Source organism: Bos indicus x Bos taurus, chromosome 10 (assembly GCF_003369695.1).
Source record: "Bos indicus x Bos taurus breed Angus x Brahman F1 hybrid chromosome 10, Bos_hybrid_MaternalHap_v2.0, whole genome shotgun sequence".
Lineage (NCBI taxonomy): Eukaryota > Metazoa > Chordata > Mammalia > Artiodactyla > Bovidae > Bos > Bos indicus x Bos taurus.
In genome coordinates, this window is record NC_040085.1 from 55,372,793 (window position 1) to 55,892,607 (window position 519,815).

General features: G+C 40.1%; 2 protein-coding genes across 3 annotated transcripts; both read left to right on the plus strand.

The window, feature by feature from the left end:
• The first annotated feature begins 38,417 nt into the window (after positions 1 to 38,417).
• On the plus strand, positions 38,418 to 47,661 carry LOC113900364 (endogenous retrovirus group K member 6 Env polyprotein-like). The gene is made up of 2 exons (XM_027554068.1): positions 38,418 to 39,114; positions 44,274 to 47,661. The coding sequence occupies exon 2, from the start codon at positions 44,379 to 44,381 to the stop codon at positions 45,429 to 45,431; it is 1,053 nt and encodes a 350-aa protein (XP_027409869.1). The 5' UTR covers positions 38,418 to 39,114; positions 44,274 to 44,378; the 3' UTR covers positions 45,432 to 47,661.
• A 68,868-nt stretch (positions 47,662 to 116,529) lies between these two features.
• Positions 116,530 to 381,054, plus strand: FBN1 (fibrillin 1). Of its 2 annotated transcripts, XM_027554069.1 has the most exons (66): positions 116,536 to 116,684; positions 117,315 to 117,659; positions 150,722 to 150,804; positions 153,472 to 153,570; positions 165,977 to 166,072; positions 169,415 to 169,510; positions 238,247 to 238,444; positions 241,738 to 241,863; positions 249,511 to 249,636; positions 255,970 to 256,128; positions 260,688 to 260,867; positions 261,471 to 261,611; positions 263,608 to 263,727; positions 267,008 to 267,133; positions 268,888 to 269,010; positions 272,121 to 272,243; positions 273,302 to 273,454; positions 277,064 to 277,117; positions 278,685 to 278,810; positions 281,477 to 281,602; positions 282,169 to 282,288; positions 282,481 to 282,618; positions 283,450 to 283,500; positions 285,390 to 285,515; positions 287,264 to 287,491; positions 289,236 to 289,361; positions 289,481 to 289,609; positions 290,394 to 290,519; positions 290,622 to 290,747; positions 293,075 to 293,197; positions 294,652 to 294,777; positions 296,933 to 297,058; positions 305,725 to 305,847; positions 306,001 to 306,123; positions 307,579 to 307,704; positions 309,517 to 309,639; positions 311,309 to 311,431; positions 311,728 to 311,892; positions 314,439 to 314,507; positions 314,603 to 314,728; positions 315,950 to 316,072; positions 316,795 to 316,953; positions 320,244 to 320,315; positions 323,830 to 323,955; positions 327,644 to 327,766; positions 332,440 to 332,565; positions 334,529 to 334,645; positions 335,499 to 335,627; positions 336,314 to 336,433; positions 338,822 to 338,947; positions 343,400 to 343,549; positions 343,877 to 343,942; positions 344,212 to 344,328; positions 346,081 to 346,200; positions 347,930 to 348,052; positions 349,348 to 349,479; positions 351,336 to 351,461; positions 352,034 to 352,240; positions 353,483 to 353,608; positions 353,857 to 353,979; positions 365,728 to 365,844; positions 366,097 to 366,225; positions 367,181 to 367,300; positions 375,657 to 375,888; positions 378,395 to 378,569; positions 379,754 to 381,054. In XM_027554069.1, the coding sequence occupies exons 2-66, from the start codon at positions 117,496 to 117,498 to the stop codon at positions 380,141 to 380,143; spliced, it is 8,616 nt and encodes a 2,871-aa protein (XP_027409870.1). In that variant the 5' UTR covers positions 116,536 to 116,684; positions 117,315 to 117,495; the 3' UTR covers positions 380,144 to 381,054. The 2 variants fall into 2 exon arrangements, 1 of the variants encoding a protein (XP_027409870.1); XR_003513124.1 differs by lacking the exons at positions 375,657 to 375,888; positions 378,395 to 378,569; positions 379,754 to 381,054 and adding an exon at positions 351,863 to 351,924 and having other exon boundaries at positions 116,530 to 116,684; positions 367,181 to 367,299.
• Positions 381,055 to 519,815: the final 138,761 nt, after the last annotated feature.

The following is a 519,815-nucleotide window of genomic DNA, read 5'->3' on the forward strand; positions in this document are numbered from 1 at the left end:
GATGGGGAAACAGTGTAAACAGTGTCAGACTTTATTTTTTTTGGCTCCAAAATCACTGTTGATGGTGATTGCAGCCATGAAATTAAAAGACAGTTACTCCTTGGAAGGAAAGTTATGACCAACCTAGATAGCATATTGAAAAGCAGAGACATTACTTTGCCAACAAAAGTCCATCTAGTCAAGGCTATGGTTTTTCCAGTGGTCATGTATGGATGTGAGAGTTGGCCTGTGCAGAAAGCTGAGCACCAAAGAATTGATGCTTTTGAAGTGTGGTGTTGGAGAAGACTCTTGAGAGTCCCTTGAACTGCAAGGAAATCCAAGCAGTCCATTCTGAAGGAAATCAGCCCTGGGTGTTCTTTGGAAGGACTGATGCTAAAGCTGAAACTCCAGTACTTTGGCCACCTCATGCGAAGAGTTGACTCATTGGAAAAGACTCTGATGCTGGGAGGGATTGGGGGCAGGAGGAGAAGGAGACGACAGAGGATGAGATGGCTGGATGGCATCACTGACTGGATGGACATGAGTTTGAGTGAACTCTGGGAATTGGTGATGGACAGGGAGGCCTGGTGTGCTGCGATTCATGTGGTCTCAAATAATCAGACACAACTGAGCGACTGAACTGAACTGAAACCATTTTCTTTTTTTTTGCTTTTATTTTTATTTATTTTCCTGCTAAATGTTATTTTATTTTATTTTTAAACTTTACAATATTGTATTGGTTTTGCCAAATATCAAAATGAATCCACCACAGGTGTACATGTGTTCCCCATCCTGAACCCTCCTCCCTCCTCCCTCCCCATACCATCCCTCTGGGTCGTTCCAGTGCACCAGCCCCAAGCATCCAGTATCGTGCATTGAACCTGGACTGGCGACTCATTTCATATGTGATATTATACGCATTTCAATGCCATTCTCCCAAATCATCCCACCCTCTCCCTCTCCCACAGAGTCCAAAAGACTGTTCTATACATCAGTGTCTCTTTGCTGTCTCATATACAGGGTTATTGTTACCATCTTTATAAATTCCATATATATGCGTTAGTATACTGTATTGGTGTTTTTCTTTCTGGCTTACTTCACTCTGTATAATAGGCTCCAGTTTCATCCACCTCATTAGAACTGATTCAAATGTATTCTTTTTAATGGCTGAGTAATACTCCATTGTGTATATGTACCACAGCTTTCTTATCCATTCATCTGCTTATGGACATCTAGGTTGCTTCCACGTCCTGGCTATTATAAACAGTGCTGAACTGAAACCATTTTGAATTTATTTTTGTATTTGGTGTGAGGGAGTGTTTTCGTTTCAGTAATTGACATGTAGTAGTCCTTTTAGAACTAACACCCAAAAAAGATGTCCTTTTCATTATAGGGGACTGGAATGCAAAAGTAGGAAGTCAAGAAACACCTGGAGTAACAGGCAAATTTGGCCTTGGAATGAAGCAGGGCAAAGACTAATAGAGTTTTGCCAAGAAAATGCACTGGTCATAGCAAACACCCTCTTCCAACAACACAAGAGAAGACTCTACACATGAACATCACCAGATGGTCAACACCGAAATCAGATTGATTATATTCTTTGCAGCCAAAGATGGAGAAGCTCTATACAGTCAGCAAAAACAAGACCAGGAGCCGACTGTGGCTCAGATCATGAACTCCTTATTGCCAAATTCAGACTTAAATTGGAGAAAGTAGGCAAAACCACTAGACCATACAAGTATGACCTAAATCAAATCCCTTATTATACAGTGGAAGTGAGAAATAGATTTAAGGACCTAGATGTGATAGAGTGCCTGATGAACTATGGAATGAGGTTCGTGACATTGTACAGGAGACAGGGATCAAGACCATCCCCAGGGAAAAGAAATGCAAAAAAGCAAAATGGCTGTCTGGGTATACATGTTGCCAATATTCCCTGGATCATGGAAATAGCTGTGAAAAGAAGAGAAGTGAAAAGCAAAGGAGAAAAGGAAAGATATAAGCATCTGAATGCAGAGTTCCAAAGAACAGCAAGAAGAGATAAGAAAGCCTTCTTAAGCTATCAGTGCAAAGAAATAGAGGAAAACAACAGAATGGGAAAGACTAGAGATGTCTTTAAGAAAATTAGAGATACCAAGGGAACATTTCATGCAAAGATGGGCACAATAAAGGACAGAAATTGTTTGGACCTAATAGAAGCAGAAGATATTAAGAAGAGATGGCAAGAATACACAGAAGAACTGTACAAAAAAGATCTTCACGACCAAGATAATCACGACGGTGTGATCACTGACCTAGAGCCAGACATCCTGGAATGTGAAGTCAAGTGGGCCTTAGGAAGCATCACTACCAACAAAGCTAGTGGAGGTGATGGAATTCCAGTTGAGCTCTTTCAAATCCTGAAAGATGATGCTGTGAAAGTGCTGCACTCAATATGCCAGCAAATTTGGAAAACTCAGCAGTGGCCACAGGACTGGAAAAGGTCAGTTTTCATTCCAATCCCAAAGAAAGGCAATGCCAGAGAATGCTCAAACTACCGCACAATTGCACTTATCTCACACGCTAGTAAAGTAATGCTCAAAATTCTCCAAGCCAGGCTTCAGCAACATGTGAACCGTGAACTTCCTGATGTTCAAGCTGGTTTCAGAAAAGGCAGAGGAACCAGAGATCAAATTGCCAATATTTGCTGGATCATGGAAAAAGCAAGAGAGTTCCAGAAAAACATCTATTTCTGCTTTATTGACTATGCCAAAGCCTTTGACTGTGTGGATCACAATAAACTGGCAAATTCTGAAAGAGATGGAAATACCAGACCACCTGATCTGTCTCTTGAGAAATTTGTATGCAGGTCAGGAAGCAACAGTTAGAACTGGACATGGAACAACAGACTGGTTCCAAATAGGAAAAGGAGTATGTCAAGGCTGTATATTGTCACCCTGCTTATTTAACTTATACGCAGAGTACATCATGAGAAACGCTGGACTGGAAGAAACACAAGCTGGAATCAAGATGGCCGGGAGAAATCTCAATAACCTCAGATATGCAAATGACACCACCCTTATGGCAGAAAGTGTGGAGGAACTAAAAAGCCTCTTGATGAAAGTGAAAGTGGAGAGTGAAAAAGTTGGCTTAAAGCTCAACATTCAGAAAACGAAGATCATGGCATCCGGTCCCACCACTTCATGGGAAATAGATGGGCAAACAGTGAAAACAGTGTCAGACTTTATTTTTTTGGGCTCCAAAATCACTGCAGATGGTGACTGCAGTCATGAAATTAAAAGACACTTACTCCTTGGAAGGAAAGTCATGACCAACGTAGATAGCATATTGAAAAGCAGAGACATTACTTTGCCAACAAAGGTTTGTCTAGTCAAGGCTATGGTTTTTCCTGTGGTCATGTATGGATGTGAGAGTTGGACTGTGAAGAAGGCTGAGCGCCGAAGAATTGATGCTTTTGAAGTGTGGTGTTGGAGAAGACTCTTGAGAGTCCCTTGGACTGCAAGGAGATCCAAGCAGTCCATTCTCAAGGAAATCAGCCCTCGGATTTCTTTGGAAGGAATGATGCTAAAGCTGAAACTCCAGTACTTTGGCCACCTCATGCAAAGAGTTGACTCATTGGAAAAGACTGTGATGCTGGAAGGGATTGGGGTCAGGAGGAGAAGGGGACGACAGAGGATGAGATGGCTGGATGGCATCACTGACTCGATGGACGTGAGTCTGGGTCAACTCTGGGAGTTGGTGATGGACAGGGAGGCCTGGCGTGCTGTGATTCATGGGGTCTCAAAGCGTCGAATATGACTCAGCGATTGAACTAACTAACTAACTAAGTCCAAGTTTTCCCAACACCACTTGAAGAGACTGTCTTTTCTCCATTATTTATTTTTGCCTCTTTTGTCATAGAGTAATTGACCTTAGTTACCTGGGTTTATTTATGGGCTCTCTATTCTGTTCATTGATCTATATGTCTATTCTTGTGCCAATATGACACTCTTTTGATTAGCTTTGTAGCATATTACAAAGTCTAGAAGGGCTATGCCTCCATCTTTGTTCTTTTTCTTCATATTTGCTTTGGTATTTCTAGGACTTTTGTGTCTTCATTGAATTTTAGGATTATTTGTTCTTGTTCTGTGAAAAAATGTCCTTGGTATTTTGATAGTGATTCCATTAAATCTCTAGATTGCATTGAGTAATGTGACCATTTTAGCAATATTCTTCCAATTCAGGAACATGGGATATCTTTCCATTTCTTTGGATTATCCTCAGTTTCTTTAACGTTTTGTAGTTTTCAGGATATAGGCCTTTCACCTCCTTCAGTTCAGTCACTCAGTCATGTCCGGTTGTTTGCGACCCATGAATCGCGGCACGCCAAGGTTATTCCTAGGTTGTTTTTCATGTGCTTTTACATGTATTTTTTCTTTCCTCTTTCTGATATTGTGTTATTAGTGTACAAAAATACAACAGATTTCTGTGTATTAACCTTGTATCCTACTACCATGCTGAAATCATTGATCAGTTTTAATCTCCAACTTTGGGGTCCTCTATATAGAGTATCATGTTATCTGCAAATAGTGACAATTTTACTTCTCTCTTCCCATCTGGATACATTTTTATTTCTTTTTCTTGTCTGATTTCTGTTGCTAGGACTTTCAATACTGTGTTAAACAGGAGTGGTGAAAGTGGGCATCCTTGTCTTGTTCCTGAATTTAGCAGGAAGCCTTTGTTTTTCACTGTTGAGTCTGACATTTTGAGTAAATGAAATTGAGGCTTAGAGAGGTTAAATAATTTGCTCAAGGTTAACACAGTTAACACATGGCAGAGCCAGAAGTCACACCCAGGTCTCTGTCTTTTGTTTTAAATGAACTTTTCACTTAAATTAATTTTAGATTCACAAAAAGGTTGCAAAGATAGTACAAACGTACGTATGCCTCCCACCCAGATTCCTCTATTTAAAAAAAAAAAAAATTTAGTTATTTATCTATTTGGCTGTGCTGAGTCTCTGTTGCTTTGCAGGGGCTTTCTCTAGTTGCGGTGAGCAGAGGCTCCTCTTTGTTGTGGTGCGCGGGCTCCTCGTTGCCGTGTCTTCCCTTTTTGCAGAGCACAGGCTTTAGGTGCAACGTCTTTAGTGGTTGCAGTTCACAGGCTCTAGAGTGTGGGCTCAGTAATTGTGCCACACCAGCTTAGTTGCCCCAAGGCATGTGGAATCTTCCTGAAACAGGAATGGAACCCATGTCCCCCGCGTTGGCAGGATTCTTATCCACTGAGCCACCAGTGAAGTCCTCTCCAATTGTTAACAGCCTCCAGAATGATGTATTTGCCACAACTAAGGAACCAATTTCATCTAGCTTATTTCCCCCCTTTATTGTTTTACTCCAAAGTTCATGGTCTTAATCCCTATACTGTCTTTATTTGGCTTGGTTTCTGGCTTCCCCATTGTTCAGCAGGAAAAGAAATGCCTGCAATGCAGGAGACACAGGAGATGCGTTGATCCCTTGGTTAGGATCCCCTGGAGGAGGAAATGGCAACCCACTCCAGTATTCTTGCCTGAAAAATCCCATGGACAGAGAGAGGAGCATGGCAGGCTACAGTCCAAAGGGTTTCAAAAAGTCAGACATGACTAAAGGACTACAAAGCACGCATGGGTGAATTAGAATTCATTTTAAAGGGAAGTTCTTTCCTCTTTCCTCTCCTTCTGCTTTTCCGCCTATGTTCCCATGAAAGAAAATGAGTTCAGCAGGCTTCTCTACATGTAAAATTTGTCTAACTTGCTTTCTTGGTAGGACATGTGAAAAATAATAGGTCTTAGTGGAGGTTTATGGATTAGGGCATTATATGGAGTTTATGTTGCGATTCCGAATTTACCAACACAACTGGAAAACCCATAATACAATAGAACCATCTTTTGTAATTTTAAAATCCAATCAGTAGTGATTCATCTAAAAATGAAAAGACATTTAGAAATTTCCTAGTAGTAAATATGCCATTCTAAAACTTCTTGATATCATTATAGCATTTTTTTCTTAAGGACCAGAACAGGAAATTAATTAGAAATCAAAATGTTAAGTGCAATTAAAGAGAAACTTCTTTACTTTTAAAAGTAACGTAAATGGAATGGCTTTTTTTCCATAAATTTTGGGAATAATATGGAAATTTTGTGATCAAATTAAATCTTGTGCTCTTAAAAATGTTGTCTAATGCGTTAATTGAATAGAACTAACAAAATGTGTGGTTTTAAAAATTGTTTTGTTTTGGTTCAGACATAGTCCCTGTCTGAAGGATTTTGTTTTCTCACAACAAATTTGATTTGGCAGTTTTATTAATTGTGTTGTGTACTTTATGAACTGGACCAAATTTTGCTTCCTGTTCTCTGATCTTATAAACCATAGAAATGCAGTTCATTTATAAGAACATAGGGTGAACCCAGGTCTTACATTATCACAATGGCCCTATAGACACTAATGGTTTTATTGGCTGCCAGTGCGTCTTTCTGGAGATTTTTTTTTAAATGTACAGTTTCACAATTTGCTCTGCAGAAACTCCAAGACTGATTATTCATCAAATAGTTACTTTGATTTTTGAATGCCCAAGTATTCCCATGAATGAATTCAAATTTCTGTTTTAATTGGCCAGAAGTTTTTCAGAATTCTTACCTGCTGGGTTTCTTAAGGCTTGGCTCATGTATAAACACAGAAAAATAGCATATGCCTTTGGGGTACCTATTAATATAATGGACCAGTTGACGAGGGCCACTTTCTAGATATCTTACCTACTGAAAGCAAATTATCATCTTCCAGTTGCCTCCTGAATAAATGTGGTAGGAAGTTCACTTTTAAAGGTCTTTTCCATGGAGCAAATAGAATTGTTAACATGTATTTGTCCAGTCTGAAGCAAAAGTGAATACCAGTAGAAATTCCCAACTTGCTCAAACTCAAAACATTAACCAGAGATTAACCAGAGGCTCCCGTAGGAGAAATGAAAAATTCTATTTTTCTTGGAAGAAGTCTTCAAAGATTATAGATCCAAACACACATGGGTTTGAGCAGCATAAGATTTTAAAAAAGATCTCGAAAAATGAAAATGTCTTGTCTCTACGTTCCTCAGAGTAATTAACATATTGTAGCTGACAAATTCTGTGGCCAAATAGAGAGAAGCCTGCAAGTTGAAAAATCTGGAAGGCTCTGACTTCCCATCTCTGTCTAAGAGCATGAACAAACATCAGCTGTCTCCCCCTTTCCATCAGTCTGCTTAGACTCAGACTCCCAGAGAAGGGGCAGAGATAAGTGGCAGAGGGACCAAATCCCAGTGCCAGAACTTAGCTTTCAAAATGTTCCTTGGGATGAAGGCTCAATTCAGAACACCCACTTGGCCAGAGAAAGGGTCTTTGGAAACGGCAGAGTGGCTAACATTCTTCATTCTTTTGTGCTCATTTTCCAGCAAGGACAAATATTTGATTATATAATGAAGAAGTTATGTCTCCTGGCACCCAAAGAACTGACCTACAATGACAAATGTGCAACTTATTAAGCAAATTCCACGGGGCCTGCAACACGTACTAGTCGTTTTCTCAAGACACGTAGTTGCTTTACCACCAAGAGCCCTTTCCCAGTGTTTCCAGCTGGCAAATCGCACTCTCATTCGGATCCATTACTTCGTAATCACACAAAGCTTCTCTGTGGCTTTTTTAAAACAGAAAATAACTTGATGTGCTCTCGTTTGGTTTTGCTGCCATGATTCTAGAGACCATAGATAATCATTTAAGCCCAAGCCTATGATGTGCATTTCTATTGGAGAAAAAACAGAGCAAGAGAGCCTCTTCCCCATGAGTCTCATCTATACCGCCTCTTTGTTTCCTTAATTGAGATGCACGTCCTGAGCAGAGATGCCTGGTTTCTATTTAAATGGCTCCAAAATGTGTTCCCTTTGTTCTGGAGTGCTCACTAAAGCTAGTCCAGAAAACTTGGCTCTAAGGGCTACTGGAGTTTCTCCTTTTCCAACAAAACATGTGGGATGGGTGGTTGTGCCAACGGTGAGCATAATCACAGCAGCTCATTAAGTTGACTGGCACAAATCCTGTGTTTGCTGAAGAGGAATAGTATTATGAGCGGAAATACCTCCATGGGGAGTATTGCTTCGCTGTCATAACAGGTTAAGCTTTGGAGAGCCTTAGGAAGGAGATAAGGATTGCAGTAGCTGCTGGTTGCGCATATTTCACTTGTATCCAAACATACGTTGCGGTTGTAGTATATAGACGGATTTATACATATATTGTGAGAACTTGTTCATAAGTCAGTTTGTATGTGTTTTTAAAATACTCATAGATACAAATGGTAGTTGAACCTTTCAAGATGTAAAGTGAAAAGCCTCCTTTCCAGCTCTGACCCCCAGTTCCCTAGTTGTCCACCTTATAGCAGAATCTTCTACTCTCAGTCTATGTACACAGGTGTTTATGCATGTACAGCTCCTATTTTACGTAAGTGGTAGCATGTTATATTCTGTTCTGTACCTTCCTTTTACAACAACAAGTTTAAAGCAAGCTTTTTTAATGCTAAAAAATAATGAAAACTGGATATAAAAAAATCAGTCACATAAGTATGGAGTGGTCCTTCACAGATAAGTTATGACTGGAGTGTAGGGTGAATTTCCAGTGGGGACAGTCATCATTACCCCAAGGTTGGAGGGAGGCAACCTGGCAAAGGAGGACAAAGCTAAACATAGGCCTCCCCGCTAGCCTTCTCTTCTGCCTTACTGCTCTGTGTCTCTTCCTCTAGACCTTCCCTCTGTGCTTTTTCCACCATCCATCCGCTTTCCCACCCCTCTTCCTCTCTCTTCCTCTGCAGGTTATTCACTCAGTTCTTTTAATCTTCTCTTTTCCACCTCCATCTCTTCCACCAGGCCATTCTTCTGGATTCTTTGACTAGTGCCCTTTCTTGCCTTTCAAGTTTTTCTTCTTTAGTTGGAGGGCAGGAGCTGCCTGTGGTAGTGAGGGTCATGAGAAGGACATTAAGGGTCACACCAGGCTGGGTCTGAAGAGGTGACATTGAGCTGGTGTCAAAGAGGAGGTTTCAGGGTCTGGAATCAGATTGCCTTCCCTGCCTGCTCAACTGTAAGTAGTAGTGTTATCTGCCGGGGGTTCAACCAGGGAGGGAGAACCAGTAGGAAGGATAGAGAGAGAGAGAGGGAAGTAGGTAGGTAGATAGATGGATAGATATTAAGAGACTTATTACAAGGAATTTGCTTATGCAGTTGTGATGGCTAAATAAGCAGGTCCAAAGTCTGTAGGACAGGCAGTCAAGAAGAGAGGAATGCAGCTTCAGTCATTGTCTATAGGCAGAGTCTCTCTTATAAGGCCTTCCAGCCTATTAAGTTAGGCCATCCCAGGATAATATCCCTAACTGAAAGTGATGATTTTGTGTGACTTAAAATCACTCAGATCAGCAAACTCCCTTCATAACAACACTGAAATTAGTTTTTGATTGAGTAACTGGAAGAAGGGATGTGAATGTAACAGAATGTCTGTCATTTTCTTTCCATCCTTCAACTCTTACAACAGAATATCATTTCTAGCCCACATTGTCCAGAAACATATGAGAAAGGGAATTCTGCATCCAACAGTTTAACTCGAGAAAATTGAAATACTACAAAGTCATTCCAAATAGTTAACATGCTGAATAGTTGCTAGATGAATGCCCCAGTCCTCACTAGGTATCCTAGAAGGACTTGGAGCTAGTTTGCTTTTTTTTTCTTTTGCTCTCCTGCTGCTTTTGTGGTGTCCTTAAGAAATGGCATGGGCAGAAGTAGGACATTCCTTACCCCGTCTCTGGCTTCCAGTTGGGTTTGGCCAATGGGTCGTGCTGGCAGGAGATAGGAGAGAAGAATAGCGAAGTCCAAGTGTTTAATTCCCTGGCTCCAGCCCTTGGATTATCTCAGGATGCCTGTGTCCCTGAACTAAAGGGAATACTTCCCTCAAGGCGTCCTTCTCTACACCGGCACTTCTCAAGCCGTATGTGCTGAAGGACCAGGTTTTGTTGTTTTCATTTCATCATCGACTGATCTTGTTGATCTTTTATAGTAAGATGCTATAGGCTTGTATGTCTCAGTAAAGTCAAATAGTTATAAAAGTTTTAAGCTACATTCTGTCAATTTTTGTACTCTCATCTCATTGTGGACCACTGATTTTGCACACTGGAACCTACTTACAGGCCACACTTTGAGTTGCACTGCTTTTCATGACTCTCTGGGTTGGAGTAATCTCTCCCTCCTCTCATCGCTTAAAGCTTGGGGATAGAGTCAGTCCAGTTGTTACTAGCCTTAGGGTTCCCACATTAGCTCTATGGTTACCCCACATCTACACCTTTTTAAATAAACTATTCTCAAATCATCCCATTTTGATTATTATGTTTCCTGTTACAGATTGTACTACTCTATTTTTAAAAGCAAGGTCAGTACTTTTACCATCATTTACTAGTTTATCAATTCAACATATTTTTCACTTAATATTTAACTGGCATGGCTCATTAAAATTTTTATATAGTTTTCTTAATCTATGCATGTGTTATTGAGTTATTTAGATTGTAAACCTTGGAATGTTAAGACCATGCTTTGAATCTAGAAGATGTGAGTCATATGGTACACTAATTTGAGTCTGAGCCCTCCCTGAAGGATTAGTGGCTTTTCAGAAAGCTGTTTGCAAGAGGGACCTAAGTGCCTCCAAGGAGATAAAGCATCATGATGGAGAGGAGTCCTCATAGTGAAAGAGAAATTCTGAACATGGCTTGGTGTTTGCCTCTCAGATTACTCTGTAGGCTAATGCCTGAGGCCCTTGGATGACAGTGTAGTTGTATTTAACCACGGAAAGCTGGTTCATGAAAACCTTTTTAAAAATCGACATTGTAAGTTAGCACACCTAACTCCTCCCTCTGACAATGTGCAAAGCAAAGGAGATAGTAGTTTGTTGGCAGAGGTGGTGTCAGGGACGTGTGCAGTGTTCTGTGGCAGTAGTACAAACTGTAGGCATCAGAACATTATATAGAAACTTACATGACATACATGTGAGTTTCTGAACTTTCCTATGCTTACTCACATGCAGATCAGATAAGGATGTCCCAAATAGTGCATGGACACAATTAGAATTTAAATTTGAATTTCAGATAAACTAAAATACTTGTTTAGTATAGGTATATCCCTAATATTGCATGGGACTCACACTAAAAATTACTTGTTCATCTGAAATTCATATTCATTTGGGCATCTTGTATTTTAACTGACAATCCTAGTCATTTATCTTCTCTCCTTGGTCATAAAGGTAGGCCCGTGACTTAGGCCTGGATAGGGATGCACATAAGACTCAAGCTTAGGGAGTCGGTCTCCTTCTAGGATTGTATGTATGGTTGTTGAAAGAAAAGGACATTGTCTTTCTGAAATGAAGTCAGTTTTGAGATCCTCTTCCATTAGCCAAGTGAAGGAAAGCATATACTGATCAAATGCAATACAGTGACTCTGGGATCAAATGACAGACGAGAGGCAGACCTGGCGACATTGTCCACATCACATAGTTTGAGTTGGATTTCTGTCTTGTAACTGAAGAGTCTTGCTTCATATTTTGTGACTCTGGAAAGATTACATGAATAGTACCAGGTCACAGAGTTAGAAGTTAGTTCATCTATCTAGAGCTTGTCTGACCCCTAAGTTAATGCTTTCTCTACTTTGTCATTCTGCAACTACTAGGGAATTTAAAAAATCATGAAACCCTGAAGAAATAGAGAACGCATGCGTGACTAGATTCTTCTCGTATCTAGTCCTCTGAGCTGAGTCTCCAGTAGAGTCCTACCAAGGTACCACCCTCCTTCTCCTTCCTCTGTTCCTCCTTCCTGTCCCTTGAAACTGACTCCCCAATAATAAAAACCAGAAGCCAAGGTCTCCTAAACTACTCTGAAAGAAAAGATGAACTAATTATGTTAAAATCATTGTTCTTAAAAAAAAAAAAAATCATTGTTCTTGAAAGTAAAAATGTTAAACCTATGTAGGGGTCTCTAATCATCTTAATGTGAGGGGATACCCCCGCCACCTAAGACATTTTTCCTTCAGCCTTCACGATACAAAGAACTAGGAACACAGTTAAGGTTCTGAGGTCTCTTTACATATTACTACTCAAGTGTTGGCAACGCAGAAGTTGCTCTGCACTTTCATTAAGAATAAGTTGTTCGGGTGAAGTTATCTTTTCTGAATTAAGAATCAGAGCATCTTTTGATCACTGTAACCCAGTTGTAAATAAAAAGAAATCTAGAGATAAAACAGGCACTGTGGTTCTCAGGAACTGCTCTTGTTTCATTAGCAAGAGTACAGAGAATCCCTAGCCCCAGGCTTAGGGCTTTATTCCACAGAATAGAAAATTTCCACGTGGAAATTGTGATTCCCTCACATTTTTGTATTTTAAAGCAATTAAGTGAGATTGGTCCAGGACAGTAGACATTAGGCAGTAATTACAAATATAATTTATATAGGATATCCAAACTGAGGTGTAGTATGCTGTCATCTAATGTTTTACTCCCCTCTAGTGGATTTTTATATAGCACACGATACCATAAGTATGCTATAGGATAGCAGATTTTAGAGGAAAAAGTAATTTTAAATGTATTTAAAGAATGTTCATGTTCTACAGAATTTCTGTGCAACTTTTTAGAATTTCAAAGGTAAAAAACTTAAACTTGGAGCTCTCTTAGTCTCAACAAATTTCTATACAATTCTTTGGAATTTCAAAGTTACAAAACTAAACTTGCAGGTATTTCAGTACATACTCCTATTTTGCAGGTGAAGAAACCAAGATCCAGAAAGGGGAAATGATTCACCCAAGATCACACAGTTGGTTTCTAACCGAACCTCTCATTACTAATAGCAATATGGAACATGTAAACCTCTGGTTTCCACTGAAGTAGCCGACATGTCCACTCAGATGCTTGTTAACTGAGGAAAGAATTATGTCTTGGAGGAAATTGGGAATTAAATTCAGTAAATGTATTACGGGTTCTGAGCACTCTGGTGGGGAGGGGCTTGCACTGGGAAGGGAGGGTTAAGTGTTAACAAGGACCTAGAGATGGACATACTGACCAGGTAAACCTGTTTGGCTTCCTCTTTGCTAGTGCTGATGGGGCAATACCTGCTCAGAGGTGTCTTTTGGTTTAGAGATATTTCTGTTTTATTGTCTGAATTCTTATTGTAATATTCAGCTCTGCTTATTCTCCTAAAACCTTCACCATCATTCTCCAAAGAATTCCTGCCTCCCCCTGCTCTCCAGATAAACGTAAACTTTCTTTTTTTTGGTATTGGAAGTTTCTATTTGAGATACAGTACTACTAGTTTTTAAAACTTGCTATATAAAAGTAATTCTAATTCAATGTAGGAAATATATTAAAATATTTTTTCATAAAAGCATGAAAATCTCTCACAATGCTGATTCACTTCAAAAATGTCTAAGATTCTAATAGACTGGTCTTGCACAGATAACAACTCTAAACTCTGTGCAAAATGAAATAAATGAACAAGCGAAAGCTACCTGAACAAAATTAAACAGGTTATGGTGACAAATTGTCATTTGGAAGAAGGAAATAGCAAAGAATGAATTTTCTTTGTTTTTTTAAGCTTTTAGCTTCGAGGCATACTACATTTGGCCACTTGGGGCAATTAGAGGACTTCCCAGGGGGTGGAGTGGTAAAGAATATGCCTGCCGATTCAGGAGACACAGGTTTGATCCCTAGGTCTGGAAGATCCCCTAGAGGAGGGTATGGCAAGCCTCTCTAGTATTCTTGCCTGGAAAATACCATGGACAGAGGAGCATGGCGGTCTACAGTCCATAGGGTTGCAGAGAGTCAGACACAACTAAAGTGACTTAGCACGCACAGCCTCTGGAAACTTAGAGAAGAATCTTAGCAGTGAGAAAGCCAAGAGGGGAGCCTAAACTTATGTGTAACTTCTGTTATCTCAAATTCTGCCTGAATGGGCCAGAGTCTAAGTAGCTTAAATGAGAAAAGAACATCTGAACTGAAATTTGAGTTTAGTGCCCAAGAAACTAGATTTTAATAGTTTAAATCCATCTACTAAACCAACCAAACAGAAAACAAACAAAAAGTAATACTCTTCTGAGAAACATAGCAGGATACATTTTCCCCAGATAATGTTTACAAATGTCCAGCTGCTGCTGCTGTTGCTAAGCAGCTTATTTCCTACGCTTTAGTCGTGTCCAACTCTATGCGACCCCATAGACGGCAGCCCACCAGGCTTCCCCGTCCCTGGGATTCTCCAGGCAAGAACACTGGAGTGGGTTGCCATTTCCTTCTCCAGTGCATTAAAGTGAAAAGTGAAAGTGAAGTCGCTCAGTCGTGTCCGACTCCCAGCGACCCCATGGACTGCAGCCTACCAGGCTCCTTGTTCCGTGGGATTTTCCAGGCAAGAGTACTGGAGTGGGGATACAACCCTAAATTACTGAACATAATAGAAATACAATATAAGATCTATTATTGAGAAAAATAACAGTAAACATAGGTAATACCAAATATGATCTAGTTGTTGGAATCAGCAGACAAGGATTATTTTATTGAATTATAGTTGATTTACAATGTGCAATCTCTGCTGTACAGCAAAGTGACTCATTTACATATAGACATTATTTTTTACATTCTTTTCCATTTTGGTTTATCATAGGATATTGATTCATTATGCTTTATCATAGGACATTGAATAGTTCCCTGTGCTATACAGTAGGACCTTGTTTATCCATCCTATATATAATAATTTACATCCGCTAATCCCAATTCTAGTCCTTCCTTCCCCCACCCACCTTCCCCTTGGCAACCACAAGTGTGTTCTCTATTTCTAAGTCTGTTTCTGTTCTTTAGATAGGTTCATTTGTGTCTTATTTTAGGTTCAACATATAAGTGATATCTTATATGTAGCCACCAGGCTTCCCTGGTGGCTCAGAGGTTAAAGCGTCTGCCTGCAATGCAGGAGACCTGGGTTCAATCCCTGGGTTGGGAAGATCCCCTGGAGAAGGAAATGGCAACCCACTCCAGTATTCTTGCCTGGAGAATCCCATGGGCGGAGGAGCCTGGTGGGCTACAGTCCACGGGGTCGCAAAGAGTCAGACACGACTGAGCGACTTCACTTTCACTTTATAAGTGATATCATGGTATTTATCTTTCTGACTTACTCCACTTAGTTTGGTAATCTCCAGTTGCATCATGTTGCTGCAAATAGCATTATTTCATTCTTTTTTTATATCTGAGTAGTTGTCCATCATATTAATATATATGTACCGCACCTTCTTTACCCAGTTATCTGATAATGAGCGTTTAGGTTGTTTCCATGTCTTGGTTATTGTGAATAGTGCTGCTATGAATATAGAGGTGACTGTATCTCTTTTAAATATGGTGTTGTCCAGGTATATGCCCAGGAGTGGGATTGCTGGATCATATGATAATTCTGTTTTTAGTTTTCTGAGGAACCTTCACACTGTTTTCCATAGTGACTGCACCAACTTAATAGTAAGCGAGGGTTCCCTTTTCTCCACACCCTCTCCAGCATTTGTTATTTGTAGACTTTTAAATGATGGCCATTCTTGCTGGTGTGAGGTGGTACCTCATTTAGTTTTAATTTGCATTTCTTTAACAGTTAGTGATGTTGAACATCTTTTCATGGGCCTGTTGGCCATCCATATATCTTCTTTGAAGAAATGTCTATTAAGGTCTTCTGCCCGTTTTCCAGTTGGGTTGTTTGTTTTTTTGTTGTTGTTGTGGAAAATTGTATGAGCTGTTTGTATATTTTGAAGATTAAGCCCTTCAGACAAAGCAACTATTATAACTATACATAATGATGTAAAGGTGTAAAAAGTATAAAAACATACAGTGAATGAAAAGATAGAAAATTTCAGTAAGGAAATAAACCATGGAAAGAACAAAACATATTAAAAAATTACCTTATATGTAAAATTTGCTTAACGGGCTTAATAGCAAAAGGAGATGATAGAGGAAAGAGTCACTGAACTTGAAGGTAGATCAACAAATATCTAATCTGAATGACAGTGAGCAAAAACACTTAAAAAAGAGGTATTTGTGGTATAAGATCAAAAGATTAACGTGTATATTTTGCAACCCAGAAGAGAAGAGAAAAGGCAAATGAGATAGAAAGAAACATTTTAAGAAATAATGGCCAAAATGCACCTAATTTTGTGTAAATTATAGATTTACATTTCACGCCAGTCAGAATGGCTGCTATCCAAAAGTCTACAAACAATAAATGCTGGAGAGGGCTGTGGAGAAAAGGGAACCCTCTTACACTGTTGGTGAGAATGCAAACTAGTACAGCCACTATGGAGAATAGTGTGGAGATTCCTTAAAAAAACTGGAAATAGAACTGCCTTATGACCCAGCAATCCCACTGCTGGGCATATACACTGAGGAAACCAGAATTGAAAGAGACACGTTTGCCCCAATGTTCATCACAGCAATGTTTATAATAGCCAGGACATGGAAGCAACCTAGATGTCCATCAGCAGATGAATGGATAAGAAAGTTCAGATCAGTTCAGTTCAGTTGCTCAGTCATGTCCAACTCTTTGCAACCCCATAAATCGCAGCACGCCTGTCCATCCCCAACTCCCGGAGTTCACTCAGACTCAGGTCCATCGAGTCAGTGATGCCATCCAGCCATCTTATCCTCTGTTGTCCCCTTCTCCTCCTGACCCCAATCCCTCCCAGCATCACAGTCTTTTCCAATGAGTCAACACTTTGCATGAGGTGGCCAAAGTACTGGAGTTTCAGCTTTAGCATCATTCCTTCCAAAGAAATCCCAGGACTGATCTCCTTCAGAATGGACTGGTTGGATCTCCTTGTAGTCCAAGGGACTCTCAAGAGTCTTCTCCAACACCACACTTCAAAAGCATCAATTCTTCGGCACTCAGCCTTCTTCACAGTCCAGCTCTCACATCCATACATGACCACAGAAAAAACCATAGCCTTGACTAGACAAACCTTTGTTGGCAAAGTAATGTCTCTGCTTTTCAGTATGCTATCTAGGTTGGTCATAACTTTCCTTCCAAGGAGTAAGCGTCTTTTAATTTCATGGCTGTGATCACCATCTGCAGTGATTTGGGAGCCCCCAAAAATAAAGTCAGCCACTGTTTCCACTGTTTCCCCATCTATTTCCCATGAAGTGATGGGACCAGATGCCATGATCTTTGTTTTCTGAATGTTGAGCTTTAAGCCAACTTTTTCACTCTCCTCTTTCACTTTCATCAAGAGGCTTTTGAGTTCCTCTTCACTTTCTGCCATAAGGGTGGTGTCATCTGCATATCTCAGGTTATTGATATTTCTCCCAGCAATCTTGATTCCAGCTTGTGTTTCTTCCAGTCCAGCGTTTCTCATGATGTACTCTGCATATAAGTTAAATAAGCAGGGTGACAATATACAGCCTTGACATGCTCCTTTTCCTATTTGGAACCAGTCTGTTGTTTCATGTCCAGTTCTAACTGTTGCTTCCTGACCTGCATATAGGTTTCTCAAGAGGCAGGTCAGGTGGTCTGGTATTCCCATCTCTTTCAGAATTTTCCACAGTTTATTGTGATCCACACAGTCAAAGGCTTTGGCATAGTCAATAAAGCAGAAATAGATGTTTTTCTGGAACTCTCTTGCTTTTTCCATGATCCAGCGGATGTTGGCAAATTGATCTCTGGTTCCTCTGCCTTTTCTAAAACCAGCTTGGACATCTGGAAGTTCACAGTTTTCATGTATTGCTGAAGCCTGGCTTGGAGAATTTTGAGCATTACTTTACTAGCATGTGAGATGAGTGCAATTGTGTGGTAGTTTGAGCATTCTTTGGCATTGCCTTTCTTTGGGATTGGAATGAAAACTGACCTTTTCCAGTCCTGTGGCCACTGCTGAGTTTTCCAAATTTGCTGGCATATTGAGTGCAGCACTTTCACAGCATCATCTTTCAGGATTTGAAATAGCTCAACTGGAATTCCATCACCTCCATTAGCTTTGTTCGTAGTGATGCTTTCTAAGGCCCACTTGACTTCACATTCCAGGATGTCTGGCTCTAGGTGAGTGATCACATCCTCGTGATTATCTGGGTCGTGAAGATCTTTTTTGTACAGTTCTTCTGTGTATTCTTGCCATTTCTTCTTAATATCTTCTGCTTCTGTTAGGTCCATACCATTTCTGTCCTGTATTGAGCCCATCTTTGCATGAAATGTTCCCTTGGTATCTCTAATTTTCTTAAAGACATCTCTAGTCTTTCCCATTCTGTTGTTTTCCTCTATTTCTTTGCATTGATTGCTGAGGAAGGCTTTCTTATCTCTTCTTGCTATTCTTTGGAACTCTGCATTCAGATGCTTATATCCTTCCTTTTTTCCTTTGTTTTTCGATTCTCTTCTTTTCACAGCTATTTGTAAGGGCTCCCCAGACAGCCATTTTGCATTTCTTTTCTGTGGGGATGGTCTTGATCCCTGTCTCCTGTACAATGTCACAAATAAGAAAGCTGTGATACATATACACAATGGAGTATTACTCAGCCATTATAAAGAATACATTTGAATCCGTTCTAATGAGGTGGATGAAACTGGAGCCTATTATACAGAGTGATTAAACCAGAAAGAAAAACACTGATACAGTATACTAATGCATATATATGGAATATAGAAAGATGGTAATGATAACCCTGTATGAGAGACAGTAAAAGAGACACAGATGTATAGAACAGTCTTTTGGACTCTGTGGGAGAAGGAAAGGGTGGGATGATTTGGGAGAATGGCATTGAAACATGTATAATATCATATAAGAAACGAATCGCCAGTTCAGGTTCGATGCATGATACAAGATGCTCAGGGCTGGTGCACTGGGATGACCCAGAGGGATGGTATGGGGAGGGAGGTGGGAGGGGGGTTCAGGATGAAACACGTGTACTCCCGTGGCGGATTCATGTTGATGTATGGCAAAACCAATACAATATTGTAAAGTAATTAGCCTCCAATTAAAATAAATAAATTTATATTAAAAAAAAAAAAGCTCAGCAAACCTCAATTCAGAGCACAATCAAACAGCTGAAAACTAAGAATAAAGAGAAAATCCTGAAAGCCACCAGAGAAAAATAATGCATTACATATAGGAGAACAGTGATTTGAATGAGTACTGAAATCTTAGAAACAAGGACAGAAGACAGTTAAACAACATCTTTAAAGAAATACTAGGAAAAAAAAAACCTGTCAGCCCCAAATTGGATATCAACAAAAATATTATTCAATAAATGAAGGCAAATAAAGACATTTCACATAAAGAAAGCTAAGGACATTCAGAGAACTTGTCAGCATAACTCCACTAAAGAAATGCTAAAAGAAGTTCTGTGGGTTGTAGGGAAATAAGCTCAGATGGAAACCTGGTTCTTCAGAAAGGAAGGGAAGAAAAAAAAAAAATACGAAGGAAGGAAAGAAGGGAAAACACTAGAACTGGTAAATATAAAATATTTTTCTTTTAGTTTGTTTAAAATACATGACGATTTTGAGCAAAACTTATTGTCTCATGGGCTAGTAAGGGAAAGTCAACCCTTGACAACATGGTTTTGTACTGTGTAGTTCCTCTTATATGCAGATTGTTTTCAATAAATACATTAGAAAAATTTAGAAGAATTTTGAGACAATTTGAGAAAACTCACAGATGAACTGTCCAGCCTAGAGATAGCAAAAAAAAAAAAAAAAAAGAAAAAATTAGATATGTCACAAATGCGTAAAATATATGTAGATACTAGTCTATCCTTACAAAAACATAAAGTGAGTGATGCTTTGCTCTCTTTTAATTGTGGAACTGTGTATCAGCCTATCATCATAGGTAATTGGTTTTTCACTAAAAAAAAGTATGAAAATGTTTCTGATACTATATTATGAATATGACTAATAGTATATACCATAAAATTTTATAATGATGTATTCATTAGTGTATAGGCTAGGCTGCTGCTGCTGCTGCTAAGTCACTTCAGTCGTGTCCGACTCTGTGCAACCCCATAGACAGCAGCCCACCAGGCCCCGCTGTCCCTGGGATTCTCCAGGCAAGAACACTGGAGTGGGTTGCCATTTCCTCCTCCAATGCATGAAATGAAAAGTGAAAGTGAAGTTGCTCAGTTGTGTCTGACTCTTAGCAACCCCATGGACTGCAGCCTACCAGGCTCCTCCGTCCATGGGATTTTCCAGGCAAGAGTACTGGAGTGGGTTGCCATTGCCTTCTCCGATAGGCTAGGCTACTATGAAGCAATTGTATCAGTTATACTCAGCTACTATAAAGCTTCTGTAAATAATATTGCTTTTTTTTGTGAACAGTGCAAGAAATGTTATACCTATAAATAAATATGAATTTATTTTTCACATTATCTTTTTTGATGTCTAATTAGAAATACATATAACATGTACACTGTTTTGTATCATATAAGACAGGATTGATATAGGTACTTACAGATAATTCCTCTTGGTACACAATTGATGTAAACTTACAGTGTTGATGAATATAGTGCAGTATTATAAATGTGTTTTCTCTTCCTTATATTTTCTTAATGATTTTTTTTTAGCTTTTTGGTAAGAATACAGTATATAACACATATAACTTTTAAAATATGTGTTCATCAGCTGCTTATGTTATTGGTGAGGCTTGTGGTCAATACCAGGCTATTAATAGTTTAGTTTTGGGGGGGGGTGGCCAAAGATATATACAGATTTTTGGCTGCACAAGGGGTCATGTTGTTCAAGGGTCAACTGTATATAGGTGTAATATTTTACATATGACAATTATAGCATAAAGGATGGAAATGACTGTTAGGTAGACCTATATTGTTATGAGTGTTGTTAATTTTACATGAAGTGTTACAGTGATATTATATTTGGATAGCAGTTTGGATTGAACAGATGTATGCATTTTTCAAAACTCAAAGTACATTACAGATTTGTACATGTCAGTATATGTGAATTTTATCTTGAAAGAAAAGTAATATAAACTATTAAACTCTAGTTGATAATATGCAAGCTACAACCTTTATTTTTTTAATTTTATTTTATTTTTAAACTTTACAATATTGTATTGGTTTTGCCAAATATCAAAATGAATCCGCCACAGGTATACATGTGTTCCCCATCCTGAACCCTCCTCCCTCCTCCCTCCCCATACCATCCCTCTGGGTCGTCCCAGTGCACCAGCCCCAAGCATCCAGTATCGTGCATCGAACCTGGACTGGTGACTCATTTCATACATGATAGTATACATGTTTCAATGCCATTCTCCAAGTCTTCCCACCCTCTCCCTCTCCCACAGAGTCCAAAAGACTGTTCTATACATCAGTGTCTCTTTTGCTGTCTCGTACACAGGGTTATTGTTACCATCTTTCTAAATTCCATATATATGTGTTAGTATACTGTATTGGTGTTTTTCTTTCTGGCTTACTTCACTCGTATAATAAGCTCCAGTTTCATCCATCTCATTAGAACTGATTCAGATGAATTCTTTTTAATGGCTGAGTAATACTCCGTTGTGTATATGTACCACAGCTTTCTTATCCATTCATCTGCTGATGGGCATCTAGGTTGCTTCCATGTCCTGGCTATTATAAACAGTGCTGCGATGAACACTGGGGTACACGTGTCTCTTTCCCTTCTGGTTTCCTCAGTGTGTATGCCCAGCAGTGGGATTGCTGGATCATAAGGCAGTTCTATTTCCAATTTTTTGAGGAATCTCCACACTGTTCTCCATAGTGGCTGTACTAGCTTGCATTCCCACCAACAGTGTAAGAGGGTTCCCTTTTCTCCACACCCTCTCCAGCATTTATTGCTTGTAGACTTGGATCGCAGCCACAACCTTTAAAGAGATGTATATACAATGTGATGCAGTGTTAAGAATCTGCCTGCCAATACAGGAGATGAGGAAACACATGTTTGATCCCTGAGTTGGGAAGATATCCTGGAGTAGAAACTAGCTTCCCACTCCAGTATTCTTGCCTGGAAAATTCCATGAACAGAGGAACCTGGCAGGCTACAGTCCATGATGTTGCAGAGTTGGACATGACTTAGCAACTAAACAACAATGACTACAGGGTGGAGGAAGAGGGCTGCTGATCCTGGAGGCACCTCTCTGACTACCTATATTAATGTCTTCTATTTGTTTGAAACTCATGAAAAATTAAGAGAGATTAATATATGGCTAGTTGTGCTAAATCATGTCCTACTCTTTGCAAGCCTATGGACTGCAGCACACTAGACTTCCCTGTCCTTCACCATCTCCTGGAGTTTGCTCAAACTCATATCCATTGGCAATGGCACCCCACTCCAGTACTTTTGCCTGGAAAACCCCATGGATGGAGGTGTCTGGTGGGCTGCAGTCCATGGAGCCGCTAAGAGTCGGACACGACTGAGTGACTTCACTTTCACTTTCATGCATTGGAGAAGGAAATGGCAACCCACTCCAGTGTTCTTGCCTGGAGAATCCCAGGGACAGGGGAGCCTGGTGGGCTGCCGTCTATGGGGTCGCACAGAGTTGGACACGACTGAAGTGACTTACAGCAGCAGCAGCATGTCCATTGAGTTGGTGATGCCATCTCACCATCTTATCCTCTGTTACCCCCTTCTCCTTCTGCCTTCCATCTTTCCCTGCATCAGAGTCTTTTTCCAATGGGTTAGCTCTTCGCATCACATGGCCAAAGTGTTGGAGCTTCAGCTCCAATGTATAGCTCTAATGTATGGCTAGAGGGATGCATAAATGGATAGGTATGTGATAAAGCAAGTATAGTAAAATGTTACTGGTTTAACCTAAGTAGTAGATATATAGTTGTTGACTGATAAATTTCTTTAAATTTGCTATATGTTTAGAATGTTTATTAAAAATATTGGAAATATGATTAAAATGACATTTATAAAGATTTATATTAATATGCTCCTTTATTGATTTTATAAGTAATGACATTTATTACTGTTGTAAAGATGACTTTTAACATGGCATAAGGACACCTTTCAAACCCAACTGTGATAATAAACACAGCTTGCAGAAATGTATTTAATGTGGAAGTATCTTAGCTTGGGCTGCTATAACAAAATATCATAGACTGGGTGGCTTAAACAACAAATATTTATCTTATTGTTCTAGAGACTGGGAAGTCCGAGACTAAGGTGCTGACAGATTTGTTTCCTGTTAAAAACCCTGGTTCCAGACAGCTGCCTTCTCTGTGTTCTCACATGTCAATTGAGAGAAAGTTCTAGTCTCCCTTCCTAGTCTTATAAGGACTTACTCCCATTATGGGGGCCCCACTTTCATGATCTCATCTAAACCTAATTACTTCTCAAATTCTCTTCTTACTGCTATGTGCTCAGTCGTTCAGTCATGTCTGACTCTGTGCAATTCCATGGACTGTAGCCCACCAGGCTCCTGTGTCCATGGGGGTTCTCCAGGCATGAGTACTGGAGAGGATTGCCATACCCTCCTCCAAGGGATCTTCCCAACCCAGGGATCGAAACTGCATCTCCCGCGTTGGCAGGCAGATTCTTTACCACTGTACCACCTGGGAACCATCATGGAACTGGGGGGAGGCTTGAGTGTCACCATATTAATTTGGGGGTAATGCAGTCATTCAGTTCAGAACAAGAAGTTACTGAAAAAGCAAGCTCCACAGATGTCATCGTATAGCAGTGCCACTTTTAATATTTTGATGAATACTTTCAGTATTTTAAATATTATATATTCTCTCTTTTGTCAGGTAATTTTATCATGACTTTAAATATTTCTCTAAAGTATGATTTTAATGGGTAAATTACATGAAGCTATTAGATTAATAAATGTTCCTACTTGACATATTATTTCTGAATTTTCATAGAAATGTCCACATATTATAAAAAGAGATCACAGAATAAGAATCAAGAATCAGAGCGCATGAGACTTCTCAGTTGTAATGAGTAAAATTAGAAGACAGTGGAACAGTGCCTTCAAAATTGGAAAAATGATTTTCAATTCATAATTCAATACTTAGCCTGTCAATAAAGTGAATAATGCAAATTTACCTCAAATAAAAGAACAAACCCAGTATGAGATATGCTTCACCAAAGCAAGTTGACAAGCAAAGTGAAAAACACAGACTCCGGAACAAGGATCTAATGCAACACAGTGGAGAAGGAGGGGTATTCACAGGGTGCTTGTGAAGGGAAGTTGCAATGGTACAACAAGCCTAGAGCGCAATCAGTCTGGAATAATGGGAAAGGATGGCAATAGCCGAGACGTTAGCTTTTCTTTCTTTCTTAAAGAAAAGGGGAACTTAAAGCATATCTGCCGAGTTGAACTTGAGACAGTATTTTTAGTTCTGTTGAAGAACTGTGGATGAAGTAGGAGAGGTATGTTTTTAAAAAGTTGAGGAATTGTAAAAGACAGTATATCCTTTAGAGAAAACAAGATTGCATGTGGAAGGAGATCTATTTATACTATAAGCTTATTACTGAATAATATTTGTTTGATTATAATAATCAATACACTGATATAAGCAAGAAGAATAAATAGTTATATTGAGATTATCAGGGAGAAAAAGTATATGTATGTAGGGACAGGCAGGGTATGTGAGCCAAAACTTTATTTTCCATAGTTGGAAATAAACTGTAACACTAAAAAAAATGAAAAGCATCAGTATAAACATGTTATTTAGAAACTAGAGGAAAGATTTGAAAACACAGATAAAGGAACTGAAAGTTGTTGTCCCTGGAGGACAGTACAGTACATAGGAAAGGATGGGGCACTCTTTTGCTGTTTTTCATTATATGTGTTTTTCTTTTTAAATTTCAGAAACTATTAATGGGAGATGGGTATGTATTCTGCTGGTCCAAAAGTTGAATTCCTTGTATTCCAGGTTGCAAGAAGCTCTGAGAGGAGTTTACAAAGGCTAACCACATTATCCTGAAACTCCACATAATTGCATTGCATGGTTATACAACTGCTTTTAATAGGCCCTGTCACCTACATGTAAGATCTGGTGTCTGAGTAGAATTTCTTAAATCATCACCATCCTGTGCCATTGTCCACAAACTAGATAATGACTGGTTATCTCAGAGATACAGTTGAATTGCTGTGGTGAAAGAGTGACTCACCTGCAGGCATGCCAGCTGGTTAAAGGCAGGGAGGGGCTAGAAACACAGGGCCACCCAGGACTACTACAGCTCCCCATCATGGAGAGGCTTAAACAAAAGCTAGATTAAGGCTTTAGGGGAATGTTGCAGTGACTTTTGTGTCAGGCATAGAGTTGCAGTGGACACCTCTGAAGTCCCTCCACCCAGAGATTCTGTAAAGATTTATTCTTAAAAAGAATGGCTGTTGTTGTTCCATCAGTCACTAAGTTGTATCCGACTCTTTGCAACCCCATGGACTGAAGCATGCCAGGCTTCCCTGTCCCTCACTGGCTCTTAGAGTTTGCTCAAATTCATGTCCACTGAGTTGATGATGCTATCTAACCATCTCATCCTTTGCCACCCCGTTCTGCTTTTGCCCTCAGTCTTTCCCAGCATCATGGTCTTTTCCAATCAGCTGGCTCTTCACATCAGGTGGCCAGAGTATTGGAGCTTCAGCATCAGTCCTTCCAATGAATATTCAGGGTTGATTTCCTTTAGAATTGATTGGTTTGATCTTCTTGTAGTCCAAGAATGGCTACAGTTAGTATTTAGGGCGAGATTAGAACTTGGGAAGAGGTGTTAATTATCTCCCTACTTCTTTTTCTATCAGCATTAATTTATACTCTCTGTCTTGCCATTTTCCATCAAATGTTCCATGTGTGTTTTTAAAAAATGTGTGTTATCCATTTCAGAAGTCCATGTTCCATATGTGATCATTGGATTAAACTTGACAAATATGTTAAATTTTGCTTAAATTTTCTGTGTCCTTACAATTTTTTGTTCACTCAGTCTGTGAACTTTATAGGTATGTGAAATCTCTCGACAGTGAACTGATAAATTTCTCCTTGTAGTCATGTCAATTTTTCTTTATATATTTTGAAGCTATCTTATTATATTGCTACATTTAGGATTCTTATTCCTTCCTGGTTTATAAAACCTTTTTTTCTTCCAGTTTTATTGAGATATAAGTGACATACAGCACTGTATAAGGTGTATAAGTTTAATGATTTGACTTACATACATCATGAAATTATTACCACAATAAGTTTAGTGAATACCTATCATGTTATATAGATACCAAATAAAAGAAAATATATGTTTTTTTGTTTGTGATGGAACTCAGGACTTATTCTCTTAATAACTTTAGTATATAACATACAGCAGTATTAATTTATTAATCATGTTGTATGTTATATTCCTGGTGCTTACATGTCTTATAACTAGAAGTTTGTACTTTTTAACTGCCTTCACTGAATCCCCACCCACACCTCCACTGCTTCAGGTAACCACAAATCTCATAGAAAAAAATCTGTTTTTTTTTTCTGAGTTTGTTTGTTTGCATTTTGAAGTATAATTGACCTACAAGGCCATGTTCTTGACACACAAGATTCAATATTTCTGTAAATTACAAAATGATCACCACAATAAGTCTGGTTACTGTCATCATATAAAGATATTACTTTATTTTTGACTGTATTCCCCACACTGAACTTCTTATCCCCAAGCTCATTTATTTTTTTACTGAAAGTTTGCACCTCTTGATTTCTCTCACTTTATCAGATATCCCCCTCCCTACCACCAGTCCTCTGGCAACCACCAGTTTATTCTCAGTGTCTATGACACTGTTTCTGTTTTGTTATGCTTGGTACTTTGTTTTTCAGATTCCATGTAAAAATCAACCATAATATTTGACTTTCTCTGACTTACTTTGTTTAACATAATACCCTCTAGGTCCATATTGCAAAATAGCAATATTTCATTTTTTTATGACAGTAATATTCCATTATATTTATATGCATATATAATATTGTGTGTGTATATACATACACAACACCAATTCTTTGTCCATTTATTCATTGAGAGATTGCTTTCACATTTTGGCTATTGTGAATAATGCTGCAAGGAACATAGGGGTGCATATATCTTTTTGAATTAGTGTTTTTGGTTTTTTGGGGAGAAATATTGAGAATTAGAATTGTTGGATTATATGGTAATTCTATTTTTAATTTCTTGTGGAACTTGCTTATTGTTTGCTGTAGTGGCTACCTATAAAAGTATGCCTTTTTCACCACATCCTTGCCAACATTTGTTTGTTGTTGTTTAGCCACTTGGTCGTGTCTGACCCTTCGCAATCCTGTGGACCGTAGTACGCCAGGCTTCCCTGTTCTTCACTGTCTCCTGGAGTTTGCCAACACTTGTTATTTGTTGTCTTTTTGATAATGGCCATTCATAAGTGTGGAGTGATATTTCATTGTGGTTTTGATCTGCATTTCCCTGATGATTATTGATGTTAACCATCTTTTCATGTGTCTTTTGGCCATCTATATGTCTTTGTTGGAACTGTGTCTACTCAGGTCTGCCCAGTTTTTAAACAGGTTGTTTTTTTGGTTATAAGTTGTGTGAATTTTTTGTGTATTTTGGATATTAACACCTTATCAGATATATCATTTGCAAATATATTTTCCAGTTCAGTAGACAACCTTTTCATTTTTGTTGATGGTTTCCTTTGTTGTACAGAAATGTTTCAGTTTAATGTAGCCCAGTTTTTTTATTTTTGCTTTTGTTTCTCTTGCCTGAAGAAATAAAAACATATTAAAAATATTGCTACGACTGATGTCAAAGAATGAACTGTCTGTTTTCTTCCAGGAATGTTAAGGTTTCAGGTCTTACATTTAAGTTACATCAGGTCTTATATTTTGAGTTTATTTTTTATTTGGTGTGAGAAAGTAGTCCAGTTTGATTCTCTTGTATGCTGTTGTCCAGTTTTCATCTTTTCCCCATTGTATGTTTTTGCCTCTTTTGTCATAGATTAATTGCTTATAAAAATATGGATTCATTTCTTGGCTCTTTTCTGTTCTATTGATCTATGTATCTGTTTTTGTGCCTGTACCATATTAATTTGATTACTGTAGCTTTGTGGTATAGTTTGAAACCAGGGCATGTGATACCTCCAACTTTGCTGTTGTTTCTCAAAATTATTTTGGCTATTCAGGAACTTTGGTTTTTCCATGAAGTTTTAAAATTTGTTTGTTCTAGTTTGTTTAAAAAAAAAAAAAGCTTTGATATTTTGATAGGGATTGCATTGAATCTATAGATTCCCTCAGGGATTATGGTCCTTTTAACAGTACCAGTTCTTTCAGTCTATGATCAGAGATATCATTCCATCTTTTTGTGTCTTCTTCAATTTCTTTCATCATTGTCTTATAGTTTTCTTAATATAGTTCTTTACTTCTTTTGTTAGATTTATTCCTAAGTATTATATTCTTTCTGATGCACTTGTAAATTGATTGTTTTCTTAATTTCTCTTTCTGATAGTTTATTATTAGTATATAGACATGCAACATATTTCTGTGTAATTTGTAACCTGCAAATTTACAGAATTCATTAATGAAGTCTAGTAGTGTTTTTCTGGTGGTGTCCTTAGGATTTTCTGTGCATATTATTATGTCATCTGTGAACAGTGGACATATTCTTGCAACCCCAGGGTCTGTAGCCCACTAGGCTCCTCTGTTCATGCGATTTCCTAGGCAGGACAACAGACTGGTTCCAAATAGGAAAAGGAGTACATCAAGGCTGTATATTGTCACCCTGCTTATTTAACTTATATGCAGAATACATCATGAGAAACGCTGGGCTGGAAGAAACACAAGCTGGAATCAAGATTGCTGGGAGAAATATCAATAACCTCAGATATGCAGATGACACCACCCTTATGGCAGAAAGTGAAGAGGAACTAAAAAGCCTCTTGATGAAAGTGAAAGAAGAGAGTGAAGAAGTTGGCTTAAAGCTCAACATTCAGAAAACTAAGATCATGGCATCTGGTCCCATCACTTCATGGGAAATAGATGGGGAAACAGTGAAAACAGTGTCAGACTTTATATTTTGGGGCTTCAAAATCACTGCAGATGGTGACTGCAGCCATGAAATTAAAAGACGCTTACTCCTTGGAAGGAAATTTATGACCAACCTAGATAGCATATTGAAAAGCAGAGACATTACTTTGCCAACAAAGGTCCATCTAGTCAAGGCTATGGTTTTTCCAGTGGTCATGTATGGATGTGAGAGTTGGACTGTGAAGAAAGCTGAGTGCTGAAGAACTGATGCTTTTGAACTGTGGTGTTGGAGAAGATTCTTGAGAGTCCCTTGGACTGCAAGGAGATCCAACCAGTCCATCATAAAGGATATCAGCCCTGGGATTTCTTTGGAAGGAATGATGCTAAAGCTGAAACTCCAGTACTTTGGCCACCTCATGCGAAGAGTTGACTCACTGGAAAAGACTCTGATGCCTGGAGGGATTGGGGTCAGGAGGAGAAGGGGACGACAGAGGATGTGATGGCTGGATGGCATCACTGACTCGATGGACGTGAGTCTGAGTGAACTCCAGGAGTTGGTGATGGACAGGGAGGCCTGGCATGCTGCGATTCATGGGGTTGCAAAGAGTCGGACATGACTGAGCGACTGAACTGAACTGAACTGAATACTGGAAAGGGTTGCCATTTCCTTCTCCAGGGAATCTTTCTGACACAAGGATCAAACTTGTGTCTCCTACATTGCAGGCAAAGCTAAGACCAGGGAAGCTAAGTCCGTAATCTATGATTCTTAACTTTTTCATGTTTTATATTTGTGTATCTCTTGAGTTACATTCTGCTTAATTCTTTCAGCCCTATTATTCACTTTGTAAAGTCTTTTTTCAGCTGTGTCTAATCTGCTGTTTCTAATTCCAGTTTAAACATTTATGTGGTTTTCAAAAAATGACTTCTCACTAGTTTTTATAAACTCTTGCTCCTTGCCATATTTTTGTCTTCTTGTCTTCTTTAATTAAGCATATTAAACAGTTATTTTGTTTTAATTTTTGATTATTCTAGCATATCTAATCTTTACAGGTATAATTCTGAAGTCTGTTGTTTGTTCTGCTTCTGACTCATAGTGTTCTGTTTCTTTATGAGTATCGGTAATGTCTTTTAATGAGAGCTCAAGTGCCTTGGAACTTCATCCTTAGGAATTTACCAAAATCTGGGTTTAATTAAGGTATGCTACTCTGCAAAGAATTAGGTTTGCAGCTCAACATAACTGTGGGGCCTTTCCATACATTTTTTTTTTTTTTTTTTGCACCCAATAGAAATTCAACTGCAAACTATGACGTTGGTAAGAAATTCCAGGAGAGAATTTTTTTTTTCCCTTTTACCTGAGTCAAGTATGAAGTAAGAAAGTTTTCTTATATTTTACCTCTTCGGGGCTTTTGTTTTTTGTTTTTCCGTTTTGCTCACTAAGAGCTTATCTTCCAGGGGGCTCACTTTCTTCTATATCCCTTTTCCCATTGGCCACCAGAGACTGACAGATGGTTTTAGTGCAACATTTGGCTTCAGTGCTGACTCACCCTCTCAGCTCATGCTTTTTGTGATTTGGGGCCTTGGAAGATTTTCACTTCCTTTCCACATCGACTATTCATTTAATGACTTGTGCATTTTAAAAAATACACATATCTTTTATTCATTATTTTAAAGTGCATTATACTAGGAGAAAATCTATGACTAGCATATTGAAGGAATTATAAATACTTTTGCTTCCTTTATTTCTTTATTGATTCACCCCTCTTTTCGTCTCTGTTGCCTTTATTCTTTTTTAATCCTTTTTTATTATTTCATTTCTTTTTTGTCATTGTGTTTTTATTTTCATCTTTGCTATTTTTCTCTTTCTTGTCTGCTTATTCTTATGTTTCTTTTATTACTATGTTATCCCTCTTGCCCTTTCATTCCTTTCCTTTTTTTCTTTCTATCATTCATGTAATTTTTCAACAAAAGCCAAAAAAACAATTCTTACTTTAACACAGAATGATACTTTAATAACCTCTTTTTTTTTTAGAAAGTTAGCTTAACCAGCAATTAGGACAAAGAGGTTCTATGTCACTGGAATTAGATCAAATATATAGTGCCTTTCACATAGTAAGTGCTCAATAAATGTTTGTTTTTGAATAAAACTTCACTAAAGGTTCTAAGTCTACTATGGTGAGCACATTGTGGAATCAAAATGTTGCCAAATAGACTGTACCTGTGACTCAGTCAAGCCTAACCCAAACTGACAGAGAAATCGATGGAATGTTAATTGATAGCAGCTGGATGACTGGCATGAGTGCAGCCACAGCAAAGGGCCAAGGATCTCTCAGGGAGTATAAAATTTACATTTATCAAAGACCCCAGAGGCTTTTTAATGAGAATGACCTCTGGTTAAAATTAGAGTTAAAGGGAAATAAAGATAGTAATTTGGAGACTTTTGCTCTTAGCATGTTTTCCACTTAATAGCCGCTGACTTAGAAAATGAAACTACGGAATTCTCATAATAGTAATGACTTGGCCTTAATGATCTGAAAAAGCCCATTAGGTGGGTTCATGACTTGTTGGTTAGCAACACTGGAAAATATACTTACTAAGTGGAGAAAATGGGGATATGTCCCACATTTTAAAATACTCTTATCAGTGTCTTGGCTGGTAGAAAGCAGACTGTGGTGACTGATTTTTGCCTCTTAGAGTAGCCTCAGAGAGATTGCTTATTCACTGGAATTGAAAGATGATTTAGATGGGATTGGAGGAAATTAGACTGAAATTTTTGTGGATTACTAGCTTAATGTATAACTATAAGAACTCCCACTATAGAAAAAGTCCTAGGTTGATACTGGAATAATGTCACAAGGCAAAACTTTAGTGCAGGTTCTAAGATACATTTTGGTTAGAGACCCAGACAGTTTCCTTTTAGGGCTTGGGATTTTCCCAAGAGAAGTTAGTAATCACCCAGTCCACTAAACGGGGCCTCTGGTTTTTTAATATAAAGCTGACTGATCCAACTAGATAGTAATACACTAGTCTGACTTTTGGTTTGTTTGAAATATTGAAATATAATAAGTGTTTAACTGTATACTGGTGTTTTTTTTTTTTAATCTATTTTTTTTTTCTTCCTAAGTAGACAGCTTTATTTTCTGTAGCATTTCAAAGTAAATTCCTGACATTGTTTTATTTCATCTATAAATAAAATCCTGGCTATTCCTGAGAAGGGTCAAATTTATACCCAACCAGTCTGGTAGATAGAGGAAGCCACAAGACCTGAATATGGTCCATGATACTTCTTCCTTACATGCTGATGCTAACATTTGCATAATCATTTCTATGTATGTGTCAGGAACATTTTAAGTGCTTTATATTTGTTAGCTTATTTAATACCCTTGACAAACTTGGAGGAAGTTGACTTACTTAGGAGTCCATAGGCTATCAAACCAACTCTATCATCACCCAGACAGGCACATGCCCCACTCTGTAAAAAGTGCTGAGAACTGTAGCCACTCTTAGGGTTTTTCTTTTTTTCATTCTCTCTAAGCCTCAGAAGGATGGATCTGACTTTAGTGATTACTGGTGTTTTATCTATATGTAAAAAAGTTATTTCTCTGAATAAAAGACCATTAATTCAAGAGACAAAGTTCTGTCTTCATTGTTTTAACTTGAAAAATATTCCTTTATCAGACTAATATTCTATGGCATCTTTACATTTTTTTTTTTTTTACCTTTGAACAGTGTTATCCAAGTATGGCTTCCGCTTCTTTATCATGATCATGAAGAAATGGAAGAAGGTATATTGAACAGAAAAAGATAACAGAAAAGGAAAGATATACTCATCTGAATGCAGACTTCCAAAGAATACGAAGGAAAGATAAGAAAGCCTTCTTAAGTGATCAGTGCAAAAAAATAGAGGAAAGCAATAGAATGGAAAGACTAGAGATCTCTTCAAGAAAATTAGAAATACCTAAGGAACATTTCATGCAAAGATGGGACAATAAAGGACAGAAATGGTATGGACCTAACAGAAGCAGAAGATATTAAGAAGCGACAAGAATACACAGAACTATACAAAAAAGATCTTCATGACCCAGATAATCATGATGATGTGATCACTCACCTAGACCAGACATCCTGAAGTCCAAAGTCAAGTGGGCCTTAGGAAGCATCACTACGAACAAAGCTATTGGAGGTGATGGGATTCCAGGTGAGTTATTTCAAATCCTAAAAGATGATGCTGTGAAAGTGCTACACTCAATATGCCAGCAAATTTGGAAAACTTAGCAGTGGCTACAGGACTGGAAAAGGTCAGTTTTCATTCCAATCCCAAAGAAAGTCAATGCCAAAGAATGTTCAAAGTGAAGGGAAGTGAAGTCGCTCAGTTGTGTCCGACTCTTTGCGACCCCAAGGACTATAGCCTGCCAGGCTCCTCTGTCCATGGGATTCTCTAGGCAAGAATACTGGAGTGGGTTGCCATTTCCTTCTCCAGGGGATCTTCCCAACCCAGGGATCGAAGCCGGGTCTCCTGTATTGCAGGCAGAAGCTTTATCCTCTGAGCTACCAGGGATTCCAAGAATATACAAACTACCACACAACTGCACTCATCTCACACATTAGCAAAGTAATGCTCAAAATTCTCCAAGCCAGGCTTCAACCGTACATGGACTGAGAACTTACAGATGTTCAAGCTGGATTTAGAAAAGGCAGAGGAACCAGAGATCAAATGGCCAACATCCATTGGATCACAGAGAAAGCAAGAGAGTTCCAGAAAAACATCTACTTCAGTTTTATTAACTACTCCAAAGCCTTTGACTGTGTGGATCACAACAAACTGTGGAAAATTCTTAAAGTGGGAATACCAGACCACCTTACCTGCCTCCTGAGAAATCTGTATGTAGGTCAAGAAGCAACAGTTAGAACTGGACATGGAACAACGGACTGGTTCCAAATAGGGAAAGGAGTACATTAAGGTTGTATATTGTCACCCTTTTAACTTAATATAAGTACATCATGCGAAATACCAGACTGGATGAAGCACAAGCTGGAATCAAGATTGCCGGGAGAAATATCAATAACCTCAGATATGCAGATGACACTACCCTTATGGCAGAAAACGAAGAAGAACTAAAGAGCCTCTTGATGAAAGTACAAGAGGAGAGTGAAAAAAACTGGCTTAAAACTCAACATTCAGAAAACTAAAATCATGGCATCCAGTTTCATCACTTCATGGCAAATAGCTGGGGAAACAATGGAAACAGTGACAGACTTTATTTTTTTGAGCTCTGAAATAACTGCAAATGGTGACTGCAGCCATGAAATTAGAAGACCCTTGCTCCTTAGAAGAAAAGCTATGACCAACCTAGACAGCATATTAAAAAGCAGAGATATTACTTTCCTGACAAATGTCTGTCTAGTCAAAGCTATGGTTTTTCTAGTAGTCATGTATGGATGTGAGAGTTGGACCATAAAGAAGGTTGAGTGCTGAAGAATTGATGCTTTTGAACTATGGTGTTGGAGAAGACTCTTGAGAGTCCCTTGGACTGCAAGGAGATCCAACCAATAAATCCTAAAGGAAATCAGTCCTGAATATTCATTGGAAGGACTGATGCTGTAGCTGAAACTCCAATACTTAGGCCACCTGATGGGAAGAACTGACTCATTAGCAAAGACCCTGATGCTGGGAAAGATTTAAGGCAGGAGGAGAAGGGCAGACACAAGATGAGATGGTTGGATGCATCGCTGACTCAATGGACGTGAGTTTGAACAAGCTCCAGGAGTTGATAGTGGACCGGGAAGCCTGGTGCTGTACTCCATGGGGTCACAAAAAGTTGGACCAGTTGAGCGACTGAACTGATATTGAACTGATAGACTTAGTCTAGAATTAACCAGCTTACTTTCCCTCAGAAGGAAAAAGGAAAGTAGATAAGTTGATAGGGTATAATACTATATCCCTCTGCTATAAATTATCTACTATGGTGATTGTTCAGGTTTAATATTTTAGGTTGAAAAAAGGAGTCTTTTCCAACTCTGTAACTCAAAGAAATATGATCATTTGCATTTTAACTCAAAAAATAAATTTAGAGAGTTGTTTGGATGTTTTAAAGGGGACAGGTGAAGAAATTTATTTATTTTATTTCATAATTTAAAATTTTCTGAATACAGAGTTTTTTCTTTGAGAATTTAGATATATAAACAAATAATTTTTCACTGGACAAAGGTTCTAATAGTCCTCCAAAATCATGTAACTATTTTCATATATAACTGTTTGTTTCTGACCTTTTATTTTGTCTCATTAGTGTCCATAGTTATGGCACCAATATTGTAATTCAGGTAACTTCAATATAAACTTTCATGTCTTATAAGGGAATTCTTCTGTATCAGAAGTCCCTAGAAAGTTCTAACAAATTCTGATTCTCAAACACATTCTACACCTGCTTAATCAGACCCTAAGAAGAGTAAGTCCAAGAATATGTCTTTTTGGAAAGCTCCCCTTCAACCAGTTAATATAGAGCAATATCTATAACAATAGTTAATGGCTATATAATATCCATTCTATTATATATATTTTATTGCTATTACAAACAATATTGTAACAAATATTGCTGATCCATAGGCATTTGTCCAATAATTTACTTAAAATTAATGCCTAGAAATAAATTTTCTGAGTCAGAGTGTGCATATTTTTATGCATTTTGATGCTGAATGCCTATTGGTCTTCTAGAACTATTTAATGCTCCCTCTTGTTATTGTAAGAGAGTAGCCAGTACCCACGTCCTTCCTAATTCTGGGTTTTCTATTTAATCTTTGCTCATTGTATAAAGAAAGACTCTTTTCCTGTAGTTTTAATTTGCATTTTATTGAATGTGTTTATATGTACATGGACAGGCAACACTTTTAAGACTGAATTCTGTGAAAATTATTTCTTTTATGGAGAAGTGTATCTGTGTGGGAGTTGAGCCTGGAGGACCTTAAGAAGAATGAGCAGGAAGCATTGTGAAGAGTTCACTCTTGAGGGAGATGGGATTTGGAGCATGACTCTGCTGTACTTGTTTTCCCAGGTCCTTCCTTATAAGGAAAAGTATTAATAGTTATAAAAATTACTGAAGCCTAGAGGTTATTATCTTGGGGTGGAGTGGGGCTGAGGGAGAAGATTTGTATATAAGAAATGGAATTTCCTGTGAACATGTGGACATCAGATGGTTGTTCTGAAGTGGGAGAGGCCATATAGGGGAAAACACAGGTGGGAGTTTGGAGTGGAGTTGGTAAGCAACCATGCAAAAGAGTAAGTCTCTTGATATTTCAAGAAATATCAACTAGGAGACTAGATTTCTTACAATTACCTATGGTGGAGGTTTAATTTGTTTTATTTGTTCCTTTTTTTACATCTCAAGTGTTTTCCTTGTTTCATAGATAACGTAAATATTGTCCTCAGTTTGTTGTGTTCCTTTGTAATATTTATGGTGGCTTTTGTTTTTTGATACATAGACTTATTCTTTTCTGATTTCATCTTTAGTGCTTGGCTGTTATTCATAGCTTTCTAGATGAAATTTTTAATCATGCTAAGGTTTTAAAATGGAATTTGATTAACTTAGATAAAGTTAATACGTTAGTGATATTGGATTTTTCAGTTTGAGACGTTACCTCTACTTTTTATTTATTATTTTTATTAATTTTTATTTTATATTGGACTATAGTTGCTCAACAATGTTGTGTTTCAGGTTTATAGCAAAGTGATTCAGTTATACACATACATGTATCTATTCTTTTTCTATTTTTTCCTATTTAAGTTATTACCAAATATTGAGTAGAGTTCCTTATTCTGTACAGTATGTCCTTGTTGGTTATCTATTTTAAATTTAATACATTTGTATTTTTAATTTTTTATATTTTTCAGAAAATTTCTCTAGTTGCATTACTTTGCTTTCTTTGTATGCTGCTCCTGCATATTCCTTAAGTTTATTCCTAGAAATTTTTAATTTTTTGTTCTGTATTGTAATTTCTATTGGACTAATATTGGAACAAAAGGAAATGATTTTATGTGTTCATTTGTAAAAAGCTGATTTCTTACTAGTTTTGATAGTCTTCCAGTTACTTTTCTTGTTTGGCTAGGAAGGCAGTCATTATCAGTAAACAACAATGATTTTGCTTTTTCCTTTTCAAAAAATATATATCCTTTGTTTTGTTAGCTTCTCTTATTGTATTGGTTAACACTTCTAGAATAATTTTAAATCATTGTGGTAATAGGATCCATTCTTGCCTTTTATCTGCTTAAAAGGGAATGTTTTTGTAGCACTGATTCTCACAGTCCCATCTGATATTCTTTAAAAGAAGAGTTCAGGAGTCAAATATGTTTGGAGACCCATATTTATACATTTGTGCTTCCCTGGTGGCTAAGAAGGCTTTGAAGTATCTATAGTAAATACATTTGTTTAAATTTGTTTAATATATGCTTGTTGTTTTCTAAAAGTCCTTATTCAGTTCAGTTCAGTTCAGTAGCTCGGTCATGTCTGACTCTTTGCGACCCCATGAATTGCAGCACGCCAGGCCTCCCTGTCCATCACCAACTCCCGGAGTCCACCCAAACTCATGTCCATCGAGCTGGTGATGCCATTCAGCCGTCTCATCCTCTGTCATCCCCTTCTCCTCCTGCCCTCAATCTTTCCCAGCATCAGGGTGTTTTCCAGTGAGTCAACTCTTCGTATGAGGTAGCCAAAGTACTGCAGTTTCAGCTTCAACATCAGTCCTTCCAATGAACACCCAGGACTGATCTCCTTTAGAATGGACTGGTTAGATCTCCTTGCAGTCCAAGGGACTCTCAAGAGTCTTCTCCAACACCACAGTTCAAAAGCATCAATTCTTTGGTGCTCAGCTTTCTTCACAGTCCAACTCTCACATCCATATATGACCACTGGAAAAACCATAGCCTTGACTAGACGGACCTTTGTTGGCAAAGTCATGTCTCTGCTTTTGAATATACTATCTAGGTTGGTCATAACTTTCCTTCCAAGGAGTAAGCGTCTTTTAATTTCATGGCTGTGATCACCATCTGCAGTGATTTGGGAGCCAAAAAAAATAAAGTCTGACACTGTTTCCACTGTTTCCCCATCCATTTCCCATGAAGTGATGGGACCAGATGCCGTGATCTTAGTTTTCTGAATGTTGAGTTTTAAGCCAACTTTTTCACTCTCCACTTTCACCTTCATCAAGAGGCTTTTTAGTTCCTCTTCACTTTCTGCCATAAGGGTGGTGTCATCTGCATATCTGAGGTTATTGATATTTCTCCCAGCAATCTTGATTCCAGCTTGTGCTTCTTCCAGCCCAGCGTTTCCCATGATGTACTCTGTATATAAGTTAAATAAGCAGGGTGATAATATAGAGCCTTGACGTACTCCTTTTCCTATTTGGAACCAGTCTGTTGTTCTATGTCCAGTTCTAACTGTTGCTTCCTGACCTGCATACAGATTTCTCAAGAGGCAGGTCAGGTGGTCTGGTATTCCCATCTCTTTCAGAATTTTCCACAGTTTAATAATGAATCATAAACCCCCTCATCCCTTATTTTTTTTAAACACAATAACTATAATCTTATCCAGCTCATGCTCTGAATGTTTAAGCATGCTATTGGATTTGATTTTAAACAATTTTAAACTCACTTTATATAAATCCCTTTGATTCTTTTTTTTACTAGTAATTGAATGATGTTGGTAAGTGCAGTACAGAATAGCCGGTTGGAGGAAGTCCTTGGGAAAATGGCGAAGGGCCGGAAGTACCCCGGCTTTGTGTGCTGCGGGCAGAAAAACATCTCCTGCCTTTGGTTATGCCCGGCGCCAAGATTTAATAATAAATATTAAGGATGTTGCTTGAGAAAACAGGTTATGGGATAAGCACATGGGTCACTTAGAGCACGCTGTCCTTGAAATATTTTTACTGATTAGGTGATAACCCCGTATGCGCTCTGCTGGCTGTATACTCTACGCTCTTTGTTCCTGCTCCTATAAAAAGGCTTGACTGCAGAACTAAACTTGTCAGTCCTTGCAAGAGACTGTCCGAGTGTCATTCTTTCAGGTTGGTTGCTTCCAAGTCCCGGGGAGAAAATCCCCACAAGTGGCGACACGAACAGGGACTTGAAAGGAAGGCTGAACGAAGCGATGAGCCCCTGCAGAAAGAGGTAAGCAGGATGGGACAACGTAACAGTAAAATTCCTTTCATTTCTATAATGCATCATTTTTTGAAACAAAACGGTGTTAATGTTTCAAGAGATCAGTTGAACAACTGCTATCATATTTTACTGGAACAATTCATGGTTCCCAGAAGAGGGGACACTCAATCTAGACATATAGAAAAAGGGTTAAAAATAATGTTTTGCGAGCATATCAGCAGGGGTTACATGGTCACTCATACGGGCTATCATAGAACAAATTGAAGGGCATAATGTTGATTTGGAAGTAAAAATTCTTCAATCTTTACATGAATATGAGTTTAAAGAACAAGATATGCAAGGTGCTTTGAAATATAAGAATGTTATGCTCAATCAGACACAATTCTTAGAAAAACAACTTAGAGACATATATATACAGGATGTGTCAAAACTGAAGCCACTTAGAATGGAGATCATTTCGTTTCATCCTGCTCCATCTGTAACTGCAGTTGCTAACCTTGCTTGTACTAACTGCTTCACTCCTCCTCGGGAGATGCCTGCTTGTGCTTTCGATTTCCCAATAGAATTTTATCAACCTGTCCAGGGTCAAAATTCTTGGGCTGGTGTAGATTTTGGCATGTTGTCTAACTTTAAGAAAGCATGTACTCTGTATGGACCTACTTCTCCTTAATGTATAGAATTTCTCAGAGGATGAGCTGACCATTGGATGCCATATGATTTTTTTTCAAGTAGCAAAGATGATTTTAAATCCTCAACAATTACTGCAGTGGCAAATGTGGGTTAGTGATGAGGCCCGACAGCTGATGATTGACCAGTAATCTCGTGGTAACCCTGCCGATTTAACTTACGATATACTGACTGGAACAGGGACTATGGCTGATGTAATGGTGCAATTAGCTAATATTACCCCTAGGATGTTACATTTCATTAAAGAAACTGCCTGCAGGGCATAAACAAAGGTTGATAGCGCTAACTCTGATGGTTCATTTGTTAAGATTATTCAAGGACATGAGGAGGAATATTCTCAATTTATAGGGAAATTAAAGGATGCAATTGAAAATTCTATTAAGGATATGACTTTACAAAATATTATTTTAAAACAACTTGCTTTTGAAAATGCTAATGAGGAATGTCAATCCATGCTTAGACCAATTCGAGAGACTAGCTCTCTTATGGACTATTTGAAAGCTTATAAGGATATCAGATCTAGTTCCCATAGAGCAAAATTGGTGACATTAGAAACCTTGAATGTACAGAAAGCTGCTAATGCCAAATGTTTTTACTGTGGGAAGCCCAACCATATGAAGAAAACAATGTCACATGCCAACACAGGCCGGAAAAAATAATACTACTTCTAGTAAGAAGAGACCCCCAGGAGTATGTCCAAGATGTAAAAAGGGGTTCCATTGGCTGAATGAATGTCATTCTAAATTTGATAAGGGTGGAAACACGAACCCTGGTGCACAACAAAAACAACAGGGAAACTGATAAAGGGGCCGTCCTCTAGCCCCGCTACAAAAGGAGGACCTAGCGTTATGATGCTACAAGCAGCTACATCTAAGAGTGCTTGCATTGATATACCTAGTCCTTATGATATGGAACTAATAGAATTATACAGGTCAGATCAGATCAGATCAGTCGCTCAGTTATGTCCCACTCTTTGCGACCCGATGAATTGCAGCATGCCAGGCCTCCCTGTCCATCACCAACTCCCGGAGTTCACTGAGACTCACGTCCATCGAGTCAGTGATGCCATCCAGCCATCTCATCCTCTGTCGTCCCCTTCTCCTGGATATTCCCACTGGATATTATGGCCCGATTCCACCCAGGACAGTGGGACTGATTTTGGGACATAGTAGCTGCACAATGAGAGGTTTAGTGGTATCGACTGGTGTTGTGGATGAAGATTATGAAGGGGAAATACATGTTATGGTAAATGTTATGAAAATGGTAAATGTATTCTTACAAAAAGGGGAATGTTTTGGACAATTATTACTTTTACCAAATGTCAAACCAATGAAGGCATCTGATAAAGTTCGGCAGGGAGGCTTTGGCAGTACCAACCTTACTGCTGCACTACCCACCTTATTAAAGGAACATCAGAAACCCATGCTCACTTTACGCATACAGGGAAAAAATTTCACAGGCATGATAGATACAGGAGCTAACATTTCAATCATTAGAGCTGCAGAATGGCCCCTTGATTGGGGTAAAGTTGTGGCTCCTTCTAGACTATTAGGAGTGGATGAAGCTGATGCCACACAAACTTTTGTCAATGCATCCTATTTACAAGTGTATGGCCCTGATCAAATTTTAGCTTATCTTAAACCATATTTTACTAATATCCCTATCAATTTATGGGGACGGGATTTTTTTGAACAAATGAAAGCCACAATTTCTTTAAATGAACCTTTTTAATGGGCGCCATTGAGTTAACACCACTGCCTCTCGATTGGGAATCTGATACCCCAGTATGGACACCTCACTGGCCCCTAACTAAAGAAAAATTGGCAGCTCTTATGCAATTAGTAAATGAACAATTACAAAAAGCTTATATAGAACCTTCATTTTCCCTGTGGAATTCCCCTGTTTTTGTAATAAAAAAGAAATCAGGAAAATGGCAAATGTTAATAGATTTAAGAAATGTTAATAATACCATGTTACCTATGGGGCCCTTACAACCCGGATTGCCCTCCCCTTCTATGGTACCAAAAGGATGTTCTGTAGTTATTATTGACTTACAAGATTGCTTTTTTACTATACCTCTGCACCCTAAAGATAGAAAACATTTTGCCTTTTCAGTTCCTTCTATAAATCACATGGCTCCTGTTAAAAGATTTCAATGGAAGGTGCTACCTCAGGGAATGATGAACTCTCCAACCATTTGCCAACATTTCATATCTGTTTTATTACAACTCATTAGAGATAAGTATCCTACTGTGTTTATAATTCATTACATGGATGATATACTTCTTTCTATGGACTCTGAACTCTATTTGCAACAGTTATACAATGAAGTTACTACTACTCTTCAAAATCATGGCCTGCTTGTTGCACCAGATAAAATTCAATGGAAAGCATCCTTTAATTATTTAGGACATGTTATGGAAGAATCTAAAATCAAACCTCAAAAAACTCAAATTTCTGTGCAGTCTCTACGCACGCTGAATGATTTTCAAAAATTGCTAGGAGATATTAATTGGCTGTGGCCATCTGTCGGCATCCCCACCTATGCCTTACAAAATCTATTTAAAATTTTAGAGGGATCCCCTGACCCTAATAGCCCTAGGCAGCTAACAAAAGAAGAACTGGCCTTAGTGGAGAAACGCATTCAACAATCTTTTTCAATTCGGCTAGATTATGATCTGGAGAAGGCAATGGCACCCCACTCCAGTACTCTTGCTTGGAAAATCCCATGGACGGAGGAGCCTGGTAGGCTGCAATCCATGGGGTTGCTAAGAGTCGGACACGACTGAGCGACTTCACTTTCACTTTTCACTTTCATGCATTGGATAAGGAAATGGCAGCCCACTCCAGTGTTCTTGTCTGGAGAATCCCAGGGATGGGGGAGCCTGGTGGGCTGCCGTCTATGGGGTCGCACAGAGTCGGACACGACTGAAGTGACTTAGCATAGTATAGCATAGATTATGATCAACCAGTTTCTTTATATATATTCTCCACTGAACATTTGCCCACTGCAAATATAGCTCAGCATAGCCCAATAGAATGGGTATATTTACACACTAAACAGTCTAAAAAAATTGCATCATATATTGAGAAAATAGGGCACTTAATTGTGTCAGGAAGAAGCCATATACAAACTTTGACTGGATTTGATCCATATGCAATACACGTTCCCTTGACAAAAAAGGAATTGCAAACTGCCTTACAGAATAACTTGACCATGCAAATGGCATTAAGTGATTTTCAAAATGTTATCTCATTTCATTGGCCAGAAGGAAAATTATGGGACTTTCTACAATGTACTAAATTCATTGTAACTAATATCATTGCATCCCAGCCTATTTCCAATGCTTCCACCTATTTCATTGATGGCAACAAGAAAGGCATAGCAGGGATTGTCAGCCCTGATATCAAAGAGAAATTACCCACTACCTATTCTTCAGTACAAAGAGTTGAGTTGTATGCTTTACCAACATTATTCTTCAACCATCATCCTTCAACATATATACTAATTCCAAATACCTTGCTTCCCTTTTTCCTGACTTTGTTACCGCCTTTTTATACGACCTAGATGAAGAATTATATACTCTCTTTTCACAGACTCAAGCTTTAATTTGCTCACCTACGGAACCTTTCTTTATTGCGCATGTATGTGCTCATTCAGGTTTACCTGGCCCTCTGGTTGCAGGAAATGATGCTGTTGACAGGCTCAAGCTCCCATTTTTACGTCTGCCAGTGACGAACATGCTAATCTTCATACCAATGCTAACAGATTGCACTCTAAATACCATATTCCTCTCATTGAAGCACGACATATTATTTAAACCTGTGATGTCTGCTCCCCTCTGCACTTATGAACTACGATTTCAGGAGTTAATCCCCGGGGGCAACAACCTAATTCCCTTTGGCAATCTGACTTCACTCACTGCTCCTTAGGAAATTTTTCTTTGCTTTTTGTCTCAATAGATACATTTTCTGACTTTATCTGGACAGTACCTGTCTCTTCAGAATCCAGTAAACACGCCATTTCCGTACTCTTACTCACCTTCCCCGTTATGGGGATTCCTTCCATCTTGAAAACAGACAATGGACCTGCATTCACCTTGCATTCGTTTCATTCATTTTTATCAGAATGGAACATAACACACATTACAGGAATACCCTATAATCCTCAGGGTCAAGCCATTATTGAAAGAGCCCACCGCACCCTAAAAACTCATTTATTAAAACAGAAGGGGGAATATGGAAGAGGAGATACATTTCTTATCCTATGAACCCTCAATTATTATTATCTTTAACTCTTTATTCCCTAAATTTTTTAAACTTAACAAAAAATAATTCTGATACTCGTGCAGATAGACATTTTGCAGAAGACAAAAACAGCAAATTAGAAATCAATACACCAATATGGTATAAGCAATTTAATCAGTGGCTGCGAGGAATCTTACGACTCCTAGGCAAGGGTTATGGTCTTGTCGTTGCAGATGGAGAGGAAATCTGGGTTCCCCTTCACCATGTCCGTTACCGAGAGGGACCCCAAGACCGGACTCCCTCGGGAAGTGACGAAGTTGACGTGAAGGGTCTCGTCAATGACCCTGGAGGAGCCAGTGAGGAAACGCCATTGTCTGAATCCTTACCTGACATGGGTTCAAGTGAAAAACATGACTCGTCAGGCTGAGCAGACACTGAAGAGTACTGGAACTCCTATGACTCCGGATAAGGTGTTTCTGGCAATGTTAGCTGTTCTTTCCTGTTCCTCTGGGGTAAGTGCAGAATATGTTTATTGGGCATACATGCCCAACCCACCACTTCTTTCCATAGTGGATTGGGTAGATAAAGCCCCTATGATCTTTACTAATGATAGCATGCATTTTCCAAGTCCCTGGTCCATAAAGCGACCAATTCATGAAGAAGATGAAGGAAAGCCAATCAACATTTCCATGGGATTCAAAACCTTGCCTATCTGTTTCGGATCTCACCCCCTTTGCATGACTATCTTCCCACAGTGGTGGGCATACTCTGCCAACAATGGGACTGCTTTGTGTCTGGGAATGTTTGCTACTGCATCTTTCTTACTTAATGGCTCCAAGCGGCATTATCCAAGCCAGATAGCCAACTATTCGAACTCGCTTTTTCAACCAGAGGAACCTTCATGTCGTACTGTATCTTGGAGAAGAAAACAGGAGATACAACCGTTACATTGGTCTGATTGTCGAGGCCAATTTGGGAAAGTTTCTATAATTCAGCAAAATCATAATAATCATACATTTAAATTTGTTGACTGGGGACCTCACGGGTCGTTTGTAAACTGTTCTGAAGAGCAGGAGGAACATCATAATTGCTCCTGGTTTAATAGATCAAGCATTGGAGGCTTTCATAAATCTAAGACAAGTTTCTGGACTGATAAGGACATATTGCTGAATTGGTATAATGGGGGCTTATCGCCCCCACGTCCCAGGATTGTCGTCCCCATTGTGGGGCCAGAGCAATGGCACATTTGGAAAATTCCAGCAGCCTTAGAGCACTTCGCTAGTGTTTATGGGACTGTGGGTGTGTTTCGTCCTTCTAATTATACCTTCCTATACAGTAGTACTGGCTATATTCAATTGTGTGTGTTCACCTTCCATACTTGTTTATTGTAGGGCATTTTGATGTTGACTTATCGGCCAAGATTGTCAATTGTACTGCATGTGCATTGTATACCTGCTTTAATCACACCATTTCATATCACAATGCTAGCATTGCGCTAATTAAACAAAGATCTGAGTTATGGCTTCCCTTAAGCTTAACTGAACCTTGGACTGATTCTGTATTTCTTTCTGTATTGTTGAAAACTGGACGGACTTAGGTGATCTAAGTGCATCATTGGGTGGATTATTGCAGGCATCTTAAGCCTTATTTCTCTTGTGACTGTAGGAACTTTGTCTGATATGGCTTTACATAATTCTATACAAAATTATGATTTTATCACTGCATGGCACAAAGACTCTCATGATCTTTGGACTCAACAAGCTCAAATAGATCAGCAATTACAAACACGAATTAATGAGTTACAAACTGTGATTATCCACGTAGGAGATCAAGTGCAGCAACTGACTTTCCAAACACGTATACGTTGTCACTGGAATTTTACTTCTTTTTGTCTGACTAACATGCCCTACAATAGCACTGAATATCCTTGGGATAAAGTTAAAGCACATTTGCAGGATCTCACAGATAACTCAAGTTTAGACATCAATCTGTTGAAACAACAAATTGCTAATTTTCAAGTTAAGGTACCTAAGGAATTGTACAGCACTCAATTTTATGATACTTTAACTAAAACCCTATCATCTCTAGACCCTAGAGCTTGGTTTTCAGGAAGCAACATTTTTATATATGTATTAATCACCCTGCTTTTTCTGTCATTGCTTATAGGATATAGATGTCTCTACTCAAGACTCCATGCCTCCCACAACGGAGTCTAACTAGCAGCTGCCGTGCTTAAATTAAAAACAAAAGGAGGCTATGTTGGGAAGCGCAGTACAAAATAGCTGGTTGGAGGAAGTCCTTGGGAAAATGGCGAAGGGCCAGAAGTACCCCGGCTTTGTGTGCTGCGGGCAGAAAAACATCTCCTGCCTTTGGTTATGCCCGGCGCCAAGATTTAATAATAAATATTAAGTATGTTGCTTGAGAAAATGGGTTATGGGATAAGCACATGGGTCACTTAGAGCGCGCTGTCCTTGAAATATTTTTACTGATTAGGTGTTAACCCTGTATGCACTCTGCTGGCTGTATACTCTAAGCTCTTTGTTCCTGCTTCTATAAAAAGGCTTGACGGCAGAACTAAACTTGTGAGTCCTTGCAAGAGACTGTCTGAGTGTCATTCTTTCAGGTTCGTCACTTCCAAGTCCCGGGGAGAAAATCCCCAACAATGACAGTTCTTACAAAATACCTTTTAGTATTTAACTAAAATGATTTAAATGCATTTTTACTGAGATCAATGTGATAATTCATATTAATAGATTTTTAAATATTAATCTACCTTTGAGTTCCTGAAGTACACTGTTCCACGACCATGGGATTTCATATGTGTATTTAGTATTCTTATTTGCTAATGTTTTATTTCATATTTTTGGATTTATTTTCATAAATGATATTGATCTCCAGTTTTTTTTAACATGTTATTATTAGCTTTATGCCAGCTTTATAAAATGAATTAAAGTCTTTCCTACTTTCTCTATACCAGGCCAGTATTATAGCATAAAAATTCTCTGTTCCTCAAGTATTTCAAAGAACTTGCTGTTGAAACACAAAGGATTTGATATAAATTTTGGAAGTAGCCACTCCAAAGGGTGGAAAAGCTACTCCAAAGGGTGGAAAAGCCACCCTTTCAGTGGCTTTTCATGTTTATCCAGATTTTCTCCTTAGTCAGCTTTCATGGTTGGTGGAGTGAATCAAAGGACACAATTAATGGCCTGCTTGTATTTGTGTTCTTTGCAGTGTGGCTTTGTAGCTCTTCCCATAAAAATGTGAATTCCCTTTCTCTGTGCCTTAAATCTTGACTGACCTTGTAACTTGTTTTGGCCATTAAAGTCTGATATAAATGACAATGTGTCATGTCTGAGCTTGGACCATAAGTATTTAATTTGTTTATTTCTGCTCTTGCAACCCTGCCATCTTTATTTGAATAAACCCAAACTAGCCTGCTGGATAATGGCAGAACACATGCAGGAAACCGCATGGGTCTTGATCCCATCCAAGACCATCCTAGACCAGCCTGTAGCCAGTCATCCACTGAGCATAGATGGTGCAAGATCCCAGGTAAGATTAGCAGAGCTGTCCTATCAGTCTGCAGCTGACTGCAAACTAATAATAGAGCCCAACAAAATCAGAAGAACCATACAGTTGACACACAGATGTATGCAGCTTTACTTAACTAATAGTTATATTTCCTTAGAAAATTATCTTTTATGAGGATATTTTAGAATTTATTACAGTAGTTTAAGATGGCATTCTTTTATGAATTTTCTGTATTTCCTTCATATCAATAGTAATTTGTTATTGTTATTCAGTCGCTCAGTCATGTCTGACTCTTTGTGACTCCATGGATTGCAGCACACCAGCCCTCTCTGTCCCTCACCATCTCCCAGAGTTTGCCCAAGTTCATGTGCATTGAATTGGTGATGCCATCCAGCCGTCTCATCCTCTGTTGCCCCCTTCTCCTTTTGCTTTTCTAGCATCAAAGTCTTTTCCAGTGTGTTGGCTGTCAGATGGCCAAATATTAGAGCTTCAGCTTTGGCATCAGTCTTTCCAATGAGTATTTAGGGTTTATTTCCTTTAGGATTGACTGGTTTGATCCCCTTGCCATCCAAGGGACTCTCAAGAGTCTTCTCCAGCACCACATTTCGAAGGCATCAATTCTTCAGTGCTCTGCCTTCTTTATAGTTCAGCTCTCACGTCTGTACATGACTACTAGAAAGATCATAGTTTTGACTATACGGACCTTTGTTGGCAAAGTGATGTCTTTCCTTTTAATATGCTGTCTAGGTTTGTCATCGGAGAAGGCAGTGGCACCCCACTCCAGTACTCTTGCCTGGGAAATCCCATGGATGGAGGAGCCTGGAAGGCTGCAGTCCATGGGGTCGCTGAGGGTCGGACACAACTGAGTGACTTCCCTTTCACTTTTCACTTTCATGCATTGGAGAAGAAAATGGCAACCCACTCCAGTGTTCTTGCCTAGAGAATCCTAGGGATGGGGGAGCCTGGTGGACTGCCATCTATGGGGTTGCACTGAGTCGGACACAGCTGAAGTAACTTAGCAGTAGGTTTGTCATAGCTTTCCTTCCAAGAAGCAATTGCCTTCTAATTTCATGGCTGCAGTCACCATCTGCAATGATTTTAGAGTCCAAGAAGAAGAAATCTGTCACTACTTCCACCTCCCCACCCCCCCAATTCTATTGCCATTGCAGTAATGGGACCAGATGCCGTGATCTTAGTCTTTTTAATACTGAGTTTTAAGCCGGCTTTTTTCACTCTACTCTTTCACCCTCATCAAGAGGCTCTTTAGATTGTCTTCGCTTTCTGCCATTTAGAGTGGTGCGTGCTAAGTCGCTTCAGTTGTGTCCAACTCTTTGTGACCTTATGTACTGTTTGTAGCCTGCCAGGCTCCTCTATCCATGGGAATTCTCCAGGCAAGAATACTAGAGTGGGCTGCTATGCCCTTTTCCAGGAGATTTTCCCTACCCAGGGATCGAACCTGTGGCTCCTGCATTGCAGGTGGATTCTTTACCACTGAGGCACCAGGGAAGCCCTCATTAGAATGGTATTATCTGCATATGTGAGGTTGTTATTTCTCCCGGCAGTCTTGATTCCAGCTTGTAACTCATCCAGCCCAGCATTTTGCATGATGTACTCTGCATATAAGTTAAATAAACAAGGTGACTGTATACAGCCTTGTTGTACTTTTTTTGGTAGTAATACCTTCTCTTTAAGTCTTAACATTTTTACTTTTATGTGTAACTGTTTAGTTTTGCAAAAGTTTTGTTTATTTTGTCTTTTCAAATAATAAGCTTCTAAATATCTTAACTGTAATATGTTCTAGTATATTATTCTCATTCTCATATTTCCTTTTGTGTACTTTCATATAATTTATTTTGTTGCTATTTTTTCTAGATTTTTGGGTTAAATTCTGACTTCAATTCTGTTATTTCTTGTTTAATGGAAATGTATTAAGACTGTGAATTTTCCTCTCAATTCAGCTTTGGCAGAATATCATGTTTTAAGATACAACATTGTTGTTCTAGTTATGTTTATATCTAATTATATCTAACTTAGTCATTTTTATTTCTTTTTTTCTCTAGAAAATTATATATAAAATAAATGTTTAGTTTTAGTTTTAGTCTTTGAAGTTTTCTATTTATCCATTAGTTATAAACTCCTAATTTTATGGCACTCTGATCAGAAAATAGCAGAAAATGCAATTTCATTACAATTTTGAGAACTTGAGTTTTTTTTTTTTTTTTGTGGCTTGGGATAGTATTACTTTCTGAAAAGAAACCACTCAATTTTTAAACAAGTAGACCTCTTGATTTGGCTTATTAGTAAGATGTGAGACTCTTTATAGCTTAGGTGTTCAATAATACATTGGATAGTTAATGTAATTTATAGAAGAGAATTATAACACAAACAAGAAGGAGGTAATAGGAAATTTGCATAAGGAATGTTGATGGAATTGCCAGGATAAGCAGAAAGGTTATCCTTGGTTAGCCTTGGTCTTGGTTGATAAAATTGCTTTATTGTTTTAATTTAAAGAAGAAAGTGAGAGTAGGTTACTTTTTCTCTTTGGGACCTTTCTGTAGAGAGCAGACTCAAGATTGTGTAAATCAAAACATCCTGAATGTTATCCCACCCCCTTCCCCAATCCTACCTCCACTCATCCTAGTCCCTGTGTGCATGCTAAATTGCTTCAGACGTGTCTGACTCTTTGACTCCCTAAGGATTGTAGCCTGGCAGGCTTCCCTGTCCATGGGATTCTCCAGGCAGGAGTACTGGAGTGGGTTGCCATGCCCTCTGCCAGAATCTTTCCATCACAGGGATCAAACCCGCATCTCTTATGCATTGGAAGGTGGGTTCTTTACCACTGATATCACCTGGGAAACCCCTATCCTAGTCCACGGGAATGTAATTTTTATCACTTGGGTGAAAAGAGCAATTTTGCCAATAGCTACCAATAGGTGTAGCTTTCATGGTGTGGATTTGCATGTAAGTTCTGTCACCTAGCCTGATCTGGGGAGAAAGCAATGGGATTCCCCACCTGGGCAGCTAACTGGGAAGACAGTTCATAATGTGAACAGCCAGGCAGTAATGATCTAGAATGGTTAAATACAAGTAACCCACCAACCCTTGGAAATGATTTTTTTTTTTTTTTGCCAGCAATAAACAAGATATCCATGACTACATTCAAACTACTGAGTTCTATTCAAGTTATATTCTTAATATATACTGATATGATCCCAATTGATAACTTCACTGCTATTCACATCTTTGTCAATGAAAGATGGATATAAATGATCAGAAAATAAAAAAGAACTTCAGCTCTTTTCACTATTAAAAATACAATTACTTTCTTCTTTTTATCTCTGACATTTAAAAATACAATTCTATCCCATTTTGTTAGTTTTTAATCTCAGTGGATAAGCGAAGAGAAGGGGAATGATTATGGTTTGTTAATGAGCCAGAGCAAACCACCCCTTGTCAAATGGATGATTTGAAGGAGGAATAGTAGTAAATCTTGACTAGATTCTGAAGTAGATAAACAGAGTAAAATCACTCAGTCTCTTTTTTAGGGGAAAAAAAATGCTTCTTCTCATATCAGGAAGGAAACCACCAGGGGGCCTAGTGGTGTACAGGCATGTAAGTTATCACTGTATCTTTCTACCGTATCTTAAGTTGCCAAGAGCCGTTAGCAACTGCAGATGTCAGATTGTTTGTCTTCTTTTTTCTAGATCGATGTTTATGAAAAAGAAAAATTCCAACACATTTAAATGAAATTCTGTATTTGAGGTTCAAAAAGACTGAATCTAGGCCTTTGCTTAACAATTATTCTGTAAATGAGGACAATTCTGAAAACAAGTCTATTTTAGTTACAAGTTCAACTTCAATAGCATTGTTAGTGGGGGTGAATATTTATGGGTAAGCAGTAACTTGTGAATTTTGTTGCTGATTATATCTGTCAGTGGTTGGTACAAGTTATAGAAATCATCCTATAGAGGACGCTGTCCTCCATGTACCTCCTAAGTCCTTGTTTAATATTTCTGTGTATTATTCTCCCAGCTTCTATTGGCCTTTGCTTTTTAACACCCAGACCTCCCTGGAGGACTGATCTCATGATCCTGGAGTCACTTTATCTGCATGCACAGGGCGTCTCCCCGCTGCACCCACAGTGTGGCCCATGGCCAGTGACAGATGGTGTGAGGATATGAAAGCCCAGTTAGCTGTCTTGGCTCAACTTAGGCCAACCTCTGAGGTACAATTTATCACCAGAGCACTTCTGTGGGATCTGGCTGAGACTGGAACTATATACCTGAAATTGTACCCTCACTTCGCTTCTACTCTTTCCCAGCCCCACTCCCCCTCCACCCTTAAAGTTTTCTCCTAGAAGCACTTCATTAATAAATTACTTGTATACAAATCCTCACCTCAGACCTGCTTCTGGGAAACCTGACCTAAGGCAAGCTCAAGTATTTTAAGAAGAAAGGAATTTATTACAGGGAAGTAGATGTTTTCAAAGTCACTGAAAGAGAGCAGAAATCAGAAGCTATCGTTAAGTTTAAGAATATACTTGCCATGGTCATAATCCAAGGGAAACTGCTGCCACCGTGGGTACAACTACTCAATGGCCAAAGCTGGTGACTAGACATCAGAATGCTGTGCCTGGCTACTCTCATGTAGATGCCATGTCTTTAAGACATTGCTTCCAGTTGGAGCTATCTAAAATCTAGAGCATGTTGGGCCTGACTCAATTCCAGCTTCCTACTTATGATACTGCATCTGCCTATTTTAAATGTAGAACCTAGCTGCAAGGGAGTCTGGGAATTGTAGTTTTTACTTCCTAGTGTCGACAGTACAGAAAGACACCCTAAAAGTAAGTAGAAGCAGAAACTAGTGGCTAAATGATCCTAATCACAGCGCTAGGGGTGACAAGAAATGAATTGACATGCATTAACTTCAGAGACCCTGTGTGTAATGTTTTTTGTCTGGGACATATGTCTGTTACTCTCACTCCCTACTGTCTGTAGCCCAGAGTTGGCTAGTTTAGTGTTTGTTTTAGATTAGAGTTTTTCAAACTTTAGTTTATCAGTAATTAAAGGATCATAAAATTAATGTAGTAGGTATTTTTTAGCAAAAAAATTACAGAATTGAATGAAATTGGACAGAAAAATTGTATTGTTTCATGAGATATCTGTTTTAGTTTTATATGAATATATGTGTGTGTTGGGCTGCAGCCTAGATTATATTTCTTAGTACAGGTCATGGTCAAAAGGCTTGAAAAACAGTCCCTTAAGTGTAACTCCCTCAATTCCATGGTATTTTAAGTCAGGGTGTGGTACCTCTCCTGTGTATTGCAGAAAACTATGATTCACTTAATTACATACACACACAAATACAAACACACACACATATTCAATATCTATGCTGCTCATAGACTTCAGCTCCCAGGTGAAAGGTCAGATACTGTGTTTGCTTTGCTTTCTGTTACCTTTGCATGAAGTCTGTCACATAGTAGTTTTTTAAATCTGTTGAATGAATAAAGGAAAAAAGGATTGTTATGGACTTTTGTATCATCTAGCTGCTCTTCAGGTCAGTAAGAAGACTCAAGACTCAGAGAAAGCTTTGAAGAAGTGCATGAGCTAGAAATAAGATTAGTAACAGGAGAACTAAAGCTAAGTAAAAGATATAAGCAGTAAAATAGAGCAAGAGCATTGTGGTTCCTCTCCACAGAGGAGAAATTCTGACCATATCAGCACAGGGTCTCCCCCTCTAGCCTCATTGTAAAAGCTAGTCACCAGCTCCACAGAGCAAGGGAGTAGGAAGCATGTGGAAAACACATTCCAAATGGGTATCTGTAATTTGTTGACTAGAGTTCTCATCTGAGCATGGGTTCCATTACTTTCAATGTTTATGTACTCCCTGTGTGTGTGCTCAGTTGCTTCAGTCAACTCTGACTCTTTGCGACCCCATGGACTGTAGTCCACCAGGCTCCTCTGTCCATGGGATTCTCCAAGCAAAAATACTGGAGTGGGTTGCTGTGCCCTCCTCCAGGGAATCTTCCTGACCCAGTGATTAGACCTGTGTCTCCTGCATTGCAGGTAGATTCTTTACCACTAAGCCACTGGGAAAGCACATGTACTCCCTAGGAAGTCTGAAATCAACAAACTATTAATGGTATGATATGTAGATTCCTGTTAGGTATACCTACCAAACCACAAAGTGAAGATTCTTATGAGTATAGCCAGTAAACAGTTCCTTGCCCCTTGGAGAATTCTGCTGGAGGTGGCTGTGTGCAACTGCTGGGTTACTTAATGGAAAGTATGATGGTGAGTTGAGTCTTACTATAACAATATATTAAAAATAATACATGAGTAAAGCCAGCCTATATTAAAGGTTTATTAATGTGCCAGGGGTTGTGCTAAGAATGTTATGTCATGTAGTTCTTACAACTCAGGAAAGTTTTACCCCTATTTTACAGAACAGAAAATTCAGACTCAGAGAGAGTAACTAACTTGCTCAAAGTGGTAGAGTGAGGGCCTGGTGGTAAGGACTCAAACCCTTGTCTGTCTCACCCCTGCGCTTATGCTCTCAACCACTCTGGCAAAGCAAGTGGTGACTAATTGTTGAATCCCTTCTCTAGCCCTTAAGTATTGCTTTCTGCTGCTTTGTGGCCTGAGATTTATTTTAATTTTTCCTGTGGTTGATGACCCATGACATAAGATTCCACATTCGTATACTATAATTGTGAAAAGCTTATGTGGATGGCCAAGAAAAACTTCCCTTTCAGATTGCAATCATTTGAAAACACTTGCCTTTACTCTCAAAGCTTTTATTTATGGTTGGAATGCGTAAGCATTCCGAGTGATTCTTCCTGTTCATTTATTTAAAAAAAAATTTGTTAAATACCTACTATGTTCCAGGCAGAATTCTAGACATTGGAGATACTGACCAAGTCCCTGCTCTGACACAGTTTACATTCTCATATAGACATTATCTTATGGGAGGAGATAGACAATTAAATTTAAATTTGATGTATATAATATAAAAGGTGGTTGAGGGAGGAGAAAATAATGGTAGGGAATTAAACAATATAAACTATTAGGTATAAAATAAGCTGCAAGGATATATTATACAACACAGGAAATATAGCCAATATTTTATAATAACTATAAATGAAGTTGTTGTTGTTTAGTTACTTAAGTCATGTCCAACTTCTTTTGCAACCCCATGGACTGTAGCCTGCCAGGCTCTCATGTCTGTGGGATTTTCCAGGCAAGGATACTGGAGTGGGTTGCCATTTCCTTCTCCAGGGGATCATCCTGACCCAGGGATTGAACCTGCATCTCTTGCATTGCAGGCAGAATCTTTACCATCTGAGCCACCAGAGAAGCCCACCTACAGAGGAACAAGGGTAAGAATTACAAGACTTCCTGGTAGTCCAGAGGTTAAGACTTTGTACTTCCACTGCAGGGGGTGTGGGTTTGATCCCTGGTCAGGGAAATACTGTATGCCACCTGATGAGGCTTACATAAATAAATAAATTATTACAATAGACTTATCATGTAAGAAGAAAGCAAAGTACTTAAAGTGATGAAAGAAGAAAAAAAAAAAAACCAACCAACCTGGATTCTATGTCCAGTGAAATTGTCCTTCAAATTGAAGGAAAAATAAGGCTTTTCTCAGGGAAACAAAATTGAGAAAATTCATTGCCAAAAGACCTGTCCTGCAAGAAATATTAAAGGAAGGTCTTTAGGGAGAAGGAAATTTGTATTGTTAGAAACTTGGACTGTGTAAAGTGAGGAGAAGCATCAGAGAAGAAATAAACGACCATATATTAAAATCAGTTATTTTTCTTATTCTTAATTGTTTTGATAGATAGCTTTTGTTTTAATTAAGGATAATAGCCATGTATTGGTTGATTATGTCATATGGATAGGTGAAGTGAAGGGCACTGCTGTTGTAAGGGACAGGAAGAGTAGGAAGGGACATATTCTGTTGTGAGGTGTCTGTACTATGTGCCAAGTGCAGCAGTGTTATTTGAAGGTAGGCTTCAGTTAATTAAAACTGTCAACCAATCAAATTTCTTTTAAAAGAAGTCTCATTGCTAAGAGAGAAAATGGAATTATATAAAATGTTCAACTCAAATCAGAGAAAGCAAAGGGAAAAACAAGGAACAAATACAGTGAGTAGAAAACAGTTACAAAGATGGTAAATAAGTTTGTGTTATATATCTTTGATTAAAATACAATGTTTAGGACTTGCACATCCCCTTAAGGGACTGTTTCATTACCTTTCAGAGCTCAGTTCCAAACAGATCAGGTGTGAGGGTATGCACCACATCTGTGGGACCTGGAGCAACAGTGCCCTCAGTTTGGGCTCCTTTGCCTGCTCTTAGACCTCTTTTGCCTCCGCTGCCTCCTTTGTGCAATTGACTGGAATGAAACTCAGGAATCTTAGACCAGAGGGAACGCTGTTGACCAGTGTTGGGGAAGAGTTGTCTCTGCCAGAGGGAGACTGTGCTGACTGTTCTGCTCATTTCTCTGCCCCACAGAGCCCTCAGGAAAGATGATTCACTCAGAATTTTCTGATAAACTTATGTAGGTAAAAATGACAATAAACCCTTGGGGAAATAATCATGCAACTTATATCCTGGAATTCCATGACACCATCGACTCCTGAGAATAATAAGCAAGCTCTGGCTCTCTGCTTCACCCACTGGAATAGTCTTAATTTCCAGGTGTGTTTAATGAAATCTTAGTTTTGCTATAAGGCATGTATCATAAAGGCTTCAAGACTTGATGTTGATCTAATAAGTAATCATTGGATAAATATAGTCAATAGACATAATGTTAAATTTTGGCATTCTTATGGAGTAAGTAAAACGGTTTTTGGCAGGGTAGGGTCTTCAGAAATATACCCATGTTTTTTCCCATCAAGCATATCCTTCCCATGATGTTTTCTATCTCTTCTTCCTCTATTAAAATTCTATTTTTAACCTTTATTTTTACTGTAGAACTAGCATAGGCTCATTTTGTCATATTAAAATGTATGCAAGTGATTCACTGTCATATTTATTTGTCACTGAATTGAGTCTATCTTTCATGCCTTAAATAATATTAACATTTAACTTGATTGTGATAAATGTGCTTTCTAGTACTAAAAAATAATTGCCTAGGGTTATAACATTCCTAAGTGGCAAAAGATCCAGTTCTCACTATTCAGTTTTTCCTAAGGATTCCAAGAATGTCTGTTAGGAAAAAATAGGATCTGTCTTTATTTTCCATACTCAAAAAGTACTGGTCAGTTCATTTGCCTTTTAAAGTCCATCAAGTGGTAATCACTGTAGATAATCACTGTAGATTACTACAACTTCAAGTTCCCAAGAGGACATTTAAAATGTTTCCCATATTTTAATGCATTCAGATGCTTTCATACAATTAGACCAATACTTCTTAAATTGGTGTTCCACGAAGTTAATTGCTTGCCACAAAAGTTTTTTGCTGAAATATTTTTGAGAAATTGTACCAAAATAACTTTAAAAGTATACTACACTAATATAAATTTCTAGAACATGGTATATTGTTAAACATTTGGACAGTGTTTAATAGGACAATTTTTAGAAGTCCCTGCATGATGAATTTAGCAGTAAACAAGCAGTTTTAGTATTTTTAGTAGACATTTTCAAGAGAAATTATGATGGTATATTAAAATTCAAGGAGTCTGAACTCACAAAAGAGTTAATACCTTAGTAACCTTGTTTGTTTTTGTGCATGAGGCAATCACTAATCCCATAGGGATGGGGCTTGAAGATTAGATGATAACATTGATGATAGAGCCAATGTTACGGCTCATTAGTTCAGTTCAGTTCAGTTCAGTTCAGTGGCTCAGTCGTGTCCGACTCTTTGCGACCCCATGAATCGCAGCACGCTAGGCCTCCCTGTCCATCACCAACTCTCGGAGTTCACTCAGACCCACGTCCATCGAGTCGGTGATGCCATCCAGCCATCTCATCCTCTGTCGTCCCCTTTTCCTCCTGCCCCCAATCCCTCCCAGCATCAGAGTCTTTTCCAATGAGTCAACTCTTCGCATGAGGTGGCCAAAGTACTGGAGTTTCAGCTTTAGCATCATTCCTTCCAAAGAAATCCCAGGGCTGATATCCTTCAGAATGGACTGGTTGAATCTCCTTGCAGTCCAAGGGACTCTCAAGAGTCTTTTCCAACACCACAATTCAAAAGCATCAATTCTTCAGTGCTCAGCTTTCTTTATAGTCCAACTCTCACATCCATACATGACCACAGGAAAAACCATAGCCTTGACTAGACGGACCTTTGTTGGCAAAATAATGTCTCTGCTTTTGAATATGCTATCTAGGTTGGTTATAACTTTCCTTCCAAGGAGTAAGCATCTTTTAATTTCATGGCTGCAGTCACCATCTGCAGTGATTTTGGAGCCCCCCCAAATAAAGTCAGCCACTGTTTCCACTGTTTCCCCATCTATTTCCCATGAAGTGATGGGACCAGATGCCATGATCTTCGTTTTCTGAATGTTGAGCTTTAAGCCAACTTTTTCACTCTCCACTTTCACTTTCATCAAGAGGCGTTTTAGTTCCTCTTCACTTTCTGCCATAAGGGTGGTGTCATCTGCATATCTCAGGTTATTGATATTTCTCCCGGCAGTCTTGATTCCAGCTTGTGCTTCTTCCAGTCCAGCGTTTCTCATGATGTACTCTGCATATAAGTTAAATAAGCAGGGTGACAATATACAGCCTTGATGTACTCCTTTTCCTATTTGGAACCAGTCTGTTGTTCCATGTCCAGTTCTAATTGTTGCTTCCTGACCTGCATATAGGTTTCTCAAGAGGCAGGTCAGGTGGTCTGGTATTCCCAGCTCTTAAAGAATTTTCCACAGTTTATTGTGATCCACACAGTCAAAGGCTTTGGCATAGTCAATAAAACAGAAATAGATGTTTTTCTGGAACTCTCTTGCTTTTTCCATGATCCAGCGGATGTTGGCAATTTGATCTCTTGTTCCTCTGCCTTTTCTGAAACCAGCTTGAACATCTGGAAGTTCATGGTTCACATATTGCTGAAGCCTGGCTTGGAGAATTTTGAGCATTACTTTACTAGTGTGTGAGATGAGTGCAATTGTGCGGTAGTTTGAGCATTCTTTGGTATTGCCTTTCTTTGGGATTGGAATGAAAACTGACCTTTTCCAGTCCTGTGGCCACTGCTGAGTTTTCCAAATTTGCTGGCGTATTGAGTGCAGCACTTTCACAGCATCATCTTTCAGGATTTGGAATAGCTCAACTGGAATTCCATCACCTCCACTAGCTTTGTTCGTAGTGATGCTTTCTAAGGCCCGCTTGACTTCACATTCCAGGATGTCTGGCTGTAGGTCAGTGATCACACCATCGTGATTATCTGGGTCATGAAGATCTTTTTTGTACAGTTCTTCTGTGTATTCTTGCCATCTCTTCTTAATATCTTCTGCTTCTGTTAGGTCCATACCATTTCTGTCCTTTATTGAGCCCATCTTTGCATGAAATGTTCCCTTGGTATCTCTAATTTTCTTGAAGAGATCTCTAGTCTTTCCCATTCTGTTGTTTTCCTCTATTTCTTTGCACTGATCACTGAGGAAGGCTTTCTTATCTCTCCTTGCTATTCTTTGGAACTCTGCATTCAGAGGCTTATATCTTTCCTTTTCTCCTTTGCTTTTCACTTCTCTTCTTTTCACAGCTATTTGTAAGGCCTCCCCAGACAGCCATTTTGCTTTTTTGCATTTCTTTTCCATGGGGATGGTCTTGACCCCTGTCTCCTGTACAGTGTATGGCTCATTAGAAGAGATGAAAAGATCCTTAGGACAGATCAAATACTTAGAGAAGGAAGCTGGAGGTGGGGATGGTGGGGATGGAGATTCCTGATAAAGAACTTGGGAGTTGAAAATAGGTCAAGGGGTTGGTGTGAGGAAGAAAAGAAGAAATGACTTCAAAAGCAGTACAATAGAGAAACTAGATCTGTAGAGAGAACATCTAGAAATAAAGCAGTAACATCCTCTTCTTGCTCCACAATATTAAGGAGACTTCCTAGTTATTGGAAGTTTATGGCATCCTGTGCAGACTTCTTGCTAAGAAGAATGGAGGTAGTCAGAGAGAGCTCATACATGGTGACTAGGGAAGAATGCATTTCTCCTGGATTACATTTCCAAGACAGGATGGCCAGTGCAACCCAAGTTGTTGCTATGCACTTTTGCAGGTTATGGTGGAACAAATTGCATTGCCTCAGGAGATAAGAATTGCGTACCTAGTGGTTACACTCCTGAAGATGAAGCCAAAGGGCATTTAGAATATAATGAACTTTGGAGTAAAAATAATCTGGGCGCCAATATAGATTGTCCCTCACAAGTAGTGTGATTTAGGATAAGTTACTTATCCTTCCTAGGTCTGTGTTTTTGGCTTTTATTTTCATTTCTAAAATAGATATGGTATCTGCTTATTCAGAATGTCTAAGATGTCTAGAATAGAATTTTGCACATAGAAGCCACTTACATGAATACATTTTAAAAGCTCCAGATATCTTTAATTAAGCTTTGATTAAAATTAAAACAAAAGGCCCACAAGTTATTTCAGGTGAGAAACATTAGACCAAGAAGCAACATATTTTTAAAAAATCAAAATTTGACATTCTGAAAAAAACTATGGAGGTTCATTCTCTGAGTTCATAGTCTGAGTGCTCACTTTCCCTCCCTGTCTCCCTCATCCCTGGTTTACTTTTCTTTTAGGAGTGACTTATAGCTCTGAGGGGTTCCACGCCAACAAAACTCAGGTCCTTAAGCCACAAAATTTCACTTAGGAACTTGAATCAGCTGCACCCAGAAGGAAACACATGTTGCAGAAGCCCTTATGCTGAAGCCTGGGCACAGTACATAGAGTGAGATGGCCGCCCACCAGCAGGTGGCCTGATGGACATGTGGATGTTCTCACTGTCCACATCCTTCTCAGTACCCGGTCTGGGGAACTCTAGACAGGACTACTTCCTTTCTTTAGGCAAGTCCATTGATTGGCAATCAAACTTGGGCTGAATTTTTTTTTTTAATTTTATTTTATTTTTAAACTTTACATAATTGTATTAGTTTTGCCAAATATCAAAATGAATCCGCCACAGGTATACATGTGTTCCCCATCCTGAACCCTCCTCCCTCCTCCCTCCCCATACCATCCCTCTGGGTCGTCCCAGTGCACCAGCCCCAAGCATCCAGTATCGTGCATCGAACCTGGACTGGCATCTCGTTTTGATACGTGCTTTAAAATGTAGTGATTAACAGAAACTTTGGAATGTAGTAAGGCCAACAAAGCAGTTGCCATTGGAAAGATGGCAGTTCTTAAGAGAGGGGGTAAGTGATACCACGGCAAGGGTGTGGATAGAGGCCACATGGAGAAGCACCAGGGTGTTTGAAAGGCAGAGGAAAAGGGAAGAACAGTTGGCAAAAGGCTTCGCTGTGTTTTCTGCAGGGATGGGATTTATAATTGGCATCAAAAGCATTGTTATATCCTGGACTGGACAATTTGTGTTATGCTCTCATTCTGTCATTGGTTTCTTTCTTTTTCTTATTTATTTGGCTGTGTTGATTCTTAGTTGTGGGCTTCTCTCTAGTTGTGGTGTGTGGGCTTAGTTGCTTCACAGCGTGGGGGATCTTAGTTGTCTGACCAGGGATCAAATTGACATCCTCTGTACTGGCGGGCAGATTCATAACCACTGGACCACCAGGGAAGTCACCCCACCATTGATTTCTTAATGCACAATAATATTAAAAATTATGTAAAATATTCAGATTAAAATAGAGTTATCAACAAATCCAGAGGCAAAGGAAACTTTTAGGTTAAGGTAGGATGATTTTGACTGTCCAGAATCTGCATAAATGCTGAGTATGAGGAGAATTCAGAGCTTTCTGCATAGTTATACAGCAGGTAACTCAGACTGAAGATGGTAGACTTGACATTTTTGTGGTCCCCAGAGAGTAAAGAAAAAGAAAGTGAAATTGCTTCATTGTGTCTGACTCTTTGCAACCCTATGCCCTGTGGCCTGCCAGGCTCCTTAGTCCATGGGATTTTCCAGGCAGGAACACTGGAGTGGGTTGCCATTTCCTTCTCCAGGGGATCTTCTGATTCAGGATTGAACCCAGGTCTCCCACACTGCAGGCAGACTCTTTACCATCTGTGCCACCAGGGAAGGCACGCCTACCCCCCACCCCCTGGCCCGCTGCCAGAAGAGTAGGCTATATGTAAATAAACTGTAACCTGTGCAGCTATGGGGTCATAAGATAACAGATGGGAGCAACTCAAAGAGAGATGTCAACAGGGCAGCAGGATCCCCAGTTCAAGTCTTGGTTTTCATCTCATGAGTAGCAAGCCACAAAGAGCTCATCACCACTTCTGGTCAAAATAGAGCTAGAGTTATTTGCTGTGTCTCCATAGAGGGAAGTTGCTGCTGACATCAATCCCGACATACCTTAAATAGGGAGGCCAAAGGATCCCTAGACAGGACCAGCTAGGAAACTGTATGTGGAATGAGTCACACTAGGAAGTAAGCAGAGGCAGTGTTGAAATAGAACAGAGGATCCTGAAACAGTGGAGGAGATGGTCATGTTGATGTCTCTAATCTAGGACACCTCCTCATGGATTTCTGGTAATTTTTCTGCAGCACTGAATAATAAATTGAAGGCTGAATGGGGTGGCGAGTGCCATCTAAGTGCCCACGGGGATGACGTCTTACTTCTGACTTCGTTGGATCCTTGCCTTGGATCCTTGTCATTTATGTCTTCCTCAGCTACCTCCTAATCCCTTCCAGTTCACATATTTCCCTAATGATATCTGACTCATGACTGGCCCTCTCGAGAGTCTGAGGAGCATTTTGTATTAAGTGCCTGCTTTGGTCACCTCTGTGAAATCAGTTGGGGTTTTGCACCATTGGATCATTTGTTTTTATGTTGGGCCACCTAAGAGGGCATTGGCTCTCCTGCTATCTAAGTTTGCCCTCTCTCCTACGGTGTCTGGCTCCAGACTTCTGGTGATACCTCAAGGTATATCCCCTTTACATGTGTTTTGGCCACCCAACTGCCAGCTAGAACCAACTTAGATGTCCTGGGTGGTAAGATTTAATGAGTAGATTTTATTAATTCCTAGATAATAAAATTTAAAAATAAGTCTTCAGATGGATTTAAAAATGTGTCATGTATTATTTTAGGCATGTGAACTATGAAATAATGGCAATAATGATGTGTTTAAACCCATTAAATCATGTAACTGGCTGAAAATGTTCCATAAAATAGAGTGGGAGTAATAACTGTAGGTTGAATTGCATTCTGAAAGATGACCACACAGGGACTAGGCAGGTTCAAGAGCATGAATATATTCTGAGGCAGAAATCATTTTAATGGAATTTCCACAGAGAACATATGTAGCTTATAAGACAAGAAAAGTGTGAAGGTCTAGACACTCAATAATTGATGCAGAGGTCAAGTGTGCTGATCCTGGGATGTGTCAGTCACTGCTGGGATAGTCCTGCCATGTGTCAATCAGTGTTGCACAAGTTCTGTGTGTAAAGGAACCTGGAAGGCACTGCGGAATTCACACTTGATTGGTTCTAAGGTGCTTTTACACATCCTGTTCAGTTCTCTCCTGAATCCTGGTAAGGTGGACAGAGAAAATAGTTGTCTCCCCATCTCACAGATGAAGAAATGGAACCTGTTATATCTTTCAAATTTTACTCCATACATGAAGCAACTGCAGCTTCTGCTAAAACGCAGATTTTGGTAGTATAGATCTAGAGTGAGGCGTAGAATGTTACATTTCTAACAAGTTTCTGCTGCTGCTGCTAAGTCACTTCAGTTGTGTCCGACTCTGTGCGACCCCATAGATGGCAGCCCACCAGGCTCCCCTGGGATTCTCCAGGCAAGAACACTGGAGTGGGCTGCCATTTCCTTCTCCAATGCGTGAAAGTGAAAAGTGAAAGTGAAGTCGCTCAGTCGTGTCCGACCCTCAGCAACCCCATGGACCACAGCTTTCCTGGCTCCTCTGTCCATGGGATTTTCCAGGCAAGGGTACTGGAGTGGGGTGCCATTGCTAGATGCTACCAATGCTGCCATGTGTAGTGAGCTCTTACAGGGTGTGAGTGATTCCAGCTGGTCTCACCAGGAAAAATCAAAGTTTCAAGCCATGGTGGAAAAAATCAACGGGCATCCTATGTTTACTTAAGTTTGGGCTTCCCTGGTGACTCAGAGGATAAAGAATCTGCCTGCAGTGCAAAGACCCAGGTCTAATCCCTGGGTCAGGAAGACTGAGTTTTATGCTAATGCTATTGGCTAATAGAATATTTAGTGCAGACCTCCATAGCAGAACTTACCGTGATGAATTGTATCTTACTGAACACTGAGCTGCTTCCTCCAGCAGCCTGTAGGTTCCTTGAAGAGAAATAATAGCAGTGATGTTGGTGTTTGGGTTAAGGGGATAAAGTAGTAATAAATAATGACATACATGTCAGTCTGAGATTGAATAATAGGTCAAATTTTTTCAGCACTTACCTTGTGCCAGGCATTGTATTAAGTCTCCACATTACTGCCCTTAATCATTACCACAATCTTTGCCATGAAATAAGTACTATCATATCCCTAATCAAAAAAGAGGTATTTAATGGTTAGAGAAGATGAGCAGCTTAGAGTGATCTTCAAACCCAGGTCTGTCGAGTTCAAGACAAGGGCCGTGTCTTACTGGTCTTTGTATTTTGAGAGCTGTGATACAAGTGGAGAGGGGTGGCTCTCCAATTCTGTGGGACCAAGAAGAGGCTAGGCTTCCTCATATCTGTCACAGTAGAATAGGCTGCTCGCCCTGATGGAGTGAGTTATCTGACTCGATGGTTTCTTGAACTAGGTGGGCAGTTGGACTAACTTGGTGGTTTTCCAACTGTGCTTTTTAGAGCTGCCTCAGTGGTGACCTGAATGGAGCCTGAAGTATAGGCTTAAAGGACAGGCTCTGGACCCCCTTTTTCTTTTACCAGAGTAGGACTGTTTTATCTGATTTGTATATTTGAGTTGGTGTAAGGTTACATTTGAATAAGTACTTCTAATGTTATATATATGTTCAAAGTCTTCAGACCAATTGATCTCTAAGATCTTATCTAAAGTTAATGTTATAAATTCGGCCAAGGTCTCATGCCCATGAGTGGGCAGAGCTTGGACTAGAATTCAAATCAATTAACTCTTCTAATCCATGCTATCCTGATGCTCAGGCCTAGTACCCACTTCCTCACACAATTCACTGACAGAGTTACTGCTCTGAGGCCCAGTACAGAAAAGAAAGTTCTTTAGGGAAAAGAACTAAAAGTTGAGTGACCTTGGTAACAAAAGCTGACTCCTCTGCTAATTAGCTGCAGAACCTTGAGCAGTCATATATTTATTCATCAAAAATTTATTCTACCTGGCTATGGATCAGGCACTGTTTGGTGCACTGGGAATATAATAGTGGGCAAAGGGAGGTCCCCACTCTCATCAAACTCACATTTAAAGGGTGATAGAATAAAAGATAGAGAAACAAGGTAAAAAGTGAAAGCACTAGTCATTCAGTCATATTTGACTCTTTGTGACAACATGGACTGTAGTCTGCTGTGGCCTGCCAGGCTCCTCTGTCCATGGAATTCTCCAGGCAAAAATACTAGAGTGGGTAGCCATTCCCTTCTCCAGCGATCTTCCCGATCCCAGGGATCAAACCTAGGTCTCCTTCGTTGCAGGCAGATTCTTTACCATATCATCCACCAGGGAAGCCTAAGATAAACAAGGTAATTTCTACTAATAAGGGTCACCACACACACTAAAAAAATAAAACAAGATCAGACAGTGCAAGTGAGAACCCGTGAATGAGGATTTGCCTTGGGTTGTAGCAGAGGCTCATGAATACCTCTTTACTTTTTCACCTTCCAACAGGATGGAAGCTTCTCTAGAGAAACAAAAAGATACATGTCTCCTCTAGTTGGATTCATTCTTTTGGTGTTGGCTGACCATACTCATTGGGAAGGAGCAGACACGCTCAGAGACGCCCTCTTCAGAAGGCCCGCCTGGGGACCCTGGACAAGTGCTCAGGTAAGGACAAGAAAGCCCTGTGTGTGGCTCTGAAGTATTCTGGGTCTTCCTCCTCCTTGGTTCTCACAGTCTGCCTAAGCTGTGAACAAATGTTGTAAGAAGCATCGGAAACATTGGCTTCCACACAATTATGCTGTTTCCTCCTTCTGCCTTTCTTGGTAAGTGGTTTGCTTTTGTAAAAAGAACACTCCACCAAGAGACCCAAACTCCAGTTAGAGATTTGTCACTAACTAGTTGACTGACCTTGGGGGTTCCTAAAATTTTAGGGCACAAGAAGATCTTAGGAAATTATTTATTTACAAAGGAAATGAGATTCTGAGAGGTCGACCTTCATTCAAGGTCATTCAGTGTGTGCAGTCAGGCCTAGACCCTCAGGTCTCAGGATTTTCAGGGTGGTGTTCTTGCTATCATAAAATGTTCTTGCCCTTTCTCTGGGCCTCCGGTACCTCCTCTGTAAAAGGAAGGGACTGACTTGACTCGTGGGCTTGAAGAGTGCACAGATGTGCTTTGTCCAGCCAGTACAAGGTTGTAAAAGTCCTTCAATGGGAGTCCTTGAGATAGGTCATTGAGTCTCCAGTTTGACACAGACCCTGTCATTCCCATTTACTGTTGTCATCTACCCAGCCCTTGTTTGCACAACTTTAGGGCCCTGGACCAGAGGATTGCTAAGATCCCTTCTAACCTTGAACATATCTGACCCGAAGTCTGTCTTCTCCCTTCTCATTTTAGACAGCAGTCGGGATTTCTGATGGGAAAAGAGAATCCTTTGGACTGCCTTTGTCCCTTTCTGGCAAAAATACCACCCATCAAATCAGAGAGGAGTGAGGAATTACAAAAGTTTAGTCATCTGAATCCAGAGAGGCCAAAGTCTGACTAAAGACAGCCTCAACTTATTAAGTTTAACTCATAGAAAACCACCCGGCAAGATCTAGGGGGCAAGTTCCTTTGGGCTGCGGAAGAAAGGGCCCCTTATAGCTAAAACTCCACCCTATCGGGGAGACCCCTGCATCACACATGCAGAAAGTATGCGAGGCTGGAACACCATGTTTTCTGGGATGGCAGCGTCCCAGTGGATCCAATCTGAAGCTTAGTGCTGGGAGGAGCAATGTTGGCCGCATATACTGGCCTTGAATGAAACAATGACTATGCATGCTTCAGGGAATTTTACTCAGTATGAGATCACCCCGGCTGTGCTGGGCTTTCTTCACACAGCCTGTTATCTGTAACGACGGAGTTAGAGAAGGCAAGTATCCCAGGGAGACTTTTCCTTGCCCCACCGAGTGAAGTTCCTTTTCCACCCCTGCCGTACCCCTGCCTACAGAACACTGGCCTCAGATTCAGGGCTGGATTTTAGCTCATGTCTCTCCGCTGTAGAAATGCACATTGCCACAGGGCTTGTTCTGTCAAAAGACCTGTGTAGCCCGGATGACAAAATGTCAGTTCCATTTTGCCTCATCTTCCTGATCTCTTTATCCATTCACATACTCATTAATTCAGCCCTTGATGCCTGCTATAAGTGCTTACTATGTCTTACTATGTACCAGACATTACTCTAATTCTTGGGATACATGAGCAAACAAATCAAGGAAAAAAAATTCTCGTGCTTGCATTCTATCTGTGCAATAGGTGGTAATTCTGTATGAATCCTTAAAAGGTCTAGAGTTTTTATGAGTATCTTCCGAGCCACCTGACAGTCTCTTTGATGTCATTTTAAGGGATGCTAGGGGTCTAACACACTTTTTCTTCACTCACTTTTCTCCTTACACCCACTGTGACTGTGGGGAGCAAAAATATGATTGATGTCCCAGATTCTATACCTCTTTTTCTTCCTCCAATTTTATAAACACTAGAAAGCCTCAAGGCTTAATTATCAGCCTTAACTCACATCCTAGACTCCCAGATGCCCCGAAGGGGCTTTTTAACGCACTTGGTTTATACCTAGAGTTTAAAGGCATTTCTTCGATGTTCACGTGAAAACTCAAGCTGCCTATAAATGACCTGGTCTCTCCACAACCAGCTATCCATCCTGGTTTTGATATCTCTGTCATCAACACCAGTTTTTGTTTTTTTCCCCTTCTCATTTTCCAGGTTTGACACCTTGTCTTCAGTCACTTCTGATATCTCTGATGCTCAGTCAACTAATCTACTGCCTTCTTTCATGTTGTTCCTGGTATCTGTCTCTGCTGTCACTGCCTCCCCCCAGCTCCTCTGCAGCCCGTTCTTGGATCAGAACATCAGCCTTGCAGGGAACCTCCCTGACTTCAGCCTCTCCGGCCCTACTCCAATCTCTGCTGCACGTGGACACCAGACGACTGTTCCTTAAACACGGCTTTCATCTCACCAACCCCCTACCCCTATCAAATGTAACTCCCTTGCCAGGTTTCTGAGGCCCTTCACGGTCAGACTCCCCTCTACTGATCCAACAGCTTTTTCCATTTTCCTCCACACGTACTTTCTGCTCTGAGTTGGGTGGGTCTCTTAATGTCCTCCAAACACACAAAGCTCATTCCATTTTTGTTCATGTTTTTTTTTTTTCTCCCTAGCCTGGGCAGCCTTCTCTTTTTCCTTTAGCCTAAATACATCATGTATCTGTTGCTTGGAGTCACCTCCTCCATGAAGGCTTTGTTGACCAGCTAAGAATCCCCTTCCTGTGCGCTTCTGCAGGTCTGCAGTTTAACCACAGTGTCGAGTGATTGTTTACATTAGTCTTTACTGGTTTTCTATTGTTTCATGTATTAATCACATTCCAGGCTCTTCGGCCAGGAACTATAGATTATACTGTGACACATATAGTCTAGTGTACTACACTGCACTACATCATACCATTCAATTTTGTACCTAAGCTTTTGAGCCTAAGTGCTTTGGCTGATTTTAGTTACGTAGACTCTGTCCCACCCTACATTTTCCCATGAAATAGAATGCTATTGCACTTAATCATCCTCTCATAACTCCACCATGTCAAAGATAAATATAAGTTTATTTTTGTTAAGGAAAAAGTATATATAACTAGCCATGTTTATCCCATCTTTCAGAATCCTTATTTATGCACATAGATACATTATGGATTTTCAGGTACCTGGTTTATTCTGGTGTTCTTGGTCCTATCTTTTTAGACTTGCTTGAAAATATTAATCAAATAAGAATTAACTAAACCCTGCACTTTTTAAAATCCTCTAGTCATCTGATCTCAAAGGAGAAAAATAATTTTAAAAGATTATTATGGAAGTTCACTCCTCTTCAGTAAGGTATTTTCTTATCACAGAGCTATGGTTTTATAATCATTTATATCGAAGTCATGGAGAAGGAAATGGCAACCCACTCCAGTATCCTTGCCTGGAGAATCCCAGGGACGGGGGAGCCTGGGGGGCTGTCCTCTGTGGGGTCGCACAGAGTCGGACACGACTGAAGCGACTTAGCAGCAGCAGCAGCAGCATATCGAAGTAAAGTCACTTTAAGGCTGTCAACATGAAAAATAATTTGCTTAGAAGAAACAGGGATATGGTTGTTTATCCTTTGGCAGTATATCTAACTTCAAACTCAATGAGTTAAAAATCTGTTCTTTTCAGAATATAAATTAACTGTTGGGAATCTGTGTACCAAATGATTATGTGCTGCATATTTCTCTCTTAATTCATGCACACCATGTATTGTATAACATTACCTCATATGCCGTAATCATCACGTGTCACATGCAAGATACATAAAATACATCATGAATGTCCCACCAGATATCAAAGCCATCCAAGTTCTAATTAACTTATTCACAGACTGTTTCTAGTTCTTGCCCCAGAACATATAAACATCAGAAATAAGAAGTCAGTCTAAATGAATATCCTGTTGTAGTAAATTATAATATCTTAAGTTTGCTATTCTTTAGTTATCTGTATGTTTAGTCTGGATTTCTTTCAAGTGTAGTACTTCTTTTTTAATATCACTTTGGAGCAATTTAAAAGATGACATAAACAAACTCCCTTTCATATTGAATAGGCTTGTGAACTGTGAATTATTGCATGTGGGTCGGTCACCATTTTAATGCACTGTAGGTTTTTCCAGAGTTAAACAACTCTGTCTTGCTTCACTGCAGAGCAAAACACACTCTTTTTAATTCAGGAGAGTCCATAGGGGATAGCAAAATCTGTAGAAGATAATGGAGCTGATTTTCTTTACAAATCTCATGGATATATTAAGGTTTCTAGCTATTTGGGATCTGTACTGCCTCAGTGGAAGATAATACCCAGAACCTGGAGGCCAGACAAGGAAAATGCATGGTGTGGCTTGGCCTCCATTATCTTTTCAATGCAGGGTGACTGTGTCCAGTGAACTCAGACATAGAGAATATGAACTCTGGTCCATGACTGTGAGTGTCCCTTACTCACCAAAGTCACAAGCCTTATAAACACATTTCTCCTCCCCACTCCATTCCCTTCTTCTTCTGACACATGCTTTATGTAGCCTCTACTTTTCCCATATGCTTCAGGGTCTGGGACAGCATGAAGAAGGCTAGGCAGGTTGGGGAAACTCTGTGTTAAGAACAGTTATGTGCTCACCTTATCTTATACCAGTCAGAATGGTCATCATCAAAAAATCTACAAACAGTAAATGCTGGAGAGGGTGTGGGGAAAAAGGGAAACTTCCTACACTGTTGGTGGGAATGTAAATCGGTACAGCCACTATGGAGAACAGTATGGAGGCTACTTAAAATACTAAAATCAGAGCTACCATAATCCCACTCCTGGCATATGTCTGGAGGAAAACCATAATTTGGAAATATACATGCACCTCAGTGTTCATTGTAGCACTATTTATTAATAAAATAGCCAGGACATGGAAACATCCTAAATGTCCATTGACCAAGGAATGAATAAAGAAGATGTCATGTATATATATCTCTCTCTCTCAGAATATTACTCTGTCATAAAAAAGAATGAAATAATACCATTTGCAGCAAAGTGGATGAATGTAGAGATGGTACTAAGTGAATTAAGTAGACAAAGACAAATATCATACGGTATCACTTAATTGTGGAACCTTCCCTGGTGGCTCAGACAGTAAAGAATCTGCCTGCAGTGCGGGAGACCTGGGTTCAATTCCTGGGTTGGGAAGATCCCCTGGAGGGAGGGCATGGCAACCCACTCCAGTATTCTTGCCTGGAGGATCCGCATGGACAGAGGAGCCTCGTGGCTACAGTTTCTGGGATAGTAAAGAGTAGGACACAGCTGAGTGACTAAGCACAGCACAACAATTGTGGAACCTAAAAAATTGTTACAAAAGAACATATTTACAAAACAGAAATAGAGTCACAGATGTAGAAAACAAATCTATGATTACCAATGGGGAAAGGTGAAATGGGGATAAATTGGGAGATTGGGATTGACATATACACACTGCTATATTATAAACTAAATTACTAGTAATAACCTACTGTATAGCACAGGTACCTCTTCTCAGTACTCTATAATGACCGATATAGGAATAGAATCTAAAAATGAGTGTATATATGTGTATATATAACTGATTCACTTTGCTGTACAGCAGAAAATAATACAACCTCCACTAAAAATTAATTACAAGATAATGTAAATAAGCAACAAGAAAAAAAATGAACAGTTATGTGCTCCTTGCCTTGGAAGAAAGAAATTCTTCCTTTCAAGAAAACTGGCTAAATTTAAACAAAAAGTAGTCCTCACTCTTTAGAAGCCCCCCACCCATTTCTATTTTAGAAAGTAGGACCCTGTGCCTCTTGAAACAAAACCCTCAGGCCAAGGTTTAAAACATCTGCAGTTCAGAAGCTCACTCAGATACTCGTTGCCAGTCAGGAACCAGTAGTTAATTGTCAGGGTTCACCAACCATCGAGGGCTAGGTAGCTGGCTGTCTCTACGTTCACCCTGGTAAATCTGCTAGAAAGAGCCCCAGTCTCAGGGTGGAGGAAGCCCCGCGCCTTTTCAGAAGACCACAAAGGAAAGAAAAACTAAGAAATCTTGCCAGCTTGGATTGTAATTTCAGCACTTTTATGACGAATTCTTGTAACGTTTACTCATTTTTCCAATTTTTTCCCAGAAAAGGGTACATCTCTGCCTCCCAGGGTTTTACAAGTAATGCTGACACATTTTTGTAGCAGCTGTCATTGAATGATACTTACTTTTCTCCTAGTTTTCATCATGAAGTTAGAATTCATTGATGTGGGATGTATGAGGTATTTTTCTCTGTGGTTTTGAGACCATCTTGAGGCAGCAGCAATAAAGGAAATGGGTGGAGAATTGTTACTGACTCTATTGAACTTGAGTTCTCCCAAACTGAACACATTATCTTTCTAGAGATTTATTCTGAGCTCCCTAAACACCAAATTCTTTTCTTTTGCTCATTCCAACTTTATATCCTCTCTATTTAAGTAGTCTGAAATGTAAGTTATTTTTTCTAGTGAATGACATAGAGTAACTATGGAAGAGGGCTTTGCAAATGGTAAGTAGTCAATAAATAGTTCCAGAATAAGAGAAATTCAATTGTGGTTTTAACTGTCCATGCTTAGGAGAGATGAATTCCAACAAATCATTCTTTTCTTGCCCTTTAAAATAATGTGTACTTCTTTTTAACATGTTTACTTCTTTCTTGCATGTTTGTAGAAAATTATATATGGTATAAATGAGATAATCAAAGATCATCTGTAATTGCCTCAGTACCATGATAATAGAGCTGGGGCTGTGCTGCGCTGGAGCGGCTATGAGGAGATACCCCACGTCCAAGGGCAGAGAAGCCCCGGCAAGATGGTAGGTGCTGGAGCGGTGGCTACATGATGCTGGAGCAACTTTGAGGAGAGTTGCTCCTTTGTCCACATCCAAGGACAAAGGAGTGAAGCCCCAGCAAGATGGTAGGAGGGGTGAAATCACATTTAGAATCAAACCCCATCCCCATCATAGTTGCTTAGAGGGCTCAAACAAACCTTGTGCACACCAGACCCAGAGACCCCATAGAGACTGAGACAGAACTGTGTTTGAGAGTCTCCTGTGGAGATACAGGTCAGCAGTGGACTGCTGCAGGAGCAGGGCTCTGGGTGCAGCAGACTTGGTTACGGCATAAGCACTCAAGGAGGAGATCACCATTAACCTGCCATAGAGCCACCAGAACTTACACAGGGCTGGGAAACAGACTCTTGGAGGGCACAAACAGAATCTTGTGTGCACCAGGACCCAGGAGAAAGTGACCCCATAAGAGACTGACCCAGACTTTCCTGTGAGTGTCCAGGAGTCTTTGGTGGAGGCATGGGTTGGTGGTGGCCTGCTGTAGGGTTAGTGAGTAGGCAGTGAGTGTAGCAGTACATGTATGGGACCTTTCGAAGGAAGTCGCCATTATCTTCATTACATCCACCATAGTTTGGCCCCAGGTAAATAACAGCACAGAAGAATTGATGCTTTTGAACTATGATACTGGAGAAGACTCTTGGGAGTCCCTTGAACTGCAAGGAGATCCAACCAGTCCATCCTAAAGGAGATCAGTCCTGGGTGTTCATTGGAAGGACTGATGCTGAAGCTGAAACACCAATACTTTGGCCACCTGATACAAAGAGCTGACTCATTTGAAAAGACCCTGATGCGGGGAATGATTGAGGACAGGAGGAGAAGGGGACAAGAGAGGATGAGATGGTTGGATGGCATCACCGACTCAATGTACATTAGTTTGGGCAAGCTCCGGGAGTTGGAGATGGACAGGGAGGCCTGGCATGTTGTGGTTTATGGGGTCACAAGCAGTCAGACATGACTGAGTGACTGAACTGAACTGAACTGAAATAACAGGGAGGGAACACAGCCTCACCCATCAACAGAAAATTGGATTAAAGATTTACTGATCATGGCCCCGCCCACCCATCAGAAGAAGACCCAGTTCCCCCCTCAGTCAGTCTGTCCCATCAGGAAGCTTCCATAAGCCTCTTATCCTTCTCCATCAGATGGCAAACAGACTGAAAACCACAATCACAGAAAACTAACCATTCTGATCACATGGACCACAGCCTTGTCTAACTCAATGAAACTATGAGCCATGCCCTGTAGGGCCACCCAAGACAGATGGGTCATGCTGGAGAGTTCTGACAAAACGTGGTCCACTGGAGAAGGGAATGGCAAACCAGTTCGGTATTCTTGCCTTGAGCACCCCGTGAACAGTATGAAAAGGCAAAAGGATAGAACATTGAAAGAGGAACTCTCCAGATCGTAGGTGCCCAATATGCTACTGGAGATCAGTGGAGAAATAACTTCAGAAATAATGAAGAGACGGAGCTAAAGTAAAAACAATACCCAGTTGTGGATGTGACTGGTAATGGAAGTAAAGTCTGATGCTGTAAGTAGCAATATTGTATAGGAACCTTGAATGTTAGGTCCATGAATCAAGGCAAATTGGAAGTGGTCAAACAGGAGATGGCAAGAATGAATGTTAACATTTTAGGAATCAGCTAACTACAATGGACTGGAATGGGTGAATTTAACTCAGATAACCATTATATCTATTACTGTAGGCAAGAATCCCTTAGAAGAAATGGAGTAGCCATCACAGTCAACAAAAGGGTCTGGAATGCAGTACTTGGATGCAATCTCAAAAATGATAGAATGAGTCCTGTTCATTTCCAAGGCAAACCATTCAATATCACAGTAATCTAAGTTTATACCCAACCAGTAATGCTGAAGAAGCTGAAGTTGAATGGTTCTATGAAGACCAAAAGACCTTCTAGAACTAATACTCTGAAAAGATGTCCTTTTCATTATAGGGGATTGGAATGCAAAAGTAGGAAGTCAAGAAATAACTGGAGTAACAGTCAAATTTGGCCTTGGAGTACAGAATGAATCAGGGCAAAGGCTAATGGAGTTTTGCAAGAGAATGCACTGGTCATAGCAAACACCCTCTTCTAACAACACAAGAGAAGACTCTACACATGGACATTACCAGATGGTCAATACCAAAATCAGATTGATTATATTCCTTGCAGCCAAAGATGGAGAAGTTCTATACTGTCAGTAAAAACAAGACCAGGAGCTGACTGTGGCACAGACCATGAACTCCTTATTGCCAAATTCAGACTTGAGTTGAAGAAAGTAGGGAAAACTACTAGACCATTCAGGTATGACCTAGATGAAATCCCTTACAATTATACAGTGGAAGTGAGAAATAGATTTAAGGGACTAGATCTGATAGACAGAGTGCCTGATGGACTTTGGACAGATGTTTGTGACATTGTACAGAAGACAGGGATCAAGACCATCCCCAAGAAAAAGAAATAGAAAAAGGAAAAATGGTTGTCTGAGGAGGTCTTAAAAATAGCTGAAAAGAAGAGAAGTGAAGGCAAAGGAGAAAAGGGAAGATATACCATTTGAATGCAGAGTTCCAAAGAATAGCAAGGAGAGATTAGAAAGTCTTCCTCAGTGATCAATGCAAAGAAATAGAGGAAAACAATAGAATGGGAAAGTCTAAAGATCTCTTCAAGAAAATCAGAGATACCAAGGGAACATTTCACGCAAAGATGGGCACAATAAAGGACAGAAATGGTATGGACCTAACAGAAGCAGAAGATAATAATAAGAGGTGGCAAGAATACACAGAAGAATATACAAAAAGATCTTCACGACCCATATAATCATGATGGTGTGATCACTCACTCACACGTAGAGCCAGACATACTGGAATGCGAATCAAGTGGGCCTTAGGAAGCATCACAATGAACAAAACTAGTGGAGGTGATGGAATTCCAGTTGAGCCATTTCAAATCCTGAAAGATGATGCTGTGAAAGTGCTACACTCAATATGTCAGCAAATTTGGAAAACTCAGCAGTGGCCACAGGACTGGAAAAGTTCAGTTTTCATTCCAATCCCAAAGAAAGGCAATGCCAAAGAATGCTCAAACTACCACACAATTGCACTCATCTCACATGCTAGTAAAGTAATGCTCAAAATTCTCCAAGCCAGGCTTCAGCAATACGTGAACTGTGAACTTCCAGATGTTCAAGCTGGTTTTAGAAAAGGCCGAGGAACCAGATATCAGATTGCCAACATCCACTGGGTCATCAAAAAAGCAAGAGAGTTTCCAAAAAACATCTACTTCTCCTTTATTGACTATGCCAAAGACTTTGACTGTGTGAATCACAATGAACTGTGGAAAATTCTGGAAGAGATGGGAATACCAGACCACCTGACCTGCCTCTTGAGAAACCTGTATGCAGGTCAGGAAGCAATAGTTAGAACTGGACAAGGGACAACAGACTGGTTCCAAATAGGAAAAGGAGTATGTCAAGGCTGTATATTGTCACCCTGCTTATTTAACTTATGTGCAGAGTACATCATGAGAAACACTGGGCTGGAGGAGGCACAAGCTGGAATCAAGATTGCTGGGAGAAATATCAATAACCTCAGATATGCAGATGACACTACCTTTATGGCAGAAAGTGAAGAGGAACTAAAAAGTCTTTTGATGAAAGTGAAAGAGGAGAGTGAAAAAGTTGGCTTAAAGCCCAGCATTCAGAAAACTAAGATCATGGCATCCAGTCCCATCCCTTCATGGCAAATAGATGGGGAAACAGTGGCTGACTTTATCTTTCTGGGCTCCAAAATCACTGCAGATGGTGACTGTAGCCATGAAATTAGAAGACGCTTACTCCTTAGAAGGAAAGTTATGACCAACTTAGACAGCATATTAAAAAACAGAGACATTACTTTGTCAACAAAGGTCCATCTAGTCAAGGCTATGGTTTTTCCAGTGGTCATGTATGGATATGAGAGTTGGAGTATAAAGAAAGCTGAGCACCAAAGAATTGATGCTTTTAACTGTGGTGTTGGAGAAGACTCTTGAGAGTCCCTTGGACTGCAAGGAGATCCACCCAGTCCATCCTAAAGGAGATCAGTCCTGGGTGTTCATTGGAAGGACTGATGTTGAAGCTGAAACTCCAATATTTTGGCCACTTGATGTGAAGAGCTGACTCATTTGAAAAGACCCTGATGCTGGGAAAAATTGATGGCTGGAGGAGAAGGGGACGACAGAATGAGATAGTTGGTTGGCATCACCGACTCAATGGACGTGGGTTCGGTGGACTCCAGGAGTTGGTGATGGCCAGGGAGGCCTGGCGTGCTGCAGTTCATGGGGTCAGAAAGTCGGACATAACTCATTGACTGAACTGAACTGAATTACCATACTGTCAATCTACTTTAATTATTTTACTCTCTTCAACCCCTTTCCTTTGGTGATCACTACTCTGTTCTCTGTATCTATGTGTTTATTTTTGTCTGGTTTAGGTTATTCATTTACTTCTTTTTTGTTTGTTTATATTCTGCATATGAGTGAAAGCATACAGTATTTGTTTTTCTCTGACTTGTTTCGTTGAACAGAATACACTCCATTTCCATTAGTTTTGTCTCAAATGGGAAGATTTCATCCTTTAGTCTGAGTAGCAGTCCACTGTGTGTGTATTTATATATATATGTGTGTGTGTGTGTGTGTGTGTATTGTATATGGCTTCTTGATGTGTTTATCAGATGGCTGTTAGTTTGTTTCTGAATCTTGGCCATTGTAAATAGTGTGATGACTATAGGGGTACCTCTGTATTTTTGAATTAGTGTTTTTGTTTTCTTTGTGTAAATATCCGGAAGTTTGGGTCATATGTTAGTTACATTCCTAATTTTTTGAGGAATCTCCATACTGTTTTCTGTAGTAGCTGCACCAATTTACTTTCCTACCAAGAGTGTATGAGGGTTCCCTTTTTTCCACATCCTCACCAATTTTTTGATTGCCTATTTTTTATTTCTTGACTTTTTGATTTATTTCCTATTTTTTAACTTCCCATGACATTGTGAGAGTTTTCCCAAATCATTAATGACATGATTTTAATAGGAATATCATATAATATCATATAACATGTTCATATGAATATATTAATATCTTTATTACCCTTTTGTTACTCCACAAGATTATTTCTAATATTTCAGTCTTATAAATCTTGAGATAAGTGTGCTGTGACCCATCTTATATAAAAGTCTGTTTTTAGTTCTGAGTGTTTCCTTAGGGTTGATTTCTGGAATCAAAATTACTAGGTAAATATGTATTGATGTTTTGAAATATTTTTATTATATGCAATTTAATGCACAAGGCGTAATGAAAGAAGTGTAAAGTGAAATCCACGTACCCATCACTCAGCTTCAACAATGCTCAACTTATGAACAGTCTCATTTCTTCACTATTAGCTACACTCCCAACCAAGCCACCACATCCCCCAACATTCTGGGGTATTTTGAAGCAGATAATACCTTCTAGGTCCATCCATGTGGTTGCAAATGGCAAGATTTCATTCTTTCTTAATGAGTGAATAATATTCCACTGTGTATGTATGTGTGTGTATAGTGTTTCATTTTTATTTCATGAGTAAATAAAAAAAAGCATGATGGAGCAAAATATCCTAATAATGATTGCCTCATTTTAACAACAGAGACGTGTGTACATATATATATACATACACACACACAGACATAGATATACAACATCCTCTTTATCCTCAGCTATTAATGGACACTTCAGTTGCTTCAATATCTTGGCTATTAATAAATAATGCAACAATGAACATAGGGGGCCATGTATCTTTTCAAGTTATTGTTTTTGTTTTCTTTGGAAAAGTATTTAAAAGTAGACTTGCTGGATCATATAGTAGTTCTTTGTTAATCTTTTGAGGCATGTCCACACTGTTTTCTATGGCGGGTGTACCAATTCATAGTCCCAGCACTAGTATCTAAGGGTTCCCCTTTCTCCATATACTCGGCAGCACTTGATTTTTGATGTCTATTTGATGATAGCCATTCTGACAGGTGTGAGGTGATATCTCACTGTGATTTTGGTTTGCATTTCCCTGATGATTACTGATGTTAACCATCTTTTCATGTGTCTTCTGGCCATCTTCCTGAAAAATGTTTATTCAGGTCCTCTGCCATTTTTAAATTGGATTGCTTATTGTTTTAATACTGAGCTAATACTCCCAAATATTTGCAAGTATCTTCTCCCATTCAGTAGGTTGCCTTTTCGTTTTGTCGATGGTTTCCTTTGCTGTACAAAAGCGTTGTACCTGATACAGTCCCACTTGTTTATTCTTGCTTTTGTTGCCCTTGCCTGTTGAGACATATCCAAAGAAAAATACAGCTAAGACAGATGTCAGTGAGCATCCTGTCTATGGTTTTTTGTAGAGTTTTATGGTTTCAGGTCTTACATTTAACTTTTAATCCATTTTGAGTTTGTTTTTGTATAAAGCGTAAGAACATGATCTAGTTTGATTCTTCTGCATATAGTTATCAGTTACCCAACTGAATAAGTATATTCAGTTACCCATTTATTGAAGAGATTGTCTTTCCCCTGTTGTATATTTTTGCCTCCCTTGTCATAGATCAATTGACCATATAAGTATGGGTTCATTTCTGAGGTCTTTTGTCCGTTCCATTGATCTATGTGTTTGGTTTTATGTTAGGATGACAGATAGTTTTTTTATTACTGTAGCTTTGTGCTTAGTCGCGCAAATTGTGTCCAGTTCTTTGTGACCCTTTGGACGGTAGTCTGCCAGCTTCCTCTGGCCATGGGTTTTGTAGTATAGTTTGAAATCAATGGGCCTGACACCTCCAGCTTTGTTCTTTCTTGTGATTGCTTTGGCTGTTTGTGATCTTTTGTGGTTCTGTACAAATTTTAGGATTATTTGTTCTAGTTCTGTGAAAAATTCCCTTGATATTTTGATAGGGATTGCACTGAATTTGTAGATTGCTTTAGGTAGTATGGACATTTTTATAATATTAGTTCAAATTCATGAGCACGGAATATTTTCCCACTTATCTGTGTTATCTTCAACTTCTTTCATCTGTGTATTAGAGTTTTCAGAATACAGGTCTTTGACATCCTTGGTTAAATTTATTCACAAGCCTTTTATTCTTTTTGATGCAGTTGTATTTTTTCTCCTTTTTCCTTCTGATAGTTCATTGTTAGTGTATATAAAACAACATATTTCTGTGTTTTAATTTTGTATCCTGCAACCATTTCATTTATTAGTCCTAATAGTTTTTTGGTGGTGTCTTCAAGACTTTCTCTGTGTAGTATCATGTCATCTGTAAACAGTAACAGTTTTAACTTTTCCTTCTAGATTTGGATGTATTTCTTCTCTGATTGCTGTGGCTAGGACTTCCAAAACTATGGTGAATAAAAGTGGTGAGAGCAGGCATCCTTGTCTTACTCCTGATCTTAGAGGAAGAGCTTTCAGCTTTTCACTGTGGAGTATTTTTTAAAGTTTTTACTGGAGTATAGTTGAGTTCCAATGTTGTATTACTTTCTGCTGTACAGCAAAGTGAATATGTTATACATATATTCACTCTTTTAGAGTCTTTCCCCATATAGTTCATTACAGAGCATTGAGTAGAGTTCACTGTGCTATGCAGTAGGTTCTTACTAGTTATCTACTTTATATGTGTGTGCTCAGTCACTCAGTCATGTCCAGCTCTTTGCAACCTCATGGACTAGGGGCCCCTAAGCTTCTCTGTCCGTGGAATTGTCCAGGCAAGAATACTGGAGTGGGTTTCCATGTAGTAGTGTGTAAGCCAATTACAGTCTTCTAATTTATCCTTACCCCCCCACCCCACCCCGCTGGTAGCCATATGATTGTTTTCTACGTCTGTAACTCTACTTCTGTTTTATAAATAAGTTCATTTGTACCATTTTTTTAAAGATTCCACATATAAGTGGTATCGTATGATATTTGCCCTTCTCTGTCTGACTGACTTCACTCAGTGTGCAGTCTCTAGGTCCAAATATTCACTGGTTTTTTGGCCCCACAGCTTGTGGGATCTTCACAGACCAGGGATTGAACCCAGGCCCTTGATAGTGAGGGCATGGAGTCCTAACCAGTGGACTACCAGAGAATTCCTCATGTTGATTAGCTGTGAGTTTGTCATATATGACCTTTATTATGTTGAAGTATGTTCCCTCTATACCATTATATTGAGAATTTTTTTATCATGAATAGGTGTTGTTTTTTTTTTTTTCTGTTTGTTTTTTTAATGAAAGATAACTGCTCCACGACACTGTGCCAGTTTCTGCCACACATCAACATTAAATAGCCACAGGCAGGGTGTTGAGTTTTGTTGAATAATTTTTCTGCATCTGTTGAGATAATCATATGATTCTTATTCTTTTTTTCTTAATGTGATATATTACCTTAATTGATTTACAGATATTGAACCCCTTGCATCCTGGAATAAATTCCACTTGATCATGCTGTGTGTGCCTTTTATTGTATTCTTGAATTGGGTTTGCTAATATTTTGTTGAAAATTTTTACATATATGTTCGTCAGTGATATTTGCCACTAATTTTCTTATTTTGTGATGTCTTTGGTTTTGTTATCAGGGTGTTACTATCTTTATAGAATGAGTTCAGAAGTGTTCCTTCCTTCTCAACTTTTTGAAATAGTTTCAGAAGAATAAGGGTTAATTCTTCTTTAAACGTTTGGTAGAAATACCTATGAAACTCTCTGATCCTAGACTTTTGTTTGGGATTTTTAAAATTTCAGATTCATCTCATTACTGATAACTGACCTGCTCATATTGTCTTTGTTTCTGATTCAGTGTTGGGAGATTTATCTAGGAATTTACTCAGTTCTTCCAGGTTGTCTGTTTTATTGGCATATAATCTTATTAATATCATATGCTCCCTTGTATGCCTGTGGTGTTTTTGGTAATTTCTCCCTCTTTTGTTTCTGATTTTATTTGGACCTGCTCTATTTTTCTTTCTTTTTCAATTTATTTTTAATGGAAGATTATTGCTTTATAATATTGTGTTAGTTTCTGCCATACATCAACATGAATCAGTCATAGGTATACATATGTCCCCTCCCTCCCACCCCATTTCACCCCGCTGGGTTGTCAGCACTGGGTTTGAGCTCCCTGTGTCATAGAGAAATTTCCCACTGGCTATCTATTAATATTTTACATATGGTAATACTCTTGCTTGGAAAATCCCATGGACAGAGGAGCCTGTTAGGCTGCAAAACATGGGGTCGCTAAGAGTTAGACACGACTGAGCGACTTCACTTTCACTTTTCACTTCCATGCATTGGAGAAGGAAATGGCAACCCACTCCAGTGTTCTTGCCTGGAGAATACCAGGGACGGGGAGCCTAGTGGGCTGCTGTCTATGGGGTCGCACAGAGTCAGACACAACTGAAGTGACTTAGCATAGCATAGCATAGCAATGTATGTTTCAGTGCTACTCTGTCAAATCATCCCACCCACTCCTTCCCCTACGATGTCCACAAGTCTGCTCTTTATGTCTGCATCTTCTTTACTTCCCTGCAAATATATGTTCATCAGTACTATCTTTCTAGATTCCATATATATGCATTAATGTACGGTATTTGTTTCTCTCTTTCTGACTTACTTCACTCTGTATAATAGGCTCTAGGTTTGTCCACCTCATTAAAACTGACTCAAATGTCTTCTTTCTATGGCTGAGTAATATTCCATTGTACTAGAACTTCTTTATCTGTTCATCTGTCGATGGACATCTGAGTTTCTCCCATGTCCTAGCTGTTGTAAATAGTGCTGCAGTTAACATGGGTGTACTTGTGTCTCTTTCAGTTATGGTTTCCTCAGGACATATGCTCAGTAGTGGAGGGTCGTATGGTAGTTTTATTCTTAGTTTTTTAAGGAATCTCTATAATGTTCTTCTTCGGAAGGACTGATGCTAAAGCTGAAACTCCAGTACTTTGGCCACCTCATGCGAAGAGTTGACTCATTAGAAAAGACCCTGATGCTGGGAGGGACTGGGGGCAGGAGGAGAAGGGGACAACAGAGGATGAGATGGCTGGATGGCATCACCAACTTGATGGACGTGAGTCTGAGTGAACTCCGGGAGTTGGTGATGGGCAGGGAGGCCTGGCGTGCTGTGATTCATGGGGTTGCAAAGAGCTGGACACGACTGAGCAACTGAACTGATAATGTTCTTCATAGTGGCTGTATCAATTTATATTCCCACCAACAAGGCAAGAGGGTTCCCTTTACTCCACACCCTCTCCAGCATTTGTTTGTACATTTTTTAAATGATGGTCATTCTGACCCGTGTAAAGTGATACCTCATTGTAGTTTTGATTTCCATTTCTCTAATAATGAGGGATATTGAGCATCTTTTTCATATGCTTATTAGCTATCTGTATGTCTTCCCTGGTGACTTAGCCAGTAAAGAATTCATTGGCAATGCAGGACACCTGGGTTTGATCCCTGGGCTGGGAAGATCCCCTGGAGAAGGGAATGTCAACCCACTTCCCGTATTCTTGCCTGGTAAATCCCATGGACAGAGGAACCTGGTGGGCTATAGTTCATGGGATCACAAAAGAGTCGGGCATGTCTGAGCCACTAACACTTTCACTTTCATATCTTCTTTGGAGAGATGTGTGATTTAGGTCTTCTACCCATTTTTTGATTGGGTTGTTGGTTTTTCTGGTATTGAGCTGCTTGTACAATTTGGAGGTTAATCCTTTGTCGCTTGTTTCATTTGCTATTATTTTCTCCCATTCTAAGTGTTGTCTTTTCAGTTATTTATTGTTTTCTTTGCTATGCAAAAGCATTTAAGTTTAATTAGGTCCCACTTGTTTATTTTAGTTTTTATTTCCATTATTCTAGGAGGTGGGTCATAGAGGATCTTGCTGTGATTAGTATCAAGGAGTGTGCCACCTATGTTTTCCTCTAGAAGCATTATAGTTTCTGTCCTTTACATTTAAGTCTTTAATACATTTTGAATTTATTCTTCTGTATGGTGTTAGGAGGTGTCCTATTTTCCTTCTTTTATGTGTAGCTGTCCAGTTTTCCCAGCCCTACTTGGGCCCTCTCTCTTTTTCTTGATGAATCTAGCTAAAGACTTAGCAATTTTGTTATCTTTTCAAGGAAACTGCTCTTAGTTTCATTGCTCTTTTCTATTGGTTTTTAGGTTTCTATTTCATTTGTTTCTTCTTTGGTCTTTATTATATCCTTTCTTCTATTAACTTTGGGTTTTGATTGTTCTTCTTTTTCCAGTCCCTTCAAGTGTAGGGTTAGATTGTTTATTTGAGGTTTTTCTTGTTTTTTGAAGTAGGCTATATTGCTATAAACTTCCCTCTTAGAACGACTTTTGCTTCATCCCATAGATAACTTTGGAATGTTGTGTTTTCATTTTCATTCATCTCAAGGTATTTTTGCTATACTCTTTATTTGTTGACTCATTGGTTTACTTAGTAGTATGTTGTTTAGACTCCATTCCATGTAGTTTTTTTCAGTTTTCTTGTAATTGATTTCTAGTTTTCTGTAGTTGTGGTAGGAAAAGGTACTTGATATGATTTCAGTCTTAAATTTATTGAGACTTGTTTTGTGGATTATCATGTGATATATGCCAGAGAATGTTCTATGTGCACTTGAGAAGAATTTGGAATCTGCTTCTTTTGGATGGGATATTCTTTATTTATTTATTAAGTCAATCCTACCTAATGTGTCATTTAAATGCAATGTAATTCTTAAATGCAATGCAATGCTTATAGATTTTCTATCTACATGATACATCAGTTTCTGTAAGTAAAGTGTTAAAGTCCCCTACTATTATTACAGTACTGCTGATATCTCCAATTATATCTGTTAATATTTGTTTTATATATTTGGGTGTTTCTATGTTGGATACGTAGATACTTATATGTATCCTCTTGTCTGATTGATCCCTTTATTGTTATGTAATGTCCTTCTTAGTCTCTTATTACAGTTTTTGTTATAAAGTCTGATTTGTCTGATATAAGTGTTGCTACCTCAGCTTTTTTTTCAGATATATTTGCATGAAATATCTTTTTTCTATCCGTACACTATTTATGTGTATTTTTAGATCTGAAGTGAGTCTTTGTAGGCACTACTTCAAAAAACAAGAAAAATCTCAAATACACAATCTACCCTTATACTTAAAGGAACTAGAAAGAGAGTAACAATAGGTTTGTCTTTTTTTTTTTTTCTTTCATCTAGCCACCTTATCTTTTTATTGGAGCATTTAGTCCATTTACATTTAAATTGATTATTGATAGGTATATAGTTATTGCCATTTTGTTAATTGTTTTCTGGTTGTTTTGCAGTTCTTGTCTGTTCCTTTCTTCTTTTGTTCTCTCCTCTTGTGATTTGACGACTTCTTTAGTGTTATATTTGTATTCCTTAGTTTTATGTTGAAAGTTTTTGTTCTGTGGTTAGCATGAAATTCATCTATAACAACTAATGAATACAGCAGTCTATTTAACTTGATGGTCCCTTAAGACCGTAATAATTCTAAAATTATTACATTTTTCTAGCCCCCCCAATGTTATGCTTTTGATGTCATACTTTACATCTTTTATTTTGTGTGTCACTTGACTAATTAGATATTGATGATTTTATTGCTTTAACCTTCATATTAGCTTTATCATTGTTGATCCACTGCCTTTACTATATGTTTGCTTTTACCAGTGATATTTTCTTCCCCATAATTTTCTTGTTTCTGCTGTGTGCTGTGCTGCGTTCACTCGCTCAGTCATGTCCAACTCTTTGTGACCCCAATGGGCTGTAGTCCGCCAAGCTCTTCTGTCCTTGGAATTTCCCAGGCAAGAATACTGGAGTGGATTACCATTTCCTACTCCAAGGGATCTTCCCAACCCAGATCAAACCCATATCTCTTGCGTCTCTGCATTGTCAGGTAGCTTCTTTACCTCTGCACTACCTAGGAAGCCTTTCTTGTTTCTAACTTATGCCCTTTTCTTTTCTATTTAATGAAGTCCCTTTAACATTTCTTGTATGACCAGTTTAGTGGTGATTTTAGCTTTTGCTTGTCTGGGAAACTCTCCTTTCTATTCTGAGTGATAACCTTGCAGATACAGCACTCTTGGATGTAAGTTTATTTTCCCTTTAAGTTCTTTGAATACAAAAACTTAACAGTCCCTACTGGCCTGTAAAGTGTTTGCTAAAAAAATCAGCTTATAGTCTTATGGGAATTGCTTTGTAGTTATTGCTTTGTTTTTATTTTGCTGCTTTAAGATGATCTCTTTAACTTTTGACATTATAATTATAATGTGTCTTGGTGTGGATCTCTTGGGTTCATTTTGTTTGGGGCTTTCTGTTCTTCTTGAGCTTGGATGTCTGTTTCCTTCACCAAGGGAAGTTTTCAGCCATTATTTTTTCAAATAGTTTTCTGTTCTTTTCTCTGTCTTAGCTCCTTTGGTATCCCCCTGTAATGTAAATGTTAATATGATTGATGTTGCCCCAGAAGCGCCTTAAACTATCATTTTAAAATATTGTATTTTTTTCTTTGCTGTTTTGACTGGATGATTTCTATTACCTTGTCTTTCTGATTGCTGACCTATTCTACTGCATCCCTTAATCCATTGTGATTCCTTCTAGTGTATTTTTCACTTCAGTTATTTTATTGTTAAGTTCTGATTGATTCTTTTTTATATTTTCTGTCTCTCTGTCAAAGTTCTCAGTAAGTTTATCCATTCTCCTCCTGAGTGCAGTGAGCTTCTTTTTATTACTTGAAACTTTTTATTTGGTAAACTGCTTATTTCCATCTCATTTAATTTTTTTTTCTGAGGTTTTGTCTTGTTCTTTAGTTTAGAAAGTATTCTTTGTCTCCTTGTTATGCCTGTCTCTCTGTGTTAGGAATATCTGCTACATCTCCCAGTCTTGAAAGCATCGCCTTATGTAGAATGTGTCCTGTGTGGCCTGGTGGGGCAGTTCCCTAGATCCCCAGAGCTAGGCTCCAGGGGTATCCCCTGTGTGGGCTGCACGTGTCCTCCTGTTGCAGTCAGGCCGCAGTAGGTGTGGTTGGCCACCAGGCCAGCTAGCTGGGGGTCCTGGCAACAACTGCTGCAGTTGTCTGGGGTTGGCCCCCAGCCTGACTGGCTGAGATGTTTGGCTGCAACTGCTATGGGTGTCATGATGGGCAAGACTGGCCTCCTGGAGGGGGGGCTGCTTTGGAGGAGTTCTGATGCCAGGTAGGGCTGCCCACCAGGTGGGGCAGGGTGGGAACTGCCTTGGAAGAGGTCAGTTCTGGCCCAGGCCTGTAGGTCGGGTGAGGCTTGTCCTCAGGGGGAGAACTGGGGCAGAGAGCATGGTATTAGCTACTCTGATTCATAGTGACAGATATGGCACCCTCCAGCACTGGGCCAGTGAGATGGCAGAAGAGTGAAAGGGAAATTGTGCCTGCCAGTGCTTTCATCCCAAAGAAAGTCCCACCAGATCCCTGCCCTTCCGGCACACACCCTGAAATTAGTCAATGAATCTCACTCTTGTATGACCTAGGTACTTTTCAAGCTCCTGCCTCTGCCCTGAGACTTGATGCAAGTCTGTGAGTGAACCCTTCAAGGGAAGGCTGGATTTCCCACAGCCCTTCAGCCCTTCTGGACATAAGCCTTGTCGATTTTTAAAGCCATGCCTTGTGGGGGCTTCCCAATGCAGGTCTCCTGGTCTGGGGAGTCTGAAGTGGGACTCAGACCCCTTACTCCTCAGGGGAAAACTCTGAGACTGTGATATCCTTCCTGGTTGTGGGTCACTGCACTCAGGGCGTGCAGTGACTAGACTGTTTCTCTGCCCCTCCTCCTGATCTTGCTGTGTTTTTTTCTTCATATGTTTAGTGGTAGGAAATCTGTTCTGCTAGCCTTTAGGGTATTCTCAGAGAAGGCAATGGCAACCCACTCCAGTACTCTTGCCTGGCAAATCCCATGGACGGAGGAGCCTGGTAGGCTGCAGTCCATGGGGTCGCTAGGAGTTGGACACGATTGAGCGACTTCACTTTCACTTTTCACTTTCATGCATTGGAGAAGGAAATGCCAACCTACTCCAGTGTTCTTGCCTGGAGAATCCCAGGGACGGGGGAGCCTGGTGGGCTGCCGTCTCTGGGGTCTCACAGAGTCGGAAATGACTGAAGTGACGCAGCAGCAGCAGCAGCAGCAGCAGCAACAGAGATAGTTGTTCTGTATGTAGTTGTAGTTTGCGTATGTTGAAGAAAAAAGGTGAACTCAGGATCTTCGTACTTCCCATCTTGATCAGGACCCTCAGGCAGCTCTTATGAAATACTTCTGATCTCTTTGTCTCACTGATCTGTTTGGTAACACACCCTCTGCAGACTTCTTCCAGCTTCATTCAAGTACAGTGGTATAGCCTCTCCCTCAAGATGGCCCCATGGCCCTTCGACGTGCCTCTCACCTTCTGCACACACCTACTTCCCAAGAAAACTCACGCTTGGAAGAATGAAAGAGTCGATGCTTTGTGGGACAAAACATTAATGGATAAATGTTATTTCCTTTCTTTTCCTGGATTCACTTCTAAGAAGCATTTTGCAGTGCTCTTTATCCATTTGCTACCACATCTTGTACTGACTCCATCTTTCTTTTTAAAAAAATTTTGTTTCTTTAATTTTGGTGGTGCTGGGTCATCATTGCTGCACACGGGCTTTCTCTAGTTGCGGTGAGTGGAGGCTACTCTTCATTGCGGTGCACAGGCTTCTCCTTGTGCTGACTTCTCTTGCGGCAGAAAACAGGCTCTAGATGCAAGGGCTTCAGTAGTTGCAACGCTCAGGCTCAGCGTTGCGCCATGTGGGTGCTAGGCCACGTGGGTTTCCGTAATTGTGGCACACTGGCTCAGCAGTTGTGGCTCGTGGGCCCTAGAGCACGTGGGCTCTAGTCGTTATGGCGTCCAGGCTCAGTAGTTGTGGTACATGGGTTTTAGTTGCTTCATGGCATGTAGAATCTCCCCAGACCAGGGATCAAACCTGCATCTCCTGCACTCCCAGGTGGATTCTTATCTACTGTACCACCAGGGAAGTCCCTGACTCTCCATCTTTCCCCATACTGTGCCCCTGTAGGCAGTCTCACAATGGCCCCCAATGTACTACCTCATGGTATTCATACCCTTGGGTAATCCCCTCTCCTGACTGTGGGCTGGACCCAGTGATTCTTCTAAAAACAGAATGTAATGCCAGTGGTAGGATGTCACTTCTGAAATTAGGCTATGAAAACACCCTGACTTCTACCTCATTTACCCTGTCTTGCTTGCTTTCTCTCTTTCTTTTTCCCTCTTGGAACTTAGCTTTTGGGGAAGACCGCCTGCCATGTCGTGAGCCCTGTGTAGAGGCCCATATGGCAGAGAACAGATGTCATCAGCCGATAACCAGTGAGGATGTAAAGGCTCTGACATCCACCTGAGTGAGTCCAGCCTTGAGGTGACCACAGCCCCAGCATTTGACTTGTTTGCAGCCTCTTGAGAGACCCCGAGTGAGAGGCAGGCAAGTAAGCTGCTCCTGGATTTCTGACACACAGAAACCATGAGGTAATAAACGCACTGTTTTAAGCTGTGTTCTGGGGTATGCACTTGTAACACAATAGATAATGAACGCACCCTGGTGCTGCTGCTGCTAAGTCGCTTCAGTCGTGTCCGACTCTGTGCGACCCCATAGATGGCAGCCCACCAGGCTCCCCCGTCCCTGGGATTCTCCAGGCAAGAACACTGGAGTGGGTTGCCATTTCCTCCTCCAATGCATGAAAGTGAAAAGTGAAAGTGAAGTCGCTCAGTCGTGTCTGACTCTTAGCGACTCCATGGACTGCAGCCTACCAGGCTCCTCTGTCCATGGGATTTTCCAGGCAAGAGTACTGGAGTGGGGTGCCATTGCCTTCTTCATGAGTGTACCCTACATCACCCTTATCCTTCACTCCTGTTCCCCAGATCACACTCCACAATAAAGTGCTCACATATAGGATTGGTCTCATGCTGTGCTTCCTGAGGAACCTTGGCTAAGACATATCCTCATGTTTTTTGGTGTTTATTTGTTCATTAGCTTATTCTTTACATTCCATGCAAACTTATTTGTTTACCCTAGTATAAGGTAAATGCTTTTGATTTGCTCACTGCTCTCTTCTCTTGCTCAGGGTGGTTTTCCCCAGGACAGTGGTGGTTTTGGCTGTTGTTTCTGTACTAAGTGTTCTCATTTTTCCCTGGGAATGCTTATAAGTTTTTGCCATGCATCTCTCTTCCCTGCCTGTTATCTTCTTTCACTCTCTCTGTTTCATTTTTCCTTTGCATTCTGACACATACTCTCATGTTGGTTTTTCACATTTCTGATTCAGTTTTCAGCTAAGTTACTTTCACTACCAGCTTCAAATGATAGTGGCTTATATAATTGATAAAGAGACCTTTTATGAAAAACCCTTAGATATTTCCAATTAAGTTCTATATTGCCCTTTGCTTGGTTGATGATATTTTTGAGATATAGAAGATTATGGTAAAAGCCTAGAGCCCTGGGGAGCTCAGGAGAGGAGCATATCAGTGCAAGACCAGGTAGCAATGACTTGAGGACAATGTAGAGAGAGTGATTGGGTTGCTCCTGTTGTTGTTCAGTCACTAAGTCCTGTCTGACTCTTTGCTGCCCCGTGGACTACAGCACACTAGACTTTCTTGTCCTTATTATCTCCTGGAGTTTGCTCAGACTCATGTCCATTGAATCAATGATGCCATTCAACCATCTCATTCTCTGTCACCCACTTCTCCTCCTGCCCTCAATCTTTTCCAGCATCAGAATCTTTTCCATGAGTCGGCTTTGCTTTAGGTGGCCAAAGTACTGTAGCTTCAGCTTCAGCCTCAGTCCTTCCAATGAACATTCAGGACTGATTTCCTTTAGGATTGACTAGTTTGATCTCCTTGCTGTCCAGGGGATCTCAAGAGTCTTCTCCACACCACAGTTTGAAAGCATCCATTCTTCGGTACTCAGCCTTCTTTATGGTCCAGCTCTCACATCTGTACATGATTACTGGAAAAACCATAGCTTTGACTATACGGCCCTTAGCTTGCTTTAATAATAAGCACAACTATATTATGACTAGCCTACATCTCCCATGAGATTTCACCGTGAGAAGTACAAGCTGCAGAATATCATCCTCTTGTATGTTCCCTTAGGTCTGCAGGTAGTCTTTCTGTGATTTCTTATCTCCTTCAAAGCAACCCTTGATATGCATTTGAATTAGATTTTATTTATGTCAGAATATTTAGGGTGTGATCACACTTCTGTGGTTTATTCCAGGTTCCACCCTCTCCTAGAAACGGCCTTGGTGGTAAGCAAGGAGTGTCTTTATTTCACAGCTGAGAAAAACTGGTTCATAGAGAAGTTTAATAATTTATCCAAGATCAGAAATTGAAGGGAATGGCAGAGAATTTTATAACATTCTCCAGTATGTAGAAATTCTTCATTTTCTCAATTACACTGTTTTGAAATTAAGTATATTTAAAAGTTGTTTTTTTTAAATGCAGATGAATTTTGGTGGTCCTCAAAATTTATCTTCAGTATATCTAGTTTTCCATTTCTGGGTTTTTTTCCGCCTTCTGTCTTTTTCTCATTTATATTGATCTGTGATGTTTCAACAAATGATCCCTTATCAAAACCTGATCTCAGTAGAAGAGGTGAATCTCTACCCTCATATAAGAGAATCACTTATTAGTGTTTATGGTACTACTTGGGCTTCTCTGGTGGCCCAGATGGTAACGAATCTGCCTGAAATGCAGGAAACCTGGGTTTGATCTCTGGTTTGGGAAGATCCCCTGGAGAAGGAAATGGCAACCCACTCCAGTATTCTTGCCTATAGAATTCTATTGACTGAGGAGCCTGGAGGGCTATGGTCCATGGGGTCGCAGCGTTGGACACAACTGAGTCACACACACACACAGTACTACCTCTCCCTAAGAGTTACAAATGAATGAATCTCTAATTGTGGAATTTGGAAATTATAAAAGCTGGGGTAGAGAGCTGGAGAGCTGAAGACTGAGGAAAGGAATTTAGAAAATTCCTTTTCTCGGTTCTTGGAGCTCACCATGGAAGTCCCACTTACTTTTCCTGTTGTTGATATATGCCTCCCAGTGACTGTCAGGATGCCCCAAGCAGACTACATCAAGAATAGTTATCCTATTTGTTCAGGCTTACATACTAAGAAAAAAAAATAGACTCTATTTTTAGATCAGTTTTAGATTCATAACAAAAATGAAGAGAACATACATATTGTTTGCAAGTATCCCCTAACTGTCCTCCACTCCAGCCTGCCCACCAACATCCTACATCAGGGTGGGACATTTACTCCAACTGATGAGCCTACACTGACTTATCATCATCACCTGAAGTTCATAGTTTACATTAGGCTTCACTCTTGGTCTCATACATTCTATGCTGCTGCTAAGTCGCTTCAGTCGTGTCTGACTCTGTGCGACCCCAGAGACGGCAGCCCACCAGGCTCCACTGTCCCTGGGATTCTCCAGGCAAGAACACTGGAGTGGGTTGCCATTTCCTTCTCCAGTGCATGAAAGTGAAAAGTGAAAGTGAAGTTGCTCAGTCGTGTCCGACTCTTAGCGACTCCATGGACTGCAGCCCATCAGGTTCCTCCGTCCATGGGATTTTCCAGGCAAGAGTACTGGAGTGGGGTGCCATTGCCTTCTCCGCATACATTCTATACATCTGGGCAAATATAAAAGGACATTATAGCTTCATACAAAGTAGTTCTCCTATCCTAAAATCCTCTGTGTTCTGCCTATTCATCTCTCCCTCCCCAAACCCCTAGCAAGCACTGATTTTTTTTTTTTTTTTTTTTGTATATGGACCATTTTAAAGTCTTTATTGAATTTGTTCCAATATTGTTTCTGTGTTTTTTTTTTTTTTTTTTTTTTATGTTTTGGTTTTTTGGCCACGAGCCATGTGGGATGTTAGTTCCCCAATCAGGGATCACTCCTGCACTGGAAGGCGAAGGCTTAACCACTGGGGAAGTCCCTATCACTGATCTTTCTACTGTTCCCATAGTTTTGCTGTCTAGAATGTAATATAGTTGGAAATATACAGCATGTAACCTTTCAGACTGGCTTCCCTCACTTGGTAGTAATAAGGTTCTTCCATATGTTTTCATGCTTGATAGCCCATTTCTTTTTGGTGATAAATAATATTCCATTTTCAGGGTGTATCATTTTTATGTCTAGTTTACCTAATGAAGTATATCTGGTTGCTTCCAAGTTTTGGCAGTTGTGAATAAAGCTGCTATGAACATCCAGGTGCAGGTTTTTATGTGAAATAAGTTTTAAATGGAGTGTGATTGTTAGATTACATGGTAAGAGTATGTTTATAAGAAACTGCCAACTTGTCTTCCAAAGTGCCTTTACCGTTTTGTATTCCTACCAGCAATGAATGAGAGTTCCAGTTGCTCCAAACTCTGGTCAGCTTTTGGTATTGTCAGTATTTTGGATTTTGGCCATTCTAATAAGTGTATAGCAGTACCTCATTGTTTTACCTTGTAATTCCATGGTTACATATGATGTGGAGCATCTTTTCAAATGCATATTAGTCATCTGTGTATCTTCTTTGGTGAAATATATGTTTAGGACTTTTGCCTATTTTTAAATGTGGTGTACATTTTCTTACTGTGAAGTTTTAACAAGTTCTTTGTATATTTAGAATAACAAGTCTTTATCAGCTAAGTCTTTTGCAAACATTTTCTCCCATACTGTGGCTTGTGTTTTCATTCTCTTGAGACTCACATTTCTATATATAAAAAATAGTTTCTTTTTCATGTTCATTTACTTCCTGGTTCCTGAGAAGCAGCCAAAAAAGTGGAGGTGAAATGAAAAGGACATTGTGTTCTGGTACCCGTGGGGTATGGAGATCCTAAAACGTACAGTTTATTTCTTGTACCTTTTCAGCTACTGAATTATATGCATCGCATCACTAGCAGCTTATATAGAGGAGCCAAGGAATGGGGTGTGTGGTCTCTGGGACCAAAGTTACTCCCAGGGATTTCTGCTATATTCTTTGGAACTTTAGGACTTCGTTGTTTTGGAACTTTCAGATTACAAATCTGTGTTTCTGTGCCATATTGACTGCAGGATCAGCCTTGTCTCACAGACCTAGTTATCAATAAAATGAATTAATTCCTCCAGTGTGTATTCATATCATTGTGGTTTTAATATCAAATACTTTTTATGTGCTATTTGCATATCTTCTTTTGTGAAATTTAAATAGTTTGTACATTTAAAAATGAGTTGTTTTCATATTATTGAGTTGGAGGAGTTTATTATGTATTCTTATATAAGTCCTATGTCGAGATATAGATATATATATATATATATATATGCACACATGTAGATAGATACATAGATCTAAAACAACCATTTCTCCTTTTGTCTTTACATTTGATTAACAGTATCTTTGGTAAGCAAAAGGTTTTAATTTTGATAAAGTTCAATTTATCAATTTGTTCCTCTTATGATTAGTGCCACAGGATTGAAAAAGGTCGGTTTTCATTCCAGTTCTAAAGAAAGGCAATGGCAAAGAAGGTTCAAACTACTGCACAATTGCACTCATTTGACCCGCTAGCAAAGTAATGCTCAGAATTCTCCAAGCCAGGCTCCACAGTATGTGAACCAAGAACTTCCAGAGATGTTCAAGCTGGATTTAGAAAAGGCAGAGAAACCAGAGATCAAATTGCCAACATCTGTTGGATCATAGAAAAAGCAAGAGAATTCCAGAAAAACATCTACTTTTCTTTATTGACTACATCAAAGCCTTTAACTATGTGGATCACAACAAACTGTGGAACATTCTGAAAGAGATGGGAATACCAGACCACCTCAGCTGCCTCCTGAGAAACCTGTATGCAGGTCAGGAAGCAACAGTTAGAACTGGACATGGAACAACAAACTGGTTCCAAATAGGAAAAGGAGTATGTCAAGGCTGTATATTGTCACCCTGTTTATTTAACTTATATGCAGAGTACATCATACAAAATGCCAGGCTGGATGAAGCACAAGCTGGAATCAAGATTGCTGGGAGAAATATCAATAACCTCAGATATGCAGATGATACCACATCAGATGACACAGAGGCAGAAAGCGAACAACTAAAGAGCCTCTTGATGAAGGTGAAAGAGGAGAATGAAAAGCTGGCTTAAAACTCAACATTCAAAAAATGAAGATCATGGTATCTGGTTCCATAACTTTATGGCAAATAGATGGGGAAACAATGGTAACAGTGACAGACTGTTTTCTTGGACTCCAAAATCACTGCATATGGTGACTGCAGCCATGAAAGTAAAAGACACTTACTCCTTGGAAGAAAAGCTATGACCAATCTAGACAGAAAAGCAGAGACATTAATTTGTGGTCAAAGGTCCCTCTAGTCAGAGCTATGGTTTTTCCAGTAGTCATGTGAGAGTTGGACCATAAAGAAGGCTGAGTGCTGAAGAATTGATGCTTTTGAACTGTGGTATTAAAGAAGACTCTGGTGAGTTCCTTGGTCTGCAAGGAGATCAAACCAGTCAACTATAAAGGAAATCAACCCTGAATATTCACTGGAAGGACTGATGCTGAAGCTGTTCCAATACTTTGGCCACCTGAAACGAAGGGCTCACTCATTAGAAAAGAACCTGATGCTGGAAAAGATTGAAGGCAGGAGGAGAAGGGGACAACAGAGGACAAGATGGTTGGATGGCATCACCAACTCTATGGATATGAGTTTGAGCAAGCTCCAAGAGTTGGTGATGCACAGGGAAGCCTGGTGTGCTGCAGTCCATGGGGTTCACAGAGTCATACACGACTGAGCAACTGAGCTGAACTGGTGATTAGCGCTTTTGTTTTTCCTATCTAAACAATCTCAGCCACCCCAAAGTTCAGAAAGATATTACCCTACATTCTAATCTAAAAATTTAAAGTTTTTCTTTTTCATGTAAGTCTTTTCTAAGTTTTTTGTATGGTGTTAGATTAAGGTCAAGGGTCATTTCTATCCACGTGACTATCAGTTTTCTATTATCGTTTATTGACGAGACTATCCTTTCTTTGTTGACTTACCTTGGCACTTGTATAAAAATCAATGGCTCATGCACATGTGCTTCTACTTCTGGACTCTATTGTTTATTCCATTGATCTATGGAATATCCTTTTACCAGCACCACACTGTCTTGATCACTCTTTTGATTACTTAGTCATAGTGTAAGACCTGTAACTTTGAGGCTTATGTTTCACAATTGTTTGGGGGAAATTCTGGTTCACCCAAGATTGCATAACCATATCCCTCTTAATGCATTCTCCTTAAAAATAAAAATCTCTGCACAAAACACAATTTTGAGCAGAGGAAGTCTCTGAAACGTGGAAAAAAGAGGATGCGCTGCCTAGAGTTTCAGGACTTAAGGAAGAACAGATGATATGTTTCTGAGTTTTCTTATAACCTCTCATATATCTTGAATAGGGAGCTGAAGAAACCTCCAACCCAGAACTGCCAACAGGCACAGACAAAAATCTCCTCCAAATCTCCCAAATAACAATAACTCTCTTCCTCCTTGTCAAAGAATGGGAAAAAGGTTGGCCTAACAACAAAAACATTTTGGGCCATATCTTCCCTACTCCATCCAAACACTAACAGAACAACCACAGCACCTTCTCCAACCCCTCAAAAGTATAGACAGTGTGCTCCAATCCCCCAGTCTGTTAGCAAAGCTGAGTAGGAAGGTGATCTTCCAATCCCTGCTGTGATTTTCACATCAGGGTAATGTCTGTAGAGTCCAGTGAGCTGAGCCCATGCCCACTGAGCAGCAATGGAATTAAGAAGACAGTGCAGGGCAGTGCTAGTTACCAGCAGGTTGAAAGAAGAGAGACGAATCCACAGTTATAGTAGGGGACTTTACTACCCTATTTTTAGCAATTGATAGAATTACTAAACCTAAAACTGCTCCAGCTATTCTAGGTCCTTTGTCCTTTACCTATAAATTTTGAATCAGTCTTTCAATCTTCATAAAAGCCTGCTGGGATTTTAGTTGGAATTATATTTATCTATAGGTTACAGATATATAGATCAGTTTAAGAAGAACTGACTTCGTAATATTGAGTCTTTCAATCTGTAAACTGTTATATCTCTCCATTTATGTAGGTCTTTAAATTATTTTTGCAGCATTTTACAAGTTAGTATATAGGTCTTGTGCACATTAAGTTTACTTTCTGTTTTTGATTGTATATTAAATAAAAATATCTTTTTAAAATGAGAATATCTTTATTGAGCCTTCAAGATATTTTTGCTGGATATAGAATTTGGGGCTAATATTTTTTGTTTGTTTGTTTCACCTCTCTAAAGGTATAATTCCATATTTTTCTTTCCTCCATAGTTTCTGATGAGAAGTTCTCATTGATCTGTGTCATTGTTTCCCTGTATATAGTGTGTGTCATTTCATTGTATCCTTTCAGGATTTTCTGTTTCTCTTTGATTTCCAGCAGTGTCAGCATAGTTTTATTCATGTTTATTCTTTTTTGGGTTTGCTGAACATCTTCAATATGTATATATGGTTTTCCCCCAAATAGGAAAATTTTAGGTCAGTATTATTAAGAAATTTTTGTGCTGTCTGCTCTCTCTCCTCTCTCCTTCTGTAATGTCAAATACACACGTGTTAAACCCTGATGTACTCCCATAAGTCCTTGAGATGCTGTTAATTTTTTTCTCCTGTGTTCTTTTATCCCTATATTTTCCATATTGGATGATATCTATTGTTTGATACTCAAGTTCACTGACTTATCATCTCAATTCTACTGTTAAGCTCATCCAGTATATTTTTAATGTCAGATATTCTATTTATCAATTCTAGAATTTCTCTTATTTTGTAATTTGTTTGCCTACCTTTTCATTCACTATGGGCATATTTTCCTTTACTTCATGGATCAGGATTATAATACCTACCTTAAAAATGTTTGTCTGCTAATTCCAACATCTGAATCATGTGAGGGTTTGTCTCCATTGATTGTCTTTTCTCCTGGAAATTACTTGCATTTTTCTTTTTCTTTGTATGTTTAGTATTTTACATTGTATCCTAGACATTGTGAATTTTAAGTAATGAAGACTTTGATTTTGTTATATTTCTCCAAAGAGAGCAGTGGTTTTGTTTTCTTAGGAGGCAATTACCTTATTGGACTCAAACTATGATCTCAGTCTTTTTGGCAATAGTTCAAATTACAATTCACTTCTTATATCCTTAACTGGATTTATAGGCAGTCTGTCCACTTATACAAATTTAAGGGTTAAGCAGATATTGGGGATGGATGTATACCCAGAATCTGTGGCTCCCCCTCTCACGTGTTCTCCTTTTTGGGCTTATACTCTCACTTTCCAGCAGCTGTGTTGCCTCAAACTTTGTACTCTACTTCTTTGGTCCTAAAGTCTGTAGATTGTCTCTTAAGTTGTAGGCATCCTGCACAATGCTGGTTGCAGCCTCTCATCAGACTTAAGGCCGTAAAAGAATGGGATATGCCTTTAGTGCCATATTCTTTCTTTAGGTGTCAACTCTCCTCCATAATCTGATTCCTTTTGTTCACGCTCCAGTATTTTAGGTAATTTTATTGTTGTTGTTGTTTTGTTTTTATATATTTTTCCAGGATTTATTGTTATCATCTGTGGAAGAGTCAGTCCAGTAGGAGCTTATTCTGTCAAACTAATCATAGTATTTAAAATTTTTATTTTTATTTATTTTTTTAAAGGAATTTAGTTAAAGATATAAAAATTACAGTTTTTTTACATGTTTATCTCTTTATTCCCAAAATTGTTTGTTATAATGCTGAAACTATACAAAGATTTCAAAAGTAAATATAATGCAATTGTTAGTTAAAGCAAAAATTTCAACAATTTTGTACATTGATTATATAAACATTAAAAATTAATGTTGCCACATATTCATGTTCTTTAATCAGTTTGTTATATAATGTCACTAGTATTTTTAAGAATATATTTTTTTCAGCAGATTTTCTTTTCTTTTTTTTTTGTGGCCTGTTCTTTTTTTTTTTTTACTTTTATATTATTTTTAAACTTTACAATATTGTATTGGTTTTGCCAAATATCGAAATGAATCCGCCACAGGTATACCTGTGTTCCCCATCCTGAACCCTCCTCCCTCCTCCCTCCCCATACCCTCCCTCTGGGTCGTCCCAGTGCACCAGCCCCAAGCATCCAGTATCGTGCATCGAACCTGGATAGTATTTAAAAATTTTTAAAAATCCATTCAGCATAATTTTTAATGCTAGCAAATAGAATTATGATGGATTTTTATAAAGTTGTGTGCTGAATCCTTGCTGAATTTATAGTTTCAGTCACTTTTTAATAGATTCTTAGCGCATTCTGTAGATTATTGGTGTGATATCAACCATCATTCTAAATTTGGAACATACCATCATACTGTTCCTTAACCTTTTAATGTCTGTAGAATTTTTAATAATATCCCTTTTTAAAATTCCTGATAACGGTAATTTGTGTCTTCTCTCACTTTATCTTGAAGAGTGCTGAACTTACACTATCCATAACAGGCTTTGAAGAGTGTTGAAAATACTGGATTGCAATCAAGGAGAGAGTGTCGCCATGGGCTAGGCAGTTCTGAGTGGCCAAGGGCAAGGTCCAGTTAGGGACCCAGCTGTGAGCTGTTAGCAGTTAATGTTCCCAGCAACTGGGGGATGGGTGCATCGGTCCAGAAGAAGGGATCTTGGCAGAGAAGAGCCTTATCCACTTTGGAAGAGAAAACACATTTCGAGTGTGAGATAAGTTTGAGCAAAAGCAGGGTGTTAAATAGCAAGAGATTTGCAGAGACAGTATGAAATTGGGCTTGATGAGGGCCAAGAGGCAGAGAGGTAAATGTGAAAAGGGCCCCAAATAATGCCCAGCAACTTGGGTTCCCTGGGCCCCTAAGGGCCAAGGAAACTAGTAATGTCTGTCCTAGAAACCATGATATGTCTGCCCAACCAATGATATCAACTTTAGTTGCTTTTTTGTTTTTAATCTTTGCCATCTAAAAATTTATTTATTTGGCTTTGCCATGTCTTAGTGGTGGCATGAAGGATCTTTGATTGTGGGATCTAGTTCCCAGGGATCAGACCTGGGACCCCTGTATTGGGAGCTTGGAGTCTTAGCCACTGGACCACCAGAGAAGTCCCTAAACTACTTTCTAATGCTGATGGTTATCTTGTGCTGATGGGCACCTAGGCTAATGGGAATGGATACATATTTGTTATTACTACAGAATAAAACCTTTCAAAGCATAGGTCTCTAGTGAAAAATTAATAAAGGAAGCCTTTGGTGGTAAAAATTTGGAGGGCTGGCCTGGAGCATCAGGTGAAGGCATTTCAGCTTAAATATACTTCTAAGTTTAGAATATACTTCTAGGCAAGAAGTATACTTCTAGGTTTCTGACCAAGAGAGTAATTCTAATGTACTCTCAAACCTTAAGTAAATGTAAATTTGTTATTGCGTAGTATCAGTTCGGTTCAGTTCAGTTGCTCAGTCGTGTCCGACTATTTGCGACCCCATGAATCGCAGCACGCCAGGCCTCATTGCATAGTATGCTGCTGCTGCTGCTGCTAAGTCGCTTCAGTCGTGTCCGACTCTGCGACCCCACAGACAGCAGCCCGCCAGGCTCCGCCATCCCTGGGATTCTCCAGGCAAGAACACCGGAGTGGGTTGCCATTTCCTTCTCCAATGCATGAAAGTGAAAGGTGAAAGTGAAGTCGCTCAGTTGTGTCCTACTCTTAGCGACCCCATGGACTGCAGCCTACCAGGCTCCTCCGTCCATGGGATTTTCCAAGCAAGAGTACTGGAGTGGGGTGCCATTGCCTTCTCCAATTGCATAGTATAGATAGGTTTTAAACAAAGAATTCTCTTCTCTTAAAACACATTGGTAAGCCTTTCTTTATTGATATCATTTGAGTATTCCACATGTAATTATAATATTTATTATTCTCATGATAAATAATTTTCATTCATAGATCATCGAGAAGTGAGTGTGATACATGGATGTAGTTTCTTAATTTTCTCCCCAGATTCCAATCAGTCTTCTAAATCGAGATGTGTAGATCTTTTTCATCCTGATGCTGCTTGGAGCAGAGTCCATTTCTGCTCCCACCTTTCCTTCTTCAGTTCAGTTCAGTTCAGTTGCTCAGTCGTGTCCGACTCTTTGCGACCCCATGAATCGCAGCACGCCAGGCCTCCCTGTCCATCACCAACTCCCAGAGTTCACTCGAACTCATGTCCATGAAGTCAGTGATGCCATCCAGCCATCTCATCCTCTGTCATCCCCTTCTCCTCCTGCCCCCAATCCCTCCCAGCATCAGAGTCTTTCCAATGAGTCAACTCTTTGCATGAGGTGGCCAAAGTACTGGAGTTTCAGCTTTAGCATCATTCCTTCCAAAGATATCCCAGGGCTGATCTCCTTCAGAATGGACTGGTTGGATCTCCTTGCAGTCCAAGGGACTCTCGAGAGTCTTCTCCAACACCACAGTTCAAAAGCATCAATTCTTCCGTGCTCAGCTTTCTTTATAGTCCAACTCTCACATCCATACATGACTACTGGGAAAAACCATAGCCTTGACTAGACAAATCTTTGTTGGCAAAGTAATGTCTCTGCTTTTGAACATGCTGTCTAGGTTGGTCATAACTTTCCTTCCAAGGAGTAAGCGTCTTTTAATTTCATGGCTGCAGTCACCATCTGCAGTGATTTTGGACTTAATTACTCAAAATTACTACCCTGCTTGTCTTCCAAATTTCTTCCTAAGAATATATCTGAAACTAAAAGAACAAATGCTGGTTAACAAGAGAGGGTTATCTGTTCCAGATCGATTTGCAGGTTTATCAGCAATCAAAACTCTAAACTCTAGGAAAATGCAAATTTTAATTAGTTAGTAAATGTAATTTTTTACAGATGCTCACAAATCTAAACCCCTGCATCTCCTTTGCCTCCTGGCTACTCACCTGGGTTTAGGTGTCTTCAGAATTGCCACATAAAATAAGAATCAAACTCTCCATCTTTCCCCTTCTGTGTTCACAGTTTCTCACCACCTCCATTCCTCAATTTTGTTCACCACCCCCATCCAACCAGCTTCAAGTCTCAGTGTCATCTGGCTTCCCCTCTCCATTGCTTTTCACATCCAATTGTTCAGCCAGCCGTGATGATTCTACCAAGAAATCACAGTCATTTTTCTACTCTGTTTCATGTGTGTTCTCACATCCCTGGAGCATACCCTCATCACCAAGACCCAGAGACTACATTAGCCTCCTGACCCCCTTCAGTCTTTCTAGCACAGTGACAAAACATTAATTTTCTAGATCATGTCACTCCCATGCTCTAAGTTCTTTAATGAGATGTATTTCTCTATAGTCCTCAATCTTCTGACCCCAACAAACCTTCTGATCCTGTCTCTTTCTCTTCTTCCCTTTTATGCTGCCCACCTAGTTTTGTCCACTTTCTAAACATGTTAATATACTTCCATATTTTGTCTTTGGTCTTCCCTTATATAAGAGTCTCCCCTCCCATAGGAGAAGTGGGCTCCACTGCTCATCTGTAAAAGATTTTTCTAATTTTCAACTGTTGGCTAACTTCCTCTTTTCTCCATGGCCTCTCTGGCTCCACTTTGTCTCTCCTCTGAACATTTAGAATCCTGATTCTCTTTGTCTTGTTTTTGTTGTTCAGTTGCTAAGTTGTGTCTGACTCTCTGCAACGCCATGGACTTCAGCACTCCAGGCATCCCTGTCCTTCACTATCTCCTGAAGTTTGCTTAAACTCATGTCCTTTGAGTCGATGGTGCCATCCAACCATCTCACTCTCTGTCACCCAATTCTCCTCCTACCCTCAATCTTTTCCCAGCATCAGGGTCTTTTCCAGTGAGTTGGCTGTTTGCATTAGGTAGTCAAAGTATTGGAACTTAAGCTTCAGCATCAGTCCTTCCAATGAATATTCAGGATTGATTTCCTTTAAATTGACTGGTTTTGATCTCCTGCTGTCCAAGGGACTCTCAAGAGTCTTCTCCAGCACCACAATTTGAAAGCATCAATTCTTTGGCTCTTAGCCTTCTTCATGGTCCAACTCTCACATCCATACATGACTACTGGAAAAACCATAGCTTTGACTGGACAGACCTTTGTTGGCAAAGTAATGTCTCTGCTTTTTAATATGCTGTCTAGGTTGGTCATAGCTTTTCTTCCAAGGAGCAGGCATATTTTAATTTTGTGGCTGCAGTCACCATCTGCAGTGGTTTTGGAGCCCAAGAAAATAAACTCTGCTACTCTTTCCGTTGTTTCCCCATCTATTTGCATGAAGTGGTGGGACTAGATGCTATGATCTTTGTCTTTTGAATGTTGAATTTTAAGCCAGCTTGTCCACTCTCCTCTTTCTCCTTCATCAAGAGGCTCTTTAGTTCCTCTTTGCTTTCTGCCATTAGGGTGGTATCATCTGCAAATCTGAGGTTATTGATACTTCTCCCGGCAGTCTTGATTCCAGCTTATGGTTCATCCAGCCCGACATTTCACATGATGTACTCTGCGTATAAGTTAAACAAACAGGGTGACAATATATAGACTTGATGTACTCCTTTCCCAATTTTGAACCAGTCCATCATTCCATGTCTGCTTCCAGTTCCATTCCATGTCTGCCTGTTGACCTGTATGCAGGTTTCTCAGGATGCAGGTAATGTGATCTGGTATTCCCATTTCTTTCAGAATGTGCTACAGTTTGTTGTGATCCACACAATCAAAGGCTTTAGTGTAGTTAATGAAGCAGACATAGATTTTTCTCTGGAATTTATCTACTTAATAGTTAAGTGTATATTATTCTGTTAGTTCTACTTTCTTAGTGAAGAGGGTTAAAAAATGTTATGTTAGGTATAACTGTGACCCCGTGTTGGCCTTCAACTGAAGGTGAATTGCAGGCCGATCCTTCTCTTTTGTGGAACAACAGGAGAAGCTGAAAAAGGGGAAAACTTCCTCTACACAAGGTCTGTGGGTTGGGAGGGTAGGCTGCAGAATCCTAGGAGAGAGGGCTGGGGAGGAGAGTAGGAGAACCAGGATCAACCAGAGTAGTTGATTTGAGAGATTTGATAAGAGTGAAATAGTTTGGGGGAGGGTTTTGGCAGTATAGAAATAAGTCTTATTATGTGCAGCATGGGACAAAATTCCCTTTACACCTCCTCAAGAGATCTTCAATAAAGACTTACAGTACTTTTACTGAAGATTGGTGTTTTCTCATGAAGTCAGGTTCTGCTTCATTTTTTGTGTGCTATGGACTGAATATATCCTCCTCAAATTCATATATTGAAGCCCTAATCCTTGTTGTGATTATTTAGAAATGGGGTCCTTGGGAGGTCCTTAGGATTAGATGAAATCATGAGGGTAGGGCACCCATGTTGGGGTTAGCGGCTTTATAAGAAGCGGAAGAGAGAGAGATTGCTCATTCCCTGCCACACGAGGGCTCAGAGACAAGACTGTCTGTAAACCAGGAAGGTGGCCCTTACTAGGACCTGAATCAGCCAGCACTCTGATCCTGGACTTCTGGCCACCAGAACTGTGAGAAACACAACTGTCTGTTGTGTGAGCCACCCAGGCTGTTGTATTTTGTTACAACAACATGAACCGACTAATACAATGTGACACTGTGTTGTGATAGGCTTTCAGGTGAGGACCAGAAGGGCTAACTCTGTGCACACACACACACACATTCTTATCTAGTCTGTACATTCTTTTGGAACATTATCTTTGACTTCTTAGTATCTCATACGATGCAGTGGAGTAGTGTAAATATAAGAATCCCCTTGCTACCCTGGCTGTTGTCTTTGGCAATCCTGGACCTCTATGCCCCTCTTCACCCAGTTCCAATAGATCTGAGATCTGTCATGGTCTCCAGGACCTCTCCCAATGAGGTGTGTGGGTTCCAGTGACCATGCAAGGAGACACATTAGGGTTTGGGAAGAAAAGAACATGAACACATGCACACACTCACACCAAATCATCCTTTAGGATTTTAGTTTTTTGTATGTTTTATAATATACATGCCAAGTAGAATAAGCATATAGTGGACGCTTCTTGGTAATTACAGTATTGGAATTAAAATCTCCTTTGAGAGAATGTAGTTAAGGATTCCCAAAGAAGAATTTGCTTCAGGGAGCTGGTCACTTTAGAAATAAAGATTCTGAGGGCCTGTCTCAGTCCTACCACCTCAGCCTGGAGCGTGTTAGGGGCAGGAACGTGAAATTTAATAAAATCCCTAGTTCATCCCGAAGCAACCCCCTCATGGTTCAGTTTCTCACTGCAATCTAACCCCTCCTTTTCTTGAAGAGGAAAGTGACTCTTGAAGGAATAAAGCGAGTTGCCAAGGACACAGCAGATTTGTAGCAAAGTCCAGACCCATGTCATCTGTCTTCTAACCCTGTGCTTGCTCCATCTCACATAAAACATGGTTGAATTTCAAGCTCCAGGCATAGCTTCCTAGCATTTCCCAGACTCTCTCTTCGCCCATTCTATCACTCTGGATGCTTCCCAGGGGTTTATTATCTGTGGAAAGATATCCAGAATGATGTCATTAATATCATTGCTAGCAGAGTCATGCAGAAACCGAGAAAGTTCAAGCTGCAGCATGTTATGTTGCACAAATGACTTGATTTCCAGATGGAACTCACAGGGGGCAAAATTTTAAAACCACTAAGTCATGTTGATTGTGATTAGCAATGCAAAAGCATGTGAGCTTTTGAAGATGTAAGAAACATAAGAGGAGGACCTCTCGCAAACCCATTTTCAGCATAGGTGGAGTCAAGGCATAGTGGCCCTGGCAATTACAATGGAGAATTAAGAAGGAACAGCTTCAGAGAGTTTGCCGATAGATTTGTTATCTCTTTCTGTGGAACAAATTACCTCAAAATTTAGCGACTTTTAACACTACACATTTATTATCTCATAGTTTCTGTGGGTCACCAGTTGGGCACTGCTTAGCTAAGTGCCTCAGGCTCAGTGTCTCTCACAGCTGCTATCAAGGTGTTGGCTGGGGTTGCAGTCTCAGCTGAAGACTTCCAAGCTCACTCAAGTGGGTGTTAGCAGAATTTAGTTCATCCAGGACTATTGGACTGAGGGCCTTAGGTCCTTAATGGCTGTTGGCCTGAGACCTCCCTCGGGTCCTTGCCATGGGGCCTCTCACAGGGCAGTTCAGAACATGGTGGCTGGCTTCCAGCAGTCTGAGCAGGCAGGAGAGCCAGAAAGGGCAAACAAGATAGAATCCAGGGTCTTTTTGCAGTTTAATATTGGAAATGATGTCCCTCCCATCAGCCCCGCCATTCACCAGGTCCAGCCCACACTCAAGGGGAGGGGATTACCCAGGGGTGTGAGTACCAGGAGGTGGGGCTCATTGGGGGCCATCTTGGAGGCTGCTGACCATGCCTGTGGGAGGACTAGGTGGAGATACCCAGCAGGAACACGGACATCTGAGTTGGAAGCTCTAGGGAGATATCTGGACTGCAGATACAGATCTGGGAGTTAGAAGCATTTTATGAGCAGGAGGTGAAATCATGGGAATAGATAGTCAGCCAAGAAGAACATTTTTTTTTTTTAAAGGTATTCACTAATTACTACTACTATTATTCTACTATTAACTACAAATTGTTAACTTCTTAGAGAAACTTCAGACTGAGAGTAAAAACAAAAACATGTAGAAAAAGATAAATGTCACCAACCAAAGCTACTTGTCACTCCTAATGTGATTAAAACTTTCAGATTAGGCCATAAAAATCTGGGCTAGGGCATGTGGCTTTTCCTGTTATGATTAGAATATTATTAAGATTCTGAGAAAAAGCTCATTCCCCCCAAAAATTCCATAAAATAGGTGACTAATTGAAAACTGGAAGGTCTCCTGATGAAGAAAAATAGTCCAGTTCATTTTCTATCAGTTTTAAGCTACAAATCTCATGGATCTCAGTGTTTCCAAGTTTGGGGTAGTGAATATTATAAATATTCATATAATATGATTAATGGTAGTCATTTACAGGCCGACTCCCACAGGCCCACGATACACCTCCCCTTGGTAAACACCCAGCCCAGGGAGTGTCACAGAAGCCTTGGTGAGCTAAAAGGATGTCACAGTGAAGGATGAAAAAACACCTCCTATGTCCCCTTTGGCCCATGAACTTTTCTCCCTCTGTGCCTTTGCCTCATGCTCATTTCTTCCTTCTGGAATGTTCTACCCAGACAGTTCTATGCAGCCAAATCCTACCCTCCCTTCAAAGCTCTGCTCAGATTTTGTCTTTTCCACTAAGGCTTCCTGACTGGACCACCCCACCCCACCTCCCTCCTCTCTGGACTCCTGCTTTGGTGCCACTCATTTCTGAAGACCAATGGCTGGGGTCACTTACTCTGCTTGCTTTTATCTTATTCATCAGGGGTTGGCAAACTATGGCTTGTGTGGCAAATATGTCCTCAGTGTCTGTTTTTATATGACTTGCACTTGCAGAGTTGTTATTGCATTTTTAAATTGTTGAGAAAGCTTGAAGAATAGTATTTTGTTTCATGCAAGAATGATATGAAATTCAAATTCAAAGTCCATAAAGTTTTATGTTGGTCAATAAAATGCTTGCGGAAATTTGCTCTCTTTTGCCTCTCGGCCCACAAAAGCTTAAAATATTTAGTATCTGTCACTTTGTAGGAAGTTCGCTGACCCCTGCTACAGGCACTCAATTCCTGCCTCCTGAGAGAGGGTGTAGCCCTTTGGGGAGGACACAGTTCTGACACTTTCTGGTGGCTTCTGCAGAGCCTGTCATGGTCTGGAGCACAGAGTTGGTGTTTAGTAAATACTGTTGAATGGAGCTGAGAGGGAATGTGTTTTTAATTTGAGATGGATACAGTGTTATGTCCTTTCTTGCTGTCCAGGCCTTTTCTTTATTCCCCTCTGCTGTTGGGCTGGTATCTGTTATGTCTGGTAGAAAAAATGACAGGGAATACCAGGGTGGGTCACAGAACTCATGGAAAACACAAATGAAATGAAGTCTGGGAACCAGAGGTTTTGTTTTGGGTGGAGAGGAACTGTTTGCTTTGGGGGATTGAGGTAATGAAAGTTATTTCAATAACATAATTTAACAGTTGTACACACTTTCTGCCAGAAGTACAGCTAGGCAGACCTCACCCAGGGACCCCATCTGCAAAATGCAAAGGGTAAACTCTGAGTGTCAAGCAGAGCACAAAACTATAATACACACCTTGGTTCTACTATGTTAAAATACTCCATATGGTCAAAGACTGGAGGGGAACTGAAGAAGTACAAATTGTTGTGTTAGGGTGATAGGATTATGGGAAAATCCTTTTTAAAAGAACACTTTTCTTTAGTGGCTGAAGTATTTCTACAACAAACAAAACTTCTGAATATGATTACAATGAAAAAAAATTTTTTTAATTTATTTTTTTATTGAAGCATAGTTGGTTTACAGATTATGGCAGTTTTATGTATACAATTAAAATGAAAAATTCTGTTCCTTCTCTAGCATGCAGAATTTTTACCTGTTTCTTTTTTTTCTCTTTTTCACCTTCCCCCTCTCTAAGATAATTTTACAGCGAAGTGGGAATGTCTTAGGATCCTGACTATAAATACAGACACAGACATGTACAAATAAAAGAGACATTGATTTGTATAATTTTAGATTGTTCTCAATTAAACTCTAAACTACTAAAACATTAAGTGGGAAGAACATTACTAACCTTCCACTTAACATAGTACCTACACAACCAGGGCTTAATCAATGGTAGTTGTCACTATAAAGCCCTCTTCCTGTGCCCTACATTTTGTAATTCCTCTAGACAGAAAGGGCATCTCCGTCATGGTTGAATCCTTATTTTCTGACATAATGTCTGGCACACAGTGCCTGGCTTTTAATTAAAATGGTTAAGTGAATAAACAAACAATAATATTAAAACGTGGGGGGATATAACATGGAGGTACTCTGCTAGTAAGAAGGACTAGTTTGCATCTGCTAATTCCAAATTCCCAGTCCATCCTTTTCCCACCTCTGTCCCCATTGGCAAGCACCAGTCTATTCTCTACATTCGTGATTCTGTTTCATAGATAGGAGAAGGCAACTTAATTCTACCTTTAGTTCTTTTTCAAGCCAAGACCCATTCATTCATATCATGTCCCAAGAGGGAGTGATGGACACAGAAGCACAACCAGGCAATGTTACTCTGTCTATGGCTGGAGGGTTTAGGTCTTTCCTTAACACACAGAGTGATAAAGAAGCCTGAGGTGAGGTTTTGAAGTAGCCATCATATCACCCTCTTGAAAGTAAGTTAATGCATCTGTTTGCTCATTCAACAAATACTCTTCGAGTCCCTGTTATGCACACAGAATTGTTCTATGTGATGGGGATGTGAGGAGCTAGAAATGGACACAGAGAGGCAGGGAAGTTGACTATAGTATCTCTTAGTATCCTTTCACTTCCTAGGAGATCTTAGTGACTGCTGCATGGGATAAATGGAGCTCTCAAATAGGATGCAATAGGTTCAGATTGCAGTGAAGCTCCATGGATGAAACCTTGGCTTCCCAGGAGACATCAGGGAAGTTTTATGGATACAGGGAGTGGCTCCAGTTTACCACAAAGATTTAACTGAGATTTTGTGACAGATGGATGAAGTGATGAAATGAAAAGTACCCTTAACTTGTTGTCAAAGGCATTGTTTTGAATCCAGCCGTGACTCTATTTCTAGTTCTATGAGAATAAGCAAATTTCTCATATTTCTGAATGTGATTTTATTCATCTATAAAACTGAGACAGAAATATTTCCCCACAAGTTTGTATTAGTTATCTATCCCTGTTTACTCGACTGTCCTAATAATTAAGTGGCATAAAACTATAATGAAAATTATGTGTGTGTGTGTGTGTGTGTGTGCGTGCTTAGTTGCTCCGTTGTATCCGACTCTTTGTGACCCTTTGGACTGTAGTCCATCAGGCTCCTCTGTCCATGGCATTTTCCAGGCAAGAATACCAGAGTGGGTTGTCATTTCCTTCTCCAGGGGATCTTCCTGACCCAGGGATCGAACCTGTGTCTGTCTCCTGTGTCTCCTGCATTGCAGGCAGATTCTTTACCTACTGAGCCATATATTTATTCTGTAAATTCACTGGGCAAGTGTTCTGCTGATCTGCTAGGATCACGTGTTGTTGTTGTTCAGTTACCAAGTCATGTCCAACTCTTTGCAATCCCATGGACTGCAGCAAGCCAGGCCTCCCTGTCCCTCACCATCTCCTGGAGTTGGCCCAAGTTTATGTCCATTGATGCCATCCAACCATCTCACCCTCTGTCACCCTTTTCTCCTTCTGCCTTCAATCATTCCCAGCATCAGAGTCTCTTCCAGTGAGTTGGCTCTTTGCATTAAGTGGCCAAAGTACTGGAGCCTCAGCTTCAGCTTCAATCCTTCCCATGAATATTCAGGGTGCCTTTAGGATTGACTGGTTTGATCTCCTGGCTGATCAAGGGTCTCTCAAGAGTCTTCTCCAGCACCACTGTTCAAATGCATCAATTCTTTGGCTCTCAGCCTTCTTTATGGTCCAACTCTCACACCCGTACATGACTACTGGAAACACCATAGCCTTGACTATACGGTCCTTTGTCAGCAAACTGCTGTCTTTGCTTTTTAATACACTGCCTAGGTTTGTCATAACTTTCCTTCCAAGAAGCAATCGTCTTTTAATTTCATGGCTGCAGCCACCATCCGCAGTGATTAGAGCCCAAGAAGAGGAAATCTGTCACTGCTTCTACCTTTTCCCCTTCTATTTGCCATGAAGTGATCTCTTCAAGAAAATTAGAGATACCAAAGGAACATTTCATGCAAAGATAGGCTCGATAAAGGACAGAAATGATATGGACCTAACAGAAGCAGAAGATATTAAGAAGAGGTGGCAAGAATACACAGAAGAACTGTACAAAAAAGATCTTCACGACCCAGATAATTACAATGGTGTGATCACTGACCTAGAGCCAGATATCCTGGAATGTGAAGTCAAGTGGGCCTTAGAAAGCATCACTACAAACAAAGCTAGTGGAGGTGATGGAATTCCAGTTGAGCTATTCCAAATCCTGAAAGATGATGCTGTGAAAGTGCTGCACTCAATATGCCAGCAAATTTGGAAAACTCAGCAATGGCCACAGGACTGGAAAAGGTGTTTTAATTCCAATCCCAAAGAAAGGCGATGCCAAAGAATGCTCAAACTGCCGCACAATTGCACTCAACTCGCACGCTAGTAAAGTAATGCTCAAAATTCTCCAACCCAGGCTTCAGCAATATGTGAACCGTGAACTTCCTGATGTTCAAGCTGGTTTTAGAAAGGGCAAAGGAACCAGAGATCAAATTGCCAACATCCGCTGGATCATGGAAAAAGCAAGAGAGTTCCAGAAAAACATCTATTTCTGCTTTATTGACTATGCCAAAGCCTTTGACTGTGTGGATCACAATAAACTGTGGGAAATTCTTTAAGAGCTGGGGATACCAGACCACCTGATCTGCCTCTTGAGAAATCTGTATGCAGGTCAGGAAGCAACAGTTAGAACTGGACATGGAACAACAGACTGGTTCCAAATAGGAAAAGGAGTACGTCAAGGCTGTATATTGTCACCCTGTTTATTTAACTTATATGCAGAGTACATCATGAGAAACGCTGGACTGGAAGAAACTCAAGCTGGAATCAATACTGCTGGGAGAAATATCAATAACCTCAGATATGCAGATGACACCACCCTTATGGCAGAAAGTGAAGAGGAACTAAAAAGCCTCTTGATGAAAGTGAAAGTGGAGAGTGAAAAAGTTGGCTTAAAGCTCAACATTCAGAAAACGAAGATCATGGCATCTGGTCCCATTACTTCATGGGAAATAGATGGGGAAACAGTGGAAACAGTGTCAGATTTTATTTTTCTGGGCTCCAAAATCACTACAGATGGTGACTGCAGCCATGAAATTAAAAGACGCTTACTCCTTGGAAGGAAAGTTATGACCAACCTAGATAGCATGTTCAAAAGCAGAGACATTACTTTGCCAACAGAGGTCTGTCTAGTCAAGGCTATGGTTTTTCCTGTGGTCATGTATGGATGTGAGAGTTGGACTGTGAAGAAGGCTGAGCACCGAAGAATTGATGCTTTTGAACTGTGGTGTTGGAGAAGACTCTTGAGAGTCCCTTGGACTGCAAGGAGATCCAAGCAGTCCATTCTGAAGGAGATCAGCCCTGGGATTTCTTTGGAAGGAATGATGCTAAAGCTGAAACTCCAGTACTTTGGCCACCTCATGCAAAGAGTTGACTCATTGGAAAAACTCTGATGCTGGGAGGGATTGAGGGCAGGAGGAGAAGGGGATGACAGAGGATGAGATGGCTGGATGGCATCACTGACTCGATGGACTTGAGTCTGAGTGAACTCCGGGAGTTGGTGATGGACAGGGAGGCCTGGCGTGCTGCGATTCATGGGGTCGCAAAGAGTCAGACACGACTGAGCGACTGATCTAATCTGATGGGACCAGATGCCATGATCTTAGTTTTTTCTAAAATTGAGTTTTAAACTGGCTTTTTCACTTTCTTCTTTCACCCTCATCAAGACTCTTTCGTTCCTCTTTGCTTTCGGCCATTAGAGTGGTATTATCTGTATAGCTGAGGTTGTTGATATTTCTCCCCACAATCTTGATTCCAGCTTGTAACTCATCCAGCCCAGCCTTTTGTATGATGTGCTCAGCATCAGTTAAATAAACAGGGTGACAGTAAAGAGCCTTATTGTACTTCTTTCTCAATTTTGAACCAGTCAGTTGTTCCATATAAGATTCTAACTTTGGCTTCTTGACCTGCATACAGTTTCTCAGACAGGTATTATGGTCTGATATTTCCATTTCTTTAAGAGTTTTCCACAGTTTGTTATGATCCACACAGCCAAATGCTTTAGCTTAGTCAATGAAACAGAAGCAGATGTTTTCTGGAATTCCCTTGCTTTCTCTATGATCCAACGAATGTTGTCAATTTGATCTCTGGTTCCTCTGCCTTTTCTATACCTAGCTTGTACATCTGGAAGTTCTCAATTCAAGTACTGCTGAAGCCTATCTCAAAGGATTTTGAGCATAATCTTACTAGCATGAGAAGTGAATGCCATTTGCTGATAGTTTGAGCATTCTTTAGTACTGCCCTTCTTGGAAACTGGGATGAAGATGGGCCTTTTCCAGTCCTGTGACCACTGCTGGTTTTTCCAAATTTGTTGACATATTGAATGCAGCACTTCAATAGCATCATCTTTTAGGATTTTAAATAACTCTGCTGGAATTCCATCACCTCCACTAGCTTTATTGGCAGCAGTGCTTCCTGAGGCCCACTTGACTTCACACTCAAGGATGTCTGACTCTAGGTGAGTGACCACACCATTGTGGTTATCTGGGTCATTAAGATCTTTTTTGTACAGTTTTCCTGTATTTCTTGCCATCTCTTCTTGATCTCTTCTGCTTCTATTAGGTGTTTACTGTTTCTCTTCTTTATTGTGCCCATCTTTGTGTGAAACGTTCCCTTGGTATCTCCAATTTTCCTGAAGAGATCTCTAGTCATTCCCCTCCCATTGTTTTCCTCTATTTCTTTGCAGTGTTCTTTGAAGAAGGCATTCTTGTCTCTCCTTCCTATTCTCTGTAAGTCTGCATTTAGTTGCGTATACCCTTCCTTTTCTCCCTTGCTTTTCGCTTCTCTTCTTTCCTCAGCTATTTGTAAGGCCTCCTCAGACAACCACTTTGCATTCTTGCATTTCTTTCCTTTGGGATGGTTTGGTCACTGCCTCCTGTACAATGTCATGAACCTCTGTCCATAGTTTTCAGGTACTCTGTCTACCAAATCTGATGGCCTTGAATCTATTCATTACCTCCCATGTATAATCATGAGGGATTTGATTTAGGTCATATCTGAATGCCTGAGTGGTTTTCCCCACTTTCTTTAGTTTAAGCCTGGCTTTTGCTATAAGGAGGTGATAATCTGAACTACAGTCAGCTCCTGGTCTTGTTTTTGCTGTCTGTATAGAATTTCTCCATCTTTTGCTGCAAAGAATATAATCAATCTGATTTTGTTATTGACTGTTCGGTGATGTCTAAGTCATCTCTTGTGTTGTTGGAAAAGTGTATTTGCTCTGACCAGTGCGTTCTCTTGGCAGAATTCTCTTAGTGTTCGCCCTACTTCATTTTGTACTCAAGGCCAAATTTGATCCCATATGTAGCTTCATTTAATTGATGAGGATCTCAGATTAGCTGGGACATACGTTTTCATCCTGAACTTCTTAAAGCCATGGCCATTTCAGGGTAGCAGCTAAGAATTTGAAGGAGGAATCTGCTAGGTCTGTTAAGGCTTGGCTTTGGAAGTCAGGAGGAACCTGAGCAGATTCTTTTAGGATTGGTGGAGTTTTTTTAAATTAAGAGGGGAAATAAGGGATTTCTAGCCCCATAGACCAAAGAGTATGATAAGTTTTCAAGAGAGGTGGCTCCTGAATCATCTGGCATCAAGAATATCTTATTGCAAATACATAATTTTCTTTATTTGTGACTGAATTTTGTTACTGGTAGCACACTGCTCTAATGTGTGTTGATTGCCTGGATTGGTGTGTTTCTTGTATATTTAAAAGAAATCTCTTTTACCAATCTCTCTTTTTTTAGAAATCTCCTTTTCCCCCTTTCCCTCCAACTCTTTAGTTAAGCCATGACATTTATGCTCAAAAAGGAGAGTATGCAACCTAGGGCTCCCATCTAACGTGAAGAGGAATTAGAGAGTCTTTACTGGAGGAAGGGACCAAGGAGGAAAAAGAGGGCTAAGGCCTAAAGAAAGCATTTAATCTAAATCTCTCCTTTAGAGGTGAAACCCTGGAAAGCAGTTTAGGGATAGGGTAGAAGGTAATACAAATGTCCAGAAATGCTGGAATGTTCAGACTTGCAGGGCACCAGGGTTTGCTCTTTGCTTCATGAGCAAAAACCTTAGAAAAGCCCCATGTTCAGGTGCTGCTGTCCAACACATCACTGAGCAGAGTACTCAGAGTAGAGTGTCTCACATGCTGCTGGAGTATAGAGAAAACAGGCAGTTTCTGGATTCCCCAGAGGGTGCAGAACAGTCCAGAAAATTGGTGGGCAGGACAGGGCCTCCGCAGATCTCCAGTCTAACTATTTCTCTTGAGCCATGGTCCCTCTGCCTAGACTTTTTTCCCACTCAGAATACCACCCTTACCTCTTCCTACCTTGCGGGAGCTTTTAAAAATGCCTGGGTTATGGCTCCACTCCAAACTATTTAAATCAGAATCTCCAGGGGTTGAGTCCTGGTGTCCGATTTTTTGCAGGTTCCCAGGTCATTCTACTGTATAGCCCGGGTTGAGAACTACTACCCTAATTGAAGTTTAGGCGTGTGTTTGGATTTAAGTTAAACATCACTTCCTTAAGAAAACCTTCGCTGATCAGCCACAACCTAGGTCAAGTACTCCTATTACATGTCCTCCGGATAACCAGGACTTCTTCCTCTTGGCATTTAAAAGTTGAGTCATCATTTGTTTCACATCTGCCTTTCCTTGTAGACTACTCTGTGAGGGGAGAAACATTTCTGCCTTGCTTACCCAGGAACTTGGTTCAACCATGCACCAACTGGTTCACAATTGGTATCCAGTAAATGCATCCTGAACAGAGGCTTGCCTTTACTCAGTCTTGGGTGTGTGATCAAGGCTTCAATTCATGAATCTGCTAAGAGGATTTTAATAGGGCTATGACTTTAAATAGGCTCCATGTTTTCATCTTGGAGACCATGGTGTCATGACACTTCAGCAGACTCATCATCACCATTACAACCCTGTGTAGCCAACATTACTCTTGCCATCTTACAAGTGGAAAGAAGTTAAATAACTTGCCCAGGTCCCTACAGTCTATTGCCTGGGCACAAATAATTGCTGGTAAGGAAAACCCCTTTCAACAGGATTTCTGTTAGTTTGTGCTGAACTCTTATTTCTGTCTTGACAGCTGGTGGCTACTACACTGGGGATTTTCTGGGGGTCTCCAGTTTCAGTGCCTAGGGCCCCTTTCCCCTAGGGAAATCGACTGCGATTTCCTGCCCTACTATACTCTTACAGGGTGCAGGCAACATGAGGCCTTGCCTACAGAAGGATATCATAAATGGAGTATTCTTCAAAGTCACCATGCTGTGTTTATCCTGCAGAGGCAGGTGTGTGTGTGTGTGCGTGTATATAAGAGAGAGAGAGAATAGGAACGTCTGGGGAGGCGCAAGAAGGTCCTCCATGAGAAGCCTAGGATTACTTGTGGGCTGGGCCCGAGGACTGTCCCTTCACTGCCTCCACCCCAAATCCCAGGTTCCAACATTCACAGGCCTCTGGGTCGGAATCCCACTCAGACTCTTGAGGTATCTTGGGTTCAGCCTGGGTGACTTGAACTGAAGCTCAGAACCGTGCCTCCTCCCTCGCCTGCACATCAGCCTCTGAGTCCACAGCAGGGGCCCCCCTGACTTGCCCTGCCCCGGCGTCCGGCCTCTGCTCGGTGCCCGGCCCCAGAGGCGCAGTGAGGGGGCCACCGGGCAGACGGAGATGGGTCTCCTTTAGCGCTGGGGCCTCCAAGCTGCCCTCTCCAGCGCGCATTCTTGGTACAGGTGGCACAGCTTCACGCGCCGGCCGGGCTTCCCAGATCACAGGAGAGGCTAATCTCGGGTCTAGATCTCCCAGCCGCGGAGCGGATGAAACCGCTACTCGATTTCTTCCCGTTCCCTTAACTCCTCACCCCAAAACGCAAAATCCCAGGCTGGGCAGGACCGGATCACCTCTGCCTCCTCCCATTGCGCCAATCCTGCGAGCGAGAGAGGCCCCCGCGCCGAGGCGGTGGCTGGCAAAGGGGAGTGGAAAGGGAGGATGGATGGGGCCGAGGGGTGGAGTGGTGATGAGGGGGATGTAGGAGGGGGTGTCATTTTCTTTTTCTTTCTTTTTTTTTTTAAAGTATTTCTCTCGCGAGAAACCGCTGCGCAGACGATACTTGAAGAGGTGGGGAAAGGAGGGGGCCGCAGGAGCGGCGGCAGAGACTGTGGGTGCCGCAGGCAGACAGGCGGCCACAGCTGGGACAGCTGCGGGCGGAGTGGGGCAGCGGCTGCCGCGGCCAAGACCGAGGAACAGCCGCCGCCGCCGCCTTGGGAGCCGGATCCGCCGCTTCTCTAGTGGGTGCAGCCAGGGTCCCCATAGGGATCGGGCGGCCGCCGCGGCTGGGGCTCCAGCCACGGAGGCTTTTGCGTTTGCGCCGCGCCGAGGGCAGAGACAGGGACTGGGGTGAGGGGCTGTCCCGGAACGTCCAGAGCTGGCGCTGGCCCTCCCCTGCCTGACAGCTTCCTGGCCCGGGGCTCCTGGTGCCGGGCTCGGCGTCAGATGCAGAGGGGTGGTGGCAGTGCCCGGAGCCGGCCGGGGATGGCGCGGCGGGCTTCCAGCCCGGCGGCTTGGCGGAGAGGACAGACTGGGGAGCTGGGGCGTCAGAGCGCGCATTGCGCGCAATTCGTGCTAGTAAAAAATACACCCAGCGAGCTCGTCCCGGGGTTTAGATCTGCTCAGGACATGGGGACATTTGCAGCGCTTTTTTCAGGCGGCGCCCGGGAGGCCAAGGGGTTGGCTGGAACCGATGCCGCCGGGGGCCTGGGCTTTTCAGCCAGCTGTGGACCAAACGGTCTTCACTTACCCAAAGTAACTGCGCCACGCGCAGGCGGTGCGCGGGTTGGGCTCGGGAATGGGGACCCTGAGGCTTCAGCATCTTGATGCCCTGAATGTCTCCCCCCGCCTCGGCGATTTGTCTGTTGCAGCTGGCAGGGGCCGCCTGAAGTGGGAGCAGCGCCTGGAGAAGGCGGGAGGAGCCCGGCCCGGGGGACGGGCGGCGGGAGAGCGGGACCCCGGCGGCGCGGCGCGCTCCAGGGCGCAGCGGCGGCCGCGGACACAGCCCGGGGCGCGGTGAGAGGCGGCGGGAGCCCGCGGCCGCTCGGCATCATGCGGCGAGGGGGGCTGCTGGAGGTCGCCCTGGGATTTACCGTGCTCTTAGCGTCCTACACGAGCCATGGGGCGGATACCAATTTGGAGGCTGGGAACGTGAAGGAAACCAGAGCCAACCGGGCCAAGAGAAGAGGTGGCGGAGGACACGACGCGCTTAAAGGGTAATGGATCGGGCCAGCTGCTTTGGTGTGGGTGTCCCCTTCCTCTTTTCCCGAGTATCAAGATCCAGAGGAACTGACAGGGTCGATTCTCGACAGTAGAAGAATTCTTATTAAGACTTCCTGGGAGCACCTTAGAGATGCAAGGGTTACCTAGTTCTCGCTGCAGTTCCTGGCCAAACCACCTTGCTTCTACTTTTTATGGATTTCTGCCCCAGAGTAGAGGTCACGGCTAAAAGGAATCTTGGGCCATTGTCGAGGCTGATTTGGGGAGGCGAGGAGGGTTCTTTGAGGAAGAAGGGGAGGAGCTGCTACTGAGAAGAGGGGCAGCCCATCCTTTCCCTTCATACCAATTCCGGTTGTGTGTAGGGATAGCAATTGCATGGTGGGCATCTTAGTGGATGCTCTGTTTGTAGGGGAGCAAGGAAAGAAAGGAATTCCAAGGACAGCCATTCAGAGGAGACACATAGCTAATAGTTGGTTCTCCTTGAAGTTGCGCTTATTAAAATTAGGGACTGAGTTTTTCCTTTAGATGTCTACACTGGAAGCAGAGCAGGGCAAGTGTTTCTGAGAACTAGTTTTGCCGTTTTAAGAAGCTCCTTATTTCATGGGGGCAGTAATGCTGCTGTGGCAGGCTTTGAATGAGTGTTTTTAACCAGTCGTGTGTGTGTGTGTGTGTGTGTGTTACCCACATGTAGTTGAACATTTCGCCAGTCTCCTATGCCCCTATTACAGAAAATGTTTCAGCAGGAAGTATTTAAATTAGGCAGGTTGACTGCATAAATATTGTCAGTTTCCTGAATCAAAGAAGGGTGGGAGTGCCCTTCCCTTAAAATTGTTCAGATTGGAAGAGCAGTATCTCTGAGAGTGTTTAAATTCAAGCCTCCATAGAAGCAGCAGGATGGATTGTAAATGACCCATTTTGTCTCTTTGGAGGATTCTGTAATGAATCCAGAGAGTAAATACACAGAGGTTTCTGTTAACTTGTTGCTCTTTTAAATATTTTTAAAAATTTTTAATTGTTTAATTGGGATATAGTTGTTTTACAATGTCGTGTCAGTTCTGTCGGACAGTAAGGTGAATCAGTTATACGTGTACATATATCCACTCTTTTTTAGACTTCCTTCCCATTTAAGTCACTACGGAGCATTGTTGTTCTTTTTTGAGTAGTTATGCAGTTTGACCACATGGCCCTGAATGATCAAATGATGGTGTCCACTTGGATATGTGGCTGAACCTTTCACATATTCTTTTTTGTTATGGGTTGTTTTAATTATATGTATGTAGTGAAATTTGTGTCTGTATGGCCCAGGTACAGAAAGAAAAAAGTCCAGTAAACTGAACAGATGAGTTTTTGAGTGCTGGTCCAGATCTGGGGCAACACAGTGGTCAGAGCTAAGCACTTAGACCTTGGTGATATATGCAGGATTTTCTGACCCCAGGAAACAGTTATGATTAACTTAGTCCCATCTTGGTCTTTGTGGAAAATAAATCAAGAATTCCAACAAGTGTTGGAAAGGAAATTTGCTTATCATATTAAGCCTGATACTGATCAGACAGCAGATATTTTTTGCCCTGTGTGCATGGCCCGTGGCAAGTTCGGTAAATGGACTGAAACTCTGATTTTCATCCATTCTCGAAAGGACCTGATTTAGTCTAGCATTTTTCCTTAAAAATATATATATTTCTGCTGTATATATATATATATATATTATCTTAGAAGCTAAGCTTGACAGCATTGCTCCTAGGGAGAGATAGGAAGTGGAGGGTTTAATTCTGTGGATGAAGGTCTGCAGGGAGACATTAGGCCTGGCCAGACATTTGTCTCATCTCTCTGGGCTATCACCAACCAGCCTGTTTCCTCGGGAGGCACTGACTCAATGTGAAAACAGAAACTAAGCCTTGCTTTGTTGCTTCACAGGATGTCCATGCTTTTACTCACATCAACACTTGTTTTTTCTGTTTTACATTTTTTTTAAGTTTATAAAGAAACACTTCTCTGTGTTTAGTTAGTATGTAGTTGTTGAGATTTTGCATATATATCAAAAATTTAGCAAATAATTATAACTAACCTTTGTAGCATGACTATATATTAATATACTATAATAATGAACCTTTATAATATAAAGGTTTTTATTTTTATAAATCTTCTGTTATTTATAATGTTATATGTATATAATGTATGCATTATATATATATACATATTTGAGGTAAAAAATTAAACTTTAAAAGGATATACAATTTAAAATATTTCCTGCCTACCTCTCAGAGACTGTTTTCTTATGTATTTTTCTAGAAATAGCATAATACATGTACAAATATAATATATTCATATATATATATAATCACTTAGATATGTGTGTATATCCTTTTTAATGTCTGAAATGTACTATACATACTGTTCCCAACCTGTCTTACTTTTGTATATCTTTACTGCATCCTTCTATCAACTCATAGGGATCTACCTCATGTGTTCTCTTGGCGTACAGAATCCCGTACTATGGCTGGAACAGTTTCCTAATGATGGCTCTTTAGATTATATTAAAGTTTTTGCTGTTACCAACATTCTTCTACCTGCATGTTGGTGCCCATGTGCATTTATGTGTGGTATAAATTGATGAAGGAAAATATAATTGCTGTTTATCAAAGGTCTTCCCATAGGTTTGAAACGAATGCTGACTCTGTTCTTAAATTTGAATAGCTTTTAAAATGTATTCTCTCTGCTTATTGCTATTACAATCTCACATGAATAAGTCTTTAACCACACCATGCATATGTATACATTATATGCATGACATGCATATGCATATGCATCATATGCATATGCATCATATGCATGTGGCGTATACAACCACACCATGATGATGTATACATCATCAGGAAGAGCAGTCATGTGTTCCATTTTTCCAGTTATTGCTTAAAACTCCTATTTTGGCTAGTTGAAATATTAGCAGCTTCAAAATCAACCTCTTTGACTACAGTGAAACCTATTTGCCATTTTGATGTACAGTTTATGAAATGAAAGTAATCTGAAATCCCCAAGTCTGCCTGATGCCCAGTTGGTGGCAGCAACTTTCAGCACCTCACTAAATATTTCCTCTATTTAAAAGGTGCTTTAAGCTCATCAGTGTCTGCCACCCATTTGTCTGGGCTCTCCTACAAGTTACTGTCTTCTTGTCCTTCTCTGATGTGACAGGTGACCGCAGAATTTGCCTGGGTATTCTTCTTGGGATATGTAGTCCTTTCCTGTCAGCTTCCTCGAGTCCCTGCCTAGGGACCTGCATGGTTTTCCCCTCTTTGGGTATGTAGTCCTAGCTTGTCCTTCTCTCCTCCCATCCTGTTGCAGGTGTTTTTTTTTTTTTTTCCTCTCTTCCCACTGGGCAGCAGAAGTTGTTCCACAGTGGAAATTTAAGCATCCTCAAGTTTCTTCCCAGCTTTCACTGTGTTTTCTTAGAGTAAATCGCCAATTTCTGTTTTTACAGGAAATCCTTATTTTTTTATGGAATGAGTGTGGTCCCTATTCACTCTGCAAAAATTGCATTTCTCTCTATTTTGAAATGAGGATTTTGCAAGTTTTAAAAACGTTTTCAAGTAATAAATGTATAATAATTTTTGTTTGCCTGGGCACAGCTTAACATGTGTGAAATGACTTTATGAGACATAATAAAATCCTAGCTTTATCGTTTGAATTTCAGGTCACAAGAATTTTCTCAGCTAAATTCTTAACTTCTGTGATTAGGCAAAAAGTGCGAGACAATCTAATTTTAAAAACACATAGCTCTACTTGAATAGCAATAGTCCAACCAGTCCATCCTAAAGGAGATCAGTCCTGGGTGTTCTTTGGAAGGACTGATGCTAAAGCTGAAACTCCTTTACTTCGGCCACCTGATATGAAGAGTTGACTCATTGGAAAAGACTCTGATCCTGGGAGGGATTGGGGGCAGGAGGAGAAGGGGGTGACAGGGGATGAGATGGCTGGATGGCATCACTGACTCGATGGACATGAGTTTGAGTGATCTCTGGCAGTTGGTGATGGACAGGGAGGTTTGGCGTGCTGCAATTCATGGGGTTGCAAAGAGTTGGACACGACTGAGCGACTGAACTGAACTGATGCACCATTTATGTTTGCCTTATTGCTTTAGCTCCCAGATAAGGAAATATATTACAGTTTCCCATCAAAGGGAAAAATTCTTGAGAGTAAAACCCCCTTTCCCCAAATCTCTGATAAGATGGATTATTGCACTTTTATCTGTATTGCCTGGTTTATAAGTGTATAAGACTGGTTGTATTTCACACAATTTGTCCCCTTGTGCCTGATTCCTTTGGTCTTTATTTGTTTATTTTTTTTTCAGGGGTCTTATTACCAAAAAAATACACGCGGAACCGTTCATACACAGGATAGATTATGTGACAGCAAACTCTGAGGGATTAATTACACAGAAATCTGTTATTAAAATAAAGAACTTTAACAGGGCACACATAAAAAATTCTGCAGACTTTATAAAGTCCATTTTACTTTATAAAGAGGACTTTAAGACTTCATCCAAAGTCAGATAGGCTAAAGCTAAATATGAGGCAAAAATCCTGCAGTGGTATGGTTTGTCCTTTCATTTATTAAGTAGATTAAGTCAAAGTATTGCGACACCATGAAAAAAGAGAGAGATTTTTAAATAAAAGGTTTCAGCAATTCCACATTTTAAACAAGACAGGAGACAAAGTATTTCTGGGATTCATTTTGAGACATAAAACTTGGTATTAGGATACTCAGACATAGTTTGTTTGCTTTTTCCTACAATAAACCAAACAATAAGCCTAACCAATTTGTGAATTTTAGCCTTAATTTCCAAGGTGAAAATAAGATGTTTTCTTAAAATAGAAATAAACTGTATTAACAATTTCTTTGTGTCTAGAAACCCAACAAATAGACCTATTCTAGAAACAGGATTTTGTTTCATGAAAATTTTTAAAGAAAGCTGAAATAAAAAATCTTATGAGGGCTGAGTTATATGGCAGACACATGGGAGTTTGATATTTTAAGTTTGTTGAGTTTGTTTGTTAAGTTTGTTGACTTTCCCATTAGATTGTAAAATCATCAGTGGCAAGAAATGAGCATTTTAATACTAACTTGTTGAAGCTGGGATTGAAAGAGTTCATTAATTCAAAAAGTCTTGATCGAGTGCTACCTTGAATTTAGCTTTGTGAAATGCTGGAGACATACTGCCCACAGACTGGAGGGGTTGAATATTTCCTAGGAGAATAAGATGCATTAAAAAAAACTGGGAGGCAACAGAAAAGTAGGAAAAGGCATGGGGTCTAGGAGGAAGTGAAAGTAAATAATAATAACATCTGTAGCAGGGTAGTGACGTTAAGATGACTTTTATGTGCCAGACATGGTTCTCAGTGTTCTGCATGTGACGGCACATTCAGTGCTCACCCTATCTGTACAGGGCGAGTCCTTTCATTACCTTCCCTCTACAGCTGTGAGAGCTGAGGTATGCAGAGGTTAAGTTTTAAAGACAAATTCTTAATATTAAATTTTCTTTCTCCATTAATTTTAGTTATGGTTTTGGTTTTCATTCCTCTGGACAAAAATGCAGAACTAAGACATTGGTAAAATTCCACTTAAAATTCCTAATATTCCTTCATGCTAGTTCACAAATCCCAGGTATAATTAATAATGTAGTAATATAATATTTTGTCAAACAGGAAGCTTTGATATTTCTGCAAAGACTAATAAAACACAGAGGGGCTTATAGCATGTCTGAACTGTGGATTCTCTGGATAGCACATGCATTTTAGTATTATATCTTGACTTTTATTGAGGATGTCAGGTAACCATCACAGGCATCCTTCATCTGCATTGCCCATGGTTCTGAACTGAAGACGTTCCTCATGACATCATTCAGAATCTCTTGCTCTCATGTCCCATGTGAGAAACTTCTCTCAGGATAGACTTGCACGAGGTGTTTCTCTTTCCAGGGGAAACTTGTATCTCTCTTAAGTTTCATCAATATGATGAGTTATCTAATTCTTTCATTTCATTTTTCACCTTGGTTGCCTATAAGCTCAGAGTCATTAATATAGTGTAATTTTTTACATTAAATTGCAGCAATAATGGTAAAGAATAGCAAGCTCTGGTATATTGTTCACTATTGCATTGTTCATATATTACTCATTCAACACACAGATCCTTTATGAAGAAGATTATACATACTTGTCCATTTAACAGATGAGGAAACTGAGGGATACAGTTTTTCAGTGATTTTAGTTATTCCTTCAGGGACATAAACTAGTAAGAGATGGAGCTGGGAAATCTGGCTTCTTAGTCAGTGCTCCTTAACCATTGTGTTTTGATGATTCTCAATTACAATAAACCCTATACCTGATAAGTTTCTTCCTTTCGTCCACACTCGTGATACCTTCATTTCCCAAGAATCTTCCGCCATTGCTGTGGAGAAAGGCTCAGTGTTTATTGAAGGCAGACGCACTCCCATGACAAGCGAAGTATCGTTGTGGGAATGGGTTTATTCAGAAATGACTTGGCAGTGGATGACTGTCAGGAACCAGCAAACGATGGAACGTGCTGCCTGTTTTGAAAATAAAATTGTATTGAATACAACCATGCCCATTTGTCTATGTGTTGTCTATGTCTGCTTGCACACTTACTGGCAGAGTGAGAGTAGTTGAGATAAAGATGGTAGGGCTTGGCAAAACGGAATTATTTGCTGTTTCACCCTTTACAGAAAAAGTTTGCTAATCTCTGGGCTGTGTGATAAATGAGTCCTTAGTAGGACAGAAAACTTATTGAAGGCTAAGTTTTTTATCACTAGGGATATCTAGAAACCAGGCACATACTAAGTATGCAATAGGTAATTTTTGAATGGTTGACCAATTTTCATTGACTAATTGCGTAAGGTAAATTATATATATTAGAGCCTGGAGGAAGTACAGGAGAGAAATAAAGAAAAATTTGAGTGAAAAAGGCATGAAACAGAAAGTATATAATATTCTGGTGATTGAGGGACATTGAGTACAATGAGCAGGGTTTGCGTTACATGGCTCGCGGGCACAGTTCAAAGTGTGCTATGAAAGTAGAGCCCCCTGGAAGTGTGCGGTGAGCCACCATGCATGTCTGTCCGTAGGCCAGGGTGGGAGAGGGACTGAAGGACGCATGGTGTTATACTGTCTGATTGTTGTGAAAGCTGAGGATGGCGACGTGATACAGGATTCTAAGATGGCAAGATGATCAGATCTTGGCCACTCTGGCCGAGGTGTAAAAGGTATATGATATAGCGAGTAAGGAGACTAGAGGCAGGGGGACTTGGAAGGCTAATATAGGAGTCCTGGTGAGAGTGCATGATGGTCAGAGCACAGTGGCCGGGGAGATGTGGTGGTGGTGATGAGGAGGCTCAAGCGGCAACATGAGCAGTACTTGACCATTTGGTTATGGGAGGCTAAGGCAAGGAAGCTTCCAATGTACATGTACCTCCATGTACATTGAAACATTACATGTAAAAACATTGTAACATTATTAATGAGAAACTAAAGAGAGAGTTATTCCTAGTCTCTTTACTATAAGGAAATAAGCTATTTTATTTGTGTTTTGGTTATCTTATTGCTACGTAACCAATTGCCCAAACTTAGTGGCTTAAAACAACAACAATTTTATTATTTCTTATGATCCTGCAGGCCAGGAATTTGGACAGGATGCAGTGGGGAGTCTTGTCTCTGCTTCCCACAATGTCTGTTGGGTCTGAAATGAGTAAGATGACTTCTCCACGTGTGTTTCTGGTTCTGTGATTGTGGACTGGTGCCTGCAGTCCTGTTTACTTTGGTGTGGTTGAGCTAAATGGATGGACAGAGGAAGGGATAAAAGAAGCAAAGAGCGACTTGTCTGACTCTGCTGGGAGCCTTCCAGATTTCAAAGCTCTCTCCTATGTGATCTCCTGCCTCGGCCGGCCCCTGGGGATAGGCCACTGAGTGTGTTTTTGCAAATGGGGAAACTGAGCCCCAGGTGCAGCTACCAGATTTTGTTCAGGTTAAGTGTCTGTTGGGGCTGGATGGTGAACAATAGCCTCTTCATCTCTGGTCACATGTTTTAACCCCACCAGTTGACCACAGACTGAGATGAATGGCTAAAAGCTGGCTGGAAGGGCCTGAATGAGTTCATATGTTATCAGGGTTGGCTGGGTTTCTTGGTTCTCCTCCATATAGTCTCAGATTGTCTCCCTTTCCCCGTGGACCATCCAGCAGCATCGCCAGACTTTGTACAAGGCAGCTGAGGATACCAAGAAAACAAAAGTGGAAGCTACCAGACTTTCTTCAGACAGTCTTGTCTGAAATTCCATGCAAGTCACAGACCTTGCTCAGATTCAAGGGCGTGGACTAATAAGCTCTGCCTCTTGATGGAGGCGAGGGGCAGCCTATGTCTACAGGGAGAGGAGGAATTAAGGGGCACAATCTTTGGAGAGTAGCTCCCACAGTGAGGCAGCAGGTTTGTGAGAAGTCTAATCAAATGTTTCAGTTCTAACTTGATCTGATTCACTTAGTTTCCCATCACAGTTGCTTCCTTGTATTTTGTTTACTGTGACCTCAGAATGCTACATAAATAATATATCTCTGTGATCTTTCACATTAATGTTAAGGGCTTTGCTCTTACTTTGGCTACACTTCTGCATTTAAAGAATTTGCAAATCCCAGGAATAAGACTATAGTTCCTAAAAATCTGGCAAGTTATAAAACTCCTAATTCCCCCTCCCCACCCTATTTCCTTTAGCCTCTAAGAAACTCAAGGACAAATTTAATGCACAATCACTTAATTTTGTTAATTTAGGTATCTGATATGTTTTATCTTCCTTCTATATGGAATTTTACTTTAAATTTCTGTTAATAGCCCTCTTTTGTATATCTGAAACACTTTTTTTTGGAATCTAGGATTATAATTAATAAACAAAAATAGATGTACAGTTGTCAATAGAACTGATATGATAGTGAGCTGAATTCTATTTTATTTTTATTTTTTTGCATTAATGGAATAGCTACATTGTTCATAGAATAAAATTGGATTAGGACTACAGTCAAGTTTGGATTATGGATCCAAAACTCTATTATGTCAAATCCTGGTCTTAAGTTCCTGTGACTTTACCACTTTCTCAAGTGGCTTTTTTTTTTGTTGTTGTTGCTGAAGTTATCACTGAGTCTATTTATTCAGTCCCCTCTGAGGGGAAGGGAGAGAGGAAAATTCACTATCTCTGCCATTCCCAGCCAAAGATGTATTCCAGACGGCAAGCAGGCCCAGAGTGGGGGAACTGCTCCATTAGACAAGTGATTTGGTTCAGTGTTTTGAAGGGTTGTGAATTCCTAGACCATCAGTCATACTTACATTCAAATATAAGTATCCAAACACATTTAAGTCCAAATATAGTACAAGCACTCTGTGGTGTTGGTGTTGGGACATAGGATTTATGTCGGCCCTATGGACTCATTATGTCTGCTGTCAAGTTCGCGGTTTTGAACTGAAGCATAGTAATATCTCTGTTAATAAAGAAATGTATTCCAGAGACAGACAGGTTTTTGTTTTGTTTTTCTGTTTCTTCTCCTTTGCCTCCATCCTCTTCCTCTTTGCCTTCTTTCTCATCACAATTTTCCCCTCGTTTTCCTCTTTCATTGTCATCTCATCTTCTTTTTTTTCTTGTAACTTTGTAAGCTGAACTACGTACTAAATAGGGATGATAAAGATCAAATGAGGGTTAAAACATTAAGAAAAAGAAATTCTTAATAAAATGTTCATTTTTTACTTGAGGGTCTTGGGGTGTCCAAAAAGAAAACCAAGGATAATGTTTTTGTTAGGAGAGGGAAGGAGAAGGATTGAGGGAGGCCAGAGGAGAGAGTTCAGAGAAAGTTCTATAGTGGAGTTCCGTCAGCCAGTGGATCTGGGCTAGACAGAGCAGGTGCCGGCGTCTAACAGATCCTGATGACGACTCCTGGCAACGCTGGTACCAGGCTCTTCAGGAGACTGAGGGCTTTTGGAGGGGAGTCAGGACACGAAAGAAAGATACTTGGATGTCAGAAAACATTCCTGTAAAAACATTCAAAGGAATGTAGTGGAAAAGCAGGTTAATCCATCATTTATTACGAACCTATATATATGGTGCCATGTTGCTCGGCACATCTCCCTTGCCTCATAGATAATGGTTCATTGTCTGCCATTTCTGCTGCCCATTCACTGCTAATTTATACTATCATATAATCAGACCTTAATAGGTTGGTACCTTCACTGAGTAGCTTTTAAAGACTCTTCTTATTTGTAGATTTTTTTTTTCACGATTCAGATTTTCCTCCATTGTCAGGCCATCCACCTTCACAAAAACATTACAAAATATTTATAGTGGGACCAACTTTAGAAATTTATAGATGCTTAAACTGAGGCCCAGAGAAGTTTCATTAAAAGTGTTCAGGGTACTAATTTTTTCTTCTTAACTTCATAGGTGTGGAAGCATAGCCATACCATAGCAGAGGGGATTTAAGTAGAAGTATGTTGTTGGGCTTCCCAGATGGTGCTAGTGGTAAAGAATCCTCCTGCCATTTCTGGGTTGGGAAGATCCCCTGAAGAAGGGAATGACAACCCACTTCAATATTCTCACCTATAAAATCCCATGGACAGAGGAACCTGGCAGGCTACAGCCTATGGGGTTTCAGAGAGTCAGACACGACTGAGTAGACACAAATGAAAAATGATGTTGTTGGGTAGGAGATTATGCTTCTTGTTTGTTTTCATACCCTAGAGAGGGTGACTGTTATCTGTAAGTCCTCAACTGTACTGCAAATGAGCAAAATGCCTGCATTGCGTGGGCATGGACATTTTTCCTGTTCTTGTTTATTTGGCCTTAGGCAGGGCGATCAGTCTGTGGGCAGCCTTTATGGCAGGCTGGGCACTGGGGTTTTAGCTCCCCAGTCCTACCCTGCTGTCAGTGAAAGCCTCCAGATTAGGTGAGGTTGAGTGGGGTGGGGCTTTTTAAGGGAGGTGGTTGCTAGTAAGGGGATGGGAGAAAGAGAAATGGGAGGCTCCTCTGGGAGTCTCATGGGTGTAATCCTCCCGTCCCCACAGGCACACTGATAATTAGCAATTAGTCCTGGGATGAACCCTGGCAATTCTAGGTCTAGAAGCTCAGACTCTTATCTTGTAACTCATCTTGATTCAACTATCTACACTACCAGTTTATACATTTAGATTCCATGAAATAAGTGTGCCTGTGAAGAAGAAAAAACAATCTTAAATTCTTCTGTATCATCTATCCCACCAATTTTGTAGAACACTTGCCTACTCCAAGTGACAACGATTTATTGAGCATCAGCTGTGTTTGAATTGGACCTAATGCTGAATTCTCAGAATGAACACCCTGTCTCAAGCCTGTTGATACTATTATCTTCTTCCAATGATTCTAGGCAGAACTACATGTGAGCTATATTTCTCCCTTTACTGTTGGGGTTAATGTCCAAGGCAACATGAACAAGTACCTTTCAGGGAAGGACTTGAGATGCAACCTTCAAGTCGACGCCTGGTTTTTAATCTTTCGTGGACTACTGCTGCCTCACACCCCAGAGTTGAGGCCACTGACCTCAAGTTTGAAAATTTTATATCCCATTACCACCCTATGAGCTCTGTCCTCCCCAGGGCCACATAGTTGATGTTTTAGCTGGAATCTGAGAAAGTGTCTGCACATTTCCTGAAGAGTTGGCTAGGAGCGATTTGGCAGTTCAGTCATAAAAACCCAGAGCCAGCGGCTGGGGTATACGTTATAATTACTTCACACTGCTTCCTATTTGAGCCTGGTTGTGGGTAGCTGGGTAGAGTGGTATTGCTTGTGGGATTATATTTGAAGGACCAAGGAGTCATTTTCAATGAACTCTAATAACTGTTGGCTGTGTTTTCAGGGAGGCTTGGAAGTGTGGATACAGACATGCCTGGGGTCAGATTCTGGCTCCATCACCTACTAGGCAGGAATCTCAGACAAGTGGCTTGACCTGGCCGAGCCTCAGTTTCCTCACTTGTAAAATGAGGTTGTAATATTCACCTCTCTGAGTTTCCTAAGATTGAATGAGAGGATACATTTCAAGTTCCTAGTATAATACCTGACGGATTTATCTACAGTATACAGCATATACAATTGTATATATACAAGACAATATCATTGCTATCTGGCTATCAAAATCTCCACTTTCTCATCTTGAACATAATTACTTTCAGAAACATAGGAAGCAAACTTGAACTTCAAAAATTTTTAAATTATAATCTTAATGGAAATTTACTTTGTTTGTGAAGGTCTGGTTAAAGTGAAGTTGCTCAGTCGTGTCTGACTCTTTGCGACCCCATGGACTGTAGCCTACCAGGCTCCTCTGTCCATGGGATTTTCCAGGCAATAGTACTGGAGTGGATTCCCATTTTCTTCTCCAGTGGATCTTCCCGACCCAGGAATCAAACCCAGGTCTCACGCATTGTGGACAGATGCTTTACTGTCTGAGCCACCAGGGAAGGTCTGGTTATATATACCTAAAGGCAACATGCAGATAAGATTTGTATTTTTCAATTTTCCCTTCCCCCAGATTATTTATAATTAATATTGCCCCCCACGCCCTGCCAATTCCTCCAAAAAAGTTTGCATTTTTTTACTGGCAGATCTGGCAAATGGCTTTGTCTCCTTCCTGAGGAACCTTCCCCCCGCCACCCCCCAAGAACCTTTGTGAAAAGAATTTATATTTCAGGAAATGGAAGCACTAGTCTGAAAACCACTTTCATTGGCAGTATTGCAAAGAGATACCCGGAGAGTTGGGACTCTTTGTGGTTAGGTTGTTTGGGTATTTTGGAAATGGGCTTTAATTGCCTTGTCAGAGTAAGAGTTTGGTTATGATCAGGTAGACAGGATGACCACCGGTAATTCCAAGTCATACTGCCTTTTATCTCATGATCTCACAGGTAAAGAGAGAAACTCTTTCCCAGCTTCCACACATCAGATCTCAGAGAGAACTCTGGCACTGCTCCTGTCACATGCCCCTCACTGTGGCCGAAGAAATGGGGCAAGTGGGCTGGCCAGGACTGAGGGGTGTGGAATGGTTTCCTCTTTTCTAAGAGGAGTTAGGGTAGCAAAAGGAGGAAGAGATGCTGAGTGAAACACAACACATCTGCTCTGGACCAAGAAACCTCTCCTTCCCACATTATTCCCATACCCCAGGACTCATTTCATCAGTCGTTGCTCTTCTCTCTGGACGCCGGTGGACAGGCCTCGCTTGCGTGATCTGGGGCTGGACTGACTCAGGTTGTCCACCCTTGAAAAGAGCCATTGCCTTCACTTTCCGGCTGAGCGTTCCCATCCTTTGGCTTCATGCCTTGCAGCAACATAGTGCTCAGTCAGTACAAAGGGATTCTTATGTGTCGTTTTTCTTCTGTGCCCTATTTCTTTTGAGAAGTTGAAAATCTTTGTAGTTTTTTCATTTGCCTTTAATGATCCCATTTTTATTTTAACGAGAGTTGGCTTTCAGTAGTTTAAGAGAGATCTTAAACTATTGAACATCTGGGAAAGTGGGCCAAAACATACTTTATCTTAATTTAGGCGAAGCTTTGGTAGAATTCCTATACCCTTGCATCCTTACACATTAACCTCTAGTTAACTGATTGGCAATAAACTCTAAGAAATTGTGGTTGCTTTATATTCATTCACAGCCTATAAAAATAAAAACTTCTTTAAATAAGGAATAGTTTAAACAGATAATAGTTATTTTTCTGCTTGTCGTTAAAAATGTTCAAATTACCTAATATCTCGTATTCCCATGGGATAAATCACACAACCAAAGTTAATAAAAAAGCAAAAATGCAGAAACAAACAAATACCAGGTACTTTGTCTGCTCTGCTAATTTCCCAGGAAATAAATAAACCTCAAATAAAAAAATAATCTTTTATTTTTAAACTTTTGAAAGCCTTTCAAGAATCTTATAAGAATATGCAAGTCAGGTTTTCCTTCTTTTTTTTGGTCAACAGTTCTGACATTACGTTGGTGAACATTTGGCAGAATTCTAGACAAGAGGATCTAATTTAATCTTGGATTGATCCAGGTGCTTATTTGCATTCGGGCCTCTCCTTGAAACATTGTCACCATTGAAGAATCAGGAAACATATCAGGCTTCCTCACTAAATTATTTCCTCCTTTCATTTCCTATTTCCCATGACTGTAAGAATTCTTCCATTCGTTAAAAGGCAAAATTCAGCCTTCTTATGGACCTGATGCAAATCAGTCCCCTTTCCTTCAAACTCTTGTTAACTGATGGATTTATGTTTTTGTCATAAAGAAAGATATGGTTCCGAATCATGTCAGAAAGTAGTTTAGTGCCCAAGAAAACCCACTTCCTGGGCTGTTATTTTCACAAGGGTGAGTAAGTCATTTGTTCTGAACATTAGCCTTATTGAGTAGCTGCGTATGTGAGATTCACAGAAGCATTTTGGTTAGTTCTTGCCTCTTGCTTAAGATGGTAAACATGTTGGAATTGGACTGTTGTTGGCTTTTATTGGTAGTCCACATCCCACTCAAAAATGTTGAGTTACATAACAGGTAGAAATGGTTCTTATATGAAGGGAAAAAATAAAGCAGAAGTGTGGTGTTGGGATGTATGGAAGAGTAGGGCTACAAGAAGATCTAGGCCAGATGCTGCTGCAAAGTTGTTGTTTTCTAACATTTAATATGGAAAATTTCAAATATATACAAAACTAGAGGGAATACTGTAGTGAAGCTCCAATTTCAGTAGTTATCAATGAATGGCCAGTCTTACTGTAGCTACTTCTCTTCCCTGCCACAGATTTTTTTAAAGTAAATCCCTGAAAAATAATTAGTCACCATTTCAATATGCATCTGTAAATGATAAGGACTCTTTAAGAAACAAACACAATATGACTATCATTTTTCAAATGAGCATTAATTAAGAAATATTATCAAATACCCAGTACTTGATGTTATTTTTATATTTGATAATATTGTGTAAATTTGATTAGTATTATCCAATTTCCCTGATTAGATTATAAACTTTATTTTTTATAGTTCATTCAAATCAGGATCTAAATTAAGTCCATCTTTTAAGAGTAATTGGTTGATAAATCTCTTAAATATTTTTAAATATATAGACTGGCCCTCTTGTCATTTTTACTTATAATTTATTTACTGAAGAAATGGATTCATGTTATATATCACTTCTAAAAATCTGAACTCAGAAACAAAGAGAAGAATGGTGGTTTCTAGGGGCTGGCGGGTAGGGGAAATGGGGAAATACTGGTCAGAGGGTTCACACTTCTAGTTATAAGGTGAATAAGTTTTGAGGATCAAAGGTGCAACATGATGAGTATCGCTAATAATGTATTATATGCTTGCAAGTTGCTAAGAAAGATCTGAAATGTTCTCACCACACATACACACATATACACGCACATATACACAAAATAGTAATTATGTAACCAAGTGGAACTAATACTTTGGTGGTGATCATTTTGTAATGTATAAATGTATCAAATTGTCATGTACTATAGTTACAATATTATCTGTCAATCCTATCTAATAAAGCTGGGGGAGAACAAGAAATTGGTTCACGTCCTGTAGAGCAGTGGCACTTAAAATGCCAGACCATTAGCTGCTTGTTTTCAATCTGTGATGAGATGAAAATCATGTGCCAGTAAATGCAGTGTGTCACTAAGCACACTCTTTAGTTGAGCTGTTATTTTTTTTCATAGCAAGGCTTTCTAGATGAAGGAAGCCGTGAGATGATTTACATTCCAGCTTAAGTTCCTTATCTCATTACAGATGAGTAATATATGGTGTGTGGACTAGCACTGGTCAGTCCTTGGGCCATCCTTGGAGCGCAGAGCTTCAGGGTTCTTACAGTCTGTTGATGACTGCATCCCAGGGGTGGTGGCCACCGTGTTCTGTCCCCTGTTGTTGTTGTGACTTGCTAGAGCTGGGAACTAGATTCAATTCAGAATCAACTTTTTGGCAAGAAGACTTTGTAAGTGATGTTTGTACTTCCATTCAAAGGTACCTTCTGGTCTACTAGCCTCTCTTTTTGCAATGTCAGCTGCCATTGATGATCATTGTCTAGGTCCATTAATTTATTAGGCTAGAAGAATGGGAATATTTGAATTCTGTCATTTCTTATTTGTTTATTAGCACTGGAGAGTTTTATGTCTAGTTTTGAACTTACACTCAATGCCTCACACCCAGCGACATCTGCAGTGCTGCCAGACATGCTTTTTCCACACTTGTCTAAACTGACCCATGACTTTGAGGGTTGGGAAAAATTATTTAACATCTAATGCTGAGGCCTAGCAGTGACGAGGTCTAATAGTGTGGAACATTTACACAGAAGGAACCAAGCATTTGAGAGGGCAGACAAGGAAAGATATAATTCTGCAGGGGCCCATTCCTTTCCCCTCTGCCCATGATTTTTTGTGCAAGTGAAGACAGAGACTCTCGATGTGTCATTTTTGTTTACAGTAGGAGTTTCAGGCAAGGGGTTATAAAAAGTTGGTGAGATTTTGAACTATGAGTGGATAGAAGAAGATGTTTGCAGATATTTTAACATTCACAAGTGAATGTTTTTACCCTCATTTCTTTCATTGCTTTCCTAGGAACATTCTTTTTATTTAAGAAATAGGCACTTTTAATTATACCTATTGTAGTAATCATTTTACCATTTAAGTCATATAATTAAGCACCTTAAGCTTTTACAGTGTTGTGTGTCAATTAGTAAGCTTAGTCACTCCATTATGTCTGACTCTTTGCAACCCCATGGACCAGGCTGCTCTGTCCATGGGATTTCCCAGGCAAGAATACTGGAGTGGGTAGCCATGCCCTCCTCCAGGGGATCTTCCTGACCCAGGGATTGAACCCGCATCTCTTATGTCTTGCATTGGCAGGAGGGTTCTTTACCACTAGTGCTGCCTGGGACATATGTCAATTACATTCTCAGTGAAACTGGGAAAAACAATCAAAAAGAAATAGGAACTAATATAGCTTTAGTGATTCAAATGAAACATTCTGTAAAGCACTGGTATATCCAAATCCCCTTGGGAAAAGTATGCAGGGATAAGAACTGCCCCAGTGGCTTCATTCTGAGTGTTTGTGGGGGATTGTGTGTGTGTACATGTGCTCATGTTAACATACAAGTTGTACTTCCTGCGTTTCATGTCAGTGAAAGATGCACGCCGTTCTTTGAGGTCTGACATATTTCTACTGCTTGGTATCAAACTCCCTGGGAAACTGGTAGACTTTTTAAGAACAGAAGCTTTGTCGTTGGGAGCTGCTACACAGGGGATTTGGAAACCGCTTCCCTGGTGGCTTAGAATGTAAACAATCTGCCTGCAATGCAGGAAACCCGGGGTTCGATCCCTGGGTCGGTAAGATCCCCTGGAGAAGGAAATGGCCACCCACTCCAGTATTCTTGCTGGAGAATTCCCTGCAAGAGGAGCCTAGCAGGCTACAGTCCATGGGGTTGCAAAGAGCTGGGCACATGTGAGCGACTGATTCTTACTCTTACTAGGTAAGGCGGTAGAATGGGTGGATGTGCCAGTGTCAGTTCCTTCTCAGAGGCTGGCACTATGTGGAAGCAGTGCCCATTCTTCTCAGTGATGAAATATGAAGACCGTCACCTTCCCCAGAGCCCATAAAGTATTGAGAGCACAGTGCTGGCATCACTCTGGCTGAGCAGGATATCTTTTAGATTGGATTTCAGGGCAGAGCTGTGCTGGTGTTTGGGATGGGAGTTGCTACTTTCTGTGTGTGATGGACAGTGTGCCGGCAGCCTCTGAATTAGGTCATAGAGACATGAATCTGGAGGGTTTTTTAGAATATCATTTGGATCACCCTGGCCTTTGTGCAGCTTATTGTCTTCCTAAGATAGGTCAGATAGTTGCCTGCATGACCTGATAATTTTGCCTGAAGCTGCTTTTCAAAAGACAGGACGTACCCATGTTCAGCATATACACAAAGCACATTCCAATGGCAGCTAGGAGTAGGTGTTGAATTATCTGCATTTTGAGTCTCTACATTGCTCCCCACCCACCCACTCCCCTAAACACTGAGCATGTTAAGAGCTGAGAGATTTTTTTTTTTTTTAAACCAGGGTGACCAGGGCAGGATATTCACCATGTAGAAACTTTCAGAAATAAAAGTACTGGTCTGTAGGAGTGAATGTTCCCAAGATGTGTTCCTTTTATCATTGCTTTTCTTTTCCGGTATACTTTGTGAGATGTGTCTTAAATTTTTTGGTTCTGCAGACCTCAGAAAAGAAAATCAGAGCACGCAAAAAAATTATACACAAATGAGATTATATAAAGGAACACATTCTCTCTGGGGTATTTATGGAAACATCTTTCTAATCTCTAATCTAAAATCTTTAGTACTAGCCTTGGAATGTTTTATTAATAAATTCTTTTGGTTTTTAATTAGTGATTTATGACATGTTTCCATTGGGTAGCCTTTGAACTATTACTTCACTTCTCTGAATTTCAGTTTCCTCATCTGAAAATGAGCACAGCAAATCATATTCTTGATAGAATTTAAGGGAAGAGTCACACAATCATTTACAAAGCTCTCTAAAAGTTGTTCATTATTATTTTTATTCTACACTGTGACTTCATATGGACTAGATAAATTCAAGATTCAGTCAAATTCCCTTAAGTTTTAATTAGGCTATTTTTATTCAAAAAATTTCCAGATAACTAATTTTTTAGAAGTAAATGCTTACAACTTGCTTAATTTGTGAATTGTTAATTTCTATGAAATAATCTCAACCACAGCGTGCCATTAACTGACTTCTTTTAGAAACAAACTCTATCAATGATCTATTCCCCCCCCCCCTTTTTTTTTTGTTCCTTAGCAACAGTCTTGTCTCTGTTCTGATGATAAGAATTGGTATAAAAATGATTTTAAAAGATCCATTTCCTATTGACTCTTATGAAATAGAGTTTGAGATTCAAGCCCTTCAAAGCTTTTGAAGCTGTAAAATATTTTCAAATGATCCATCTGAAAGAAGGAAAAATTTTACTCTCATATTCCATGAATTCCATTTATCTGGGTCTTTTGTTATTTGATTTTTCATTTTAATTTTTTAAAATTAAAAAGTGAATAGAAACCTTGATTTCTTATTAGAAATTGTGTTTTTCATTATTTTATTTTATTATTTGGTTTCTTAGAAACATATTTATCTTTTCATCAAATTAAATTCTCACCACTCTGACAGAATTCTAACTTAGATTTCTTAGTTGGAAGTACCTGTGAAATTCTAAGCCTTCATTTACCATTTAAGATGCAGGTATTGTGCTAGGTGCTAGGGCTGTATAGATCTGTCTTTAAAGGGCTCACATTCTATATAAAAGAGAGGGTAATTAATCAGTTCCAGGGAGTCTGAAATGCTCAAATAACCTGAGTATAAGAGCAAAGCCACCAAATAGCATTCAAAAATGACCTGTTTCCTTGCTTCATTTGGAAGCCACTCTTTCTAGAATTGGCTCGCTGAAACTTTGGTCTGTGAACTAGCCCTGGGTCCTGATTTTACATCATAGTTTCTGGGATCTTCTGCTTTGTAAAATAATGCAGGTACATTGAGAATTAGAATATCCAATCACTCCTCAGTTTTTAAGTTCCTGATTTATGGACTTAGGGATATCCCATACTGGCCCTAATGGGCTCCTGCTGGGGGTGGGGGGTGGCCTTGGGCCTGGGGCTGGGCAGCCTTCCAGCCAGGCTGCCCTCTCAGGATTGCGTGGAGTGGCCTGAGTTTAAGGTGGTTGGTGCTCACAGCTCACTGGGCAGCTGGCTGGAGCTGCAGGGACCATGGGTTTGAGTGGCCAAGTTTCCCTCTGGTTGCCTGCCGTGGAATGTGTTTTCCCATAGAAACAACATTTTAAGTCTGTGGTCAGGTTCCCAGACCAGCCTACAATAGCCCATTTAGCTGATAATGTGGCCGAGAGACTGCTATTTGACTAGCCCGGGGACCAAACCACCACCTATTAACATTGTTTCTATTGGAAAAGCCTGTCCAAGTTCTAAATACCAATATAGAAATGACATTTTGGAACCCTACCTGTTTGTCAGCTGGGAGCTGCCAGTCCTCAGAACTGGAGAGTTGAATCACTCTGCCCTCCCGGCTGCTGAAGGACACCATTCTTTCCCCTCAGCCTGATCCCATTGGCTGGCTTTCCTGTCTTTTCCTGGGGCTGCCAGGACATTCAGAAGATATTATCTCCTTGGACAGAGCTCTCTGTTTGAGAACTTCTGGGAAGTGGTGAGAATCGTGGTTTCAATCCCTTATTTCTTCTGTGGGTGGTAAAGAGGTGGGAAGGGACCAGTTGGCCGTTGGGAGTGGTGAATTCCGTAGGACCATCCTGGGCCTGCCTGTTCTGGATCACCTGTCTACTTTACTTGTTTGCATTTCAATCATTTCTAGAATTTTGCCCACCCTTTAGAAAAGTACAGTGTGGCTTTGGCTTGGGTAAATGGAGCAAATATCCCAGTCTAAGAAAATAACCACGCTCATCTTGAACTCATGGGTAAATCCAAGGGATTGCTGGGTTCTGGGAAACAGTTCTTCCGAAGCACCATGAGTTTATGTGATACCATTGGTTAAATCCTTGTAGAGGCTGGAGAGACGCAATTATGAGGCACATTTTATTTGTTGTTTGTTTTTTATTTTTTTCCTGTTTTGAAGAAACCCCTCCTCATCCTTACAGGATTGAATAGTAATTTCAAATTCATAAACAAATACACCTCTCCCCATGTTTAGATGGGAGTTCCTTTTATACTCACAACCAGTGGTGTGATGCCAGCGGGCAAGATACAGATCCCTTGCCTTGGAGAGAAGTAGGTTTAGTGCAAGTTTACCATAACAGAAAGCTAGTCAAACCATTACCTTTAGAAGTTTGAGGGGGTCACATGGGTGGTTTAGTGAACTGTGCAGACTTGTGTGTTCCCAGTATTGTGTAATCCACAGTTCTAGACATAGAAAGTGCCCTGTGTGGTCAGGAGGATCAGGACTTGCCACACACATCCGTGTGCTTCTGGTTTTCTTGGGTCAATGTCTGGTTTCCTAGTCCAGTGCACCCTGTGGCTTTAAATTCTCCCTCTTTTACAACTTTTTATTTTTTTTTCCAAAGTAAAGCAAAGACTTGCACATGTTCCAATTCAGGTCTCAGTTTAGTTGCTCACTCATGTCCAACTCTTTGCAGCCCCATGGACTGCAGCATGCCAGGGTTCCCTGTCCATCACCAATTCCTAGAGCTCACTCAAACTCATGTCCATTGAGTCGGTGATGCCATCCAAACATCTCATCCTCTGTCATCTCCTTCTCCTCCTGCCTTCAGTCTTTCCTAGCATCAGGGTCTTTTCCAATGAGTCAGCTCTCTGCGTCAGGTGGTTGAAGTATTGGAGTTTCAGCTTCAGTATCAGTCCTTCCAATGAACACTCAGGACTGATTTCCTTTAGGATTGACTGATTGGATCTCCTTGCAATCCAAGGGACTTTCAAGAGTCTTCTCCAACACCACAGTTCAAAAGCATCAATTCTTCAGTGCTCAGATTTCTTTATAGTCCAATTCTCACATCCAGGCATGACTACTGGAAAAACCGAGCTTTGACTAGATGAACTTTTGTTGGCAAAGTAGTGTCTCTGCTTTTTAATATGCTGTCTAGGTTTGTCATAGCTTTTCTTCCAAGGAGCAACTTTTAATTTCATGGCTGTAGTCATGATCTGCAGTGATTTTGGAGCCCCAAAAAATTAAGTCTCTTACTGTTTCCATCATTTCTTCATCTATTTACCATGAAACGATGGGACCAGATGCCATGATCTTAGTTTTCTGACTGTCAAGTCTTAAGCCAACTTTTTCACTCTCCTCTTTCACTTTCATCAAGAGGCTCTTTAGTTCCTCTTCACTTTCTGCCACTTAGGTGGTGTCATCTGCATATATGAGGTTATTGATATTTCTCCCAGCAATCTTGATTCCAGTTTGTGCTTCATTCAGCCTGGTATTCCACATGATGTACTCTGCATATAAGTTAAATAAGCAGGGTGACAATATACAGCCTTTACATACTCCTTTCCCGATTTGGAACCAGTCTGATTTTCCATGTGCAGTTCTATCTGTTGCTTCTTGACCTGCATACAGATTTTCCAGGAGGCAGGTCAGGTGGTCTGGTATTCCCATCTCTTTAACAACTTTCCAGTTAGTTGTGATCCACATAGTCAAAAGCTTTGGTGTAGTCTATAAAGCAGAAGTAGATGTTTTTCTGAAATTCTCTTGCTTTTTCGATGATCCAACGCATGTTGGCAATTTGATCTCTCTTTCCTCTGCCTTTTCTAAATCCAGCTTGAACATCTGCAAGTTCTCAGTTCATGTACTGTTCAAGCCTGGCTTAAAATTTTGGGGGTTACTTTGCCACCATGTGAGATGAGTGCAATTGTGTGGCAGTTTGAACATTCTTTGGCATTGCCTTTCTTTGGGTTTGGAATGAAAATTGACCTTTTCCAGTCCTGTGGCCACTGCTGAATTTTCCAAATTTGTTGGCATATTGAGTGTAGCACTTTCACAGCATCATCTTTTAGGATTTGAAATAGCTCAACTGGAATTCCATCACCTCCACTAGCTTTGTTCGTGGTGATGCTTCCTAACGTCCACTTGACTTCTCATTCCAGGATGTCTGGCTCTAGGTGAATGATCACACCATCATGGTTATCTGAGTCATTAAGATCTTTTTTGTATAGTTTTTCTGTGTATTCTTACCACCTCTTCTTAATATCTTCTGCTTCCATACCATTAGATCCATACCATTAGGTTAGGTCCATACCATTTCTGTCCTTATTGTGTCCATCTTTGCATGAAATATTCCTTTGGTATCGCTAATTTTCTTGAAGAGATCTCTAGTCTTTCCCATTCTGTTGTTTTCCTCTATCTCTTTGCGTTGATAACTGAGGAAGGCTTTCTTATCTCTCCTTACTATTCTTTGGAACTCTGCATTCAGGTGCTTATATCTTTCCTTTTCTCCTTTGCCTTTAGCTTCTCTTCTTTTCTCAGCTATTTGTAAGGCCTCCTCAGACACCATTTTGCCTTTTTGCATTTTTTTCCCCTTGGGGATGGTCTTGATCATTGCCTCCTGTACAATGTCTGGAACCTCCGTCCATAGTTCTTCAGGCACTCTATGAGATCTAATCCCTTGAACCTGTTTGTCACTTCCACTGCATAACTGTAAGGGATTCGATTTAGGTAATACCTGAATGATCTAGTGGTTTTCCCATTTCAGTCACCTATAAAAAATTGCAACAGGATTTAAACTGGCTGCCACTGTAAAATGATCTCCCAGATTTGGGGAACTGCCTTAGCAACTGGGTTTCCTTAGCTGAGAAAGGCTGAAGGTGTGTGTGTGTGTGTGTGTGTGTGTGTGTGTGTGTGTGTGTGTGTGTGTTTGTCTGTGTGTGTGTGTCTGTATGTGTGTCCTTGATATGGCAACCTAAATTCTTTGGCTTTCAGGTTCTAGGGCTATTGCTTTGGATCAACACAAAATTTCCACAAAACACAACTTAGGGCATACATAAAATGAAACTGTGCAAGTCTCATCCTCTCTGTGCCACTGGTGCAAACAGATTAGGGAGGGAAAAGCCTCCATTCTAGCAGTGTAGCCAGAGGAACCTCTCCAGGCTACCTGCTGAGTTCTGTGATGCTCGTCTTTAGGAATTGACCACAAATGCTGGCCCCATCAGTGACTTTGATCAGACACAACAATCTTCCATGAGAAAGTACACTTCAAACTTTTGCTGAGTTGAGTCACCTTTGGGATTTATGGTTTTCTTTTGCTGAAGAAATAAGTAGAATCAGATATTTATATATGAGTATTTTCTGTACATTGATATTGTATTTTCTCAAAGGAAATGTATTGATCCCTGAGTTATAAACATTGATAACCTCACTGATTAGAATAAATTAATGATCAGAATATCCACAAAATGGCCAAGCCATGAAACCATTATGCATTACTATTTAACTGTCTGCAAATGTTAGTCACCCAGTTTTGTTTGACTCTTTGAAACCTCACAGACTGTAGCCTGCTAGGCTTCTCTGTCCATGGAATTGTCCAGGCAAGAATACTGGACTGGGTTGTCATGCCCTTCTCCAGGAGATCTTCCCAACCCAGGGATCAAACTCAGGTCTCCCACATTGCAGGCAGATTCTTTATTATCTGGGCTTCCCTGGTGGCTTAGAGCGTAAAGCGTCTGCCTGCAATGCGGGAGACCGGGGTTCAATCCCTGAGTCAGGAAGATCCCCTGGAGAAGGAAATGGCAACCCACTCCAGTACTCTTGCCTGGAAAATCCCATGGATGGAGGAGCCTGGGAGGCTGAAGCCCATGGGGTTGCAAAGAGTCGGACACGACTGAGCTACTTCACTTTCACTTCTTTATTATCTGAACCACTAGGGAACCCCATTTAACTGTCTATAACCATTTAAATAGGCATGGAATATTCTTCTGTTAAATAGATTAATTTATAAGAAATAGTTCTCACTATGAGACAGTTTTCTATGTTGGCCTCATTTACAGCTGGCCTGTTTATGATACTGAAGAGATGGTATTAATCTTTGTTAATTATGATTTGTACTTACTGAGGCATTTAGTCAGTGTTCTCTTGTGTGCTTCTGAACAGACTCCAGATGTTCCTGGCATAACAAGCATTGTTTCTCTGTTTGAAGAACTGTCTGACTGGGATCAGAGGGCCTATGGGTGGGTTTCACAGATGAGAATCTGTACATAAAATTATTTAAAGTATATAATTGCAATATCACATATGTAGGTTTTTGAGAAGTATGTCTGGAATTGTGTTGGTAGGTTGAAACATGATGGGATTAATCAAGGAAAAGAGATTAGTGTTATGAGGGGAGATGGAATTATACACTAAACACAAAGGTAGAAGAGCTAGTATAAATGTGAAAGAAGAGTTTAGAGTGTGTGTGTGTGTGTGTGTGTGTGTGTGTGTGTGTGTGTGTGTGTGTGTATTGGGGGAGGGGGTTTGTACATGAGTGACACCTGAGTCCCTGAAGAGGAGGAGCAGAGCTGAAAGGCATCTGAAGCTAATAGTGAGATGTTTAACATTTTATGGTGATTAAAGGTCTATCTCTGTATCCCAGGAGAATAGAATTAGGCATGGTGAATATGAAAAGATGCTTAGCAACTACTGAGAACCTACTGCATATCTCAGGAAACTCTAGACAATGCTCTGTGGTGACCTAAATGGGAAGGAAGTCCAACTGCTGTACAGTAGAAACTAACACAATATGGTAAAGCAACTGTACTCCAATAAAAAGTAATTAAAAAAAGAAGCAGCTTAGCTACATTGTCCTAGTGGAGCAGAGAGGAACTAAGAAGCCAGGAAAAAGGAATGTGATATTAGTCCAACAGTGAAACACTAGGATTTGGACAAGGGATTTACTAATGGGGTTAGAGGATTTGAGAGTAATTTCAACAGTGGGATGAAATAAAACTAGTGACCCCTCTTAGCAACTGGGAAGCATCAAGGCATAACTCAGATAGTCCCCTTCCAAGCTTACCTCGGGTGATGAGGCTAGATGCTCTTGTTCTGAGCTTCCTTAGCTCCTCAGGCAGGCCTAGACATCTGCGTTTTACCTGTCACACTGGCCTGCTATGCATACTTGTCTGTCTTCTTTCAAGAGCAAAGACTCTTATCTTAGTCACCTTTGAGGGAATGTAACAGTTTATTTATAATTGCATGGTAACAATATTATTGTTATTTTACTTTTAAATAAACTTTAAAAGTTCTAATAAATTTTAGAACAGTTTTAGATTTACAAGGAAAAAAAAAAAAACAAAACAGGAGGATAATACCAAGAGCTCCTGTAAACCCTGGACACAAATTTCTCCGCTGTTAGCCTCCTATACTACTTTAATACATTGAGGACAATTAACTGAACCAATATTGATACATTTTTGTTAACTAAAGTCCATTTTTTATTCAGATTAATTTATTTTTTAACCGAATGTCCTTTTGAATGTTCAAAATCCCATCCAGGATGCCACACATTACATTTAGTTTTCATGTCTTCTTAGAATGTGACAGTTTCAGACTTTCCTTGTTTGTGATGACCATGACAGTTTTGAGGACTATTGGTTAGGAATTTTGTAGATCATCCCTCAATTAGGATTTCTTGGGAAATGTTTAAGGAGTAGTGAGTTATACTTCACCTTTTTGAAGGCAGAGTATCTACATAAATTATTTGGAACTTATTAGCACAAGAGACTTTGCTCTTTTCTTGCCTTTATTTATTCAATCGTGTATTTATCAATCTTGACTCATAGACATTTATTTTATACTTTGGATTATAATCCAATACTACTTTTGTTATTCTGCTACTTAAATGTTTCTAGCTTTGGCCACTGGGAGCTCTTCATTTGGCTCCTGTATCCTTGACATATGCTCATCCTTGTGAGTTCTGTTCTTTGTTTGGTAGTTACCTTCTACTTTCTATCGCCACGTGATACTCCAGACTCACCCTGTGCACTTCTTGCCCAGTCCTCGAGTCAGCCCTGTGTCCCAGGAGCCCTGGTTCCTTTTATTGGAGAATGGTATTAGAAACCATGATCTTGGTGTTAAGTATGCTTCTCTTAGTTAGTTTTATTTCTTATCTAACACAGGGCCTAACACACAATAGATTCTCACTGCATATGGTTGAATGGCTTTGCGTTTGTCTATACTCGCCTTGTAGACAAGGCAGTTATTCACATGCCTTATTGTGTGCTCAGCAGTGAATTTACTGGCTATACCAGAAGATGAGTTATGTGATCTTGGATGCCTTGTTGCTGCTGTTGTTCAGTTGCTAAGTCTTTGTGACCCTGTGGACTGCAGCACACCAGGCTTCCCTGTCCTTCATTTTCTCCTGTCTCTTGGAATTTGCTCAAACTCATGTCCATTGTATCAGTGATGCCATGCAACCATCTCATCCTCTGTCAGTTGGAGGTAGTAACAGACCATTTCATTCTAGAGGCCCTGAGAGTAGAAGTCGAGAGAGAGAGAGAGAGAGAGAGAGAGAGAGAGAGAGAAAGAGAAAGGAAGGAGGGAAAAGAAGTGAAGGGAGGGAAGCCTTGAGAAACAGACAGACACTAGCTTTGGAGGTGAGGATAATGGAGTTACTAGTCTAACAGTTGGGAGAAAGCAAGAAGAGGATAAACCTCCTTCAAACCAGAATACCAATGGTTCATCTTCCTGTTCCTTTTGAAATCATTTTCATTCAGAAGAATTGTGTGCGGTAGGTTAGAGAGGTTGGCTGACTGGCTTAAGTCTTCCAACGAGAAAGCCAGGATTGTCTGTGTCCCAGCCAGTGCTGATCCAGACAATCCAGAAATACGTCCTGGGGTCTGGAGAGCCTGGCTGATGCTTGAGAAGGCCATGGAAGCCATTTTCATTGCTGGGGTTTGAAGTTTCATTACTCGATTTGTTGTGACTGGCAGATGGGTTGGAACGGTCACATGTATTCAAATCACTGCTGTGACCTCTGCCTTCGGCTAAGAAGAGAGCCAGAATAAAATAAATAAAATAAGGGCGGGGCAGTTGCAAAGTTTACTGAAGCAATAGAGTCATTTATGAGATAGCACCGATGGTTTTTCTTTTTACCTGGATAAAATCTGTCAAAGTACTCATAAAATAATGATGTATGGTTCCACATTATATATAGCTCATTTGCATATTATAGTTTTTTCATCTCATTTTTGATAAAGTTGTAATTATTTTTAAACTCTGAAACTGGACTATTAGGAATGTCTACCTTGAGGTGTGTTACATGGGCACCTTTTGTCATGTGGTGGCATATGCTTTTGATACCTCCCCATACTTATGCTCAAGAGGACTAAATGATAACTTTTTTCTCTGAAGGTCAAAGAAGCCAGCAGGGTCCATATCATTAACCTTTCAGTTCAGTTCAGTTCAGTCGCTCAGTCGTGTCTGACTCTTTGCGACCCCATGAATCGCAGCACGCCAGGCCTCCTTGTCCATCACCAGCTCCCGGAGTTCACTCAGACTCATGTCCATCGAGTCAGTGATGCCATCCAGCCATCTCATCCTCTGTCGTCCCCTTCTCCTCCTGCCCCCAATCCCTCCCAGCATCAGGGTCTTTTCCAATGAGTCAACTCTTTGCATGAGGTGGCCAAAGTACTGGAGTTTCAGCTTTAGCATCATTCCTTCCAAAGAAATCCCAGGGCTGATCTCCTTCAGGATGGACTGGTTGGATCTCCTTGCAGTCCAAGGGACTCTCAAGAGTCTTCACCAACACCACAGTTCAAAAGCATCAATTCTTTGGCGCTCAGCTTTCTTCACAGTCCAACTCTCACATCCATACATGACCACAGGAAAAACCATAGCCTTGACTAGATGGACCTTTGTTGGCAAAGTAACGTCTCTGCTTTTGAATATGCTATCTAGGTTGGTCATAACTTTCCTTCCAAGGAGTAAGCGTCTTTTAACTGGAGAAGGGAATGGCAAACCACTTCACTATTCTTGCCTTGAGAACCCCATGAACATTATCATTAGCCTTTACCTAATGCTTATTATTCTGTTTGTCCAAAGTTTTATCACTTCACAACTGAGAAACTCATGCATATAAAATAGGAGTCCCTTGAATTTGTTTTGATTACCCTGGTCTTGTCTGAAAAATACTTTGCATTTGGGATAGGAAACAGAAGGGCTATCCTGGCTATAAGACGCCAGACTCACAGAAGTGGGTTCTGGCTTAGGAATGTGGACACACTGCAGACATCTCACACAGAGGCCAATTCTTACAATGATGTGGTCAGACGTGGTAGAGCCCAGCTGTTTGCTCCATTGAGAGGGGCTTTAGCTAGCCCACACAATCTCTGAGACTGTGTCTGAACTGGATCCAAATATCCAGCCTGCCGAGGCTCACCCCTCCCCTAGAGTGACTGGAGTTGGGTTATTGCAGGGCTAACATTCAGAGCAACTGGTAAGAAAAGTTACAAAGAGTAATTGAAAAAATGTAATGTATAGCAGTAAAGTGGAATCATATCCTTCCCACCATAAACTATTAAGAATCAGGTAAAACAGTTTATGTTTGGCTTTGGTCAGTTGATGGACATTTTTTGATATTTTTAATCTATGCCACCATTAATGCTGCTGAGCGAATATCATCTTATTACCTAAATACATCTTTGCCTTAAGACAGTGTGCTCTAAAATAAGATTTCCTGGGTTCAAATCCCCATTCTCTACTTCTAAGCTATGGGACTTTAGCTAGCTAGCTTGTTTACCCTTCCTAAGATATAGTTTCCTTACTGTTAAAATAGTAATAATGGAATTTAGCTTAGAGAGTTTCTATGAAGATGAAATAATGTGTCTTTAGCACTTGGCATATCTTTTCTCTTTGAATTTTACCTTTAATTTGCTGAATGCTACTGCCACTTGCATGGAGCTCTAACTCTGACTTTTGTTAGTGATGGGTTGGTGGGTATATCTGATGAAGTACAAAGGAAGAGGTCTGAATGCTACACTTTTATTTACACAAAAAAGTAACTTCATTAATGATTTGTCTTCTTTATTAATGATTTTTTGTGCTGAAACCTGGAGAGTAAAATCTTTTGGAATGGAAATAATCCAACATGTCTACTTTAGACTTCAAATATCTTAGTGCTTTCCAACTTAAATAAGACATTCATTTCTAGAATTAAACCTTGTGTGTGTGTGTGTGTGTGTAAGTAGAATAAGTGCCATCCAGTTAGTTTGCAGTTCTCAAGACCAAAGTCAGCAGAGGAGAAAACTTATATCTTTCTAATACTTTGTATTCAGCCACAAGACATAGTAGGGTTTAGTGTTGTTGAAGAACAAATGGTAACAAGACAAAGCAATTGTCATTTGATGATATTTGTTGAAGTTAAATAATATATTACCTATTAAAAAGGACAAAGTTATTAAACTCCAAAAAGTCAGAGCATGAAAAGAAATCATAATTCAACACTATATAGAATTTTAAGAAATGCAATGAAATGAAAATGTGATAATTAATGAAAGGGAACGATGAATGCTTCATTCGAATGAAGCAGGAATTACCCTGTTTATGAGATAAGAAGTTCATACGTTTAAAGTAAAAATTGTTGTTTTAAATAAAAGATGATCAAAGTATAACAGGACATATTTTTAAAATGAATAGTTATAGATGGGTATTAATTGAGGAAGCAAAAGAACTTTCTGCTTCCCCAGATCTTCATCTCCTGGGGTAACCAGTTTTAACCATTTCTGTTTTTATTTCTTCTCGTGTTTATCCTCCTGACACCATGCACTGTGTTTGTAACTCTGTGTCTACATTTAAACAGTACATATTGGCTTCTTGCGGTGAGAGATGGGGACATAGCTCACTTGGATCTATACTTTTACTCTCTCTTCTCTTTCCCATTTAAAAAATAATTATTGAATGACTTTTAGTTATTGGTATTTAAAAAAATTAGGTTCTTAAACCTCTGTTTCCTGAATCAATTGCTTTATTTCTCTCCACGCTTTTCTTTCCAACTATTTCTTGATTTACGACCCATGATTGTTTAAAACATTTACCTTTTGTTTTGTAACCATTGTAAATTGCAGTGTCGTCCATGTTTTGTCTATAGGTTGATTCTAAACATTGAAGGAACAATAAAGAATGTCTATTACTGTGATTTTTCAAATATCTTGGAAAGTCTTTTGAATATCTTGCTTTGTAGGACTGATTTTGTACTCTTTTTTACCTACTTTTTTTTTTTTTTTAACCCTGTTGTATGTGTTTACTCCATAAATACACTCATTCTTGTCAGACAATGTGTCTTGGTTTTTGTTTGAAAAACATAGTTACTCTGAGTACAGGACACCCTACAAAAGGCTCAGGAACTCTCTGAAGCTCTTCCAGGGTTTGGTTTGGAGTTGCATCGAATCCAGTGGAGTTGTTGGTGGGGAAGGTTTGAGGTGGTTGACTTTGGCCTGGATTGTCATTTTAGATTGAGAGAACTTTTGTGAAGTTTGGGTGTTCTCCTGCCCCAGCTGTCTGTCCTATCTCTTCCTCTCACTCCCCTTTCCAAGATTATGAGTTGCCCTGGGAAGTTCTGGGCACTCCGAACTAAAGTTTAGGGCACTACTTTGTCACAGGAGGGACAGAGAATGGACAGCATTTGGCTTGGAATTCCCAGTAAAGTTTCTCTCTCTTCCATAATCTCTTATGGTTCCTTTGGCTGAATAGCTAATTTAGATCAGAAGATAATTCCACCACCATGCTGCTGCTGCTATGTGTTTTCATTTTCCTTTTCATTTATAAGCTTTCCATGTTCATTCGGAGAAGGCGATGCCACCCCACTCCAGTACTCTTGCCTGGAGAATCCCATGGGCAGAGGAGCCTGGTAGGCTGCAGTCCATGGGGTCGCTAAGAGTCGGACAGGACTGAGCGACTTCACTCTCACTTTTCACTTTCATGCATTGGAGAAGGAAATGGGAACCCACTCCAGTGTTCTTGCCTGGAGAATCCCAGGGATGGGGAAGCCTGGTGGGCTGCCGTCTGTGGGGTTGCACAGAGTCAGACACGACTGAAGCGACTTAGCAGCACCAGCAGCAGCAGCATGTTCATTATTTCATCTGATACACACACATGTGATGTGGACACATTCCATTATCCCAATTGTAGAGAAATAAACTAAGGCTCAGAGAGTTCCCAACACCAGGCACATATTAAGCCTCTATCCAATAATTTTCTGTCTAGTGTTGGAATAGCCCTGGCTATTCTACCCTGGCTAATCTTACCCTGGCTAGGTATGTATTTGGGGCCCTCTCCTTGGCTCCTCCATCCTTCTTTCTCTTTCTAATGTCAGCATCAGTTGGTCTGAAGTATGCATTTTTCCCTGTAGGATGTTCCAGGTTCTCTGGGGCTGTAAAGGGAGTTCAGGACAGGCAAAGACTTGAGCTCATTTTCCAATCCTGCATTTGGTTAAGGTGGTGAGTTTAGGGAGAATACAGGAGGGTTCTGTGCAAATATAGTGAGAATATGTGAGTATACCCCAACAGAAAATGTATTTTAGCTCTGCAATAGTTTTTAAAGGCTTATACTTATGGGACTATAGTATTTATACCAGCAAGGCTTGGGATAGCTGCTGTTTTGTGAAATCGATTGTAAAACATTTGATCTGCCTTATCAGCCCCTCAACCTGAAGAACTGGCGTCAATGTTCAGGCCCACAGATGTGGCAGAGTGAAATGAATGGTTTCTTCTGGGTGTCTGTGTTATATCCTCTGCCTTAGTTTCCAGTATAAAATTTGCTAAATCTTTACCCAGTTGTTCCCTTAAAGTGTTAAATATGGATCATCTGGATTCTGAATGCTTGGCTTTGTTCCAAAACATGTGATGAACTGTCTGTAAACAAGAAATCCAGTTGACATGGACTTTATTTTCCTGTAACTGTGGGTATCAACTATGTTTCCAAACTTTTGCTAAAGAAATATTTACATGTTTTGGCTTTTTTTTTTTTTCTGACTAATGTTGGAGTTTGCATTCCTATAATTCTGGTGAAAGGAAGAATGTGGTCATATTTTAGAGGGTAGATTGGCCATAGGAAAAAATACACACAACTTCAATGAGTAAAAATATAAGACCTAATATTCGGTATACTTCATGATGACTTTTCTTAACTAGATTGGTAAATACGTTGTTTAAACTAGACTCGTGTAACACCATAAATTTTTATATCCGTGCATTGTGATAGAACTGCATTTTGTTTCTATGGTCTTTATTTTCCTGATGCTCTGTGTACATAGGTGATATTAAGCATATCCTTATTGGTATCATTATGTTAAAATGTACCAAACTACTAAGCCAGCATTGAGTCCCATGAGCGTACTGTTCTTGTCTGCAAAGATTCATACTGTTCTAATAGCTCAGGAATTTTTTCCTTTAATTTAGTCACATATTCTTTTTTGAAAAAAAAATATGGAGTTATTATGATTGAAATTTTTTTGTTTTTATTTCAGACCCAATGTCTGTGGATCACGTTATAATGCTTACTGTTGCCCTGGATGGAAGACTTTACCTGGTGGAAATCAGTGTATTGTCCGTAAGTAATAGGCAATCTATTATTTTTCATCGTTTTCTTTTGTTTTGGTTGCATGGTGATTCTTAGTATTCTGTCCTATGTAACTACATACCATTAATATGTTTATAGCAGAGCCTTCCAGCTCAAAGATTTTCCTACTTCCTCTGAATCCAGCTTTGGAATATATTAACTCAGGCAAGCCACTGTTAATACTTTAATTCAGTGACTTCTTTTAAAATGTTTCTGAGATAGAGGGAATAAAGCCACAGGGATACTCTGATTAAGGTTTCAAGTCATTGCATCTATTATTCCTGGCTGCGTAGACTATGTCATCACTTTGATGGGGTTTTTTAAAAAAGTTTATCATTGCTGCCTTCCTTATTGTAATTTCCGTGTTGGCCACCTACAAGCCTACCCAAACCTTGCGTGTTGAATTTGGGTGATGGAGGCTAAAAGGAAACCTAACTCTTAGACAAAGAGGAGAGAAAGCAGATAGAGCATCATATGAAAATGAGTGAGAAGACTGGGGGAGGAACTCTGATGGTACCAGAGATTCCTGTATTGATTCTGCTTCTGTGGCAAAGCTCAGATTCTCATATCCCACAAATGTGTGTGACAAGTCACATACCAGACAAGGTGGTGTTTAATGGAGATACTAAGTCAGATTAATTATGGCATTGGTCCTGCATGAACTTTTACAGTCATCACACCTGTGAAATAATTTTCAGTTTTTGGAAAAATCCATTAGTATAATAGGGAAATTTAGAGCTGAGAAGCCAGTAAGGAATCATGTCATCCCCCTTCTCATTTGGCCAAAAATGGTCTGTGGAGAAGAAGAGATTATTTCAATCAGCATTCTCTTGGTGACCTGAAAAAGTTAATTTCCTTCCCATTTCTTGATTTTGACTAAAAAAACTTATTCATTTGACACCTTGTGGTTTATTTCAAAATCAAAGCTGACTAAGAGAGGGATGTAATGGTTTTTGGAGTTTTCTAAATGAACTTGACAACAAAACCCTTTCCCTAGTGTTCTGTGGAATCTCTGAGAAATGCTATCTTCAGGTATTCAAGTATTTGTAGAGCCTTTTGAAAGCTTATTTCTTAATAGTTTTCAATCTCCATCCTAGGGCTCTTCTGACGTTTTGATGCATTTTCTATCAAGGGCATTATTTTTGGCCTTGCATATTTCATTTACTTCATGCAAGTTTGTGCAGGAGTTTGATAGAAAGAATCAAGTCTATGAGTATAAAAGAGTAGTGACCAAATCTTGGTCTTTTTATAAGCATAAACCATTTGCCACTTGAACTTATTCTTCAGTCCAGTTAGCAGAGCATTTGGTACCAGTATGATATTAGTCTCTGGGTGGCTTGAAGATGTTAATGGCTTCCTGACTGTAGAATCAGTACTATTAAGTGGATTCACACTTCTCTTCTCAGACTGTTGATGTGGTTCACAACAGGACTAAATGTGTAGGATACAAGTTGCTCTGTAGATCAGAAGTTCTCAGCTGGCAGGATCTGAACCAGGAAGCGGTCTGAGCCAGCCATGAAATTTTTTATAAAGATTACTAAATTTTAAATATTTACAATAAAATAGGCTACCAAGAATACTGCTACAAGTTTTATATCACTAACTCTAAGTTAGTGTAAAAAACAGAATGTGTATGTGTATTAGTCGCTAAGTCATGTTTGACTCTTGTGACCCCATGGCCTGTAGCCCACCAGGCTCCTCTGTCCATGGGATTTTCCAGGCAAGAATACTGTAGTAGGTTGCCATTTCCTTCTCCAAGGGAATCTTCTAGACCCAGGAATGAAACCCAGGTCTCTTGCATCATAGGCGGATTCCTGCATGGCAGGCAGATTCTCTACCCACTGAGCTACAGAAAGCCCCATACATACATAATTATGTATATGGACTTCTTTGGTGGCTCAGTGGCAAGGAATCCTCCTGACAATGCAAGAGACACAGGAGAAGCAGGTTTGATCCCTGGGTTAGTAAGATCCCCTGGGGGAGGAAAAGAACCTACTCCAGTATTCTTGTTTGGGAAATCCCATGGACAGAGAAGGCTGGTGGGCTACAGTTCATGGGCTCACAAAGAGTTGGACACTACTTAGCTACTGAACAAAATATATATTTGTGTGTATGTATATGCAGGAATATATATACAAACATACAAATATATATATATATGTGTGTGTGTGTGTGTGTGTGTGTGTGTGTGTGTGTATATATAGAGAGAGAGAGAGAGAGAGAGGAGGAAATGGCAACCTACTCCAGTATTCTTGCCTGGAAAATTGCATGGGCCGAGGAACCTGGCACACTACAGCCCATGGGGTTACAAAAAGTTGGACCATGACTGAGCGACTAAACAATGCAGGATTTTTGTTTTGTTTTGTTTTCCTTTTATAGACTATCCTGGGCTTATTGACAGATTGTGAGCTGTGGAATAAGTAAAGAGAGGCTAGAGAACTACTCATACGGATAAGGGAGCTTCCCAGTTTTAGATTCTGTTTAGTCTAACAGGTTTGTTTTATACATGAATAGACCTGAAGCCTAAGGTCACACAGGTCATGATAGCAAAGTTATCAAGGAACTTGATAGTCCAAGTTTCCTCACCTGAGGATTGGGACCCTGTGAATCACCGTGCTCTAAAGCCATGTGCTAACAGACCTCTGGTTTTATTCATAGCCATTTGCCGGCATTCCTGTGGGGATGGATTTTGTTCGAGGCCAAATATGTGCACTTGCCCATCTGGTCAGATAGCTCCTTCCTGTGGCTCCAGATCCAGTGAGTATAACATGTCATTATATATAATATTATTTTATGTGGTTATGCCCTATTTTCTCCTAAATTTGCTTTTGGCTTTTCTCTTGCCTGCAATACATTTTTTTTTTTTTTTTCACTAGAACATCTGCCTTCTCTGCTCTGCCCAAAATACTTGGAATGGCTCTCCTCAGTCTGGCCTCCCATTTCCCTTCTTCACTTTTTATAGGGAAATTACCTGTGGGACATAGTTACTATGAATAATATAAAGATTGTGGCATCCTTCTGTGTAGGTGTCATCTTATTTATCTTTGTATCTCCAGTGTAAATACCATAAAATATACTCAATGACATGATCATTTAATGAACATTTTTGACTCAAGGAAACTAGGCATTCTTCCTTGTGGTACTGAAGTAGGAATCTGATTAAACACTTTTTACAACTTGAGACCCCTGCCTTTTGCAAGAGGACAATATTAGGAGTCATCATGGCAGTTTACTGGGGATGATTTATCATGAAGCACAAACATATTTTGCCTTTTAGAATTTTACCACTTTGTTCATTCCATGATGCCAAGGAAATATCCACAGTTCATTATTCAGAGACTTTGCTGGCATATTCTGTTGTTTTTGTTTTTAACATGGGTGCTCAGCAGTGAATTAGGGGAAATGTGGGGGTTGGGAAGGAGGTGAGTCATTAGTTGTTAAAAAATGAAGTTCAATATAAACAGCCCCTCAACATCTTGACCATTACCAAGGCAAAAATCTTAGGTTCCTTTTCCACTTCCAATTTCTTCCCTTACAGCATATTCTGGTTTTGACATGGTTTTGAGAGTATTATGGAATATTGGGAGCTTCCCAGGTGGTGCTAGTGACAAAGAACCCACCTGCCAATGCAGGAGATGTAAGAGATGCAGGTTCGATCCCTGGGTTGGGAAGATCCCCTGGAGAAGGGCATGGCAACCCACTCCAGTATTCTTGCCTGGAGAATCTCATGGACAGAGGAGCTTGATGAGCTATAGTCCATAGGGTCGCAGAGTCAGACACAGCTGAAGCAACGTAGCATGCATGCATGCATTGTGGAATAAGTACATTCTTTTTTGTTGATTGCTAGTAGAGACTTGAGCATGATCAAGATCCTATTACCTATTAAGTTTAACTTTGGTTCTCATTTAACTGTGGTTGTCATGAACCAACTAACAGAATGGGGCCAATAGTGCAGGGCAGCAGACCTTCTTGGTGCCCACTCACATACCTTGGCATTCATGGGTTACACAAACAATTCTGCCTTTAGAGCTCTGTAACATTTTTCTGGCCAGGGAGCATGCATGGCAAGCTGGAAAGGCTGAGGGGATTAATTAGAAGCACCTTTTAACCAGTGACAAATGGAAAGTGTTGGATTAATGCCCGTACTTCCTTGCCTCTCATTTTGCTTAACTATGAGGTGTGTTATGCACTGTCTTCTAAAGTTCCCTAGTGGAGCCCGAGCTGCCCATGTAGGAACAGGCTTGAGAATGTACTTCATTGGTTTCCTTCTGTTACCTGTCTCACTTTCCCAGTCTCTATACCAGTGTTTCCTGAAATTACTTCTAAAAGAAACCACTGACATTTGAGTTATTGTCTCAGAATTTGCTTCTGGTGGAAACCAAATGGAGACAGATGAGGACTAAATACAGACAGTTGTAGGTTGGGATAGAAATTCTCCTGTGGGCTGGGGCTCATTTGCTTATTGCAATGAGTATAGCATGTTCTTCTACTTTTTTTTTTTTTTGCTGTTTTTTTAACTTTGTATTTTGTATTGAGGTATAGCTGATTAATAATGTTGTGCGAGTTTCAGGTGAACAACAAAGGGTAGAATGTTCTTTCTTGATCTCAGCTTGGTTTTGAATGTATGTTCTCCAAGCAACAAGAGGTTAATCCCATATATCAGGAGCACTTGAGCTGGAGGAGTAGCAGGAGGCAGAGTGCTCAGTTGGCAGCACTTTGGGGAACATGCTGGATGTCTCCACCTCTATCAGGATGATGACCTCCAGGTTGCCTCTGAGGAGTGAGAGCCTCGGGTGGGGAAGGAGACTACATAGCAAGTTGGGAGTAGAACCATCCCTCAGATTGGTCCTTCAACCAGCCACTAACACACCACTCCATAAGGGGGAGAAAGTATAGTCAGGTGGCAAACTGGATATCCAGCTGGAAAGGTCTTCAATGATAGTGTGAGCTGCTAATGATTTAATCAAGTAAAAATCACGAGATGTGAAGAAAAGAGGTTAATAAGATCAGAGGGAAAAGCTGTGGTTCTAGTACATTTCGAGCTAGTAGCGCGGTAGGAGGAGTGCAATGGTAAGGTCCTGTGGGCCAGATTAGGGTAGAGGCTGAAGTCCAAGGCTTGTGCATGCTAATCTTTGAGGAGGTTTGGGTCTGTTTGTGGTGCTTGTCCACTGGACAAAATCCAGTGGAGAGTGAAGTGAGGGGGAGGACACGGTTTCATGAGGGTTTTTGAGGCATTTGGAGCCTTTAAAATCATTGGCTTGGACTCTACCTGAACTAATAATGTCCAGACAGCTTGCACAACTAAAGCTGGCAGAATGTTTTATTAATAAGTTAAGGGTAGCTGAGGAATGATCAGAATTCATTTCTGATCTTTTAAAATGATGTTCTAGGAAACAGCTCTGCCATCCTATAGAACTTCCTGCCCATGGTGTGGTAGACAAATGTGGGTAGGTCACTTTGCTAACTCCCCTGGTAATAGAAAGATAATCTAACTCAGTGAAATGTTTGCATTCACAACTTGTGGTTCTGGTAAGAAGGAGTAAATTTAGGTCATTTTACCAATATTTCCTCTGAGAAACTGTATACTTGTTATGTGATGGAGTCAAGGAGGTCCAGGTGAGTTGTAGGACCTGGGAGGCTTTAGCCTTCTTATTTGAAAATATAAAGAATGAAAGGAAGGTTTTTCTTTCAGGTTGTTTCCAACTTGTGTCCTGTGACTGTTAAAATAGGAAATGATCTCTTAGTGACCTGAATGAGAGATTGCATTTCCAGAAAGTCCAAACTGCCAGCCAGCAATTCCTTTGGACACCAGGAAGTCATGGCTTCCGTTAACCTATTGGGAGTCTTGCCACCAGTTGTTGAGGCACCAGGGCAAAAAGAGGATTGGCTAGACAGGCTCAGAACAGTGGGTTTTCTGGACTTTAATTCTAGGTATATTAGGACTGCTCTCTACTCTCTCAGTCTCTGAGGCCAGAGATGGATCCTGAGCAATTCTAATTCTCATAAAGACCTGTCATGGGTGATTCATGAATTTTCTCACACTCTCCTTAAATATATATAAGTACAATAGATAAGTAAAATAGATAAAGTATATAAAATAGATATCTAAAATAAATAATATAGATATATAAATATAATAATTATCTTTTTAAATAGTATACAGTATATTATTATAAAAGGTGTTCCCTAAATTTCATATTTTAGAATTTTGAGTTGAGTTTATGCTCATTCTATTTTATTCTTTATGCTTCTTAAAAGGATTAAAAAATTAAACTTACTAGTTTGAGTTAATGGTAGATTCACATTCAATTGTAAGACGTACTTCGTAGCCATCCTGGGTGTCTTTTACCCAGTTTTCCTCATGTTAATGTCTTGTGATACTATAATACAATCAAGTTATTGACATAGATACAGTCAAGCTACAGAATGTTGCCATCACCACCAGGATTCTTCATGTTTCTCTCATTATCCGTTTCCTCCTACATCCTCCTTAACCCTGGCAACCACTAATCTGTTCTCCGTTTCTATAATTTTGTCATTTCAAGAATGTTATATAGATGGAATCACATAGTATATAACCTTTGGGAATTGTCTTTTTTCACTCAGCATAATTCTCTGGGAATTCATCCTTTTGTGGTTGTTTTGTGTATCAGTACTTTGTTCCCTTTTATTGATGAATTTACATGCTATGAATGTAAGGTTTGTATAGCCATTCACCCATCAAAAGATATCTGGGTTACTTCTAGTTTTTGGTTATTCAAACAAAGCTGCTATGAACATTTATGTACAGGTTTTTGTGTGAATGTAAGTCTATTTCTTTGGGATAAATGCCCAGAAATGCAATTGCTGGGTTATATGGTAGTTATATATTTAGCTTTTCTAGAAACAGCCAGCTGTTTTTGGAGTGGCTGTACCATTTTACATTCTCACCAGCAATGTATGAATGACCCAGTTTCTTTGCATTATCACCAGCTATCAGGGTTGCTGCTGTTTTCAATTCTAGCTGTTCTGATGGGTATGTGGTAATTACATCACTGTAATTTTAATTTGCGTTTTTTCCTACTGGCTTCTAATGTTTATTATTTTTTTCCTGTGCTTATTTGTCACCTGCATATATCTTCTTGAGTGAACTGTTGTCTCTTCACGTCTTTTGCCTTGATTCTAATTGGATTCTTTTCTAATTTAGTGTTTTGAGAGTTCTATGTGTACTTTAAATCCTAGCCCTTAATCAGCTATGTAATTTGCAGACGTTTTCTCTCAGTCTATAGCTTCCTCTTCATCTTCTAACAGAGCAAAAGTTTTAAAATATGTTTGAGTCCAATTTATCAATTTTTTCTTTAATGGAAAATAATTGTGCTTTTGATCTCAAGTCTAGGAACTCTTTGCTGAGCCATAGATCCTGAAGATTTTCTCTAGTTTTTTTTTTTTTTTTCTAAATGTTACATTTACATTGAGGTCTAGGTGTAGTTGATACCTGTGAATGTCTGATTCCTCCAGCCCACTTATTGGGTTGGCCAAAAAGTTCATTTGGGTTTTTCCATAGGATGTTTTTGGCCAACCTAATATTTCCAAAAAGGCTGTCCTTCATCAGTAGAATTACTTTTTAAGTTTTATCAAAAAAATCAGTTGGGTGTGTTTGTATACATCTACTTTTGGTGTCTCTATTTTATTCCATTGATCTGTCTGTCCTTTCTCCAGTATCGTACAGTCTTGATTACTGCAGCTTATGGTAAGTTTTCAAAACTGAGTAGACTAATTCCTCCCACTTAATTATTCTTTTTCAAAATTGTTATTCTAGTTCCTTTGCTTTTCCATATAAATTTTAGATTCATCTTGTCTGTATATACAGAAAAATATTCTCTAGGAATTCGATAGAACTGCTTTAAATCTGTATGTCAGTTTGGAGAGGATTGACATCTTTACTGTTTGGAACCACTTTTAGTTTGGATAAGATTTTATCATTTTTAATTCATTTCAGTTTACTTAGAATTTGGGGTACTTGTACTCCCAACCCGAATCCAAGCTTAAAGGATGTAAGAAGCCCAGGGGAACAATTGTAGAGCAGTGGGTTAGCAAGTTTGAGCAAGTGTGGTGCAACCATTGCTGAAAGTGTAAGTATGAGCATACTCAGAGGATGGGAAGGTAGCATTGTAGCTGGTCTGGAAGAAGTGACCTTGGAAAGGTTTTTCAGGAAAGCGTGGGTTTTATGTGAACAGAGAGAAGAAGCTTGGGTGGAATCTGCTCAGATTTGTCCGTAGAAACAATTGAACTCTTTGCTTTCTAGTTAACTGTCTATGGAAGTGCCTTCATCACTGCTATCATATAACTTGTCTGTCTTTGTATCTTTTTCAGCTCTGCTAGGTTTTTTGTTTTGTTTTGACATACCTTAGTGAAGTTGCTCTACTAATTGGTGTGTCTTTAGGCACCACAGACTATGCACTTAAAATGTCATTGCTTCTCCCAGTGAAAATCATTTTTGTCCTGCAGTGGTTCTGGCTGCCCCTATGGACTGTTTTCTCAGGTTTTGAGTCCAGAAGTTAGTCTAGCTATTTGTCTTGTACTTTTCCAAGGGCTTAAATTAAAATCATATGTTACCATACAGATGCTTATTTGCAAATGGCTCCCAGTGTTCTTTCTGCCCCTTGTGCCTGCCAAGATAATGGAAGAATTTTAGGATCATTCCCAACTTAATGCATCCCAAAGAAAACCATTACCTGAGGTGTGTAGACCTAGCCCTGCATCTCTGCTGTTCCAGTAGTGTGTTCACTTTGCTCTCTTTGGGCTGATTGTTCTTAAGAATTAACTTGTGCTGGGCTATAATCTAAAGAAAGTTTCTTCTGCTCTTTCCGATGCCTGGCAAATGGAGGGCATTCCGTAAATATTTGTTGAATGACTGAAATGACTGACCTCTACTGGAACATATAAAATCCGTTTGGGACTCTATATGGATAAGGGTTAATGGCAACATTTTCGTTAGTTCTAGGATGTTGAACCTTATTTGAAACGCTTTGAGGCTTTCCACCCATCTTGGAGGAGAAGTTCTCCTCGGAGCTATATGTATGTGGCAGCCACAGACCTGTGCACAGGCATTGGAACTCCCCTAGTACTTTTAGTTTCTGGTAAAGTCTTAACGCTGATTGAGTTTAAGAATATATTCTAACTTGAGGTGTTTAGAGCATCCTATGAGTTCAAATGGAGCCCTTATTTTTCATTTGGCTTTTTCTAGAGAAATAGAACTTGGTCTCCTAATTGCCACATATCTGGAATTTTTTGTCACCTTAGAGTAAATTTAGAATTTGCATCAATGGCAGGACTCAATCACAAATAAAACCAGTTTGTATACTCTCTAAACTATAGTGAAACTTCGTATCTTGTTCCTTTATTTCCCACAGAAATCCTGAATGAGTGCTCCTTCCATTAAGGAAATACTTTTTCTCCTAAAGGTCTAAGACTCACAAAGAATGCAAATTTGGTAAACATGTTTGTGGCAAAGCAGGTGAATAAAATCCTATTATCAATGGACATGAATTTGAGCAAACTCCAAGAGATAGTGGAGGGCAGGGGAGCCTGACGTGCTTACTACAGTCCAGGGGGTCGCCAAGAATAAGATACGACTTAGCACCTGAGCAACAACAGCAGTCGGTTGCTGAGCCTGCTCCTCTGGCCTAAGGATACATGGTTCACTGGTCTATTTGGGCCGATGGACTAACCGTGCCTTATTGTTTCCCAAGTCTGATCAAGGGCTTTTATTTTTTAAAGGAGAAAGAATATTTTATGCTGGAAAAAGTTTACCTGAAAGATAGGGTAGAAAAAACATATAAGAACGTATCAGGGAGGTTTTTATTATATTCCATTTAAATATAAACTTATCATTCTTTCCAGAAAGAAGAACTCATTCTGTTTTTCAATTTAAAAACTCATGTAAAGTCACTGTTTAAACTACTGTTCGCTTTTTTATCTCAAAGTAGCTAAATGGCTTTGTTGCTCATGTGGGAATGGAAATTAGCTCTTGGCATGAACCACTTTAATTGAAATCAGTTTGTGGGTTGAGTTCCTTTGCTGCTTGACAGATGACATCATTTCCTGTGCTTTTCCCAATCCTCACTGTTTTGCTAAGATAGGATGAAGCTAAGTTTAACTTCAGATTTGAAAGCAACTTACACCTTTTCCTGACCTACTTAGAATATTATCCAAGTTTTTCACCAAATCATTTCTTTTGTATACTTGTAAATAGTTTTTTAGTTTGAAAACACATTTTGGCCAAGACATTTTAATAGAACTGTAGGAGCCTAAAATAACTGTTTTAATCAGTTTCCTGGGTTGGTTGATTTCTATAACAATGTTCTGACAGAGAAGTTATTTCTGCTTTTATATATGGGGAAACAAAGATAAAAATATTTTTAATAGCAACCCACTCAGAGCTATGTAAGTGCTTAGGACGCAATGGGCAACTTCACAGTCTCTTGTTTGAGTATAGCTTGTGGTGTCGTTATCATGAAGCACAAGTTAAATAAACAGAAATTAATTTGGCAGAGTTTTATATAGCACCTACAAGCAGGCAGGGAATGCTCTGAGCACTTATGGAGATATAATTAATTATCATAATGCTTCCCCCTCCCCACCCTGTGATGCTTGATGTTTTTAAACAAATGGGCTACAGATAGGAGAAATAACTTAAAAATAGGTTTGTTATAGAACATACCTTTCTGAAGAGAAGTATAAAGTACTCTGGAGTCAGAAGAAAGAGAGTTCATATCTAGTGGGGAAGGGAAGAGAAAATAGAAGTCAGGAAAGATCAAAGGAAAGAAGAGACATTTGCCATGGACCTTGGAGACAGGATTTCAGGATTTGGTAAGAACATTGTGTAAGTTGTATGTTGGAGGTTGAGAGTTCAGGGCAAAGACAAAAAGATGGATGAAAGAGGAGATTCCATGAAGAGACTAGCACGTAGTACCAGGTATTGGGTACAGCGCTTTGTAGGTACTCCGAAATATTTGTTGAGTGAATGAATGACTGATAAAGAAGCCTGTGAAAAAATTGTTGTTGTTATTGTTCAGTTGTCCAGTCATGTCTGACTTTTTGCAACATCATGGAAAGCAGCTTGCCAGGCCTCCCTGTCCCTCACCATTTCCTGGAGTTTGCCAAAGTTCATTTTCTTTGCATCAGTGATGCCATCCAGCCATCTCATCATCTGATGCCCTCTTTTCTTTCTCTCCTCAATCATTCCCAGCATCAGGGACTTTTCCAATGAGTTGTCTGTTCACATCAGATGACCAAATACTGGAGCTTCAGCTTCAACATTAGTCCTTCCAGTGAATATTCAGGGTTGATCTCTCTTAAGATTGACTGGTTTGATATCCTTGCTGTCCGTGGGACTTTCAGGAGTCTTCTCCAGCATTGCAGTTCGAAGGCATCAATTCTTTGGTGTTCTGCCTTCTTTATGGTCCAGCTCTCATAACAGTACATGACCACTGGGAAGACCTTGACTATATGGACCTTTGTTGGCAGAGTAATGTCTCTGCTTTTCAGCACACTGTCTAGGTTTGTCATCGTTTTCCTGCCAAAAGCAATCATCCTGATTTCACCGCTGCAGTAACTGTCCGCAGTGATTTTGGAGGGCAAGTAGAGAAAATCTGTCACTCCTTCCACCTTTTCCCCTTCTATTTGTCATGCAGTAAGGGGGCCGAAGAATTGATGCTTTTGGACTGTGGTGTTGGAGAAGACTCTTGAGAGTCCCTTGGGTTGCAAAGAGATCCAACCAGTCCATTCTAGAGGAGATCAGTCCTGGGTGTTCTTTGGAAGGACTGATGCTAAAGCTGAAACTCCAATACTTTGGCCACCTCATGTGAAGAGTTGACTCATTGGAAAAGACTCTGATGCTGGGAGGGATTGGGGGCAGGAGGAGAAGGGGACGACAGAGGATGAGATGGCTGGATGGCATCACCGACTCGATGGACATGAGTTTGGGTGAACTCCTGAAGTTGGTGATGGACAGGGAGGCCTGGCATGCTGCAATTCATGGGGTTGCAGAGTCAGACATGACTAAGCGACTGAACTGAACTGAACTGAACTGAAGGGGGCCAGATGCCATGATCTTAGTTTTTTTACTATTTAGTCTTAAGCTGGCTCTTTCACTCTCCTCCTTCACCCTCATCAAGAGGCTCTTTAGTTCCTATTCACTTTCTGCCATTAGAGTGGCATCATCCTCATATCTGAGGTTATTTCTCCCGCCTATCTTGATTCCATCTTGTAACTCATCCAGTCTAGTATTTCTTATGATGTGCTCAGCGTATAGGTTAAACAAACAGGGTGACAACAGACAGCTCTGTCACACTTCTTTCTTGATCTTGAACCAGTCAGTTGTTCTATGTGAATGTGAAGTCGCTCAGTCGTGTCCGACTCTTTGCGACCCCATGGACTGTAGCCTACCAGGCTCCTTTGTCCATGGGATTTTCCAGGCAATAGTACTGGAGTGGATTGCCATTTTCTTTTCCAGGGCATCTTCCTGACCCAGGGATCGAACCCAGGTCTCCCACATTGTAGACAGAGGCTTTACCATCTGAGCCACCGGGAAGTCCCAGTTGTTCTTTACAGGGTGCTAATTGTTGCTTCTTGACCCACATACAGGTTTCGCAGGAGACAGGTAGGTGATCTGGTATTCCCATCTCTCTAAGAGCTTTCCACAGTTTGTCATGATCCACACAATCAAAGGCTTTAGCATAGTCAATGAAACAGAGATAGATGTTTTTCTGAAATCCCCTTGCTTTCTCTATAATCCAGCGAATGTTGGCAATTTGATCTCTAATTCCTCTTCCTTTCCTAAACCCAGCTTGGACTTTTGGAAGTTCTTGGTTTGCATCATGCTGAAGCCTAGCATGCTAGATTTTAAGCATGACCTTTCTAGCATGGAGATGAGTACAACTGTCTGGTGGTTAGCACATTCTTTGGTACTACCCTTCTTGGGCATTGGGATGAGGGTTGACCTTTTCCAGTCCTGTGGCCACTGCTGGGTCTTCCAGATTTGCTGACATAATGAATGCAAAACCTTGATGACATCATCATTTAGAGATTTGAATAGTTCTGCTGGAATTTCATCACATCCATTAGCTTTATTAACAGCAGTGCTTCCTAAGGTCCACTTGACTTTGCATTCCAGAATATCTGACTCTGCATGACTAACCTCACTGTCGTAGTAATCTGGTTCATTAAGATCTTTTTTTAATATAGTTCTTCCTTGTATTGTTTCCATCTCTTCTTGATCTCTTCAGCATCTACTAGGTCTCTACCATTTTTATCCTTTATTGTGCCCATCTTTGGGTGGGATGGTCCCTTGGTGTTTCCAATTTTCCTGAAGAGATCTCTAGTCTTTCCGCTTTAGCCGTTTTCTTCTATTATTAAGGCATTTTTCACTGCAGAAGGCCTTCTTGTCTCTTCTAGCTGTTTTTTTGGAACTCTGCGTTTAATTGGAACATATTAGGGGTAGGCACCACTTCCTTGGTGGCTCAGAGGTTAAAGTGTCTGCCTGCAATGCAGGCGACCTGGGTTTGATCCCTGGGTTGGGAAGATCCCCTGGAGAAGGAAATGCAACCCACTTCAGTATTCTTGCCTGGAGAATCCCATGGATAGAGGAGCCTGGTGGGCTACAGTCCATGGGGTCACAAAGAGTCAGACACAACTGAGTGATTTCACTTCACTTAACTTCTTCAGGGGTAGGCAAAGGAGCCCTGAAAGACCCATACGACCATCCAGAAGAGGGCCTTAAATGCTGAGATGGAGGGGGTTCTTGGTACAGTAGAGATGGGCGCCTTTGATGGTGTTTTAGGATGTACATGACATGTTGTTGAAAAGGTGCATCACTCTCAACTTACCTCTTTGGTACTCCGTGAGGGCATAGGGTGTATTGGGTTCTGGCACCTTCCTTTTCCTGTGTGGTGCTGAGAGCTGTGTAGCTCTTTATAAAAATAGCCCTTTCTCCTGAAATCAGCAGCCTCTTTGTGATACTGAACTGAGCATCCTAGCAGAGTGTACTGAAGAAGCAGCCTGCTGGGAGGAGCCTCCTCTCTGCTCCTGGGAGAAGATGGAGGCCCAGTGCTCCACAAAGCCTAAGCATAAGAGCAAGCCTAAGCAGCTGATTTCTGCTCTTACACAGAAAAAGGGGTTCTCTTCTCTTTACGTGAAATTATTGAGGCTTTTTCTCCAGGAATTTACTCCCACAGGACAGAGTAAGCCAAATTTCCAGGCCCAATCCTGGCCTCCTTGTATAGGGATGTGTCAACAATGATGAATGATTAATTCAATCAAGCCTTTAGTCTTCTCCAAGGAGGGTAGTTGATTATTTCTAGAGGACTAAGGAACAGCCTGGGATTTGGAAAGTGTTTGAATTACTGAAACAGGGACAGCCTCGGCACTGAAGGAGTCAAGGGCATATGCTGTGCTGTCATTGTCTGTCCCGGGCGTCTTTCCCTCTGGCCAACTCTAGCATCTCATGTCTCAGTCAAAGTCAGCCTGCTGCCTGGGGTCTTCCTGCCTTGGGTGTTGAAGCGCTCACACTTCTGTAAGTGACAATGTGATAAAGAGTGGATTTACGACACTGCAGGTCTTAGGTGGTTTAAGGTGACAGTTTAAACAAGGTGCTCTTTCTGAGCCAAGTCCAGCTATCTTCATTATCATGCAGTCTTGTTATTAAGTGCCCTTATAGGTCTTTTTTCCCTTCTTTCTGCTGCCTCCTAAATTTCTTTTAACATCTTTCTTGGAAATTGTCACTCTGAATGTCTTCTGTCCACCCACCTGGGACTCTGCAACTTTTAACAAGAAAAATATTGCTATTGTAATCTTGCCTTGTCTGGTGCCTCAAGGTGCTATTTTCTTGGTGTAAATTACAGAAATGACATTGAATGGTAAGTTCTGCTAAATTAGGGAAGTCATTGAGCATTCTTAAAGTCAGTATGAAAGATACAGTTACATTGAACTGTAAATGATTTTATGCACACAAAATATGACATGTTTAGCATTGTCAATTAGGTTATTTCTGCATAAATCTATGATTATTGATAAACCATTTTATTTTCTCTTCAGATCACTACAAATCAACTTCTGTGAACTGTTGAGATCTATGTACTTAAGTTGCAGAAATAAATCAGTGCTTTTTTTCTTTCTTTTCAAGTCCAACATTGTAACATTCGCTGCATGAATGGAGGTAGCTGCAGTGATGATCATTGTCTGTGCCAGAAAGGATACATAGGGACTCACTGTGGACAACGTAAGTAAACTGTGTAGATGTTAACCTACATTAACAAAAAGAATACAGAGATAAGTGATGGTGGCTTTTCTTTGACTGCCTAGGATATGGCATTTTTACAGGTGCCCAGTAACTCTTACAGGTGAACAGATCACTTCCCCAACACACAGAATATCAAATCTCTGATTAGAACCTTGGAACCGGGTTATTTGATTCATTTTTCATTCATTTACCTTCATCACCCTGCTTACCTCGTTTCTGATTGGCAGTCACCACCCAAGGTGCAGAATTGTTGTTCATTCCACATGTATGTCTTGCATTTGATTGCCCAACATCTCCCCCTGGATTTTCGAGAAGCATCCTCAATAAGGTATTTCAAAACTCAACCTCGTCTTTCTCCCCAAACATGGTCTTTTTCTTGATCAATGGTGTCTGCGTCTCTCTAGTTTCCTAGTCTGGACTCTGCTATTATAACACTTCTCACACTGCTGCTCAGTGTGTTGGTTTAGGCATAAACACTGTTTATTGTGTGACTACTGTGTATCAGTCCCAGTGCTTTGCAGAGATGAAAATTCCTCTAAAGAACTTATTTTTTACTATACTAAGAATACCCTGAAGAAAATTTGAAAAGCTTAAATATATAAAAAGTAAAAATTTCCACAATCCCACCTTTCCAGATGTTATCTTCTAGTCTTTTAATGCATATTTGGTACATGAGCTCTCACTGTATGCATAATTTTTCATATAACTTTTTTACTTAATATTTTATTAGAAGTTAGCTCCATTTTATTGAATGTTTTAAAAATATTTTTTAATGGTTGCATGATAGTCTGTTGTATAGAGGTTTTAGTGTTTGTTTATTGCATCCTTAATAATGAACATTTATTCACGTTGTTTCCAATTTTTGCCCATGTGTATGTATTTGCTATGATGAATAATGCTATGATAAGTAAACCAAAGTTTATTTAATACCCTCCTGATGTCTGTACACTATGATATAAGTAAGAATGGGAGTTAAATCTTTGACAGCCCCCAGCAATAGTATGGAGGGAGAAGAGGTAGGACAGCCTCCCTGCCTGGGAGACCCTTTAGCTGAGTGTTAAGGGGCGGGTAGGAGTTCTTTTGTCAGATGTTGGGAGGTGGGCCTTTTAGGCAGCTGGCTCAGCATAAGCCAAAGCCTAGAACATGACTAGCATGGGATGCCAGGCTTTGGTATTGCTAGGACTTAAGTGCCGAGGGGAGTGATGGGAAGGGAGCTAAGGTTGGAATAGAAGTCATGGGCCAGGTTTGGAGAGCCTTTATGCTTCTCCAAACATGTTCTCATCCAAAATAGAACCATGCAGTCATGCAGGGGATGGAAGTGAGAGAATAGTAACCAACAACATTCATCTATTGAGCTGTTTACTCTGTTTACCATATGCTCGGCACACATTCAGACTCTTTACATGTATTAACTCATTTGATATAACAATAGCACTTACAGGAAGAGGCCTTTATTATTAATACCTACATGAAATGAAGATGCTGGGGTACAGGGACTTCAGTGACTTGCCTAAAGCTATACAGGGAGTAATCAGCAGAGTTGGGATTTGAACCCATGCAGTCTAACTTCACAGCCCAGGCTTTTAATGCTGTGAAATACTGGCCTTATATACTTCACTCACAACAGTTTACAATGAGGAAGATCTCTGTGGCCACACTGCAGGGGTTCAACTTGAGGGAGAAGGAACAGGAAGCAGAAAGACTAGTACTAAGGCTGCGGCTCCAGAGATGGTGGGATGGGGGTGGATTTAAAGGCATTTTCAGAAAGGGGATCAGAAGGAGCCACGGTCATCCTCCTGTTCCCTTTTATACACCTGGAGGGGCAGAGCCCAGTGTACAACAGGCACTCAGGTAACACCTGTAGATTTCGAAAATCTTCCCTAGACTGAAGTTTCCTAATCCGTAAACTGGGAGGGTTGGCTTAGGCAATCTCAAAATTTCTTTTCTGCTTAAAATCTCATAATTATTACCTGACTATAAATTAAGAAGCAAATTAGAACAGTGGACATACATAAACCTCTCTAATTTTGTGATGGTAAATGGACTACTGCCTTGACTTGTGGCTGTAATGGGTTGTCTCGGTCCAAGTACACTGATCCCAATGGATGTTGAGATAGAATTAGATGCCCAAGAGATTTATTAGGGAAAAGCCTAACCTTCAGACTGTGATGCAGATCACACCCCTGTGCAAGGAGAGAGGGAAGGAAAGACTATCACAATTGTGCGAAAGAAGACTCAGACTGTAGCGCAACCTCCAAGAAAGCTTTGGTCAGGCTGATAGGGAGTCCAGAATCAAGACTGCCCATCACAGTAGCTTCATGATGGGCAGAAATGTCCAGTCTCCATGACGCTTTAGTTGCTGAGTGGTCCCCACCAGGTCGTTGGCATGAACATAGTAGCAGATCAGCCAACTAAGCTCCTCACAGTAGGTTTTCTTGGAAGGAGATCTGAGTAGCTCAACTGCATGACTGCCACAGGGTATAGGAAAGTGTACGGGGAATATATGAAGGGGGAATTAATGTAAATGGAGGTGTTAGGGAAGCCTCTTGGAGGAGTGAGGTTTGAGCTGGGCTTTGAAGGGTGGGTGGGACTGGCAAATTTGGCAGGGACAGCCTACCACCTGTGGATAAAGATGCCTAGGAAGAGGCTATGCTTGAGTGAGTTGCAGGAAGTTGTACAGAGAAGAGTTATTCAGGGAATGAGCTTTCAAGTCTTATTTTAATGTCTTTCTTGACAAGTAAAATGTCCCTCCCTCAAGGATCTCTGGACTTATCTTACCAGAATTTTCCAGAGATTCTCTTGTAACACTCATTTGGATCTTCATTATGGTACATAAATTACTGAGTGTCAGTATTTGTGTTTTGTCGTTGGCAGTTAATAGTAGTGTTTTGTCGTTGGCAGTGTAATTTAACATGCTGCATTTTTGTAAAGATGGCCAGTGTTTTCCCTCATGAAAACTGTCTGGAAATGAAACATAAATCATAAGCAAAAGAATCAGCTTGTAAAATGCAGTTCTCATCAGGGTTGTCTCTTATAAACCACCATTGTAGATACGGAACTGAAAAGCATTGCTCAGATGTTTTCCAGAATGAAACTGCCAACATTAACACAGGTATATATGCACCTATTCCAGGTAGTTTTACCTGAGTTGACTGAGGGATATCCAGGAAACTGGAACTGTACAATAAATGTTTAAAACAAATACCACAGTGACTATTTAGATTTTTTTTTTTATTGTCGTCCTTTCAGGGAACAGTCAGTGTTACTTTATTAGCATCTACTCAGGTGAAGTTTCTCAGCTTCTCTCTCCTTATTTTACAGCCGTCTGTGAAAGTGGCTGTCTTAACGGAGGCAGGTGCGTGGCCCCGAATCGATGTGCGTGCACTTACGGCTTTACTGGACCCCAGTGTGAAAGAGGTAATTTTTTAAAATGTATCGGCGTAAAGATGTTCTGGTGGCTGAAGCGATGATTGATTTCAGCAAGCATTTGCCTTCTTGCAGCTGCTTCGTGAATTTTGCTGAGCTTTGATGAGGTTTCTGAATTGTCATTGGGAAGGTTCCTAGGATGATACGAGAGTGGCCCCAAGCCTCTGCATGTTGTTCAGTAATTCTTGTCTGGACTGCAGGACTCAATAGTGAGCCTATGCATAAGTACCAGTTGGCATCAAGATTAAAAGAAGAAAATTTTCCATAGAGTAAGGATTGAGCTCATTATTATCCTAGTAAGTTAGGGAAGTGGCTCCAAACAAAACAACTGTGTGGAAATGGGAAACATCCAGAATGAAACAAAAATTACACCTAAAGATCTCTTGGGACCTACTGGCTATAGTGGCATACAAGCTTAGCATTCAAAGTTCACTAGAAATATTAATTGCCGAGAAACTGTGCTTTCACAGCTGTGATTTATTCAGTACTCATTGTGGCTCATTGACGTTGTGTATATTCATCCTCATTTTGCTGTGTGAGATGATCAAGGCTCTGGGTGGTCAAGGAAGCTGCCTAAGGACACACACACATATAATAAGCAGCTTTAATTTGAATGTGGCTTTTCTGTTTTCAAGTATACTGCTGCTCTTAATTGAAAAAGATTTCTACCTGCTTTGCCTACCTATCCATGCAAACATGACATTGAGATATATGTAGATGTGCAATCCCCTGACTTTTGCTTTGTTGATCATCTTTCTCTACCTTGATAGGCACGGTCTCATCATTCCTAGTTTTATAGTGAAGGTTGAGGAGATTCATTTCATATCAAATGGCAAAAATACTCTTGAAAAATACCCTATGAAAAATATTCATGAACATTTTAAACTGCAATCATCACTTTTCTCCAAAGTTGTATAAAGATCATTTTATTCTAAGATGGAAAGTGAAGATTCAGTTGCAAGTGTTGACTATATGTTATTTAAAAACAAAGAGTAGAGGGTGGTATGTGAGAAATTGTTTTCTATTTCCATTTTTACGAGTTTGTCTAAATTCAGTTCTTTGCTGATGAAGTAGCAATTCCTGTTTTAGCAAGTAACTCTACTATTACTGGATAAATTATATTGAATTTCTGTTCACAAGGCCACCACATGGTCTAGATATATGAGACACTGTGAACTCTTGGCCTTTCCATTGTACTTGGCATCATTTTGGAGTCCCTCTTTAAAACTGCTTCTTTTTTACAGTTTGATGTATTTTTATTGACTTGGAGCTAATGTATAGCTAATAGTCTCAAGAGTAACAAAGACAACTGTTTTGATTAGGTAGTATCATTCTGTGGCCTTATTATTTTACTCAGTGACAAGGATATAGGATTTAAACTGTTGAGATTAAAACTTCTTAACATGTAACTTGAGCAATGTGTGAAAATAATTCGACAAGTGATAAAAGTGGACTTAATTTGTTTTAGAAAAATCACTGATAGAATGAAGTTACAGGGCATTTTACCTCTAGGAATTTATGGCAAAGAATACTGACACCCATAGTTATAGATATTGAGAACACAGTCTAAAACTATTTGACCAACTACAGTTATTTCTTTGACCAAGATTAAGCAATGATGTGAATGGATTAAGTTGCTAAACTAGTCATGAAAACTGGCATATTTACTTAGGGATATTTCCAAATTTTGGCGTGTCTTTAACTGCTCTCCTCCATGATAAAGGTATCCTAAAATTTGCACTTAGGTATAAATACATGTTGGCCCCAAAGAAACTTCACAGTGGTCATCTAAATCAAATTGACCCTTGAATGGCAGATTTTCAGGCATTTGTGGTTGTGGAGAATGGGGAGGAAAAGGTTCTTTTTAATCATTGCTGTTGTTGTTGTTCAGTAGCTCAGTCATGTCTGACACTTTGCGACCCCATGGACTGTAGCACGCCAGGCCTCCCTGTCCTTCACCATTTCCTGGAGCCTGCTCAAACTCATGTCCATTGAGTTGGTGATGCCATCTAACCATCTCATCCTCTGTGGTCTTCTTCTCCTCCTGCCTTCAGTCTTGCCTGGAATCGGGGTCTTTTCTAATGAGTCAACTCTTCACATCAGGTGGCAAAAGTATTGGAGCTTCAGTTTCAGCATCAATCCTTCCAATGAATATTCTGGACTGATTTCCTTTAGGATTGACTGGTTTGATCTCTTTGCAGTCCAAGGGACTTTCAAGAGTCTTCTCCAAAACCACAGTTCAAAAGCACCAGTTCTTGGGTGCTCAGCCTTCTTTATGGTCCAATTCTCACATCCATACATGACTACTGGAAAAACCATAGCTTTGACTAGATGGACCTTTGTTAGCAAAGTAACATCTCTGCTTTTTAATATGCTATCTAGGTTGGTCATAGCTTTTCTTCCAAGGAGCAAGTGTCTTTTAATTTCATGGCTTGCAGTTACCATCTGCAGTGATTTTGGAGCCCAAGAAAATAAAGTCTCTCACTGTTTCCATTGTTTCCCCATCTATTTGCCATGAAATGATGGTACCAGATGCCATGATCTTAGTTTTCTGAATGTTGAGTTTGAAGCCAACTTTTTCACTCTCCTCTTCACCTTCATCAAGATGCTCATTACCCTTTGCCTGTTTCACCTGAGGATAATCTCAAACCTTCAAAGGGAGAAGGGAAATATGAGTGTAATTTCCCTTACCACATGGGAGAGGGGGGTTTCTTTGATTCCAGGATTATATTTCCATTTATAGTCTTCGCTGTTTTCTGTTGTTATGGAAGTTGTCTACTTACCTCTCTAAAGAATTAGAGGCAATGTATCCTTTTATTCAAATGAATGCTTGTGATTTCAAGAGTGATTAATGAAAATGTCAGACTGAGTCAGCACAAATCCATCCTGAAGCCTAGGAAAGTATTCACTGTTACTTCAGATGGTGGGTCAGTATACTTGTTAAGTTGTGTAACTACTTAGGCTAGTTCCATTATGTTTTCATTGGAATATGGCTCTTTACTTTTCAAAATGAACTTCCAGAAAGTCTTTACTGATTTCCTTTCCTTCTTCCTGGAGACTGAGCCCGGGTCTGCTTCTGCATTCTCCCTGAGCACACTCTCCACACCTCTTTTGATAGCAGTTACACGACCAAGTGTCTTCACTTTCACTTTTCATTCATGCACTGGAGAAGGAAATGGCAACCCACTCCAGTGTTCTTGCCTGGAGGATCCCAGGGACGGGGGAGCCTGGTGGGCTGCCGTCTATGGGGTCGCACAGAGTCGGACACGACTGAAGCGACTTAGCAGCAGCAGCACATTGTATTGAAATAGCTCATTTCCACATCCCACTCTCCCACTAGATTATAAGCTCTTCAGCAGCAGCTGTGGTTTCATCATCTCTTAGATTTCCAAACCAAACTCAATGCCTGATGCATAGTGTATGGCCAGTAAATGTTGAACTGAAATTATTTTGAAGCACCAGAAAACCACCTGGAGATATGATTATCAGATAGTGTGCAAGTATCCCCTGAAAGGAATTGCTTCTTGCCTACTTGTGGTCAATCCTATTATTTTTCATTGGTTTCATTTTAAGCAGAGCTAACAGTGCTGATGCCTAATTGAATTTGGCCCCATCTTTCAGAAGTTTGGTCTTTCAGGGTCAAATGACTGTCATTTTTAAGTTGGGAAAGATGCAGAAAAGAAGATATGTTTTGACCTAAGCCAGGTGGCAATAAACAAATAATGTCTTATCATGATGTAATACACAGGGAAGGCAACATTTCTAATGTCAGTTACAAGCACGTCTCAGGATAAGCATCTTTGTTCTGGGAGAGCTTGGAACTTTATCTGCAACTACTTCAGAGAGTTGAAGATAACTCTTCGACTTATATTGAAGATATATTCGCTATCTAGATGTAGAATATTTTTGAGGGGTGATACTGGCAGGATTTAGATCACTTTAAGTCAGTAAGTGAATCTTAAGAATCCATGAACATACTGTTTTGGTTTGTAATGGAGACAAGCAGTGGATCCATGCTTGGATTACAAATCATAACATTCATTCAACCAGTGCAGTCAGACTATGAAGCAAAATTTGTCTCACTTGTAGCTTTAAGCCAGTAAAGTGAATATTTTTTAAAAGAAATTTTTTGCCAATCAGTCCAACTGGGCAGGTGATAATGATACTCTTGCCTGTTTACATTCAGAGGAAGAAAAGTAGAGGCCTGTGACGTGTTTGGCCTGTAATGTTGAAATTTTAAAAACTGAATTAGAGTAGCTTTATTTATAGTCTCCAGTTTGCCGCAGTCCCTACCACTCCCAGGATGTCATCCATCCTGCTCACTTTGTTCATTTAGCTTACCTTTAGCCCCTGTGGGCATTTGAGTTTGCCACCTTGTACTACATTCTGTTTCAAAGGTTGCATCTCTTTGTGTTTTCTTTCACACCCCAAGTTTCTTTCATTATTCTTCCTCTTATATATTTTTTTCTGTAAATTCAGATATATGATTTTCCTGATTGCCTCTCTGCCTCATTCTTGCCCTCTCTCTGCTTGGGTCTTGAGGAACTAATAAAACTTATCCTTGCCTAAGCTCAGTGGTATCATATGTTCACGTTTGTTATTAGAATCCTGAAATGAGGTCAGTGCCTGTTTTGGCAATGACAACATAAGCTGGTTGTGTATTGCCATAGTTACTGCCAACAAGACTGTTGGAATCACTTTCTCTTGCCCTCTTGTCTCAGAATGCAGGCTATTTAAAATCTTGCTAAATGCTCTTCTAGTAAATCCAGTAAATCAAGGAAGTGGATGAGACTTCTCAAGGTAATGAAAAAAGAGAGAAGAATGTTGGAGATAGACCTGAACTTGGAGATGGGGAGGGGTTAATGATGAACAAGCCCACAGAAGAAGAGAACAAAACACAGACGCTGAGAAAACCCGAAGAGAGCCAGGAGAAACAACAGAGCGCTGAGCACGCGAGGAGGACTTCAAGAAACAGAATAGACTGTTCAAGTCTAACACTTGACTAGGGCAACAACCTTATGAGAAAAGGCCTAAGACGAGTCCCATTTTCTAGAGGAGCAAACAGAGGCAAAGGGAGGTCCAAGAGCTTGCCCAAGGTCTGATAGCTTGTAAGTGATACAGTCAAAAGCTAAACCCAGTTAAGTCTGGCTCATAAGCCTATGTACATAACCACTGTGCCATGTGTGGGTTTTACTTGGGAAGAGGTCATTAGTAAGCACAGAAAATTTTCTGAGAAATTATAAGTAGAAATCTAGAATTAAGAGTTTTAGCGTGAAAGTTATAGATTAGGTGGAGGAAAAAGCCCTTCAAGAAATTTGGCTAGGTAGGTAGTTTTCCTCTCTGGAGGGAGAGTTGAGCTAAGTTGCTTTTAAATCATTTTAAAAGCCAAGAGAAAGGAATCTTGAGTATTGCTTGGGTGTGTGTAATGCAGGGTTTGGGGCTATTTCTCTGTTTGATTGATTTTGATGTTTTAAATATAATAATCCATTCTTGGAGAGAAGATGATTCCTGTCTGTTTGCAGTACATATAAATTGACTCCAAATGACTGAACCAACATTCTTAAATATAGACATAGAAAATGAATATTGTCATTTAGTGCAGTTACCATGGAAGGTTATATAGTTTTCCTACAGTATTACAAATGTTTAAGCCATATTCGGAAACTCTTTTTTGGAATTACCTTTACAGAGTCGGCAGTTCATTCAAATGAGTATGTGACCATTTCTTTTTTCTCCTTTATGAGACTCATTTTAGTTTTTAGCCTAAAATAGTGTCAGCTCTAGTGACGACAGTCAATAGTTAAACACATTAGGTATTTGGTGTCAAAAATTGATTAAAAAGCAGTGAAAAGAATTACCTTGCATGATTCTTAAAGCCTATAGAATTAGATCAATATTTTAATGTCAGACTTTATGTGAGCCAGAGTGTGAAGCCTTTTGGAAGCATAAATTCTAATAATAAGAAGTTTTCTTTCATTACTCCATCTAGAGGTCTTCATTATGTACTGTCTGAATGTAAGCATGGACAAGAATTCTTCAAAATCCTGAATCATTTGTTCAATGCTAATTTCCTACCCAAGTCCAAACTGTGAAGACAGTACTTGGATTTTTGCCAAATCAAGAAGGTCTGTTGGCTGTTCTGCTGGCTAATAGTAGAAAATGTATACTAATTTTACTGAGCCACTAGCCTTAAGAAAAAGGAACAGTGGAGGTCAAATATAGAGTAGAATAAGAATGAAAGAATGGCAGTACTTCACAGTCCATCAGAGAAGCATGGCAGTGGAAGGTGAACTAAGTCTGGGCGTCATCCTTGCTCTTTTGAGGGATTCTAGATTTAGTGGAGCCAGAAAAGGCATTTGGTTTTTGTTTTCTCCAGTAGTTGAAGAATAGAATGGAGGATAGGTAGGTTGGTGGTAATTCTTCATTCTCTTATGCATGGTTGATATATGAGAAACTGTTATTTTCATAACTTAGTTTCTCTGATGATTCACAAATGATGATTTTGTATGGGGATCTTTTTTAATGCTTCACTGAACAAAATTCAAAAAACTATCCTGAACGTAGTTGATTAGCCTTTATTTGTTAAGCCAGAAAAGTAGTGTCTTCAATGTGTCTATAGAATGGGAAAGACTAACATATAGTGATCCAAATACATAATAACCAAGAAGTGCATTTCAGAAGCATTTGCCTCTTTAAAAGAAAGTAGAATCATGACCTCAGAGGGTTGTCTAGATAGCATCATGGAATCAAGATCTGATTTTCTTGTGCTTTTTTTCACCAAAGTTTTTCTAGAAGGTATTGATGAAATGTTAATTCTTTTCCACTCCCACCCCACCCCAACCTCATTTGGAAGTAAGTTTTACAGAGCTGCATTTATGATACTAATTTTACATAATTTTACACTTTGAGTCAGTTCAGTCACTCAGTTGTGTCCAACTCTTTGTGACACCATGAACTGCAGCATGCCAGGCTTCCCTGTCCATCACCAACTCCCAGAGCATGTCCATCGACTTGCTGATGCCATCCAAACATCTCATCCTCTGTTACCCTTCCTCCCCCTGCTTTCAATCTTGCCCAGCATCAGAGTCTTTTCCAATAAGTCAGTTCTTCACATCAGGTGGCCAAAGTATTAGAGATTCAGCTTCAGCATCAGTCCTTCCAATGAATATTCAGGACTGATTTCCTTTAGGATGGACTGGTTGGATCTCCTTGCAGTCCAAGGGACTCTCAAGAGTCTTCTCCAACACCACAGTTCAAAAGCATCAATTCTTCAGCGCTCAGCTTTATGGTCCAAATCTCACATCCATACATGACTACTAGAAAAACCATAGCTTTGACTAGACAGACCTTTGTTGGCAAAGTAACGTCTCTGCTTTTGAATATGCTATCTAGGTTTGTCATAACTTTTCTTCCAAGGAGCAAGCGTCTTTTAATTTAATGGCTGCAGTCACCATCTGCAGTGAGTTTGGAGCCCAAGAAAATAAAGTCTGTCATGGTTTCCATCACTTCCCCATTTATTTGCCATGAAGTGATGGGACTGGATGCCATGGTCTTAGTTTTTCGAATGTTGAGTTTCAAGCCAGCTTTTTCACTCTCTTCTTTCACTTTCATCAAGAGACTCTTCAGTACCTCTTCACTTTCTGTCATAAGGGTGATGTCATCTGCATATTTGAGGTTATTGATATTTCTCCTGGCAGTCTTGATTCCAGCTTGTGCTTCATCCAGCCTGGCATTTCACATAATGTCCTATGCATATAAGTTAAATAAGCACAGTGACAATATACAGCCCTGACGTACTCCTTTCCCAATTTGGAACTAGTCCATTGGATTTTACACTTTAGGTGGCTATTATTAAAGTTCCCAGAGTATATGCCATAGGCTGATTCCTATTCTCAAAGTGTCTTTGGAGATCAGAGCTCTGTAAACTCTGCTTGTTTTCTTTTCTCTATAAAGGTAACAAGAAGACCTCTGCAAGCCTAGCTTTTGGTATTTAGTCTTAATGGAAAGTAAATACTAATGTGTAGATAGCAGAGGCAGAATGCATTTAATGTTACTGTGCATCTGAAGTGGTATTGCAATATTTGGCAGTTGGTGGCTCATTGAATACACTTGATTTTCCTAGAATAGTTTCAGGAAATACATCTGTTGACGTAGATATTCAGTTTCCATGGTTTAGGAATTGTGTGCACATAGGAAGCACATGCTACCATACCATGCACACACTTGGAATGACCAACAGGACTGGTGGGGTGCAATCCTAAAGCAGTTTAATTTTTGTTTCCCATGCACCGTCCCTTTCAGTCCACTTAGTGGTTAGTTTTCTCCTTGCTGAGGGTTGAAATCTTTTGGTCCTTTTCAGGCTTTCTCCATGGTGGGTCTCTCACATGAGCAAGGGCATCTATGTTATTCTTTTTTTAAAAAAAATTTATTAAAGTATATTTGATTTATAATGTGTTAATTTCATCTACACAGCAGTGTGACTGAGTTACACACACACAGAGTGAAAGTGTGTGTGTATATATGTGTGTGTGTGTGTGTGTGTGTGTGTATACACACACACTTTTTCATATTCTTTTCCATTATGGTTTGTCACAGGATGTTTGAATATAGTTCCCTGGGCTAGGTAGGACCTTGTTTATCCCTACTATATATAATAGTTTGCTTCTGCTAATCCCAAACTCCTATTCCTTCCCTCCCTTATCCCCTTTCCCTTGGCAACCACCAGTCTGAGTCTGTTTTTCGTTCATAGCTATGTTGATGTATTTTGTATTTTAGATTCCACATATGGCCTCTCTCTTCTGAACCTAGAGCATCCACTGGTATCTCCAGCCATTTGAGGCCTCGTTGCTGCCTCAGGCAATCCCTTTGAGAAAGATCTAAGCTCACTCCACATCAGCTTTCTCCTGCACTGGCCCACAGCTAGTTGTTAGGAAACATTCATGCACTTTTTTTTTTCCACAATAAATTGCCAGAGTCAAACTAACTTTGGCGTGGTAACAGCCTCTCCTGTGAACCATGTCCGAGTATCTGGCCAGCCAGTTTCCAGGCATTAGACATTCGTGGTCCACAGTGTCCTCCAGCTTGTTGTGGATGCGTATCATACATCATGCAGTCTGTGCAGTCTCCTGTGAAGCGAGTTTTTATCAGTTAATAGCCGCATTTAATATTTGGACCACTTTTCTGTTTTTGGATGCTCAAAATACTAGAGCAGCACTGACTAATAGAAATATAATGCAAGCCACATGTATAATTTTAACTTTTCTAGTAGCCACCTGAAAAAGTAAAGGCAAATGGGTAAAATTAATTTAAATATTTTAATTAGCCCAATATATCCAACATTTTATTTTAATAGGTACTCAGTATTAAAAAATTATGAAATATCTAGCATTCTTTTTTCCATACTAAATCTTTGAACTCTAATATATATATTATGCCACATCTTAGTTGAGGTCAGCTAATAGCCACATGTGACTCAGTTCAGTTCAGTCGCTCAGTCGTGTCCGACTCTTTGCGACCCCATGAACTGCAGCATGCCAGGCCTCCCTGTCCATCACCAACTCCTGGAGTTCTGTCCTTTGAGTCAGTGATGCCATCCAACCATCTCATCCTCTCTCGTCCCCTTCTCCTCCTGCCCTCAATCTTTCCCAGCATCAGGGTCTTTTCAAATGAGTCAGCTCTTTGCATCAGGTGGCCAAAGTATTGGAGTTTCAGCTTCAACATCAGTCCTTCCAGTGAACACCCAGGGCTGATCTCCTTCAGAATGGACTGGTTGGATCTCCTTGCAGTCCAAGGAACTCTCAAGAGTCTTCTCCAACACCACAGTTCAAAAGCATCAATTCTTCGGTGCTCAGCTTTTCTTATAGTCCAACTCTCACATCCATACATGACCACTGGAAAAACCATAGCCTTGACTAGACGGACCTTTTATAAATGATAAATGTTATCATTTATATGTGAAATGTAAAAAACCAAATGAATATAACAAAACAGAAAAGTAATGTCTCTGCTTTTTAATATGCTGTCTCTATTATGTCTCCAGTTTTCTTTCTTACTGCTGCTGTTTTTCAACTTTTAAGAAAGCAGCATCTTAGAGAATCACAGCCTGGGTTGATGTGTAAAAGTAAACCAATTAAAAAAAAAAAGAGTTAGAGACCTCAGATCAGAGTCCAATTTTTCAGTGGAGTTTTGTTCAAATATAAGTGATAAATGAAATGTCTTGTAGTCATGTCAATTAGATATAACAGTGATAAGAAATATTTCATAAATGTTCAGCCCTTAGCTAGGTACTGCAATGGAATCAGAAGGGAAGTATATGGCTCTTGTCATCAGGGACTTAAAATAATTTTTTGGAAAGATAGAAATGCAGAAAGAATTAAAAAATCAAGCAGAGCAAAGATGTAATTAGACAGTGTAGATGAGGGAAAGTGCTACAGATGAAGGGAAGAGATAGTACAAAGATGCAGAGGCTAGAAGGTACCAGGGGAAAAGGGAAGAAACCATCACCCTTAGGAGATCCCTGCTATGCCAGATTTTCAGTGTTTGGAGACCACCTAGGAGAGAAGAGGAGGGGGGCATGATGTCAATTTGCTTAACTCCAAAGAAGGAAAGGTCTATTTCAAATCTCTCTGTGATACCTTTCTATTCTGCTGAACTGTGCTTCTGCACAATTTCTATATGAGGCATGGTATTGGGGTTTTAAAATATTCTCCTTTGTATATATAAACTAGTGGGTGGACTGGTCTATTTCTGAAACTGTTTTAGCTTAATCCTATGAATAGCAGTCTAGAGACCCTACCACTTTTACATGCTCAATTGAGAGTCCTTGAAAATACTTAGTGTTTATGTTCCCTGGTAGTGATGGCCTCTAGAGAGTCTGTGCTGTTTTTGGTTTATAAGTGTATATTGAACAAATATATGGGACTTTGTGGTCCAGATGATGTGCCAAAGTACTTTTCATAGAACATTAGTCCCATGGAGTTTCCACGAAATGAAGTTTTCATGGTCAGTAGGCTATTGGAAATTCATATACTACGTCCTCGTCTTAAAGAGGCACTGGATGTGTTAGCATATTAGCTCTTGAAAGTCCTGCAAGAAGGGAACTATTTTTACTTAGTTTAACCCAGCACTTCCAAATTGACTAATTTTAGAATTAATTTAATTTATAAATTAAATGTGACACATGGGGTTTGGTTCTGAAATGTTCTAAAGTATGATGATGAATGGAGAAAGAAGATGTGGTATAGAAATAAAATAGAATATTAGTCAGCCATAAAAGAATGAAATTCTGCCATTTCCAACAGCATGGCTGGACCTCAAGATTATCATATTAAGTGATGCAATTTAGAGAAAGACAAGTACTGTATGTTATCATTTATATGTGAAATGTAAAACACCGAATGAATATAACAAAACAGAAGCAGATGCACAGATACAGAGAACAAAAGAGAGGTTACAAGTGGGAGAGGGAAGTGGGGAGGGACAAGATAAAACAGAGGATTAAGAGATACATACTACTATATATAAAACAGACATATATTGTACAGCACAGGGAAATATAGCCTTTCTTTTATAGTAACTTTAAATGGAGTATAATCTGTAAAAATATTGAATCACTATGTTGAACACCTGAAACTAATATGATATTTTAAGTCAGCTATGCTTCAGTTAAAAAAAAATACAGTATGACTTAGGCAAAGTGAATGCTCCCATTAAATAGTGATAAATTCCTTGTTCTGAAAATTTGATGCAGTTGGCTTTCATGTCATCTGGTTCTCTTCAATCTTTGGGGGTACTGTGTACCAGAATTAGCAGTATCAGATATTCTTGGAGCCAGAACTTCCTTTTATATATTGGTTAAATTCTTTTCTTTCAAAGCCAGGATTAAGACATATAGCTTCCCCAGTTCTTTCCTGACCATAGGGATCTCCACTACCAACCCCCATCAGTTTCATTGCAACTTTGCTGACATCACCACTTCTGTCTGCCTGGACCCTAGTCACATTTCCCTTTGACGGTTAATGCGTGTATTAAACTTGCGGTGTGTGTCATGCGCTTTAAGCCAAATCAGCCATTTGAATATTTTTACTCCTCTAATTAATTCTTGTTTTTCTTGCATTTTATTACATTTTAAAATAATTGAGCGACCTAGTCCTGGTCTTGGGGATATATACTGATGGATTTTAATGCTGTTTACTAAGAGGCAAGGAATGAATATTCATCTTGTCAAAAAAAATTTTTCCATGTCATTTATTGATTCTTGTGTTGAAATACTTACATCAGCATAAACATATCTATAATCCTATTTCATGGCTTTTAAGAAGGCTTATAAGCAAGTTATGATATTTTAAGTTTTCTTAAAAATATTTTCAGGCTTCCCTGGTGGCTCAGTGGTACAGAATCTGCCTGCTGATGTAGGACGTGTAGATTCAATCCCTGGGTCAGGAAGATCTCTTAAAGAAGGCAATGGCAACCCACGCCAGTACTCTTGCCTGGGAAACCCCATGGATAGAGAAGCCTAGTGGGCTACATCCATGGGTTGCAAAAGAGTCAGACATGACTGAGTGACTAAACAACAACAACAAAATATTTCTTCACTAAATGAAGCATAAATGACTTTAACCTAAAATATATATATATGCATAAATATGAATATATGTAAATATATATATTCAGTATTTTCTATAAAAATTAAATTCAGCCTACAGACTCCAGATTTGGGAATTACAAAATTTGCTAATCTAGTTTGAGTTTGGGGCTGCTAATATGCTAAAGTATATATAATTTTCCAGCCAGATATGATCCCTCCCATAAACCAAAGAGCAAAAACTATATCTGATTCTTCTTCCTGCCTCACTGAGTACCAGGTTCACTGCTATGAAGAGGTTAGGTGTTGATTTACTTAATTTAACTGTGGGATATCAAGATAGATGAGAGACAATATTTAAATGTGAAATATATTTTAATACAATTTTATACCTGTTGAATACAACATTTTAAAAAAATTCTCTGAAAACTGCTCTGAAAACAGTACGTACAAGTATGTCTTATTGTAGGTACAGTGTGAGTATGGTTATTGATAATTGAAGTATGTGGGAAGTGAGTTCTGTGGGACACATGAAAGGAAATGTTCTCCAGCTTTCCTACCATATTCCCTTTGCAGCAATCCCTTTCCTCTGAAAGGTTTCAGAAGAGATTTTTAAGTAAACAAGAGCTTGGAATATTTATTTCCTCTGGAAATAAAGAATGTTCTAATGGCAAAACTCGTAAAATAGGACCATTTCTATCTCTTTCCCCAGAGAGCCCTCATCTTCTTGCCTGCCTTCTCTTAGGAGACATTGTTGACCTTCACTGTTGGGCACTCAACCAGGCAAAAAGACAAGACTTGAGGTTTGGGGGCAAATTTTACCTACCTTGAAAATGTTCTTCAAAATATATCTTAGTTCTTAGGGATCATAATCTGTCTGATGGGGATAATAATAGTACCTATCTAGTGAGAGTGTAAGGAAGATTAAGTGAAATAATTCACACAGTACTTGGCATGGGGCCTGGCACATACTCAATACATGTTTAATAGGTATTTGCTATTAAATGATCTCATTCTCATGAAAATGAGAGTAATCTTGTTTGAAAATTGTTGTTTCATAAACAACATCATGAAACTTCCAGCTACCTCCAGAGTTAACCTCAATGTAGAGGCCCCATTGGGACTATGCTTTCCACTTAGAGGTTTTGTTCTCTTACTGGAATAGCATATTTTTTTGTATCTTCTACACGGATGAAGCCCAACATTCTTATTTGGATATCCTATCAATATCATATCAACTATATGCTTTCCTTTAATACACACCCAATTGTTGTATTGTAGCAAAGGCTAAGACCCCAGCAGTGCAAATAGTAATGAAGGGAGGCGAAAGTGAAGAGGTGAGTGACAACCATCTCCATGAAATGTAGTGGTGACTGTAGCACTGAAAAATATCTGTTTTCACAACAACCGACCAAAGGTTACTAAATAATTTCCTTACTTACATGCACAGATACATAAAGAGAATGAACTTGTTTCTTCATTCAAGGCCAGCCGTGAAATATAAGAGGTATCTGCTATTTTAGAAATGCAGCATTCTAAAGTTGATGAGAGGTAATGGAAAATTATCCATCAGCGAAGAAATTGAACACCTATCTAAAGTATATATCCAACCTTCTAGGTGGATATGAGAACACAAGTCTATAAATGTAGCATGGGCAGTTTGTGTCATGAGGTGCTTTTACTACAGGATCTACATGCCATTGTTCTTTAGTTGCAAAGGACTAAAAGTATTAGTTCAAGAGGACTAAAGCTAGAAAAGCCAAACATTTAAAGCTAGAAAAGCCAAACATTTTAAGCCCATACATTTCTAACCTCATTCATTAGAATTTAGTTTTGTCAAATGTATCCATAAAAAGATATGATGGTAAGCTGAAAGGAAAATGTTCTAAGAAGAAGAGATGTGAGCAGATCCATCATGTATCAGTTATATCCCACACACTGTGCTAATGACTGGAGATGTATGATCATACATGAAACACACTTAGCCTTACCCTCTGGAATTACATTCTAGTGGAGGAAGTGGAGATTAAAGAAAGAAACACAGAAGCACCTAAGTACCGATGTGGCGAAGGCCATGCAGGAAAATAGAGGAGATGAGAGTAGAGAATAGTGACATGTACGGACTTTTGGTCACGTTGGACTGTTTAGAGAGGTGGGGCTCTCTAAAGAATAAGTTTCCAGCCATTTCCAGAATGATGGGAGCTATCTAGATAGAAGGAAGAGTGTGTATAAAGATCCTAAGATGGCAAGCATCTGTATGGGCAAACATCTGTGTATTTGAGGGGATGAAGAAAGCTTTATGACAGAGTTCAGACAGAGTGAGCGATGGGAGATGAGACAGGAGCACTGGTCAGGAGAATGTTGTGGGGAAGTATGGCGCACAGCATATTTAGATGTGTGCAGTGGTGCCATGACACTACATCAGGGAATAATAAGAGCACTGTCGAATTTTCTACAGACGGTAGAAGCCTGTAGCTCATGTTGTCCATGAGAATCTGCCCTGGAGAACCCTCAAGCACTGACTCAGGGTGGGAAATCTTATAGATTTCCTTCGCCCTTCAAGGCAGAGGGATCTTGAGTTTTATGTTACATGTACTGCTTTTCCTATAATCCTTGTGCTTTTATAAGGATTATAGGAAAAGCTAGGGGGACTCTGGCCCTTAGCTTTCCCCCAGGAAAGTAATTAAACTGGAACTTAGATGCTCTTAAAATACATAAAACAAGTACATCATGAAAATGGTTTGTTCAGGCATCAAGTATTTTGAGATAATGCATGCTTTTGAGTGGACGCATGCAAACTTGTCCCCTGGGGAATGCCTTTGGATGTCATAATAGCATTTCTGGTATCAATAAATCATTCACTACTTGGACAAGTCATGGCCACCACCTCAGTCACTAGATACATTTGTAATGGTTTCTGTGAACAATAACAACAACCACCTAGCAACATGCTGTTTGGTCATGTCATTTTTATAATACCACATGTGGTTTTGTGGGCTTTGGATGGATGAACTGTGTCTAATATATCTTGAAAATTAAACAGCAAATATTGGTGGAGGCGCATTGTGCACAATACATGAAATCATGCTGCATGGTGTGTGGGTTTATAAGAGAATGACATGAGAATGTTTTTGCTAGCTTTTCAGTCCTTTTCTGTTCCATGAGGGTAGGTCAGTATCTCTCTTGTTTACCATTTTATCTCTAATTTGGGGCACCTAGTAGCTCAATAAGTATTTGTTGAATAGATGAATGGACAAGTGAATAGTTTTTAGGAGAAGTTTATTGCATTCCTTAGAACTAAAATAAGAAATGGGTGACTTATCATCTCTGTGTTTAATGGATTATTTTCTCTTTGCCATTTTTAAGCCATGAGGAGTGGCAAATATAGCCAAGTGAATTCTGCAAAAACTTAATATTTCAGAGAAGCCAGAATTACATGAATGATCCCGTCCGTCTACACTGTGCTTTACAGATGTACGCACGACCTCATTTGGTCCTTGGAGTGATCTTGAAAGACTGTTCATATTGTACAGTAAAGGAAATGCATTGTGTCTCATCTAAGGCAGGTGTGTAGGAATGAGATCTCTGTTTTTTTAACTCAGCCCATACTGTGTGCATCCTTTTACTCTAACAAATATTTGCCTGGCTCTTAGATCTACAGTCATTTCTAGGATTGATTTTAGCTGTTATTAGTTATCTTTTCTTCTAAACTCTTTCTTCTTTCCTCTCCATCTCATGTACCTCTTTGTTTTTTAGTTTATTATTTTTATTGAGTTATAGTTGACTTACAATATTATATTAGTTTCAGGTGTACAGCATGGTGGTATGATATTTTATAGACTATTTTTCATTTATAGGGCTTCCTTGGCTCACATGGTAAAAAAATCTACTTGCAATGCAGGAGACCCAGGTTCAATCCCTGGGTCAGGACGATCCCCTGAAGAAGGGAATGGATACCCTCTCCAGTATTCTTGCCTGGAGAATCCTTTTAACAGAGGAACCTGGAAGGCTATGGTCCATGGGGTCACAAAGAGTCAGACTTATTATAAAATACTGGCTATATTCCCTGTGAAAAGTGAAAGTATTAGTTGCTCAGTTATGTCTGACTCTGCGACCTCATGGACTGTAGCTTTCCAGGCTCCTCTGTCTATATTCCGTGTGCTATACAGTATATCCTTGTGGTGTATTTATTTTATACGTAGTAGTTTATGCCTCTTATTCCCCACCCTTGTCTTGCCCTTTCCTGAGTCTGTTTCTGCTTTGTTATATTCTCTAGTTTGTTTTATTTTTTAGATTCCACATGTAAGTGATAATGTAGAGTATTAGTCTTTTCCTGTCTGACATATTTTACTAAGGATAATCCCCTCCAAGTCCATCCATATTGTTGCATATGGCAAAATTTCATTCTTTTTTATGCTGAGTAGTATTCCACTGTGTGTGTGTGTGTGTGTGTGTGTGTGTGTGTGTGTGTATCACATCTTCCTTATCCATTCATCTGTTAATGGACTTAAATTGCTTCCATATCTTGCCTATTACAAAAAATTGCTACCATGAACCCTGAGGTATATGTATCTTTTTGAATTAGTGTTTTTATTTTCTTTGGATACATACCCAGGAATGGTGGAGAAGAAAATGGCAACCCACTCTAGTATTCTTGCCTGGAGCATTCCTTGGACAGAGTGGGCTGGTGGGCCACAGTCCATAGGGTCACAAAGGATCAGACACGACTGAAGCGACTTAGCATGCATGCACCCTGGAATGGAATTGCTGAATCATACGGTAGTTCTATTTTTAGTTTTTTGAGCAACCTCCATACTGTTTTCCACAGTGGCTATATTAATTTTTTAATTGTGTCAATGGTTTCCTACCAACAATGTACAAGGGTTCCCTTTCCTCCACATTTTCACCAACATTTGTTGTTTGTAGTCTTCTTGATGATAACCATTCTGATAGGTGTTAGTTCATATCTCATTGTGGTTTTGATTTGCATTTCTCTGTTGATTAACAATGTTGAGCATCTTTCATGTGCCTGTTGGCTTTCTGTATGTCTTCTTTGGAAAATGTCTATTGCATCTTCTGACCATTTTTAAATTGGGGTGATTGTGTTCTGGATATTAACTTATATATGAGCAGTTTATATAGTTTGGATATTAGCAGTTATTGGTCATAAAATTTGCAAATATTTTCTCCCATTTAGTTTTTTTTTTTTTTTAAATTGTGTCAATGGTTTCCTTTGCTTTGTAAAAGCTTTTAAGTTTAATTAGGTCTCATTTGTTTATTTTTGCTTTTGTTACCTTGGTCTTAATAGAGCCAAAAAATATTGCTATGATTTATGTCAAAGAATGTTCTGCCCACATTTTCTTCTAGGAGTTTTTTTGGTTTATGGTCTTACATTAAGGTCTTTAATCCATTTTGAGTTTATTTTTTATGTATGATATGAGAAAATATTCTGATTTCATTTTTTTACTTGTAGCTGTCCAGTTTTCCCAGCACCACTTATTGAGAGACAGCTGTTTTTCCATTGTACATTCTTGTCTCTTTTGTTGTAGATTAATTGACTCTAAGTTCATAGATCACTATAGATTAATTTCCCGTAAAAGTGTGGGTTCATTTCTGGGCTCTTTATACTGTTCCATTGGTCTATGTGTCTCTTTGTGTGTCAGTACCATGATGTTTTGATTACTGTAGCTTTGTAGTAGAGTCTGAAGTCAGGGAGCATGATACCTCCAGCTTTGTTCTTTATTCTCAAGATTATTTTTGCTATTTGAGATCTTTTGTCCCATACGTCTTTGACTGTCATTTGGGCTGCTAATACTTTCCATTCTCTGTATCTCTCAGTCTCTAGACAAAGTTTTAAAATAATTTTAGGTGACTAAGCAAATCTCCCAGATTGAATTGGCTGGGGAGAGCTTGATTTTAATTGCAGGTAAATGTTATATGATGAAAACACTTTTTCCTAGACTAAAGATCGATATAGTGATGGATGTGGGAATTTGGCTGAAATTGAACTGTGACTAGAATAAAAAGAGAATGTAGTCCCAGTGGAGCCTGAGTATACACAGGCGTGGAGAATCTAGCTGTATGAATGAATGTACTGCTGCTGTGTCATTCTGCTCTGCTGTAACTCCCATTGTATGACGTTAGACCAGCTATATTGGAGTCTGTGTTTAGTGAAAGTCTTGGTTTCTTTTTATGATGAGTTTGTTTACTTGATGCACATGTCAGGAGGTTTGCAGTTTTGTCTTATAAAAACAACTGGGAATTTAGAGTTGTGAAATAGTTTTATCTACAGCATGAGTTCCGTGAGAACAGGAATTTTTGCCTATTTTGTCACTGTGCCTTGAATAATGCCTGATGCATAGGAATTGCTTGATAAGTATTGAATAGAAGAGCAGACCTGGCATACACCCAGCCTGTCACTTTTAGCAACAGAACTGGATTCAGAGTGGGCCAAATAATTTACCAGTTTATGACTATGGTAATGTACGAGCTAACTCTGCTTCACTTATTCAGTGACAGTCGACTCAAGCCGAGCTGGAGTTGATGTTTGGTTCTTGTCTACCCTGCTGTACCAGAGTATGCAGTTCTTATTTACTGTTTCAATGGGTAGCTTCCTACTCTTCTGACTTACTGTACTTGATTATAAAGTTACAATTAGCTTTAGCTTAACCCTGTAGGACAGAATAGTAACTATAGCTAATCTGTGGCTGAAAATAGGGGGATAAGAATGAAAAGAATTGAAATGGATTGCCTTGAGTAGCCTGAAGTGACATGGATTAATATGCTATCAATTTTCTTCTCCTGGGAAACATTTGGTCACAAGGAGATCTGGCTTTCAGAAGACATTCAGATTCGAGTGTGTGGCTTTTGGCATAGTCTAGCACCACTGGAATGGTCTAATTAGGTTTTTTTCTTTTTTCCCATGCCCTTACCATCGTTCCTCAAAAAGACCCAATCTAATCTCTTGACTGTAGAGTTATCTGTCATCTATAAGCTAAGTATTATCTTGCCAAGTTCCATTGAAAAGCCAATTTCTGGAATGCACTTGGGGCAGTATATAATAGTATGTGAAGCATCTCAGAAAGCCTAACAAGCTAATATCAGAGGGGTTATAATGTGGAATTTTCAAGGAGAAGCTGAGAGAGAAAGAGACCAATTGATTGACTGATCTCCAAAGGGCAAGGAATATATTTCATAGTGCTAGGAAACTGAAGATTTTTGACAGATGCTGTTTAATTGCCCCAAGAAATGCAAATGTCATGTTTGTTAGATTTTCAGGAACGAACGGTCCAAAAGACTCTGTGTTTTCTTTTAGCTGTGGTGCATGCATAGCGGTTGTATGTTCTTCTTTGACAGTGTCACGGTCTGGGTAGGTATGAAGATCTGTTGGCTGAAAAGCAACTGGGAAAACTGGAGAGGAAAAAAAAAAAGAAAATTAAAATAAGATGTAGGATTGAGAAATAACATGAAGGGTGGCTTATTTCAGGCTTTCTTTTTTACTTTGGTAATTGCAAGAAAAAAGAAGAAGAAACACAAATGTCATAATCTATGTTTTCACTTTCAAAATTTACATTTTGTAGCTACCCAGTGACTCCTATTTCTTTCTTAAACTCTAATTATACAGTATTAAACATATTTCAGAAACTTCTTCTTCACTAAATAAGTAAAAAATGTTAACATGAGGTTATGCTATCACAGCAAGTATTCACATCCAAAATATTTCAAAGAAACTACAGGGAAGGCCAATTACTGTCTTGAGAAACAAGGAAAAACTTGTTCCTTTATCCATCACAAATTTATCCTTAGACTCTTTTTGTTTGGGCTCTTTTCCCATGTTATTTTTCATTAATTTGTTCCAGCTTAAAACAACATTTGTATAAATGTAGGATTAACTGATTTTAGAATAAATAAGTTGTTTAATGGACTCCCTCTTTAACATCAGGAAGTTAATATTAATGATAACTCTCTTAGTCCTGCTGCTGCTGCTGCTAAGTCACTTCAGTCGTGTCCGACTCTGTGCGACCCCAGAGACGGCAGCCCACTAGGCTCCCCCATCCCTGGGATTCTCCAGGCAAGAACACTGGAGTGGGTTGCCATTTCCTTCTGCAATGCAGGAAAGTGAAAAGTGAAAGTGAAGTCGCTCAGTCGTGTCTGACTCCTAGTGACCCCATGGACTGCAGCCTAACAGGCTCCTCCGTCCATGTGGTTGCTAAAAAGGATATGAACCCTACCACATTTAGGGCAATTTGGATTAATTGAGTCTAAGTGTGCATAGATTTGATTAAATATGGAATTCACTCTTCCTACGACACGGTGCCTGAAAAGCCCTGATTTATAACCTAATTTTTCTTTCCTTAATACTTTGTGAAAGGATAGGACATAGAGTGCTCTTGTCTTGCATAATTCTCTGGATCCATGTAGACTGAAGTGAGACTTTTAGGTTAGTTCAACGGACTCCACCTCTGCGTTAGAAGATCGCTTCAAGTTTTCTCTTCATTGCTCTTCAAAGTCCGGAGCTAGAGCAAACATCCATAGGCTACAGAAGCCTAACTTCTGGGAAGTTGAGACATTAGAGAAGATAAAAAATGGAAGTACAACTCCCTTCCTTGCTTTTTTTGAGAGGGTGTTAGAAATATATGTTCGACTGTATGTATCTGAAACCATATTGCAAAAGGAAAAAGAAGGGCCATTATTAAAACTAAGCCACAGACATACAGGTACTCACGTAAATATTTTGTTTCATACATGAAATTAGTCCTAAATTCAATTAATATATTTTCAAGATTTGATTTTTGCCAGGAAATTATCCATCACACACACACATAAAGAACAACTTATCATTCGTCACTATAATTGCTACATTCAGACATTTATCATGACACCCCATAAGACTTTTCATTGCTCCTGGTGGCATCTCTGATCCTCACATGGCATTTGAATAGCTTGTCCTCCTTTCTAAGCTGTGTTCACCACTTGGGTATATGGTCACTGAAGGTGTCTACAAGCTTCACTAAGTTGGAGATGTGTTTTTGTGGCTGACATTTTTTACTTAAAATTAATCACAGGATGCACTTTGGAGAGCGCAGGTCTAGAAATGGAACATTAACAGAGGATAGTCAAACCACAAACATGTCTGGTCGGTTCTGTTCACAATGTTGCCACATAGCCTGAAAAAATAACATTATTACCAGCAAAAGTATTGTCTTGTCTATAATATTCAGTTCATCCCCTGAACATACTCTTTGAGCACACATGGGGAGAGAGGTATCCTGTCCTCTTTACCTTGGAGATGTATGAATCCTTTTCCTTATTTTTCTTTTTTAACAAATGAGCTAAAATGAATTTGAACCATTTGCCAACTTTTGAAATTTTGATTAAAAAATTTTTTTTCTTCTGATATTTTTGAACTAATAGAATCACTTTTAATTCCCTTCTCCCATGCCCGGCCAAAAATACATATTCAAATCTTTGAGTTCTTCTTGTGGACAGCCTCTTCCAAGATCGTTTTTTGGTGTGAAAGGTATTATTCTAGCAACAACCATGTAATAGCAGCTTAGTTTCTTTTTGAATTGAATTGTTAAGCTGCACAAATCCATCATTTTTTTGTGCCAACTGAAGATTGCTTTTACAACAAAATATATATCGTAAATATGTTAATTTTACCTTGTATGCCATCTCAGATCTTAAAGGGGTTGCATATAGGATGATCATGTTGTGTTAGGTAGGTCACTTCCTAACTTTCATTAATTAATTCATGCATTATGGAGAATCACTAACACACAAAGTAGAAAAGTAAAAATGACACTGTTGAGTAATCACGAGCTGTTGACTATGCAGTCTTCTGGGAAGGAGGGGCAGTGAGCATTCTTTGGACCTTTTAATTCGGGAAAGAACAGGCTATGTTTATTTAAGAGACTCATTCGTCTGTTTCCTGATTGCATTCTTATTGTGCAAATGCCAGAGTGTATTACAATGGATAAAATGGGGAAAAAATAAAGTATAATTTAAGTGGGCCAGGAAAGAGTGGTGGTAGATGTTTGAATGTTCCCTTGGAGTTAATCAGTGGTTCATAAACCTGAAATACTTTATCTCGAGAACTGAGTTTCTGACTCAAGTTACACAGGAGAAAGTATTAGTTGGCTTGAGAAGGGAAAAACCTTAGTTCACATAAATTTGTACACAGATCCCTTTATCATGGGAGAGCTGTAATTAGGGATTGAGAACCCTGAGAACATGATTGTGACCTAGTTATTCCTGTACTGCAAGTGCTCATCGGAGGTACTGGCTAGACCTGCAAATAATGAATTAAGAGATTCCAGCTGGGATATGATGAAAGCATTTTTGGGAATCTCTGTATCTTGGCTGGACCACATGGGTTATAACTTGGAGAGGCCTAAACTAGTAGTAGTATATGACAGATTTATAGCCCAATTGATGTTGGGCATCAGAAAAAAAGGCTGAGGTTAAAAAAAAATGACTTGAGAATTATGAGCTTTAAAAGAATTGCCATTGAAAGGGAGGCTGAAGAAGGAAAGCATGAATTCCTTATATGAAGGGAAATAAAAATAATAAAGATTGATGGTGAGGCCTTGAATGGAAAGCATAGTAGTTTGTTTTTCACAGCATCCCTCTCCTCCAAGACCCCCCTAATCCACCTTCTATGCTTTGTAGCACTCTCTGCCTCTTCTTCCACCCAACACACTATGTAACATATCAATGATCTAGCTCTTCCACTACGTTATTAAATTTTATGAGGATAGGGGTCCTCATAAAGAGTCAGAGGAGTTACTTTTATGACCTCCACTTTCAGCTACTTTTCTATTTCTTCACTGTCAGAGTGGTGTTTGACACAGAGTAGGCTCTCAATGAAAGTTTGTTGAATGAATGAACCAAATTTTTATCTTGGTCAGACTTTCCTTTTTCCCTTCCCCCCTCACTCCTTTTTCCTTCCGGCAAGTACTTACTAAGGATGTTTGCTGCTGTTGTTTAGTCTCTAAGTACTGCCTGACTCTTTGCAAGCCCATGGACTATATAGCCCACCAGGCTCCCCTGTCCATGGGTTTTCCCAGGCAAGAATACTGGAGTGGGTTGCCATTTCCTTTTCCAGGAGTTCTTCTCGACCCAGGGATCAAAACTGAGTCTCCTGGTTGGCAATGGATTCTCTACCACTGAGCCACCTGGGAAGCCCGCTTACTAGGATATACCAGGCCACAAAGACCAATAAAACAAGATTCCTGTACTCACAGAACTTACATTCTGTTGGTTCAAATCTAATTTTTCAAATAAGACAGTCCAGGGTAGGATTATAGCACTGGGATGGACATGTGAACAAGGAGTAATGAGAATCTAGAAACAAAGAAGTATTTAAGTCAGACTAAGAGGTCAAGGAAGATTTTTCTTGAGGAATGGAAAATTAAGGATTTATGGAACCTGGAAGGGTTTGTATGAGCTGATGAAGAGAAAGACCTGGTCTGGAAGAACAAAACAGCATTATCAGGGAAACTGTGGGTAGCTCATTGTGAATGGAGAGATGATGCCAGAGCAAATGGAGCTTGGAGGTAAGCAAACTGGAGTGCAGTTTAAAAAGCATTGACTTGACAAGGTGTTTCAGTGTTTCCATTGATGAGTCAGATGTACTGAGACTTCATAATGCTTTAGACAAATAGGCAAGACCGCTCCCTATGACCGTCTTACCTTGTCATTTCCGAGCTCCCATTTGCTAATTCCCAGCTTGGTATCTTAGGCTAAGGAATAGAAAGAGCTCTAAAGGAGGGTTGCTGTTTCCCTGCCAGGACATTTTTTGGAGTATGGAGACATTTGTGTTAGCTTATAATGACTGGTTGCCAGGTTATAGCGGCTATGTTAGGATGACAGTCTTTCAGCCTAATTTTGTCATCTGTGAGTGTGAGCAGCGGTTATCTCTGAGGGGATACTCTCACCTTCCATGTTATTTACACATGAACTGTTTCCAGTCTCTAATCTTCAGATGTTCTCTTCTGGAACCTGTTTTTCTGTTTAGCCTCTAGGAATGCCCAGATTGGGTAGTATAAGTGGTAGTTCTTGTGTTAATTTGATTTAATATAATCCCCAAACCTTCAGTACTATTATCTTTTTATATGATGGGTTTACCATCCATATTTGTTAATTTAAATTGGCATTTTAAACAAGAAGAGCTTGGAAAAAGATATATGTATAACTGAATCACTTTGCTGTATGCGTGAAACTAACACAACATTGTTAATCAGCTATACTCCAATATAAATAAAAAATTTAAAAAATAGTATCCCATCTCCAACCAAAAAAATTAAATGAACAAAGCCACAGTGATTTTCATAAAAATCAGGTGCTATTTTCTGTCTTACTTTAGTTTCCAAATGGGAGACTCCTAGTTGGCCTGATCACATGTCATCTGGAAGCCACTGCACACTCTTGACCTTTCCTGTATTCTTGATCATTTTACCAGTTCTTGGAATATTTCTAACTCATTGTGTGTATATATTTTTTATAATAATAAGAGGAGTAGAAGGGGTTTAGTTTATGGATGTATCTGTACATGGTGCCTACACAAAATAGATGCTTAGTACATATTTGTTGAATGGGAAGATATGAGATATTTTTAAAACATACACCTGCATTAGCAACTTTGACTGTCTTTAGGAAGAAGTCCAGACTCCTTTGCAAGAGCCTCCAGACCATTTGCAATCTGGAGCTTATATACCTTTCTGTGCTTGTCTCTTGTTTTCACATCTAACAGTTCACATTTTGCAATACGTGTCCACACCTCCATGCCCTTCCCTTTCTTACTGACCTGCCAGATATGAAAGCTTCTAACCCTTAGCCCTACTGCAGAAGAAGGATTTCTTTACCATTTCCAAAACAACTTGTACACCCTTCTGTGATAACATCCATATTGTCATTCCCCTTTATGTTCTTATCTCCTCATGTAGGTTATACACCCAAGACAGAGGCTCTGTCTTACTTATCTTTGTATGTCAGGGTCTGATATTGTGCTTCTGACCCTAGTGAGGGCTCAGCAGTGTGTTGTAAATGAATAAATGAGGTGACTAGGCCAGTGCCAGGGCCCGAGGATCACCCATTCTTATGATCCCTGCTCCCCACCATGAGGACAGGAGCCCTAAACAGGCAGGATGAACAGGCCGGAGATGCCAGGGATCTGCAGGGAGGGGTGATCATTGCCAGCTTCTAGAAATCCATGGGATGCTGGCCTGTCTGCCCAGCTGGCTCTTCGGAGAAGAATCTCTGAATGGGGCTGACCTTGGTTTCTTGCCAACAAAGTCTTTCCCAAGAGAGCAGGCTCAGTTGGAAACCTGAAGTCTCATTTGCAGTTTTTCTTTAGTTGTTTGCCAGGTTAAAGGAAGCATGACAGACTTCAAGGGACTGATGAGAATCTGAGATCTACTTGCTGGGTCACAAATGGTCATTGAGAGCCACGTTTTAGGAGCATAATAGAGATTAGTTTCCTTAAAACTGTGATTTTATGTTTGCTGAAGCTTGTTTAATACCCAACTGCCCATCCATTTCAGTTTGTAAAAGCTTATTGTCTTACAATAATAGGCATTGGGCTTTTTATTTTTATTACATAAAAGCCACATTCTTTAATTCATGATTTATTAGGTTCTGTTGAAATATAATGAGTAGTTTTGTATAGTACAGTGATGTGATAGCATATCATTCATTGTACCATGTGAGTTACAGTTATGCCAGTTCCAACATCTGATTTGGATTGTGTTATGTATTCTGGACCATAATTGTCACATAATTCAGACTATGTAGATATAAATAAGTGATTCCCTGATGGTTCAGCGGTAAAGAATCAGACTGTCAATGCAGGAGATGTGGGTTCAATCCCTGGGTCAGGAAGATCCCCTGGAGAAGGAAATGGCAACCTACTCCAGTATTCTTGCCTGGGAAATCCCATGGACAGAGGAACTTGGTGGGCCACAGTCCACGAGGTTGCAAAAGAGCCGGACACGGCTTAGCAACTAAACAACAGATACAGATATATATGCAAAAATACAAACTTTCAAAACTTGCTGCTGCTGCTGCTAAGTCACTTCAGTCATGTCCGACTGTGCGACCCCATAGACGGCAGCCCACCAGGCTCCCCCGTCCCTGGGATTCTCCAGGCAAGAACACTGGAGTGGGTTGCCATTTTCTTCTCCAGTGCATGAAAGTGAAAAGCGAAAGTGAAGTTGCTCAGTTGTGTCCGACTCTTAGTGACTCCATGGACTGCAGCCCACCAGGCTCTTCCGTCCATGGGATTTTCCAGGCAAGAGTACTGGAGTGGGGTGCCATTGCCTTCTCCGTTCAAAACTTGGGACAATCTCAAAAGATAGATCTCAGAGAAAGATCTCTTTCCTAATTGAAATGCCTGTTTAACTTCCTGTTTTCGGATAATGTTCAAACTCCTAAGCTTGGCAAACAAGACCTCTCAGGATCTGGTCCTTGCCTGCCTCCCCATCTTCTTCCTCTCTGGGGCTGCCTGCCAGCAGGTACCCTTCATTTGTCCAGGGGAACCACACCCATTTCCTCTTTTTGTCCTGCTGTTTCACACTTAAAGGTTTTTCCAAAGACTGGTTGGCTTTGTCTACTTTCAGTGCTCTTTGCCTCTTGTTTAAAATTTTTTTTTGAAATGTAGAAGATTACAGAGAATAATAGGACAACAATATGTAAACCTTCCACCTAGTGTTAATAGATGGTAGCACTTCATGTATTTTGCCTCTTTGTAAAATGAACAAACCATAACATCCAAAAAAGCTGGTGTCTTTCTCTTCTTTTTCTTCCTAGTTCCTTTGCTTTTTTCTCTCCAGAGACAACTGTCGTCGACTTTCCTCGACAGAAGAGCTCATGGCCATTTGTAAACGTGTAGATTTTCCTGTATACTTTCTCTCCAGAATTTTAAGAGCAGACCAACTTAGATAATCCCAGTGCTACCCTCCTATCTGGGAACTCTTTGCTTCCTGTGGTTTGTGGGTTCTTTGTTTTGTTTTTAACAAACAAATTCAATTGCTGCTTCTTTTTTAAAAAGTTTTCTAAAATTTCTGGTCTGGTGCTTCTTCAGAGATTTTGTGAAAGTTTTTAAATTCTAAATTTTACTGGGAAAGTTGGTTGACTTTCCCTCTTCCAATCCCCCTCCCCATACAAATACAGATCTTAATTATAAATAATTTCTTTTTACAGAAATCATATTGTCTTTTCATGAACTTGATAGTTGTAGCAGTGAGAAACTTTCATTAATAATGTTCAGAATTTTTACTTCAAGCCCTTTTAAAATTCTGGTTCTTTAAAAATATCCTATCAAAATAATACATGTTTATAATTGACAATGTGAAAAGTATTTTTAAAAAGTCAGAAAAGTGTGAAGCAGTTGGAAGAGATATTCACAGGCTCCTGGACAACTGATATTTAATATGCTCATTTGATACAATCTGAAAAAGAGGAAAAAGCTACCTAACATACTAATATGTGCACATGCTCAGTCACTCGGTTGTGTCCGACACTTTGTGACCCCATGGACTGCAGCCCACTCAGCTCCTCTGTCCACAGGATTGTCCAGGCAAGAATACTGGAACAGGTTGTCATTTCCTGCTCCAGGGCATCTTCCCATCCCTGGGATCAAACCCGTGTCTCTGACAAGTCTCCTACATTGCAGGCAAATTCTTTACCACTGAGCCACTGGGGAGGCCCTAACATACTAATATAATCACAGTTAATATTTCCTGAATTTACTTACTTTTAGTTTTTGTTTTTCTTTACAAAGTCATTTACTTTGCAATCAGGGCATAAATGTAGTTTGTATTGTATGTTTATCCACACGTACACATTTAAAAATATTATGTAACCCTGTGTTCCCATCTTTTTGCACATCTGGACTCTACCTTTAGTTTTTATTTTTCCATTATATCACCATGTGTAACATCTTTGTACATAGAGCTTTTTCTATTTGTAGAGTAAAAGCATGACTGTTGGCACCTTTAAGTTCTTGATACGTACCGTCAATGTGCTCATATGTGCTTTTGACTGGAGTCCTGGTTTCTCCTCTTTCTTAGCAACGTATAAATTTTTTAAGTAAGCAAAAGAAAATAAATCCCTGCTCATTTCTAGTAAGAGCCATCGACTCTTTCAAGAATTAAATTCTTAAATCTTTATCTTATTAACTTTAAATATTTTCCCCAAAATTTTGGTTTTATTGGTTTACAGATATTTTTATTTAATGTGACATATGAATCTTTTCCTTATGGTTTCATCTATGGCTTTTGAGATTAGAGAGTTCTCCTGTTTCCAAAGATTTGACAAATATTTGTATTTATTTTCTTCAGATTTTTTTTGTGTTCTGATTTTTAAATATATTTGATGCTTTAGTCCAATTTGGATTTGTTGTAGACTGGATATATCACTAAAATACCATTGTTTTGCCATACCTAGTTTAAACTAATGATGTATACAGTGGTGGGGAGATAAATCCCAGGATTTATTTTACATTTCTTTGTATCTGACTCCTATAAGTATTATTTAAATCGTACTAATGCTGTGCTGTGTTTAGTCGCTCAGTTGTGTCTGACTCTTTGCAGCCCCATGGACTGTAGCCCGCCAGTTGTCCATGGAATTTTCCAGGCAAGGATACTGGAGCAGGTTGCCATTTCCTACTCCAGGGGATCTTCCTGACCCAGGGATTGAACCCATGTCTCTTGTGTCTCCTGCATTGGCAGGCAGATTCTTTACCACTGCGCCACCTGGGAAGCCAAAACTCAGACTGATGGATGTTAGTAAGATGTTGGGCTAACCTAGGACTTTCCATGCTCATGACACCCGGCTGTGGCTCAGGAGTCTGACATTTGAAGGGTGTATTGCCGTTTGTTTTCTGTTAGTCTTCCAGCTAATTCACGCTGGTCTTTGGCCTTGGAATTGAATCTCTGGTCTGTTGGAATTGTGATCTCTGCCTTCCAACAGACAATTCACATTCAGCATTAGTCAACAAATCCATTTTCGCTAAGCTCTGGAAGGTGTAAACACAGGGTCATTCATCTGCAGGCAGGATGCCTTCCAGTCACTGTTCCTCTGGGACTTGCTCACCCATCTCCTGCGGCCTGGCCAGCAGAGGCCAGTTTGCCTGGCTTGGCCAACACATCTAGGCCAGCTATCCCTCCTTAGCTGGCTGAAAGCCTTTTTTTTTTTTTTCCTAGCTCTTCTGCTCCAGAATAAACAAAAATTCTGTTTATAGCAACAACATTGTTTTTGTGTTTTAAAGGAATGAGTATGGGGCAAGTGATTCAATAACCGATCAAGAACTGACTTTAAGCAAGACTTTGTGGGTGGAACGGCTTTTGAAACTACTGAGTTTAAATGTAGTGAGCTCCCTTTTAACCAAAGCATTCAACAGAGATGGGAAGCATTTTTTTGTTTTGTTTTGTTTTTGAAGTGGGAAAGCATTTTAAGTAATGGTGTACTGGGGAGTCAAGGTTCCGTGAGGATAACCTTTTCACTGTAAGGTTCTAAAGTTATATGAACATCTCACTTCCCACTTCCTTTTTCTTTTCTCAGTTTTCCCAAAGTTTATAGTAGCAGAGGCCCCCAAACAACATTTGAAGTTCTAGGGTCAGTTTGGAAAAAATGAATTCTAAAAAATATAGGAAAAATACGATTGGAAAATATGTTATCTGCCCCATGTGGTTAGAAATACAAAACTTATCCAGTAAGTAAAATGGGCAAACATAAAGAGTAGTAAGTTCATTTAGCTAAAATAGAACTACGACATCTAACTTCAGTCTTCTAGAGTTTCTGTCCTAAGTCATTTCAGTCATGTCCGACTCTTTGCAACCCTATGGATCATAGTTCACCAGGTTCCTCTGTCCATGGGATTTTCCAGGTAAGAATACTGGCGTGGGTTGCCATTTCCTTTTCCAGGGGGTCTTCCTGACCCAGGGACTGAACCCTTGTCTCTTAGGTCTCCTGCACTGGTCAGCCGATTCTTTACCACTAGCACTACCTGGGAAGCCTTTCTAGGGTTTAGTGTATGACTGTAACAGTTGATAATATGTGCATGCTTAAGGTAAATATAATACTTGATAAGCCAATTGATTTTTTAAAAGACAGCTTTATGGAAGGTTAGTTTATATATCAAAAATCTCACTCATTCTAAGTGTACAATTCAATACTTTTTAGTAAGTTTAAAGTTATATACCATTGCAATAATCCAGTTTTAAAGCATTCACATTACCTCTCAAAAGATCCCTTGTGCCTGTTTGCAAACAATTCCAGCCCCAGCCCAGCAACCACTAAGCTGCTTTATGTCTCTATTTCAATTCAGTCAGTTCAGTTGCTCAGTCATGTCCAACTCTTTGCAACCCCATGGACTGCAGCAGGCCAGGCTTCCCTGTCCATCACCAGGTCCCGGAGCTTGCTCAAACTCATGTCCATTGAGTTGGTGATGCCATTCAACCATTGCGTCCTCTGTTGTCCCCTTCTCCTCCTGCCTTCATTCTTTCCCAGTATCAGTGTATTTTCTAATGAGTCAGTTCTTCACATCAGGTGGCCAAAGTATTGGAGCTTCATCTTCAGCATTAGTCCTTCCAATGAATATTCAGGACTGATTTCCTTTAGGATGGACTGGTTTGATATCCATGCAGTCCAAGAGACTCTCAAGAGTCTTCTCCAATACCACAGTTCAGAAGCATCAATTCTTTGGTGCTCAGCTTTCTTTATGGTCAGACTCTCACATCCACACATGACTCCTGGAAAAACCATAGCTTTCACTAGGGAGACCTTTGTCGGCAAACTAACGTCTCTGCTTTTTAATACGCTGTCTAGGTTGGTCATAGCTTTTATTCCAAGGAGCGAGCATCTTTTAATTTCATGGCTTCCGTTACCATCTATAGTGATTTTAGAGCTCAAGGAAATAGTCTGTCACTGTTTCCACTGTTTCCCCATTTGTTTGCCATGAAGTGATGGGACTGGATGCCATGATCTGATGTTGAGTTTTAAGCCAGCTTTTTCACTCTCTTCTTTCACTTTCATCAAGAGGCTCTTTGGTTTCTCTTTGCTTTCTGCTATAGGGTGGTGTCATCTGCATATCTGAGGTTTTTGATATTTCTCCCAGCAACCTTGATTCTACCTTGTGCTTCATCCAGCCTGACATTTCGCATGATGTACTCTGCATATAAGTAAACAGGGTGACAATATACAGCCTTGACGTACTCCTTTCCCAGTTAGGAACCAGTCTGTTGTTCTATGTCCAGTTCTAACTGTTGCTTCTTGACCTGCATGCAGATTTCTCAGGAGGCAGGTCAGGTGGTCTGGTATTCCCATATCTTTAAGAATTTTCCACAGTTTGTTGTGATCCACACAGTCAAAGCTTTGGTATAGTCAATAAAGCAGAAGTAGATGTTTTTCTGAAACTCTCTTGCTTTTTCTATGATCCAACAGTTGCTGGCAATTTGATCTCTGGTTCCTCTGCCTTTTCTAAATCCAGCTTGAACATCTGGAAGTTCGCAGTTCATGTACTGTTCAAGCCTGGCTTTGAGAATTTTGAGCATTACTTTGCCACTGTGTGAGATGAGTGCAATTGTGTGGTAGTTTTAACATTCTTTGGCATTGCCTTTCTTTGGGATTGGAATGAAAACTGACCTATTCCAGTCCTGTGGCCACTGCTGAGTTTTCCAAATTTGCTGGCATATTGAGTGCAGCATTTTCACAGCATCATCTTTTAGGATTTGAAATAGTTCAACTGGAATTCCATCACCTCCACTAGCTTTGTAGTGATGCTTCCTAAGGCCTACTTGACTTTGGACTCCAGGATGTCTGGCTCTAGGTGAGTGATCACACTATCATGGTTATCTGGGTCTTTAAGATCTTTTCTGTATAGTTCTGTGTATTCTTGCCACCTCTTCTTAATATCTTCTGCTTCTGTTAGGTCCATATCATTTTTGTCCTTTATTGTGCCCATCTTTGCATGAAATATTCCTTTGGTATCTCTGATTTTCTTGATGAGATTTCTAATTGTTCCCATTCTATTGTTTTCTTCTATTTCTTTGAGTTGATCACTGAGGAAGGCTTTCTTATCTGATATCTCTGTATTTTCATTTAAATGGACTTCTATAATGTATAGTCTTGTATCTGTCTATTTTGCATAACATTGTATTATGTTTAATGTGTATTAGTAGTTTGTTCCTTTTATTGCTGAGTAATATTCCATTGTGTGAATATATCACATTTTGTTCATTCATTCACTAGGTGATGGACACTTGAATTGTTTCCAGTTTGAGGCTAATAACCCTACTATGAACATTCACAAGCAAGTCTTTGGCCATATGTGTTTAATTTTTCTTTGGTAGAAATTTCAGTATGGAAACTTCAGTATGGAATTTCTGGATTACATGCTAAGTTCATGTTTCACTTTTTAAGAAACTGCCAAATTGTTTTCCAAAGTGGTTGGACCATCTCACACTCCCGTTACCAGTGTGAGGGTTCTCAGTCAGTCAGTCAGTTCAGTCGCTCAGTCGTGTCCAACTCTTTGGACCCCATGCAACACAGCATGCCAGGCCTCCCTGTCCATCACCAACTCCCGGAGTTCACCCAGACTCACGTCCATTGATTCGGCGATGCCGTCCAGGATTCTAGTGTCTCATAATATCCTCTCCACCGCTTGTTTGTCTGCTACATTGTAGCCATTCTAGTGGGTATGAAATGGTGTCTCATTGTGGCCCCTAATTTATATTTTTCTCATGACTAATGATGTTGAGCATTTTTTCATTTGCTTTTTAATACATCTTATTTGGTAAAATGACTATTCAGATCTTTTACCACTTTGAAAATAAGGTAATTTTTCTTCTTCTTTTTAAGAGTTTCTTATGGTTTTTAATGCACATTCTTTATCAGGTATTGCAACTATTTTCTCCTAGTTTTACCTGTCTTTATTTTTAATGGTGTTCTTTGACGTATAAAGGCTTTTGATTTTGATTACGTCCAATTTATCTGTCTTTTTTCAAAATGAATTATGCTTTTGGAATTGTACCTAAGAACCCCTTGCCTAAGACCTTAGAGATTTCTCATTTAAGTTTTCTTCTAGCAATTGTGTAGTTTTAGATTTTATAGGGCCTCCCTGGTGGCTCAGATGGTAAAGAATCTGCCTGCAATGCAGGAGAAAGTGAAAGTGAAAGTTGCTCGGTCATGTCCAACTCTTTGCCACCCCATGGACTATATAGTCCGTAGCATTCTCTAGGCCAGAATACTGGAGTTGGTAGCCATTCATTTCTCCAGGGATCTTCCCAATACAGGGATCGAACCCAGGTCTTCTTCATTGCAGGCAAATTCTTTACCATCTGAGCCATAAGGGACGCTCAAGAATAGCGGAGTGGGTAGCCTATCCCATCTCCAGCGGATCTTCCTGACTCAGGAATCAAACTGGGGTCTCTTGCATTGCAGGCAGATTCTTTACCAACTGAGCTGTCTGCAGGAGACCCGGGTTCAATCCCTGGATAGGGAAGATCCCTGGAGAAGAGAATGGCAAACCACTCCAGTATTCTTGCCTGGAGAATGCCATGGACAGAGGAGCCTGGCAGGCTACTGTCCATGGGTCACAAAGAGTTGGACACAACTGAGTGGCTATCAGATTTTATATGAATCTGTGATCCATTTTGAATTAATTTTTGTGATGGGTTGAAGTTAAGGTCATTTTTTTTTTTTGCATGTAGATATCCACATTTTTTTAGTACAATTTGTTTGTAAAAAAAACTCTTTATCTTGTTGAATTTCCTAGACAATGTTGTTGAAAATTAATTTTGGAAGGGTTAATTCTGGTCTGTTTCGTCCGTTCCATATATCTATATCTCTGCCCCTACTCTAATGCCGTAGTCTGTTGATTACTGTAGCTTTATAGAAAGTTCTGAAGTACTCCAACTTTATTCCTCTTTTCCAAATTGTCTTGGTTATCCCGGGTCATTTGTATTTTCATATATGTTTTAGCTTCAGCCTGTCAATATCTTCAGAAATTCCCCCTGGGATTTTAGTAGCAGTTGCATTGAATCTATGGATCAGTCTGAGGGGGGAATGTTACATTAACAATATCAAGTTTTCCATTTCACTCCTTATTTAAAATTTCTTCAGTTCTCTCAGAAATGGTTTGTAGTTTTCACTGCAAATTTTGCACTTATGTTGTTAAGTTTTTTCATATAAATTTTACTCTTTTTGATGTAATTGTGAACTAAATTGTTTTTTAAATTTCATTTTCAGATTGTTCGTTTGTATATAGAAATACGATTGCTTTTTGTATGTGGGTATTCTATGACCTTCTTGAACTTGTTTATTAGTTATAGTAATTTTTTGGTAGATTCCTTGGATTTGCTACATACAAGATTGTGTTGTCTGTGAATAGAAATAGTTTTACTTTTTCTAAAGTATGTTTTTAATATCTTTGCATTATTGCAGTGGCTAGACCCCTGGATTCAAGTTCAAGAGAAATGGCAAGAGCAGACATCCTTGCTTTGTTTCTAATCTTAGAAAGAAAGAATTTATTATTTCACTAATATTTTTGATATTAGCTATAGGTTGAGTAAGTTCACTTATATTTATATTCTATTGAGAGTTTTATCATGAATGTACATAGAATTTTGTCACATGCTTTTCCTGAATTTATTGAGATGATCATGTGGGTTTTGTTCTTCATTTTACTAATATGGTGTATTTGTTGATTTTCAGATGTTAAGCCAACTTTGCATTCCTGGGATAAATCCTACTTGGTCATGGTGTATAATCTTTTTTATATGATTTTGGATTCAGTTTGTTAATATTGTGTTGAAGGTTTTTGTGTCTCTGTTCATAAAGGATGTTGGTTTGTAGTGTCCTTTTCTTAGGATTTTTTTGGTCTGACTTTAGTATTAGGTTAGCACTGGCTCATGGAATAAGTTGAGAAGAGAGCCAATTGGTGTTTTTTTTTTTCAGTTGGTCTCAGTAGAGAGCAGGGAAGGACAGTATAGAAGAATTTATCTATGGTAAAATTCCACTTAAAAATAATTTTTAATCTACTGTAAATAATAAATCAGTAGAAAATGCCACAAAAATATACAAATACTAGTTTCATTTCTAAAATGGATTCAGCTTATATAAAATTATTCTGTGAAACTTACACAAAAGTTTCTACAGACTGCTTACTACTTTTTTAAAATTTGTGATACAATTGATATAACATATTAGTTTCAGTTATACAACATAATGATTGATATATATATTGTGAAATGATCACCATAATAAGTTTAATTAACATACATCACTAAGTATATAATTTTTTTTTCTTGTGATGAGAACTTTTAAAATTTACTCTCTTAGCAACATGCAAGAGGTTTATTAGTCTCTGTACTTACCTCCTCACAGACTGGACACAAACAGTTCTCACAAATCTTTGTAAGAACCAACTTTGAGTAGCGCTGGTGTAGACTCATGCTTCTCAACCTTTAATGTGCATAGAAATCACCTGGGAATTCTGTTAAAATGGATTTTCATTTAGTAGTCTGGGACAGAGCCTGAGGTTTTCCATTTCTGTCAAGCTCCCAGGTAATGCCTATGATGCAGGTCCATGGACCAGACTTTGAGTACGAAGGCTATGAAATATAATACAGATAATAAAATAAATGTGATATTTTTTATAGCCCTGTTGTAAATTGCTTTGAGACATACTTTGGTTTTGCAAAGATTGTTGGGTTGTTAATCAACAGTCACAATTGTCTAGATACCAGTTGTTTTTCTTGGCATCTGATCTTCCCTGGCTTCCAACTGCTCATCTGTGAATCCAGCATGTTGGACTAGAAGATCTCTGAGGTCTCTTCCAGATCTCACAGTCTGTGATTTTAAGCATCCATGTCAAGGGAGCATTATGGCTGAATTTGCATTTTCTTTTTACATAAACTTAATAAAACATGAACCCAAAGTCTGTGTTACAATAGTTCTTAACAAGATGTTAAAAATTAATAGCAAACATGCTTTACTAAATTTTGGATGATACAGAAAGATGAATATCAACATTCAAAGATTTCTCCATGTTTGAAGTCTTAATAAAAGCGGGTGGGAGTCCTGTTTAAACTTATAGTTGGAAATCAAATTAAAAAATAATTGACTTGCTGTGGAGAGACAAGTAAAATAGGTGTTTACACTATGAAATTCAAGTTGACACAAAATAGCTGAAAGGCTTTAATTTCAGCTAAGTTGAAGTGATCTCATTTTCCTTTATATTTCACTCTAGTTACTGAGATACTTGAAACATTTCTCCCATTGCTTAAACGCAAGTGAAAAGGGTGGTAAATCAGTGGTAGAAATGTGTTGTCAAAACCTCCAGGGGCCATATCCTCTTATCTTCAGCACATATTAATGTGACCTGCTCTTCTTTCTACAAGATGATTACAGCACACCCTGAAATGCAGGGTGGAGGCCTTTGGTTAGCCTCCAAAGAAAGTGACTAATAATTGACCTAATGTACAGAGCACATGAATAACTTATTCTTTGGGTAAAAAAAAAAAATATGGTTTACAGGGTGTGTGAGACTTCATATCCCTGTTTTCACTTCTTCCCAAAGATTTAAGATAGTTGCTTTATTAAATTTTTAAGTCTCAAATTCAGATCATGCACTGGGTGCCACTGTGCAATTCAAGACCAGACTCCTGCCCCCAGCATTTTCTTAAACGAGTTGTTTAGAATTTTGAAGAGAAATAATTTTGTTACCTGTAAGTCAGTGGCCTCACACAGTAAAACAGTTTTAGTTTATGTACTGTTAAACAATTGTTTCCCTTGATGAAGAGATTTGAAGTCTCCAAAATATACAGGAGTTTTTACTTGCTGGGGAGATTAGTGGAAAGTTAGGACTTTTCTTTTTTCATTTAACATGTTGAACATCACTTGAATAATACACTTACTGTATTTCTGTTATTCTTGGCTGGTCTGCAAGATATTTTATTTGGTGGATTTCCTTTTATTCATTTTGTAATAATGGGGTCAGCTCGGCAGACCTTTTTATTTTTTATTGACTAACGCTTTATTATGTTATGTGCTAAGACATATCCATTAGTGTTTAGGAAGGACATGGATCAAAACATGTTACAATGATTCTTTCTGGGTGGTGAGATTATAGTTAAATTTTGTTTTCTGCTTTCTGATTTTTTTTGGTGCTTTTTGAATATTATGCAAAGGCCATTTTTAAAAAATAAACAATCACAGACATAAAAATTAACAAAATATAGGAATTTCTAGCCATTTCGCTAGAAAGAGAACTTTCCATGTATGTATTAATATATATGATGTACCTACTATATGCCAGGCATTTTGGTGAGTTTGGGGTGATAAGGTAGGTTAGACTGAGCTGTTATCGTGGGTGAGCTCAGACTGTAGTCATCATCTCACCAATAAATGGTACCCCCTCCCCAATGAACTATTATTACCTGTGAACTGATAATCATTCCATGCCTCTCCCATGGGGTTTTAAAGAGGGTTAATTGAGATTGTATATGTAAAGTGCTTGGTCTAGCCATTGGCACATAGGAAACTTTGTTCATTATTATTGTGCTTTGAACATTCATGGTGATGGGGAAGTTATCATCTGCAGAGGCAGCCCAGTCTATGCCTGGCCCCTCTGGGAGACAGTGAAACCATACTTCCTAGGCAGTATCAGTCTCTGAGGCACCTCCCTCATTCCTGCAGTTGCTGTTACACATGGCATCCCTTTAAATACCCTTAGCTCTTTGGGCTATTACCGTAGTTCCTCTGAAGCCAGATTTCACTTGGAAGTTTTCTAAGAATCCACCTTAATCTGTATTATGAACGGTAGTGAGAAACTAGGATTTATTTTGTAGTTGCCACTGCAGATAGTTATTTTGTAGATTGGTGAGGGCCACGTGGCTTTTTGCCTTTTAATTAACTAAGTTAATTTTATCTTATTAATAGAAAATAAACATTTGAGAAGACAAAGATATAACTAGGGAAACAAAATATGTGCCAAATCATCTAAAGCAATTCAGATGGAGACATTGAGTCCAGGAACTTCAGCTCCCTCCAAAATGTCTTTTCTTTGACCTCACAGCAAAGCACACATAAAACCCACTGGCTTTGTATCACAGAAAGGCTTCCTTGTCCCAGCAGATAATTCTAAGACGTATGCTTTATTGATCTGGTTGCAGGGGGCACTGTCTGACAAATAATCATGTATACTCAGAAGCCTTTTCAGGGGATCGTGTAGTGGTTAGGGTAATGCTGGTGTCTGTATGATGACGAGGACAATGGGCAAGCAGAGTTCAGCTAATCACAGGTTTATTGTTCTACAGTTAAGCTGCCACAGCGTCACTCTCAAGCTTTCCAAATGCCTGCCTCCCATACCAAGCATTACAGTCTTCCCCTAGAATTTCCAGACCACCCACTGTAACAATATAGTATATAAAAGGATCCAGATGCTCGGAAAGAGAACGGGTGAAATGCAGAGCACGCATGATACCTTCTTGTTTGTCCTTCTCAATTCTGAGCACGGTTTTCACATAGCTGGCTCACTAGAGAGATCAAACTTCATCTCCAAGTCTCCTTTCCAGAGCATTTAAAAATGTATACAAGAATTAAAGTCACCACCCTGAAATATGCATTTTAAGATTGTACTTGATTCAGGGGTCTATGTGCCTTTCCAACTTTGCACCTCTCTTCACCATTCCCTAGAGAATGGGGGGGGGGACAAATTATGGGATGTGCACACACGTTGAGCTCTAAAGACAGATTGGACACACAGAGTAGAGTGGGGAGAGTATCACATAAGAGAATGATAACCAAGAAAAGAATACCAGATATGGGTGAGGTGTCCATTTGCAAAATGGGAGAAGAGAACTGGCTAAACACAGAGAAGTTATTATAGCTTAATGCCTAATTTCTTGCAAGTTTTAAAAATGCTTCATTTTATACACATTTTGGAAATGAGGGTATACTTGGAATTTAGGCCATTTGGCCGTTTTGCGGTGGTTCAACTTGTGGTCCATGGCTTTGAGATAGTTTGTTTGAAACACATTTAGTGGATGTGACCCCTTCCCAAATACTCCATTCAGGACAAGTTATTTATAAGAAGGATTTTTTTCATATGAAACTCATTAATTTAGTATACTACCGCCCTTTGATTTTTCTTGGTGCCTATGACGGCATCACTGACTCGATGGACGTGAGTCTGAGTGAACTCCGGGAGTTGGTGATGGACAGGGAGGCCTGGCGTGCTGTGATTCATGGGGTTGCAAAGAGTCAGACACGACTGAGTGACTGATCTGATCTGATCTTATGATGGTAAAGAATCTGCCTGCAATGTAGGAGACCAGGGTTCAATCCCTGGGTTAGGAAGATCCCCTGGAGAAGGGAATGGCAACCCAGTCTAGCATTCTAGCCCTGGAGAATTCCATGGACAGAGGAGCCTGGCAGGCTAAAGTCCATGGGGTCACAAACAGTTGGATACAACTGAGCACTGTATTTTCTCTCATCATCCTAATATCCCCAGTGCCTCTTTATCATGTTACTTTATTTAAAAGGTGTGTTTTTTTTTAACCTAAAATTATCTCTTGCTCTAGAAAGTCAGCAATGGTAAAACAGGAGCCTTCAGCCTATTTTCTGCTATGTCTTCAGTGCCTAAAATGGTGCCTGCCACCCAGTAGGTTCCCAGTAAGTATCAGTGATAAAATTTGGTCCATCAAGGAACTCTGGACCAGATCATGAGGAGATCTCCTTAGTTCATTTGTTCACTTATTCATTCATCCCCCAAGTGTTTACTGAGGGCCTCGTATTTGTCAGAGACTAGTGCTGGTTACGGAGAAGGCAATGGCACCCCACTCCAGTACTCTTGCCTGGAAAATCACATGGACGGAGGAGCCTGGTAGGCTACAGTCCATGGGGTCTCTAGGAGTCGGACACAACTGAGCGACTTCACTTTCACTTTCATGCATTGGAAAAGGAAATGGCAACCCACTCCAGTGTTCTTGCCTGGAGAATCCCAGGGTTGGGGGAGCCTGGTGGGCTGCCGTCTATGGGGTCACACAGAGTCGGACATGACTGAAGCAACTTAGCAGCAGCAGCAGCAGCAGCAGTGCTGGTTAATAGGTAGATCTTGCTCTGAAAGAACTTACAAATAGATAAAAACACATCCAACTATAATATAACCTCTTCATTAAAGTAAGAACACAGTAATGAACATGGTGTTGAAATGTTTCATTAAAATTTTTAGTCTTTCAAAATATTTCTTAAAACAGTCAATCAAGTTTTCCCCTGTAACTTAAAAGCTGTGGGCAAAGACGTGAGCACAGAGCTTGTGTTGGCTGCTGTCTTTGCCTGGTTTAGACTGGGGTCCACACTTGTAGGGAAGGTACTTTTCCCACACCACGCACAGAACTTTTTTCTGCCCGTTTGCACGTTGGCATGTCAATGTTTGAGTAGCGATCCACCAGTGGGCCATCACCCATGAAGTGCCATCTCTACAAATAGCAGAGCTTTATCCTTGAAAGTGAAAGTGCTTTGGTTTTAAAATTATGTTTCTGTTTCTAATGAATCCAAGGTTTGGATTTGTTTAAAGGCATGCACATTTCCCTTTGCTGATGGCAGGAAACAAAACTTTCATGCCCATGCATGAAGGGTTGTTCCATTTAGAGTCTCCTGACATTGACTCAATTACCCATTTGTAATACACAACCTGGCCACAATTTGGAAAAATTAAAAAAAAAAAAAACTCATGAAAGTGAAGAAAAACCATAAGTTACTATGTTGTGTCAAAATCTGTAAAATTTCTCTAAAAGAGACACATCACACTAACCCATGGTCTCTTTGGAGCCTACTGTGCATCAGGATTGCCTAAGATGTAACAGCATCACAGCATGGACCTTTGCAAAGGAACCTTCATGACCATCTGGCCCAGTCTCTGCCTTTTGTAGAAGGTGCTATGAAGATCCGGTGAACCTAAGTTACTAACCAGAAGTCACAAAACTAATTGAGGGGAGTCCAGACTTGAATCTAGTCTCTTCATTTACATTGTAATGTCTCCTAAAATGTGGTCCATCAACCACTTTCATCCTCATTTCCAGGGTTGCTCAGTAAGAAAGTGATTCCTGTTCCTCACAAGAATCAGGATTGTTGGGAGTCCAGCCTAGAAATTTGCATTTTAATAAGACCCTCAGTTACTCTTATGTACATAATATTCTTGTCTGAGAGGTGAAGCACCTACTTAAGAGAGAGATTATTTTTCCATAGTCTAACAGTAGGAAATTTTTCTTTTGAAGGTTGTTGATTCAGTGGCTCAATTGGAAATTGTTGATAAAAGTCTGAAAAGGTAAATGTGAATACTTTAAAATTTTGAAGAGTCTAATGAAGCTTGAGTTGACATTTAATATATTCTCATCTGCTTGTGTTTTCATAAAAACCTTTATGGATGAATGTTGAGGACATTAATAAGGTGGTTATATGTTGGGTGGGAGGAACTAGGCAGAGGGGAATGAGTGGTGAATGAGATTTTTCAGTGAATACTTTCTAATGCTTCTTGAGTTTTGAACCCTGTGAGTCCATTGCTCATGCTGAATTTTAAAGTCATAGAAAGGTTTAAAGTGTTGACATTCTTTGGGACCTTAGTGGGTGATTGCTCTGACTCTGCCCAGGCTACATGAATGTAAAACACTGAAATCTAGATCTCTCCATAGCAGAAGGCAATGAACATTTCCAAAGGTCAAGGCCAGGAAGGGAAAGATTGCCAATTCAGCTAGTTTTAAGGAAATCACTAATTGGCTTGAAAAGATAAGTCGTTATGACGGTGTACATATACCCATAATCTTAAAGCCCTCCCTGACAGACCACTCATTACTGGGAATTCAGGTGACCTTGGGCAGATCACTCAATCCTCTTGAGACTTAGTTTCTAGTCTGTAATAATAATGATGAAAGCTCACTCCTCTTCAATTCGCCATTATTTCATTCAGCTTTGACAACAACCTCATGGGGGTGGGTAGTATGGTACCATCTCCATTGTTCAGATGAGGAAGTTATGGCCCAGAGAGGTTAGTTGGTTTAGGAAGGGTCACATAGGGGTGGGGCGTCTAACTTCCAGTATTGAATTCTTTTCACTGTGACACAAAGTGGCATGACTTGGACACTTTCCAAAGCTCCTTCCAGAATTAAAGTCATTGAACATATGAGCTATTCAAGAGTTCAGTCAAGTTTTGTTAGTCTTTGGAGAAATCCAAAAGAAATTGAAGCCACAGGTACTCAATTTTAGGAGCTCACATTTTAATTATAGTATCCGAACATTCTTATATGAAGAAGACCAAGGAGGACTGACACATTCAGTACATACCAAATGCAAAGTATGATACACTAGAAGCTCTCATGTCACATAGCACAAACTGCACCTTGCTACCAAGTGGGCACGTATGGATGTGAGAGTTGGATTGTGAAGAAAGCTGAGCCCCGAAGAATTGATGCTTTTGAACTGTGGTGTTGGAGAAGATTCTTGAGAGTCCCTTGGACTGCAAGGAGATCCAACCAGTCCATTCTAAAGGAGATCAGTCCTGGGTGTTCATTGGAAGGACTGATGCTGAAGCTGAAACTCCAATACTTTGGCCACCTGATGCGAAGAGTTGACTCATTGGAAAAGACCCTGATGCTGGGAGGGGTTGGGGGCAGGAGGAGAAGGGGACGACAGAGGATGAGATGGCTGGATGGCATCACTGACTCGATGGACGTGAGTCTGAGTGAACTCCGGGAGTTGGTGATGGACAGGGAGGCCTGGAGTGCTGCAATTCATGGGGTCGCAAAGATTTGGACACAACTGAGCAACTGAACTGACTGACTGACTGACTGACCAAGAGGGTGGGGAGTTCCAATTCCCAGCATAACATTCCCCTCCATACATAAAAATAGGAACATTCTTTGAGCATCCACTGGGGTAGCCATTTGTTACTTATTATCTCGTTTATACCTCACCACACCCCCTGAGAAAAATATTATCCTGCTTTTATAGATAAGGAAATTGAAGCTTAGAGATCAAGAGATTTGAATAATTATATTGTAGATGGTAGCGTATTGTAGGTAGTGTTTTGTAGGTGATCCAGGTCACTAACCAGGATCCTATACTGGTTTTTGATGTGTAAGCTTCACTTCATGCCTGTTTCATCTTCATGTTTGAGAATGCATAGGATGGTTTTGGGTAAGGATGTGGTGTAGAGAAACCAACCAACCAACCCCTACCAACACCAAGGGCAAGCTTGGTTTTACACAACGGCAATTTAAGTCACCTTTAGTGTGTTTGTCGGTAAAAGATGGGCCTGGGAATTCCGCATTCATGCCTCAAAACTGTCTGTTCTATCAGCCTGGCTTCTCCTGCATTACCTCATTTTATAATCCGTTACCTCATTTTGCTTCCCACATATATGGAGTCAAAATAGACAAACTCCCCCTTGCAGATAACTGATGACTGAAAGCAAAGGATGGCATACTCAACAATTTGACAGGCTTTGTCTCCATGAAAAAAGAGTTTCATGGATAAAGTACTTTTAGTGTTTCTCTTCAGTGTAATTCATCTGTTACTTTTCTGCTACTAGATATGAAGACTTTCCTCTATCACCCTCATCTCTTTATATGCCGTCATCACTTTCCGTCTCTTCCCCACTGCCAGAGTGAATCCATTCTGCACTTGAATGCTATAGAAAGCTCTTGACAGTTCAGAGTCTTAGCACTTACCCAGTTGTCCTGGGAATTGAGGACAGTTTACACTGTTTCCTTAGTTCACATGGACACAGGCAAGTTCACAGCTTGCCTGGGCTGGCAGACAGTTTTTGAGGATTGTAAAAACTGTGCTTTGCTCGGGTCCCTGGCTCCTCGCAGAGGTCTGCCTGCCTGTCCTTGGTCTGTGTCCTCGGCAGGCCTTTTGCTTGAGTCAGACTCCTCTAATGAGAGAGTTCTTGGGTTTCAGTCTGGGGGAACCCAGCCTCCACCCGCCAGACTTCCTGGAGAGCTCTCTGCCGATGCTGAAAGTGCCTGGAGCCTTGAGGATTGGATCGCGCTGCCTTTCGAAGGGGTCTCAAAATTCCTTAGACATAATATATTTGTGGCTACAATTTGTTAAGAAAGGAACCAGGGTGTTCCAGCCAATAAATTGTCAAAGGAACACATACCTAAGATAGAGAAAATGGTTTGCAGCGCACAGTCCTATGACTCCCTTTTCTGGTGCTCTGCATTCAACATTTCCAGTAACTTTAAGTAAAGCTTATTTCTAAGCAGACCCCTGGTTTCTGCTCTTTGCATTTACCAAAACCCTTGGGGCATATGTTGAGTGAGGGCAGGCTTTTTTATTCACCTGCTTCCTGGCCTGAATAATAGCACTTTTTGTTCCTCCTGTGAATTCCAAGAGCTCTTGAAACAGCTTTCTTTATGGAAAATCAGGTAAGCAGGGCTTCTTTCTAAAAATGCGTCTATTACTGTATATGCAGTGCTCTGTAGCTCCCTGAGTAAGCTCTGAGAAGGAAGTCAGAGCTATGTAGCAGCAAAAGCTACTCTTACATCATTGCAGAGATCACATGGCTTTATAAAAATTAGCTATCAGAAAAACAGACCCAACCATATCACCCCAAAGAGGCTTTGCTTTTTGAAAACACATTTGATGTCCATTCCCACTTAATCTTCTCTCTGAATCTCAGCTCTGTTGTTCATTTATCTGTGTTTTTATGTTAGTGTATACTGTAGCCAGATATTTTATGTGATTTTGGGGGGACTTTTCATAATTTTGCCCAACTTCATAGGTATAGAATTTCCAATGTTAGTTGTCAGTGTGCCAAAATAGCCTTTCCTTTAGCAAAATAACTTTATGCTTTGCTTGACTGGGCTATAAGATGACTTAGATAAGTTGTGCTTCTCTTTACCACACTTTAGGGAGTACCTGCTTAGAAAGGGTTTTATATCCTGGCTTGGAATAGCTCTAAGAATTTAAACTCTCTCTCCTGAAATTACCAAGTTACCACAAAACTATACCTCCTAGTAATAATGTTAAAATGGTGTTCCAAATGATACCCCCAAATTTATAGAATTATTTATATCCTGAACTATACTATTATACTTAGATAAACTAGGGGAAGGTACTCTGAGATGGGGAATAGTTGAAGGAAGCAAATGTGCATGCATAGAAGTAGAAGAAATTTGTTGTAGGATCAGAGATTGAGCAGTTCAGATGGAATAAAGATAATTCAAGTAGGGAAGTGGAAAATGAAATTGGGTGGCCACTTGACCTGGCCAGGAGGACTTGTGGTGTGAACCAGCCTGTGTGGGTTGTTCTTTGACAGGAAAACATATTTGACTGGAGAATAAAGCCACACTAATTTGTGACTTAGCCACCAAATGGAAGCCTTGTTATTCAGACCTCAAAGCCTTAACCCTAGCAAATTCATCTCCTAGTGGTGCCGTAATTGTATTTTAGGCATAACATTTATAAGTGTTGATTCATTCATTCATTCATTTAACTGAAGTGTAGTTGATTTGCAATGTTAAGTGAGCACCTTGTAAATGCAAGCATATCAAGTGATGGCCAATGTCATAGGGACCCTCCACAAAAAGTATGCTCAGAGTAGCCCCAGTGGAGGAAGGATGCTGTAGGAAAAAATCTGGTATAGTACCTTTCCCTCAACCTTCACCTGATCCCTTTCTCTTCACTTTCCCAACCTAGACCCATCTTGCCTAGCCTTTTCAATGAATACTTGGCTTGAACTTAGTCCACTCAACTTTGTCGCTGACACACCCGTCGTACTGACGGAATCCTGGCTTAAATGGAGCTTGCTCAGCTGTGCTTTAGACAAACCCTTCTGGCTGACCTGGTTTAAACCTGGCTTTCTTGACGCCATCTCTGGCATGTTCTGCAGTTACAAAGGACTCTGCTGCCCCTTCCATCGCTCCCCGGGAGGGCAAACCAATTGCCACTTGGAACCAGAGCTTATGAGGCTCCCATCCAGAGCAGTAACATGATTTAGGGAGAATAGTAGTGGCCTACGAGGCAGGAAACCAGTTCTAGTGCTGGCGCTGCTTTTCACTAGCCGTGTGACCTTGGGCAAATCATTTCTCTGCCTCCATCAGTTTTTTCATCTCTCAGGAAGAGTTAGGACCTTTCTGATCCTAAAAGCCAGAGATTACATAATGTTAACCAATTTGAAGGAATGGAGGTTTTGGTTCTAAGTACTCATCTTTCCACCTACCAAACCGCTTCGTTGCACAAAGTGTGGACCCTCTCTGTTGTAGTTTTATAGTATGCACTCAACCCCCACTGTCTTGGGCCAGATGATTCTGCTTATTAATTTATCTTACGTTAAGAAGCTTTTTCTTCAGTTAAATCATTGTGTTTTCAGTACCTTTCTGGGTGATGACTTCAAAAATATCACTAGTATAAACTATGTACTTGGGACTCTTCTAGCTATTTGACATAATAATAGTTCACCTAAACCTTAACAACCATATAAGGAGCTGTTCCTGTATTCACTTGTCTCATGAAGGAATTGAGTGGCGCAGTGGATGGGGCTGGAATTCAGATTATACTCCTCTGTGACCACTGTGTGCCACTATTTTCGCCATGAGAAGTACCTGCCATTGATGTAAGAAGTACCTGGCGTTTTGTGCAAGAAATTGCAGGGAGACTCTCTTGTTAAAGGTCTCAAAGAAAATGATCTTTAACTACATTTCAGATGCTTGGAATTTATGCTGTGCCAAGCACTTTTCCACTTAATTTTAAATCCATGGGTATTTCAAGGGGAATTTAACCCATATGTTTCTGATTCCCTTGTACTTAACTCATCAAAGAGGATTGTTTTGTAAACCTTAGCCTCTTCTTATGAGCACTTTCAAGCTCATATTTGGCTGGCATTGACTGGATTTCGAATCTGCCATGGTTGAAGCTTGATTTTAAATCCTTCTTTCCAACCACTATTTCATGGTGGTTTTATTCTGAGAGTGGATGGAAATTGAAGGTGAGTCATAAAGACTCTTCTAAAACGGTACCAAGATTCCACTGATATAAAAATGAGAGCCACTTGAGAGCTGCTAACCTTTGAAGTTGGTTGTACTCACCTAAAACCTTCCCACGTGAAGCTGTTGACCTATGCATGGATATAATCTGTAAGGGTAAAAATTAAATTTATATATACTTCATTTTCTCCTGAAATGATGTAGATGTAAAATTGTCTTTAAGAGATAAAATATCAGCTGGCTCATTGGAAAAGACCCTGATGCTACGAAAGATTGAAGGCAAAAGGAGAAGAGGGTGACAGAGGATGAGATGGTTGAATGGCATCACCAATTCAGTAGACATGAACTCGGGCAAACTCTGGGAGATGATGAGGGACAGGGTAACTGGCATGCTACAGTCCATGGAGTTGTGAAGAGTTGGACTCGTCTTGGCAACTGAACAACATTTGTGGTGGTTAGGTATATTACTACCTTTAAAAAGCCCTTTAGCTTAGAATCCTCTATTTGGGAAAGACTTTGGGGTGTCCAGCCAGTGGGGAGTTTCTTTCAGAGATCACCATTAGAAATGTAGCAGGCAAAAAGCTTGTTTATTATCTTAGCATGTAGATGAGTTGGGTACATTCAGTTCTGATAACCTGCTGAGTTGGAGAATTAATTAACTTCACATGAGCTCATCTAAGGAATGTGTATAATTGCTAGGAGTTGTGCTTGACTCAAAGGGAAACAAGAACAATTTTTGTATCTGGTTAAATAGTTCAGTTCAACAAACATATATATTGTCTTCTGTTCCTGGCATTGGGGGATAGAGGGTGAAAGTTCAGAGACACACAAGAGACTATCCCTTCTCCTAGGGGATTTACCATTCAATAGGCTATACCTGTATGTGTGAGTGCCAAATAGACAATGGAAAGGCAGTGCATCAGAGGAGCTTGGAAGGTGAAGATGTTCATTTTGACTGAAACAGGGATTGTGTGTGTTCCTTGGGCTTCCCCCAGAATGAAATGTTTAAGTCTAGGCTTGGAGGATGAGAAGGTTTTTGAAGGGGGAGGGGCATTCTGGGATGAGACAACCAGACATGTTCTTGGAGAATACAGACTGTGCCAAATAGTTTTCCCAGATCTCTGCCCTATGTGTAGACGTGGGGTGGGGTGAGTCTGCAGAGGTGGATCAGAGCTCTGAAGCTCAAGCTGAGTTAAAAGGGATTGTGTGCGTTCCTCAGTAACGAGCAGCTGGGGTCAGCATGACAGCCTTTAACTGGGCACAGATTTTTAGTGCTGGAAACCTCTAGTCTTGAATCAAGGGGAGAACATGGCAAAGGGTCAATAAGACATGAAGGAAAAGTGTGTGAAATTTACATAAAAATGGACGTATGTGCCATGCAGTATATACGCTGTTATGTTTAAATAGTATAAAAATGAGGGTCAATTCTATCTGATTCAGAAAATACCAATCCAGTGATGCATCACAGTATCATTGTCATAGAATAAGAAGAACTACTATTAGATAAGAAATTAATTATTTTGCATACTTTATCTTGTATTATTCTTACAAGCACCCTGGCTATTATTATCCCTATTTATAATTAAGAAAAGTGAAGATAAGAGAGTAAATAATTTGCCCATGGTCATATTAGGGGCTTCCTTCGTGGCTCAGCTGGTAAAGAATCTCCTGGCAAGGCTGGAGACCTGAGTTTGATCCCTGGGTCAGGAAGATCCCCTGGAGATGGCTACCCACTCCAGTATTCTTGCCTGGAGAATTCCATGGACAGAGAAACCTAGAAGGCTATAGTCCATGGGGTCGCAAAGAATCAGACTGAGCGACTAACACTTTAACTTTCTATCATGGTCACATAGTTGTATAAGTGGCTTACATCTCTGTTTATAGATATGATGTGTATAAGTGTATGTGGCTTAGCCTTTTCTCTTGCTAATACTTTTCAATGCAATATATGACACATTTAAAGAGTATGTCATACATATATTAGTTTCAAAGCTAATAAAAGAATATATACCACCCAACATAAGCAGTGAAACAATGCCAAAACCTATTTGGGCTTCCCCATCCTATCTCAGGCTTCCCTGGTTGCTCAGCTGGTAAAGAATCTACCTGCAATGCAGGAGACTCAGGTTCAATTCCTGGGTCAGGAAGATAACCTGGAGAAGGAATACGCTACTCACTCCAGTATTTATGGGCTTCCCTGGTGGCTCAGATGGTAAAGAATCTGCCTGCAATGCAAGAGACCTGGGTTCAATCCCTGGGTTGGGAAGATCCCCTGGAGGAGGCCATGGCAACCCACTCCAGTATTCTTGCCTAGAGAATCCCCATGGACAGAAGAGTCTGGTGGGCTATAGTACATGGGATTACAAACAGCTGGACACGACTGAGTGGTTAAGCACACACACATGCACATCCCATCCCCATCTTTTTTCCACAGAGTTAACTACCTCTGTTGTCAATTTTAATGTATATATATTTCAAATGACGCCAGAATTGCTTCTGTACTTTCATGGTTTAGGGTGAATATGTTAATAGAAACAAAATTGCAGTAATTTGTAGTTCATGCTAACACCTGAACACCACACTGAGCGTTTAAATAACTCAAGATTTAAAAGTATGGGAAGTGGGACAGACACTGATACAAACATTGCTTTAATCTCAAGGGTTGTGGTTCAATCCTGGGGTATAGGAAGATAAAAATAAATGAGACCTAAAGGGAGGTATGAAGTAACAGACAGAGCCTGATCCAGAATTTGAGAGATTTAAGTTCTAATTCCATCTGCCATCAATATACTTTATGACATTGAGAAATTACTTCACCTCTCTTAGTTTTAATTTACCCCTATATAAATTACATGATGTCTTTTGAGAAAAGCAAAGTAGTATATGGGAGAGCACAGACTTTAGAATCAGAAACACCAAAATTAGAATTTTCATCCTGCCTACACTTGACCTTTGTGTAGCCTTGGGCAACTTTCTTTACTCTGAGTTTTAGCTTCCTCTTTTATAAAATGGTGTGTGGGGGGCACGTGGAGTCTCAGAGAACTGTTGTGAGAATTAGGTGAGACAGCTTGTAAAAGCAGCCAGAACAATAATGTGTAAATGCTTGTTTTCCTTCTATAAGATTTCTTCCAGCTCTGAAATGAGAAGTTCCAATTCTCATCTTATACATACATTTTTGAAGCACACCAGGTCATAATTATGGACTTTCCTGTGTTAAAGGACTAAGCATTTCTTTCAAACTAGACTTGTCATTAGGAAATTTTCCAAGGGCTCGATAAAGCTTTGCAAATTAACAACAACTGGTGAAAACAGACAGACAGACAAACAAAAGCCAGTTCCACTCACTCAGGAGTGAAGAGAAGCGAGTGGAAAGGAAAGTGTGAAGAAAGGTCGTGTCCCCACCTTTCCCTTTGCCTTCTCTGAGACACATCAACAGATTATGAAGCTAAGAATTGTTTTTATTGGTTAGATAGACCATCTGCATCTGCATGAAGTATCAGCACTGTTACCCCATTTCAAGGCCGACTAATTCCCCATGTTAACACAAAGACAATAACTACCTTCCAGTCTCTCTGGACCCACCCAACCGCTTCGGCATTTACATAGTTCTTCTCTTTCTGTTCAGTACATTCTTATTGACATATAGTTTGAAATTGCCACTGTTTGGGAAGAGCTCCAGAATTCCATTAGTTCCAGATGTCCACTGTATTTGTTTATACTTTTATGATTGTTATGGTAACAAATCAAATACATATAACAATTGGGAACCTGGGGGAAGGGATAGTGGTCTTTATTTTCAGTGAAGGGATGTGTATGGGGCACACCCCTTTAAAAATACCTCAACTGTTAAGAAAATAGCAAAGGGAATAATGGTCTTTTCAAACAGAGGCATCAGTGAGCTTATTTTAAAAAATGGAATGTATTTTACAAATGAGAGTTGGCAGTAGCTCTTGTGATGGTGATGATGCATATGGCCATTTCACTGTTGATTAATTTAAAACGTGTGGACATCAGAGAGCAGAATATTTAGCAGAGGCTACTCATGTCCCAATGCTAGACACTTTATCCAGTTGCCAGGAAGGAAAATCAAGTTGATTTTTAGAATATGAGTTCATGAAGGAATAATATCTGGAATTCTCTTTTGAATTTGGGTGAAATTTATTTATGCACTTGACCTGCTTTGCTCAATCTTTTTTTTTCCCTCAATCTTTAAAATACATGCTACATAAAAATTCCAGAAATGCAGTATCTTATTCTTGGATCATTCCCTCAATATATGTTGAATGACAACAGAATCTATGTATTTGGTGTCTTAGAAATGAGTTTGGGTGAATAGAAAACCCAACCACGTTGGCTTTAACAAATAGGAGTTAATTTTTTTTAATGTCACAGATGAATTTGGAGTTATCAAAATGTCACCAAGGACCAAGGCTCTTTTTTCTTTCTGTTTTACCACCCTTGGTACATGGACTTTTATCCTCATAATTGCAAGTTGACTGATGGACTTATAGGTATCATCTAAAACAGTGAAATGAAAAGGATAAAGGACCAGGGGTTAGTTCAGATGAGTGGGTTTCATTTTGTCAGAGAATGAAAAGCTTTCCTTGACACCGTATCCTATACATCTCCTCATGCATCTTATTGACCAGACCTGGGCACATGTCCACTACTAGTTGGAAGGTAGCTAAGGAGAAAGGGATTGTGGAGGAGGTGGATCAGTTGTCTGCCTGTGCCTTTCAACACACCCTGGGTAAGGGCTTCATGAATCCAGGCTTGAACCTGATCTACACATCAGCCTTCACTTTTGATCTGTTTTGCAAATCCCAGCTATTGTTCACCAGAGAGTAGAGATGACTTAGAACAAATCTCTCAGCCCTTCAACACAGATTAAAATATATATGTCCTGGCTTCCCCAGTGGCTCAGCAGTAAAGAATCCACCTGCAATATAGGAGATGAAGAAGACATGGATTCCATCCCTGGGTCAAGAAGATCCTCTGGAGGAGGAAATGGCAACCCACTCCAGTATTCTTGCCCACGAAATCCCATGGACAGAGGAGCCTGATGGGCTGCAGTCCAAAGGGTTGCAAAGAGTCAGACACGACTGACTGAATGAGCACACATAAGCACGCACATCCTGCTGTCTGTGCATCAGTAGCATTATATGTTTTTAAGAATAGATCAGCAGTCTGTAACCATGATATGTGTAGGAAAAAGGGAAAATAGAAGAACTCGGACCTCTTTTATGCATGAGATATAAACCACCTTTATATGCATAGTTTATTACTCATGCAACCCCTGGAGATAGAAGAAACTGGTTTAAAGGGTAACTGCTCACTGCCACATTGATAATTTGAGATTTAGGATACAAATCAAATGTGATCGATTCAGGGAAACACACGTAATTAATTACAGGTTGGGCAAAGGGATTGAATAGTATAAGTGATTTTGATTTTGACTAACTCAAAAGATAAGGAATTTTCCATATTCATCCATTTAGAAGTACTTGAATGCTTGTTATGGACGCACAGACTATTCTAGGCCCTGGGGATACAAAGTTTAATCAGATGAAATATTTATCCTTAAGCTTCACAGTCTGATAAGAAACAGTTATATAAGCTAGTGATTACTATGAAGTTTAATTAGTACCACAGAGGGAGGAATAGGAAAATAATCAGGGAAGATTTCCAGAAGAGCCATTAACTGGAAAAATAGGGAAGGAAGGGCATTCAACACAGAGGGAACAGCATTTGCAAAGACATGTGGATTGGAAACAGTGCCATGAGTTGAGGAACATTCAGTGTCACTAGACAGGGACTGCACACTGGGGACTGGCAAGGGACAAAGCTGGGTAGAGACCGTTTTGCAAAGCACCTTAGGTTCCAACTTCAATTCAGTTTCCTCCTGCGGGTTAGAGGAGAAGGGGATCTTCAGCAAGGTGATGACAGATTACAGAGGAGGAGAGAATTCAGCAGCTTTGGGGTGGTGAGTTCTACAGGGGTTTGTGGGGGTGATTGAGCATGGAGTATGAGGGCTTCCATGACACCCTCATCCAGGTTTGTGGACTGGGTGATCTGGGCTACGATGACAACCTTCAAAGATGACAAAAAAAGTGAGGAGCAAGTCTGGTGGATAAATGAGCTCCTGTCAGACACATCTTTCTCAACACTCTGCCCTTCTAGGGTGATGGAAGTGACCTCCCCTCCCTAACCTGGCTTCTGCTGTCCTGACTCAGGCCAGCTGAAAGGCCACCAGGGTATTTGAACGGCCCATGACTCAGCCACTTGAAGTCCATCAGACAGTTGGAGTGTCTGACTCAGGATCCATAGCACATTAGTTGCTGGGCTGATACTGGAAAGCAGGTGTCTTGACTTTCGAGGCTTACCATCTTTCAGTTCTACCCCCAGGATATATTCTGCCTAAACAGGTGGGATAAAATCATCAACAGGTGCTTGCTGCTATTTGGGGATAATTGGCTAGAACTTTGTGTGTTACTAGGAGTTCAGTTCAGTTCAGTTCAGTTCAGTTGCTCAGTCGTGTCTGATTCTTTGCGACCCCATGAATTGCAGCACGCCAGGCCTCCCTGTCCGTCACCAACTCCCGGAGTTCACTCAGACTCACGTCCATCAAATCAGTGATGCCATCCAGCCATCTCATCCTCTGTCGTCCCCTTCTCCTCCTGCCTCCAATCCCTCCCAGCATCAGAGTCTTTTCCAATGAGTCAACTCTTCGCATCAGGTGGCCAAAGTACTGGAGTTTCAGCTTCAGCATCAATCCTTCCAAAGAAATCCCAGGGCTGATCTCCTTCAGAATGGACTGGTTGGATCTCCTTGCAGTCCAAGGGACTCTCAAGAGTCTTCTCCAACACCACAGTTTAAAAGCAGCAATTCTTTGGCATTCAGCTTTCTTCACAGTCCAACTCTCACAACCATACATGACCACTGGAAAAACAATAGCCTTGACTAGACAGACCTTTGTTGGCAAAGTAATGTCTCTGCTTTTGAATATGCTATCTAGGTTGGTCATAACTTTTCTTCCAAGGAGTAGGCATCTCCTAATTTCATGGCTGCAGTCACCATCTGCAGTGATTTTGGAGTTAGCTTGGGCTTCCCAGGTGGCGCTAGTGGTAAAGAACCCATCTGCCAATGCAGGAAACTTTAGAGATGCAGGTTCGATCCCTGCATTGGGAAGATCCCCTAGAGGAGGGCATGGCAACCCACTCCAGTATTCTTGCCTAGAGAATCCCATGGACAGAGGAGCCTGGTGGGCTACAGTCCATGGGGTCATAAAGAGCTGGACACAAATGAAGTGACTTAGCTAGCTAGCTAGGAGTTAGCTACCAATTCATGTATGTCTGTGATAATTTTCTTGAAAATTTATCTGTTTCTATGTGGCCCCCACTTGAGTTACAACTGAGCTGAGAATAAAGCTTGCTGAAGTGGTTTTGGTGTGAGCTTGTGTTAGGAAGGCTTTTATATTTTCTTTTTTTTTTTAGAGAGTGTAAAGTTATGTATTCCATAAAACTCAGATAAATCTGAACTAATTATCAAAGTAGTGCCACAGTCTTATGAATGACTTTTTATTAAATAGTACAGAGGCTTATTTCCTTTTTTGAGGAAGGGATACCTTTAAGAACCTGATGAAGAATAAACAGATCTGCACACTGTATTGGATGAACTTGGGTGGTTTCAAGTAACAGAACGAGCTTACGATGCAGAAGGGGAGATTTGTTATGAGAAATCCTGGCTGCCCCAGCAACTCAAGGGCAGTGGTGCAGCAGGCTTTCTGGAGTGCCGGGAGCAGGGGCCAAACGCTCTCGCAGGTTTCCCTGGTGCCTTGTGGTCTCTGTCTGCTCCTCCCTGCAGACCTAGCCCCTACTGCATGCAAATAGCCTGCTCTGTGCTGCTTTCAGTACATCCTAGCCCTCCACTCCCAAGTGACAACATCTGAGGTTCCAGCCACATGGGAAGATTAAGATTAATAAAGATTAAGACCAGTTCTCTCCAATCCCATTTCCAAATTCCTGGAGGAGACCATATGATTGGCCTGCTCAAACCTAGCACTCAGATACAAGGTCCACTCTGCTCTGTCTCCAGGTCTACTATGCTGCTACATGAAATTTATATACGATTTCAGGGCACCTTTGCATCTCCTGAGACCCATATGTGATCTTCAAGTTAAGAACCCCAGACTGGGGAAATTTGAATGCCAGTAGCCCATCAGCACTACCTTTTAACTGTAAAACTTATGTCGGGAATGGAACATGCATTTGAATAGAAGGTATTTGCACAGGCATAGACCTTGAGAGCCCTTGCTCTGTGCAGGAGTTGTGAATTTTGAATATCAGTGGTTAAACCCCAGGATGGTGAATACGACATAGATTGAATTATAACACTCTCCAAGGTTGTGGATATTATATTCCTAACTTTTACCCTTAAAGGTTTGGAAATTCAATTTTAATTATTGTTAACATGCTTCGTAAATATCCAAGGGAATACAATATAGACCTGTTCATACATTCAGAGAGCCAAAATCTGGCTCACGTTGTTTTTTCTTCCACAGTTGGAGAAAATTGTGGTGTTCGGCTTGCCTCTTGGGGCATGTTAAACCACTTTTAATGCTGTCTCTTATTATTTTCTAACCATATGCACTTTCCACACGTATCTAACTAGCTGCTTTAGATGAAACCCCAGTGTCTGGCCAAGCTGATGTAAATCTTTAGTAAGTGGTAAGAAAGAACAGGGTAACACAGTGCCTCTTTAGTGTTCAGACAGGACACAGTTTAACAGTTGTAGACTTCATAGTCTCGGGCACAACTTTAGATATTTTTACCAGTTCCATAGAGTGGAAATTTCTGAACCATACAGCATTCTCCCACTGGCTGCACTAAGCAAAACTTAGCTATAACTGGCTTTTCCTATCTGCCTGTATTATATAGTATTAATATTTTGCTCTTCAGATCATTAACCTGGGATGACTGGGACATAATTATTATTTCCAAAGAGCTTGGTGCGTATTTGTGGAATTGCTATCCTGTGCTATAAAACAGTGATCACGTGCAAGCATATAAATGTCCCCAATCATCAAAATCTGTGTGTTACCAGTAAAGTTGCCAAGAGGCCACCATGGTTGTCCAGTTAGTGATACATTTTCAGTCCATGGAGTAGATCTTGTTATTGTAAAATAACAGCAGAAACTCAGTTCTGAGGTTCTAAGTGCTTTTAAGTTTTCGGTCTCTGCCATATTTTGATACCAATCAGGCACAGATTTTTGTCAGGAATCTTCTTTTGTTGACTAAATGGGTTTTGATTGGTGGCCTAGTGATTGGGTTTTGCTTCTGTGGCCTCGCTCGTCCCCTCTGCTTTGGTGCCTGCCTTCTACACAGTTCACTCACGTGTTCTGAGTAATGCTCGTTCTTTCTTCCAACTTGTCTGTCTTCAGTTGAGTTCAGCGCCAGACCCCGTGCTGGAAACAGTCTCAGGAATTTTTCATTCATCAGACATTTTCTTCCAAAGAAAAATTCTGAGAATAGGAGGGTCACCTTGAGAGTATATTAATGTAGTTCAGTTGTGTGTATCGTGTGTGTATGTGTGTATGTGAGAGATGAGAGAGAGAGAGAGAAGCAACGTATGTATCACATACCCATAAGCAATTGAATATTTGGTAGGAAGCCAATTCTAGAAATAACACTTCCCAACCAGCATATCGAAACTATCTCACTGTCATTTATCTGTCTTGATATTACAGAAAGCCCATATTTATATGAGGCACTTCTCAGATGTGGTTAAATAGCTGAACTTTTGTCCTTGCTTTAAGTTTTCCCCCAGATCTCTGAGAATTGATAATATCACTGGAATGCGGTATGTATCTGTTTCCTGTAGAATGAACTTAGGGCTGGCAGCTAGAATGCTAGTGGTCTTGGATTCCCTTGCCCTGTCATTTCATAGAAGCAGCAGTGAAGTTCCCCTGGAGGAAATCCCACCCACCACGCCAGGATTCCGTCACATATCATTGGTCTGAGCCGTGTGTACTTAACACTCAGGTTTCTGGGAGACTTGGCCAAATGTATCTGAAGTAAGAATTCCAACCATAAAATTTATATATAAATATCTGAATGTGATACGATGAAAGGCTTGCTCACAGAGGAAGGAAAGGAAGAGAAATTTCATAAAAAAAACTGAAATACATAGTACAAGATATCATTTCGTTATGCGTAGGTTTTGTTTTAGTAGCATCAAGAAAGACAGAGAATAGTTTTATGCAGGGCCGGCCTCATCAGTTCAAATCACCTGTCCCCACTGGGAACTTGATTGTGAAAGTGTTGTTGTTTTAGTTGCTAAGTTGTGTCTGACTCTTTTGCGACCACATGGACTGTAGTCCATCGGGCTCCTCTGTCCATGGGATTTCCCAGGCAAGAACACTGGAGTAGGTTGCCGTTTCCTTCTCCAAGGGATCTTCTGACCCAGGGATCAAACTCACATTTCCTGCATTGGCAGGAGGATTCTTCACCACTCTGACGCCTGGGAAGCCCTGTGAAAGTGTAAAGAACCTTTATATTGGTTGTTGGTAGTTAGAGCCTAGTCTTCCATCAGATTCTCCACTTCATTGAGTGACTTGCCATATAGCCAGCTACTGAAGTCAGAAACCCAGGAGACATCCTTGTCCTGGCGGTTTCCCTTACGCTTCACACCCAGTCCATCTTCACATTCTGTTGGTCCTGACACCTGCCAAGGACATCCCCCACCCGTCGACTGCTCTCCATTTCTACATCATCACCTCCTTTAGTCACCGCCATGTTTTACCTCATTTCCACTCTTGAACCTTCTAAGCAGAACTCTGAAAATAATACATTGTGTTTTCAGTGGCTTCCTTTTGAATCTAAAGCCAAACCCAAGCTCCTCATCTTGGCCTGGAATGTGCTGTGTAATTCAGTACCTGCCTGATGTTCCACCCTCATTGTATGCCCCGTTCCCCTTCCTCTCTCAGCTCTGGTCAGTGTGGCCTTCTTTTATTACTAGAGAAGCCAGGCTATCTCCCAGCTCTCTTTTAAACCTGGGAAGCAGTTACTCTCATTTTCACAGCTGGCCTGCTGTCAGCTTTTAGGCCTCAGTTTGAATGGCACCTCCTCCAAGAAGTCTTTCCTGATAACTCTTATCAAGGCAAGTATCCCCAACTACTTTTCTTTTTTAATCACACCAGCACATTTATTTCATTTGTAGACTAAATCACAAACTCGTATCTGTCATTCCTTTTAATGTATTTACCTATATTTATTGACCTCCTCCCTCAACCAGGTGGTAAACTACGTGTGGTTAAGGACTTTATCCCACACTGCCCACTGATACAGCACAATTAATATTTGTTGAATGAATAAAGGACTCCCAACTGCATTTTATAGTTGTCAAGTTTACTCATTGAACCTGATCATTGAAGTCAGAATGTCTGATTACTTTAAATTTATATTTATTTCGTATTTATTATTTTATATTATTTTATTTTATGCAGTGGATTTTTTTTAATAGTAGTAAAATACATAAAGTTTTCTGTTTTAGCCATTTTTATGTGTATGGTTCGGTGGCATTAAGTACATTCACATTGTGTGTAGCCTCCATCCATCTCTAGAACTTTTTCGTTTTCCCAAAGTGAAATGCTATACCCATTAAGCAATAACTCCCCATTCTTACCTCCTCCGGCCCCTGGCAATCACTATTCTACTTTCTCTCTGTGAATTTCACTATTTTAGGTACTTTATATAAATGGAACTTGTAGTGGAATATTTGTAATCAATTTGTTTTTATTACCCCTTTACTAACATAGGATTTTACCCTCCAAATGTGAAAATCTCATTTATAATAATAATATTCCAAAAAGTAGTAATCATTTTCAAATTTTAATGATAAAATATTCCATTGGACTCCTTTGGAAATTTAGTTTGCTTTTCTTAGAACTTATATTTGGGACTTCAGCAGTATTACAGGGCACTTTTGAGATATAAGAGTTGATCTAAGAATATGTTGGTCCTGGAAATTTTTATATTGAATAGCATTGATCATCAGGCCCTTTACTCTTACGTCGTTAATCCTGCTTTTGGATGGTAGAGAATGTTTTCTACTTCCCGGCTTTGAAGAAAATACAAAAGAACAAATAAATCATATTGTTACATAATACTATTGTTTTTGTCTTGCTGTTCAATAGCTGATGCTCTGTGGTGAAACTGCAGTTTGGTTTAATGTGGCACTCATACAAGCCATTTTAACAGTGAATAATATCAGAGCCAGCTGGTTCTTTCAAGTTGAATTTGCAGACCATTAAAACTGAAGACACTCTGTGATTTGATCATCTTGATGGTAAATATATCACCCAAACCAGAATTTGACTTTTAGCCACCACCCCAACCATTTTAATTTTTTTCTAATAAAAGAGTTCAGAGATAACTTTGGGGGAAAATGGAAATCAGTACAGACTTGTAGGACGTGCAGTGAGGGAATGAATAATGTCAGGTAAGTGATTATTTGGAAATGAGATCTTCTCTTCCCTGAACAAGATTGCTTACTGTTTTCTTCATCATGGAGTAGAGTAAAATGTGGTAATAATTTTCTGTAGTCAAATTGCTGACACACAAAATTGGGTCTGCAGAACTATGGCCTGGATTTTGAATTGCTTAGTCTGCGTGTTAGATTAAATGCTGTACAGCACATCACCTTGCTATTGCAGTTTTGAATGATATTTGTTTAAAATTTATATGTCAGTATTTTTAACTTACAGATGAAAGAAGTTGAAAGTCACAGAAAATATTCACACAGAATAGTGTTGTTCTTATTCCTATGCTTTGTTTCTAAGATGGTTTTTTAAAAATTAAAATTAAGCTGTATCTCAGATACAGTTGGGGCTTCCCAGGTGGCACAGTAGTCAAGAATCCACGTGCCAATGCAGGAGGCACAAGAGACTTGAGTTTGATCCCTGGATTGGGACGATCCCATGGAGTAGGAAATGGCAACCCACTCTAGCATTCTTGCCTGTAAGATTCCATGGACAGAGGAGCCTGATAGGCTATAGTCCATGGGATCGTAAAGAGTCAGACATGACTGAGCTGCTGAACACTAGCAGAAACAGTTTCTGAAAGTAAACATTTTCTATAGTGTAGTTTAGTACAATTTGCCAAAAGGTCATATTCTTTTAATAACATTGTGTAGACCATGCTTCATAGGCAATCTTGCATGCAGTATTTTATAGAAATGTAGGATTAGAAAGTAGATTAAAAATGTATTGGGTCATTAAAAAAAACCAGCTTAAATGAAATAGGAGAGGCAATACTGCATAGGAAAATTAGCTCTGAAAGGATTTCCAGCCTTCCCTAAGGATTTTTATTACCAAGTATTTCAAACCTCCATTAAAGTTGAAATAATAATATAAGGATACCCACATACCTTCTACCTACACTAAATATTTGTTAACATTTTCCCACTTCTGTACATATACTCTCTATGTATATCAGTTCAGTTCAATTGTTCAGTTGTGTCCAACTGTTTGTGACTATATGGACTACAGCATGCCAAGCTTCCCAGGCTTCCATCACCAGATCCCGGAGCTTGTTCAAACTCATATCCATCTAGTCGGTGATACCATCCAACTGTCTCATCCTCTGTTGTTCCCTTTTCCTCCTGCCTTCAATCTTTCCCAGCATCAGTATATATGTGTGTGTATATATAACATATATATATATATATATATATATATCTGTACATAATATATATAAATATATATATTATATAGTATATGTGTATATATATTGCATGTCTGTATGTTCCATATTATATATAATTTTTTTGTTGTTATTGTTTAGTGCTAAGTCGTGTCCAGCTTTTTCCAACCCCATGGACTGCAGCACACCAGGCTTCCTATCCTTCACTATCTCCCAGATTTGCTCAAACTCATGTCCATTGAGTCAGTGATGTCATCCTACCACCTCATCCTCTGTTGTTCCCTTCTCCTCCTGCCCTCAGTCTTTCCCAGCATCAGGGTCTTTTCCAGTGAGTCAGCTCTTCGCATTAGGGGGCCAAAGTATTGGCGCTTCAGTGTCAGTCCTTCCAATGAATATTCAGGGTTGATTTCCTTTAGGATTGACTGGTTTGATAACTCCTTGCTGTTCAAGGGACTCTCAAGAGTCTTCTCAGCACCACAGTTCAAAAGCATTAATTCTTTGGCTCTCAGCCTTCTTTATGGTCCAACTCTCATATCCATACATGACTACTGGAAAAACCATAACATTGACTATGTGGACCTTTGTCAGCAAAGTGATGTCTCTGCTTTTTAATACACCATCAAGGCTTGTCATTCTCCCACTGGACAGCCCAGGGATTGAACCCGGATCTCCTGCATTGCAGATGGATTCCTTACTGTCTGGGCCACCAGAGAAGCCCATATATAATTTTATGTATATTTAATTTGTTTATATTTAGTGTAAATTATATATTTAATTATATAATATATGATATCAGTGTGATTTATAATGCATTTTATAAATGTATGTATTATTACCTGTGTATAATCATATATTATGTCTGACTCATTGGAAAAGACCCTGACGCTTGGAAAGATTTAGGGCAGGAGGAGAAAGGGGTGACAGGGAATGAGATGGTTGAGGCATCACTGACTCATTGGACATGAATTTGAGCAAACTCTAGGAGATAGTGAAGGACAGGAAAGCCTGGTATGTTGCAGTCCATAGGGTCGCAAAGAATCGGACACAACTGAGCAACTGAAGAACAACAACAATACATTTGTGGTCTGTTTTGCTAAATCATTTGAAAATTAAATTACATATATCATAGTACTTTACCTCTAAAAAATAAGGCCATCTCATATATAACCACAATCCCATGATCACATCTAAGAGAACAGTTCCACAATATCTTCTAGTGTCCAGCTCATATAAAATTTCTCCAGTTGTCTCTTTTTGAAACAGTATCCAGTAAAGTTTTGGTTATTCGTATTTTTTAATCTAAAATAATAACTCTACCTTCTTTTTTGTGTATGAGGGGTCATTTACATTTGGAAAAGTTCAGGCCAGTTGTCTTTGAAAATCATGCATGCTTGGTTTTCTGATTCCTTCTTCATGGTGTTATTTATCTTGTTCTTCTATCCCTGTATATCCTCTTGACTAGAAGCTAGGTAGGTCTGGAAGCTTGATTTAAGGTTTCACTGTTTTTGGCATCCACTTATTAGATAATGTTTAGTATTTCATATTTCATCATATCAACAGGTGTGTGGGAAGATTTCAAAGTGTTCCACTGTAGGGCAATTCTGGAGGAAATGAAAAGTTAACTTTTGGTGTTACTGACGTGAAGTTTGATCAATGTCTTTGGATCCCCCTGGAATTTTACTCAACTACCAGCACCCATACTGGACAAAGAAGCTAGAAATGGGAGTTTATGGTCGTGCAGTGATATCGTGTATATAAATGTGCTCTGTCACACTGGAAAGAGAGAGCTTGGCAATGTGAATTCATAGACTGTTAGGACAGTGGAATAGTTGGTGGTTAACCCTCTTAAATTTTGATTTGTTGTCTGGCTTAGTGAGCATGTAGTCAATATAATTACTAAGGGATATAATAAAGTGCCTCATAATCAGTCAACCCTATGGAAATGAATACTTTGTTGTGATTAGAATGCCCATCCTCATTGAGAGACACAGTTATGTTGCATGGCAGTGATCCCAGTTTATGGCCTGTCTCACATTTCTAAGGTTAGACATTCAGGTGAGCAGTCAGCTGTGTTGTAAGAACTTTGCAGACTCACTTATGGATGCCCAGGCACCATGCCACATCTACTGAATCATCTTCCATGAGGGAGGTGTATGGCAGGACAGGGCTGAGGCTCAGGCATCAATTCAGTTCAGTTCAGTCGCTCAGTCATGTCCGACTCTTTGTGACCCCATGAACCACAGCACGCCAGGCCTCCCTGTCCATCACCAACTCCCGGGGTTCACCCAAACTCATGTCTATTGAGTCGGTGATGCCATCCAATATTCTCTTCTCCTTCTGCCCTCAATCTTTCCCAGCAATCAGGGTATTTTCAAATGAGTCAGCTCTTCGCATCAGGTTGCCACAGTACTGGAGTTTCAGCTTCAACATCAGTCCTTCCAGTGAACACCCAGGACTGATCTCTTTTAGGATGGACTGGTTGGATCTCCTTGCAGTCCAAGCATCAGTGTTTTGCAAAACATCCCCAGGTGATTTAGGTCCTAAGGCTAAGAATGATTAGAATAAGAAGAGATAGTAGCAATTATGAGACTGATTATGATCATGGAACTTCTTTGCCTTCATTTTGCTCAGACTGAAAGTTCTCTGAACTCCTTCCTCGAAAAGCTGTATTGAAATTCTATATGTCAGGAGCTTAATGTGTCCTAGGCCAACCTACCTGGAAGGAAGAAGCATGCTGTGACCCTCTGTATTGTGGATAAATTGATATCTTATTGTTTTGTTTATAATTTTTATGAAAAGATGTGTTTAAAATAATTGGAGCCTGGTGCCCAAAATTATATCCTTGTGTCTTCCCTGCAGTTTGTGGTTTAGTGACTGGGCAGGAGTGACAAGAAATCATTGTACCACAGAATATTCTTTTTCTATGAATGATGCATTTGCTTCAGGGTGAAGTCTGACTGCAAATGAAAGTGAAATAATACCACAGGTCACAGCATTCTGGGCTGTAGATCTGGGAAGGAGGTGAGGATGGGAGGCTGCAGATGTACGTTGGTTCAATCCCAAGCCTTGAGGCCAAATCTGTTGGGACTGGGGAACAATCCTTGAGCCTAACCACTCATAATGGGAACATGTAGATGCAGAATTTCCCATGAACTAGCCACACTAGAGAAAGCCAGTTAAAAACAATTAAAATTGCATTTTTATTTTAGAAAGGCTTGGCCCATTGCCCTAGTTCATGGAGGTCTTATAAGGAAGTGATTGCAGAGCAATCTGTGAACACAAAATATTTTTAATGCTATATTTTATTTGCACTAGGAATAATGATTTACATTGCAGGAATGAGTCAGATATTATCCAAGCATTGAATTAGGCACATTCCCTGTCTAAAGCTGGGACTGTCTGAAAAAGAGTATGTAAATTTAGCCTAGTATCACAAAAGTGCTATGGGAATAATTGTAAATAATTGGATTATTAGTAAGGAATTGGGAGTATGGGCAGATTTTTTTCTGTGGTTGGAGTATTGGACAAAAAACAGCATAACTTTGGCAATCTAAATGAAGCACAGGACAAAAGGCACATGCTGCCAAATAAGAATGACATTTGAAAACCATGTTAATACAGCATTTACCTTCCAAGAGATTTTTAGATCCAATTCTGTTTCATCCAGATTATGCCTCTCCCTCTGTGATCAACCATTTTTGTTGAAAACTTGACTCTTCAAGTACCCTTACATCCACTTACGAAGCTGCACTGTCAAATGAGCTGGTTTTTCTCTTTGTCTGTAGTGATAAGGATCTAGTGAGGAAATGTGTCAAGTCAAAAGATTTCTGTTGTACATATTCCAACTCTTTGCCAAATATTTAGTGTATTTAATAAAGATGGATCCCTGTGGGCTCTAGAGATGCCTAATGAATATTGTCAGAATTAACAAGTATTGTTTCTATTCCATGTGTTTCATATTGAAACGAGGGCAAAAATTATTGACCCTGGAAAAGTCTTAAGGGTTATTTTTCTTTTGATGAAAACCTTCCAGTGAGGAATTCATGTCTGAAGTCTGGAACCAGTGTTAGATAGGACTGACTCAGATTTTCCTAGCATTTTCTAGTGTGCCTTGATTTTGCTCGTGTCACGCAGAAAACACTGTATTTGCATATACCCTGAATCTTTGCAGTTCTCATTTGTAAGAATTCCATAGAGTATCTTGGCAAAACAAAGAGGAAAAACAAACCCAAACAGTGTTGAAAACTATAAATTAAAATTCATGTTCCATTATGTTTTATAAAGATTGAAAAATGACATACCAATGTGAGTCTGTTGGATTAAAATATTTACATTTGTCTCAATAAGTTAGAAAGAAAATAGGAAATAAACCTAAATTTCTTTCTTTGTTACCTAACATGGAAGTTTTCATTTTTTAAGTAAAAGATTATGTTGCTGTGATCTTTCAGTCTCAACTATAAGATGTATATAGTCATAAAAGCCTTGATGTGTGTTGCATAAGATTAAATTAAATTATTGAATAAATTTTGTCATAACTTGATGGAAAATTATGCAGCAATTAAGGTCATATTTTGGAATAGTATTTACATGGGAAAATGATTTTGCCAATACTAAGTAAAAAAAAAAAAAAAACAGGATTCAAATTTGACTGTTGGGTATAATTCCAATTTTGTGATAAAAAAGATAAAGCTTACATATAAAATTATGTAGGATAATATAATTTGGCAAAACAAATACAATATTGTAAAGTTTAAAAATAAAATAAAATTAATTAAAAAAAAAAGAAATCAGGTTTCTTTAGGTGCCATTATATGTGATTTTTATTTTCTTATTTATATGTTACTGCCTTGTTCTAAGTAACTGAAATAATTATTTTTGAATCACAGAAATATATAAAAGATTATAATATAAAATAAACAACATCTATCAGAGAAGTATTTATTAAATGCCCTTAGTAGTATTTGGGGGTTCCCTGGTGGCTCAGGCAGTAAAGAATCTGCCTGCAATGCAGGCAACCCGGATTTGAGGTCTGGGTCAGGAAGATCCCCTGGAGAAGGGAATGGCTACCCACTCCAGTATTCTTGCCTGGAGAATGCTACAGACAGAGGGGGCTGGCGGGCTACAGTCCATGGAAACGCAAAAAATTTAGCATGACTGAGTGACTAACCCACACAAGTACTATTTGGAAGAACTGAGCCAAAGAAAGAATGATGGCTTAAGCATTTGACTTTGTCCAGGCACTTACTGTGTTTAAGAGCAACTTGGTTGTACACCACCATGGTGCTGAGTGACTTCTTTATTGATAGAATGAAATGAGGGCAGAGATTTTATTCAACAGCTCAAGCACTTTTGGATTCTGGTTTGAATACAGTGTCTATGGAAGACAATAGTAGATTTTTAATAGATCTGGCATTTTATGAAGGATATTAAAATATACTTAGAATTTGACAGTATAAAAAGCTAATCAGGTAAAAAAATGTGGAAACAAAAAAAGACAATAGTAAACTGAGGAAGTATCAGGAAATAGGGCTGGAAAGAAGGGCAGGGGCAGCAAAGGTCTAAGGCTAGTTTTCTGAAAAGATAACGCTACTGCTGTTTATGTCCCAATTACACAACTTTTGGCCTGTTTGCATATTCCTGACTAGCGTTTACTTCATATTTTTCTTTATATTTAAAGTTCTTTTATTCATTCTCATCATAGCAAACACACCTATGAAATTATGAGTCTGGTGTGTTTGTATTTTTTAATAATATGAATTAAAATTAATATGTAACTATTAAAACCATATGATATAAAACTTCCTTGCATCCCATCATAGCACACTTTGGTAAGCACTGGAGTAGAGAAACAGAGATGTGGAGATAAGGACTTGACTTTTGGACCATTCTGCCTATCTCTCAAGTGCTGCCGTAATTTGGGCTGGTTTTCTTGCTATACTTGACTGGATGAAGCTTTGTGTTTGGAATTTCCTAGAAGGCTCATCTTCCAGCACAGGCATTAGGGCAGTGCCATTGACCACAGGTGACCCATTCTAGCAAGATAGAAGGGAGAGTGAGGAAGAACATTTAGTGATGGGGAGCGGATGGGGTCGCAATTGCAACAGAGAGAAAGGAGGAAGAAATACACAGGATGGGGGTCCGCCAACTGGTAAGAGTCAGCTGTTGCCCAAATACTGTCATGGTTCAGCCTGTTCACTCTTGTGGGTACTGTGATAAAGAGTTGTCCTGAGTGAATTTCATCTCCTGTCCCCTGAACTACTTGGAGAAAGAAAAAAGAACATCAAGATGAAAATATAGCCCAGTCACACCCAGTGATTTTCATGAACCTGTAGAATTCAGTGGTGAAAGGAACTTAAATGGGCTCACTTAGTCCACCCCTGGACTCATAGGAAATGCTCTATCTGTGTACATCCGCAAATGACGTGAGGAAGCATGCAGTGTTGGCTTGTGGATAGGAGCCCAAGAGTCTTGCCAAAGCCCAGCCTCCCTTATCTGCCAAGACCACTGTAGAACAGAAAGGGCCATTATGGCCCAGATTTCCACTACAGGGAGGCTGCCGATAGCCTGGCTTTGGTCCGCTGTGCTCGCTATATCATAATCTTTCTTGTTTGCTGGCTGCTGAATCCAGATTGACTTTCTCCCTTTAGAAAAAAAAAAAAAGGAGATTTTATATTGGGCAAGAATACTTGAAAATGGAACTTCTCCTAGGGTCTCAGCTTACCTCTGTTTGCTTTAAGATGATCCGTTTGTCTATGGGGTATGGTGATTTCAGATCAGTGCCCTCTCTTTTAAATATCCGATGTCTTTTGCAGAGCTAACTGTTTTGGTGGTTGTTTTTGTTTTGAATGAGGTTTTTTTGTTGTTTGTTTGCTTTTTTCTGTGTGTGTTTGAAGTAAGATGGACCCAATCAAAAGAAACAAATAACTATTTCTGTTTTTCAAGAAACTCCAGAGAAAAAGGTGTGCTGACTTGCCTTGTTGCAAGTTTGAAATTCTTTGTTTTCGCCAACCTAAATAATAATAGACTGTAAGCTTAATGAGGGCAGGGATTTGATCTCTTTTAATCACCAAAGCATCTATATAAAGCATGGGAATGGATTTGTAATAGTTCCTGATACATTTTCGTAGGTGAATGAATGTGTAAATAACGTTATTGTGTCATTTTTGGATAGCATGTCCCAGTTGTAAAGTATTTTCCATTAGCTCATCTGATCCTTGCAACAGCATCTTCAAAGTGGATAGAATCTGATATTTTTATCCTCATTGTGTAGATGAGGTACATGCAGTTCAGAAGTGGTGTACCCCAGACTTCACATGGAAGTTGGTGATGTGTGGTTCTTTCCATTCCTGAAGACCATTTTGCAATTTGGAATCCGGCAAGATGGGTCCAGCTGTTCTTCTGTGTGAATCTTCCTGCTTTTCTAGACCTTCACGGAATTCTCCTTTTTTATTTTCAGATTACAGGACAGGTCCATGTTTTACTGTGATCAGCAACCAGATGTGCCAGGGACAGCTCAGCGGGATTGTCTGCACGAAAACGCTCTGCTGTGCCACGGTCGGCCGTGCCTGGGGCCACCCCTGTGAGATGTGTCCTGCCCAGCCCCACCCCTGTCGCCGCGGCTTCATTCCAAATATCCGCACAGGAGCTTGTCAAGGTAAAGCCCGGGCCAGTGGAGTTATTAATGGATCCATCTTATTTGCTCTGGAGAGCCATTCTCCAGTGAAGTTGGAGAGAATGGAAAAGCAGTGTCAGAGGCATAACTTCACGATTTCGCTGACGGCATGATCTCCAGCTTAGGCATTAGGAGTGTGGCTCAGGAGAGAGCAGCTGGCCCCTCTGGACTTTTTCCTTGCCAGCAGTCCCCCTACCCCCCCGCTCTGACCCCCAAAGTGTTTCCCAGGAGTGATATGATTCTGTTTACAGCAATGTTGTACATTATAGTAATCCTGTGTATAAACATGAAACAAAATTTGTGAACAAGGTAGTTTGTTTTTCTTAGCTTTTTTTTTCCCCCTTCGTTTGAAATTGTTGGAGTTCCTCTGTCTCATGGGTTGTACTTAGTTGACCTGAAAAAAATTGTTCCTCTCTCCATTTTACATGCTACATTATGCTTTTTCTTTTTTATAAAACAAGTCAGAAATAAATTAGGATTTGTTTCACAGTTTTAAATATCCCCAGATGTCGCCCGCTCGCTTCTTCTCCTGCCTCCCATAGAAGCCCTTACTCTGTTTTTGGCTTTTACTCCTGTTCTTCCAGCTGTACAAATTCTTTTATTGTCTGGATGTCTGGCAGGAAATAGGAGGAAGTGAACAGAGGCAGCTCTCCACTAAACTGATGGGCCTGAAAACTTCCAGCCTGTATCTGTTTCCTTTAGACATCTTCAGTGCTTTTTTAGAAAGTTGCAGTATTTTCAGAAAATTCAAGGTATGCTTTTCAGAGGCACATAGATCCTAGTTTGGTTTTGTTCTGTATGTCAATTCTAAGGATAATGTGCAATGAAACAGAGCTTGAGCTTAATCACACAGTTCTGTGGAGCTCCTTTAAATTATACTTCAATAAATTCTATTTCACATGAACACTGTCAATCCTGGCCCTTTGAATGTATCCTTCTGAATGTTAGGAATAGCAGGAAGTCACTTTGAAACCCTAGAGTCGCAAAAGGGTAGATTGTACAATTTTGTGTAACAAAGAGTAAGTTTCATTCTGCTTTTCCTCTGGTGCCTTCTTATTTTTCTCATCCTTGGAAAGTCTTAGGGAGTTTTGAAAAAAATCGTTGGCCTTGGTGTTCTGAAGATGGCTAATACCTCTGAACTCACCAACAGTGACCAGAAAGCCAGATTTGAGGGCCCCGCTGCCTGTCCATGAGCCGTAGAGGCTGAGGTGCTGAGAGAATCTGGGGGAAGAGAGTAAAGAGAGGGAGGGAAATGCTGCTTCTCCATAGCTTTGATATTCGTTTTGTACAATCCAGACTTTTACACCGTTTTCTTTCTGTTCCTTTCTGACTCTGCTATTCAACATCCAAGGGAAAAAAGTTTTTTTATAAGAAGAAAATTCATGAAAACCCATGGAATCAAAATGGCACTTGTAGTACCACTTTGAGAATGAAATTCTTCATGCCTTTTTTTGGAAAGAATCTGTTATCAGCTTGGGACACTGTTTTGCTGCTAATGTTTTTAGTCCTTAGTCTAGATGCAAGGGGCTGTAGGCAGTGGGCTCAGTGAAGAGTTTATTCCATCTTCAGTCTTGGAATATATGACCAGCGGAGTGTCCTCATACATATCTCCTCTTGGCTGGAAATTGTGATTGAAAGACTATCTAGTTTTGAGTCCATGTCCAATTTTAATTTCAAATAACATTTTAATGGACACATTCAGCATATCAAGAATGGAAAATTCTGGTGCAAGACAAAATTGAGATCAGCTATAAAAGATAATCTAATTATACTCACATGTTGTCATTGATTTGTAAGGCCAGGACATTTCATTTAAAATAGCAAATGACAATTTAAACCAAAATAAATTGTTGTTCAGGCAGCAACCCTCTTCCAACGTGGCAACTTGTTTCAAAAACACAGATTACTAGAGATTTTACCATTGGCAATTGCTCTCTCACTTCACACAATGAAGAGTAAAACTAAAAGGTAAATAGGCTTCCATGTTTCCAAAAAAATACCCAGAGGAAGAAAAGTTAGACTGCCTCCCTAGGTTTTTTTTATTAAACCAGAGTTTTGTGTGTTATGGATGAAGAGATTAAGAGGATATACATGTACGTTTGCCAGCATCTTTCTAATGAGCCTGGAATGATGACTTTTGCTCCTGGAAAGTTAATATTTGGGGTTCCATGTAGGACCACAGTTATTTCTTGAGTGCTGAGGGTTTAGCAGTGAACGAACAGAAAAACTGCACTCTGGAATCTTGTATTGAAAACATCAAAACAAAGCAAACAGATATTTATTAGGTCAGCTGGTGATTGGTCCTATAGGAAAACATGAAAGAGTAAGGAGAAGTGGTGAGTGATGGGGAGCAAGGCGGGGGGCATGGAGAGGGTCCCCTGCTGCAGGAGAGCAGAGGTCTGATGGGGGCCGGGGACAACATGAGCCGTGCAGCTCTGTGGAGGAAGGATAGTCCAGGCAGGGGCCCCTACTGCCAAGCCCTGAGGCAGGAGCAACTTTGCTGTATTTGAAGAACGGCAGGGAAGCCAGTGTGGATGGAGAGGAGACAGAAAGGGAGAAGGTTAGGAGATGAGGTCAGAGCGTAGAGGGGTCAGTGAGACTCTTGCAGGACTTAGCATGGAGCTGGGATAGGAGCCGACTTACCTTTAAAAAGGTTCCCTCTGGTGGCTGCTCTGCTCTCTCTTCTTGGCTTAATTGCCTGGGTTGTTTAATTTTTATTGTGCAAGACAATTCTCCAGAATTTACAGTGAACATTTTCCATTTCATTTGTATAAAAACATGAGCTGTCTCATGTAGTCTGAGTGATCTCATTCAAGTAAATTCTGTTTGAACTGAATCACTCAATATAACTCTTAAAGACAGTGTTACTATAGAAATGTGTTGCATTTTGACTCTAAGGATTTCTTGAATACCTCTAGTTATCGCTGTCAATCTTTTCATTATCGTATCCTTATACTCTGCCACGTGCATAATAAAGCTCACAAAAGTTAGTACCAACATGCTCCTGTGTATGAGGAAAGATGGAAGATGGGGAAATAAAAGAATACCTGTGACTTCTCATAGAGCATTACTGACAAAGTTATGTTACTCAAATTATTCATTTTGTATAATGTAATTGTGAGAAACGGTTTCTCTCATCATGTTCCAACTGTGGTGATGGACAGATAATGCATTGATATAAATGTGATAACTGGACAAACTATCGTATTTTCTTCTGCAATGAATTTGATATGAATTTCTTTCTCTCTGTCTCGCTCACTTCTAAAATCTGACAGATGTGGACGAATGCCAGGCCATCCCTGGGCTCTGTCAAGGAGGAAATTGCATTAATACTGTTGGGTCTTTTGAGTGCAAATGCCCTGCTGGACACAAATTTAATGAAGTGTCACAAAAATGTGAAGGTAAGAAATATCGTGCTTTGCAGTTAAGGGGTGGAGGGGCGGACAAAACCCACATCAGTGATAAGCTATTTTCAAATTGTTCCTAGATCCTTCTGTCTTGGTTATTCCTGTGAATGTGTAAATAGAATATTCTTACCAGGAATAATATGCCTTTCTGCTATTGAACCAGAAAAAGCCTGCAGCTTTTTCCATTTTATAGACCTAAAGTAAGAGATCCATCTGAATCAAATTAAATATTAAAACATGAAATGTTCTTGAACCAATATCTGGGTTAAAATGTTCAAGACACATGTTTTTGCATAGTTCTAGAGACATGAATTTGAATTTGATCATTACGTATCATTCAGAATGACATATCTTCTGTTGTTTTTCTAGTTAAAATATATGTTTGATTTTTTTTCCTCCCTGTGGAGAGATCTACTAACTCATCTATTTATGCTCCTGGTACAAGTTTAGGATTTTCTTTTCTTCCTATCAAATGGAAACTTTTTAATGCTAATCAAACAGAAAAATAACTTGAGGTAAATTTATATATTTGAATTTATAGATTGAACTTTTAAAAATGTGTGTACGGAGAATGTGTTCATATTCACCATTTCTGCTCTTTGCCAAAATGAGGCCTGGCTTCCAAGTGTAATAAATATATTTTTTTTTATGAGAGGGAAACATCCAGGAAATAAGTAGGCAGCATTGAATTCTTTTCTTTAGTGAGTTCATGTATCGTATATATGTAATGTTTGACAGTGTAATAGCATTCTCAAGGCAACATCTCTCATCAACCTGAGCGCAAAAGACCTTTTCCTTCATTCTCCACTCACTGTCTTTGGGGTGAGAGAAGGTTTCATTTTGAGGCAAGCACTTTTGTTGAAAGCAGTTGCTGTTGTATCTATACTCCTAAAACCTAGCAATGAGGAAAACATACTAGGTCATTTGTCAGGAATTGGATCATTAATCTTTCCTTGTTGATGGCCAGAGTATATCATATGTGCAAAAGGCAGCTTTAAATATGAGTTACACTTAAGAAGTTTAGCTTCTACTTGCCCTGAAACTGAATAATCTGTGATAAAACCATCTTTATGGGTTCGACTTGTTTTTAAGTTATTAATCATCCTATAATTTGTAATGATATGTTCTTGAACATAATATAAACAGGTGAGGTAGCTGTGAAAATACTTAGGTTCTTTCTAAGGAAGTAGGGCTTCTTAAAAACATTGTTTCAAGCCAACAAAGTTGACTCCATAGGCTAATGTATTTTAGAAGTTATATTGTGGATTAAGTTAGAAGTAGAGAATGTTGATACTGAAAGGGCAAAGAATTTACTTGGTTTTACCCTTTTACATTATAAATTAAGAAATTGTCTTGGGTGTGTTAAGTGCCCTAAGTCATCAGATAGTGTTAAAACTTCTTTTGATTCACACTCTGGTGCTTGTTGTATCATATTATATTGTCTTTTTTTCCTGGATGCAAGTCATGGCTCCTACTTTAATAACAATATTTCCTAATATTTTGGAACATTTAAAATATTATGGTATAGATTTCCAGGTAGTATCATACATATCTTTTAGGACATTCATAAGCTTTATGGTTTATCGTGTGAAAAACCCACATCAACAATGTGTCATTTTTAGGCTTTTTCAGCTTATATTCAGCTTCAAGACATGTAGTTAGCTTTAGGGCAATATGCTCCATATGACTTGTCCAGTCTGTGTTTTGTTTTCTGGGATTATAATAGCTTCCAGTTTCAACTAGAAATGTTTTCCTGTGACCCTTGCTTTCATTCAGACCAGTGAATCTGCATCAGTCAGAATTGCTCGTTTCCTCTCATTGTGAACTAGACAGAAGATGCACAGATTTAATGCTCGGACTGAAAGAAAAGTGATTCAAAATCCTTTCATTAATGCTAAGAAACCTATTAGAGTAGTCTGTCCAATGAACCAAAAATTCAGTCTGAAAATTACTTAATCCTTTTCCACAAATATGTTTTTTTCTGGCTACATATTGAAGTCAGTAGCCAGATAAAAACAGAATACTTTTGGCTAGACCTTTTTTTTTTTTCTTTGCCATCTCCTGTTACATTAAATTCAGATGATGGTTTTTTCCACTTCCTTTTAATTTTTTCTATGCAAAATTGACATGAGAGGGGACTATCCCATTAGTACTGTATGGACTGTGACCTGGAGACTGGGCACTGTTGCCCTGTCTAACTCTGGTAGGAAAGTAGTCAGAACGTCCTCTGAGAATGCTTGGTGAGGGGTCTCCTCCTTCGACTTCCTGGCTCTGGGAGTGGGGTCATCTCCAGGTGGTAAATAGAAGGATTTCTGGAAAATCTGGCACCCATCACAGAGAATATCAAGAGCCCACATGTCCCCTAGGAAGACGGTCAGGCCGTGGGCTAGGGAGTGTTCTTGGCCCTTGTCAAAATGGTTCCAGTACCTTTATCATTACTTTGAGTGGCTTTTAAATGTAATTTCCTCTTGCTATGGAGAGGAGGGAACTGGATGCTTGGAAGCCCAGAGTCATTTTTTACAATTCAATCAAAAATTGGTTTTAGCCAATTTATAAGATGCCAACCTCCGCACCCTCGGTGATGGCAAAAGCAGCTTTGTGTAACATCCTTCTTTTGCAGAATGCTACCTTACTTCTTAAAATATCCTCCTTTTCCCAAAACTTTTGGAAAATCACGTGCCAAGTTTTATAGCAACATGTCCAATTTAGGTACCTTTGAAATATAAATTAACAAACTGGAGCAATTAAATAAAAGTGATTAAATTTCCATAAATTTAAAAAGAAAAAGATTAAAATTTATAGCTATGATTTGAGAAAAAGGGAAGCAGAGTTCATGCCCACCTTTGTTGTTGATTTTTCCAGTGACTCTAGAGTGTGTACGCTGAAAGAACACTCGAGCCTTTTCTTTTTGGAAACCAAGTCCGTATTTGCATAGGTTACTGTGGGAGGAAATTAAGAAATAAAAAGTGTAATTAAAGGATTACGTTTTATTTCTGGAAGAAGTCCCTTGGATTCCTAATTAACCACTAATATTTTGGGATTTAGATTATCGCCAGCCCAGCCTTTAGCAATTATAACACTGCATGATGCAAAAGACTTTTTCAAAATGCAGCTCTTAAGTTTGTGCACTCCCTAATATGTGAGCCAAAAACCTTAAGACTTCTCCTTTCTAAAATAATGGCATATTTATCTGATGCAGGGGCTCTCATCCTGTCAGGCACCAAGGAGAATTCCTGGGGCCACTTAATACATTGCTATTGATCGGGCTCCATCCTCCACAGCTGGGGCAGGCCCTGACTCACTGTTCAAGCTCCCCGGTTCCCATCCAGTTGCTGAGCAGAAACTCTGTGATAGAGACACAGGAGCCCTGGGAATAAGGTAGACCAGCGCTGGCAGCGTCCCTTTCCTGTGTGTGATCTTGGACAAGTCAGTTACCAGCTCTGAGTTACATCGGCTTTCAAATGAGGAGGTTGAATAAGGTGGTATCTGGGCGTTCTTTCCAGTTCTGCAATCAGGCCTCCATCTTCACATTTCTCACTGTTTCTCAGTTGGGATCAGACAGCTGGTACTGCATGAATAAGGAACCATGCAAACTGGCAAGCATGGTGTGACTATAAATTACAAATAAGGCTGATGTGGGGTTTTTTGACACGACTTGAAGAATTAGCTTGTTAGCTTTGTAGTCACCTATTTTACACTGGATTTCAGGTGTCTAATAAAGCAATAATAATAATCTCACAGGCTTGGTGGCACTTAAAATTATTAGTATCACATAATGCCTTTGAACAACTGCCACACTTTTTAGTTCGTTTTTTTCTTTTTTTTTAATCTTACTTTTTTATTATTTTATTTTATTTTTAACTTTACAATATTGTATTGGTTTTGCCATATATCAATGTTTTTTTCTTATTTTATTAGTAATCTAGACAGTCAGGATCTAGAGAGTCATGTTAACTGGTTTCCCCCGTCTCTCAGTCATTTTGACATCTGTGATCTTGGATGAAGCTCCCAGATGCTTGTCTCAGAACTGGGACCCAACTCCATCTACCTGCCTTCCACCATCCTTCCTCCCATCCTGCTAAAGGAGTCCCAGGATAGGGAAGAGGCCGAGGGATGGGAAGACTGCCTGGAGAGAGCAGATGAAACAGAGAGATAACAAGGAAGAACAACAAAGACCAGGGCAGTAAATCAGGAGGAATGGGACTGGCCATCTGTGCCTCTTCCTAGGTCCCCAGCAGGAAGCCAGTGAGGCTAAGGGTATGCTGCTTCCCAGCAGCTCTGTCCTGCCCCAGGGAAACAGGGCGAGCTATTCAGAGCACAGAAGTAACTCTTCTCAGCCAAGTTCTACTCCCCACCGAACCCCTCAAAATGGATTTACTGTTGTGGCTGGCATTTGATACAGATTGATTTTAGTTGATCAATTGATACAAATGATCAATTAGTTGGTCATTGATACAAAAATGCTGAGAAATCCACTGATCTCAAGTTCTCTCCTATGTGGGATCCCTGTTGTTCTATTAAAAGAAGATAAACTCAGTGTGCTAAGAGCCTGGAAAAATAATAGTACGAATGAGTTTCAGAGTATCAGTGATTTTGATTCAGATGCTTTATTTCAGACTTTCACTGTCAGGGATTCCTACCACAGCCTGCTCATGGAATCACAACTCACTCCACTGCCAGGAAGTGATGAGACTGAGAAGCGGGTGGTTCAGGAAAGTGCAAAAGCCCTAGACTCAGGAAGGGAAAGGGTGTGTCACCGAGGAGGGGATGTTGAAGGGGATTCAGAACCATTTAATAAGCTCCTTCAAATTGAACAATTTGACCTGGTACTCTAGCTTTACTTTTGTGAACAGCAAAGAGCTACACACTTCTGTGTGTTTCCTGGCCTGCTGGCCTTTGAAGGTGGAAACCCTGCCTTTCCTCCCTGGCCAGCCCCCAGCAGCTGAAGACTTGAGTTTAACATCACTTTGTACATGAACCTCTTTGTTCTTGCTTTGGGTTTTATTCATGCCAGTTTTCTCAAGGCCTAAGTGGAATGCACCGGAATTATAGAAATCAGGTTCTATGATCATGCCGATAGTGTGAGGGTTAGATGAGTTGACATATAATGCATTTGGACAATGCCTGACACTCAATAAAAATTAACTCTGATTATTGCTGTGTTGTCTTAAGGGTCCAAGTCTAAAGTAGCCAGCATGTGAAAGGAGATGTTTCCTACACCTGGCCAAAATTAATTCTTGTTTTTAAATAACTTTTTTCCTGATATACCCTATCCACTTGAATAACCTCTTTGGATATTGATGTCTGTTAAGTGACCTTAATGAGGATGACAACAGTCATTTTTACAAACACATAGAAAAATGTTTCTTTTAATAGATACTATCTGCTCACATAATTTTTGAGAGGTGAAGTTATGTGACTCAGACATTAACTTTTAGGGATACTTTGAGAAAGGTGCACTTGTCTTAATACTTTTGTGTTATAACCTCGTCTCTCCTTTAGGTGAGGTTGTCGGATGCTATAAGCTCTTTGATATAGCTGTTTGGCTTTTTGTTGGTTTTAGGTAGCAGTGTGACTGGTAAATACAGAAGGATTGATGTTAAAGAACTGCCTTAAAATGATCCTTGAGATTATGGTTAGAGAAGGACTGATGTTGAAGCTGAAGCTTTAATACTTTGGCCACCTGATGCGAAGAGCCAACTCATTGGAAAAGACACTGATGCTGGGAAAGATTGAGGACAAGAGGAGAAGGGGGCAACAGAGGATGAGATGGTTGGATGGCATCACTAATTCAATGGACATGAGTTTGAGCGAACTCAGGGAGATAGTGAAGGGCAGGGAAGCCTGGCATGCTGCAGTTCATGGGATCGCAGAGAGTTGGACACAAGAGTGACTGAACAATAAGGTTATGCCAGTTCAGGACTCTTAGGCTCTGTCCTTGGCTGTTTCTCTGCTTGACTTGCACTGACTCCACAGTGATGTTTATATCTGCTCAGAGTAGAATATGCACCTTTTCCCTTACACAGCTTCACAAGGACGATCTGTCCGGGTTAGCACTGACTCTAACGTAAGCAGTGACTTATTGGTCGGGTTAGCCTCTAACCTAGCCTAGAAGAATAGGGGTTTTGCTTTTAAGAAGGTTAAACTTCATGGAAACAGTGTCACTGCTGTCTTTTTGACTCACCTGGTGAACCTGAGTCAGAAGACACACTTAGAACTCTTATTTTGTTTTGCCAGTGAAGAGCAGTCCTGAACCTAGAGAAGAAAGGCTCTTATTTTTAAACGCCTCACAGTGGCAGTCTAGCCATTGCAGTGTTCCAGGAAGCTTGGGTCAGACTGTCCCTCTCCCTAGGTCAGTGCAGAAAGCCCCACTTGTCTTAGAGAAGAGGCCATGCAGATACCTGGGGCTCACTTTTAGCCCAAGGAGGAAGCCTTCAATTTCTTCTCTCCCCTCATTGGTACGCATCTATTGACAACTGTCAGTGTCTGATTGTGGCTCTTGCAAAGCTCTCCTTGAAGGAAATGGTCAGATTTGCCTAAGCAACTCCCACTGATTCCTTAAGGAGACCCAGTGGCCTCAGGCCCTGAGGACTAACCGCAGCTCTGACCTCAGCCGACCCCACAGGGCACTGGGGGATTTAAGTGGTTTTCATAGTTGTATCCTTTGGAGCGAGATGACCAGACCGCTATTCCTCCTCTACAATCAGCCAGTGGATGTGGGCGCCTGGGAAGGATGTAAGCTCAGATGAGACAGCCCTCGGCTCTCAGGCAGTCCCGAGAGGAGCTGAGAGCTGGAGGCCATCTCCGGACGGCACTCCCAGATCTGGGACAAGTCATTCCCTGAAAGGGTATCTGGTGAAGCGTCTCAATGTCTGCCACAATTCACTCCCTGAACCCACAGAAAATCATCATAGTGCCAGTTTGGGAGCCCCTGAGAACACCAGGTTGGCCATGTCTTGGTCAGTAGTCAGACCACATGGTCTTCTCTGTAGGGTTTCATTTCAGAATCTGTGGAAAATCAGATCTAAAATTCAGGAAGGGATGCAGAACATAGAGTGAATAGAAAGGGAGCTTAACTCAATGCAAAACATGAAAAGGGAAAACAAAATTTTAAACAAAATATTGGAAACTTTAGCATGCTGTAAAGGACTTGAAACAGCTGTCCAATTTTAGATTTTAAAGGCAAAATTTCTTTCATTTTGTTCTAATCTTGCGAATTTGGTAAATTTCTTGGGTAAACCTGTGTGGAAATAAGAAGCACCCTGACTTTGAACTAACAATTCCACGGGCAGATTTTTGTTTTCTTTTGTTTCCCTCGTGGTGCTGGGAAAGATTGAGGGCAGAAGGAGAAGAGGGTGTCAGAAGATGAGATGGTTCGACAGCATCACTGATGCAATGCACGTGAACTTGGGCAAACTCCGGGAGATGGTGAAGGACAGAGAGGCCTGGCGTGCTGCAGTCCATGGGGTCGCAAAGAGTTGGACATGACTGGGTGATTGAATAAGTACAGGCAGCTTTTATTTTATAAAGATCACTGTTTCTGGGGACACGATTTGACAAGACTTAAACTCTGAATTCTTGGAATGGTGGACGGTTTTATACTGTGTCCTAAGAATACTGAAGCTCTTCTTTTCATTCCAGATATTGACGAATGTAGCACTATTCCTGGAATCTGTGATGGGGGCGAATGTACGAACACAGTCAGCAGTTACTTTTGCAAATGTCCCCCTGGTTTTTACACCTCTCCAGACGGTACCAGATGCATAGGTAGGTGTGATTATAAACAGCATGCAGTTTCTCTAAATCAGATCTGTAAGAAACATCATCCTAAACAGCTTGTCAAGGGAGCTCCATATCCTTACTTGAAGTAAAATGTACTTTCATGAAGATCTATTAAATAGTTGACTATTCTCTTAAAGAACAGAGGCGCCTGCAGTCTTGCTTTGAAATTTCTACCTCCCATAAAGAGATAGTCCAGGAGACCCTACAGATATACTCAATGTGAAATTAACTTTGCAGCGATGTGACTGTCAGACCTGGAAGCCATCCTCGACACTTCTCTCTCTTTAGCCCCACCTTCAGTCATTTCCTGGGACCTATGTTAATTCAGGTCGGAAGTTTTGCAGTAATCTCTTCATTGCTATCCATGCTTTGTGGTTTCCCTACAATCCACCTTCTTAGATTTATCTTCCTAAAATGATGCTTTGATTAAATAACTCTCTTGCTCAAGAACCTCTGGTAGTTTTCCACTAGGATTTGGTAATTAGTGGTTTTCAATTTATGTCCCACGGAATCTTCATGGGGCTGCATAGCCCTCTAGGATTGCTAGGATGGGCGAGGGGGCAGGAAAAAAGGGGCAGGCTGAGTGGAAAAGTTTCCTGCCACCCCCACCCCCATAAACACATGCTAGGCAATTTTCCTTTTATCTGGATGGGTGTTAGGCTTCCATGTAAAACATCAATTAAACAAGAGGTTCTGCTGTAAAAAAAAAAAAAGAAAGAGAGAGAGAGATTTGACAGTTGCTGGATTTAATAGTTGCTGAGACTTCCTTCAAAGTCCAGTATTCTCGAATAAAGTTAGAGTTCAAGAATGCACAGCCCAGTAGTGACGGAGCTGCACTCTCTGACCCCTTCCCACCTTCAGACTTGTCATCATAGTCTCCCCTTCTCATCCCAAAATGGGCCATTCATAGCAATTCCTTCATTCATGTTGCAACACTCAGGATATACCCCCCAACTCTAGCCTTCTTTCAACTTCTCCTCAGATTCTCTGTCTTTGAAGGTGTCCCAGATCAGCTTACCTGAAAGTGATTTCTCCCCCCATCCCAAACCTAAGGATACACTTATTATACATGGTTTTATAGGGAAATTCTGTGTTTCTAAGTGTTTTTATCTCTGTAATGAAAAAGATAGTTCTCCTTAAGAAACACTAACTGCTATCCTTATGTTCCTGGTGGTGGTTCTCAGCACAAGTCCTGACATGTGGTAGGCACTCAGTAAGTATTTGAATATCGACATAAGTAATTTCTTATTATAAGGGCAAAGGTAGGAAGCCTGTGGTGAAAGGCCCTGGAGAAAAATGAATGCTATCGTTTGATGTTTGTTTCTGGCTCAAAATTTCAAAGACAGCTTCACATCCTCACCGCAGGCCACGAATTTCAGACCAAAACAGAATTGCACCAAAATCCTAAATTCCTTTTTAGTTAGTCACACATAATAAAAGCTGAGGGCAGTCTCCCAGTTGACATTTGAATAAGATCAACTCATGAGGGAAGCATATATGGGTTTTTCTTAGAAACGATGGTCGTGGTGCCTGGATGGCCTAGTTTTCCAGAATCTATCCATAGATCTTGGAATTGCATAAAAGGATGGCAAGTACAGATCGTGTAGCTCCTATTTCTCCCCATACAATGAGCACATGACCTCCAGGGCATATGCTTAGCAGAAGTTCTTTCCTGGCCAGATAATAGGTAGACTTTTTTTGTTGTTGTTAACCTTCAAAGAGCGCAAATGGCATTAAAAAGATTAGCTTTAATCATTTTAACACATTTACATATCAGGGAGTTTGCATTTTTAAAGTTCTTTCCTTTCTGCCTGATATATGCACACTAACTTTTTTTTACGAAAGGAGGGAACTAGGATTCCTGGGTCACCTCCTAGGTGTGAAGTATTTTATGGAAATTATGTGACTTAATGTTCAAAACAGTACTGTAGAAGGGGAAAAACCAAGGTTTACAAAATTTAGATAAATAATTTGGTCTAGTTGTTTAAGCAGTTAATAAATGAAGGAGCTCATATTCCGACTTGGGCTGAGTTCACAGTCCAGACCCTGCCCACTGCTTCTGACCCCTCCCAAATGAACACCGGATGCAGTAAGCCTTTGCTTGCCATGCCCCTAGGCAAGCACCGTTTCTGCCTCCTTGGAACTACATGGTACCCAGAATTAGCAACTTGCTGTATAGAATGATCCCAATGACATTTCTGCCTTCTCTACTGCTGATATTTCCTGCCTTGGTAAACCACAAAGACCCCTAAAATTATCCCCAGTGACAAGAAAATATGTATAGTCTCCAACTTATGAACAAATCCAAGGTTTGTTGGCAAGTTGGTTGCTTGGAATTAGTAAATCTAACCAGTAGGAAAGCCCATGTATAGATCATGGAGTGTAGTATCTTCCTTAGACATCTCTTTGAACCATGGCGTGCTGCGTTTCATGGGGTCGCAAAGAGTCGGACACGACTGAGCGACTCATCTGATCTGATTCTACCTGTTACCTTCTGTTATCATGTTCAGCAACTCTCAGGTCTCACCAGTCCCAACTCTCCCTTTGTCCTGAAAGATACTGCAGTCTTATTGCATTTTGCTCTGTGATCTTCCTTTGGCACTTTATAGTACTTTTCGTAGGGTTGTCTTTTCATATTACTGTGTTCCGTCTCATCAATTCCTAGGAGTCTTAAGATGCTGTGTACCTAGCATGGGCCTCACAGCTCCTAGCTCCCGGTTGGCCACACTAGTGTTAATGATTGGTGAGGAGAAACCTGTTGACAGGCTAGGATGACCTGCAAACACACATTTAATCCATCATATATTTGTTTTGATGTAATGTGATTTCTGGGTTCGGAGAGTAAGGCCAGGTGATTCAGAAGTAGAGAAAAGAAGAAAGTTTCCTTCTCCTCTTCTGCCAAGTGTCTTGGCCAGGTCTACAGTTCCTCCAGCCTCCCTTTTCTCCAGGGGATCTTCCCAACTCCCAGCAATTGAACCCCAGTCTCCTGCATTGCAGGCAGATTCTTTGCCATCTGAGCCACCAGGGAAGTCAACCTCCCTTTACCTCCTCCAAATCTTACCACTCTTTCCCCTCAGTTCCAATTCCTATAAATCTTTAGATTACTTTAAAGCCACCCCATATCCTCTGGGCAAAGTGACCTAGCACCAGATCCTTTGGCACTGCCATCTGATGACAAAACTTCAGGCTGGTGTGTCCAACGGTTAGTTCCCTCTGAATGGTTTCTGCTTTTCACAAATCTTCCCATTGGTTTTCTTTACAGTTATAAGTTATGTGAATGTGTATTCTCTTAACAGAACCCCTCCTTCAAAATAAAAAGAAAGAAAAACTAGTAAAATGATTATTGTAGATGCAGGTACCATGTATAAATCAGGACCTGCCAGCAACCCAAATGTGGTTGGTAATTGTTCCAGCCTCAGCATTCACCATTTTGTTCAAAAGCCTCTGACCAACTGATTTATCATATAAGTCAGCCATCTGGGCAGTAAAATAATATCATAGATAATTTGCAAAATAATAGACATTAGCTCATTAGGAGTTTGCAGTTGGCAGCTGTAGGTCTCAGTTTTGCTCTGAAAGATAGCCCACACTGAAAATTGTATATACAAATTTTGGTCAAGTGTTTATACTGGGTTTTGACCACCAAATTCACTTGAAGCTGGGATATAAGCCAGTTTTTGAACATCTCTTCCCATTCTTAACAGTCTTTGGCTTTCATGCCCAAAATATTAATCCTGAAGTATATGATGTATTAGTGGCTTTAAGGCAATGCAAATTAGGAAGCAGGAAGTTCTGTTTCTCCCCCTTCTTCCTAGGGGAGATGCCACCCATATCTCCACAGAGCATTCTTTGTCTTCACTCCCCTCTCCATTCATTTACCCTGGATCAAACTTGTTCTGCCTCTTTGCTGAGACTGTTTGTCTGACCAAAGGTGCAGGAGCTGGGACCACAAAAAATTTCTGGAAAGCATACTCATACATGCTAGTGGTTTTAAGTACTTTTTAGAAATAATCTCATATCCTTTAAAGCTGACCCACACTTTTCTCTTAATGATTTGTCTAGGTTTGTTGTAGCCATCTTCACTTGACATTAATAATTTAAGTGTTTCAAAGTTAGCCTTGGTTTTTTCCTTGTCTTTCATTAATTTATTGCAACCTGTAAGATTTTAAGGCTTTGTGTTTTCAAGAGTGATGTCAGTCACTCAGTCGTGTCCGACTCATTGCGACCCCATGAATTGCAGCACGCCAGGCCTCCCTGTCCATCACCAACTCCTGGAGTTCACTCAAACTCACGTCCATCGAGTCAGTGATGCCATCCAGCCATCTCATCCTCTGCCATCCCCTTCTCCTCCTGCCCCCAAGCCCTCCCAGCATCAGAGTCTTTTCCAATCAGTCAACTCTTCGCATGAGGTGGCCAAAGTACTGGAGTTTTAGCTTTAGCATCATTCCTTCCAAAGAAATCCCAGGGCTGATCTCCTTTAGAATGGACTGGTTGGATCTCCTTGCAGTCCAAGGGACTCCAACATCACAGTTCAAAAGCGCTCAGCCTTCTTCACAGTCCAACTCTCACATCCATACATGACCACTAGAAAAACCATAACCTTGACTAGACAGACCTTTGTTGGCAAAGTAATGTCTCTGCTTTTCAATATGCTATCAAGAATGATGTAGATGAAAGCAATTATGGGTCTGATCCTCTCTGATCAAATGATGGTTGATGTGCAGACTTACAGGAAACATCGGGACAGGTTTTTTTACTATAAACAAATTCTTCACCTTACAAAAGGATTTCCCAGTTGTATTCCTTCATATGACAAAATACTGGTTCAGTTCAGTTCAGTCGCTCAGTCGTGTCCGACTCTACATTTAAAATATTGGTTACATTTCAAAAGTTTATTTTATAGAACTGTACAGAGATACGTTTTACTTGGAGAGGTATACCCCTAACATATGACAGATCAAGGTGTTCTGCAGTTGGCTCCCTGCCTCTGCTACTCCATGGCATGACCTCAAAGGGTTGTGGAACAGTTAGGTTTTTCCTTTGTCATGGGCTCTTTTCTGGTAGCTCAGAGTTGTACGTCAGTGTGTCAGTGTTGTCACAACAGTCAGACATGATGTAACCCTGTAAAACTGATGTGTGTATATATATATTTATATACACACATCCTATATATATATATACAGCCTATATATATGTATGTATGTGTATATATATGTATATGTGTATATATATATGTATATACATATATATATATAGGCTTTCCTGGTGGCTCAGTGGTAAAGAATCTGCCTGCCAATTCAAGGAACATCGGTTTGATCCCTGATCCGGGATGATCACTCATGCTGCGGAGCAACTAAGCCTGTGTGCTGAGACTGTGCTCTAGAGCCCGTGAGCTGCCAGTACTGAAGCCTGTGTGCCTAGAGCCTGTGCTCCACAGTAAGAGAACAACTGCAATGAGAAGCGCACATACCACGACAAAGATTAACCCCCACTGTGCACAGCTAGAGAAAGCCCGGCACAGCAACGAAGACCCGGCACAGCCATAAATAAATCTTTTTTAAAAGTGATAGAAACATCTTCCTCTGTTGCTTTGAGAAGATAGCTTTCTGCCAAAATAAACTTTTAATTCCTTTAAGAATTATTGTATCCTTTAGCACTAAGAACTTGCAACTGTGTACATTTTGAACTTGTATATCATTAGTGCCTTATCAAATCTGTTAGGGCCTCAGGACCAAAGGAAATCTTACCTAACAAGTGTTGGATCTGACTGCAAAGTGGCTCATTCCTTTTCAAAAAAACAATCTCACAAGTCTGACTGAAGTTTCAAGACAAGTTTCAGACTGAAAAATAAGATCTTTTAGAAATGTAGACTATCATGCAGACTTCATATTGTTTTAAAATAGATTTGTATCAACATTTGCCTAAAATGGCTCAAATTAAGTGGTTTGAAAGAAAGGACAACACAGCCTCCCTTCAGTATAGAGACATGATTATGTCACCGCCAGGGATTTTCTTCATCTCTCTCTTCCGATGGTCCATATGGTTATAATCATTCGTCCCCACCTTGGGGATGGAATGCGGGACTTGGGCCAAGCGCCCCAGCCCTAGGGGCAGAAGGTGTGAGCCAGAGGAACAGAGGAACGGGAGCATTGTTCCCGTGCAGGGCGCACAGCTTCCCTTCCAGGGCACTGCTGCTTCCGTCAGTCTGTTCACCCCACCCCAGCCCCAGAGGGAAATGTGGAGCTGTGGGGGCAGGAGAGAGTCTTCCCTAAGTTTGATCTCAGTGACGCGTGTGTGGGGGTTTCTTTGTCTTCTCAGATGTCCGCCCAGGATACTGTTACACGGCTCTGGCAAATGGGCGCTGTTCTAACCAGCTGCCACAGTCCATCACCAAGATGCAGTGCTGCTGTGACGTCGGCCGGTGCTGGTCTCCCGGGGTCACGGTCGCCCCCGAGATGTGTCCCATCAGAGCAACTGGTAAGAGCCCTTCCGTTTATCCACAGAGCATCTCATCTCAACCCCTGCAAGCCCTAGTGATAACGTGCATGCTGCAGTTCTAGTGGAAACTGGGGTAAGTGAATAAGATTTCAGAAAATAAGAGAGAGGACCTTCAGAGAAATTTCCCCAGGTAGTGAACAGGGGAAACACAGAGGTCTGTACACATGACACTGTTCTCAGGTACTTAGAATCTTACTTAGCTTGCGAATATCCACTGGCTAGCAACCTGACCAGTCTGGAAGAACTGGCTCTTCCTTATCCTCATGTATTTCTTTCGGTTCTTGTGTAGTGCTCAAAAGCTCACTAGAATAAGAGTCAACTCATTCAGAGCCTTTCAGGTGAGTTATTGTGGATATAAATTTCTTCCTGCCGTAATATTTGACACTCCCCTCTTCTTCCTTGCCAAGTAGTCCTATTGATTTTTTTGTTTGTTTGTTTTGCTTTGATTCCTCTTCCATGTCTTATTCATTTCCATGTAAAGCTCATTTTCTCTCATCTGGACTATTTGAGTAGCCTCCTACCTGGTCTCTGTGAAGTCCACAGCTGCCACAGAACATTTTCCAAAGCCTAACTCAACGGAAATTCAGTTTTAAAAAGTTGTGTCTGGGGAAAATGTAGAGAAAGATATCCACAAAATTTTTCTCAGTGTAAACTCAGGCTTATCTAGTGGTCCAAGTCACTCCATTTCTTGAAAATCAAATTTTACTTTTTAGCCGAAAAGTCTCCAAATCTGATCCCAGTTCATCTTTTAATTCTTGTTCTTTGTAGTAGCTTTATTATATAATTCAGCTCTCCTTGAACCCAGCCTGTGCATTTCTCAACTCAAGCATCCTTTCTTCTTAAACTTCTCCTCAGTTCAGGTCCTTACTCCCCACTCCTCACCCCTGCCACCTCTACCTGTTGTATGCCCTCTTGTTGGTTAAGCTCCCACTCAGATATGACCCAATCCACACACATCCCAAGATAACTGCAGCGGGAAGTGCTGCCTTCTAGCTCAGTGCTCTAGGTTTGTACTGTTGCTATGATACAGATACCATCTGCTCAGCTTTGGGCCCATCTGTGTTCCTATATTGCTTTTTTGCTAGCTGATAAATTTCACTGGGGGGTCTCAGTCATTATTACAGTGCCACATTCCTTCTGCTTTTTCAACACTTCACCAGTACTTGGCAAAAACTTCCTGATGGGAGGCATTCGGGTAGTGTACAACTTATTAGGTGACATCTTTCCCACCAGTTGTAAGTAAAAACTGGGGTTATAGTTTCTTCTCAGTCTGGTTCCTGAAAGTGTGTTTCAATCAGGAAATTTTAGGAGAGAAAATCAATATGAGAATGGATGAATGCAGAGTTAATGAAATACTTCAGAGTGTGCTATTCACAGACTATGAATGCCCCAAGATCATGGATTATAGACCTGCTCACAGCTGTTATTTTTACATTTCTGTTTATTATTGAGAATTATATATATGGATTAAAAAAGCAAGAAAGTCTTTTCAATGTATTTTAACATATAATAAGCTATGTATTGCCATATATTTTGACTGTCTACAGCCTAAAAATATAATGCTGCCTCCTTAGTTCATTAGGGGGACCATATAGTAGATCACTGTTTAGAAGACATGACTTTCCACTAAGACATACAGCATGGATATCAGGAGAATTGCTTTTTAATATATATGTTAACTTAGGAATCAGCAGCACGGATGTGAATTCTTTCCTGTCTCGATCAGGCCTTGAATAGTAGGAGGAGGACTAGAGTAGGCGTATGTGCCTGAAGACTTACTTTAGGCCACAGGGAGCAGAAGGCCTGGTACCCCTCTGTGACTTTCCAGGGAGCTGCTCTCTCAGGGGTACCACTGAAAGATGTACAACCCCAAGATAGGCTCGGAGTAGAGCAAATGGATAGGGCAAACTAGTTTTCAGGTAGATATGTGTGTTTGCTGTTTGTTTGTTCAGATGTTCCCTACCAATACCACAGAGCTCTAGGTTCTTAATTCATGAAGAATGATAACATAAGAAGGATTATTTCAGATTGGTCAGCTTTTCACTTAAAAAAAAATAATCAGTTTCATCTCCAAGTTAAATACAGATAGAAAAGATGGACATCAGTTGAACAAAATTAGCCCCATGTTGCTGATTCTGAATGTAAAGGGGCTCAATGGAAAGTTCCTAAAGTAGGAAAAAGTACAGAACCCAGACTGATATACTATCGTGGAGAGGTTAAGATGAATTTAATGGCATGCTTGGGCTTCCCTGGTGCCTCAGTGGTAAAGAATCTGCCTGCGATGGTGGAGACCCAGGTTTAATCCCTGGATAGAGAAGATCCCCTGGAGAAGGGAATGGCAACCCACTCCAGTATTCTTACCTGGAGAATTCCCATGGACAGAAGAACCTGGCAGGCTATAGTCCACGGGGTCACAAAGAGTCGGACATGACTGAGCGACTGACACACTCTAAAATAATATAACCAAATTAGCAGGAATGCTGATAAGCTATCCAACTTCTTTTATAGGAATCCTAAAAGATCCTTAAAAAAGAAGATTGATTGGTTCTTGGAAGCTAAGTACAATTGCAATTCAACTAAATCTATCATAGTTAATAAATTCCTCTTGTGTGCAATTTTCCAGGTAAGGCTGAGAGTAGGAATTAATTGTGAGTTAGGTATGATCCTTGGTTAAAATGCTGCACAGTCTTAGGTAGAAAGTTGTAAGAAAGCAGGTAGCCAGGAAATGATAGATATGGCACATCCAGGTAATAATTCTATAATAAAGATCACTGTGATTTGAAAACAGGGATTGTAGCATTCTGATTCAGGGAAGCATAAACAACATATAAATCCTTTCCAAATACAGTCAGGCATTACTGAATCTCTGTGGATTAAAATTCCAGATCAATAATGCAGTAGGAGAATTCTCTGAAAACATAAACTTAATCTGAGTTGGAAATGTCAGATATAATTGAAAAAGTTTCAGTAATGGATCAGAAAATAACAACAAAGTACATGGTAGCTAGGTATGTTTAGCCAACTGTTAATGGACAATATGTCCAATGAGGTTGAAATATGCATACATTTCAGTAAGACATATTACTGTGTCATTGAATAAGTCAGATTTTAGTCCACAAGGAAAGTAAAAATGCTAGCCTAATTTCTATTAATGGGTGAAGGTAGCGTGGAACGTATCTATGGGAGAACTCCTGTGTGACAGAGGTAATACAATCATCAACATCCTGGAAAGAGGGGAAAAAAGAAAATTTAAAAGTTATATAGTTTACTTTTTGAAGTGAACTATGACAAAATACGGCTATTTGTAGGAAACATGAAAATGGATAGTTAAGTAAATACCCTTCTCAAAACTTGAATCCTGCTTAAAAATACCAGTTTGGAAGTCTCCCTCCCTGCTCCCCCCACCCCCTGAAATGTGCCACAAGTCTAAACATGATTTATTCTAATAAAGGACTGGCATGGTGGAAAGAAGGAATGAGTCTGTATGTGCAGTCATAGGGGAGACAGTTGATCATCACCCTTGATGCTCCTTCTGCCCCGTGGGCTGTTTCTTCTCTGTCACTTTTTTGTCTTTTACAAATAGGTATTCATCAGGGCTCTGTCTCCTTACTCCCTTCTCTTCACTTTCCACACCTTCCTCATGGGAGCTCACCCATCCCCATGACTTTAAACACCAGCTGTCCACTGATAACCCCCAAACTTAGCAGCAGCCCTGACTTGTTCTCTAGGCTTCCAACTCTCTTATAAAACTGCTATATGACATCTCCATGTGGATGTCTGATATCTCAGAATTCATCTGTTCAGCTTTTGGCTTCTATTCACCAAACCTGCCCCCATCACAGTTTTTTCCCATCTCAGCAGACGGCACCAACGTCAGCCTTGTTTCTCAAGTGGAAAACTACAACTGACTCCTGATTTCCTGTTCTCCTCAGCGATGACTTTCCTATGATTTCCTATTCCCTTATTTACTGACATTTACTCCTTCCCTGAGCACAATCCATTGATCTTATCTCTAAATATGCTTCAAATGTGGTTACTTCTGTCCGGTTCCATCATTAGCTCCCCGGTCCAGCCATCCTTGTCTTGCCTTTGGTCTTCTGCAGCAGCCTTGTCTCTCTCTGGTACCTTCTCCAGATCCAATGAGAATGATCTTCTGAAAATGTTCATCTGATCATGCCTCATCCCCACTAAAGACCAGCAGCAGCTTTCCAATGTACATCAAATAAATTACGTGTTCTTTAGAGCCCTGTGGGAGCCATGGGTGGGAAGACTGGGTGGAGATCATGGCATCTTACTCTTTTCTACCTCGAGGTCAGTTTTGACATAGGTAAAGACTTATGATGGTAAGTTGCTGTGTGGTTGTGGTTGCTACTCTAGGTATTAGGATGGGAATGAAGTCTGTTGGCTTTTTGCCTTTTCTTCAGTTGACCTATATCATTTGTGGATCAGTTTTATTCAGAATTCCTTTAAACAGTAAGGGTGAGTCCCATGGGCCTGTGACATATGCTGTAGCTCAGCTATTGCATTGTTTTTTCCAGAGGATTTCAACAAGCTGTGCTCCGTCCCTATGGTAATTCCCGAGAGGCCAGGATATCCTCCTCCACCCCTTGGCCCCGTTCCTCCTGTTCAGCCTGTCCCTCCTGGCTTTCCTCCTGGGCCTCAAATCATGATCCCTCGACCACCAGTGGAATATCCGTATCCATCGCGGGAACCACCAAGTAAGAATTCAAAAAGTCATCCAGTCACTTTTCTTGCATTAATTAGGTTAATTTTGTTGTCATTGTTTATGCTGCTTAAGTCATTAAATTTAGAATTCTTAAATATTTCATTTACACAGTCTCATGTATAAAGTTCTCAACTGGCCTATTGCATAGAGGAAAATGGACAGTTTCATATTCTCCAGAAATTAGCATCCTTTTGTTATTGATATTGTGGGAGAGATTTGAATCTGATTCATAGAGGGGAGGTGTAAAATTACACTTTGGGTTACATATCATGCAAAGCAATTTTGCAAGTAGTTAAATATTAAGCTTTTCCCGCCAACTGGTGGCTTGAACATGAGGCAGGGGGGTGGAGGGAGAAGTGGGCAGAGGAGCAGGCCACTGCTGGGCTGCAGTACCTGGCTGCATGTGCTGGGATGCACAGGTATTCTCTGTAGGCAGGAATGGAAACACTCTCTGTTGGTACCAGATAAACTTTGCCCAGCGAGTGTCCTCCTTCCTTTAAGGTTCAGCATCTTCCCTGTTATTACAGAATTCGGTGCTGATGAAAGATGCTCTAATTTTAAATAATTTTAATGGGGTCTCATGCTGTTCTTTTAGGGGTGCTGCCAGTCAACGTCACTGATTACTGCCAGCTCTTTCGCTATCTCTGTCAAAATGGACGCTGCATCCCAACCCCCGGGAGCTACCGGTGTGAGTGCAACAAAGGATTCCAGCTGGACCTCCGTGGGGAGTGCATTGGTACGTGATGAACTACTGGGCTGGCACTGAGGGGCTGCTGCAGCTCTGCTCCATGACTGGATAGGTTTTCTATGGCTGCTGTAACAGATTGCCTCAAACTTAGTGCCTTTAAATCAGCACAGATTTATTATCTTATGTTTCTATAGGTTAGAAGTCTGACATAGTTCTTACTGGGCTAAAATCAAGGTGTCAGCAGGGCTATGTTCCTTATGGAGGCTCTTGGAGAGAATCCAAGTCTCTGCCTGTTTCCTTGGCCCAAGGGCTGTTTCTTTATCTTCAAAGCCAGCAGTGTGGCTTCTTTAAATTTCTCTCTAACTCTCTGGTTCTCTCTTCTAATACTCTCCTTCACGTTTAAGTATCTTTGTGATTACACTGGACCCAGCTGTATTTTGGGCTTCCCTGGGGGCTTAGTTGGTAAAGAATCTGCCTGCAATGTGGGAGACCTGGGTTCGATTCCTGGGTTGGAAAGATCCCTGGAGAAGGGCATGGCAACCCACTCCAGTATTATTTGCTGGAGAATCCTTATGGACAGAGGAACCTGGTAGGCTATAGTCCATGGGGTCACAAAGAGTCGGACACAACTGAGTGACTAAGCACAGCCCAGCACAGCACAGCTGTGTATTTCAGGAGGAATGGATATTCTACCAACTAGTAGCTTAACTTAACTCCCCTTGCCATGTAGCGTATTGCACAGGTTCTGGGGATTAGGACATGAACATGTTTGTGGGGGCATTCTTATGCCTACTGTTGTTTCTTGTTGTTTAGTTGCTAAGACGAGTCCGACTCTTGCGACACCATGGACTGTAGCCCACCAGTCTCCTCTGTCCATGGGATTCCCCAGGCAAGAATACTGGAGTGGGTTGCCATTTCCTTCTTCAGCTGATCTTCCTGACTCACAGATCAAAGCCAATCTCCTGCATTGACCAGCAGATTCTTTACCACTGAGCCACCAGGAAAATCCTATGCCTACTATAGTGGCTTTTAACTTTCATTGTAAAACGAATTCAAGGCATTGCTGGTAACTCTAACTTAAGACATCGTATTGAAGCCTGACCATTAAAACAAAGCATTAAAAATACCCCCAAATTATGAAACTTTGCATATGTTACTAATTTGAATGAATAACTCGCCAACTATGTCTAGCTAGTCGTTAAAGACTGAAGCAAGGAATTTTAAGTTGTTGACAAGGCAATGAAGTTAGTGAAGGAAGGAAATCTAACGCAAGAATAAAATGTTTTCAAAAGCCCTTTTAAGTAGCCCACGAGGAGAGAATGCTTCAATCCTTAGAGGTCTTCCAGAGCTAGGTGGGAGAGGGAACATCTAGCTCAGGGTTGAGATCAGACCTGAATCTGCCACAAGAAGCTTGTGACTTCAGACAAGTGGGTTATCTTCCATAAGCCTTATCCTCCTCATCTTTACAGAGGAATAAAAGCCAGTTTATCTGTAAGTATACCGGTAGCTCTAAATGACTATAAAACTAGTGAGAGCCTGTCTGGGGACAAGGTGGCCGTGGTAGCATCCTCAATGGTGGGCGAGATGTGTTCTTCAAACTGCGATAGCTCATGGTTTGTTGTAATACTCTTAAAGCAACTCAGAAAGGAATGCTTGAATATGGTTGGGCCTTCTTTTTATTGAAGTAACGAGTTTCAAGAGACACTTGGAATCCTACCCAGGAGCCACTTCTGAAATGTTAGTCTGTTTGATTCCCTTAGACCAGACCCAGGGAAGAGAAAATGTTTATTAGCTTGGAGTGTTGGGTTGCTACTATTTGGCATTTTACTCTGAAGAATGACACAGGAAAATAATACACTTTAACTGCTCAACCCTACCAAGTCTTCAAGTGGCTGGTGACACCGTTACTGTAGTGGAAAGAAAAAGGAACCTTCCATTACGCTATTTATTTCTTGAAAGTGTTTTAACATATAAAGGAAACCAACAAAATGGTCTTAGAGTTATGGGCATCTAACTTATTACTAAAATATACTGTGCTTTGCAGATGTTGATGAATGTGAGAAGAACCCTTGTGCTGGTGGCGAGTGTATTAACACGCAGGGCTCTTACACCTGTCAGTGCCGACCTGGTTATCAGAGCACACTCACGCGGACAGAGTGCCGAGGTACGTTCAGTCTGAGCTTGGCATGAGGACGTGTATGCTAAGTAAGGAGTTTGCTTTGGAGGAATTCCATGGAGCTTAAATAACCCTTGCCTGGAGAGACTAAGATACTCCCATTGCCTTTTGCACTTAATTCCACATATTGTTTCTCCGAATTATGTTACATCATAATTTTATGTTACATCATAAAATCTGGCAAACATTCCAGTCTTTTTAAAAGATGCTTCTGTGCCTATAGGAATATCTTCTTTTTACCAACCTCTCCCACCACCCCCCCTTTTTTTTTTGCCTTATCACTATTGTCTCTTAAATTTTAATCAGAAAGCTAGGGAATAGGGTTGTCCTTTGTTGACAGAAAAGCAGAGGAAACTTCCAGGTGAAATTTTCTGCAATTAGTTGCTGAATGGAAAGGCCTGAAGGATAAGAAATGCCTGTAAGTTCTTGCTGCTGATTTGTGTCGTCAGCAGTAGCATCGGCTAGGGGTAGGTTGGACATGCACTGACTAAAGCCCCACTTGAGACCTGCTGAATCCAAATCAGCATTTGAACACGATCTTCCAGGGATTCTTACAAGTGTTAAAGTTGGAGAAGCCCTGCTGTAAAGTTTCCTCATAAAAATTCGCCTTCAGTTTTGTATAGTAGTTGACTTATTAATCCACCCAAAAGTCATCTTAGATGACTTTGATGTACTGAGTTTCTTTTTTATTTGTTTTAATGTTTTATTTTGTATTGTAGTATAACGAATTAACGATGTGAGTTTTAGGTGGACAGCTCAGGGACTCAGCCATACATATACATGTATCCATTCTTCCCCAAACTCCTCTCCCATCCAGGCTGCCACATAACATTGAGCAGAGTTCCCTGTGCTATACAGTAGGTCCTTGTTGGTTATCCATTTAAAATATAGCAATGTTATACTGAGTTTCTGAGATAGAAATAATTAAGATGTGCTTCCCACTTCAGGGGACTCAAATATCTATATCTCTATAAATTTGGTGCAGAATGATCTATTATCATTGATCAAGTAAAGGCAGATAAAGGCAAGAAAATTCTCTGTTGAAATTAAATACAGGGAAATATAAGGAAGTTTGTATTGCTTTAAAAATTTGTCAGCCATTAATGAGTTAATTTTATTTGCCTCTTTTAGCAAAAAGTTCTTTATATGAGTTGAAGACATACAAGTCTGTTTTTTTTTTTTATTAGTGACTCTTTTCAAAATCTTTGAATTTGGTTCTGACTTAGAGATTTCTTGCCATCAGTGTATCTTAGTACACTACTTATAAATGGCAATTTTGAGCAGAAAAACCTGGAGTACAACATTTGAACCTGTTAATATTTCTATTAATGGTCTACTTACTGAATTACAAGTATAGTTTGAATTTTTAACTGAGCTTAGGTCCTTCTTTATGACTTTTGTTTAAAATAATCAGTGCATACACACAGTATATTAGGCATTTTTCAATAGTGGAAAATAAGCTGAAACCAGTGTTTCAGAAGACAGCACTGTTAAATAAGCAAATAGAAGACGTTATTGAAAGCACTCTTCTAGGGCGGGAACCACCGAATGTAGGTGCATGTTACTGTCATCAGTCTGAGACTTAATTTATTAGAGACTGAGGATGACCTAAAAGCCTCTAGTACTGTGTTCTTTAAGAGCTAGTGCTAAGTTTATCTTAAACACGAGAAGTTGATAACATGCTCACATTTGGAGATAGATGACAGTGGTCACAGAATGGTCAGAAAGGCTGTATACTCAGCTGAGAAGGAGGACAGGAGGAACTGAACAGAAGGGGACAGTAGAAACATACAGAAACACAGACGAGACTTTGAATGGCAAGCTTTTCATTTATTTTTGTAAGGCAGCGGAGCCCCGATAGCATTTTCAAATTAGCGAGGAGAGAAAAAGCTGAACTCTTTATCCTGTTTATTTTATCCTTGGGCCTCCATAGATTACAGAATCCTTAAAAAAAAAAAAAAAAGTAGATTATAAAATGTTTAAAAAAAAAAAGTCTGCTGAAGAATATGTGGCTTTTTACTATTTTTTTTTAGAGTATGGAGCGAGTCAGATTTTAGTAAGGATTAAGAAATACATGAGAGAGAAAACGATTGTAGGTTGTTGGCACAAAGATCAGACAGAAGGAAAGCCCAGACTGCCTCAGCTAGTCCAATGACTCGTGTGGAAACCACTGCTGGATCTGCCCAGAAAGAAAGTGCGTCTGAGGGTCAACCACAAGACACCGTGCAGACACAGGATAGACAGTCAGAATAACCAGTATGCCATGAGTGCACATTCTTGTCGCCCAGAGGACTTTTAGAGCACTTATACCCAGGGACACGTGGCCCCCACTCAGCGTGGAGAGGTCTGCTCCCATCCAGCTCTGCTCAGCGCCCTGGCCTCTGTCTCCTGGGGAATAAGCCCTGGCATAGGTTATGTGCTCGGTAGACAGGATGGTTTGTGTTCATCCCCTTTGATGTTCATCCAGGCATGTAGCCTGGAAACTGAGGGGAATAGATAATCCAGGGTACCTTGTTGTCCACTTTACGTTAATTATTAATCTTTAAATGCGAGATCAGATGCAGGTTGTTTGAATTATTGTCATTTTTAACACTTTTGTATCCTGCTCTGTTATTTAATTTGGCATAATTTTTAAACACAAAAGAAAAAAATGGAAAATATCCCCGAAGTACCAATATTTTGTTTGGTAGACAGAATACTCATAAAGTTATAAAAGAGACTAGGAATTTATAAACAAAACTGTATTTGGACCAGAATTGCCATAAGGAAGATAGACATTTAAGAGCCAAATGATTGATAGTTTTCAGATGGAATTAAGTTTTTTAACTGTTTTTTTTAAATGGCATTTCTGTTTAATTATTCTGATATAGCTATCATCAGATTTGCCTTTTTGATCATGTCTTAAAAGACATCGGCCAAAGCTCACTGTAAATAATGATATATTCTGGCTTATTAAATTAGCTAGGAAATGATACAGAAGAACCTATTTTGTTTACAGAATTGAGATTTAGGGAGTCTTATTAGAAATTAGAGTTAAATTGAATGCTATTATGTCAGCATCTTTTCTTTTGTATGTCTTTCAAACTTTTATTAGTCATCCTAATTATATTTCATGTTGTTTAATTCTGAATTTATGTTAAAGGATGTTATTTAGTAACTGAAACCCAAGACTAAGATCATGAGTTTGGAGATGGTGAGAAGGAGCAGTAAAATAATTTTAAATCCCCTAAATAAAGCTATTTCTTTCTTTTTAACTCTTTCTTTTTAGACATTGATGAATGTTTACAGAATGGCCGTATCTGTAATAATGGACGTTGTATCAACACGGATGGCAGTTTCCATTGTGTGTGTAATGCAGGATTTCACGTCACACGAGATGGGAAGAACTGTGAAGGTAATACAATGTAATAATAATGTTATTTGGCTTTTTCCGGTGCAGTTTCAGTACCAAAAACCTTTAACAAGACAAGGTCAAATACTTAGTAAAAGGTATATATTCACCTGTGGTTATCTGGGAGGAAACCTAAGTTTTCAATAGTATTAATTCCTTTAATTCATTTTTGTGTGAGTCAAGTAACATTTTAAATATAGGAGCCAAGCTTGCTTTTCAAAGATTCCTAATGATGAAACTTCTATAGCATAAATCATTATTTATGAATTTTAAACAGAATTTGTACATTAAAAAAAATAGAACACACCTAATATCATGCATTCTTCAGTCACTTAAAAGTCTTTTGTTTAAAGTGTGTAGCAATGAAATATTACTAATGAGTATCTGAAAATGTAAAATTTGAGAGAAATATTGATGATTGAGAGTCAGCCTTCATATTGCCTGTTGAATTAATCACCTGACTTTGAGTTGGGCTTTTTCATTCTGTCTTTTCCTCTGCCTATTTTTTCTGAAATTGAGAATATGACAATTACTGATGAGTTTCTACTTCTTAGACCTTTAGCAAAAAATGAAGAATGCTCCTTATCATCTTTCCCAACGTCTTTGGGAAAGACCCCAAGAATCTATTCATACATTAAAAGAATTTCAAAATTGTTCTTAGAAACATTTTTGGCAGAATATTATCTCAGTGATTCAATTCAAAGACTTAATGCCAAAATTCTCAGTTGGGATAGAATCTTGTTTAAAAAAGAAAAAATCATAAATTACTTTGGTCTGACTAAAGCCTGTAAGTGAAAACACACTGTGTCTAGAAGAGCAAGTGCCTCCTAAGAGCTGCAATGTTAAATCAAACAGCATATTGATGAATTTCAAGAAATATCCCATGATCAAGGGATCCTAAGGGTTAGCTGTCATGGCTGTGCTCTATAATTGTCTTGCATTTTAAAAATCCTACCCCTATTAAAATGCAAACTACAAGCAGTTCTCTGGTTTCTCCTTTTCAAAGAATCAGGAAGTAGCCTAAATACATTTCAAATTTCATCATTCTTAATTTTGATTTTGTTTTTATTTTCAGTATATTAGAAGTTATATGAATCTCTAAATATATATACTGGGTTGGCCAAAGAGTTTGTTCAGGTTTTTCTGTAAGGTGAATTTTTTGGCCAACCCAGTATTTATATGAAAATTCATATTTATATAATTCTACATGAATGTAATATATATACATATGTGTATACATATATACATATATATTTCATAATCTGTATATGTTTGTGTATACATATATATGTATATATGCATTCTTTCTAAGTCGCTTCAGTCATGTCCAACTTTTTGCGACTTTATGGACTGTAGACCACCAGGCTTGTCTGTCCATGGGATTCTCCAGGCAAGAGTACTGGCATGGGTTGCCATGCTGTCCTCCAGGAGATCTTCCCAACCCAGGGACAGAACCCGCATCTTTTGTGTCTTTACCACTAGCACCGCCCGGGAAGCCCATATGTGTATATATATATCCACGTCCTATAGTTTAGGCCTATAGTTTGCAAACACAGGTCAAAAATTGAGAACTTAAATTCATGTTTCATATGTCACTCTTCTCTTTGTATGCTATAATTTGGATGAAAATTAACCTTAGACAATAATAACAAGAAGTAGAGATATGTGAAGAAATAAAATTATATTGATCCAGATTGGCTTCCTTTGTAAGCTTACTTATCTGGTTGTTAAGACAATACATCTTCTCTATTTTTCAGATATGGATGAATGCAGCATAAGGAATATGTGCCTTAATGGAATGTGTATCAACGAAGATGGCAGTTTCAAATGTATTTGCAAACCTGGATTTCAACTGGCATCAGATGGGCGTTATTGTAAAGGTTTGTGCTATGAAACTCTCAGTCATATTCTTCACCTGTTTTTTCTCCTCTCTACATTGCTTAAAGCTACCACATTTCCCTATTAATTCTCCCCATTTATAGTACCATTAGTTCTGGATTAGTAAACCTGACTGGAACTTCTTCTTAAGTTAAGCCATCCAGAGAGCTACGGTTTATACTCAGAAGGCTGTTCTTATTTCAGAAAGAGTGTTTTGGTGTCTTCTCAAAAGAATCTCAGGCTCCATAGAAAATTAATGAGAAGCTGAACTTTCATTTGGACTACCAACAGCCGTGAGCATCTTATTGCATAAGCTGAGTTCCATCACTTCCTTGTAGTTGAGGAATAATTGCAGTTGGCTTCTTGATGGCTGTCATTTGCCACCTCTTGTATCTTCACTGAACAAAATATTGTAGACAGTTACTACCATGATCTCTTAGTAATTACCTCAAAATATTTTAAGAAACACAACTTATTTAAACTTTATCAAGTCACATTAAGCAAAAAGGGAAAATAAGATAAAACAGAAGAAATAAAGGAACCAGGAACCATTGTTTAGTTCTGTAACTTTTGGAATATCTTTTTGCTCCAGGTAGTGAAGGAAAATGAAAATTTTTATTTGTGCTGTTGAACATTGAGGTCCTGAGCAAAGTCATCAGAGATAAGTTTGTGCTTGGTGTCTCCTGCCTAATGTAGTTAAGGATGAGTAACTATTGCATGTGTGTCCAAGATCTGAGTTGGAACCAGACTCTCAAGGAACACCATACTCAAAACAGGTCCAGGAAATCTGCTAAAATACGGCATGCATTCAAAGCCTTCTGCTTGTAGCTTCAGATGTATAAGTGTAGAGTGTCAAGCGATTCAAGATTGAGAAGGCAGGAGCAAGTTGTATGGTGCTTCTCTGAGTGCCCCTGGTGGGCAGCTTTGGTAAAGATGTTATGGTAGAAAGCCTTGTGTTTACTAAGTCTTCTGCATGATGTGTATTTTCTCTAGGCTTGAAAGAGCTTCTAGCCCCTGGTTGTTTACCTACATTCTCTATGACCTTCACATCAGTGGCTCTTAATAGTGTGCAAATCTGCCTTCACAGCAAGAGAAACTTTTTTCTTTTTTTAAAAATTAGAAGTTTCTGTACTTTTGAGCTATGTGTCGGGAGGAGCTTATAGTCAGGAAGACAAGATTAACACATGGAAATATTAAGACAGCATACAACAAAGCACCAGATTGTTAGATTAAGTGCTGTACAAGTGAGAAAGAAAGGGGAAGGGAATGATTGCAGGAATATTTGGAACTAGGCTTCCAAATAAAATAACACAAGGAAATGTGAAAGCCCCTTTGTGAACAGACCTTTTTTGAGAACACACACTCCTCTTACCTTGGAGCTTGCTAAGATTCCCTTTCGATGCCTACAGGCTGCCAGTGACCCAGGCCACAGCCTCTTCAGGGAGGCCAATAGATGATGCTGATGTAACTGTTTCAGAGCACATTATGACCTCATAGGTGAAACTAGGTTTTGCAACTGTTTGCAATTAGTGAACTAGTGTCTTATTGATAAACGGATTGTTCCATTCATTTGAAAGTGCCTGGTGATTAAAAGTTCTGCTCTGACTTTACCATTCTAGCTTAAGAAACAGAGCTAGAAAGAGAAGGGAAGAATGCTTCCTATTCTTCCCTATGTCTTCTTTATTTTGATATATAGAGTAAATGGAATGCATGTACTGTAATAAGAACAAAGGAAGAAAAAGGAAAGAAATTTCTTATATGCTGTTATTTCTTTTCCATAATTTTTCTCTTGATATCACTAAGTAAGATTTTCTCTGAGTGCTAAGGACTTGGTTCTGATTCCCCAAAGCTGTGACTGTTCAAAGCTGAATGAACAATGCTAATTTAATCTCTACAGTTGACTAATCTGATGACCAGCCTCCCTTGATCACTCTCTGAAGGTTGAGGCCGCTCACTCTGAGCAATGCTCTCTGGATCCCCATTCCATCTCTGTCCCCAGTAAAAAGACATTGTGTTACTTTTCAGGCTGTAGTCACCATGCTTTACTGTAGATCTCAATTTGAACAAAAAAGTGACCTGAATAACTGAACCAATTCGAGTTCATGTATTTAAATATAACTGCTGTTTTAAAATACAATCTGTACACGGAATCTTGGACCATCTGAATGTATTTTGTGCCAAATAACACAAGCTGAGTAAAACGCAGAGGTGTTTCAGTCTCAATTTGCCTTTTTAAGGTCAGAAGAAAGGAAATATTCACATATACTCGTTGTATATTATAAACGGAGTTGTTATAAAATGCCTTGTTTCTAAGTGTTATATGTTTTCCAAAACAGAATTTTGGTATCATTTCTACTTCCCCATATTGAGGGGGAAAATATCTGCTATTATTAATATGTGCCCAATAAAGTCTTTTACCAGACCTCCCTAATATACACATATGATCCTGTAAAATATTTGTAATGTGTAAGAGAGATTTTTCTTTGCTGGGTTCCATTTGCTTACACTGCTGTTGTTGGCTTGGAACGGTCATCAAAATCATCTATATTCATTTTCTGTTCCTTTTTTATGGTGTTCCATCTAGGCTTTAGTTCTGTGTCTCCTTATGCCTTTCTAATTGTCCCAGAGATTTAAAGCGTGAGTTAAGGCATGAGTGATAACTGGAATGGACACCAGTCTGCGTGTTGGATGCCAAAAGGAGAAGCTTCCTGCCCAGGTCAAAGATGCAGTTTATTATCAAGCTAGATTTCTGACAGTCCTGGAAGAACTGCCATGTGAAACATTACACAAGACCCTTTGTCTTTTAGCTGTCACTTTCCTTCTTCTTCCAATTCTGTTTTTGCTTTATGATTCTTATTTTGGATTAAAAAAAAATCTCAGGAGAATGTTATTGAAATAGCTTTATATGGAAAAGAAATAAACTCAGACAGTTTATCTCTCAGTTTTCGTTCCTCTTTCCTCCAAGGAAAATGAAATGCATCTCATTGAGCTTTTATTGTTGATGCTGCACATTATTGTAAACCTTCTCTATTTTCAAGTCTTAGACTTGTAAGCACATTATGGTTTTAGATGAAGTGACTTCATTTTTAATAAGTGCTTCTCCCCACCACAGATATTAATGAGTGTGAAACACCTGGGATCTGCATGAATGGGCGTTGCGTCAACACTGATGGCTCCTACCGATGTGAATGCTTTCCTGGACTGGCCGTGGGTCTGGACGGACGTGTGTGTGTTGGTAAGATCACGGCCATAACTAGATGTACTATAGAGATCCACCTCCTGTCAGTAAAATCAACCAATGGCAAATGTTCTCTACTGCAGCAGGTATGATACAGTTAATATCTGTGGGCAACAGACCAACGGGGTCAGTTTTTTTCCTTATAAAGTGAATATTAATTCAAGGGATAGAAAGATGAGCTGAGATAAATGAAAACCAAAGGACTCCACACCTCTCCTTCTTCCTTGTCCTAGTTGTCCTCAGTTTTCTCCAGCCCTCCTTTGCTGATAATGGTCTTTGGATTGACCTATATGTCCCTAATTATCTCACGATGAACATTTCATTTTCATCTAAGGAACTGAATGTCCAAAGGGAGGTAGAGAATTCCAAAGAGGATATAGATGATCCAGGAACTTATATGATAATAGTTTTTTGTGGCTTTATAAGACATTTCTGATTTGTTAATAAATAGATACAAATTTTATCCAAATTATTCTTAAGAAAGGGAATTTTTCCCAATCCCCTTTGAACTGGGAAAAGATTGGTCATAGCTGGAAATCCCCTCCTGGTGGTAAAGATGACACTGCTTAGTTAGACCAATAGCTAAGATTTATATAATTTTACAGATCAAACATCCTCCTTTTTGAAAGCACATCTAATTCAGATACTCAATAATTGTATGATTATGTTGGAGTGGGCTGTATTTCTAATAAAAATCTTGTTTATCATGTGGTGAAATTGAATGATCATCCCTCATTCATTCATCATTTATTAACTGCCTTCTCTGTACAAGCCTGGGGAAGAAAACAGTGAGTGAGGTATAATCCTAGCCCTTAAGGATTTCACAGTGGCTAAACCATAATAGTCCCTAGAAAACTAGAAGCCTCTAGTAATTGGTTTCCAGTGCTTGGAAGCTGAAGAATTTGTTTTGTTTTCTATTGAGGCCTAATACCAGAGGCATTCTCTGTGAGTAAGAACAGTGACAATGGCTAAATAAAGCCAGCTTCAACTTTAACCTGGGGGGTTCCCGTCTGTTGGAAATGATAGTGTGATGACAGATGCTTCTTCCTGTTCAGACACACACATGCGGAGCACATGCTATGGTGGATACAAAAGAGGCCAGTGTGTCAAACCCTTGTTTGGTGCTGTTACCAAGTCTGAATGCTGTTGTGCCAGCACTGAGTATGCTTTCGGGGAACCTTGCCAACCATGTCCTTCACAGAATTCAGGTATGTTGTGTCATGGGGATGCCCTAGTACTGCCAGCCTTCTGCCCCCATCTTCAGTCTTTGTATTTATGGAAGTTACGGGGAAAGATTACATGATACTCTACAGGTACCTCACATACCTTGCAGGGGTCTTGAAAAGGGCTGGTCAGGCTTTGATCACACATTACCCACCAACTCAGCTATCATCTGGATTAGGCTGCACATTTATGCTTCCCGTCTGAATTTCTCCAGCTCGGTAATATTCATGTTCTTTAGGGTACATGCAACGTACCTTGTTTTCTAAAGTTGTTTCACAGTGTTACATTTTGCAGGAGCTATTACAAAAGCAGAATTTTACAGAGTGTAAAAATAAATAATTTTCAGATTACTTGACTGTTTCCAACTTTTTTCCAAAAGTCCATTTGTGAATTTTTTTCAAATCCTTCATGTTGACTTAGGTGTGCGTTCCCTAAATGATTTTATTCCACTCTAGGGAAAAAGTATTTTTCTCAATTCGAAGTGACACAGCTTAGTGAAAAGAAAACTGGTCAGTGAGTCAGAATTCTGCTCTCCAGCCACAGGCAGGCAAATTACTTAATTGGAGGGTTCAGGTTTTTTGGTGAATTTTTGTTTATTTAGGAAATTTTCTTACCTAATTTCAAAAGGATTTGAGATGGTTTACGTTAGTAAACAATTATGAAATTGAATAATATGGAAAAGGATTCCTTGGCCTTTTAATCTGAAAATGAATTGTCCTAGATAATCCAGAAGATCCTCTCCAGTTGTAAATTATTTCTATTTATAAGGCAAAAATAGTTTATCGAAATGAAAGCAATAGACTGTCAACATTTGAACGTAATTTTAAGGTACCTTGGCTGTTGGCATCTAATGTCCTAAAATAGAGTAAGTCCTAATATTGAAAACACATAGCTCTGACTGGTTGATTTACATGTGAGATACAGTTAGTTTATTTCTGGCCTAGATACTATCAATTAAAGATGAACTCACAATTTTTAAGCATTCGCCATTATGAGAATGTTATTATTTGAAATCAGACAGCAATTAAAATCTGTTATAAGAAGTTAGACAAAGTGAAGTGGAAGACTTTTAAAGTCTTTAAATTGGGGGAATGCCAGTTAAAGAAAGCAAGCTTTATTTCGGATGACTGCTTTGCCTGGTGAATAATATACAAATTATCATTAACTATATGATTACTAATCAATGAAATGCATGTTTGCAACAATACTTTGGTTATATAATATACAAATGTAATTCTATCTAAAAAGATACTTCCATGTAACTTGATAGTAGTGTTTTATTAATATTATTCATTTGTATGTTGCTTTAACTTTTCAAAGTAGTTTCCTTGCCTATTTTGAATTTACAAGGTAGATGAGTATCCTGAAACCTAGTACACAAGAATGGAGGTGATTTGTTCATGTCTTGAATGAACAGAATACCCAAAACTTAGAATCCAGGACCCTTGGTGCATACATTTCTCTGTTTTTACATTTTCCTCTGGACCAAGTACATCTTCAAAGAATTCTTGTGATACATGGGAAAGAGGTAGATTTATAATCAGATGACCCAAAGAGAGCAGATTTCTTTAAGCGTTAAAGCTTAAAGACAGTCACATTTGAAGCTTAGTTCCACTAGCTTCTGTTTTATATTTGAATGAATTTACACAAAAGTGGTCTGCTTGTGGAAATGGTTCCATTCAGTTTGGTTTCTCCACCTCTTTGATAAATGAAAATGCCAAATAATGAAGGATCAAAACGTAGGATGTCCCTTATTTCAGGAGAGAGGGGGAGTTTTAGAAGGTACTGAAAGTATCCGAAAAAAATGTGTTTAGACACTTTAATGAAACACTAACCATTTAAAGTGCAAAGCTCATCTCTGTGCTCTGGAAGTCAAATAAACTATATATGAAGATACATCTCCCTGACTGCTGAGCATTTACTCCTTGTAGCAATCAGTCAGAAAAGTGATGATTAGGAATTTCTCTTCTGCCCTTATTCTACTGTCTCTGGGGCACGACACTAAGTTAGCTCAGGAACACCTACCATGTATTAAGTGCTTGAGTTGTGCTGAGCACTTTACATGTTCTCTCAGTAAATCTATAGAACTACCCTGTGAGTTGGGTATCCTTTTCTACACTTTATAGAAGAGGAAACTAGAAGAGGGGAAAGGGCCTGTTCCCGAGACCCTCAGCAATAAGCATTGTCATCAGCGTTCAAACCCATGCTGATCTGAATTCACTACAGTACCAGCTCCTGCCCAAATGGAAAAGAATAACGACCACAATTTGCTTCCACTTAGGCCAAGCATCAACTAATATAGTGCTAATTATAAAACTGCTTTTAGCAAAACTGGCATGATGTTGTTTTTTCCCTGTTTCACTACTTACGCTATTTCACCAGTGCTTTAATTAATTGCTGAAGTGAGAAAATAAAGAGGATGTATTTCTTTTTGCCACCAGTCTCTGGCTTTCAAACACAGTGGCAGCCACCTTCCCATTGGTTCCCTTTTTGGCCCCTTTTAAGATGATTTTAAAAAGTAAGGGGTTTTACCGCTTTTCTCAAATTTATGTTTGCTGGAAGACAGAGGCTCTGAAGGGTTAACAGTCATTTTTTTTTTTTTTTTTTTTTTGGATATGTGTAACTTCTTTGCATCCCCTATGATCAGGAATGCAATTTTCTGTCACATGGAATTATAGGTGTGTTTGCTTTAGCACCAAGGTGCAAGTGGCTTCTGTTAAAAAGGTCCATCCCTAATTTTTAATTCTCCTATTGCTTAAGCACAAAGGATCTGCATTTGACTATGAAACTCTAGTTGCCTGAATCCATAGGCAACTATGGGAAAATTAGTTTCTTTTCCTGGGATTAAGTGTGATTTCCTATTAGTTCTTATTTCCATCATTCACTCTTAGGTTCATCTAAATATTGTTGGAATTGTGTCTAAAACACTGTATGGATTTTAAGAAATAGAAATCTGATTCCATCACAAATTTGGGAACATATTCTCTATACTGCCGTTTCCTCAATAAGATCCAGTTTTAACGTTTTGCAATACTTACCCTATGGATTTAATATATAGAATGAGTCTGGCATCCTGATGAATATTAACTCTAAAAATACACATACATGCAGGTGTACACACCCTCGTATTCTTGTGAGGGAAGGCTAGAGAATTTGCAGAGAAATGAGAAAATGTTAAGAACTTGTTCTGAAAAAAAAGCTCGAACGAAGAAAAAAATGTATTCCCAAGATGGTGGGAGAGAGTTTTATTAACAGTTAAGAAACCACATTTTAACAGGCACATTTCACTGTAAGTGTAAAGTGTTCCCTGGTGAACAAAATCAAGTCATAGGAAAAACACCTTTTCCTAAAGCGCTTTGCACGAGGAATTGCTGGAACTTGCGTATATCCTTACAAGTCGTTTTCCATGGTGATTGCGGAGCCTTTAAATGGGAGCCCTGGTGTGACTCCCCCTGGGGGGGATGCCTCCTTTTCTGTTACCACTTTATTTCAGTTCCACTCTCTTTGGAGGAAATGATGTGTGCAAAGCCAAGGGCAGGATCGACCTGTTCTGCAAACAAGGGAATCATTTACTATCTGTTAATTTATTGCAGCGGAGTATCAGGCACTCTGCAGCAGTGGGCCAGGAATAACGTCAGCAGGCAGCGGTAAGGACTTGTTTTGAAATTTACTACCTTAAGCATGTGCAGAGGCAGCCCTGGGCCTTCCTGTGGGTTTCCAGTTGGTCCCTTTACACCAGTCTGATCTGAACCCCTTCTCTGACTCTCACGGTGTGATCTACCTGGGACACTTGGAAGCCCCCAGTGGCAGAATAGAACAGTGGCTCAGTGGGTCCTGGGGTTGCTGGGTGTGGGTGTGGGACTTCATACTGAAGTATCGGGTCCTCTCCCAGGGTGGTCGATGTGAGCGAGATACAGTGGCTGTGGTAGCTCATTTATGAGAAGGGGCAGCCTGGCCCTCCTTTGGGTCTACTGCTGTCAAGCACAATTCAGGGTTACAAGTTCAGGTGAACCCCTGCACATTTTGAACATTTTCTTAACTAACAAGGGGTCAGTCATTAACAGATGGCAATAGGGATCCATCTTGTATTTCGTAGCAGGCAGTGATAGCAGTTAGCTGAAAGAAAATGAAATGTTTAAGTGTAGGAGTTAGAACCAGAGAAATACTGGTGCCATGAAAGAAATTAAAAGGGAGAATTGGAACAAGTGTAAACACAGATAAGAAAGAGGAAGAGATTACTTTATTAATATAAAACTAAATGATTTGATTCAAGAGAATTATGGCTGAATTGACTGTCAGTTCATTCTCTTGGTTGGTTTCATCAGTGTGTATGGATGACATAGGGTTGGGGTGGGGTAGATATTTGGAGGAGAAAAGAGAAGTAAGGAACTGTATAATGAAAGAATTAGTAGGGAATAAATAAATTCTGATAGGAATCTGGGAAAGAAAAAAGGTCAATCTTGATTTATAGAAAAGTCAGGGAACAAGACTTGAGAGTAGCCACTCACTGATGGTCACTTTGCATCACCCTTGACTATGAGGGCTCTCCTTGGTCTGGGAGCACCCAGAAGAAGGTGCTCATCCTCATCTGGCCAGAGCAGCAAAGGTGTTTCCAGAGCAGGTGATGATTATGCACATTTTGAACCAGTGATTAGGCTTGCTCCAGGCATTCCCAACACAGAGTAAAGAGGGCATTATGTATTGGTCATGGCAGAGTAAAGGATTTAAAGCAACTAAATAGCATTCATATTTTAATTTAATCATGAGGATATTATTGAACCTACAAAAGTCTGAACCTTGAGAATGACACAATCACTTTGTTTTTAGGCTGTCTCGTGGCAATATAGAAGGTAGATTGAAGAGGGACAAGCTGATGGCAGGGAGACCACTTATAGGAACTTGGACTCTGTATTTGATCTACTTTCCCATCTCGGTGTTTGGACAAGAGAAAGTCCAAGGGTTCTCCTTTTGATTAAGGGTTGGTAACCTTGTAGTTCTAGCTCAGATGCCAGTTTCCTCTCAGGGACTGATGGAGGGAAGACTTGATTCAGAGTATCTTGCAGTAAGAAAAAAGGGATCAAGTTTCTTATCAAGAATAAGCTTTTTTTATTTTCACAAGGTCCTGATATCTTTACATTTATTGTAATTTTTTGACAGTCCATTTGATATTTACTTTAGCATGTTAATGCTTATGAGCTTTTTTTTGTGGTCCAGATATAAATGAATGTGCATTAGATCCTGATATTTGCCCAAATGGAATTTGTGAAAATCTCCGTGGGACCTACAAATGTATATGCAACTCAGGATATGAAGTGGATTCAACTGGGAAAAACTGTGTTGGTAAGAAGCTTCACTGTTTTCTAAGACGTTTCATGCATCATGCATTCTTTGTTGCTTGAGCAAACTGCTTGGGTACCTTAAGGACTTGACAGATGGATGCTCTATACTAGGGGTATCAGCATAGCTGCATCCTGACGGCTTGTATCTTTTGTTTAACCACATCAAGGGTGGACCATGGCAACCATCCCTCTCATACAGGGTACAGTTCTCTAACTGTGCAGGTTGAAGCTGAGTGCTACCCAACTGGATGCCTTTGTTGTTAAGGCTGCTACCAATTGTTGTTGTGGGCAAAGTAGACATAGCACTTATTATCAAAGAAGCAGAAATCTTACTTTAAGTATTTTTATCTGCTTTCCTTCTTAATGTGTGGCATTTGCACTCACATAAGAAGAACTAACAACAAATCAGAGCATCTTCTCTGCCCCCATTCAAATCAGCTTTCCCCGCATATTTCAGGCTAAATAAGTACCTAAGAAAATGGAGGATTGAAGCAGATCACGGGAGACACTGACTTACCACAACACCCTCTTATTTTGACTAGTGGGTTTCTTTTTGTCTCCCTAACTTTTATTGCTGGCCCAAACCTGGCCTTTCAGAAGGAAAAGTCTACATTTATGATATATACTGAATTTTGAGAAATGATTTCTTTCTCTCTCGTACCCTTAATTTTAGGGCCCCTTTTTTTGGGAGAGTATAGTTGTTATTTGAGTACACATGGTACTTTCAAACTAGACTCATCTCAAAAGTTTTACGATTTCATTTTTCTATAAGAGCCTCTCTACATTGGCAGACTTGAAAAATCATTGTTTATTTGGACATGCCAGAAAGACACAGAGATGTTTTAACTTTATCCTGAAATCACCCCATGCGAAGCAAATAGAGAATCTGGGACGCAGAAGGGATTCTTCTTTCAGAGTTCTAGTGTCTATTCCAAAGGCGGTCCCATTATCATCAGAAGGATGTTCATGTTTCAGGACTTCCCTGGTGGCTCAGTGGTAAAGAATTCTCCTGCAGTGCAGGAGACATGGGTTCAATCCCTGGATCGGGAAGACCCCCTGGAAGAGGAAATGACAACCCACTCCAGGATTCTTGCCTAAAAAATTCCATAGACAGAGGAGCCTGGCGAGCTACAATCCATGGGGTCACAAGCAGTTGGACTTGACTGAGCATGCATGTTCATATTTCAGGTTGTGTTCAGAAGTATGAAGTTAGAAATCAAAGATCCACTCCAGCCACTTTCCAGAAAATTCCAGGGATTGGCTCTTTTATTTCTTAATCCTCAGGTCCTTAAAGTTCCATATTCTTCTGACATCATCAGTTGAGAATTGCAATATTGACCCTTTGGGGAAGTGTTAGCATTTGTTATACAATTTTGACAGAATTCTCAGCATGCTGTTTGCCCGGACAATAACATCACTTTCTGCTTGATTTTCCCATATTTTAAGTACTTTATAAACACAGCCCTCTACATCTGTGAGTTTTGTATTTGCATATCTAACCAACCTCAGATCAAAGATACTTGAAAAAAAATTCCCGAAAGTTCCCAAAAGCAAAACTTGAATTTTCCATATACCAGCAACTATTTACATAGCATGTATGTTGTATTCGGTATTATAAGTAATCTAGAGATGGTTTAAAGTACAGAGGAGGATGTGCATAGGTTATACGCCAGTACTATACCATTTTATATAAGGGACTTGAACATCCACACATTTTGGTAACCTGGATGGCAGGGATGGGGTTCCTGGAACCAATCCCCTGCAGATACCAAGGGATCACTGTAAGTTGCTGATTGAAGTCTGTTTACTGATGTGAACCCATGCAGCTCTCTAGTACCGAATTTGTGTATATTTCATGTAAGGACCACTAGCTTGTCAGATGATAATCTAAGCAGAATCACTCGGTGTGTAAAAAGTTCCTTGTGAATGTGTGGCCTGCTTTGTGGGCTGTATGATGTAGTTTAGCTCAGTGTGGTATAGCAGACTGTTTAAGTTCCACACTTCCTCAATTATCTAAGTAATACATAGCAGAAGTTTGATTTTGTATCACACAGGCCTATTACTCAGCTCTCTGAATCTCTAGTTTGCATTCTTCATGGCAATTATAAAGTCTACAGCTTGCTTCATACTTTATAAACATAACTGGAGACCACTTAAATTATTCTGAAGAAGAAACACCCATCCTGGAACTCATACTTATTAAAGATGGACCATACTTTCTAAATATTTAGTCAATTCTTTAAAACAGTGGGATTAGTCCTTTTAACTTTGGCACAATGAAGCAATTATATATTGGTTTGGCCAAAAAGTTCATTCGGGTTTTCCTGTACCATCTTAAGGCAAAGAAATAGAAAAACACCAAACAAACATTTTGTCCAATCCAATAAATAATGATTTTCAGCAAATCTAAGTTATTTTTCCTGCCAAAGAAGTGAATCAAATGGTCTGGTGATTTTAGACTTTGTAGATACCTAGTAAAAATAATCAGATCAGTCACCTATTTTTTAAAACTAGGTAATTTTGGCAAAAACCAATGGTATAGGAGTTTTGCTCCTTCCTTGAATCAATCATATCATTATGACCTTAAAAACGTAACTTAAAAAAAGCAAAGAAATTGCATGCGAAGGATAAGATCTTTTAAAAGTTTATGTTTTCTTTATTTTCCAGATATTAATGAATGTGTATTGAATAGTCTGCTTTGTGACAATGGACAATGTAGAAATACTCCTGGAAGTTTTGTCTGTACCTGCCCCAAAGGATTTATATACAAACCTGAACTGAAAACCTGTGAAGGTAGGACTAGTTTTTGTTCTTATACCATGGACTTTGTTGCCTTTTGGAGATCCACTGGAAAAGCACAAAGATAAATTAAAGCCACTTCTTATTTTAGACAGTTGTGTCGCGTAGTTGAGGTTCTGTGATCCTGAATGACACTTGTATACACTTTATAAGCTGCTGATAATACTTATCTGCAATTGGCCTTTCAATCACCATTTATTTCACATTCAAATGCTATTTAAGAGTATCCATTTTGTATTTTCCTGCATTTGGTATTTTATTTACCAACATTTAATAGATTAAGAAAATATTAGATATATGCTATTTGAGTAAATAATTCAGAAATCACGCTTACATTTGCTCCAGATTTTCTGAATTAAAAAGATTCAGCCATGTGCTGAACATAGAGATGTGCTCAGTTATTATTTTTGGCATTCCATCTAGTCTAGGGAAAAAAATCTATCTAGACCAGCTTTATTATCTAATGAAGAATATGTGGTAGCAGTTGAGACCAAAGTTTAAAGATTCATTCGTGCCCAAGACTAGTTTTTAGCAGTAATGTAGACCTATTTTTGTTTCAGACATCGATGAATGTGAATCAAGTCCTTGCATTAATGGAGTCTGCAAGAACAGTCCGGGCTCTTTCATTTGTGAATGTTCTTCTGAAAGTACTTTGGATCCAACAAAAACCATCTGCATAGGTATTTATCTTTCCAAGAATGATTTTCCTGTTTTATCAATGCTGCTGTATTTAATGTCCACTTTTATTGCAGAAGGGTTTCAGTATGGAAAAACAAACTTTTAAACTATCATTATCCCAATGTACATGTTTGAATTTTTGAGATAGATTCTGTTAATTGTCTATTAAATATCATCACCCCCTGCCCCTACAGAAACCATTAAGGGCACTTGTTGGCAGACTGTCATCGATGGGCGGTGTGAGATCAACATCAATGGAGCCACATTGAAGTCCCAGTGCTGTTCATCCCTTGGTGCTGCCTGGGGGAGCCCATGCACCCCATGCCAAGTCGGTAAGAGAAGGGGGTGCCGTGGCTCCTCTGCTCACTGGGCATTTTACTTGGACCTTTGTTCATTTAAGTTCACGTGGGAATTATAGAAGATTTTGTTCTGATGACCTCAAGGAAACATGTAGCTGTGTAGGAAATTAAGTGTCAAGGGCAATGATTGTATGTGATTTGGTTAATTCATTCTTTTCTGTCACCACACTGTAATGTAAGTTATCTGGTGTGCCTTTCCCAGATCAGCAATTCTTATTGGCTCTCTTAGGAACTTCATGATTAAGCGTCCTGAGTTTTTTACAGACACAGGTTTTCTTCCCCCAAAAATATTGATATAAAGGAACCAGAGTTCACGACTAAAGTTATTGCAAAACTGAGGTTTGAGAGCCTTGCTAATGATTCTGTTGATTCAGTGTTTGGATATATAAATGTGTGAACTGGTAATAGTGTGACTGCTGCAGGGCTTGAGACCTGCCCGTTCTAGACTTTGTTTTCCACATTTATGTTACAGTAATGCTATAGTATGATTCATGTTTTAGGGGTCACAGCAAGACAGAAATCAAATCAGTTTGCTTCTTAGGCATCACCATAGTGAGATCTTTAGGGTATCTTTGAGCCTTTCAGAATCTCACAGATGGACTGAGCTTTATTCAAGGAGACATTTCATTCTTCTCCCTCACCTATACAATCTCAGTGACACTTCGTTGCCTCAGAATTATTCATAGCAATAAAATCAATTCCATGTTAAAGGGCCTCTGTCATGTTTCTAATATTGTGTCATAAAGTCTGGATATTGTTATCTCAGATTTGTTTTTTTGCTTTTTGTTTGTTTTTTTGATACAGATCCCATATGTGGGAAAGGCTATTCAAGAATTAAAGGAACACAGTGTGAAGGTATTTATGATTATTTATAAATCATAAATTTCTGCATGAAGAAGAATGCTTGTATTAACTTGGACTGCATAAAGCTGTCATGTAACTTCCCAGTGAGAAATATGTAGCAGGGCAAAAAAAATAATGAGAACTGCCGAACCTGTAACAGACATGAATTTCACAAGTGTGTGCTCTTGCCAGCGTCAGAGCTCTATGGCCAAAGGGCAGAGCGTCTTGAAAATGATTTAGGCTGACCGTAGTTTTGAGTGACTACAATTTCAAAGTGTTATCTATGGGGAAGAAAAAAAAAAGGAAGTTTGTGATAAGGCTGCAAATCTTGCATTTCTCTTGATTTTCTCCTGGATCCTTTTGTTGTTATTGTTGTTTGTTTCATGGTTATGTATGATGAGAAAGACACACCTCTATTGCCTCATTTTTGAGAGTCTACATGGATTCTTTCTACTTTCCTGTGATTTTTCTTTTCTCATGGAGTCCCGGGTAGACAGACATAGGTCAGGGTGACTAACACAACCTGACATGACACAGCAGCTGAAAAATTTTAAAAACAGCAATTAGTCCCATATGTGGAATGAAATGAACTTTTTTTCCCTGCTAAAATAAAGAGGAACACTACAACCCCCACCCAAGAGCTTGCTTTCCAAATGATGACTGAATCCTTTGGCCTCTCTCTGGTCCAGACCCACTGTTAATAACTTATCTGACCTCAGCAGCATATTTTGGTATACAAGTGGACCCAGAGCAAAACAGCCCCAAAAAGGTACATTTCCCCCTCCCCATTTATTTCTCTTATACGGAAAGATTTAGAATTTTTTTTTTTTCAACATCCCTGGCTTGGAAAGTTATTTCTTCTAAATAGAGACACAGTGTGTGTGAGTTTCTTGACTAATGCTACCCCTTTTTGGCATTAGCAAGTAAGTAAGTGCCTTTCTTTGGGTTAACTTGATGGTGAGTATTTTTCCAAAAACAGTGCAGAGAACACAATGCTCTCCCTTCAGCAAACTGGGAAGGGCTAATATGTTTGAGACAGATGCAGTGAATGATGAACGAATGACCGTGAGCATCTTCCAGCTCTCTCCAACCCAAGCTGGAACCACCAAGGCTTTGACAGGATAGCTCGAGACCATTTCTGAGTTAGAACTAGAAAGTTACACACTTTCTTGGGACATCTCAGCACCTCTCAAAGGAGACTCTTTTGATTGGCTGCACATATTCCCCAGTGGTGGATTTTTTCTGTGCTTATCTTCAAGCTATTTCTTCTTTGCTAATTTGAAAGATCAGACTTCTGTTTCTTTTCTTAATTCCAGCCATCTGGTCTAGTAAAGCTAATTAAATGGCTTCTGGGAGCCTTAGCGCTTCCCTGATAGCTTAGATGGTAAAGAATCTGCCTGCAATGCAGGAGACCTGGGTTCAGTGCCTGGGTTGGGAAGATCCCCTGGAGAAGGGAATGGCTACCCAGTTCAGTATTCTTTCCTGGGAAATCCCATGGACAAGGGAACCCAGCAGGCTATAGCCATGGGATCACAAAAAATCAGACGTGACTGGATGACTAACACTTTCACTTTCTTTCACTTGGGAGCCTTACCTGAGATGTCCATAGTACCCAAACTTGTCTCTAAGAACTCCCACAAACTCCCTGTTTTTACAACTCAAAAATTACTCCCTGGGACTGATAGAGAAGCAATAATATCTTTGTTAATGGGTGAGCTCTGTCTGGTGGCTTTTTAAACATCCTAGAAATTCTACATGAATTATTTAGAAGCAAACTAGTTTTCTACTTACTAAGTTCAAAATGGCCTTTTCAGTTGTGGGAATATGACTCCCTGAATGGAATAAAGTAGAATTGTGCTATGCAGATGTATTAACTTCGTGCTTTCTTTTTTTCTTCATAGATATAGATGAATGTGAAGTGTTTCCAGGAGTCTGCAAGAATGGCTTGTGTGTTAACTCTAAGGGATCATTTAAATGTCAGTGTCCCAGTGGGATGACTTTGGATGCCACAGGGAGGATTTGCCTAGGTAAATACTGAGCTCATTACTTTTCTAATGAACATTTCTTAACAATTATTCAGAACTCAGAAGATAGACCTGAATATTCAGTTTCAAGTACAGACACACACACATCCCAAATTCAGCATTTCTATTAGCATTCATAGTGGTTTCCTTGACAAATAGCCTTCCTGACTCAGCTCTTTATTCCTTATAAATAGTAGGGAACCTGACAGTTCTTTAATGATATGTGATTATTCATTAAACTGCTACCATCACAATTATTATTCTAGAGCTCTTAAATCTGTCCTCCATATGCCATGGATGTAGAATTCTAGGTGATCAGTAAGGAGAACATTTTTGCTTAATCAGAAACTGTAGCCTTAGCCTGCTAGGCAAGCCTGCCATTAGCCAGAAAGACAGGTCTTTTCAGGAAACTCCTGTGGGTTTCAGCAGTAAAGACTGTAACAGCCTGAGTAGTGAACCTGAGGGAACGAGGCCTGTTGTCACCATCAGCCATGGTGTGACTCTCCATGACAACTGCTAGAACCCAAGTGACAATGATGTGGAAGAGATTGGACACAAAACTTTGATTTTTAGAAACCTGACCTGTGGACTCTTTGGTGGTAGTTTTGAGATCCTGCAGTCATCATGTGGAGTCTTGGGCTTTTTCTGGTGTTACTGTTATGGCTTCTGACTCCCAGGAATAAAATCCTTTGGATAACTGGTTTTGGAGTGCATGACTCTGGAAATGATGCTCAGCCACATTGTGTATCTGAAACTGTGTGATCCTGAAGAGCATCTTTAGTGAAAGACCACTGTAGGTGGTTGAAAGAGTGGCATGCATTTAAAAGATACAGCTCCTTTATGAATTAGGATTAATCACCCTTTAAATGTGAAACTTTATGGTTTACAATGTAAGCAATGCAGAATATAAAAGCTGGAATTTATAACTATGGATGTCAGTTAATCCCATTTTGAGCCTTTGCATCTTTGTTTAGGAGGATTCGGCAATTAATGAGAACCTTTTTCCAGGTTCTTAAGTTGAAAGATGCTTCAGTGTTTAGACTAGGATTCATTTTGAAATTAACCATCTTAATAGACACAACCGAAATATGGAATTTCACAGAAGGCTTCCATAGCTTTCTAGCATTAAAGGAAGCCCACATTCCCACATGTACACAGAAGAATGTGCACATAAGCACATGCTGAGGTGAAGGAAATACTTGAGGAGTCAGTGGCTCTTCTTTGCTGTTTTCCCTCTCTAATCTCAAGGAAGGCAGTCCTCATTTCAGAGTTCACCATTCTACCTCTCCAAAAATGAAGTGGATCTGAGGAAAGGGTGCTGGAGCCAGCTGAGATGTTTTCCAACAATAAAGACTGCAGTTGGCTTTCAGCTAGAGTGATGTCAAGACATCATAGAGTACATGCATTGGTAATTAGCCTGGTTGGATAATGAGGAATACGTTTCCCAAAAGAGCATTGCAGGATTTCTCCGAATACTGCTGCTTCTGGGGAATTATCAGAAAATGCCTAGCATTGAAAGGATTCTTGCCACAAGAGGAGATGCAAAGAAATATGAGCTGCCAGCAAGCCTTTAGGAAGCAGGAAAACCCACCACAAAGCCTTTGAGGAAAAAAAAAAAAAAGAGTTTCAGTCAATAAGATTATAGTAAATTACTGTGTGTGTCCCACTTGGCCTAACACAGGCTGGCAGTCTGAGGCAGTGGAAACAGAGTAGCTCTCTCCTCAGCCCATCTCTGTTTGCTCCCTCGGCAGATATCCGCCTGGAAACCTGCTTCCTGAGGTACGAGGACGAGGAGTGCACCCTGCCCGTGGCTGGGCGCCACCGCATGGACGCCTGCTGCTGCTCAGTCGGGGCAGCCTGGGGCACCGAGGAGTGTGAGGAGTGTCCCGTGAGAAACACACCTGAGTACGAGGAGCTCTGTCCCAGAGGACCCGGATTCGCCACAAAAGAAATTACAAATGGCAAACGTTTTTTCAAAGGTACAGTGGTGTCAGTGGTTGATTGCTCTTCTTTTCAGTCAATAGGATGCCTTTTCAGGAGTGCAGAGTTCTGCTAGCAGAATTACAATAAATGTCATCAACATGGTCATCCCTGGATCATCATCTCAGGATGCCTTCTTTGCTTTCTGAATTTTATATGGCAAAATATTCACTCCATTACGAAATTTCTTTTTCTACATCTCGGGGCTTCCTGTGGTCACTTTCCTCTCCCATCTAGTCACTATTAAGTATTATAGTAGATTTTGATATTATCCTAAAGCTAAGCATAAATGAAAGAAAAATCTTGGGAAATGTTTATGCCATCTGCTGAGGCCCTAGAGATGACCTTTATCTTGTCACCTGTGGCTCATGTGTTTGCAGTGTTCATTTGAGGTATTCATGTCACTGTGGTCCACCTGAGTATAGATAATGGTGTGAGAAACCCAGTGGCAGGGCCTCCTTGTCCAAATGCACTGAAATTCATTCCTGTAGCAAACACACTCCAGTGGCTTAAGATATTCTAAATTTTATCTTCTTTTGCTAAACATAAAACCCATGTTAAAAAAAAAAAGAAGTCACAGATTTAATCTAATTTCAAAATTGAGTTGCCATTTTATGCACCATGATACAAGAACGTGTTTACTTCAGCATGTGGAAAAAAATCATAATTGGATACTCAAAATTCCAGTTATTCAGGGATGCCCAACTTTAGCTCCCAGTGTAGAATTTTATGTCATTTTCCCGTTGTGTCTGAGTCTACTTGTTATACTTCACAATTAAATGAACTTATAAAAATGGGAAGTGAGCATGTAAATCTTACCATCCTTAATTAAAAAGTGTTAACTTTTTTCCTACTGAGCATTTGGTTCAAGAAATCCTAGAGATAAAGCTGTACCGTCTAGAGAGACAGTTTCTAGATGGCCTTCTTACATGTCTCTCAAGTAAATTCAGAGAAACTTAGGTGATTTGAATTCAAAGGTTGTGGTGGTCCATTGCCAGAGAAGGACTAGATGTTCCTGAGATTTAATCTGCCAGTTCTGTCTCTCGTAACATTTGGTAGCAATGAACTTGATTTCTTAAGCTCTAGGTCTTGCTTTAGAAAGGCCCCTATAAAGGGAAACTCAAATCACATGTTACAAGTGCAGTCCCCACATACATAGGAAATATTGGACACTTTCATTGTATTAATGAAACCTTCATGTTAATTGAGAAAATATCTTAAATCAGTACTCCTTATTTAGAATGTGTTTTAAATAGTATACAGCATTTATAAATAATTTAAATTACAAATGACATCTCTTTTGAAATTATTTTTAGGTATAAAAAAAAGTGTCAGGAAGCATAAATGAATGTCTCATTCCGCTACATACTCAATTTGGTAGCTATAGGAAAGTCTATTTGAAAATCCTTTATATGCTTTACATATAGACACTAGTGACTTTAAAATTTTTATTCATCCATTCAGCAAATAGTTCAGTGTTTGGTATGTGTCAGATAGTGTTCTGGGCTTTAGAAGGCCAAATAAACCCACTCTTTACTTATTTAATAATACTTTCTAAAATGGAGACGTTTAGAAGTCTAAAACTATTTACAAAGTCCTATTTCTGATGGTCATCACATTTTTTAAATGCGTGTGACCAAGACCTTAAATCAAGCCCTTCTGTCTCCCTGGGTTTCACATGGCGCGTGGATTCCTCCAAATGGATCACTTATGGATTTGTGCCACACTTAATTTCTCTTGAAGACATCAACGAGTGTAAGATGATTCCCAACCTGTGCACCCACGGCAAGTGCAGGAACACCATTGGCAGCTTCAAGTGCAGGTGTGACAGCGGCTTTGCTCTGGATTCTGAAGAAAGGAACTGCACAGGTCAGTGAGGGGCTCTCCCTGGAGGGACACCCTTGGGCACCCTTGGTCTTTAACATGTGGCCACAAGGAGTAAAGCTGTTCTGATGCTCACCTGCTGCCTACTTACCGCCTTTGCGCAGACATCGACGAATGCCGCATATCCCCTGACCTCTGTGGCCGAGGCCAGTGTGTGAACACCCCCGGGGACTTTGAGTGCAAGTGCGATGAAGGCTATGAAAGCGGATTCATGATGATGAAGAACTGCATGGGTGAGTGCGTGACCATTGGATCAGCCCAGGGAAGAAACGAGCCAAGACGCTTGGGTGACTCATCGCCTGTGTGGGTTCTCCCTGCTCCCCCAGTGTGCTGGTCTCCTGACCAGTGAGTCAGGCATTGGTCTGTGGCAGAGGGAGACTGACATACGGAAGGAATGAGGGAATTCATGCTGTGGGGTGGTAGGTGGTCTGTAGGTCCCTGAGAAGTGACCTGGAATAGACATCCTGGGGAAGAAAGAACAATTCAAACACAAGATATGTTTTAGGAGTCACGTTCTAGAGTTTCTATTCATCATTTCTCTAAAAGGAGATTGATTAAGATAGTTGCATTAGGTCAGGTTCCCTAGCAACAGGCCTGAGATGGGAATATTTTTTCAGTGCTCTTAGGAGAAACCTGTAAGAAAGGGAGGGAAGCCGCTTAGGGCAGGGGAAGAATAGAAGCAAAGTGTTAGGCTAGATTTTAGCTCTAACCTGATCCCACAAGGGCCTGGGAGTGTGAAAGCACCCAAGAGTTGTCCCAACTCAAGGGCAGGAAACTGAGATTTTATACTCTCATGTCAGTTTGGCTATGAGCGGCCCCCAGCATGGGAGGGGGTATAATTTCTCACCTCCCAGCCATTTCTGAGTGAGGTGGGTATCAGTTCTCCAAGAAGGGAGCCTGTGAGCCACTAGCAGCCAGGACTTCCAGCACCTGGGTGCTGAATGCACTGACCAGGTCATGGGGGTCTGGGGCAGGACACCTTCCACATCATCAATAGGGGTCATTTCCATGTTGCAGATATCGATGAGTGTCAGAGAGATCCGCTGTTGTGCCGAGGAGGCGTGTGCCTGAACACTGAGGGAAGTTACCGCTGTGAATGTCCCCCTGGCCATCAGCTGGCCCCCAACATCTCGGCGTGTATAGGTAAGGAGGAAGACCACTGACCTGGGGCCAGTCATTCGGCCCACATCCTAGTCAGAGTCAGAGGCTGATGGCTGCATGTTTGCTGTTCTTATTTTTAAACAGACATCAATGAGTGTGAACTAAGTGCACACCTCTGCCCCCATGGCCGCTGCGTGAACCTCATAGGGAAGTACCAGTGTGCCTGCAACCCTGGCTACCACTCTACCCCTGACAGGCTGTTTTGTGTTGGTAAGTTCTGTAGCTTATGCCATTTCTTATTTTCTTTAGTCTCTTTCTAAAGCACTTAAGCCATGTTCTCTGAGTTCCATCTCCATCACTAGTTGCTTTTACTTAATGTTTCCAGTTTTCCTGGAAGTAAAAGTCTTCTCACGGTGGCTTATGATCTTTGGATCTGGCCTCCCTCATCTGTTTAAAGAACCAGTTCAGTGACGACTGTAGAATGTTTTAGCTCCAGCAAGTACCGTCTGACCCACACTGCTCTAACTAGTGAACGGTAGCATATGCTTTGTTTCTGCATGTGCACACCCAGGCACATCAGCAAGTGATTACCGACTGCCTGAAATAAGTGCAGTCTGATGAGTGCTGGGAGAAAGACAAAAGGCACAGGGTGTGATCTCCGCCCTTAGGTGGTTTGGAGCAGCTCAGATTCCAAAGAATAATTATTGGGAAGAAGACCATAGTATGTTTATAGCTCACAGAGCAATAGAAGCCAGGTCTGGTACTCCTTAAAAATGGAGTTTTGTGGGACAGGCATTTTGCTTTGTGGCTGCCCTGGGGAGGTTTAGTTGTACTGGGAAGACTGGCGCAGAAAGCCCTGTGGCTTTACTGTGCTCAGAGTCAAAGTGAAACCTTGTAGAAGACCGCCAGTTTTTGCCTGCGTTGGGGTATACCGCTTGTGGAACTGCCAAGTCTCACAGGGTTTCCACCCAAAATCATAAATCAGTCCAGATTCTTCTGACTCATGGCCCTGAGCAACTCAGAACTCCAACTCAGGCCCTTGACGGGGATTGGAACTTCAGCCAAACTGAGTGTCAAGTTTGTGATGGAATCTGTGACCCAGAGAATTTCACCCACCTGCCCACTGTTGTCACTGAGGTGTGTTCTAGCATCCAGTACTTCTCCTGCATTGCACGTGGCACACCATATATTGTATCATTAATCGTTCATCTAACTCCCCAACTACAGCCTAAGTGTTATAAAGGCAGTAAGTATGTCCATCTCATTCACTGTTAGGGTCTCATCTCTAGCACACGGTTCAGTTCATTTCAGTTCAGTCGCTCAGTCATGTCTGACTCTTTTCAACCCCATAGACTGCAGCACACCAGGCTTCCCCATCCATCACCAACTCCCGGAGCTTACTCAAACTCATGTCCATCAAGTTGGTGATGCCATCCATCCAACCATCTCATCCTCTATCATCCCCTTCTCCCGCTTTCAATCTTTCCCAGCATCAGGGCCTTTTCCAATGAGTCAGTTCTTCAAATCTGGTGGCTAAAGCATTGGAGTTTCAGCTTCAGCATCAGTCTTTCCAACAAATATTCAGGACTGATTTCCTTTAGGATGGACTGGTTGGATTTCCTTGAAGTCCAAGGGACTCTCAAGAGTCCTCCAACACCACAGTTCAAAAGCATCAATTCTTCAGTGCAACGCTTTCTTTATAGTTCAACTCTCACATCCATACATGACTATTAGAAAAGCCATAGCTTTGACTAGATGGACCGTTGTTGGCAAAGTAATGTCTCTGCTTTTTAATGTGCTGTCTAAGTTGGTCATAGCTTTTCTTCCAAGGAACAAGTGTCTTTTAATTTCATGGCTGCAGTCACCAACTGCAGTGATTTTGGAGCCCAAGAAAATAAAGTCTGTCACAGTTTTCATTGTTTCCCCATCTATTTGCCATGAAGTGATGGGACTGGATGCCATGATCTTAGTTTTCTGAATGTTGAGTTTTAAGCCAACTTTTTCACTCTCCTCTTTCACTTTCATCAAGAGGCTCTGTAGTTCTTCACTTTCTGCCATAAGGGTGGTGTCATCTGCATATCTGAGGTTATTGATATTTCTCCCAGCAATCTTGATTCCAGCTTATGCTTCATCCAGCCTGGCATTTCACATGATGCATATAAGTTAAATAAGCATGGTGACAGTATATAGCCTTGACGTACTCCTTTCCAAATTTAGAACCAATCTGTTGTTCCATGTCCAGTTCTAACTGTTACTTCTTCACCTGCATCCAGATTTCTCAGGAGGAAGGTCAGGTGGTCTGGTATTCCCATCTCTTTAAGAATTCCCCACAGTTTGTTGTGATCCACACCGTCAAAGGCTTTGGCATAGTCAATGAAGCAGAAGTAGATGTTTTTCTGGAACTCTTTAGCACACAGTAAGTGTGCAGTTAATATTTGTTGAAGGAACCAAATGATACAGAGACTTGCAGTTGCCCTGGAATGCTCTTATAATTTTGTATTTTGTTTTGGTTTTTACTTGACTCATACATACCTGAGAAATTCAAACATGGGCCATCATCACACAGAGGAAGGTAATATTATTTTCCTTTTTCTTAGACATTGATGAATGCAGCATAATGAACGGTGGCTGTGAGACCTTCTGCACAAACTCTGAAGGTAGCTACGAATGTAGCTGTCAGCCAGGATTTGCACTGATGCCTGACCAGAGGTCCTGCACAGGTAAGTAGGTTTTAGCTTCATGGAAACTCAATAACAGGTCCCTACGTGGAGTGGTTCAGGGCCTGGGCTTTGGAGTCAGACAGTCCTGAGTTCCAGTCTTTGTTTTGTCACATAGTTTAGCTGTATGTCCTTGATGAAGATCCTTGACATCTGATTCCTCATCTACAAAATGGGTTCAGATGGCCTGTATGGAAGAATATGTATAGCATTTAGCATAGCACCTGGCACTTGTTCAGTAAGTACAATATAAAATACAGTACCTGGCACATGCTCAGTAAGTACAATATAAAATAGATTTTCTTCATTGATTAGAATTTTGAAGAATCTGATCTGATGGCCTATTTCAGTGCTACTCAGGGTATGTTCCCTGGACCTACATCAGCATCACCAAGAATATGTTAGAAAAGCAAAGTCTCAGCCTTCCCTCTGCACCCACACCTACTGAATCAGAAACCCCTGTGGGTGGATCTCAGTAATCTGTTCTCTCAAGCCTTCTAAGTGATTTTGGATGCATGCTAAAATTTGAGAACTGCTGATATAATTTATACTTCCTGCTGTATCACCTGGGCTAGAAGAGCCATGTAGTCAGAGATGGAAAATGAAGTGGGTAATATAAGTTTTAATCTTGGCTCAGGTTAAGAAGAAAATTTAGGTTTGGGAACCACAATTATGTTATTGGACCTAGTAAAATCTCCCTTAAAATCACTAGGTTATAAAAATTAAAATTTGAAAATAGGTATTATGCTAAACGGAGAAGGCAATGGCACCCCACTCCAGCCAGTACTCTTGCCTGGAAAATCCCATGGTTGGAGGAGCCTGGAAGGCTGCAGTCCATGGAGTCACTGAGGGTCGAACATGACTGAGCGACTTCACTTTCACTTTTCACTTTCATGCATTGGAGAAGGAAAGGGCAACCCACTCCAGTGTTCTTGCCTGGAGAATCCCAGGGATGGGGAAGCCTGGTGGGCTGCCGTCTATGGGGTCACACAGAGTCGGACAGGACTCAAGTGACTTAGCAATAGCAATAGCAAATTATGCTAAAAGTACATCTAAGTAGATAAGCTTATTTTCAGTACTTTTTAAATCTTAAAATATCTATAAAACAGCAAATAAGAGACTTAGGCATTTAAATTTGAAAGTTAGATAAATAAGATTGATGGTCTTTCAAATGATAAATTTATATCAGAGATAAAAGTGCTAATTAAATGATGGTCTTTTAAGAGCATGTGGACCTCCATCCTGAACTGTATGTTGTAGATCTTGAAAATGATTCTCTCTTGTTTTACCCAAGGTAACCTGATGGGATAATTTATGCAAAGCATTATTTGGATTTCAGAGCAAATAGTCCTATGCGAGCAGGCTGAGTTTACTTGACTTGTGTCAGTTAACTTTTTCATCACTGATGAATGGAACCCTTATCAACAACATGTCATTGTTGGCTTTATTCTCTGCAGACATTGATGAGTGTGAAGATAACCCCAATATCTGTGATGGTGGTCAGTGTACAAACATACCTGGAGAGTACAGGTGCTTGTGTTATGATGGATTCATGGCATCTGAAGACATGAAGACTTGTGTAGGTAAGCAAAGAAGACAGGATTTTCCAATTTGCTGGTTATTCACAAGTGCTATTGTATTACATAGACTTGTTTCAGTAGTGAATAAATCCGATGGGAAAAGTAAAAATATTTAGGAGCATACTACTAATAGTATTCCAAAGTTAGCATTCCAAGAAGCATCTTTCTTGTGACTGTGCTGTGATGCTCTAGTCAGTATGTTATATGGACTAAGCTAAGACTTGGTCAACTCCAGAGGGACATTTCTTTTATGTCTGTGCATTATTTTTGGCCATTTAACCCTCCTTTTGCTCTGCCTAGAGTTTGGCTTTTCAAATGTTTGCAAGGCATCAAAATTGACTTCTGACAATAATGCAATACATTCTAGAATTAGTTGTTTTGGAGGGTTTCTATTACTGTCTTCAAATCTGTCAGACCTTTTAATGCAGTATCTAATCTGCCTTTAATTCCATTCAGTATATTTTTAATCTCAGACATTGTAGTTTTCACCTCTAAAAGTTTGATTCGGTCTTTTTCTGGTATCTTCAATGTCTCTACTTAATATGCCCAATCATTTCTCTAGCTTTTTAAATGCAGGGAATACAGTTACAATAACAGTTTTCAGGTCCATGTCAACTAATTCTATTACCTATGTCAGTTCTAGTCCATTTCAATAAATCGACTTTCCTTTTTATTATGGGCCATATTTTCCTCTGTCATTGAATGCCTGGTAACTTTTGATTGGATGCTGGTGGTGGTTTAGTCCCTAACTCATGTCCAACTCTTTGAGATTGCATGCGACTGTAGCCCGCCAGGCTCCTCTGTCCATGGGATTTCCCAGGCAAGAATACTGGAGCGGGTTGCCATTTCCTTCTCCAGGGATTGGATGCTAGACATTGTAAATTTTGCCTTACTAGGTCCTGAATGTATTTGAATTCCTAGAAAAATTTCTGAGCTTTGTTTTGGAACATAGTTAAATTATATGGAAACAGATAGGTCCTTTCAAAGTCTTGCTTTGAAGCAGCAGTTGGGTTGGGCTCATTTTCTCTATTGCCAAGGCAAGATCCTCCTGGATACTCTATTCACTCCCCTATAGATAACGAGGTTTTCCAGTCTGGCTGGTAAGAACAAGTATAATTCTGCACCTTCTGGGAACTCTGATGATTATTCCCTCTAATTCTTTTGGATGATGCTTCCTCCAGATTTAAGTTTCCTTACATGAATATACTGGTCACTACTCATCTGAGTATTGTTTGGGTCCTTCTGCAGATCACTGTAGTTTTGTGTGTGTGTGTGCGTGTACATCTCTTTTCTGTCCTTTACTTGGCACTATGAACTCTGGCTACCCTGGTATTCTACCCTCACCTCTCCAACTCATGGACATTTCCTGGTTCCATCTGCCATACCCTCCCCTGTGCTATTGCTTTAAAACTCCCTGCACAGTAATCTGGGGCGTTTGTAGAATCCACCTAGTTTCTTTCTCTCATTGATCATTGTCTTTGTTGTCTATATTGTCCTTTTTTGTTGTTTTTATTTTAAATGAGAAGGTAAATTTGGTTCCTATTACTCCATCATGGTCAGAAACAAGAGTCTAGAATTGCAAATATTTAAATTATATCACATTTGTATCTTTTGAAAATGCTTACCAAATATTTGTGAAGTCCTCAAAATTAAAGTCATGTCATTCAAAGTAAAGAAATGAATGTCATAAAAAAAGATAATTTTTAATTGGAGAAAGTTGTAGAGTTTGTAACAATCTGCCCTTAGACTATTAGTTCATCTATCTTTTCTTTCAAAATATGGAACTAAAATGTTATCATCATGCAGTCAGCATTAAAATTTTCATCTTGCAACAGAATGTGCTGTTTTAAAAAGTTTTCTAGACTGTCAGAGAAACAGGCTCTGGTTGAGGACCAGACCTAGAGTGAATCAGTTTATTTTATTATCTGACCTCCTCCTTGTGGGCCAGATAAAAAGCCAGTCTGCAGGGTTAGCCTTCAATGTAGAAAGCATTGAGCTATGTAATTGTTATGTAGGTGAGCTATGTAAATATACTTTTATTTGTGTGAAAACATTTCATCTTTTCTATTTATTTGTCATAGTTGCTTTATCTCAGGGAGAATCTGTCAGTGATATCAAACAAATGGTTACATGTATTAATAATATCTGTATTTTACAGATGTCAATGAATGTGATCTGAATCCAAATATCTGCCTAAGTGGAACCTGTGAAAACACCAAAGGCTCATTTATCTGCCACTGTGATATGGGCTATTCAGGCAAAAAAGGAAAAACAGGCTGTACAGGTATGTTTCTTCTAACTGAACAATAAAACCTTTAGTGGGTAAGAGATTGCTACCATAATTATAGATTAATATATGTTTTAAAAACTATTAATATTTTAATTGCACTATAAAGCATTTTTCATTAACTTAGCCTGCACTTCTTTGAAACTTGTCACATTTTAGATTGGATCTAAGCTGAGGGTTTTTTTCCCCTTTACCTATGAAAAAAGGCATATGAGAAAAATTGCCACCATAAATAACTCTATAAATATCAACATTTTATGAGGTTAAAAATAGCATTTTATGTCAAAGTAGTTAACATGATAATGACTAAACATTCATATCTCTTTCTTAAAGCCAACTTTTCCCAATAGCCTCCATTGTCAACTCTTTCTTTAATGTTTTATAAGTGAAATTACTTTTTGAAGAAACACATCCTACAATTCATATATTTCATCAGTTCTCATCAGTCTTCAATCATTTTTAAATTAGTGTGCTTTTGATGCATTAAATCGCTTTAGCCCTATAGATTCCTGCAGATCTCATGAAGTGGTAATTAAACCACTTGCTTGTTTAATAGCACAAAAGAAGGTCTTTTCACAATAGGAGATTATTCAATTAAACATCAAATGGAGGAAGTCACTCTGAGTGAATAATGTTGTTTCTAAGTGTTAATTGATTTTCAAATTTGAGGCAATGATGGAGTAGTACATGGAATAATAAAGTTTTACTGTAGTCACCTATAGTAATAAAACCAGATTATGGGATATAGTGTAATTTAAGACACAATGAAGGAACTTCCCTGGTGGTCCAGTGGTTAAGAATCCACCTGGCAATGCAGGGGACACCGGTTTAATCCCTGATCCAGGAAGATCCCGCATGCCATGGGGCAGCTCAGCCCAAGCACCACAACTACTGAAGCCCATGCGCCCTGGAACCCGTGCTCTGCAACAAGAGAAGCCCCCGCAATGAGAAGCCTGCTGGCCTCAATTAGAGAGTCCCTGCTCTTCGCAATTAGAGAAAGCCGGTGTGCACCAATGAAGACCCAGCGCAGCCAAAAATACATAAATTTTAAAATAAAATAGAAGAACCACACATGATAGAGACCATGATGGGCTTGTATTAGTTAACTGCATAATTTCTTTTTACAAATAATAGACTTTAATTTCAAAAGCCAGTTTGGTAAGCCACTGTGACTTAAACATTAAAATATTTGCTGATTGGTGATGTTAATTGATGTTAGTTATATCAGTATTTTTCAAGAAAGTTTCCAATATATGTGTTATCATTTTAAACTGTTCAATAATGTGATTTCAAAAATATAGATATACAGATGTCACCAATAAATTGCTGTTCATTCAAAAATGACAGATTTTAGCCAAGTTATAAAAAGAAGCGTGTAGCTAGAATGCTTTCATGTCACTATATCAGTCTCCGTATGAAGCATGACTAGGGTTCCGTTCTGTTACATGGCACAGAGTTTAAAATCTCTAGTCCTCATGTGTTCCCTGGGGTACAAATGATGCTTATATCAGCATGTGTGTGGTTCAAGATTTATTTTTAGCTTTCAGTAACAATTTAAGACTTAAGGTAAGGGGTGTTGGTCTGGTAATGACACAAGGGAAGGTAGGACGGTTGTGTATTTCATTTTACCTAGTAGAGGCTAATACTGTTGTTTGGCCAAGTTGAACTCACCGAAATTCAACCCAGAGAACCATGATACTTATGAAGGCAGACGTTAATTCAATGGGACAGTCTTCATTCCCTATAAGAAAAAGATCTCTAGAATTTCATACTCTAAATTCCAGCTAAAGAGGCATGTGCAGAGGCTGACTGTTTTAGATCTCTTACCATGAAGAAAGCTTAAATTTTCATGCAACATTAATATCATTTTAGGTAAATAAGGTATAATGTATGTAATGTCCTTGGCACAGTGCTTGGCATATAGCATCTGGTCACTAAATAGTAGTTATTGTTGTCATTATAAAATGAGTCACATAGACGCAGTGTCTAAGGCCATTTTAATTAAAAACATAACTTCTAGTCTAGCAGAATTCTGTGCTACTATTTACTAAGATGCTTGAAATCAGTTTAAAGAAGGAAAATCTTACTCTGTATGTTAAAAGGCTTGTTTTTTGTAACTGAGTTTATACAGACATTAGGCTATAGTTACAAGAGCTGTGTACTCCACATTAAATGAGATGACCCCAGTTTTACATTAAGAACAGCAGTCTTTTAGTAAATCGCATAAACAGAAACATGGATTTGAAGTCCAAGAAATATTCTGTATTTCCCCCAAAGGCCAGCATCCCCCTTCCCACTTCAAATTATAACCTAAAATGATTTTTCAATTGCATAAAATTCAGCTAGTACTGTAGGGAGAAGAATTGAATTTCATGGCCCTTTTGCTATTACAGTAGCATGGCATGTGATATTCTCATGTAATGGAGTAGAATTCTGAATTTTCTTCCTAGTTCTTTTACTGGTTCAGGAGCTTTGGGAAGATCACCAGGGTGCTCCATAGTTATGCAAGTGTTCCCCTTGGGTTAGAGGCTCTGCAGTGGAGGATGGAGGAGAGGGTGCCTTAGGGCAGGAAGGAAAAGAGGTTCTCTGTAAATCCTGCTATTAACAACCAAGGGTATCACATTGGATTGGAAATGACTTACACAAACAGGAATTGGCAGCAAGTTTGGTATACTTAAAAACAAGTTTTTAAAAATCTGAGCCAAAATGTTTTTTTTTTTTTTTAATCCCATCTAACTGGGACTCTTTTAGCCTGCTATTAGTTTAAAATTAGTGTCACTTACAACTTAGAATACCATCAGGTTACCTTGGTGATAGTACGTTAAAGAAAAGTGTTTATAATGTCCCAGGCAACTAATGTAAATAGAGATATGTATCTTGCCTAATGGGATAAGAAGCCCTGCAACAAATCACAGTGAACAACAAACCTGGAAATATATTTTGATGATAGATAAAAGAAATATATCTACTTGTATTTCTGTACATGTATAATAAGTATATGTATATTTTAAAGGAGTACCTTGTAAAGGAGTCATAAAAATATGTATGCTATTTCATAGGAGGAATTTTGTTTCATGAGAACTTAAAAAATGTCCTCTGGGTTCCATTACAGCTTTGTCTAAATATTTCAGCTCCCCTGTCATTACTGATTGTTTCCATTTTAACAAATAAACATGTTTTTCCCCCCAATCACTTTAGCAGTGTTCAGAATCCACCCACTGACTTACATTCCCAGCCCACACAGATGTTAAGGGTTTCTTCTTGCTCCTTAAGCTTTGTTCAAATTGTGGATAAGGCTGAGGGGAACGTTCGATTTAAGGAAAGGAGAAGAGACCTTTTCTTGTAACCTAGAACATGGCTCTTCAATCCTTGGCTTATGGGGGCTGGATTACAGGTTTTCCTGTGGTCCACACATACAAGGAATGTGTATTCTGATTCTCATTCTGATTCTTCTGGTTCTCATTCTACACAGTTGTGATCAGACAACAGTTTGGAAGAAGGAAAACTGGTTTTCTGCTAGGTGCCATCCTTGGTGGCTCCTAGTTTTCTCATGCTAATCTGTTAGAACCACCTCCCATCACGTGCTTACTCAGTCAGTCAGTGAGTAAGGCATACAATTTTTTTGGAATATCAGTTATTTTATTTAATTTATTGGAGTATAGCTGCTTTACAGACATGCAATTAAAATCAGGATTGTTTTCAGTTAAAATAGCGTGAGTAATTCAATATTCTGTAATGGTCCATAGGAGAAAAGAATCTTAAAAAAAAAAAAAAGAGTGGATATATGTGTATGTGTAACTGATTCACTTTGCTGTCCACCTGAAACTAATACAATATTGTAAATCAACTATACTCCAATAAAAAAAAATTTTTTTAATAGCGGGATTGCTGGGCAATTCCATTTCAGTCTTTCTGTTTTTCATAGGAGACATGTTGCTGTGGGTGTAGTCCATGAAAGAGAATCATATACTTCAAAACCACCAGCCCCCAGTGAAAATTTGCCCTCATTTCCTTCCAGCTCCTTATCACTGCTAATTGTCCTCCACTGGCTGGTAGCCTGTGAAAACTCCGTGGGTGTTCAGTTAAATAATCTTGGCTCAAATTTGGGTCCAAATTGAAAAATCCAAGTAGCCTTCACGTTTGGCCTCTCCATTCACTCTAAGGTCCTCTTCCCCACCGCCTCCCCACAGAGATTCCACAGCGTACCAGCCCTGCTGGACTCGATGCCCAGAGACTGACCCCCACATGGCAGAAAAGCAAGCCTTTGAGTGGGTGACACAGGCTCTCCTGACATGGCTGTCCAAGGAGGCCAGAGCAGCTCAGAGCACAAGCTCTTTCTCAAATGTCAGATTCAAGTGGAACCCACCCAGAACCTGGGCATGGGGTCTGCCAGACCACACCCTTGCTCTTCACAAGAGCCACGCCAGCGGGACCTTGGAGTCTCTGTGAGGGAGCTTTGGTGGGGTGAAGGAGGTTGCAGTGTCAGCCCTAAATTTGAATTTCTGTGCTTTTCTTGGCTTGTGCTTAATCTTAAAAAGGAATTTTCTGTCTGGAGCAAACTTGTGGGGGAAAGAGAACACTTGTGCAGAAAGAGATGTTCTTGGCAAGCGTGTGCTTTGTTTCCTTCATATTATTGAAGAGTGTTTGAATATGGTGTTTTTGTTTGCTTCATTCCCTTATGACTCAGTTTCCCCTTCTGTTTGCTTTTACAATGAAGTACAGTCTTAGGCCCAAGTCTTCCATGCAAGCAATTAATAAATAATAGTTGGTGTGTACACACACATACACACACACGCAGAAAACTTTTATTCAGTGATGCCTTTAGACTTTATGACCAAGTCTTTTTAATTCATTTGTTGTAAACCGGTAGTGTAAGCTATTGAGATAATGACTTACACAAAGATTCACAAAATAGAAAACTGAATATGGCCTCCTGAGTTACTCTCTCTCCTTCTATTCCAAAGCCCACGATACATGGCCTCCTCTTGCAAACATAATTTCTTTTTGCCCCAAAAACATTGTGGTGAAACTGCAAATATTTTCTTGCATTAGAAATTTATGATTGTATATTGTTAATGGTAAAAAAAAAAAAAAGGAGACTCTCCTTTAAAAAAAAATAGATATTTTCTTAATAGAGATTAAATATGGAAGGTAAAAAACCCACATGAAAATATTATCTTTGGTCATTAGAAAATTGAAAAGGAAAAGATAACAGGATTACTATATTGACAGGCTATGGATCATCTCTGAAAATTGTACTTAGTAGAAAAGATGAGTGAATATTTCTATAAGTCTATTAATACTCAACCAAGATATCTGAAAGCAGACTTCTCATCAGGACTTAGAACAAAGTCCTGATGTGACTGAAGAAATCAGCTTGATATAAGGCAGCCGTGGCTGAAGACAAAGAGCATCAAACAGGGGATGGGAAACTGAGTCCCAGGTGGTTCGGGCTCTTCTCACTGACCTTGGGGCCACGGCAAGTTCCCATGCCTTGGGGGACCTCTGTTTCCTCCTCTGAGAAATTGGGGATTAGGAAAGTCATATCCTAAGTTCTTTGCACTTAGAAAATTCCTTGATTCTTTAACATCTGGAGGTTTCAACTCTTAGGCAATGGAAATTCATTGTTTCTGCCTAACTCAGAGATCAGGACACATAAAGGAGGGCCATTGAGGCAGGACACTGCAGGGAGTGATCATCTGAGGAAGAAAGAAGTGTCCCTGGCCCTACCTGGGAGCCTGGAGTTCAGGCTTACTTTCTTGAATTCCCTGCTTATTTACCACTATTATCCCTCAGCTGGCCCTCCTCCTCATTTCCTTGGAATGTGCCATGCTCAATTAGTCAGTTGGTTAAAGCTCCCAGTCACAAGTTTAAAGCTGCCTGGTATGTGCCTCCCTTGACCTGCCTTAATAACTCAGTAGGTTCATGTGGCTGCCAAGGTTACTTTAAAATTCACCTACACAATACATTGTCACTGTAAGGACATTCTTCCAGGCATGTTTTCATTTCACTTATTAGTGATACTGCAAAGTATTTTTGTAGGAAAAAATGGCATTATTGTATTTTGTGTTTGCTCTAGAAGCTATAAAGAAGCCCAACGATCTCAGGACCATTTCAGAACTGCAGATGGAGCATTTGGCAAATAGCATGCTTCCAAACACTTTCAAACCATTTAATTGGGCTTCTTAAGTAAACAAAAGGGTAAAAATTAGTTGCTTGCCCAGTTTTTTCATGCCACTATTCAAGTGATTGCTAAAATTCTTGCAACATTTCATATGCCAAGATTCGCCTTCTTGATCAAAGTTTTGTGTTAAATGTTCATTTCCATATAGAGTCATAGTATCCATCCATACCTAGGAGCTCTTGTTCTTAGTTAATGAAAAAGTTGATTATGAGGTTATAATGTCTTTCAGTATATAGTGGGTTAATTTTGGGAAATAAGATTCTGGTACCAGTTCCAATTACGATCACCAGCTCCTTGTCTTACTTTTCAACTCAAGTTCTGACAACCATCTACCTGGAGATAGTGTCAGATTCCACAGGTTAAGGGATCAGTCCCATACAATTATGCCCACTTCAGATGCCCATTACAAGTCTAGGCTGTTTGTTACGTAAGCTTCTGACCAACTGGCTATAAATCAGAAGTTCCTATTACTCCTTCCTTAGGTTTGATTAACTTGCTAGAGTAGCTCACAGAACTCGGGAAACCAGTTTATTCATTTGATCTATCGGTTTACTGTAACAGTGTATAGGGGGTTCCCAGATGGCACTAGTGGTAAAGAATCCACCAGCCAATGCCGGAGATGCAGGTTCAGTCCTTGGGTGGGGAAGATCCCCTGGAGTAGAAAATGGCAACCCACTCCAGTATTCCTGCCTGGAAAATTCCATGGACAGAGGACCGTGGCAGGCTACAGTCCATGGGGTTGCAAAAAGTTGGACATAACTGAGCATGAGCACAGCACATTAACGTGTGTAACTCAGGAGTAGGCTTTCCATACTGTTCATGGTGAGTTGGACCATAAAGAAGGCTGAGTGCCAATGATTGATGTTTTCGAACTGTGGTGCTGGAGAAGACTCTTTTGAGAGTCCCTTGGACAGCAAGGAGATCAAACCAGTCAATCCTAAAGGAAACTCTGAATATTCATTGGAAGGACTGATGCTGAAGCTGAAACTGCAATACTTTGGCCACCTGATGCGAAGAGCTGACTCACTGGAAAAGACCCTGATGCTGGGAAAGACTGAAGGCAGGAGGAGAAGGGGATGACAGAGGATGAGATGGTTGGATGGCATCACCAACTCAATAGACATGAGTTTGAGTAATCTAGCAGTTGGTGATAGACAGGGAAGCCTGGACTGCTGCAGTCCATGGGGTCTCAAAGAGTTGGACATAACTGAGCGACTGAACTGAATCAGAGATTGGTACTCTTGGCAACCAGCCGGCATCCTGAAGTGCTTTCCAAAAACTGCCTCATTAACATAACAAAAGACACCTTGATCACTCTTAGCACTTCGGAAATTCCAAGGGTTTTAGGAGCTCTGTGCCAGAAACAGGACAAAGACCTAATATGTATTTCTTCTTATAAATCACAGTTATCACAGGAAGCAAAAAATATTTGACTTTATGCTTTATATTCTCTTCTATAACACTTCTGTATTACAGAATCTATCTTGACTACATTTGGAAATGGAATTTTGAAGAATGGAGAATTTTTGAGAATTTAGAGTCTTTTAACAATGTGACCTTAGACTGGTTCTTGTTTTACTGAAAAATCTCTTTTGAATTGATTTGAGTTTTACAAGAAATATTCAAGAAGACTTGGGTCCCAAAGTGCTAGGACTCAAAAAAGATGGTTCACACACAGCCTTAAGGAATATTCTCTATAAATGCTTGAATTAGCAATACCTAAAGTGAAACATTTATAGAAATAAAGTGTGATTAAATAGTACAATGTTTTACATTTTTTTTTATTTTTTATTTTTTTAAAAATTTTTTTAATTTTATTTTTAAACTTTACATAATTGTATTAGTTTTGCCAAATATCAAAATGAATCCATCATAGGTATACATGTGTTCCCTATCCTGAACCCTCCTCCCTCCTCCCTCCCCATACCATCCCTCTGGGTCATCCCAGTGCACTAGCCCCAAGCATCCAGTATCGTGCATCGAATGTTTTACATTTTAAAAATAAAATATATTTAGTTTATAGAATAGGATTGAAACGTTTTCTACATGCCAATATTGTATTCCTTTGTCTATATAAGATACGAAAGCATTGTGCATCATTTCTCTATAGTTAATTTAGTGAAAATGTTGGGAATAGAAACATATGACCATGAGCATTAATAGAATGTTAGGCAGCTCACTCTATTTTTTTAAGATCTTCAACTGGAATGAGGTTTCATTTTGTTTTGCAGTAATTGGACACTTACATTAAAATAATGGAAAAGAGTTAAAGTTAACAATAAGAAATAGCATCATATTGTTCTTTGTATCTTGAAATTTAAAATCATTCATTTTAAGTAAAGTATGAACGTCAGTGGTGAATCGATCTCTGTTACACTGTCAGAAGTGTAAAAGCAAGTCAACTTTTGAATATTGCTGAGTTATTTAGCATCTGTGCTAAACTTTTTTTTTCTTTTTAACTCACTGGTTATTTTCCCAGACATCAATGAATGTGAAATTGGAGCACACAACTGCGACAGACACGCTGTATGTACCAACACAGCAGGAAGCTTCAAATGCAGCTGTAGCCCCGGGTGGATTGGAGATGGCATTAAGTGCACTGGTGGGTTGGAAAAAAAAAGAAATTGCTTCATATAAACTGCATGGATTATAAATATAAAAATCTCAGTCCTGTAAAGAAAAATTTAACATGTGTATTATTGATTTTAAATGTCACAGTTTCTGTTCGTAATGACATGTCACCTCTTTCCTTAAGACCTGGACGAATGCTCCAATGGAACCCACATGTGCAGCCAACATGCAGACTGCAAGAACACCATGGGCTCCTACCGCTGCCTCTGCAAAGAGGGGTACACGGGCGATGGCTTCACTTGTACAGGTATGCTCGTGTTGGAAACAGCTATGTAAAGGGCAGTCAGAAAAGCAAGGTGCTCCGTGTCCCTAAGACAGACCACCATCTGTTTTTTGAAGGCTGGGTCATTTATAGACAATTTGGAAGAGAAAATAGTTATTTGAAATGACATTCCTGTGGAATGGAAATTTGTAGCTGAATCAATCGGGGAGATCTCAGAAACTAAATATATATTTACATAGATATATACAGATAGATAGTTGATATATGTGTCATTGTATGTAATGATGTCATGAGTTTAAAACAAATCATGCTACCTTTTGTAAACCTTAGCCTTGATATTTTTGTGCCTGTGTGTCACTACTGACTTGTTTTCAATACTGAATCCAAGAGTGAACTTGATGCAGGAACCTATGTGAAGAAAAGAAATAAGATGTTCTGGAGCAGATCATCAGCATATATTTTTTTTCCCTCTAGCCATCATGGTGATCATTCCACATTGGTATAAGTAAGAACTTCATAACTGCTTTGAAAGGAATTCATTCACTTCCAGTTTTACAACATATTAATGACATCTTCTTCTCAGTGCTAATGCATCATCATAGAATTAATGTGGACTGTCACATATATTTAAATATATATGATTAGAAGCATTGTATAAAGAGATGATACACTTATCATGACCATATGTATACAGACAGCATTTTTTAAAGTCAGGGCACAGGCATTAAATAAGATACTGAGGAGTATTTCTCGTTGGCCATTAGGTAGCATAGCTGCTTATATGACCTGAAGCATTAATTTACCCTGAGCACTCTGCTCACAAGAAGTCATTTAAACATAAAAATGGCTGAGGCCCAGTAAGTGATTTGCCTGGATTTTGTTTTAACTCACTAAAAGTTTCATCGTATTTGAAATTGTTTTTGCTTAACCCAGTAAAGTTTTGTCATCACAAACCTCCCATCGCTTTCTAGAAAATACTCCAAGTTTCATGTACCAGGCATGTATTGTTCGTGTGTCTGATGTTTAATGACTGTGATTATTAGCAAAACTCAGAAGATATTAAGTAGATAGGACTTTTTGGTCTCCTTAATAGCTGCTATTCTAGGTCCTTTGCTGCCCATCTGATTTGAGCCTGGATTTTGAGAATCAGGCACAAACCATGATATGTTATTTCCTGACATGGATATATCCTCACGTTGATTATCCTGCTTGCAGAAGCCTGAATGTGAATGATTCCTTTAACTTATTACCCACTTTACATCATTAGAGATAACCTAGCATTCAGGATTCTGTCTCTGAACCCCATGTTCACTATATATTTAATACTGGCATTCAAAAGAGAAAAGTGAGTTTCAATGTTTCAAGTAGAAATTATGATAACACTAGTACCTTCTGGAAGTTCACAAGTATAAAAGTTCTCAGACCTGAGCAATCAGAAAGCTCCTAAGAAGAGTAACTTGTGTTTCTTTCTGGCTATAGATCTTGATGAGTGCTCTGAGAATCTAAACCTGTGTGGCAACGGCCAGTGCCTTAACGCCCCAGGAGGATACCGCTGTGAATGTGACATGGGCTTTGTGCCCAGTGCTGATGGGAAAGCCTGTGAAGGTAACTGATGGGGATGCTGCTGTGGGCTTTGCAGGGCCGGATGAGATTAGGTTATTTAAACGTTCCTGGTGGTTTTTATTTGTCTGGTTTTTTTTTTTTTTGATTTTTACACCAAGGTGTGTTTTGGCTTCCCATCTAATGTGTCAGTTCAGTTTGTATAGAGATTGGGTGTCCAGCCAGACCACTTCTTTTTGTGCAGAGAAAAATCTCAGCTTCTTGGCCCTAAGCTTCTTCACATCCAACTTTGGCCAGGTGTTTTGCAAGAGCACACCCATTTAGTTATAGGGAGGATGAGGATAACCAACTCAATGTAACATATTCATCCCCATTGCTGGGGGAAAGAGCTCAAAGTGCTGGTACCCTAATAGAGAAGGATTCTTTTTAAATATGGGGACACAGTTTTTAATCTCTGCTATGGTTTGGTTTCTAGAAATAAAGGTTTTAAAATACCAGCAAACTGAATGGTCTTGTCGATAGAATAATATCCTGGGTATGTCTCAGATGGTCTCTAAATATCTAATACATATAACATGGAACAGTCTTTTGCAAATCCATTCAGTAAGGGGTCCCTAGGGATAATACCGTATGTCACAACATCTCTCAGCATAAGGCTCTGTCTTTCTAAGAAGTGCTGGTCAGACAGGAAGAGTCCTGAGAACCTGCTGGCTAAGGATGGCTCCCACTAGGAAACACAAGATTCTTCTCTTTTACCCACGCTTGTCAAATCTAAGCACATTATCATCCCTCATTGAGAAGAATTAGTGACCACAGTAAATTGAAAAGATTTCAGTAGAAATAAACACATGATAACGATTGACAGTAGAGTTTAAACAAGACCCTGATTAATGTCTCAACTAATAGTTGTTGCCTGTTACTAGGACATTAACTCAAAAATTAATCTTTAGCTATGACATGTATACTGATTCCCTCATATAGTTCTACGTAAATACTTTTCTTTGTTATGAAACCATTGGGTGTTCTTCACACAGTTTATATGAAGTAGGCAGAGTTTGATAAAAAAATTCCTCTGAGGCAAGAAACTAATTATGCTCTTGATCGTGTGCCTAATGCCTTGTTTACTTTTCGTACTGCAAACATCCAAGGGAAACAGGTGCTGTGCCACCTCTGGGAACAGAAATAGGCACAGTGAAAGTTTTGCTTCCCTTAATGCTATAAGGGAAGGTTTTGTTTGTTTGTTTGTTCTTAATATAAATCATCATTGGCAGAATGCTCATGGCTATTAAAAGCCAGTCTCAAGGCTGAAAATGTGCCTGGGTGCACAAGCAGAATGTTAACGTGAGGCAGGGACAAGCCTGGAAAATGCGTCTGCAGTTTTTAGATCTCCATCAGCAGTTGCAAACGCACACCATAGTACTAGGGACACAGAGGGCTATATAAACTGATGATAAGAGTTACCACAGAGACTTTGGGGTTCTTAAAATTGTAACTCACAACAAAAACAAGAATATATAGATGAGAGCAACCAAAGAATTTAGTCTTAAGTGGCCTCATTTGGTTCTTCCTTTACAAAAGTGATGTGGACCCACATAAAACACCGTAAATTGGCTAACGTATATGTGAAATGCCTAGCCCTCTGCTTGGCATGTAGTAGGGGCTGAGAAAAGGGAAGTTCTCACCTAGGAGACTTCCTAACAGATGACAGATCATCTGAAAGCCTCTAGGAGAAGGACCTAGATTGATGTCAGATAGTGTTCATTTTCTTAACAATAACATCACTTGCCTTATTACATTAGGTAGCTTCTTTGGCAAGAACAATAGTTTAATTGCTCCCCCTTTCCATTGTTCCCCAAGATATCGATGAGTGCTCTCTTCCGAACATCTGTGTTTTTGGAACTTGCCACAACCTCCCTGGCCTCTTCCGCTGTGAATGTGAGATCGGCTATGAACTGGACAGAAGTGGTGGGAACTGCACAGGTAAGGCTTCCATTCGCACCGAGATCTGCTCTCAGGCGTCCCAGGGGACCCAGCTGCTGGTGTCTTGCGGGAACCATACAAGGTTTTTCATGGAGTTGCAAAAGAAAAGCAGGGAGAAGCATTAGGAACCACAGAATAAGTTTCTTCAGACCTGGCACTGATTAGATGTGAGGGTTCAGAGGAAAAAGTTGAGGAGAGCTCAAAGTGCAGTCAGTAGCCTAAGATACAAGTTTGTGGCTACAGAGGCATGTTCCTGTAGTTCCTTTTCTTCTTGGACACATTTTCGGAGAGTTTCCTTTTGTAGGCTGTGCCCTGGGATCATGGATTTCATCTTGAACTTCTCTGCTGAGACACTCACTTCAGAGTGTTACCAGAGAATGTGGTCTGTAACAGTCAGCCACCCACTTCTAGTGTGTAGATCATTTTCTTGTGGAGCAAAGAACCCTCCAGGAATTTAAGGAAGAAGCTAGAAAAGCCGTAGAAGGCATTCTGTAGATGACTGTCCCTCGGTTCACTTCGGCACTGAGTTAAAACTTTGAGAGCCATTTTCAGGTCTTCATCCTCCTTCCATTCAATGATACTAAGGAAACAGAGTCCATTCTGTATGGGATCAGGATTTCAAGAAAACCCCAGTTTTTCTAGCTACCTAAACAAGCCATGACTCAGTGGCTCTCCAATTATGACCACCATCACCACCTCCCTGAAATTGCTCTGGATCACAGTATTCTTCCCCAGGCACCCCTTCTTTTCTTGGTTTTCCTAAAAACTATTATGACACAAAGTCAGTCTCTAGCATACTGCAGCGAGTCTCCTCTCCATGGCCATGCTTCTCCCCCGTGTCTCACATCACCACCAGCATCATTCCCTCTCCCCACCCTGATTGCTCTTAGTCTGCCCTGCCCAAGTGTTACCAGGTCCAAGCAAGAGGAGCAGAGGGGAAGGGATCATCCTCAGTCCCCTATCTCCTCTCTCTGAATCAGCTTGTCTGGTTTTGAATATTTCGCAAGTGTTCAAAATAGACAAAAGGATTACACAGGGATGGCATTTGCCAAAACCCATGTCCTAAATATCTGGAATTCCGTTTTGGGGATAGAAACTGAAAGGGAAATATTCAGCCCAGCATCAGTAACGGGCGAGAGACTCTTAGTAGGGCTGAAGGAACATGCTAAGTTTCGTGCGTGCAGTCTGCGCTTGCGCTCAGCTACAGCGAGGCCAGTCCGCCCAGCGGGGGAAGCCGCAGAAGTCGCCTGCTCCGGCCGCTTCCCTGAGACATCTTGCTCTCATTTGATAAAATAACAAGCTGCACATATTAAATATATTTCCTTAAAACCTGTGTCTGAATTTTTGGTTGACCTGAGGTCACAGTAGTGTTTTGTTTTCAGTTACCTTCACTGGAATATTTTCCCTCGTTCCAAAGTTATATTTTCTCCTGATGACAAATTTGAATGTTAAATGTGTTCCAGGGGAAAGAGACCAAAGACTATGACATATTTCCTTCCTGAGGGATTTTGTTTCAGAAGTGGAAGACTATATTTCTAGGGGCAATTATAACTGGAAACTCTTTAAAAATTCGAGTTGGGAGCCCGAGATTTTGGTGCTACCGTTTTACAGTGATGCCTGCCCCACACTGGCTCAGGTAATAACTCTGGCCCTCGGTGTTCGGTTCTAGACGTTAATGAATGCCTGGATCCAACCACGTGCATCAGTGGGAACTGTGTCAATACTCCAGGCAGCTATACCTGTGACTGTCCACCCGATTTTGAGCTGAATCCAACTCGAGTTGGCTGTGTCGGTAAGATCTTAAACACTTTTCAGAGAAACACATTGTTGGTTATTTCTAAGGCAACATGGAACATTGCATTCTCAACTTCTGAAAAAAGTAATAAAATAACACAACGAAATGTAAATATTTCCTGAATCTGGTTTATATTTTCAGGTCCTTTTCTCTAGGTCAATTCCCAGTGTCTGTTGCGGCACTTTTTAGTTTAAATTATGGTTTTTAAACAGTTTCAGAAGTAGGTTTGAATTTTCAACCCTGACGTAGAAAGCATTTGCCTGACACTTCTTTTGTTTGCATGTGGTAAATAGATACCCGCTCTGGAAACTGCTATTTGGATATCCGTCCTCGGGGAGACAATGGAGATACAGCCTGCAGCAATGAAATTGGGGTTGGAGTGTCCAAGGCTTCCTGCTGCTGCTCTCTGGGTAAAGCCTGGGGCACTCCTTGTGAGCTGTGCCCGCCTGTGAACACATGTAAGTGGACATCCTCCTACTCATTATTATTGTTAGTCCAGCTCTGTCCAGTTCTCCTGCCTAGCTCCAGAGGATAGAAGCCACAGAGAGACAGAGCTGCTACTGGTCTCTATTCTTCAGCTGGTAGAGGGAGTGGGGGTTGAGGGGTGGAGATCATTCATTTCAGCCCTGCTGAGGAATCCCACTCCCAACGTGGGAGTCAGAATGCCTCCCCAGTTGGCTTGCACTCGAAGGTCAGGTGGTACAGGTAACATCTCATTTCTGAGTGTAAAGAAGATAGCGTTATTTTAAAGAAGGTTTTCCAGACTAGGTTGCTATGCTATGCTATGCTAAGTCGCTTCAGTCGTGTCTGACTCTGTGTGACCCCATAGACGGCAGCCCACCAGGCTTCCCCGTCCCTGGGATTCTCCAGGCAAGAACACTGGAGTGGGTTGCCATTTCCTTCTCCAATGGATGAAAGTGAAAAGTGAAAGTCAAGTCGCTCAGTCGTGTCTGACCCTCAGCGACCCCATGGACTGCAGCCTTCCAGGCTTCTCTGTCCATGGGATTTTCCAGGCAGGAGTACTGGAGTGGGGTGCCATTGCCTTCTCCGATAAAGAAGATAGCATTATTTTAAAGAAGGTTTTCCAGACTAGGTTACTTATGTCATATTTGGACACATCGATCTCTCCTCTTGTCATCTGTTGGCTGGTTTTAGAAGCTCTAGGACAGAGTGGGTTTCCCTGGGTGAAAAAGAAGCCATTAGTTAAGCAAATATAAAGTGGAAGATTGTTCCAGTCTTATGGTAAGACTTAAAAGAAAGGTTTAGAACGTGTTTTAAGGATGTACATAATTAGTCTTTGAAAAACAAACAGCTTTCCATTTTTCTAAATGGATGCTGTATTATAACTCAGAGTCAGATACAGCTTCCAGGGCAAAAGTCAGTGGCTGCTGCTTATCAGGTATATTGAGATAGGTATTGATTCTTTCCTTGTTGAAGGGTCACTTACTCAGTTTCTCTAAGGTAATTTGTTGAGTACCTAGAAGATATACTTTGTGTGTGCAAAGGTGATAATTCATGGATAATTGGATGGATAATTCTAGTCTAATTGCTAGTTCCTGCTTTCCGGGAGCATACAGTTTAGCAAAATACTACCTAAACATGAAAGCTGTTATTCAGTGTAGACCTCAATAAGAGAAGAAAGAAGAGCAGACTCAGTGTCATGAGTGGAAGAAAGAGTGTTCCTGTTTCCAGTTAGCACTCTGTCACTTGCCATGCATCTAACTTTGGAGTAAGCAAGCTATTTCTTCATTCATAAGATGCCTCATAGGATTAAATGAAGTCATTCCTGTAAAGCACTCAGCACAGAAACGAATGCTTGGTAGGCACCCCTTTCTCTCCTTTCTTCAGAAACAGAAGTCAGTTCTGATTGGCAGTGCCTGGTGATAACTTGGTACATTTTTTAATTGGGGCTTGAAGGAAGGGAGTGACATGAAAGAGGAGACTTAAAAAGAATGGACGATCACAGAAAGAGGAGGAGAGAAAAATAAAATAAAAATAAAAAATAAAAGAGGAGGATAGTTATTAATAATTTCATTGATGCTGAAAGAATTAAACCAAGATGTTTAGGTGTGTGTGGCAGGGTGGGGGCAGGGGGATCAGTTCTACTAAATAAGAATGATAAGCTAAGCATTAGAAGTCTACCCTACCTCAAACTGGATCAGAGCTAGAAGTGAGATCTATGCATATATACATTTATGCATATATACATATAATTTCAGAAAACCACAAGGAGGATTATCAGATTTGGAAAGACCATGACGATTATGAAAGAACTGATTTGTATAGATGCTTATCAGAATGCTATAGCAGATGAGGGTCATTCTTATCCATGTGTTCCTGTATGGATCACACTGGTATGTGGTGCTGAAAGAAATGTTTTTGAGTGAAATACTTGGATGACAGAATTACTGGAGGAAATCAAAGGATCCTGTAAAAAGCTGGTTTTGGAAACCAGGGGAATCAGTGTTGCCATCAGCAGAAATGGCGGGGCAAGAAAGCCCTCTAGTCATTAAGGAGAGGAGAGGTAACATCGCATTCAAGAAAGAACAGCTTTTCCTAAGGCTCTGTTTGGAAAAGGTTTTGGAAATAAACTGGTGAGCAGTATGTAAGGGAAGCTATGATTCCCAGGAAGTAAGACTGAACAAAACATAAAAATGGAGGAGTTTGTTATAAAATAAAAATGGAAAGAAAAATCTTTAAAAGAAAGAACAGTAGAGATAAAGAATAAAATAGCTCATAAGAACATAAGACCAGAGAGTAGGTGGAAGGTTCACAGACTGAGGATGGGAGCCTTATGTTTGGCACACGTAGGAAAAGCCATTAGAAAGCACAAGTATATACAAAGATGCCAACTTGCTTCAGTTGGGTGGGGTAACTGCCAAAAATTCCTGTAAATGAATATTTTCAGGTGATGTCTGTATTTCTCTTGAGGATACTATTTCTAAAGAAATTTTAGATTTCAGAGAACTCAATCTGATTTTTGTTTGTTTGTTTGCTTCCGTAGCTGAGTACAAAATTCTTTGTCCTGGAGGAGAAGGTTTTCGACCCAACCCTATCACCGTTATATTGGAAGGTAATTCTGTTTCCTTTATCTTCAAGTGTGCCCCTTGGAACTTCCTTGAGTTGATTTACAGTGCTAAAGACATGCTGCTGTTTTCATCTTGATAGATATTGATGAGTGCCAGGAGCTTCCAGGGTTGTGCCAAGGCGGGAAATGTATCAATACCTTCGGCAGCTTCCAGTGCCGCTGTCCAACGGGCTACTACCTGAATGAAGATACCCGAGTGTGTGATGGTAAATGGCCCTTTTAGAATGATAAGTTCTTTCAGATATTGAGAACTGACCTCAAAAACCAGCGTACAGTTAGGCACCAGGAAAACTGAGACGCTAGCAAAATGTCTAAATGCCCCAGCATGGCCAGGTAACTATGCCACAGATGTGGCAGCTTGCACTCATATTAGTGATGTGATATGTTCAGCATACCCTAAATCTCCCTCTTTTCATGGGAAAATTGGAGTGTTTGTTACCTTGAACAATAGTCCCATTTATGCCTACAGTGAATTTTCCATTCTCTTCAGAAGAGCCATTTTTATTGGAGTAGCCCAGGTCTCATTTCAGTGGCTTCTATATTCTGGGCGATTCTGGGCTCCTCGTCTTGTCCTTTACTACTCATCATTTGTACTCAGCATTTAAATGAGCTTCTCTTCCGAGGCAGCTCCTTTGGTTGTATGGTGTAAGTGATGACTCCTGTTCCTCCTGTGTTACTGAAAAGATGGAGATTATTGACTACTGTTAGCTTTCAGAGCATGTGGACCACTGACTAGTGTGGGGAAATGCTTTTCATATGTATATAGGAGTTACACACTGATTAGGGAAGAGACCTTCTTATGTCCTGGAGGAGAAATATTCCTCTGGTTTTCCAAAAGGCTTAATAGGTGACCTCACCAGTGACAACCTTGTTGAGTAGTAGTTGAACATCACAATGTATACAACACAGCTTAAGACCCATAGAGTTAACATAAATTAGAATCAACACCTGTGTTTGAAAATGGGGAAGGATGCATGATATACCTACTTCTGCAGGCTTATCTTCTGTGCTGTCTTACCATTGCACATTCATGAAGCCAGTGTTTGATGGCTTCAGGTTATATCAAATCCTTCCTGAGATTCTGTGAGCATATGAAGGACATAGTTGTCTTTCTGAAAGATATTTAAGAATTATCATTTCTCCACATTTCCATCGCTGCATGTGTTTGAGGATGTTGTACATTCATTTATTAAGAACTCACATCAGAAGGTACATTTTCCTTTTCTAAAACTCTTTTCCTGGAAATGCACACATCAGCACAGGCTAAGGACACTGATGAACGAAACGTCCACATTTCTTATCCAGATTGCAAAGTGCCCTGAGGATGTTTTCTTCCACTATCAACATGTATATTGACCCCTGAGTCCCAGACCATTCTAAAGAGTGAAATTTCTGTATTCACATACCACTTTCTTTTTGGATTATAGATGTGAATGAATGTGAAACTCCCGGAATCTGTGGTCCAGGGACATGTTACAACACTGTTGGCAACTACACCTGTATCTGCCCTCCAGACTACATGCAAGTGAATGGGGGGAATAATTGCATGGGTAAGTCCCAGCTTTTCTTTATAAAGCATGTTCGGTCCTCATCTGCAAAGAGAAAAAGAGCCTCCAAGCCCAGCAATTCATCCTCAGTGTTACGTTACTCATCAGAGCGAGTGCTGCTACCCTTTGCCTCCTCCCCTGTAAACCCTAAGTTTGGTCTTTTCTCAGCACCTCGTGTGGGTGGTTGGGAGTTTTCTTTAAAATGTAACGTTGGAAAATCCCAAACAAAGGTTTAATAGTACTTCTTTTGTTTGACTCTGGGTGTATCTTTATACAATGATATTTACAGCACTGACCTACAGTATTAAAACATCATGAGTCGGAAATGAGAGAATCACTGCCAAGAGCAGTGGAGAATTGTTACTAGGAGACTGGGTGGAGAGTCATGTAAAGTTTATTAAGGCCACAGCTACATAATGACTCAGTTCCGTGGCACAAAACACCAGGGAATATATTAGGTTGGCCCAAAAGTTCGTTTGGGTTTTTAGTAAGATGTTTTAGAAAAACCTGAACAAACATTTGGGCCAACCCGATATTTCTTAAAGTCCTTTTCCTTGTGGCAGCAGAGGTAGATGGAAGGTTGAGAGCCAGCTTTTACTGCTCTTATCAAAGTCAAGTTACAATACAGCTCAAAAGAGACTCCTTCCTTGAGCATCTCTGTTAGAATCTCCCTATCAGGATTTCCCCAGAGCATCACCAGTCCCTGCCTTCCTCCTCTCCTCTAGATATGAGGAGGAGTCTGTGCTACAGGAACTATTATGCTGACAACCAGACCTGCGATGGAGAACTGTTGTTCAACATGACCAAGAAGATGTGCTGTTGTTCCTACAACATTGGCCGGGCCTGGAACAAGCCCTGTGAACAGTGCCCCATTCCAAGCACAGGTGGGTTTTAGTTTCGCCATTACCAGAAAGATAACTTGGTACCTTCCCCGTGAATTGTTGGAGAAATGAGTCTCAGCCAGGGGGAGAAAAAGGGTGCATTGTCTATCTTCATAAAAAAAGATTAGCTCACAAAGGCAAATGTTGAAATTCACAGTTGATCTGGTCCTTTCAGCCGAAAATTGAGTCATAAAATATATTTTCCAGTTTATTACACAAGTTCTTTTACCAGCCTGTAGACTCAGCATATCACAAAAATATAGAAGTTGTTATTGTTAGGGAGTTTGCCATATAACTTAAAGTCGGGAAACAGTGGGCAAAGCAGTTTGACAAATAAACCATATTCCTATATTGTTTACTTACTTATTACCATCAATTTTACTTATTCATAACTAATCTTGTTCCAAAAAGAATTCAAGATGGCCCACAAAGATGCATATGTAAAATAAGAAGGCCTAATGCAAATGGAAAGCATGCATAAGAAACTCAAAGCAAGGGTAATTAATACACAAGATCCAAGCTGGGAAGGCCTGCACACTTGCCAGTGATGAGCAACAGCTTGGGCGCTACACCTTCTAGAGCTTATATGAAGAGAGAGATGATCGAGTCTAACAGTCTCAATGACCACAGAGCAAACTCAGAACTAAAGAAAAGCACGACTCAGGGACCTCCCTGTGGTCCAGTGGCTAAGACTCTACACTCCAAATGCAGGGGGCCCAGGTTCCATCCCTGGCCAGGGGCCTATTAGTAGACCCCACACGCCACAACTAAGAGTGCATGCTCTAACTAAAAAGCCCAGACCCCCAGCAAAGATGGAAGATCCTGAGTACTGCAGCTAAGACCCAGCGCAGCCAAATTAAAAAAGAAAAGCACAACTCCTTGGTATAGAGAAATTTCTTCTTATATCCTCATACAGAAAAATCTACATAATGTTATCTATTTGAAAAAGGAAAGAGCCAAATTCATATTCTAAGAGTAAATGAAGCAAAAACTTTGGTGCAGTGTTCTTATATGGGAGATGATATATATCATGATGGTGTCATTTACTAATGATGATCTAGATCATCTTTATGATTTTAAAAAATTAATTAATTAATTTGCCTGTGCCAAGTCTTAGTTGTGGCATATGGAATCTAGTTCCCTGGGATCGAACCCAGGGTCCCTACACTGCGAGTGCAGAGTCTTAGCCACTGGGCCACCATCTTTATGATTTAGAGTGAACAAACTGCCATGCAAAGTACTGATCTGAGAATTGTGTAGTATCTACTCCATTCCTCACAGCGATATGTAAAATACCCAATCTATTCTCTGGTGCTAACTGACAATGCGAAAAAACAGAAGATTCTTTTTTAGTAAAATGTACCATTTCATCCACTGCTTCCTCCAGAAATAATGTAATAGCTATCACTTAGAATTACAAGTTGTTTCCACTCTGCAAGATGTTGTTAGACCTGGGTTTGGCAAACAAGAGCCTATGGGCCAAATCCAGCCTGCCTCCTATTTCTGTATGGCCCACAAGCTAAAAGTAATTTTGACATCTGAAAATTTTATGAACTTCAAATTTTAGTAAATAAAATTTTATGAGAATATGGCCCCACTAATTTATTTACATATTATCTATGGTTGCTTTCGTGAAATATTTGAGTAATTTTAACAAAGACTGCACAGTTTGCAAAACCTAAAATATGTACTTTTTAGCTTTTTTAAGAAAATATTTGCTGACCCCGATCCTGACCGTTGGCCTTCAAATCTTTTATTATCCATTGTTAGTGCTGTCAGTTGCACAGTCATGTCCGACTCTGAGACCCCATGGACTGCAGCACGCCAGGCTTCCCTGTCCTTCACCATCTCCCAGAGCTTGTTCAAACTCGTGTCCACTGAATTGGTGATGCCATCCAACCCTCTTGTCCTCTGTTGTCCCCATCTCCTCCTGCCTTCAATCTTTCCCAAGATTATATATACATAGCTGTCATTAAAAAACCTGACGGTTACCCACACTTGATGTGTGTGTATTTACAAGTAAAAGTATATGTACATGTGTCTCTGTATATTTGTTTTTTTATTATATTAAGAAATGCATTTATATTTTCATAAACTGTTTTATTATAAAATGTACATAAAATTAGTTTTTAAATTGGATTTTACAAAGATAGATATCCTAGTATTTTTGTTTTTTATCTTGATGCACCATTGTACATACGTTCCCTTTCAGACCACTATGGAGATCTCTGATAACAACTGTCGTTTACTTTCAGAAATATCTGTCTGAGTTCTAGGTATCTGCATACTCTTAATATAAAATGCAAGAGTTCATCTTCACGTTGAATATTGGCCAAATCCAATCATGGCTTTTCATTAGCTATGCAGTCTGCACACATTCTAGGAGTCCCTGAAGTTTGGATGGTCACTGGAGCTGGTGTGACACTTGTTGGACGTGAACACTCATAGATTAAGGAAAGAAAGCACTAGGAAAAGAACATGCTATGTTTTGTTTAAAATACTTCCAGAAACCTTTTACTAATTTTCAGTAGGTTTACCCATAAGGGAGTGGCCATCTTGAGCTTAAATTGATACCATGCCATATCAGTTATACTCATGATCAAGAATTACAGAATCTCAGAGTTAAAGGGAACCACAGATGACATTTAGTGCATCCTTAATTAACACGTTTGATGAAAATTCATGTCAGGGGGAAAAGGACAAAGGGTCAGGGGAGGGAGAGGGAGTAAACAAAAGAACTGCAGCAAAAATAATAATCCAGCTCCAAAAATTAGAGTAATGAGGTTCAGTTGGTTGTTTGACATGAATGAGTCATTAACAGACCTGAAATCAAGAATTTAGCTACATTTGCTATTGTTATCCCCAGTCTGCCAAGGAAATGGCTTTTGTACACATTCGTTAAATCCTAGATTCCTTACAACAGAGTGGAAAGAGGCACTCAGACCAGTCCCAGGTTTCAGAGCTGAACAGCATCCCCATAGAAACCCAAATTCCCTCAGGCAAGCTCATACAAATGAGTGCATCTGATATAGAGACCTCTGCTTCAGCCTCAATATTACGTCAACATGAGGTCACTTTTCCTTCATCACTTTTCTTAGGGACAAGGTTACACCATCTGTAGAAATTCTCAATTTTTTTTTTTTTTTTTACAAAGGCCAATTTATTTTAAATTCTTCCAAATACAGGTAAATATCTTTTAAGAATGTTTTCCAAGTAATTTTGTTCAGCTCATTATTGTTCTTCGCCTACGCTATTCCCACCCCGCTTACCCCACCTTTGCTCAATCACTGCAGATGAATTTGCTACACTCTGTGGAAGTCAACGGCCAGGCTTTGTCATCGACATCTATACCGGTTTACCTGTCGGTGAGTTACAATGCCATTATTGCAGCTTTTTGTCTCTGCCTTTGTGTTAAGAAAAGGAAGTACACGCTGTTATTTTCTCAAATTTGCTTTTTTTGTTTCTTAGAAGGAAAAAGCATTAGACAGTGCCATTTACCTTTATTGAAATTTTGATTCTTCGTTTGAAACAAATTGTGCAGACACCCTGTGTAGCTCCACCTAATTGGCAGCAGCATTTGTTGGTCATGATTAAGGGGACTGGAAAGCTTTTCACAAAATCACAATCAAGCTTCGTTAAACCAACCCTAGGCATCAACAAAAAGAGAGATTCTGGGAGTAAAGCCAGTTGACGTTTGATTTGACTATAATTCCCAATCCTTCCGTCTGACTAAGACAAGAGTTTAATATGACTGTTCATACCAATCCTTATGTGTGGGTTGTTCATATAAAGCCCTTTTGGTGGAGCAGTTTTATCTCATGGGGAATCTCCACAGGTCATCTGCTTTGGGATTTTTAGATGTGAAATATAAAAGTCTTTCCAATCAGAGGCCCTGTCTGGTAACTGAAGCAGAGACCACTGCAGTGCTCAAGATGCTTATGTGAGATTCAGAAATACTGCACAGCGTTCAGCCAGTAGAAGCAAGGCCTTTGTGGTTTAAAACCAAATAACATAAAAATAGATGGAAAGCCATTGCATTCTCCGAGTTTTTCCCCAATGTGATTTATACGGATCCTCAGATGCCCCTCTGAATTCTGAGCAATTGTGTCTAGTAGCAAACATCACCATTTGGTCTGTTCCACCTTATTGCTAATAAGTAAACTGAAATCCACATCAGCCTTTCCAGTGACCTTGTTTAAGAAAACAAGGGTCTGGTCCAGCAATCAGCCGGGCTCTCTTTGTGCCAAATCCATATGGCTCCGCAACCTAGTCAACATCCAAAGAAACTTCATGGTTTGGAAGGAAAACCTGCTAAATGACATTGGCATGAAACACCTGGCCCCAGCTGCTTTGTTTTTCCCCTTCCCAAAACAGATCTTTTCATCTCCCTAGACTCTCTGATCCGAAGATAAGTGGTCTTTAATAGTAGTGGTTCTCCATGGACGAACCAGGCGTGTACCCCAGCAAGGCCTACCCTCCAATGTTGGCAGCAGGCAAAGACTCAAAACAGCATTAAGAGCATCCACTAATAAAGCTGGAAAGGCCCCAGGCATCCTTAGGCCAAACGCCTTGCCTTACAGTTGAGGGGACAGAGGCCCAGACAGGGAAGGGGACTCAGCCGAGGTCACTTGGCTAATTAATAACAGAACTGGGATCAGAACCCAGTCCTGACTCACAGCTTGCTTTGCCTCTAGCTCTTGAAAACTGGAAATGTGATAGTTAGCAGTATACTTATTGTTAGCAAATTCCAGCATGACAAAATATTTAGATGACTGAGAAACTTTGTTTTATTAAAGCTTTCTACTCTCCTTCTGAAAGGTCTGAAGATTGTTGGCATATAGAACTCATTCGTGTGGGGTTAAAACTATAGCAAGTTTATTAATCTTGTCTTTAAGTATAAACTTTTCCAAGTTGAAGTTCAAATGGAATCCAGACAGGAAAAGAAAATATAATTTTTAATATGTGCTTTTGCTATGTTGTGCCTAACAATGCCTAGAAATTTGACCCAGCCTGTTATTGTTAAACTTGATAATACATCACTTATATTTAAAACAAATGAATGTGAACATAACACTTCATGTTTTAACCCGTACATAGTTCAAGAATGTCTGAAATTTTTTTTTTGTTTCTTGCTGATGATACATAGTTGTGATATCTTTGCCTCACTTTTTAACAACATACATGACAAATGTGTGCAAAATCTAAAGCATAATTACTTATATTCAAAATAGAAATATACCCTTTGATATTCTAAGCTATTTTTTTTTCATTAAAGAGATCAATTTGTCCTAAAACAAAATCAAGCCCTTTAGAAAAAGGTCTAACATAAATCTGTGGCCTGTGAACTTTCTCCTTCAAAGCAGATTGCCTTTGGGTATGATTCTTCTGAAAATGCAGCAGCTCTTGTGGGTTCCACGAAAGTCAATGGCCATGTTACAACTTGGGCAAAGTACCTGGCAGAGGCTCCTGACTCTGGCATGGAAGGAAAAGTATCTCAACAATAGTATCAGAAACTTAATGGATTGGAAAGACCAAAACTTTGTATCCCCTCCCAGCTTCTGAACTGTTTTGTGAAACTGCACAGGACTGGTAGAGGGGCCCTCTGGGATAGCAAGTCCTTCAATAATGGTTTTGTGAAGACTGTTTGACTGTGGAAGAGCATAAGGGAGGAAGGGTAGCCTGCTAGCGGATTCCTGGGATCAAATCTACTTCCTGGTGGCTGTATGGTCTTTGGTGAGTTCCAGCCTCCGACCTGTCCTCAGTTCCATCACTTGCATCAGGAGGATGGTCAGAGTGCCTAGAGACCATCTCACAGGGTGGCTGTGATGATTTGGTAACTACGTCCAGTTAAACGCTTGAGAAATACACCATGTGTAAAGCAGGTGAGGCACCGTACCATTGCTGCCACTGCTGCTGTTATTATCCTAGAGGACACTGAATGGCTGAGAGTTCAGAGCAGGTCAGGCAGAGAGCGGACCCGCCAGGCTCGTGAGGAGACCCGACTTGCCCACACGGCTCCCTCGCCAGCTTGCTTTAGCAGCCGGGGCCCTGGCTGTGCTCTCACTCCTACTTCGGTCCTGCTTTAATCCTCATCAACTCCACTTCCAGGTGTTGGTTCTTAATCAAATGTCAGGCAGCATACCAGGGGCCAGTAACACCGAGGTGTAGCAGCCAGCCCTGGCCCCGGGCCTGGGGAGGCCACAGTCTACTGTGACTGTCCTTCCTCACTTCTGACTCTGTCTACATGGTCAGCCTGGGCCCAGCTTACCTCCTCAGACCTGACTTACTTCCTTAACTTCCTTACCAAAGCCACGCAAAGGAGGAGCAGGGCGTTGAGCTGAAATTTGGAAGATCAGAGTTGGCTCTGACCATGGGATCATCTTCTGTTCTTCAGCAGCTCTTTGCTCCCATCCCCACCAGCCACCACCATACACTTGGGGTAGAGAGACCACTTACTCTCGGCAGTCACTTTCATTCTGCTCCACTGGTGCACAGGGCCCAGTGGGTGCAAAATCTCCTCCCTGGACAGAGCTAATGTTTTATAACAAAACCAGAAAGATAGATGATCAATGAGATAGACATAGGAGTGTCTGACAAGCGGCTTAGTGATCTAAGTTTGCTCTTCATTGACTTCCCCCACTTCTATCACCACCCAGCACATACATGTACATGCCAGGCACATGCATGTACATGCCAGCACACACACACACACACACACACACACACACACACACACACACACACACACATGCACTGTCTCTTCTTTGGCTTTAAACCTTACACAGAACTAGTTAGAAGCAGCCAACTTTCAATTCCAGTTTACCCTGCCCAGGGACCACATGCCAGGCCATCACTCACACGTGCTTGCTCTGTTTCCAGATATCGACGAGTGTCGGGAGATCCCAGGGGTCTGTGAAAACGGTGTGTGTATCAACATGGTCGGCAGCTTCCGTTGTGAATGTCCAGTGGGCTTCTTCTATAATGACAAGTTGTTGGTTTGTGAAGGTAAGAGATGTTGCTCTGTATCACATCCAGAAATAAGCCAATTTTACAACATTGGAATTTCAGAAATTCATCAAACTCTAGCTATAGTGAAGGGCACCCTGTGGATCAACAGACATTTCACTGCCAAAAAAAAAAATTCCCTAACTCTACTCCCAGTGGGCAAAGCAGGATGTCCATTTCCCAGTCCTCTCCACTGCCCCCCTCCCTCAACACAGAGTGTATTAGATTTCCCAGCTGATATGAAAAAGCCTTGAGGTCCTAGGTGTGTCCAATGGATGGCTATTGTTTTACACAGCTTGAAAGTGAGCACGAGTGGTGGGCAGTCATCTTGAGTTGAATCTCAAAATCAGTGTTCTCTTCCAAGTGGAGCCTTTGCTCCTCCCCAGTGAAAACACGGTTAATGCAAATATTTCAAATGCATGAGAGAATTCCAAATGGCAAGAACAGCAAATTCGATTTTATACGAAGAATGTTGGCATGCGTGCAAAATGGTACTTTTTTCATTTTCAAATTACCTCCCCTTGCCATGTGTATGTACTGTGATTCTGCGCATTCCTCACCGCACTTCATATTTTTCCGACATCTGGGGAAGATAGTGTTCTTTTACATTTTAGTAAAAGGGACGTTGCTGGTTATTAAATATACCATGGGCCCTAGGACAGCTAGAGTAATTTTCTTATTTCATACTTAAACTCAGAGCCTCTAACAGAGTTCTTGTTCATGTTAGAAAGGCTTATTGCTCCTTAGAGCATGTATTACACCATATAGGTAAACATTTTAATGTTAAAAAATCTTTTTCTCCTAAACTAGGGACAACTTAGAGACCACGAGTAAAGTTATAACCCCGAGCACAGGCTTGTTAAATTCTCCTCACCAGGCTTTCTGTTCCTGTGGCCAAGTTGGCAAGCATCCCTTACTCTGCCTGCTGTGTGGGGGGACTAGAAACAGGGGGACAGCTATTCCTAGCCTTCCTAAAGAGATAGTCATTTGGGGGCTTTGGTTCAGGCCCCAGGCTTCTGGAGACCGTTAAGGATCAGGTGTGGGGAGGAGGCAGAATGTGGAAAAAGAGAAGAGAGCCCATAGCAGATGACCTGTGGTGCGAGGGGCAGCTGCCTGCTCATCGCCACTGTCTCCCACCTCTGGTGCATGCCTAAGGATGCCTGTCCACTTCTGTGGCATCTCCCCTTCTCTTCCATTCAGAGCTGGTCACTCTACCCAAGTGCCTCTTTGATACGTATCTCTGCTGAAGCTGCAGCCCTTGACCAGAAACCAGAGGCACGGCCACCCATGACCACCATGTCAACCTAGACCTTGTCACACCCTTGATATTGAAAACCTACAGCTGTACCCGTGGAAGGCGGCTCGCTGTCAGGGTAGCGTTTGGCTACCCTGACAGAGATTACAGAGTGCTCCAGCTTTTGGTTTCCGTTTCATAGGATATCCATCTTCAGGGTGAATGTTTAATCCAGGGTCAGCTGCTTCCCAGCACACTCCTAGCTCTCAGACTCAGAAAAGGAAGGTTGATTTAGCACATGCCTCATCCAGACTGCAGTTGGAATGGATTCCAGAAGTGATTCAGGGAGGATCTGTGTGTCTGCTCTCCCCCAGCATGCATAGGATCAGATGTTAGGCATCTGAGGCATCAGGGAAACGCTTGTCTAGGACACCGTTTGGCTTCTCCAGCTACAGAAGCTACCCTCTGTGTTTCTCTACACTCTTTATGAGGAGCAGGGCAGGCCTGGTGGGTAAGGTGGTGCTGGATCCTGGGCCCTAGTAACCCATGGTGGGCATACTCTGCTCCTGTATGAGACACACACCCCATGTTAGACAGATAGGCCCACTGACTGCCCACAGTCCTGAGGTTTTCCCACCACAGAGCACATACCTCGGAGGCCTAGGTTGGTGTATTTGCCGCCCCCTAGTGGGAACTTTGGCTGAGCCAACTTCTGCATGAAACCCCAGCACTGGTGCTGAGAGCTGACTTTCACCTGTGTTTCTGGCTGCTCCCTATACTGGATTTAGACTGAATTAGAATGCTTGGAGAAGGAAAATGGCAACCCATTCCAGTGTTCTTGCCTGGAGAATCCCAGGGACAGGGGAGCCTGGTGGGCTGCTGTCTATGGGGTCGCACAGAGTCAGACACTACTGAAGCAACTTAGCAGCAGCAGAATGCTTCATAGGAGCAGGGGAAGACAATATGTGTTTTGCCCCATTGGTATCGCCTGGACTGAAGTATATTCTGCAGTGCCCTAAAGCGAAACTGAATTAGATGGCTGGTAACATTTTTAAGAGATAGGCAAGCAACTCCCCGAGCATAGGCAAAGCTCTGGAGCACACAATAGCCACTTTATTATTTTCTTTAATAGTGAGCATTTGGTTATTTTCAGTGGTTTTGTGTGTAATCTTTATGTTAAGTTTCCTAGATTTGACTGCCATGTGGCAGAAATTTAAGCAGGAGCTTCTGCAGCCCTGCAGCTCAAAGCACCTTCTGCGGACCCGTGGACCAGCATCACTTGGGAGCTTATTGGAAGCACAGACTCTCAAGCCACTCCCCTGACACACTGAGTCGGAATCTGTATTTCAATAAAATCTTAAGTGATTTAAACGCACATCAAAGTTTGAGATGCTCTGCTCTGCAGGCCCTACAACAAAAGCAACCTGACTGATTTCCCAACCCCCCTGCACTTTGAGCAAATACAAGACTTCCTAGGATATTAGTCTTATCAAATGTGGCCCTTGAGGCTGAGATTCACAACTTTTTCTAGAGATTAACATAATTAGAACCTGTAGATGATAATAAATCCAGTATTTGCATTTATGAAAAATATTAGTAAAGCAGGAAAATTAGAAAAGCTTTCCATCTTCCAATGTTTGTTCAATAAGTGAAAGTGAAAGTGAAGTCGCTCAGTCGTGTCTGACTCTTTGCGACCCCATGGACTGTATGTAGCCTACCAGACTCCTCCCTCCATGGGATTCTCCAGGCAAGAGTACTGGAGTGGGGTGCCATTTCCTTCTCTAGGGGATCTTCCCGACCCAGGGATTGAACCCGGGTCTCCTGAATTCCAGGCAGATGCTTTAACCTCTGAGCCACCAGGGAAGCCCAAGAAAATATAAATCTGTGTTGTGTGAGAGCCTTCATTTGCCTTTGTTACCAAGTCCAGGCTCAACCTGCTTGCCGCACAATAGGCCAATAATCAGGAGATGAGGTGTTGAGGCAAGAAATAGCAACTTTGTTTGGAAAGCCTGGCATCAGAGAAGATGGCAGACTAGAGTTTAGAGTACCATCTCATCAGGGTCTGGATGCCAGTTTCTTTTATAGAACAGAGGGAGGGAGGGAGGAGGTGAGGAGGTAAAGTAAAAAGCCCATACATCTTGCAAAATATCTCCTGGTTTGGCCAGCACTGCGGAGAGGATGTGTCAATTTGCGTTTTCCTGCAGTCCTTCACAGGTGGGCAGGATCAGGGTATTTCTCTGTGCACTGAAATTTTAACCATTCAGGCAGAGGGGCAGGATTCCCCGAGGCAGACCACTGTGTCTGCTTGTAGCTATAGACTGATTATAGTAACAAGAGCAAAGGAAACAAAGGTTCACAAAACAGGTCCAATGCAAAGTCAGATTTTGTTCTTGCCTCTTGCCTGTTGACACTGGATTCTACTCTCCTTGTAACTCAGTTCTCTCCTGCTCGTAGACATTGACGAGTGTCAGAACGGCCCAGTGTGCCAGCGAAACGCAGAGTGCATCAACACCGCGGGCAGCTACCGCTGTGATTGCAAACCCGGCTACCGATTCACCTCCACGGGGCAGTGCAATGGTAAGTCCCCACCTGCAGGCGCCTACCCGACAGGCCAGCCCCAACCAGCTGCAGATCCCTGGATTTCTTTGGGATGGTTAAGATTCAGACTTCTGTGTTCTAGTAACTAAACTGGGAAACAGGAAAATTGTTGAAATGCTTTAACATTTGGCTTTTTTCCTCTTTAGAGAGGTGATTTTTCCGAATTTGCCTCCCTGCTGCCCTGCTGCAAATACCCACTCCCACAAATGCACACAGACACACACACACACATACACACACTCCCTAACTGGGGCTATGTGCTATGGTTAGTCACTCAGTCATGTTCAACTCTTTGCCACCCCATGGACTGTAGCCCACTAGACTCCTCTGTCCATGGGGATTCTCCAGGCAAGAATACTGGACTGGGTTGCCATGCCCTCCTCCAGGGGAGCTTCCCAACCCAGGCATTGAACCCAGGTCTCCTGCATTGCAGGCAGATTCTTTACCATGAACCCAGGTCTCCTGCATTGCAGGCAGATTCTTTACCATCTGAGCCACCAGGGAAGCCCAAGAACACTGAGGTGGGTAGCCTATCCCTTCTCCAGGGGAACTTCCCGACCCAGGAATCGAACCAGGGTCTCCTGCATTGCAGGCAGATTCTTTACCAACTGAGCTACCAGGGAAGCCCCCCCTACCTGGTATTTAGGACCAAATACTTTTTTTTCCTTTTACCTACTCCCCCTTGAGTGGGTGAGGTTTTCACCATCCTAGCCACATATACCAACTCTAGACAGCAAAGCTCTCCTGAGCTGGGCTGGGTTAACCTTCACAAACCAAGCAAAAGAACCAACAGTATTATCTTTTTTCCTTAGCATCTTATAGAACTGAGGGCAGCAAACTGTAACAGCGTTTTATTTGCAATGTCACCTACAGTAAAATGAGAAACTATTAGAGGTTAAATTTCTTCGGTGTTCACCTTTGTCAGGGACATGGTAGAAATGAGAAGGATGAGTATGTCACCAGCTTACAGTGACAGTGAAGTTATCCCTGGTGGCTCAGCAGTAAAGAACCCGCCTGCCAGGGCAGGAGATATGGGTTTCATCCCTGAGTGTCAGGAAGATTCCCTGGAGGAGGAAATGGCAACCCACTGCAGCATTCTTGCCTGGGAAATCCCATGGACAGAGGACCCTGGTGGGCTACAATTCATGGGGTCACAAGGAGTGGGACACAACTTATCAACTAAACAACAACAGAAAAAGTTGTTAAACATCTGATGGTATTTTGTAGCCAGTGGTATCAAAATGAAAACACTGGTGTTTCAACCCAGCAGCAAAGTAACACCTCAGAATGATTTTCATGTGAGTTTTTCAGTAATTATAAACCATTATATATTTAGCAAAGAGGTCAGGAACAACCTGTTGTTTTGCCTCTAGTCCATTTTACAAGGAGTTTCCTGGATAGTTTATGCATTTGTGAATCAAACAACACCAAGGAACATGGTCAGATTTTCCATGGATTTCCTTGTGCACCAGTGATTAAGTGGTAGGAAGTACACTGCTCTCCGTAGGGCATTTTGCATTGTTTTATGAGACTTTGGTGGGAAGAGGGTGTTTATACCAGAACAAAAACTCACTTTGAGAATCAAGACTTGTTTTGGGGCTTTAAAGGAACATGTGCAAGTGTTTAGCTTTTTGTCAACAGAACACTTGTAATCCACATATTAACAACAACAACAAAAAAAAACAGGACAGGAAAAGTGAGGACGTCTCTGATAGGAGTCACAATACCCTCATGAAATTTGGCATTCATACCACTTCCCTGCATTTTGCTCTTAATTTGCATTTATTTGGGACTGGGTGAAATAACTCCAATCAAAATAAGGAGTTGCTGATAATATGGAACGTGTAGTTTCACACCATTTCACGTGAGGCGAGATGTGGGAAGAACTATTGTAAACGTCAAGACGAGATATCCAACCAGGGCTTGGCTGGGGCTTACGTCCTGTCAAATCTTTTTTGTAGAGTACTAACATAAATACTCTGGATAAAGCTCATCCAGCGTTAATCAGCAGTAAGCATCGTGAGGGAGTACTGTTTGTAGCCCAAGCTTTGTTTCCCTCATTCAATGAAATTCTTACAAGAAAGGGAATGTACTTGAGTTTGAGTTTTGCAGTTGTTCAGCCTCTAGGGCTGAAGACTTCACTCTGGAAATGTCTTCACTTACGTCCTACTTTTGTTTTTTATAATTATCACTTTTTAATCTTTTTTTAAATCTTTTTGACCACATCATGCAACATGTGGAATCTGTTTCCCAGCCAGGGATCAAACCCATGGCCTCTGCAGTGGAAACACAGAGTCTTAACCACTGGACCTCCAGGGAGGGCCCATATCTTACTTATAAAATCTCTTAAAATGTCTTTAAATACTATTCTATACATGGCATTTTTCAGATGTATTGTAAAATATTCCTTTCTTCCTGTGTTTAAGATGAAAAGAACTAAAATTTCCGTATCATAGTAAGATTTTTATTTGAACTTTTAAGTACATCATTTCACCAGCTGGCCATAATACCCATGTTTCTGAGACCTGAGAGAACAGGTAGGTGTCTAAGCCAAGGTTGCTAGTCTGACCTCAGGAGCTGAGTAGTGAGAGCAGAGGCAGCCACTCCTGAAATGCCTTGTCCAACTAAAAACATACTCTTCCCAGCTATTTCCTTATGATTTCCTCTCTCTCTGCTGACTATGTGGGTGTTTTCCCCCAATACTCTGTTTAAATCTCCTATCTCAACCTCATACTCTTCTGGGACTTTAAATCCTGATGTTTGTAGAAACCTCAAGACAAAGTGAACTTCATAATCAAGTTCTCTACAATTGTAACTCTCTATTTCACCAACAGAACTGCAAAGTAATCCATGTTTCATTAAAAAAAAAAATTCATCATGAAATAGGCAGTGTAGGAAAGAAAATTCCTAATTGAGGATCCCTTTCTAGTAAGATTCTTAATGCTCTCCATTCCCTCTGGGCCCCAGAGATGAGACAGACCAGATCCTTGCATTCACCCAGACTCAGTATTACCTGAGGGTGCCCATAGTCTAGGCTGACTATAATAAGCCCCCGAGACACCGTTCCTCAAAATCAACTCTCTTCACTGAGCTTGGTAGTGGAAATCAGTGTCCTCTGCCTATCCCAGGGAGCAGTTTGCTCATTTGAAATTCATTTTTATCCAAAATGTGAATAATCATCATCTGTTCTTCTCTGGAAGCTCAGATGGTTAAGACTCTGCCTACGATGCAGGAGACCTGGGTTCGATCCCTGGGTCAGAAAGATCCCTTGGAGAAGGAAATGGCTACCCACTCCAGTATTCTTGCCTGGAGAATTCCATGGACAGAGGAGCCAGGCAGGCTACAGTCCATAGGATTGTAAAGAGTTGGACATGACTGAAGCAACTTAGCACACACATCATCTGTTCACTAGCATTTCTGCAGACTAGCTGTAGCTCCTAAGATGCTCTACCCTAGTCTCCCCTTTTCATGATACACCCACCCCCGACCTGAGATCTAAAGGACATGGTGATTCGTCGACTCTAGATGCTTTGTGTACTTGGAAGGAAGTAGTTGTATAAATGGCAGCCTGAGCACATGAAACGGGTGAAGTATATTCTGTCCTGGCGTGGGCACAAGTGTCCTGGGCAGCAAAAGGTGCCCATTCCCTGTTTTTGTCTTCTCAGTAGCCAGGGCGGGCAAACAGCAAGCTTGAATTATTCAGCTGAGAGCGGGGTACCAAGCTGCTCTCTGGCATCTGCACCCACAGCAGCATTCTGCCTTTTGCTTTCTTTTGTGACAATAGGAAAATCAGTGCTCCTCAAGTTACATTTTCCCTAAACATGGGATCTTGAGAGCTTTAAAAAATTACAGACATAAGTGGGCATGCAATTATGTCATTTGTGAATTCATGCAACAAGTTTGGCTTCTGAGATAATTAGATTTCAGGAGAGCAAGAAGTATTAACTTGACAATAAATGTAACTTAGAGCCCAGTGAGTGGCAGAAGCAAGATGAGAGGGCTTCCTTTTGAAAGAATAGATTTAAAAAAAAGAAAGAAAGAAACATTATTAGGATTGTCAGGTGCTGAAAGGAGTCCTATGTAGACAGGAAGGCTTGGTTAAGATGGAACAAAAGGTTATAGGAGTAAGACAAAATAATGGGGTGAAACTGGAGCAAGGGACCGTGCAGGCTGTCCATCATGAAAACCTAGCTTAGCAATGGGATTTGTTTAAATTTCCAGAGGAAGCCATGCAGCTTCCATGATTTGAGACACCAAATCTTGACTAGACAAAATACTTCAATTAATTCCATAGTCTAGGATTCTGTGTAGGCAGATAATCAAATGGATTATCTCCCAGCTTGCATGTATGTTCTCTGTTCTATATCTAAGTTTTCTCATCTTTCAGAAGATTTTTTGGATACTGCCCCTGTTTTTCATTGCTTGTGTATTGTTAATATGCTCTGAATGTGCCTAGTAAATGAGAGTGTTTTAACCAATTTTGAGTCAAAAATAAATATTGAATATAATGTCAGCATCAGTTTCACTGGCTTAGTTTAGAACTAGGATTAAACCTGAGGCCAATACCTAGAAGTAAGTTATTTGATTTGAAAAAGAAAAAATGATTTGATTTGGCCTTCCAAGTTTCCACTTAAGATGCTTTTTATTTACAGATCGCAATGAATGTCAAGAAATCCCCAATATATGCAGCCATGGACAGTGTATTGACACAGTTGGAAGCTTTTATTGCCTTTGCCACACTGGTTTTAAAACAAACGCTGATCAAACCATGTGTTTGGGTGAGTATGTGGCTATCATTTCATTTTTTCATATTCTATTGAAAAATTCATGTGCATCTGAATATATATAAAAGCTAACACTAATTGTTTTGCTATTTATAAAATACAGAAGCAGGTGTGTAGCATTAATATCCTTTGATATTTAATCTTTGGGAATCTGAACATCATAAACCTCTTTCTTGATATTCATTTGGCTGTCAGTTCAGAAAAACTTTTATAAAGGGATAAATTGAGAAAGATATTAAGACAAAAAATTACTTTTATTAATGGTAATAGCCTACTGTTCCTTTATAATATTTATCTGAATTTGCCTCATTGGAACAGAGTGCAGCTTTTGAGTGGTTGAGTATGAGCATTTTTTGAGAAGTGTCTGTCTATATATAACTGTTACATATATATAAGGATATAGCAGGTCCTTAAAGGCAAATTTACAGATCATTTTCCTAGGGGAAAAGAGCTCAAGATTTTAAATCTCTTCCTTAGTTTTAGCACTGAATCAGAATGTTGATTTAGACTAAACTTCAAATATGTAATCAATCAAGTTCTCTCCTTCCCTCCTTTCTTTTTCTATTTTAAAGCAACATCCATTAAGTCTTTTGGGGACTACGTGAATATAAATCAGGAAAAAGAACAGTCAATAACATTTAAAGTGCTTGCCTTTGGATGTAATTGGATTCATCCATTAGGGAACATTCTCATAAAGTTTTGTCATCTTCAGAGCAGATAAGTTTTAAGTTAAAGATTATAATCAGCCCCACTAATCACTGGAGAGATAACCCGGTGTATTCATGAAGCCCTGTCCAACTTTCATTCTCCCTCTCCCATCTGAGTTATCTGTAATCCCCACCAAAGAACCTGCCCAACCAAAGAAATTCACTTGCTTGGCTAAAAATGAATCAAGGCAGAAGTTCTTGATTGCTGGAAGGGTGACTCATTTGGATTCAGTCTTCAGACACACATGTTGGAGTCACATTCTGCTTAGCTACAGCATCCTGATTTAAGATCATACATAATTCATCTTTACATCCAAAGTCTGAAGGCAAAGGAAATCCTAACTCTAAACACTACATTTTACTAACCTGAGGTGTTACCTTCCACTCCTTCCCCATCCCTTTGTCCTGGCCCTCCACATTCTGCCTGTGGATATCGCAAACCGGGAATATCAATGGTTTTCATTTTAATTTCTTATGTCCTCCTTAGTAAAATATACTCCTACTAGAAAGATGATAACTGCTGTCACAAGATGCAAAGACATCATAAGACACCAAAATAGCTTTACAGGATAGTCAAAGTGAAAAGTTGTAGACCAACCAAAAGACAGCTCATACTGCTAGAGAAGAGCCAAATTGAGTGCCATCACGTTGAGATAATTTAGAAGAGAGATAAGTCAACATTTCGTGGGAGTGGTCGTGGGTTTTTAGGGGCAGACTGGGAAAAAGAAACAGATGTCTTCCAGGTGAGTTAGAAAGCTAATTTATTTTGTTGCTGATTTTGGGGTAATATCAGGTGACTCACTGCTTTTTGGTAAACTGGAGTGAGAATCTTAAAGGCTGAAGTTTGCCAGAGGTGGCAGCGAATCAAGACCCAGATGCGCACAGAAGTTTCCATTTCCAAGTGAAAATATTTGAGAAAAAGTGGCAAGGGTGGAGAATTCTAGAAGTAAATAGAATAAAATAGTTCTTGTCCAGTTCTCATGTCCTTAGCTTGCCTCCTTTCACATGCCAACCAAGGAAAGGATTTTCTCCCAAGGCTTAGAACCTCGCCTTTTGCTAGTTTCTCGCAGGGAGCTGCCACTGCGGGAACTCACACTGACGTCAGATCTAGATGTTCTCAGTGGATGCGCAATGCTTTGTGAACTCTAAAATGCCTTTCAACCCCAGGTGACCATATTCCCCCTTCTTCTGTTCGTAATCATGTTTTTCCTTTGTTCTTTTCCTTTCTCCTTTTCCTTCATTCCTGCTAGACATAAATGAGTGTGAAAGAGATGCCTGTGGGAATGGCACTTGCCGCAACACGATTGGTTCCTTCAACTGCCGCTGCAATCACGGTTTCATCCTTTCCCACAACAATGACTGCATAGGTACGTGTGCAAGACAGCCAACCACCAGGGGAAGGCAGTGTCATGTGTGTCTCTGTAATTAGCATCATCTCCAGCGTGCCGGCTATTGTTTTTAATATATACCAATTTAGTTGTGACAGTCGGTTAAGAGTTATATGCTAATTAAGTAACTAACAGTCAGTGAGATGCTCATTAGGTGTCAAATACAGTTAGGACATCTATGCCTTTTATTAAAATACTCATTAGCAACTATAATTTTTATGGCTACTATGATACAAATTAATTAAATTCATTTCAAAGTAAATTCAATATGTTTTAAAACATATAAAAACGATCCTTTGTAAAGAAATCACATAATTCGGGAGCAGTGTGGACCTACTTGTCTAGGTGTTTCACTGTAGCCTCTCTTCAAAGAAGTAAATTATTGAAGCTATAAAATTCTTCCTATAAAGTATGCTATACTATTCACAAGCAAGGGTGAGGAACCAAATTTTGTATTGTGCAAGAGGCCACTTTTACATACTTCTGATTACAAGAATTGTTAATAATACTCTCAGATGTACTGTGTATTAGTAATTCAGTTTTAACCTTTAAAAATGAAACCTAAAGTATGATCAAAGTGAAACTCAGATAAAAATCCTAACATAAATTATCAATTGAATTAGTAGAATTATTTCATCTTTAAAGTTCTGATAGGTAAATAAAGCCAGGTTTGTTGTTATAAACTAACCAGAAAGGAATTTCTTAAGTTTGTCTGAGCCAGCAAAGGCCACTGAAATTCAGAATAAGCATTTTTTCCCTTTAAAGGTTTTGGTCATTGATGGGATTATGACATTTTTCTTTGGAATATATCAAAGGATGTTTTTCTTGGCAGATGTTGATGAATGTGCAACTGGAAATGGGAACCTTTGCAGAAATGGCCAGTGTATCAATACAGTGGGGTCCTTCCAGTGTCAGTGCAATGAAGGCTATGAGGTGGCTCCAGATGGGAGAACCTGTGTGGGTGAGTGCTGCCGCAGAAAGGCCCTGAGGCCACGCCAGGAATCACGCAATCTGTATCACAATTCTTCCTTCAGAAGCCTGGAGGAAAAAGATCAGAATAGAACTACCCTGATCCTGCCTGTAGGTGTATATGGTATATGTAGCACTCTTCCCCTTTAAGTTTCTGTACTTGCAGAAAACAGTTACAATATTACAACATTCAGTGTGACAGTTGAATTATCCTATATACAATTGTAATTCCCTTTCTTTTTTTCTTCCACATAGCTTTGTAGTAAGCTCTTCTATAAGCTGCTAGGTGCCCTCAAAAATCTTCATAGCCATTCACTTTTTTTTTTTTTTTATTACAAGATATTTTTTTTTCCTTTTTTTTTAAATTTTATTTTTAAACTTTACATAATTGTATTAGTTTTGCCAAATATCAAAATGAATCCGCCACAGGTATACATGTGAATGCTGTACTTTTCTGCAAATATTTAATTTTCTGTAGATAAAATAAAGTATGGCTGTTACTTAGCTCACTTCCAAAAGCTGATAAAGCTGGTTTTTATTGAGGTGTTAATTTTTATTCATGGTGGAGTTTTGGGGCTTTAGATTTATGTATTAGATTTGATTCCAGTGTCTTTGGATTTTAATTGCTTGATGGAAATCATGCCAGTGGGAAACTCTTTCTTCTTTTTCCCTTTGCAGATATCAATGAATGTCTCCTAGATCCCAGAAAATGTGCCCCAGGCACCTGTCAAAACTTGGATGGGTCCTACAGATGTATCTGTCCACCTGGATACAGTCTCCAGAATGACAAGTGTGAAGGTAAGAGGGCTATCAGTAGTTGGAAATGAGCAGTATTGGTTACCTCATTGACATTATCAGAGTCAAATTTTTGAGATGGTGTGATGGTGTCTTCATTTTGCAATACTTTATCAGACAAATCCAAGGGTAGGGTGTGACTTATGGGCTCACAATTAGATGATGAGACAAGAACATCTAGTTCTCAGGCTAATCTCTGATGAAGCTGTTTTGCTCTGTGTACTTGAGTGGTTGCATTACCCTGACCCTTTTCCAATGTGTTTTTATGCAGCTTATAAAAAGTCCTGAACTACCTATTTTTAAGTGCCAGTGGGTTGCAATTAAAAATAGCTTCCTGATTCCAGTTAAAATCTTTAAGTGATCACATTCAAGGTTGGATGAATGTGGCTATGTAATTTGTCATTGTTGTTTCAACTTGTAGAGTGGTAGAAATGCATAACTACAAATAAATTCTCAGCAAATTTTATAGTACTGCATTCCTCAATACATGTATCATTATGTTAAATGAAAGTCATTAACTGTCATAAATTCATAAATAAGTAGGATGAAAAGGACTTTTAAGAGGTCACCTAGTCCATGCTCCCACCTTTCAACAAGTCTGTGTCTAATCCCTAATGAGTAAGAATTGTCCACTTTTAATATCATCAATGAGAAATGTTTATTATATATCTAATTTAAATCTCAGTCAAGGGATAATATTCTAAGTGCAAACATCAAAATTAGACCTAAATACAAATTACTGTGTCATTTTACTTCTATTAGAGGTCAGCATTATTCCATGATTAATGCAAAATTACCCCTAAATGAACAGAATGAAAATATATAGAAAAAATGATTTTCAGAATAGTCAATACATGTGTTCATTCTAAATCTTTGTCCCTACCCTTATGAAGCTGGCACCTACAGTTTGATTTCTACCATAGGAGAATCATAACAACAAAAACAAGAAAAAAAAGGAAACATCTGAGCATTTTTACAAAAGTTGACTTTTAAGAAAAGATTGGATGTGGGGGTGGAGGGAGTATAGGGATGGAGTAATTCAGCAGCAGCAGCTTTGTTAGTTCACATTTGTTCAGATTTGTTAGTTAATAAACCAAAGGAAGCATGATGCAGTTATAAATGTGACATAACATGAAATAATGAAGAGGCTGGTTTTACATTGTACAGAAAGATAATCACTTTGCACTGCACATTTCTATAATATCTATTGTGTGGTGTTTACAAAACTAAGTCAAGATAAAAAAGTTAATTTCATAACTGCCCTTTACTTGGACCTCATGGGAATAAAGCTGTGTAATACAAATACATTTTGGTGTGGGAAGAACTTGTACAAACCTGAAGATAAAGAGTCCCAAGATATGAGAGAATCTCTCTTGTTGGAAAAAAATATTTCCATTAAAATAGCGTGGCTGAGACTTAAGACTTACCTCTTTTTCACTACAAATTCCTGCTGAAAGTCAGGGGAAAAGATGGGTAAGCCTCTTGGAAAGAGTGGTCATACTTTTTCCATAAGTAGGTTTATCATATACTTGGCTCACCAAATGAAGACAATTTTGACCTACACTCACTATTCATGAGTGCAGGTCAACAAGCATAAACTAGGACTCTGCCAGGCAAACTAGGACATACTCAAGCCATTCAGGATGCAGACCATCCTTAATTACCCCTTTACAGTAGATAAGGTATCCTAATATGCTCAAGGAAACCTGCCACAATTACGTGTGTCAAATTCCTATTATCTAGACGATAAAAGAAAAACTATAGTCTTTACATGGAAGATATCTTTGTTTCTTCAGAAAAATTAAACTGCAAATGAGAGACAGGAGCCTCATTTCCTGTGATGTCTTTAGTTTGTATTGCATTAGGATTTTTTTCACAAGTATTAGCGTCCTTGTAAAAGTCACAGTTTTAGGTTGATAGCATAGGATACTGGGGAAAACACTGTGGATGGGTGGAGAGGAACAAATTTGTTTCAAAGGCCTAGATCTCTCGCTGAGTAACTCATTGTTAAAATAATTTGAATTTCAGAGCATCTGCTTACTTTTTAGTGAAGTCAGACTCTAGAGTTTCTTGTTCCTTCCCAGTTGAGGGTAGTACGAAATTACTGCAACTTTTCTAATTATCTAATAAACTCAATCTGGGTAAAAGATGTTTCTCACTGCATTCCTAAGAAGGCACTTGCAGAGCCCATTTTTATGATAAGAACCAGCAAAACTAGTTTTTTAAAAGTCATCACAGCCTAAAGTCTACTCCAGCATTATAAGGAAGAATCTTCATTATTGGAAGACATTTGAAACTCAGTTAGGCTTTTTCCTTTCACATTGTGCATTTATCAGCTGACAGTATCTCCATTGTGTTTTGACTTTGTTTGACATGTGGACTTTTTTTTAGATATTGATGAATGTGTTGAAGAGCCAGAAATCTGTGCCTTGGGCACGTGCAGTAACACTGAAGGCAGCTTCAAATGTCTGTGTCCAGACGGGTTCTCCTTGTCCTCCACTGGAAGAAGGTGCCAAGGTAAGTGCTTTTGACTTTTGGCTTTAGACTTTCATTACTTTGTGTTTATTTGTTGTGGTTTTATTTTTTTTAAACATGGCAAAGCTTTGATTCTCTGTAAAAGAGAAGATGGAGTGTTTTCATTCACCCAGAGGTCTAATGATTACCATATGTCAGAAAGTTCATTTTTACTTTTGAGGTTAAAAACTCATCCATCATGTTACAGTTGCTTGTACAACAACTGTCCTGGCACTTTAAACCTGCCTCTCCCCCTGAGAACACAGACGCTGACAGGTCAGTCAGCAGGGGATCAGCCATGAGCCACTGAACACGGGAAAGCCTGGGGGAAGTTCAGTTACAAGTTCTCTGCCTCAGAAGAGGTAACCTGTGTAAGTGTGGGCCAAAACCTAGACTTTCAGACAGAAAATGCAGATTAACTCATGTGCTCCCAGGATATAGTGCCCATCTCTTACATCACAAGTTTTCTAAGAAAACAGAAAAATAAATGTGAACTGACCAGGATTCTTGCTGGCCCATAGTCTGTTTTCAGGAATAACACTTGTGAACTTCAGAAAAAGTCAAAAGGGGAGCCTGAACTTAGGCATGACAGAGTTTATTATGTCTCAGAAAACTACTTAGATTTTACTAAAGAAGGCAATTGTATATGTCTGTCTACTTATACACACTAATTTAATGAATTCAGGACCAAAAAAAAAAAAAAATCACATTCAAACACACATATCTCCCCCACAACCCCTATCCCATTCCATTGGGGTTTTTTGTTTGTTTGTTTTATTGTTCAGGATTTTTTCTTAGTTATTTTTGTTTTTTTTTTTTTTTACTTCCATATTACCAAATAAAAGGCAATGGATGTTATTTAAGATTCCAAAAATTGGACTTTAGGGATCTCAGCCTTGTCATTTATAGCCTAGGGCAAGTCATTTAATCTTTTGGAAGCTCAATTTTCTTCTTTTTAAACAATAAGAATACCTGCCCAAACAGTCTTCTTGAATACATGACAAACCTTTTTCACTTCTGAGTCTTTCATAGACTCTTATTATTGTTATTTGGGTTAACCTTTTACTTTTCAACTGGTCATCTTGTCATGTAATATTTAGGGATGTGAAGGGGGAGCATTGAGAATTCTCTGTTGGTTTGATCTTGTAGGTAGCTATCAGAGCCCCATGTGGATTTCTGGGTTGTGGGTGGGGCCGTGCTTGATGCAAGCAGATAATCTGTCTGTTTGGTGCAGACCAGCCAGATAAATTCTAGCTCTTGCTCCTTTGTTTTTGTGTGCCTTTGGCTTGGCCGGAGTTTGGAAGGAAAGTAGTGAGAAACCAGGTGTGAATCTGCCGATGTGGCAGGCCAGAGGAAATTCAGAGGCTATTAATTCAATTTGCACTGGCCTGTCACTGAGCAAGCTAACGCTGCAGGAAGACTCAGCCCAGCTGTGAGCAGCCCTGCCACAAGCTCAGCTCCAAGAGGCAGAGCCAGGATTGAGGAATGCGAGCAGGGAAAGTGACTTTTGTAGCTCTGATGAAATTTCAAAGGTCATTAAGGGTGCTTCACAGATGGACTGGTAAACAGGCATCCAAGCAAGCCCTCGTTAAAAGGATGCGGGCGCACACAAACTCTTTCCCAGTGCATGGCACCTTTGATTAAAACACCAATTCTAGACAGTGACCACAAAGCCAATATAAATCTCCCACAGGACACAGATTTTGCTAGAGCCAGGGAATTAAGAGCTGTGTTTTTATTATAAGATGGCAAATTAGGAGTCAAGCTTCTAGTGCCCATAAAATTAGAAAATCCCATAGAAGAGAACCATGGATAATGTTTCTGAAGGAACAAATGGGACCTAGGGCTCAGGTGAACAGCCTCTGGCCCCTGAAGCCACAGAGGTCAGTGAGTCACTCCCACTACGAAGTTCACTGGAGACAGATTGTCACTTTGGCTCGCTCTAAACTTCATACCTAGATGTTTTTCTGGGGTGAGGTGATACAGTGGTGCTGGGGAGGTGGGCTGGGGTATGGAACAGGGCCAGTAATAAAAGGAAAAGAGAATGAGAACATAACAGAGCAATATTACAACATGCATGTATCCAGGTTTAAAAGATACATTTCAAGCTGGAAGACAGAGGAAAGAACTGAGTTTTGATATGCTTGTTGAGATTTTTTTTGAGTAGTCATTAAATTATATCTTAAGATAGTTATAGGCATAAATGATAAAAATAGGACCAGTAAAAACAAAATGCTGTCTGTGACAATGGACTTGAGGAGTAAAGCAAATTCTGGGAGGAACATGAGGAAGCCATGAGACATGCCTGCAATTCAGAGACATATTTTCCATGCCGGGTGTCAGCAGTAATAAACCTAATATTTTGATTTCTGGAAAAAAAAAAAAGCAAATTAAAAAGTGTCCTTTAAAAAACTACAGTTTGTAAAGTCTTGAAGCTTCTTGACAGAGACAACATTTGAATAGAGGAGGTGTTGCAGGACAATGATCAGCTGTTATTGCTCTTCACCTTCAGAAGAGTAGTTTGCGAAAAGGTGACTATTAGGTCCCCACCCATAACAAATGTGAAAATGCAGTAGACCCCAGAGAGATCATTTATCTGAAGAGTTGGTAGCCATGATGAGTTCAACAAGTTCATTGCAAAGGCCAACTGAATTTGACTTATTGGAGCCTGGTAAATATGGTTGGCTGATACTTTTACTTTAATTCATGAAAATTTTCCTGCTGTGATCTTTTGCAACTCAGTTATTCTCACCTTGTCTCGTTAAGATGATAAAATTGTCTTAACTGAAATTATAAATGGCTCTAATAATTTGCTACCTGGACTTGAAAACATTGACAGGAGAGAGCAGACCCAGTCATTCATAAAGAAAGGGGTATTGTGCAAAATGGAGCTGAAAACATTTCCTTAAAACCTGCAAATTTTAGCATCTGTGTAACTCAGAGTTTGCAAAACTTTGGAAGTCAAATTTGAGGGCAAACACACTCCAGGCTCTTGGATGAGCTCACTTTTTAGAGTCACCTAACTTGCTCTATAAGAAATGGAAAAGTCAGTTTCCAAAGCTGTGTCAAGCAATATTGGAGAATTTTGTAGGACCTAGATCCCAATTCCATGCTCCATGTTGGAGTCGCCAAGAAAGAACTGATGTTAAAGAAATATATTCTTTATAGCAACAAATAAGTAAATTTTAATAAAATCAAAGTATATTAAAGATACAATTTATGTACCTCAAAACACTGATATTTTCTGCTTCATTCTTTAGTTTTAAAGCACGAAATAATCTAAAAAGAAGCATAGATTTCAGTTTCAAAGATTACCCAAAGTCAGTAGAATCTGTCATGTATAAGCTAAAATTTATGTTTACCAAACAAAAATGTTATTCATTACTGTGATAGAGTAATATATAGGTTTACATTTTTTCTCAGTTAAAAATACATTAATGTAATTAGAAAGAACTAATTCTTTAGTTTTTTCCTTTTTTATACTGTAATATTAGTGGTATGGTAATATATTAAAATTGTAATAAAGTCAAAAAAGAAAGAAATACATCCTTTGAAAGGATGATTATTCTCCTTCACATCCACCTATCTTCCTGTCCTCTTTACCTTCCCTCTCTCTGTTGAGCCAGACAAGCTTCTGTGTGTGTGCAAGTGTGTTCACATATGTGCATAAAATCTGCAGAAAGCCTCACATATATTTTGTAGACAGAAACCAAATAGCTGCTTCAGTGAAATACACTGAGTTAGTTGTATTTTTGTCAGTTCACAAAACTGCCACATCTTTATTTGCTCTATGCCTGGCATCTGGGGTTAGGCGACACAGAATACACAGTGCAGTGTGTAATATCACAGTGAGACCTAGAACTGGGAGATCTACCTTAACGTAGTGTGCTCACTAAATGTTGGTCCATCTCTGAATGTCCCCATCTTGAAGTCACCGATGATGACAGCACTGGAATGTGACAGTGTTGGTTTTAATTATTCACATCAGATTGCTTTGGAACCTTGGATAACATGAAAAGTAATAAGGTAAAAGTCACAGAGATTTGTTCTTCAGATCGTACTACAAAAGTTATTTATCACTTTAAAGATCTCAGGCTTCTCTGGTGGCTCAGATGGTAAAGAATCTGCCTGCAATGCATGAGACCCAGGTTCGATCCCTGGGCCAGGAAAATCCCCTGAAGGAGGGCGTGGCAACTAACTCCAGTACACTTGCCTGGAGAATCCCATGGACAGAGGAGCCTCATGGGCTATGGGGTCGCAGAGTCAGACACAGCTGAGCAACGAATTCTTTCACTTAACGATCTCAGCTCATTTACTTTTATAATCACTTAAAAAGTATGACTTTAGTCATAAGAAGAGATCACATTTAACAGGGTGGATTGTTTCTTACTCAATGTTATACAATAATGACTTAGCAGAAAAGCCATTGAGGGGTCTCTTGAATTTTTGTTGCAGATTTACGAATGAGCTACTGTTACGCGAAGTTTGAAGGAGGAAAGTGTTCATCACCCAAATCCAGAAATCACTCCAAACAGGAATGCTGCTGTGCCTTGAAGGGAGAAGGTTGGGGAGATCCCTGCGAGCTGTGCCCCACTGAACCCGATGGTATGTCTCCTGTCTGCATCTCTTTGGGCCATTCACAGGGCAGGCTGTAAGACTGCAGGCTTTCAGAAAATAAGACAATTTAATTAAGTCCAGATGAAATGTTCACTAAGATTATTTTATTTTAGGAGCAAGGTAGTTATTTTTTTCTGAAGTATGTTATGACTCAAAGCTGCCCAAGTAGTAGGTACCCCAGCTCTGAGAGCTTTGTTAATTTTCTCTGGTTTCTGGGCTTGGATTGTTCATCGTGTTCCAGTATGTGCCGCCTCCACACGGTATTTGCTAAATGCCATTGGCCCACCCATTAACGAGGGTTCATCTCCACCACAGAGGCCTTCCGCCAGATCTGTCCCTATGGAAGTGGCATCATCGTGGGACCTGATGATTCAGCAGTTGGTGAGTGGCTTGCACTGGACTTTCAGCATTTTATAATATTCTCAACCAGTCTCTTCCTTGTCCTTTCTCTTGCTGTTATTTCTCCACATTTATCTTGGTAAATGAAGCCCTATTTTTTGGTCTTTTCATTTAGATACCAATTATATTATTATAGTGTATGTTAATATTATAATACATTTCATTGATTAGACACTGAAACAATCATAATTTCCCTTTGTGTTTCTAAAAAGTTACTTTGTTGTTCACTGTTTTTTCCTCCTTTGCTTAAGACATGGATGAGTGCAAAGAACCCGATGTCTGTAAACACGGGCAGTGCATCAACACCGATGGGTCCTATCGCTGCGAATGTCCCTTTGGCTACATTCTGCAAGGGAATGAATGTGTGGGTGAGTAATAAAGTGGCTTCCTCTACAGAGATTTTACAAATCGGAAATTAAGCAATTCAGCATTCACACAAGGATATATAAACACCAAGATGGGACAGAAATAAGTTTTATATATTCATTCATGTATCATTCATCTAGCAGTACTGGCTGGGTCCCTGCCAGGTACCAGGCACTGGGCTTGGTTCTTTGGCTACCCTAGTGAACTGAGCCAACAGCGTCCTTCCTTGAATGGACCTTACAGTCTGATGACAAGGACACTGAACACGTTTGAAGAGATGGTAAAACGGACAGCATTATAGTGAAAGCCTTTAAGAAATTTTTTTTAAAAATTGGTAATTGTCATAGTCTTATTCTCTCAGTATGGAAAACACAAAATTTACCCAGATTTTGTTACACTTAGTACCATGAGAGGCTGCGGATCCAGGGTATCCTCTTGTTTTAGCCCCCTTATTAAAATTTCAAAAGGCTCCTGTGACTGACCTTTGACCTCTTTTATCTAAGAAATTCAAAACCATTCAATGTAACCTAAATTAATAATGGCATAAATGCTGAGGGTTTGTCTGTGTGCATTAGAAAATGTTCTTTCCATGCAGGGAATCAAGGTATGTGGTTTTTATCCACAGCCATGGCTGTGGGAACTTAAGCAAGTTTTTCAGCCCTCTAAGCCTCAGAATATAATAAATATCATGCAGATGGATTAAAATATTTCTAATTACCTTACAGCTCTAAAAATCAATGATAGTGTGATTTTTACTAACTTGAAAGAGATGTAATAATCCTGACAGTGAAATGCAATTTCATAGCAGAACAAAAGCAAAGTTGCCAGTGTTTTCTGTTCAATATCTTCAGTTAGTACTACGATATATGTGAGAAATAAGCCTCCTCACCAGGGTCTCTCAGCCCTGCCTTCTTGCCCTCACTTTCTGACTTCAGAACCTAACACGAGACACAGCTCTCAACAATAATTCATCACTTTTCTGTGCTCTAGACAGCTGAGATAGCAGTGTTATTTCTCTGGAATGTTCCTTGCCCAAAGGAAGGTATTCTCCCCAAGAGATATGTCAGAATAAGAACAGTCAATATTCTAGGTGGATGGATTAGGAGACATATATTTTTTAGACTTCCTTGGTAAGACTTTCTCCACAGTTGTTTAGAGAGATCATACCTTAAACATATTTCTTTCTAGCCTTTCTTCTGCCTAATGGAAGCCATCTGGTTTCCACAAATTCAGCAAAATCTACTTGACTCTTGACTTTATCCAGTGTCTTAATTTTGCTTAACCTCTGGTCTCTTATTTTGCGTAAGTTTAGTCTTCTATTTTATATCTGGCAAAACTCCATCATGTTTAAGGCTTCTTGGAGAATGATGTAATGTAAGGCCAAACTGGAGGTGTATTTCTAACATTAAGTAAGCAGAAACTTTTGACTTGTAAGAGAAGCCTTGTTTTAACCCTTTAAGCATCTCTTCCCAGCAGATGTATTTCATAACATAGGAGGCTGGAGGCACCCACGGCAAAGAGCACAGTAAGAGCTAAGAAGCCTGGGTACTGTTACTGCTACTTAGCAAGTCAAATTTTACAGCTATAAATCTGTGGTAATAAGATATGCACTCCTCTCTTGCAAGGACAGAATGAGAATGAACCAAAATGTTAGAGATCAAAGTACTCCAATGGAATTTGAAAGGTACTATCTGAGTCCAAGTGCATTTTCTCTCAATTCGTCATATTTTGACTATACTTCTGATCACTTGCAGACACTGATGAATGTTCGGTAGGCAATCCTTGTGGAAATGGAACCTGCAAGAATGTGATTGGAGGTTTCGAATGCACCTGTGAGGAGGGATTTGAGCCTGGGCCAATGATGACTTGTGAAGGTAAGCCTCTTAAACATAGGATAGTTGGTTGCATGTTCTGATTATAGGGATAGTAGTTGGTTGATTATAATTCTTAGTATCAAATACCACCCAGGGTATATAAAATAAAGAAGATCTGGGCCATGTCATCATTTCTTCTCTATGTGGCCTCCTCTCTGCAGAAAGTATCTGAAAAAGATGTAGGTGGTTCATGACCCAGGTGATGCCACATCTCATGCAGAGTTCTCCTTGGGGTCTCTGCTACCACTAATATTTGAATATAACACCTGTCCTGTCTCCTACCCTCTTTCTTATTTTCTTTGTCTCCCCTTTTTTCCACTGTATCCTATACACCCTTTCTTTTTCTTTTCTCTTCATAGAAACAACTACACACTAAGATTAACACCAATATCCTTTCTCTCTTTGGGGGAAATCACTGCAAAAGAGGCTGTCGATACTCTCTAAGCAACTGCCAGTATGTCTGGTAGGATGCAAGGAAAGAAAGGCAAGGAGGGAGTGTCTAGAATAGCAGCTCTCAAAGGGTGGTCCCTGGATCAGCCACGTCAGTGTCACCTGGGAATTTGTTAGAAATACAGATTTGCAGGCCTTGTCCCAGACCTCCTGAATCAGACACTCTAAGGGTGGGACCCAGCAGCCCTCCAGGTAGTTCTGATGCAGTCTTAAGTTGAGAGCCACTGGTTTAAGAAGAGAATGAAGGTGAGGCGATGGTACAGTGGGTATTAAGGTGAGCTTTTCATTAGAGATATTATCTATCAATGAAGTGAAGTGAAGTTGCTCAGCCGTGTCCAACTCTTTGCGACCCCATGGACTGTAGCCTACCAGGCTTCTCAGACCATGGGATTTTCCAGGCAAGAGTACTGGAGTGAGTTGCCATTTCCTTCTCCAGGGGATCTTCCCGACCCAGGGATCGAACCCGGGTCTCCTGCATTGTAGGCAGACGCTTTACCCTCTGAGCCACTACTCCTAGTTAAAGATGTTGGTGAATCTTTAAAGGCTGTGACTAGATCACGATGTGGGATCTCACAGATGTTCTTGTCAGGATCGTTGGCCTTAGGAAGAAATGTGATAATCAAGAAGATCTGTTTTAACCCTGCTTTTCTGAACCATATTCTTATGGTTCCAAACTATGCAATCTACAGAAACCACTTTATCTATTAATCTATTACTATTATTCCTATTTAAGGCTATAACTTAAGCCTCAGTGTGAACTAAGTACAATATCTCTAAGAGTAAAATTATTCAGAATACTTTCTTGGGCATGAGACTCACTGTTACTTCACAGGAGCCTCTTTTATCTGGAGAAGGGGCGGGGTTAATGATACTGGGGGTTCTGTCCTCACAGCAGTTGACTTAGCAGTTATTCTGGCTAAATGGGGTAAAACTGATCCCCACTTCATTGTGACTTTAGGGAGTGGTAATTGGTCAACTTGAGACTTCAAAGCCAGCATTTCTGAAAAGCTCCCTATATGTAGGATGACCTATAATTTTTCATCTGCCTAAATAACAATAATTATACCAGCACCAAAGTATAAACTGAGATTGTGCTGGAGGAACCAAGATGTATGATCACCCTACTTGGGCCAATTATAAAATAACCAACTCATTTTATAATCCTGGAAATGCAGAGACTGCTTGGTCCATCCATGTTTATGGCAACTTTTGGTGAAAGTATATTCCTCTTTCGGTTGAGGCTTATGGTCCATTATTCTCTTACTGCCTTCTCCTGCAGACATAAATGAGTGTGCCCAGAATCCTCTGCTCTGTGCCTTCCGCTGTGTAAATACTTATGGGTCATATGAATGCAAGTGTCCTGCTGGATATGTTCTGAGAGAAGACAGAAGGATGTGCAAAGGTGAGACATTCACGTTCAAAGTCATCTAAGCCAGGGTGTTCTAATGTCTATGATGGGCGATGTCCTTCCAAAGCATCCACTAGCAGAGAAAGACTGGAAATTGGGGAACACTGCTGTAGTCCCTGGACAATATGAGGGTTGTCATTGCTACATTTTCTCCTAAATTGTAGCTTAAAGCTGGGTTGAGGGTGGCACTGCAGACCCTGTTTAGTTCACCACACATTGCATGCCTATGACATGCCAGCCATTCTATGAGATGTGGAGATATAAGGGGGAAAAAAAACAACTTCCCCACATATAAGAAGCTCAATATGAAGAGGCTGAGAGAGAGCTATAAATAATCATAGTATGATAACTTAGAACATGAGAACACAAGGAAGGAATGTGAATAATAAATAATCACCATCACTATGGGATTTTATATTCCAAGAATGGGGTAGCATATGGAGCTGACTTGGAACAATTTCCTTTAAAAGTGCTTACTGAACACCTGCAATTGCCAAAGTACTGGACTAAGCTCTGTTATACAAAGTTGGGTAAATCCTGGGGATCCTTGAAGAGCTCTGATCTGCTTCTCCCAAGTTCTTAAATGAGCAGATATCTGTTCTTTTCAAATGATTTACATAGAATTTTCCTTAAAGGTAGGAAGATTTCCAAAGCAAGAGCTCCATGTCACATGCAGGCTAAAGTCCAAACTTCTCAATTCAGATAACATAAAGGGGAAAGATAAAAAGAAGGAAGTGCAATAGGACAGAAAGTAAAGAATGAAGAAGAGCCACGCTGTGCCAGAAAAAAGAAACTGGAGGGACAACCTAGTAGAGAAGATATTTGTAGATGCCTGTCTTTTCCTCAAAGTGTAAAAACCAAGTCTTTTGTTATTATACTACACAATGATTCTAATATGTCATATTAATACTATGATATTAGGACATCATAAGCTATATTATTTAAGTATTATATAATGGAAGCATTGGTTTATTATTAGTTTGATAATGCTGTTGTAATTATCATATTATGAAAGCTTTATATAAGGCCTTTTTAGTTCAATTTGTCAAAACTAATTAGAAATCACACTTCCTGCCTTTGAAAAATTTATCAGCTAGAGAGAAATTTCTTAAGTTCAAAGGGGGTTAGAAGATGCCTTCCCATCTTAAGAGACCAGCTCCCAAGAATGCAAAAGGAAGTAGGTTAATGTTGAAATAGTGTCAGTAAAAATTGGTTACTTGATACTGTCTTATGTTTAAAGGGCAGGGAATTAAGGCAGCTCCTTTTATGAATTTGTACATTCTTTCCAGATGAGGATGAGTGTGAAGAGGGAAAACACGACTGTGCTGAAAAACAAATGGAGTGCAAGAACCTCATTGGCACATACCTCTGCATCTGTGGACCTGGGTATCAGCGAAGACCTGACGGAGAAGGCTGCGTAGGTAAGGGCAGCCCCAGCAAAGGGGCTTTGAGTGAGTGGGAAGCGACAAAGGATGGAAGGGACGTGGGCTCTGTGTCCTTGTGGTGCTGTCTTCTCCTTGGCCAGAGCCATCTTGCCTCTCTTACCTGCTATCATGACTTTCCGTGGAGGCCTCCTTGCCTCTTGATTATCTATGAATTCCACCAGCAACATCATTTCTCTCTGAGCTAGCCTTTGAGTGCTTTTCCAGGTCCATTTGCTGCCAGGAGTAGAAGACCAGGTATTTCCTCTCGTCCCTTCCTTTATTGTTTACACTCCTTTGCTGTTTTGGGTTCGGTTCTTCCCATCACATCAGAATGCCTCCCTACTGGCTTAGCTTTGCTACTGCCACCGTAACATTGAGTACAGTTGTTCAGTAAATTTCACTAAACAAGAAATATCACTAAACCAATGGGATCTACATCCAGAGACTCTGGTCTTATCAAGACTGAGGCCCAGGCCCTGGTCGTTTTAAAAGCTCCCTGAGTGATTCTAATGTGGATTCAGCTTTGAAAAGCATAGTAGACCAGGGATTGGCAAACCACAGTCCTAGGGCCAACTTCAGCTCGCCAGCCTACCACCTGTTTTTGTAAATAGACTCGTTTTGGAACAGAGCTGTAACCATTCATAATTTTCCATGGCTGCCTTCATACCACAGTAACAGAGCAGAATAGTTGCAACAGAGATCAAATGGCCTGCAAAGCCTAAAATACTGACTATATATTATGCAGTAATGTTATATTATTACTGTTATTACAGAAGAAGTTTCCTGACTTCTGCTTTAGTTAATGAAGAAAAAATACTAGAAAGTTTCTACATATGCCCTTTCTCATGTTGTCAGTCAAGAAGCTTAAGAACCATATTTTCCCCTTAACTCTGTAAGATACAGATTTAAATGGAAGTTGAAGAGCAGACTTTAAAAGCATAGAAAAACATGTGGACTTATGATCACTCACTGGATCTTCTGGGAACAGTGATTCTCAGCCTCAGCTGCTCACTGGAATCACTTGGAGAGTTCAGGTCTCACCCTCAGATATTGGTTTAATTGGTATCAGGGTGGCCTTGGCATTGCAAATTTTAACCTAACTCTCTGGCTCTCATAAGATCTCTGCCTGAGGGGCTTGGAATTATTCTTAATGGGAGCACCTAGGCAAATTACTTTATGATCTTTCAACTCTCCAGCTATTATCAATGCTTTTTTTTAAACTGGGGAGACAAAATTATGATTTATTATTCCTTAATGCTGTTGAAGTATTATTATAGGCATAATCTACATTGCATCAGAAGATTAGTGTAGACAAACTCCCTCAGGTCAAAACACCATCACAGACATTATTCTAGTGAGTATTGTAATATTTAACATATTGATCTTAAGGATTTTTTTCCCTTCATTTAAAATAACCCTTCTGAGAATCCTCTACACGTACGGATATGGCAAGTTTTAAACTTAAATGAAAAACGTAAGTGTACCTAAAGTGCTATCATCTCTGTTTAAGTATATAAACATGCTATCAATTATGTTTTTAAAAGGGTGGAGGTATATCAAAGATATGGCTGTATTTGTTTGTATGGGTATGATTCATCTCTAGGAGGATACTCCAGAAATTAGCAGTAGCACTGGTTGCTTCCCAGGAAGGAAGTTTGGTGGCTGGGGAAGAGGAGAAGGAGGGGCACTTTGGGCTGTATATTCTTTTGTACTCTTTGAATTTGGAACCATGTGAATAGGTTATCTAGTCACAAACTAAACTTTTCTTTAAAAAAAAAAAAAAAAGAATCTATCTTTGTACAAAGCGGACAGATGACGCCTCTTGTTTTTGGTCCTTCAATTACACCACACAGATGAAAATGAATGTCAGACCAAGCCTGGGATCTGTGAGAACGGGCGCTGCCTCAACACCAGGGGGAGCTATACCTGCGAGTGCAATGACGGCTTTACAGCCAGCCCCAACCAGGATGAGTGCCTCGGTGAGTACAGACCACAGGATGCTTTTGTAACCCCAGCCTCCACACTGGGATGCTTGAAACCAGATCACTTATTTGAAATAATAGAAACTGTTGAAATTTGAGGAAAGGTTAACAATGTTCATATTTTGGAGATGACTCTATGACCATGATTGTCCACTGGGCTTAGCACCACCCTGCCGCTAAATTCTTCCTTTGCTAATTGTATCATTGAATCATTTGTTTGGAATTTCTTTCTCAGCTGCCTTTTTAAGCTTTTGATGCTCAGGATCAGTTTCCATGTGTTTCTCCAACCCTTGCTATAGCCTGGTTCTCCATATTTCTGGGAACAGATAGAATGATAATCTTGTTGACACCAATGCCTTTCTGCCCACTTACTGAATATCTTGTCTTGTTTTCCCCAGATGTCATCCTTTTTCTCTTACTGCTGCTTCCAGCTTTCCCTTCTTGCTCCTTCTCAGCCAGGGTAAAGTGTTACATCCTTCTTGGGTTTTAATATCTGAGCAAATTTGGAATACCATGTTATGCTTCTAAAGTTCCCTAAAATCCTCTTTGCATTCATAAATCCCTTCCAGACAACCGAGAAGGGTACTGCTTCACGGAGGTGCTCCAGAACATGTGTCAGATCGGCTCAAGCAACAGGAACCCCGTCACTAAGTCTGAATGCTGCTGCGATGGAGGGAGAGGCTGGGGGCCCCACTGTGAGATCTGCCCTTTCCAGGGCACTGTGGCTTTCAAAAAACTCTGCCCCCATGGCCGAGGGTTTATGACCAATGGAGCAGGTACTTCATTTTGTTCTGATTTTTGACCAACGGAGCAGGTACTTCATTTATGGTCCAAAAATACTTTCAGGGAATTTGTTTTATGAGGAGCAGATGAGAATATAGAATCGATAATGTGGGCCTAGGCTGAGTTTCCTAGTTTAGGTTGACCAAAAAAAAAAAAAAAATCATTATGGTACTTTAGATATTCAAAGCCATGTTGCCAGAGTGTCCTTGGTTTGATTAACGTGTGTGCTTCAGTTCGTGTCTTTACATTACAAGGAGTCCTCAACTTTTTAAGCTGGTTTGTTATAAGAATATAACCTTTTACTCAGAATATAACCTTTTAGATACATTTGGAAATAAATGATCACTAAATTCCTAGAGTAGCCCACCAATATGTATTTTATCTCATAAAACTGACTGAAATATATCACATGGAAGAAGTCTAAAACAATGCTGATACAATCAGCCTTCCATATCCACAGAGTGCATATCTGTAGATACAACCGACCTTGGATTGATTTCTACCCAAGGTTGTTTGAACCTGCAGTCCCAACTGTACTATGCCATTTTGTATATGGGGCTTGAGTGTCCATGAATTTTAATATCAACAAGGTAGTTCTGGAACCAGTGTCCTGGATATGGAGGGATGATTGTACTGGCAATTAAGACAGCTGCCTCTGGAAAAGTACAAGCCATGTCAACTTGAGAGGGATGAGGAGGCTGTCGAGGTGTCTGAGGCTGCTTTGAAAAAGACTTTCAGGCCTATGTTCATCAACAATAACTGCAATTGTTTGCAGTCTCATAAAAAGAGACTTTGAGCTCCTTGGGAGGAAATCAGAAGTGAGAGGAGAATAAAGAGATTAAATAGGATTTATGTTCATGTTACAAAGATGTGACTAAGGGTAGAATAACAGAATTGGATGTGGTAAAGACAGAATAGATGGAATGACCAAAGTGATTTATCATTCTTTGGCAGATGTGAAAATGAGATGGTAGATGCATTTCTTCAGACCAATGAAAGTATGCTATATTGCATTTCAGAGTAATCTTCAAAAGATCAGGAAAAATAAGAGCTATGGGTATAAAAATGTTACTTAACAATCCAAGGCTAAGAACTCACTTGCTATTGGCACCCTGCTAAGCAGTAATGAGACAGAAGGGTCAAGATGTGCGTGTCAGTGGCTTTAATGCCCAGTAGTACATGTTGACCCTTTTATAATGCCTTTCTCATTTTAATTGCTATTTATTAAATTATAGATATTGATGAGTGCAAGGTTATTCATGATGTTTGCCGAAATGGGGAATGTGTCAATGACAGAGGATCATATCATTGCATTTGTAAAACTGGCTACACTCCAGATATAACTGGAACTGCCTGTGTAGGTAAGTGCTCTATTTCTGATACTCAGGTTTATTCTCGGATGGAAATTGTACATTATGAGAAAAAAACCTTCAAACTAAAACTCTAAAAAGCCTGTGTAATTTCATAAGGAAACGTAAGACAGTGATCAAAGACCATACAATGTACCTTTTCTTTCTTTAAAACTAAGATTCTTTGTTAGACGCTGTGGGTATTGAGCATTGAAACATCTTTTTAGATGGGCAGTCACACTGTGTCTCTTTGATCATAGATCTAAATGAGTGCAACCAGGCTCCCAAACCCTGCAATTTCATCTGTAAGAACACAGAAGGGAGTTACCAGTGTTCATGCCCGAAAGGCTACATTCTGCAGGAGGACGGAAGGAGCTGCAAAGGTAAAGTGGAAACTGCCTTCACCCACTTATCTGCCTTATGGGAACATGGTTTCATTCCTTGTGCCTTTGAGGGATCCAAAGCTGAAAGACCTCCCCATGGGCAAGAGGTACATCCCTGGGGTTAGTGCCTCCTTGGGGACATTTTTCTTACACCAACACTGGAACCTCCTAAAAAGGATCCTATATCTAAAGACAAAGAAGTAGCCAAAATGAAATGGTAGGAATGGGCACAATCATGATAAATCCCATAACTGCTGGTGGATGCCCCACAAAGTGGAAAATAGCCACAGAGATTCTTCCACAGGAGTGAAGGTTCTGAGCTCCAGGTCAGGCTCCCCAGCCTAGGGGTCTGGGAACACGAGGAGCCCCCAGAGAATCTAACTTTGAAGGCCAGTGAGGTTTGATCACAAGAATTCTACAGGACTGAGGCAAACAGAAACTACGCTTGTAGGGCACATACAAGTTCTCATGTACACCAGAAGCCAGAGAAAAAAGTGGTGACCTCATAAGAACCTGGACTGGACCTACCTGCTGGTATTCCATGGTCTCTTGCAGAGGTGGGAGGTGGTTATGGCTCACTGTGGGAACAAAGACACTGGAGGCAGTGATTCTGGAGAGTACTCACTGGCATGAGCCCTGGTGGAGACTGCCATTTTTTCACCAAGTCTTGGCTCCAAACAGCATGTCGGCTCCGATGCCTCAGGCCACACAACCAACAAGGTAGAAACACAGCCCGGCCTGTCAGCAGACAGGCTGCTTAAAGTCTTTCTGAATAAAGTCTTTCCTGCTAAACACATTCCCTGACAAAGCCCTGCCCACCAGAGGGACAAGAAAGGCTCTACTCACCAGCAGGCAGGAAAAAAAAGTCCCTCCCACCAGGAAGCCAGCACAAGCCTCATCCACTAGAAGGCTGACAGCAGAAGCAAGAACTACAATGTTACAACCTGAAGCATGGATACTGCAAATCACAGAAAGTTAGATAAAATGAGAGAGCACAGAAATATGTCCCAGATGAAGGAACAAAATTAAAAACCCAGAAGAACAACTAAGTGAAGTAGAGATATGCATTCTACCCAAAAAAAAAAGAATTCAGAGTAACAATAGTAAAGATGTTTCAAGATCTCAGAAAAAGAATAGAGGCACAGATCTAGAAGATAAAATAAAAGTTTAATAAAGACCTAGAAAAAATAAAAACAGATGAACAATAACTGAAATAAAAAATACACTGAAAAGTGAAGTCACTTAGTCGTGTCCGACTCTGCAACCCCACGGACTGTAGCCTACCAGGCTCCCCTGTCCATGGGGTTTTCCATGGCAATAGTACTGGAGTGGATTGCCATTTCCTTCTCCAGGGGATCTTCCCGACCCAGGAATCAAACCCAGGTCTCCCGCATTGTAGGCAGACGCTTTACTGTCTGAGCCACCAGGGAAGTCCTAGAAGGAATCAATAGCAGAAAACGTGAGGCAGAAGAATGGATAAGTGAGATGGGAAATACATGCTGGAAATCACTGCTGAGGAACACAATAAAAGAATGAAAAGAAATAAAAACCATCTAGGAGACCTCTGGGACAACATTAAATGCAGCAATGTTCACACTAGGGATCTCAGAAAGAGAAGAAAAAGGATCTTTTAAAATATTTGAAGAAATAATAGCTGAAATTTTCCCAAATATGGGAAGGGAAATGGTCACCCAGATCTAGGAAGCACAGAGAGTCCCAGCAGGTATAAATCCAATGAGGAACGCACTGAGACACAAAGTAATCAAACTAACAAAAATTAAAGACAAAGGAAAAGTATTAACATACAAGGTAACTCCCAGCGGATTTCTCAGCAGAAACTCCTCAGGCCAATAGGGAGTGGAACAATGTATTTAAAGTGATGAAAGGGAAAAACCTGCAACCAAGAATAATCTACGGAGCAAGGCTATTATTGAGGTTCAACAAAGAAATCAAAAGCTTTACAGACAAGCAAAAGCAAAGAGAATTCAGCACCACCAACCCAGCTTTGCAACAAATGTGAAAGGAACTTCTCTAGGCAGAAGAGAAAAGGCTACAACTAGAAATAAGAAAACTACAAATGGAAAACCTCACTAGGAAAGGCAAACATACTGAAAAGGTAGGAAATCATCCACACACAAATATGCTATCAAAACCAGAAATAGTGAGGAGAGTGTAAATGCAGAATATTGGAAAAGGATTTGATATTAAGAGACTAGCAACTTAAAACAATCTTTTTATATACAGATTGCTATGTCAAAACCTCATGGTAACTGCAAACTGAAAATTTGTAATAGGTATACACATACAATAAGAAAAAGGAATCCATACACAACAGTACAGTCAGTCATCGAATCACAAAAAAAGAGAACAAAAGAGGAAAGGAGGAAAAAAGACCTTTTTTTAAAAAAAGCCAAAATTTTTTTAATGGCAGTAAGAACTTACATCCCTTCATGGATCACTGCCTTGTCATGGCGAAAGGGATTGTGTAACTCAATGAAGCTATGAGCCATGCCCTGCAGGGCCACCCAAGACGGACAGGTAATAGTGGAGAGTTCTGGAGGAGGGAATGACAAACCACTCCAGTATTCTTGCAGTGAGAACCCTATGAACAGAATAAAAAGGCAAAAAAGATATGACACTGAAAGATGAGCCCTCTCAGGTTAGAAGATGTCCAGTATGCTACTGGGGAAAAGTGGAGGGCAATTACTAATAGCTCCAGAAAGAATAAAGTGGCTGGGCCAAAGCAGAAACATTGCTCAGTTGTGGGTGTGTCTGGTGGTGAAAGTAAAATCCAATGCTATAAAGAACTATACTGCATAGGAACCTGGAATGTTAGGTCTATGAACCAAAGTAAATTAACACAGTCAAACAGGAGATGGCAATCAACATCTTAGGAATCAGTGAACTAAAATGGATGGGAATGGGTGAATTTAGTTCAGATAACCATTATATCTACTACTGTGGGCAAGAATCCCATGGAAGAAATGGACGAGCCCTCATAAACAAGAGTCAAATGCAGTATCTAGGTGCAATCTCAAAAATGATGAACAGTCTCAGTTTATTTCCAGATCTAACTATTCAACATCACAGTAATCCAAGTCTATTCATCAACCATTGATGCCAAAGAAGCTGAAGTTGGCCAGTTCTATGAAGTCTTACAAGACCTTCCAGAACTAACACCATAAAAAATGTCCTTTTCATCATAGGGGGTTGGAGTACAATAGTAGGACGTCAAAAGATACCTGAACTAACAGGCAGGTTTGGCCTTGAATACAAAATGAAGCGGGCAAAGGCCAACAGGGTTTTGCCAAGAGAATACACTCGTCATAGCAAACACATTTTACCAACAACACAAGAGATGATTTTACACATGGACATCACCAAATAGTCAATACTGAAATCGGATTGATTATATTCTTTGCAGCCGAAGATGGAGTAGCTCTATACAGTCAGGAAAAACAAGACCTGGAGCTGATTGTGGCTCAGATCATCAGCTCCTTATAGCAAAATTCAGGCTTAAACTAAAGAAAGAGGGGAAAGCCACTAGGCCATTCATGAATGACTTAAATCCCTTATACAGTGAAGGTGACAAATAGATTCAGGGGACTAGCTCTGGTAGAGTGCCTGAAGAAATATGGACAATTTGTAACAATGTACAGGAGGCAGTGACGAAAACCATCCCAGAGAAAAAGAAATTCAAGAAGGCAAAGTGGTTGTCTGAGGAGGCCTTACAAATAGCAGAAAAAGAAGAGAATCGAAAGGCAGAGGAGAAAGGGCAAGATATACCCAACTGAATGCAGAGTTCCAGAGAATAGCAAGGAGAGATAAGAAGGCCTTCTTAAATGAACAATGCAAAGAAGTAGAGGGAAACAATAGAATGAGAAAGACTAGAGATCTCTTCAAGAAATTTAGAAATATCAAGGGCACATGCAAAGATGGGCACAATAAAGGACAGCAAGAACCTTTCAGAAGCAGAAGAGATTAAGAAGAGGTAGCAAGAATACACAGAAGAACTGTACAAAAAAGGTCTTAGTGAACCAAATAACCATGAATGGTTTGGTTACTCACCTAGAGCCAGACATCCCAGAATGTGAATTCAAGTGGGCCTTAAGAAGTATTACTACAATCAAAGCTAGTGGAGGTGATGGAATACCAATTGAGCTATTTATAATCCTAAAAGACGAGGATGTTAAAGTTCTGCACTCAATATGCCAGCAAATTTGGAAAACTCAGCAGTGGCCACAGGACTGGAAGAGTTTTCATTCTAATTTGAAAGAAGGGCAATGCCAAAGAATGTTCAAACTTCTGCACAATTGTGCTCATTTCACATGCTAGCAAGGAAGACAGAAAATCCTTCAAGCTTGGCTTCAACAATACATGAACAGGGAACTTCAGACACACAAGCTGGGTTTCGAAAGGGCAGAGGAACCAGAAATCAAACTGCCAGCATCTGCTGGATCATAGACAAAGCAAGGGAATTGCAAAAAACTTCTGCTTCATTGACAATGCTAAAGCCTTTGACTGTGTGGATCACAACAAACTGTGGAGAATTCTTAAAGAGACGGAAACACCAGAGCACCTTACCTGCCTCCTGGAAAACCTGTATGCAGGTCAAGAAGCAACAGTGAGAACTGGACTTGGAAAAATGGACTGGTTCAAAATTGGGAAAGGAGTACATAAAGGTTGTATATTGTCACCCTGCTTATTTAACTTAGATGAAGAATACGTCATGTAAAATGTGGAGCTGGATGAAGCACAAGCTGGAATCAAGATTGTCGGGAGAAATGGCAACAACCTCAGATATGCAGATGATACCATACTAGTGGCTTCCCTAGTGGTTCAAACAGCAAAGAATCTGCCTGCAATGCCGGAGACCCAGGTTCGATTCCTGGGTCGGAAAGATCCCCTGGAGAAGGGAATGGCTCCCTACTCCAGTATACTTGCCTGGATAATTCCATGGGCAGAGAAGCCTGGCAGACTACAGTCCATGGGGCCACAAAGAGTCAGATAAGACTGTGCAACTACCACTTTCACTCTGGGGCTTCCCAGGCTGCTGCTAGAGAACCAGCCTGCCAATACAGGAGACACAAGAGATTCAGCTTTGATCCTTGAGTTTCAAAGATCCCCTGGAGTAGGCCATGGCAACCCACTACACTGTTCTTGCCCGGAGAATCCCATGGACAGAGGAACCTGGGGGACCACAGTCCATAATTTTGCAAATAATTGGACACAACTGAAGTGACTTAAATGACAACCTACACCAGTATTCTTGCCTAGAGAATACTGTGGACAGAGGAGCCTGGGGGCTGCTGTCCATAGGGTCGCACAGAGTTGGACACGACTGAAGCAACTTAGCATGCATGAAGTGACTTAGCATGCACACAATGGCAGAAAGCAAAGAGAAACTAAAGAGCCTCTTGAAATTAAAAGACACTTGCTCCTAGGAAGAAAAGCTATGACAAACCTAGACATAATATTAAAAAGCAGAGACATAACTTTGCTGACAAATGTCTGTATAGTCAGAGCTATGGTTTTTCCAGTAGCCATGTACGGATGTGAGAGTTGGACCATAAAGAAGGCTGAGCACCGAATAATTGATGCTTTCAAACTGTGGTGCTGGAGAAGACTCTTGAGAGTCCGTTGGACACCAAGGAAATCAAACCAGACAATCCTAAAGCAAATCAACCCTGAAAACTCATTGGAAGGACTTATGCTGAAGCTCTAATACTTTGGCCACCTGATGCAAAGAGCCAACTCATTGGAAAAGACCCTACCTGATGCTGGGAAAGATTGAGGGCAAGAGGAGAAGGGGGTGACAGAGGATGAGATGGTTGGATGACATCATTGACACAATGGACATGAGTTTGAGCAAACTCAGGGAGATAGTGAAGGACAGGGCAACCTTATGTGCTGCAGCTTGTGGAGTTACAGAGTCAGATATGACTTAGTGACTGAACAACAACAGCAAATACCACTGGTGAGCTTAGATGCAAATATCCTCAACAAAATACTAGCAAACCGAATCCAACAATACATTAAGTGGATCATACACCATGATCAAGGGGATTTACACCAGGAATGCAAGGATTTTTCAATATCTGCAAATCAGTGTGATAAACCACATCAACAAATTGAAGAAAAAAAAAAACATATGATCATCTCAATAGATGCAGAGAAAGCTTTTGACAAAATTCACCAGGCATTTATGATAAACGTTCTCCAGAATGTGGGCATAGAGGGAACATACATTATAAAGGCTATATAAGACAAACCTACAGCTAACATCATACTCAACAGTGAAAAGCGAAAGCATTTTCTCTAAGTTCAGAAACAAGACAAGAATGTCCACTTTCACCACTCTATTCAGCATAGTTGTAGAAGTCCTAGCCACAACAATCAGAGAAGAAAAAGAAATAAAAGAAATCCAAACTGGAAAAGAAGAAGTAAAACTGTTACTATTTGCAGGCAGATTCTTTACCATCTAAGCCATCAGCAAAGCCCAGATGATATGATACTATACATATAAAATCCTAAAGATGCTATTAGGAAAGTACTAGAGCACATCAAGGGGAGATAAGAAAGCCTTCCTCAGTGATCAATGCAAAGAAATAGAGAAAAACAATAGAAGGAGAATGACTAGAGATCTCTTCAAGAAAATTAGAGATACCAAGGGAACATTTCATGCAAAGATGGGAGTAATAAGGACATAAATGGTATGGACCTAACAGGAGCAGAAGATATTAAGAAGAGGTGGCAGGAATACACAGAAGAACTATACAAAAAAGATCTTCACGACTAAGATAATCACGATGGTGTGATCACTGACCTAGAGCCAGATATCCTGGAATGTGAAGTCAAGTGGGCCTTAGAAAGCATCACTACGAACAAAGCTAGTGGAGGTGATGGAATTCCAGTTGAGATATTTCAAATCCTGAAAGATGATGCTGTGAAAGTGCTGCACTCAATATGCCAGCACATTTGGAAAACTGAGCAGTGGCCACAGAACTGGAAAAGGTCAGTTTTCATTCCAATCCCAAAGAAAGGCAATGCCAAAGAATGCTCAAACTACCGCACAATTGCACTCATCTCACATGCTAGTAAAGTAATCTCAAAATTCTCCAAGCCAGGCTTCAGCAATATGTGAATCGTGAATTTCCAGATGTTCAAGCTAGATTTAGAAAAGGCAGAGGTACCAGAGATCAAATTGCCAACATCTGTTGGGTCCTCGAGAAAGCAAGAGAGTTCCAGAAAAACCTCTACTTCTGCTTTATTGAATATGCGAAAGCCTTTGACTATGTGGATCACAACAAACTGTGGAAAATTCTGAAAAGAGATGGGAATACCAGACCATCTGACCTGTCTCCTGAGAAATCTGTATGCAGGTCAAGAAGCAACTGTTAGAACTGGACATGGGACAACAGACTGGTTCTAAATCGGGAAAGGAGTAGGTCAAAGCTCTATGTTGTCACCCTGCTTATTTAACTTATATGCAGAGTATGTCATGAGAAACGCTGGGCTGGAAGAAGCACAGGCTAGAATCAAGATTGCAGGGAGAAATATCAATAACCTCAGATATGCAGATGACACCACCCTTATGGCAGAAAACAAAGAACTAAAGATCCTCTTGATGAAAGTGAAAGAGGAGAGTGAAAAAGTTGGTTTAAAACTCAACATTCAGAAAACTAAGTTCATGGCATCTAGTCCCATCATTTCATGGCAAATAGATGGGGAAACAATTGAAATACTGGGGGACTTTATTTTTGGGGCTCCAAAATCACTGCAGATGGTGATTGCTGCCATGAAATTAAAAGACGCTTTCTCCTTAGAAGAAAAGCTATGACCAACCTAGACAGAATATTAAAAAGCAGAGACATTACTTTGCCAACACAGGTCTGTCTAGTCAAAGCTATGGCTTTTCCAGTAGTCAAGTATGGTTGTGAGAGTTGGGACTATGAAGAAAGCTGAGCACCGAAGAATTGGTGCTTTTGAATTGTGGTGTTGGGGAAGACTCTTGAGAGTCCCTTGGATTGCAAGGAGATCCAACCAGTCAATCCTAAATGAAATCAGTCCCGAATATTCATTGGAAGGACTGATGCTGAAACTGAAACTCCATAACTTTCGCCACCTGATACAAAGAACTGACTCATTGGAAAAGACCCTGATGCTGGGAAAGATTAAAGGTGGGAGGAGAAGAGAACGACAGATGATGAGATGGTTGGATGGCATCTCGAATCAATGGACATGAGTTTGAGTAGACTCCAGGAGTTGGTGATGGACAGGGAAGCCTGACATGCTGCAGTCCATGGGGTCACAAAGAGTTGGACACAACTGAGTGACTGAACTGAGCTGAGAACATGTCTATGAATTTGGTAATTTAGTTGTAGGATACAAATTTAATACACAAAAATCTGTTGCATTTGTATACACTAACAATGAAAGATCAGAAAGAGAAATTAAAGAAACAGTCTTTCATCAGAAAGAATAAAATACCTTGCAATAAACCTACCTGTAAAGGCAAAAGACCTCTACCTGAAAGACACTAATGGAAGAAATTGCAGATGACACAAACAGATGGAAAAATATACCATGTTCTTGGATTGGAAGAAACAATACTGTCAAAATGACTATGCTATTCAAGGCAATCTACAAATTCAGGGCTATCCCTATCAAATTACCAATGGTGTTTTTTGCAGAACTAGGACAAAAAATTTTAACATTTATATGGAGACCCAAAAAACCCTAAATAGTCAAATCAATCTTGAGAAAGAAAAATGGAACACTCACTTCAGTCTATCCTACAAAGCTACAGTCATCAAAAGAGTAATGTTATTGGTACAAAAACAGAAATATGAATCATTGGAACAAGATAGAAAGCCCAGATATAAACCCATGCGCCTATGGTCAATTAATCTATGATAAAGTAGGCAAGACTATTCAATGGAGGAAAGACAGTCGAGAAAACTGGACAGCTACATGTAAAAGAATGTAGTCTTTAACACCATACACAAAAGTAAACTCAAAATAGATTAAACTCTTAAATATCAAACATGATACTATAAAACTTTTGGAGGAAAACAGGCAGAACACTCTTTAAGTTGCAGCAATATATTTTTCAAGCTATCTCCTAGAGTAACAGAAATAAAAATAAATGAATGCGACCTAATTAAATTCAAAAGCTTTTGTACAGCAAAGGAAACCATAAACAAAATGAAAAAAAAGTTCACAGTATGGGAGAAAATATTTGCAAGTGATGCAACTGACAAAGGATTAATCTCCAAAATCTAGAAACAGCTCATGCAGCTCAATATCAAAATAAACAAAAAACCCAATCAAAAAATGGATGAAAAATCTAAATAGACATTTCTCCAAAGATGGCCACATGAAAAGATGCTCAGCATCACTAAATTATTAGAGAAATGCAAATCAAAATTACAATGAGATTTCATCTCACACTAGTCAGAATGACCATCATCAAAAAGTCTACAAAGAATAAATGCTGCAAAGGGTGTGGAGAAGAGGAAACCCTCCTACATTGTTGATGGGAATGTAAATTGGTACAGCCACTCTGCAGAACAGTTTAGAAGTTCCTTTAAAAATGAAAAATAGAACAACTGTATGGTCCAGCAATCCTATTCCTGAGCATGTATCTGGAGAAAACCATGGTTCAAAAGTCTACATGCACCCCAGGGTTCAGGGCAGCACTGTGTACAATAGCCAAGACATGGGAGCAACCTGCTGCTGCTAAGTCACATCAGTCGTGTCCGACTCTGTGCGACCCCATAGACAGCAGCCCACCAGGCTCGCCCGTCCCTGGGATTCTCCAGGCAAGAACACTGGAGTGGGTTGCCATTTCCTTCTCCAATGCATGAAAATGAAAAGTGAAAGTGAAGTCGTTCAGTTGTGTCTGACCCTCAGCAACCCCCTGGACTGCAGCCTTCCAGGCTCCTCCATCCATGGGATTTTCTAGGCAAGAGTACTGGCAACCTAAATGTCCAATAACAGATGAATGGATGAAGTAGATGTGGTACATATATACAGTGGATATTACTCAGTCATTAACGATACAATAGCATTTGCAGCAAAATGGGTGGACGTGGAAACTATCATACTGAGTGTAGTAAATCAAAGACAAATATCATATGATATTGCTTATATGCAGAATCTAAAAAAAAAAGAGAGATACAAGTGAACTTATTTACAAAACAAAAACAGACTTAGAAACATAGAAAACTAACTTATGGTTACCAGAAGGAAAAGCTGAGGGCAGAGGAGGGATAAATTGAGAGTTTAGAATTTATGTATATACACTACTGTATATAAACTAGATAACCAACAAGGGCTGACCAGATAGCACAGGGAAGTTGGCTCAATATTCTGAAATAACCTACATGGAGAAAAAATTTGAAAAAGAATAAATCTGTGTATGTGTATACGGAATCACTTTGCTGTACACCTGAAACACAACAGTTAATCAACTATACCCCAGTATACAGTGAAAATTTTTAAAAAATCACTGAGTTGTCCCCCTCACCTATTTGCAGGTAATAAGCTGCAGCAAACCTGTGATGATGCTCTAGCAAAGCCCCTGGGGTCATAGATCAGGCAGGACACCTACTAGCAGGAGACATACAGCTGTCAATAATGCAGAAAGCAGAAAAGCAGAAACGGCAACTCCCCAGCAATAAAAGACCACAGGATTGGCTCGTTTCTAAGAGATGTCAGCACTAGGAGAAATATGGGCAGTTCTTTCAGTTCAAGCCCACTCCAGATATTAGTCTAGCCAGGAACTGGCACAGATCTGCAGTTCCAAGCACAAGTCTGTCTGCAGTGATAAAAGAATCTCACAAGGAAGAGGGCCGGGGGCGGGGGGGAGGGGGAGCGGGCGCAGGGGGGGGGGGGGGGTGGGGGGAGCGGGCAGGCAGAGAGCCAGGGAGGAAGGGAAAGGTAGGTAGATTCCTAAATTCACAGCAGTTTTTTTTTTTTTTTAATTAAAATTCAACTAAAAACTGGAACACACTTTGTATCTCTTGAGATTTTAAATAGCAATGGTGTGAAGAGAGAACCTACAGGTTCCAGGCAGTGAGGAAAGAAGCCTGGTCAAAACAGAGGCTTTTATTGAGAAGTGGAAAATAATCTTGGATAAATATTGTAGATAGTCTTTTTTAAAATTGCTGTTGGCTTATCAGAATGAGTTTTTTTTTTTTTCCTTCCTGATTGCTCAATTTTGTTTTATCCAAAGGAGAAACTCTAAAAGCAGTTAGTTTGGTTTGGTTTGATCTGGTTGACCATTTCATTTGAGAAGATTAAAAAACAACAAACAGGAAAGAACCAAGCAGAGAAAATTCATTTTTACCCTCAATAATTATTTTTATATTTCAACTTGAAGAGATTTTTTTTCAGTGCTTTGGAAGTTTTTGAGAATCCTTAATCTTTTATTTCATTTTGTAATTTATTTAAATTTTATGATGTACTAGACATTTCTTTGTTGAGAAAATTCTGCTTTCCTATAACTAAAGGGAATGGGTTTTTCTTGGATCACCAAAGAAATGCATTTTTGGTCTGAACTGAAACCACATTTTATCTTTAAAACCCATATCTCTGGGGTTCCTCCTAACCATATGCTGTGGTCCCATTCTGACCAGGTCATTTGAGAGGTAGAAATGAAAACACAGAGCTACTCCCTAGGGTGGCTTTCTAGGTTCTTGAACTTCAGCTCAATTCCAATGCCTGTCTTGCGTTTTCTTATAGATCTTGATGAGTGTGCAACTAAGCAGCACAACTGCCAGTTCCTGTGTGTTAACACCATTGGCAGCTTCACATGTAAATGTCCTCCTGGATTTACCCAACACCATACTGCCTGCATTGGTAAGTGGGAGAGGGAAGGTCCTATGTAGGTATTCGTTGAAGGGTTTGTTTTCAAGGGCTTCTGCTGTTGGAATAAGAAGATAAAACTCAAGAAAATATGTGAATATATGTATATGTATCTGTGTGTACATGCATGCATGTTGTGAAAAGCTATTGGCTTTTTCTGAGCAAATCACCCTTCTTTCTTCCTTTTAAACAACACAGAGAGCTTCGGAAGTCCCACCCTCTCCTTTCTCCCTCTGCTTCTTACAGATAACAATGAATGCACCTCTGACATCAACCTGTGTGGGTCAAAGGGCATTTGCCAGAACACTCCTGGAAGCTTCACTTGTGAATGCCAGCGGGGATTCTCACTTGATCCGAGCGGCGCAAGCTGTGAAGGTAGGTAGAGCCCTCAGCTTGATCCAGCTAGTTGGTCCTCGTGAGGTGGCCTATAAACACCTGCATCGTTATCCTCTATGAGACATCAGAACTGAGCACGGGGGAGACAGCCAGCTGAAGATGGAAGTGTTTTCTCTGGTTTGTACAAGTCCCATATCTTAGAGATACATCTTTTGGTTCATGCTTGACCGTGTCCTCAACACAGGCTTTTCCTGAATGTAACAAGACTTTCTGCTCAGTTGTTAATTTAGTCTAATTGGAAGTGACTCAATCAAGAAAAACAGCTAGATTCCTGAATTTGATCACTTAATTTTCTAGTCACTGGATCCAGAATCTTGAAAGGATTCCCTCAATGTGGATTAAGTATATAAGGAATAACTCTTCTGCCAACATATGATTAAACCTTTTACTCTTATTTTTTAGGATTTTGTTTTTGTACTGACCTTTTGGTTTCCAATTCTGGCACAAATAAGGAAATATAAATGGTTTACATAGCTATCCTATACTGTATTTTTGTGCCTTGCATTGGTGTCTTCATTATTTTTATTTGTGGATTTTACCAGGGATGTTTTTTCCCTTGGACTTAATCAAAAGCTCCAGAGTAGCTATTCTTGAAATTTTGGGTGGTGGAATATTGGTGATGCCTGGGAAAGACTGAAGGCAAAAGAAGGGGGTGGCAGTGGATGAGATGGTTTGAGAGCATCACTGACTCAATGGACATGAATATGAGCAAACTCTGGGAGATAGTGAAGGACAGGGAAGCCTGGCCTGCTGCAATCCATGGGATTGCAAAGAATCAGACACAACTTAGCAACTGAACACCAACAACAATTTTTGGTGTCAGATGTCTTACTAAAATTGCCTTTCACGTTCATATGCTGATAAATGGTGCTTCAGAGAATACCTCTGAGACATGCACTGATGTGACTTAAAGGCAACTTGCCTTCTTTTTCAGATGTGGACGAGTGTGAGGGAAACCATCGCTGCCAGCACGGCTGCCAGAACATCATCGGCGGCTACAGGTGCAGCTGCCCCCAGGGCTATCTCCAGCACTACCAGTGGAACCAGTGTGTTGGCAAGTACTTTTCCCTTGTTCACAAGATGAACTGCTGTCAGCTCCTGAGTCAGAATACTGCTTTCTTTCTGAAAACTTTAAACTTCTCATTGAAGCAACAAATACTCATTTCAAATTGTCCATACCTGGTTGAAACCAGAGGGAAGTCATAGCCTTTGCAAACTAGCAAACTAAGAAAAAAAAAAAATAATGATCAAGGGTACTTTGAAGGCATTTGAAATGAAATGCTGACAGAATTCCTTAGTTCCTAATATCTCCTTGTTCTTCTGCTTCACTGCTAGTCATCAGCCCACACTGGAGTTCTCTTCAGGCTAACAAAATCCTCCTTCTGACTGAAAACTATCCATCAGCCAAAGGCTACTTTGAGCAGCTTTTGGTCACAAGACGCAGAAGTGGTTCATTGAATGCTATACACCTTTGGGGCAGAGTACAAGTTTTTTTCAGGATTGCTAAACTCTTTCGAAAATTAAGGGAGTCCCAGACTCTGTCTCTAAATTGAAATTGTCACTTTCGGTCCCACAGGGTCATAGGAAAATACCTTTTAATGGACAGCAGAGAATCCCAACATTGCAAGTTTAGAAGGACCCCAATCCATCTAGCCCATGCCATTATTTCACTAATGAAGGCTTAGAAGCCAGGAAGGAAAGGCAGTCTGCCCTTACCCATTCTTTTGCGGCAGGACCAGAGCTAGAATCCAAAGCTCTTTCTTCACTTCATGTTTCAGGGCTGCCTTTCTAGTGTCACCTCTACTTGTTTTTTCTTTTTTTTAATTCACCTAGTAGCACTGCAAGCTTGGTGCTCTGGTGACCCGTTTTGGCTGCCACTCTCTTGGGTACAGGGCCCTCCTTCTCAAAAACAGTGACTGCGTTCTGGGTGACTGCTCCATGTTGCAATGCTTGATTTTACTCCAAATGAAGACATATTTGGTATGTGTTCATTTATCAAATATGCGTCTTTCTCATCTGGTTTGATTCTTTACAAAACACAGTTTTGCAGAGGTGAGTAGGACTGGCTAAAATAACCACAGTGCTAGAGCTTACGCTGCACAGTTTGCTGGTTAGTGATCTGGTTTTAATAAAAAACGCCTTTGTTTATTACCAGCTCAGAGAGGTCTTGGATTTTAATCACCAGTTTCTGACATTGTTCACAAAATTTCCAGCATAAGCTTTGTTGATTCAATACCCAGCATGTGAGTCTATTTTGCCCTTATTACATATCTCCCATGGATGAAACTGAAGCTTTGGGGAAGAGTATAAAAGAGGTGAGATCTACCACTGCTGGGTCTTATCCTCCTCCTCCTATGCTCAGTTCAGAGATGATAGAGATGGCCAGGTCATGCCCTTGTTGCCTGAAGATTCTTCGTTGGTCCCATGAAGACTGTGTTCTGCTTGGGACTTGCAGAACAAAGAATCTATTAAGAAGTGGGAAGAGGGAGAGGATCAAGATGGCAGAATAGGAGGATGTGGAGTTCTCCTACCCCTACAAACACATCAAAAATACACCTACATGGGGAGCAATTCTCACAGAAAACCAACTGGAAACTGGCAGAACACCTCTTATTCAGCCAAATCTGCAAGAAAGATCTCCATGAAATGAGAAATCAACCACAGAAAGAAAAAATGGACATGTGGAGACTAAACATATTATTAAGAAATCAGCAGGTCAACAGTGAAATCAAAGAAATCAGAAAATACCTTGAGACAAACAACAATGTAAACACAACCTTATAGAAGCTATAGGATGCAGCAAAAGCAGTTTTAAGAGGGAAGTTCACAATAATATAGGCCTTCTTGAAAAAAAAAAGAAAAACTCAAATAATTTAATCTGCCAGCGAAAAGAATTAGAAAAAGAACAAAGAAAGCCCAGAGTCAACAGAAGAAATAAATATCAGAGCAGGAATGAATAGAGATTTAAAAAATAGAAAAGACTGATAAAACCAAGAGCCAATTTTTTTGAAAAGATAAACAAAATTGAGAAATTGCTTGACAGATACACCAAGGAGAAAAGAGAAAACCCAAATTAATAAAATAATAAATTGAAAGATGAGAAATAACAACTGATACTATAGAAATTAAAAACATCCTAAGAGAATCATATAAGAGTTATATGCCAAAAAATTGTGGAGCTCACCTAGAAGTGAGCTTAGACAACCTAGAAGAAGTAGACAAGTTTTAGAAACATAAAGGCTGTCAAAAATGAATCAAGAAGAAACAGATCATTTGAACAGGCCCGTCACCAGAAGTAAAATATAATCTGTAATGAAAAAAATTCCCTGCAAACTAAAGTCCAGAACTAGATGGCTTCACTGGGGAATTCTACCAGACATTCAAAGAAGAGCTTATACCCATCCTTCCCAAACTATTTCAAAAAATTAAAGAGGAGGTAACACTCCCAGAGTCATTTTATGAAGCCACCATCTCCCTGATGCCAAAACCAGACAAGACATTACATAAAAAGAATTACAGGCCAGTATCATTGATAAACATAGGTTCAAAATCCTCAACAAGATATTAGCAAACCAAATTCAACAATACATAAAAAGGGTCATACACCATGACCAAGTTGGATTCATTCCCAGGTCTCAAAAATAGTTCACATGAAAAATCAATATGTTATACCACATCAAGAAAAGGAAAGACAAAAAACACATGATCATCTCAACAGAATCAGAAAAACTATTTGATAAAATTCAACATCCATTCATGATTAAAAACTCTCACTAAAGTGGTTTTAGAGGGAACATTTCTCAACATAATAAAAGCCGTTTACAACAAACCAACAGCCAATATAATATTAAACGGTGAAAACCTGAAAGACTTCCCACTAAAATCTAAAACAAGACAGGATGCCCACTCTCACTGTTTCTATTCAACATTGTACTGGAAGAGGTAAAATTGTCACTGTGTACAGATGACATGATAATCTCTATAGAGAACCCTAAAGACTGCACACAAAAACTACTGGAACTGTTAAATGAATTCAGAAGGTAGCAAGGTACAAGATTAATATACAGAAATCTGTTCCTTTTTTTTTTTACACCAACAATGAAATATCAGAAAGAGAAGATTAAAAAAAAAAAAAACCCTGTTTAAAATCACATGAAAAGATGAAATAAAATATCTAAGAACAAAGTTTACCAAGAAAGTGAAAGACCTAGATGCTGAAAACTATAAAATATTGATAATAGAAACTGAAGGTGATTCAAGGAAATGGCAAGATAGCCCATGCTTTTGGACTGGAAGAATTAATATTGCTAAAAGGGCCATACTACCCAAAGCAATCTATAGATTTAATTCAATCCCTATCAAAATACCCATAACTTTTTTTACAGAACTAGAAAAATAATAATTCCAAAATTTATATGGAACCACAGACAACCCAGAATTTTCAAAGCAATCCCAAGGAAAAAGAACAAAGCTACAGGCATAACCCTTTCAGAATTCAGACTATGATATAAAGCTGCAGTAATCAAAACAGTGTGGTATTGGCACAAAAAAAAAAGATATATACATCAATGGAACAGGTAGAGAGCCCAGAAATAAACCCATGCACCTACAGTCAATTAATCTACACTAAAGGAAGCAAGAGTATACAATGGAGACTAGACAATCTCTTTAGCAAGTAGTGTTGGGAAACCTGGACGGCTGCATGTAAATCAGTAAAGTTAGAATACTCCCTCACACCATATACAAAAGTACACTGCAGTTGCTCTAAAGACCTAAATATAAGATGCAATACCATAAAACTCATAGAAGAGAACATAGGCAGAACATTCTTGCACATAAATTGTAGCAATATTTTCTTAGATCAGTCTCCCAAGGCAAAAGAAATAAAAGCAAAAATAAACAAATGAGACCAAATCAAACTTAAAAGCTTTTTTACAGCAAAGAAAACCATCAACAATACAAAAGACAGTCTACGGAATGGGAGAAAACATGTGCAAATGATGCAACTGACAAAGGGTTAACATACAAAATATATAAACAGCTCCTACAGTTCAGTACCAAAGAAATAAACAATCTAATGAAAACGTGGGCAGAAGACCTAGATAGTCTTTTCTCTGACATGGCCAACCAGCACATGAAAAGATGCTCACTATTGCTAATTATTAAATAAATACAAATCAAAACCACAATGAGATATCACCTCACATGGTCAGAATAACCACCATCAAAAAGTCTACCACCTTCAAATAAGTCTGTTATCATCAAAAGGTTTATATATGAAAAGGGTGTGGAGAAAAGGGAACCCTCCTACACTGTTGGTGGGAATGTAAATCGGTATAGTCATTATGGAGAGCAGTGTGAAGGCTATTTTTAAAAAACTAAAAATAGAGCTACTATATGATCCAGCAATCCCACTCCTGGGTGTATATCCTGAAAGGATGAAAACTCTAATTTGAAAAGATACATCCTCTTCAATGTTCATAGCAGCACTATTTACAAACGACCCAAGTGCCAACAGATAATTGGTTTTAAAAAATGCATGCATATGCAAACACAATATTAGCCATAAAAACAAATGAAATACTGCCATTGGCAGCAAGAAGGATGGACCTATGTAAGTGAGTCACTTTGCTGTACATTTGAAACTAACACAATATTATAAATCAACTAAACTTTAGTTTAAAAAAGTGAGAAGAGGTTTGGGGGTTTTGATGCCCAGAAGATACCGATTCAAACTGTTCTCATAATTCTTGGGAATTACAGTTATCCAGAATGAGCATTGCCTTGGACCAGAATGAGCTCCTCAGAGCCTTGCAGAGCAAATCTCTTGGACCAGCCCTCTCTGGATCCTTGCTTCTAAGCAGCCAGAAGCTCACTTTTAGAAGATGGATAGGTTTAGGGTATGGGGCCACTGATATTACTGCTTTCTAGAAAATATCAAACTTGTAGCTTAAAGTTGGAGCTGACCCATTTTGACCTAGAGAAAATTAGTAAAGGAAAGCCCATTCTACATTTTGGAATTCTCTCTTAACACCACAGCTAAGACATACTGTGCAAGCCTGATGCTGGAACCTTTGAGTTTAGAGGGGGTGGGTTTCCATCTGATTTTTAAGGAGTGTCTTTCAGAGATTCTAATCCTATTTCATTCAAATTAGAATCATCTCTTTTTATAAAAAGAGCAAAACTCTTACCAATTTAAGTAACAACTAAAAGAATAAAACAAAGATTTTATAGTGTAGAAAAATTCCTTGTGTAGCCATTTGCTCCAGGGTACACACACAGGATGAAAAAGGTCAGGAAAAGTGCAAAACATGTTAAACAAATCATGGAATTTGTATATTGATAGAAAGGGTGAGTGCACAAACAGATTGTTTTCAAGCTTCAAACACTGAACATTTGCCAATTTCTTATCTTAGTCCGTGGTCCACTCCACCCCACCTCTCTAACCCAGAAAAGCAAGTTTAAGCTTATTAGATTTTCAAGGAGGAAAAAAAAAAGTCAAATAAAGTAGAAAAGAATTTGAAAAGGGGATAGGGAGAGTTCTTGACCAAAACAGATGCTCCAAGTTAGAAAGAACCTCGACAGTGATCTCATCTATCTGTTTCCTAACATGTCATTCCCTCTCCAACCAGGAAAGGTACTCACCTTCTTTTTCATAAAGAATGAACCTTTTCTGCTTCTGACTCCTAACCATTGGTCCTGTTTCTGTCCCTTGGAACAAAAGAGTAAATCTTAAGCTCTCTATTAACAGGTCTTTCCCATATATACCTGTACCTTAGAGGATTTATCAGTCAGAGTCCCAGCAGGTAACAGATGGCTGAGCCCAGTCAAAAAGCATAGGATACGGAAGAAGAGCCTATTAATGTTCCATTCTGATCAGGCTTGTAGAGCTGAGCAGAGCTGAGAAGTCTGGAGGTGGGTATGCAGGGCACAGAGAATCCAGCCCGGAGATACTTCCTTCACCAAAGGAACCACCCTTGGTTCTTCATACATCCTTTGATGCCCATGGTCTCCATTGGTTTCTATCACATAGCTCATCTCTAATTTAAAATAAGGGGAGGAGAACACAGATGATGGCATATTAAGTCATTTTGTTTTAGGAACCCTGGAACCTAAGTGACTTTGATTGGGTACTTGAGAGTCCTTTGATAGAAAGGGTCTCAAACAGATGCATAGCTAGGCACTGTGCCATAACAGGCATCTCAACCAATGGCTTTCTTACTGTATATCTACTCCTTCTCTCTGTAACCACATACAGATAAGCAGGGGGAGTTCAAGGAAGGAAGGGAGATGAAGAGAAGGAAGAGAAAAAGAAAGGGTGGAAGGCAATATGAAGTGTGTATATTTATGCAAGTACCCTGCTCTTACCATTTTCCCCATCTGTTTTCCTAATTTAAAAAAAAGGTGTTTTTTTTTTTTTTGAAACAATTTTTTCTTGAAAAATGAAACTACCTTAGCAAATAAGGAAAAACTAAAAGGGAAAGGAACAATGTAAATGAGGGCAAATCTCTTGAGAGACACTTTGATATAAAGGAAAGCATGAGACTTATAGTCAGACAGACCTGGGTGTGCATATCTGCCCTGCTGCTGGGAGATCTTGGAGAGGCTTTCTGAATCTCACTTTCTTCATCTGGGAAACAGGGATTTTAATACCTACCTCCATGATTGTGAAGCACATTAAGCAAATGAAGTACCTAGTTAAAAGACAATTGTTCCTTGGAAGAAAAGCTATGACAAACCTTGATAGCATATTAAAAAACAGAGACATCACTTTGCCAACAAAGGTCTGCATAGTCAAAGCTATGGTTTTTCCAGTAGTCATGTACATGATATGACAGCTGGACCATAAAGCAGGTTGAGCTCTGAAGAACTGATGCTTTTGAACTGTGGTGCTGGAGAAGACTCTTGGGAGTCCCTTGGACTGCAAGGAGATCAAGCCAGTCAATCCTAAAGGAAATCAACCCTGAATATTCATTGGAAGGTCTAAGGTTGAAGCTGAAGCTCCAATATTTTGGCCACCTGACGCAAAGAGCCGACTCGCTGGAAAAGACTCTGACACTGGGAAAGATTGAAGGCAGGAGGAGAAGAGGGTGACAGATGATGAGATGGTTGGATGGCATCACCGACTCAATAGACATGAGATTCAGCAAACTATAGGAGATAGTGAAGGATAGGGAACCTTGGCATGCTGCAGTTCATGGGGTCACAAAGAGTTGGACACGACTTAGTGACTGAACAACAACTTAGTATCCTGTCTGTCACACAGTAGGCATCCAGTAAATGTTAAGTGTTACTAAATTGCCTTCTTCCTCTTTTCCATTGGAAGTAGATACTTGCTAAGTGAGGAGAATGCCAATCTACATGCATTCAAGTGGACATAAGCCTGAAAATGGGCTATAGCAGTTAAGAAATGTCTTACCAAAAAAAAAAAAAAAAGAAATGTCTTACCAGCAAACTTCTGTGCTGTTGTACAAGGGCAGATCTATAAAAATATATTGGAAGTTTCAAAAAAGTATAAATCAGACATAGTAAGAAACTTGAGGGTTTTTTCCCTTTGAATTAATTTGGGAAAGTTATATTTCTTTTTCCTATGTATTACCATCAGACTTGGCTGGTCCCTGTGGGTAGCCCGTTCAACAGCATCTGTGTCTCTTGTGGGTTTTCCCCAATTAGTGCCCATGAAGTCTGCGCTGAATCTCTTCCAGCTGTACTTAGCTTTAGACACAGCCCAGATGCCCTGGGCAGGAGGATGGTTTAGATAAGGAGGTCCATTCAGAGATGGGAGCAGACATACCAGAAGGCACCATTCACTCCCTGAGCAAGCACCTGGGGGTTTTTATAGACTTTTGAAAAGGAAGTCCAGGTGAGCGGGACACTTCCTGCAGGATGTCAGCCCTTGCCAACCCTATTCATGCTGAAAAAGGAGGAGTAGGAAAGCAGCCTCCAGGAATATGGCTCATCTCGGCTGTAGAGAGTCATCCCATTGCTGGGTACTTCTGAAGCAAAGGCACACAGAACTGCTCCCTGCCCTCCCACCCTGATCCCTGAACCTTGGCCATGAACCACCCCTGCATTCTTCACCAGATGCTCCTGTAGAGCAGGACACACTGCCATTGGCTTCAGATGAGGACTGGAGTCTACTGGTCCTCAGAATGCCATCCTCTAACACACCGCCTGATGCACTTGACCTCAGAGACCACGTTTGCTCACCATTTGGAGAGAGGCCACATCTGTCTCCACATCTTTCTTGTTCCCTTTCCCACCTCAGCCACTTCCACCTGTCTTCCCTTCCCAAGAGCCAAGGTGAGGGCCAGCTGGCCAGCACTGGGTCAGAGTGGCCTGACCCAAACTCCTCCATAGAAACCTCTGCCCAGAATCACATATGTGGCGTCTTCTGGTTTTCCCTGCAGATGAAAATGAATGCCTCAGTGCTCACATCTGTGGAGGAGCCTCCTGTCACAACACCCTGGGGAGCTACAAGTGCATGTGCCCTGCCGGCTTCCAATACGAACAGTTCAGTGGAGGTTGCCAAGACATCAACGAATGTGGCTCTGCTCAGGCCCCCTGCAGTTATGGCTGTTCCAATACTGAGGGCGGCTACCTGTGTGCCTGTCCACCTGGCTACTTCCGAATAGGCCAAGGGTAAGCAATGCTGGTCGTGGTTGGAGGCTTTCTCATCCACAGAATAATTAAGTATATTGAACTCAAAATGACCTATCCTAGTACCATTGAACCATGCTTTTTATAATCCTTGAGTTAATTCCAGTTAGCTCTGCAAAGGTTTTAGGTTATTTTATTTGAAGGGGGACATCTAGATTTCTGGAAATTCATAGAACATGGAACAAAATAATGAAACGACATTGTAAATACCTCAAGATATGGCTTATCTATCTCCTTCTCTTGATCCTCACATCTTGTTGGAAGGCAACTCGTTTCTCAGGAAATACAGGGACTGTGATCCCTGACAGAGCTGGACTCAGATTGCATATTGCTGATGCAACCTTCTCCTGGGGCAAGCAGGATTCTGTCTTGACTTAAAATGCTTTCATGTAGCTCCTGTTAGGATAAATCATAAAGATATCTTTTGGGGAGTGCTTTAGGGTTTCAAAGTATATTTTACATTTTAGACTTAAATTTACATTAAACGTTGCAAAAGAACTTTAAATATAAGAGTTAAAATAATTATTATATTTTCCAGGTAGCATACCACATTGTATTGTGAGAGTTGGGGCTGGGAAGATATATTTTTATTCTATTTAGTAATATAAAAGTTACTATTACATTTTCAAAGTTTAGGTCTTCTTCCCAGTTGAATTAGTCTGGACTTGACTGTCTTAGTTTTGGCTATCTTGTGAAGGAGTTCACATTTTAACTTTTTAATTAGGAACACAGAGTGTATTTAATTAAATACACACACACACATATACCAATGCACACACTTATATATACTCCTCCCAACAAAAAGTCACATAGTCCACAACACACACATATGTGTATATATCCAATTGTTAATTTTGTGGTCTTTGGTTTCTTGACACAGAAACATCAAGTGATTCATTTTGGGGTGTGTAGAAGGTAAAAGAATGTTTCATGGGAAGCGCACAGAATGCCAGCAATAGGACTCAAATTCCCAGATGTTTGTGTCTGGCTCTCAGTAGACTCATTCTTTATAAATTTAATGCCAGAATCATTTTCCCAGCAAAAATTGTGACACTCCAAACTGGCTTCTGGCCAGTGGGACTTTATAGTCACACTTCTTGTAAGTGGTGTTCCAGGCATATGAAAATACTGGGAGTTCTGAGAAAGGAACCAAAGCCTGTGAATTTGGGGTTTGCTTCCAACAATTTCATAATTATGTGAATGCACACAAAGAATGAGCACGTATCCATATTATTGTTTCTACATATTTCATGGTAAAAAATTAAAGGATGAGGAAAGGAAATGTGTTGTGCTCAGCAGGATTACAGAAAATACTAGAAACCTGTAAATTGCTGCAAAATACAAAAAAAAAATGTTAATGGCATTGTATTTTGAATCTTAAGGGCATAAAGGAAAATGAGTTATAAAAAATAGATCAACTAATACAGAGAGAAATAAATAGTATTTAGTCTACATTATGACCTATTAGTAGACCAATTAATAGAAACTCACCCATTTATAACATTTTAGGCTCCTCTGTGAATCACTAGAGTGGACAAGCCTATCCGAATCTAAAGATTCTTTTAAGATCATTCAGCTATTTCAAAACATTTTGAAAAAGGAGCCTGATAAATACATTCCAAGTGACCTATGAAATAGTAAGCAGAATAACAAAACAAGGTACTTGTGAGACATGCAAGCCTCCCTCCATAACTTGGCTTTAAAAACTGAAAGGCAAAGAAAAACAGCTGAACTAGTTCTCTCTTGGGCATGGGTTTGTTTATCCAACCTCACATGAGTCAGAGCCAGTGGACCTAGTGGTTTTGAATGACTTGAAACAATTTCCCACAGTTGGGCAAGCTCTGATACACGTATTTAATACACTGCATATCTTCACAATATATTTCTAAATCAACCTAAGTTATTACCTAGAGCTTTCTTTCTATCTTCAGGAGCCAAAGTGAGAGATCTGATAATAGGAGAGATTGCTCAGAAGCTGGAGTGGTGAAAAGTGGTGCTGGTGGAATTGGAGGTGGCTGTAATGGTATCAGTTAAACAGGGAGAGGGCAAGGAACTGAACACCGATGTCACATACCTTTCTCACTCCTGTGGAGCCTATTTTATAAGAAGAAGGCAATTTTTATTCATCCTCCCAAGTCACATGGTTTCCCCCTCATCTTCCACTCTTCTCTTGTTTCCACTCCTTGTCTCCTCTCCACCAGTACAGCGAAACACCTGCCACATTATGTTTGGGAAATAAAGGGGCAAGTAAGTATGCAAAATAGGGCCTTGAGAGATAGTAAAAAGAAATCAATCAACTCAGGGAACTGAGAATTCAAGACCAAACACAGAGGGCTTCAGTATGGTTCTCAGCACCAGCCCATCATCCAGTGGACACATAATCAAGGGCTGAATGTCACCAGGCAGGATCTGGGCTTCACTAGAACTCTCGCTCCTCCTCCATCTCCCAATTCTAATGAAAACTATCTACGCTCCCCTTCCACCACAGGCACTGTGTTTCTGGAATGGGCATGGGCCGGGGAAACCCAGAGCCACCTGCCAGCGGTGAAATGGATGACAACTCACTCTCCCCAGAGGCTTGTTATGAGTGTAAGATCAACGGCTACCCCAAACGCGGCAGGAAGCGGAGAAGCGCAAATGAAACAGATGCCTCCAACATTGAGGTGGGTCAGAAGGTGGTTTCTCCCGATGCCTCCTATTGCAGAAAGGCCCTCCGGATTTCTGTGGTTTCCTCCAAGGATGCTCCAAAGTGTGAAAAAGCTCCCTGGGGAGAAAATCCAGACATTCCCTGAGCTCTAGGCTGCATTTTACAAGAATCTGTGAGGCTCTCTGGAGTTTCTTGCTGCCTTTAGGGAGTGGCCATTCAAAGGTTTTCACATACTTGCTCATTTCCTCTGTCTCGCCAAAAAGAAAGTTAAACACCCGCCCAAAGTCTGATGAAAGGACAAGGTCTGAGATCCAGGAGAGCAAGTGGGCAGAGCAGTGAAGTGACATAGTGCTCCGTACACAGGGATGCCAAGTTCTGAAAGCTAGAGGCTTCTCTACCGAAAGAGCCATGTGGAGTGTGAGGGAACTTGGATTCTAGACAAAAACAACATGGAGCTCCAGCAGCCTGGATTTCTTTGCCTACGGCTGCTGCAGCCTTTCAGTCAACTTAGAAACGCAGATACTCAGACCTCTGGCTGCAGGCCCGGAGAGCAAGCACATGTGGTCCCAGAGAGGCAAGCAAGAAGCCAGGTGAAAAGCATTGAATATTAGCAGATCATCAGAGCCAGGAAGTAGGTTCATAGGTGTGTCCTTTGGTGAGATGGTTTTGCGTCAGTGAACAAAATGGAAATAAACTGGTTCTTTCTTAGTATTGGTGCTGCAACCCATCCGTTGTGGTTTGGGAAATGAGATAAGTCTTTGAAAAGAAAATAATATATTAAAACAGTCATTCTCAAACTTGAATATGCATCTGAATCATCATCTGGAAGGCCTGCTAAAATGGATTTCTGGGAAATATCCCCAGGGTTTCGGATTCAGTAGGTCTCAGGTGGCACCAAGAACTTCCATCTCTAACAGATGCCCAGATGATGCTGATACTGTCGGTTGGGGGACACTTTGAGACCCACTGCAATAGAAGACCAAATACAAGTGATTTCAACTTCCTTCTTGACATGTTTAGTATTACAAATATGTGCTAATGTAACACTGTGGCTTAAACAGGATTTTATGAATATTCATTTTCAATAGAGTATATGCAACATGAGAAGAAAGTTGTATTTGAGTGAGACTTGAGTCACTTTTTCTTTAGTAAGTGGCATATTTACCTTTTATATTCACACGTTGCCATATGTCTTTCCAGGATCAACCTGAGATAGAAGCCAATGTGAGTCTTGCAAGTTGGGATGTTGAGAAGACAGCCGTGTTCGCTTTCAATATTTCCCACATCAGTAACAAGGTCCGAATCCTAGAACTCCTTCCAGCCCTCACGACTCTGACGAATCACAACAGATACTTGATTGAATCTGGAAATGAAAACGGCTTCTTTAAAATCAACCAAAAGGAAGGGATCAGCTACCTCCACTTCACAAAGAAGAAGCCAGTGGCTGGAACCTATTCATTACAAATCAGTAGTACTCCACTTTATAAAAAGAAAGAACTTAATCAGCTAGAAGATAAATATGACAAAGACTACCTCAGTGGTGAACTGGGTGATAATCTGAAGATGAAAATTCAGATTTTGCTTCATTAATTCACCATCCAGAGACCAAATAATTAAAAAACCAAGATAGATAGGTAGAACTGAATTTTTCCCCCAATCAGAATCTTCATATTATAGGTACAGTCTTTCACCACGTAAATTTCTATAAATAAGCACTATTCTTGTATTACAAAAGCAAGGTACAGGTGAATACCCTAGTTCAAAACAACCACTTTCTCAGGCTTCTCATGTATGTAGCTAAGCTACCTTGTCATATGTGTTGATTCTTGAAAACTGGGACATGTATTTCCACTGGGGGTTGGCCATTCATGCTGACATGCCATCCTTCTAGCAGACGTACAGGAACGTGCTTTCAATCGATGGACTGTTCTGTTTTTTCAAATTGTAAAACTTTGCTTCTCCAAATGCAAGTATTAGGTTGGCCATTTATAATATCTATTTGGTGCTAGTAAATTCTCAAACTAGATTTATAAATGCACTGTAATATTTACACAACTTAGAAACCAAATTACAAGTATTCAGTTCAAATACTTCATTAATTTTTTTCAATCAACCAAAGTTAGTGCAGTAGCTTATCTCAGTTATGAGTATAATACCTTACATGTAAATTAAGTGTGTGTATACTGTAATCGTGCTATTTTTTATCATTGAAACATTTATAAACTAGAATAATAATGCCCTTAATGTGAGGGTTTGTAATGGTGCTTATTAAGACCAAAGACTTCTTAAGTGTATACACCAAGTGGTAATGAAATTTCTGTGACTGGCCCACGCATGCATGGAGGTCTGGGAGGACCAGGAAGCAGCCTCAGCAGCCAGAGGATCAGCAGTGCATCCTTCATCACACCTGTGCAATATGCCAAGACTACCCTCAGTCATTCCTGTCAACAAGGGGTCCATGTCATAAATGTCACAATAAAACAGTCTCTTTTTTTAGTGTACCCCTCGGCTTTGTGTTCTTGCATGGATGTGGGAGTGGAGGCGCCATTCTGGAGATTTCATAAAGTCTCCTGAAATTAAATTATCCTCGATGTGTTAGTTAGAGCTCCTAAAGGTGCCAATGTATAACCATTAGAAAAAAATTTAACATATTTGAGTCAGTCCCTTGTTTTATTCATTCAGGACAGCAGAGTTATTTCTTACCGACATGATACTTAGATTGTAACATTATTTCTAAAACATGACCTAAAATTAATCCCATGGCTTTTAAACTACTAGACCTCAGTGCTTTAAAACACCAAGTTCACTGTCTTAGAGCACATGCATTTCATTATAAAAATTTATCATGCCCCCTCCCCTCAAATATACAGTGTTGGCAAGATTAGATGTTCTATCCTATTTTCTCCCCTAAATATCTGTTGTTAGTCAATGCTAGTCTAATTACAAAGGGGTAACCCCAAATTGAATCCAGTTGAATGCTATAACTCTTGTTTTCTGAATGTCATAGTTTGAAAATGCTGTTTTAAGGGCAAAACTGAATATTTAATAGTTAAGCTCATTCAATCAGTACGAATTTTTAAAACCCCTTAAGGCATTAAAGGATAGTGGAAATAGAGGTGAAATGAGATTGCCACATGGAGAAGAAACCATACAGGGCACAGAAAAGTAAGCTTCAGAAAACTAAGCTAATGAAGATGGAGTAGGAATATTCTAAAAGAAAATCCAGGGTCTGTTGGTATAAAGCTCAGTTGAGCACATACCTTCCAAATTGTCAAGCTACCCACTGAGAGAATGGGTTTCCTTGCAAGGTGGGGAGCTCCATCACTAGAGGGTTTCAGTCTAGGCAGCCAGTGCACAAGAATGCTTTCTTTCACCTAACAGGCTACAAACATCTCAAAGTATTTTTTAATCTATTATTTTGCCATCCAAAAAAAATCTCAGTTCTACTGAGCATCAATTATGAGCGAGTCGAATGACTAGGTTGGAAGGGATTTGTACCCTGGTTAGGAAGTTAAAATATGTTTCAATTTCCTTCTCTCTCTCTGTCTATGGTTCTCTGATGGAAGTGTACTAAAATTGTTAAGAGAAGAATATATAGCATATGGTAAACAACAGCTTGCAAGTGGAAAATGTCTTTGATAAGTTAACCAGAACAGCATTATATTCAATAATGGATTATCTTTATAACAACAGAACAAGATAGAATTGGCACATAGTGGATCACTTTGATATTTTTAATAGTCTCAGTCTGGATTTTATTTATTTCAGAGCCAACAATTTTCAACAGCATATTTTCCGTGTTTCTGACTGTAACGAAACATTTTCCTCATTGTTCCATTGTAAATATTCTTCCTGTTGGAACTTTTTTTAACCCTGAGATTTAAACCTGTACCTTTTAATTGTCTGTGACCTTTTGATTTTACTTTCGATGGCTGAAGAATTTGGTTTTATAAATCTCAGAAGCTTGAAAATGTCTTGTCTCTACCCCTCAGCCCATTTCACTTGCCAATAATTATTTTGTAAGTAGGTTGAAAGGAACTCAGCTGGCCTTATGAAATGTTTAAACTTGCACAAACAACTACATTTTTGTTCAACAAATAGCATTTCACTCAGCCAAAATTGCTTTAGACACTGCCACTACAAATACTGTTCGACTTCAGAAATCATGTTTGTAAATTAGATGAGCCAAAATAAAGCACAATTAGGTTGATATAAGCATACTTTAAAGTTATATATCTCTAAACTTAATTTTTTTTAAGCAGTCAGCTTTGTCCACAGAATGTACTATATTCTGACTTTAGTTGCTAAAGATAGGTTACAAAGCTAAATATAAAATGGTTTAAAGACATTGTTTTTAAGTGCTAGAAGATTACTGGGAGAAAGATTACTTCTCACATACATAGCTGAAGACAAAGTTATTTGCCCCTTGCCAATTTTAAACACTTTGTTTAAAACAAAAAAAGCAAACCAATTTACTTTTTTAAACATTTCGAAACCCAGTATGAGCCTCGCATTATGTATTGTTAGGAAAGGATTCTCAGTATTACAAGTTTAGGATTAAAGAGAAGGCAACTATGAATTTTATTTTGCAGATTCCCATATATATCTAAGACTAGGTTCACATACAAGACTGGGTCTCAATGAAAGGTTCTAACATTCTCACAAGTGTCTGTATAAACATAAGGGTCTTGTACATTTGACACCTGACATACATTTGGCAGGACCTGGCAATGTCACAGAATCTGTATTCCAACTAACTGCTAATGAATCCAAAATGGTTTTTTGGCAAAGTCATAAACCTCTTTTCAGGACACAGGCTGTTTTGCATCCTTGATGGACGCCTGAATTATGACCTCTCCAAATAGAAGTCAGTTTCATTTTTACTACTGGACAGCAGAAGGTGCATCCCTTTTAACTGAATGAAGTCACAGCAGGTAAGTGGCTGTGATTTCCCACAAGCTCAACTCTATCATTTTTGTTCTACACAAATATTCACTGTCATTTTTGGTCTTTACAACTATTCCCATTTCATGAATCAAAGCAGCATTACCCTATGTTCCTTTTGCCCCTCAAGGGTTGGTTATAGTGTCAGCTAGAAGGCATCAAGTATATTTCTAGAATCCTTGAGTTCAAAATTAAGCAACACTAAGGTAGGGACCATTTATCAGAAAGTAGCTGCTCCATTCAGCAGTTTCTGGGTAACTTTCAAACCCCCTCTTGAAGTGTTCTTTGCAGTTGTACTCAGAGTTGCAGAAATCAGAAAAGGTCTGTTTCCTTTGTAAGGTAAAATTCTCTCTGGTGGATAATTAAATCAAACCTGTATGACTTAGCTTTTGCTGGAAATGGAGACATCTGAAAAAATCTCAGTGATAAGTACACATCTCATCAATCCCACCAGTCATTTACATAAAGAGGTCACAGGCCTGTAGAGTTGTATCTGCATCAGGAAAACATGCCCCGGAGCACAACATGGCTTTGAAGGCTGGTGGGGCTTACTTTGGGGAGTCACAGAGGGCTAACAGAAATAGATTTCACCAGTAAATGATGTACACAAAATCTCACATGCTCCAGGATTCAGGGCAGAAGCTGTGATTTGAGAGAAGCCCTGGTCAGGCATATCTGCTGATCTCGGAGATTGCCCAGGAGAGGCAGGAGGTAATCACAGTTCACCCTAGGAACACAGACACTGGGAGCAGCCATTCTGGGGAGCTTCTACCATGTGGACATTACTACTTCAAGTGCCATTGTGGAACCCTCCCTCTAGCTCATTAGTGCTAAGACCTGGGATCACCCAAAGCCTGTAGGAGCCAGTGCTGAGATGCCTCTAGCCAAGCAACTAACTGTGTGGGGACACAGCCCCAGTCATCAACAGACAGGCTGCCCTAAAATGCCCTTGATCGTATAGCAGAATGTGGCTCTGCCCACCAGAGGGCCCAGAAGCCAACTCTACTCACCAGTGGGCAGGCCCGAGTCCCGAATGCCCTGGGCCCTAACCCTGCCCTCCACAGAGCCTGTTCTAGCCTTGGGACTAGCCTCACCCACCAAGAGGCAGACACCAGACTCAAAAAAAATAAAATCTGACCAAAATCACAACTAGCCATTGAACAATCATCAAAGGAGGATGCTGGAACCTACCAGAAAAAGTAACCCTACATCGAAAGACAAAGGAGAATCCACAGCAAGATGGTAGGAGGGGCACAATCACGATAAAATCAAATCCCATACCCACCAGCTGGGCTTCCCTGGTGGCTCAGATGGTAAAGAATCCACCTGCAACGTGGGAGACCTGGGTTTGATCCCTGGGTTGGGAAGATCCCCTGGAGAAGAGAATGGCTACTCACTCCAGTATTCGGGCCTGGAGAATTCCATGGACAGAGGAGCCTGGTGGGCTACAGTCCATGGGGTGGCAAAGAGTCGGACACAACTGAGTGACTTGCGCTACTCTCTGGGTGGGTGACCCACAAACTGGAGACCAATAACACCAAAGAAGTTCTCCCACTGTTGTGAAGGTTCTGAACCCCACATCAGGCTTCCCAGCCTGGGGGTTCAATAAAGGGACTGAGAATTCCCAGGGAATCTGACTTTGAAGGCAGCAGGATTTGATTACAACTTCCACAGGACTGGGGGAAACAGAGACTCCAGTCTTGGAGGGCACAAACAAAACCTTGCACATACCAAGACTCAGACGAAAAGAGTCTGACTCCAGAGGAGACTGGAGCAAAACTACCTGCTGGTGTTGGAGGGTCTCCTGTGGAGGTGTGGTCAGCAGGGGCTCACCACAGGTAGGGAGGCACTGGTAGCAGCAGTCTACAAGGTCCCCTTGGTGTAAACCCTCTTGGAGGGCTAGGTCGTCTCAGGCCAAAAAAGGACCAGGGAGGGAATGCAACCCATCCTTGAGCAGATAATTGGATTAAAGATTTACTGAGCAAGGGCCTGCCCACCAGGGCAAGACTTTGTTTTTCCCACCACCAGCCCCTCCCAGGAGGGAGTCTCCAGTGGAGGCCTGGGTCCCTGGTGGCCTGCTGCAGGATGGGGGGCACTGAGTGTAGCAGTACATGCACGGGCTCTTTTGAAGGAGGTCACTGTTATCTTCATTACCTCCACCATAGGTTGTCCTCAGGTAAATAGCTGGGAGGGAACACAGCTCCACCCATCAACAGAAAATTGAATTAAAGATTTACTGAGCATGGCCCCGCCCATCAGAAGAAGATCCAGTTTCCCCTTCAGTCAGTCTCTCCCATCAGGAATCTTCCATTAGCCTCTTATCATTCTCCATCAGAGGGCAGACAGACTGAAAACCACAATCACAGAAAACTAACCAATCTGATCACATGGACCACAACCTTGTCTAACTCAATGAAACTATGAGCCATGCCATGATCCACACAGTCAAAGGCTTTGGCATAGTCAATAAAGCAGAAATAGATGTTTTTCTGGAACTCTCTTGCTTTTTTGATGATCCAGCGGATGTTGGCCATTTGATCTCTGGTTCCTCCACCTTTTGTAAAACCATCTTGAACATCTGGTAGTTTACGTATTGTTGAAGCCTGGCTTGGAGAATTTTGAGCATTACTTTACTAGCATGTGAGATGAGTGCAATTGTGCGGTAGTTTGAGCATTCCATTCCCAGAGATAGGGTTCCTGAGAAGACCAGGTAGGACATTTGCATCTCAAAGATACAGGCAACTTTGTCCTAGGATGACTTTGTTTCCCCCTTAGTTTAATACTTCCATGCCTCTTAAGCTAAAAAGGAAAGGTTTGGGAAGTGGATGCAGTGGCTGCACTGTCCAAGAGCTGCTGAGAGAAGATACCCCACGTCCAAGGTCAGAGAGGAGCTACCCCACATCCAAAGTAAGGAGCAGTGACTGCGCTTTGCTGGAGCAGCCGTGAAGAAATACCCCACATCCAAGGTAAGAGAAACCCAAGTAAGATGGTAGGTGCTGAGAGAGGGTATCAGAGGGCAGACAGACTGAAACCACAATCACAGACAACTAGCCAATCTGATCACATGGACCACAGCCTTGTCTAACTTGTCTAAGGCAAGAACACTGAAGTGGTTTGCCATTCCCTTCTCCAGTGGACCACATTCTGTCAGACCTCTCCACCATGACCCGGCCGTCTTGGGTGGCCCCACACGTCATAGCTTAGTTTCAGTGAGTTAGACAAGGCTGTGGTCCATGTGATTAGATTGGCTAGTTGTCTGTGATTGTGGTTTCAGTCTGTCTGCCCTCTGGTGCCCTCTCTCAGCACCTACCATCTTACTTGGGTTTCTCTTACCTTGGATGTGGGGTATTTCTTCACGGCTGCTCCAGCAAAGCGCAGTCACTGCTCCTTACCTTGGACGTGGGGTAGCTCCTCTCTGACCTTGGACGTGGGGTATCTTCTCTCAGCAGCTCTTGGACGGTGCAGCCACTGCTCCCACTCCCCAAACCTTTCCTTTTTAGCTTAAGAGGCATGGAAGTATTAAACTAAGGGGGAAACAAAGTCATCCTAGGACAAAGTTGCCTGTATCTTTGAGATGCAAATGTCCTACCTGGTCTTCTCAGGAACCCTATCTCTGCCATCCTTTTAAAGTGCAAATTTTAAAGAAGAGAAAGTAATTTAGAAGTTGGCTTGTTCTAGGTAAATACAAATCCTAAATATCTTTTCTGCAAATATTCAGCCATCTAACCAAGTGAGTTTGACTTATTCCATCTGCCAAAACCCACTTTTAATTCAACCTCCTTTGTAATCTGATGGGTTTTACATTTCTGTACCTGATTTAGGGCTGAAATCTTGAAATCAGAAATGAGGTCTCTGTCTGTATATATCTTTGTCTTTGGATAACATTTCTGTGGTTGATCTGTAAAACAGCTCTATTTAATTGACTAAAGAAAAGTAAGAAATTACAAAGCAAACAATTCTAAATACAACAGAAATTAAACTAAATAAGTGTGAGGTTCATGTGAACTGGGAGTTAATATTAAATTAATACTGGTATTAATGTTTGTTCATTGATGTAATTAATATAATACAGACAATGTTAGGAATCACCACAATTAAGTATAATACTTTTATTGTGCCTTGGTTTAATATAAGTGAAATAAAATCTTGTTCTGTTATAAATTCATCAGCAAGGAAAGAAAATGAAAATGAGATAAGAGCTTTGGGTGAACTTTTAGAAATAATTATATTTTAGGATCTCTTCAGGTAGTCCATAATTGAAAGTTAGAATTGTGCTAAAATAAGTTAAGTGATAGGAAGTTTATGGAAATTGGGCCCCGAAAAAAGACTTTTGTACATAATCAGTGAGGATTACATTTAAATAAGTTTGAATAAATAAACTTTAAAAAATACGCTGGTGAAAAACTTGAATTTGGCTTTTCTCACGATTAAAAAGACAAATTTTCTTAAGATATTGCATTGCCTTTGATTACAGATTTTAAGTTTTTTTTACCTCTTAAGTGATCTGTTCTGTATTTGTTTTAAAAATATTTTATTGTTACTTTGGCTAAGTGAATATCTACCGCTTCTTTTCACAAAACTTCCCAAATCAAAATATAATGAAGTTCCTCTGACCTCTACCTAACTTTGAAATGCTTCAAAGGGCCCCTAAACTACCCCAAAGGGAGATATTAAACTAATTAGGTTCACTTGGTATGCTAATGGAAAAAGCTGTCAAATGAGTAACAAATGTTCTTAGGTTATTTTTGTTCTTGTTAAGTTGCTAAATCATGTCTGATTCTTTGTAATCCCATGGCCTGCAGCCTGAAAGGCTTTTCTGTCCTTTTCTATCTCCCACAGTTTGCTTAAACTCATGCCATTGAGTCAGTGATGCTATCCAACCATCTCACCCTGTCACCCCCATCTCTTCCTCTCCTCAATATTTCTCAGCATCAGAATCTTTTCCAATGAGTGAGCTGATTGCATCAGTTGGTCAAAGTATTGGAGCTTCTACTTCAGCATCAGTCCTTCTAATGAATATTCAGGGCTCATTCCCTTTAAAATTGACTGGTTTGATTTCCTTGCAGTCCAAAGGACTCTCGGGAGTCTTCTGCAGCATCACAATTTGAAAGCATCCATTCATCAGCGTTCATCCTTCTCTATGGACAAACTCTCAGAGGCCAAGTGAGCTGGTAAATTTGGTTATAATTTTTATGGTTTCTATCTAAAAAAATTACTGGTTCAAATCTGTGTGTGCCAAGTATAAAGAAAACCTTCCCCTTTAACTATGACTTACTGTAATTTGGTACATTACACCTTTGTAAGCAGAAGTGAAACATTTATCTTCTTCTCTCGACTTGATTGATCCTGCCAGAAACATATGCTTGTCTCCAAGAGTAAGCTATGCATGTCTAGGAACCCACAGCTGGTACAGTGAAGCTTCTGAGAGCTAACTGAATCTGTTATGGCTCATTTGATTGCTGGATTATAGCAACTGAATTACAACTGGATTAATCATTGTTTTAACTTGTTCTTTGTTTTCAAATGTTTGTGATTTCTGTCTCCATGCTGCACTATGACTTTGTCAACGTTACTAGCTGCATTACTTATATGCTGTCTTGTTAATAAGATTGTTTTCTCATAAGTACCCAGTGTGTAACCAGACCTCCAACAAAACTTCTATGACTAAACATCTTGAGGAAATAAGTCACATGTATAACATAAAATAATTCTAATAGTATGATTCTAGGTATGGGAAGATGCAACAAGGGAAAGCAGCTGCTGGATCACAATCAGACAAGATCCAGACAATCTTTAATTATCAATGGAACCTGAAAGTTGCTCAGTCGTGTCCAACTCTTTGTGACCTCATGGACTGTAGCCTACCAGCCTCTTCTGTCCATGGAATTCTCCAGGCAAGAATACTGGCATGGGTAGCCGCTCTCTTCTCCAGGGGACTTACCCAACCGAGGGTACGAACCCAGGTCTCCGGCATTGCAGGTAGATTCTTTTATCATCTAAGGCACTAGGGAGGCCCATTATCAATGTTGTTGAATACAAAATTTAACACCTGAAGTGGCAAATTAAGAATTTTCACCTGCTCTGGGATGAACCTCCCAGAAACATGGGACCAAATTTGATCATAAAATATGGTCAAATTACTGTCCAGTAGGAAAGGATCTGAGGTAGCCCTCCAATGTGAGCCAGTGATCCCTGAAGAAACTCAGGAAGGAGACAAATACCTGCCATCCAGCAGCCATTAGGCTATAGTCACCCCCTATGGTGAGCCCTGAGGAAACTCAGGATACAGGATACAGGTCCCCAGACAGCTAAGTGCATATCAAAGAAATAATTTCACTGAGCCCAGATTTTTGCATCTTCCCATACATAAAGGCTGCAGTCCATGGGGTTGCTTAGAGTCAGACACGACTGAGCGGCTTCACTTTCACTCTTCACTTTCATGCATTGGAGAAGGCAATGGCAACCCACTCCAGTGTTCTTGCCTGGAGAATCCCAGGGATGGAGGAGCCTGGAAGGCTGCAGTCCATGGGGTCGCTAAGAGTCAGACACAACTGAGCGACTTCACTTTCACTTTTCACTTTCATGCATTGGAGAAGGAAATGGCAACCCACTCCAGTGTTCTTGCCTGGAGAATCCCAGGGATGGGGGAGCCTGGTGGGCTGCCATCTATGGGGTCGCACAGAGTCGGACACGACTGAAGCGACTTAGCAGCAGCAGCAGCTGGAGAAGACTCGTGAGAGTCCCTTGGACTGCAAGGAAACCAAACCAGTTATTCCTAAAGGAAATCAACCTAAATATTCATTGAAAGGACAGCTGCTGAAATTCCAATACCTTGACTACCTGTTGTGAAGAGATAACTCATTGGAAAAGACTGAAGCTGGGAAAGATTGAAGGTAAAAGGAGAAGGGGATGACAGAGGATAAGATGGTTGGATGGCATCACTGACTCAATGGACATGAGTTTGAGCAAACTCTGGGAGATGGTGAAGGACAGGGAAGCCTGGCTTGTGCAGTCCATGGGGTTACAAAGTGTCAGACAAAACTTTAGACTGAACTGAACTGTGACCCCCATGTCCTACAATCAAACTCAAGGTACCATCTTTATCACCAGGAGGCTGGCATCAACCCCAGGACCTGGCTTCAACCACCAGGGGGCAGGTAATAGCCCCAAAGTTTCCTGGACCATTACCCTACCCAACAGTGAGCATGTACACCCGTGGGGGATTCATGTTGATGTATTGCAAAACCAATACAATATTGTAAAGTAATTAGCCTCCAATTAAAATAAATACACTTAAATTAAAAAAAAAACAAAAAGCCGTGAGCTAGTATAAACCTGGAGTTCTGCAGTCAGCCACTTAATGAGCTAGCAGCACCAAGCAGCAGCCTCTACAGAAGGCAGGACCTAGCAACCAACCAGCCTGGGGTTCAACCAAGCCTACCAGATATCCCACATAGCTTACCACAAAAGGACCCACACAGCCTTCATGGGAGAGCCTACAAAGTATACAGACTAGAAACACACATGTTTGGTACTGAGACACATGTATCTCCTACAAAAGAACATTTCTCTAAGGTCAGGAAACCTAAGCAAGCTACCAGTCACATAAAGTAAAAACAGCAACTTACATAAAAATGATGCAACAGAGGAACATATTCCAGGTGAACAAACGAGCAAAAACCCCAGAAGAACTAAGTGAAGTGGAGATAGGCAATCTACCTGAGAAAGTTCAAAGACCTTGGGAGAAGAATGGATGCATAGAACAAGAAGTTAGAAGTTTTTAATAGAGCTAGACAATGCAAACTTGATGAAGAAGATAATAACTTAAATAAAAATACACTAAATGATACAAAGGAATGGATCAGCAAGCTGAAAGAGTAGTGGAAATCACTGATGATGAACAGGAAAAAGAATGAAAAAACATGAGGACCATTTAAGAGAGTTCTAGGACAACATAAGCATACTGATACTTGCATTATAGAAGTCCTAGAAGGAGGAGAGAGAAAGGGGCTGAGAACATGTTTGAAAAAATGGTAGCTGAACAGTTCCCTAACGTGGAAAGGAGACAGGTATCAAAGTTCAGGAAGCAGAGAGTTGCTAAACACACGGAGGAACACACCAAGACATGACCATTAAAATGGCAAAGATTAAATATAGAGAAACTATTAAAAGCAGCCAGGGAAAAGAAAAAAAGTTATATACAAAGGCTATCTGACAATTTTTCAGTAGAAACTCTGTAGGACAGAAAGGAGTAGCATGATAGTTACAATGATGAAAAGGAAATACCTACTGCTGAGAATACTCAGCAAGGTTCTCATTTCGTTTCAGGGAAGAATGACTCCATATTAGATCTGTTTAATTTACTTTAACCTTTGCTTCTCATTGCTTCTGTTCAAAAAGGATACTGGCTATGCATAATTGCCTGTCTCGGGAGAAGCTTGCCCCTCTGCCTAAATGTTAAACCAAAATAGTGCCTTGTTCAGGCCCTTGTCCACCTGTGCATGACAACAGGAAGAAATTAACACATGCCCTTCCTTAGGCTAGCCATTATGAGGGATTTTAAGAGTAATAATCTTCTTTATTTTACCTCCTCACCTACCCCTCTCTCTGTTCTAAAAAAGAACCTAGCATCCAGACCCTGATTAGATGGTTATTTTGAGATACTCATCTGCCATCCTCTCAGTCTGCTGACTTTCTGAATAAAAATGTATTCCTTGCCTCAACATCTCATCTCCGAATCACTGACCTCTATGTGGTGAGCAAAGCAAGGTTGGACTCAGTAACAAATTTGGCTTAGCCAGCCAGGAGCCTTGCTGCTCGTGGCTAGCCAGCCCCAGTCAGGGAATACTGTGGTAAGGCCCTAGCAGCTGCCAGGACAATCTGTCCTGAGGATTTTCCCTTCAAAATTCCCTGATGCAGCACCCATTGCCCCAGTGCTTTGCAGTTGAAGCATTTCTATGAGTTGATGGATACTATTTCATAGGTAAGTCCATCTGATTCGATAACCACTTTGTTGGTGTTATGTCATGGTTTTGTATGTCCTTTTGTGATGTAAATCTACAGACTTGATTTTGCAGGGTAAGTTGCTCTGGTTTGCATGCTAGGAACATATTCTCCCCTTAATTTGGGTGTTCCCTTTATGGGACAAGTCAAATTGGTTGCAGCATCTTACTAGAGAGGGGAATTGTTGGACTCTACCTGATTTAGAACCAGCTTGTTGGGAGCTAATTCATTGTTTTTGTATGGTAAATCTACCAAGTTGGGAACCAGTCTGCTGGGTTTTGTCATGGTTTTGTATCCATCAATGTTGGAATTTGTGCTTTTTGTGCTTTGGTATAATCAAACTTATGAAAATAAAGAATATTTCATTTATCCCAGAAGAAAGCTCTTTGGGGTATATATTAGATATATTAGGATCAGAAGAGTGATGGTCCTGAATGGGTCACTCAATTATTATATGATCTCACATTTTAAAAGTGTTTTCCAAAAGAGGTAGGAAAAGAGGTAAGATTACATATTTAGAAGCATTTATGCAATTACATGAGGAGAAAAATGTCAGAAGGGCACCCAACTTGGAGCCAGAGCCACTTCCATGGCAGGAATATTTCCCTTGTGTCAATGTCCTATAAAAAGCCAGGAGGCTCCTTACCAGATGCCTTAATTAGAGTTAAGGCATCTGATACTAATTTCCCCACAGGAGGCTCAGGTAAATCTGACAGTGGGAAACAAGTTGACTGACTTTCCAATATGGGTGCCAAATATACTGGGGAAAACACCAAAGTGGTATAGAAAGTATCTCACTCTATCCTTGTTACTGGTGTTTCTGGAGAAGCACAAAGCTTTTTAACCTTACAACCTCTAAAATGCTGCTGATTGAAACCTAGGGAAGATCCTCATAAGTTTTTGTAAACAGAGTGCCCAAATGGGAGGCCATGGGTCTGACTAAGCTAACCATAGCTTATACTCAGAGTCTGATAAAAATTTTGGAAGAGGCCTTTCTCCCTAAGCTAATTACAAAAATGAAAAACTTTCCAACAAGTGTAAATGGATATGTCTATCCTTCAGTATCATTGAGGTAGCCACCAAATACTTCAAAAAAAGAGAAAGAAAAACAAAAACTGTCCTTGTTTTAGAAATGTAGTCTTTGCATAAATAAAAGTATGGTCCATCACTTCATGGCAAATAGATGGGGAAACAATGGAAACAGTGATAGACTTTATTTTCTTGGACTCCAAAATCACTGCAGATGGTGACTGCAGCCATGAAATTAAAAGACGCTTTCTCCTTGGAAGAAAAGCTATGACCAACCTAGACAGCATATAAAAAGCAGAAACATTACTTTGCTGACAAAGGTCCATCTAGTCAAAGCTATGGTTTTTCCAATAGTCATGTATGGATGTGAGACTTGGACCATAAAGAAAGCTGAGTGCTGAAGAATTGATGCTTCTGAACTGTTGTGCTGGAGAAGACTCTTGAGAGTCCCTTGGACTGCAAGGAGATCAAACTAGTCAATCCTAAAGGAAACTAGTCCTGAATACTCATTGAAAGGGCTGATGCTGAAGCTGAAACTCCAATACTTTGGCCACCTGATGCAAAGAACTGACTCACTGGAAAAGACCCTGATGCTGGGAAAGATTGAGGGCAGGAGGAGAAGGGGATGACAGAGGATGAGATGGTTGGATGGCATCACTGACTTGATGGACATGAGCTTGAGTAAGCTCCAAGAATTGGTGATGGACAGGGAGGGCTGGCATGCTGCAGTCCATGGGGTCTCAAAGAGCTGGACACAACTGAGTGAGTGACTGAACTGAACTGAACTGAAACCTTCCCATTTAGCTTAAGAGGCATGGAAGTATTAAACTAAGGGGGAAACAAAGTCACCCTAGGACAAAGTTGCCTGTATCTTTGAGACGCAAATGTCCTACCTGGTCTTCTCAGGAATCCTATCTCTGCCATCCTTTTAAAGTGCAAATTTTAAAGAAGATAAACTAATTTTAAAGAAAGTAAAGTAATTGATGCTTTTGAACTGTGATGTTGGAGAAGGCTTTTGAGAGTCCCTTTGGACTGCAAGGAGATCAAACCAGTCAATCCTAAAGGAAATCAACCCTGAATATTCACTGGAAGGACTGATGCTGAAGCTGAAGTTCCAATACACTGGCCACCTGATGTGAAGAAGTGACTCTTTAGAAAAGACCCTGATGCTGGGAAAGATTGAAGGCAGGAGAAGAATGGGACGACACAGGATGAGATGGTTGGATGGCTTCACTGACTCAATGCACATGAATTTGAGCAAGCTCTGGGAGTTAGTGATGGACAGGGAAGCCTGGTGTGCTGCATTACATGCAGTTACAAAGAGTCAGACTCAACTGGGTAGCTGAACTGTACTGAAAGTAATTTATAAGTTGGCTCGTCCTAGGTAAAAACAAATCCTAATGTCTTTTCTACAAATATTTAGCCATCTAGCCAAGTGAATTTGACTTATTCCATCTATCAAATACCCAATTTTAATCCATCCTTTTTTGTAAACTGGTGGGTTTTATATTGTCTTATCTGACTCAGGGCTGATTCTTGAAATGGGAAATAAAGTCTCTGTTTGTATGTATGTTTGTCTTTGAATAACATACTTGTGGTTGAGCTGTAAAGGAGCTCTATTTAAATGACTTAAAGAAAAGTAAGCAATTACAAACCAAATAATTCTAACAACAAGAGAAATTAAATTAAATTGTGGTGACCCAAGGATGAAAGACACGTAAAACCAAGGAGGGTCTTGGAATGCAGGAACAGAAAAACCAGACCCTTATCATCCTTCCCTCCCACATGTTGTAATTATTAATGGATTTCAGGTCCTCCTGAGCAGTATAACCTGTCTCCCCACCTAGCCCAGAGGGAGAAGATATTTGCCTTACTCTCCCCCTGCCCCAACCACTATATGTGCCTCATCCAATCAGCAAATGACCCACAAGACCCCTATCCCACTCCTTGTACCCTGGGTATAAAAGTGGACTAAGGACCCCTGTGCAATGTCAGTTCTCCCTTGAGCTGGCCCGCTGTTCTAACAGCATCCTCCACTCTAATAAACTTTATTTCCTTCTCATTCTGTCTCATGTCTGGAAATTCTTTTCCAACCCACGCCTGGACCACGACATTTTTGGTGGCCTGTACAGGGACCTTGGGATTTCTTCCCCTACCTCCTTGCTTCTCCTTTCTCATATGGATCCTCTGCAAACAGGAAAGTGCTGTGGAAGCAACTGAGGAACTCTGGCCAGGGTTACCCTCTGGTGTGTTCCAAAGGCCCCACTGCTCACTGCGCCCCAGTAGCTACCACCCGAACGGGTGAGGGTCTCTCCTTTGTCTTCTTTCCAACTGAGGACTAGGCTAACCAATATTGTGTGGGCACAGATCAGGCACTTAAAAGCCATTAGGGCACCTGTCACACGAAGACTCCTGTGTCAGTATAGCGGGGACATGGAACGGATCGGGCCACAAGGACATCTGCCTCCAGCAAGACAACTTCTATGCACTGTCAGGCGCAAAGTGGTTGAAGCAAAGCAGAGACCACTGTCCCCTGGCAGTGGCCTCTCCGATAGGATTTTAAGGCGGATTCCTCAGCCTTCTTCCCTATCACTTTCACTTCCTTCCCTTGGGTCTGGATTGATTTAATTAGCCTAGATGTTGCCTCTGAGCCATCCCAAGAGTGCCTTCCACATTTCAGGGCATCGCCAAATAGTGAGTCACCTGGTTGCTCCCAGGAATCTCTGTCTTTCTCTGCCCGGCTCACATGGTACCTTAGCTGCACAGTTCTCAGAGGTCACCTCTCACTGTTGGATGTGACTGCTGGGACAGTTGGCCATTTTTATGCTGTTAGTTGCATGGAGACGTCACTGAGACAAAAAGGGACACCTTTGTGCCAGTCAGTGACTCTCAGTACCCCCATTCTATGGCATGACTCTCAGTACCCCCTTTCTATGGCATATAGACTAAGGATGGGTTTTGGTACGTCTCAGGAGCCTCTCTCAGTCTCACCCCTTGGCTATATTCTCAGAAACTAGAAAAAATTTTGACCCTGCAGAAGGCCTGGCCCCAATTCAAACTGGGGGACACCCCCCCAAAAAAATAAGGCCTCTGAATGGCACACTAGCTTTTGCCAAAATCAGGGAAAGGACTCGGAATTTCCTTACATTCAGTCCTTTATGGCTCTCAGTCAGAATTCAGATTGAGGGACCCATGCTGCATGTGTCTTTCTGTTGCTTCCCTATCTCCTATTCCCATCTGTCTCTCTCAGATTTCCTAGATGTCTCTCAAATTTCCCAGATGACCCCTACTTGACCTTTCATATCCACATGACCTCTAGGAAAGAATTCTGAGGTTGGTCCAGGTCTTTCTCCTATGTTCAAAAGCCTGAAGGATCAAAAACTCGACTAACATTCTAAAGAATCCCCTTCTAACTACACTTCTCTCCCAGGTGGAGAGGGAACCAAGCTTCTCCCACTTCTGAACATCCTAAAGAATTCCCTTTTAACTACTCCTATTTCTCACGGTGGGGAAGGACCAAGTTTCCCTCACTCCCGCAAATTCCCTTAACCCTTCAGATTCTTCTGATGGGACAAAGACCTCACTTCCCACCAGAGGGACAATCCAAGATTTTTATCAACAGATCTGCCCCTGATATCAAAGTCAATTTGAGCACTATTTGGTCTATATTTTAGCTATAAAACCATGACTACAGAAAGGAAAGATGACTTTTTGACACAGGATGGCCATGATATTCTTTAGACTCTGGAGAAAACTGGTTAAAGTGAATTTTTTTTTCCCTTGGAAACTGAAAAGCTGGTTATTTTTGCACATGCAATTAAAAACAACTGGCTTGTTTAAAGGCCTGCCTAGGGAAAAGCTTAAAGTTAACCCTTTCCATGTCCTTGAAATACACAGCCCACTTTATCTGAGACCTCAGCCTTGGGCAAATTAGAACTTCAAGCAAAAAAAAAAAAAAAAGGTCAAAGAGATATTTTAAATCTCAAGCAGAAAACTATGAGATCTCTGTCTGTCTGGATTTATGTATGTCTCAGTGTGTGTCGTTTGGTCTTTTTGATAATATTGCTGAAGTTGTAAATGAGTTCTAATTTAATTGGCCTAAAGAAAAGTAAGCGCTTACAAATCAGACAATTCTAAATACAAGAGACATTAACCTAAATGAATTTCAGATTCACGTGACTGGGAAATATTCAATATTAATTATCTAGTATTAATGTTTGTTTGCTAATCTAATACAGACATGTCTAAGAGTCGTTAACATTAAGCATAATGTTTTCATTGTGCCTAGGTTTATTATCAGAGAAGGCAATGGCACCCCACTCCAGTACTCTTGCCTGGAAAATCCCATGGATGGAGGAGCCTGGAAGGCTGCAGTCCATGGGGTCGCGAAGAGTTGGACACGACTGAACAACTTCACTTTCACTTTTCACTTTCATGAATTGGAGAAGGAAATGGCAACCCACTCCAGTGTTCTTGCCTGGAGAATCCCAGGGACGGGGGAGCCTGGTGGGCTGCCGTCTATGGGGTCACACAGAGTCGGACACAACTGATGTGACTTAGCAGTAGCAGCAGTAGGTTTATTATAAGTTAAATATTGTTATATTGTTATATCTGTTACAAGTTTGTCAGCAAGGAAAGTAATTCAAGTGAAGAAACTTTTAAAAAAAGAAAAATATAAATGGGACAAGAGCTTTTAGATAAACTATTAAGAATGATTATACTTTAGAAATGTCTGTCTAAAATAGTATCTCCCAATTGGGGTAACTTGAATTTCTAGGGTGGTACTAAACTAAATGACAGAAGTTTGTTGAATAGCTAGGTCATTTCCAAATAAAATAAGATTCTGAAACATTTATTACTGAACATTAACTTCCTCTTACAGAGAAACTAGAGATTTTGGACTATTAATGAATAATGTTTGATGCCATCCTGAGATGGCATTTTAGAATTTTTTTAGAAATTATCACTGGTATTTATGTTCACCAATCTATAGAAAGCTAATATAAAGGTCAGTTCTTGGCTGCTTAAGGAAAGTAGGATGTGTGTTTTCAGTAAAGAAGGTATGAGGAATGAGATTACATTTTATGAAGGGGAAAGGAAGTGGGTCTGACTTACAGTTGGCTGTTTCAGGATAGAGGAACAAAATAATGGGTACAGAAAGTGATAAGAAGGTTTGATGGAAAGTGGACCCCAAGGGAAGAGTTTTGTGTATAAATACAAGTTTTCTTGAGATGTTGAACTGCCTTTGATAATGGGTTTTTAGTTTCTTTAACTCTGAAGTGATCTATGTTTACCTTTGAAATTTTGTTACTTTGGCTAAGTGAATATATTGCTTCACAGTGATCTATATGATTGTATCTGAGTGTTATAAACTCTTTTGATATTTATTGACAAAGCTTCCTAAATAATTTGACTTCTAGCTAACTTTGGGATGCTTCAGAGGGCCCCTGAAACATCCCAAAGAGAGATATTAAACTACCTGAGTTCATTTGACATGTTAAATTACATGGGAAGTATTGTTATAGGAGTGATAAATCTTCTCAGGTTATATTGTATAGTTGATGCTGCTGCTGCTAAGTCACTTCCGTCGTGTCCGACTCTGTGCGACCCCACAGACGGCAGCCCAACAGGCTCCCCCGTCCCTGGGATTCTCCAGGCAAGAACACTGGAGTGGGTTGCCATTTCCTTCTCCAATGCAGGAAGGTGAAAAGTGAAAGTGAAGTCGCTCAGTCGTGTCCAACTCTTCGCGACCCCATGGACTGCAGCCCACCAGTCTCCTCCGTCCATGGGATTTTCCAGGCAAGAGTACTGGAGTGGGGTGCCATTGCCTTCTCTGATAGTTGATGTTACTAATATAGGTATCATAAAATTATGTTGAATTCATATAGATCTTACATGCTCTGATAAAATGCGGTCAATTATAATTCGAGTTATCATATTAAAGTGTTACATATCATAGCAATGACCAGGCTACTTGTCAATTGCAATTTAATCAGATTTTAAACATGGCTTCTATTGTTTCACTCTGATGCCTTTGCAAGAATACTGCTACTTCAAGATTTATGGAAAAGACTTTTCTAAGATTAAGCAATAAACAGATTTTGTTTGTTATTTGGTAAACTGGTAACAGACTGGAATTTAGTCTACTCTCTATGTTAAGAGAACAAAGTTTTCTTAGAATGCAGCTTTCGATAACAGATTATGAATTTCTTTGCCTTTAAGTGACATATATTTGTTTTTTAAATCTTTCGTTACTTTGGTAAAGTAAAGAACATTATTTAAGATTGTGGTACATATATACAAAGCTCATTCTGCTTCTACAAAAAATAAGCCCTTATGGTTACATTTTTGCTATCCTGATGTCCTTAAAATATGGCAACAGTCTACTCCTAAATTGGGGAATTAAAAATGGGTGAACAATAGCTGTAAATCAGAGTCAGGGCTGTGGGAAATCCAAGACGGCTGCTTGGATTTCCCAGCTCCCTAACAAACCTTTTTTTTTTTTTTTTGATGGGTTAACGCCTTCCCTAGCTACAGGGTTAATGTCCTCATAACGAAAAAATTATGTTTCACTGAATATTAAGTTTTTTTAATTGTCATACTAAATTTCTAGTTTTGTTAATTAAGGTTTAGTGTTTACTAAGGCTCACTTCTGAGATAGTTCCTTGTTGTTATGTTATATTGCTAAAAGGTTTAAGTTATTAAAAAGGACACTCTAAGTTTGTTTCTAAAGTTTATCTCAGTCAGCAGTCTTCAGATAAAGATCAGATGCTCCATGATACACAACCAGGAGATTAACACCAGGGTATAGTCATTTAACAAACGAAGTCCGACGACCTGTAGTATGCTGGGCTATACCTAATGAAAGTTCTTGACTTAAATTCTTGCTTGTGACCTTACTTACTAATAACTGCTAGCTATATTATTTTCTATGTCGCTTGTTTCAGAAGATTGTTTCTTATGTTACTAAATGTGTAACTGAGAGTGTGATAAAATGCTGATATGCAGCTCCATATGAGATCAATGATTGTGATAATGTAACTCTAGATATGGGAAGAAGCAACAGGAAGGAATATTTTCCTGGACCAAGAGGCTAGTAAGACAGGTATGGTCCAGAGACTTTGGCCACACGCAAGGCCTGGCCCAGTACTAGCACACTGAGTGGCCTGTCAATGGAATCTTCGTTAGACCTGGGAATGAGCCATCCCAGCACCGTAGGACACAATGCCCATGAAATGCTCCCAAAGCATGGTCAAATATGTGGCTATGAAAGGATCCTGCTGACTGGAAGTTGGCGCTTGCCAGTTGTCTCTACAAGATTACATAGTGACCACTGCAAGCTGCTGACCTTCAACATCCCCTGAAAGGAGTTCAGGGTGGAGATCAGAAATAAGGCACTCTGTGCTCTGGGAAAAACCCACAAGAACTGGCCTTCAGATAGTCAGATGTCTTCAGGTAAAGATTTTATGAACCCAAATTCTTGCATTTTCTCATACCTAGAGAAACACTAACGTCACAAACCAATGTCTGGTCCTGATTCTTCTGGCTAGCTCCTCAGCCGCTTTTCTACTTCTATTAATCTTTGGGCCATGTGCCTTTAACTTTGTTGTTAAATTTGTTTCTTCTTGAATACAACAAATCTCCAAGTGGTAGTAGGACAAGAATATTCCCTGACCAACACCCAGATGATACTGAAACAAGTAACCTTATTATTCCATGAACTCTCATCTCCCTCTGTAAATGCACCCTGACAGAGAGCAGGCAAAGGGAACCCAGAGCCCCATGACACCCTGTACAGCCTGAAGAAGCCAGAGTGGTCATTGCCCCTTTTCCTTTGAGACCAGGTTCCCAAATGCCTGAGGAGGGAAACAGGTAGATAGTTAGACATGAGCAGGGTATCAAAAGGGGTCAAAGAATTGGCCCTAAAAATAAAGAGAGGGAGGAATGTGGTGATCCGAGGACGAGAGAGTAGATAAAACCAAGGAGGGTCTTGGAATGCGGGAATGGAAAAACCAGACTCTTATCATCCTTCCCTCCCCCATGTTGTTACTGTTAATGGATTTCAGGTCCTCCTGAGAAGTATAACCTGTCTCCCTTCCTACCCCAGAGGGAAAAGATATTTGTCTTACTCTCCCCAACAACCCCTCACCAGTATATGTGCTTCATCCAATCTGCAAATATCCTGCAAGACCCCTATCCCACTCCTTGTACCCTGGGTATAAAAGTGGACTAAGGATCTCTGTTCAATGCTGGTTCTCCCTTGAGCTGGACCACTGTTCTAACAGCATCTCCCACTCTAATAAACTTTATTTCCCTCTCATTCTGTCTCATGTCTGGAAATTCTTTCCCAACCCATGCCCAGACAATGACATAAATGAGTTTCAGGTTCATGTGAACCAGGAATTAATATTAAATTAATACTGGGGTCAACTACAAATCAGCACTTGCCAAGAGCATTTGCCAATGACTAAACAACAATAATAACAATGGTATTTGCCATCTGCCTCTGCGGAGATTGAACCCTATGCTGCTACAGCTGTTGACCTTCAACACTCCCTGAAGGAATTCAGGGTTGAGTGATGCAGACAGTGAAGAGTAACTAAAGAACCACTTGATGAAAGTGAACGAGGAGAGTGAAAAAGCTGGCTTAAATCTCAACATTCAGAAAAATGAAGATCATGGCATCCGGTCCCATCACTTCATAGCAAATAGATGGGGAAACAGTGGAAACAGTGAGAGACTTTACTTCCTTGGGCTCCAAAATCACTGCAGATGGTGACTGCAGCCATGAAATTAAAAGACACTTGCTCCTTGGAAGAAAAGCTATGACCAACCTAGACAGCATATAAAAAGCAGAGACATTACTTTGCTGACAAAGGTCCATCTAGTCAAAGCTATGGTTTTTCCAGTAGTCATGTGTGGATGTGAGAGTTGGACCATAAAGAAAGCCGAGCACTGAAGAATTGATGCTTTTGAACTGTGATGTTGGAGAAGATTCTTGAGAGTACCTTGGACTACAAGGAGATCAAACCAGTCCATCCTAAAGGAAATCAGTCCTGAATATTCTTTGGAAGGATTGATGCTGAAGCTGAAACTCCATTACTTTGGCCACCAAAGTGAAGAACTGATTCATTGGAAAAGACCCTGATGCTTGGAAAGATTGAAGGCAGGAGGAGAAGGGGATGACAGAGGATGAGATGGTTGGATGATATCACCAGCTCAATGAACATGAGTTTGAGCAAGCTCTGGAAGTTGGTGATGGACAACTGCTGCAGTCGATTGGGTCTCAAAGAGTCAGACATGACTGAGTGACTGAACTGAACTGAGGTTCTCTGTGCTCCAGGGAATCTGTTGGGACAGGTCTTTAGTTAGTTGGATATTTTTAAGAACAGGTTTTATGATTCCAACCCCTGCATCTCTTCATATCTAGAAAAGCACTAAATTCATTCACGGTGACATCAGAGCCTTGTGACTAGGAGAAAACATCTTGTAAAGTAAGCACTTGATTGTACTGAACTCCACCTTTACCAAACCTTATATATTGACCTTCTCCCAATACCTCTTTTTTTTTTAATTAATTAATTTAATTGGAGGATAATTTCTTTACAATATTGTGGTGGTTTTTGCCATACATCGACATAAATCACCCATGGGTGCACATCCATCTCCCCATCCTGAATCTCCTTCCTAACTCCTTCCCTACCTCATCCCTCTGAGTTGTCCCAGAGCACTGGCTTTGTGTGCCCTTCGTCATGCATCAAACTTGCACTTGTTATCTATTTTACATATGGTAATATACATCTTTCAATGCTATACTCTCAAGTCATCCCACCCTCCCCTTCTCCCACATAGTGCAAAAGTCTGTTCTTTACATCTGTGTCTCTTTCGCTGCCTTGTATATAGGATCGTATTTACCATCTTTCTAAATTCCATATATATGCATTATTATACTGAATTGGTGTTTCACTTTCTGACTTACTTCACTCTGTACAATAGGCTCCAGTTTTGTCCACTTCATTAGAACTGACTCAAATACATTCTTTTTTATAGCTGAGTAATATTCCATTGTGTACATGTACCACAGCTTCTTTATCCATTCATCTGCCAATGGACATCTAGGTTGCTTTCATGTCCTAGCTATTGTAAATAGTGCTGCAATGAACATTGGGATACATGTGTCTCTTTCAATTCTGGTTTCCTCCATGTATATGACTAGCAACCCCACTACCTCTTTAGAGCAGTCTCTCAGAGCTATCCGAGGTGCTGCTTCTTGGGCTGTAGTTCTCATTTTGCCCCAAATAAAGCTTAACTCACAACCCTGAAGTTGTGCATCATTTTTAATCAACACTGGTATTAATGTTTTTCCAATGATCTAATTAATATATACATATGTTAGGAATCATCAACATTAAATATACTACTTTTATTGTGTCTTGGTTTAATATAATCTAAATAAAATCTTATTCTGTTATAAATTCATCAGCAAGGAAAGAAAATGAGATAAGAGCTTTCAGTGAACTTTTAGAAATAATTATATTTTAGGATCTCTTCAGATATTCCATAATTGAAAGTTAGAATTGTGCTAACTTCCCTGGTGGCTCAGACCATAAAGCATCTGCCTGCAATGTGGGAGACCCGGGTTCAATCCCTGGGTTGGGAAGGTCCCCTGGAGAAAGAAATGGCAACCCACTCCAGTATTCTTGCCTGGAAAATTGCATGGACTGAGGAGCCTGATAGGTTACAGTCCCTGGGGTCACAAAGAGTCGGACATGACTGAGTGACTTCACTTTCAGTAAGTGATGGGAAGTTTGTGCAAAGTAGGCCCCGAAAAAAGACTTTTGTACACAATCAGTGAAGATTAAGTTTAAATAAGTTTGAGTAAATAAACTTTAAAAATATGCTGGTGCAAAACTTGAATTTGGCTTTACTCACTATTAAAAACACAAATTTTCTTAAGATACTGTATGGCCTTTGATTACAGATTTTAAGTTTCTTTACCTCTTAAGTGATCTATTCTGTATTTGTCTTAAAAATATTTTATTGTTACTTTGGCTAATTGAATATTTACTGTTTCACACTGACCTCAGATCCTGTTGTGTTTCAAAACTTTGATATTCTTTTCACAAAACTTCTCAAATCAAATTATAATGAAGTTTCTTTGACCTCTACTTAACATTGAGATGCTTCAAAGGGCCCCTAAAATACCCCAAAGGGAGATATTAAACTAATTAGATTCACTGGGTATTCTAATTGAACAAGCTGTCAAATGAATAATAAATGTTCTTAGGTTATTTTTGTTATTGTTAAGTCACTAAATCATGTCTGATTCTTTGTAATCCCATGGAATGCATCTGTCCTTTACTATCTCCCAGATTTTGCTCAAAAACATGTCCAGTGAGTCAATGATACTATCCAACCATCTCACCCTGTCACCCCCATCTCTTCCTTGCCTCAATCTTTCTCAGCATCAGAGTCTTTTCCAAGAGTCGGCTGCTCGCATCAGTTGGCTTCTACTTCAGCATCAGTTCTTCTAATGAATATTCAGGGCTCATTCCATTTAAAATTGACTGGTTTGATCTCCTTGCCATCCAAAGGACTCTCAGGAGTCTTCTGCAGCACCACAATTTGAAAGCATCTATTCATCAGCATTCAGCTCTCATTATGGACAAACTCTCAGAGGCAAAGTGAACTGGTATATTTAGTTACAATTTTTATGGTTTCAATCTGGAACAATTACCGGTTTAAATCTATATTTTCCAGGTATAAAGAAAACCTTTCCCTTAAACTAATTGTGACTTACTGTAATTTGGTACATTATACTTTTATAAGCAGAATTATAGCATTTATCTTCTTCTCTCAACCTGGTTGATCCTGCCAGTAACATATGCTTGTCTCCAAGAGTAAGCCATGCATGTCCAGGCACCCATAGCCAATACAGTGAAACTGTGGATAGCTACTGAAATCAATTATGGATCCTTTGGTTGCTGGATGATAGCAACTGAATTACAACTGGATTAATCGTTGTTTTAGTTTGTTCTTTGTTTTCAAATTGTTTGTGCTCTGTGTTTCCCTGTGGCACTGTCCTTTGTCAATTGTACTAGCTGCATTACTTATATGCTGTCTTATTTATAAGATTATTGTCTCTTATAGTACCCAGTGTATAACCAGACCTCCAAAAAAACTTCTATGACTAAACATCCTGAGGAAATAAATCACATTTACAACATAAAATAAATGCAATAGTGTGATTCTAGGTATGGGAAGATGCAACAAGGGAAAATAGCTCCTGGATCACAATCAGACAAGATCCAGACAATCTTTAATTATCAGTATGGTCTAATCCAAAATTTTACACCTTAAGTGACATATCAAGGATTTTCACCTGATCTGGGATGAGCCTCTCAGCAACATGGGACCAAATTTGATCATGAAATGTTTCCCAAATATTGGTCAAATTCCTGTCCAAGAGGAAAGCACCTGAGGGAGCCCTCCAGTATGAGCCAGTGCTCCCTTAAGAAACTCAGGAAAGAGACAAATACCTGCCACCTAGCAGCCTTCAGACTACAGCCACTCCCTAAGATGAGCCCTGAGGAAACTCAAGATATGAGATACAGGCCCCCAGATATATGAGGTGCATATCAAGGAAATAATTTCAGTGAGCCCAGATTTTTGCATCTTCCCACACATAAAAAAAGCACTAAATTCCTTAACTTGATGTGCTGCCTCCCAGGCTTGAAGTCCTCAAAATTCCCATCTAATAAAACATAATTCTTAACTTAGAGTTTGTAAATATTTTTTAAGTCTACAAGTATAAAGTAGACACTTTCCATACAGGAACAAAAGAAGAAGCATGTGAACACCACCACCAATAGTGGACATTCCCAGAGAGATTCATCTGACAAGATACAACATGAAGCAATTAAATGGTCATTACCTCTTTTCCCACAAGATTATCGAATGGACATTTATAGTGGGGAACTGTTACAGGGAAGAATTGACTCCATATTGGATCTGTCTCTTTTTCTTTAAAGTTTGCTTCCTATTGCTTTTGTTCCCTAAATGCATGCTGTCCATACATAATGGCCTGCCTTGGGGAACCTTAACCCTCTGCCTGAATGTTAAACCAAAATGCCTTTGATCAGGAGCCTAACCACCTGTGGATGGCTACAGGAAGAAAGAAAGAAATACATGCCACTACCAAGGCCAGTCATTACAGGAGAGATTTGTAAGAGGCATGCCCTTTTTCACTTGGAGAAGGAAATGGTAACCTACTCCAGTATTCTTGCCTGGAAAATCCCATGGACTGAGGATCCTAGTAGGCTATAGTCCATGGGGTCGCAAAGAGTCGGACATGACTGAGCGATTTCACTTTCACTTTCCTCACCTCCCTTCCTTATTCTATAAAAGAACCTGGCATCCAGACCCCAATAAGGTGGTTATTTTGATACATTAGTTGCCATATTCTCAGTCTGACAGCTTTCCAAATAAAGTCATATTCCTTGCCTCAACGTCCAGTCTCCGATTCACTGGCCTGTTGTGATGGGATCAGAGGGAGCTTGACTGAATAATAACTTAAGTTTGATAAACAGATCAAAAGATTTACAGACAAGCAAAAACGAAAAGAGTTCAGCACCATGAAATCAGCTTTGCAAGAAATATTACAGGAACTTCTCTAGGTAAAAAAAGAAAAGTCAAAAACTGGAAACATGAAAATTACAAAATGAAAAAGTTCAACACTAAGATGGAGAAAATCATCCACACACATAGCTAGTAGGAAGGTTGAAAGGCAAGAAATAGCAACATCATTTATATCCATGTAAGAAGTTAAAGATGAACAAAACAATTAGCTGTAAAAAATGTCATCAAAAACGATTATCATGAGGGGAAGAGAGTTCAAAGATTGTTAAATTGCATTTGAGAGTAAGATCAGAAAATTAAACACATTGGTCATAGCAAACACCCTCTTCCAACAAAACAAAAGTTGACTCTACACACTGACACTACCAGTTGGTCCATAGCAAAATCAAATTGACTATATTCTTTGCAGCTGAAGATGGAGAGGCTCTATACAGTCAGCAAAAAAATGACCTGAAGTTGACGGTGTCTCTGATCATGAGCTGCTTAATGCAAAATTCAGACTTAAATTGAGCAAAGTAGGGAAAACCACTAGGCCATTCAGGTATGACCTAAATCAACTCCCTTATGATTATACAGTAGAAGTGACAAATAGATTAAAGAGATTAGATCTCACAGACAAAGTGCCTGAAGAACTATGGTTGGAGGTTCATAACACTGTACAGCAGGTGGTGACCAAAACCATCCCCAAGAAAAAAGAAATGCGAGAAGGCAAAATAGTTCTCAGGAGGCCTTACAAGAGGCTGAGAAAAAAGAGAAGTGAAATTCAAAGCAGAAAGGGAAGGATACACCCAACTGAAAGCGGAGTTTCAAAGAATAGCTGGGAGAGATAAGACAGTCTTCTTAAATGAACAATGCAAAAAATAGAAGAAAACAATAGAATGAGAAAAATGAAAGACCTCTTCATGACAATCAGATACCAAGGGCACATTTTATGCAAAGATAGGCACAATAAAGGATAGAAAAAGTAAAGACCCAAGAGAAGCAGAAGAGATTAAGAAGAAGTGGCAAGAATACACAGAAGAACTATACAAAAAAGGCCTTAATTATCCAGATAACCATGATGGTGTGGTCACTACACTAAATACATACTGGAGTATGAAGTCATGAGGGATTCAGGAAGCATTACTACAAACAAAGCAACAAATCTAGGTGGGTATTGGAATTGCAGCTGAGCTATTTTAAATCCTAAAAGATGATGCTGTTAAAGTGCTGTATTCAATATGTCAACAAATGTGGGAAACTCAGCAGTGGCCACAGGATTAGAAAAGGTCAGTTTTCATTCCAATCCCAAAGAAGGGCAATGCCAAAGAATGTTCAAAGTGAAAGTTGTTCAGTTGTGTCCGACTCTTTGTGACCCCATGGGTTATAAAGTCCATAGAATTCTCCAGGCCAGAATACTTAAGTGGGTAGCCATTCCATCCTCCAGGGGACCTTCCCAATCCAAGGACTGAACCCATGTTTCCTGTATTGCAGGCAGATTCTTTACCAGCTGAGCCACCAAGGAAGCCCAAGAATGTTCAAACTACCATACAATTGAGCTTATTTCACATGCTAGCAAGGTAATTTTCAAAATCCTTCAAGCAAAGCTTCAATAGTACATAAATTGAGAAATTCCAGATGTACAAGCTGTATTTAGAAAAGGGGAGGAACCAGAAATCAAATTGCCAACATCCCCAGGATCATAAGAGAAACAAGAGAAATCGAGAAGAGCATCAATTTCAGCTTCATTGACTATGCTAAAGCCTTTGACTGTGTGCATCACAACAAACTAGGGAAAATTCTTAAAGAGATGAAAATACCAGACCACCTTACCTATCTCCTGAGAAACCTGTATGGAGGTTTCTCCATATAGGAGATGCAACAGTTAGACTGGACATGGAACAACAGACTGATTCAAAATTGGAACAGGAGAACAATAAGGGTGTACATGATCACCCTGTTTATTTAACGTAAATGCAGAGAACATCATAGGAAATACTGGGCTGCATGAATCAAATGTTGGAATCAATATTGCCAGGAAAAATATCAACAACCACAGATACACAGACGATACTACTCTAATGGCAGAAAGAGAAGAGAAACTAAAGAGGCTCTTGATGAGGGTGAAAGAGGAGAGTGAAAAAGCTGACTTAAAACTCAATATCCAGAAAGCTAAGATCATGGTATCTGATCCCACCACTTTACGGCAAATAGATGGGGCAAAATTGGAAACAGGACAAACTTCATTTTCTTGGCCTCCAAAATCACTGCAGATTGAGAGTGCTGCTGTGAAATTAAAACACGCTTGCTCCTTCAAAGAAAACTATGACAAACCTAGACAGTGTATTAAAAAGAATAAACAACATTTTGCCAACAAATGTCTGTATAGTCAAAGCTATGGTTTTTCAAGTAGTCATGTAAGAGATGTAAGAGTTGGACCATAAAGAAGCTGAGTGCTTAGTGCTTTTAAATTGTGGTGCTGGAGAAAACTCTTGAAAGTTCCTTGGACTGCAAGGAGATCAAATCAGTCAATCCTAAAGGGAATCACGTCAGAATATTCATTAGCAGGACTGATGCTGAAGTTCCAATAATTTGGCCACCTGATGCAAAGAGCTGACTCATTGGAAAAGACCCTGCTGCCAAGAAAAACTGAAGGCAAAAGGAGAAGGGGACGACAGAGAATGAGATGGCTAGATGGCATTACCAACTCAATGGACATGAGTCTGAGCAAATTCCAGGAGATGGTGAAGGACAGAGAAGCCTGACATGATGCTGTCCGTGGGGTTGCAAAGAGTCAGGCAAAACTCAGCAACTGAATTGAAGTGCTATCCCCGAGACCTATACCTACCAGGAGGATGGCACTAATCCCAGGCCCTGGCTTCACCTGCTAGTGGGCAGGCAATGGCCCCAGAGTCTTCTGAACCATGACTCTACCCAATTGTGAGCTAGTGTAAGCCCCAGGGCCCCCTGGCATTCTGCAGTCAGCCACCTAATGAGCCAGACACACCAATAAGACAGTATCCTCTACAGAAGGCAGGATCTGACAACCAACCAGACTGAGGTCCAATCAAGCCTACCAGATATCCCACATAGCCTACCACAATAAAAGGATCACACAACCCTCATGCAAAAGCCTCTTAAGGATATAGACCAGAAACAAGGCATATATGTTTGCTGCTGAGACACATGTTATCTCCTACAAAAGACCATTTCTCTAAGCTCAGGAAACTAAACAACCTACTAGACACACAAAAATAAAATCAGCAACTTATACAAAAATGAGGCAATAGAGGAACATATTCCAGATGAACAAACAAGCAAAAACCCCAGAAGAACTAAGTGAAGTGGAGATAGGCAATCTACCTGAGGAAGAGTTCAAAGAACTTGAGAGCAGAATGGAAACATAGAACAAAAAGTTAGACATTTTTAACAGAGCTAGAAAATATAAAAACAAACGATGAAGAAAATGATAACTGAAATGAAAAGTATACTAAATGACACAAAAGAATGGATCAGCAAGATGAAAGAGTAATGGGAATCATTGATGATGAACAAGAAAAAGAATGAAAAGAAATGAGAACCATTTAGGAGACTTCTGGAGAACATAAGAATACTAACATTTGTGTTATAGAAGTCCTAGAAGAAGGAGAGAGAATAAAAGGGGCTGAGAACATGTGTAAAGATACAGTAGCTAAACACTTCCCTAACCTAGAAAGGTAACAGATATATAAGTCCCGGAAGCTCAGAGAGTCTCTTAACACAAGGAGGAACTTACCAAGACACATGACCATTAAAATATCAAAGACTAAATATAGAGAGAATATTAAAAGCACCAGGGAAAACAAATAAGTTATATACAAAGGCTATCTGATGACTTATTAGCAGAACTGCGGGTCAGAAGGGAGTGGCATGACATATAATGCAAGGGAAATACATACAACTGAGAATACTCAGCAAGACTCTCACTTTCTTACAGGGAAGAATGGACTCCATGTTGGATTTGTTTGTTTCACTTTAACCTTTGCTTCTCATTGCTTTTGCTCACTAAAAGGATACTGTCTATACATAATGGCCTTCCTCAGGGAACCTTGCCCCTCTGCCTGAAAGTTAAACCAAAATGATGCCTTTGTTCAGGACCCTGTCCACCTGTGGATGGCAACAGGAAGGAAGAAATTAACACGTCTTTCCTGAGACTAGCTATTCCAGGAGAGACTTGTAGGAGTAACTCTCTTTTTTATTTTGCCTCCTCACCTCCCCCTCTCTCTGTTCTAAAAAAGAACCTACCATCCAGACCCTAATTAGATGATTATTTTAAGACATTCATCTGCCATCCTCTTGTCTTCTGTCTTTCTGATAAAACTGTAGTCCTTGTCTCAACACCTCATCTCTGACTCATTGACCTCTCTATGTGGTAAAGCAGAGCAAGGTCAGACTCGGTAACAAATTTGGCTTAGCCAGCCAGGAGCCTTGCTGCTCGTGGCTAGCCAGCCCCAGTCAGGGAATATTGGGGCAAGGCCCTAGCAGCTGCCAGGACTATCTGTCCTGAGGATGCTTCCTTCAAAATTCCCTGACACAGCACCAACTGCCCCAGTTGAAGCAGTCAAAGCAAGGAACCGACAAACTTCTAGGAGTTGACAGATATCTGTTTGTAGGTAAGTCCATCTGATTTGGTAACCAGTTTGTTGGTGTTATGTCTTGGTTTTGTATGTCCTTTTGTGTTGCAAGTCTACAGACTTGATTTTGTAGGTTAAGTTGCTCTTGTGGGTAGCTCCTCTTGTGTGGAGCTAGGAACATATTCTCCCCTAAATTTCAGCTTTTCCTTTTTGGGATAAGTCAATTTGGTTGGGGCACTTTGCTAGAGAGGGGAGTTGTCATTGGAGTGTAACATGAGTTAGAACCAGCTTGTTCAGAACTAACGCATTTTTTTTTTTTTTAATTCACTGTTTTTGTGTGGTAAGTCTACCCAAGTTGGGAACCAGTTTGATGATTTTTGTCATGGCTTTGTTTTGGTTTTGTGTCCATCAATGTTGGAATTTGTTTGTGCTTTTTGTACTTTTGTATTATCAAACTTATAAAAATGGGAAATATTTCATGTATCCCAAAGAAAGCTCTTTGGGGAGTGTATTAGATATGTTAAGATAAGAAGAGCACTGTGGGAGAGGGAGAGGGTGGGATGATTTGGGAGAATGGCATTGACATATGTATAATATCATATATGAAATGAGTCGCCAGTCCAGGTTCGATGCAGGATACTGGATGCTTGGGGCTGGTGCACTGGGACGACCTAGAGGGATGGTATGGGGAGGGAGGAGGGTTCAGGATGGTGAACACATGTATACCTGTGGCAGATTCATTTTGATATATGGCAAAACCAATACAATATTGTAAAGTTAAATAAAATTAAATTAAAAAAAAAAAAAGAAGAGCGATGGCCCTGAATGCCTCACTGAATTATCGCGGTTAATGTGTTAAATAACTTGTGGTTAAAAGTATTTTGCAAAAGAGCTGGGAAAAGAGATAAGATTACATATTTAGAAGCACTTATGCTATTACATCAGGAGAAAAAGAAGTTAGAGGGCACCCACTTTGGACCAGGAGCCACTTCCATGGCAGGGATATTTCCCTTGTGCCATGTCCTGTAAGAAGCCAGGAGGCTCCACTAGACTTGGGGAATCTGACTCTCATTTCCCCACAGGAGCCCCGGGTAACTTTGACAGTGGGGAACAAATCGACTGACTTTGTAATATGGGTGCCACATATCCTTGGAAACACCAAGGCAGCACAGGAGACATCTCAATCTATCCCTGCCACTAGAGTTTCATTCATTTTCACAACTTCTAGACTGCCGCTGATTGAAACCTAGGGAATTCCTCAAAGGTATTTGCAAATAGAGTACCAAAATGGGAGACCATGGATCTGACTAAGCTAATCATAGCTTATACTCAGAGCCTGATAAAAATTTTGGAAGAGACCATCTCCCCTCAGCTAATTAAGAAAATGTAAAACTTTCAACAAAATAAATGGGTATGTCAGTCCTTCAATATCATTGATGTAGCCACCCAATACTTCAAAGAAAGAAAAACAAAACTGTCCTTGTTTTAGAAATGTAGTCTTTACATAAACACAAGTGTGGTCCAGAAATAATTTAAAAACCATCAATTTTTTTTACCACTCCCCAAAACTTCGCTATTCAGCTTAAGAAGCATGGAAGTATTAAACTAAGGGGGAAACAAAGTCATCCTAGGAAGAAGTTACCTGTAACTTTGAGAGGAAAATGTCCTACCTGGTCTTCTCAGGAACCTATCTCTGCCATCCTTTTAAAGTACTAATTTTAAAGAGGAAAAAGTAATTTAGAATTTGGCTTTTCCAGAATAAATACAAATCCTAAAAGTCTTTTCTGCAAATATTTAGCCATCTAGCCAAGTGAGTTTGACTTATTCCATCTGCCAAAACCCAATTTTAATCCAACCTCTTTTGTGATCTGATGGATTTTACATTGTCTTAACCAGACTCAGGGCTAAAATCTTGAAATGAGAAATGGGATCTCTGTTTGTGTATTTGTGTGTATCTTTGTCTTTGGATAACATTGCCATGGTTGATCTGTAAAAGAGGTCTATTTAATTGGCTTAAAGAAAAATAAGCACTTACAAACAATTCTCAGTACAAGAGAAATTAAGCTAAATGAGGTTCAGGTTCATGTGAACCAGGAATATTAAATTAACACTGGTATTAATGTCTATTCATTGATCTAATTAATATAGACATGTTTTAGGAATCAACATTAAGTATAATATTTTATCATGCCTAGGTTTGCGTGTATGCCTGCTAAGTCACTTCAATGGTGTCCAACTCTTTGAGACCCTGCGGACTGTAGCACGTCTGGCTCCTCTATCCATGGGATTCTCCAGGCAAGAATACTGGAGTGGGTTGCCATGTCTTCCTCCAGTGGACCTTCCTCACCCGGGGACTGAACCCATGTCTCTTATGTCTTTTCCTGCATTGGCAGGCAGGTTCTTTACCAGTAGTGCTACCAGGGAAGGCCAGTTTTAATATAAGCTAAATAAAATCTTGTTTTATCTATTATAAATTCATCAGCCAGAGAGAAAATGAGATAACAGCTTTGGGTGAACTTTTAGAAATAATTATATTTTAGGATTTCTTCAGATATTCCATAATTGAAAGTTAGAATTGTCCTAAAATAAGTGATAGAAAGTTTGTGGAAAGTGGGCCTCAAAATAAAGGCTTTGGTACATAATCAGCCAGGATTAAGTTTAAAGCAAGTTTAATTGAGTAAATAAACTTTTAAAATATGCTGGTCCAAAACTGAATTTGGCTTTACTATGAAAATGACAAATTTTCTTAACATATTTCATTGCCTTTGATTACAGATATTAAGTTTCTTTGCCTCTTAAGTGATCTGTTCTGTATTTGCCTTTAAAATATTTCACTGTTAGTTTGGCTAAGTGAGTAACTACTGTTACACAGTGACCTATGATCCTGTTGTGTTTTAAAACTTTTTCTGATATTCTTTTGACAAAACATCCCAAACCAAATTACATAGTAAAGATCCTTTCACCTCTACCTATCTTTTGTTGTTGCCGTTCAGTCACTTAGTCATGTCCGACCCTTTGTGACCCCATGGACTTCAGCACACCAGGCTCCCTATACTTCATCTCCCGGAGCTTGCTCAGACTCATGTCCATTGAGTCAGTGATGGACATGAGTCAGTCCATCTTATCCTCTGTCATCATCTTCTCCTGCCTTCAATCTTTCCTAGCATCAGGGTCTTTTCTAATGAGTCAGCTCTTTGTATCAGATGGCCAAAGTATTGGGGCTTAAGCATCAGTCCTTCCAATTAATATTCACGATTAATTTCCTTTAGGATTGACTAGTTTGATCTCCTTGCAGTCCAAGGGACTCTCAAGAGTCTTCTCCAATGCAACAGTTCAAAAGCATCATATCTTTGGCACTCAGCCTTCTTTATGGTCCAACTCTTACATCCATACATGACTAACGGAAAAACTAATAGAAAACACAGACCTTTGTTGGTAAAGAAATGTCTTTGCTTTTTAATATGCTCTTTAGGTTTGTCATAGCTTTTCTTCCAAAGAGCAAGAATCTTTTAATTTCATGGCTGAAGCCACCATCTGCAGTGATTTTGGAGCCTAAGAAAGTAAAGTCTCTCACTGTTTCCACTGTTTCCCCATCTGCCATGATGTGATGGGACCATATGCCATGATCTTTGTTTTTTGAATGTTGAGTTTCAAGCCAGCTTTTTCACTCTCCTCTTTCACTTTCATCAAGAGGCTCTTCAGTTTCTCTTTGCTTTCTGCCGTAAGGGTGGTTCTAACTGTTCTAATTGTTGCTTCTTGACCAGAATACAGGTTTCTCAGGAGGCATGTAAGGTGGTCTGGTATTCCCATCTCTTGAAGAATTTTCCACAGTTTATTGTGATCCACACAGTCAAAGGCTTTAGCGTGGTCAATGAAGCAGATGTTTTTCTGGAATTCTCATGCTTTGTCTATGATCCAATGGGTGTTGGCCATTTGATCTCTGGTTCCTCTGCCTTTTCTAAATCCAGCTTGAACACCTGAAAGTTCACAGTTCATATACTGTTGAAGCCTAGCATAGAGATTTTTGAGCATTACTTGGTTAGCATGTGACATGAGTGCAACTGTGCAGTAGTTTGAACATTCTTTGGCATTGCCCCTCTTTGGGATTAGAATGAAAACTGACCTTTTCCAGTCCTGTGGCCACAGCTGAGCTTTCCAAATTTCCTGACATATTGAGTGCAGCACGTTCCCAGCATCATCTTTTAGGATTTGAAATAGCTCAGTTGGAATACATCACCTCCAATAGCTTTGTTTGTAGTGAAGCTTCTCAAGGCCCACTTGGCTTCACACTCCAGGATGTCTGGCTCTACGTGAGTGATCACACTAACATGGTTTATGGGTCATTAAGATCTTTTTTGTACAGTTCTTCTGTGTATTCTCGCCACCTCTTAATATCTTTTATTTTATTATTTTTTAATTAATTTATTTTAATTGGTGGCTAATTACTTTACAGTATTGTGCTGGTTTTGCCATACATTGACATGAATCCACCACTGGTGTACATGTGTTCCCCATCCTGAAACCCCCTCCCACCTCCCTCCCCATACCATCCCTCTGGGTCATCCCAGTGCACCAGCCCTGAACATCATGAATAGCATCGAACCTGGACTGATGATTCGTTTCACATATGATAATATACATGCTTCAAAGCCATTCTCCCAAACCATCCCATCCTTGCCCTCTCCCACATAGTCCAAAAGACTATTCTATATATCTGTGTCTCTTTTGCTGTCTCGCATACAGGGTTGTCGTTACCATCTTTCTAAATTGCATATATATGCATTAGTATACTGTATTGGTGTTTTTCTTTCTGTCTTACTTCACTCTGTATAACAGGCTCCAGTTTCATCCACCTCATTAGAACTGATTCAAATGTATTCTTTTAAACGGCTGAGTAATACTCCATTGTGTATATGTACCACAGCTTTCTTATCCATTCGTCTGCTGACGGACATCTAGGTTGCTTCCATGTCCTGGCTATTGTAAACAGTGCTGCGATGAACACTGGGATACAAGGGTCTCTTTCAATTCTGGTTTCCTCGGTGTGTATGCCCAGAAGTGGGATTGCTGGGTCATATGGCAGTTCTATTTCCAGTTTTTTAAGGAATTTAAGGAAATTTAAGGGAAAAGAACACTGTTCTCCATAGTGGCTGTACTAGTTTGCATTCCCACCAGCAGTGTAAGAGGGTTCCCTTTTCTCCACACCCTCTCCAGCATTTATTGCTTGTAGACTTTTGGATTGCAGCCATTCTGACTGGCCTGATATGGTACCTCATTGTGGTTTTGATTTGCATTTCTCTGATAATGAGTGATGTTGAGCATCTTTTCATGTGTTTGTTAGCCATTTGTATGTCTTCTTTGGAGAAATGTCTGGAATTGAGCTGCAGGAGTGGCTTGTATATTTTTGAGATTAGTTCTTTGTCAGTTACATCATTTGCTATTATTTTCTCCCATTCTGAAGGCTGTCTTTTCACCTTGCTTATAGTTTCCTTTGTTGTGCAAAAGCTTTTAAGTTTAATTAGCTCCCATTTGTTTACTTTTGCTTTTATTTTCACTAGTCTGGGAGATGGGTCATAGAGGATCCTGATGTGATTTATGTCAGAGAGTGTTTTGCCTATGTTCTCCTCTAGGAGTTTTATAGTTTCTGGTCTTAGGTTTAGATCTTTAATCCATTTTGAGTTTATTTTTGTGTATGGTGTTAGAAAGTGTTCTACTTTCATTCTTTTACAAGTGGTTGACCAGTTTTCCCAGCACCACTTGTTAAAGAGATTATCTTTAATCCATTGTATATTTTTGCCTCCTTTGTCAAAGATAAGGTGTCCATAGGTGTGTGGATTTATCTCTGGGCTTTCTATTTTGTTCCACTGATCTATATTTCTGTCTTTGTGCCAGTACCATACTGTCTTGATGACTGTAGCTTCATAGTACAGCCCAGTTCCATTCTTCTTTCTCAAGATTGCTTTGGCTATTCGAGGTCTTTTGTATTTCCATATAAATTGTGAAATTATTTGTTCTAGCTCTGTGAAAAATACCATTGGTAGCTTGATAGGGATTGCACTGAATCTATAGATTGCTCTGAGTAGTATACTCACTTTCACTATATTGATTCTTTCGATCCATGAACACAGTGTATTTCTCCATCTATTAGTATCCTCTTTGATTTCTTTCACCAGTGTTTTATGATCACAATAAACTGTGGAAAATTCTGAAAGAGATGGGAATACCAGACCACCTGACCTGCCTCTTGAGAAATCTGTATGCAGGTCAGGAAGCAACAGTTAGAACTGGACTGGTTCCAAACAGGAAAAGGAGTATGTCAAGGCTGTATATTATCACCCTGCTTATTTAACTTATATGCAGAGTACATCATGAGAAACGCTGGGCTGGAAGAAACACAAGCTGGAATCAAGATTGCCAGGAGAAATACCAATAACCTCAGATATGCAGATGACACCACCCTTATGGCAGAAAGTGAAGAGGAACTAAAAAACCTCTTCATGAAAGTGAAAGTGGAGAGTGAAAAAGTTGGCTTAAAGCTCAACATTCAGAAAACGAAGATCATGGCATCTGGTCCCATCACTTCATAGGAAATAGATGGGGAAACAGTGGAAACAGTGTCAGACTTTATTTTGGGGGGCTCCGAAATCACTGCAGATGGTGACTGCAGCCATGAAATTAAAAGACGCTTACTCCTTGGAAGGAAAGTTATGTCCAACCTAGATAGCATATTCAAAAGCAGAGACATGACTTTGCCAACAAAGGTCGTCTAGTCAAGGCCATGGTTTTTCCAGTGGTCATGTATGGATGTGAGAGTTGAACTGTGAAAAAGGCTGAGCGCTGAAGAATTGATGCTTTTGAACTGTGGTGTTGGAGAAGACTCTTGAGAGTCCCTTGGACTGCAAGGAGATCCAACCAGTCCATTCTGAAGGAGATCAGCCCTGGGATTTCTTTGGAAGGAATGATGCTAAAGCTGAAACTCCAGTACTTTGGCCACCTCACGCGAAGAGTTGGCTCATTGGAAAAGACTCTGATGCTGGGAGGGATTGTGGGCAGGAGGAGAAGGGGATGACAGAGGATGAGATGGCTGGTTGGCATCACTGACTCGATGGACGTGAGTCTGGGTGAACTCTGGGAGCTGGTGATAGACAGGGAGGCCTGGCGTGCTGCGATTCATGGGATCGCGAAAAGTCGGACACAACTGAGCGAATGAACTGAACTGATATATAGGTCTTTAGTTTCTTTAGGTAGATATATTCCTAAGTATTTTATTCTTTTCATTGCAATGGTGAATGGAATTTTTTCCTTAATTTATCTATTTTCTCATTATTAGTATACAGGAATGCAAGGGATTTTTGTGTGTTGATTTTATATCCCGCAACTTTACTATATTCACTGATTAGATCTAGTAATTTTCTGGTGGAGTCTTTAGGGTTTTCTATGTAGAGGGTCATGTCATCTGCAAACAGTGAGAGTTCTACTTCTTTTCCAAATTGGATTCCTTTTATTTCTTTTTCTGCTCTGATTGCTGTGGCCAAAATTTCCAAAACTATGTTGAATAGTAATGGTGAAAGTGGGCACCCTTGTCTTCTTCCTGACTTTAGAGTAAATGCTTTCAATTTTTCCCCATTGAGGATAATGTTTGCTGTGGGTTTGTCATATAGAGCTTTTATTATGTTGAGGTATGTTCCTTCTATTCCTGCTTTCTGGAGAGTTTTTATCATAAATGGATGTTGAATTTTGTCAAAGGCTTTCTCTGCATGTATTGAGATAATCATATGGCTTTTATTTTTCAATTTGTTGATTTGGTGTATTACACTGATCGATTTGCAGATGTTGAAGAATCCTTGCATCCCTGGGATAAAGCCCACTTGGTCATGGTGTATGATCTTTTTAACGTGCTGTTGGATTCTGATTGCTAGAATTTTGTTAAGGATTTTTGCATCTATGTTCATCAGTGATATTGGCCTGTAGTTTTCTTTTTTTGTGGCATCTTTGTCAGGTTTTGGTATTAGGGTGATGGTGGCCTCATAGAATGAGTTTGGAAGTTTACCTTCTTCTGCAATTATCTGGAAGAATTTGAGGAGGATAGGTGTTAGCTCTTCTCTAAATTTTTGGTAGAATTCAGCTGTGAAGCTGTCTGGACCTGGGCTTTTGTTTGCTGGAGGATTTCTGATTACATTTTCAATTTCTGTGCTTGTGATGGGTCTGTTAAGATTTTAAATTTCTTCCTAGTTCAGTTTGGAAAGTTGGACTTTTCTAAGAATTTTTCTATTTCTTCCAAGTTGTCCATTTTATTGGCATATAATTGCTGATAGTAGTCTCTCTGATTTTGTTAGAAATACCGTTTCTGTCCTTTATTGTGCCCATCTTTGCATGAAATGTTCTACCTAGGTAACTTTGGGATGTTTCAAATGGCCCCTTAAACACCCAAAAGGGAGATATTAAACTAATTAGGTTGACTTGATATGCTAAATTACATGGAAAGAGCTTTCTAATGAGTAATAAATCTTCCTAGGTTATTTTTGTTCTTTTTAGTGGCTAAGTCATGTCCTACTCTTTGCAACCCAATGGACTGCGGTACACCAGGCTTCTCTGTCCTTTATTAACTCCCAGAGTTTGCTCAAAATCATGTCCATTGAGTCAATGATGCCATCCAACCATCTCATCTTCTGTCATCCCCTTCTCTTCCCGCCTTCAATCTTTCCCAGCATCAGGGTCTTTTTCAATGATTCAGCTCTTTGCATCAGGTGGCCAAAATATTGGAGCTTCTACTCCAGCATTAGTCCTTCTAATGAATATTCAGGGTTCATTTCCTTCAAAATTAACTGCTTTCATCTCCTTGCAGTCCAAAGGACTCTCAAGAGTATTCTCCAGCACCACAATTTGAAAGCATCTATTCGTCAACATTCATCCTTCTTTATGGAGCAACTCTTGGAAGCCAAATGAACTGGTAAACTTGGTTATAATTTTGTGTTTTCCAGGTATAAAGAAAACCTTCCCCTTAAACTAATTGTGACTTACTGTAATTTGGTACATTATACTTTTATAAGCTGAATTGTAACATTTATCTTCTTCTCTCAACCTGATTGATCTGGCCAGTAACATATGCTTGTCTCCAAGCATAAGCCGTGTATGTCTAGGTATGCAAGGCCAATACAGTGAAACTGTGGATAGCTCATTATATCAGCTATGGCTCCTTTGGTCACTTGATTACTGCAACTGAATTACAACTGGATTAATCATTGTTTGAATCTGTTTTTTGTTTTCAAATTGTTTGTGATTTGTCTCCCTGCTGCACTCTGCCTTTGTCAATGTTAATAACTGTATTACTTTTATGCTGTCTTATTTATAAGATTGTTATCTCTTACAGTTATAGTGTGTAACCAGACCTCCAACAAAACTTCTATGACTAAACATCTGGAGGAAATGAATCACATTGGTAACATAAAATAATTGTAGTAGTGTGAGTCTAGGTATGGGAAGATGCAACAAGGGAAAATAACTCCTGGATCACAATCAGACAAGATCTAGACAGTCTTTAATTATCAATGGGTCTAATCCAAAATTTAACACTTGAGTTGGCATATCAAGAATTTTCACCTGATTTGAGATGAGACTCACAACAATATGGGACAAAATTTGATCATGAAATGTCTCCCAAATATTGGCCAAATTCCTGTCCAAGAGGAAAGGATATGAAGCAGCCCTCCAATGTGAGCCAGTGATCCCTGAAAAAAATTTAGGAAGGATAAGAATACCTGCCATCCAGCATCTATCAGACTACAGTCACTCCCTATGATGAGCCCTGAGGAAACTCAGGCTACAGGATACAGGCCCACAGATAGCTGAGGTGTGTATCAAGGAAATAATTTCAGTGGGCCCAGATTTTTGCATCTTCCCATACATAAAAAAGCACTAAATTCCTTAACTTGAGGTGCTGCCTCCTAGGCTTGAAGTCCTCAAAATTCCCACCTAATAAAACATAACTCTTAATTTTTGGTTATAATTTTTTTTTAAGTCTACAAGTATAAAGTAGGCAATTCCCATATAGGAACAAAAGAAGCAGCATTTGGAACACTACCATCAGTACTGGACATTCCCAGAGAGATTAATCTGACAACACACAACAAGAAGCAATTAAAATGGTCACTGCCCTCTTTTCCAGAAGATTATGGAATGGATGTTGACGTGGGGAATTGTTATAGAGAAGAACTGACTCCATGTTGGATCTCTTTTACTTTAACGTTTGCTTCCTATTGCTTTTGTTCACCTAAAGGAAACTGTCCATACATATGGCCTGCCTCCAGAAAACTTCCCCTTCTGCCTGAATGTTACACCAAAATGCCTTTGATCAGGACTCTGTTCACCTGTGGATGGCTACAGGAAGAAGGAAATTAATACATCCCCCCACCAAGGCCAGTCATTCCAGGAGAGGTTTGTAAGAGTCACAGCCTTTTTTACTTTACCTCCTCAACTTCCCTGCTTATTTTATAAAAGAATCTGGTAGGCAAACCTCAATAAGATGGTTATTTTGAGATATTAGTCTGCCATATTCTCAGTCTGCTGGCTTTCCAAATAAAGTCGTATTCCTTGCCACAACATCTCTCTGATTCATTGGCTTGTTGTAAGGCGAGCAGAGGGAGCTTCGACTCGGTGATAACTTATGCTTGATGAAGAGATCAAAAACTTTACAGACAAGCAAAACTAAGCACCATCAAACCAGCTTTGCATGAAAATGACAAAGTGAAAAAGCTCATCAGTAAGAAAAACATACAATAAATGGAAAAAATCATCCACACATATAGCTAGTGCATGCTGCTCAGTCTCTTCAGTCGTGCTTGACTCTGTGATCCCATGGAATATAGCCCGCCAGGCTCCTATGTTCATGGGTTTTCTCTAGACAAGAATACTGGAGTGGGTTACCATGGACTCCTCCAGGGGATCTTCCTGACCTGGAGATTAAACTGAGAACTCTTATGTCTCCTGCATTGGCAGGTGGGTTCTTTACTACTAGGACCATCTGGGAAGCCCAAACATTGCTAGTAGGAAGGTTAAAAACAAGAAATAGTAAAATAATCTATATCCACATAAGAAGTTAAGGGATGCACAAAATAATTAGCTGTAAAAACATATCATCAAAAACAGTTATCCTAAGAGGAAGAGAGCACAAAAGATTATTAAATTGCATTTGAGAGTAAGATTAGAAAATTAAATTAAACACACTAGTCATAGCAAACACCCTCTTCCAACAAAACAAGAGTCGACTCTACAGATGGACATCATCAGATAGTCAATAATGAAATGAGACTGATTATATTCTCTGCAGCCAGAGTGGACAAGCTCTAAATAGTCAGCAAAAACAAGACCTGGGGCTGACTGTGACTTAGATCATGAGCTCCTTATTGCAAAATTCAAATTTAAATTGAAGAAAGTAGGGATAGCCACTAGGCCATTCAGGTATGACCTAAATCAAATCCCTTATGATCTGACAGAGTGCCTGAAAAACTATGGGTGGAGGCTCATAACATTGTATGGGAGGTGGTGCCCAAACCATCCTTTAAAAAAAAAAGCAAGGAGGCAAAATGGTTGTCTGAAAAGCCCTTACAAATAGCAGAGAAGAGAAGCAAAAGACAAAGGAGAAACGAAAAGATATACCCAACTGAATGCAGAGTTCCAAAGAATAGCAAGGAGACACAAGACAGCCTTCTTAAGTGAACAATACAAATAAACAGAGGAAAACAATAGAATGGGAAAGACTAAAGATCTCTTCAAGAAAATTAGAGATACCAAGGGAATATTTCATGCAAAGATGGGCACAATAAAAGACAAAAACCATAAGGACCCAAGAGAAGCAGAAGAGGTTAAAAGAGGTGGTAAGAATGCACAGAAGAACTGTATAAAAAGTGTCTTAATGACCTGGGTAACCACCACTGTGTGGTCACTAACCTAGAGCCAGACATTCTGGACAGTGAAGTCAACAGGGACTTAGGAAGCATTACTACAAACAAAGCAGCAAAGCTAGTGAAGGTGATGGAATTCCAACTGAGCTATTTCAAATCCTAAAAGATGATGCTGCTCAAGTGCTCCACTCAATATGCCAACAAATTTGGAAAACTCAGCAGTGACCACAGGACTGGAAAAGGTCAGTTTTCATTCCAATCCCAAAGAAGGGAAATGCCAAAAAATGTTCAACTACTGTACAATTGCACTCATTTCACATGCTAGCAAGGTAAGGCTCAAAATCCATCAAGCAAGGCTTCACTAGTACATGAACTGAGAACTTCTGGATGTACAAGCTGGATTTAGAAAAGGCAAGGAAGCAGAGATCAAATTGCCAACATCTGTTGGATCACAGAAAAAACAAAAGAATTCCAGAAAAACATCTATTTCAGCTTCATTGACTATGCTAAATCCTGTGGCTGTGCAGATCACAACAGTCTATGGAAAATTTTTACAGAGATGGAAATACCAGACCACCTTATCTGTCTCCTGAGAATCCTATTTGCAGGGCAAGAAGCAACAGTTAGAACTGCACATGCAACAAAAGACTGGTTCACAATTGAGAAAGGAGTACAATAAGGCTGTTTGTTGTCACCTTGCTTATTTAACTTCTATGCAGAGTACATCATTTGAAATGCTAGGCTGGATGAAGCACAAGCTGGAATCAAGATTGCCAGAAGAAATATCAACCACCTCAGGTATGCAGATGATACCACCCTAATGGCAGAAAGCAAGAGGAACTAAAGAACTGTTTGATGAAGGTTAATGAGAAGAATGAAAAAGACGGCTTAAAGCTCAAACATTCAAAAAACTAAGATCATGGCATCTGGTCCCATCACTTCATGGCAAATAGAGGGGAATAAAATGGAAATAGTGACAGGCTTTATTTTCTTTGGCTCCAAAACCACTGTGGATGAAGACAGTTACTTTTTGGAAGAACAGCTATGACAAGCCTAGATAGCATATTAAAAGGCAGAGATGTTACTTTGCCAACAGGGTCCATACGTCAAAGCTATGTTTTTTACATAGTCATGTACAGATGAGAGAGTTGAACCATAAAAACGGCTGAGCACTGAAGAATTCATTTTTCAAACTATGGTGCTGGAAGAAGACTCTTGAGAGTTCACTGGACTGTAAGTAGATCAAACCAGTCAATCCTAAAGGAAACCAACCCTGAATATTCATTGGAAAGACTGATGCTGAAGCTGAGGCTCTGATACATTAGCCATCTGATGCAAAGAGCTGACTCATTGGAAAAGACCCTAATGCTGGGAAAGATTGAAGACAGGAAGAAAAGGGAATGACAGAGGATAAGAAGGTTGGATAACACCACTGACTCAATGGACATACCCACCTGGGAGAACCCAGGTATCAAACCCAAGTCTCCTGCAATTCAGGCAAATTCTTTACCATCTGAGCCACAAGGGAAGATCCAATGGATGTGACTTTGAGCAAACTCTGGGAGATGATAAAGGACAGGGAAGCCTAGTGTGCTGCAGTCCACAAGGTCGCAAAGAGTTGCACATGACTTAGCAGCTGAATAATAACAAATATGTATATATATCTCTTGGTAACCACAAACCAAAAATTTATAATAGACATTTCAAATGTGGATACCAGGAGTGAGAGACAAGATGGTGGAGCAGAAGGATCAGAGCCCACCTTCTTTCACAAAAACCAAAATCACAACCAACTTCTGAATAACCATTAGCAAACAAGGTTCAAACCTACCCAAAAAGAATGTGCACCCAAAATGAAGACGTCACAATGAGATGATAGGAGAGGTGCTTCTGTTATATCGACTCACATGCCCATTGGATGGGTGACCCTCAACTCAAACTCAAAAATAATTAGTTGCAGAGGTTTTCCCACAGGAATGAGAGTTCTGAGCCCCACATCAGGCTCCAAAGCCAGGAGTCTGGCATCAGGAGGAGGAGCCCCCAGAGCATCTGGCTTTGAAGGCCAGCAGGACTTCAGCACAGGAACTCCACAGGACTGGGAGAAAAAGAGACTCCTCTTGGAGAGCACACACAAGGTTTCATGTGCACTAGGATCTAGGGTAATGCAGTGACTCTATAGAAGCCTGGAGCAGACCTAACTGCAGTGCTTAGAGAATCTCCTGGGGGGTAGTGGGTTGACTTTGGCTCACTGTGGGGGCAAAGACACTGGTGACAGGTGCCCCAGGAAATACCCATTGGCATAAGCTCTCTTGGAGTCGTCATATTTGCACTGAGATGTGTCCCCAACCAAAAGCCCACAGGCTCCAGCGCTAGGATGCCTCAGGCCAAACAACCAACAAAGTGGGAACATAGCTCCAGTCATTAGCAGACAAGCTACCTGAGACAAGAGCCATCTATTAAATACACCCCTTGAGATGACCTTGCCCTCCAAAGGGACAAGACCTAGGTTGACCTACCAGTGGGTAGGCACCCAGACCCTCCAAACAGGGAGGCTGCACAAGTCACTGGACCAACTTCACCCACCAGCGGGTAGACACCAGAACCAAGAGGAACTGCAAACCTGCAGCCAGAGGAACAAGGACCACAAACAGAGAAAGTTGGACAAAATGAGGCAGCAAGGAAATATGTTCCAGATGAAGGAAAAACAAACAAACAAAAAAACCCAGAAGAACAGCTAAGTGAAATGGAGATAGGCAATCTACCTGAAAAATAATTCAGAGTATCTTGGAAAAAGAATGGAGGGACTGTGAGGATAAAAGAAATGTTTAGTGAAGAGCTCAAAGATGTAAAAAAAAAAAAAAAAAAAAAAAACACTAACTGAAATGAAAAAATACACTAGAAGGAATCCATAGAAGAATAAATGAGGCAGAAGAACGAATATGTAAGTTGGAAGACAGATTGGTGGAAAACACTGCTGCAAAACAGAATAAATTCAAAATGGACTAAAGACTTAAATGTAAGGCTAGAAACTATGAAGCTCTTTGAAGATAACACATGCAGCATAGCCTTCATGGTCCAACTCTCACATCCGTACATGACTACTGGAAAATCCATAGTTTTGACTATATGGATCTTTCTTGGCAAAGTGATGTCTCTGATTTTTAATATGCTGTCTAGGTTTGTCATAGCTTTTCTTCCAAAAAAGCACAGCTGGAATTCCTTAGGAAGTATTCCTACAAACAAAACTAGAGGAGGTCATAGAATTTCAACTGCGCTATTTAAAATCCTAAAGGGTGATGCTATTGAAGTTCTGCACTCAATATGGCAGCAAATTTGGAAAACTCAGCAGTGGCCACAGGACTGGAAAAGGTCAGTTTTCATTCCAATCCCAAAGAAGGGCATGCCAAAGAATGTTCTAACTACTGTACACTTGCACTCATTTCACATGCTAGCAAGGTAATGCTCAAAATCCTTCAAGCTAGGCTTCACTAGTACATGAACCAAGAACTTCCAGATGTTCAAGCTGGATTTAGAAAAGGCAAAGGAACAAGACTGCCAACATCTGTTTGATCACAGGAAAAGCAAGGGAATTCCAGAAAAACATCTATTTCTGCTTCATTGACTACACTAAAACCTCTGACTATATGGATCAGAACAAACTATAGGAAATTGTTAAAGAGATGGGAATACCAGACCACCTTACCTGCCCTCTGAAAAACCTGTATTCAGGTCAAGAAACAACAGTTAAAATGGGACACAGAAGAACAGACTGGTTTAAAAATTGAGAAAGGAGTGTATCATGACTGTATATTTTCACCTTGCTTATTTAAACTATATGCAGAGTACATGATGTGAAATGCGAGACTGGATAAATCACAAGTTGGAATCAAGACTGCCAGGAGAAATATCAACAACCTCAGATATGCAGATAACACCACCCTTATGGCATAAGGCAAAGAGAAACTGAAGAGCCTCTTGATGAAGGTGAAAGAGGAGAATGAAAAAACTGGCATAAAACTCAACATTCTAAAAACTAAGATCATGGCATCTGGTTCCATCACTTCACAAATAGATGGATAAACAACAGAAACAGCAACAGACTTTATTTTCTTGGGCTCCAAAGTCACTGTGAATGGTGACTGCAGTCATGAAATCAAAAGATGCTTGTTCCTTGAAAGGAAAACTATGACAAACCTGACAGCGTACAGTGTATTAAAAAGCAGAGACATTACTTTGCCGACAAAGGTCCATATAGTCAAAGCTATGGTTTTTCCAGTAGTCAAGTATGGATCTGAGAGTTGGATCATAAAGAAGGCTGAGTGCCAAAGAACTGATGCTTTCCAACTGTGGGTGCTGGAGAAGACTCTTGAGATTCTCTTGGACAGCAAAGAGATTGAACCAGTCAATCCTAAAGGAAACCAACCCTGAATATTCATTGGAAGGACTGATGCTGAAGCTAATGCTCCAATACTTTGGCCACCTGATGGGAAGTGTCAACTTATTGGAAAAGGCCCTGATGCTGGGAAAGTTTGAAGGTAGGAGCAGAGGGAACAATAGAGGATGAGATGTTTGGACATGAGTTTGAGCAAACACAAGAGACAGTGAAAGACAGAGAAGCCTGGCATGCTTCAGTCCAAGTGCTGCAAAGAGTCAGACGCGAGTGAGTTACTGAACAACAACTACAAGCAAAAGTCCAGGAACAAATAACTTCACAGGCAGGTTCTATCAAACATATAGAGTAGAGTTAATATCTATCCTTTTGAAACTGTTACAAAGAAAATTGTGGAGGATGGAACACACCCAAACTCATTCTATAAGGCCACCATCACCCTCATACCAAAACCAGACAATAATTCCACACATAAAAAGAAATTTTAGGCCAGTATCAATGACAACAAATAAGGATAAAAGGCTTATGGAAGCTTCCTGATGGGAGAGACTGATCTAATGGGTGGGGCCATGCTCAGTAAATCTTTAATCCAACTTTCTGTTGATGGGAGGGGCTGTATTCCCTACCTATTGTTTGATCTGAAACCAAACTATGGTGGAGGTAATGAAGATAATGGTGACCTCCTTCAAAAGGTCCCATGCACACACTGCCACACTCAGTGCCTCTGACCCTGCAGCAGGCCACCACCCACCTATGCCTCCGCCAGAGACTCCTGGACACTCTCAGGCAACTCTGGGTCAGTCTCTTTTAGGGTCACTGCTCCTTTCTTCTGGGTCCTTGTGCACACATGGTTTTGTTTGTGCCCTCCAAGAGTCTGTTTCCCCAGTCCTGTGTAAATTCTGTAATAAAATCCCACTGGTCTCCAATGTCAAATTCTCTGGGGATTCTAGGTCCCTTTGCCAGATCCCCAGGTTGGGAAATCAATTGTGGATCTCAGAACTTTCTTAATGGTGCAAGAATTTCTTTGGTATAATTGTTCTGCAGTTTGTGGGTCATCTGCTCATCTACCAAGCAGACGACTCTCAACATCATAAAAACAAACAAACGTTACTCAGTCATGTCCAACTCTTTGTGACCCCATGGATTGTAGCTCATCAGGCTCCCCTGTCTGTGGAATTCTCCAGGCAAGATTACTGGAGTGGGTAGTCATCCCTTTCTCCATGGGATATTCCTGACCCAGGGAATATCAGAATCAGACCTGGATTCTCAACATTGCTGGTAAAGAGACAGATTCTTTACCATCTTGATTTTCTCATTTCCTGCTTTCCAGAAGGAAAGGGCTCATCAGTTCCATGTCCTGCCTCCTGAGAAATCTGTATGCAGGTCAACAAGCAATAGTTAGAACCAGACATGGAACAATACACTAGACTTAAATTGAAGAAAGTAGGGAAAACCACTAGGCCATTCAGATATGGCCTAAATAAAATCCCTTAAATTATACAGTGGAAGTGAGAAATACAGTCAAGGGATTAAATTTGATAGAGTGCCTAAAGAACTATGGACAGAGGTTCATGACATTATACAGGAGACAGTTATCATGACCATCCCCAAGAAAAAGAAATGCAAAAAGGCAAAATGGTTGTCTGAGGAGGCCTTACAAATAGCTATGAAATGAATAGAAGTGAAAGGCAAAGGAGAAAAGAGAAGATACACCCATTTGAATGCAGGGTTCCAAAGAAGAGCAAGGAGAGATAAGAAAGACTTCTTCAGTGATCAATGCAAAGAAATAGAGGAAAACAACAGAATGGGAAAGACCAGAGATTTCTTCAAGAAAATTGGAGATACCAAGGGAAGTTTTTGTGCAGAGATGGGCACAATAAAAGACAGAAATGAATCAATGAATGTAATAAAGTTGCAGGATATAAAATCAACACACAGAAATCCCTTGCATTCCTATACACTAATAATGAGAAAATAGAAAGAGAAATTAAGGAAACAATTCCATTTACCATTGCAACGAAAAGAATAAAATACTTAGGAATATATCTACCTAAAGAAACTAACAACCTATACATAGAAAACTATAAAACACTGGTGAAAGAAATCAAAGAGGACACTAATAGATGGAGAAATATACCATGTTCATGGATCGGAAGAATCAATATAGTGAAAATGAGTATACTACCCAAAGCAATCTATAGATTCAATGTAATCCCTATCAAGCTACCAACGGTATTTTTCACAGAGCTAGAACAAATAATTTCATAATTTGTATGGAAATACAAAAAACCTCGAATAGCCAAAGCAATCTTGAGAAAGATGAATGGAACTGGAGGAATCAACCTGCCTGACTTCAGGCTCTACTACAAAGCCACAGTCATCAAGACAGTATGGTACTGGCACAAAGACAGAAATATAGATCAATGGAACAAAATAGAAAGCCCAGAGATAAATCCACGCACCCATGGACACCTTATCTTTGACAAAGGAGGCAAGAATATACAATGGATTAAAGACAATCTCTTTAACAAGTGGTGCTGGGAAAACTGGTCAACCACTTGTAAAAGAATGAAACTAGAACACTTTCTAACACCATACACAAAAATAAACTCAAATGGATTAAAGATCTAAACCTAAGACCAGAAACTATAAAACTCCTAGAGGAGAACATAGGCAAAACACTCTCCGACATACATCACGGCAGGATCCTCTATGACCCACCTCCCAGAATATTGGAAATAAAAGCAAAAGTAAACAAATGGGACCTAATTAAACTTAAAAGCTTTTGCACAACAAAGGAAACTATAAGCAAGGTGAAAAGGCAGCCTTCAGAATGGGAGAAAATAATAGCAAATGATACAACTGACAAAGAACTAATCTCAAAAATATACAAGCAACTCCTGCAGCTCAATTCCAGAAAAATAAACGACCCAATGAAAAAATGGGCCAAAGAACTAAATAGACATTTCTCCAAAGAAGACATACAGATGGCTAACATACACATGAAAAGAGGCTCAACATCACTCATTATCAGAGAAATGCAAATCAAAACCACAATGAGGTACCATTTCATGCCAGTCAGAATGGCTGCGATCCAGAAGTCTACAAACAATAAATGTTGGAGAGGGTGTGGAGAAAAGGGAACCCTCTTACACTGTTGGTAGGAATGCAAACTAGTACAGCCACTATGGAGAAGAGTGTGGAGATTCCTTAAAAAACTGGAAATAGAACTTCCTTATGACCCAGCAATCCCACTTCTGGGCCTACACACCAAGGAAACCAGAATTGAAAGAGACACGTGTACCCCAATGTTCATCACAGCACTGTTTATAATAGCCAGGACATGGAAGCAACCTAGATGTCCATCAGCAGATGAATGGATAAGAAAGCTGTGGTACATATACACAATGTAGTATTCAGATCAGATCAGATCAGTTGCTCAGTCGTGTCCGACTCTTTGCAACCCCATTAATCACAGCATGCCAGGCCTTATTACTCAGCTATTAAAAAGAATACATTTGAATCAGTTCTAATGAGGTGGATGAAACTGGAGCCTATTATACAGAGTGATGTAAGTCAGAAAGAAAAACACCAATACAGTATACTAACGCATATATATGGAATTTAGAAAGATGGTAATGATAACCCTGTATGCGAGATAGCGAGACACAGATGTATAGAACAGTCTTTTGGACTCTGAGGGAGAGGGAGAGGGTGGGGATAACTTGGGAGAATGGCATTGAAACATGTATAATATCATATATGAAACGAATCACCAGTCCAGGTTCGATGCATGATACTGGATGCTTGGGGCTGGTGCACTGGGAAGATCCAGAGGAATGGTACAGGGAGGGGGGAGGGAGGAGGGAGGGGGGTTCAGGATGAGGAACACGTGTACACCCATGGCAGATTCATGTTGATGTATGGAAAAACCAATACAATATTGTAATTAACCTCCAGTTAAAATAAATAAATTTATATTTAAAAAATAAAGAAAAATGAAAAAATAAAAAGGCAAAAAAAAGAAAGTACTCAGTAGTTTAGAAGTTTTTAAGGGATTTATGTCTAAAGCTGAAGCTTTTGAAACCTACTGTTTCCTTTTTTTTCATATTTCATAAACTATTTCTTAAGAAATTATTTTTGCATGAGTAATATAACATATTGTCCAAGGATAGTTTCTACAGTAAAATAAAATTTGTCATTCTTGTTTCTTTTCCTGGAAAATGAAAAAAAAAAAAGACAGAAATGGTATGGACCTAACAGAAGCAGAAGATATTAAGAAGAGGTGGCAAGAATACACATAAGAACTAAACAAGAAAAATCTTCATGATCCAGATAATCACGATGGTATGATCACTCACCTAGAGCCAGACATCCTGCAATGCAAAGTCAAGCAGGCCTTAGGAAACATCACTACAAACAAAGCTACTAGAGGTGATGGAATTCCAGTTGAGCTATTTCAAATACTAAAAGATGATGCTGTGAAAGTGTTGCACTCAATATGCCAGCAAATTTGGAAAAGTCAGCAGTGGCCACAGGACTGGAAAAGGTCAGTTTTCATTCCAATCCCAAAGAAAGGCAATGCCAAAGAATGTTCAAACTACCGCACAGTTGCACTCATCTCACATGCTAGCAAAGTAATGCTCAAAATTCTCCAAGCCAGGCTTCAGCAATACATGAAGTATGAACTTCCAGATGTTCAAGCTGGATTTCAAAAAGGAAGAGGAACCAGAGATCAAATTTCCATCTGTTGGATCATCAAAAAAGCAAGAGAATTCCAGAAAACCATCTATTTCTGCTTCATTGTTTATGCCAAAGCCTTTGACTGTGCAGATCACAATAAACTGTGGAAAATTCTTCAAGAGATGGGAATACCAGACTGCCTTACCTGCCTCCTGAGAAATCTGTATGCAGGTCAAGAAGTAACAGTTAGAACTGGACATGGGACAACAGACTGGTTCCAAATTGGGAAAGGAGTACATCAAGGCTGTATATTGTCACTCCGCTTATTTAACTTATATGCCGAGTACATCATGCAAAATGCCAGGCTGGATGAAGCAGAAGCTGGATTCAAGATTTCCAGGAAAAATATCAATAATCTCAGATACGCAGATGGTACCACTCTTATGGCCGAATGTGAAGAGAAACTGAAGAGCCTCTTGAAAGTGAAAGAGGAGAATGAAAAAGTTGGCTTAAAACTCAACATTCAAAAACTAAGATCATAGCATCTGGTCCAATCATTTCATGGTAAATAGAGGGGAACCAAATGGAAATAGTAACAGAGTTTATCTTTGGGGGGCTCCAAAATCACTGCAAATGGTGATTGCAGCCATGAAATTTAAAGAAGCTTGCCCCTTGGAAGGAAAGCTATGACCAACCTAGACAGTATATTAAAAAGCAGAGACATTACTTGTTAGCAAAATTATTTTGCCAACAAAGGTCCATCTAGTCAAAGCTATGGTTTTTCCAGTAGTCACGTATGAATGTGAGAGTTGGACCATAAAGAAAGCTAAGCACTGAAGAACTGACACTTTTGAACTGTGTTGTTGGAGAAGACTCTTGAGAGTCCCTTGGATGGCAAGGAGATCAAACAGTCAAATCTAAAGGAAATCAGTCCTGAATATTCATCAGAAGGACTGAGGCCGAAGCTGAAACTCCAATAATTCGGCCACCTGATGTGAAGAACTGACTCATTGGAAAAGACTCTGGGAAAGATTGAAGGCAGGAGGAGAAGGCGACGACAGAGGATGAGATGGTTGGATGGCATCACCGACTCAATGGACATGAGTTTGAGCAAGTTCCAGGAGCTGGTGATGGACAGGGAAGCCTGGCATCCTGCAGTCCACGGAGCTGCGAAGAGTCAAACACGACAGAGCGACTGAACTGATCACTGATAAACTTAGATGCAAAAATCTTCAACAAAGTAGCAGCAAACCCAAATCCATTAAAAGATCATACTCCATGATCAAGTAGAATTTATCCCAGGGATATAAGGAGTTTTTAATGTCTGAAAATCAGTGTGACACATCACATTAACAAACTGAATAAAAACCATATGATCCTCTCAATAGATGCAGGAAAAGCTTCAGACAAAATTCAACACCCATTTATATTAATAAGCTTTCCAGAAAGTGGGCAGAGAGGCAAACTCACGCCTCAGCATGCGTGCTGTGTGCTTCAGTTGTTTCTGACTCTTTGTGACCCTATGGACTGTGGCCCATCAAGCTTCTCTGTCCATGGGATTCTCCAGGCAAGAAAACTGGAGTGAACTGTCATTTCCAACTCCAGGGGATTTTCCTGACCAGGGATCAAACCCACATCTCTTAAGTCTCATGCGTTCTCAGGCTGGTTCTTTACCACTGGTGTCATCTGGGAAGCCCCTATGACAATCCTATAAGATAACATCATACTCAATGGCAAAAAGCTGAAACCATTTCATCTAAGATTAGGAAGAATATCCACTCTTGCCACTGCTATTCAACATAGTTGTAGAAGTCCTCACCACAACAATCAGGGAAGAAAAAGCAATAAAAGGAATCCAAATTGTCAAAGAAGTAGTAAATGGTCACTGTTTCCAGATGATATGATACTATATGTAAAAAAATTCTATCAATGCTACCAGAAAACTACTAGAGCATATCAATAAATTCATTAATGTTGCTGGATACAAAATTAACACACATAAATCAATTGTACTTTTATACACTAACTATGAAATATCAAAAGGAGAAATTAAGGAAACAGTGCATTTACTACTGCATCAAGAAGACTAAGATATCTAGAAATAAACCTACATAAGGAGGCAAAAGACTTGTACTCTGAAAACTGTAAGATGCTGATGAAAGAAATCAAAGATGACATAGATGGGAAAATATACCATGTTCTTGAACTGAAAGAATCAATATTGCCAAAATGACTACACTACCCAAGGCAATCTACAGATTCAATGCAATTCCTATCAACTTACCAATGGCATTTTTCACATAACTAAAATAAAAATTTTTTAAACTTGTGTGGAAATACAAAAAATCCAAAATAGCTAAGGTAATCTTGAGAAAGAAAAATGGAGGTGGAAGAATCAGGCCCCATGAATTCAGACTATTGTACAAAGCTACAGTCATCAAAAAAGTTTGACAGTGACACAAAAAAGGTCAGTGTAACAGGATAGAAATCCCAGAAATAAACCCATGCATCCATGGTCAATTGATGACAAAGGAGGCAATACTGTACAATGGAGAAAAGATAATCTCTTCAATACATGGTGCTGGGAAAACTGGACAGGTACATGTTTAAAAAAGAGGGAGAGAAACTAGAACATTCTCTAACACCATACACAAAACTAAACTCAAAACGGATTAAAGCCCTAAATATAAGACTGGATTCTATAAAACTTCTGGGGGAAAATATACCCAAAACACTTTGACATAAATGGCAGCAGTATCTTTTTGGATTTGTTTCCTAGAATAATGGAAATTAAAACAAAAACAAAACAAATGGGACTCAATTAAACTGAAAATCTTTTACACAGCAAGGAAACAAACAAAAAGACAACCTAGAGAATGGGAGAAAATATTGATACTTGAAAATGATGCATCCAGCAAGGGATTAATCTCCAGAATGTGTACAGTTCATACAGCTCAATGTCAAAACAAACAAACAATGCAATACAAAAGTAAGCAGACCTAAATAGATATTTCTCCAAAAAAGACATACAAATAGCCAACAGGCACAAGAAAAGATGGTCAAGATCACTAACTATTAGAGAAATGCAAATCAAAACTACAATGAGGTGTCACCTCACTCCAGTCAGAATGGCCATTATTAAAACATCTACAAATAATAAATGCTGGAGAGTGTGTGGAGAAAAGGGAAGCTTCTTTCTACACTGTTGGTAGAAATAAAAAGTGGTACAATCATTGTGGAGAACAGTATGGATGTCCCTTAAAAAAACCAGTAATAGAACTACCATAAAATCCAGCAATCCCACTCTTGACCATGTTTGAAGAAAACCGTATTCAAACAGACACATGTATCCCAATGTTCAATGCAGCAATATTTACAATAGGCAAAACATTGAAGAAATTTAAATGTGTACAGACAAATGAATAGATCAAGAATCTGCGATACATACTCACACAAACACACACAATGGAATATTACTCAGCCATAAAAAATGTAGAAATAATGCCATCTGCAGAAACATGGATGGACCTAGAGATTATCATACTAAGTGAAGTAAGCCAGACAAAAAATACAAATATCATATGATATCACTTATGTGGATTCTAAAAAACAAATGATATAAGTGAACTTATTCACAAAACAGAAACAGACTCACAGACTTCAAAAATATGTCTATGGTTATTAAAAGGGAAAGGTGGAGGAGGCATAAATTAGGAATTTGGGATTAATGTATATACACTACTATATATAAAATACATAATCAACAAGGACCTACTGTATATCACAGGGAACTCTATTCAATATTTTGTCATAATCTATATGGGAAAACCTAAAAAATAATGGATATATGTATAACTGAATCACTTTGTTGTACACCTGAAATTAACAACATGGTAAGTCAACTATGCTTGTGCATGCTCAGTTGCTAAGTCAAGTCTGACTCTTTCTTACCCCATGGACTACAGCCTGCCAGACTCCTCTGTCCATGGAATTTTCTAGGCAAGAATATGGGAGTGGGTTGCCACTTTCTTCTCCAGGGGATTTTCCTGACCCAGGGATTGAATTCAAGTCTCCCACTTGACAGGCAAATTCTTTACCATTGAGTCACCAGGGAAGCCCAAGTCAACTATAATATTAAATAAAAATTAAATGAAAAAAAAATCTATAATAGATACATGCAAAAGAGAAAAAGGAGGGGCAGTCCCAACATGGCAGAGGAATAGGATGGGGAGATCACTTTCTCCCCTACAAATACATCAAAAGATCATCTGCATGTGGAGCAACTTCACAGAACATCTTCTGAATGCTGGTGGATGACCCCAGATACCCAGAAAGGCAAACCAATCTCTTTGGAATGAAGTAGGACAAAAAATAAAAATGAAAAGGAAGACAAAGGATTTCGGAACTGAGACTCATCCTGGGGAGGGAGTCGTGAAGGAGAAATTTCCACACAATAGGAAAGCTTCTCACAGGCAGGATCAGTGGGGAGTTTTGGAATCTCAGAGGCATCAAAACCGAAAAAATTCACAGAAATCATCCCAAACAGCAATTACCAGCCAAGAAGTGGCTCACATGCTCGCATCAGCTGGCTTTGAAAACCAACAGGGCTTAATTCCAGGAGAGCTAGCTGAAGGGCTGTGGGAAATCAAGACTGCCCTTGAAGGGCTCATTCACAGACTCATTTGCATCAAGTCTCAGGGCAAAGGCAGGAGCTTGAAAAGTACCTAGGTCATACAAGAGAAATCCATCGATTAATTTTAGGGTGTGTGCCAGAAGGGCAGGGATCCGGTGGGACTTTCTTTGGGGATGAAAGTACTGGCAGGCACCATTTCCCTTTTACTCTCCTGCCATCTTGCTGGCCCAGTGCTGGAGGGTGCCATTTTCTGTCACTATGAACCAGAGTAGCTCACACCATGCTTCCTGCCCCAGGGCTCCCCCTAAGAACCAGCCTCACCCAACCTACACACCTGGGCCAGAACTGACCTCCTCCAAGGCAGTTCCCACCCTGCCCCACCTGGCATCAGAACTCCTCCAAAGCAACTCCCCCTCCAGGGGGCCAGCCCTACCCATCAGGACACACACAGCAGTTGTAGCCAAACATCTCAGCCAGTCAGGCTGGGGGGCAAACCACAGACAACTGCAGCAGTTGTTGCCAGGACTCCCAGCTAGCTGGCCTGGTGGCCAACCACACCTACTGCGGCCTGACTGCAACAGGAGGACACATGCAGCCCACACAGGGGATACCCCTGGAGCCTAGCTCTGGGGATCTAGGGAACTGCCCCACCAGGCCACACAGGACACATTCTACATAAGGCGATGCTTTCAAGACTGGGAGATGTAGCAGATATTCCTAACACAGAGAGACAGGCATAACAAGGAGACAAAGAATACTTTCTAAGCTAAAGAACAAGACAAAACCTCAGAAAAAAAAATTAAATGAGATGGAGATAAGCAGTTTACCAGATAAGAGTTCCAAGCAATAAAAAGAAGCTCACTACACTCAGGAGGAGAATGGATGAACTCACTGAGAACTTTGACAGAGAGACAGAAAATATAAAAAAGAATCAATCAGAACTTAACAATAAAATAACTGAAATGAAAAATACACTAGAAGGAATCAACAATGGATTAAGGGATGCAGTAGAACAGATCAGCAATTAGAAGGATAAGGTAATAGAAATCATCCAAACAAAACAGCAAAGAAAAAAATAAAATATTTAAAAATGATAGTTTAAGGAACCTATGGGGCAACATCAATCATATTAACATTTACATTACAGGGGGATACCAAAGAAGACATGACAGAAAAAGGAACAGAAAACCTACTTGAAAAATAATGGCTGAAAACTTTCCTTAGTGAAGGAAACAGACATTCAAGTCCAGGAAGTACAGAAAGTCCCAAATAAAATGAACCCAAAGGTATCCACACCAAGACACATTATAATTATATTGTCAAAAATTAAAGACATCATCTTAAAGCAGCAAAATAAAAACAACTGGTATGTACAAAGCAACTCCTTTAAGACTTTAAGCTGATTTTTTAGCAAAAAGCAACTTCCATAAGACTGTAAGATGATATTTTTGCAAAAACTTTATAGGCCAACAGGGACTCTAAAGTTTTTATATTCAAAGAAATTAAGCAAAAAAAAATTACATCCAAGAGTGCTGTATCTACAAGGTTATCACTCAGAATAGAAGGATAGAGAGTTTCTCAGACAAGCAAAAGCTAAATGAGTTCATCACCACTAAACTGGTCATACAAGAAATCTTAAAGGGACCTCATTAAATAGAAAAGGCCATAAGTAGAAACAAGAATGGCTTCTTAGATGGCACAGTGGTAAAGAAGCCATCTGCCAATGCAGGAGATGCAAGAGATGTGGGTTTGATTCCTGGGCTGGGAATATCCCCTGGAGTATGAAATGGCAACCCACTCCAGTATTCTTGCCTGGAAAATTCCATGGACAGAGGAGCTTGGCAGGCTACTGTCCATGGGGTCAAAAGGGTTGGACATGACTGAGCGATTGCGCATAGCATAACACACAGCAAAAACAAGAAAATTATGGGGGAAATAATATCACTGGTAAAGGCAAACAAATAGTAAAGTTAGTGGATCAACCACTGATAAAGCTAATACAAAGGCTAAAAAAAATGTAATAAAATCAATAATATCTAAAATAATTAGTTGAGTGATACATTAATAAAAGATATAAAGTATGACATCAAAAACATAACACCGGGGGCGGGGGTCATAAAAATGTAATACTTTTAGAATGTGCTCAGTCTTAACGTGACCATCAAGTTAAACTTCTGTATTCATAAGTTGTTATAAATGAACTTCATGCTAACCACAAAATAAAAACTCGCCACACAAAACTAAGGAATATAAAAATAACACTAAAGGAAGTCATCAAATCACAAGAGGAGAGAACAAAAGAAGAAAGGAACAGATAAGAACTACAAAACAACCAGAAAACAATTAACAAAATGGCACTAAGGACATGCCTATCAATAATCAATTTAAATGTAAATAGACTAAATGCTCCAATAAAAAACACAAAGTAGCCGAATGAATGAAAAAAAAAAAAAGACTCATAAATATTGTCATTCTTTTTCTACTTCCTTTAAGTGTAAGGTTAGATTGTGTATTTGAGATTTTTCTTGTTTTTTGAAGTAGTGCCTACAAGAGATTCACTTCAGATCTAAAGATACACATAGACAGTGTAGGGATAGAAAAAAGATATTTCATGCAAATAGATCTGAAAAGAAAGCTGGGGTAGCAATACTTATATCAGAGCTGATTTTATAACAAAACTCTAACAACAGACTAAGAAGGATATTACATAATAATAATCCAACAAGAGGATATAATACACATAAATATCTATGCACCCAACACAGAAGCATCCAAATATGTAAAGCAAATACCAATAGATAGAAAAGGAGATATCAACTGTAATACAATAATAGTAGGGGACTTTAACACTTCAGTTACAAAAATTGATATATCATCCAGATAGAAAATCAGTAACAAAGCATTGGTTTTAAATGACACTTTAGGTAGGATTGACTTAATAAATAAAGAATATCCCATCCAAAAGAAGCAGATTACACATTTTCAAGTGCACATAGAACATTCTCTGGCATATATCACATGATAATCCACAAAACAAGTCTCAATAAATTTAAGACATTATATCAAGTAATTTTTCCTGCCACAACTGTATAAAAAAACTAGAAATCAAATATAAGAAAACTGGAAAAAACACATGGAGTGGAGTCTAAACAACATGCTACTAAACAAACCGATGAGTCAACAAATAAAGACTATAGCAAAAAATACCTTGAGATGAATGAAAATGAAAACACAACATTCCAAAATCCATGGGATGAAGCAAAAACCATTCCAGAAGGGAAGTTTATAACAATATAGCCTACTTCAGAAAACAAGAACAACCTCAAATAAACAATCTAACCTAACACTTAAGGGAACTAGAAAAAGAAGATCAATCAATATCACTCATTATTAAAGAAATGGAAATCAAAACTACAACGGGTCAGAATGGCCACCATAAAAAAATCTACAAACAATAAATGCTGGAAAGGGTGTGGAGAAAACAGAACATTCTTGCACTGTTAGTGGGAATGTAAATTGATACAGCCACTATGGAGAACAGTATGGAGATTCCTTTAAAAACTAAGAATAAAATTACCATGTACCTAGTCACTCAGTCATGTCCAACTCTTTGCGACCCTATGAACTGTAGCCTGCCAGGCTCCTCTGTCCATGGGGATTCTCCAGGAAAGAATACTGGACTGGGTTGCCATGCCCTCCTCCAGGGGATCTTCCCAACCCAGGGACTGAACCCAGGTCTCCCTCATTGAAGGCAGATTTTTACCACCTGAGCCACCAGGGAAGCCCATGAATACTGGAGTGGGTAGCCTATCCTTTCTCCAGGGAAATTTTCTGACTCAGGAATCGAACCAGGGTCTCCTGCATTGCAGGCAGACTCTGCCAGCTGAGCTACTGGGGAAGCCCTAAAACTTCCATATGACCCAACAATCCCACTACTGACCATACACCCTAAGAAAACCATAATTGAAAAAGACACATGTACCCCCAATGTTCACTGCAGCACTATTTACAACAGCTAGGACATGGAAGCAACCTAAGTGTCCATCAGCAGATGAATGGATAAAGAATTTGTGGTACATAGACACAATGCAATATTACTCAGCCATAGAAAGGAAAGCATTTGATTCAGTTCTAATGAGGTGGATGAACCTAGAGTCTATTATACAGAGTGAAGTAAGTCAGAAAGAGAAAGACAAATACTGTATATTAATGCATTTATATGGAATTTAGAAAGATAGTACTGATAATCCTACATGCAGGGAAGCAAAGGAGACACAGACATAAAGAACTGACTTTTGGACTCAGTGGGAGAAGGCAAGAGTGGGATGATTTGAGAGAATAGCATTAAAACACATACATTACCATATGTAAAATAGATAACCGGTGTGAGTTTGAGATGGTGCTCTGGAACAACCTAGAGGGATAGGGTGGGGAGGGTGGTGGGAAGGGGGTTTAGGATGGGGGGACACATGTATACCGATGGCTGTTTCATGTTGATGTATTGCAAAACCTTCACAATATTGTAATTATCCTACATTTAAATACAATTTTTGAAAAAGGAAAGAAAAAGGAGTCCAAAGACAATGAAATCACAAGAGAACCAAAGAAAGGAACAAAAGATACCTATGAAAAAACAAACCCAAAACAATTAACAAAATGGCAATAAGAATAAATATCAGTTAACTACCATAGATATGGATATAAATGGCCTAAATGTGCCAATCAAAAGACAGAGTGTCTGAATGGATTCAAAAACAAGACCTATATATATAGTGCCTACTAGAGGAATTAGCAACCCACTCCAGTGTTCTTGCCTGGAGAATCCCAGGGACGGGGGAGCCTGGTGGGCTGCCGTCTATGGGGTCGCACAGAGTCAGACACGACTGAAGCGACTTAGCAGCAGCAGCAGCAGAGAACCACTTCAGATCTAAAAACACACAGAGACTGAAAGTGAGGGGATGTAAAAATTATTCCATGCAAATGAGAAATTCAAGGTAGCAATACTTAAACAAATAGACTTTAAACAACAAAGGAGGATATTATATACTGATCAATGGATCAATCCAAGAAACTATAATAACTTAAAATACATATGCATCCAGTGCAGGAGAAGCTAAATACATAAAGCAAGTATTAGTGGATACAAAAGGAAAAATGACAGTAATATGATAGTAAGGGATTTTAAAATCCTATTTATATCAATTGACAGATCATCCAGATATAATCAATAAGGAAATATGACCTTAAATGTCCCATTAGACCAATGGACTCACATTTGATCAATTAATCAAATATATATATATATGTGTGTGTGTGTGTTTGTATGTTATATAACTTATGTATGTATATAACTTTCCATCTGAAAGTAACAGAATACACATTCTTTCCAAGTGCACATAGAATATTCTCCAGGACAGATCACATTCTAGGTCAAAAACCAAACCTCAGTAAATTTAAGAAAAGTGAAATCATACCAAGCATCTTTTCTGACCAAGTGGTTTAAGACTAGAAATCAACTATAAGGAAAAAACTTCAAAAAATACAGATATATGAAGACTAAACAGTATGCTACTAAATCAATCAATGTATCTTTGAAGAAATCAAAGAGGAAATTAAAAAATACCTGGAGCAAAATGAAAATGAAAACACCATGACCCAAAATCTTGGAGACTCAGCAATAGCAGTTCTAAGAGGAAAGTTTACAGCTACTGCTACGTGCTTATCTCAGGAAAGCAAGAAAAATCTCAAACAATCCAACTTTACACCTAAAAGGTACTAGTAATGGAACACCTAAACGAAAGAAACCATAAAGAGCACAGCAAATGAAATAAGTTTCCTTGATCTTTTCTCTCTCTCTCTTTTTTTTTTTTTTTTGGTCTCTAAGGGTTTGTTCTTTGAAAAGATAAACAAAATTGATAAACCTTTAGCCAGACTCATTAAGAGAATGTGAAAGTGAAAGTCACTCAGCCCTGTCTAACTCTGCCACCCCATGAACAAGTCCACGGAATTCTCCAGGCCAGAATACTAGAGTAGGTAGCCTTTTCCTTTTCCAGAGGTTCTTCCCAACCCAGGGATTGAACTCAGGTCTCCCACATTGCAGGCAGATTCTTAATTAGCTGAGCCACAAGGGAAGCCCAAGAATACTGGAGTGGGTAGCCTATCCCTTTTCCAGCAGATCTTCCCAACCCAGGAATTGAACCAGGGTCTCCTGCATCACAGGCGGATTCTTTACCAACTGAGCTATGAGTGAAGTCCTAAAGAGGGCCCAAATGAGTAAAAGCAGAAATGAAAACCCAGGCCTTAGAGGATGGGAACTTTCAGGTACCACGTCAGAAGAAATAGTGACCATGAAGACAGGATAGGTCAAAGCAAACTAAGTATGTTTTCAGAAGAAAAACCCTAAGAGAGCAGGATGGCATGTGTGCATGCTCCGTCATGTCTGACCCTTTGTGACCCTATGGACTGTAGCCCACCAGGCTCCTCTGTCTATAGGGTTTCCCAGGCAAAAATACTGGAGTGAGTTGCCATATCCTTATGCAGTGGATCTTTCCAACCCAGGGATTGAACCTGAGTCTCTTGCACTGGTAGTTGGATTCTTTGCCACTGAGCCACCAGAGAAGCCCTCTTAGAAATGCACTATCTCTCAAAACTGAAAAAGGAAGCAATAGAAAATATAAAGAGGCCAATTTAACAGAAAACTACTAGAGCTTAATGAATTTGGCAAAGCTTCCCTGATAGATCAGTTGGTAAAGAATCTGCCTGCACTGCAGGAGACCCCAGTTCGATTCCTGGGTTGGAAAGATCCCCTGGAGAAGGGAAAGGCTACCCACTCCAGTATTGTGGCCTGGAGAATTCCATGGACTATATAGTCCATGGGATCTCAAAGAGTTGGACACGACTGAGCAATTTTCACTTCACTTCAGGATACAAAACTAATACACAGAAATCACTTGCATTTCTAAATGCAAATGCATTTCTAAACACTAACAACAACTCTCATAAAGAAAAGTTAAGGAAATAATCACATTCACCATTGCATCAAAAAGAGGGAGATGCCTAGGAATAATTCTGCCTAAGGAGGTAAAAGATATCATACTTGGAAAACTAAGGCACTGAGGAAAGAAACTGAAGACAACACAGATGCAAAAATATACTGTGTTCTTGGATTGCTAGATTTAATATTGTTAAAATGATCATACTATGACATAAGGCAATCTATAGATTCAATGAAATCTCTTATCAAAATACCAATGGCATTTTTCAGAGAACAATTTTAAAGTTTGTATGGAGACACAAAAGACCTTAAACAGCCAAAACAATCTTAACAGAGCTGTAGGAATCATACTCCCTAACTTCAGACTATATAATAAAGCTATCGTCATTAAAGAATATGGTACTGGCACAAAACCAGACACATAGATCAATGGAACAGAAAGCCCAGAAATAAGCCCACACATTTATGTTCAATTAATCTCTGACATAGGAGGCAAGAGTATACAATGGGGAAGAGACAGTCTCTTCAATAAGAGGTGTTGGGGAAACTGGACAGCTACAAGTGAAAGAATGAAATTAGAACATTATCTATATGCAAAAATAAACCCCAAATGGATTAAAGACCTAAATATAAGACTACAAACCATAAAACTTTTAGATGAAAATGTGGGCAGAAATTCACTGACATAATTGTAGTAATATTCTTTTAGGTTTGTCTCCTAAATCAAAGGAAATAAAAACAAAAATAAATGAGACCTAATTCAACTTAAAAGTTTTTGCACAGCAAAGGAAATGAATAAAAAATGAAAAGACAACATTTGGAAATGATATGACCAGTAAGGGGTTAATATGCAACATATATAAATAGTTCATACAGACCAATATAAAAAAATACAACAGCCTGATTTTTTAAATGGGCAGAAGACCTTAAGACTAAGACTTTTTTTCCAAAGAAGACATACATATGGCTAACAGGTACATGAAAAGTTGCTCAACACTGCCAATCAGAGAAAAGGAAATTAAAACCACAATGAGATAGCACCTCATACCTGTCAGAATGGCAAACATCAAAAAGAACATATATAACAAATGTTTACGAGGATGTTGAGAAAAGGGAACCCTGGTACACTGTTGGTGGGAATGTAAATTGGTGTATCCCCTGCGGAAAATAAACTAAAAACAGAACTACCTATGACCTAGCATTCTACTCCTGTGTATATACACCAAAAAAAAAAAAAACTCCACTAATTTGAAGAGACACATGAATATCAATGTTCACAGCAGCACTGCATGCAGTTGCCAAGATATGGAAGCAACCTAATTGTCCATCCACAGATGTATGGATAAAGATGATGTATATAACAGAATATTACTAAGCCACAGAAAAGAATAGAAATTGTGCCATTTGCAACAACATGGATGGACCTGGAGTACACTATGCTGAGGGAAATATAATTAGGGAAAGACATATAGTCTGTTATCACTTACATGTAGAATGTGAAAAATAAAATGAGAATAATGAAACAGAAACTTACCCATAGAGAGGACAAATAGTGATTGCTAGTGGGAAGAGGGAAGGGGGAAGAGGCAATAAAAGGGTAGAGAATTAAGAGGTACAGACTATTACATATAAGATAGGCAAGCAACAAGGATATATTGTACAGCACAGGGGATGTAGCCGACATCTTATAACAGTCATAAATGTGCAGCTCTTAAATCGTGGATCAGTATGTTGTATACCTGTAACATAATATTCACATCAACTATGTCTCAATAAAATTTTTTTTTAAAAAAAAACACTGTATTCAAGTCTTAGTTCCCTTTATAAGTTATTGGGTCACTGTAACTTCTTGGTGTTTATTCTCCTCATCAGTATTTGGGGGTTAGAAACAATACCTTCTCCATACCCTCAAGTATCAGTATTGCCCAATATATATGCATATTTTAAATCTAACATTCCTAGTTTAAGAAGCATTTTTAAACAGTTCACTTCAACCGCTCACGATCCTCAGTAATTATCCTCATTGTGCACCGGAATCCACTTGCAATGCAGGAGACCCCGGTTTGATTCCTGGGGTCAGGAAGATCCACTGGAAAAGGGATAGGATACCAACTCCAGTGTTTTGGGGCTTCCCTGGAGCTTAGCTGGTAAAGAATTTCCCCACAATGCAGGAGACTTGGGTTTTATTCCTGAGTTAGGAAGAGCCCCTGGAGAAGGGAAAGGCTACCCACTCCAGTATTCTGGCTTGGACAATTCCATGGACTGTATAGTCCAGTTCAGTTGACTCACTCAGTCATGTCCAACTCTGCAACTCCATACACTGCAGCACATGAGCCCTCCCTGTTCATCACCAACACCCAGAGTTCACTCAAACTCATGTCCATCCAGTCAGTGATGCCATCTAACCATCTCATCCTCTGTCGTCCCCTTCTCCTCCTGCCTTCAATCTTTCCCAGCATCAGGGTCCTTTCAAATGAGTCAGTTCTTCACATCAGGTGGCCAAAATATTGGAGTTTCAGCTTCAGCATCAGTCCTTCTGATGAATAATCAGGACTGATTTCCTTTAGGATAGACTGGTTGGATCTCTTTGCAGTCCAAGGGACTCCCAAGAATCTTCTCCAACACCACAGTTCAAAAGCATTAATTCTTCGGCACTCAGCTTTCTGTGTAGTCCATCTCTCACATCCATACGTGACTATTGGAAAAACCATAGACTTGACTAGACGGACATTGTTGGCAAAGTAATGTCTTTGCTTTTTAATATGCTGGCTAGGTTGGTCATAACTTTCCTTCCAAGGAACAAGCATCTTTTAATTTCATGGCTGCAGTCACCATCTGCAGTGATTTTGGAGCCCAAGAAAATAAACTGTTTCCAATGTTTCCCCATCTATTTGCCATGAAGTAATGGGACCAGATGTCATGATCTTAGTTTTTTGAAAGTTGAGTTTTAAGCCAACTTTTCACTCTCCTCTTTCACTTTCATCAAGAAGCTCTTTAGTTCTTCTTTGCTTTCTGCCATAAGTGTGGTGTCATCTGCATACCTGAGGTTATTGATATTTCTCCTGGCAATCTTGATTCCAGCTTGTGTTTCATCCAGTCCAGCATTTCTCATGATGTACTCTGCATATAAGTTAAATAAGTAGGGTGACAATATACAGCCTTGATGTACTCCTTTCCCTATTTGGAACCAGTCTGTTGTTCCATGTCCAGTTCTAACTGTTGCTTCCTGACCTGCATACAGATTTCTCAGGAGGCAGGTCAGGTGGTCTGGTATTCCCATCTTTTTAAAAATTTTCCATAGTTTATTGTGATCTGCACAGTCAAAGGCTTTGGCATAAACAATGAAGCAGAAATAGATGTTTTTCTTGAACTCTCTTGCTTTTTTGATGATCCAACAGATGTTGGCAATTTGAACTCTGGTTCCTCTTCCTTTTCTAAAACCAGCTTGAACATCTGGAAGTTCATGGTTCACATTCTGTTGAAGCCTGACTTGGAGAATTTTGAGCGTTACTTTGCTAGCATGTGAGATGAGTGCAATTGTGCAGTAGTTTGAACATTCTTTGGCATTGCCTTTCTTTGGGATTGGAATGAAAACTGACCTTTTCCAGTCCTGTGGCCACTGCTGACTTTTCCAAATTTGCTGGCATATTGAGTGCAACACTTTCACAGCATCATCTTTTAGGATTTGAAATAGCTCAACTGGAATTCCATCACCTCCAGTAGCTTTGTTTGTAGTGATGTTTCCTAAGGCCCACTTGACTTTGCATTCCCGAATGTCTGGCTCTAGGTGAGTGATGACACCATCGTGATTATCTGGGTTGTGAAGATCTTTCTTGTATAGTTCTGTGTATTCTTGCCACCTCTTCTTAATATCTTCTGCTTCTGTTAGGTCTATATCATTTTTGTCCTTTATTGTGCCCATCTTTGCATGAAATGTTCCTTTGATATCTCTAATTTTCTTGAAGAGATCTCTAGTCTTTCCCATTCTGTTGTTTTCCTCTATTTCTTTGCATTGATCACTGAAGAAGTCTTTCTTATCTCTCCTTGCTATTCTTTGGAACTTGGCATTCAAATGGGTATATCTTTCCTTTTCTCCTTTGCCTTTCATTTCATAGCTATTTGTAAGGCCTCCTCAGACAACCTGGAAAAGGCAATGTCAACCCACTCCAGTACCCTTGCCTGGAAAATCCCATGATGGAGGAGCCTGGTAGGCTGCAGTCCATGGGGTCACTAGGAGTCGGACACGACTGAGAGACTTCACTTTCACTTTTCACTTTCATGCATTGGAGAAGGAAATGGCACCCCACTCCAGTGTTCTTGCCTGGAGAATCCCAGGGATGGGGGAGCCTGGTGGGCTGCCGTCTATGGGGTCGCACAGAGTCAGACATGACTGAAGCGACTTAGCAGCAGCAGCAGCAGCCTCAGACAACCATTTTGCCTTTTTGCATTTCTTTTTCTTGGGGATGGTCTTGATCACTGCCTCCTGTACAATGTCCTGAACCTCCCTCCATAGTTCTTCATGCACTCTGTCTACCAGATCTAATCCCTGGGGTCCATGGGGTCGCAAAGAGTTGGACACAACTGAGTCCCTTTCACTTTCCACTTTCTGGTGTCTTGCCAAATGTCTCTCTCTGTCATCTTGGAGAGGCAGACCTGGCAAAACTCCAGATGTTCTGGCAACACAGCATGTACTCAATTCATTGTATGTGCCAAAAGAAGAACGAATGGAATACAATATATGAAAGCAAAACAGGACTGTGTAAAGCTACAAATTACGTTTGTGAGTCAAGATCTAGCCTCTAGGCTCTCCTAGCAACTAACTGAAGACTGAAAGAATGAGCCACTCCTTGCTCAGCCCTCCTGCTTCTCCTTTCCCTTCCCCATCTCCACCTCCCTCCACCCTCAGTAAATGCTCATCACGACCTTGTAGCCCACTTCTGCCTCCCCTGTGTCACATAAGACCTCTGATGGCAGAGTCTGCCTTGTCTTTGGAGGTCCATTCCCCAGTTCAGTACTTGGCTGTTGGGCGGCACCACACAGGCCTGCAAGCCTTGTGGTTGCCCAGCTCAAAACCAAAGAACCCGGAAACAGCAACAGAGACAATAATAGTTTATTGTCACATTCCCCATACAAGTCTGAAACAAAGATCCTAGATCAGCAGCCCACCGTGTAAGGATGATGGCAAGTGGGACATAGCAATCTTCGCTACTGTGGGAAGAAAGAGGCTACCGTTATAGGGGGAATTGATGGCAGGTTGGCTTATCAATTACCAGGGAAACCAGGACTGGGGCACATCCCTCAAAGCCCCTCAGATTAATGACCATCACAAAGGCTGATGATTCCCTCTAATAAACTAGCAGATGGAGCCATTCTGCCCAAAGGATTTGAGCAATCACGAGCTGGGGCAGAGGGCAAGCATGTTCATGTGAGGGGGTATAGGTGAAACAGGGACTGGTGGAGCAGGGCATGTAGAGAGAGCAAGAGAACAATATCTGGAGTGGCCTGACCATACACTCCACCACTACGTTCCCTGCACGATTCTTACAATCCTGGTCCACCCCTCTTCCAAAATATCCCTGCGTTCAGGTATGTAAAGGTACACTGCAACCAGACACCACAAATGCAATACAGATAATAGTAACTCAGGCGTGTGTGCATGCTAAATCACTTCAGTAGTGTCCGACTCTGTGACCCTATGGACCACAGCCCACCAGACTCCTCTGTCCATGGGACTCTACCAGCAAGAATACTGTAGTCAGTTGCCATGACCTTCTCAAGAAGATCTTTCTGACCCAGGGATCAAACCCACATCTCTTATGTCTTCTGCACTGGCAGGTGGGTTCTTTACACTACTGCCATGTGGGAAACCCAAAGACAGCTCAAGAGTACAAAAAGTAAGCCAGGCACTTACTGGGTCAATTTTTCAGGGAAGCCCCATGGAGGACGACAATGGCATTTCACTGTAGACCCAGCAATCAGGCCCATTTTTCAGTGAGACCACCATTATTGCCCAGTCTAAAAACAAATTCCTGCCACTAAGACTCTGGACAAAGCATAAGATGTTTAATAGGCACAAAACAATGGAGATCATGACCACTAAGCAAAATACAAGCAGTAAGGGCACTCTGAATTACCACCACCCTTGCCTATGATTTCGGCACTGGGGCCTGCATCCTGCCAGTCCACCCTCAGTCCACATGGCCATGCCGAAATCTGGAGAGGCAGTGTAACGACAGGCCACAGGGTAACGGTGCCTTTCTCCAGTGGGTAGCCTGGATTAATGACCTTAGGGTCTTAAGTGAGGCTGGGTGGAAGACAGGTAAAATCTGTTGCATGTGCATGCTCAGTCATGTCTGAGTCTTTTGTGACCCCAGGGACTGTACCCCACCAGGCCCCTCTGTCCATGGGATTTCCCAGGCAAGAATACTGGGGTGGGTTGCCATTTCCTGGTCCAGGGGATCTTTCCAACTCAGCGATCAAACCCACATCTCTTGCATCGCAGGTGGATTCTTTACCATCTGAACCAACAGGGAAGCCCATTAAAACACATTAGAGACTGTATATTGATGTGGGTCCATCACAGTGTATCATTACTCTGCCTTCTTCCATAGCTGAGGCCAGAAGCCCTAGGGTACTCCTATTATTTTGCCCCCTGCCACAAGCCCCAACCAAAACCTTCCAGGTAACTGGCCATGTCCAATTCACAATCCTGTACCTGAGCAAATATCCCTAAAGTCTGTTTCTGTGATTGTTTAGGAGTGCTGGGTTGGGGTATTCTTGTGTTTTGTACAAATCTGGGTCCTTTCATTGTGTCTGTATTCACCAACCATCCCTGTACTGTCAAATAAGCATGAGACTGCTACTTTTACACTGGAAACAGATTCTGAGGTTAGCAGAATAGTATCGATATAATGGATGAGAAAGACACTTCTCACAGCAGTCAGCTGCCATGGGGCCCCACATTCTAGTGGACAGCCACCTCAGGACTACTCCCTCAGCTTTCCATTTCCCAACATCAACACTCATGGGAGTTTCCTCAGCCTCATAGCTGGCTTGTCAATTTTTGGACTGCATCCACAGGGCTGCAAGTCTTGTAGTTGCCCAGTCTCAAGACTAAAGAAAGAGCCCTGAGCTGGACTCTGGGGACTGTCTAGGAAGACTGCCCCCTATCCTCTGGTTTATCTCCTCTCTGAAGTACCCAGATAATAGTACCCCATATTTCCCGAGTTTTTCAGATGCTAAAGTATATGCATGTGTGCTCAGTCATGTCTCTTCTGCGACCCTATGGACTGTAGCTCACCAGGCTCCTCTGTCCATGGGATTTTCTAGGCAAGAATACTGGAGTGGGTTGTCATTTTCAACATCAGGGGATCTTCCAGACCCAGGGATCTTTTGTGTCTCCTGCATTGGCAGATGGATTCTTTACCACTGCACCACGTGGAAAGCCCTTATAACCCCCTCAGATTCTAAAATCCACCAGCAAATGGAACAAATGAACCACCTGATGATCATGAGCATGTAGCACTCCCAGACCTACAGGCCTAAGGATTAATAAATTTAACCACCCTATTACTTCAACATCAACCAATCAGAATTGTCCATAAGCTGATCAAAAACCCCACCACACCCCACTCCCTCACCTGTCCTTTAAAAATGCTTTGCTGAAACCCTTCGGGGAGTTCAGGATTTGTGGGGCCATGAGTCACCCATTTCCTTGGATCGACCTGCCATTAACCTTTCTCTGCTGTAAACTCCATTGTTTGGTATTGTTTGGCCTCACTGTACACTGGGCATAGAAACTTGTGTTCAGTAACAACATCAACATTTATTGGGTAGGGGATCTTACAGGTCCACAGCAAAATGTCCCAGAGTGACCAGCCACCATGTATGGCTGATGTCTCGATAGCTGGCTGGCTGTTAGGCAGGCCATGGCAGTAATCTTAGCTGCTCAGGGGAAAAGGAGGCTACCATTTATGGGTGAATTGATGTCAGGCTGGCTTATCAGTTACCAGGGAAATCAGGACTGGGGCATATTGCTTATAGCCCCTCAGGTTAACAACCATCATGACGGCTGATGTTTCCCTTTAATAAATGAGCAGGTGGAGTCATTTCATGCTAAGGACTCGAAGAATCACTAGCTGTGGCAGGGAGCAAGCACGTCTGTGTGAATAGGATGTAGGTGGAGCAGGGGATGGTCAGAGAGCAAGAGAGCAACCATCTTCAGTGGACTGACCTGGCACTTAGTAGGCACTTAATATGTATTCAATGGATCAATGACAGAGTGGAAGAAATAAAAATACAAATGAGAATAGGAAAAACCCATGCAGAAGATTAACCCACTTCTTATGTCCCTCCTCTTCTCCTTCCTTTTGTGTTTATCAGCAAATGTTTTGTGAGCACTTACCTTATGCCACCTGCATGAAGCAGTACCAACAAATGAACGAAGATAGGTTTCTAGACAGAGCAGCTCTTTCCCAGTTGTATCTTCAGTGAGGATGTGGTTAGAATTTGTAGACTCCTGAAGGAAGAAACAGGGTGTAGGGGTCCCCACTTCTCACAGTCCTAGGAATGAGAGAACAAAATATGAGTCTACAGTAAATTCATCTTTGACATCCACGAGGCGCCTTGTCAAGATCTTTATGATCTGGGTTAGATCATAAAGAAACCCCGTTAGAAATTAGAAATGCCATTCTAACATTATCTCCCCCACCTAATACTGACAAGTAGTGGTTTTCAGTGGAGACTTCCATTTAGAATCTTAAGTTTAAATAAATATTACCCTGAAATCTAACATACAAAATATAGGCAGAGCTGCTTGGGTTAAAGCAGAGCTAGAGAGCTTGGGGTCTCTCTAATCACTGCCTCCAACGTAATTCTTATTGAAAATTATAACTAAAAGGTCCTTTAGAGTCTTATTGATCTACAAATGTAAGACAAATATAATTCACAAAAATTAATTTAAAATGTTGACACAGTCTGTGAGCCCATGGTTGTTTAATAAAGGCACTGTAAACATTTTCATAGTATTGACATACGGCAGAAACTGACTAGAGGCTTACCAACCCTGATTTTCCCTCTTGGGCCCACAGAAACACTGCCTCTCCTAACTTCCTCTGCAGTTAGGTTTAGGTCAGATGATGGTTTCTAACCACTGAGATGTCAGGAGAACTGTTATATGCCAGTTCCAGATCAAGCCAAAAAACCACATGTATAGTCCCCCACACTCAAAAGAAATTTTATTGCACTGAACTACTGATATTTGGGGATTATTTGTTATGTTTTTTTCTAAACATATGTATATTTGTACATATGTATCTTTGTCTAGGTAGTCTAGACTCATATATACATCAGTTCAGTTCAGTCGCTCAGTCATGTCCGACTCTTTGTGACCCCATGAATTGCAGCATGCCAGGCCTCCCTATCCATCACCAACTCCCGGAGTTCACCCAAACGCATGTCCATCGAGTCAGTGATGCCACCCAGCCATCTCATCCTCTGTCGTCCCCTTTTCCTCCTGCCCCCAATCCCTCCCAGCATCAGAGTTTTTTCCAATGAGTCAACTCTTGGCATCAGGTGGCCAAAGTATTGGAGTTTCAGCTTTAGCATCAGTCCTTCCAAAGAACACCCAGGACTGATCTCCTTTAGAATGGACTGGTTGGATCTCCTTGCAGTCCAAGGGACTCTCAAGAGTCTTCTCCAACACCACAGTTCAAAAGCATCAATTCTTCAGCACTCAGCCTTCTTCACAGTCTAACTCTCACATCCATACATGACCACAGGAAAAACCATAGCCTTGACTAGACGAACCTTAGTTGGCAAAGTAATATCTGCTTTTGAATATGCTATCTAGGTTGGTCATAACTTTCCTTCCAAGGAGTAAGCGTCTTTTAATTTCATGGCTGCAGTCACCATATGCAGTGATTTTGGAGCCCCAAAAAATAAAGTCTGACACTGTTTCCACTGTTTCCCCATCTATTTCCCATGAAGTGATGGGACCAGATGCCATGATCTTCGTTTTCTGAATGTTGAGCTTTAAGCCAACTTTTTCACTCTCTTCTTTCACTTTCATCAAGAGGCTTTTTAGTTCCTCTTCACTTTCTGCCATAAGGGTGGTGTCATCTGCATATCTGAGGTTATTGATATTTCTCCCAGCAATCTTGATTCCAGCTTGTGCTTCTTCCAGCCCAGCATTTCTCATGATGTACTCTGCATATAAGTTAAATAAGTACGGTGACAATATACAGCCTTGATATAGTATTTTTCCTATTTAGAACCAGTCTGTTGTTCCATGTCCAGTTCAAACTGTTGCTTCCTGACCTGCATATAGGTTTCTCAAGAGGTAGGTCAGGTGGTCTGGTATTCCCATCTCTAAGAATTTTCCACAGTTTATTGTGATCCACACAGTCAAAGGCTTTGGCATAGTCAATAAAGCAGAACATATATACATGTAATTGCATTAATCAGGGTAATCAATATATATGTATTAATCATGGTAATTTATTTTATGTTAATAATATATTAACATATGCTAAGTCACTTCAGTCGTGTCTGACTTTTTGTAGCCCCATGGACTATAGCCTGCTCCTCTGTCCATGGAATTCCCCAGGCAAGAATACTGGAGTGGGTTGCCATACCCTCCTCCAGGGAATCTTCCTGACCTAGGCGATCGAATCTGTGTCTCTTATGTCTTCCGCACTGGCAGGTGGGTTCTTTACCACCAGCACCACCTGGAAGCCCATATTAATATATATCTCCACTTTTTTATCACAAAGAATCCACATCAGTGGTTTTCAACCTCAGCCACACGTTAAAATGACTCTAGTAATTTTTTCAAAAACTTGGTGTCCTGGCCACAATTCGGAATCCAGTCCATCAATTCAGAGTCCCGCCAGCTGAGACCCAGCCATTATTAGTTTTAAGATTCCACGTGATTCCAATTTGCTGCCAAGTCTGAAAACCAGTGCTCTAGATCATTAGGCTCATTGGGAAAGTCTGGCAGCTCAAGAAAATTCAACAGATAATTGTTTTCTTAGGAAAATTTACCAGGTAATTCTGATATGCATTCAATCCACAGTTAACAATGCTGGTCTACAAGATGTTGTGTTATCACAAAGCAATGTTAACCTTAACATTACCTGACTCTGCAAGCTGCATCTTCTCCCTAGAGTTTGGGGTGCAGCATCAGAAAGGAACAATCAAGTGGCAGTGAGGTGTGGTTGTAGCCCGGCGCTTGCCTGGTCTCATTAACCTATCCTACGATTGTTACTCTAAGCAGGGGGAAGACTGCAGTTGTTGCCTGGGTAGTTCTCAAGGAGTCAACATCCTCAATGTGAAGTGTGTTCGTAACAAAATGTTAGGGAAACCCCCTAAAAATATCTAAATCAGAAACATAGCCCGGTTAGCTCAAGTTTCCTCATATCATTTTTACAAAACTGGAAAAGATAATTTAGTCCTTTTGAAGCAGACAGTTATCTGGAGTGAAAATGAAAACTCATTTCAAGAAACAGTTTCTACTAAGAGTATGCAAACTACATGGTGAGATATGAGACCAGCTACCACCAAGCCAGCTGACCTGCCTCCAGCCTCACACCACTCAACCCTGAAATGCTGAAATGATAACATTGTTCCTCTTATCAGAAATAGGTGATCCATTCTGTTACCGAAAATAAAAGCCTCTAATATGCCTCTCAAGATGTTTTCTGGTTCAGAAAACCACAAAGGAAAAACCAAAGATAAAAGAACTACAGAAAAGTGGGATATGGTTGCCAGTATGAAAGGCAGAAAAAGAAGTTTTACAATATGTTTTAATAAGAATGCTCAATTACATTCCCATGTACTTCACTGTGAAGGACAATCCAATTATTGATGACAGAAAAGATGTGAAATAAATCATTCCAAATAAGTTTAAATGTTATGTTACATTCAATGCATGTAATAAATTCCCAAAGTTGAATATGAAGAGATTCATTTTACTTGAAAAAAAAAAAATCAAATGCTTCCTGCCTGCCTCTACTAAGTAAATTTTAAATAATACTTAGACGGTATCTAGTTGAAGCCACTAAATTATTAGCCTGCCTGGGGCAGCCAAGTGCCAGTTTAGCCTTTCTTGGAATCTCTAACACAGTCCTTCTCTAGAGCAGTTCAGACTGTAATGAACACACATATTAGTCACAAATCTTGTTAAAACACAGATTATGAATTCAAAGTTCTGGGGTGGGATCTGATATTATGCATGTCTATCAAACACCCACAGGACGCCAATAATGCTCCAATAAAACCTTATTTACAAAAATAGGCAGCGAACCCACAGTTCACAGTTTTGTTATCAAGCCTATGCATCAGACCACAACAAAAGTCCTTCTGTCCAAGTCACTTACGCCCATAGTACCAGGCCGAGTTCGGTTCGGAAGTGAAGGAAAGTTTCGTTCTTCATCAAAGAATGGAGAGGTGCGAGACCCCAGGCTCCTCAGGAAAGAACACAGGTAATAGCCAAACGCAAGGTTTTATGTTTCTGTCAGCGGAAAGGGGCGGAGCTCTTGTGCGTCTGAGGGTGTGCGCGTGTGCGTGTGCGTGTGCGTGTGCGTGAGCGTCTGTGTCACTGCTCAAGCCTCAGATCACCGTGCTGGGCGCGCATTGGTCTGCCGATCCCTGGTGTCATGCGCAGAGCTTCTGCAAGACCTACGCCAAGCTCAAGTATCAGGTGCAGCCGCTTCACACTAGGAACTCTCATCTGAATTGCTGGGTAGAAGGCCGCTGCACGCAGTACCCTTCGATCAAGTGAAACTAAGCACAAAGGAAAAAACGATTCGATTTTATTATCAGATTCTATTTCCCAGGACCTGATAATGAGTTTTAATCCTTCCTTGGCCCTGTGTCTTATTCTTCCTTCTTGAGGGGCAATTAGGGGTGAAGGTCCATCTTCTATAACTATCTCTTGCTGGTTTGGGTCACTGTCATAACCATGAGTAGAAGAGCAGAGCTTCTCCCCATGCCTTTAGGCCCCATAATTCTTCTTTTCGGACAATGTGCCTTTGAGAGTAGTGTCCAAGATCTTGTCATCCCCCTTTGGAAACTGTCAGGTATTCTCACTTTCTGCAACCCTCTTATTTGGGGGTAGCCCATTAGGGTGCAAACAGGAAGTTTTTTGGGTATCACCCCCAATACGAAAACATTTAATCTTCCTATTTAATACACCCTGACCCCAATACCAGCTGGCAGATGGAGAAAGCTGATCCATCGTTGAATCTCTAAATTATAACACCATCATTTTCTTACCTGGGCTTCTCAGGTGGCTCAGTGGTGAAGAATCCACCAGCCAGTGCAAGAGACCTATCCCTGGGACAGGAAGATGCCCTGGCATAGGAAATGGCAACCCACTCCAGTATTCTTGTTTGGGAAATCCCATGAACAGAGGAGCCTGGCAGGCTACAGTCCAAGGGGTTGCAAAAAGTCAGACTGGACTGAGTTACTGAGCAGAGCACACCATTTTATTACCCAGATTCTATTTTTATTTCCCTGGAATTGTTAATGGGCTTTGCTGGTGACAGTTTCAATTTGAACTTTTAAAATATTACTTATTTGGGTTCCTGAGTGTTTTTGGTGCACTCAAGTAGAGTGCCTCACTTCCCTTGCCCTGGTCTGGTGCTCGGTGCAGCCTGCAGACCACACTTAAGGCAGTGACGTCCTGGTGGATGCCCTCTTTGTTTACTCTTCCTTGTCTGAGACTGATTCCCATGCACTTCACTTTCAAATCCCTCAGTTACACCACCCAGCCTGCCTCCACTCCACACCACCAGTGTTAATCTCACATAAAATATGATCAAAAGCCCAAATTTTCTATAATATATAAAATTGTATATATAGTATTATTATATATAATTAATAATATATGTATTTATAATGAACAGTATATAATATTTATATAATATATAATTTCATATTATATATATAGTTTCTGAAATTTTACCTTTCACTAGATGAAATTCCTATTTCAGGGAAATAATTTTTTAAATGCTTTACTATAGTTGTAGATATTACATTTCCTGATGGTATATGTGCAGCTGTGTGTGTGTGTGCACACTCTTTTTAAAGTGAAGTCCAAACATTTAAAAATTTTTCATGAATAAGACTTATGAAAAAAGTTTGCCTCCACTGGTTGGGCATTTGTTCTCTATCTACTATTATCAGGATACTTTGTGTTACCCTGTTTTTCTTATAGCACTTACATTGGAAGAGGTTAGGGAGTATGTTCACGTGCAAAAAGCATGTCAAACATGATAAGACTTAAAAGAAGCTTCAACTGCCTCTTCAATAGTGAGGGGGCAGAGACTGAATTTTTTAGAGATAACCTAAACTCTGATGGCTTAAACTGACTTCAGATAACCCACCACTTTTTCATTGCTCTTAGTCTTCAAATATGTGTTCTCTTTTTGAAAACACATTGACACAATTCCCAAAGTCTCAACATACCAATCTAATGAGATGGTTGTTCTTCATCAACTTGATATTTTATACTGGGCAGAAGTGTTTAGCAATATCATCCAACTTCATCATAAGAGATTTCATCATGAAACTCGTGTCTACAGCTCATTTACAAAAATATGAAACAAGGTCACCTCCAACATGGTTTCCTCACTATTTCCAAAAAGCTCAGTAATCGGCCCCTCCCTTCCCTGTCTTGCTTCTGCTGCATTGTAAACAAACCACAAAAATATTTTATCCAAATAGATACACCCATTAACTCACATATTGAGCAAACAAGTTTACATGAAAATACACTTTAAAGGTTGTGGATTGGTGGGAAGCCAAAGGAACTGGTAGTGGGAGAGGGTCGTAGGTGGAAGAGAATAAAGGGAGCTATGTGATGGAGTGGGTTGTGGGTGGCCAAGGAGGGGAGACGACCAAAAAGGTACCACAGGAAGATAGTTTTGCCTAAGCTTTAAACCAAGTTGGTTTTTGCCTCTTAGTAAATATTTATTGGAAATGGAAATGGCAACCCACTCCAATATTCTTGCCTGGGAAATTTCATGGATAGGGGCGCCTCCTGGGCTACAGTCCATGGGGTCTCAAAAGAGCTGGACACAACTTTGTGACTAACAACAATAACAACTATTGAGATCTTCTATGCACTTTGCACTGTGCTAGATTTTTTTTTAGTTTTATTTTTAAACTTTACAATATTGTATTAGTTTTGCCAAACATCGAAATGTGCTAGATTTTAATGGCAAACACGGAAGTAATCTACATCATTGAACTACTTCTCCAGGGGTTTACCATCTATAAGCAAGATTTAACACACATGAGGCAACTGCACGAGAGCCCAGTGCACACACACAAAGATACAGAAAATATTTGGTTTCTTCAATGTCTTAAGTACTTCCTAAATACCTTATTTATGCCTCATAACCATTCTGCAAAGTTAGATACTGTTGATCCCCCCTTTTCGATGGAGAATCTGAGGTCCAGAAGGGTAAATAATCTTCCCAACATTACACAGCTTTCAAGTGGCAGAGATAGGATTCAGTTTTAGATTTACCTAACTTCGTTTTAGTCTCAGTGGTTTAACTTATTAAAAGCTTATTTTTTGTCCAAAGTCTGAAGATATTCCTGGTCAGTTGCCCTTTCCTGGAAGGTTATTCCTCAGCGATTAATGCAAAGAAATAGAGGAAAACAATAGAATGGGAAAGACTAGAGATCTCTTCAAGAAAATTAGAGATACCAAGGGAACATTTCATGCAAAGATGGGCTCAATAAAGGACAGAAAATGGTAGGGGCTTAACGGAAGCAGAAAATATTAAGAAGAGGTGGCAAGAATACACAATAGAACTGTACCAAAAAGATCTTCATGACCCAGATAATCGCAATGGTGTGATCACTCACCTAGAGCCAGATATCCTGGAATGTGAAGTCAAGTGGGCCTTAGGAAGCATCACTATGAACAAAGATAGTGGAGGTGATGGAATTCCAGTTGAGCTATTTCAAATCCTGAAAGATGATGCTGTGAAAGTGTTGCACTCAATATTCCATCAAATTTGGAAAACTCAGCAGTGGCCACAGGACTGGAAAAGGTCAGTTTTCATTCCAATCCCAAAGAAAGGCAATGCCAAAGAATGCTCAAACTACCACACAATTGCACTCATCTCATATGCTAGTAAAGTAATGCTCAAAATTCTCCAAGCCAGGTTTCAGCAATACATGAACCGTGAACTTCCAGATGTTCAAGCTGGTTTTAGAAAAGGCAGAGGAACCAGAGTTCAAATTGCCAACATCTGGTGGATCATCAAAAGAGCAAGAGAGTTCCAGAAAAACATCTACTTCTGCTTCATTGACTATGGCAAAGCTTTTGACTGTGTGGATCACAATAGACTGTGGAAAATTCTTAAAGAGATGGGAATACCAGACCACCTGACCTGCCTCCTGAGAAATCTGTATGCAGGTCAGGAAGCAACAGTTAGAACTGGACATGGAACAACAGACTGGTTCCAAATAGGGAAAGGAGTACATCAAGGCTGTATATTGTCACTGTGCTTATTTAACTTATATGCAGAGTACATCATGAGAAACGCTGGGCTGGAAGAAGCACAAGCTGGAATCAAGATTGCTGGGAAAAATATCAACAACCTCAGATATGCAGATGACACTACCCTTATGGCAGAAAGTGAAGAACTAAAGAGCCTCTTGATGAAAGTGAAAGAGGAGAGTGAAAAATTTGCTTAAAGCTCAACATTCAGAAAACTAAGATCATGGCATTTGGTCCCATCACTTCATGGCAGATAGATGGGGAAACAGTGGAAACAGTGGCTGACTTTATTTTTCTGGGCTCCAAAATCACTGCAGATGGTGATTGCAGCCATGAAATTAAAAGGCGCTTGCTCCTTGGAAGGAAAGGTATGACCAACCTAGACAGCATATTCAAAAGCAGAGACATTACTTTGCCACAAAGGTCTGTCTGGTCAAGGCTATGGTTTTTCCAATAGTCATGTATGGATGTGAGAGTTGGACTATAAAGAAATCTGAGCGCAGAAGAATTGATGCTTTTGAACTGTGGTATTGGAGAAGACTCTTGAGAGTCCCTTGGACTGCAAGGAGATCCAACCAATCCATCCTAAAGGAGATCAGTCCTGGGTGTTCATTGGAAGGACTGATGTTGAAGCTGAAACTCCAATACTGTGGCCACCTGATGCGAAGAGCTGACTCATTTAAAAAGACCCTGATGCTGGGAAAGATTGAGGGCAGGAGGAGAAGGGGACGACAGAGGATGAGATTGTTGGACAGCATCACCGACTCAATGGACATGGGTTTGGGTAGACTCCGGCAGCTGGTGATGGACAGGGAGGCCTGGTGTGCTGCAGTTCATGGGGTCACAAAGAGTCGGACACGACTGAGTGACTGAACTGAACTGAACTGATGACTCAGGAATCTAGTCCTTTCCATCCCAAAGCCCTGCTGTTTCCAACTTCTGGCATCCAAACTTGTCAATGGAGATAAAGAGAAAGTGATGATTGCATGGAAGATACTGTAACAATCCCTGCCCCAAATCAGTACAAACCCCTTTTAGTTCAGTGACCACAATTAGTTTCATAGCCCCAAGAAGAGGCAAAAGGGTCGGGAAATGGAGTGACTGAGTAGCTGCGTCCCACAACAACTCAACCAGATGGAAGAGCACATAGCTTTGGTGGTCAGCTAGCTCTCCCTGCTACAAACTCCAAAGCCACTGAGTGTCACACTTCTGAACCATGTGAGGAAGAACTAATGTGTGTGGTGCTGAATTTACAAGTTCCTGAAAGAAGTTCAAAGCAGTGGGAAATCATAGGGTTGGAGCAGAAAGAAAGGAACCCTAGTAGGGTGCTGAAAAGAGGGTATGAGAAAGACATTGTGGGCTAAGAAGAACCAGAGTCAATATGTAAAGTAGGAAAGATAATGATGCTCACAGTCATGTTATGAAATATATTTATGATGTGTATCACATGCAGTGATATGTAATCAAAAGCTGAAACTCTGAAAAAAACAGGGCTTAAAAAGTGCTTTTCAGCTGATGCACACTGCAGCCTTCCCAGGGACTGCTCAAAATGTAAACTCAGGCCAGGGACCATGGTTTTATATTGTTGTTCTTTTTTACATGCTGTATTTTGCTCTTCAATGCCCAGAACTTGGCTGTGGTTCAGAAAAGGTGAATTGTGGATGTTCCTTGGACAAGGGTTGGCTTTCAAAAATGTGCCTAGAAGTGGATAATCCAAGGGCTTCCATGTTCATTGACCATCACTGGGCTTTTCATTACCTAAAAGAAATTGTGAAGTCCTGGAATCTTGTAACATGTGTCTTTTCCATAAAATTAGTCCTAAAAATGGATTAGGGAGTATATAGCAGAGGTGGAGAAAAATCTTTTTCATCAGAGGTGTTGGTAAAAGCTTCTTGGGGATGTGGCAGCCAAGCTGGGCTTTTGCATAGAAAGAACACCCTGCGTACGGGCACTGAAGTGGACAAGGACAGTGGGCAGTGGTGCCCGATGGCAGGGGCAGTGTGTAAAGAAGTAGGGCCTTGAGGTTGTGGTCATGGAGGGGCTAGAATGCCCATCTAGAGTAATCTGGAATACAGTGTACTGTTTGGGGGAGTATTAGGAATATGACACTCCAGCAGGAGTGTATAGGACTCTCTGAGAAGCTGAAAGACTGAAGCAGTGGAACAAATCAGGAAGCCTCTGACTTTCCTTTTTTCTTTGCCCATTTGCTATCATTTGTAAATGATTTGATGCCACTGCACCCCCCACCCCCCACCTCATTGATCACTTAGGCATGAGGCAAGGGCTTTTGTCTCAATCATTTGCTGAAAGAATGAAATTCTATGGGGGTCCAGGCAGGAGGCCTTGGCAAGGTAATGGTTGGGGGAATGGAAAGGAGGGGATGGATTTAAGAGCAGTGGTGAGGTGACAGCTCCTTCCCCTTGCTCTGCTGTTCTGGTTTTTGTTTGTTTGTTTTTAATGGGAATTTTGGGTAGTATTGACAATTAAGTTGAGGTGGAATTTTTAAATTTTTTTTCAAAAAAATTTTAATTTTTTTGGCTGCACCAGGTCTTCGGTGCGGTGTGCAGGTCTTCATTCCTGTGTGTTGACTTCACTAGCTGCCCCGCAGGGGCTCTAAAGCATGTGGGCTCAGTAACTGAAGCCCTCAGGCTTAGTTATGGTATGTGAGATCTTAGGTCTGTGACCCAGGGATCGAAGCTGGTCCTCCTGTGTTGGGAGCATGAGTCTTATCCACTGCACCGCTAGGGAAGTCTCTCTCGGCTGTACTGTTGAATGACCTAGGGAGAGTCCGTCCTGGTCTCCATTTTTTCATCTTTACCTGGTCCCCTACATGTGAATACAGAGGAGACAGGATTATAGAAGGGGCTTCCCAGGTGGCACTAGTGGTAAAGAACTCACCTGTCAGTGCAGGAGACATAAAAGATGCAGGTTCGACCCTTGGGTTGGGAAGATCCCCTGGAAGAGGGCATGGCAACCCACTCCAGTATTATTGCCTGGAGAATCCCACGGACAGAGGAGCCTGGCAAGCTACAGTCCATAGGGTCGCAAAGAGTCAGACACGAGTGAAGCGATGTAGCATGCATGCAGGATTATAGAAGAGGTTATTGATGATGAGAAGTAAAAGGGCTTACATAAAAGCTTCACATAAGAAAAGTGAAGCGAGTGGGACCAGGGTTTCAAAGTTTGGGGAATGAGTGACATCTCAGGTGTTGGGTGCCTTAGTAGCTGTGGAATGAGGACCCTGTAGTCAAAGGGAGACCTAAAAACAAATATCCAAGTTCATCATGTGTATTTGAGGTTAGCAATTTAAATGGCTTTGCTTTGGTGGCTGGAAAAAACAGTTACATATAAGAAGTAAAACTGCTTAAAGCTTATAGAAGGCCACCAGGGCCAAAGGAGGTCAACGACCTAGTGCAGCAAGAGGTGGATCTGGGTGAGTAGGTGAGTCTTCCTATGCTCCAGCTGGCACATCTGTAAAAGGACATGATATGGCTCTTCCTGAATGCTGTCCTTGATGACCTCCCGTGTCCACCTACCTCCCTCTATCCCTCCTCAGAGCTCTGTGCTTCCAGCTCATAGGTGCTATGAGAATCCACGCCTGGGTTGGCCCAGCCCAAGTCACTGTCTAGTCGCTTTGTTTCTTAAGAGATACAGAAAGGGTCCTGGCAAGAACATGGGTCCCAGGGCTTACAAACTGAGGTCGTAGCTAATGTGGTACCTCCACCCCAATGAGACTTAAGTGACGTGAATCCCCTTTTGAGAACATTGACACAGGATCCTATGCTCCAAGGGTTGGAAAGCCCTCCAGCTGAATCCCAGGTGGAGATTTTGTACGTGTGGAAAGTACTTTCCAACTTATAAAGCCCTGTCATGTGGGCATGGTCTCTCCAAGACTGAGGATGATAAACAACCCTATGAACCCATGATCTGGCTGTCATGAGTTCCAAGGGAAGGGAGGCCTTCCTGACCATGTGAGGTGCCCCACGCCCTCTCTCCTCCCTTTCCCACAGCCTTTCAACCCCCAGAGAGTGCTGGAGGAGATGAGCTATTGCTCAAGGCTCCAAAATCCGGGTGAGTTCTGGTTCACCCCCTATGTCTCCCAACCACAGCCAGCTAACAGGATGGATGCTCCCGGCTCGGATCTGTGGCTGGAACCAGAGAGTCTCTGGAGGCCAGGAAAATTGGGTCAGACTTCTGTGCTGGGATGGGAGATTCCTTGTAGTGACTGGGTATGTGTCAGCCACTAAATGATTCCACTCTCTTCTCTCAGCTCCTAAGCTGCCGCCCTCCCCTTAGAGAGCTCCAGCTGCCAAGGAGCACTGCCTTGCCCTCCGGCTGCTGCGGCACGCGTGTTTAATCATAATGAGCATCATTTATGGGGCCCTTAAAATGTGCCAGGCAGCGTGCTAACCACTTAACACGTAGGACCAGTTTGCCAGCTTGGGAAATGAAATGAGACCACATTCTCTCAAACGCAAACATCGAATGCCTCTACATCTGCGTTATATCTGTGCAAGAGCTCCAAGGCCCCGGGAAGACACTTCTGTCCAACGGGTCAGTCCGGATTAGTATTGCCTTAAGGCATCAAACCCGAACCCAAGTCTGCCGAGTAACCTCATTCTTGTTGGCTGTGGTTGCCACTGCTAGCAGTCACTAGTGAGATGCCACAAAATCCCCTCAAATCAATGAGCTGGCGTCTGAGGTGGCCACTGCTCATTTCAGTGGCCAGACCCCTTCAAGCAGACATCGTGAGCAACGGTAACAAGTCCAAAAGCACAGTGCACGTTAGAACACGCTCCTGCTATGTTCCGCTGTCCTTTGTCTACATCATCGTCTCAACTCAGGAAGCTTTAGACACTAAACATCAAGTGCCAGGGCACAGCTCCAAATTTTTACATACCACACTCTGAGTTCACAAAGCTATTTTTCCCAACTCAGCTTCCGATCATACTTCCTATTAGGCTGTGGATCTCTCATCCCTTAAATATTGAAGGAGGGACCACCTCTCCATATGTAACATCAACCCTATTTCCTATCATAGTAGGACTAGCATACTTCTCAGGGAATTGCCCACGCTTATTATTTGTGGGTTATCCTTCTATGGATTCTCACACCCCTTTGCTTTATTAGCTCCATTTCACAAAGGAGGAAGTAGGTAGAGTGATGTGAAGGAATTAGTTCAAGGCTACACAGCTATTATAAAACTGGGATTTAAACTCACACTTGATTCACAACATCTTGCCAACGTATCCTTGGTTGGGACAGTCATCCAGGTCAGAGTCAAGAGAAGAGGCTCCTTAAGTAGGTAAATGTGTTTCTCTTTGGAATGCTCGACCTGGCGGAAATCATGCGGAGACAGCCAGGCTGAAAGCCCTTATCTGAACTCCACTGGAGGAGATGGACACTCCGGTGGGTTGCGAGTAGCCAGGGCTTGTCATGCTGCATGTGGGGTGTGGTGTGGTTTAGTACACATGTTGATGTTGAACTGTGGCCTGGCCTGGCACTTTTCTTAGGCCAATGACCTAGGTTAAGAAGACCCCGGAGGGTATATGTGAGAGAATCTAAAGGCATGTGTGCCAACTATGAGCCTCAGTCCATTCCTAGGCTGATTTTTGGCCTCAACTCAGCACTAGCCTCCTTGGTCATGACTGCCTCTGCATTGAGCCTGAGGCTTTTGGGACAGAAACCCATTGGGAAGAAGGGCTTTATGTGGTCTCTTTATTTGGATATATAAACTTGACTTTTCAAGTATCAGCCCTGATCACCCTCTTCTATCCCAATAACGGTCCACACCAGTGAAACACAATGTGCTCCAAACAAGAAGTTCACATGGAAAATATTTGAACAGAAGTTGTGTTTGAGTCCCAGGCAAGAGCCAAATCGCTGATGGAGAAATCAGAGAGCAAGGCTACGGGTATTGAGAAGAGAAGGAGCAGGTGGCTCTGGGAGAGACCTGTTTTCCAAGGAGAGGGTGGAGGAATGTTAAAAGGAAGTAAGTGGCAAACCACCGAGTGAGAGCAAATGCAGGATCCAAAGCTGCCCATAAGGCTATTCATAATGAATGTTGCCAAGAAGGAGCGCAGCAGAGAGAAGAAGAGTTGAACACTCATCAGCACCTTGCTTAGCAGCCAACAACTGGGGGTAAGTGGTGCAGCAAGGCTTTCTGGGCTCTACCTCTTGAGTAACTCCAAGTGTTTCTGTCCCTTAGATCTGGGCATAAGAGACTTGAATTTTATCCCCACCCCTACCTTGTGGAAATTCAACCCCCTCCCTCAAATGTCTATGAATTGGAATGAATCCTATGAATTGGATTCCTTTGAATGTGGAAATTTAACACTCGCCCACTCTTGCTGTGAATTCCTGAGGACTGACTTATCACTGTCTCCTTTGCCACTTAAGCTTCTACTTTCCAGTATTGTGTCTGTTGTTCATTGTACTGAACCGGATGTCAAACACCCTGACCTCCCTCCAACTTCTACACGCCTCTGCCCCCTCCCCAACTACCAAAGTAGACTTTGAAGGGAAATGGAGGAGTGGATTCATCATGGTGATATAAAGCAATTGTTATAGATGCCAGTGTTTCTGGCTTGTTTTGGATTTTTTCAAGGAGTGAACATTTTATTACTTACATGTGCCAAAATATGATATCTCTTTCATGACAGTGGGTGAATAGGTTTCTTAGTATAAGTATCAGATAATAACCATAAGTGCAACTTACATTTACTGAGAATGGACCATGTTCCAGGCAATATTAAGAAACTTCTAAGGAACAATTCATTTGATTCTAACAGCCATCATAATTTTAGAGGCTAGGAAACAGTCAATTAAGAGATTGAGTGATAAAATAACTTCTCCAAGGGTACACAGCTAATAAATAACTGAAGTGGAATTTAAGCCAAGACACCTTGACACCCGGGCTTCCTGGGTGGCGCTAGTGGTAAAGAACCGGCCTGCCCTTTGATACCTATGTCATGAATATCTGCTGGAGAAAGAAATGGCAACCCATTCCAGTATTCTTGCCTGGAGAATCCCATGGACAAGGGAGCCTGAAGGGTTACAGTTCCAGGGCTTGCAAAGAGTCAGACGTGACTGAAGTGACTTAGCACACACACAGCTTGATGCCAGATCTTCATTTACCACTATTGCCTGTCTAGATACCCTATTTGGAGCCCAAACATCACTAGAGAGAATGAAGAAGAGTTACATTAATACCTAGACTATCTGTGTGAGAAGCAGAAGGTGGAGGAAGTGGGGAGGAGATGAAAGAGCCTGAGAGATTATTAAATGGTCAATAGAATCTGGGTTCTGAGAGAGAGAGGGCTTCCCTGGTGGCTCAGTGGTCAAGAATCTGCCTGCCAATGCAGGAGACATGGGTTCAACCCCTGGATCTGGAAGATCCCCTGGAGGAGGGAATGGTTACCCACGCCAGTATTCTTGTTGGGAAAACCCCATGGACAGAGAAGCCTGGTGGGTTACAGTCCATGGGGTGGTGAAAGAGTTGGAAACAACTTAGCGACTAAATATCAACAACAACTGAGAGAGGATAATTTCACAAAGAGGCCGATTTTCTCTGAGAGTCATAGACTCTGGACCCGGATCAGAACAAAGTTGAGAAAAGAAAAGCTCTAGTGTAATGGTCCCAACCTTTTCGGTGTCAGAGACTGGTTTTGTGGAGGACAATTTTTCCACAATGGCTGGGGGATGGCTCATGTGGTAATGAGAGGGATGGGGAGTGACGGGGAGTGGCTTGCCAGCTGCCTGCTGTGAGGGGCTGGGTTTCTAATGGGCCATGGACCTGTAATCACCTGGGGGTTGGGGGTTGGGGACCCATGCTCTAGGGAACAGGGGAGGTACCCTTAGCCTGAACCTGGAGAAACTGGGCATGAGAACTAAGCTGAGAACTCAGGTTTCCTAGAGGCGGCTCTGTCCCTGTTCTGTGCTGCAGATACAAGAAGCTTCTTAGCTATTTGCTACAGAAAATGAGAATGTTGGGAAATAGGAAAAGCAGCAAAAGAGAAGTCTTCTTCTGGAGTCTGAAAATCTCTAAGCATCCTTTGCTACTGACCTTCCACTTCTAATTTTTTTAATTGAAAAAATTTAATTTTACTCTCTAAAGCTTTTTTTCCAGTTGTATAAATGATATATCCTCACTGTGGGACATTTGAAAAAAGGTATAAAGAAAACAGTTGTCTTTTCTCTGAGACTCATCTCCATGGGAATTAATCTTATAGTAAAAGGGCACAATGTAGATTAACAGAGAAAATGATATGTTTCCATAAGTGGTGATGGGATAATTTGATGTCCATTTGGCAAGAGAAATGGAATCTTTTCTTTTGAAAGATCTCTTTCACCATCATCATCAACATTATCAAAAAATTTCTGGGTGGCCTAAAGATCTAAATCTAAGCTACATATAGAAAGAAAAAATAAATACATGTAAGAAATTTATACATATATATACATACATACACATATACATGAAATTTTTATGAAATATCCAGAATAGAAAAGTCTATAGAGATAGAAGGTAGATTATATACTAATAGTAGTTGACTTGGGCTGGAGGAATATGGGGGAATTGGAAGTGACAGCTAAGTGCTACAGCATTTCTTTTAGGAAATTGTTCTAAAATTGATTGTGGTAATGGATACATAGTGAAGTGAATATATTATAAGCCACTGAATCGTGTACCTTAAATAGAAGGAAGGACATGGCATCTTCAGAACGGTTTGAGTGAAGAGAGTTTTATAAAGGATGGTTTACGAAGGTGTGAGCAGGGTTAAAGGAACCACAAGGATGGTGGTCCACTGGAGACTTAACGGGATGCGAGAGTTGGACTGTGAAGAAGGCTGAGCGCCGAAGAATTGATGCTTTTGAACTGTGGTGTTGGAGAAGACTCTTGAGAGTCCCTTGGACTGCAAGGAGATCCAACCAGTCCATTCTGAAGGAGATCAGCCCTGGGATTTCTTTGGAAGGAATGATGCTAAAGCTGAAACTCCAGTACTTTGGCCACCTCATGCCAAGAGTTGACTCATTGGAAAAGACTCTGATGTTGGGAGGGATTGGGGGCAAGAGGAGAAGGGGACAACAGAGGATGAGATGGCTGGATGGCATCACTGACTCGATGGACATGAGTCTCAGTGAACTCCGGGAGTTGGTGATAGACAGGGAGGCCTGGCGTGCTGCGATTCATAGGGTTGCAAAGAGTCGGACACGACTGAGCGACTGATCTGATCTGATCTGATGTTACTGCTGCTGGGCCTCAAGTGGCAGGAGGAAGGAAGCTTCCAGAGCCTTGTGAGAGCTAGAACTGAAGAAGAAATGCAGTGCAGCTGCTCCCAGGACTGTGGGGAGGCAGAGAGGAAGCCAGGGGAATTCAGACTCCAAGACTTGTACCTCCCACGCTCCAAGCTCATGCTGTTGCCTCCCTTTGGCCAAAGGTAACTAAAAGCTGGAGGCCAGGCAGTCTGGTGATAAGGTTCTTAAGAAGGCAAAGAGCAGGGATGAATGGATCAGAATGGGAGGGTTGAAACAAAATAACCAACACCTCCCAGGACCAGCAAGCACACTTAAAGGCTTTAAACAGTAAAGAAGCTCAATATACTGTGTGCATTGTGCACGTACAAGAATGGTGGTTGTGCCACTGTGTGCAGTAGACCCCAACTAGAGACAGCGCGAATGCCCATCCATGCTAGAAGGGACAAATGAACTGTGTTGTGTTCATTCACACAAAGGAACAGTGCAACAATGAAGTGTTGAACTCCACACACATGATGTGGAGCCAAAGAAATGAGATAAGTATAATCCCATGTACATACAGTTCAAAACTGACAAAAGTAATTTACATTGCTTAGAAATACAAACAGGATATATGTAATGATCATAAAAGTCAGGATAGTGTTTATTTCTAGGTAAGAAAGAGGATTATTTATGGTGAATGCTGTATGAGGGAGAGGAGGTCCTTTGGGTGCTGTCAGAATTCCAGTCTTTGATCTGGCTGTGTTTGCACAGATGTTTGCTTGATATATATTCACTAAAATATATTTTATATGCATATTTATAATTCAGTTAATAAAAAGAAAAACATTTTGGTACAATTTTCACATATTTTCTAGGCATATACGTACACGTACACATATATACATATAACATATTTAATGTTTCTGCATTTGTAACTTTTTTTACTTAATAAAAATAGAGCATAAAGTTTTTATGAAATGCATAAAAACTTTTCCAAGTTAATTTTAAGGCTATATGATAATGCCAAATAGTATATATTATAAATACCTAACCATTATTTATAGAGAGCACCTACATTGTATCAGTACTCTCATTTATGACACATCTTACCTCTTTTAATGAGTAGCTATTTTAAGAAATTCTAACCCAGACTTTCATACCTAGGCTTCATTTATATGATGGGAGAAAAAAGAAAAGTGTCTTAATTAAAATTCCAACTGACCCCCAGTCTGGGTCTGTCTCCCTGTGATTAGCCCTTACCACACTTTCCACTTGTCCTTCATGCCATTTTCCATCATTATAAATAGTGTGATTAGTTACTTGTTTACTTAGTCTTTGATATCTCTCTCCCCAACTGGGAACTCCATGAGGGCAGAGACAACATCTCCTCTCTTGACCTCTGTCCTTAGAGCCAACTCAGAACCTGCCTGACTCAGAGAGGTTCAGTAAACATCGGTCAAAAGAATGAGTGAACACATGAATGACCAAATTAGTTTGTATCCAAACTATCTGTGCTGCCCATCTTTGAAAATGAGTCCATTTCCTTCAGATAATAGCCTCACAAAATACAGACACCACTGGGTGTCCAGCAGAGGCCACATGATCAATTGGGAGGGGCAGAAGTGTGGACAGAATCCTTTCACTGTTTGTGATTGGGAATAGAAGTCTCTAAGGTCCTTTCCCAAGTCCTGGGATCAGTCACCCGGTCAGAGCCAGGACTCAAGATATGAAGAGTGGAGCTTGGTATCTGACCAGAAAGACTTTGTTTAAAAGTAACTGATGAATTACTGGAAGCCATTTTCTTACTGAAAAAAAAGTAATGTTTTGAACCTATTCACAAGTGAACCTATTCACAAGTAAATAAGCTTCAAAGGAATAACAAAAAGTAGAATCTTAATGTCTTAGGTACAAAAAAAAGTATTACTAAAATTTGGCAACACTTAAAAAATGCATTTTTTAAATCATTTGTCTCAAAAAACTAGGCCACTAACTGTCCATGGCTCATATTTTACTTTTTATACTATGAGTTGAGAAGATTTCAAAAGACTGTGTTTTCCCCCTTTGTTGGAATTAGGGACACTGACATTTCTTATGAGAATAGTAAAACACAGTTCACATATGTTACATAAAATTATTATTTCAAAGAGATTACCTCTGGAAAGAGACAGAACTCTGTACAATGGAAACTTGAAAATTCCCCAATATCAAGATGAGTCAGCAAATAACTTCTCCGTGACAGCAACCTGGCAACTCTACTGAACAGACAGACCTACTTTAGTGGGAAATCCACTCTACTTCCTGATTTTCAGGAATTATTGTCATTTGAAGACCTTTTTAGGTGATATATCTGTGTCTTTGCCTGCTGAAGCTTATTAGGAACAGAGCATGATATCCCCAGGACAATATTTACCCACAGGAAAGGGTTTTCAATTAGTGGAATGTGATTACATCAAGCCTCTTCATCCCACCCAACCTTTCAGTCCTTGCTTTCCCACAGGGTGCAAACTATTTGGTGTGGCTGCCAACTTTTAATTAGAAATTATCATATTTGCAGAGAAGTCATCAGCACCTGGCTTCATGCTTATACCTCCCCAATCCCACCCCCAGAAAAAATATTAATTTCCCCCTTGCTCTAAAGGGAAATGCTTTTGCCAAATATTCTTAATACTTAGTGACATGTTTACTCAAATGGAGGTGGAGAAGGCAAAAAGGAAGAGAAAAGGGATCATGAGTTCTCTCCTTTCAGCTCTGGTCATCCAAATTAATATTGCCATTTCTTGGTGCTCTATTTGGCACCCTCTTACTTCTGAGATGATACCACCTACTATGTATCAAAAAAACGCCCATCTCTTCTTAAATGATGAAATTAATGCCCTCTATTCCAAATGAAATTTACCTATGAGACTAAATACTTGAGAGTTTCTTGGTCCTCAGGCAATGACACCAATCTATGTAGTAGGTGCTTATGTTCCTCCTAACTCTGAATCATTCAGAGCCCAATATTAAGTTTTCCTGTAAAAATGACATAAATGGGGTATGTTACCTAGTTTTCTATAGTGAGAAAAGGGACCAGCTGGAGTTGAATAGATGATTGTTTTCTCCTCTCATGAGCCCAGGGTTAACCAGCCACAGACACACTTTTAAATGTATTGGTCACCTTTCATCTGTCCTCTCTTTTTCTGGGAATAGCAATGCCCTCTCTCTGGGAAACCGCCTCTCTAACCAAGTAGATCTTGTTGGGGCTGAAAAGCTGTCTCCACCCAAGGGTCTGCCCAAGGTTATGATACCCTGAAACATTGTCATATTTCTCTAGCAGGATGTCTAGTGAAGCATAACTTGAAAACATTTTTGTGTATTTAAAATCTGATCTAAGTTGGATACATTTTAATGCATTTGTTAGCATGCAGCTTTTGTGCTTAGGTTGATGCAGAAAACCACCTGGGGACAGATTATCTTTGATGTTTGCCTGTAATAATTGAGTGGTCTCAGTTAAGTAGACTTGGATAATCTCCAGGGAGAAAGATGTGTTACACACTCCAGTCTCAGTAGCACTGGGATGCTTGTGGAGTTCAGCAGAATTAAAAAGCCCTTCCAATGAACAAGATGGCCCAGACAGAGGTTTAATGGACATGAAGAGACCCAAAGAGGACCTCCCTAGGCAGAAAGGAAAAGCCTGGATCAATGGACAGGGCTACTGTTTTGTGGGAAGAGCTAGTTCCAGGAGCACAGCAGGTGCCGCAATCACTTGTTCATCTCAGACTGGCTGCACTGGTGAGATTGCTGTGTTTGAGAAGCAATAGCTGATCCTTGGCATATAACCAAATACAGTCTAAATCCTGGAGCCCGTGATGAGGTGTGTTCAGAGCCAGTGCAGGACTCACAAGGATGGACAGGTCTCACAACAATGGACAAGAACATAATGGATTCTACATTATGTTCCACATCAGGGCATTAGCAACATAAACATCCACATCAGGGCATTAGCAACATAAACATCCTGGAGCTTAAAATCTAGACCAACCAGTTAGACTAAATAAGATCCTCAAATTTCTGTACGATTCAAGTTGTGGGCAAAGGCTTGAAGAGAAAACACCAAATTTCCTGCTGATATGGGCAGGTGGAAAAGGTGTCCAACAGTTAATTAGAACAAATAAAAATGTTCCTAATACAGGCCAGATATGCACCTAATGAGTTAAATGAGTCATGCTAGTGACATTTTTCACAGTCACCTCTATACCTAAATATTCACTCAAAGAGCCTTAAAAAACAAAAAAAAAACTTACTCTGTCAATGGTGTATTATCAGTAGGAGGTACTTGAGGCAGAGCAATGAATGCACATAGCTTAAAAGTGTTTATACATCCCCCCTCCACCACCATATGATCAGGTATTGAAGTGTGTCTATCACTTCAGGGTTAACACTGAGTCATCTTCATCTCTGTGTCAGTGGAAACACATTCCCTACCCGAGACCTCAGAGGACAAATACCTGAAATCAAAACTTAACACTTCATGCATGGTATTGGTGTTTTAGCAGAGTGGTTTATGAGCATGAATCCTAAAATTAAACTGTCTTCGTTCAAATCCCAGCCTGACTACTAACTAGCTGTTTGACTTTGGAATAATTACTTAAACTGTGCCTCTCTTATTCATAAAATAAAGATAATAGTACCCATTTTATAGGCACTTAGCAAAAATTAAGTAAAACATAAAATTGGGGCTTCCCAAGTGGCACTTTTCATACTTTGGCCACCTCATGAGAAGAGTTGACTCATTGGAAAAGACTGATGCTGGGAGGGATTGGGGGCAGGAGGAAAAGGGGACGACAGAGGATGAGATGGCTGGATGGCATCACCGACTTGGTGGACGTGAGTTTGAGTGAACTCCGGGAGTTGGTGATGGACAGGGAGGCCTGGCGTGCTGCGATTCATGGGGTCACAAAGAGTCAGACACGCCTGAGCGACTGAACTGAACTGAACTGAACTGAAGTGGCACTAGTGGTAAAGAACCCGTTTGCCAATGCAGGAGATGTAAGAGACTTGGGTTCGATCTCTGGGTCAGGAAGATCCTTTGGAGGAGGGCACAGCAACCCACTCCAGTATTCTTGCTTGGAAAATCCCATGGACAGAGGAGCCTGGTGGGCTACAGTCTATAGGATTGCAAAGAATTGGACACAACTAAAGCAACTGAGCGCAAAGTTCCTGACATATAGCAAACACTCAATAAAGGTTAGCTAGTATTATTACCATCAAATGTATTTGCAAAGAGAAGATAAATAGTTGTATTGTGATTGGTGATAACAGCAAACACAAACATCTGTTGTTTTTGCTGTCCTCCCCCCACCCCAAATCCTCCTTATTCTGGTAATAACTTTTTTTTTCCTTTTGTGAACAATGTTAGTTAAGGGAAGGACACTTAGCTAAGTCCATTCAAGAAGACACCCCAGTGAGTTTGTTGTAATTTGGGGGGAAAGGATGATCTCTACTAGAATTGCTGGCTGGGAGGATGGTATAAGACCGATTGCTAAGAGCTGCATCAGAGAGAACCACCTACAAGTGAAGGTATCAGTGTATTTGTTATCTCACATCAGTTGTATTAGGTATCTGTTGCTGCATAAAAATTACCTCAAAACTTAGTAGCTTAACACAACATATATTATCCCACATGATTTTTGAGGGTCAGGTATCCAGGAGTCACTTAGCTGGATAACTCTGGCTCAGAATGTCTCATGTGATTGCAGTTAAATTGTCACCAAAGGCTTGACTGAAGCCAGAGGATCCACTTCCAAGAGGTACCCTCATGTGGCTGTTGTCAGGAGACTTCAGTTCATTAGAAGGTAGGCTCTCCATAGAGCTGTCCACAACACGGCAGCTGGCTTCCCCCACAGTGAATAATCGGAGAAAGGGGAAGAGAGACAGACAGACAGACACACTAAGAGGGAAGCCACAGTGTCTTTTTATAAATTTGGAAGCAACCTGTTATCTCTTCTGCCATATTGGTCACACAGACCAACTCTGGCATAATGGAGGAGGGGACACTCAAGGGTAGTACCAGAAGGCAGAGCTCACTGAGGGCTCCTGAGTCACTAGCTGCCACAGTAACAGAATTAATAGAGGTAGGGGAGACTGAGTTTTACTGATACTGCTTGAGCCCCTAGAACATCCATGCTTTGTATGAATCAATAAATGCCTTTCTACACTTAAGCTCTGGGCTGTTTTTTTGGTCCTTTGCTACCAAAAGGTTCTTGACTAGTACAATTGCTAACTTTTATTGATTATGTTCTCAGTGACATGCAGTGCCTTTCCAAGGATAACCCTCATGAGAACTCCATGAGACCTTAGCGACTATTGTTATTATTTTATTGAAGAATATTTGACAGACAATATTATATGAGTACTAGTGTGAGTTTGAGTGAACAACATAGTTTTCTGACAATCAAATACATTATGTAATGATCACCATGGCAAATAGGAAGTATTATTTTTAATCTTCTTATCCAAGTTAATTTAAAAAAAGGAGACAGGGAAATCACACGCTTTGGCAAAAAAAAAAAATCATGGCAGTTGGTAAGTGGTAGATTTAAGTTTCAAACCCAGATGCTTCTACTCTGCAACCTGCTCGTTTGCCACATAAAAGGTTACTCTGCACGCGTTTCTCCTTTTGTTTCAGTCTGAGATCTTTTCCCTATGAGATGAGCTCTGAGCTCAGATTCTCCTATGGACTGGTTCACACACAAGCTGAGACTGGGCTCACACCCATTGAGAATAGGGTCCATTGCCCAGGACAAAAAGCTGCCTGGATCACAGGAAAGAAAATGTTACTCTACGAAACCTTTCTCACTGTGGCAACCATGGTTCATATTCAACAGACAGCAGGGCCAGCCAGCCATCCATCACCAACCCAAAAGGTGCCTGCAGTTTCTGGTCCCAGTAATTGAGGACATGTGTTACTTTGCAAACAGCACTGATGGGAAATGGCTGATAGTCCTTCCCCTCTGGAGCTTGGGAAATGAGAGGGAAAAGGAGCGGGGGAAGGAAGGAGGCCGAACATTTTCATTTTCTTATGTTAACATCTCTAAATGATTAAGCGTAAGGAGAGAATGGCCACAGAATATAAAAATGCTTTGTGTAAAGTTCACATTGACTCGCTCTGTTAACTCCACTGTGGTTTATTAGTTCATGGGAAAAAATGACAAAAAGGAATAAAAACCTGACTATGAATCCAGTATCAACAATTTGCAGCCATAGTAACAAAGAAAGTGCAACTCATGAATAGAAAAAAGAAAAAAAAAACAAGCATGTGTGAGAGTGTGTCATCGGGAGAATGTCAGAAAATGGTTACTGAGTGAAGAAACTAGTTAACCCCTGGTGGTGAAGAGGGCAGCCATGCAGTGGCTGAGATAGACATCAGGAGTTGGCAGAGACGTTCTAATTCCTATTTGATAGACTTTCCAACTCAGCTGTAAAAATTCACTCAAGGATAAAATGACATAAAATCGTTCTGCCTAACGAGAATTTCTTGGTTTAAATCAAATTTGGCTTGCGTTAGTTCAGCCCAACTTCACTACAGGAAGACAATGGGGTATGTGGCTTTTCGTGTGTTTCCACAACTAGCTCTGGAATGACTTGGAGCTGCCTTGCAAATACAATTGTGGGTGAAGTACAGCATCCCAGGGCTCAGAACCACACCCCATCCTCTTCACCTTTGGGATATGCCATCCGTTTCTTATTTGTGTAGCCAGATGCCAGTAATGTATTGCTCCAGGACCCTGGAAGGAAGTTCAAGCAAGTGCTAGTGGTTTTGGAGGTCTGGGAGCAATCACCCAGATGGGAGTTGTGGGCAATTGAGGAACCATCCAATTATCAAATTTGAGGCTGGAAGCATCTTTAAGGGTCATCTAGTCCAGTGAATCATATGACCCTTGAATCCTCCTTTTCCCACAAACTTTGTGCCATGCTCAGACCCTAGCCTTGAGAAGGACCTACTCACCCTGAGACAATCCATATAGTTTTGACTGCAGAAGACTTAAATTTAGTAGAAATCTTTCTCTCTGTAAATTACCACTCACAGTCCCTTAAAGGAAGTCAAATATTCACAGATTTGAGGATGAATGGATGTTTTTTTCCTCAGAGGACTTCTCCAGTCTAACCAGAAAGAGTTCTTTATCATTCTGCATTTAGCTCTTCTGAATACCTCCAGAGGACCTTCCAAAGTATAGTTCCTTAAATAAGCACAGTACTCAAAGAATAGTCTGTCCAGGAAAGGGAAGTAACACCATTATGAGTTTTATCATTTACTTCTATTTATGTATCCTCATATTTAAGTGTTTCTAACAGTGTTATGGTATTTTGGACTCAAAATGAATTTTCGCTTCAGTTCAGTTGCTCAGTCATGTCCGACTCTTTGCAACCCCATGGGCAGTAGCAGGCCAGGCCTCCCTGTCCATCACCAACTCCCGGAGTTTACTCAAACACATGTCCATCGAGTCAGTGATGCCATCCAACCACCTCATCCTCTCTCATCTCCTTCTCCTCCCACCTTCAATCTTTCCCAGCATCAGGGTCTTTTCAAATGAGTCAGCTCTTCACATCAGGTGGTCAAAGTATTGGAGTTTCAGCTTCAACATCAGTCCTTCCAATGAATATTCAGGACTGATTTCCTTTAGGATTGGCTGATTTGATCTCCTTGCAGTCCAAAGGACTCTCAAAAATCTTCCCCAACACACAGTTCAAAAGCATTAATTCTTCGGTGCTCAGCTTTCTTTATAGTCCAACTCTCACATCCATACATGACCACTGGAAAAACCATAGGCTCGACTAGATGGACCTTTGTCGGCAAAGTAATGTCTCTGCTTTTCAATATGCTGTCTAGGTTGGTCATAACTTTCCTTCCAAGGAGTAAGTGTCTTTTAATTTCATGACTGCAGTCACCATCTGCAGTGATTTTGGAGCCCCAAAAAATGAAGTCTGCCACTGTTTCCCCATCTGTTTGCCATGAGTGATGGGACCGGATGCCATGATCTTAGTTTTCTGAATGTTGAGTTTTAAGCAAATTTTTTCACTTTCCTCTTTCACCTTCATCAAGAGGCTCTTTAGTTCTTCACTTTCTGCCATAAGGGTGGTGTCATCTGCATATCTGAGTTTATTGATATTTCTCTCAGCAATCTTGATTCCAGCTTGTGCTTCATTCAGCCCCACATTTCTCATGATGTACTCTGCATGTAAGTTAAATAAGCAGGGTGACAATATACAGCCTTGATGTACTCCTTTTCCTGTTTGGAACCAATCTGTTGTTCCGTGTTCAGTTCTAACTGTTGCTTCCTGACCTGCATACAGATTTCTCAAGAGGCAGATCAGGTGATCTGGTATTCCCATCTCCTTCAGAATTTTCCACAGTTTATTGTGATCCACACAGTCAAAGGCTTTGGCATAGTCAATAAAGCAGAAATAGATGTTTTTCTGGAACTCTCGTGCTTTTTTGATGATTCAGTGAATGTTGGCAATTTGATCTCTGGTTCCTCTGCCTTTTTTAAAACCAGCTTGAACATCTGGAAGTTCACGATTCACCTACTGTTGAAGCCTGGCTTGGAGAATTTTGATCATTACTTTACTAGTGTGTGAGATGAGGGCAATTGTGTGGTAGTTTAAGCATTCTTTGGCATTGCTTTTCTTTGGAATTGGAATGAAAACTGATCTTTTCCAGTCCTGTGGCCACTGCTGAGTTTTCCAAATTTGCTAGCCTACTGAGTGCAGCACTTTCATAGCATCATCTTTTAGGATTTGAAACAGTTCAACTGGAATTCCATCACCTCCAATAGCATTGTTGAGTGATGCTTCCTAAGGCCCATTTGACTTCTCATTCCAGGATGTTTGACTCTAGGTGAGTGGTCACACCATTGTCATTATCTGGATCATGAAGATCTTTTTTGTACAGTTCTTGTGTATTCCTTGCCACCTCTTCTTAATACCTTCTGCTTCTGTTAGGTCCATACCATTTCTGTCCTATATTGAGCCCATCTTTGCATGAAGTGTTCCCTTAGTATCTCTAAGTTTCTTGATGAGATCTCTAGTCTTTCCCATTCTATTGTTTTCCTCTATTTCTTTGCACTGATCACTGAGGAAGGCTTTCTTATCTCTCCTGGCTATTCTTTGGAACTCTGCATTCAAATGGGTATATCTTTCCTTTTTATCTCTGCTTTTCACTTCTCTTCTTTTCACAGCTATTTGTAAGGCCTCCTCAGACAGCCATTTTGCTTTTTTGCATTTTTTTCTCTTGGGGATGGTCTTGCTCCCTGTGTCCTGTACAATGTCATGAACCTCCATCCATAGTTCATCAGATCTAGTCCCGTAAGGCTATTTCTCACTTCCACTGTATGTGATAGGCAAATGAACAGTACTTCTGATTGTTAACCACCAATTCCATTCTCTTCTCCAGGCACATAGGAGGAATACATGTCCCCACCCTCTATGGTCATGTGACCAGCTTTGGCCAATGAAAAATGAGCAAAGGTCTCATTTGTCAATTCAGTGTTGAGGCATTTAAATACTCAGTCTCAACTTTGCAGCCCACTTTTTTCCATCACAGCAATTGTCAATGCATATGTTGATTAGGAAGTGTCATGGATTGAATCAAGCCGGAATGTTGAGCCAACACATGGAGGACAGGTGTGCTGGCACACTGCCTGGACATGCAGTACACTTTCTTGAGTGAAAAATAAACTCTTGTTGCATTATGTGCAAGATTTGGGGGTTATTTGTTATTGCAGTGTAAGCTAAACTTTCCCTGACTCAATGTACAATTTTTTTTTTAATTTTCACAAGTAGATTTAGATTTCCCACCCTGCATATCTCCCTATATCACCTTTTTATATTTTAAATTATATATTTAAAGTATATTTTAATATAAATATATTAACAATCTGATTCTGGGATTTATATGTGTTTTTTTTTCATGAAAATTAGTTTTAATCACTTTGGTCCCATAGACTTCTATTAAAAAATTTATTTTTGTATTTTGATTCCATCAAAAGTGTTCACTCTTCCTACTGCCTCCCTTTTATTTGAAACTCTGATAATAAATATTTGAGGACTGGAAAGAGGATATTTATGATGACTTAATTTTAGCTGTCTACACTCTATTCTCAACAATATTCAGCCCTAATAAGACTGTTTCAGGCTTTCTTAGCATAGAGATTAAAAAAAAAAGAAAAGTCCATAGGGGACCAGTAATCACTGGAGTCTTTTTTTTATAAATTATGTTTGGTTGTACCGGGTCTTCGTTGCTGCACGTGGGCTGCGGCAAGAGGGGGCTGCTCTTCGTTGTGGTCACGGGCTTCTCATCGTGGATGCTTCTCTTGTTGCAGAGCACAGGCTCTATCTAGGCACACAGGCTTCAGTAGCTGGAGTGTACAGGCTCATTAGTTGTGGCACGTGGACTTAATTGTTCCACAGCGTGTTGAATCTTCCCAGACCAGGGATAGAACCCATGTTCCCTGCATTGGTAGGCAGATTCTTTCCACTGTATCACCAAGGAAGTCTCCTGGAATCTTGTTTTGTTAACTTGATAAGATCTCAGTAATGAACACAAGATATAACTATGGAAAATATATATATACAATAGATTCACCTTATTTAACTACAAAATCATTCCGTGTATTTTGGGGAGGAATCTAATGATAAATAAGACTCTTACTATTCTCAAGAAGTCTAAAGCATTGACTTGTGAAAAATGTAGACTGAAATCAGATTGCTTACACTGAGAAACAGCTCCCGCAATATCACTATGGTTGACACTGCTGGTTGTGCACACAAAGACCATCCCCTCAATTCTTTCCTCCACATTAACCAAACTTTGACTTTGTTCAAGTATCAGGAGCACACAGGATCTAGGAAGTATAGGCCCCTTCCCTGTAGTGCAGTTATAGGAATTATGTTTTCTTCTGCAAGTTATTGGTTGGAATGGTCATGTAATAAAATTTTGACCACTGGGATGAAGTTGAAGTCTGCAGAGAAGTTTTTAAGAATTTAATTTTCTTTTTTTTCTTAAAAAGGGACACAGGGAAATAGGTTTCTCTCTTCCAGCCTTAAATATGAATGTGTGAGAACATGGTGCTTAGAGCTGCCTCAGGCATCCCTGATCATTAGAGGATTATTATGAGTGTAAAAACGAATATTGTTAGCCAAGCAGGTCAGAAAAGGTGGAAAGAACTAGATTCTTTATTACATAGCGGAGGTGTTGAATTAACCAGTTCAAGAACTGCCTCATCCAGTGGACCTCTTATGTGAGATAATACATCATTGTTAGTTAAGCCATTTTGAGTTGGGTAATTGTTTTGTTACTTGCTGTCAAAAGCATTGTGATTGATATTGTCATTAAGATGTATCAGTATTTTATTAAAACATCATTATGCTGTTTTATGGAATTATAATAGGAGGAGGAAAGTAGCAGTAGTAGTGGTAGTAATAGTAGAAATGATAACACTCTCTTAATGTTATCAGAACCTACTTTGTATGAGACACCATAAGAATCATTTTAGATAGGTTTTTACCTTTACTTTTCTAATTCAAGACCATATTTCATCCATTCTGGATTCACTGTGTTACTCCACTTTGTCTCATGTGCTCTTTTATACCCGGACCCTGACATTCAAAGAAACTAGGACACTGGGTTGTAGGTAGTTATCACGGTGCAACTCACCAGTGGTCTCAGTCCATTCACAGAGATAGTATACTGCTGTCCTTTCTGCATTCCACTGATGCTGCCGTTGGGTTGTTGCCACCCTGGGATCTTCAACTTTTGGTGCTCCATGGAGAAAGATGTGGTACACCAGCAATACAGTTCTTAATGGCCTTAACGATTTCTGGTCAAAGTGAACATCTTAACTCATGCCTTTCCAAGATGGTACCTGGAAATAGAAGAGGGAACCCATCACCGCAGCTTCCTGTATTCCCCTCCTGACAGACAGAGCTGCCAGGGAGCTATGGCATAGAAAAACATGGGTAAACAGGATGCAAATTGCTGTTTACAGTTTTCCTCCCACATTTCAGCAAGGAGACCATCTGTAAAACAGAATATTCTCACTGTCATCACCCATGAAAAGAAAACAAAGGTATGTGGGCATTTGGGACGATGCTTCCTGGCCCCCTCGTCCAATTCCAGCTGTGCTAGACCTGGTAAATAAATTGCTCCTCTAATTGGTCATAAAACCCCAGCTTGGAAATGGTCATGTTTGTTTTCTAAGAAATGACATTCTAGTGCCAGAAGTCACCACCTCAGCCATTTTATTCTGAGGGAAATGGGGGGAAGGAAAAGGAAAATGAACATGTAGTTTGTGGTCAACATAAGCAAAAAAATGAATCCCTGTTGGTTGCTCAGTATTTTCTGTCTTAAATAGGCACAAATACATAAAGTGGGGTCTGACTTACTTTTAATTTTATACTTAATTAAATAAGAATAAATTTGATTTTAAAAAAGAGAGAGAGAGAGAAGAGCTTTAAAGCAGTAGCTTTGCCCTGCACCTTCCCCTCTTACCCTCCCTACCCTGCCCAAGCACTCTGACATCCGTAATCCTGGGTAATAATCATATAAATCTATTTCTTGATCTGTTAGCTCCAAATGATACCAACTTACCCTTTAAGTGGTGATTTAGCTGTGTTATATTATCCTTCACCTTTTTCTCCCCCTTTAACTCCTGATCTTTAATAATTACATTACTACTTTCAGTTTTTCCATTGGCTACCTTTGTGCCTTTAAATAACACATTTATATCACTATTTCATCCTCCATCAATCCTAGTCAACGTTTCAGTCCCTTTTTTTCATAGAATAAACTACAACTATAGACATAATATTTGTGTTACCAAAACTGTTAATGTTTCTTTATGTCCCAGTGCCAGGCATGTGTGCTCTGTCCATTGATTAATTTTAAAAGATAAAAGTGGGAAAGAAAAACATAAAAGTGAATACACAGCATTTATTTTGTGAATGAGTAAATATTGCTCACTGCTGAACCAAGTAGCTACTAAGATTGTGTTTCATTTCCAACAGATCTCCTGGGCTGGGTAGAGGAAAATAGTTTTGGTATCTAGTCCAAAAGGATTCTTTCTTACTTTGTTACATTGTTGCTTAAAATCATACTTCTTTATTATTTTTGTCCTGTCTGGACAAGACTTCCTCGTCTAGGTTTTTGTCTTCCCTGGAATTTCTAATGGCATTTGCCTCTTTTTTTATTGATAAAAAAAAGAGAATAATGTGCTTTTACACCTTGCTCAAGTTTTTTCATCCCGCAGTCACGCATGCAAGGTGGCCTCTCCAAGCAGGAAGTGTACTCTGTGGACTCATGACCGACATCCGAGTTCTCCCTTTTCCCGCACTCAGGTTGAAGCACCAGTTTTCCGAACCCCATGTTTTAGCTTTCTTAGTTTTCTTTCTCATTTTTTTCTAACATGCATCCTTGAGTAACTTCAAGCGAGGATGCTCTTGCTTGTCCGGAAATATTTTATTTTATTTTTTTATGTTCATTTGTATTTTTAATAACATGAGGAAATACTTATGCTATTCTTCCTAAAACTAACATAAGTGAATAAAAACAGTCAATTAATATTGGTATACTCATTCAACATATGATCATATCATCATAAGAGTTAAACACAAGCACTCAGATGAGTATCATACATAAAATCCTGAGAGAAGAGAGCAAGCCAGACAAGAATATTCCACTTAAAGTTCAGAAGCTGGCAAATTTAAACTATGTATTGTTTAGGGATACATGTGTAGGGCAACCTGTACAAAGAAAAGCAAATATATAGTGCTTATAGTTATTACAACTTGTCATTTAAAAAAGTACTCCTTAGGAAGGATTTATGGTAAAACCCCCATTTCCCTATCTTCCCATCTGCTACCCTGATAACAAGTCTAGTTGATTTCACTTTCTGTGCATCTCTGGAATTGATCTTTATTTTGACCTCACTTTGACCTCACACTTACTGAATAGTTTGTCTAAATTCAAGAATTTACTAAATTAGACAAATTAGACCAAACAACAACAACATGAGGCTGAGGATTCTGAATTTAGACAAATTCTTGAATTTGTCTAAAATCAAGAATTTGTCTAAATTCAGAATCCTCAGCCTCATGTTGCTGTTGTTTGGTTGCTAAGTTGTGTCAGAGTCTTTGAGACTCCATGGACTATAGCCTGCCCAGCTCCTCTGTCCTTGGAATTCTCCACGCAAGAATACTGGAGTGGGTTGCCATTTCCTTCTCCAAGGGATCTTCCCGACCTGGGGATCGAACCTGTATTTCCTCCATCATCAGGCAGATCATTTACCACTGGCATCACCTGGGAAGCCCTCTCAGCCTCATACTCAGCCTCAAAACAATTTTCATAGGCTGAGTACACATCCATAAACATATTTTCCCTAAGTTTCATCGAAAAGACAACATGCAGGGAATTTCCTGGTGATATTGCACTTCCACTGCAGGGGGCTTGGGTTTGAATCCCTAGTCAGGGTACTAGGATCTCACATGCCATGCAGCACAGCCCAAAAAAAGGAAAGGGGGGGGGGGAGCAATTTTGTAAAAATCTCCTTGTGCTTCTAACTCTGCCCCCGACCATACCTGGAAACAGATAGCTCAGAGATCATAGGTAACTGCCCCATGTAACAAGCTAGTTTCCACCTGCCTAATGATGAAGACCGTCCTTCTTGACTGAATCTGCTCCTTGACTTGGAATGCACAGGTAATTTTGATAGGCAGGACCTGTAAGCATTTAAGAATTGAGGATTCTCACTGACATAGGAGAGGCGAGGGAGACAAGAGAGAGGCAGCCGAGTGAGGGTCAGAGGAGCAGTAGTACTGGGAGTGTGAAAGCAGAAGGGGAAGAAGTGAGGGGAGGAGGAAGGGAAGTAGCTCAGAAGGAATGTTTTCTTAGATCTTTAATAGCTATATTACTACTCTTGGTTCTTCCCCTGGCTACCCTTGTGACTTCAATAACACATTTACATCACTCTTCAGAAAGAATCACTTCAATATTCAGAAAGAAAAGCAGAGGGTTTGGCCTATCTGTGAGTTGATTGGGCTCATATTTTAAAAATCACTTTATTGACATATGATTGACATGTAAAAAGCTATCCATATTTAATGTAGACAACAGGATGTGTTTGGGGATAACTATACACCCATGAAACTGTGACCACCATCAGGACCATAAAGGTGCTGATTTTCAGAAGGAGGGTATGGGTGAGAGAGGAAGGGAGTGCTCAAAAGAGCACCCCCACCCTCTGAGTGAGGGTGCCTAGGGGCTGGCAAGGGAATTGAGATCTTGAGGGGCTTCAGTTTCCTCTCTGTGCTGCACAGAGAGGCTTCTGGGCCGAGATGACAGACATAACGGGTACCAAACCTTCTGCCTACCTACAGGGAATAGAATAGGCCCCAGTGCAGCAGATCCAGAGGACCCTGTTGTCATATGAGTGCCCTCAGGCTTCCTGCTTTGGGAGCACCAGGAAATAGCACAGAGGGAAGGGAACGGACACCTTCCAGAGGGCTTCACACTGGGGCCAGGGCTGTGGCAAGGTCCCACTCTCAGTGGGTGAGGACGCTGGAATGGACAGCTAACCATCAGAACTAGGTGTGAGCACAGGTGAGGGCCCCCTGGAGATGCCTGGCAAAACCTAGGGAAGGCTGAGGTCTTGCTTCCTGCATGGGAAGTAGGGGCAGGGGTGGCACTCAGACCCTGGAAATACAAACCATGACTGTTAGCTTGACTCTGTACCAGCTTCTTGGGGACAGCTATAAATCTGTAGCGTCAAGCTGGTGAGGCAGAGAAAATAAACTGCCTCTTTACAGTGTTTAAAGGGCCCTCCCCCAGTAACAAGTTGTATGCCACTAAGAAACCCAATCCAATTCAGTCTTTGGAAACCAGATTAAGCTGGCCCAAACTTCACATTTCAGCTTCCAACTCCTCATTTTGCAGACTGGCAGAAAAGGGAGGGTGGGAAGGAGAGAGAAAAGGAGAGAGAGAGAATGCTATTTCTTTTTCTTTTCCTTTTCACCCAGTCCCTTTACATTCCCTAATGTAATAAACAGCAATTTACCCAAGATTTTTGTCAAGGAAACCACTCTCTCCCTACTCCAAACCAGGTTTTCTATGCATAAAGGAGAGTAACTACACTCTTAAAAATAATGTGGAGAAACAAGAATTCAAATGATGAATTAAATTGCAGCTCCAGACATGTAGAGCTCATAAGGATGACAGAGATTAGCCAGTGAAGCACTTTCTAGATCCATATATTACATGATATTGAAGAAAGTCTGACAGTGGAGAGATTGAGTGTTAGAATGTGGAACATGACAAGACATGCCAACCCCTTGAGAAAATTTGTTCTGAGGGACAATATAGGAAAAAAAAAAAAAAAGGCAACTTATTTTGTTTAAATCTCAGCATTATGATATTTAAAAAAGAGAAAAGTGGTTAGAGAAATAAATGAAATGAGAACTGCAATGAACATGGAGAGGTGGAACTCAGGAAAGAAAGAGTAAGGAGAATGGGGAGAAAAGGATTACTATGGAAAAGGGAGGTGGGAGTGAGAGTAGAGAGGTCCTGAAGGGAAGTGATGGGTGGGGAGGGGAGGGGAGGGGATGCCTAAAGAGATAATGGCAGCCCAGGGAAGCAGAAGCAATCACAGGAGTGGAGACAGGCTGGGTGGGAGTGGACCAAGCCAAGGGACTTAACAGTCCATCTGGGGAGAGGCTGGGAGGAAAGAGGTTGAGGAGAGGAGGAAGGATGGCTCAGGTCCAGAGAGCCACACAGGGTGGACTCAGGGCAGTGACTCATGGCTTTCGTGCAGGAGACGGGCTGCCCAACCCCTGGGGTATACAATTACTTGTAATCATTAAGAAGCGTAGCACATTGAGAAGTTATCAAAAAACATTAAGGGGAGAGCCAACTATTGTTGTAACAGTCACTCTTGAGCCCTGTGGAATTCATCTTGTGGTTGACAACTCATGGTCCCTTAGGCCATTCTTCCCTTTTAACGCCCCATGGTTTCCTTCCCTTAACATTGCTCTTGCTGGGACTGGAGTCTCCCTTCACCTCATCTCATAGTAATTTGACTGAGTGGTCAGTGGTGTTAGCATGCCGTAGGAATTTACCAAAATCTTAGAAGATGGTATCTCTGCCTTTAAAGGACTATCTGTGAGGGAGGGGAGATGCTGTACAGTAACACTCAGGAAAGTAGATGTTGTGATCACTGTTTGCAGCTGTGACAAGCCTTCAAAGGCACCACAGTTCAGCAGACAGGCAGTGTCTCCCTGGTCTCAGTTTCAGTGTCATTAATCACTGACTGATGGTGGGATAAGGATAGGAGTCAGGGTAGAACTAGATCAGAAACGGCTCACAAATATCCTCTAGCATCTTGGAAGTATTCCTATGATGCTGTGGTGAAAGGGATTCTGAGACTGTATCATGGCTAAGTGTGAAAGGGCTAATAAAGTTCAGCAGTAATAATAGCAGTTTTTGAGTATTCTGTGAAAGTCACTGTTCTAAGTGATTGCTTTACATGAATTATCTCATTGAAGTGCATTACTGTCCATTTTATAGATAGGAATAATTTAGAGACTCTTGATTAGTAGTATGTGCCATGATCTTGGAAAAGGTAAGAGACAGGATGAGTGCTATGAGTTTTCTACTTAGGCACCCAATAAGCTCTCAATTCTTGCTTTTTTCCTCGAATGATCTAATACTGTATGACTGATTCCAGCAGTGCTCTGTCTTAGATTACTGTCCTAACAGTTGTCCCTTTTTGTCACTGCCTGTCCTCATCACCCTTCTTTCCAGGATCCTAAGAGCTTCTGCTTTAATTCACTGAAGCAGTCATGGGCTCCATGGCCACTCTCACACTGCAGACCCACAGAGATGCTGAAACTTGCCTTAGTCTTTCTGTGGCCTCATATAGGTGGTCAATTAAACACACTGAATTGGTTGTTCAGAAATTCACTACTTTCCCAGTGCTGCCCAAGACCCGAGTTTGGCGACCAGCCTCTGGCTCTGTGGCATGTTACTGATGGAGGTGTCTACTTCCTTCAAGTTCCTTCTATAACATACTGAGATTCATGACTATAGGTTATAGGTCAACTCAGTATCCATAGCACTGTGAGGATGCTGAAAAAAGACAGGTCATTTTCCTCCTAATTTTTTTTTTATCTTTTAATGCACCTTCAGGGCCATCAAGGTTTTAAGAATGATAATTTCTTCTTGTTTCCAGCACTCTAGTGTATATATTAATGATAACTTTGAAAGTATATAAAGTGTATAGTTTACTCAATTCTTTTATAAAATTAGCTTATTTTTATTTTCATCTTTACAACAGTTAAAATATGTATAAGTATCTCTATCAACCCAGAAAGAAATCAAGTCTCAGGGAGTCCTCATACACAGCTGGAGAGAAGCAGAACTGAATTGGAATCTAGATCCTTTGACTAGAAGCCCACAGAATTTACATGAGCAGCAAGTTGGTGAAAAACTTGAAGAATAAATTAAGTGAGGGGATGGGCAGCTAGCTTCACTATAGGTCACCCCATCCCTTGCTCTAAAGAGGATCCAGGAAGCTTGGGTTCAGAGGCAGGTCATGGGAATAAAGCTATAATTTCTAAGTGAAACAGCTGTTGAAATGAGCCACAGACGTCTTGGCTTCCCCTTCCCTTGCAGAAGCCTGTATGTGAGTGGTTTCCAATCCATGTCCTGAGAAGCTGTGGAGTTGGTGAAGTTTCCTCAGGGTTAGCATAACAGCATGGTGGAACCCTCTGCAGTGCCACTTCCATCTCCTTGAGATACTGGGCATCTGCATAAGATTCAGTTTAAGGACAGAAATCATCCCTCTACTTAGGAAAGCTTCTTCGAAAATGATCATGAATATTTAACCTCTTGCCCACTTAGTTTCTCCCAGGACATCTGTATAATTTTCAGCCAAGGAATTTGCCATTAAAAGAGGTAAAACTATGACCTATACTGACACAGAAGGACCTAGGATCTGGGGTAAAGATCAGGATTAAGACATAGGATTTAGAAGTCACAGGAATGTGGTTGTCCAGGGTCAGAGGAGGTGGTCCACCAAGGCCCCCATGATGAAAACTCTGAGTTGAGCGGGACCTCATCAGAGAATGTGTGTGGTATGAATAGGAACTGAAAGATGGATGTAGGGGATCACATTCCAGTTTTTTCCCAAACCTACACCAGAATTCTCCAGAGTTCTAGTAACTTCTAATGATCCAGGTTGAGCTTCATTCCTAAAAGCCTCCATACATTAAGTTCGACTAGAAACACCGCCAACCACATTAAATAGAATTGGATCTTGTCTTCTATTTTTACCTGATACTTTCATAAATGTGTGAAATCATTATTCAGCCCTGTCGTCTGACTGCACTTGCTGAACTCCATAAATTCTACTAGCAGGTCTGGCTCATTTCGGGTTAGGATTTGGGTCTGGGGCTTCCAGGTGGTGCTAGTAGTCAAGAATCTGCCTGGCCATGCAGGACATATAAGAGATGCGGGTTTGATCCCTGGGTCGGGAAGATCCCCTGGAGGAGAGCATAGCAACCTACTTCAATATTCTTGCCTGGAGAATCCCATGGAAAGAGGAGCCTGGCGGGCTAAAGTCCACAGCGTCACAGAGTCAGACATGACTAAAGTGATTTAGCATGCATGCAAAGAATTAGGAGCCAGAATGAATATAGGTTGAATGAAACTTGATATAGAAATGACTGAATTTAATCACAAGCCATCAGAATCCTGAACCTGTTACAGAAAGTCAACAAACACTTTTTTTTTTTTTAACCGCAAAGGAAAAATCAGGGATCTTGTCAGAAATCATTTTGGGGACTCTGAAATGAAGACATTTCAGAGGCATGAAAACAAGACTAGCAGTGCAATGAGATGCTATCTTTTCCCTGACCCCTTATATGATAGAAACAACAGCTGATATACAGTATTACTATGGAGAGAAAGAAAAGATCTTGGAAAGTTTAATCCTGGATATCCTTGGCCTGGGGTTGAATATCAAGGTGGAGCACAATATGAGTTGTGCATATTAATTCCTGTGCACTGCAACCACTCAGCCCGCGATACCCCCCCTGGTAATTACACCTCCCCAAGGCAGTGCCCCCAAAGCACTGTTACATTAGGCAATTGTGGCAAACTGGTAACCTGATAGCAGCACATTATGTAGTTATGTGGGAACTCTGGTTTCTGGAACAGATTGAGGTTCCCAAGCTCGGGTCTTGTGCTGTTTGGGCGTGTCTTGCATGAAACACTCTTTATGTAGAAAACAGACTAAAACACTAACACCATCTTTAAGATATTTTTCAATCACAGCCTGAAGTTAATCTACTTCTTTCATAAGATTTCTTGACAAAAAGAAAAAAAGTTGCTAAAAACAAATATCTGCCTTCTCCGTCTGACATTTATTACAAAGCTTGTTTAAATACTATCCTTTTGAGTAAGTCTGTGTAACATTTCAGATTTAATAAATGAAAATGGGTGGGGAACAGTAATGAAGATTTAAGTCCCAGTTTTCATTCATTGTGATAAGAACCAAACTCCCTGTGCCTAGGCATCCACCTCTTAGAAAAGCTGACTTCAAGAAAATAAGAAAGAAAGGAAAAGCAGCAGAGAGGAGCATCTTCATTGTTCAAGCTGAGGGACTTGAGTTACATACTTAGGAAGAGAAGAAACACAGGAAGTTGGATGTCACATCCCAGTGGCAGCAACACAGTCAGCTTGAACCATGCAAGCTGTGCTCCCAGGTCTCGGGGCGGGGGTGGGGATTCAGATGCTTTGTGGGGATTTGGCTTCACTAGTCAGATATCCTTCAAGGTTCCTTCTGGAGCCATGTTGGAGGAGCTAGAGAACATGGATCGACCATGACCAGGTGGAAGCGAGAGCTCTGGGAAGAGGAGGAAGGGAGGGTGGAGAGATGGAGAGCGAGGATTGCTGAGAGGATGGAGAGAGGACGAGAAGAACTCACAAAAGCTTATGAGATTTTACCATACCCCTCTGATATATGAAGAACTTTAGGCATGATTTGAAACAGGAGACGGGCAATCTGAGGAAAGAGAATTTTGGATGATATGTTTAACATTTGTGTCAACAAATGTTTGGCTTGGACCTGGAGTTAGGTGCCAGGTCCCTGGCATAGCAGGCAGGGTTCTTTTGGGTCTGCTTCCCTTAGGAGCTCCCTCATCAACCATGACAGCACCTATGAGGGGGACAATTGCTGGTGACATACCCGGGGGCTTGTTTCCTATCAAGCTGTAGATAGATAAGCTAACTCAGTTGTGGCACACGCCTGTTGGCACTGCCTCTTAAATGAGCTAGGGAAACAACCATTTGATGTTGATAAGTGATGCCACGTCTTAGGAGCTTCCAGAGGTAAGATTTTAGTCTGGGATGATGGCACTTCAGAATGATCTGCCAACAGCTTTCACATATAGGAAAATTTCCAAAGGAAAGAGAAGGATCACTCGGGTATCTGAAATATCCCCAAACACTTTATATCATAGCATGTTGTCTTTTTATGACATATTAATTGGATTTAAAATTTTTTCTCATTTAAAATCAGCATTTGAATGTTTATGCTGCTACTGCTGCTAAGTCGCTCCAGTCGTATCTGACTCTGTACGACCCCATAGACGGCAGCCCACCAGGCTCCCCCGTCCCTGGGATTCTCCAGGCAAGAACACTGGAGTGGGTTGCCATTTCCTTTTCCAATGCATGAAAGAGAAAAATGAAAGTGAAGTCGCTCAGTCGTGTCCGACTGTTCGCGACCCCATGGACTGCAGCCTACCAGGCCTCTCCATCCATGGGATTTTCCAGGCAAGAGTACTGGAGTGGGGTGCCATTGCCTTCTCCGTTGAATGTTTATATTTTTTACCAAATTCAGTGTACTGCTATGCTTGGAGTCGTAAACCCCGGCTCCACTGTGTCCTAAGAGATTTGTTTCAGCGGGAAGAGGCAGGCCCAGGAAGTCACCGAAGTTTCAGGCACTGCTATACTCTCTGACAACATCCAGTTTGACCAGAGTGCACTCTGAGAGAGAACAGCTCAACCATTGGAAGGCCAGTGACCCATGGTCTGGTGAGAAGAGGGGAACTGACCCAACTGGATTCCTTTCTTGAAATGTTTGGATTTGGGAAACTGAGATATTGACTTAGCTGTAACAAGGTCATGTAGACCCGGGGCTACAGTAGTCATCGTGGGACAGGCTGAATGAGAAGAGAACAGAACAGAGGCAGAAAAGAGAAGGGGAAGTGAGAGAGGAGGAGAGAATGTCCCCAAAAAGAGCGGTTTGGGTTCCTTGTGACATTCCAGGTCCCATGAGTTCTTGTGGTGCTTCACTTGTTTTCACAGCCCTGTGACTCTCCTCGGTTTCCTAACCTTCACACTCCCTACCATCACTCCCAACTACTTCCCCTTCCAAACCACCACCACTTTCACAAGTGGGCTTGTCTGGCTCTTTATTCCTTCCAACCATAACAATGAATGCCTGAAAAAAATCCCTCAAACTCTATCTGGGATTTCCCTTAAACCCATGAAACCAAGAGAAATACAAAAGTACCAACAAAGAAAGGAAGTATAAGAAAAAAGAAAAAAAAAAAGGAAATAATCAAAGCTAGATATGAGACGTGACCAAAAGTTAACTAAATTTTCCTCAATTTAAACTTTTAAAGTTACACTGAAGCTAAAAAATGTCCTCTGTGATAAATAGTAAGAAAGAAGACAACACTTTGAGTAGAACACGAGAAGACTGAAACTTTTAAAAAGAGCAAACAGTAAAAGAAAAAAAAAACAAACTAGAGACAACTCTGACATTCTTTCTGAAAGGATAAATGCCAAAACGGGATACCTACTATGTGCTAGTGGCTTAGTACATTATCTTGTTGGATTTTCACAACCAGCCCTATTTTACAGAAGCACAAACAATTCAAAATAGTTAAGTTAACCTGCCAAAGTTAGAAAGCAGAAAAGAGAAAAATTCCATGTCTGGCTGGCTCCAGAGCTGATGCTCTAAAGGAACGTTCTGAAGGAAAAACATGTTTGTCCCAGAGTCTCTAATCAGGCGGCTGTCAGAAAAGGCTGGGGCTGAGATGAAGTGCTGAGAGAGGGACTAAACTTCAGTAGGTTTTCCCACCTGAAAGTCTCAGCAGCAAAGCATTGAGGTGTCTGTTCTAGCAAGTGTTTGCGATTGTTGGGAATTTCCATACAGCTGGATCTTTTACAAAACAAATCCTGGCCCGAGCCATGATTACTGGGAGAGACAGCTGTAGGGTGGGACTTGCATGTAGCCTCATCTGAGGTCAGCCTTGAGCAAACAAGATTAGGCAAAAAGGGTGCATCTTGTGAAAAGCCTTGGTGATATTTATGGAAGGAGGAAACTGCCAATGGGAACAGCACAGCCTCAAGGAAGGACAATTTATCTTGTCTAGATGTAGGGCATTCACCAATGAGGGTATCCTTGCTTACCAGGCATTAGAAGGAAAGACCTTATCTAGAACAATTGAAAAAACAACTCAGCTACAGCATGTGAAATGGAGGTGCCCTGACTTTATTATAACTGTCTCAAGAGGCTTTGAACTCAAAGCCTCTCCAAAATACGACATTCTGTGAGATCTCCCTGTTCTATAAGGAAGCACATTTAAGAGCAGAAAGACAGGAGTGGACTATGGTAGATTATATACTGCAAACTAAATCAGTCAAAAAGCAGAACCCAGAAATCCTGACTCACAGGTGTAGGGTTTGCACTTTGGTGCACTTGTTTTACAGCACTCAAGGGGTCTTGCATTATATCTTCTTTATTTATTCATTGGTCACATATATATTGATATATATATAGAGAGAGATGATATTATATAAATATATATAGAGAGATGTATAATATTTGAGTTTCCCTGCTGGCTCAAGAGTAAAGAATCCACCCGCAATGCAGGATATGCAGTAGATGTGGGTTCAATCCCTGGGTCAGGTTCGATCCCTGGAGGAAGAAATGGCAACACACTCCAGTATTCTTGCCTGGGAAATCCCATGGACAGAGGAGCCTGGCAGGCTACAGTCCATGGGGTGGCAAAGAGTTGGACATGACTGAGGATGTCATGTATATATATATATAGATATATATAGATAGATATATATATATAAAGATATATGTATATATATATTCTATATACATATATAAAAAGAGAGAGAGAGAGATGAAAGTAACTTTGCTAAGAGCTAAAAAATTCAAAGAAGACAAAATCTTAGTCCTTGAGGCCTGATATATACAGCAGCCCTCTATTGTGGGGCTGGGAAATACTATATCTAAATTCTCCATTGTAGGATTGGGAAAATAGAAATGATTTTATACAAGTATATTAAGTGTTATGTGAGCACTTAGGAAGAGAACTATTATACATTATACTTTGGTCTGGAGGAGTCATTCTTCATAGGAGAGGCAAGTAATAAGTAGATGTTTCATGAGAAGAAGAAAAACAGTCCTCAAGTAACAGAAGCAGTCTATTCATGGCTTTGAAAACAAGTAAGAGCAAGCCTGTTTGAAAAATAGCAAATAACTTTTTATGCTAAACTAGTGGGTTAAGATTAGAAAAGTTACCAAGAGTCAAATCATGAAAGATTTTGTGTGATAATATTAGAATTAATGCTGTGGCTATTGCAATTCTATAAACAGATTTTAGAAAGGGGAGTGCTATGATTACATTTTGGCTTTAGAAAATAACCATAATTCAAATTAAGCATGAAAAATTAAAAATAAGTATTTATATAAACTCTCAAGCTGACAGTAATTAATAAAGCTATAAATTAATAAAGCAGACATTAATAAAGGTATAAATTCCAAAAAGCTGTAGAGGAGACATCAGGCAAGAACTGTCAACTACCTTTTGGATGATGGTAAGCCAAAAGAAGAGGAGTAGCTGACTGAGCAGAGAGGAGAGAAAGCTAATAAAAGCTAAAAGCCTAATAAAATCTAACAAGAGGAAGCCAAGAAGAAGCAAGATGAGCTGCTCTAAGGAATTTTGGAAAGGTCAGGAATTGATGGTCCCTGTTGCTTGTGAAGATGAAGGAAATGGGTGGAGCAAAACCAAACAATTCATGAATTGAGAATCTGCATAAATTATAGACCCTTCTTTATGCCCCAAAGTCAAGTGAGTATCTCTGCCCTGCCCTGGTAGAAAGCAAGACATTTGCCCTCTGAAGATGCTGAACCAGCAGGGTTCTGGTCTCAATGATACCAGAGGACTAGACAGAAATAGGTTGAAGTGGAAGTCCACATTTTGAAGGATGAGACTTGGAAACTTTCCCTTAGCTCCATGAATGTTGACATCCAAGCTTATACTCCCCATAGAGGTGCCTGAGGAGTCACCTTTCTTTGGAGAAAGTGACCAGTCTTCCCCTCCAAAACACTACCAGTACTGACAGGGGAGTTACCTAACAAAATGCCTGGGTTTCACCTCATGACTCTACAGGGAAGCTCACCAGTCAGTAAGTGATACCTGAGTACAAAGGGCTTCAGTTAGCTTTTTATTCCTTGACCCCTAAATGTAAGCAGGCAGCCAAAGACCTCAAGATATACAAGGAAATTCTCTAATATGAAAGATAGATTTAAAAATCAAAAGAAAGTATACATAAATGGGAGAAATAAACCATGGAGAAGAGAGAGACAATGCAAGAGAAAAAACTTTCATTAATTAATAGTTATTGGATCCATGAAACAACAGGATGCAATAAAAAGGAAACAGTAAGTGAACAGGAAAAGCCTCTTGAAAATATAAAAGCAGAACTATTTTTTAAAATCAATAAAAGAATTGGAAGGTAAAGTTGAGAAAATATTCTAGAAAGTAATAGAAAAACATAATGATGAAATATAAGAAAGTGAAATACCCACACCAAGGCATATCATTGTGAAATGTCTGAATACTAGGGATAAAGAGAAAACCCTAAAGACTTCCAAAGAGAAAAACAGTTCCCACATAATCGCAATGACATGGATTTCATAAAAGCAATACCAGAAGCTAAGATAGGAAAAATGACTTCAAGATTACAAGGAAAATAATTACTTTCTACCTAGAATTAAACACTTGGCCAAACTTTCACTACAATATAACATTAAACTACAGGTACTGTCAGATATGTGAGTGTGCGGCACATTTACAGTAACCAATATTCGTTTCTCCTTTCTTTCCTGGTACACAGAAGACTATACTTCCCAGATCTCTCCAGGTTAGGCTGGGTCATGTGCTCTGATCAAGTGGCTGTGAGCAGAAGTGACATGTGTCGCTTCCTGGACAAAGCACTGAAGAGAGTGTGGGCTCCATGTTTTCTGAAGAGCCTCATGTTGAGATGGTGGAGCCACATGTTTGAAGTGGTTTGGGTTATTGAATCACCACATGAGAAACAGCTGCCCGGGAGAGTTATCAGACCTTCAGCAGACATTTGTGAGCCAGAAGAGACATAATACATTAAACCATTAAGATTCGAGTCTTATTTGTTACTACAGCACAGTCCAAAAATATTTCAAAATGCACCATTTCTCAAGAAGCTAATGGCTACTCTGTAACCCAGCAATTCCACTCCTAGGCAATATTCCAAAAAGAAATGGGTACACACATACAATATGCCACAGCAAAAAAAAAAAAAAAAACAAAAGAATAAACCACTGGGTACAGGCAACAACACAGATGACCCTCGCAAGTATAATGAAGACTCAAAAGGCCAGATATAAAAGAATATATACTTGATGATTCTTTTACATGAAGTTCAAGAGCAGGTAAAACTGACAGTGATGGAATTCAGAAGAGCAGTAACCTTTGTGGGGATGGAGTGATGGTGGAGGCATTGGGAAGAGGCCTGAGGAGCCCTGAAAGCACTAGAGATATTCAATATCTTGATCTGGGTGGTGGTTACATGAATATACATATATGTGATTGTGACACACAAAAATTATTGGGTAGGACATTTATGTTTAGCATGGATGTGTGAGTTGGGCCATAAAGAAGACCCAGCGCCAAAGAATTGATGCTTTCAAACTGTGGTGCTGGAAAAGACTCTTGAGAGTCCCTTGGACAGCAAGGAGATCAAACCAGTCAATCCTAAAGAAAATCAACCCTGAATACTCATTGGAAGAACTGATGCTGAAGCTCCAATACTTTGGCCACCTGATGCAAAGAGCTGACTCATTGGAAAAGATCCTGATGCTGGGAAAGACTGAGGGCAGAAGGAGAAGGGGGTGACAGAGGATGAGATGATTGGATGGCATCAGTGACTCAACAGACATGAGTTCGACCAAACTCCGGGGGATGATGAAGGACAAGGAAGCCTCCGGGGGAGGGCTGCAGTCCATGGGGTTGCAAGGAGTCAGACATGACTGAGCAACTGAACAAAAATAACAATACTTTACTATATGTTTGTGGTACTTCAACTAAAAAGAATGCTTTAAAAGAAACTACTGGAGACTGTGACTCATCCAAATGAGGACATAAGCCCAAAGTAGGAAAGTATGGGATCCAGGCAATAAGAAATCCCCCAGAGGACAGAGATGAAGGGAATTCCTAAGCAGATGGTGGGTCTGAGGGTGGCAGCTGTACAACAGGCTGGAGAGTCATGGCTGGAGCCAGAGGCAGAGGGATCAAAGAGAAGCATCTAGAAAAAAGGAAAAAGAAAAGGAAACTAGATTATCTGAGTGTTCAACTCTATTCAAGGGAATGTTGCTATTCTTTCAAAGAATTTGGGGAGGAATTAATGATAAACACATGAAAAACTAAGCAACAAGACACAAAAAGGCTATTATTAATATAAAAAATTGCATAAACGTGTCACCGCATTAACTATGGCTGAACTATAAATTTAGCCAAAATATTGTTGTACAATTACATTGGGAGGATGGGAAGAAGGATAGCAGGGTGGGAGGAGTGTGCAGGGAAGGGGTACGGTGTAAAAGCTGAATTTTCATCAGCTGCAGAGGAAAACCAGAAGAGACTGCCTAAATTTAAAAAATAAGGAAATAGCTGCCAATGCATATTATTTAGCAACATGAAAGCAAAGAAAATAACAGTTGAAAATGTTTCAACTCAAGATGGAGAAGGGTAGACAGAGGACTGCTATTTTTCATTGCACACCTTGTTATATCATTGACTTTTAAAGCTACATACATAAAGTATTTCAGCACCATGCTGAAGCAATTAAAAGACATCTCACAAAACTCTAAGAAATCTAAAATAAAAGAAAGTAACTCATTTCAAAGTATATTTTGATCCAATTAATTTTTTTTAAAGACACATTTACAGTACCTAGTAATTTTCATCGGTGGAGGAGACATTGTAAAATCATGCTGTAATCCTTTCGGGGATCCAAAAAGCTGGGACATCAAACCCTGTCAACTTCAGATGTTTACTTCAAAGAAAACAGGATCATGAGGGAGAAAAAGTTCTATCAGTTATCAACTCTATCATAGCTAACAGCATGATAATATTATACTACAATTTTTAGATGTAATCATTTGTGGTCACTGTTTTAAATCCTGCTTATGCAATTTAAATGTGCTCTTAAAAAGTTAGGTTCTGTGTTAAAGGAGTGTAGTCCCATTAAAACAAGGTAATTTGTACCTAGAAGGACCTAGTCTTGCAACTTATATAGACCTTTAGAGTCACCAATGTAGGCAAAATATAATTGTACAGTGTTGGCTAAGATGCTAAGAGTAACAAGTAACAACAACAAAAAAAAAACTCAAAGTGGCTTAAACAATTTTTTAAAAGGGGGAATTTACTTATCTGAAAATGCCCAGACGTAGAGCTGCTCAAAGGATGTCACGAAATACCCAGTTTCCTGCGCTTGCTTTCTGCTTCACACACCATGGTGTCAGCTCTGTCCTAACGCGGGCACCTCTCTTGGTTTAAGATTGCTGCTGCTCTCTTCTGGGGCTAATGCTTCCTCGTTCAAGTACATTGGGAAGTGTGGGCATCTTTGACAGATAATTCCCAGAAACATTCTCAAATTTGCTTGCAATGGACAGGCTTATGTCACATGCCAACCATTGAACTAGTTGTTGGCCAAGAGATGAAAAGTACAGGAGCATTTTAAGTGAGTTCAGCCTCCCTTGAACAACACTAATGCTTAAATGGAAAGGAAAAAGCTATTGGGAGAGGAGGAGTTGAAACAGATGGAGAAATAACCATCAGTTCAGTTCAGTTCAGTCACCCAGTCGTGTCCGATTCTTTGTGACCCCATGAATTGCAGCATACCAGGCCTCCCTGTCCATCACCAACTCCTGGAGTTCACTCAAACTCATGTCCACCGAGTTGGTGATGCCATCCAGCCATCTCATGTCCCCAAAGGGAGACTTCCCTGGTGCTCCAGTGGTTAATGCTCCGTACTGCCAATGCAGATGACGCAGGTTGGATCCCTGGTTGGGGAACTATGATCCCACATGCCATGTGGCATGGTCAAATGATAAAAAATAAAAATAAATACAACAATTAAAAAAATATATCCCCAAAGGCACTTTAAAAGAAGGAAGCTCAGGACTTCCCTGGTGGCTCAGTAGATAAGAATCCTCTTGTCAATGCAGAGAACACAGGTTTGATCCCTAGTCTGGGAAGATTCCTTATACCATGGAGCAACTAAGCCTGTGCAATACAATTACTGGAATCTACATGCTCTAGGGCCCCTGTTCTCAACAAGAGAAGCCACCACAATGAGAAGCCCATGCACTGCAATGAAGAGTAGCCCCTGCTAGTCGCAACTGGAGAAAACCCATGTGCAATGAGGAAAACCCAGTACAGCCAAAATACACCAATAATTAATTTTTTAAAAAGAAGGAAGCTCAGAATGACATTGTACAGGAGGTAGTGATCAAGATCATTCCCAAGAAAAAGAAATGCAAAAAAGCAAAATGGTTCTCTGAGGAGGCCTTACAAATAGCTATGACAAGACGAGAAGTGAAAGGCAGAGGAGAAAAGGAAAGATATAAGCATATGAATGCAAAGCTCCAAAGAATAGCAAGGAGAGATAAGAAAGCCTTCCTCCATGACCAGTGCAAAGAAATAGAGGAAAACAATAGAATGGGAAAGACTAGAGATCTCTTCAAGAAAATTAGAGATACCAAGGGAACATTTCATGCAAAGATGGGCTCAATAAAGGACAGAAATGGTATGGACCTGACAGAAGCAGAAGATATTAAGAAGAGGTGGCAAGAACACAGAAGAACTATTTAAAAAAGGTCTTCATGACCCAGATAACCATGATGGTGTGATCACTCATCTAGAGCCAGACATCCTGGAATGCAAAGTCAAGTGGACCTTAGAAAAAATCACTACAAACAAAGCTAGTGGAGGTGATGGAATTCCAATTGAGCTATTTCAAATCCTAAAAGATGATCCTGTGAAAGTGCTGCAGTCAATATGACAGCAAATTTGGAAAACTCAGCAATGGCCATGGGACTGGAAAAGGTCAGTTTGCATTCCAATCCCAAAGAAAGGCAATGCCAAAGAATGCTCAAACTACCACACAATTGCACTCATTTCACACATTAGCAAAGTAATGCTCAAAATTCTCCAAGCCAGGCATCAACGGTACGTGAACCGTGAACTTCCAGAAGTTCTATCTGGATTAGTAAAGGCAGAAGAACCAGAGATCAAGTTGACAACATCTGTTGGATCATCAAAAAAGCAAGAAAATTCCAGAAAAACGTCTACTTCTGTTTTATTGACTATGCCAAAGTCTTTGACTGGGTGCATCATAACAAACTGGAAAATTCAAGAGATGGGAATACCAGACCCCCTGACCTGCTTCCTGACAAATTTGCATGCAGGTCAAGAAGCAACAGTAGAACTGGACATGGAACAACAGACTGGTTCCAAATTGGGAAGGGAGTATGTCAAGGCTGTATATTGTCACCCTGCATATTTAACTTATATCCAGAGTACATCATGCAAAATGCCAGGCTGGATGAAGCAGATGTTGGAATCAAGATTGCCAGGAGAAACATCAATAACCTCAGATATGCAGATGACACTACCCTTATGGCAGAAAGCAAAGAACTAAAAAGCCTCTTGAAGAAAGTGAAAGAGGAGTGTGAAAAAGTTGGCTTAAAACTCAACATTCAGAAAACTAAGATCATGGCATCTGGTCCATCACTTCAAGGCAAATAGATGGAGAACAATGGATACAGTGATAGACTTTATTTTTTCTGCTCCAAAATCACTTCAGATGGTGACTGCAGTCATGAAATTAAAAGACGCTTGCTCCTTGGAAGAAAAGTTATGATCAACCTAGACAGCATATTAAAAAGCAGAGACATTATTTACCAACAAAGTTCTGTCTAGTCAAAGCTGTAGTTTTTCCAGTAGTCATGTGTAGATGTGAGAGTTGGACTATAAAGAAAGCTGAGTGCCAAAGAATTGATGCTTTTGAAATGTTGTGCTGAAGAAGAGTCTTGAGAGTCCCTTGGACTCAAAGGAGATCCAACCAGTCCATCCTAAAGGAAATCAGTCCTGAATATTCATTGGAAGGACTGATGCTGAAGCTGAAACTCCAATACTTTGGCTACCTGATGTGAAGAGCTGACTCATTTGAAAAGACCCTGATGCTGGGAAAGATTGAAGGCAGGAGGAGAAGGGGACAACAGAGGTTGAGATGGCTGGATGGCATCACTGACTTGGTGCACATGAGTTTGAGTAAGTTCCAGGAGTTGGTGATGGACAGGGAAGCCTGGCATGCTGCAGCCCATGGGGTCTCAAAGAGTTGGACACGACTGAGCAACTGAACTGACTGAAGCTCAGAATGTGTTGGCAGTTGCAAGTGGACTATCTTAACATTGTCACATAGTCCATATTTTGTACCTCAAAATACTTATTTCTTTAATTCCTGTTGAAATGTTGAGAAAGTCAGTAAGAATAGGATATTTGGAAGGACAAATGGAGACTTTTCTACGTGTTATATGTGGGGAAAAGCATGTCTCTCCTGATAGAATGAAGACTAGGATAGCATACATAATACTATGGTAAAGCAAAGGTTGTAGATTTCTGACTAAATCAATTGATCTCAGAATAAAAGGCAAGCCCTAAGAAGGTCCCTAAATTGACTCCAGCATGGTGGAAAACTATAGCATATCAAGCTGTACCTTAAAAGTAGTTTTGGTACCATCAAAAGGGTTTGTCCAAAAGGTAAAAAGATATACAATTGGATTTTCCTGAGATTCATAGGTTGAATTATTTATATTAAAAAAGGGACAACTGTGTCCACCTTATGTATTAGTCATGAGGATTAAAACAGATATTATTTGTTATATGTGTGTGTGAGGAATAAGCATGAGGCAGTTTGAAGAGGATATAAACAACTGTAAAAGATTGAAAAAGCAGCCTCAGTTCATAATTTAAGATCTTTCTCTATTTCTAAATGCACCATTTCTCAAGAAGTTAATGGCTGCCCTATGACCCAGCAATTCCACTCCTAGATAATATAATGAAAAAAAAAAAAAAAAGAAATGAGTGCATACATACTACATTCCATAACAAAAAAAAAAAACAAAATAAACTACAGATACATGCAACCACATGGGTAACTCTCCCAAGTATAATGAAGAGTAAAAGAAAGCCAGATATAAAAGAGTATATACTTGATCCTTTCACATGAAGTTCAAAAACAGGTAAAACTAATTGATGGTGATAGAATCAGAATAGAGATTACCTCGATGGGGATGGAGTGACGGTGGAGACATCAGGAAGAAGCATGAGAGAACCCTGAAAGCAATGGAGATATTCAATATCTTGACCTGGATGGTGGTTATATGAACGTATACATATGTGAAAATGTATAGGGCTGGACATTTAAGTTTAATACACTTTACTATATGTTTGTTGTACCTCAACTAAAAAAAAGTTTTTTAAAGAAACTACTGGAAACGGTGACCCATCCAAATGAGGACATAGCCAAAAGCAGGAAAAGATGGGATCCAGGTAATAGGAAAACCCCCAGAGAACAAGAGATGAAGGGAATTCCCAAGCAGATGGTGAGTCCAGGGATGGCAGCTGTGCGATAGGCTGGAGAGTCGTGGCTCGAGCCAGAGAAAGTCTGATAAATGTTATACTTAGACGTAAGTGTAAGGCACTTAAAATAGAAAGTTATATAGCTGAGTGGAAAATTACACTACCTTTGACTCCTTTTACCACTTGTGAGGCAACCTAATCCCAGGAGGGAATTCAGTCACACGGATAATGCTGTCTTGGCAATCTCAAATCAACGGGGTGATGGAAAATGTCACACGATGGAAGAAAAACACAGAAAGATTCCATAATTTTAACAAACACGAGAAAACACAATTCTGGGGTGCATATGTCTTCAAGAGATTGAGTGATCATTTTAAGATATCTGAATTTCATCATTTTTACTGTTTGTATTACTTTGGTAGTATGTTTGTTATAAATTCTACAACTGAATATTTGACCAGAACTTGTTGTTTAGGTTGGACTGCTGCCACGTAGAACCATAGCACTTAATTTTCTCCACTATTATTAAGATTATTTATATTAATTGTGTGATCTTTTAACCTATTAGAATTAACATTGCTAAACAATCTCAACATAGTAGTGAACAACAAGACTGGTCTATGAGTATGCTGCTGCTGCTGCTAAGTCGCTTCAGTCGTGTCTGACTCTGTGCGACCCCATAGATGGCAGCCCACCAGGCTCCCCCGTCCCTGGGATTCTCCAGGCAAGAACACTGGAGTGGGTTGCCATTTCCTTCTCCAATGTATGAAAGTGAAAGATGAAAGTGAAGTCACTCAGTCGTGTCCGACTCTTAGCGACCCCATGGACTGCAGCCTACCAGGCTCCTCCGTCCCTGGGATTTTCCAGGCAAGAGTACTGGAGTGGGGTGCCATTGCCTTCTCCGGTCTATGAGTATAGATTGTATTTAAGTATTAGGTAATATTTAACTGTAGTTAATGTTTACAAAATATTGGGGATATTTTAGACTAATTTTTAAAATGACAATAAATGGCAAATGAGTATTTAATTTTCCCTAATAACTCATTAGGACTATAAAGAAAGTTGAGTTCCGAGGAATTGATGCTTTTGAACTGTGATGTTGGAGAAGACTCTTGAAAGTCCCTTGGACTGCAAGGAGATCCAGCCAGTCCATCCTAAAGGAAATTAGTCCTTAATATTCATTGCAAGGACTGTTGTTGAAGGTGAAACTCCAATACTTTGGCCACCTGATCTGCAGAACTGACTCATTTGAAAAGACCCTGATGCTGGGAAAGATTGAAGGTGGGAGGAGAAGGGGACAACAGAGGATGACATGATTGGATGGCACCACTGACCCAATAGACATGAGTTTTAGTAAACCCCGAAGTTGGTGATGGACCAGAAGGCCTGGTGTGCTGCAGTCCATGGGGTCGCAAATAGTCGGACATGACTGAGTGACCGAAATGAACTGAGTATCTCATTGCGTTTTCTCTTAAATGAGCAAATATTCAATAATTGTTTTGCAAAATAGCCTTTAAATTAAAAGATGTTCTAAAACAAGTTTTAAATATATATTTTTAATCTATTAGAGATACGAAGAATTTATAGAAAGCAAGTTCATTGATTTCTGTGCTTGTATTTAAGGTGATAGAACTAATCAGAAACCAAATTCAAGATGTATTTTCAGGTACTTTAGTGACATAATAAATTCGACCCTGAACACTCAATTCTTTGCAAAGTTCTCATCAGACAAATATGACCAATGATATAAAAATGGCCAAAGTTTGTAAGGACATAATTGTCTGTCTTCATAATAATTCTTATGACAGTAAATCCTATTGAACACTTACCAGGGACTAGGCTTCATCTAAGCATTTTGCAAATATGTTCTGCAAATTATTTACTCTTCCAAAAAAAAGTAGCATAGACAATATGATTTCCCCCATTTTACCAGAAGAGGATACTTAAGTACAGATTAACTTGCCCAAATCCACAACTAGTTAGTGATGGAGCTAAGGTTTGAACCCGGGCAGTGTGAATTCAAAGCCCATACCTACACTACCCACTTCATAGTACAGCTAAGACTGCCCTAAAAACTTTCAGGTTTTATTCTCGATTTTCATCTTTTTTACTTGAAGAATGTTTCTTAAATCAGGCTTTTGTTTTAAGTACTTTTCATTTTATTATGTCATATTAAAACTTTATATTAAAAAGTAGAAAAGATGATAAATCAATTTCTAGTACTGTACTTCTTTTTTATTTCTATAAAAGGAAGACAATAAAATAGTGTTTGGATTACAGTATAGGAAAGCATATGTGTGTGGTATAAATGCAATACATCTTGATAATACTATATAAATCTCTTTAGATTCAGCTCTGGAAAAAAAAGAAATGCTTAATGACAAGGAGCAACAGAGGGAAGTTTGAGGACAAGTATAAGACGATCTTAAACTGAGTTTATAGCTCTGTGTTTCAGACTTTTAGAGAAAAAAAATATTCCAGATCAGTTTGATACATGTGTCTTTTCAGTCCTCAATTTTTTCTTTGTTACTGCCTATCTCAGGCTCTTTATTAGAATAATATTTCTAAAGATGAAAACCAGAATTGCTCAATGACAGTATTTTTTATCAAATTCCATCTACTTCAGATATTTAGGAAAATTTTTTTAGCTGAGACTTTCAGAAAATAACCAGAATTACTGCCATATGATTATAAAAATTTATTCTATGACATTTTCAAATCAACTCAATCTACCATCTTCACGGTCCAATTACTTCTCAATATTTCAAGACAAATATTTAGCAGTTGTTAATCTTTAAAAGTAAGAGGTGTTCACCATGGTTTTGATTCTCATAATATGTGCATTATTGAAAGAAAAACGAGAGAAAATGCTATCAAATAGCCACCCATTTTAAAAAGTGCGGGGTGGTTGAGACTTTTGATTTTGGTGGTTCTTATGTTATAGAATCCATCTGACAGACATTTAGATCTGGATATGTAAAGGTTAGGCAACTAGAATATTCATGCTCTTCCTTTACTTGGAATATTGCTACCTTCTCTGCCATCTCCTGTATGTTGCTTTGAAAATATATTTTTAAAAGTATGAATTAAACACAGTAATTGAATACAGTAAATAAAAGCACAATGTCTTTGTATAGCTAGGTTAATTGGAGGAATATTGTAAGTTTAATAGTAGGAAAATGTTCACCAAGTATTCACTTGTTTGACAGTTTCAGTAATTTAGCAAAAAAAAATCTATTCTTCATTATTATTTTTTATATTTGGGGAATAAATATGCTGCTAATCCTTTTGCAACTCTCACATGTATGCAGCAGGACTGTTTGTAAGATTAGGACCCCATGAGGTACTAAAGCAAGCATTCACTTCTCTCACACTTAAGGTCACAAATTTTTGCAAGTCAAAAATGTGGAGCATGCCAAAAATATCATGCTGCACACTACCAAATAAAAGAACACTGTTATTCTTACAAGGAAAGGTTTGACAAGACAGGAAATAGGCAGGGTCAGAGAAGTTTACTTAATACCAAGTCTTATTTAACCATCGTGAAGCCAAAATACAATGACAGTTTAAAAAAATAAACAAATAGCTGTTACACAAAACAAAACCCCAGGATACATGGTCTCTACTGGAACTGATTATTAGATTTTTAGCAAATACAGGAAGTGGATAACCCCAGAGAACCCTCACAAAATTTCTAGACATCTTCTCCATTTACTTTGGTCACATGCCCTTCAATGAGATAATGTGGATTAAAGGAGTTTTAATTTGTGAGTAGATATTTGAACAAAGAAAAATTGATCTTAAAATGCTGCAAAATACCTTCATTAAAGGGCCATCATTTTAAAATTGCATTCTCCTAAAAATGGGGAGGGAAGAGAAAGAAAAAAGAAAATGAAAGATAGGAAAAATCTAGTTGTTCATTACAACTTTCCATTTTTTGTTTAAACCCAGCAGGAGGGTAAAGCTGCTGGCTTCTCCTCACCCTTGCAAATGCCAGGAGGGATTATGCAAACCCCACAACCACCCAAATCTTATTGAAAATTATAATCACTGTTCTCATTTAATGACTTTTGCCTGCGTTCACTCAAACACTGCTGCATCTTGTTTTCTGCCAGCTTGGACCCACTGGGAGTCATTGATTCATAGTTGCAGATAAACCAAAAAAGAAATATGCTACCTTTACAAAAAGCAAACATCAAGTGACATCTAGTGGATGTTTGAATATCATTTTCTAAGGCCTCTGAATAGTAATATTCTCAACAATATTTTATCTTAATATTACTTATAATTTGTGTTTCTTCAGATAGAGCCTCTGTCTTTTCCTAAGACAGAAAGACGTTAGAAAAGTTGTCATTTTCTTCTCTCAAAGAAAAATTTCTCTTTCTACTAGTATATGAACAGCAATTCTCAGGATAAAGCACTTTGGAAATAACTCATTTGTCATTCATGCTGTGTGTGCGTGTGTGCTTGGTCACGTCCAGCTCTTTGCAAACCCATGGACTGTAGCCAGCCAGGTTCCTCTGTCCATGGGGGTCTCCATGCAAGAATATGGGAACGGGTTTCCATGCCCTCCTCCAGGGGATCTTCCCAACCCAGGGATTAAATTGGCATCTCCTACATCTCCCATATTGGCAGGCGGATTCTTTAACCACTGAGCCATCGGGGAAGCCCCCATAACTCATGCTGTAAGTATGTAAAAAAGGTCACAGTATATGCATCAGTAGACATATTTGAGCAATTATCAACCGTGTATTGGTTCTTAAGATGTCACCTCCAATCTCAAATTCCTCTTTTTATTATCTATAATCTTCAGTTCACTTCAGTTCAGTTGCTCAGTCATGTCCAACTCTTTACGACTACATGAACCGCAGCATGCCAGGCCTCTCTGTCCATCACCAACTCCCGGGGTTTACTCAAACTCATGTCCATTGAGTCGGTGATGCCATCAAACCATCTCATCCTCTGTCATCCCCTTCTCCTCCCATCTTCACTCTCCCAGCACCTGGGTCTTTTCAAATGAGTCAGCTCTTCGCATCAGGTCGCCAAAGTATTGGAGTTTCAGCTTCAACATCAGTCCTTCCAAAGAACACTCAGAACTGATCTCCTTTAGGATGGACTGGTTGGATCTCCTTTGAGTCCAAGGAACTCTCAAGAGTCTTCTCCAACACCAGGTCAAAAGGATCAGTTCTTCAGCGCTCAGATTTCTTTATATTTCAACTCTCACATCCATACGTGACTACTGGAAAACCATGGACTTGACTAGACGGGCCTTTGTTAGCAAAGTAATGACTCTGCTTTTTAATATGCTAAGATGGTCATAACTTTACTTCCAAGGAGCAAGCGTCTTTTAATTTCATGGCTGCAATCACCATCTGCAGTGATTTTGGAGCCCCACAAAATAAAGCCTGCCACTGTTTCCCCATCTATTTGCCATGCAGTGATGGGACCAGATGCCATGATCTTAGTTTTCTGAATGTTGAGTTTTAAGCCAATTTTTTCACTTTCCTCAAGAGGCTTTTTAGTTCTCCTTCACTTTCTGCCATAGGGTAGTGTCATCTGCATATCTGAGGTTATTGATATTTCTCCCAGCAATCTTGATCCCAGCATCTGCTTCATCCAGCCCCACATGAACTCTGCATGTAAGTTAAATAAGCAGGGTGACAATATACAGCCTTGACGTACTCCTTTCCCTATTTGGAACCAGTCTGTTGTTCCATGTCCAGTTCTAACTGTTGCTTCCTGACCTGCATACAGATTTCTCAAGAGGCAGATCAGGTGGTCTGGTATTCCCATTTCTTGAAGAATTTTCCATAGTTTATTGTGATCCACACAGTCAAAGGCTTTGGCATAGTCAATGAAGCAGAAATAGATGTTTTTCTGGAACTCTCTTGCTTTTTTGATGATCCAACAGATATTGGCAATTCAATCTCTGGTTCCTCTGCCTTTTCTAAAACCAGCTTGAACATCTGGAAGTTCATGGTTCACTGACTGTTGAAGCCTGGCTTGGAGAATTTTGAGCATTACTTTGCTAGTATGTGAGATGAGTGCAATTGTGCTGTAGTTTGAGCATTTTTTGGCATTGCCTTTCTTCGGGATTGGAATGAAAACTGACCTTTTCCAGTCCCATGGCCACTGCTGAGTTTTCCAAATTTGCTGGCATATTGAGTGCAACACTTTCACAGGATCATCTTTTAGGATTTGAAATAGCTCAACTGGAATTCCATCCCCTCCACTATCTTTGTTCGTAGTGATTTTTTCTAAGGCCCACTTGACTTCACATTCCAGGATGTCTGGCTCTAGGTGAGTGATCACACCATCATGATTATCTGGGTCATGAAGATCTTTTTTATATTTCTTCTGTGTATTCTTGCCACCTCTTCTTAATATCTTCTGCTTCTGTTAGGTCCATACCATTTCTGTCCTTTATTGAGCCCATCTTTGCATGAAATGTTCCCTTGGTATCTCTAATTTTCTTGAAGAGATCTCTAGACTTTCCCATTCTATTGTTTTCCTCTATTTCTTTGCAGTGATCGCTGAGGAAGGCTTTCTTATCTCTCCTTGCTATTCTTTGGAACTCTGCATTCAAATGGGTATATCTTTTCTTCTCTTCTTTGCTTTTTGCTTCTCTTGTTTTCACAGCTATTTGTAAGGCCTCCGCAGACAGCCATTTTGCTTTTTTCAGTTTCTTTTTCTTGGGGATGGTCTTGATCCCTTCTGTACAATGTCACGAACCTCCATCCATAGTTCATCAGGCACTCTGTCTATCAGATCTAGTCCCTTAAATCTATTTCTCACTTCTACTGTATAATCATAAGGGATTTGATTTAGATCATACCTGAATGGTCTAGTGGTTTTCCCTACTTTCTTCAATTTAAGTCTGAATTTGAAATAAGGAATTCATGATCTGAGCCACAGTCAGCTCCCGGTCTTGTTTTTGCTAACTGTATAGAGCTTCTCCATCTTTGGCTGCAAAGAATATAATCAATCTGATTTTGGTACTGACATCTGATGATGTCCATGTGTAGAGTCTTCTCTTGTGTTGTTGGAAGAGGGTATGACCAGCGCAGTCTCTTGGCAAAACTCTATTAGCCTTTTCCCTGCTTCATTCTGTACTCCAAGGCTAAATTTGCCTGTTACTCCAGGTGTTTCTTGACTTCCTACTTTTGCATTCCAGTCTCCTATAAACTTAAAGAGCACCATTAATCTCGAAAATCTATATTTAGTCCAAATATCGTCCCTATTTTCCTTGAGAATGCTGTGGGAGAATTATGCAAGAATTCAGGTTCACCTTTTATTACCATTGGTAATTTTCGCTGGTTCACCACAAGTTATTGAAAACCGTGACTTAATCAGAGCTACATACAAAGCAGTTGAAAACTGAATTGGGATTGGGGTTGCCAACAATTCTTCTCCAGATATTTCATGTGTCTGAAAGGCTTCATGGAGAATAAATCCCTTGCATTGCTGTCTAGAGACTGAATTTGTACAAGAGACAGAAAGGGAAATTATTGACTGAGAAACTGAAAGATGGCGTTTAAATTTAGTATTTTCTTTCCTTTCAAGGAAAGGAAACTTGGAATATTTAACTATAACCCAAATGCCAGCTGTCTGGCTGTCCCCAAGCCTTCCAGTCTTTTAGAGTCACCCATTTTAATAATAAACACACACACACACACACACACACAGCCCTGCATGAACTCTGACCTCCTGTAGAAAATCTAGAATCACTTTCTTCCCCTCATCACCCCCCAATAATTTCAAGAATTCTTGGGAGCACCTGCTTAATCTCACCTCTGCATCAAGTTCAATACTACTGTCATATTCTTTATCCACTTTGGCCCAAATGCAAATTTGTCTTGCTCTTTGCCTCCCTCCAGTGACACTTAAGCTATACATGTTGGAAACTTTATTGATCTTTGGGCAATAGGAGGGAAGCTATAGCACAGATGGCTCATCAAACAGATTAAAATGTAATCTATGCAGTGATAACTATGTCTGGACTTTGTTTCAAGATAATTCATTGGGGTTGGGGATGAGGGAATAGGTGGGAATCTAGAAGAAACAAAATCAGCTAAGAGCTGATAATTGTTGAAGTTGAGTGATGAATACGTGGGGTTCATCATACTCTATGTTCTACTTTTGTTCATGATTGAAATTTGCATAGAAATATTTGAAAGAATAAGCTCCTTTGTCATCTCTATGCAGGAAATTTCTCTGGCTTCCACTCCCTTCCCCGATTAACCTCCTATCACATTTGGGATCCCTTCCCACAACTTCTGAATCTCACTGCCTCTTCCTCCTTCTCAAGTTGCCCAAGCAAGCCTTGAGCTCTGGGACCCCACTCTAATACTGGGGAGGAGCCCAGCAGAATGGTGTGTAGCTTCCCTAAAAATTCAAGAAATTCCTAAAAGGAATTCTGCTCCAGGTTTACAAAATATCATCAGGTAAAACTAGCATAACACCTGGAGTATACAGCATTTTTATAAAAGTTAGTTCTCCTCCACTTACAATTTGTATTCTAATTGAAGTCCTGACAATAGATTCTAATAAAAGTTAATACAGGGAATTCCCTGGTGGTCCAGTGGTTAGGACTCCAAGCTTTCAATGCTGAGAGCACGGGTTTGATCCCTGGTCAGGAAACTAAGATCTCACAGGCTGTGGGGTGAGCCAAAACTTATCTATTCTATACTTTTTTTAAGTGAACAAAAGTGAATGTCAAAGTGAAATCGCTCAGTTGTGTCCAACTCTTTGCGTCCTCATGGACTGTAGCCTACCAGTCTCCTCAGTCTATGGAATTTTCCAGGCAAGAATACTGGAGTGGGTTGCCATTTCCTTCTCCAGGGGATCTTCCCAACCCAGGGATTGAACCCAGGTCTCCCACATTGCGGGCAGATGCTTTACTGTCTGAGCCACCAGGGAAATCGTTGACATTAAAAAAAATTACAGATAAGTACATCAGGACAAAGCAGTTAAAAGTTTCTATACTTACAAAGAACTCTTGGGGAGAAATAACAGGTAAAATATGGCAAAAAGGGTAATTATTTTTGCCTTTTGACAAAAGATGTTCAATGTAGGTGTTGTATCATACATAAATAAAACTATCTATAAAAACAAATTTTGGTTGCTACTCAAGTATATTGCAATATCCAAGAGCTAGACAACCATCATGCTAGACTCATAGGAGGGGCATGCAAGATCCAGAGTCTGAACCCTGCTCCCAACTATGAACTTGGTGAGGGGAAGAGAGAAGTGTACCCCCAGCTCCTGATGGGGATTAACCCAGTCTTTCTCTTATCTTAGCATCAACTGGCAATGGCTCCTTTCACTGTGTCTACTTTGGCCTAGAAAATGAAAGCTTTGCTTAGCACAGCTCTGAAGTCAGCTGCAATTAATGTTCAAATCCCCTAAAAGGTGTGCTTACAAAGAGAGGAAGTGGAAGTCATGTAAGAAAAAAAGACTAGTCACATCAAAATACATGTGCAGGAAGAATGAGAGAATTCACTCTGGGTGATTATGCTAATAATACAAAGGTGGAAACTGTGCCTCTTGTCCTTTTTTAGCATCCCCAAAGGGAGGAGAGGAGTCAGAGATTTGGCGGGTGGAGGTGGGGGGGAAGTAGCTGTGGCTTCTGCAGCCTCTTGCCAAAGGTCCCTGAGCAAGGGACATGGAAAAGTGGACGTGTTACCATTGGCATGTGCCATTGTCCCCAAACACATGCGAGACAATGTCAGCACTCACTTCTGGCTCTAAATTGAAAAAACACTTCCTCTGCTTCTGCCAGCACCGTTTTCCCTCCTACTCACCCCTCCAGTCTGACACAGTTTCCATTCCAAGGAGACCCAGTAATGATTCCAAGGCGACTGGGTAACATATTCCAGTGAAAGAGCTGGCGGACAGCATGAGACAGCACGGGGATAAGTTTAGGCTGAAATGAGTTAGGGAACATTTGTAAGTTACCCTTTGAAGTTTTGTATTGCCTTATCATCAAACAGCTTCTCTCCTTTGGCGGTACATAGATTTTTCTGACTATGAAAACCTGTTTCATTTCTTGTATGATAATCAAACACAGTCTCAGTCAATGGGCACCCTTCTTTTTCCTGAATGGTATTACTGCACAAAGTATGGAATCATCCTACAATCCCCACCCTGTCAGGACTCCCACACAGCATTAGCCTCTTTCTAATATCATTTTCCCTATCATGCTCAACAATATAATGCTTATATTCCAAACATATATCTGCAGGGGATTGTATCATTATTTGCCTTTGCTCTAGTCAAGTCTCTTTTATGAGTGTCCTGTTATTTGTCCTGATCTATGCTACTATTTGTCAAAATATCATCTCTGAAATTGCCTGCTTCTCTAAGATGTCAGGAAAAAAAAATTTCATGTTCACTAAAATTAAAGTCATTATAAATCCCACAGAGGTTTTTAAATGGGGACACACTTAGGATTTTTTCCCTCAAGTATAATGCCCTTTCTAATAGAGTGGACTGAACTTGACGAAGAGTATTTTGTCAAACCCTTTCCCCTGCAGCCCTTTGCACACTAGAAAATAGTCACAAAGCGTTTTGTTTTGCTTTTTTTTTTTCATCCACTCGTACAATGTGTGGTGAGAAAGCTAAGCTTGTATTTCGTTCAGTATTCATACCTGAGTAGAAAGTTAACAGAGAAGGCAATGGCACCCCACTCCAGTACTCTTGCCTGGAAAATCCCATGGACGGAGGAGCCTGGTGGGCTGCAGTCCATGGGGTTGCGAAGAGTCGACACGACTGAGCGATTTCACTTTCACTTTTATGCATTGGAGAAGGAAATGGCAACCCACTCCAGTGTTCTTGCCTGGAGAATCCCAGGAACGGGGAAGCCTGGTGGGCTGCCGTCTATGGGGTCACACAGAGTCAGACACGACTGAAGCAACTTAGCAGCAGCAGCAGCAGCAGCAGAAAGTTAACATCATTCCTGAGTGGAGAAGGGGTGAGTCAGTGAGTGAGTCACTTAGTCATGTCCGATTCTCTGCAATCCCATGGACTATACAGTCCATGGAATTCTCCAGGCCAGAATACTGGAGTGGGTAGCCTTTCCCATCTCCAGGGGATTTTCCCAACCAAGGGATGGAACCCAGGTCTCCCGCATTGCAGGTGGATTCTTTACTAGCTGAGCCACAAGGGAAGTCCCGGAGAAATGGTGTGAGACCTTTAATCAGGAAGTGGGAGCTTAGCCCTGTAACTACTGTGGATGGTTGGTTTCATAACCCCAACACATTTCAGCCTCCTTTAGGCTCAGGCAGTTCATTTGTTATCTAACCATGTCTTAGGTCAGCTTTAAAGATTCAGCCTCAATTTTGTTTTTGCAGTTTCTCAGTGTCATCTCCATCCATCTTTCCTTTGCCAGCTTCTGTGTTCATTAGCTGGCTATTTCAGCAATGGCTTGTGAACCTCAATGTCACAGATATTAGATTAATATCAGCTCTTGAAGCTCAGCTCTGGTGATGTTACTCTTTGCCCCAAACATTTCCATGGCTGGCTATTGCTTCCCTGGTGTTTAGAACCCGCCAGAGTGAATGTGCAACCTACAACTCTAGAATACTTACGATTTTCTACATGTCCTTTACACTCCAGTCTATTTGCATTTCAGTTTTGGCATTTTATGAATATGCCTTGGGTCTCCTTTGTATTTTCAAGGCATATCACCTGCTGTGGAGATTTCTGTGTTTATCTTACTTCCCCTGCTAGACAGTAACCTTCCTGAAGATAATTGTGATCATTTATTGACAAAATATTCTTTGCTCTGGACTGTGTGAGATACTTCACATCATCAACTCTAGTTCTTATACTGTAAGGCAGATATTACTATATTTTTCAGATAGGATGATAGAGACTCAAGAGTGGTTAAATGATATCCTCAAGGTCATGTCGCTAGTCTGTAACCGCTCACGTCTAGTTGTTTCACCTATATCATCTAGAAAAACACTAAATGGAAGGAATGATGATGCTGGCACTTGTCCAGCACATAGATGCGAGGCAATTACAAGTGTGAATAAGTGATTTTATACCTTAAACATAGCCTCCTAACTTTAGATAATTGCCACCAGGTGGCAGTAGGCACCCACAGCCATACAGTGCAGGCTCAAGATTCACTATATGGAATGGCAAAGCAAGAAAGGGACCCTGGAAATGATCGGATGCACTCTTTCCTATTTTATGCTAAGAAAATTGAGAACCCATAAAGTTATTTTACTTACTCAAGATCTTTTAGTTAGTTTAAGAGTGGAACTTAAACTTAGGTCTAAAATTCCCAAAGCCAGGGTTTTACCATTACACCTTGTATGTTTTTTCTTCCAAGCTTACAATTTAGTCATAATTTTCCCACTGAATATTAAAATATTCAGTAAAATATTGAAAGTAAGAAAAATTAAACAAAGCTATTTTATTATAAATTTTAAGTGTTTTTCTTAACCAAGTATCAAATAATATAGTTTTCATGTTAAAAATATTAAAATATAGATAATGAAAAGAGGGAAAATACCGGCAATTCCAACAGCCAGAGATAATCATCATTTTGGAATATGTTCTCCCAGACATTTCTTTACTGATCTGTAAAACCCACTGGACATGAGTTTGAGCAAATTCCAGAAGACAGTGAAGGACAGGGAAGCCTGGTATGCTGCAGTCCATGGGGTCGCAGAGTCGGACACAACTGAGCAACTGAACAACAACAAAACCCATTTTTAAAAATTAGGATCAAACCATAGTTACCATAATTTAGTAATTTGTTAACCTAAAATTCTCCCTGTAATCTTACTTTTGTAAATAGTTATTAGACATTTTCTTTAGGAGACGTCACAGATCTTTAAAAAGTCTCCCAACTTAACCAAGATTAGTTGCTAAATAAAGGGAGACCATTTTCAATATCCATTTTTCCTTCATGTACTTCTGGAGAAGATTCCCTTCATGAAAACAGTTTCATTTGTATTTTTCCCTTTCTCATTCTCTTTTCAGTAAGAAAAAAAGCAATGCCAAAACACTGCACATAGTCCATCTCCAATGGAGATGTGTCTTATCAGCAAAAGGCATTTTATTTTCACTTTTAAGTTGTTCCTCCCTACTCACCTCTCTTCTTAGGATGATGATATAATACTAAAGAGTATTTCTCAGCTAAAACTATCAGGTCAGTTACATAAAATGGTATATTTTACACTAAGAAGCCGAAAATAAAAGGGCTTCAAATGCCTAATTACATATGGGTCACACTATTATCTGGAGTGATTACATGCCTCTTAGAGTGGATTTTGCATGTAAAGCTTTCTCTGTATCCAGGGGTGCGCTCTGAAATCTATAAATATCACTACTAAAATTATCATTGAATTTTGGCCTGGATGATTTCTGTCCTCTGTAATTGGCATTCTTGTGACTGGTACTCTATCCCCATTACCTTATGAATATGTAGTAGAGGCTAGCAGTAAGAAAACGAAGTTGGGTGGGGGGCTTGGTACTCTTCTAACAGGGACCAATGCTGGGGTTGAAGATGCAGTGGGGAAAGGAGCAAATGAAAAATAGGATTAAGTGTGATTTGGGGGTGGTCAAAGCCAGGGGATTGGGGTAGGTAGAAGCTCTGCTGAGAACACTTTACGTGACAACTTGGACTCAGCACTCATGTAATCATGTCAATATGTCCAAGATCCATTAACCCCAAACAGAAAACTCCAGGTAGCTACATATTTCCAGCCAGGTGGGATGGAGATGGTCATGTGGCAAGAAATACTGTGTGCGGAGGGGCTCTGAGATCCAAATCTTGGGTCTTCCCCCACCTCTATTCACCATCCACCTAGGCCAGCTGTTTAAATGATTTCTTCTATAGATAGCCATCAAGGAAGTTAACTGATGGGGCATCAGATTAGCTTGTAGGAGTCTCCCTGACTATTTCTCTCCTGACACATACAGCACCAAGGACAGGAGTGGATAGTGGACATCATTAGTGAGGGAGGCAGAACTGTCAAGGGAGAGGAAAACTGCCTGGTTTCTGCCTGGAAAAAAATCGATAGAACGGTGACTGCTATTCAATTTACAGTTGATAACCAAAGTGCAGCCTTGCCTGTGAAAATGATGCTCCTCTTTGGCCATAAGTAAAAAAACTGGTGCTGTTTCTAGTGGAAAGGAAGACTTGCCCGAATAAAGTGACATACCCTGGATTTCCTTTGCTACCAACTAAATCTGCTTCCCTGTGGCTCAGCTGGTAAAGAACCTGCTGCAATGTAGGAAACCTGGGTTCGATCCCTGGGTTGGGAAGATCCCCTGGAGAAGAAAACAGTTACCCACCCTAGGATTTTGGCCTGGAGAACTGTCCATGGGGTCGCAAAGAGTTGGACAAGACTAAGCAACTTCCACTTTCACCAGCTGAATCTAGCAGACTGAAAGAAGGCAAAGCTCAAATGAGCTCAGGAACCAAGCCTTATTAACAAAGGCTCTCAGTTCTAGCAAACCAGTCCAGACCACTATTTAGGTGTTCCTATACTGTAGTTACTCACTATACTATCCACGTTTGTTTCTAAACCTTGTATTTCATAATAAAACAAAGTAAAATCATCTTAAAATATTTGAACTTTACATATATTACATAGAAAACGTCTCCAAAAATCTCAGTGCAACAGACTGTATTGTACTCTTCCATATGGCTTTTGAGTTTTTTGCTTTTCCCATGCAGTGCTTTTTTTTTTTTTTTTTTCACTTTTTTGGGGAAGTTCCACATGTCTGCCCTATGCCACTGTTAAGGAGAAACAGACTTTTCCCTTCCTGTGTAGAGAAAAGCCTAGTTCTCTCCTACCTTGTCTTTCTTCCCTGTGAGTCTCCTTTACTACTCACAGAAAACACTTCACTTCTGGGCACCCGGTGTGTGCAGGCTTTTTCCCACACCAGGCAATTCTCTGTGACACCAGCTGGGGTGTCCTACAATTCCTCAGTTCTGACACTGTGTGTACTTGGAGATCAGCTCAGATACTATCCTAGCACCACCTGTGAGCTCTCTGAGCCCTGCTCTTCTGGGGATTTTATGAAGGCTTCATCACATGGGAATGATTCATCATTAATTCCAATTTTGGCCCTTCTCCCACAAGAGAATGGGAGGAAGGAATCGAGAGTTCTAAGCCTCTCATCATGGCCTGGCCTTTCTGGTGACCAGACCTCATTCAGGAGCCATATAGGGACTGAGTCACCCTGTTAGAACACAACACTTCTGTCATCCACAAAATTACAAGGGTTTCAGGAGCTCTGCGTCAAGAAGAGGTCAAAGACCAGTAACAACAAAAGATGTTCTTACCACCAGGGGGACAGAGGCTAATATATATATTCTCTCACAGCCACTGTCTTCTATAGGTGAAGCCCACTGATACTAACTTCAGTCCCTCAGGTCACATATGACAAGCCTAACCTGAGTCTTTAGATTCGAAAAACATCTATTATAATTCCTGGGACTTTCTCTAGGCAACTGCCCCTCATTCCTCCCATCCCAACAAATACACTTTCCCAGGTGAAAACATATCACCCACGGATATCATTCCAGGTCTCTAGAGTAGCTTCAAATGTGAGCATCTTCCTTTAAGTGTGGTACCAGATGGAAACATATTCCAAGTACAAAAAACTAGAGGAAGCTTTTCATTAACCATGCCTTCTGTTGTACATCCTCT

What these genes read in the sequence shown, in the direction of transcription:
- FBN1 (XM_027554069.1), top strand. Translation starts at nt 117,496, where the DNA reads ATGCGGCGAGGGGGGCTGCTGGAGGTCGCCCTGGGATTTACCGTGCTC. An exon ending in TGACAGGCTGTTTTGTGTTG is followed by an intron (nt 290,748 to 293,074) that starts GTAAGTTCTGTA and finishes CCTTTTTCTTAG; the next exon opens with ACATTGATGAATGCAGCATA. An exon ending in CTATACCGGTTTACCTGTCG is followed by an intron (nt 320,316 to 323,829) that starts GTGAGTTACAAT and finishes CTCTGTTTCCAG; the next exon opens with ATATCGACGAGTGTCGGGAG.
- LOC113900364 (XM_027554068.1), top strand. Translation starts at nt 44,379, where the DNA reads ATGACCCTGGAGGAGCCAGTGAGGAAACGCCATTGTCTGAATCCTTAC.